The sequence below is a fragment of the Homo sapiens genome, chromosome 14, assembly GCF_000001405.40.
Source record: "Homo sapiens chromosome 14, GRCh38.p14 Primary Assembly".
NCBI lineage: Eukaryota > Metazoa > Chordata > Mammalia > Primates > Hominidae > Homo > Homo sapiens.
This window is the reverse complement of record NC_000014.9, coordinates 44,831,426-45,396,555: the sequence shown is the minus strand read 5'-3', so window position 1 is coordinate 45,396,555 and position 565,130 is coordinate 44,831,426. Positions and strand designations below refer to the sequence as shown.

Genomic DNA, 565,130 nt, shown 5'->3' with positions numbered 1-565,130 from the left:
AGTGGGCATATTTGTTGTGTTCCCAATCTTAGAGGAAAGACTTTCAGTTTTCCCTCATTCAGTATACTAGTTGTCGGTGTGTCATATATCGCTTCGATTTGTTGAAATATGTTCCTCCTACATCCAGATTTTTTTCTTTATGGTTTTTATCATGAAACGATGTTAAATTTTATCACCATAGAAGGTAATATATATTATAGATAATATAATCTTACAGTTTTCACTGTATCACATATATTTTGGTATGTTGTGTGTTCATCATTATTTGTTTCAAGAAATGTTTCAATTTCCTTTTTAATTTCTTCATTGACCCACTGGTCATTTAGGAGCATATTGTTTAATTTCCATGGTTGGTATAGTTTTCTAAATTTCTCTTGTTATTGATTTCTAGTTATATTCTACGTTGTCAGATAAAATGCTTGATATTCTATTTTTGAATGTTTTAAGACTTGTTTGTGACCTACCTTATGGTCTTTCCCTTATTATCCATGTGCTAAGGATAAGAATGTGTATTTTGTAGCCATTGGGTAAAATGTTCTGTAAATATCTATAGGTCCATTTGGTCTATAACACAGATTAAGTTTGATGTTTCCTTGTTGATTTTCTGTCTGGAAGATTTGTCAAATCCTGAAAGTGGGGTCTTGAAGTCTCCAGCCATTATTTTATTGGGGTAGAAATTTCTCTCTCTTTAGCTTTAACAATATTTGCTTTAAATATCTGGGTGCTAGTGTTAGGTGCATATATTTTTACAATTGTTATATCCTCTTGTTGAATTGACTCCTTTATCATAATATAGTGACTTTCTTTGTCTCTTCCTATAGTTTTTGTCTTGAAACCTATTCTGTCTCATATAAATGTAGCTACTCCCACTCTTTTTCAGTTTCTATTTATACAGGGTCTTTTCAATCCCTTTAGTTTCCATCTATGTGTATTTTTACAGGTGAAGTATGTTTCTTATAGGCAACAGATCACTGGATCTTGTTATTTAATTCATTCAGCCACTCTATGTCTTTTAATTGGAGAGTTTAGTTCATTTACATTCAATGTTATTATTACTCATTAAAGTTGATGAGTAAGGACTATTCATACCATTTTATTATTTGTTTTCTGGTTGCTTTGTGATTTTCTCTTTCGTCTTGTCTTCCTTCTGGTCTTGCTTTTATTGAAGGTGATTTTCTCTAGTGGTGTGAATTAATTTCTTGCTTTTTATTTATTGTATATCTGGTGTATGGTTTTTTAATATGGGGTTACTATGAGGTTTGCAATTGCTATCTTATAACCCATGCTTTTAAGCTGATAACAACAACACTGTTTGCATAAACAAACAAACAAGCAAAGAGAAACCCAATAAAAACGTAACTTTACTTAATAAAAACCTTAACTTCCTTCCCCAGCTTTTTAACATTTTTTTCTGCTTATGTCTTATTGTACTATGTCTTGAAAAGTTGTTGTAGTCTTATTTTTTATTGTTTCATTGTTTAGTCTTTCTACTTAAGAGTAGTTTACACACCATAGTTACAGTCTTATAAATATTCTGTTTTTCTGTGCACTGTTAGCAGCTAGTTTTCTACCTTCAGATGGTATTTTACTGCTTTTTAATGTCCTCCTTTTCTTTCTGATGGAAGTACTTCCTTTAGCATTTCTAACAGGACAGGTCTGGTGTTGAAGAAATCCCTCAGCTTTTGTCTAAGAAAGTCTTTACTTCTCCTTCATGTTTAAAGGATATTTCAATGAGATAAACTACTCTAGGGTAAAAGGTTTTTTTTTTTTCCTTCAGCACTTTAAATATGTCATACCACTCTCTCCTGGCTAATAAGGTTTCTATTGAAAAATCTGCTTTTGCTACTTTTAGAATCCTTTCTTTATCCTTGGCCTTTGGGAGATTGGTTATTAAATGCCTTGAGGTAGTCTTTTGGTTAAAACTGCTTAGTGTTTCATCAACTTCTTGTAGTTACATATTGATAACTTTCTCTAGGTTTGGGAAGTTCTCTGCCCCTCCACACCTGTGGGCATTTCTCGTTAGATGGAGACGAGAGACTGAGAAAAGAAATAAGACACAAAGACAAAGTATAGAGAAAGAACAGTGGGCCCAGGGGACTGGCACACTCAGCATGCGAGGACCTGCACCGGCACTGGTCTCTGAGTTCCCTCAGTATTTGTTGACTACTATTTTCACTATCTCAGCACGGGGAGTGCAGCAGGAGAACAGAGTGATGGTGGGAAGAAGGTCAGCAGGAAAACATGGGCAAAGGAATCTGCGTCATAAATAAGTTCAAGGGAAGGTACTGTGCCCGATTATGCATGTAGGCTAGATTTACGTTTCTCTTTACCCAAACATCTCAGTGTAGCAAAGAGTAAGAGAGCACTATCACCACTAGTATATCTCGCCTCCAGCCACAGGGTGGTTTTCTCCTATCTCAGAATAGAATGAATGGTCGCCTTTACACCAGACATTCCATTCCCAAGGATATGCAGGAAACAGAGGCCTTCCTCTTATCTCAACTACAAAGAGGCCTTCCTCTTTTACTAATCCTCCTCAGCACAGACCCTTTACAGGTGTCGGGCTGGGGGACGGTAAGGTCTTTCCCTTCCCACGAGGCCATATCTCTGGCTATCTCAGTGGGGAGAAACCTTGGACAATACCCAGGCTTTCTCAGGCAGAGGTCCCTGCGGCTTTCCACCACGCATCGTGTCCCTGGTTAATGAAGAATGGAGAATGGCAATGACTTCTACCAAGCACACTGCCTGCAAACATATTGTTAACAAGGCATATCCTGCATAGCCCTAAATCCCTTAAACCTTGATTCAATACAGCACATGTTTCTGTGAGCACAGGGTTGGGGCTAAAGTTACAGGTTAACAGCATCTCAAAGCAGAACAATTTTTCTTAGTACAGATCAAAATGTAGTTTCTTATGTCTTCCTTTTTCGACATAGACACAGTAACAGTCTGATCTCTCTTCCTTTCCCCCACAAAACTTTCCACCTCTATCTCTTTCTCTATGTCCTTTTTAAGGCCAATAATTCTTAGATTTTCCCTTTTGAGACTATTTTCTAGAACTTGTAGGCATACTTCATTGTTTGTTTGGGTTTTTTTGTCTCCACTGACTGTATTTTCGAATAGCTTGTCTTCAAGCTCCCTAATTCTTTCTTCTGCTTGATCAATTTTGCTATTCAAAGACTCTGATGCACTCTTTTATATGTGAGTTGCATTTTTCAACTCCAGAATTTCTGCTTGATTCTTCTTATTTTAATATGTTTATTAAGTTTATCTAATAGAATTTTGAACTCCTTCTCTGTAGTATCTTGAACTTGAGTTTCCTCAAAACAGCTATTTTGAATTCTCTTTCTGAAAGATGATATATATCTCTGTTTCTCCAGGATTGGTCCCTGGTGCCTTATTTAGTTCATTTGTTGAGGTCATATTTTCCTGGATGGTCTTGATGCTTGTGAATGTTTGTCTGTGTCTGGGTATTGAAGAATTAGATATTTTTTTGTAGTCTTCGCAGTCTGGGATTGTTTGTACCTGTCATTCCTGGGAAGGCTTTCCAGGCATTTGTAAGGACTTGGGCATTGTTATCTAAGCCATATCTGCATTAGGGGACACCCCAAGCCCTGTAACACTGTGGTTCTTACAGACTTATAGAGGTGCCACTTTGATGGTCTTGGATAATATCTGGAAGAATTAATTCTGTGGACTACTAGGCAGAGACTCTTTTCTTCTTCCCTTACTTTCTCCCAAAAAAACAGAGTCTCTCTGTAGTGAGCTACTTGAAGCTGGGAGTGAGGTGACAAAAGCACTCCTGTGACCATCACCACTGAGATAGTGCTGGGTCACACTTGAATCCAGCACAGCACTGGGTCTCATCCAAATCTGCTGTAACCACTATGTGGCTATTGCCTATGTCTGCTCAAGGCTCTGGTCCTCTATAATCAGCAAGTGGCAAAGCCAACCAGGCTTGTGTTCTTCCCTTCAGGATGGTGAGTTCTCCCAGGCCCCAGGGAGGTCTAGAGGTGCTGTCCAGGAGCCAGGGACTGGAGTCAAATACCTTAGAAGTCTACCTGGTGTTCTATTGTAATGTGGCTGAGCTGGCATTCAAACCATGAGACATAGTTTTTCCCACTTGTCCCTCCCCTTTCCACAGGCAGAGGCTCTTCATTTTTAGCCACCACTACCCCAGGCCCACAGGGAATACTGCTGGGCTACCAATGATGTTCCCTTAAGGCCCAAGGGCTTTTCAACCAGTTTTGGTAAATGCTGCCAGGCCTGGGATTCACTCTTCAGGGCAGTGGATTTCCCTCTGGCCCAGGGCAGGTCCAAAAATGTCATCCAATAGCCAAGTCCTGGAATCAGAGGTCCTAAGAACCCACTCAGTGCTCTACCCACCATGGCTGAGCTGGTATCTAATGTGCAATTAAAAGCGCCCTTTACTTTTCCCTCCAGTTTTCTCAAGCAGAAGGAGTCTTTCCCCATAACCACGACACCTGGGAATGTGCTGATTCTCACCTGAAGCCTGCTAGTCTCAGAGTCTTACCCAAGGCCCATGGCATGCTACCTGGCTATCACTGCTGGTTATTCAGGGCCCAAGAGCTCTTTATTTGGCAGGTGATGAATGCTGCCAGGACTGGGTCCTTCTCTTCAAGGGAGTGGGTTCCTTTCTCACACAGGGTGTATCTATAAATATCATCTGGGAGCTAGGGCCTGTAAAGGGGGTCTCATGGCTCTAACCTGTGCCTTATCCTCCTGTTGCTGAGCTGGTACTCAAGATGCAATACAAAGTCCTCTTTAGTCTTCCCTTTTCTATTCCTCAAGTGGAAGGAAGGGGTATCTTTTGAAGCCACAAGCCATACAGCCTGGGTTTGGGGAAGGCATGGTGCGAGTCTGTTAGCCACCCAGGCTGGTCTCTCAGTAGGTCCTATATCCCCCAAATCCACTGGCTCTCAGCCCAGTTCATCACAAGAACTTGCCTAGGAGTTGCAGTCTTTGTGGCCTAGACTACCTTTCAAGTTTATTTAGGGCCCCAGAGCCCTTTAGCCCATGGTGGTGAGGCTTGCCAGAACTCAAGTTCCAGCCACTGGGATGGGCAATTTTCCCTCTGGCTAGGGCTAGTTTAAATTCTCCCACACTGTATGGGCATAAGCTGAGTTCAGCCTGGTTTTGCTTTTTGTTGTAACAGGGCAGCACTAAGTTTAATGAAAATCTTATTATCATTGTGCTCTCCTTCTCCCAAGCACACAGATTCTCTATGCCACATGTCCACTGCCAAGGAATGAGGAAGGGGTGGTGCTGGTGATTCAAGACTGTCTTTCCTACTGTCTTCTAGTGCCTCTTTAAGCTATATGAAGTTAAAACCAGGTACTGTGAGTGCTTACCTGATTTTTAGTTCTCATGAAGTTGCTTTTTCTGTGTGTAGATAGTTGTTAAATTGGTGTTCTTGCAGAGAGGACAATTAGTGGAGACTTTTATTTGGCCCTCTTGCTCAATCCCCAAAAGGGATGTATCTTTAAAAAGGAGAAAACTGCAAAAATGGGGTTTTGAATATTTGGAGAGTTTAGAATATTCAACAGGAACATATCTACCTTTCCTCCCATTCAAATATGTCCCATCTTGACATATTCTTCCTTTTGGCTTCTTTAGGGTTAGACTTGCTCAAAGAGAGAAGAAAAGGGGGAAAAATGCATTTCTGTTTCCTTTTGTCTTTTTTTTTTTTTTTTTTAATTTATTTTTTTATTGATAATTCTTGGGTGTTTCTCACAGAGGGGGATTTGGCAGGGTCTTGGGACAATAGTGGAGGGAAGGTCAGCAGATAAACAAGTGAACAAAGGTCTCTGGTTTTCCTAGGCAGAGGACCCTGCGGCCTTCCGCAGTGTTTGTGTCCCTGATTACTTGAGATTAGGGATTGGTGATGACTCTTAACGAGCATGCTGCCTTCAAGCATCTGTTTAACAAAGCACATCTTGCACCGCCCTTAATCCATTTAACCCTGAGTGGACACAGCACATGTTTCAGAGAGCACAGGGTTGGGGGTAAGGTCACAGATCAACAGGATCCCAAGGCAGAGGAATTTTTCTTAGTGCAGAACAAAATGAAAAGCCTCCTGTGTCCACTTCTTTCTACACAGACACGGCAACCATCCGATTTCTCAATCTTTTCCCCACCTTTCCCGCCTTTCCATTCCACAAAGCCGCCATTGTCATCCTGGCCCATTCTCAATGAGCTGTTGGGCACACCTCCCAGACGGGGTGGTGGCCGGGCAGAGGGGCTCCTCACTTCCCAGTAGGGGCGGCCGGGCAGAGGCGCCCCTCACCTCCCGGACGGGGCGGCTGGCCGGGCAGGGGGGCTGACCCCCCCCACCTCCCTCCCGGACGGGGCGGCTGGCCGGGCAGAGGGGCTCCTCACTTCCCAGTAGGGGCAGCCGGGCAGAGGCGCCCCTCATCTCCCGGACGGGGCGGCTGGCCGGGCGGGGGGCCGACCCCCCCACCTCCCTCCCGGACGGGGCGGCTGGCCTGGCAGAGGGGCTCCTCACTTCCCAGTAGGGGCGGCCGGGCAGAGGCGCCCCTCACCTCCCGGACAGGGCGGCTGGCTGGGCGGGGGGGCTGACCCCCCCCACACCTCCCTCCCGGACGGGGCGGCTGGCCGGGCGGGGGGCTGACCCCCCCACCTCCCTCCCGGACGGGGCGGCTGGCCGGGCAGAGGGGCTCCTCACTTCCCAGTAGGGGCGGCCGGGCAGAGGCACCCCTCACCTCCTGGACGGGGCGGCTGGCCGGGCGGAGAGCTGACCCCCCCACCTCCCTCCCGGACGGGGCGGCTGGCCGGGCAGAGGAGCTCCTCACTTCCCAGTAGGGGCGGCTGGGCAGAGGCGCCCCTCACCTCCCAGACGGGGCGGCTGGCCGGGCGGAGGGCTGACCCCCCCACCTCCCTCCCGGACGGGGCGGCTGGCCAGGCGGGGGGCTGACCCCCCTACCTCCCTCCCGGACGGGGCGGCTGGCCGGGTGGGGGGGCTGACCCCCCCATCTCCCTCCCGGACGGGGTGGCTGGCCGGGCTGAGGGGCTCCTCACTTCCCAGTAGGGGCGGCCGGGCAGAGGCGCCCCTCACCTCCCGGACGGGGCGGCTGGCCGGACGGGGGGCTGACCCCCCCACCTCCCTCCCGGACGGCACGGCTGGCCAGGCGGGGGGCTGACCCCCCCACCTCCCTCCCGGATGGCACGGCTGGCCGGGCGGGGGGGCTGACCCCCCACCTCCCTCCCGGATGGGGCGGCTGGCCGGGCGGGGGGCTGACCCCCCCCCACCTCCCTCCCGGACGGGGTGGCTGCCGGGCGGAGACGCTCCTCACTTCCCAGATGGGGTGGCTGCCGGGCGGAGAGGCTCCTCACTTCTCAGACGGGGCAGCTGCCGGGCGGAGGGGCTCCTCACTTCTCAGACGGGGTGGTTGCCAGGCAGAGGGTCTCCTCACTTCTCAGACGGGGCGGCCGGGCAGAGACGCTCCTCACCTCCCAGACGGGGTCTCGGCCGGGCAGAGGCGCTCCTCACATCCCAGATGGGGCGGCGGGGCAGAGGCGCTCCGATGGTGGGACTTCTCAGCCTCCATAGTTGCATCTCCCTTTTGTCTTTATTTGAATCTCCATGCATGGAATTCTCCTTAGAAATTTAAATCAACACAGAAATGTGGTTAATATAACTGTAGCCATCAGATGGATTGTTAAGGAAAGGGAAATACTGTTTTTAAGTTTTCACACATACTTTTTAAAACTTCAATCACTACATTTACAAAATTCACTACCTTTAAGATGAAGGCATAGATGTGTAGTCCAGTTATGTGTTTCTTCTTAACAAACCACCCCACACCAAACTTAGTGTCCTAAACAATAATATTTATACAGTGCTTAGAGACCTAAGCAGGGCCAGGAATTTAGAAAGAATAAAGCTGGTCTCTGTTCCATGATGTCTGGGACTTTGTCTGGGAAGCCTTCAACCCTGAAAAAGTGACTAAACAGTTGGGGTCTAAGATCATATGAAAGTTCATTCACTCCCATATCTGGAAGTTAATGCTGGCTATTGCTTGCAACTGGACATCCTACATGTGGCATCTCCACATATCTGTATGCACTTCCTCGCAGCCTGATTCCAAGAACAAACATTCCAGGAGAATACAACAGAAGAGTGTTATATTTTTATGACCTACTTTCAGAGTCATCAAGCCTCACTTCCATCATATTCTACTGGTTGAGGCAGTCACAAAGGCCAACCCACCTTCAAAGGCAGGGGACATAAAATCCATCTCTTGATAGGGAAATGCCAAGGTTCTAGAAAACTATATAAGATGAGAGATATTGCCTAAGATAGAGAAACAAGAGTTTACCATTATAGTCCACAGGAGCTGTGGACTATACACAGGAACTTTACTGATAAACAGACTTCATTATCATTTTGCAGCCTCATCATGTCCCGCAAAATTGAATATCTGAAGTTTTAGCTGTCTAAGAATCAAAATTCAGCAATTCAGGAAAAATGCAAAGCCAAAAATCACAAAAAGTGACTACATTATGAATTATTCAAAAGGTAGTAATGTTATCCATCATCTTCTCACTCTAGGAGTGCCTTGTGGGGAGGGTTAAAGGAGAGACAAATCTGTATGTACCTAAAGTATAGATAATGTTCAAAGGATGATCTACTTTTCCATTTTCTCCCTTATCTAAAATTCAGTATAACATGATGAAGAACAGGATTTCACAAACAGATCCCTGAGCTGAAGTTTAGTTGCTAAATTCATTCATTAAATTAACTAAAAAAATTTGAGTTTCTATAACATAGTCAGAAATACAACAGAAACAAGATACTTCCTCTATGTACAAGAAGCTTTTACTCTAACAAGTAAGCTAGCAACACATTGTAATAAATGCTAGGTGGGTATACATGGGGACTCTTCAGGGCGGGTATTTAGACAGATGTTCACAGCCAATATCCATTCTGAATGGACTGTTCTCTGTTTTGATTGCTTAGTGCCAATGCCACTGCAAGTGATTAATATTTTCAGTAGCATCTCTGATGCTATTATAACATGAGTGTAACTGAGTGTCCAGCCTGCATGGGGAACTGCAAGTAATACACCAGAGGTGTACCATAGAATGAAAAGTAGGGAGTGGCAATGGAGGAGGCTGGAGAAATAAACTCTGGGTCTTCTATGTTATTCTGGGGTAAATGAAGGAACTATTGAAGGGGTTTTATTCAAGAGATGAAGCCTATTGGATTGGTCTTTTGAAAATATTATTTTAGCTGGTCAGTGAAAGACTGAAGGGAGCAAGGTGTTAAGTAGATAGTAGGAGGCAATTTCCAGAATCCAGGGAAAAGAAAAGCAAAGTTAAAGGCAGTAAGAATGGAGGAAAGTAGACAAATATTAAGAAGGTAGAATTTGAAGGATTTTGTGATTATTAGATGTCAGTGACGCAGAGGGATTGAGGTGGAGTTTTCAAGGATGACCTTTAGATTTCTGGTGTGGCAACTGGGAGGATGGCTACTACCAAAGACACAACCCTGTCTAATCTTTGACCACGGGCCACTGCAAGGCAGAAAAACAGCAATGGCAGCTCAGTTCCAGCTAAGGATGGTGCTCAAGTCTAGCTTGACAGGGAAGAGAAACCAAGAGGCTTAGGCAGATGGACAGGAGATTATTTTCTCTCTCCCTTCATCTCCTCCACTAAAGATACCTGTAAAGACCTGGAGATTATAATTATCATAAGAGCAGTTGGATGAAGGACATGGAGATTTCTTTAGGGGACTAGTATAAGTGGGAGAAAAATATGGCGAAATTGAGTCCAGGTGGAAATCTGAAACTCACCAGGAAGAACAGAAGTTGGTCCTGAGCATTATATCCTCCTCCAAGAAATACTTTACTACTAGCCCTTCTATACCAAGAAAAGGTACCCAATGGAGCAAGATTTCAAGGGAACCAATAAGCTAGCATGGCCAAGAAATGATTTTTTTTTTATACCCCTATTCCTTTCAGCAATTGAAATCCCCCCGAAATTAAAAATCTTCAGGTGGGGTTGTGAAAATTCAACCATAATAGAATCTTCAAAGAAGGGCAAGCATAAAAGTATTGTCTCAAGTCTTGGAGAAATATCAATACTGAGGTTTCTACATGGTGGTTTCTTGCCCAGGAATTGCTTCCTCTGGGTCATCTTCCATTTCTGGAGCTCTCCAAGGTGCACTTATTTATCATGAAATAGCAACTGATGTCCTCTCTAATTCTGCAAATTTCCCTTAAAATTATATAATGTGTAGGTCCTGCATCTTAAGTAGTTATTAGTTACATTTCACTTCCAAATCTCTTTATTTAATGTCTAAATAATCTTCCTAGAGATTTTGTCATGTTTAGAAGAGGTCATTCTGAGGCATTGTTTCAGTCTCTCCAAAAGTCATTCGTTGGGTCACTTTAAATAACCTATAGAGATTTTGTTTAACTTTTTCCTTTTAGTAGTTTTTAGGCTACCACTATTAGAATTGATTAAAATATCCAACTTCGGAGACAATAGGAGTTTTGCCTACCCCAGATTTACTAAATTGTGTCTCAGCTTTGAATAGAAAGTTAACATTCCAAAAGCAAGTCACTCTATCTATGGTATTAAAATATAAAGCTTATCTAAGAATGTGTCATTGTTTCACAGAATTTTGAAATTGGCAGTACCCAGACTCACTCCCTCTCAGCCTCTACTCTAATTTCGGCTATGGGTGAATGGCTTGGACTTCACACTGACAGTATCTCACCTTGAAGATGTGCTATGCCTCCTGGCTTTCTGCCCCTAGGTAGCTCAGATCAGCAGCTAATGTGTATAGCTCAGAAACTCAGGAGAAGAAGCATCCCCAAGGACAACTCTGGGCTTATGGGGGGTGGAGCTGATTAATAAATGTTCCCATCTCCCTTCTTTTGGAAAGGAATTCTTGGAGGTGCTCTGTATGCTTCTCGGGAGGTCCCAACAGGATGGAATCCCATTGCCCCCATCAGTAGCCTCAGTAATGTTCCCTTATAATAGTTCTTCCTCCTTCCTTGTCCCGCTTTCCCCAGGACCTTCCTCCTTCTTCCGGGTATGACTGCTCAAAATAAGTCACCTGCACACAAACTCTTTCTCTGGCTCTGCTTTTAGATAATACTCAAACTAAGAAAGTTATTCTCTAGTCAAATCCCTTCATTTTAAAGATAAGAAACCTCTTGTACAAGAGCACAATATTAGTTACAACAGAAACTAGATCTCAAAGCTCCCAGCTTCCAGAATAGGGAATTTTATTTTACTGTCTAGGATGCCATCAAACATTGAACAGTATGAAAGAGTAAGTGCTGAACTGTAGTGGAACAGACCTTCAGAGCTACTGACATTCAGAAGGGATAGCCAGGAGTGAACACTGGTGTAGGCAGGGAAGCTTTTATAGAAAAAGGGAACTTCAATAGGGAATCCTTTCCCCATTGCTTGTTTTTCTCAGGTTTGTCAAAGATCAGATAGTTGTAGATATGCGGCGTTATTTCTGAGGGCTCTGTTCTGTTCCATTGATCTATATCTCTGTTTTGGTAGCAGTACCATGCTGTTTTGGTTACTGTAGCCTTGTAGTATAGTTTGAAGTCAGGTAGTGTGATGCCTCCAGCTTTGTTCTTTTGGCTTAGGATTGACTTGGTGATGCGGGCTCTTTTTTGGTTCCATATGAACTTTAAAGTAGTTTTTTCCAATTCTGTGAAGAAAGGCATTGGTAGCTTGATGGGGATGGCACTGAATCTGTAAATTACCTTGTGCAGTATGGCCATTTTCACGATATTGATTCTTCCTACCCATGAGCATGGAATGTTCTTCCATTTGTTTGTATCCTCTTTTATTTCGTTGAGCAGTGGTTTGTAGTTCTCCTTGAAGAGGTCCTTCACATCCCTTGTAAGTTGGATTCCTAGGTATTTTATTCTCTTTGAAGCAATTGTGAATGGGAGTTCACTCATGATTTGGCTCTCTGTTTGTCTGTTGTTGGTGTATAGGAATGCTTGTGATTTTTGCACATTGATTTTGTATCCTGAGACTTTGCTGAAGTTGCTTATCAGCTTAAGGAGATTTTGGGCTGAGACAATGGGGTTTTCTAGATATACAATCATGTCATCTGCAAACAGGGACAATTTGACTTCCTCTTTTCCTAATTGAATACCCTTTATTTCCTTCTCCTGCCTAATTGTCCTGGCCAGAACTTCCAACACTATATTGAATAGGAGTGGTGAGAGAGGGCATCCCTGTCTTGTGCCAGTTTTCAAAGGGAATGCTTCCAGTTTTTGCCCATTCAGTACCCTAAAACTTAAAGTATAATAATAAAAAATAAATAAATAAATAAATAAATAAATAAAAAGGGAACTTATGCTGGGCTGTAAGTAAATGTATAGACATGTGGAGGATATTCCAAGAAAAGGAAACAATGAATGAGAGTGTTACAGGTAATTAAACAGGCATGACTGGGGAAGGAAAGGGCTCTTCCCCTACCCAACAGGAATATCAGGTGATAGTTGGGTAATTACCACATTGAAAGGGGAGAGTTCTCTGACCCCCTTGCACCACTTGTGACAGGGGTGTGACTCATTTGCTGCTGCTGCTGATCAAACCCTTTATGGGAGGGGGAGCAGGCAGAAAAGCAGGTGCAGGAGCCAGGGCGAGCCCTTTTGGGCTCCAGACCTATGGCGGCATCTAGGGGTGTGTTACAACTAATGTTCTTTTAGCAGTTGCCATCCACGGATGGCTAAGTATTAAACCAGCTCAGTGGAGAGTCAGGTTGACAGCCTTTTACACCCTGCCCTCTTGGTACCCAGGTGCATGTCTGGCATCCAGAAAGAATCGGGTCACACACTGACTTGAAGAATGGTGTATGCAGGGATTTTTCTGAGTGGTGGAGGTGGCTCTCAGCAGGATGGATGGGGAGCTGGAAAGGGAATGAAGTGGAAAGATTATCTTCCTCTGGAGTTTGGCCGTCTCCTGCAGCCAATCTCCCTGGCTGTCCCCAGCGGAACTCCTCTTGACATTCAGATGCTCCTTCTCTTCTCCTCCTTCTCTACCACACCGCTCTGCTGCTCTTCTGCTCCTCTGCTTGACCACTCATGGAACCTGGGGTTTGGGGTTTGGGGTTTATATGGGTATAGGATAGGGGGCATTGTGGGCCGAAAGGCAAGATTTGGTTGCAAAAACAGGAATGTCTGTTCCCATTTAGAGCCGCAGTTTCCAGGCTTGAAGGTAGGGCCTTTGCCAGTGAACCACCCTCTTCTACCCAGTATTTCCCTGCTTCCTGTCCATACCAACATTGCCTCTCTAAACATGATAATTTGGCAGCCAAGCCAGGTATAGACAATCTCCTGATGGTCTACAGATGTCACATTAAAGTGTTAATTGAGAGCAGGCACCAGGGAGAGGCAACTTCCCAGATAAAAACACTTGAAATTGATAATAAAATCTCAGGTATTGGGTAAGTGAGCCGGGCATGCTCAGTAAGAGACAAAATGGCATTCCACCAGAAAAGGGAAGAAAGTCCCAGATGGGCACACGTTCAACTTCCTAAACACACTACACATGCTCACTTGCCAAGTGTAATGAGGGCACTGCACATGCAGGCAGCCCACCCCAAGGGAGGAACCAGAGGAAAAGGGCACAAGACCCCGAGAGTGGGCCAATATATAAAGTCCTAGAATCAAGTATAAATGTCACACTTGTCCTTCAGCTTGGCCACTTGGGTCTCTTCCACTTGTACTTTCTTTTCTTTCCTCCTCTAATACCTTTTTTAAATGAACTTCCACTCCTGCTCTAAAATGTGCCTTGGTCTCTTTTACTGCCTTATGCCCATCAGTCAAATTTTTTCTTCTGAGGAGGCAAGAATTGAGGTTGTTGCACATCCGTTCAGATTCACTGCTGGTAACTCAAATACCTTCTACCCCTAACAAAAGTATTAAAATATAAATGAACTGTCTGTATTCTTAAGATATCTTGTATATTAACCTGGCATGTCACATTGACGTATACAGGGAATGCTGAATAGGTAGGATGGTGTCAGGTTACAAAACTTTGCAAGCCAAGCAAAAGAATTTAAAAACTAGTAATCAAATGACTTCATTTCACACATAAAATGTTAAGAAAACTGACCACCAACATTCAACTAGAAACTGGCAATGGTAGAGGCAAATACAGAGTCCCTGTCTCCACAGTTTTAAATCCTGTGGTTTTTTATTTTTTTGTTTGTTTGTTTGTTTGACTACCCTACTCTTCCAAAGTTACCTTGACACACTTTAAAATCTAAGGATATTTTTGTATCTTTTGTATTGTAATATTCATGGAACAAAAAACAAGATCCTTGGCTGGCTTTATTAGATTCGTTGCCATCTGATCACTGCTTTAGCCCTCCTGCCTTACACAACTCATTCAACCCATACCCCATACTCCTGAAGTAGTCTTCATGGTCACTCACACCTTCATGAAAACTTTCTTTCTCTGTTAAGGTTGTGCCATTCTGTTTTTCCACATTATTTCCTCCCTTGCCCTAATTTACTGAACTTTAGCTTATTCACCCTCATTGGGTGAGAACTATGTCCTGGGCTCCCAAGTTCCTTTTATTTCCAGTCTTCCTAAGATTCTGTACAGCCTTAATACCTAGGCAGATGATCCATATAATACCATGGCCTCACATCTTCATGACCTCCCAGATTTCAACTATGCTGTATCGACTTCAACCATAGTCTGGACCTTGTCATCAACCAGAACTGCATCAACTTTGAAATCCTAATTCGAAAATATTAATCTGAATATAAACTCATATTCCTCCTTCTCTTTCACTATCTCGTGTTTATTTGTTCCACCACCTACATGTGCCAGGTGGGACACTGGAGAAACAGGGATGAATGAGACAGACAAGGTCCCTGTTGTCACAGAGCTGGTAGCCTAGTGACAACAACAACCCAAGAAATTAATGGAAATAACTATGATAGGGGAAGTACGGGATGCTATGGGGGCTTATTGAGGGGCACCCAACCCGGACTTGAGGGTCAGGGGCTTCTCAGGAAGTAATGTTTACGGTAGCCTTCATCAAGGCTCTTTAGATGCTTGATCCCTCCATTTTATTCTCATTCATCATCACTCCCACATGGCTTTGCTTCCCTCCCTCACTTCCCTAAACTCCATAATGCAACCTTCTAACTAATCTCTTCCTCATGTGCTCATTACTGATACTAGTCCCCTTATCTTTCTCCCACAGCCATTCTGAATACTTTCAATCTTGGATAAACTTAACAATTAGCCTTCTCTGATCTTATACCTTGGCTGTTGAGAGCTTCTTGAGAAAACCACATCAATGTGCCAACTGATAGCACTGAATTCTGGATCTCTGATCTCCACTGAGCCCCATATACATAATCCTTATTCTAGCCAGATCATTTCTAGTTCCGACAACAACTATTTCAGTGTTTTCTCCTCTGTTCACAACTTTACTATTTCACTAATGTTGCCATCACACACATGCCAAATTCTAAAAACTCTTCACAAATTTCATCTTCCATGACCTCTTTGGAGCATCTAGAAACTTAGATCTCTCCCATTATCTTTAAACTCTCTTTTAATTTTACTTTAATGATATCACTGTCTCCTGGTTCTCTGACTGTATACCTAACCATTGCATCTTAATATCTCATTAAGCTCTTATTCTTCTAGCTATTACTAAAAGATTGGTATATTTCACAATTCTATGCTTGATCTTCTTCTTCTGTGACATGCCACCACAGAGACTTCATCTACTTTTGCAACTTCAAATCATCCTTCTATATGCTCATAACTATAAATCTAGATCTGCTCATAACTATAAACCAAGACATTGTCCTGAAGTCTAGGTCAAGAGCCTGCAGCTATCTCTGCCTAACTTAACATATATAAAACTAAACTAACTATTCTTATTATCTCTCCCCAATCCAATTTCAACTCAATTTTTTATCATATTCACCAGCCACCCAACCAACAAAGACAAGTCTATGAGTTATTGTGTATTCCTCTCTTTTTCTCACTCCCACATCCAAAGATAATCAAATACTGTTTATTCTACTTCAAAAACATTTTTTCTTATCCATTCCCTCGAAATTTGGTCATGTCACTCTGTACACCCTAATCACACAGAATTATTGGATATTGCTTCCAAATCCAGGCTATTATATTCCTATGGCTTTTCTCAGTTTGTTTTGTTATCTGGAATGCCCTCCTTTTTCCTACCCATTTTTCAGGACTCAGATTACACAATTTTCTCAATTAATATTTTCTTGACCCTCTACTGACTCCCCATATCCAACAAAACTTTACCTTTCTATTGAATTTCATATATACCCTAACAAAGCACCTATAATATTAAGACACTATAATTATTAAGACACTATTTACTCAAGGGACTGTTTGCCTGTCCTATCTATAAGCCATATCTATCCTATTGAGCCAAAAATTCCTCCTGAAAGAAACCATTTCTGAATTTACTTTGTATCCCTACGATCTAGCATAGTGCCTGGATCAGCAAATATTTCTTGAATAAATGAACAAATGAATTCAGAACAACATACAGTTCCTGTAACACATCATTTTTGTGCAGGTGCTACTTGAGAACATTGAGAGCATGAGCTTTGGAGTCATATAAACATAGGTTTAAGTTCTCATCTTAACACAGCATAAGTTGTTTGCCCTTAACAAGTTAGCATCTTAAAATTTCAGTTCCTTCATCTGTAAAATGAAAATAACACTACTACCTCATTCAGTTCTTGTTAGGATTAAATAAATGAAGGAAATGTGTAAAAAAGAAACCAGGGGACAATTGGCATCAAGCAAAGATTTAAATACGTGTTAGTCATTAACACTATTATCCTATCCTTTTGCTCAAATCTTCCCTCTATCTGGTGAGTCCCCTCCCCAGGATGGCCTTCCTTAATTTTTTGAACTAACTAATACCTTGACTTCTTTTAAAACTTAAGCAGGCTGTTTTCTCTTCTGGGACTCCGCCCTGACTTCTCCACCCCTTGTGGTTAAGTAGTACTCTTCTTTTTCACTGTTCTCAAAGTTCCTTATGCTATTTCTCCCATAGTAAATATTATACAGAGCATGTGTCTGTTTGCATGCCTAGCTCTTGCATTAGACTATAGGCTCAATAAGAATAGGAGCTATCCATTTTACCCCCATAACCTAGCAATCTGCATAGCAGGTATGTTGCTCAATAAATGATCACTGAGAAGAGAAATACTAATAGAGTACCATGAATGTGGTAAATGTAAATATTTTTTGATGATCAGTGGGATTAAATGGTTGATCTACTGTGCCCTATAAGGTTATTTGGGTAAGATTAATCAATCCCAGTTGGATTAAGTGCTGCTGTCAATTATGTTAACTTGGTCTATATGGAGATATTGTACGTAGCACATAGTAACTATATCCCCTTATTAATAAGCTCTTGGATATATTTGCAGCTCTATCTTATAGCTAAGTTCAAAAAGTTGGCAAAGAAGGCTAGCTTAACAGGAAGTGGAATAAAGCCTGACAGTAAACTCTTTTAATCCCAAAAGCTATTTCTTCCCAGGCTTTTTTTTTTTAATTATTTTAAATGTTTATTGCTGTATTCTCCATCCTGCTTAACACAAGATAATTAAGACTATGAACCCTTGTCTTAATTGCCACATATCACTATACTGAAACCTGCAAAAGATAGCACATTTTTCCTCATGTAATTTGTTTGATTTGTATTTGATGAAGAAAAATTTTTCCCTGAAAACAGCATGGAATCCTGAGATAACGGCTTAAAATATTTATTTATAATTGGAAAGGCAGACAGACTCTTAATCATGGCATGGCTTAATTATAGCAGCATAAGTATAATTAGTACTGTTGTAATAAATTGCTAATTTATAAGATGAATGATCTTGCTTCATATTCAAAGTAGAAAGAGTTCTATATATTATTGTATGTATTCTTGGTTTAAATTATTATCCTCCTGGATCCTGTCTGTTGATAACTAAATATCAAATTTTTCATTTCTCTATATACATTAATTTTAATATCTAAAAGTTGAAAGTAGAAAAGCCAATAAAACCAACCTATTAACCATTTTAATTTATGTTATTAATTAAGCATCGATGTTCATCGTCTATTCACCAGTTTTTAAATCTATTTCAACTAGTTTTCAATATGTGTTATCCTTGTCATTGATAAATGAGTAAAAATCAGCATGGATTTATGCCTAAGAAATGGTGGGGTTTAGTGACAAAGACAGAAAAACAAGTTAATGGCTGCAAAAGTACACGATAAGTAGTTCAAATTCTTCAGAAGTATAATTTTGTATTGCTATAACAATGTCTGGCTTTTATTTTTCAGCTTAATGTTTCAAATTCATTTTTAAGTGATAAAATTTTCTTTTAACCATCATTCTTTAGCAACGAAGACAGTGAAAGCAAAATATTACTTTTTTTTTTTTTTTGAGATGGGAGTCTCACTTTGTTGCCCTGGCTGGAGTGCAGCAACTATTCACAGATGCAGTCATATCTCACTGCAGCCTCGATCACCTGGCCTCAAGCAATTCTCCAGCCTCCTGAGTAGCTGGGACTACAGAAAATATTACTATTTACAACGTCACCTACTTCCAATAGCTTTTTTTCTTTTATTACTTTGCCATTCACTATGAAGTGTATTCCAGTAATATGCTCTAGGCCAGACATATATTGCTAGAGAAAGATGGTTATTTGCTTAAATTCCTCTTTCAATATGATTTGTTACCACAAATCCTAGGCATTCTTTCTTCTTTTTAAAAGAAAAAAGCACAATTTAGGAAAGAAGAATTTGCCACTATTACATCTGAGGCCAGAAAGTCTCTATAAAAGTAAATAAAGGATTTAAACAAATTTCAAGGTTATCTAAATTCCAGTATATGCAAGGCAAAGTGGATTTAAGGAGCTTGAATTATCCTGAAAGTTGACTCAATTCTTTAATTACGTTCAAATTGTAGGGGGGCGATATATTGGAAGTATGTACACTTAAGCCTTGAGAAATTCAACATGTCAGTCTGGGGGTTATGAGGTCATTTTCTGAAAACAGAGATGTAATCACCTCATTCTGGTGGAGTCTTCATTCACAGCCTGACTCACTTCAGAACCACTCAGCAGCCCCTGATCAGCTCTGCAGATTGGCCTGATGTTCAGGCTCATCACAGATGTCTCTCAGATCAGCATTAATGAGACATTTGCCTCTGCCAGGCTTCAAGAATCCAGCCTTCATGATTTAGTGCTGAAATAATTTGCCACCATAGAGAGCCTGGGGAATCAAAGGGGAAAGACTGATTAAGAAATTCTATTTAAAATTAATTACAGAAATTATATAATTTGTAAAAAAATTAACCCAGTTAAACATTTTATTTGATTTTTTTCTCAGGGCAATATACCATGGCCTAGCTCAGTTCTTCTGCATATTCTCATAATAGAGAAATACTGACGATTTTTTGTTAAAAAAAAAAAAAAGTTAATTGCATCTTAAGGTACAAATATTCAATAAAATATATTTATTTTAAGTGAAATTGAAATCTGCAATATTATTGGTTTTTCTCTTTATCTAACTTCTTGCCAGGCAATGTGATGATTTCTTGATAGTACCACTCTCACCATCAGTCATAACTATTGAAGTTGGCTAACATGAGTGAGGGAAAACATCTCTTAAAGATGACAGGGTCATATCACTGACCTTGAGCTTCTGAAGAAAATGAATTGGCTTACTAAAGCAGTCAAGTAGAAAGAAGAAACTATCATTTTCTAAATGTTTTCAAGGTAAAAATCCTCAGGGACAATCTTTTATCAGTGTCTTAGGCTTGATTAACTGTCTTAATTCACTATGATTAATGGCTTTTAAAACTCTGGGGCATCAAGCTTCTTTATATCTTGTATTATATGAACCTTATAAGTGGGATGTTCTTCAAATGAACATCATAACCTACACACAAACCACAACAACAACTGTAACAGATAATTATGCATTATGCCACTCAGTCAGTATGAAAGACATTTCCAGGTAAGGCCCTCCTTTCATTTAAATAGAGATATCAATTTCTCACCCAAAAATACATATCTCTTCACACAGGCAATTTATCCTTCATCAACACATGACACTCCATTCTTCCTGTTTCCATAAGTGATTATGTCACTTAGAAAACCCACTAATTTTTCATTTTTGTCAAATGAAGATTTCAGCCATAGTATTTAAAAATTACTTTGCTTTTTAATAGCTAGTGAATAGAAAATATTAAATAGAAAAGACAAATGTGAATGCATATAGAATATCAAAGCTCTGCGTATGCTTAAAGATAATAAAGTTCAAGTTCCAACATCCAATGCAAATTATATAAAATTCAGTGGACTGCTATTATCTAAAGTGAACAGGACAAAGGTTTCCATCTTCAGTAAAAAGTAGGATCAATTACAAGCTTTGGCCACAAAAATTGTGAAACTGGCACAAAAGTTATATTGAAAATGCCAGCTGGGCACAGTGGCTCAGGCCTGTGATCTCAGCACTTTGGGAGGCTGAGGTGGGCGGATCCCCTGTGGTCTCGAACTCCTGTTCGAGACTGGCTTGGCCAACTTGGTGAAACCCTATCTCCAATAAAAATATAACAACAACAAAAATTATCCAGGTATGGTGGTGCGTGCCTGTGGTCCCAGCTGCTCGAGAGACTGAGGAAGGAGAATTGCTTGAACCCGAGAGGCAGAGGTTGCAGCAAGCTGAGATTGCACCGCTGCACTCCAGCCTGGGCAACAGAGCAAGGCTCCGTCTCAAAAACAAAACAAAACAAAACAAAACAAAACAAAACAAACAAACAAAAAAAGCCAGTCTTTCTCTGTGGGATAGAGGGAATGAGATCCTAAAGTTTTCTTTAAACTCAAGTATGGTTTTCAGAACAGATGCCGAAGATAACTGCACTGTTATGGACTACTTGGGCTTCCACATTAGTCTTGTTTACCCTAGAAGCCAATTTATTTTAAGTCCACAGGCACTCAGAAAAGCAGATATATCTCATGCTTCCAGGTTCTCCTTAGGTGTGTCAGCAAATACACTACTCAAACTCTAGGACTTCCTTATTTCTCCCAGGCTTTAGGATAAAGTCATAACATCCTGAAAAGCAATCAGAAATAGTCAGATTCCCAAATATCACCCAATTGACACTACTGCCTTAAAGGATTTGTACCAAAAGCATACACCAACTTTAAAGAGAAAGGGGCATAGCTCACCTAGGCTGAAATTGATGTGATGTATGTATCAGATGATTATATGAAGCTTTTAGAATTTAGTTAATAACACTGAAAAACAAAGACAGGGAAATTTTACAAGGAAATAAGACCCTCATCCCACCAACCTCCTTCCTTTCTCAAACTTGTATAACTCTAGCTAGTGAAACAATAATAAATTATAATATAATTCTTATGAATCAAACAATTTAAATAGAAATTACCTCTTCTCTAAAGTTTGTATATTTCATTTTAGATGTAGAATTCATCATTTGAGTTATTTTTTCTTCTTCCAGAGGGAAATAATGAGTTCAATTTTACATGGTTGGTATGTGTTTATGATAGCTTTAAAAAGAATACCACAGGAGGCCTTTATCATGGAAAATAAAATTGTTTCAGAGAATACACTGGATGGCTATTAAATTTTTTTCTACATTGTTTCTATATTAAGCTTATTTGATGTAGCTCACTATCTCTTAGTAACATAAAACTTCTTTAATGTTAATTTTTAAATGACAAATTGATTTATAGGGGAAAGAAATGAATACATAGACACATGATTTTTAGGGTATTGATAGGTGTCATTAATCACTCTAAGGTTAAAACAGTACAGCCCCCAGTAAAACTCTGCAACATTTTCTCTAGTATAAGATCTGTGACAGATAAAAAAATCCATCCTATTTCTTTTCTTGTTAATAAAATGCACAACTTATACCTCCGAAAAGTTTTATAGCTAAATCTCTAGTGACTGAATTTCTATACTGTACATAAAAGGAAAGTGTACAGAGGCAGAGCTGGGAGAAGATGACCTTAAGATGTTTATTTATTGGATTATCTCACTCTTAAAGAAGTATAATTTTGAAAAAAAAAAGTGAAAACCCATGATAAATAAATTTATCACTCTCTTTGTGCAAAAAGCTGTATAACGCAATAGTTTATGTTAATACAAAAATATAATTCCCATAAAATACAAGATACAAGGGACAAACAGCATCAAGATGGCTGATCTGAGGTGCCCAACATTCATCTCCACAAAGAAGGACTAAAACAACAAACTTAGATAACTGCACTTTGGGTAGAGTGTCTAAGGGAGAACACTGCAATTCAGCAAGGAAATGACCAATATGCTCTGAGACAAGGAAACTCAGGATAGCAGCATAGAAAGGGAAGCAAAGCACCCAGCTGGGATTGTCACAGAGACAAAGGGGAACTTCTCATTATGGGGAAAAGCTAAGTGGGAGATCCCCAGCAATACCTATAACTACCATGAATACCTGCAATCCTGGCTACAAAAGGCCCTATGTCCGGTTTAGGGAGCTGCCTAGAATCCATGCAGCTGCATGGACTCAAACTTCTGTAGCACAGGGCCATTTTGAGAAAGGAGCCACTGCGGAAATGCAACCTGCTCTGGGGCTCAATTTTACCACTTTTATTCGACACAACACTGGAAGTCCTGGCCAGAGCAATTAGGTGAGAGAAAGAAAGGGCATCCAAATAGGAAAGAAAGAAGTCAAATTAGCCTTGCTTACAAATGACATGATCTTTTTTTCAATTTTTTATTTTAATTTTTATGAAAACATAGTAGATGTACGTATTTATTTCACAAGTATTTGCCGAATGCTATGTGCCAGGCACTGCTCAAGAAACTAGAGATACGGTAATCAACTAGACACATTATGCAGGCTTTCCAGTTCCTACATTTCATTTCTTTCGAAGTGTCTTGCCATGCCCAGAAACCCATTCCATTCTAATTCTAAAACCTCATATTTTTTTCTAACTTGCTCCCATTTTCCCTTGTATCCAACCCACACCTTATCTATCGTCTAGTCCTTAACTTTAATAATTTTTATAGTTAATGCACACATATATAATCCATTCATACATATGTATAAATATTTAATTTATATATCATATAATATAAATAATATATATAAACTCATATGGGAATTTTCCCAACTACTTTGTAATTTCCTTAAGGGGTGACATATTTCTATCTTATGTCCCTAGCACACAGTAGGAACATACAAATATTTAAGGCATAAATCAATGAGAATATCACTGGACGGGGACTATCTATTTGTACATAAATGGAACAAAAGAAAGAGATCATCTTAATTCCTCATTGCAATAATAATAACTCCTATTGAACACCTGCATCGTTGCAAGTGCTTTACACATATTTAATCCCAAAAAAATTCTATGAAGAAGGTACTATTATTATCCCCATTTTTTACATGATAAAATTGAGGCAGAGAGAAGTTAAATGCCTCTTGAAGGCCAGTGAATGGTGGTGTCAGATACAGGAAAATTTTATTTAAAAATCAACCATTCTTATCTACTTTGTCATAGTGTTTTTCATGATTCTAAGTCTAGAGATTTAGACTTCTGACACTATCAAATGCCTCTCTCCTGACAACTTTCCCCATAAGTGTCTCCATACTAATGTCATGGTGAAAGCTCTGTCAATAGAAAAGAAAAACTCCTAATACATTCATGATTTAGACTTCTGTTAACATAGGATGACTTTATAGTTTTTCATCCAAATCAAGACACTTTTAGGAGTAAATGGGGTGCTATATTTTTATATATATTGCTTTATAACAAATTACTCCCAAATTTAGCAGCTTAAAACAACACACACACATCATCTCACATGCTTTCTCAGAGACATGAACTTGGGAGGGCTTAGCTCCTGGTTCTGTTTCAGGGTCTCTCATGAACCTGCAGTCAAGATACAGGCCCATACCCTAGCCATCTGAAGGCTTAACTGGGCTGGAGGATATGCTTCCAAGCTCGCTCAAATGTCTGCTAGTAGAAGGCGTCAGTTCCTTACCATAAGGCTGCTCCTGATAAGGCATCAGGCTTCCCCTAGAGTGAATGATGAAAGAAAGAGAGAGAGGAAAGAGAAAGAGAGTGCAAGAGCAAGATGGAACCAGTGTTTTTATCACCAAATCTCGGAAGTGATGTACTCTCACTTTTGCCTTATTCTATGGTTAAATAGACCAACTGTGATACAATGTGGTAAGGGATTACATATAGTGTGAATGCCGGAAGGTGGGATCATGAGGCACCGTCTTGCAGGCTGGCTACCCACAGGTGTTATTAATAATTATGCCAGGACAGCAGGCATAAATGAAGACAGTTCCTATGCCTTGATTTATATGTAGCACATCAAGAAGTAATTTTCTACCTCCAAAACTATTTAATTCTATAACAATGTCCCTAGAAATCCATGATATGAATAAGTGCCATGACTCTGTCTTACGCGCTCCCACCAAATCACTCCCATGACATTGCTGTGGAAGACAACACTAGTCAATAAGTAGTAGCTTCTCAGCCGGCTCTCTTTTCCTCCACAGCAAATACTAGTCTGTTGCTTCTCTCTGTCCCTAACAATTATACCCAGGCCCCCAAACATCCATAGCAATCTAGGATGTTCACAAATGATAAAAGCTTTAAAGGCCCTGAATAACACTGATGATATTAAAACTTCAGTCCTTTATGATTGAAATAAAACTTGATAAGATGATCCCTGGAATTACAATCGTGACATTTTCTATGACAGATCAATGTACTGGCAGAGAAAAGTGCTAAAACTTAAAAAGGATTTGCTCATAATTATTGGTACTCTCAACCCTGGGCATTTTGCCTTCAACAGCTAACTTGACCATGTGCTGTCTTAATCACTTCCAAGTGAACTTGGTCATGGTGCTAAAGCCAACTCCAACTCATCTTCTGAGTCTGTAAGAACAAGAACTAAAGCAAAAGTAACATATCTAGATTAAATGATTTGGTTATTAAGGGTAATTAATTCTCTTTTGTTTTGGAAATACTAGATATTAAGCAGATCTACCTATACCTTGATATAGGACAAGAAAGAATAATAACAGTGCATGGTAATATATTATTATTTATAAGAATCAAGTTAAGTAGACCAATTAAGTCAGAAAAACAATCCTTCACTTCTAATAACCATTAAAGTAAAGGCAATGAAAATAAAGAATCGTGGACATTGGGATTATAAGTAGAAACGCTAAAATTATTATTTTTTACCCTGTGCATATTATATAAGACCATCTGCTCAGAGGAAAGTTCATTAAAATTGGAGAATGTGGTGGCTGTTTCAAATACAGCAGTAGCCATCATCATATTAAACAGTCAGGGTGGTAATTTGACAGTCAAGCTTAAAACCTGAGAGTCCATGCATGATTCAGTGCTATTGATATGTTGATATATTGGAGAGAGAGGCTGGGGGAGAGGGAAAATAAGAAAGAGAGAGAACAGAGACTGTATCTCCTTTTTCCTAGTTGTTTCTTCAACCCCTTGACCAGAGAAGTCAGGAACTGACTTTGGAAGAACGAAAACGACTGTAAACTTCCCATGAAAGTCAAACAAGAAACAATGAACCCAGAGAAATAGAAATAAAGCATTTCACCAATGTCTATCATGATTCATTACTTACATTTATTCAGTTTCCAGAACCATCTTGACAAGCACTGTTAGTAAGGATAAAGGAAAGTAACTGCATGACCAGGGTACATTAAATTGTTTTCCTTCTTCATCCTTTCAGTTGTGCTGGGGAAACAAGTTAGTTGCTATTTTCTGGGGGTTTTTTTCCCTGTTGATAATATATCTTCCCATCATTTGTAAGCCCAGATCCTTTTTCTCATTTCAGTTTTAAAACAAACCTCCTGCCAGTTGAGGCTGACTTCGCCTTGCTAAAGGCTGGGTAATTCCTCTGGGCAGTAGAATACCTCATCTGTTACTTGAATGTTGTTTTCCTTAGTGGAGTCCTGTCAAATAATTTTTTTCTTGCTCATCTGTTTCCCTCCAATTCAGGGACCCCTATTGATTTACCATAAGTTAAGTCAATTTACTCCTAAATTTTTCTAGCTGTGATTTGGGAATATTCACTCAAGTGCACAGAACACCCACTATGAATCACATTTACATGTGTCTTTAATCTTAAACCTTTAAGCATCTGCTAGAGTTATTCTTGCTTCTCTCTTATTTTTGCAACATGCACACAAAACATTATTTAATGGAGAAGAAAATTTCAAATCTTTTCTTCATGTAGAAGAGGTCATAGAATAGATATATTTCCATGCAAGGAAAATGTGTTACGTGTTTATAAACTGCATCCAAGAGTCACCAATTCTACTTGAAAGAAACTGCAAACTGACCTTATTCCTTAGATTCGGTTTTCCAGACAAACTGAAAGAGTTACTCTTCTAGTCTGTTCTAAATTGCCCATTTTTTCTCTCTAGATTTCCTGGAATTTATAGTAATATGGCTTGTCCTTAGACTAAATTTCAGATTATGTACACAAATCCAATAAAATTAGTTGTTGTCTATTAAACATAGTCCATGTTGTTCTTTACTACTGGTTATCACAAGTTACATAGAAATGACACCCAGGAATAGCAACACAAATATGGTGCCTTCTGCTTTTGCATTTCCTTCCCAGTTGTTCATTACAACCATTGCATTCATATGATAAATATGTATCAAGTACCTGATATGTGCTAGGTACTAAAAAGACAAAGAGACACAATACTATCTTTCTAGACTAATATAATTTCTAAAATTTTTGGTTTATTTTATTTTGAATCTCAAGCCAGTATTCTCAAACTTTCTTAGCTGGATTATATTTTTTTTATTTAATATTACTTTGTGTATACAAGAAATACAAACTGAAAAGCTCTGTTAAAAGCAGGCTCAGTGGGAGCAGCCATCTGGACCCCTGACAGCCTCCAAAACAGCCAATGATACACTGCTAAGACATCTGGGACATCATAGAGCACCTTTCAAACCACAGACATAGCCAACCCACTTATTTTTCAGGTAAATAAACCATGAGTTAGAGGTACTGCATAAGTTGCCCAGAGTCATCAACCAGCCAGGGGCACATTCAGAACTATCCACATTTCCTGACACTTAAGTTCTGGGTTCTTTCCAGGGAGCCCAAACTACTACTTACTTTGAGTAATCTTGTTTCTTTGTCAGAAAGATTTCTGGTTGTAAATATTTACTTTTTAGGGCTTTATGAATTCTTAAGATATAGTTCATTGTATCTCAGAAACAGAAAAAGCATCTTGGCCAGGTGCGGTGGCTCATGCCTGTAATCACAACACTTCAGGAGACAGAGGCAGGCAGATTGCTTGAGCCCAGGAGTCCGAGACCAGCCGGGGCAACATGGCAAAACTCCATCTCTACTAAAAATACAAAACTTAGCCGGGCATAGTGGCACGCGTTTGGAGTCCCAGCTACTTGGGATGTTGAGGTGGGAGGATCGCTTGAGCCTGGGAGGTCGAGGCTGCAGTGAGCCGTGATCGCATCACTGCACTTCAGCCTGGGCAACAAAGTAAGAAGTTGTCTGAAAAAAAAAAAAAAGAAAAGAAAAAGCATCATGAATTGCTCATCTCTGATGTTAGACCATAAGTTGATTTTTAAAAGCCTTATTTCTTCCAAAAGGTAGATGGATGAGAAGCCGGTAGTTGGTCAGTCACTCAAAATTCAGAGCAGTAACCACTGTAGCTCACAGAAAAGAAAAGATTTGTTCACCTCCAAATCACTCAAAGAAATTCCTATTACTAATACCTCTCCTAGCAAATAGAAATCCTGCATAACTCCAGGATAATAAATAATAAAATGGAAAACACTGTTGCATGCCCAAGGCTGCTGTGCTTCCCAGATTATTTCTCTTCTGTTGCTTCGCCCTTTTGTACTATTGCCCCCGGATGCTTCTCACATCCTCTTTCAATACCTAGAGTGAAGTTGTTACGTCACTGCCTTTGCCCCCACTTGCCCATGTCATATGCCCTGCTGGTAATAATATGTTCCCATTGTTGAGAATACAGTGGCATCTGGAACATAGTGGCCTGCCACTACATCATTGCTCATTATTGATCACTGCTATGCATGTATTTAAACTGCTCTAAAAACTAATTTAAACTGCCTTCATCTCTAGCTCTTAATCACAATAAAACATTCTTTTTCACCTCATCAGTTAGTATATATTCATAGCCAGGAGTCCAGCATTTTTTTAAAAAGTTAATTCCAATCTTTTATTTAAAATAAAAACATTAACTGTTACCCCATGCTATGCTGGTAAAACATTAAACTCAAGCTCTTGAGTGCACTGCTTTTATACTGCGGGTATTGAAATGTGACCCTTACCATTATAGATTGATTACAAGGGAAATGTTATGGCATCCCAGCATGTCATCTGCTTTTAAAGATTTTTTTAAAAATGGGGAGTGAAGAATAATGAATTACAAAGACAGTTCAAGTTATCAAAAGGTGCTTAATTTATAAAGCATTTCCTGCAGTTGTGGTTTAAGATGTTGATGCTCATAGCTAAATTAGTTTACAACTCACCTGCATTAAATTCCTTAATTACTCAATTATTACCATGTATACTGTTTAAAGAGGCCAAATTACTCCAGGATAATTGCTTCCTTATTTGTTTTTAATACACATTCAATTCCTTGGAATTGTAGATCATGTACATCAACAGATTTCTTCAATAAAGAGCTAAGCTTTATGTTAGATAGTATAGGGGTAAAAAGGTGTAATATCTTTTCCTCACTCATATCAGGGTCCAAGGCTGACACCCTTATAACAAAAGACACATTAACAAGAGAAGAGGGCTTGGTGTCGTGGCTCATCCCTGTAATCCCAGAGCTTTGGGAAATCGAGGATTGCTTAAGCTCAGGAGTTCAACACCAACTTGGGCAACATAGTGAGACCCTCTCTCTACAAAAATTTTTAAAAATTAGCCAGGCACAGTGTATGCCTATAATCCCAGCTACTCAGGGGGCTCAGGCAGGAAAATTGCTTGAACCTGGGAGGCTAAGGCTGCCGTGAGCTGTGACTGTGCCATTGCACTCCAGTCTGGGTGACAGAGCAAGATCTTGTCTCAAAAATAATAATAATAATAATAAAATTTTTTAAAGAGAAAATCATAAATTTATCTAATCAAAGTTTTACTTGACACAGGAACCTTCAGAAATGAAGACCCAAAGACCCAGGGAAAACTGTATTTTTGTGCTTGTATTCAATGAAGAATGGACAGCCATGTAGAAATGTTACTGGACAAAAAAACACTATGATCTAACAGTAATAAACTAGGGGAACTTAGCAAGGCGCATTTATTCAGATTCTTCTTGGCCTCTTTGTGTAACATTACTCCCCCTAGATTATGGGGTGGGACCCCTCTGGAATGAAGGTCTTCAAGGGAGAAGGGAGAAGGTCAGAGAGTGACCATTTTAGGTTTTATGGCTTGCTTTGGAGAACAGAAGTTCTAGTGTCTATAACACACCTTGGAAAAGAGGAATTCGGGTTCCCGTGCCTCACTTCGGAGGAATAAAAAGGGCAGGAGACAAGAGGGCAAGAGAAGGTCAGAGTCTCTGCTTCTGAGGCTCTTCCAATCTCCTTCAGTTCAAAATACTTAGTATACCAAGATGCCATGCTTTGGGGTATTATATTCTGAGTCCAGACAATAGACAATGTATTTTGGAAATTTACCCAAAAATATTCAGAAGTCATGTATTTTAATACCCTACGATTTATTATCCTCATTATACAATTGTCTGATGTAAGATACAGCCTGTTAGTTTGCATATTTGTATAAAATACATACCTTTTTATTATAAATATGCCCATTATATTAATGATTAACAACAGCACATTTAATTTTCATGGTTTTATAGAAAACAAAGCAGAAATTTGCTACCCCTACTGGTTTAACCTCATATATGTATAAATTAGGTCTCTTTAGATGTTTTGAATGTGAAAAAAGAAGATATGTAATGTTTTAAGTAAAATAATATTAAAATAGACCCAATCTGGCTGGGTGTGGTGGCTCATACCTGCAATCCCAGCACTTTGGGAGGTCAAAGCAAGAGGATTGCTCGAGCCCAGGAGTTCGAGACCAGCCCTGGCAACATAGGAAGGCCCCGTTTGTTCAAAAATAAAAGTAAAAAAATTAGCCAGGCATAGTAGTACATACCTGTAGTCCCAACTACTTGGGAGGCTGAGGTGGGAGGACTGCTCAAGCATTCCTGGAAGGTTGAGGGGGCAGTGGGCCGTAATCATGCCATTGCACTCCAGGCTAGGTGACAGAGCAAGACTTCGTCTAAAGAAAAATGAAAAAGAAAAAATAAAACAGACCCAATCTTACATTATATAGAGTAGCCTTACAATAAAGAAAAGGAATATAGGGTCATTCAAATGCTTTGAAAATACCATAGAACTCTGTTATGTGCAAAGATATGTTCTAAGACCTTGATGAATCCCAAAACTGTGAATATACAAAAGCATATATTCCCTTCATAAAATTCAATGAAGTACAATTGAAAAATTGAGGTGATTACTTGAGACCCTTACTGATTCCATAAATAGGAGACTAGAGTCATTTGTAAAACTATTAAAATGAATTTGCCTTTGAAATAAACTCACTACTACATTACATCATGTCATTACTATAAAAATGTAACACAAAATTAACTGAATCTCTACATTCTTGCAGCTTAAATGAGGCCTTGGCCAAGGATGCATGGCCAGTGGTTGTGTGGGGGCTGAAATCCATTTGCCAGGCTGAGCACTGGGCATGGAACTCATCAGGCCAGCATCAGCCTGGTGGAAAGGGAGGCTTTTTTAAATTCTTACAAATGCTCTGTAGGTCCAACCGATGACCCTACTTCTCCCCATAACTCTGGACAAGCCAAAATTAAGTGATAAATTATATAGTTAAAGCCCATACTGTCTTTCCTGGTCTACTTGTTAGCATCACTGCTTAGAAGGAAACACCAAGTACCTGGAATCCCCCACTGGGGAGAAGGGGGCTATTAACCAGCTTACTCCTGTGTAAGGATTCCAAATAACCTGGGCAGATAGATGTTTGGTTTGCCCAGCCTGTCCTTCCAACCTCCAAGGGAGGATGGGGAGATGAATCACTCTGTGGGGCCAGGTAACAGAGCTCACTGGCCTGCACTGAGGAGGGTGCAGAACTGGAACTGGGCCTGGTACATTCTCTGGGATGGATTTTCCCAAGAAGATAGATGCTAATTACAAGCTAGTTTATATCTGATCCATTTGAAAAATTGGCAGGGGGAGGGATGGAGAAGGAAGGCTTCTCAGGTCCCTGAGGAAACTTGCAGAGAGATTTTCAAATGATGAAACTGCAAGAATTTTCCCCAGGGCAAGGAAGGAAGAAAGGCTCAACTTCCACATGTCCAAAACACAAAGTTCCTTTAGCAAGGGCTTTCTGCAAGGTCCATAGTGCTGGCCAAAAATATAAAAGCTTGGAAGACAGAGAGCAAGGAGTGCTTCTGCAAGGTTTCGTAATGGTTAGAGCCAGGATAGCTAAAGAATTAGAACATGTGTAGAAAACCTGAATGTAATGAAGCTGGGACATATAATCCCTGTGCACTCTCAGCCCAAACTATTTTTGACAGCAGAAGTGAAAAAGCAGCAGCTAACCGTGTTGGAAAAGGAACTGTGCCAGACCTCAAGGAGACCAAGGGAGGTCAATATGAGATGGGGCTTCCCTCCTCTTTCTGCCCAGAGGATAAGGTGACTGTGAGCAATAGGGATACTGGCATGACAGGGGCAGATCTCTAGGTGAGGTCCCCACGGGTTTCCAATTATACCTGGCCACTGGCACAAGGTTGTTAAATCACTCTGCCCTCTGCTGGGAATGGTAATGTCCGTTATATTTTTTCACTGGCCTTTTCTGAAAGGGAGGCTAGACATAAACGAAGTTTCCAACTTAATGTTCTTATCTATGAGTAACTCTGTATTAAAATGCAGGTGTCAAATTTTCTCCCTCAGTCTCTGTGATTGTACTGAAAATGTTTTTTAACATGAGTCCAGGGGTTTCAAAATTTGCTTCATGGGAAATACACATTTCCTCTGATAAAATTAGTATAATTTTTTTTGAAATTTCTTCTTGAAGCAGGACTGTGTGGTATATATGGAGCCTGACTAAATGGACTGATTAGATGTTTCACCTAGGTATGAGGGAATGTGAAAACCTCAACATTTAATCCTTTCCAGGATGGTTTACATTCCCATGTACACTGAATCACAATGGTCTTGAGAACTGTTGGCATAAATATAATATTGTTTTAAATTATTAACATATCTATTTCAGGGATAAATTATTTTTACTTGGGACTGACTTACAACCCAGAGACAGAGATAAGGAAGGGTATAATTTAACATATGCCCACAACGAGGGTTATCAAAATGTTTTTCCCAGAGGCTAGGACTTGTGAAGTATATTTTCTTATTTTCTTTGTTATGTCATTTATGAGGTCCTGGCTTTTGAGCACATCAACACCACCACTCTCGTCACTTCCACAGCCCGTATTTAATAAAGAGTGATTTGTAAAAAATAAAAAATAAAGAGTGATTTGTTCAAGAGAATTACAGTTGCACATTGGAAATGTTTTGTTCTTGGAACTCTGTAACATTAAAATATTTTACTATAAACTAAAGAATAAAAGATGCAATAGAAGTAAGAAGGCAAAACTTTTTACTGAGGGGATTCTTTTACCCTATGCTCTAAACTAAAGTTGAATAAAAATGTTGTTATATTAAACTATTTTATGGACTTTCATCCTATGAATATTTTCTGCTTTTCTTCCACTGGGTAAGCATGAAATTGCCACAGAATACACAATTGGGAATATGACAGTTAAAATTATATACATACATAATTTACATATTATATATTTTGTTTAAGAAATAGATTTAAATAATTGAGTACAAATGTAAAACTGGGAAAATATTTTAAATAAACCTTGAAAGCCAGTGCTCGTCTTATTTTGCCTTTTATTATTATTTTTTATTAAGTTTGCAAGGACTATGTGAAACTGGGTGGTGAGAGACAATTCTTCATGGTCTCTTAAGTTTCTTGCAGGCCAGGGCACTGACCTATCTTTTCAAGGATGCTTATATAATAAACATGTTGTTCAGTGTAGTAAAGGGAGCTCCCCCCAGGGCAAAGTTTGAGAAAATTTGCTTACAGTCCCTTATAAAAAATAGGGGTTTCTAAACTCAGATTCCTCAAAATCCTGCAAAAGCACTGTGCAGCAACCACCTGGGCCTACCTCCATGTAACTGCCATAGGACTTGGGAAATGAAGGGGAACATGAAGCTATGCTGACACTTGTGCTCTGAATAACAGCTGATCTGTGAGTAACAGATCTTTTGTATCTGACTAGGGAATCTTGGGTCTTCTGACAACCTTCATGAAACTGTACAAGCTAACTTGTGAATTTGCAAACAGGCAAAACCTTAGACCCTTCACGGTTCTTGATACTGAGTACACTGTACTTTGAAGGTTCTCTTGTGTTCCCCTGAAGAAAAAATGGAATTTGTTTATTATTGCTTCAGATAGTTGAGGCTTGAATGCTGCTGACAAGGTGCCTTTGGAACCATTTCCAGGATGCTGGAGCCAAGATTCAAAAATGAAGAAATAAAAGGAAATTAAGACTTTAAAGCTTAAAGAGTAATATTGGGTTGGAGAGCCAAGAAGTAATATAACATATACCAAAATTAGCTGACAAAGGAAAAAGCAGTAGCTCGTGAAAGGAGGGAAATAAATAATAAGCTCTTGAACTTAGAAATATCTAAAATAAATTAGACTCATTAATCTCCAGGCATACTTGTGACCTTTTTTCTTTTAAATCTCAATCTTTTCCTAACCTCTGTAGGCCCTGGTTTCTCTCTGTGACCTGACATTCCTTCTAGGCTCACTCTCACACCTGGATGCTTTGAAACCAACTGTCAACCGCCAGCAAGAACTTAAGATGTCACAAGGTCAATACACTCCTTTTGCCAGTTTCTTTTACATGGATTGCACTTGTTTTGATAAGACCTTGATTTCTGGGCTACCTCAGAAAACCATAGAATGTAAAAGCTAAAAAGAGAGACAAAGAGAGAGAGGGCTCATCAAGGCTATACCCTTTATTATATAGATATAGAGAGTGAGACCCAGAGAAACTAAAGAACAATCATGTACCACATAATGTTTGGGTTGACAATGGTCCTTGTGTATGATGGTGGTCCTGTAAGATTATAATACTGTATTTTTACTGTACCTTTTCAATGTTTACATATATTTACATATACAAATACCATTGCTTACAACGGCCTACAGTATTCAGTATAGTAACATGCTGTACAAGTTGTAGCCTAAAAACAATAGGCTATACCATACAGCCTAGGTGTATAGTAGGCTATATCATTTAGGTTTGTGTAAGTACCCTCTATGATGTTCACACAATGATGAAATCACCTAAGAATGCATTTCTCAGGACATATCCCTGTATTAAGCAACACATGACTGTATATTATCCAAGTTGACACTGCTATATTTGGAATTCACTATAGCAATCTAAGAATTCACATCACGGGGCCATCTGAAGCAGAGGAAAGCAAGTCATTGTTTCTGATATCTTTATTTGACAGTATCATTGAACTATTTTTGACAAATAATTCTTTTTCCCATATGGTTTTCAGAATGAAGTTGCTTACATTTGAGCTCTAGAAATTCTAAGTTTAAGATTTTTGAGACTTGAAATGTGTTTTTAAAAAGTTCATTTATTCTAATAATGAACATTGTAAAATGGTACATTTCAAATAGTTTTTTAAACTGTGCTTAAAATTGTGAGAAATAAAATATCCTGCCATTGGGACAAGAAGGATCAGCTTTTAAAACAATCCTAGAGAATTATTTGAATTGGTCCCACATTTGCTGCCCCAGTCCAATCTCCCTGAACCTTGACAACTTTAACTTCTTTTCAGCTCCCTTTGGGACTGTAGTTTTCAGTTACCCTCAGCATCTACTAACTCTGTTCAATATCAGCTTATTTTCCCATTCACTATCCTGCCTTCAAAATCACAAAACGCACCTGTCATTTGTGTAGTAATTTCCAGGGCTGATACTGCGCACTCATGATTGTCATCACTGCCAGATCAAATGTCTTACCTAGTCTTTAACCCTTTTATTCATTTTTGTCTTTTGCTTGGTGCTGATGACTAAATCTACTAACCTCCCAACCTTAGCTCAAAACACAGCCCACTTGATTGTTTATACTGCAGTGGTAATTCCACTTTAACTTGTTGAGTCAGTGTTCCCAGCTGCAGGGCAACCAGCGCTACTGAATTAAGACACCAAGACACTGATAGCAGTTCAGTTCTAAGTCCTTTCAGAGGTCATTATGAAGGCTGAATTCACTTGCAGACAGTAGGTATCCTCTTAACAATCTCTTCACTTTCTTAGGCCTTAGAGGCCCTCTAAGAAAGTGAAGAGCCCAGGCCGGGCATGGTGGCCTGTAATCCCAGCACTTTGGGAGGCCGAGGCGAGTGGATCACGAGGTCAGGAGATCGAGACCATCCTGGCTAATACGGTGAAACCCAGACTCTACTAAAAATATAAAAAAAATTAGCCGGGCGTGGTGGTGGGCACCTGTAGTCCCAGCTACTCAGGAGGCTGAGGCAGGAGAATGGCGTGAACCCAGGAGGTGGAGCTTGCAGTGAGCCGAGATCACACCACTGTACTCGAGCCTGGGCGACAGAGCGAGACTCTGTCTCAAAAAAAAAAAAAAAGTGAAGAACCCTAAGAAAGTGAAGAGATTGTAATAGGATGCCTACTGTCCTTTTTAAAATACTTGTTTTATCCTTACTAATTATAAGATTATTTTAAGATCATTTTCCTTACAGAGGACATAAAGGCAAAATTGGATTTGTGAATTCTCTCTTCTCTTTTTCACCCATCTGTTTTTCCATCAGTCCTGAGCAGGACATGTCACTTCTTTGACTGGCCTATACCCTAAATTTTTAAAAGGCCTTTTTAGCCTCATCATATTTCTATAAGACTCAAGTCATTTGAAGATACAGGCCTTCTGATGCTATTCTTAAAAGTCTCTGGCAGTCTCTCATTCATTCTTAGTCATGTGCTCTTCTTTCTCTCTTTTTGTTCATGGATTTTAAAATCTGATCTCATTTGAGAATCTTCAGTGTCTCCATGTTGATTTCTTTGGGCTCTTCTGCCTCTTCTTCCTCATTTTAATCATATGGCAAAAGCTGACTCTTTGATAATATCTAAACTTCTAGCTCATATCTCTTTCAGGGACCCATGCCATGTAATTATGCCTATATTTTGCCTCTCAACTTTGTAAAATCTGCCTTCCTAAAATCTACGCTGTTCGTCATGCCCAGTCTTCTCTCACTGGTTGTCATTAAGTCTACAGTTATGCAGTCACAGACAATAGGCTGAGTCAGGAAGACATGGATTGTAATTCTGCATTTTACTCATAACTTGGCCATGAACAAGTTACATTACTTCCCTGAGCCCAGATTTCATCATTTGAAAAGTGAAGCTAATATTCTACTAGCTGCCTCATAAAATTACTGGGAGAATTAAGAAATACAATGTATATAAAGTGGCTGCCACATTAAGTACTTGATAAATATTTTCCCTTACTCATCACCCGAAAAAAACTCTCTCTGGTCAGAATTAAGTTCCAGCTAGTGGATCTCTTATTCTGTTAGCTGAAGTTATCACTAAAGCCAGTCAAGAACATGTCAAATGTTCTTGGTTTATAAGAGGTTTAGAATGTTTCCAACAGCTGAAAATATCCATCACTACCGTAGCTCACCATTATGGAGTTTTGTGATCTGATAATACAAACTTACCATCTATTCTGTCATTTGGCAATGTGACCAATAGTAAAATTACACAATACAATTGTTTCTTTTCTTTTATCTCTTTAACAATAGATTTTCTGATAGGCATATTTGTAATTGCCCACAGCAACATTTCCCTGCACCTTCCTAATGTTGGGGCTCAGAAAACAATACCCCAAAGCATGGTGTTTAGCATGCTTACTACTTTAAACTGGAGGACATTGGAAGGGCCTTAAAAGCCCCTCTCTAACCTTCTCCTGTCCTCCTGTCTCCCGTTCTCCCCTCTTCCAAGGCAGGCCATAAAAACTGAACTCCTCTTCCCCATAGTGGGTCATAGAAACTAGAAATATTGCCCTAAACTTCCCCCACCTTTCTGTGTAAAGAGCTGGCAAAAAGAAATCTCTGTCCTACCTTGCCTGATAGTAGTCCTAAGACCCGTGTTCCAGAAGAGGTCCTGCCCTACACCTGGGAGGAAAAAATGCTATACAAAGAGGTCAAGATGAATCTGAACAAATAGGCTTTGCTGGGTTTCCTGCCTTAGTCTATTACCATTAGACCATACCCGTTTAACTTTTTTAATAGAGAAGATGTCTTACAATGTTGACCAGGTTGGTCCTGAACTCCTGGGCTCAAATGATTCTCCCCCCTCGGCCTCCCAAAGTGCTGGGATTACAGGAATGAGCCACTATGCTTGGTCCGCCTATATCCTTTGTGTCTAATCACATTTCTACACAGTTGTCTATACTTAATTGAACCTAAGCATAAAAACTGACAATTTTCCCAGAGTCTTTGGCTCTTCATTTCTGAAGCCTCTCATGTCACATGCAACTTTGATTAAATAAATCTGTTAAGCTTTTCTCTTGTTAACCTGTCTTTTGTTATAAGAGTGCTGGCTGTGGCCCTTATAACATATGTAGCGGAGTAAAGGTATTACAGCCTTTCTGCCCCTTCATTAACATGTCTATTCTTTTAGATAACATATTCTGTTACCCAACTATATTCCAGTTCTCAGTTTGAAATCACCAATGTTTCCTAAGTTTCCTTTGTTGATTATTCATTTTTAATATAATGCTAAGGAGAAATCTGAGGACACAAGTAGCAGTCTTGATCTCTTTGTAATTGTTGTATCATCTATAGAAAGCATCTTCTTCACTCTTTTCTCCAAGTCATACATGATATCATCATTAACTACTATTTTCACTGGTTTATTTGAGTATTTTTCTCTTTCTTTCATTATATTAGATTTAGCATACTCTACTCAAATTAATTTGGCTCTATTGAAGCACATCTCCTATTTTTATGAAATGCATTAACTAAGAGTTCAATCAACTAGTATTTTAATCCATAGGACATAAATACGACTCATATTCATGAGGAACATCTGCATATGCAGCTGTTGACCTCCCAAGTCATCTTCCCTGTTCTATCAGTATTAGGTAGAAATAAACCAATAAATTAACATCTGAGCTCCTAATTCCTTCTGCTTCTATATTTGCTAGATATTTTACCATGAATATTTTACTTCTATAATCACAAAAAAACTTTAAAGGAATTTAAAATATAATTCTAAGGACTTTGGAGAAGGACTTACATTATACAAGAAAAAAGAAAGAAAGGAAAGACAAAATTCTGCCTAATTGAAAGGTCATGGTTTATCCTTGTGCAGTTACTTGAAATTCAGTAAAATATCAACATCTTCAGAAATAGTTGCTGATTCTCTTTTCATGGTAATACAAAAAGAATAATAATAATGAGCTTTGGTAAAATATTTTCTATAGGTCTCCTTAGCTCCAATGCTTACCTAACTTCACCTGACGGATATCATTTCTTCCATTTTCAGCTGAGGAAACTGAGGATCGGGCACATTAAAGCACTTCCCCACTGTCACTCAGCCAGTTACAGGCAGAGCCAAGATTTGAACAAAGTGTGTCTAACTCATGTTCTCCCCAGAATGCCAACATGCCTATTTGTGTATTGAAAGTCAATGTAAGAATTTCTCTGACTACTGCAGGCCCATCTTTTATGAGGCTCCCAAGAGAAGTTTCATACAATGGATCAAGAATCAGAATAAAGTCAGACTTCTCAAGTGCCACACTGGAAGCTGAAGGTCAGGGCACAATGACTTGAAAACCATTTCCTAGATTTTATTATTTCCAAGAATTATTTGCTACAATTCCATAATAGCCAAACTACCAGTTATATGTAAAAATAGAATAAAGGCATTTTCAACACTTTTTGTGCAGCTTCTTAAGAAGATGAAATTGATGGAATATCTGATGTGTTTGAACATATTGAGAAAAGATAAATTAATAAGTACATAGAAAACAAAACAAACAATAAAGAGTATTATTAACCTCAAGGAAAACAGAAAGCTGTGCATACATGCCTACTGCATGGTTCAGATTTCAAGAGAATATACAAAGTCATAGCAATGTAAACATTTAATTTTTATCTAACCAAAATTATAATATAACCTGATTGAGAGGATGAGGGAGAAGAAGTGTATGACAGCATATGTATACACTACTGAATATATATGCTTGGGGTAGAGGGTAAGGAAAAACATTAAATCTTTCATTTAAACAAAAAGAAGCTATCATCCCTCATAGAAAGGAGTCAATAGGTAATACCTATAACTGAAAAATAAACAATACAAGTTTGTTGTTCAAATATTTGGTAATACATGGTCAAAAGCAAATGGTTAAATTGTTGGAATTGGTTGTCTCTGAAAATGGGAAGCAAGAGGATAGAGGGGTCTGTTGTTTTTTGAAACAAGTTGTGGTTTATTATATGACCCTTTAAACTGTGTGATTAAAAAAAAAAGGAAAAAGAAAAAGAAAACTAATCTCTTTAAAAAGAGAGAGAGAGAGAGAGAAGGAAAAAGTTGTTGCTCTCAAGGTGTCCATGAATTAATGGAAGATGTCAACTGGTAATTGGTTAAGTGGTATGAAAGGCATGTACAAGATGTTCAGGGACAACATAAGAAGGTACAATTCATTCTTCCTTGGGCAGAAGGAGGTGGTGAGAAGCTGCATAGATTAGGTCTTCTTTGGATAGGCCTTAAATTTTCAATTAGGAATTTTTCAGTCTGAAAAGGGGAAAGCTATTCTAATCTAGTCAGGGAAAATAGCATTAGCAAAGGCATGGAAGCATGAAATTGCCTTTCAATTCTCAGGAACTCTGCATCATTACTATGGCTAGGCTATTCTGTACATCCAGACGAATAGTAGACGATGGTGCTAGAGAGAGTATTTGGGTGTATATTGCAAAAACAACTTATATATCAACCCATAGAAAGATATTCTTCAAGTTACAAATTCAACCACATATATTGAGTAACATCGCCATCTATCTAGTGGCTTAGTCCATAACTCAGGAGTCATCTTTCACATTCCTTATCTCTTAATTCACATTTCTCATCCATCATCAACTGACACTCCCTTTGAATAGATGTAGTCTTGTGAGTAAGTAGAGTTGGGAGCTTTTGTGCAGTGCTTTAGCTATACAACTGTATGGGGCAAACCTTGTCCACCTAAGTCCAAATTCCCACTATCTCTTACCTGTAATCTCACAAGAGCTTCCTAACTAGTATCTAGGCATGACTCTTTTCCTTCCATTCTTCACTTGCAGCCAGAATGATCTCATCAAAATGCAAATCTTACTATGTTAACCGTCCTATTTAGAATACTTCAGTGACTTTCCATTTCTCTTGATAAAGATCAATATCCTTAACATGGTCTTCAAAACTCTGCAAGGTCAGGTCTGAGCATAACTCCATCATGTCCCAACATGACATGGAGCTATGTCTGCCCTCCAGTTACAATGGCTTTATTTCATAATTTGAACCTTATGTGCCCCTCCACCATTGGTCCTTTGCATATGATGCTCCCTCAGCTCAAATACTGTCTTCCAGTACCTCCCACCACTTTCACCACCACTTTCACAATTATTTGATTAATTTCTACTCATCCTTCAAATGACTGCCCTCAGGATACCATACATAAGTCCTTTATGGTACTGATCATAATTATAAGTTCAAATTCATTTGTAAGATCATTTGATTAAAGCCTATCTCCCTTCTAGACTGTAAGTTCAATGTGAGCAAGAACTAAATCTATATCAATATATATTTGTTTAACTCATGAATGAATAAATAGCACACTTACTAAAACCTACCAAAATTTTTTTAAAAGCCTTAGAGAACAATAGAAAATTCTTATATAGCAGAAATTCCAGAAAAAGTAGCTCTCTGATGCCATGAATACTATCTAAATGGACAAGTTGTCCTGAAATAAAATAAGAAATATATAAAATATATAAATAAGCATAAGATAAATTTGGAAGTGAGCTCCTAAATGGCACGCTTAAGACTTTCTGTCATCTAAAAAATGCAACAGATTTTTACCATGTTTTAGAGGACTCGCCCTTAATCCTCTCTGATTCCTATCCAATCTTTTTAAAAGTCAGCAGTGTGCTGAGAACAGACTCTGAGGAGGTTGATAAAAATAAAAGACTTTTTCAATAGGTAGTCTCCCCTTCTATTTCCTTCTGAGTAAAAAGAGATGTTATCTTCACAAAGCTTCTAGCCATCAGCAGGCCAGATAATCCATCTGGTTTTTTTAATTAAATAGACTAAACACTGCTTCATTTGAATTGGACACTCTCCAATCTTTCTAAAGTTTTTCTACCCACAGAGCAGCTTATCTATTAGAAAAAAATTCAAGGATGATACATCATTTTTCAGTCTTTTACTAAAAGTAGAGATTCCAATTTGCTAACATATTTACTTCCTTAACCCATTATAAACCAGATGATATCTCCAGAAAAACAATGATTAATGTTTTAGTTTAATTAACTATGGATGTTTAAGTGCTATTATGTCTTCTCTTTTTAGATTAGTTGCAAGAACAAAGAATAAAATTACCAATAAAGAGTTAACAGGAAAATTTCTTTATTTTATTAACAATAACTCAATAAGTCACCAAATAGCAAACCATAATGTTCTCAAAGAAATTAGTTGCCCACCTTTGTCCATTCATTTATACAACAAAGGCTTGTATTCATTACTTGTCAGCCACTCTACTTGACTAGGGAAAAAAGAGATGAAAGTTACAGTTCCTGCCTTCAAGGAGCTTGCAGTCTAATCAGGGAGAAAGAAAAAAAATACAGCTTGATAGATGCCAAGACATATTTTGGTCATTCCAGTTGAAAGAATTATCTTCAAAAAAAAAGAGACAGCAGCAACTTAGGCTGAGGAAACTGCATAAACCTTTGAAAAATAAAGGGCTGTAGAAACCGTAAAGGGTGAAAGTGATGGCTAGAAAGGTGAATAGAATCTTTGTTAAGAAAGACCTTGAATATCATGCTGGAGAGTTTGGATTTTATTCTGAAATTGAAGAGAAAGGATCACAGAAGGCTTGTAACATCAAATATCTCATTTAGAAAAATTATCTTCGCAGTGATATGGAAATGAGTTTGAAGAAAGAAAAAATTTCCATTCAATCTAAATGCAACTCCTAAAATAAAAGACAGTTTCATATTACTACAAATGTAAAAAGAATAATGTTACACTTAAGCAGACTGTCTAGAGAGGTTTGAAATACTGTGTAATACCTTTGCAATTCAAATAATTAGTTACAAAAACTCAACAACCCCAGCTCCTTAAATATTTAAAACTTAGTCTCAAAATTATCAACAGTTATTTTCTAACTTTATTTTTAACATGACCAAACAGCCTTAGCATTCCCTTCTGCTTAACTCAACTTTAGACAAGTTTCTCCTCAATATAAGCCCCCAATCTCTCTTCTTACAGTATTCACTTTCAGAAAACTTTCAATTGTCAGTTCTTTTTTCTGCTCCTTTGAGATTGTAAACACAATCTAGGAAAGTCTTTCTCAAGAACTTAAGAGCCATCCCTTTGAAATGTAATCATCAAGAAAGACAGCTTCTATCTCTCAGTCTCTGTTGGAAGGTAGAAGTCTAACTTCAATAAGCACCAATGAGCAACATACATGGCCTAATCACACTGACCAATCTACTCCCTAATGCCCTCCAATACTCTTCCAATAGCTCACTCTAATGCTTATAAAACTCTCCTACCTTTTGCTTCAACAGAGTTGAGTACAATCTATCCCATATTGCCATGCTTAGAGCATTCATCCATATCTCCTTTGTCTTGCTAATCCCTATTCATCCTTCACATCTCAGCCTGAATGTCATTTCCTCTAGAAAGTCTTCTGTGGTACTAGCCATCTAAGTCTAGGTCAAGTACATTCCTCTACTTTAAGACAGCATTTATTACACTTCATTAGTTGCCCATTTACTTGTCCTTAGACTCTATTAAGTCTCCATCAGGATAAGGAGCATATTTGATGTGTTCACCATAGTACATATAGTTTTAATGAATAAATATTTGTTGAATAAATTAATGAATGATGATAAAAATCGCCCAGTTTTCCACTCAAGCCAGCACACTGATTAGGCTCCTGACATTTCAGAATAGAATGCTAACTTTGTTACCTTCTTATCTGTTTTTATCCCATGCGGTCCTGCCTTCAGTCATTCATAGAAAGGATTCTATGCCCTTGTCAAAAAATACAACCTCAAATTGTCTGTTTTCCTCTTTCTTTACAGACCTAGGCAAGAAAATTTGAGACAAATTGCCCTAAAAGAAAACGATCTGCCTTTTTTTCTCTACATGCTCTAAACTATTTACAAAGTCTAAGAAAAAGACAGTTTCACATTACTATAAAAATAAAGATAAGAATCAAGTTGGACCACCAAAAGTCTACATAGTTGGACCATATTAGTTTAGTCCCTCAAAGACTCACCTGGGCCACTACTACATTTGAAAACTCCATGGGCATTATGCACTGAGAAATTTGTGTGAAAGGCACACACACATACTTTATAGTCTGTTTGAATAGCATCCCCTGGAGTTATATAAAGCACAATGGCCTTGAAATCACCTCTATCAGGTTGCTCTATGTGCTAAGTCTCCAGCTTTAATTTTAAGAAGCCAGAAACAGACACAAAAAAATTCACCCCTGGGTTATCAGTAAACATATTGTTAATGAAATTTTCCTCTTCAATAATTAGCATCCAACAAAGAAATATATTTTTGAATTTGATGTTAGCACAATTCCAATGCCAGTTTCTTGAAGAAAGGTAGTAAAACAAACCACTATTAATTCTAGAGGAAAATTCTGAAGGCTCCTCATCCCTCCCTGTCCCCATTCTCTGTGTCCATAAGAAGGAAGAGTCTTCTTGTAAACTAGACAAATTCCAAGGTAATCTTTGGGTTATAGTGCTAGGTATCTTTTGAGAATGTCTAACTTCCATGATGCTGGAGACATAAGATAGAACTCAAGTATTTCACTTTTGGGGGAAGAGGCACTCTCTCCACCTATACCTCATTGCCTTCTTTCCCCTTAAACAGCTATGTGGGAACCAGAGAAAGCTTGAGGGAAAAGGAGTGCACTTTGATCGGACTCTTCTAGGGAAAAAAAGTCCTCCAGAACTAACCTAACTCACTAGCCTTCAGGACTTCCCTGGGGTTTTGAGTTAAATCTCAGGTTAAAAAAAATTATATCCCACAAACACCTCTACGCAAATAAACTAGAAAATCTAGAAGAAATGGATAAATTCCTCGACACATACACCCTCCCAAGACTAAACCAGGAAGAAGTTGAATCTCTGAATAGATCAATAACAGGCTCTGAAATTGTAGCAATAATCAATAGCTTACCAACCAAAAAAAGTCCAGGACCAGATGGATTCACAGCCGAATTCTACCAGAGGTACAAGGAGGAGCTGGTACTATTACTTCTGAAACTATTCCAGTCAATAGAAAAAGAAGCAACCCTCCCTAACTCATTTTATGAGGCCAGCATCATCCTGATACCAAAGCCTGGCAGAGACACAACAAAAAAAGAGAATTTTAGACCAATATCCTTGATGAACATTGATGCAAAAATCCTCAGTAAAATACTGGCAAACCAAATCCAGCAGCACATCAAAAAGTTTGTCCACCATGATGAAGTGGGCTTCATCCCCAGGATGCAAGGCTGGTTCAATATACACAAATCAAAAAACGTAATCCAGTATATAAACAGAACCAAAGACAAAAACTACATGATTATCTCAATAGATGCAGAAAAGGCCTTTGACAAAATTCAACAACTCTTCATGCTAAAAACTCTCAGTAAATTAGGTATTGATGGGACGTATCTCAAAATAATAAGAGCTATCTATGACAAACCCACGGTCAAAATCATACTGAATGGGCAAAAACTGGAAGAATTCCCTTTGAAAACTGGCACAAGACAGGGATGCCCTCTCTCACCACTCCTATTCAACATAGTGTTGGAAGTTCTGGCCAGGGCAATTAGGCAGGAGAAGGAAATAAAGGGTATTCTATTAGGAAAAGAGGAAGTCAAATTGTCCCTGTTTGCAGATGACATGATCGTATATCTAGAAAACCCCATCGTCTCAGCCCAAAATCTCCTTAAGCTGATAAGCAACTTCAGCAAAGTCTCAGGATACAAAATCAATGTGCAAAAATCACAAGCATTCTTATACACCAATAACAGACAAACAGAGAGCCAAATCATGAGTGAACTCCCATTCACAATTGCTTCAAAGAGAATAAAATACCTAGGAATCCAATTTACAAGGGACGTGAAGGACCTCTTCAAGGAGAACTACAAACCACTGCTCAATGAAATAAAAGAGGATACAAACAAATGGAAGAACATTCCATGCTCATGGGTAGGAAGAATCAATATCGTGAAAATGGCCATACTGCCCAAGGTAATTTACAGATTCAATGCCATCCCCATAAAGCTACCAATGACTTTCTTCACAGAATTGGAAAAAACTACTCTAAAGTTCATATGGAACCAAAAAAGAGCCCACATCACCAAGTCAATCCTAAGCCAAAAGAACAAACCTGGAGGCATCACACTACCTGACTTCAAACTATACTACAAGGCTACAGTAACCAAAACAGCATGGTACTGGTAGCAAAACAGAGATATAGATCAATGGAACAGAACAGAGCCCTCAGAAATAACGCTGCATGTCTACAACTATCTGATCTTTGACAAACCTGAGAAAAACAAGCAATGGGGAAAGGATTCCTTATTTAATAAATGGTGCTGGGAAAACTGGCTAGCCATATGTAGAAAGCTGAAACTGGATCCCTTCCTTACACCTTATACAAAAATTAATTCAAGATGGATTAAAGACTTAAACGTTAGACCTAAAACCATAAAAACCCTAGAAGAAAACATAGGCATTACCATTCAGGACATAGGCATGGGCAAGGACTTCATGTCTAAAACACCAAAAGCAATGGCAACAAAAGCCAAAATTGACAAATCGGATCTCATTAAACTAAAGAGCTTCTGCACAGCAAAAGAAACTACCATCAGAGTGAACAGGCTACCTACAGAATGGGAGGAAATTTTCGCAACCTACTCATCTGACAAAGGGCTAATATGCAGAATCTACAATGAACTCAAACAAATTTACAAGAAAAAAACAAACAACCCCATCAAAAAGTGGGCAAAGTATATGAACAGACACTTCTCAAAAGAAGACATTTATGCAGCCAAAAGACACATGAAAAAATGCTCATCATCACTGGCCATCAGAGAAATGCAAATCAAAACCACAATGAGATACTATCTCACACCAGTTAGAATGGCAATCATTAAAAAGTCAGGAAACAACAGGTGCTGGAGAGGATGTGGAGAAATAGGAACACTTTTACACTGTTGGTGGGACTGTAAACTAGTTCAACCATTGTGGAAGTCAGTGTGGCGATTCCTCAGGGATCTAGAACTAGAAATACCATTTGACCCAGCCATCCCATTACTGGGTATACACCCAAAGGATTATAAATCATGCTGCTATAAAGACACATGCACATGTATGTTTATTGCGGCACTATTCACAATAGCAAAGACTTGGAACCAACCCAAATATCCAACAACGATAGACTGGATTAAGAAAATGTGGCACATATACACTATGGAATACTATGCAGCCATAAAAAATGAAGAGTTCATGTCCTTTGTAGGGACATGGATAAAACTGGAAACCATCATTCTCAGCAAACTATTGCAAAGACAAAAAACCAAACACCACATGTTCTCACTCACAGATGGGAACTGAACAATGAGAACACATGGACACAAGAAGGGGAACATCACACTCTGGGGTCTGTTGTGGGGTGGGGGGAGGGGGGAGGGATAGCATTAGGAGACATACCTAATGCTAAATGATGAGTTAATGGGTGCAGCACACCAACATGGCACATGTATACATATGTAACAAACCTGCACATTGTGCACATGTACCCTAAAACTTAAAGTATAATAATAATAAAATAAAAAAAGAAAAAAAAAGTATATCCCTTTTTCTGGTATTGTCCTCTACAAACATATTTCCCCTGAGGGGCAGTAATGAAAGTGTGGAATGAATCTTTGGTGCACTACTTTATTTCCACAGACGTATTCATTTTGAAAGATTTAGGAATAGCCAAAATTTTCAAAAGGGAAAATTAGTGAGGCTTTAAACATTAAAATATATTTAAAAACTGTAACAATTGTTAAATGTGGCATTGCCAGACAAGAGAAATTGAATAGAAGCATTTTAAGTAGGAGAATGACATATTCAGATTTGTATTTTGTAAGAGAATGTGGAGAATGGATTACAAGAGGGCAAGAGTAGACACTAAGACAACAGTTTAGAAGTTTTATGGTAATCCAGGGAGGAAGTCAAAAGGGCTTGAACAAATGGAAATGGAAAAGGGAATGGAGATAAATGGACTGATCCAAAAAATATTTTTAAAATTACAGTCATCACAACTTGCTAGTTGATATGATGGAGGTGAGAGAAAGAACAGGTGTGAATGGTGCTGAGTTTCTTGAATTTACTACATGGTGGATGTAAAAAGAGAACAAAATTTAAGGACCTTTCAAATTTATTATGCCAAGGGGAAAAGTTAAGCCTTAATGCTTTCCAAACAGCTGCCCTCACACTTTGCACTTGAATAAACTCTTTTAACTGGATCCTGAGCCTTTTGATTATTTTAGGTTGACATGGATAAAGATGCCTTTCACAGAGACTGGAAACATAGTAGGGGGAGAAAGTTTGAAAGGAAGATATTAAATGGGGTTTGAGATATTATTAGTGTAAGATATATGCATGATAAACAAATAAAGATAAGAAAGTTGTTGGGTTTGATTTAAAAGATAATTGTGAGACCACGCACGGCAGCTCATGCCTGTAATCCCAGCACTTTGGAAGGCCAAGGCAGGCAGATCGCTTGAGGTCAGGAGTTCAAGGCCAGCCTGACCAACATGGTGAAACCCTGTCTCTACCAAAAATATAAAAATTATCCTCCCGGTTCAAGCATGGTGGCAGGCACCTGTAATTCTAGCTACTCAGGAAGCTGAGGCAGGAGAATCACTTGAACCCGGGAGGCGAAGTCTGCAGTGAGCTGAGATCGCGCCACTGCACTCCACCCTGGGTGACAGAGTGAGACCCTGTCCTCCCAACCCCCCCTCCAAAAAAAAAGATAATTGTGACCTAGAGATGTAGATTTGGGAGTCAGCACCATAGAGGTAATTCTTAAAGCCATGACGGTGCTGAATAGGACCCAAGAGAGTATACAGAGAAAAAAAGTATGGCAAAACCTTGAGTATTACCTAAAGAATGGTAAATAATGGACAGCAAGAAAGGATTCTGCAAAGGGGACTGAAAAGGAGCAAGACAGAGAAACTGGATGAAATATGGGAGAGTAACATGCCAGAGCAACTACTGGAAGAGGGTATTTCAGGAAAAAGAGAGTGTGACTGGGTCAGCAGCATCAAATGCTACTGATAAGTCAAGTAATAGTAAAAGGAACTGGAAAATGCCCATTGGACTCAGCTACAAGGAAGTGAGGACCTTGACAGAAGTACTTCAGTGAAGTGAAAGGATGCTATCTGCAAACAGATTGAAAAATAAATGCAAGTAATGAAACAGCAACAGAGCACATGAACAACATTTCCAAGAGGCTCGAATGTAAAGTAGAAAAAGAAAAAGGAGAAAAATAAGGCAGGATTAGAAGGAGTTGTTGCTACAGGGAGATTTTATTGATTTGATTATTGTTTTTGAGTAGTAATTTTGTGCTGTTGTTTTGTTTTAAAATAGGAGAAAACTGAATATGTTTAAATGCTTATGGGAAGGTATGGGAGTCGGCCTCCAAAATCACCTCCATGATTCCTGCCTCCTGGTATTCATGGCTTTGTGTAGTTCTCTTTCCACTTCACAATGCCCGAACTCTCACATTCAATAGGACAGACCTATATAAACAATAGGATAATACAGAAATGAAGGTGTGTGATTCCTTCATGAAGCTAAGTCATAAAAGGCATTGTAATTTCTTTCTTTCTTTTTTTTTTTTTTTTTTTTGAGACGGAGTTTCACTCTTGTCACCCAGGCTGGAGTGCAATGGCACGATCTCGGCTCACTGCAGCCTCCGCCTCCTGGGTTCAACCAATTCTCCTGCCTCGGCCTCCCGAGTAGCTGGGATTACAGGCTTGTACCACCATGCCCGGCTAATTTTTGTATTATTAGTAGAGACGGGTTTCACCATGTCGGCCAGGCTGGTCTCGAACTCCTGACCTCAGGTGATCCACCCACCTCAGCCTCCCAAAGTGCTGGGATTACTGATGTGAGCCACGGTGCCTGGCCAAGACATTGTAATTTCTTCCTTGTTCTCTTGGATTGCTAAGCTCTGGAGGCAGCCAGTGTCATGTTGTGAAGACACTGAAGTAGTCCTTTGAAGAGGTCCATGTGGCAGGAAACTGAGGCTTCCTGCCAATAGCCCTCTAAGTGAGACATCCTAGAAGTGGATTTTCTAACCCTAATCAAGCTTTCAGATAATTGTCAGCCTTAGCAGACATCTTGACTGCAACCTCATGAGAGACTCTGAGCCAAAATCACCCAGCTTAGTCATTATCGGATTTCTGATGCACAGAGACTGTGAGGTAATAAATATGTGTTGTTTTAAGCTGGTAAGTTGTTATGCCGCAAAAGATAACTAATACACGTTATGGTATTAAAGGAAAGAAGACCAGGTGAGGTGGTTCATGCCTGTAATCCCAGCACTTTGGAAGACCGAGGCGGGCGGATTACCTGAGGTCGGGAGTTCAAGACCAGCCTGCCCAACATGGTGAAACCCCATCTCTACTAAATATACAAAAATTAGCCAGGTGCAGTGGTGCACACCTATAATTCCAGCTACTCTGGAGTCTGAGGCAGGTGAATCGCTTGAACCCGGGAGGCAGAGGTTGTGGTGAGCCGAGATAGCGCCACTGCACTCCAGCCTGGGCGACAGAGCAAGACTTCGTCTTAAAAAAAAAAGGAAAGAAGTTAAAAATATTTTTAAAAAGGAGGAAATCATTGATATGCAACATATCTGGGGACATAGAAGAAGGAAGTGTTCTCTAAGTGAAATGAACAGCCTCAAATGGAAGAAAGAGTGCCTCTTTCATTTCACAGGAGGAAAATAAAAGGACGGCTGTATTAGGTCAAGTTGTTTATCAGTAGCAGGGAATGAGGAAGTATGCATCCAATGTTCTGTTTTCTCTGAAAAGGAGAAAGTGGGGTTATCTGTTAATAATAATGGAGGAAGTGGAGGGGTTTAACTTGAAGAGGATAAAGAAATTTTAAGTAGCTGCTGTGAAAAATAGGAAAGACATGACTAAGGAACCATAAAAGGATTTCTCAATAGCATTGAGATCCCAGTTGATGTTAGAGATCATGAATTTTTTATATAACCAATCTGTGAATTTTCTCCAAAATAGAGGTGAACTACAGGACTGTTGGCAAATCCTCACAAAGCAGCTTTGAATCACACTTCAAATTAAGACAAAGTTGCCTGCACTGTGATCTAATCACAGCTTGACAATTAAAAATGGCATGTGTGATTGAAGAGAAGCACGGTGCTTTACATCCAAAAGAGATGGAAAACTATATGGCTAAGGAAATTCAAACTAATCCCCCAACCATTGTTGTATAGAGCTATGGCTATGTATCTAGCTTCTTTTAAAATGGCAAGAAATCCAATAGTGTAGAAAATTATTAGAAATATTTTCTGGGTATTAGTGATTCATTATTTCTTGCTCTTTCATCTAAATACCTTTCCTTTCTCTTCTAGTCTCTCCTGTTACTTTAATAGGCAACCATTAATAGATCCTAATGAAACACTCCCAAAAAATAAGCAAAAAATACCTCCCTTCATGCTGAGATTTAATAAATTGCATTCTTCAGAAATGGCCCATCAAATATGTTTACCCATTGAATGCAACGTATACATAAATTTAATCTAACAAATAACTCAAGAAATAATTGCTATGATCTAACATATAAACTTTTCTCTCTAAAATAGATATCCATGATTCAAATTCAAATGTCAGAGCAGCAGTATATAAACCACCGTCAATCAAGCTTGTTCTAGTTTGTCTCTTTAAATACTACTTTTTAAATTCCAAGATAAACCAGGCTTAGAAAGACTTATACAGTCCCACCATGCATTAGCAGAACAAGAAACAATACCTTAAATGTGAATGCTGCCCCCTTGTTAATCATATTCATTAAAGAATAAAATATTTTATACAAATAAAAATTTTTAGGCCCCGAAGTATGGAATGTAGTATTTTTCAGCCATGACTTTTTAAAGAGGTATATTTCTAAAAATACCTTGGGCTTTATTTCAGTAAACAATAACACACAATAATACAAACAGATACACTGTCAAGTCATTATTCCCATCCTTATTAAGGCAAATAGCACCACAGACTAACCTGAAACACTATAAATAATGAGAGTGTTAAACTGAATTCAATGAATAATTCATGAAACCCAATTCTTCCAGTTTCCTTGGCAGTACTCTCACAGCCAGATGAAACAATGCAGAATGATTACAAAGATGTATCATCTGTATTATTGGGGTATATGCCTTATCTGTTAAACTACCTCATTTATTTAAAAAATAATAATCATCTCACAGCTACTTAGTATTCTAAATGTTTGCTTTTGTAAGATAATGTGACGCAAATATACCTTACTGGAGTTTGAAAATGAGATAATGTCCAAACGATGTCTGCTTCACATTCAGGACCTGATTTAGGAGTGAACTGAACCTCCAAGGGTAACATGGCACACCCTGTGACTCTCAGAGACACTGTGTTGCATTCCTGATCCAGCACTTCACCAAGATGAACGAGTTCAGTGTCATCAAAAAGGATCTTGGGAGTTAGTGAGCAGAGAGATTGGTTCTATTTCTGGATCTGCCATTGACTTAATTTGACCTCAGCCAAGTAATGAAACTTGTCTAGATTTTCATCCCTAACTCTTTCACATGAGACTATGGACTGGAATAACTATGAGGCTCCTTCTGGTCTTCATTTTCAGCAGTCTACATCATTACCAAACCAATTTTCTAGCTTCCAGCCATATTCTACTAAATTGTAAGAATCATGAATGCAGAGAGATGTTTTGTTCACCAATGTATCCTCAGCACCTAGCACAGCATTGGAGTATTTCAACATATATTTAATGAGTAAATGAACTAACCTAGTATAATTGAAAAACACAATATCAATCCCAAATGTGTTTCTTCTTTAACACAATGTTTGACACAGCAAAAGTTTGGAATTGCTAAAGCCCTAAACTGCTGACAAAAACTAAAGATAAGAGAATCATTACATTCAATAAGAAATATCTTAGTGTTTGGCTTTCTGTCACTGTCAGAGCAATATATTTTTCAAAGTTTATGGTAGAGCAAGTATTGAACTTTTGTTTTTCTATTGCTCAGAGTAGCTAGGCTTAGGTCTCGCATTCTGAATAATCAGCTGGCTATTCGTTTTGATAGTAATCCTATTGCAAAGCTATAAATCCTCTCCCTCTTCCAATATACAGATATGAGCATATATGCACACTTAAGCCTATATCTCTTCTCAAAACACAGACTTAAAAACTATACACACTAAGAAAAGGTTTAAATCATGGAAAATTCTAGAAGAGACTATTCTATAGCTTCTGCCAACTTTATACCTGCCACCAGTCTATCTTGTGATTTATTCCCATTGTCTGATTGAAGCTCTGCCCTATGGAATTTTAGCATTTTCTCTAATAATTGAAGATTAACACTCTGTTACTACCCTCAGAAATTCTTCCTGATCTAGGCCAGCAGTGGCAGTGAGGGAGAAGCATTTTAAGTTTTGGTTTCCCAGATATCTGAAATTTATTCAAGCAGATTCTTATAACCACTCAAAAATAGGAAAAAAAGATATTTTATATCTAATAAATGCCTCTGTGATAGATGATTTCTACCATATTGTGCTTTGTATAATAATGATACAATATGAAAGGTTATAATGTAAACTAAAAAGTATAGCAGATTAAGTCCAGAACCATTGAATAAAGTAACAGTGGTGAACCTTATAAAAGACACCCAATATTTATTCTACCATTGTCCCATTGAATAATAAAACTATGGTTTCAGAATTGTATCTAAGCTTAAGTTTGCTAATAATTTGTTCAAGAATGAGTGGAAACATACCTCGTTTAATTGTGCTTCACTTTAGTGTGCTTCTCAGATGGTGTATTTTTTTATAAATTGAAGGTTTGTGGCAACCCTTACATGGAACAAGTCTATTGGCACCATTTTTCCAACAGCATATGCTTACTTCCTGTTTCTGTGTCACATTTGGTAATTCCCACAGTATTTCAAACTTTGTCATTACTATTATATCTGTTACAGTGATCTGTGATCAGTGATCCTTGATGTTACTATTATAATGTTTTAGGGGCACCAAGAACCACTCCAATATAAGATGGCAATTTTAATATATAAATATAATGTGTGTTTTGAGGGCTCTGTCTCTCTCCCTCTCCTTGGGCCTCCCTATTCCCTGAGACACAACGCCATTGAAATTGGAACAGTTAACAACCCTATAATAGCCTGTAAGTGATCAAGTGAAAGACGGAGTTGCATGTCTCTCACTTTAAATCAAAAGCTAGGAAAGATTTAGCTTAGTGGGGAAGTTGAAAGCAAAATAAACAGAAGGCCAGGCCTCTAGCACCAGTTAGCCAAGTTTTGAATGCAAAGAAAAAATTCTTTAAGGAAATTAGAAGTGTTATTCCAGTGAACACATAAATAATAGGAAAGCAAAACAGACTCATTATTGATAATAAAGTTTGAGTGGTCTGCAGAGAAGATCAAACCAGCCACAAGATTTCCTTAAGCCAAAGCCTAATCCAGAGCAAGGCCCTAATAATTCTTTTTAATTCTATCAAGGCTGAGAGATGTGAGGAAGTTGCAGAAGAAAAGTTAGAAACTAGCAAAGGTAAGTTCATGGGGTTTAAGGAAACAAGCCATCTCCATAACATAAAAGTGAAAGGTGAAGCAGCAAGTGCTAATGTAGAAGCTAAAAGAAGTTATCTCAAAAAATCTAGCTGAGATCATCGATGAAAGTGGCCATGTTAAACAACAGATTTTCAATGTAGACAAAACAGTCTTCTATTGGAAGAAGATGCCATCTAGACTGTAATAGCTAAAGAGGAAAAGTCAATGCCTAGCTTCAAAGCACAGGTTGACTCTTGTTAGGGAATAATGCAGCTGGTGACTTTCAGTTGAAGCTAATGATCTTTTATCAATCCAACAATGCCAGAGACCTTAAGAGTTGTGCTAAATCTACTCTGCCTATGCTCTAGAGATGGAAGAACAAAGCCTGGATGATTCACATCTATGGATAACATGGTTTACTGAATATCTTAAGCCCACTGTTGAAACCCACTACTCAGAAAAAAATTTCTTTCAAAATATTACTGCTCATTGACTGTTCACCTGGTCATCCAAGAGCTCTGATGGAGATGTACAAAGGGATTAATGTTATTTTCATGCCTGCTATTACAACATCCATTCTGCAGCACATGAATCAAGAAGTCATTTCAACATTCAAGTATTATTATTTAAGAAATATGTTTTGTAAGGTTATCACTGCCATAGATAGTGACTGCTGTCATGGATCTGGGCAAAGTGCATTGAAAATATTCTGGGAAGAAAAATCACCATTCTAAATGACATTAAGAACACTTGTGATTCATGGGAGGAGACTGAAATATCAGCATTGAAATAGTTTAGATATTTGTCCACTTCTAATCTCATGTTGAAATGTGATCCCCAATGTTGGAGGAGGGACCTGGTGGGAGGTGTTTGGGCCAGGAAGGTGGATCCTTAATGAATGGCTTAGTGACCTCCCCATGGTAATAAGTGAAGTCTTGCTCTATTAGTTCACACGAAAGCTGGTTGTTTAAAACCAGCCTGGCATCCCCCTCTTGCTCCCTCCCTTGCTATGTAACACACAAGTTCCCCCTTCACCTTTTGCCATGATTGTAAAATTTGAGGCCTCACAGAAGCCAATCCTGGTGCCACGCTTCTTTTACAGCCTGCAGAGCTGTGAGCCAAATATACCTCTTTATAAATTACCCAGCATCCAGCATTTCTTTGTAGCAATGCAAAATGGACTAATATAAACCTTAACAAGAATTTGGAAGAAGTTGATTCCAATCCTCTTGGATGACTTTGAAAGCTTCAAAACTTCAGTGGAGGAAGTAAGTGCAGATGTGATAAAAATAGCAAGAGAACTAGAATTAGAAATGGAGCCTGAAGATGAGACTGAATTGCTGCAATCTCATGATAAGATTTGAACAGGTGACGAGTTGCTTCTTATGGATGAGCAATGAAAGTGGTTTCTTGAGATGAAATCTACTCCTAGTGAAGATGCTGTGAACACTGTTGAAATGACAGAATAAGATTTAGAATATTATATACAGATAGCTGACAAAGCAGCAGCAGGGTTTGAGAGGGTTGACTCCATTTTTAAAAGAACTTCTACTATGGGTAAAATGCTAGCAAATAGCTTTGCACATTGCAGAGAAATCTTTCATGAAAGGAAAAGTCAAACAATGAGGCAAACTTATTATTGTCATATTGCTGCAGCCACCCCAACCTTCAGCAACCACCATTCTGATCAGTCAGCAGTCATCAACATCAACACAAGAGCCTCCACCAGCAAAAGGATTATGACTCACTGAAGGTTCAGATGATCATTGGCATTTTTTAGCAGTAAAACATTTTTAAATTATGGTATGTAGGTTGTTTTTTAGACATAACGCTATTGTATACTTAACAGACTGCAGTGTAGGGTAAACATAACTTTTTATGCACTGGGAAGCCAAAAAATTCACATGACTCACTTTATTTCAATATTCACTTTATTGTGGTGGTTTGCAACTAAACCCACAAATCTCTGGGATATGCTTGTAGTGGCATAATTATTATCAATTAGACATGAAAAGAGAAATGCTAGAAGCCTCTAGAAATATTATTCTTTGTTTATAAAACAGAGTGAGAAAAAACTTGGTGTCTCCTACAGCTGGACAGCTGCACATGAACAAGAAAACATGTAGCTCAGTTGCAGCCACTTAAAAATCACAAAGGGAATCAGCCTTAGTTTGAAGCCTGACATTGCAGATGGCATAATAGAAAACAGAAAGAAGCTAGGTCCATAATGCCATTAATGAGCTACTAAAGCAGTTAAACTTGTAGCCTACCTTACTTCTAGATGCTCTGTTATTTGAGAAAACAAATGTCCTCGTTTAAATTAGTTAAGTTGGGGCTTCTCTTACTTGCAGGCCAAAGAATTCTATCTGATATATATAGTTATCTATTTGTGGAATTTTAAATATGCATATAATTAATGTGATTTAAGATTTTTTTAAAACAGGCCAGGCATGGTGGCTCACGCCTGTAATCCCAGCACTTTGGGAGGCCAAGGTAGGTGGATCACCTGAGGTCAGGAGTTTGAGACCAGCCTGGCCAACATGGTGAAACCCCGTCTCTACTAAAAATACAAAAAATCACTGGGCATGCTGGCAGGTGCCTGTAATCCCAGTCACTCGGAAGGCTGAGGTGGGAGAATCATTTGAACCCAGGAGGCAGAGGTTGCAGTAAGCAGACATCGCGCCACTGCACTCCAGCCTAGGCAACAAGAGTGAGACTCTGTCTCAAAAAAAAAAAAAAAAAAAAAAAACCAGAATTTAAAAAATAATAGCAAACCTGTGAAGAGTTCTGCCATACATAATATATAATTATACACAATAGCCTTCTCTGAGCACATAGTCTACTAAGCAAATATTTCCTATTTGATTTATCAAGGTTTGTTATCTATTCACAAGCAATTTTTTTTAAAAGTTAAACGTAAAAGACATACTAGGAATAAAACTGTATGTGTCAGTCTGTCACTCTGGAAAGAGCTTTATGGAAATAAAAGATGGAAAAGGCCTGTTTGATTTGTACCTTTTCCAAGACATGACAGTTCATTACCACATACTTTCTTGTTAAAATTATACAATGGGTCTCAATCCTGAGGCATTAGTGGATAAGGTGACTTCTAGCTGGGATTGAAATGAGATTTCCCCCCACCCCAAGGAATAGTACTACAAATACAATCAATTGAACTACTGAGGGATTTCACCCTACTCTATAAGACTCCTAGTCTGTTCCAGCGTGATAATTTCTAAATACACAAGAAAAATTAAATTCAATGTAAAAAGTTACTTCATGCCCTCAGCTTCCACACAACCAGGAACAGACATAGTTCCATGTGGAAGTAAACTTTCTAAAAGATCATTCTGCTAGTTATAAATTTTAACTGACCTGCCAATTTTCTAAGGGCCACAAAGACTACCTCAATAATCTAACTTGTCCTCACACCCTAACCACACATCAGTCACATTAATGTAGTTGGGCTTTACAGTTTCTTATATTTATTCTTCGATGTTTTTATTTATGAAGGCTCCTTTGTTTCGGATGAACTCCCCCTCCCCTCATTTATCCCACATTCCTCTCCTCTTCTTCCTCTTCTCTGCTCTTCTGCCACGTTTTCTCTCTCCTTCCTCTTTCCTTTCCAATTCCTACTCATCATTTCAGGTCTAATTCATATCTGACGACGTGCCGAAAACCCTTCCTGAGCACTTCTCTCCTCTGAATTCCTATGAAGGAAAGTCTGTACTACACAATCCCAACATGTCTTGATTTAATAAGGCAAAATGGTATAACAAAGAGCTTAGTCTTTAAGATGAAACAAGTGTTCAAAGCCCAGCTCTGACACTCTTTAACTCTGTGACTTGTATCAGACCTTCAACAAAGAGTACAGATTATTATTACCAATAACAATGGGAATAAATGATTATTAAATCCTGATTCTGCTAGTTAGTACCTTTATGATCTTGAGCAAGACATTTAACCTACCAGAACCTCAGTTTCCCTATGTATAAAATGAATAACATCTGTCCTACTGACCTCATAAAATTGTGAGAATTGAAATAAGATTATGAGAGTAATAGCGTTTGTAATGATTATACAAATATCTACGTGATAGATTCTGTGAAATAAAAATAAATCCTAAGCACCCCCAACCAACGGAATGAACCCTTCTTGGCCAAGGAGACTCCAGAAAAACTTGAAAAACTAAATTTTTGAGCCACGACAAGATGGGAGGTTGGTCACACCTCAGTACACTCTCTTCTTTGCTAACCATTCTCAGACTTTTATTTTCTTTTACTAAGAGTTAAACAGAAACCAGCCCCATAAAACAAAGAACAAAAGACACACTCCTCCACTAACTTCAGTCAACTGCCTGACGCTGCAACCAGACTCTCCTCCATTTCTGTGGTTTCAACATGGCAGCTGACCAGTTTCACAAAGCATCCTTCCTGATAAATGACCACTAATAGTGAATGGTTCTGACTAGTTTACTAAGGCTGCACACTGAGCATCGTTGTGTGCTGTTTTAGCTTTTGAGGTACAGAGCCTAATTTTACTGCATTTTTTCTTGTTCTTTGTCTTTTTTTTTTTTTTCCAGAGACAAGTTCTCACTCTGTCACCCAGGCTGAAGTACAGTGGCACAATCGTGAACTCCTAGGCTCAAGCAATCCTCTTGCCTCAGCCTCCTAGAAGCACAAGTCATCATGCTTGGCTAATTTTTTCTTCATTTTTTTGTAGAGAAACTCGGTGAGATATGAGAGAATACAGACAGATAATGTAACAAAATCAGAAAAACAATTTATGATTTGAATGAGATAATCAGCAAAGAGATAGATATAAAAAAGAGCCAAACAGAAATCTGAGAGCTGAAGAATTCAAGAAATGGAATAAAAAATATAACTGAGAGCTCCAACAATGGACTAGACCAAGCAGAAGAATTTCTGAACTTGAAGACATATGTTTTAAAATAACATAGACAGACAAAAAAAGAAGAAATAATTTTTAAAAATTAAGAAAGCCCACAAGATTTATAGGACACCATTAAGCAAACAAATATTCAATCATTCATGTTTCAGAAAAAGAGAGGAGAAAGGTATAGAAAACATATTCAATAAAATAATATCTAAAGCCTTCCCAAATCTTGGAAAAGAAATTGATATCCAGGTTCAGGAAGCTCAAAAAACCTCAAGTCAATTCAAACCAAACAGGTCCTCTCCAAAACACATTATATCAAATTGTCAAAAGTCAAAGACAAAGAAACAATTCTAAAAACAGCAAGAGAAAAGCATCAAATCAAATATACAGCAATCTCCAATAGATTAACAGGGAATTTCTCAGCAGAAACTTTTCAGACCAGGACAGAGTGGGATGATATATTAAAAGTACTGAAAGAAAAAAACGGTCAGCCCAGAATATTATAGCCAGCAAAACTATCCTTCAGAAATGAAGGAGAAAAAAATCATTCACAGGCAAGCAAAAACTAAGGTAATTCATCACCAATAAACCAGCCTCAAAATAAACAATAAGAGAGAAAGTAAGGAACAAATGATATACAAAACAACTAGAAAACAATCAATAAAGTGACAGGAGTAAGTCCTCACCTATCAATAATAAACTTGAATGTAACCAGATTAAATTCCTCATTTAAAAAATATAGACTGGCTGGATATATTTTTTAAAAAACAAGACCCAACTGTATGCTGCACAAAGAAACTCACCTTGCCTATAAAGACATACAGACTGAAAGTGAAGGGATGAAAAAAGATACTCCATGCAAATAAAAACCAAAAGTGAGCCAGAGTAGCTCTGCTAATATAAAACAAAACCACAAAAGATACTGAATAGCGAAGGCAATCCTGAGCAAAAGAAACAAAGCTGGAGGAATCACACTATCAGCTTCAAAATATGCTCTAAAGCTGTAGTAACCAAAAAATCATGGTACTGGCATAAAAACAGACACAGATATGAATGGAACCGAATAGAGAATTAGAAATTAATCCACATATCTACAGCCAACTGTTTTTTGACAAAGGTGCCAAGAACCCTCATTGGGGAAATGACAGTCTCTTTAATAAATGGTGCTGGGGAAAGTGGATATCCACAAGCAGAAGAAAGAAATTACACCCCACCTCTCACCCTATACAAAAATCAACTCAAAATGAATCAAAGACCTAAATATAAGACCCAAAACTGTAAACTATTAGAGTAAAGCATATGGGAAACATTTTAGGATATTGGTCTGAGATTTTGTAAATAAGACCTCAAAGCACAGGTTTAGAAAAAAGCAAAAATAAACAAATGGGATTATATTAAACTAAAAAGCTACTGCATAGCAAAAGAATCAATCAACAGGGTGGAAAGACAACCCAGAAAATGGAAGAAAATGTTTACCAACTACTCATCTGATAGGTGATATTTTAATATCCAGATATTAATATCCATTTAATATCCAATACAAGGTACTTGATGTAATTTGGATATTTGTCCCTGCCCAAATCTCATGTTGAAATGTAATCCACAATGTTGGAGGTGGGGCCTGGTGGGAGATGATTGGATCACTGGGGCAAGTGTCTCGTGAACGGTTTAACACCATCTTCTTGATGCTGTCCTCACAATAGTGAATGAATTTACATGATATCTTATTGTTTCAAAGTGTCTGTTAGCCGGGCGTGGTGGCTCACGCCTGTAATCCTAGCACTTTGGGAGGCCGAGGTGGGAACATAACTTGAGGTCAGGAGTTCAAGACCAGCCTGGCCAACACGGCAAAACCCCATTTCTACTAAAAATACAAAAATTAGCTGGGCCCGGTGGCATGCTCCTGTAGTCCCAGCTACTCAGGAGGCTGAGGCAGGAGAACTGATTGAACCCAGGAGTCAGAGGTTCAGTGAGCCAAGATCGTGCCACTGCACTCCAGCCTAGGTGACAGAGCAAGACTCCATCTCAACAAAAAATTTTAAAAAGTGTGTGTCATGTCCCCGCCAACTCTCTCTCTCTTGCTCCTGCTTTTACCATGTGATGTGCCTGCTCCCACTTCACCTTCTGCCATGAGTAAAAGCTTCCTGAGGCCTCCCCAGAAGCCAAGCAATGTCAGTACCATGCCTGTACAGCCTGCAGAATTTTGAGCCAATTAAATCTCTTTTCTTTATAAATTACCCAGTCTCAGCTATTTATAGCAATGCAACAGCCTAATACAGATCTCAAACATCTCAATAGCAAAAAACCAACAATCCAATTTTTTAAATAGGCAAATGATCTGAATGGACATATCTCAAACGAAGACATACAAATGGCCAATAAATATATGACAAAATACCCAACATCAAGAATCACCAGGGAAATGCAAATCAAATTCACAATGAGATATCACCTTACCTCAGTTAAAATGGCTATTATTTTATTTTATTTATTTATTTATTTTGAGACAGAGTCTCGCTCTTGTTGTCCAGGCTGGAGTGCTATGGCGCAATCTCAGCTCACTGCAACCTCCGTCTCCCGAGTTCAAGTGATTCTCCTGTCTCAGCCTCCCAAGTAGCTGGGATTACAGACATGCGCCACCATGCCCAGCTAATTTTATATATTTAGTAGAAATGGGGCTTCACCATGTTGGTCAGGCTGGTCTCGAACTCCTAACCTCATGTGATCCACCTGCCTCAGCCTCCCAAAGTGCTGGGATTACAGGCATGAGCCACTGCACCCAGCCAAAATGGCTATTGTCAAAGAGACAAAAAATAAGAAATGCTGGTGAGGATGTGGAGAAAAGGGAAGTCTTATACACTGTTCATAGGAACAGAAACTAGTATAACCACGACAGAAAACAGTATGTGGGTTCCTCATATAACTACCACTAGAATTACCATATAATCCAGTAATCCCACTACTGGGCATTTATCCAAAGGAAAGGAAATCAGCACATATTTATCGCAGCACTACTCACAATAGCCAATATATGGAGTCAATCTAGGTGTCCAATAAGAGATGAATGGATAAAGGAAATTTGGTCCACAATGGAATACTATTCAGCCATAAAAAAAGAATAAAATCCTGTTATTTGTGGCAACATGGATGGAACTGGAGGACACTGTGTTAAGTGAAATAAGCCAGGAACATAAAGTTAAACACCACATGTTCTCATTCATATATGGAAGCTAAAAATAAGTTGAATTCATAGAAGTAAAAAATAGAACAGAGGATACTAGAGGCTGGGAACAATAGGGGTAAAGAAGGGATAAAGAAAGATATCTTAAAGAATACAAAATTGGCCAGGCGCAGTGGCTCATGCCTGTAATCCCAACACTTTGGGAGGCCGAGGCGGGCAGATAACAAGGTCAGGAGATCGAGACCATCCTGGCTAACACGGTGAAACCCCGTCTCTACTAAAAATACAAAAAAAGATTAGCCATACCTGGTGGCGGGCTCCTGCAGTCCCAGCTACTCGGGAGGCTGAGGCAGGAGAATGGCGTGAACCCGGGAGGCGGAGCTTGCAGTGAGCAAAAAAGAAAACAAAATTACAGCTAGAAAGGAGGAATAGGTTCTAGTGTTCTATATCACTGTAGGATGACTATAGTTAATATGTTATATAATTTCCAATAGCTAGAAGAAGAATATTAAACATTCCTAACTTAAAGAAATGATAAATGTTTGAGATGATGCTAATTACTTGATCTGATCACTATACATTACATGTAGTACAATATCAATGTGTACCCCATAAATATACAATTATTATGTATTAATTTAAAAAAACAAAATAGGCTGGGCACAGTGGCTCATGCCTGTAATCCCAACACTTTAGGAGAGCAAGGCAGGTGGATCACTTGAGCCCAGGAGTTTAAGACCAGCCTGGGCAACATAGAAAGACTTCATCTTAACAACAACAACAAAAAAATTAGCCAGTATGGTGGTGCATGCCTATGGTCCCAGATATTCACGAGGCTGAAGTGGGAGGGTAATTTAAGCCTGAGAGGTCAAGGCTGCACTGAACTATGATCAGGCCACTGCACTCCAACTTGGATGACAGAGTGAGACTCTTGTCTCATAATAAATTTAAATAAATAAAATCTTTTTAAATATGCAGTTGTTCAAAAATATGAATAAAACCACATAAAAAGTGCATTTTACAAAAGACTATGAAACATACCAAATTCTTAATAGTAGTTTTTATGGCAGGGACTAGAGGGTTGTGCAAGTGAGGCACTTAGGACACAAAATTTAAGGAGCCAATTGCTCATCTCCTGCAAATGCAAGGTTAGCCTCCTTAAATTTTGTGCCCAAAATAATATCCTGGATACCCAGATAAAGTTGCATTGCTGGGACGACATTGATGGTAATAGCAAACAATCAGGAATGAGCCGTCGCTTCTCTAACCTCCTGCCTTCCAATCTCCCTCTACTGCTCCTGGCAGATCCTAACAGGAAACTAGCCAAGAACAAATAGTTGGCAGAATCCCAGACCCAGTATTACCAATTATAGAAGGTCAACTTCGAGGTGGAAAACAATGGCTTAATAATTGGCACACCAATCAACAAAAACTTCCCTAGGAATAATATAACCATTTTTCTTTTAATCAAACTGCATGTAAAAATAAATTCTGACAAAGAGCAGAGTCTCAACTCCCAGCTAGAAGAAGGCATGGAGCAAAGACAGGTGTACTATTGTGGGTTTCAATGCAGTGAAAGGACTTGCCTTGAGTTGGAAATAGAGCCTGCCTGAAATTGTTTTTACTCAATATATGATTTTCAATATATGATTTCATGGACCTGGAATGATGAACCTTCTAAAGAAATAACTCAGTGATAATATAGGTAACATAAGGTTGTATTTGACAGCATGAATAGTGAAGCCAAAATTTATTTAGCCAAACTACATAAAAGACATTCTCAAGAAACTCACTAGAAGAGACACAATTCACATTCAAATTACCTACTTTCAAATCCTTGCTCCACCATATAAGGGCCTAGTCACTTTAGACAAGCTACCTAAATTCTTTGTGCTTTAGTTTTCTCATCTATAAGGCTAACATAACAATAGTGACTACATGATTGTGCTACTGTGAAAATTAGTTAATCCACATGCAGTGATTAAAGAAGTGCATGGAACGTGATAAATGCTTAATAAATCTTGGCCACTATTTCTGGCTATTGATTAAATTTCTTCCTTTAGTTTAAAGAAATCTCGTTAGTTCAAAAAAGCATAAATGTGTCTTGAGATAACACTTTATTATTTGTTATTTATACTACGGTGTAAAGAAAAGAATGAGGGTAGATTTAGAAGAGAATATAAGGAATCAATAGTGAAGATTTAGGAAAACATGAGAGTACTAAGTTTGTAAAAAAAATAAATGCTAGGATATACTGCAATGGCCAAGTGTGGTGGCTCACGCCTGTAATTCTAACACTTTGGGAGGCCGAGACACACAGATCACTTGGAGACAGGAGTTTGAGACCAGCCTGGTCAACATGGTGAAACCCTGTCTCTATTAAAAATGCAAAAATTAGCTGGGGGTCGTGGCACACGCCTGTAATCCTAGCTATTTGGGAGGCTGAAACAGGAGAATCACTTGAACTTGGGAGGTGGAGGCTACAGTGAGCCAAGATCACGCCACTGAACTCCAGCCTGGGTGACAGAGCAAGAAAGAGAAGAGAAGAGAAGAGAGAGAAGGAAGGAAGGGAGGGAGGGAGGGGAGGGAAGGAGGGAGGGAAGGAAGGGAGGGAGGGAGGGAGGGAAGGAAGGGAGGGAGGGAGGGAGGGAGGGAGGGGAGGGAGGGATGGAGGGAGGGAAGGAAGGGAGGGAGGGAGGGAGGGGAGGGAGGGATGGAGGGAGGGAAGGAAGGAAGGAGAGAGAAAGAGAAAAACAGAAAGAGGGAGAGAGAAAAAGAAAAGAGGAGGAAGGAAGGAAGGAAAGAAAGAAGGAAGGAAGGGGAAGGGAAGGGAAGGAAGCAGGAAAGAAAGAAGAAGGAGGAGGAGGAGAAGGAGAAGAGGAGGAAGAAGGAAGGAAGGAAGGAAGGGAGGGAGGGAAAGAGAGAAAGAGAGAAAGAAAGAAAAGAGGGAGGGAAGGAAGGGAGGGAGGGAAGGAAGGAGAGACAGAAAGAGAGAAAAAGAGAAAGAAAGAGGGAGAGAGAAAAAGAAAAGAGGAGGAAGGAAGGAAGGGGAAGGGACGGGAAGGGAGGAAAGGGAAGGAAGGAGGGAAGGAAGGAAGGAGAAAAGAAACAAAGAAAGAGAAAGAGAGAAAGAGAGAGAGAAAGAAAAAGAAAGAAAGAAAAAGAGAACAGGAAGAAAGAAAAGAAAAAATAAGAAGGAGGAGGAGAAGGAGAAGGAGGAGGAAGAAGGAAGGAAGGGAGGGAAAGAGAGAGAGAAAGAAAGAAAGAAAGAAAAAGAAAGAATATACTGTAAGATCTACAATATTTTGCTCATAATTATATTCCTTGCATAGTGTCTAACACATAAGAAGTCTCACTAATTATTTGTGGAATGAATTACTTGAATAAATTTAGTAATTAAGGAGTGTTGAAAGTAAACTTAATGTAATTGACATTTCTGCCTCAGTTCAATCTAGAAGGAGGCTGTACAATGCTTGAAGTGAGTTGATTGGCCTAAATATGGAACAGAAGGATGTAATATTCTTCTTTCTCTTCCACTAAACAAAATAATTGTTGTTTGGGAGGAGTTGAATAGTTACCTAGAGGTATGCAAAGGATACAAAGAGTAAATAAAAGACGTTCTCAAGAAATTCACTAGAAGAGACACAATTCACATGCAAGAAATAATTGACATTATCATCAGAAAGCAGCGTATAGCAAAGAACTATATTGTCTGGAATAAACAGTAAATGCCATAGCAGTTTAGAGATAGAACAGACAAATCATTGACCTTATAGAGGCTACAAGAATTCATCTCTCCTGCTCCACACAACACTCCCCAGTAGCAATGGCTCCTAAGGTCCTGGAGTAACATAAATTAAGTCAGAGATAATTTGACTGGCAGATTCTAAGATTTTATTGGTAACATATCATAATTCATTTACATTATGGAGATCAAAGAGGATCTCACCCTGACATAGAGAGAAGCTTTTATGAAGATCTTCTAAGTCTCCATATTACAATAACGTTATAAGTTTTCATCCATTCCTCCCCTGTCTCAATATACATCTATATCCATTTAACAAGGAAAGAGGAGGAGAGGGAGGAGGAAAAGGCGTTTTGTCAGGAAAGCTTGCTATCTTTGTCCTAAAATGTTTCTAACTCTATCAATGTTTTATCTTATTCTTTGATCTATCAAATAGGCCACAATGACACTCCTTGATCCCAGAAGACAAGCCTCAAAAATCTTAAATATATATACAGTGAAAGAAATCAAGGCGGGTGCTGTGGCTCACGCCTGTAATCCTAGCACTTTGGGAGGCCAAGGTGGGAACATCACTTCAGATCAGGAGTTCGAGACCAGCCTGGGCAACACGGTGAAACCCCATCTCTACTAAAATACAAAAAATTAGCCAGGTGTGGCAGCATGCACCTGTATTCCCAGCTACTCGGGAGGCTGAGGCAGGAGAATTGCTTGAACTCGGGAGGCGGACGTTGCAGTGAGCCAAGATCACGCCACTGCATTCCAGCCTGGACAACAAAGTCAGACTCCGTCTCCAGAAAAAAAAAAAAGAAATCAGTCTTCACCATTCCCACATTAGCCTTGTTTTCTGAAGTAGTTGTAATTGATCCTCAGAAAAAGAGTCTCCAGAACTCAGCTAACTGGTTTTCAAATAGTAAAATGTTTTCAAGCTATGCTTTACAACTGTTTAGTGGATTGTGATATCAATTATTTTAATCATGTGATATATTTGTATATAAGTATACATATGTTGAGTCATGACACAAAATGCATTCTTACTATGGATCACAAGTCAAAATGTTTGAAAAACACTAGTCTAATCTGTTAACAGGGAAGAGATCAACAAAGGAAATTCACCATATTGACACTCAGACATACAAAGCTCTATTAACATTATTTTCAGCAAAAGAGAGAAGATAAGTGATCTGATTTGTCTGACATCCTTATAATTAATGTGTTAATTATTAATAGGATAGCACGACTTGCTTCCTCTCATGGAAGGATCTGAAGAAAACTTCACACATACGTTTTGGGTTCACTCTCCTTGACCACTTACAATGTAATGGCTGTTATTTCCCCAGGTCTGTAAATAAAGGCATATGCCTAGGAGTGCTGAAAAATTCATGTGTCTATATATATAATATAAGGGTGTAAAAGTTATATGTCTATGTATAGAATACATAAGTGCAAAATGGCATTTTTTTGTTAATATGGGCATTACTGGACCTGTCCGTAATAATTTAGTTTGTTAAGGAGACTTTATCAGATAGAACACATGTAGCATAGCCCATTACCTTGTAGGGTATGGGAAAGAATGCCCTAAAGAAACAAGCTACAAGTTATGATAAGCTGTCTGTAAGCACTGGATAAAAGCCTACAACTGGGTGGCCATTAGGACAGCTGACAAGGAAGACAGACCAGTGTATGTGTGAAATGGCTTCCTTGCTCATTCTTATCCTGCTGTTTCTTCCTTATGCACCATAGAAAGGTCAGCCCAACTGGTGCCAAACAGCCTTGAATATTAATCCAGCAAATTGCTTTTGTCACCATAAATGCTCATTATTTTATCATTTCTTTTTCTTCCCTCCTTTAGATGATGTGCATTACATGTTATATGTTATATATGCTAAACTAACAAATTTATAATATTGGTTGTTTGCTACACTTTGTGTATAAAGCTATTCAAATAACATCTTCCTAAGAAAATCATTTTATCTCATCTGCACAAACTCTCAATCTAAAAGAAACAGAAAGGCTAAGGAAAGCATACACAAATTCCCACAGAGCAAAATAAATTTGTTTCACTTTAGTCTAGCTCTTTATCCCCAAACATGGTCATTATACTACTTAGAACTGACATAAACAGGAGAAATAAATGCATAAAGGAGGGGAGGCTGGGTAGAAGTACTTATTTAGTGCCATTTTTATAGCTCTTAGCAATTTTACAAAAGCACTTAAATATACATTATAACATTTAATCCAGATTACATTGTGATGCAGTAAACAATATTACTTATCCTCATTTTTCAAGTAAAGAATTGAGGCTCAGAAAGGTAAAAATAAAGCCAAGACTCAAACAGAGTCCATCTTTTTCTTCCATATACCACACTGCCCCTCTACTGACCCAAGATGATTGGGGGTTCTTCAAATGGGATGAGTTGAAACTCTGAAAACAAACAAATAAAAAAAACATGTAGGGTGGCATATAATCCCAACCCCTTTTGACCTTACCTATAATTGTAATTCTATACAATGCTGCATAGGTATCATAAATATCTGCTCTTGTCACAGCTCTCTGCTACCAATAATTATCATGGCTCACAGCCATCAAAAGCAGTAGCACTAACTGTCCAGAACTGAGCAAATACTCCAACTGTACCCATCCTCTCATGGCAAAACTAATTTCTCTATTTGAACCTAACAATTAATTAGACATAAATTTCTAAATGCAGGGTCAAAATCAGGAAGTACTGTCATGTTTATTCTATGTGTAAAATATAACTACAAGGTAACCAATGAACCCAAGTAAGAGTAGTCCTAGGACATTTGCTCATTTACATGGGTGTGTTTAGTGGGAAAATCTGTGTCAATGCGAAAAAACAAAAATAGCTTCCCCAGCAACTCAATCTTTTTTTATTATTATTATTATACTTTAAGTTTTAGGGTACATGTGCACAACGTGCAGGTTAGTTACATATGTATACATGTGCCATGTTGGTGTGCTGCACCTATTAACTCGTTATTTAACCCCCAGCAACTCAATCTTTCCTGATCTCCTATATCTAAGAAAATGATAGAAAAGATTTTAAACTATTAAAAAGGGAAGATCACTTTGATGAAGTTAGCATTTTATTTAAATGTGTGTGTGTATTATATATATATCTCACTGGCTGCCTTGCACATTTGCTATATATACATATACAGCAAATATATATAATATAAATAAAAATATATATATATATAGCAAATGTGCAAGGCAGTGCCTGCCACAACCACCACAAAAAAAGTGATAGTGGTAGAGCTTCAGAGACCCTGTGGTCCAGTCCACTGGGAAATGGGCAATAACTGCTCTTTATATCTTGTCTTGATGCTCTACTTTTTATCACTGTCATGCTTTCTTCCCCATAACATCAGCCTATAAATCTGTCTCAGAACTAAAAGTTTCTAATTGAGATCTCTCATATCCACATAGTATCACAGAAAAAACAACTCTGAATCACCCCTTGCCCTGATTTAATAATAGATAACATCCCATAAATTGAACACTGTAATAAAAGTATGACAGAGTCTTCTTAGAGCATTGTTCTGCTCAGTGGAGTAATGGCACAAGGACTCCTCGGATGAGCTTGCCACTGTTTTAATAAAAAATTTTAAGGGGTTATAAAAAGTCTATGAGAATTTTACCTTATGGTTAAGCTAATTAAGATTATATAAATTTGGAGGTAGGCAGATCACAAGGTCAGGAGATCGAGACCATCCTGGTTAACATGGTGAAACCCCGTCTCTATTAAAAAATGCAAAAAATTAGCCAGGCGTCATGGCAGGTGCCTGTAGTCCCAGCTACTTGGGAGGCTGAGGCAGGAGAATGGCGTGAACCCGGGAGGCAGAGCTTGCAGTGAGCCGAGATAGCGCCACTGCACTCCAGCCTGGGTGACAGAGTGAGACTCTGTCTCAAAAAAAAAAAAAAAAAAAAAAAAAAGATTATATAAATTTGAGTTCCAAGATGGCTGAATAGGAACAGCTCCAGTCTACAGCTCCCAGTGTTAGCAACACAGAAGACGGGTGATTTCTGCATTTCCAAATGAGGTACCAGGTTCATCTCACTGGGGCTTGTCAGACAGTGGGGGCAGGACAGTGGGTGCAGCCCACCAAGTGTAAGCCGAAGCAAGACGAGGCATCACCTCACCGGGGAAGCACAAGGGGTCAGGGAATTCCCTTTCCTAGCCAAGGGAAGCTGTGACAGACAGCAAGTGGAAAATCGGGTCACTCCCACCCTAATACTGTGCTTTTTGAATGGTCTTAGCAAACGGCACACCAGGAGATTATATCCCATGCCTGGCTCGGAGGGTCCTATGCCCACATAGCCTCGCTCATTGCTAGCACAGCAGTCTGAGATTGAACTGCAAGGTGGCAGTGAGGCTGGAGGATGGGCGCCTGCCATTGCTGAGGCTTGAGTAGGCAAACAAAGCCACTGGGAAGCTCGAACTGGGTGGAGCCCACTGCAGCTTAAGGAGGCCTCCCTGCCTCTGTAGACTCCACCTCTAGAGGCAGGTTATAGCTGAACAAAAGGCAGCAGAAACCTCTGCAGACTTAAATGTCCCTGTCTGACAGCTTTGAAGAGAGTAGTGGTTCTCCCAGCACGGAGTTTGAGATCTGAGAAAGGACAGACAGCCTCCTCAAGTGGGTCCCTGACCCACAAGTAGCATAACTGGGAGGCACCCCTAAGTAGGGGCAGACTGACACCCCACACAGCCGGGTAGCCCTCTGAGATGAAGCTTCCAGAGGAGCAATCAGGAAGCAACCTTTGCTGTTCATTAATATTTGCTGTTCTGCAGCCTCCGCTGCTGATACCCAGGCAAACAGGGTCGGGAGTGGACCTCCAGCAAACTCCAACAGACCTGCAGCTGAGCGTCCTGACTGTTAGAAGGAAAATTAACAAACAGAAAGGACATCCACACCAATACCTCATCTGGACGTCACCATCATCAAAGACCAAAGGTAGGTAAAACCAAAAAGATGGGGAAAAAAGAGAGCAGAAAAGCTGAAAATTCTAAAAATCAGAGTGCCTCTCTCCCTCCAAAGGAAGGCAGCTCCTCGCCAGCAACAGAACGAAGCTGGATGGAGAATGACTTTGATGAGTTGAGAAAAGAGGGCTTCACATGATCAAATTTCTCCGAGCTAAAGGAGGAAGTTTGAACCCATTGCAAACAAGCTAAAAACTTGAAAAAAGATTAGACAAATGGCTACCTAGAAAAACCAGTGTAGAGAAGATGTTAAATGACACGATGGAGCTGAAAACCATGGCACGAGAACTACGCAACAGATGCACAAGCTTCAGTAGCCGATCAATCAACTGGAAGAAAGGGTATCAGCGATGGAAGATCAAATGAATGAAATGAAGCGAAAAGAGAAGTTTAGAGAAAAAAGAGTAAAAAGAAACGAACAAAGCCTCCAAGAAATATGGGACTATGTGAAAAGACCAAATCTACATCTGATTGGTGTACCTGAAAGTGACGGGGAGAATGGAACCAAGTTGGAAAACACACTTCAGGATGTTATCCAGGAGAACTTCCCCAACCTAGTAAGGCAGGCCAACATTCAAATTCAGGAAATACAGAGAACACCACAAAGATACCCCTCTAGAATAGCAACTCCAAGACACATAATTGTCAGATTCACCAAAGTTGACATGAAGGAAAAAATATTAAGGGCAGTCAGAGGGAAAGGTTGGGTTACCCACAAAGGGAAGCCCATCAGACTAGCAGCAGATATCTCGCCAGAAACTCTACAAGCCAGAAGAGAGTAGGGGCCAATATTCAACAATCTTAAAGAAAAGAATTTTCAACCCAGAATTTCATATCCAGCCAAACTAAGCTTCATAAGTGAAGGAGAAATAAAATCCTTTACAGACAAGCAAATGCTGAGAGATTTTGTCATCACCAGGCCTGCCCAACAAGAGCTCCTGAAAGAAGCACTGAACATGGAAAGGAACAACCGGTACCAGCCACTACAAAAACATGCCAAATTGTAAAGACCATTGATGCTAGAAAGAAACTGCATCAATTAATGAGCAAAATAACCAGCTAACATCATAATGACAGACTCAAATTCACAAATAATAATATTAACCTTAAATGTAAATGGGCTAAATGCTCCAATTAAAAGACACAGACTGGCAAATTGGATAAAGAGTCAAGACCCATCAGTGTGCTGTATTCAGGAGACCCATCTCACATGCAGAGATACACATAGGATCAAAATAAAGGGATGGAGGAAGATCTACCAAGAAAATGGAAAACAAAAAAAGGCAGGGGTTGCAAATCTAGTCTCTGATAAAACTGACTTTAAACCAACAAAGATCAAAAGAGACAAACAAGGCCATAACATAACAGTAAAGGGATCAATTCAACAAGAAGAGCTAACTATCCTAAATATATATGCACCCAATACAGGAGCACCCAGATTCATAAAGCAAGTCCTTAGAGACCTAAAAAGAGACTGAGACTCCCACACAATAATAATGGGAGACTTTAACATCCCACTGGCAACATTAGACAGATCAACAAGACAGAAAGTTAACAAGGATATCCAGGAATTGAACTCAGCTCTGCACCAAGCAGACCTAATAGACATCTATAGAACTCTCCACCCCAAATCAACAGAATATACATTCTTCTCAGCATCACATCACACTTATTCTAAAATTGACCGCATAGTTGGAAGTAAAACACTCCTTAGCAAATGTAAAAGAACAGAAGTGTTAACAAACTGTCTCTTAGACCACAGTGCAATCAAACTAGAACTCAGGATTCAGAAACTCACTCAAAACCGCTCAACTACATGGAAACTGAACAACCTGCTCCTGAATGACTACTGGGTACATAAAGAAATGAAGGCAGAAATAAAGATGTTCTTTGAAACCAATGAGAACAGACACAACATACCAGAATCTCTGGGACACATTTAAAGCAGTGTGTAGAGGGAAATTTATAGCACTAAATGCCCACAGAGAAAGCAGGAAAGATCTAAAATTGACACCCTAACATCACAATTAAAAGAACTAGAGAAGCAAGAGCAAACACATTCAAAAGCTAGCAGAAGGCAAGAAATAACTAAGATCAGAGCAGAACTGAAGGAGATAGAGACATAAAAAACCCTTCGAAAAATCAATGAATCCAGAAGTTGGTTTTTGAAAAGATCAACAAAACTGATAGGCCACTAGCAAGACCAATAAAGAAGAAAAGAGAGAAGAATCAAATAGATGCAATAAAAAATGATAAAGGGGATATCACCACCAATCCCACAGAAATACAAACTACGAACAGAGAATACTACAAACACCTCTATGCAAATAAACTAGAAAATCTAGAAGAAATGCATAAATTCCTGGACACATACACCAGCCCAAGACTAAACCAAGAAGAAGTTGAATCCCTGAATAGATCAATAACAGGCTCTGAAATTGAGGCAATAATTAAGAGCCTAACAACCAAAAAAAGTCCAGAACCAGACGGATTCACAGCCGAATTCTACCAGAGGTACAAAGAGGAGCTGGTACCATTCCTTCTGAAACTATTCCAATCAATACAAAAAGAGGGAATCCTCCCTAACTCATTTTATGAGGCCAGCATCATCCTTATACCAAAGCCGGGCAGAGACACAACAAAAAAAGAGAATTTTACACCAATATCCTTGATGAACATTGATGCAAAAATCCTCAATAAAATACTGGCAAACAGAATCCAGCAGAACATCAAAAAGCTTATCCACCATGATCAAGTGGGCTTCATCCCTGGGATGCAAGGCTGGTTCAACATATGCAAATCAATAACTGTAATCCAGCATATAAACAGAACCAAAGACAAAAACTACATGATTATCTCAATAGATGCAGAAAAGGCCTTTGACAAAATTCAACAGCCCTTCATGCTAAAAACTCTCAATAAATTAGGTATTGATGGGATGTATCTCAAAATAATAAGAATTATTTATGACAAACCCACAGCCAATATCATACTGAATGGGCAAAAACCAGAAGCATTCCCTTTGAAAACTGGCACAAGATAGGGATGCCCTCTCTCACCACTCCTATTCAACATAGTGTTGGAAGTTCTGGCCAGGGCAATTAGGCAGGAGAAAGAAATAAAGGGTATTCAATTAGGAAAAGAGGAGATCAAATTGTCCCTGTTTGCAGATGACATGATTGTATATTTAGAAAACTGCATCATCTCAGCCCAAAATCTCCTTAAGCTGATAAGCAACTTCAGCAAAGTCTCAGGATACAAAATCAATGTGCAAAAATCACAAGCATTCTTATACACCAATAACAGACAAACAGAGAGCCAAATCATGAGTGAACTCCCATTTACAATTATTTCAAAAGAATAAAATACCTAGGAATCCAACTTACAAGGGATGTGAAGGACCTCTTCAAGGAGAACTACAAACCACTGCTCAACGAAATAAAAGAGGACACAAACAAATGGAAGAACATTCCATGCTCATGGATAGGAAGAATCAATATCGTGAAAATGGCCATATTGCCCAAGGTAATTTATAGATTCAATGCCATCCCCATCAAGCTACCAATGACTTTCTTCACAGAATTGGAAAAAACTACTTTAAAGTTCATATGGAACCAAAAAAGAGCCTGCATTGCCAAGACAATGCTAAGCATAAAGAACAAAGTTAGAGGCATCACACTACCTGACTTCAAGCTATACTACAAGGCTACAGTAACCAAAACAGCATGGTACTGGTACCAAAACAGAGATATAGATCAAGGGAACAGAACAGAGCCCTCGGAAATAATACCACACTTCTACAACCATCTGATCTTTGACAAACCTGACAAAAACAAGAAATGGGGAAAGGATTCCTTATTTAATAAATGCTGCTGGGAAAACTGGCTAGCCATATGTAGAAAGCTGAAACTGGATCCCTTCCTTACACCTTATACAAAAATTAATTCAAGATGGATTAAAGACTTAAATGTTAGACCTAAAACCATAAAAACCCTAGAAGAAAACCTAGGCAATACCATTCAGGACATAGGCATGGGCAAGGACTTCATGTCTAAAACACCAAAAGCAATGGCAACAAAAGCCAAAATTGACAAATCGGATCTCATTAAACTAAAGAGCTTCTGCACAGCAAAAGAAACTACCATCAGGGTGAACAGGCAACCTACAGAATGGGAGAAAATTTTTGCAATCTACTCATCTGACAAAGGGCTAATATGCAGAATCTACAATGAACTCAAACAAATTTACAAGAAAAAAACAACCCCATGAAAAAGTGGTCAAAGGATATAAACAGGACACTTCTCAAAAGAAGACATTTATGCAGCCAACGGACACATGAAAAAATGCTCATCATCACTGGCCATCAGAGAAATGCAAATCAAAACCACAATGAGATACCATCTCACACCAGTTACAATGGCGATCATTGAAAAGTCAGGAAACAGCAGGTGCTGGAGAGGATGTGGAGAAATAGGAACACTTTTACACTGTTGGTGGGACTGTAAACTAGTTCAACCATTGTGGAAGACACTGTGCCGATTCCTCAAAGATCTAGAACTAGAAATACCATTTGACCCAGCCATCCCATTACTGGGTATATACCCAAAGGATTACAAATCATGCTGCTATAAAGACACATGCACACGTATGTTTATTGCGGCACTATTCACAATAGCAAAGACTTGGAGCCAACCCAAATGTCCATCAATGATAGACTGGATTAAGAAAATGTGGCACATATACACCATGGAATACTATGCAGCCATAAAAAATGATGAGTTCATGTCCTTTGTAGGGACGTGGATGAAGCTGGAAACCACCATTCTCAGCAAACTATTGCAAGGACAAAAAATCAAACACCGCATGTTCTTGCTCATAGGTGGAAATTGAACAATGAGAACACTTGGACACAGGAAGGGGAACATCACACACTGGGGCATGTCGTGGGCTGGGGGGAGGGGGAAGGGATAGCATTAGGAGATATACCTAATGCTAAATGACGAGTTAATGGGTGCAGCACACCAACATGGCACATGTATACATAGGTAACGTACCTGCACGTTGTGCACATTTACCCTAGAACTTAAAGTATAATAATAAAAAAAAATTATATAAATTTGTTTACAAGGTTTCATTAAGAATTGGGTTTAACATTAATAGTGCACCAACGCAAAGGTGAAATTTGGCTTTCTCTTTTGAACAAGATTTTTGTGTAATAATTTAAAAGATAATGAAAGGGTTTTTTTGTCCCTTTGGGTTAATGGCAGGAAGAAAGGAAGAAGGGAGAGAAAAGATACAGATTCAGGTGATCTCATGCTGTCTTTATTGGGTCTTGTTTAGAAAGCTGATTCTCTCCTCTATTAGTGAATATGGGGTTTTGCCATTTAAAAAAATTTTTTTGAGTCACCACTTTGGCTAAATGAGTAACCTGTGATCTTATTTTGTGATAGCCAGTGTTTTACACTTTGATATTTGACAAACTTTCCAAAATCACATTATAAATTATGTCTCTTTCTGACCTAAATTGACCTTTTAGATATTAGGTCCCCTAAAGTCCAAAAATGGCATATTTGGTATAAAAATTATACAGGAAGCATTGTCAAATATGAAATGGTGTTTGGCTTTCTTTAGGCTGTATTTGTATAAATATATGTTATCGGTATATGTTCCAAAATTATGGGAAACTCCTATAATTCTGACATGACTTAGAATACATTATTAATAATTATAATTGTTATGTAAAATTGTTGTATGCCACAGAAGTAACCAAAATTTCTAGTCAGTTGTGGCTTTAATAGTAGTTATCCTAAGACTTTTGTCTTCCACAGACAATTGTTGTCTTGCTTTGATCCTTTTCAAAAGGCAATTTATAATCAGATATAGGACTCTGACAGTACTCATAAATGCAGGTCTCTGATAATTTTAGAAATTATGCTAATGGAATAGAAGAAAAAAACAAACTTCTAGGACTCTCATAAGGAGCTAATGTATTAAACATTGCTAATTCTTTTGTTTTTAAGAGTCAAGAAACTTTTTTCCTTTTGAGCTACTACAACTTTTAGCAATTGAGTAAAATGTAACTCCTGTGAGAAAAATTTGAAGCACATTGCTTTCTCGCTACCTGATTTCTCCAGAACTGTGTGTGAGTATTCTCAACTTATGGCAGTATAGTTATTTGGATAAGTGCATTGAGAATCTGTTTTCTTTTATAACAGAACACAATTAGAGAAAGTGGTTATTTTACCAGGACTTGGACTGGAATGGCATGCTTTCAGATTTCAACAGACTGCTTTAAGGAATCAAATTTGACTTATAAAGCCAATAAAAGACCTTCAGGAAAGCTGGCCTCATCTCTTGTCTACGCAGTCCCTGTACAGGATTCCTGATCTGTGGTAAGTAAAGCATGTCACTTTCTGACAAGCCAAGAGCCCCAAGTTATCTTGGGACCTTGAAAGGAGGAAAATTCAGGCAAAGTGAAAGAGATAAATCCATGGCTGGGCTTCAAGGGGCTTTAAAAAGTACAATCTGACATTCCTTATAGAACAAAGTTTCAGCAAAGCCAATATATAAAAGAGCCTACATGGCAAATAGTTATTCCCACTGCACTTTATGCAAATAATCAGCCAGACCACAATAAGACTAAAACTTATTTTGCAAGTAAATCTGACTTACTATGATTTATTTTTAATAAAAATGGGTACTGGAGAGAGAAAAATTATGCTTCAGAAAAAACTATAGTACAACTGTTAGTTATTCCTGAGGTTTTTTCTGCAATTTGGACTAAATCTTAAATTATTTGTGGGCTACAAGTCCCCAAACTAATGCTTTAAAATCTTTACTTTTAAAACTGGAAACTACACTCCTAATTTTAGAACTCATTATTTACCTTGTAGTACGCTGTTTGCTTAAATGCTGTACTTAAACTATAAATGAGAATACTAACACCATTGCCATGCAAACCTTGGAACCCCAGCCCAGCCTGCCGGAGTATATGCAAGACAACTACAAAGCGATTCCACTCCTCTTACCTTGGGGTTAACACCTACCGCACTATGCCCCTGGTAAGCAGGAAGAAGTTAGAGTGGCCTTCGTCCTTTATCCATCTTAATTAGCCCACACCATAAGATTAAGGCGTAACAAAACCCAAAAGGAGGGATTGAAACTGCCGCTGCAAAATTATAACCAAGACAGTGAAAGAGATCTGACCTAACCAAATCCATCTTGCTCCTGACCTCCAAGCTGTCCTTATTCATTCCTAGGCATCGACTGAACTAACTTGGGGAGGAACTTAGTTTGTAGTTTATAGTTTAAAACAAAGAGGACAACAGCCCGTTCCCCCCCCCAAAAAAGCCCCCTTCTTGCCTGGGGACTAGGCTGCCTTTGTAAGATTAATTAATTATATAAATGATTAGAAATTATGGTTTAGGAGTCATGAAGCTGGAGGCTACAAGATTCTGGCCCTCCCCAAATTGCTCCTGGGGATAACATCACTATTATAAAATCTAAGATCAGTGCCTGAGATATTTTGCAGGCCTGCACTTGATGGATCAGCTGGCACCAGCCAGATCAATAAACTGGCTCATCAGATCTTATGGCCCCCACCCAGTAACTGATTCACCACCAGAGGAAAGCTGAGACTCCTTATGATTTCATCTCTGACCCAACCATTCAGCACACCCAACTCACTGGCCCCCCACTCACTCTAAAAATTCTGATCCTGGAATGCTCAGGGAGACTGATTTGAGTAATAATAAAACGCCCACAAAAAAAAAAATAGGTAACATTTCCAAAGGATTTTAAAATTATGTTCAGTAACCCTACGGGTGTGTTCTTTTGGAAGAATGGGTGTTTTTCTTCTTTTGCTTTGATTTGTGTTTGGTTCGTTTTGATACTATTGTTTGGGATTTTTTGTAATTATAACTCATATGATAGGATTTAGTAACAAAAACAAGTTCGCAAGAATAACATAATGAGATTACATACAACATACATACATGCATGCATTTGCACATATTATATAATCAAAATCCAAATTCAAAAGAATCAGGATTGGCCGGGGACGGTGGCTCATGCCTGTAAATCCCAGCATTTGGAAAGCTGAGGTGGGCAGATCACTTAACACCAGGAGTGAGACCAGCCTGACCAACATGGTGAAACCTCGTCTCTATTAAACACAAAATTAGCCAGGCGTGGTGGCAAATGCCTATAATCCCAGCTACTTGGGAGGCTGAGGCAGGAGAATCGCTTGAACCTGGGAAGCGGAGGTTTCAGTAAGCCAAGATAGTGCCATTGCACTCCAGCCTAGGCAACAAGAGTGAAACTCCCTCTCGAAGGAAAAAGAAAAAAAAAGAATCGGGATCTAAAAGAAAAGATATCAAAGAAACATCAGAGTTGGGTATACTTGTCACTGCAATTAATATACGCTTTATCTTTTTTTACCATTTTTTTATCATATTAGTGATCATTTATCTTATAATACCATTTAACCTTCAAGAGATAGAAGTACTTGTATTTGAAAACAGTTTTAATTATGCATTCCAAACAAATCTTCTATTTTAATCATTCAAAATGTAAAGTGAATATTTATTCTAATGCATAAAGTTGAAATTGTATATATTGGGTTTCACATTGGCTTTGCTCAAAACTAACATGGGTCATTTTTAAATTCTATAATTATGACCAAGTGATGTTTTGCAAATAAAGTTGACTGGGTATCCATCAATATTCAATGTTAAAAGGCTGGAAACACCACATAACTGTCTTAATCTACAATCTCATATTTCTCATCTCAGGTGGCCCAGTAATGCATTTCAGATGCAAGAAGGACTTCAACAACTGTAGTGTCTGGTTCATATTGATAGTATTCCTCATAAGAAAAGTTAAAAATGACAACCTAAGTTGGTGTAAAAAGGCACAACCTAATGGTCTGAGATAGTGTTCTTTCTTTCTGACCTCAATCTATCATCCAACAACATAATGTTACCATAAGTGAACCAAGACTGGGATTTACACATATTGAAAATTGCTTAGCAGTTCTAGAACAGCACATGCCATAATAACGTGCATTAAACAGCACATGCCATAATAACGTGCATTAAAACTTTTCTTATTTTGAAAGCTCAATTTACAGTTATTCTCACCAGGCTTAGGTAAAGTAAAATCTATCTATCCATACCTTATTAACTGAAAGTCTCAAAAACAACCTCTCATTTCCCTTCCTGGAAAAATCCAGAGATTGATAACTAATTCTTTTTTGCATTTGTTGTCTCTCATTTCCCTTCCTGGAAAAATCCAGGAAAAATCCAGGAAGGGAAATGAGAGACAACAAATGCAAAAAAGAATTAGTTATCAATCTCTCCTTTGGGGAAGGTCCTCAGTGGTCTAGAAGAGTCTGGTTTTTATGCTTTAAATTATGCTTACCCAGTGGCTTACAGGAAAGTGCAAAAGGAAGCAGTAAATCAGAATGAGAGGAAGACTCTCAAGAGAAGAATGGAAAATTCCTAATTCCTCAAATGTTTCCTACTTCTGGTCAACGTCAGATCACACAAAGTTACTTTACATTGGAAAGGGAGGAGAGCTAGTGCTGGAGAAAAAAAAAGAAAAGGAGGAGAGTAACTCCAAAAGAGAATACCCGTACTCCTCCAATTGCCCAATTGTCCAACTCCACTTAAGCTTGTGGCAAATGCAAAGTCCACTAGGCTAGCAATGGAGCAACAGTCCTACTGGGGCCCTGACTTGTGCCCACCCTTGACTCAGAGGCCACAACTATGTGCCTCCCATTCACCTGGACCTGGGCTGACACGTTTTAAGTAACAGCCTCAGTTATTCAAATGAGAAAAATCTGGCATTGATGCCTGAATCACAGACACCAGATAAATGACAGACGCCTTTTCTCTCTGCCCTACAGGTGTGGCATACACCAAAATAATTTCATGAAAGCCTTTCAACCTTTTTTTTTTTCAGTAAGACATAATCATAAATGTAACAAACAGTTCTAATCAAATAGATTGGCGCCTAAACTTTTAATTCAAATAAGAAATTCAACAGGTGTTTTTCTTCTCTGCATGTGAGAGGTAAGGGAACTACCAATAATTCCCTTCTCACTTAATGTCTGTTAAGCTTTTCAACTTCCAAGTATTTTTATCTTTCAGAAAAAAAGAATGTTGATTTAAATATTATTTTCAGAACAACAAATTATTATGTAAGATGAGCAAAAGATTGCAATTTTTTTAGAGGTTACAGGTTACCTTCCCAGAACATGGCAACAATGCATAAAATTCAGGCATCTTACAAGACTCCTTTGTTAAAAATAAAATTTCCAAGAGTGGTTTTATGACAAAAATAAAATCGTGCCCATGTTTCTACAGATATAGAGGAAGAGGGAATACTTTATCTTTCTTATCATGCTGCGATTTTCATCAGCAGTTAGATGGCCCTACAGTTTTATTGCTAGTACCAGAATTTCATAAATTAGCATCAAGAGAAAAATAAAGGCTAGGCTGAAAAGCTCAAAACTCACAAAACAGAAAAGGGAAAGGGCTAAATAAGATTATGAATACATGAAAATTGGGAAAATCGGGCATGAAATGTTTTCCAACCTCATCTGACAACTCAGTAACATTACAGTTAGAAAAGTAATTATAATTGCTCATATAAAGGGTGCAGGATTACATGGGGGAATCATGATAATCTGCATGGATATTTTATGTTCCAGAAGTCTAACTTAGCCAAAAAAAAGTAAAGTTAACACATTAATTCTAGATATTTCTCTCATTTAAAAAGTTGGCAAAACTAAATATGCACTCATGTGAAACACAAATGAATTTTTAATTCCTTAAAGGAATTCAGCATTATATAAAAGGAATTTGAGAACTAGTATGCAATTCTGAGGATCAAGGCCCTTTCTAGAAGCATAAAATATTCAATTAACTATCTTGTAGAATTTTTAATTGTGACATTGAAATGCTAAGCACAGCATTAAAGTCTATTATTCTTTATGAATTAGTATTTTCCAGGACTGTACACACTGTCAGTTCTATAACTGCACTTTAGGGTGCAATTTAAGGTTTCGGTTTCATTCTCAACTCATGTTAAAAGGTAATGTTTAATTCCAATTAAGCTACTTTTCATATAATAACCAATAAAGCATCATTTCAAACAAAGAAAATATTATATTTCCTTAATTTAAAAGGAAGATTATTTTTAATATATCAGGACAACATCTTACATGATTTCAAAATCAATAAAATGTTCCAAATTACCAATGCTATGCTATAATACATTTTTTTTCAAGATGTGCTTTTTGGCTCATTTCTTTCCTTCACACACTCAAAAAAACAGGTCCTCCACCCCACTTCCAGGGAACAAGGTAGCTCTGCACAATTGTGCCATCGACATAGAATGGAGGAAGCCTGAAACAGAATGTTGACCACCACCAAGGACCTCAATGAAAAGAAGTAACCCAGGCTTTGAAGTCAAAAGGAGGTAATCTATATCAAATCAAATCTAAGGTAAATCTAAATCAAAAAGAGGTAATATTAGCACCATTAATTTACAAACTCTATAATTTGGGGCAAGTTTACTTAACTCTTTTAAGCCTCAGTTTCCTTGTCTATAAAATAAAAATAATGATAATATCTATTTCATAGGGATGCTATGAGAATTATGAGTTAATGCAGGTATAACATTGAACTCGGGGCCTGGTACCTAGAGAGTGATCATTAGATGTTTAATTTTTCTTACATTAAAATTCTGATCAATCATTTGGGCATTTCTATGTTCAGTGTAATTCCAGGATAATAAACAGGTTTGAACATATCTATAGCTCCAATCAATTGGCAGCAGCTGCCTAGAGCAATCAATTCAGAATAACCAATGAAGTATCATTTGAAACCAAGAAAATATTATATTTGCTCAATAAAAGTGGAGACGTATTTTTAATATATCAGAACAACTTCTTACAAAATTTCTAAAATCAGTTAGATTTTCCAAATCTGAATGTGGGCTCAGGGGAAAAGAGTTATTAATTAGTATTCCTTACTGTGGGCACGAAATAGTGTAATAACATGTTTTGCATCCCTGGTAAAGGTATGTATTTGTTGCCATGTTAAGTAATATTTTCTGTGTAAAGAAATCGTTTGTTTTACAGTTAGTTTAGCCTTTGTGTGAACAGGAAAATCCACTCACAGATATGAAAGGGCAACTGTGTGAGCAAATCTACAGGAAGTTAATAAATCAGTTTTGGTCCAGGATACCCTAATTTAAACTGCCAATGCAATACCGCCAAGAAGGTTCAAGTGACTGACGGATCATCACAATAAATGTTTACATTTTAAAATAAATAAATTATATATAAACATTAGGTCTAATATTTTTGCATATCGAAAAACGTGTAGATTCCTTTTTGCAGTGTATGAGGAATGCTGAAGATCACATGCATTAAGACAGTTTTTGAAAAGTAGTGATTTTTTTTAAGAAATGAAATAAACATTCAAAAGAGATCAGTCACAAGCTCTACATCCTACCACATTGCTGTCAACTTCCCTAGTTTAAAAACAGGTATGATTTTAGCAAGCAATGCAGAAGAGAATATAATTTTTAAAATAATTTTAAAACAGCTCATCTGCTAAATTCGTATTACATAAATTTAGTAGATTTATAAAAGATGTTTTTCAACAATTCAAACTGAGTGTTATTCAATATTTATCCTCTGCTACAGAGAATGTATCAAAGTTTGGATTTGCTACCACTAAAGTAGCATAGTTAATTACAGCATCCACTAAGATATGAAAAATTTAGTCATGTTTCCCAAAATATTAACATAGCCAACATGTTTAATTTACAAACTTAAAGTTATTGCTAATTCTGTCGCCACATGTAGTGTAATTATAGGGCTTTTATTGCAACACAATGCTACTGCCCACAGTTTGGCTAATATGCATTTTCTACTTAATTCTCTTTATGCTGTAACACATATTCCTTGGTAGATAAGCAGAATATTACACTATTACCTATAAATATATATTTCCTTCAGGAATGGCCCTATGAAGAATTTAGTGTAAAACAAGTGGTCTAATGCAATTTGTATGCAATGCTTTTCACTAGATTAGTATTTTGAAGAAAAAAGAAACCTTTGTATTTTAATATTAGAATAGGGTGTCTCTAGGCTGGGCACGGTGGCTCACGCCTGTAATCCCAGCACTTTGGGAAGCCAAGGCCGGCAGATCACCTGAGGTCAGGAGTTCGAGACCAGCCTGGACAAATGGTGAAACCCCCGTCTCTACTAAAAAATATAAAAATTAGCCAGGCATGGTGGTGGGTGCCTGTAATCCCAGTTACTCGGCAGGCTGAGGCATGAGAATCGATTGAACCCAGGAGGTGGAGGTTGCAGTGAGCCAAGGTCATGCCACTGCACTCCAGCCTGAGCAAGAGTGAGACTCTGTCTCAAAAAAAGAGAACAAGGTGTCTCTAAAAATCATAGAATGTTAAAGACTGAAGACTGCTTAAAGCAGTAGCTACCAAGGTTTAACCAGTAAGGACCTCTTTTTTAATTTTTATTTAAAATGACTTATGCTTTCCTATATCGAGTGGAGAAAAAAAAAAACTAATACACTGTTGGTGGGAATGGGAATGTAAATTAGTACAGCCATTGCGAAAAACATTATGGAGAGTTCTCAAAAATCTAAAAATAGAACTACCATACAACCCAGCAATTCCACTACTGAGTATTTATCCAAAGAAAAGGAAATCAGTTTATTGAAGAGATACCTGCACCCCTATGTTTATTGCAGCTCTAATCACAATAGCCAAGATATGGAATCAACCCAAATGTCCATCAACAGATGAATGGATAAAGAAAATGTGGTATGTATACACAATGGCATACTATTCAGTCATTAACAAAAAAGAGAGAACTCTTGTCATTTGCAACAACATGGATGAGCCTAGAGAACATTATGTTACATGAAATAAGTCAGGCACAGAAAGATAAATACCACAAGTTCTCACTCATATATGGGAGCTAAAAAGAAAAAAGAGGAGCTCACAGAAGTAGAGAGTAGAATAGAGGCTTTTAGGGTTTAAGTAGGGGAGTGGGAAGAGGAGGATAGGGTGAGGCTGGTTAATGATACAAAATTACAGCTAGATAGGCCAGGTGTGGTGGCTCAGGCCTGTAATCCCAGCACTTTGGGAGGCCGAGGCAGGCGAACCACTTGAGGTCAGGAGTTCAACACCAGCCTGGCCAACATGGTAAAACCACGACTCTACTAAAAAAAAAAAAAAAATACAAAAATTAGCCGGGCATGGTGGTGCACGACTGTAGTCCCAGCTACTCGGCAGGCTGAAGCAGGAAGATTGCTTGAACCCAGGGAAGCAGAGGTTGTGGTGAGCCAAGATAGCGCCACTGCACTCCAGCCTGGGCAACAGAGTGAGACTCCGTCTCAAAAAAATAAAATAAAATTACAGTTAGGTAGAATAAGTTTCAGTGTTCTGTAGCACTGAAGAGAGAATATTGTTAACAAGTTAGTGTATATTTTCAAAAAGCTAAAAGAGAGGATTTTGAATGTTCACAACACAAATAAATGATAAATGTTTAGGGTAATGGATATGTTGACTGCCCTGATTTGATCCTTGCATATTGCATACATGTATCAAAATATCACTCTGTAGCCTATAAATATATAGAATTTTTATGCATAAACTATATATATATATTCCTATATTTTAGGAACATATATAAATATATATTATTTTTATATATTATAAATAAATTATAAAAAAATCTTTCCTGTATACAAAAATGCATTTAGAAAGATAATGATTAATTTTTCCATTCGATATATGCAGACATAAACGCCCATTTTCCAGTGGGCTTTAGGAATACTGAATAGTCCAGGCACAGTGGCTCATGCCTGTAATGCCAGCACTTTGGGAAGCCAAGGTAGGAGGATTGCTTGAGGCCAAGAGTTTGAGTCCAGCCTGATCAATATAGTAAGAACTTGTCTACAAAAAATAAAAAATTAGCTGGGTGTGGTGGTGCCCACTTGTAGTCCTAACTACTTGAGAGGCTTAGACAGAAGGATTGCTTGAGCCCAGGAGGTCGAGGCTGCAGTGAGCTGTGATCACACCACTACACTCCAGTTTGTCCAACAGAGTGAAATCCTGTCCCCTCTCTTCTGAAAAAAAAATAAGAAAAAAGAAAAGAAATACTGAACATAGCTCATGGGCCAGTGCGAGCATGGTGCACTGATAGAGTGTGATTTCTGGAGCCAAGTGCCTAGATTTAATCCTAGATCTACCACTTACTAGTTGTGTGATCTGTGCTTGTTTCCTTAACAATAAATATCATGAGAATAATAAGAATAACTACTTCCTTGGAGTAAATACTAATATTTATGTCTAAAGCTCTTAAAACAATGCCTGGCAGATAGTAACTGCTCATTAACTGGGAATTATTATATGAATATTACCACAGCAGGCCCTGAAGCAGCAACCATCTTTGGAACTCATCTAGTCTATGTCCACCTAATTCAAGTGTCCATTTCTAAAACAGTCTTAACTAATGGCTATCCATTTCTCTCTTGAACATAACCAAACAACAGGGAATGTATCAGTTATCTACTGGCACAGTAATATTGCATAAAAACACCTCAAAACACAGTGACTTCAAACCATAAGCATTTATTTAGCTTATAATAAGTAAACTGGGCTTGCCTTGGGCAGTTCTGGGCTTAGTTGTACTCAACTCAAATGTCCAGAGGTCAGCAGGCCCTCAGATGATTTAAGAAGGCTTCAACTGGGATGATGAGGGTGACATTCTGCCCTATGTACAGTACATCTCATCGTTCAATCATATTGCCCAAGAATATTCACGTGGTGCTGGCAAAGGTGCAAGAGAAAGCAAGCACCAATGTGCAAGCTTACTTCAATCCTCTCCTTGTGTCACATCTGCTAATATCCCATTGGCCAAGCAATTCACATAGTTCAGCTCAGAGATAAGGGGCAGGACAGACCACCCTGCCCTCAGCAGGAAGCACTACAAAGTTACATGGAAAAGGACATGGATGCAGGGAGTGGTAAAAGAGTTAGGTCATCCATGCCATCATACACAGAGAGTGGACTAAATCAAAAGGCAGTCCTTTACAATTATTAGACAGATATGCTTGGGGCTAAGGCAAACCATCCCTCTCTTAAACTTCTGTGGTTCCTTCCAGTTAATTCTCTGGAGTCATGGCTGTGTAAGTCTAATCATTCTTCTTTATGACATTAAGTGCCATTAAAATATTTAATTAGGTTCCTCATAAATCCTATCTTCTGCAAGCTAAAAGAAAAATCAATCCCTTCTATTGTACTTCATATAACTTGAGAAATGATGTTGCTTTTACTGTCAATGTTTCCCTTAAATCATGGTACTTTATACATGTCAGATGAGTTCTGATGTTACCTACATTATTCTGGGTACTGTACATCTATTATAGCATTAAAAAAATAGTATAGGCTTTTTTGCTGCCCTATCACATTGTAAACTCACACTGAGCTTGCAGATAAAAGGCCCAAGTGTTTTGCATGAAGTATTATTGAAGTAAACGCCTCTGACTATAATTTCTCATAGAATGACCCAATAATACACTTTCCTGAATATATGCTTTAGTTCATAATGAATCAGTATGACTTTGCCATGTTTTTTGTTGCTATTTTATAAATGAATTGATCAGTCTATCCCAAATGCTAGTCCCTAGTCAATTGCCTTAATGATACATTCTGGTCCTGTAAAACCAGCTTTATTAGGACTTCCTGCATTAAAGAATGGATTTGCACTTACTGTGCTTCATCAGAGGTGGTTTATGTAATCTTATAAACTTAAGAGTTGGAAGGGCAATTTGAGATCATCCCATTTCCAGCCTCCTACCCAATATGGATAATGTTGAGTAGTCCTAACAGGTGAATCAGGTCAATGTCCGAAGAACGCTAGTGTAATGCTCCATTTGTGGTAATCCATTTCCTGGTTACAGGGACACTAGAACAAGTTTGCAGGTGGGTATCCTTACCTAGTTCCTTATATTTCTAAAGGCTTTTTAATTTCAAAGTGCTTTTTATCGATTATCTAATTTTATCTCCTTTAATCCACATATTCACTGATTTCCAAAATTAATAGGGCAAAAATCTTTGATTTAGCAATTAGAAGCATTTGAAAATTCTAATACCTCTATGAGAATAAAAATATTGATTTATCTTTACATTAGGATTTAAATTATTCATAGCAGATTCTTCCTCCAATGGATTTTTATAGGGTGGTGTGGACCCACTGGGATACTTGAAGAGGAACAAATTTGTTTCAAATAAACCTTACACACTTCAAAACTTTGGCTAGGTGGGAAACTAGTGATAGATTAGAAGAGTAGTAGATTAATGTCGGAGAGACTTAACTGTCCATTGAATAAAACTGCACAATAGAAATGAGTTAAAAATTACCACAAGCAACTATTTTTGTTGCTATAGGATAACATGGTGAACAACCAATTAAATGACACTGAAATTGAAACTGTCAGCTCTTAGCACTTATTTCCTTTGGCCACGATAATGGAAGAAATGAGAGTACATGCTGGGGCAAAGAATCAAATCACTGATAATGAAAATAATAACACTTTTGAAGAAAAATAGATGCAACCACTAAGTTAATGAAAATAGGAAGAAAGTATTCAAACTTTGCTTTATCCCAAATTAAATCACTCATTTCCAGGTTTTGAGTGTTCTCTCTACAGCAAGGAACTATGATGGAAGTTCTCTCTCTTTCAGTTTGGGTTTGCTCTTCTCATTCTGTTGTGTGAAGGATGAGAATAAGAACTTTCAGAAGTATGTAACACTCTCAGCATGTGAAAAATCCCAAAGAAGGAAAAATTGTATGTTTTGGATTAAATTATTAAGCTGTATTCTCTCCTTCACATTCCAAGTGTAACACACATACACACACACACACACACTTCCCAGAAAGACGTAGGGGAAAGTTTTATTTCCCCTACTAGATTTGCAATGCAGTTGAACTACTTTTAATTTTCAAATGATAATCCAACAAAATGATTGCTTAAACAAACCTAAAGTGCACGTTTCCTGTCTCAAAGAATCTTCTTATGCTGCTTTTCCAGACAAACTGTCTTTTCAGGACTCTAGTTGACACTGGGATCCATCCAATGTAGTCCTACCACCTACTGACAACCCACTTACCATGTTTCATTGTGAATTATTTGTCTACATGTCTATCTCTTCTACCAGACTGTGAACTCCAGAGGGCAAGAATTACTTTTTGTTCAATTTTTATCTCCAGTGCCTAGCATAGGTTCTTATACATGGCATTTTTTTGAATAAGCAAATAAATGGAAGCATTTTGCAGCACCCTGCATCATCCTCCTCCTTTCACTTCACCTCCAGCAGCCACTCAGGTTGTCTCCTACCAACAATTGGATAGGTAAAAGTATGACTTAGAGGCTGGGTGCAGTGGCTCACGCCTGTAATCCCAGGCCTTTGGGAGGCTGAGATGGGAGGATCACTTGAGCCTAGGCATTCAAGACCAACCTCGTCAACACAGCGAGACCCCATCTCTTAAAAAAAGAAAAAGAAAAAAAGTATGACTTGGGAGAAAGGGACAAGATGGCTGACTAGACACAGCTGGAAGCACCTCTTCCATGGAGAGGAACCAAAATATCGAGTAAACCTGCACACCTCAATCAGATTTTTTGAGGGAAAATATTAAGTCAACAGAGAGGTGACACAGACACTTTGGTTGAAGAGGGAGGAAACAGGGCAGCCTGCTTGCAGTCCCTGAGTGCCAGGACCAGCCCAAGGACCTGGACCAGACCTAAGGAAGGAGTGAGTGAAGGAACCCTGGACCACTGCATTCCCACCATGGTCCTCTGAGATCCTAGCTACAGGAGTTCCCATGACCCTCATAGACCTCTGGACTGGCAGGGGAAGCTGCACAGAGAACAAATAGAGGCACAGCTTGAACCCATGCAGAGCCCAGAAGGCTTCACTGTGCTGTACAGTTGCACCAAATATAGTCATAGGAGCCCATCTGCCAAGGTTCTCCTTCTTGCAGTGAGAGGTTGCAGCAACTGCTGTCTGCTCAACTGAGGGGAAGCAGGGCCGGGGTACATTCACATGCTCAAGACAGGCCCTATTGCCATTGCTGCAGGATTGAGGTGCATCTGATCCATGTGCCTTCTTGCCTGCTGGCCCCTATCAAGGCCACCTACCTGGCCATTTCTGCAGGAGGGTACCCACAACACAGCCTTCACTGCCCCACCTGAGAGTTGTATTGGCAGCCTGGGGGCAGTTCAGCACCCCATCACAGCTGGTGCTTGACCCTGAGGGACTAACAGAAAAATCTGTGGACCAGATCCCAACTCTTCAGGACTCGAGCACACTGCCCTGGGGTATCGAGCAGAGATTCGTGGTCTGATCTCAAGTGGGGGAGAAGCTCCCACTGTCAGAACACAGAGAAGAGTGTGGCATAGGTTCATGTGCCAGCACAGAGGTTGGGTGAACCTCCTTTAGTAAAACTGGACCAGGAGGGCATGCATGGCCTGATAGCCACGGCTTCTTCCCCAGGGAGCCTCACAGCCTGGAATGCCTGGAACAGCTCAGCAATCTTGGCACAAATGGCTTCACACTTCAGTCAGATTTTCTGAGGAAAAATACTAAAAGTCAACAGAGAGGTAACACAGACACTGTGGTTGAAGAGGTGTCTCTGGCATTCACCCTGGCAGGAGGCCTTAGCCATTTGGGCCTCCTGCCAGGGTGAATGCCAGCAACCAGCTGGGTCAGGGGTGCATGAGCTGGGCAAGACCCACAACCACCTGATGGTCTGAAAACCCCAGGCCACAGGCACCATACCAGTTGTATATCGGCAGTGCCACTGCCCTGCCTGGGAATCCTCCACCCTTGATCTACTGCACCACCAGGACATCTGAACCCCACAACCCACTCTGACTTTGGCAAGCACAGAGGACCAGCAGGTTCCCAGATAATTGCGGTCACCTGGTGATCTTACCCTCAGCAGGAACCACCCCTGAGGGAGTGGGGATTGCAGCCCACCAAAGCCCCTTTTGAGACAAAGGAAATATGGACACAGCACACACAGCTGAAGAGGGTACCACCAAGGCCCAGGAACAGACTTGGAGAGGTAGTCCTCTCTTCCTCCTGACCCACATCCTCTCCCCAGTGCACTGTTGCAGACATACTGAAATACAATAGGGATGAGTGCAAGCAGGGGACACGCTTTTCAAATTTATCTGGCACCTCTGCCCCCACTGAAGACAAACGGAGCTGAATAAGAGCTTATATGCCAACTCCATCTTTTAAGCATCATCTACTAGACCGCAGCCTGAATTATACCACCAAACAAAAATATACTGCTACAACAAGCAATGCCTGTAAAATCTACCACAGGAGTCTATCTGAAACCAAGGAACCCATACAGAGCCTTGGCTTTCTGAAGCACCCAGAAACAAAGCCAATCAATTATACTCAACATAGACCACAGTCATACCCTCAAGGGAAACATAATAAGAACTCAAGAAAGCCTCATCCAAATCACAGCAAATTCAAAAAGAAAAAGAAGCATCAGTCCCTCAAATGAGGAGGAATAAGTGCAAGAACTACAACAATACAAAAAGCAAGAGTGTTTATTTACCTCCAAAGGATCACACTAGCTCCCTAGCAACAGATCTTAATCAGACTGAAATGTTTGAAATGACAGATATAGAATTCAGAATCTGGATGGCAAGGAAACTCAATGAGATCCAAGAGAAAGTTGAAATCTAATCCAATGAAGCCAGAAAAACAATCCAAGATTTAACAGATGAGATGGCTATATTAAGAAAGAATCAAACAGAACTTTTGGAATTGAAAAATTCACTACAAGAATTACAAAATACAATTGGAAGCCTTAACAACAGACTAGACAAAAGCAGAAGAAAGAGCTTCAAAGCATGAAGACTGGTCCTTTGAATCAATCCAGTCAGAAAAAAAAAAATTAAGAGTTTTTTTTTAAATGAACAAAGCCTCCAAAAAATATGGGATTATGTAAAGTGACCAAACCTATGACTCATTAGCATTCCTGACAGAGAAGAGGAGAAGGTAAGCAATTCAGAAAACATATTTCAGGATATAATCCAGGAAAGTTTCCCCAGTCTCACCAGAGACATTAATATGCAGATACGAGAAATCCAGGGAATGCCTGCAACATACTACAGAAAATGACCATCACCAAGGCACACAGTCATCAGACTTTCCAAGCTCAACAAAAAGGAAAACATCTCAAAGGAAGCTAGAGAAAAGAGCCATATTAGCTATAAAGGGAATTCAGTCAGACTAATGGTGGGCTTCTCAGCAGAAATCTTACAAGCCAGAAGACATTGAGGGCCTATTTTTAGCATTCTTAAAGAAAATAAATTCCGACAAAAAATTTCACATCCTTCCAAGCTAAGCTTTATTAACAAAGGAAAAACAAAGTCTTTCCCAAAAAAGTAATCACTAAGGGAATTTGTCACCACCAGAACGGCCTTACAAGAGATGCTTAAGGGAGTTCTAACCATGGAAATGAAAGAACAATACTTGCTACCACTAAAGCACATGTAACTACATAGCCTGCAGGGCCTATAAGCAACTACACAGTCAAGAATACAAAACAACTAGCTAGAAACACCACGACAGGAATAAAACCTCACATGTAAATATTAACCTTGAATGTTAATAGCCTAAGTACTCCACTTAAAGTACATAGAGTGGCAAATTGGATTAAAAAACAAGACCCAGCTTTCTGCTGTCCTCAAGACCCATATCACATGTAATGACACCTATGGGATCAGATAAAGGGATAGAGAAAGATCTGTCATGAAAATGAAAAACAAAAAAGGGCAGAGATTGCTATTATTGTATCAGATAAAACAGACTTTAAACCAACAACAGTAAAAAAGGACAAAAAAGGGCATTATATAATGATAAATTATTCAATTCAACAAGAAGATTTAACTATTTTAAATATATATGCACCCAACAATAGAGCACCCAGATTTATAAAACAATTACTAATAGAGCTACAAAACAGACTTAGACAACTACACAATAATAATGGGGGAACTTCAACACCCCACTGAGAACATTAGGCACATCACTGAGGCAGAAACTAACAAATTTAATACTTAAATTCAACACTTGACTGATTGGACCTAATAGGTACCTACAGAACTCCACCCAACAGCCAGAAATATGCATTCTTCTCTTCTGCACACAGAACATACTCTAAGATTGACCACCTACTCAGTCATAAAGTAAGTCTAATAAATTCAAAAATACTAAAAGCATAATAAGCATTTTCTTGGACCACAGTGGAATACAAATATAAATCAATACCAAGAGGAACTCTCATAACCACACAAATACATAGAAACTGAACAACTTGCTCCTGAATGACTTTTGGGTAAATAATAAAATTAAGGCAGAAATCAAAAAATTCTTTGAAACAAATGAAAATAGAGACACAATATAGCAGAACCTCTGGGATGTGGCAACAGCCATGTTAAGAGGAAAGTTTATAATGCTGAACACCTATATCAAGAAGATAGACAGATCTCAAGTTAACAGCCTAATGTCTCACCTAAAGGAACCAGAAAAACAAGAATGCACTAATGAAAAATGAAAACTATGGGCCAGTATCCTTGATACATATAGATGCAAAATCAACAAAACCCTAGCAAACCAAATCCAGCAGCACATCAAAAAGATAATCCACCATGATCAAATGGGCATTATTCCTGAGACGCAAGGATGGTTCAACTTATACAAATCAACAAAAGTGTCATCACATAAACAGAATTAAAAACAAAAACCACAAGATTATCTCAATAGATGCAGAAAAAGCACTCAATAAAATCCAACATCCTTAATGATAAAAAAAAAATCTAGGCATCAACAATCTAGGCATCAAAGGAATACACCTCAAAATAAAAATTTCCATCTATGACAAACTTTTAACCAATATTATACTGAATGCTCAAAAGTTGAAAGCATTGGCCAGGCACAGTGGCTCACGCCTGTAATACCAGCACTTTGGGAGGCTGAGGTGGGTGGATCACCAGAGGTCAGGAGTTCAAGACCAGCCTAGCCAACATGGTGAAACCCCATCTCTACTAAAAACACATAAAATTGGCTAGGCATGGTGGTGGTGCCTGCAGTCCCAGCTACTCAGGAGGCTGAGGCAGGAGAATCACTTGAACCCAGGAGGCGGAGGTTGCAGTGAGCCAAAGTCACATCATTGCCTTCTAGCCTGGGCAACAAGAGCAAAAGTCCAACTCAAAAAAAAATAAATAAATAAACACATGGACCAACAGAACAGAATAAAGAACGTAGAAATAAAGCTACATACCTACAACCAATTGTTCTTTGAGAAAGCCAACAAAAATAGACAATGGTGAAAAGATCTCCTATTCAATAAATGGTGCTGGGAAAACTGGCTAACTATATGCAGAAGAATGAAACTTGACCCCCACCACTCACCATTTATAAAAACTAACTCAAGATGGATTAAACACTTAAATGTAAAACTTCAAACTACAAAAATAAAGAAAACCTAGGAAATACTCTTCTGGGCATTGGTTTACAGAAATAATTTATGACTAAGTCCTTAAAAGCTAATGCAACAAAACAAAAATCGACAATTAAGACCTAATTAAACTAAATAACTTCTGCACAGCAAAAGAAACAATCAATGGAGTAAACGGACAACCTACAGAATGGAAGAAAATATGTGCAAACTATGCATCTGACAAAGAACTAATATCCAGAATCTATAAGAAACTTAAATCAACAAGAAAAACAAACAACCCCAACCCCATTAAAAAGTGGGTAAAGAACATGAATAGACGTTTCTCAAGAGAAAACACGCAAGTGGCCAAGAAATATGAAAAAAAAAAAGCTCAACATCACTAATAATCAGAGAAATGCAAATCAAAACCACAATGAGATACCATCTCACACCAGTCAGAATGGCTACTATGAAAAAGTAAAAAAAAATAGCAGATATTGGTGAGATTGCCGAGTAAGGAAACACTCATACACTGTTGGTGGGATTGTAAATTAGCTCAGCACATGTGGGAAGCAGTTTGGAGAGTTCTCAAATAACTAAAAACAGAATTGCCATTCGACCCAGCAATCCCATTACTGAGAAAAATAAATCATTCTACCAAAACATCACCTGTATTAACATGTTTATCACAGCACAATTTACAATTGCAAAGACATGGAATCAATACAGGTGCCCATCAATACCGGATTAGATAAAGAAAATGTGACACATATATACCATGGAATACTACACAGCCATAAAAAAGAACAAAGTTATGCACTTTGCAGCAACATGGAGGCAGCTACAGGCCATTATCTTAAGCGAATTAACACAGAAACAGAAAACCAAATATCACATGTTCTCCCTTATAAGTGAGACCTAAACATTACATAGGCATGGACATAAAAATGAGAACAATAGGCCCTGGGGACTCTTAAAAGGGGGAGAGGGACATGGGGAATGGTTGAAAACTACCTATTGGATACTATGCTCACTGTTTGGGTGATTCAATTGAAGCTCAAACCTCAGCATCATGCAATATATCCATGTAACAAACCTCCACGTGTACCCACTAAATGTTTAAAAAAAAAAAGTCTGACTTGGTATTCTCTCTTTTTAAGATTACTTCTCCTTCTTGTACTATTTCTCCCTAACTCCCAGCACCTAATTTGTATTCCACTATTGACTGCACCTTGATGTCCTTTAAGATGCTCACTAAGAATAGCAGAAAGTATTAAACATAAAATATCTACCACAAGATCCCTGACAAATAGTTGACAAGTCTCCGCTCAAATACTTGAACTTCTAGTTATGGCAGAATTCCTTTAAAGAAAAACATCCATTTACAGATAACTTTTTAACCAAAATATACCTTTCTGTCTCTCTAACATGCTCATGCTTCTAAATCGGCCTCTGGGGTGTCCTGGAATATAATTCTTCTACGTGAAATCTTTTAGCTATTTAAAGATAGAATCAAGTCCATCCAAGTTCCTCTGTTCCATTTTATGCATTTTCTATTCTCAACTACAACTCATGTGATACGGCTTCAATTCACTCTTCTCTGAATATACTCCAGTAGATCAGTCATTTTCAAAATGTGACACCCAGAATTAAACACAATCCACCACATATGTTTTACAGGGAAGAGAGGATATCACTTCCTTTGTGATATGATCAATGTTTGCATTATGAGTTTAAGGGATTTTTGTCAGGGGGTGTTTTGTTTGTTTTTGCAACCACATCACACTGTCACCTATTTTAAGTTTACAGTCAACAGTACCCCTAAGATGTTACCACATGTGCTACATTATACATTATGTACGGGTTTGTTGATGGTTGTTGTTTAGTCACCTAAAAAAAAAGAAAAAGAAAGAAAAGAAAAAAGCAGCATTTTAACTCTAGTGGTCAAAAAATTTCATTCTCTTAAATTTAGCCTTCTATTCCTGTTCCAGCTAATCAGGATCACTTAGATTTTAATGCTATCATCTGACATATTAGCTATGTCTCCCAGCTTCATCATTTGCCAATTTAATGAGTATGTCATTTTAACAAAATAATTTTAAAATGTTGAACCCAACTTTTCAAAGACACATTACTAGAGATATACCTTAGGCACTATTTGAACACTGCCTTCAAACTAGGTACAAATCCAGTTCCTGCATTTTTAATGTACTATGCCTTGAAAGCATGTTTATATTTTAGTGTGAAAGCTTTAAAAGATCAAAAGCCTGCAAGGCCAATAGAAATTAATTTCTAAAGATGAAATTTTTGAGTTGTGAGAGAAAGTGTTCTGCCAGGAGAGTTCTTCTATTGTAGGTGTCTGTCTGTTCTGTCTATATAGCCAGTATAAGCCTATACTGGCTAATCACATCCTTACCTAGGTTTTTAATTCCTTCTTTCCACAATGGTGATTGAATTGTGCTGAAAATTTATTAAAAGTATTGCCTTGAGTGAAATTGATTTGGAGAGATATGACCTGCTGATTTCTTTTAAAAATAAATTCTAATATATATCATTTCTCATGCAAATATCCGTGGTGAACAGCTCCATGTAAACAGTCCCAAAGGGTTCCAGGTAATCATGAGCACTGTAACAATACAATATTAAAATGATTTCCTCATGTAAAATCTAGAAGAAGTCAGAGCTTCCAGATATTAGGCTTGATTTTTAGCATGCACAAGTTACTATGATCATCTTCATTTCAGATTCAGCAATTTTATTTCCATTTTTACAACTCTCCTATGTCATTGAATCTTTCCTGGAATCTACAGCCCTGACTCAGTGAAAACAAAGTGAATCACAAGCTATAGTTGTTTTATTTTTAGTACACAGCACAATCCTGAGAGAGTTGAAGATGTTCAGAGACAAAAACAACCACCACCACCTCATGTAAAGCCAAAATAACACTCCCTTGTACCTTAAAGTGAGGATCTCCTGTTGCCTGAATCTTAATAGATGTCAACAGAGACGGGGCAGCCATAACACTTTCAGGAGAAACTGTGCACTCTCTCTGTACTTTTCTGGCGCCTTTTTCAGTTTCAGAGAAAAAGCACAAATGGCAAAGGAGGAATACCACATTCACGAGCCAGGTTAAGCGTCTACCACACAACTTTATTACTATTACACACAGGCTGTGTATGGAATGCATGAGTAAAATGGAAAACAGGGGTGGTACCTTTCCAGCCAAAAGAAGCCCTTTTTTATCAGAGATGAAAAAGTCTGCTAAAATTATGCTGAATTACAAGCATGTGAAAAAATGGGTTCCAAACACCACTCTAAAGCTATTTTTAAGCAAAGTGGTAACTACTCATTTGAATAATAAAATGTTTGCCAATATAATTAATTCTACTTTTCCTGCTATTTTCTTTTAAAAGTTTTATATTTAACCCAGAATGCTATAAGAATTCAATATAAACTAAATCTGAACTTAGAATATTATACCATTCAAGTGTTTCTTTTCCTCCACATGAATTTTAATTTAATGAAATCACATAACACCAGGCCTTATTATTTATTTATTTATTTATTTAAGAGACAGGGTCTCACTCTGTCATCCAGGCTGGAGTACGTTGGCATGATCATAGCTCACTGCAACTTTGAGCTCCTGGGTTCAAACACTCCTCCCATCTCAGCCTTCAGAGTAGATAGTCCTGTAGTAGGACAACAGGCACATGCTATGCCCAACTAATTTTTTTTTTTTAATTTTTGTAGAGACAGGGCCTCACTCTGTTGTCCAAGCTGATCTTGAACTCTTGACCTCAAGTGATCCTCCTGCCTTAGCCTCCCAAAGTGCTGGGATTACAGGTATGAGCCACTGCACCTGGCCAGGCCTTATTTTTATAATACACTGAGTGTTTTTGTGTAAGTATGCCAAGGTAACTATAGTTCAGTAAAAAAACACTGTTTTTTTCTTTACCTTTGGAAAGTAAGTGACTACATAGCCTAATCTGTGATGGGGATTGACCACAGCAAGGGCAACTGCCACCAGAGAGTGATACCACCTCAGGACATCATGGGATAAAAAATATCACTCCGTAGAAGTAACTTCAGCATAACTCATATAAAACAAACAGAGACAGAGTTTAGGTGTCACCCAGGCTGGGATGCAGTGGCACAATCATAGCTCACAGCAACCTCAAACTCCCGGGCTCAAGGGATCCTCCCGCCTCAGTCTCCCAAGTAGCTAGGATTATAGGTGTGTGCCACTATGTTCAGCTAATTTTTTTGTTTGTTTGTTTGTTTTTTGTAGAAACAGGGTCTTGTTATATGGCCCAGGCTGGTTTCAAACTCCTGGCCTCAAGCCGTCCTTCAGTCTCAACCTCCCAAAATGTTGGGATTACAGGCATGAGCCTCCATGCACAGCCCACTGAATGATCTATTTTTAATTTAAATGTCACACTATAGCAGTGGCATTTGCTGAGCTTCCTGATGGATTCATGGCCCAAGTGTAAGATACAGTCAAACAGAGAATTTTTAAGTTGTATTTATTATATAATTGTAGAAATACGATATTTTGGGGTATTTTTACTTGTGTCATTGTACCTTGCTATCAAAGTGTGGTTTGTAGATCAGTCTCATTGACCTCACTTAGAAGCTTGTTGAAAATGCAGAACCCAGGCCCCATGCCAACTCTGCATTTTAAATACAACCCTGGTTGATTCATATGCATATTAAAGTTTGAAAAACATTATTATAGTACACTTTTAAAGTATCTTCTAGCTCTGATCCTCCACAGCCAGAATCCTGTACTCCCATTTAAATAACTAAAACACATTAATAATAGATGTTTTATTGAATCCTGCATTCCTTTTAAATTAACTGGAATAAAAAATTGTATGAACTTGTCAAATAATGAACAAATAACTGACTATGGTGGCAAGAATGAGGGTTACATAAAAATTGTCTTTGGCCAGGGAAAACAAGTAACATCATTCATTCTTTCAGTATGCTAACTGCTCATGAAATTGCAAATGATGCTACTAAATAAGACAAAATGACACAGCTATACAGAAATCAAAGAAGCACATCTAAGACAAAGGCAAGAAGAAAACTGTAATGCCAAATGCAAAATTTCATTTGAAATAGGAAACACAATATAGACTTGTTGTGCAGAAGAGTGTATGGACATGACAGTGTAATAGAGAATCATGAGGCAGGTCCTTCTCTTTTTTCTGTCACCCTTCCTGTATGTTGTGGGGAGAAGCCCTATGTCCTATCCCTGGGCAAAACTGCTCCCAAACAACCTCAAGCAATTAACCACTTCAACATTTTGTTGCTTTTTTTTTTTTCTTCTGGCTTTAATTTTTTTTAACTTTTATTTTAAGTTCAGGGGTACATCTGCAGGTTTGTTGCATAGGTAAACCTGTGTTATGGGGGTTTGTTGTACAGATTATTTCATCACCCAGATACTAAGCCTAGTACTCATTAGTTATTTTCCCTGATCCTCTCCCTCCTCCTAACCTCCACCCTCTGATAGGCCCCAGTGTGTGTTGTTCCCCTCTATGTGTCCATGTGGTCTCATCATTTAGCTCCCACTTATAAGTGAGAATAGGAAGTATTTGATTTTTCTGTTCCTACATTAGTTTGCCAAGGATAATGGCCTCCAGCTCCATCCATGTCCCTGCAAAGGACACAATCTTGTTCCTTTTTATGGCTGCATAGTATTCCATCATGTAAATGTACCACATTACAATGTCTAACATTGATGGGAATTTAGATTGATTCCGTGTCTTTGCTATTGTGAATAGTGCTGCAATGAACATACACGTGCATGTGTCTTTCTAACAGGATGATTTATGTTTTGGGGGGTATATACCTAGTAATGGCATTGCTGGATCAAACAGTATTTCTGTCTTTATGTCTTTGAGGAATTGCCACACTGTCTTCCATAATGGTTGAACTAATTTATACTCACACCAACAGTATATAAGCATTCCTTTTTCTCCACAACCTCACCAGCTGCTGTTATTTTCTTTTTTTTTATTATACTTTTAAGTTTTAGGGTACATGTGCACAATGTGCAGGTTTGTTACGTATGTATACACGTGCCGTGTTGGTGTGCTGCACCCATTAACTCGTCATTTAATATTAGGTATATCTCCTAATGCTATCCCTCCCCGCCCCCCGCTCCCCACAACAGGCCCCGGTGTGTGATGTTCCCCTTCCTGTGTCCATGTGTTCTCATAGCCATTCTGACTGGTGTGAGATGGTATCCCACTGTGGTTTTGATTTGCATTTCTCCAATGATCAGTGATGTTGAGCTTTTTTTCATATGTTTTTTTGGCCACATATATGTCTTCTTTTGAAACATGCCTGTTCAAGTTGTTGACAAAAAGTCAAACTCTAAAATATTTGGAGAGATTTATTCTGAGCCAAATATGAGTGACCCTGGCCCATGACACAGCCTTCAGGAGGGCCTGAGAACATGTGCCCAAAGTGGTCAGGGTACAGCTTGGTTTTATACATTTTAGGGAGGCATGAGACATCAGTCAAATACATTTACAACTCAAAGTGGGGAGGGCTTTCAAGCTATAGGTAAATTTAAACATTTTTCTGGTTGACAATTGGTTGAGTTTATCTAAAGATCTGGGATCATAGAAAGGAAATGTTCAGGTTAAGATAAAAGACTGTGGAGACCAAGGTTCTTTTGAAGTCTTATAGTGGCTGCCTTTAGAGACAATAGATGACAAATGTTTCCTATTCAGATCTTTAAAAGGTGCTAGAGTTTTAGTTAATCTCTTTAGGATTGGGAGGGCCTGGGAGAAAAAGATCTAGCTGTGTTAATAGAGATTCTTTACAGATGCAAATTTCCCCCAACAAAGGACAGCTTTGCAGGCCCATTTAAAGATACAGCAAAGAAACATGTTTTGGGGTAAAATATTTTATTTTCTTCTTCGTCTCATAAGGTTATGCCAAAGTCAGGTTGGAAAGTAAGTCACAATATATGGGGTTAAATAAAACCCATCTGATGAGAATTTATGATTTGTAGGGCACGACTCCCCAGATTCCTTAGATAGAAATTTGGGCAAGATAAAAAAATCAGAGTTTAGTGCTCAAAGTCCATTGCCCACTTTTAACGGGGTTTGTATCTTTTCCTGTAAATTTGTTTAAGTTTTTTTATGAATGCTGGATATTAGACCTTTGTCGGATGCATAATTTGCAAACATTTTCTCCCCTTCCATAGGTTGTTTATTCTGTTCATAGTTTCGTTTGCTGTGCAGAAGAAACGCTTTCGTTTAATTAGATCCCATTTTTCAATTTTCACTTCTGTTGCACTGGCTTTTGTAGTCTTCATCATGAAATCTTTGCCTGTGCCTATGTCCTGAATGGTGTTGCCTAGGTTTTCTTCTAGAGTTTTTGTAGTTTTGGGTTTTATATTTAAGTATTTATTCCATCTTGAGTTAATTTTTGTATATCATGTAAGGAAGGGGTCCAGTTTCAATCTTCTACATATGGCTAGCCAGTTATCCTAGCACCATTTATTGAATAGGGAATCTTTTCCACATTGCTTGTTTTTGTCAGGTTTGTCGAAGATCAGATAGTTGTAGGTGTATGGCCTTATTTCTAGGTTCTGTATTCTATTCCGTTGGTCTATGTGTCTATTTTTGTACCAGTGGTGTTTTGGTTACTGTAGCCTTACAGTATAGTTTGAAGTTGGGTAGTGTGATGCCTCTAGCTTTGTTCTTTTTGCTTAGGATTGCCTTGGCTATTCAAGCTCTTTTTTGTTCCATATGAATTTTAAAATAGTTTTCTCTAGTTCTGTGAAGAATGTCAATGGTAGTTTCACAGGAATAGCATTGACTCTGTAAATTGCTTTGGGCAGTATGGTGATTTTAATGATATTGATTCTTCCTACCCATAAGCATGGAATGTTTTTTAATTTCTTTGTGTCATATCTGATTTCTTTGAGCAGTGCTTTGTAGTTCTCCTTCTGGAGACCTTTTGCCTCCCTAGTTAGCTGTATTCCTAGGTATTTTATTCTTTTTTTGGCAATTGTGAATGGGAGTTCGTTCCTGATTTGGCTCTCAGCTTGACTGTTGTTGGTATATAGGAATGCTAGTTATTATTGCACATTGATTTTGTATCCTGAGACTTTACTGAAGTAATTTATGAGCTGAAGGAGCTTTGGGGCTGAGACTATGGGGTTTTCTAGATATAGAATCATGTCATTTGCAAACAAGGATAGTTTGACTTCCTCTCTTCCTATTTGGATGCCTTTTACTTCTTCCTCTTGCCTGATTGCCCTGGCCAGGATTTCTAATACTATATTGAATAGGAGTGGTGAGAGAGGGCATTGTTGTCTTGTGCCAGTTTTCAAGGGGAATGCTTCCAGCTCTTTCCCATTCAGTGTGATGTTTGCTATGTGTTTATCGTAGATGGCTCTTATTATTTTGAGGTATGTTCCTTCAATACCTAGTAACTAGAGTTTTTAATGTGAATGGATGTTGAATTTTATCAAAAGCCTTTTCTGCATCTATTGAGATAAACTTGTGGTTTTCATCTTTAGTTCTGTTTATGTGATGACACATTTATTGATTTGTGTATGTTGAACCAACCTTGCATCCCAGGAATAAAGCCTACTTGACTGTGTTTATAAGCTTTTTGATGTGCTGCTGGATTTGATTTGCCAGTATTTTGCAGAGGATTTTGCATTGATTTTCATCAAGGATATTGGGCCAGGTCCAGTGGCTAATGGCTATAATCCCAGCACTTTGGGAGGCTGAGGGAGGTGGATCACTTAAGCTCAGGAGTTCAAGACCAGGCTGGGCAACATGGCAAGACCTTGTCTCTACCAAAAATACAAAAAATTAGCTGAGTAAGGTGACGCATGCCTGTGGTCCCAGCTACTTGGGAGGCTGAGTTGGGAGGATCACTTGAGCTCAGGAGTCAGAGGTTGCAGTAAGCCAAGATCACACTCCAGTGTGGGTGACAGAGTGAGACCCCATGTCAAAAAAGAAAAAAAAAAAGAAAAAAGGATATTGGCCTGAAGTTCTTTGTTGTTGTTGCTGTATCCTTGCCAGGTTTTGGTATCAGGATGATGCTGGCCTCATATAATGAGTTAGGGAGGAGTCCCTCCTCCTCAATTTTTTGGAATAGTTTCAGTAGGAATGGTACCAGCTTTTCTTTGTACATCTGGTAGAATTTAGCTATAAATCTGTCTGGTCCTGGTTTTTTTTCAGTTGGTAGGCTATTGCCAGAGTGATTTTTAACAGCTTTATTGAGGTATCATTGATATAACAACAACAACAAAAAAATCACATATGTATACAATTTGATGAGTTTAGACATATGCATACACCCATGATACCATCACCACAATCAAAGTAGTAAACATATCCCTCACCTCCTAAAGTTTCCTTGTGTCTGTTTGCATGGTTTATTTTGTTTCATTTTATAGTAAGAACACTTGGCAAGAGATCACCCTCTTAACCCATTTTTAAATGAACAATGCTGCATTGTTAACTAAAGAAACCATGTTGGGCCAGCCAAAGTGGCTCACGCCTGTAATCCCAACACTTTGGGAGGCCAAGACGGGAGGATCGCTTGAGCCCAGGAGTTTGAGACTAGTCTAGGCAACATATCTAGACCCTGTCTCTACAACAACAAAAAATGTTCTTAATTAACTGGGAATGATGGTGCACACTTTTATTTACAGCTACTTGAGAGGCTGTTGCAAGCAGATCACTTGTGCCCAGAGTTAGAGACTGCAGTGAGCTATGATCGCTCCACTGTACTCCAGCTTGGGAGACAGAGTGAGATCTTGTCTCTAAAAAAGTAAAATAAAATAACAAAATAAAATTTAAATGAAGGAAGAAAAAAAGAAAGCATGCTGTATAGCAGATCTCTAGAATTTATTCATCTAGCATAACTGAAACTTTAAGCCAATGGAGCAACAACTCCCCATTTCCCCTCCAGCACCCCAGCCCTTAGCAACCATCTTTTAAATGGAAAAATTAGTCATTTCCCACATTAAAACCCTTCAGTGTCACAGGATTAAGACCAAACCCCTTAGCAAGTACAGATGCTTTTCAACTTACAATAGAGATAGGTCTCCATAAACCCATCATAAGCTGAAAATATCATTGTTGAAAATGAAAATGCATTTAATATACCTAACCTACTGAACATCATAGCTCAGCCTAGCCTGCTGTAAGCATGCTCAGAACACTTACATTAGTCTACATTTAGGCAAAGTCATCTAACACAATCCCTATTTTAAAATAAAGTGTTGAATATCTCATGTAATGTATTGAATATTGTACTGAAAGTGAAAAACGGAATTGTTGTATGGGTACTTTCAGTCTGATTTCTGCTGAACACCTATCACTTTTGCACCATCATAAAGCCAAAAACAATTGTTAAGCCAAACTATTGTAAAACGGGTACCATTTGTACACAGATCCCTTCATAAGCTGCTTATGACTTTCCAGGCTTACATCTCTCCACGTCCACATGACCTACCATATAGCCATTCCACACTGCCAACTCATACTGCTAAACCTTTGGACTTCCTTCCCCCTTCCTAGAATGGTCCACTCTGTCCCTTTTAGCTTCTGGATGCTCATCCTCCAAGTCTCAGGTTTCAGTTACCCTACATAGATGAGACTGGGCATGTTCAGGTTCGTATGGCTGTAGACATCAGTTACTCTACATAGAATTACTCTTTTCTCTGTTCTATCACTGTAGTAGCGCTTAATACATTGTACTCTAATTGATTAACATCTCTGAATCTTCAGCTCGATTACACCCTTAGTCATCTTTTTAACCCCATTACTTGGTACACTGCTGCCAAGCACTTATCATCACTCTGTTTTTCTCTTGGAGACAGAGTCTTATTCTGTCACCCAGGCTGAAGTGTAGTGTCATGATCATGGCTCACTGCAGCCTCAATCTCCCAAGCCCAAGTGATCCTCCTACTTCAGCCTCCCAAGTAGCTGAGACAACAGGCATGTGCCACCCTGCCCAGCTAGGTTTTGGTTTTGCTTTTGCCTTTGCTTTCACTTTTTAGTGACTGGGTCTCTCTATGTTCAGTGTTGGGTCTCTCTAGGCTGGTCTCAAACTCCTGAACTCAAGCAATCCTCATGCCTCAGCCTCCCAAAGTTCTGGGATTACAGGCATGAGCCACTGTGCCCAGCCAATTTACTGCTATTCTCACTAGATGTGTGTTTCTATTCCTGGGTTCTCTATTTTTGTATTAGTTTCTGGATTAGCTGGACTTCATCTGACTAGAGTTTTAAAAAAAAAAATTCTTTTTTTTTTAATTGTAGCTCTGAGGCATTTTATTATAAAAACTTAGTACTCATATATATAAACTAATATGAACTTAAAATTCATCATACATTTACTTCATTTTTTAGCTTGACCTTCTAGTAAATCTTTAGCTTCATTGATTTTGGCTGCTATATAAGGAGATCCTCCTTTGTCAGGATGATTTGAAAGCATAATTCGTCAGTGAGCATCTCTTATTTTCCCTTTATTGGCAGTAGGGCTTACACCTAGTATTAATGCTGCTTCCCGTTTTGTCATTTTGGGTTCAAACCCACCTCTATAATAGCCACCACTGAAGGCAGATTTTGGTAGGCTTTGAAAAACTTGTTTTACTTGAGGCTCCATATGCTTCATGGCTTGCAAAACATAACGGCCTGCAAATCCTGCAGCAGCAATGGTCAGTCCAACTGCTACCACTGTACTGGCCATGGCTTCGGCTGGGCTCCCTTGCTTCCACCAGGAGCACAGCTCATCCCAGCTCAGAGGGTGTGGCTAACACCTGCACGCCTCTACCAGAGAGCAACGCAACCCCTAAAAAAAAATTCTTAAATGTTTATCCCCTGAATACTTTATATTTGAATTATAACATAGATGAATATAATATTTTGTCCAAGAATGTGGTGGACACCTCTATTTCTTCCAGTGCTAAATGTTTCTGTAAAAAGTCTGACACAAGCTTGAATTTCCCCTTGTTAAGTAACTTGCTTTTTCTACTTGATGTCTGAAGAATTCTTTTTTGTTGTTAAAATCTTGATGCTTGGTAACATACAGGGCACTTCTCAATGTTGGTAATTCAGTATCAATTTTTCCTATTAGACGTGTGTGCTTTATTATGAAAGAGATTTTCCACTATTATATCTCTGAATACTTTTTCTCACCATCTGTTGTCTACTTCAGAGATGCCTATTGTTTTGTCAGTCATCCATGTCTACAGCCTCTTCCTAATTGCCTTCATCTCCATCTTGCTTCTCATTCACTGTAACTTATGCCTTTTTTCCATCACATTAATTTAAATTTTAACTATGTCTCTTCTGCTTTTTATTCTTTTAATATATTTATTAGATTTAAAATTCTGCTTTACATCTGAGTTTCCTTGACCTTGCACTTCCCTTTTAATTTCATTCTGTTGTTTTATATTCTTGTCTTTTAAACTTTCATTTCACTGAATTTCTATTTGTGAAAAATTCTTCTACAGCAAGAGACATTAACAAGGAAACAGTTTCTGTTACAGAAATTATTATTTTTCTTTTCCTTTTTTTTTTTTTTGTTGACAAGGCTGGAGTACAGTGGCGCGATCTCAGCTCACTGCAACCTCTGCCTCCTGGGTTCAAGGGATTCTCCTGCCTCAGCCTCCCAAGTAGCTGGGATTACAGGCACCCACCACAATGCCCGTCTAATTTTTTGTATTTTTAGTAGAGACAGGGTTTCATCATGTTGGCCAGGCTGGTCTCAAACTCCTGACCTCAGGTGATCCACCCGCCTCAGCCTCCCAAAGTGCTGGGATTCTGGGATTACAGGCATGAGCCACCACACCCAGCTTTCTTTTTTCTTTTTTCCTTTTTTTTTTTTTTTTTTGTTTAGGCAGGGTCCCACTATGTCACCCAGGCTGAAGTCTAGTAGCATGATCGCAGCTCACTGTAGCCTCCAACTCCTGGGCTCAAGTGATCCTCCTACCTCAGCCTCCCGAGTAGCTGGAACTACAGGCATGCACCACCACCTCCAGCTAATTTTTGTACTTTTTGGTACAGATGGGGTTTTGCAATGTTGTCCAGACTGATCTCAAACCCCTGAGCTCAAGGTATCCTCCCACCTCGACCTCCCAATGTGCTGAGATCACAGGCATAAGCCACTGCGCCCGGCCAGAAATTATGATTTCTTATAGATGATTTCATCATTTCTCTTTCACATGTATGTTTCTCTCAGTCTCTCTCTGACTCTGTCTCTTTACATTTGTCTTTTTCTGTAGTATTTTTGCAGAGTTTTATGCCATTTCCTTTCATCTTGCATATGCTTATATAGGCAACACTGTACAGACATTATTTGCTCTAATATAGTGTGTTTTGCAATCATTTTTACTTGTTTATACACAGTCTTTCATAAAGGTCATGCCAGAAGATTTAACTCTGCTAATGTCTGTAAGAAGAAAATAAAAAATAATCCTTTTAAACATGACACAGTGCTACACATATTACACTGATTTACTGTAATTTATTTATGGTGGGCACTAAGATGTAGTGGTTAGGAGAGCCGGCTCTGGGACAAACTGTGTAGGTTTAAACCTGTATATCTTGGACTACTAAATCATTTAATCTATCTAAGCCTCAGTTTCCCAGTCTCTAAATTGGGACTAATAAGAACACCCAATCTCATTGTTAGGGGGAACAAATGAAACAAAGCATGAAAAACACGTAGGAGGCACTTCATATTTGTTAAATTAATAAATGAATACATATTCTCCAAATAAAACTTTTAAACATTACAATATATTTTCAGTTTCAGTTTGAATAGCTTGATTCTAAATTTGGCTAAATTTATGAATCAGTGCCTTTATTAGTTTTTGATACAAGTGCAGCTGTCTCATGCAAAGATGTACGTTTTAAACAGCAGCAATATTTTTGCTTGATGCCATTGAGAAATTCAAAGAGGCGGCTTGCCATCTAGTGGAAACCTGTTAAATTCCAATGCTTCTTCTGAGTCTGGCAAATTCATAGATTAAGGTAAATTGTTCATTTTAATATGTTCTAGAGAAACTTCCTTTATATACCTTGTTTGTGCACATTTATAGGAGGGAAATGCCCTGTGGTAGAACAAAATAATAATACTACTAACAGTAATAATAATCAACTTGAACTGTCCTCTGATCGAATGGGATTGGCTTTACAAGATAACATATATTTCATAGCATTCTCAAGTCAGACTTGAAACAAAATTCCAGAAATTAATTAGCAAGAGAAAAGGCATACTTGTTTAAGAGATGTCAGAATTTCTTTCACAGTGCTCATGTAGAAAGGCCATGAATGGCCGGGCACGGTGGCTCATACCTGTAATCCCAGCACTTTGGGAGGCCGAGGTGGGCAGATCACGAGGTCATGAGATCAAGACCACCCTGGCCAATATGGTGAAACCCCGTCTCCACTAAAAATACAAAAATTAGCTGGGCGTGGTGGCGCATGCCTGTAGACCCGGCTACTCGGGAGGCTGAGGCAGGAGAATCACTTGAACCCAAGAGGTGGAGGTTGCAGTGGGCCAAGATCGCGCCACTGCACTCCAGCCTGGCAACAGAGTGAGACTCCGTCTCAAAAAAAATAAAAGAAAGAAAAAAAAGAAAGGCCACGAATATAAATGGCCTCATGCTCCCAGGTCTGTTTCTGATTTTAAGGCCCAATTTCTTTGTTTCCATGAGTAACTTCCTTTTCTTCTCCCTACATTTATCTTTTTTTTTAATATAAAAGCCTGATCAGAAACTTCCAACCTATTTCGTCCTCCTAAAGCATTTCCTTTTACTATCAAAAGATATCCTAAACAATGTTCTTTTTTCTTAACAGATTGGCAGGTTTAATAAGTATTTCTGGGTTAAATATTATTCCTTTAATCACCACAGAGCTAAAACCCTGAAGTAGCCAAGTCTTATGAAACTACCCCATATCTCAAGAAACAAATTACACTGGCAGGGTCGTGAGCTGTGGCAATGATGTACAATTCTTGGGTCAAAAAGGTAACCAATCTACATGTTGAGTAAGGTCCTCTCTCTAAAAAGGTTCAAACTTGACAAAGTTATGGATGATAATTCTTAAAAGAGGTAAGTAAGTGGATTCCATAAAATTATTTGAGAGGTTAATGGTTTTAAAATATAATGAAGCAAGAGCTATGGTTAGGAGGGAAAAAAATGTATTGGTGAGACCAGGGAGAGAAACACATTTGGGCAAAGCATGTATTAGACGATGGTTCTAAGAACCTTCTGTCTTTTCAAAGCAACTTTTGAGTAGGGCTATTTTTGACTTTCATCTACATACTGAGCTGATCCATCCATAAACCAAGCTTGAGTTTTTTTCTTTGTGCTTTGGGTAGAATCCTCCATAGAACCACAGGCATGAGATGAATGAAAGGGCACTGTTAAAACAGTGATAGGTGCCATGGGGGTCTGTAATACCTACTCGTGAAGCTTGTTTGAGCCATCTGGTTATGATTATACTTGCTCCTAAATGTACCAACTCCATCTTGCAATGTACTGTTGCTTGGGCTATCTGACCTTTCTATTTGGTAAGTCTGATAGGACCCAGCTCATGATGGGAATTTATATAATATATACATGGTTACTTGATACTCCATGGTCAGGCATCCTGTCTCCACCAGGGTTCAGGAGCACATCAAAAGGTATATCATTCTCTACCAAAAATGGCATTGCCTTGCTCCAAAAACCAAGGGACTAACATTATAATTTGCCCACTGGGACTTGCAACAAACTCCACATAGAATCTTGTCTTATCACTTACACCTTTATGATCATAAATTCTGCTAAATTGTATGACCCAAGTGACAGGGCTGCTTGCACCCCAGCCTGGATCTGTTGCTATTTCCTACTCCTGATCTGATTTAAAGTTGGCAGCATTTTATGTCATCCAGTATGTTGGCTGGAGAAGTATCCCTAGGTGTAGAAATGTGCTGCCTCCAGAACTCAGAGGCCCATCAGGGATTGTGCTTCTTTTTTAATGTAGGAGATACGAGATGCAATAATTTGTCTTTTATGTTAGAGGATATATACAGGCACAGCCCTGATCAATAAACCCCTAAAGTATTTACAGATGTAGCAAGCACTTATATCTTCATAGGGTTTGTCTCTCACACACTACAGCATATCCTGCCATTGCCTCCACTGTGCTAGCCCTCTCCTGCAAATCCAACTCAATCAAAATAATGTCATCAAAGTAATTGATCAGTGTAATGCCAAATGTCAAGAGGGTCCAGATCTCTTCAAACTGTATTATGACAGAGGACAAGAGGACTAAAAACAGCCCTGGGACAAACCTATAAACAAATATTATTGTCCATTCCATATGAATATAAACTGTTTCTTATTCTCTTATCTAATTGGAAAAGAACACATTTTCTGACCTTATCCTTAGCCCAGTGAGACTGATTTTGGATTTTTATCCTCCAGCACTGCAATAAAACAGATTTGTGTGGTTTTAAACTATGATGCTTGTGGTAATTTGTTACAGGAGCCATAGGAAATTGTTACAGCTAGAAATCTAGTTGATGTATGTCCCTGCCTACCACATGATGTTAAGCCATGAAGTCTCAGTCTTGGGTCTCATAGGAGATACATAAACTCCACTACAACACCTGTATAAAGAAGCCACTTTATTGGAAGAAAGAAAAGGAAGCTGGCAGGAACTAGAATTTCGTGAGATTAAACATTTAACATACTGTGTAAGTCATAAGCGAACAGTTTTTCATTCATCAGTAGGGGGCACTAGTGAACATCTGGAAATAGAGACAATATTGGTCTTGGGCAGTGGTAGCCAGACTTAAATGTAAAGAACTCCAAATGAAACCAGCTTAAACCTTAGATTCTAAGAGACTATTGGCTGACATCCAGAAATATCACCTACTGATAAGATCATCTAAAGATCCTTTACCTTATGCTTCATGGAACACCAAATCAGGAAAAACTGCTGTCAAAGACTTCTATAATCACGGGAATTGAGTATTCTACAAGACTACAATAGTACAGGTTCATCAATGGAGTTCCTCAAGGTTCATATTCTACTATGCCCTATATATTTAGGGTATGTTGGTCCAAAAGGTAAAACTCAACCAAGAATCACAGATATTGGATGTTAGTAACCAAGTTTAATGAAACCTTGGTTGGTTGAGATGAACTAGCATCATAAAGTTGGCAAATGTAGAATGAGAAGAGAACCCAAAAAATCCTGCTTCCAAGATAACAAAAGCTCATGTTCCTGCCATGTGTTCCTTTTGAATGGATGTGACATATGGAAGACCTTAGCTTTTTCCACTGTTTCCCATCTTTCCCATCTTTAAGAGCCTCAGAAAAATAGTTCTGGCTCTGAGGAAGTCATCCTAACAAAATGAATGTAAGGCTAACTATAGGAACCCCAAACTCCTAGAAGAGTTTTGAGCTTTTTGTTGCTTATCGATAAACTCATTCCTGCAGAGGGAAAAAAAATTCAAAATTGTTTCATCACAGGCAGAGTTTCTCTCTCACTGCCTCTCTCCTAAAACAGATGCAAAAATATGAGAAATTACTATTGGTTCAACTACCAGTTTAAAAAATTACACATTCATCTCTAGATTATGTTGATAAGAATAAAATTAATCTTTATATTTATGCTTTCAACCAAAACATAACCACTATTGAATCTTGGACATTAGTATGGCCTTGGCTTCTATTTTCCAAAGGAAGAAAAACATCTGCAGGAAAAAAAAATTTCCAAAGTACAGCTGGAATAAATTTTACATTTTTCTAATTCTGTTATCAACTCTCAGGTTTAGATAATCATAAACAAAACCCAAGAAAGTACTTCTATAAAAACTCCTCTTTAAGATGACTCAGGTAAAAAAATAATAATAAATGGGGGAGGCAGAGGAATGTTTTAGTTTTTATTTAAAAAATAAAACACTATATTATGACAGAATATTTTTTATTTTTTTAATAATAATTATTTTTTTTTTTTTGAGACAGAGTCTCGCTCTGTCACCCAGGCTGGAGTACAGTGGCACAATCTCAGCTCACTACAAGCTCCGCCTCCTGGGTTCACGCCATTCTCCTGCCTCAGCCTCCTGAGTAGCTGGGACTACACGTGCCTGCCACCATGCCCGGCTAATTTTTTGTATTTTTAGCAGAGACAGGGTTTCACCACGTTAGCCAGGATGGTCTCGATCTCCTGACCTCATGATCCGCCCTCCTCAGCCTCCCAAAGTGCTGGGATTACAGGCATGAGCCATCGTGCCCGGCCGAATATTTTTTATTTAAAAAAGAGATTTTTTTATTAAAAAAATAAACAGCAAAAGATACATTGTATTTAAATTTTAAAGAAAAACCTGCACAAAAGCACTGAAATGGCTGAGTAGAACTGTGCTCAACAACTGATTGGTCACACATAGATATGACTGTCATTAATATTCTAACCGTATCTATTAAACAGACAGAAACCATTCCCAAAAAAAAGACATTTCTCTTATTTTTAAAGACTTCCAAAGGAAAAAAAAATCTATATTTTTTTCCATCTGTTAAGAGCCCTCTTTTTTAATAAGAGTATCCACTTTTTATACCACTAGGAAAGAGTATACTAACCTGCCTTAGTTCATTCCCAGAGTATGGGTCTCAGCAGGAAACAGGAGACTGAGCTGAGGTTTGGAGATAACTTAATAAATAAACTATCTACAGATGTGTGAATACGGTTAAGAGATGCTACAGGGATGCTGAGCACTTTGGAACTGTTACCACCCCTCGGCCTGAAGTGATAAGCTGGAGCTGGAGTGCATTAGTCCATTCTCACACTCTACAAAGAAATGCCTGAGACTGGGTAATATATAAAGAAAGGAGGTTTAGGGCACAGCAGCTCACATTTGTAATCCCAGAACTTTAGGAGGCCAAGGCAGGTGGATCACTTGTGGCCAGGAGTTCGAGACCAGCCTAGCCAACATGGTGAAACACCATCTCTACTAAAAATACAAAAAAAAAAAAAAAATTAGTTGGGCGTGGTGGCACACGCCTGTAATCCAGCTACTTGGGAGGCTGAGGCAGGAGAACTATTTGAACCTAGGAAGCAGAGGTTGCTGTGAGCCAAGATCCTGCCACTGCACTCCAGCCTGGGTGACAGAGGGAGATTCTGTCTCAAAAAAAAAAAAAAAAAAAAAAAAAAAAAAGAAGGAGAGAAGGAAGGAAGGGAGGGAGGGAGGGAGGAAGGGGGGAGGGAAAGAGAGAGAAAGAAAGAGAGAAAGAAAGAAAGAAAGAAAGAAAGAAAGAAAGAAAGAAAGAGAGAGAAAGGAAGAAAGTATCGGAGGAACCAGCCCCCAATATTTCAACATAGGTTCTTTTCTATTTTCGCTAAGTGTCGGCCGGTCTGAGAAATAAAGAGAAAGAGTACAAGAGAGAAATTTTACAGCTGGGCCACCAGGAGAGACATAACATATTGGCAGCTTCCGTGATGCCCACCTGAGCTGCAAAACCAGCACGTTTTTATTAGCAATTTTCAAAGGGGAGGGAGTGTACGAATAGGGTGTGGGTCACAGAGATCACATGCTTCAAAGGCAATAAAATATCACAAGGGCAGAGTCAGAGTGAGATCACAAGGCCAGGGCAAAACTAGAATTACTGATGAAGGTCCATGTCCTGCTGGGCACACATTGTCACTGATAAACATCTTAACAGGAAACAGGGTTCAAGAGCAGACAACCGGTCTGACTAGAACTTCGCCAGGCTGGAATTTCCCAATCCTAGCAAGCCTGGGGGCGCCACAGGAGACCAGGGCATATTTCATCCCTTATGTACAACTGCATAAGACAGACACTCCCAGAGCGGCCTTTTAGAGACCTCCCCCTGGGAATGCATTCTTTTCCCAGGGCTGTTCCTTGCTGAGAAAAAGAATTCAGCAATATTTCTCCTATTCGCTTTTGCAAGAAGAGAAATATGACTCTGTTCTGCCCGGCCCTGCAGGCAGTCAGGCCTTATGGTTATCTCCTTGTTCCCTGAAAATCACTGTTATCCTCTTCTTTTAGGATGCCCAGATTTCATGTTGTTCAAACACACATATTTTACAAACAATTTGTACAGATAACACAATCATCACAGGATCCTGAGGCGACATACATCCTCAGCTTACGAAGATGACAGGATTAAGAGATTAAAGACAGGCATAGGAAATTATAAAAGTATCAATTTGGGGAACTAATAAATGTCCATGAAATCTTCACAATTTATGTTCTTCTGCCATAGCTTCAGCCTGTCCCTCCGTCCGGGGTCCCTGACTTCCCGCAACAAGGAAGGAAGGAAAGAAGGAAGGAAGGAAGGAAGGAACGGAGGGAGGGAGGGAGCGAGGGGTTTAATTGACTCAAAGTTCTGCATGGCTGAGGAGGCCTCAGGAAACTTATAATCATGGCAGAAGGGGAAGGGGGCACATCTTACAGGGCAGCAGGTGAGACAGAAGTGAGAGCACAGGAATAAACCACCATTTACAAAACCATCACATCTCGTGAGAATTCACTCACTATCACAAGAACAGCATGGGGGAAACCGCCCCCATAATCCAATCACTTCCTTCCCTCAACATATGGGGATTACAGGTCCCTCCCTCCACACATGGGGATTACAATTGGAGATGAGATTTCAGTGGGGACACAGAGCCAAACCATATCATGGAGTGATGGGGAAGTTAGGGGAGTGGAAGCCAGTAGTTGCACAGCTGCAGCCCCAGCCAGAACACAGCTCCAAGGCAGGGATGGAAAAAAGAAAGAAATGCCCTGATCTCTCCTCTCTACCTCCCCACTTCCTCCATCCCCTCGCTGGTGTTTCTTACTGCCTGAACCAACAGGAACTCGACTAGAAGAGTATAAGAAAGTACAATGCAGTACAAGAAAGTCTACATAACACAGTTTATTGGGGTCCATCACTAGGAGAAAAAGGAGAGCAGGGAATGGTGGGAAATAAATCTGGAGTAGAGGAGGTGGGGAAGCAGAATTATCAGCCCAGCATTCAAGTATCTTATCCATTAATAACCAGTAAAACAACCCATGTCCCATTTCTCTAAGAACCTTCTAAGAGATGTCCCTGGAGAGTGTCATTCCCAAGTTCAATGGTGTTGGCCAGACATGATGCGCACGTCTCCACATTGAATTGCTACCTCTCACCAGAGCAGAAACAAGTTAAATCTCTAACAGAACACTATGATATCCTTATATTATTTTAGTCAATTATCAGAATTGTCCTACCTACTCTGCTTCATTCAAGCAACAAGTTACAACTTTTCTCTGAATGTCTACATTACTTTGAATATTAAGTTTTGTGGGGGTTTTTTTGTTTTCTGTTGTTTTTGTTTTGAGATGGAGTCTCACTCTGTCACCCAGGCTGGAGTGCAGTGGTGCAATCTCGACTCACTGCAGCCTCTGCCGCTCAAGTTCCAGCGATTCTCCTGCCTCAGCCTCCCAAGTAGCTGGGATTACAGGCATGCACCACCACACCCAGCTAATTTTTGTATTTTTAGTAGAGATGGGGTTTCACCATGTTGGCCAGGCTGATCTCGAACCCCTGACCTCAGGTGATCCACCCACCTCAGCCTCCCAAAGTGCTGGGATTACAGGCATGAGCCACTGTGCCCAGCTGAATATTAAGTTTTAACTAGATACTTTGTTGCAAGTCATAGTATTCTATGGCAAAGTAGTTATATCAGTTTTTGGAAAACCACTTAAATATTTTAGGATGATAACTAAATCCAACTCACATATGTGACATCATGTTAACCAGAGATAAATGTATATGGGTGCTACAAAAACTATAGTATAAATTAAAAATATAAACAGTTTTGGCAGGGCGCAGTGGCTCACGCCTGTAATCCCAGCACTCTGGGAGGCCGAGGCAGGTGTTTCACCTGAAGTCAGGAGTTCGAGACCAGCCTGGCCATCATGGTGAAACCCCATCTCTACTAAAGATACAAAAATTAGCCAGGCATGGTGGCACACACCTGTAATCCCAGCTACTTGGGACTTGAACCCAGGAGCCAGAGATTGCAGTGAGCTGAGAGAGTGCCCCTGCATTCCAGCCTGGGTGACAGAGCAAGAATCCATCTCAAAAAAATAAAAATAAAAAATAAAAATAAAGCAGTTTCTAAAAATCACTTTGACCAAATATAAATATCTCATATCACTTAAAAGAGCAAAGGAAAATGAAAAGAGCTATTTGATAGGAAAATAATCCAAATATACTTTAAGGTATACACATTATGCAAAAATAAGTTTTTCTTTCTATATATAAAAGATGGCCAAAAAATTAAAGTCATTGCCATTTAAGCTACATGACACATTTGGATTATTTTACTCTGCATATAACAATCACTGAAATTGTACATCCTGTATCATACTTTTATTGACACATTAACAACTCAAGTTATCTTTAATTTTTCAGGTACAAAGTATCTCATGGACTTAGGGTCCTAGGAAAGGGACATGATGGAATTATTTACTTTTGGAATGCTCCATATGAGAGCTCTATTGTAGAAAGTGTAGCATAATGGTTAAGAGCATGAGCCCTAGAGCTACATGCCCAGCTGTATCAGCTGTGTGATTTTTTTCAAGCATACTTAACTTCCCCATGACTCAGTTTCTTCATCTGTAAAATGGATAAATAGTTGTTTCATAAAAAGTTGTCTGGATTAAATAAGTCAATTCAAATAAAATGCTTTCAGAAGTGTCTTGAATAAACACAGAACACATAGTACCCATTGTTATAGTTAACCTATCCCTCATGCCTAAGATTACTCCCTGGAAGCAAATTAAGTGATTTTGAGGGGACAGGATCTCTTGTGCCATACTTTCATTCTTTCACCCTATAAATTACCCTTACTCTCAATACAATCATTGATTTCAAAGGAGATCATAAATAACGGCACACAGAAAAACTTATTGTATCGGGAACTGCATAAACAGACATTTTTTAAAGAAAAAACTTTAAACTCACAAGGCTTTATTCTTTCCTGCAAGGATACAGAGACAGAATGGTGGCTCCACAAAAGCATCAGTGACCCTGGCTCATTCTATCTTCTCCATCATCCATAGTAAGTGGCTTTCATTCTCAAAGCCATCTCATGAACCAGGAAGACTGCTGAGCTCTAGCTATCACATTCCAGATAGCAGAAAAGGCAAATAAGTCCTCTCTCAATCAAACCTGCTCCCATTAAGAACCTTCCTAGAAGTCCCACACAATACTTTCACTGAACTTAGTTGGTCACATCTCCCTGCAAATAAAATTGAAAAATGTAATTTTTTTAGCTGGGTGTGTTGCTGCTCTGAAAAGTACTGGAGTTCTATTTCCTTGCTGCAATAATTAAGAGTGTGAAATCTAGTCTCTATAATCAGAAAGACAAGTGGACAGCAAAAAATAGTTCTCAAAAATATATTAATGGGCCAGGCATGGTGGCTCAAGCTTGTAATCCCAGCACTTTGGGAGGCCGATGAGGGCAGATCACCTGAGGTCAGGAGTTTAACACCAGCCCGGCCAACATGGCAAACCCCATCTCTACTAAAAATACAAAACTTAGCTGGGTGTGGTAGCGCAAGCCCGTAAGTCTGGCTACTCTGGAGGCTGAGGTAGAAGAATCGCTTGAACCCTGGAGGCAGAGGTTGCGGTGAGCTGAGCTCACACCACTGCACTCCAGCCTGGGTGACAAAATGAGACTCTGTCTTAAAAAAAAAAAGAAAATAAATATATATATGTATATATGATAACTCTATCTAGATAATTAAGAGTTGACTACAATAATGCTACCTAGCATTCAATTTGCTTATTTGGTGTTTGGACATATAACAAAGGTGAAAAGGTAGAGTAAAATACAGAGTTAAAAACAAGAACATTTTTATCTTAATTTCATGCATATTTTAGGCAAAGAAGATTTTCTGTCCTGAAAAAGTCAAAACTGTCTTTTTGACAGTCCATGAACAAAATGAACCTAAAAAAAACAGATTCACCCTTTAGAAAATCATAGAATTACAGTTGAAAAGGCACTCCGGGTTACTTGATTCACACAACCTTTTTGGTATTTTACACCCATGATACCACTTTCTCTAAATGATCACCTGGTCTGTATTTAAACCTATGTGAGAATGTAATATTTCTTATGGTAATGTACTCTAACCTTAGAAAATTCTGACCTCCTGATAACAGTGATTGGTCAAAAGTGTGGGCATATGATACAAGGCTAATCGAAATCCTGCCCTGAGATTTTTCACACTGGGAAACTAAAAGAGAAAAATCTTTTTTTTTGGCTATGGACAGTCATAGAGTGTATGTGTAGAAGTGGCTAGCAGCCATGTTCCTCACAATATGGAGAAATCTTGTATGTGATAAGGGAGAATGAAACTGAAACAAGATATGGAGAAAGAGAGAAAGACATGGAAGACAGAGTAAAAGAAGAAGATGACAGTGTTCAGGTCTGATACAATAGTCTCTGAATTCCCTAAAATGTCTCTGGTTCTTTTTTTTTTTTTTTTTTTGAGACAGAGTCTCACTCTGTCGCCCAGGCTGGAGTGCAGTGGCATGATCTCGGCTTACTGCAAGCTCTGCCTCCCGGGGTTCACGCCATTCTCCTGCCTCAGCCTCCTGAGTAGCTGGGACTACAGGCGCCCACCACCACGCCTGGCTAATTTTTTTGTATTTTTAGTAGAGACGGGGTTTCACCATGTTAGCCAGGATGGTCTCGATCTCCTGACCTCATGATCCGCCTGCCTCGGCCTCCCAAAGTGCTAGGATTACAGGCATGAGCCACCACGCCCGGCGTGTCTCTGGTTCTTTAAGCAATTTATTTTATGCTGTGACCTACCTCAGTCCTTTCAACAAATCTCCTTTTCTACATAAACTAATCTGAGTTAGATTCACCACCAAGGGCAGTTCTTGGCTGTAAACTTTCAGACTTTTAAAATGTATCAGAAATAAATTTGGATAAGTGGAATTACAGTATAACTACTGTTCTTTAATGTATTTTGCTTCTTTAAAATAATCATAGGCCTCTTTCTGTGGCAACGCTTCTGCATCTCTCTGATCAGCTTTAATGCCTACCAAAGCACTCATTTGAATAAGGTACTATTTTTTATTTAACCAATGACTTACTAATAAACATTTAATGTTTCATTTCATTAGCATAAACAATACCACATTTATACTTGTACATATATTATGTATTTGTGCAATTATTTAGAATAAATCTGTAAAAGTAGAATTGTTTAATCAAATAAGATACACGTTTAAATTTTGATAGTTATTATCAAATTTTGAGGGTAGTAAAAGACTAGATTCCAGAAACACAAAATTGAATAGTGTAGCTAAAAAGAGGGTGAAAGAATGCTAGGGAGGCAATCATCAAATTACTATTATATACTCACATTTATTATTGACCAAATGAACTACCAGTCAAAACCCTGATGTCTTTTTCACAAAGGAAATAAGGCCATGACCTCCAATTATCTTTATCAAAAGAAGCCTAAATTGTCTACCTTGTTTTCAGGTTACCATTAGTGGAGGTGAAGAACACAGATACATTGATCCAGAGCCCTAATTAAGAATTTAAGAGGCTAGGTGTGTTGGCTCACACCTGTAATCCGAACACTTTGGGAGGCTGAGGCATGCGGATTGCTTAAGACCAGCCTGAATAATATGGAGAAACCCTGTCTCCACAAAAAATACAAAAATTAGCCAAGCATGGTGGCATGCACCTGTAGTCCCAGCTACTTGGGAGGCTGAGATGGGAGGATCACTTGAGCCCAGAAGGCCAAGGCTGTGGTGAGTCATGATAATGCCACTGCACTGCAGTCAGGGTGACAGAGTGGGAACCTGTCTTAAAAAAAAAAAAAAGTTAAGAATTGGGCCAGGCGCAGTGGCTCACACCTGTAATCCCAGCACTTTGGGAGGCTAAGTCGGGTGGATCATTTGAGGTCAGGAATTTGAGACCAGCCTGACCAACATGGTGAAACCCCATCTCTACTAAAAATACAAAAAAGTTAGCCAGGCACGCTGGTGCATGCCTGTAGTCCCAGCTATTTAAAAGGCTGAGGCAGGAGAATTGCTTGAACCCATGGGGCTGAGGTTGCAGTGAGCCAAGATTGTGCCACTGCACTCCAGCCTGGGCAACAGACCGAGACTCCATCCACCCCCCCACCACCCAAAAAAAATAGAATTAAAGAGACCTAAATAAATGTGGGCATATATGATGTCTACCGATTACACACAATACTGTTAACATGTCAGTTCTCCTCACATTGGTCTATAGATTGAATGAGATCAAGATAATGAATACATCCATCACCCCCAAAAGTTTTCTCATGCCTCTTTTTAATCTTTCTTTTTTTCTTCCTCCTCTTCTCTTTTCTTCTCTCCCCTTCTGTGTTAGTCAGCTTGGCTGCCATAACAAAACACCATAGACTGGGTGGCTTAAACAATAGAAATCTATTTTCTCACAATTCTAGAGGCTAAATGTCCCAGATAGAGGTGCTGGCCAATTCAGTTCCCAGTAAAGGCTCTCTGCCTGGCTTGCTGAGGTCCACATTCTTGCCATATCCCCGATGGCCTTTCCTCTGTGGTACACAGACAGAGAGAATAGTAAGTGACAGAGCCTAAGTGTGGCAACTAGGACATCTGTGCAAGAAAGGGGGTGGGGGTGGGGGCGGCAACAGCAGGATGGTTAGGCAATAGCAGGGATGTGGATCATATAAACAAATATATTAAAGATGATGGAATCCATTTTTGTCACTGATGGGAAGAAGGGTTACAAATATGAAGAGGAAGAAAACTAGAATGAACCCTGTGGTACTAAATAAGAATGAAGGCTTTGAGGTAAACTTATGGATTTCAAGTAGATACAAAGATAAATATAGATATGAATGCATATATATTGTGTATAAGTGTGTGTATGTGCACGAAAGAGCCTGGGGGCAGTGACCCCAGTTTGATGAACAATGGGATATTACACAGTTTCAAACTATCTCCCCACAAAATACTTATTTATTACAAAGAGGAAAAGAATAACATTACATTGTTGAATCCTAGTGGCTACCACCTTAATCAAGTGACCAAAGTAAGCATCAGTAAGAGAATATAGAAATATCATGTGACAACTGATAGGATACAATGAGAAAACACAGAATTACTTCTGTGATATTCATGCCAAGGTTGCATAGCTTGAATCTAATCATGAGGAAACAAATCCAGACTGAGGGATAAGTACTTAATAACTGGCCTGTAAATCTTCAAGGATGACAAGGGTGCTCACCTTGGCAGCACAAATGGCAGCATATATACTAAAACTGGAACAATACAGAGAAGATTAGCATGGCCCCTGAACAAGGATGACATACGAATTTGTGAAGTGTTTCATACTTTTTTTAAAAAGTGTCCAGGCCATGAAAGTCAAGAAAAATCTAAAAAAGAGATATGACAGCTACATATACCACATGATTTTGAACCAGATTTTTTGCTATAAATGGTATTATTGAGACAATTGGCAAAATTTGATTCGGATCTGGAGACTGGAGGCAGTTAATGCATCAATGTAAATTTCCTGATTTTCATGGTTATTTTGCAGTAAAAGGAGAATGTCCTCATTTGTAGGAAATATACAGTAAAGTATTTAAGGAATGACCCATTCAAATAGTTGTTGTTTTTTTTAAGGGTCTTCTACTATACTTGCAACTTTTCTATAAGCTTGAAATTATTTTAAAATTTAAAAAGGGGTCTGGCACGGTGGCTCACACCTATAATCCCAGCACTCTGGGAAGCCAAGGCAGGTGGATCATCTGAGGTCAGGAGTTTGAGACCAGCCTGGCCAACATGGTGAAACCCTGTCTCTAGTGAAAATACAAAAATTAGCTGGGCGTGGTGGCATGCACCTCTAATCCCAGCTACTTGGGAGGCTGAGGCAGGAGAATCACTTAAACCCGGGAGACAGAGTTTGCAGTGAGCTGAGATCCTACCACTGCACTCCAGCCTGGGCAACAGAGCAAGACTCCATCTCAAAATAAATAAATAAATATTAATTAGTAACTTAATTTTAAAAATTAAAAAGGAGTGGGAGGTCCAGGTGAGCCCAGAAAAACAAATTTGAAACAAAACAAGCAAAACAAGCTAGATTGCTTTACTATAACAAAATAACAGGAACTTTCATTTTTCTACTTTCCACTTTTTGCATTTCTTTGTGGTAAATCACTCCATATTCTGCCAGGGATATCCATGTGCCTTGAGAACATTTAAGTGTATTATAGCAGTTATGCAAATGAAAGGAAAAGTTCATATCCACCTTCAGGGAGTCAAAATAGGATCTTAAAGCAAGTCTTGAAAGCTAGGCTTAGTATTTTCTAAATTGATTTACTTCCAAGAACATGTCAGGAAAAAGTCTAGAGGACTTAGACCATAGGGCAGAGAGAGCATGCAGGATGCACTCCTTTTGACTAAAATGGCTAGGCCCTGAGGCTTGCTATATAAGGCACAAAATAGCAGTTCTCAAAGTGTGGCCTAGAGACCTCCTGAGGATCCTCAAGACCTTTTCAGGAGATCTGTGAGGTCAAAACTATTTTCATAATGTACTAAAACATTTTGTGCTTTTTTCACGCTCACGCTGTCATGAGTAGACAGTGGAGTTTTCCAGGGGCTACATTATATATGAAATTCCAACTAACTGAATACAGAAGCAAATATGAGTTACTATTTAAGCTATCTTCTACTTAGCCAGACATTAAAGGGAATTGCAAAAATATAAAATAATGCCATTTTTTTCATCAATGGTGTTATATTTTGAAAAATATAGTTATATTTCATAAAATATGGTATGTATTATAATATTATTAAAATTTCTGCTTTAATTTCTTATATGGTAAATATTGATAACTATAACCCAAACAAATCAAATTTATTTAGGGTCCTCGAAAATTTTTATGAGTATAAAGGAGTCATGAAACCAAGTGGGTTAAGAATTGCTAACACAGAAGCAGAAAGTCAATCCCTTCCAGGTTAAAGTGTTATAAAAGAAAAAAAAAGAAGAAAAAGCTAAAGCCAAGAAGTCAGTTACTTGGATTCTCATCTCTCTCTCTCCCTATGCCCCCGTACTTCTGTTCAAACCTTGAGTGAGTTTAGAAACATCCAGATAGGTATGGGAAACTCAAGAATATTGAGACTAACATATATTAGAAGAAGGCTGAAAACAAGAATTCTCACATTTTTTTTTTTTTTGCGCCATGGACCACCTTTGGAAGTCTGATAAAAACATATAGATCCATTCTTAGAATGTTTTTATATTCATAAAAGAAAATACACGGAAGTCCAAAAAAAAATATGTTGAGATACATTTCTATTCATATGCCCCCAAAAAAGTCCTGCATATGACTACTTCCAAAATGGCACCAAAAAAATGATGCAATAGCAACTGCAGGCGGCTGTGGATAAATAAGCTTGGAACAACACCCCTGGAACACACCTCTTCCCTATGGCCAGTCCTTTTCAAAATGCACAGGATCCACCTATGTCCCATGGAATGGATACAGAAGTGTAAGAGACTTGGGATTTAAAAAAAAAAAAAAAAGAAGAAGCCATGATGTGGGGATACTTCGACACCTCCAAATAGCTTGGACCATGTACTCTAACAGCCGACTTCAGCATGTCACCACCTGCAGACTTCAGCATATCAGACTTTAGCATATCAGCACCCCCAGTGGGGGATGCTGATAATGGGAGACACTATGCATGTGTGGGGACAGGGGGCATATGGGTAATCTCTGTACTTTCCTCTCAATTTTGCTGTGAACCTAAAACTGCTTTAAAAAAAAATTTTTTTTTAATGTTCAGCGTTGCTCCTGTTGCTCATCCCTGAGTCTATCTAGACATTTGGAATCACAAGACTAGAATAGGTGAATAGGTCTCACTATATAGGTTCTCAAAGCAATCCACAAGTCCAGAGGCTTGTCTTCATTGACCACTCCCATATAATAGCTCAAGTGGAAGAGAATGAGATCTTTATGGGCATGTGCAATCATCATCTTGGATAAGATGCTCCATATTCCAGATAAGAACCAACATTCATGGGCATAACTTCCTGGTCCCCACAAAAGACATTGAGTTATTTAGGAAAGCCCAAAGTTTTGGCTTCACACCAGGAATTTGTAGTTCTTCACAACTAGTCAAGGTAAATTTATCAATCAGGATTATTTTTACTATAAACAACATTGCTAGTTACACAGTTCACATTCTGCCATTTACAGGTTTCTAGGGAAATATAATTAGAAAGTTAATCCAAGGTAAATTTTGTCCACACAGAAAGAGAAAGGGTTTTGCTAACCTTTACACATTCTTTCTATGTACCTTTTCCCAACATTGCATTAAACACCCTTGAAGCCACTAAAAAAGGTGAAAACTCACATCAAGACCAAAAACTAAGACTAATAGATATTTCAATGCTGGATCTGGGATAAACAATACTTAGTATAAGACAGATGGAATTTTTCTGTGAAAAGCACTTACACTCTGCTTCATGAAACACAGATTGCCTGAAAAGGAGTTAGAAAATAATGCATACTTCACTATCTGTTTCTGAAGTCAGGGATATGGTATCTCCATCAACTAGAAATTTAGAATGCTATTCTTCTTTTTAAAAAGGGCCAGTCCATGAGTTGACTGTGTCTCTCCTCCATAATGTTGAGAGACAATTCTCCAGTGATCTTTTGTGTTTCTGTATGTCTCATGAAGAGGCACTGACAGCTTTTGTTCCAGACTATCTTTTCAAGGATGTTTGTATGGAAAACAATCTTAGAAGATAAAAAGTTGAGTCTCCCTCTAAAGCAGAGCGTATATTTGTTTCCTGACCATGATAGTAAATGTGTCTCTAATGAAATATTTTTGTGAAAACTGACCTAATCGAAAAGAGATATCATAGATCTCACTTTTAGGAGCAAGTAAGCTAATAAATAAGCTGATTTGTTTTGCAAATCCCAGAAAGTTTCAGGAATTGGAGGCTCCAGATACATCTGAAGGCAAAGTGTAGAGTTGAGCTTAAAACAGAAGAAATGGTTGAAAGTCTGTATTTAAAAAAAAAAAAATCATTTCTCAGTCCTCTTTCCTTAGCCCAAAATTTGGGGACACCTTTTGCAGCTGATTAATTAAGAGGTGATTAATTGAAAGTCTTTATACTAAAAGGTGACACCCCTAACCCTCTTCCCCAGTTTGTCTCACAGAACACCAGTTAACAGATTTATACTCTGTTTGCCTCTCCTGGTCCTTTCTCTGCCATTCTCTCCCTGGCTCTGAGAAATTGACTTCTGTGGACTGTATCAGCTAGGCTCCCTTAGCCTCTGGCTTGCATTTGGACTCAGCCAATGAGAGCCACCAGCATAAGATTGCAGGGTAAAAGGAGAGATGGGTTGAGCTTTTATTCTCTTTCTCCCCTTCCCTTGCAATTTTTGGCAGTGACTGCACTTCTCTACTTTCAGATACAGCAACTGTTGGACGCCCTCTCACACACAACTACAGATCATTCCAAGTTCCAGTATACTGTTAGGCCTAGGAGAGGTAATGGCTTTCAGCTGTTTTTAGTCCTGGAGTGTTTACCACCTCTTGATTGTTCCTGTTTGTGAAGGTTTAGTAATGTTTCCCTCATTAAACTCTTTTCAAGGAATCCTTTCATTGCTCTTTGCAATTTCCCCTTTGAGTGATCCATCTGTTTCTTTTTTTCTTTTTTCTTTTTTTTTTTTTTTTGAGATGGAGATTTGCTCGTTGTCCAGGCTGGAGTGCAATGGCATGATCTCGGCTCACCACATCCTGTGCCTCCCAGGTTCAAGCAATTCTCCTGCCTCAGCCTCCCGAGTAGCTGGGATTACAGGCATATGCCACCACGCCCAGCTAATTTTGTATTTTTAGTAGAGATGGGGTTTCACCGTTTTGCCCAGGCTGATCTTGAACTCCTGACCTCAGGTGATCTGCCCACCTCAGTCTCCCAAAGTGCTGGGATTACAGGCGTGAGCCACTGTGCCCGGCCAGATCCATCTGTTTCTTATAGGCCCACAAAGTCACATACCCTCTGGCAATTTTGCAGGATGCTTCTACTGGACCACCTGAACAAGCCCAAGAGAAAGGCCTACAGAGGTTTATTTCTAATCAAAAGGGAAAAGCATGAACAAATGCCCATAGGCATGAAGCAGTTAATTGTGTTCCAGGAACTAAGTGCTACTAGGTGTTACATGTGAGGTGGGGAGTGAATGGAGAGTAGGCCCAGAAGAGACAAATGCCAACTCAAAAGAGCATCTTGTAACTCATATCAAGGATCTTGGAGTTTACACCGTAGGCTCTGCAGAGGCACTGAAGGATTTCAAGTTTCAGTTTCAATCAATGCTGGAATAAAAATGAAGGAAAATGTAGGCAAGGCTAGAAGATGGAAGACATAAAGACATGACAGAGACAAACAACTGCAATGGTTTCAGTGAGAAATATTGAAGGCCATGATTCAGACTGTGGTGAAGGAATGGAGGAAATGGACAAAAAATTAGCAGCTATTGGGAGGCAGAATAGGTGAATGAGGGAATAGGGGGGAAACAGTCCCGATTGGCTCTTGGGCCTCTTACTTAGCAATGGATAAACAGCCTTTCACTGAGATAAAGTGTAGAAGATGACAGAATTTAAGAATGAGATTCACTGGCGGAAGGAAGGGGGTGAGGCGGGAACAATGATAAAGAGTTCTATTCTGAAAATGCTGAGCTGGAAATAGCTGTGGGAAATGTGGGTGAAATTGTCCCTGAGGTGCAAGGAAAGAGCTTCCCTTCAACCCACTGGTCAGTGTAGAGGGCATTGAACTCTGAGTTTTCCCCTCCCCCAATGAGGGAAACAAAATACAAATCCACAGCAAAAGAAAAACGTAAACAAACAAACAAACAAAAACAGAGCAAATCTGCCTTTGATCTTAGCATGGTAGTGGGCAACAGCCAAAACCAGAATAAAAGGCTCCCTGTGTAGATACCCATTTGACCACAAGATGGCATCAGAGCTAAGCTGCAGGAGAGCCCTAGTCAGAACCTACCTCAGTGCATCAAAGCCATCGCTTAACTGTTTGTTTTTGTTAGCAAGGAAGGGCTGTTCACTGGCAAAAAAAAAAAAAAAAAATTACTGAAAAGAGACATTTAGAATATTCTAAAACAAATTATACAGACTATACAGTATGCTCTAGGAGCTGGTAATATGGCACGTGATGAGCTGACTAGAGAGTCAAGCAGGTGCCTGTTTAAATTGGACATCAAGGGCTGTGGGATAGCAGGTGTCACATAAGCAGACAACTTCAACATAAACCACAAGGTTGGCCAGTGCGGTGGCTCACACCTGTAACCCCAGCACTTTGGGAGGCTGAGGCAGGCAGATCACTTGAGGTGAGGAGTTCGAGACCAGCCTGGCCAACATGGTGAAACCCTGTCTCTACTAAAAATACAAAAAAAAAAAAATTAGCCAGGTGTGGTGGAGGGCACCTGTAATCCCAGCTACTCGGGAGGCTCAGGCAGGAGAATCACTTGAACCCGGGAGGCAGAAGTTCCAATGACCTGAGATCATGCCACTGCACTCCAGCCTGGGTAAGAGTGAGACTCTGTCTCAAAAATAAAAAAAATAAAACTACAAAGTATGAAAGGTGATCCAGAAGTTAGGTCAATTGGCATAACAATCAGAAACAAGAACAAAAACACTAGCAGGTTTATGTATCACCAGGCATGACCTCAGGCCTCACCCCAGGTGGTTGTTGAAGAGGCCCAGATATTATCCCCAGGTCAAATATTAGATTAGACATGGGCATTCTGCCCTCTTGGCCTATAATAAATACCCCCACAAACACTGCAGTTGAGTCACTCACTGTGAAGCTAGATGAGTTAGCAAGAAAAAAACCATGTCAGTGTTAGCATCTCATTCCTTCTTCCCCAAAATTATATGTCCTAGGAGTCATCTCAGCATGGAGAGGAGATGGAAGCAGCAGGAGTAGAGAGAGACTTACAGTATTTCCCCCAAGATTGGGAAGGGGATATAATATTGAGATTTCTTTGAGAGGCAGGAATCTGCAGGGGCAGAGTAGGCCAATATATTTTCAAAGTAGCCACTACTTAGAGAGAGAGAGAGAGATTTGACATACCACACTCAAAAGTAGGAACTGGGAAAATCAAGCCATCTCCTATGTATCTCCTAATAATTTGAGACTCTTTAATAAAAGAATTCCATTTCTTTGAATTCAAGCTAGCTTCAGTATGCCTTTTGTACCTATTAGTATGAACTTAAATGGGAAAACACAATACACTTTATAAAGTCACATGATATAAATCATAGATGCCCCCACCTCCCCAGCCCACTTCACTTTTAGTTGTAACCAAAATACTAGTTATAATAGGCATTACAGACATAGTTACTATTAATACCACCAGGCCTCCCATATCACCCCAACCTCAGCTCACATGTAATTGAACTATAAATAACTATTTCATCAACTTTCAAGCTGTCTAGGAATGGGCCATATCTCTGAATCATTTATACTCTAATATGTCACATGGCTATCTCTAAACCTTCCAGTTCTATTTGATTAATTATTACTGTCTTCAAGCCCCTCAAGACCTCTTGTCTCTTGATCCTTCTGTAATAATATTCCTAATAGCCTTCTCTTGCCTTTATTTTTATTACCATTCATCCAAAAATTTTTTTAAAAAGTCTATCATTTGAACCACTCACCTAACTATATTTTTATAACTCCTCTGTATTCTTTTCATTCTGCTATATCCATTCCAAAATAACTCTAGGCCTGGATTAATATTTTCCCTTACAAAATTTATTAGAAATAAAAACAATCAATCCTGTAAACTGGTGCAACTACAAATCCCAACTCCAACTTTAGCTCGATTCTCAATATACTATAGCAATCTTTCTGTTTCTCTCAAGACAGTTCTCTCCCATTTTCTAACAACAGCTGTTCCAAAATTTAAATACTCTTTTCACCAAGCAATCATTGTGAGGATTAAACATTTCAATATCTGCTAACTTAATTTTAGCCAATGATCTCTCTTCCTTACATCAGTGACAAAAATATAGGCCATGGAGAAGAGTTTAACATGAAGACGATCCTTACCTAAAAAACTCATGTGTAGGCCGGGCGCAGTGGCTCAAGCCTGTAATCCCAGCACTTTGGGAGGCCAAGGAGGGCGAATCACGAGGTCAGGAGTTTGAGACCAGCCTGGCCAAAATGATGAAACCCGTTTCTACTAAAAATATAAGAAATTAGCCAGGCACAGTGGCAGGTGCCTATAATCCCAGCTAATCAGGAGACTGAGGCAGGATAATCACTGGAACCTGGGAGGTGGAGGTTGCAGTGAGCTGAGATCGTGCCACTGCACTCTAGCCCTGGTGACAGAGTGAGACTCCATCTCAAACAAATAAACAAACAAACAAAACTCATGTGCATCTCTACCAATAGTTCCTCCCAGCTAGTCATTCTAAAAGAAATCTCCCTCCATTTGTAAAGGCTGGCCGAGCACAGTGGCTCACTCCTGTAATCCCAGCACTTTGGGAGGCTGAGGCAGACGGATCACTAGGTCAGGCGTTCGAGACCAGCCTGACCAACGTGGTGAAACCCCGTCTCTACTAAAAATACGAAAAATTAGCCTGGTGTGGTGGCAGGCACCTGTAATCCCAGCTACGCAGGAGGCTAAGGCAGAAGAATCACTTGAACCCAGGAGGCGGAGGTTGCAGTGAGCTGAGACCATGCCACTGCACTCTAGCCTAGGCAACAGAGCGAGACTCTGTCTCAAAAAAAAAAAAAAAAAAAAAAAAAAAAGGCTAACAATTCATTAATCTTTGCTCAAAGAAAAAAAATAATCTCAGCACAAATATTTCCTTAGTCCCAGCTGGTCTAACCTCTTTCTCTCTCCTTCCTTTTACGTATTTCTTGGGGAACAAATATCTTTGTGTTTGTCTCCAGGCACTCACCTCTTGATTATACTCTGATACCATAACCAAGCTTCTGCCCTACAAACCTGTTGTCCCCAAGGCCCCATGATTGCTAAATCCAAAGAGTATACTTTAACCTTTATTACATTTGCCTTTTGGGTAGCATTTGACATTAGAGAAAAAATAATGTTTCTAAATTGCATATCTGTAATAATAATAACAACAACTACCATATACTAAGTACCTAACATGTGCTAAGTGTTTTATACATGTTGCCTTATTTAAGCCTCACAATGATTCCATCTCATTTAATGAGAAAATGGAGGTAAAGTAACTAGCCAATAGATATACAGAGAGTAAGAGAAAGAACTCAGATTTGGAATCCCTTAATGACTCCGTCTCAAATGACTCTAAAATCCATTCCCTTAATGACTACGCTATTTTCAGACCTATGTAGCATGCTGCCTACTGGTCGGTCCCTCTTGGATTACAAAGTAAATTCAAAATGATCAAGCCTAAAACTAAACATATCTTCTCAACCCCCGACAAACCCTTCTTCCAGTATTATCTACTTCTCTAAATGGTACCATTATCCACCAAAATGCCCAAATCAGAAACAAGAAGGCTTTCTTTAAAAATTTCTCTCTTCCAAGTCCTACATCAAATTGATCATTTAATTCCGTCAACTCATTCCCTTAACTTCTCTCCAATCTGCCCATCCCCACTTTCAGAGTTTGGGTTAGGCCCTCATCATGTCTCACCATAACAACTACAAAAATTTCTGAGACAGAATTCTCATCTAGAATGCCATCCACTTCTAATCAATTCTCCACACACTGTCAAAGTGATCATTCTAAAACTCAAATGTTGGTGAGAATGTGAACAACCTGGATCACTCACATACTGCTGCTGGTAGGAATGCAAAATGGTACAGCCACTCTGGAAAATAATTTAACAGTTTTTTTAAAACACTAAATACTTCTCACGTTACCCAGAAATTGCCATCCTGGGCATTTATCCCAGAGAAGTGAAACTTAAGTCCACATAAAATCTTATGATTTTTCATAACAGTTATATTTGTAATAGCAAAAAAAAAACTGGAAATAATCAAAATGCCCATCAATAGATGAATGGTTAAACAAATTGTGGGTATATCTGTCAATAAAAGGAAACTATCAAAACTATTGATACACACAACTTGGATACAAGGGCATTATACTAAGTGGGGGGAAAAAGCGCCAATCTCAAAAGGTTACAGGTATAATGATTTTGCTTATACAACTTTCTTTAAATGGCAATATTAGAGATAAAAAAAAAAATGATTAGGGCTGGGCATGGTGGTTCATGCCTGCAATTCCAGCACTTTGTAAGGCCAAGGTGGGGGAGACTTGAGGCCAGAAGTCTGAGACCAGCCTGGGCAACATGGCAAAACCCTGTCTCTACTAAAAATACAAAAATTAGCTGGGCATGGTGGTGCACACCTGTAGTACCAGCTACTTGAGTGGCTGAAGCACGAGAATCACTTGAACCCAGGAGGCGGAGGTTGTAGTGAGTCAAGATAGCTCTGGAGAATAGCCAAAGGTCTACAGCAACCAAGAAAATGCTGAACCAAGAAAGTGGGCAGACCACTTGAGGCTGGGAGTTCCAGACCAGCCCGGACAACATGGCAAAACTCTGTCTCTACCAAAATAAAATACAAAAACTAGCCAGGCACTGTGGCACATGTCTATCATCCCAGTTACTTAGGAAGCTGAGGTCGGGGGGTTAACTTATACTGCGAGGTCAAGGCTGCAGTGATCCATGATTGTGCCAACGCACTCCAGCCTGGGTGACAGAGTGAGACTGTGTCTCAAAAAAAAAAAAAAAAAAAAAGGAGCAACTTACTATCTAAAGCAATCTGCAGATTCCATCAAAATATCAATGACATTCTTCACAGAAATAGAAAAAAAATCCTAAAATTTGTATAGAACCACAAAAAACAAAGCAATCCTGAGCACAAAGTTGGAGGTTTCACACTACCAGACTGTAAAATATACTACAAAGCTGTAATAACCAAAACAGCATGGTACTGGCATAAAAACAGACACATAGACCAATGGAACAGAATAGAGAACCCAGAAATTAATTCACATATCTACAATCTACAATCAACTAATCTTTGACACAGATGCCAAGAACACTCATTGGGAGAAAGGATGGTCTCTTCAATATATGGTCTTGGGAAAACTGCATCTCCATATGCAGAAGAATAAAACTAGACTTCATCTCTCACCCTATACAAAAATCTACTCAAAATGGATCAAATACATAAATGGAAGACCTGAAAATATAAAACTACTAGAAGAAAACATAGGTGAACTGCTTCAGAATATTGGTCTGGGAAAATTTTATAAGCCCTCAAAAGTACAGGCAATAAAAGCAAAAATAAATACATGAGATTATATATAACTAAAAAGCAATCAACAGAATGAAAAGACAAACCAGAAAATGAGAGAAAATATTTGCAAATAACTCATGTGACAAGTGATTAATATCCAGAATATACAAGGAACTCAAACACCTCAATAGCACAAAAATACAATCTGATTTTCAAATGAGTAAATGATCTGAACAGACATTTCTTAAAAGATATATAAAAATGGCAGGCTGGGCACGGTGGCTCACACCTGTAATCCAGCACTTTGGGAGGCCAAGGCAGGTGGATCACTTGAAGCCAGGAGTTCAAAACCAGCCTGGCCAACATGGTGAAACCCAGTCTCTTCTAGGAAAAAATACAAAAATTAGCCGAGCATAGTGACACTCACCTGTAGTCCCAGCCACTTGGGAGGCTGAGGCAGGATAATTGTTTGAACCTGGGAGGTGGAGGCTGCAGTGTGCTGAGATTGTGCAACTGCACTCCAGCCTGGGCAACAGAGCAAGAGCAAGAGTGAGAGAGAAAGAGAGAGAGAGAGAGAGAGAGAGAGAGAGCGCGCCAAGAAACACATGACAAAATGCCCAACATCACTAATCATCAGGGAAATGCAAATAAAAAGCACAATGAGGTTTTATTTCACCCCAGTTAGAACGGCTATCATCAAAAAGACAAAAAAAAGCAGATTCTGGCATGGATGTGGAGGAAAGGGAACTCTTAAAACACTGTTTGTGGAAATGTAAACCAGTAGAGCCACTATTGAAAATACGATGGAGGTTCCTAAAACAACTACAAACAGAAGTACCATATAATCCAGCAGTCCCACTATTGGGCATTTATCCAAATGAAAGGAAATTAGTATATCTAAGAGACAACTGTACTTGCATGTTTGTTACAGCATTATTCACAATAGCCAAGATTTAGAATCCACCTGGGGTTCAACAACAAATGAATGGATAAAGAAAATGTGGTATATACAAATGGAATACTATTAAACTATAAAAAAAGAATGAAATCTTGTCATTTGCAACAACATAGATGGAGCTGGAGGACATTATGTTAAGAAAAATAAGCCAGGAACAAAACATTAAACATCACACGTTCTCACTTATATGTGGAAGCTAAAAAATTTCATCTCATAGAAGTAAAAAGTAGAATACAGGATACTAGAGGCTGGGAATGATAGGGAGAAGGGAGGGATAAGGAGAGATTTGTTAAAGGTTATAAAATTACAGCTAGATAAGAATAAGAAGTTCTAGTTTTCTATATCACTGTAGGATGACAATAGTTACTAAGAATATAATTTCAGGCCACACATGGTGGCTCACACTTGTAATCCCAGCACTCTGGGAGGCTGAGGAGGGTGGATCGCTGGAGCCTGGAAATTAGAGACCAGCCTAGGCAACATGATGAAATCCCATCTCTACCAAAAAATACAAAATTTACCTGGGCATGATGGTATGTGCCTGTTGTCCCAGCTAATCCTGAGGCTGAGATGGAAGGATCCTTTGAGCCTGGGAGGCAGAGACTGTAGTGAGCCAAGATTGTGCTACCACACTCTAGCTTGGGCGACAGAGACCCTGTCTCAAAAAGAAAAAAGAAAAAAGAAAAAAAAATAAATATAATTTCAAACAGCAAAAAAAAGACACTGAATGTTTCCAACACCAGAAGAAGATAAATGTTTGAGATCATGGATATGCTAATTAACCAGATCTGATCACCAAGCATTACATGTATAAAAACATCACCATGTACCCCATGAACATGTACAATAACTATTTGTCAATTAAAAAATTTAAAAGAGGAAATGTTCTTGTACAAAAGCTTTGCAGCATTTTTGATTGCCCTTATTGACCCCCCCCATAGGAAAAGAGCCTGTTGCATGACAAGAGTGATGCCACCTTGAAGTGAAACTACCATGATGACCATGATGACTCCTGCAGCAAGGTCTTTAAGAATGCCTGTAACATGGAAAACGTCTCATAAATAAACAATCCCTGTAGCATAAATAAAGATGCTTATCTAATCTCCCCAGTAGTCACGTTTCACAAGAAAGTCTGAAGCATGACAAGCTACACAAATCTTTACCCTAAAAGCTTGCTTTACAAAGGATATTTTCTGGAGGGCAGGTAGAGGGATCCACCATCTCATGCCCACCCAAGACATTGCTTCTGTTCATAAGTCCTATTAAATGTTTCTTTCTGAAGAACGGGATTTTTCAGCTTGCTTTCTTCAGCATCTCAGCACCTTTGGCAGCAGTCTTGAAGACAGCACCCATTTCCAGTGTGGGACCTTGGTCCCTGGTTGTGGAGGGAGCACAGACCTTATGCTTAGAGAATTGTGTTTGTCTGTTCTAACTTATTTGGCAGTGTATTAGTCTGGATTCTCCAGAGAAACACAACCAACAGGAAAGAGGGAATGAGAGAGAGAGAGAGAGAAAGAGAGAGAGAATAAAAAAAAGAGAAAGAGATTGATTTACTACAAGGAATTGGCTCATTGAAGTATTGAAGGTTGAGAAACCCAAGATCTGCATCAGTAAACTAGTGACCCAGGAGAGTCAATGGTATAGTTCCAGTCCAAGTGTATTAGTCTGTTCTCACAATGCTAATAAAGATATACCCAAAACTGGGTAATTTATAAAGGAAAGGGGTTTAATTGACTCACAGGTCAGCATGGCTGGAGAGGCCTCAGGAAACTTACAATCATGGTGGAATGGGAAGCAAACACATCCTTCTTCACATGGCAGTGGCAAGGAGAAGTGCTGAGCAAAAGTGAGAAGAGCCCTTATAAAACCATTGGCTCTCATGAGAACTCACTATCACAAGAACAAGCATGGGGGTAACCGCCCCCATGATTCAATTACCTCCCATCAGGTCCCTCCCATGACATGTGGGGATTATGAGAATGACAATACAAGATGAGATTTTGATGGGGACACAGCCAAACCATATCACCAAGTACGAAGGCCTGAGAAACAGGAGAACAAATGCTGTAAGTTCAAGTCCAAGAATGAGTCCAAAGGCAGAAGACTAAAGTCCTAGCTCAAACATATTCTGGCCAAAAGAAAGAATTCTTTCTTACTCAGCCTTTTATTTTATTAAGGCCTTCAACAGACTGGATGAGGCTCATCCATGCTGAGAAGAGCAATCTGCTTTACTCAGTCCAATCCAAAAATGAATCTCATCCAAAAACACCCTCACAGACAAACTAAGAAAAAAATGTTTAGCCAAACATCTGGCAATCCATGATGCAGTCAAATCGACACATAAAATTTACCATCAGAGAGTACTACTTGAAAGAATGACAGAAGGCACCTGACTTTGTTTTACATAACTTGAAACCTATTCAGCATGAAAAAAAAACAGCTACACAAAAGACATTCCTCAAAAACATTGTAAGACAAATGGACAACATGCTGCCACCTAGGACAAAGAATTACAATTGAGGCAAATAATAGATGCAGTGAAAGCCTGCAAGGAAAAGCTGGGTAGAGTTTCTCTGGGAAATTATTCAAAAGTGTCTCCATATACTGAGGAATTTAGAAGCTATGCACGTGCCTAGGACAGGATGCATGTTCAAAAACAATCTAAAAAGACCCTAAGCTTTTACTTCTGGCTTATCTTTGGGCTCAGCACAAGCAGGGAGTGAAGGCTTAGGCAGAGTTATAAATGGCCTCGCTAAGTACTGAAAGCATGCTCTAACACACAGCCAATCTTCAAAGGTTGGAAGAGGGTTTTTTGTTGTTGTTGTTGTTGTTGTTGTTTCTTTCTTTTCTTTTATTACTTTATTCTATTCTAGGATAGCTCCTGGTGATCAGGAAAATATCTATCAAAGCACCCCTGAACACAAGCTAAAGGAATAGAGACATCAGAGACCACACAGGACAAAGAATACAGACTTTACAAAGATCATATAGAAAAGTCACTAAACAAGCAAACAACTATATTTCACAGGAAGCAATAACAACAACAACAAATCCTAAGAAGAGAGAAGAATCTGATGTCCAGAGTTAGCATATTTTAATATTCAAATGTCCAGTCTCCAGCAAAAACATTATGAAGCATGCAAAGAAACTAGAAAGTATGGTTTATTTACAGAAGAAATTAATATAAGCTCTCCCTAAAGAAGCACAAACACTGAACATATTAGACAAAAATTTAAAATCAACTGTCTTAAATATGCTCAGAGAGGTAAAGGAAACCACAAAGAGTTAAAGGAAACCAGAAGAATGATGTGTTAACAATAGAAAATATCAACAAAGATAGAAATTATGAAAAGAAACCAAGTAGAAACTGTGAAGCTGAAAAATACAATAACTGAAATGAAAATTTACTAGAGGGTTGCAATAGCAGATTTGAGCAGGCAGAATAAAGAATGAGTGAACTTACAACTGTTGACTACAATCAAAATTATCCAGACTGAGGAGTATAAAGAAAAAAGAAAGACCAGGCGCGGTGGCTCACACGTGTAATCTCAGCATTGTGGGAGGCTGAGACAGTAGAATCACTTGAGCCCAGGAGTTCAAGACCAGCTGGGGCAACATAGTAAGACTCTGTCTTTACAAAAATTAAAAAAAAAAAAGTTAGCTGGGTATAGTGGTATGTGTCTGTAGTTTGAGCTACTCGGGAGGCTGAGGTGGAAAGGCCTCTTGAGCCCAGGAGTTCATAAGGCAGTGAGTCATAATTCTGCCTGTCAGCCTGGGTGACAGAACCAGACTCTGTCTCAAAAAACAAAAAAGAAAAAAGAAAAAAAATGAAGAATAATTATTGGAGTCTTTAAAAATCTATGGGAATAATCAAGAGTACCACCATACACATTACAGGAGTCCCAGAGGAGAAGAAAAATAAAACAGTGGAAAAAGATGTTGAAGAAATAACCAAAAGCTGCCCAGATTTGGTAAAAGACAGGAACCTATGCACCCAAGAATCTCAACAAACTCCAAGAAGGATAAATATAAACAGTTCCACACTGAGACACATTATAATCAAATTGTCAAAAGACAAAGACAAAAAAAAATCTTAAAAGTAGGGAGAGGAAAGATTTGTCACATACAAGTGATTCTCAATAATAAGAACATCTGATTTCTCATCAGAAACTATGTAGGCAAGAAGGCAGTGGGATAACATAGTCAAAGTGCTGAAAGAAAAAGACTATCTACCAAGAATTCTATATTCAGCAAAGTGTCCTTCAAAAACAATGGAGAAATTAAGACATTAGCACGTAAATAAAAGCTGAAGGAGTTTGTCACAAGTAGACCTATACTATAAGAAATACTAAAGGGAGTTCTTCAGGCTTAAATGAAAGAAAACTAGATGGTAACTAAAAGCTCTAAGAAGAAATCAGGAAGTTAGATAAATATAACTACATCAGTAAATACAAAAGCCAGGATCGCTATGTTTTTGGTGTGTAGTTCCCTTTTTTTATATGATTTAAAAGACAAATGCATAAAATAATTACAAATCTATGTTAATGAACACACAATGTATATAGATGCAATCGGTAATAATAGAAACATACAGGAGAGGACTCAGCTGTTTAGGGGCAGAGTTTTTGTATGCTGTTGAAACTAAGTTGGTATCAATCCAAACTAAGGTAGTATAGATTTAGGTGGAAACAACCCAAATGTCAATGGAGGAACAGATAAATAAAATGTGGTATACACACACACACACACACACACACACACACACACAAAATATGGAATACTGTTTAGCCACAAAAAGGAATATAGTACTAATCTACAACATACAATGTTTGATATATAAACCTCAGAAAAAAACTGTGAAGGAAGCTATACATAAAAGGTCCATATTGTAATATTGTATGATTCCATTTATATGAAATATCCAAATAGGTAAATTCATAGAGACAGGAAGAAGATTGGTGGTTGCCTAGGACTGTGGGGAGGGGAGAAGAGAGAGTGACTGCTTAAGGGGTATGAGATTTCCTTTTAGGATGATAAAAAATGTTTTACAGGTGGTGGTTGCAGAACATTGTGAATGCATTAAATGTCATTGAATTGTACACTTTAAAATGGTTATTTTAAGTGAATTTTACCTTAATTTTTTAATTAAAAGCCCTGACCATGCTGAAACATGAAAATGTTCATTTTGTATTACAATCATACACCATAGGAAGTTTTCTTAAAGAGGAAACAGAAAATAACAGCACACACTGCAGAGTAATGTTAAGTAATGCTTTTAAAGCTTTTTGTTTAATTGAGTTTTGTGTATTTATTAAGTTACAATGTACAATATTTCTGTGGGTTGCAAAAAAAAAAAAAAATGGAAAGCCCCTGAAAATAAAATCCTGCTGCTACACTCTTTTAATTATTCTTCTGTGGGAGGTATGGAAACATGCAATTCTGATCTTTTCTTAAAAAAAAAAAAAAAGTCATTGAGCTGTGAGGAGTGCAGTTAGCTGACAGCTTCTGGCTGCAAAGCCTGTGAGATCTGTTAAAGCCTTTGTGCCAAGGCCATGTTCTTCCCAGGCAGCCTCCAGTCTGGCAGATACCAGGGCCTGGCCATGCCTGCCCACTACAGGACTTCTCTGATGGGCAACCCCAAATCTTCCTATTGAGTCAGCCAGGACTTTGTCAAATCTCTACTGCATTCTTAGACTGCACCTACCCAATTCCACTTTCATCAGTCTTTCCTGTCAGATCTGTATCAAGATCTGAAGATTTACCAGGTCCAGTTCTTCTTCCTCCCCCTTAGTCTTTCACAGGACCTATTTCCCAATAATCCTAATTCCAATTTGGCATCAGCTTCCTGGGTGATCTGAACTGATATATCCTCATAACACTTATCACAATTTGTAATATGATTATGGGTTTGTATATTGTCTCCATCACATAGCAATTTCCTTGGCAGCCTTTTTCACTGAAGGGTCCTCCTGTCACAAAACCTGGGTAACTTCCTCACTGACTCCCTCCTGTAGCCTATACAGGGGAGTAGTGCTTTTACTTTGTGCCTTACATAAGGGCACCCAGCTAAGAGACTGAGAGGGGGCTGAAATCCTGTTTCAGGGCTATATCTGCCAAGAGTAGAATTTCTCAACCATGGCACTGCTGATATTTTAAAATAGTTAATCCTTTGTAATGTTGGGGGGGCTGGCCACCCCACCATTACACTATGACGTTTAGTAGTATATCTGTCCTCTACCCACAAGATGCCACTGGTACCCTCCCTAATTGTGACATTTATAAATGTCTCCAGACATTGCCAATTGTCCCAAGGGGGGCAAAACTTTTCCTGCTTGAGAACCCTTGGCCTTGAGGAAACATCGTTTTTCTACTTTCTCCAAAAGTACTGCTACAACTTTTCACGGTCCTGGGAATATTCCTCCAGGCTAAGCATGCCCAGATGCCTTGGTAGCAACTCGCACACAGTGTGAAGCTTTCTGTCTCTTCCTTTCATGTCCGTTTTTTTGGACCCTACATGGGTCCGCATGTGTTCCCATGAGGTATAGGCCTAGGATGGGACAGATTATCCCAGGTGGCTGTGAACTGCAAATCCATGTCCAACCATTTTCTCATTATGGTCTCCCCTCCGAGCGGACAAAAACTTAAAGGAGGGCCAACCCTGGTCAGCACTGAAACTGCCTTTGCAAAATTATGACTGGGACAGTGAAAGAAATATAAATTAACTGACTCCATCTTGCTTCTAACCTCCAAGCTGTCCTTGTTCATTCCTGAGTGTAGGTTGAACTAACTTTCGGAGAAACTTAGTTTGTAGTTTATAGTTCGAACAACGACGGTAATAGCCCTTACCTAAAGCAGACCTCCTTCTTGCCTAGAGACTGGATTGCCTTTGTAGAACATTAGCCACAATATTAGAAATTATGGTTTAGGAGTCATGCAGCTGGAGGCTACAAGATTCTGCCCCTCCTTAAACTGCTCCCAAGATCAGTGCTTATTTTTCAGACCCAGCACTTAGGGGATCAGCTGGCACCACCCAGATCAATAAACTGGCTCATCTGATTTTGTGACTCCCCAAACCAGAAACACTCAGCGCAAGAAGACAGCTTCTACTCCCTATGATTTCATCCCTGACCAATCAGCACTCTAGTTCACTGGGTTCCCCGCACCAAATTATTCTCAAAAACTCTGATCCCCAAAAGCTCAGGGAAGACTGATTTGAGTTATAATAAAACACTAGTCTCCCGCACAGCCGGCTCTGCGTCAATTACTCTTTCTCCATTGCAATTTACTTGTATTGATCAATCAGCTCTGTCTAGGCAGCACGCAAGGTGAACCCCTTGGGCGGTTACAGCATGTTGCCATTTAAGGGACAGAGGTACTGTCCCTTGGCCTCTAGGCTTTCTCATCACACTTTCTTATCCACAAACTGTTTAATCCAATTTTGCTTGGAAAATTACTAGTCATCTTATGTAAATTCCTGTGGCCATTCACATTGGGACATACTACATACTACTTCCTTCTTACATGAGAAGTGGCTAATTTAAAAAAAGTGTGCATTTCTGAGTGCCTGCTGTTAATACTTCAGGGTTCCTATTTTGTCTAAATGTGTGAGCCACGGCCATCTTCATCAGGCACAGAAACGTCCTATACCTCAATTTCAGGTGCTTTAAAATCTGAATGACCATCCCTTCAAACTTCCTCTATCAAAGTATATTTCATACATGCCATTTAACCTGTTTTAAGGTGGGTTTTTCCCAAAAAAGTAGTGCAAATCCATGTCCAACCATTTTCTCATTATGGTGTACAAGAAAGAAACTTCATTTTATCCAGGTAAGTTTGCTTCCTTTCCCCCTACCTCCAACTGTTTTTCCTTATTTGCATTCACGTGGATGTTTTAAATTTATATTTTGGATTTTGATTATTCAGTGTGTACAAAATTTAGTACATGCAGGATTTAGAAGGGACTGCAAAAGTCACTTTAAAAAAAAATTACCACCTTTTCAGTAAAGCCTCTTAATGGGGAAATGTGGTATGTGACTAGAAGTTGACTAATTTTCTTAGATGGAAGTATAAAATAAAAAGAAGCTCTGTTGTCACAAATGCGGATGGGGGGAAGAGGACAGACTTCATGCAGGACTGGAGTTGGACAGGGTTCAGGGCTGAGAACACACCTTACTACCCTGGCTTCCCCTTCTCTACTTTCAAGACTGAACCAATGTGCCCTATACAAGGCGAAGAATACACCCGGTCACTCCGCGGTGGTTAGAGTGGAGATTCACTGGGTGCAGTCTAAAGCGGGACGCAGTCTGGGGGCCACCGTCACAAGCTGCTTACAGCAACCTAGAGTTGTCGAGATTAATGTTTCTGGAATGTGAAGTGACTTAAAAAAAAATTAATCACTTCCTGGCTCGGTGCGGTTGCCTGTAATCCTGGCACTTTGGGAGGCCGAGATGGAGGATCGCTTGAACCCAGGAGTTCCAGACTAGGCTGGGCAACATGGTGAGACCTCCTCTCTACAAAATAAAAATAAGCCAAGCATGGTCGCGCGCGCCTGTAGTTCCAGCTACTCGGAGGCTGAGGTGGGAAGATCCCTTGGAGTTCCAGACTGCAGTGAGCCGTTATTGCGCCACTGCACTCAGGCCTAGGCGACAGAGCGAAACCCTGTCCCCCACGCCCAAAAAATCGTATTTCCTGAGGGAACAGTTCCAACTAAACATCCCACTTTGTGCGTAACTTTACATTCAATCCATCATCACCTCAAGAACAAAATGTTCTTTCTCCGCCTCAAACATGGAGGACAGAAAAACAGAAGTTCTCTCAAACCCACCAAGCACGCTGTTTTCCTGAGACGGAAAAGAAGGATAACAGCCGCTACGGCGCACAGCCTGTAGGGGAGGACGGCAACCAGGAAAGGCCAAACTTAGCCGCAGTAGTGCCGGGGCGTGCTCGCGGCCCACGGCGTCCCACGTCGTCCCACGTCAGCCTTGTCCCGGCAGAGCTTCACGAGAGGAAAGGCGGGATTCAGGGTGGGCGCGTGCCCTACGAAGACGAAACGAACTTTGAAGACAACTAGAGGAGCTCGCCCCCTGCCTGTGACAGCTTAGGGTCGCCTACTTTTTGTGGACACACTGCCGTCCACGGAGTGCAGAGGCCGCCTGCAGTTTTCTTGCGTCCCTGTGAGACGCACGGTGGCGCAATTCCCGAGCGTGCCAATCCCGGGCTGGCTGGAGGGCGGGCTCTTCAAATTTGAATTGCGGAAGTGTTTTGTGTGTTAGAGAACGTCGCGGAGGAGGTAAGCGTCGCTTGGCGCCTGGCCGCCGCGGGCAGGATACACCGTGGGCCTGAGGCGCGAGCCCGGCGGCGTGCGGCCCTCTCTCCGCGCGGAGCCGAGCCGGAACTGCGGCAGTCTCTCCCTGCCAGGCTCTTCATCCAAGGTACGTCCTCCCCGCGCCCTCCGCTAACCTCCTACCGCGGGTCCCCGCAGATGGTGGGCGTCTGCCCTTTAAGCATCTCGGCTCACGCGGTTTTATTTATTTTTTTTGTAGATTTCTGGCTTTGGTACGGATTTTATACTTCGCACTCGATGTTTACTTGTTGCGTGTCTACTGTACTTAAGAGAGTAGAACACGATTGCTCAAATTTATTTCGATGGTGAGCGTTCTAGGTCTTTGTTCTAAAATAAATTTTTTTTTTTTTTTTTTAGAATACCAAGTGGGAAAATTGTATTCCTCAGTACCCAACTCTTCCCCTTGGGACCCCAGGACCCACAGGGCTATAGAAGCAGTTGATCATTCAGCTTATGTTTTCTTCTGGTTAAATTGCATGCTTGTTGCAAACATCTTTAGATGTTAATAAAATTATTTAGAAAATGGTCGGGCGCGGTGGCACACGCCTGTGATCCCACACTTTGGGAGGCCGAGGCGGGTGGATCTTTTGAGCTCAGGAGTTCAAGAAAATGGTAGGCCACTTCATCCTGGCCTTCAAAGATAAACACTGTTTACAATTTGGTTCACCGCTTCCAGAGTTTTTCTCTATGCCTGTATGTGTTTTATTTATTTACTTAAAAATTTTTTTAAACAAATGCAATTCTATGTTGTTACTTTCTTTTTCAATTTAATGTTTCTTGGATACTTTTCCATATAAGTACATATATATCTTTTTATTGAATACATAGAGTAAATTGTATGGATGTGGCGGGATTTATTTTGTCCTTTATTGGTAGACATCTGGGTTGTTTCATTTCATTTTATGCTGCAGTGAACTTCCCTGTGTAGTGGGTGTGTAGACTGTTGCCTGTTGGTAAATAACTGAAGCTATGGAGTCGGGTAGAATCGGTTCCTCTTTCTCACTTATTGTCAAGTGACCTTGGGCAGCTTACTTAACCACCTTATACCTTAATTTCTCTTTTTTCAAATTGGGAGTAATAACAGTACTTAACTCTTTAGAGTTGCTGTTAGATTATATAGTGGCTGGCATGTAAATATTCAGTAAATATCGGCAATTATGGTACATATATATTTGCATTCTTACGCAGATGTTTCTATAGGAAAAAACAAGTTAGAAGTGGAATTTCCGTGTCAATAGTATGCATACTTGCATTTTGAAATTAATATTTACCAATGTGATATGAAAAAGAAATCTCACTGTTTTAGTTTGCATCTCCATTTATTAGTAAAATCAGGTGTCACAACTCGTTTATTGGCCTTTTGTATTCTATTAATCACCTTTCATGTCCCATGACCATTTTCTGTTTTGTATATTTTTTAAAGTTGATTTATTAGGTCTCTTTGAATGTTATTTAAATTAGCCCTTTGTCATATGTGCTGAGTATTTTTTTCAAGTGTATCATTTGCCTGTTAACTTAAAATTCTATTTTCCCCCTAATTCTATGTCCCAGTTTTGGTTAGTGTGCTCTGGGATTTTTGACCCATTCCATAGTAATAGTTATTACTACTACCACTACAGTAAATTCTTACAAGAACTTTCCATGTTTTTTGGGAGGAGGAGGAGGAGTAGTTACATTCAGGATCATATACATAATTGTTTAGCTTCAGTTCTGTATTTATATATGTCACTTGTAACTGACTGGGATACGTTCTGAGAAATACATTCTCAGGTAATTTTTGTCATTGTGCCAATATCATAGAGTGTACTTATAAAAACCCAGGCTATATATTATAACCTATTCTGGGCTTCAAACCTGTACAGCATGTTACTTTACTGAATACTGTTGGCAGTTGTAACACAATGATAAGTATTTGTGTATCTAAACATACCAAAATATAGAAAAGGTACAGTAAAAATAAGTTTAAAAAAAAGGTACACCAAAATAATCTTATGGGACCACTGTGTATGTGGTTTGATGTCATTATGCAGTGCATGACTGTACTATAAATGCTTATGGCCAGCCCTTTTTTTTTTTTTTTTTTTTTGAGGCAGAGTCTTGATGTCTCGCCCATGCTGGAGTGCAGTGGCGCGATGTCGGCTCACTGCAAGCTCCGCCTCCCGGGTTCACTCCATTCTCCTGCCTCAGCCTCCCAAGTAGCTGGGAATACAGGCGCGTGTCACCACGCCCGGCTAATTTTTTGTATTTTTAGTAGAGACCGGTTTTCACCGTGTTAGACAGGATGGTCTCCATCTCCTGACCTCGTGATTCGCCGTCATTCGCCTCGTGATCACTTGGCCTCCCAAAGTGCTGGGATTACAGGCGTGAGCCACCGCACGCGGCCTGGCCAGCCCTTTCATCCAATGGTTTTCCCATTCCCATGTCTTTATGTTGAAAACAATTTTTTTTCCCTAGTACATCAACATTTGTCAGTTTTTAGAATAAGTTTTAAGGATTAGATTTTTCCAAACAACTTTAAGCAGTTAATGAAAACGGAAACATACTTTCTCCAGTCTGAGAGGAACTAACAATTTCTTGTTAGTGACCTCCATCTGTTAGGTCAACAAATGTGCTTGGCTTCAGGACAGGCGTTCTTTCCTCCACTTGCGGGTTGCTAGTTACTAAATCTCCACTAATGTCTGTGTTTCATCAGAGGCTGATTTCTTTGTTTAGCTGTTTTGACTAGGAAGGAAATGGAGCTTCAGATGTGTCCTGGATTATCTAGACCCAGTGGTTTTTCTTGTTTATCTATTCTGCAGAGCCTCTGTGGTCAGAGGAAATTGTAGACGATTTTTTTCTTGGCTTATATTGAGTTGCTGTTTATCACATGGTGGGAAAAAGGTCTCCTAGAGCAACTTTCTGTTTCTTTGGGAGGGGAAGTGGAATTTGAGGATTTTTTCAGAATCTTGGCTAATCACCTTTATCCTACTACTTGCCTGAATTAGGGGCAGGGACATTAGGAAACAGAAAGCTCTGTTTTGGTTCTTGGAGCCTTTCAACGTGACCACAATTATCTGACTTTAAATGAAGACAGTTCTGCATGTCCATTACAGGTTGGTTCTGTTTTCAGTGCTGCTCGCTTATTTGCATTTTTTACTTTCTGTTTAGCATTTCATTAGGCTCTGAGGAATTGAGATTGTGTAAACCTGAACATTCTTTGCCATTTTGTTTTGCAGTCTTCCAGTTTATTTTTATTATTATTATTATTTTCAGTTGGAGTCTCACTCCGTCGCCTAGGCTGGAGTGCAGTGGTGGTGCGATCTCAGCTCACTGCAACCTCCGCCTCCCAGGTTCAAGTGATTCTCCTGCCTCAGCCTCCTGAGTAGCTGGGACTACAGGCATGTGCCACCACATCCGGCTAATTTTTACATTTTTAGTAAAGACGGGGATTCACCGTGTTGGCCAGGCTGGTCTTGAACCCCTGACCTCAAGTGATTCTCCTGCCTTGGCCTCCCAAAGTGCTGGGATTATAGGCGTGAGCCACTGTGCTCAGCCGAGTTTATTCATTTTTGATTTTGAGAGATTGTATAGCTTTATTGCCTTTCTTTGAAATGAACAGCTAAGCCAGACATGGTGGCTCACTCCTGTATTCCCAACACTTGTGGGAGGCCAAATCAGAAGGATCACTTGAGCCCAGGAGTTTGAGACTAACCTGGGCAACATAGGGAAACTCTGTCTCTACAAAAAAATGTAAAAAAACATAACTCAGGTGGCTCATGCCTGTAATCCCAGCACTTTGGGAGGCTGAGGCAAGTGGATCACCTGAGGTCAGGAGACCAGCCTGACCAATATGGTGAAACCCCGTCTCTACTAAAAATACAAAAATTAGCCGGGTGGGGTGGCATGTGCCTGTGATCCCAGCTACTTGGGAAGCTAAGACAGGAGAATTGCTTGAACCCATGAGGTGGAGATTGCAGTGAGTCAAGATCGCATCACTGCACTCCAGCCTGGGCAACAGAGCAAGACTCCCTCTCAGAAACAAACAAACAAATAAGTAAAAAAAAAAAAACATAGCTGAGGTGCAGTGGCACACACTTGTGGTCCCAGCTACTCTGGAGGCTGAGGTAGGAGGATTGCTTGAGCCCAGGATTTCGAGGTTGCAGGGAGCCCTGATCACACCACTGCACTCCAGCCTGGGTGACAGAGACACTGTCTCAAAAATAAAACAGAAATGAAGTGAACGGCTAATATTATAACTTCTAATACAGAACCCCTGGAACTAGCACATCATAAACATATACATGCATGCGTTAATATGTATTTGCAGGATTCGTATGTTATGAAAGAATTATAGTGGTTTTTAGGAACTCCAGACTCCCAAGATAGCCTTCTTTGTTGGCTGTTGTAATTTAGGAATATTTTCCTTCTTTTTTTCTCTATTATCATAAATTATTGGATTAAATAATACTTTGTATATTAATTGCTTATTTCTCACAGAAGTTGCTGTAGATAAAGATACTTGATATTTTTTGGTCTGGCTATGTTAGAATTTTCTGTGATAGTTTTTTTTTATGTTTATATGATGTTAACTAATTGGAATAGTTATAAATTCAGCTATAAGAGATGCTGTAAATCTAGACTAGTAAGTTCCAGGCTCCTTGGATTGAAATGTTTTATTTATTTACCAAATATTAGTTAATGCAACTATATGGTTCCTTACCTAGAACCTTAATTTCTAGGTGTGAATAATAAAATTTATACATAAGAAACAAGTTGTGGCCGGGCGCGGTGGCTCACACCTGTAACCCCAGCACTTTGGGAGGCCAAGACAGGCAGATCACCTGAGGTCAGGAGTTTGAGACCAGCCTGACCAACATGGAGAAACCCTGTCTCTAGCAAAAATACAAAATTAGCCGGGTGTGGTGGTGCATACATAATTCCAATTCCAGCTACTCGGGAGGCTGAGGCAGGAGAATTGCTTGAACCTGGGAGGCGGAGGTTGTGGTGAGCTGAGATCACCACTGCACTCCAGCCTGGGCAACAAGAGGGAAACTCTGTCTCCAAAAAAAGAAAAAAAAAAAAAAAAAACGAAAGAAACAAGACTAAAACTACGTAAACTCAAGTACAGTATTTCTGCTAAAAATTCTAAATAGCACTACATTAAAAAAAATCAGAATGAAAACAATTTACCATTTATTTGAGGATTTTTCAACTAAGACCTTAAAATGTAAATGCTCTGGAGCATAAAAAATCAGGATTGGGTATTATTAACTAATTGAATAGTATTTTTTTAGCTTTTATTAGAATAGATCTTGTAGTTGCTGCCTTAAAATTTAACTGCCTAAAGGGAAAAATTATATTTGTGGAACTTTATCTTTTGTAACCTAATGTAGTGCCATATGCATATATCTTTTATTTTGTTTTATTTTATTTTATTTTATTTTGAGACAAGGTCTTGCTCTGTCACCCAGGCTGGAATGCAGTGGCACAATCATGACTCACTGTGGCCTTGACCTCCCAGGCTCAAGTGATCCTCCCTGCTCAGCCTCCCAAGTAGCTAGGACTACAGGCGTGTACACCATCACACCCAGCTCTTTTGTTAAGGAGACTTTAACAAAAATAAAATCTTAGTCTGATTTGTGATTATCTAGTATTGTTATGAACCAGTTAAACATTTTAATTAGTATAATGTTGTGGAAAGCAAATAAACTTTAAACATTTTCTGCACCAAAGCATGATAAAGGCTGATTTTACGTTGAACTACAGGTTTCTGTGGATCCCTTCTGAAGTTCTATCTGAAAATTGCGCTTAAGTGAATTTTCTGTTAGAAGAACTTGGTTGCTACTTTCTTGTCAAGATGATTGCAACACCTTTGAAACATTCAAGAATTTACTTACCTCCAGAGGCATCTTCTCAAAGGAGAAATCTACCCATGGATGCAATCTTTTTTGACAGCATTCCTTCAGGCACACTTACTCCTGTAAAAGATTTGGTGAAATATCAGAACTCCTCCTTAAAATTGAATGACCATAAAAAGAATCAGTTCCTAAAAATGACAACTTTTAACAATAAAAATATATTTCAATCAACTATGCTAACAGAGGCTACTACCTCTAACAGTTCTCTTGATATCAGTGCTATAAAGCCCAACAAGGATGGATTAAAAAATAAAGCAAACTATGAATCACCAGGAAAAATATTTCTAAGAATGAAAGAAAAAGTACTGCGTGACAAGCAAGAACAGCCATCAAGAAACAGTAGTTTGTTGGAACCACAGAAAAGTGGAAATAATGAAACCTTCACTCCTAACAGAGTTGAAAAAAAAAAATTGCAGCATACCTACCTATGTGAAGAAAAGGAAAACAACAAATCATTCCAGTCAGATGACAGTTCACTAAGAGGTTAGTTTTATGTGTTAGCTAAAAAGCTGTAATGTCTTAAGTGTTTAATGTTTCAGACACTGTTTTAGGTGCTCAGAATATAGCAGTGAACAAAATGGACAAAAATCCTTGCCCTTGTGTAGCTCATATTCACATGGTGGGAAGACATAATTAACATATTAAATAAGTAATTTTTATGGCTTAGTAGAAGAGGAAAAGTGGAAAGAGGAAAAAGCAGAATTAGGATGATGGGAAGAGTTGGAGGGGGATGTAATTTTCAGTGCGATGGTCAGAGTAATCTTCAGTAATTTGAATTTGGGAATTTGAGCCCACAAAATTGAATGAGATGACAGATACATGTATCTTGAGGAATGGGGAAGGATGATCTAGGCAGCTGTTATAAACGCCTTGAAATAGCATGCCTGACATGTTGAAGGACTAGCTATGAAGTTAGTGTGTCATGGAGTGAGTAGATAGAGCTCAGAAGGAAGGGATAAATAAGAGTGGGTCAGATAATATAAGGGCCTTGTAGGTAAATGTAAGAGTTTTGGCCTTTACTGTGAGCAGAATAAGCCATCGGAGGGTTTTGAGCATGTGAATGACAAGATCTGACTTATGAGGGTTTTTTTGTTGTTTTTTAGTTAACCACTGTGTACAATGACAATGTTTTTAAAATGTCACTCTGGCTGTTCTGAAATAGAGTTACTGCAGTAAGCCAGATGACAGCCGGTGTTGGCTTGGTTCAGGTGTTAGTAGTGCAGATAGTAAATGTGCAGATGGTAAATGGCTGGACTCTAGGACAGACGGAAGGAGGAATGGAGTGCGGGCTCATTAACTAAGATTTTGTTATGTTAATTTTGATAACCTCTATTAAAAATCTAAGTTTAGGTATTAGGGTGTTGGAAAAAACTAGTTGGAATTTAGAGAAGTGATCAAGGTGAGAAAAGTACATTGGGGAATCATTAGCACCTAAATGGTATTTTAAAAGCAATGAGATTAGATGAGGTCATCAAGGAGTAAGTGTAGAAAGAGAAAACATTCAAGAGCTGGGTCCTGGGGTACTCCAGCATTTGGAAGGTAGAATAAAGAGTAGAAAGGCCGGCCGGGCACGGTGGCTCATGCCCATAATCCCGTCACTTTGAGAGGCCGAGGCAAGTGGATCACCTGAGGTCGGGGGTTCAAGACCAGCCTGACCAATGTGGAGAAACCCCATCTGTACTAAAAATACAAAATTAGCTGGGCTTGATGGCGCATGCTTGTAATCCCAGCTACTCGGGAGGCTAAGGCAGGAGAATTGCTTGAACCCGGGAGGCAGAGGTTGTGGTGAGCTGAGATCACGCCATTGCACTCCAGCCTGGGCAACAAGAGCAAAACTCCATCTCAAAAAAAAAAGAAATAAAAAAGAAAAGAGTAGAAAGGCCACTGAGAAGATTGTGAGGAAGAAGAAAAACCAGGAGAGTGATACTGTGAAAGCCAAGAGAATGAAGTACTTTAAGGTGGGAGTTGACAGCTGTCTAATGCTCCTAATTGGTCAAGTAGGCTGAGATTCTACTGCTCGTTTTAGCAATGTGAAGGTCATTGGTGACTTTGATGGAGGGCAGCTTTGGTGGAATGGTAGCAACGAAAACATTGCGTGAAAGGGTTCAAGAGATAATGTGACAAGAGGAATTGGCAATAGTGAACATAGACAGCTCTTTTTGAGGCTGGCAAAGAAATAATGGCAATTGTAGTTTAAAGTTTTATCATTTTTAATACTTGGTGAAATACAGCATTTTTATATGCTGTTGGGAATAATGGAGTAGGAAGAAAAAAAATTGAAGTTGCTAGTATGATGCCCTTCAGTAGTTGAGAGGAAATATAATCTAATGCATCATTAGCGGTTTGACCAGAACACAGACAGACCAATTGTTAACTGAAAAGAAAGCCGTTTACACAGATGTTGGTGGATTATTATTTTATGACTTCACAAATAATTTGAAATAAGTAAAGTCATCAGCTGAGCAATATGGAAAACAGGTATTGAAGTTTGAGGAGGTAGAGATTTGAATAGTTTGGGAGAGGCCTAAATTTGATTTCCTGGGTAACACAGAAGAGCTGTTTAAGATTTGTGAACATGAATTTAAAATGGAACCAGTAAATATGGCTGTGAGTTTTCCTTTAGCCCTGTTTTGCTGCTAAGATGCTGGTGTAGAATTGGGGGGAGTTGGATTTAACTGGGTTGTAATTTTGCCAAATAGAATGAAGTGACAGAAGGACAAAGGAGGGTGTGTGTGAAGGAGTCATAATGAAATTTAAGCTGATTAATGAGGGCAAAGGATCTGAAGGAGATGAGGGATTGTGAAGTGTATATTTTATTTGGATAGTCACTGGATTTGAGAGAATGATCTGGAAAGATGACACTACAACAATTAAAATTGAGATTTTAATGAGTTTCAGTCACTGATAATGAAAGATATTTTACATGTATTATCTCTTTTAATCCTTTCAACGAACACATGGGTAGATGCCCATTAGTGGTCTATAAATGGGGATTGTAAAGAGTGTAAGTCCGCTTGCTCTATGTCTCATAGGTAGCAAGTAATAAGCTGATAACTGAATATAGGTATCTGTTAGAAAGCCCATGTTCTTAACCACTACACAGTAGGTTGTGGGTATATTGTTGCATTTCCAAGACAGTGACATATTCTAACACAGAGTTTTCTAAGGGAGTTTGGGGGTAGAAGTGGGGAGACTCACAAAGTCATCTATTTCTCATATAGCCTGGGAGAAAAGGAAGAAGCAAATGAAATAATACATATTAAAGTTTTTAAATATAATAAGGTAGCATTTGAGAGTAAGAAATACCTGACCATTTTGAGAATCTGGTGACCCTTTCCCCCAGAAAATATAAACACAAATAGAAACACAAATTTTGTATATACTTTTAGAAACCTTTTAGAGAGTCTACATGAACCTGGGACTCCCACATAAGTGAATAAATATAACTTATTGCATTTGATTGAATTACTACTGAATTGCCTTGCCATTTCTTGTAGAATGAGTTAAAGATATAGAAACTTATTGTTTCTTTTTGTGACACGTTGTTATAATGAAATCTTTATCTTAAGATTTCTGAGACCAAAGTGGCATACTTATTAAAGCATAGTCACTACCAGTTTTTTCAAGTATAAAATTTAAAATTAAACATATAAGATAATTCTTCTCAGGCTCAAATTTTAAGTCTATTATCATCCCCTTTTTGTGTGAAAGAAACTACATTCGAGAAACATTAAACTTTAAAAATCTAGGAGGTAAAGCAGAATAAGATGCAAGCAGTGCTATTAGTCCTTATTTATCTAGTTGAGAAACCTACAACTTCTGAGCATTTGAAGGCCTACTAAAAATTGTCTAAAGGATATAAATTATGGCTGAGTCTGCTGTTGCATCTCAACATTTTAATTTTTAAAGAATAAGTTACAATTCTTCGACTATCTTTCATGCTTTAGAAATTCACAGCAACCAGAAACAGAATCGGAATTTTCAAGACTGGGTGAAACTTTATATTGTAATCTTAACATATACATATCCAATTTGTGGCAGCACCAGAATTTCAGATCTCTAGGTTTCTAAGTCCAATACTTTTGTCTAGAGCTGGCGGGTTGTGTTCAGAGAAGGTTTTAAAAAATTCTTCCTCACCGTAATGTTGGTATAGAGAATGGGGTAAAGGTATGAGAAGATAATACAGCCAAAAATATAAAAATATATGTAACTGTCATATATTGCAAAAGTACTATACTGGTCTGATCATTACTAAATCTAAGTGTCTTTATTTCAAGAATTTTAAAAGCTGTTTTTTTCTTAGTGACTAATACAATTCAACTTCTTCTTTCTTTAAAAAATAAAACCTTAGCCTCAGTCCAAGGAGTTCCTCTAGAATCATCAAATAATGATATTTTCCTCCCGGTCAAACAAAAGATTCAGTGCCAGCAGGAAAAGAAAGCACCACTGCACAATTTAACTTACGGTAAACTATTTTTGGTTTGTTTTCAGTTTGTTACTTAAGTATATTGTTAAATGTTCTAGGTAATTACTTTCCTTGTGTGGGCATTAAACTTTAGCTGTGGACAAAAGCTTGAATCGTAAAAGAGACACTCAGAGAAAGACTGGGCAGGAGGGTGGAACGTTCCTAACCTAAATTTATCTCTTTTAATTTCCTGTGATCCTTCTATAATTGTTTTGTTTTGTTTTGTTTTGTATTTTTTGCAGAACTTCCAACTCTGAACCAAGAACAGGAAAATTTTTTGGCTGTAGAAGCCCGAAACAAGACATTAACTAGAGCTCAGTTGGCTAAACAAATTTTTCACTCAAAGGAGAGTATAGTTGCAACCACTAAATCCAAAAAGGACACGTTTGTTTTAGAAAGCGTTGATTCTGCTGATGAACAATTTCAAAATACTAATGCTGAGACTCTCAGTACTAATTGTATTCCTATTAAAAATGGCAGCCTGTTAATGGTTTCTGATAGTGAGAGGACAACAGAAGGGACTTCGCAACAGAAAGTTAAGGAAGGAAATGGAAAAACAGTGCCTGGAGAGACAGGTCTTCCAGGTTCCATGAAAGATACATGTAAAATTGTACTTGCAACACCAAGACTTCATATAACAATACCTCGGAGGTCAAAAAGAAATATTTCAAAGCTTTCTCCTCCAAGAATATTTCAAACTGTTACAAATGGACTTAAAAAAAATCAGGTGGGAAAACTTTTAAGACAGATATTTATTTCTATTTTTACCCCGTTCTTCAAGAGCTTGAGCTTTTAATGTTCTCTCATTATTTTTTTTCTAGCTAGGATTTGAACCTGTATGCTTCATTATTAACAGTGTCTTCATTATCATGTTTTATTATTTACTGCAGTGACAGTGTGACATAGTGAAAAGAACAGTGAGTTGAATGTAAGAAGACCCACATGTTAAGTCTTATTTTGCTCTATTACTAGTTGTGTAGTCTTCAATAATTTACTTGTTCCTTTTGGTGATGAACATTGAATTCATTCCTACTCTTTTTTTTCTGATACTTACAGTACTATTAAAATAGTTAGATTAATTAAGATAGAAAGGAACTGTAGCATCTGAAGATTTGAGAATTTTTCCCAAATTAAATACAGAGTAATCAATGAAAGACTTTAGAGCATTAAACTGTTACATTAGGACAAATTCTCTGAAGGAAGTGGAATGGAAATACAAGCTTAAGGAGGAAGATGCAGTGTAAAATTTCCAATTGTTAGAGGTTTGCCCATTAATTAATTAATTATTTTTGAGCTGGAGTCTTCCTCTGTCACCCAGGCTGGAGCACAATGGCGTGGTCTTGGCTCACTGCAACCTCCACTTCCTGGGTTCAAGCGATTCTCCTACTTCACCCTCCTGAGTAGCTGGGATTACAGGCGCCTGCCACCATGCCCAGCTAATTTTTGTGTTTTTAGTAGAGACGGGGTTTTACCGTGCTGGCCAAGCTGGTCTCTGACTCCTGACCTCAAGTGATCCTCCCGCCTCGGCCTCCCAAAGTGCCGGGATTAGAGGCGTGAGCCACTGCATCCAGCCATTAATTCTTAAATGTATGATGGTGGTTATCAAGTTGAGATCATGTATAAATTCCATCTAAATTTTAATTAATAATTAATTTTTTAAATGAGGCCTTACTCTGTTGCCCAGGCCAGCCTTTTGGGCTCAAGCAATCCTCCCACTTAAGCCTCCCTTGTAGCCATCTAAATTTTAAAGAGTGACATACCAGTTATGGTTTTATATCTCAATATATTCGCTAGAAATCCCATTATTGGAAAATATTTAAACTTTATTTATTTATCTATCTATTTATTTATTTATTTTGGAGACAGAGTCTCACTCTGTCACCCAGGCTGGAGTGCAGTGGCACAATCTCAGCTCATTGCAACCTCCGCCTTCCAGGTTCATGCAAATCTCCTGCCTCAGCCTCCTGAGTGGCTGGGACTACAGGCACATGCTGCCATGCCCGGCTAAATTTTTTTTTTTTTGGATTATTCTCATTAACATATAAACATGTTGAAACATGGCCTGCATTTTTTAAAAACATGCAAACAAAGGCCCATCTTTCCTTTATCCCCTGTCCAACTCCAGCTGCTACACTACTTTTTGTTTCCCTTATATAGCAAGACATTTGAAAGAGGTCTGTGTATTCATGGTTGGAGTTGAGAAGAATATTCTGTGCTGGAAACATATTGGAGAGCTATCAGCATAGAGATGGAATTTAAAACTATGACACTGGAAATACAGCCTAGAGAGTGCGTGTAGGTAGGGAGAAAATTGAGGGGGCAATTGAAAGGGCAATGTCCTTACCACCTAAAGTAAAAGGAAATGATTACAGGTGTGAGCCACCACGCCTGGCCCCAAAATGTCTTTCTAAAGAAGTGTTACGCTTTATATTTTGTATTCCAGGATCGTTCCTGATTTTCTGCTACATTGCTGCCCATCCCTTCTCAGTCCTCTTTGCTATTTCCTCTTTCTTTCCCCAGAATCAGTCCTAAAAATGTTGGAATTACTGCAGATCAGCCCTAGAAATTGTTTTTCTACCTACACGCACTCTCTAGGCTGTATTTCCAGTGTCATAGTTTTAAATTCCATCTCTATGCTGATAGCTCTCCAATATGTTTCCAGCACAGAAAATTCTTCTCAACTCCACACTCATGTGCAGTTGTCTATATGACTTTTCTATTGATATCAGATAGGCATCTCAAATTGAAAATGTGAGAAAATGTGAGATTCTTATTCTTGATTTCTTTACCATACCTTCTCCATTGTCCTGTATTAGTACATTGTAATACCATTGGCCCCAGTATTTAGGCAAAATTTTAGATTCATCTTGGACTCTTGTTTCTCTCTCATGCTCCACATCCAAACCATGAAGAAATCCCATTGGCTCTACTCTCCTGAATGCGGCCTCTTCTCACTGTTCAACCACTACCTCCTAGTCCAGGGATGACTGTCATAGCCTAGTGGTCTCCCTGCTTCCAGTATTGCTTTTCTCCTTTTTCAGTCTGTTTTCCAGACAAGCTAAAATCTTCATATAGTCTCATCTCTACCCAACAGTCCCTTAAAATATCAAATTTTGTCGTTCTGTTCAGAATCCCCAGTAACTTGTCATCTCAATAGAAAACACTAAGCCTTTACCATGGTTTACCGAGCTGTACTTAGTTAATCCTGGAGATCTCCAACCTCACCACTTATTCCCTCTCACTTACTCCTTTCAAATTATGCCTTCCATGCTGCCTACCTGGATCTCTGCGCTGACTCTCTGTGCTTAGAAGAATCTTTTTGCTGATATCCATGTGACTCATTGCTCACTTTATTCAGTTCTCTCTTCCAAGACGTTCCCTGACTGTTTTGTCTTAAAAAGCACCTCATTTATCTAATGCCTTTTATTTATTTTTCATAGTAATTACCACCACCTGACATTTTCATATTGGTTTAGATGCCATTATCCTGCTTGCCTCCACCCCCAACCCTAACACACACACAAGAATGTTGGCCCTAAGAGGGGCAGCTGTTTACTTTCTCACTCAATCTCCACTATCTAAAACAGTGTGTAGAACTCAACAAATATTTGTTGAATGAATAATGAATGAACATTTTGATATCTTATATAAGCAGTATAATAGTATGGTACAGGATTATTATCTCCATCTGACTGGTGCGTTGATATATCTCAGGTAGTTCCAAATGTGGGAGAAGGCAAAAAGAGAGTATTATTTACTGTTACTTCCCCAAGTCCTACCTATAATTTTTTACTTTTTTCAGAAAGAAACATTTAAAAGGGGCTTAAAAACAGAAGCCATATTTGTGTCTTGGGTGAGGGTAAGACAAGATGGTGGATCCCCTCGCCATTACTACTGAGACCCATGGCTTATAAACTATCCTACTTATAATTTTTTATTTTTATGTATTTACTTTTTGAGACAGAGTCTTGTTCCATCACCTGTTGAGGCTCACTGAAGCCTCGACCTCCCAAGCTCAAGTGATCCTCCCACCTCTGCCTCTCCAGTAGCTGGGACTACAGGTGTGTACCACCACACCCAGCTAATTTTTAAACTTTTTTTTGGAATCTTACTATGTTGCCCAGGCTGGTCTTGAACTCCTAGGCTCAAACAGTTCTCCCGACTTGGCCTCCCAAAGTTCTGGGATTACAGGTTTAAGCAACTGTCCTCAGCCATCACCTATAATTTTTTAAATGAACATAATCAACATGTGCCATAACAAAGACTGTCCCATTTTAATGTCTTTTCCTGACTCAGTATAAAACTACCACTGGAGAATTTGTTTTTATTTGTAAATGTGTAACTTTACATATAAAGTAAATTGCCACTCAAATTATTCCATAAATTTTGACTTTTTTTCTCATCAGAAGTAGTTCAATCTTAAATTTTATGAAATTTATATTCAAGAATTTCTTTGCATAGATTGTCATAAAATGTTTTCCATTAGAATGATATTTTACTTGTAGTAAGATAATAAAGAGTTCTCTGAGCTATTCAGATGTTTACTTTGGAATAAAATACTGTTAAATCTAGATTACCAGCAGTTACCTTTTTAGTTTGTAGAAAATTGGAATACAGGTCTAAACTTTACAAAAAAAAAAAAAAACTCTTAATTTTTTAAGGACAAAACATAGCTAACTCCTTTTCACTCCAAGTTACTGGGCTTTTTGCAGGACTTGGTGTTTTAATCTGTACCTTGGGATTTTACATGATTTTTGTCCCCACCAGTTGAGATTTGGTGATAGAGTATTTGAAGTATAATTGCTTCTTGATTGTAGAACAAATGCAATACAACCTGAATTCAGTCTTTTCTTTTCTGTTTCATTGTATACAAGAATTTTACCTATTGCTATTTAGAATAGAATGTGAATCTTACATCGATGACACTAAGGAATATTTGGATTACTTAGACAAGTTTTTTCTTTTAATGTAAGTTAATTTTGTAATGCTTGTGCTGCAAGTAATACAGGAAATATGTTCTTTGTTTTATACTTGATTAGGTAGTTCAGCTACAGGAATGGATGATTAAAAGCATCAATAATAATACTGCTATATGTGTAGAAGGAAAATTGATGTAAGTATACTATTTCATTATTCTTTTAATAAAACTTTAGTTATGTGTAAGCACTTAAGAGTTAATGCATGAGAAATAGCATCCTCCACAAAGCAAAGACCTAACAAGGTTATGAACTGAAGGCAAAAAAGTAAAATTACTGTGCAGGTCCTAGCCATGTTGATTGCTACCAGCTTTCTTGTTTTTGCATGTTTACTCAAGTTTTTCTTAAAATAATGACAGTTCAAATTTGTATAGTGGTTTATTTTTTTCTGAGGTGCTAATAAGTGGACTGGTATTATCTGCTTAATTATATATGATCAGTTAATATTTACTACATGCATTTCAGTCCAGATTCTCACATCTAAATTGGGACAACCAGATATAAATTACTGATCCAGAAAAGGAATCAAAATTACTTAAAACTTTGCCATACGGCTACATATTAAGTAATCATTGGCACTTTCTGGTTCTCCCTAAAGTGAGAGCATCACCAGGTAAGTGGGCTTTACCTAATTCTGCTACTCTATTAGCACCATTTCCTATTCTTCAAGACCAGTTTCTTAGTGCTACAAATATTTGTAATAAAAGGTTATAACTGTTCTCCAGCCTGGGTGACAGAGCGAGACTCTGTCTCAAAAAAAAAAAAAAAAAAAGTTATAACTGTTTAAGGTACTCATATGTAAGTTTATAAGTGAATGTGTAAAATCTGTATTGTCCATTCTTTATCTGTCTGCTTTATGCCCATTTCCTTACTATTAAAGATGCAGTGTAGATTGCCTTTGTTGGAATTCCATTGCTGCTGCCTACTATCTGTATTACCTGGACAAGTTATTTATCCCCTGTCAGTCTCAGTTTCTTCATTTGTGCAATATGGATAATGGTATTACTTACCTAGTTAGTTGTGCTGAGGATTAAATGAAAGGCTAGAGAACAGTGCTTTTTGAGTGTTATTTAAAAGTTTCTTAAATAAGTAAATAAAGCAAAAGAGAATTGAAGAGAAGTAATACTGTATTAAGGTATAATGTGTGAGTTTAATCCCAGTTGACCAAAGAAAAGTAACTTGATTTCCTTATTCGTCATGCTTATCATCAGTATGTTTATTATTATTAGTTATCTGATGAATGGGACAGTGTTCATCATTTATCTAATACATCTTCATATTTTTTTCTATTTCATATTCTTTAAAGAAATATAAAGAATAGATTTATGGGTCAGTGATTTGATACAGTAATTTCTTTTTTCCCCACTTAAACCTCATTTGGTACCTTCCAAAATGAAAGGTAAAAACATTTGGCTGTATAGCCAGGGTGAAAAAACACCAGATTAGCTGGATCCAATCTACTTTCTGCATAAAAGCTAACACAGTATAGACCCTGAAGGAGAGGAACAGGGAGATCATTCTTTGGAAGCTTAGCATCAGTTAAGCTGAAGCTGCAAGTATTTATTGCCAGCATCAGATACTGAGACAAGGCCTCTGCTCCCTTACTAATAATATTTTGTAGGAGGGACATGGTTTGGCCACAGTATAGTTTTTTTGGTACATAATCTGAGGATTACAATAGCCAAGCAGTTGAGTTCTGCTGTAATGTTTGGCCTTCAAATATTTTGTAATTAGACTAATAACATTCTTAGTGTTGCTGTAGCTAAAGTGTAAAATTATTTTCTGTTAGAAATTTCTATATGAATATTTTGACCTTACCAAAACTATTTTTTTTTCCTAGAGACGTCACTAACATATATTGGCACAGTAATGTAATTATAGAGCGGATTGAGCACAACAAACTTAGGACTATATCAGGCAACGTTTATATATTAAAAGGCATGATAGACCAAATTTCCATGAAAGAAGCAGGTAAATGACTGTCATTATTGATAAGTTATTTTAAGAAGTAAAGCAGTTAACCATGTTTCTCACAGTAATACACATTTTTTTAACTTTTAATTAGGTATTTTTAAATTATGAATAAATCAAAACAACTGATATTATATAAAACTGGTAATTTTTTTTCTGATTTTTATCACTCTTATTGACAATTTCTAATAAGTTATGTGTTTTTGTTTTTTTTTTTTTTTTTGGAAATGGAGTCTTGCTCTGTCACCCAGGCTGGAGTGCAGTGGCACGATCTCGGCTCACTGCAACCTCCATCTCCGGGGTTCAAGTGATTGTCCTGCCTCAGCCTCCTGAGTAGCCGGGACTAAGGTGCCTGCCACCACACCCAACTAATTTTTGTATTTTTAGTAGAGACGGGGTTTCACCAGGCTGGTCCTGTGCATGACCACTTCCAACATGGCACAAAAAAATGATGCAATAGCAACTGCAGGTAGCTGTGGATAAATAAGCCTGGAACAACATCGTGGTTTCCTGTGGCCAGTCCTTTTCATGCACAGGATCCACATATGCCCCCAGGGAATGGATACAGAAGTGTTAAGAGGCTTGGGGTTGTTTTTTTTTTTTTTTGGAGATGGAGTCTTGCTCTGTTGCCCAGGCTGGAGTGTAGTGGCGTGATCTCAGCTCACTGCAACCTCCACCTCCTAAGTTCAAGCGATTATTCATGCCTCAGCCTCCCGAGTAGCTGGGACTACAGGAGTGTGCCACAGTGCACAGCTGATTTTTGAGACAGGGTGTCACCATGTTGGCCAGGCTGGTCTTGAACTTGTGACCTCATGTGATCTGCCCACCTCAGCCTCCCAAAGTGTTGGGATTACTGGCATGAGCCACTGTGCCCAGCCTAATTTGTGTGAGTTTTAAAATATCAAATGAAATACTCCTTATTTACAAGGAATTATGTTATAAGAATATCATTTAACTCCCTGATTCCTCTCTTTGTTGAACCCACCTGGCACCACCCCAGTCCTGGTGTAACCTAATTTTCCACCTATGCCTTGCACACAGCTGAATATAACTGGAGAAAAACACATCCAAGTAGTCTAAATTTATGTTTACTAGCAACAAGTTACAGTCCCTTAGTGGTTTCTTGGTGCTGCTTGGTATCCTACCATATTTCCCTAATTCATTCACTCTCCCAACCTTCCTGATGACTCCTTCATATTTTGACAAATCTCCAATACCTCCTCCTTTTTACCCTCTCTCAGATGGGCAAAGTAGGGGAGAGGGCAGAGCACCTGAGCAAGAGGAACAATCAGGATATTTCTTTACCACATCTACTCACCTGCTTGGATTAACACCTGCTTTTATTATGGATGAACTAGCACGTTACTGTCTATGTCAGCCTCTCCATTTGTACACTAGCTCTCATTTTCTCTTTTACTCAAGGATGTTATTCCAGTAACACTCCCTTCTCCTTTTTTTTTTTATTTCTCTTTTAACCACATTTCTCCTTTTAGCCAGTATTGCTCTCATTTATAGCAAAACAATTCATATAGTTTGTTTACATTTACTTCTGTAAATCTAATTTCTCTTGAATTTTCTTTTTTTTTTTCTTGAATTCTCTTTAACCTCCAGTTCTTCACCAAAACAACCTGTATCAAAGTCACCAGTGGCCTCCACATTGCTACATTCAGTATACACTTTGAACAGAGTTAATCATACTTACCTTTTTGAAATACTTTACTTAGCTTCTCTAATACCATATTCCAATTTTTATGCTGCCTGACTGCCTCTTCCTTCTTAGTTTCTTTGTGTATTTCTCCATTTTTTCTAATAATGGGGTAGCTTGGGGCTCTTTCTTTTAATACACTGCGTGGTATGCTGATTCCTTTTAGTCATTAAATATAATTTATATGATGATGAATGCCAATTTTATATCTCAAACCAAGACCTCTCCCCTTAGTACCCAATTCATTTTCCACCTGCTTATTTGACATCTCCACTAGGATGTCTGTAGGCATTTCAAACTTAATAAATCTAAAACCTGATCTTCTCCCTTAAATTTGCTTAACCTATATTCTTCCCCATCTTTCCATGTGTCCAGTAGCCAGAATTCTTGGAGGCATCCTTAAATTCTCAGTTTCTCTCATACCCACATCAGTGTGTGTGTGTCAGTACATCCTATTAATATATCTCCAAAATATATCCCAAACTCAGACCTCTGCAGCATCACTGTAGTCCAGACTTTCCTCATAATTTGTTTGTATCATTACAGTGGCCTCCTAACTGGTCTCATTCTTTCTTCCCTTGCTCTTCCACAGGTTCTTCTCAAAATAGCAGTTTGCTTTAGCAGTCCAGTTAAAGTAAATTAGATCCTGTAGCTCCTCTGCTTGGAATCTTTCCATAGCTTCTCATCTTGTCCAAAGTAAATGGTCAGTTCTATAAAATGACTCTAAGGCCTTATATTATAATCTCTCATGCTTCCTACTGCCTCTGTTACCCATCTGAGTGGCCTCCCAAGTTCTAACCCCCTCCTCATGCCACTTCAAGTATACTGGACTCCTAATTGTTTCAAACAGGCCAGGTATACTCTTGCCTTTCCCTTTATGTTTTGTTTCCAGTATTCTAACCCAATATTGCCACATAGCTCAATCACTTTGTTCAAATGATGCTATTTCATTGAAGACTTCCCTGATTATCCTTTTTTAAATTGCTGTTCACCCCTTTACTCCCCCATGGACATATCGATACACCTGTCCACCGTCCCTGCATAGCCATCTAACAAACAAGATATTGTACTTATTGGTTAGCTACTTTTTTCCACATTAGAAGCCAAGTTCCATGAGGATAGGAGTTTTTGTCTGCTTTGTTTACTGCCGAATTCTGAATATCTATAATAGTACCTGGCACATATTAAGCAATAGGTGCATATTTCTTGAATGATGTAATGAATTAATGATATCTGTTTAAAATTCTAGGCTTTTAAATACTTTTTGTTGTTGTTTATCCTTAAATAGGATATCCAAATTATCTCATAAGGAAATTTATGTTTGGATTTCCAGAAAATTGGAAAGAGCACATTGATAATTTTCTGGAACAATTAAGGTAAAATGTTGTTTTATGTTTTTAGAAGTCAACTTTATTGAGATATAATTTACATTTAATTATGTGTGTGCCACCATGTCCAGCTAATTTTTGTATTTTTAATAGAGATGGGGTTTCGTCATGTTGGCCAGACTGGTCTCGAACTCCTGGCTACAAGTGATCCGCCTGTCTCAGCCTCCCAAAGTGTTGGGATTACAGGCATGAGCCACTGTGCCTGGCCTGAGGTACAATTTACATTTAATTAAGTGCACCTGTTTTAGGTATTTGTTTGAAATGCCAGTTTTTTTGTTGTTGTTTTTTTTTTTTTTTTTTTTTTGAGATGGAATCTGGCTCTGTCGCCCAGGCTGGAGTGCAGTGGCGCGATCTCAGCTCATTGCAAGCTCCGCCTCTGGGGTTCACGCCATTCTCCTGCCTCAGCCTCCCGAGTAGCTGGGACTACAGGCGCCCGCCACCACACCTGGCTAATTTTTTTGTATTTTTAGTAGAGACAGGGTTTCACCATGTTAGCCAGGATGGTCTCGATCTCCTGACCTCCTGATCCACCCACCTTGGCCTCCCAAAGTGCTGGGATTATAGGCGTGAGACACCGCGCCCGCCTGAAATGCCAGTTTTGGAGTTTGCTTTGGTCTGTGAAGCATTTCAGAAGCAATAACATTTTACTAGAACTTCTGTTGTATTTAGTAAATCTCAAAGGAAAATAAAACTTTTGACATATGTCAAAGAGTAATTCTAATCATTTACCCTTCAGAAGGCATGCAGTTATTAAATACTAATGTGCAGTTCTTCCTCCTTTTTTTTTCATTCATTTTCTCAGTAGTTATGGAGTGTCTGCTACTTTACAGACACTATAGTTGATGCTGGTGAAAGACAGAAGAATTTGATTTATTCTTGCCCTTGTGGAGCTCATAGGGGATACGGACTTTAAACTTAATCACAGCACAAATATAATAACTGGTAACGGGGGCTGGCAGTTTTTTTCTGTAAAGGGCATATTCTGTAAAGATAATATTCTTGCAGGCATATTGCCCCTATTGCAGCTATTCAACTCTGCCTTTGTAGCAGAAGAGCAGCCGTAGATAATATATACATGAATTAGCATGGCAGTGTTTTAATAAACTTCATTTACAAAAACAGGCAACTGGCAGTTGTCCTGTAGTTTTCCTATAATATCAGTTTAAGTAGGAATTATAAGAGCATATAGTAGGAAGCAGTTTGGAGATCATATTTGAGTCCTCTGACTTAAGATGTTACACCTCAGTTCTTTGTGAAGGAAGGGAGTGAAAGCCATGAAGGATTAATAATGTAAGATTAAAGATACCCTGCCTGGGTGGAAAGAGCTTTATGTGAGGGGTTTTTATTTATTTATGAAGATTTTTTTTGTTTTGTTTTTTTGAGAATCAGTATTAAGGAAAAATAAAATAATTGTTTTTAAAGGGCTGGTGAAAAGAACAGGGAAAAGACCAAACAAAAACAGAAAACTGGAAGATCTGTCCGTGACATAAGGAAATCAATGAAAAATGATGCACGAGAAAACCAAACAGATACTGCTCAAAGAGCCACCACCACTTACGATTTTGATTGTGATAATTTGGGTATGTTTTGTCTTTACTTCTCTGTTGGTACAGTGGTTAAGTTCTTACATGGTCTACATTGTTTATGGTTTATAATGTGTATAGTAGTAATGTGTATAGTATAGTATTCTTTGACTTATACTGCCCCCACATTCCTGCTTCTTCACTACTATATGAGAAGTAACTATAATACAGATTAATCATGGTCAGGATTCAGCTTGCTTCATCAAATACCACCTTTGCCTGGGCCCAGTGACTTATGCCTGTAATCCCAGCACTTTGGGAGGCTGAAGCGCAAGGATCGCTTGAGCTCAAGAGTTTGAGACCAGCCTGGATAACATGACGAGACCCTGTCTCTACTAAAAGTCAAAAAAATTAGCCACACATGGTAGTGCATGCTTGTGTTCCCATCTTCTTGAGAGGCTAAGGTGGGAGGATCGCTTGAGCTCAGATGGTTGAGGCTGTAATGAACCATGTTTGTGCTACAACACTCCAGTTTGGGCATCAGAGTGAGGCACTGTCTCAAAAAATAATAATAATAATAATTACCTTTTTATTAATCAGAATACCAAAGAACACTGGTAAACAAATTAATGAAAGATGATTGTTCTTTTAATTTCCTTGACCCAAAGTATTTAAGCTGCCAACCTACCGCAAACCTGTTGTAAAGACATATATTATTTTTGTACTAAATTTCATTCCTACGGATAGGCAAAATCTGTTTCCTTTCATGGAAGAAATGGAATTCAAGAAAATGCTTTTCTTGAATGACCATTGCTGTAACGACAGATTGCAGAACTGTTCTTTTTTTCCTCTCTCTTTTTTAATAAGGAGACCAACTTGCCAGAGCAGAACTGTTCTGTATCAGCTCTTTGCCAACACTATAATCTGCTTCACTTGTATAAAAATGTATGAACATTAACTTACAGCTCTTTCTAAACAATATAGATGAGTAAAAGTTACTAAAATATGTTGTAAACATTTCTGCTGATTTTGCCTTAAACTTGTAACTAAGAGCTTTACAGAACTTCCAAAACTTGAAAGAGTTCAGGAATCCTTCTGCCAAAAACATAGCACCATACTGGATATAAATGTACCTGTATCCTATTCTAACCACTCCCCAACCCGCATTTGAACTTCCACCCTTGAAACTTTGCTTATCCTTTCTAATGCAGAGAAAGGAATACGTTAAATATGTAGATGACTGCTTCCCCAGAGCTAGCAAAAAGTCACTTACCATTGCCCTAGTTCCTTCTCAACCCTTCCTCTTTTTATCAAAAGTCATCCTATTTTCTCTAAATTAGGCATATTGCCTATTTTTATTGCTGGAGCATCTTGAGTATGCTGGAACCTTGGGGCTTCGGCACCTGCTCTCTACTTTTTTACTCCTAAAACAAGAAAATCCTTGACAGTATATCTCACTTTTAATCATTTGTTGGTCTTTAGTCTTGGTTCTTACCTCTTCCTGTACCCCATTTCACTTAGAGCCAGCACTTATTAGGGATTTGATCTTAATTGCAAATATTATCAGTAAAGTGTTTAAGAAAGCTATTGACAAGAGAAATGAATACAAATTTAAAAGACTAAAGTTTGGTAAACTATTTTACATACCAGCTGTGTCCATAGGAAAATCACTCAGCAATTTTTTTTTTTTTTTTGAGACAGGGTCTTGCTCTGTCTCCCAGGCTGGAATATAGTGGTGCAATCATGGCTCACTGCAGCCTCAACCTCCTTGGTTCAAGCAATCCTCCCACCTCAGCCTCCAAAGTAGCTGGGACTACAGGCATACAGTACTGCACTTGGCTTGTTTTTTATTTCTTGTAGAGATGGGATCCTACTATGTTGCCAGGCTGGTCTCCTACTCCTGGCCTCAAGCAGTCCTCCCACCTTGGCCTCCCAAAGTGCTGGGATTATAGACATGAAACATGGCACCTGGTGTCAACATTTTTAAAGTGCTTTCCATGAACCCTGGTCTATTAAGTTTTAGGAACTTAGAGATGAATAAGGCATGATTCCCCCCACCCCCACCCCCAGGGATCTTGGTTTAGGGGCAAATATTAATATATTCTGTTATGATTGCATCATTTTTCTAGTGTAATTCATTAGATCTTTTCTTAATGAAACTGTTAGACACTATCTTCATATCACGTAAGTTATTTTGAGTGGTGGTTGGGGCTGTTATTAATTTTATTATTATCATTGCACTTTGCATGAAAAAAACAAAACCACATCTAACATTATATAGCTAAGGTTATGTAAAGGTACCAACCCATGTTAATTTAAGATAATGTAATTTTATGTATGTGTTTTAATGATTTGCCTAAAAAGTACTTGTGTATCATAGTATTGCTCTTAAAGCACTTTATCTCTGTTATTACACTTACCAGAGTATATGATAAATGACCTATCATAATAGAAGCTTCCTTCATTATATGGTAATATTTTCAAGAGCAAGGACTAGTCAGTACATCTTTAAAGAATAGCTTCTAGAAAAATAACAAAATGTTTTTATACTTTTTATGAATCTGTTTTAACTTACCTAGAATTCCAGCTTAGTAACTGTTTGTTGAGCATATATTATATACTGTATAATTTAGTTTTGCTCAAAATTTTAATTACAGAAATTTAGTTATACATTGGAGTACATAAACTAGTTGAAACATAATTCTACATACATGAAGAAATAGAAGAAGAACAGTTATTAGCTTTCTATTTAGTTGATGTGCAGTTAGGATGAACAGGAATTTTTATTTACAAAATGGATTAACCTTACTATTCTGTCTTTAGATGTGACAAAGGAGATCCAAAACAGATGGTCGTGAATAATATGGCTGTCTAGGCTTTTTAAATTTTTTTTGAAGGAAAAAAAGTGATTCAAACAAAATGTAGCGTAGCGCTATACAGAGTGATTCTTTCCAAATAAAATTGCTTTATATCCTAGTCAAATTATAACAAATATTTATGACAGAGGGATTAGACAGATTATCATTATTATTTCTGAGACAGGGTGTTGCTCTGTCACCCAGGCTGGAGTACAGTGGCACAATCACGGCTCACTGCAGCCTCGACCTCCCTGGCTCAAGTGATCCTCCCACCTCAGGCTCCCAAGTATCTGGGACCATAGGCTTGCACCAACCTTTTATTCTTTGTAGAATCAGTGTATCACTATTTTGCCTAGGCTAGTCTTGAACTCCTGGGCTCAAGCAATCCTCCTCCCTCGGCCTCCCAGAGTGCTGGGATTACAGGCGTGAGCCACCACACCTAGCGTCAAAGTTAATTCTTCATGTAGAAAAGCAGCTTCTCTTTTATATAACCATTTATTGAAATCTCCATCTTTGTATTCATAGAACTGAAGAGTAATAAGCACAGTGAGTCACCAGGAGCTACAGAATTAAACATGTGCCACAGTAATTGCCAAAATAAACCAACATTAAGGTTCCCAGATGACCAAGTAAATAATACTATTCAAAATGGAGGAGGAGATGACTTATCTAATCAGGTAAGGCTTTATTGTACACTGTATAGTTCAAGTTGATATTTAGAAGGGTGATTTACTACTGAAAAGGTTTGGGACCATATCAGGGACGTGAGTTCTGTTTTTTTTTTTTTTTTCTTTTGAGATGGAGTCTCCCTCTATTGCCCAGGCTGGAGTGCAGTGGCGTGATCTCGGCTTATTGCACCCTCTGCCTCCTGGGTTCAAGTGATTCTCCTGCCTCAACCTCCACCTCCTGGGTTCGAGTGATTCTCCTGCCTCAGCTTCCCGAGTAGCTGGGACTACAGGCATGCACCACCACGCCTGGCTAATTTTTGTATTTTTAGTAGTAACGGGGTTTCACCATATTGGCCAGGCTGGTCTCGAACTCCTGACCTTGTGATTCACCCACCTCTGCCTCCCAAAGTGCTGGGATTACAGTCGTGAGCCACTGCGCCCAGCCAAGAGTTCTGTTTTTCAAGTATCAGCTTTTCATTTACTTGGGGACTGAATGTCTTGATATTTATTTTCCCTGTCTCTCAATGAAAAAATGCAGGCAACAATAAAAGTTTTAGCTTTTAGAGTAAAGCTTAAATAAAGCATATTTTTAAAAGCACTTGAAAAACCACAAAGTATTAAATTAATGTAGAAAATATGTAGGATAATGGATTCCCAGATGTTGCTCGTAGTGCTCAAGGTCTGGCAAGTAAGTTTCGGAATGTGTCCACTAATGAAATTTGCGGAACTGTAAGTACCTAGAAATTTGTATGCTTGATGCATACTATGAAAATGCTTCAGATCATGTTTTGGTAGTAGTTTTAAAATAAAACCTAGGTATCTTTTTGTTTTGAAGGAATTAATTGGAAAAAAAGAATATAAAATGTCTTCAAAGAAACTAAAAATTGGTGAAAGAACAAATGAAAGGATAATAAAAAGTCAGAAGCAAGGTAATATATCTTTAATGGTTTTTTAATCATAAGCAGAAAGCTACTATGTGAAATGTTTTTAATATGATAAAAGTGATCTTGTAAATTTCCTCATGTAAAATGGCAAATTATTTAATGTTTTTAAATGTTTGGTTTTGTTATTTTTACATAAGATGATTTTCATAATAAAATAGCCCTTTTAAAAACCACCTATACTTACAGGTTTGCCTTCTTTAATCTGGGTACTAAAATATTTGTTTAGATCACAAAACTATATATCATTTAACATATGCTTACAGGAATGTGTAAAGAGTGAATCCTTTTATGAATTTAGTACAATAATTTAGTTTTAAGTGTGGATTTTCAGAGTGATTTAATTGGAATCCTGCATGCCATAATTTAGAGGCTTTCGTCTAAATGTTAGCAAGTTTACAATTTCATGTTGAGCTAAATCCATTAGCTTTATAGCATTTTTTTGTGTTTTATTTCCTCTTATAAGTGAAAAGAAGTGAAAGTGAAGAACATTTATTTGTTTGAAGAAGATAGGAAAGCAGTGCTACTTATACTTCCGAGTTCATATTCGGTTTAAGTATCCAAGATAGCTGGATCTTTATTAAATAATTTATTAAAATTAACAAATACTCTGAATGGAAATATTGTTCAAAATTATAATGTTGAAAATTTTCAAATTCCCAGGTAAACATTTGAATTGGATTTATATGAGGAGTTAGAAGAAAATACTTTTCTCATAATTTGAAGATATATGATGCCAGTGGAAAATCTTGTAGACACTTTCTAAATTATTTTGATTATTACCTTTTTCCACGGATTGTAATTTAGAGGCTTCTTTTCTCCCCAGCATTCAATATTATCTATCAGTCTCATTCTGTCAGTCATCTTGTAAACAATGGCACATAATATGTGGAGGTGGTTGTAATATGTTTCTATGACAGTGGGATGATTTGCAGTTTATATGTATTTCTAATTACAGTTGGATAGTTTCAGTTAGTTTGACTTCTCATTACTTAGGTTTTGAATTGGTGAATTGTTCTCATTTTAATTTGCTTTCTTTAGTGACAAGATATAAGATTCTCAGGTTGTTCTCTTTTGCTTGTTTTGTACTTCATGGTGTTTGGGGGGATTCATTTTGAGTGTGTTTCTATGACCACCATTGGCAATGAAAGTGGAACCATGCAGATGGAGTTCCATGTCCTCCTAACTAGCACAGCTCATATAATACTTAGTAAGGTTTCAGTGACTACTGGTTTTCTTATATCTTCTGAATATTTTACCTCCAGGGCTTTGATTTAACAAGTATTTACTTATTGCCTACTGTATATGTGAAAGGCTCTGTACTAACTCCAGCAAAAAAAAAAATCAAACCATACAGATAAAGTTCTAACCATTAATTATTTTTTCCAGTCTGATTGAAAGACAAGTGTGCAATTATAATACATGTCTCACTGTCAAACATGGCATTATTTAAAGTATTCTGGAAACTTGAAGGAGAGCTTTCATTCAGTGTAGGGAATGTGTACAAGTTTGTACACTAGGTGGGTTAGAGAATAAAATCGAAGCAGGTAGTGATTTTGTTTATAGATGAATGAAGAACATCTTCAAAGCAGAGTGGACAACATTATTAAAAGTGGAGAACCAAGAAAATCTGAGAAATAGCAAGTGGTGTGGTTCTGAACATAGAATATAGTTGAGATTTTGACAACAGTGAGAGATTGGAACTATGTGGAAGGCCAGGCAGAGGAGCTTATTTATATGTCTACTAAAAGACTGTGAGAAGTCACTGTCAGGTTTGTATAAACAATAGTATATGTTTACAGTTGAAGGGGCAGTGGTCTGAATAGACCTGGGCTTCAGAAAGATTAATATGACAGGTGGGTATACAGTGTAGCTCGTGGATAAAAATAGTATCTTTTATTTGTGAAAATATATTTTCTGTGCTTATATTTGTTTATAGCTAATTTGAGATTTTGGTCTTTGGTTTTGTCTTATGAAATTAAAGAGACAACTGAAGAATTGGATGTATCCATTGATATTCTAACCTCAAGGGAACAGTTTTTCTCAGATGAAGAAAGAAAATACATGGCCATCAATCAGAAGAAAGCTTATATTTTAGTAACACCACTTAAATCTAGAAAAGTGATAGAGCAAAGATGCATGAGGTATAATCTGTCCGCTGGCACCATCAAAGCAGTAACAGATTTTGTAATACCAGAGTGTCAAAAAAAAAGTCCCATCAGCAAGTCCATGGGGACTTTAGAAAATACATTTGAAGGTCATAAAAGTAAAAACAAGGAAGATTGCGATGAACGTGACTTACTTACTGTCAACCGGAAAATAAAAATATCTAACCTTGAAAAGGAACAAATGCTCACCTCTGACTTTAAGAAAAATACCAGACTATTACCAAAATTGAAGAAAATAGAAAATCAGGTAGCTATGTCATTTTATAAGCATCAGTCCTCACCAGATTTGTCAAGTGAAGAAAGTGAAACAGAAAAGGAAATTAAAAGGAAAGCTGAAGTTAAGAAAACCAAAGCAGGAAACACCAAAGAAGCAGTGGTTCACCTGAGAAAGAGCACAAGAAACACAAGTAATATTCCAGTGATTTTGGAACCTGAAACTGAAGAAAGTGAAAATGAATTTTATATCAAACAAAAGAAAGCTAGACCTTCCGTCAAAGAAACTCTTCAGAAGTCTGGTGTTAGGAAAGAGTTTCCAATTACTGAGGCAGTAGGATCTGATAAGACAAATAGGCATCCCTTAGAATGCTTACCTGGTTTAATTCAGGATAAGGAATGGAATGAGAAGGAGTTACAGAAACTTCATTGGTAAGTAGTTAGATTTCATTCCGAAATATCTACAGAGCAGCCACAAGACAGTTAAAGACATAAAAATAGCAATAAGGGGTTAACATGGAAGATGTCATTAAAAAAAAGGGAGAAATTATAATTTGCACAGGGAATGGAGATAGACTACACATAACTCCTAGTGGTATTTTTGTGGTCATCTCTAATACGAGGAAAGTACGAGGAAAGCCTAAGTATGAGGAAAGTAAAAGTGACCTTTTCATTCCCATGTAATATTTCAAGATAGCCAAATAGTACTCTCTCACGTAGCTTCATATTTTAAGAAATGCATTTTTTTGTTTTTTGTTTTGTTTTGTTTTGATTGAGACGGAGTCTCGCCCTGCTGCCCCGTCTGGAGTGCAATGCCACAATCCCGGTTACTGCAACCTCTGCCTCCCGGGTTCAAGCGATTCTCCTGCCTCAGCCTCCTGAGTAGCTGGGACTACAGGCGCACGCTGCCACGCCTGGCTAATTTTTATATTTTTAGTAGAGATGAGGTTTCACCATGTTGGTCAGGCTGGTCTTGAACTCCTGACCTAATGATCCGCCCACCTTGGCTTCCCAAAGTGCTGGGATTATAGGCATAAGCCACCGTGCCCGGCCTAACAAGTGTTATAAATAGTAAAGTTTGGTGCCCCACAAGTGAGACTCAAGGATACTAGAAACCTAGAAGTGGGCACTGAAGGGTAACAAAGAGAGTTTAAAGAGGAGCTCTCCAGTTCTGGGTTGAGGAGCAGAAAGGGGGACTTCTGACACTCAGAAACAGTAGAGGAAATCCCCAGTGTTTGGTTTGGTTTGTTTTTGTTTTGTTTTGTTTTGTTTTGTTTTGTTTTTGTCTTTTCTCTTAACTCAGTCCCCATGCAATCCTGCAGGGGCTACAGTCACAGCATCAGCTGGGGCTGAGATATATCTAAAACTCTGAGAGATGAGAACCTTCTCTACAATTAGGAATGGTTGCCTCAAAGTAGTGGGGCAAGTACCTGTTGCTTCTGTTCTCTTTCTGTTGTCTGTTGCTTGGTACTGGACAAAAATTCAGTTGTGTGAGGCATACAGCAGAGCAGAGTAATAAAAGCCCCAGCTTTCTGGCCAGAGCACTGACAAGGGAAACTCCAGGGAACCAGAAATCGCGGAAAGAGAGGAAGTAGGAAAAGCAACCCCATAAAGTTGTTTATGAACTTCTATGCCACCCAGGAGTTGTACATATGTGGACATGGTCCTAAAGAGCATATAAAAGACTGAGAACTGAACTAAACAGTAGACCACACCCAGTTTCTAGGCTAGCTACTCAGTGTCCCACACACAGGAAGATCCTAACAGCACTGCAGAGCTTTGAAAAATGAAACTGACATTGAAACAACAATGATAGTAGACTGAACGTATAGCTTGGGATACCACCAGGTTGATGACCTGCTAAAATAAAAATATTAACATTTCACTTGAAGCAGTAAAATATTGATTCTAAGTAGACTGTTGAAGTTAAGTATATTTAATGTCATCCCTAGAGCAACTTCTAAAAAAACTATACAAAGAAATAATTTCAAACATAAATTAAAATACTGGAAAATCAAATAGCCCAAAAGAAGGCAAAGAAGAAGAGAAGTGGAGGATTTTTTTACATGGAACAAGCAGAAAACAAATAATAAAATTATTGACCTAAATCCAACATAATTAAATTAAATGGTCTAAACATACCAATTAAAAGACATATTGTCAGAATGAATTTAAAAACATGATCTAACTATATGCTGTATACAACAAACTCACTTTAAATATAATGATATAGGTAGGTTAAAAGGATAGAAAAATACCGTCTAAACACAAATCAAAAGAAAGCTTGAGTGGCTATATTAATATCTGTCAAAATAGACTTTAGTAGGAAGAAAATAACCAGGAATAAAGAAAGACATTACAAATGATAGAAGGGTCAGTCACCAGGAAGGCATGAAATTCCTAAGTGTGTATGCACCTGACAATAAAACCTCAAAATACATGAGTTAAAAACTGACAAGTGAAAGCAGCGGACTAAACTACAAGGATAGTCAAATCCACAGTTATAGGAAACCACACTGCTCCTCTCTTGGTATTTGATAGAACTGACTGAAAATTAGCAGGGATATAGAACTGAACAACACCATCAGTCATTCGTATGATTCACATTTACAGAACATTCCACCCAATAATAAGAAAAAGAATAGGTTATTTCCAAGGATAGGTTGATCATTCATCAAGATAGATCATAAAACCTCTTAACAGATTTAAAATAGCTGAAATCATACAAAGCATATTCTCTGATGATAATTGAATTAAACTACAAATCAATAAAATAAAGATAGGAAAATTTCCAAGTGGTTGAAAATTAAATAACTTATTAATACGTATAACTAATCTGTGGGTCAAAGAAGAAGACTTAAAGGAAAGTAGAAAATATTCTTTTATTTTATTTTATTTTATTTATTTATTTTTGAGACGGAGTCTTGCTCTGTCGCCCAGGCTGGAGTGAAGTGGCGCGATCTCTGCTCACTGCAAGCTCCACCTCCCAGGTTCACACCATTCTCCTGCCTCAGCCTCCCGAGTAGCTGGGACTACAGGCGCCCGCGACCACGCCGGCTAATTTTTTGTATTTTCAGTAGAGACGGGGTTTCACCGTGTTAGCCAGGATGGTCTCGATCTCCTGACCTCGTGATCCTCCCGCCTTGGCCTCCCAAAGTGCTGGGATTACAGGCTTGAGCCACCGCGCCCGGCTTCTTTTATTTTTTTTCTTTTTGGAGACAGAGTCTCACTCTGTCACCCAGGCTAGAGTGCAGTGGTACGATCTCAGCTCACTGCAACCTCCGCCTCCTGGGTTTAAGCAATTCTCCTGCCTCAGCCTCCCAAGTAGCTGGGATTACAGGTGTGTGCCACCATATCCAGCTAGTTTTTGTATTTTTAGTGGAGTTAAGGTTTCACCATGTTGGCCAGGCTGGTCTCGAACTCCTGACCTCAAGTGATTCACCTGCCTTGGCCTCCCAAAATGCTAGGATTACAGGTGTGAGCCACCAGCCCGGCCAGATATTCTTAACTGAACAAAAATGAAAATATATCAAAATTTGCAGCATGGGCCTAGGAGTTCATAAACAACTTTAAAGGGTTGCTATGCCAAGCTCCTCCCTCTCCCTGATTTCTGTCGTACTTTCTACATAAACAAATTAGGGTGCATTCTTTCAGTGGATTACTAAGCAGTAAAAAGGAAGAACTATTGATACATACAACAACCTGGTTGAATTTCAAAGGCATATTGAGTGAAAAAAGCCAACTCAAAGGGTTATACACTATATGATTCCATTTATATGACATTCTGGAAAAGTGTGCTACACACTTTTAAATGACCAGATTTCATGAGAACTCCATCAGAAGGATGGTACCAAGAGGGATGTTGCTAAATCATTCATGAGGAATCTACCTCCGTTAACCAATCACCTCCCCCTAGGCCCCACTTCCAATACTGGGAATTACATTTTGATATGAGTCTTGGGTAGGGACACATATTTAAACTATATCAATAAATAAGAATTATTTAAGCCAAGGATTCAAGACAAATGGACCTTAGAATAGCATACACAAAAGTATAAAGAAAGAGGGCATATTTGGAAATACTGAAAGAATGGGTGTGGGGTATGTGCCTGTAGTGCCAACCACTAAGGAGGCGGAGTCAGGGGGATCGCCTGAGCCCAGAAGTTGGAGGCCACATTGAGCTATGATAATGCCCGGCACTCCTGCATGGGTGACAGATTGAGACCCTGTCTCTTTAAAAAAAAAAGAAAGGTAAATAAAGAAAGCTAGAATGAATGGAATACTGAAAGTTGACCAAAGAGCAGTACAAGATGAGACTAGAGAGTTGGGCAAGGAACAATACAGCGTTACACTAAGGATTTGGGGTTTTATGCTAATAATGAAACAAGTTTTAAACATGGTGTGATATGTTTAAGTTTGTCTTTTTAAATTATCTGGAATAACCTAGAGGAGATGTGTTAAGTACTAATTTCTTATTAAATACATTATTATTTGTGTTATGTAATAGTTATTTTAGACAGTCGTAGATTTAGAAATTAGCCACACACACAAATAGAGAAGCTTGAGTTCCCAAGTCCTTCTAGTTGTTCACTTTAGAACACTGTGGAATGATTAATTATGTAAAAGAATTCATTAACAAGTATTTAATGCTCATAAGTATTATGCTTTTCTGCATGGAATAATATGCTGTGGTCAGCTGGTAGCTGTTCACAAGAGCTGATTGTTAAATTTTGGAGAATTTTACAAATTGAGTGTTAAAGTCATTAAAAAATTATATAAACTTAAATTATTTAAAACAAAGATAATGCTTAAAACTCATTACTTCCTAATTATTTTCCATTTTATTATATATATATGCTCTTGAGACTCTTCACCTCTGTGGTATGGTGGAAATACTATGTAATTGTGTGCTATCACACGTGTTTTATCAACTCCACAGTCAGTGACATGTTGGTAGCTTGACATCAACTACAATGGGAGTATTTACCCTATGAAAGTCATCAGACTTTATAAATCAGGACTGTTTAACCCCGAGAGAACTGATTAAAAACTTTCCCACATACTGCTACATGAAACCTATATCTATTAATTGGAATCCAAGTAGAAATAAAAATATTTTGCCAAAGAAACAGATTAAAAATAAAGACTTGGTGTAGTTGAAATGACATTGTTAATATCACTTTTAGGCTAATTGATGAGTTACATAGATGTTTTCTGGCTAAATTGTCAATCTAACCACAATGCATGAAATCTTTATGGGGAGAGTGGGGGTGGTAATGTGTATACCAGGTTCTAAATCATTTACAAAGGAACTTGTAGAATGCAACTCAGATGTTAAATTAGGGACTTCCTTATAGTTTTCTCTATTTCAATTTTCATTTTCCTTAATTAAGAGAGCATATATCTAAAATACTGAGTTCTACAAAGTATAGTAGAATGAAAGCAAGCATAACACTTTTTAATAGCTTATAACCTAGACTGTATAAGAGAACTAAGAGCTTATTGTCCAATATACTTAGCACCAATAAGATTTAAGGTAACAGTGAAGAAAATTTGGTCATGCCAAAATCTCCTAAAAAACCGTATCATCGATTAGTTGGACTTAGAAAAAAAAATGTTGAAAGGCTGAGGGTCATTTTTCAGGCTTAATAAAACACATCAGAATAGTTAGAAGACATCTACTAGATAGGTAAAATTACATCTTCATATTTTAAGCACTAGAGTTAAGTTATTGAGGGGAAGGAATAATATCTTTCTTAATTGTTATCCAGAATGATTTTGATAAAACTGATTCCTTCATCTCAGTAAATCTCATCAATTCAGTGTTATGCTTTTAAGAGGTTATTGTCATTGGTTTGAATTTCTTATTCTTTAATTGGTTTTGATCTTCCATAGTGCTTTTGCATCTCTTCCAAAGCACAAACCTGGTTTCTGGTCAGAGGTAGCTGCGGCTGTAGGTTCTCGATCTCCTGAAGAATGCCAGAGGAAATACATGGAAAATCCCAGAGGAAAAGGATCCCAGAAACATGTCACTAAGAAGAAGCCAGCCAATTCCAAAGGCCAAAATGGTAACCTTCGTAGTAAATAGTTTTTTTCCTAGTACTCAGTGTTGATTTCTGATCACTGAAATCAGATATATTTTATATTTATCCATGAATATTAATAGGTATTTTCTTAAAATTTTAAAGCTAGAGAGAATTTCAGAAATCATCTGTTTAATTTTTAAGTCTTACCTGGGTCTCTGCTTCCATCAGTAGTAGTTTAGTAGCCTTGTGCTTCGAGTTTTAGGAATTCTGCAGTTAGATCCAGAGATTTCAATATCTGAATTATTGTTCTAAGGGTTTAATTAAAGACCACTTGGGTCAGATCCCCAAGTAATTTATGAGAAAGCTCAGAAAATATTCAGTTTTCATAGTCCCATGATTACATACTCCTGTTCATGAGTACTAGTAAAAGGTTGATTATGCCAGAGAATTTCTATAATAAGCATTAGCGAGAACCCAATACCCTGTCATAATTCAGTAAGGTTTATATATTTTGGCAAAATCAATAAATTAGGCATTCAGCAAGAGGCAATGTAGAGGCAGTCATTCTTGCAGTGTAAAGATCTTTTTGGCCAGGCACGGTGGCTCATGCCTGTAATCCCAGCACTTTGGGAGGCTGAGGTGGACCGATTACTTGAGCTCACAAGTTCGAGACCAGCCTGGACAACATGGTGAAACCCCATCTCTACAAAAAAAAAAAGAGAAGATCTTTTTAACCTCACCCTGCCTAATCTTAGCCTCTTCATGAGTATCCTATGGGCTAATCATATTGCACAAATCCCAGATCCCAGTGTAGAAATAATCATTTGTTCTATAGGAGACTTGTAAAATAACAGGCTAAGTTTTCTTTCTTTTTTTGCTTTATCTATATCTGTATTTTTTTAGAGATGGGGTCTCACTATATTGCCCAGGCAGTTCTTGAACTCCTGGGCTCAAGCATTCCTCCTGCCTTGGCCTCCCGAAGTGCTGGGTTACAGGGATGAGCCACTGAGCCTGGCCAAGGCTGAGTTTTTTGGTTTTTTTTTAACATGAATGCACAATTTAGACTTTGCAAAGGTTGTTAACTTTATAGAGCAGTTACTATAAATAACCAAATCCTTATCAAAATGGTTTGCTGACTCTTAAGGCAAGAGAGGTGATGCTGATCAGAAACAAACTATTAAGATAACTGCCAAAGTGGGAACTCTTAAAAGGAAGCAACAGATGAGGGAATTTCTGGAACAGTTGCCAAAAGATGACCATGATGATTTTTTCAGTACAACACCTTTACAGCATCAAAGAATACTGGTAAGAGGCATGAAATCATTGTTTTCCTTATCTGTATTGACTTTTGTATCTTTCATTTTTATGTATGGTAGTGTTCATCACTAATATTTAGGCCAAGGATCAGTAGCCTCCGTAGACATGATCATAGTCTTATGGCAAACAATGTGCTGATATATGCCATTCTTACTAGTTTCTAGAGTCTGCACTTCAGTTGGTTCAAAGGTAATGTTTGTAGAACCAAACAGTAAAGTAAACCTAGAATTAGGTGAAACATATATATTTAAAGTTTAATATACTACCTAGCAAACTTTTTTTAAAGTTGATAAAAGATACTGTGTAGTAATTGAAAGGAGGGATTAAGTGATAGTAGCACAGTATTAAAAGATTTGAATGTATGAAAGAATTTTTGTCATATGAAGAGTAGAATAACTAAAAATTTCAGTGATTGGAGTAAAATATTCACAGCAAATACAACCAAGCTAGTAGTATCTGTGATATGAACAACTCATTCAAATGTTACTGGAATAACAAAAAGTACCAAGATCACAGGAAAAGTGTGAATAAGAAGAAATTCAAAAGGCTGAATAAACACTTGGGGAAGTGGTCATTTTAGTTAGTAATCCAAGAAAGTAAAGTAAATTATATTTATGTACTTTCTGAATTATAGAATCTTTTAAAAAAATAAGTTAAAATATCCACTGCTAACAGAAGCAATGGTGATACTGATACAGTCATACATCAGTGGGCATACAAATTGAATTGTACCTTTTAGTAAGAAAGCATTATGGCAATATATTATAAAAGCCATAAAGATTTATTCTATTCTTGAGAGTTTATCCTAAGAAATCCAAAAGCCCAAAATCTTTGCAAGATACTTATTGCAGTTTTATCTTCATAGCAAAAAACTGGAAACAATCTGTATATCCAATAAAGATGTTTTTCATAAACACAGTGAAATACAATACAAATATTAAATGCACATTTAAGACTTTCTAGAATCTAAATATAAATGTTAAGAATATTAAGATTAGCTGAAGGACAGGTGCGGTGGCTCACACCTATAATCCCAGCACTTTGGGAGGCCGAGGCGGGCAGATCACGAGGTCAGGAGATCAAGACCATCCTGGCCAACACGGTGAAAGCTCGTCTCTACTAAAAAGACAGAAAATTAGCTAGGCATGGTGGCGGCCGCCTGTAGTCCCAGCTACTCGGGAGGCTGAGGCAGGAGAATAGCATGAACCCAGGAGGCAGAGCTTGCAGTGAGCTGAGATGGTGCCACAGCACTCCAGCCTGGGCCAGAGTGTGAGACTCCATCTCAAAAAAAAAAAAAGCCGGGTGCAGTGGCTCACACCTGTAATCCCAACACTTTGGGAGGCCAAGAAGAGTGGATCATGAGGTCAGGAGATCGAGACCATTCTGGCCAACATGGTGAAACCCTGTCTCTACTAAAAATACAAAAATTAGATGGGTGTGGTGGCATGCACCTATAATCCCAGCTACTTGGGAGGCTGAGGCAGGAGAATCACTTGAACCCCATAGGCAGAGGTTGCAGCCACTGCACTCCAGCCTGGCGACAGCAAGACTCCATCTCAAAAAGAGAAAAAAAAATTATTAAGATTAAAGTAATGCAGAAATGTGTGGATAACAGACAATTGGACTATTGAGTATAAAAATTCAAACAGTTGTGTTAGTGAGCTAGACATAAGGGTAATTTTTTCATCTACCAATTTCTTGTCATAAAATTATCTTCAATTTAAAAAGGCTACACAATGCTTTATAAAGTTTAATAACATCATTAACTGGGCCCCCTTTTTGCTTACACTGATTATAGAGGGAAGTCTTTTAAGAGAGCCACCAGAGGCCCTGACAATGTTTTCTTCAAAACGCTATGGTCCACTAGGGGTTGTACCCTTTATCCCACCATCATTTCAGGTTCTATATATGTATATTTTAGCCTAAATGCAATAGTAGCATCATAAAGAACAGAACTGCCGGGCATGGTGGCTCACGCCTGTAATCCCAGCACTTTGGGAGGCCAAGGTGGGCAGATCACCTGAGATCAGGAGTTTGCGACCAGTCTGGCCAACATGGTGAAACCCCGTCTCTACTAAAAATACAAAAATTAGCTGGCATGGTGGTGGGCACCTGTAATCCCAGCTACTGGGGATGCTGAGGTGAGATAATCGCTTGAACCCAGGAGTGGGAGGTTGCAGTGAGCTGAGAAGGCACCATTGCACTCCAGCCTGGGCAACAAGAGCGAAACTCCATCTCAAAAAAATAAAAATGTAAAGAACAGAACTAAAGTAGAAATAGACAGCAACAAATTATATCATTTTCTGTGACATAGTTTGAAGGGGTGGCCTGCCCCTCCACACCTGTGGGCATTTCTCGACAGGTGGGACGACAGACTGGGAAAAGAAAGAGACACAGAGACAAAGTATAGAGAAACAAAAGTGGGCCCAGGGGACCGGCACTCAGCATACAAGGCCCCCTGCTGAGGCCCCGGGCGGCGCCCCTGGTCTCTGAGTTCCCTCAGTATTTATTGATCATTATCTCTACCATCTCAGAGAGGGGGATATGGCAGGACAGTAGGGTAATAGTGGGGAGAGGGTCAGCAGGAAAACATGTAAACAAAGGTCTCTGTGTCATAAACAAGGTTAAGAAAAGGTGCTGTGCCTTGATGTGCACATATAGTGCATTAAAGAGCAGTATTGCCACTAGCATGTCTCACCTCCAGCCTTAAGGCGGTTTTCTCCTATCTCAGTAAATAGAACATACAGTCGGGTTTTACACTGAGATATTCTATTGCCCAGGGACGAGCAGGAGACAGATACCTTCCTCTTATCTCAACTGCAAAGAGGACTTCCTATTTTACTAATTCTCCTCAAAACAGACCCTTTATGGGTGTGGGGCTGGGGGACAGTAAGGTCTTTCCCTTCCCACGAGGCCATATCTCAGGCTATCACATGGGGAGAAACCTTGGACAATACCTGGTTTTCCTAGGCAGAGGTCCCTGTGGCCTTCTGCAGTGTATTGTGTCCCTGGGTACTTGAGATTAGAGAATGGTGATGACTTTTAACAAGCATACTGCCTTCAAGCACTTTTTTAGCAAAGCACATTCTGCATAGCCCTAAATCCATTAAACCTTGAGTCAACACAGCACATGTCTCTGTGAGCACAGGATTGGGGCTAAGGTTACAGATTAACAGCATCTCAAGGCAGAAGAATTTTTTAGTACAGAACAAAATGAAATCTCTTATGTCTACTTCTCTCTGCATAGACACAGTAACAGTCTGATCTCTCTTTCTTTTCCCCACAATGGTTAACACTGCTTGGGTTCCTACTAACGGCTAAGCATAATAGTAAGTGAATTAGAGTTTTGTTTTGTTCTGTTGATACGAAGGGTCAGATTTGTTTGTATATTGTCTATGGCTACTTTCATGCTACGGTGCAGAGTTGAGTAGTTAGGACAGAGACTGGACCACAAAACCTAAAATATTCCCTATCTGATTATTTACAGAAAACATTTGCTGACCTCTGGTCTACATAACCTTCAGAAATAGGTGTTATTATCTCTGTTTTACACAAGAGAAATTAAGTCTTTTAAAGGCTAAGGCTCTGTCCTTGTCCTTGTTCCTTGACCTTAAAATTTCTAACAGACATAGCCTAAACCTGTGCAACCTGCAGACCCCCATCATTCTTGTTTATCTTCTGTCAGGGAGAGCCTCAGCACCTTAGACCTATACAGTGTAGGATGAATCCCTCCTGTTACTGGCAGCAAATCCATACGGGTCTGCAGAAACCACAATTCTTACCTCCTCAGAAGAAACAATTCTGGCCGGGTGTGCTGGCTTATGCCTGTAGTCCCAGCACTTTGGGAGGCCGAGGTAGGAGGATCCCTTGAGCCTAGGAGCTTAAGACCAGCCTGGGCAATATAGGGAGACTCCGTCTCCATTTTTTGTTAAATAATACTTATAAAAATTTTTTAAAAAGAGAATTTGACCAAGGAAACATAAGGCAGAAGGAGAAACTGAGGCAAGTTTTAGTGCAGGAATGAAAGTTTATTAAAACACTTTAAAGCAGGAAGCAAAGGAAAGAAAGTACTCTCAGAAGAGGGCCAAGCAGGTGACTTGAAGCATGGTTTAACTTTGTGACTTGGGGTTTTATATGTTGGCATGCTTCTGGGGGTCTTGTGTTCCTTCTCCCCGGATTCTAACCTTGGGGCGGGCTGTCTGCATGCCCAGTGGCGTGCTAGCACTTGGGAGGGGAGCAAGTTACAGTGTGTTTACTGGATTTATACACAGGCTCACTTGAGGCTTTCTCCCTTACCAGTCGGATGTCCTTAGGAGGTCATATACCAGTTAAACTCCTCCATTTTTCCTCTTAATGCACATGCTTGAGCCCACTTGCCCAGTTTCTGAGATCTTATGAGGAAGCTGCTGATCACCAATTTTAGGTGTTTCTGTTTATTGAGAGATTGCTTTTCCCTGGTGCTGGCTGCGATTAAGTATTATTTTAGAGACACAGTTAACAACCACCTGACCATCACAGGATGGTCGCCTAACAACATTCCTGGTGGGGGGTGGGGAGGCCCTCTCATTCCTTGCTTATCCCTGACTAGTTAACCTGCTGTAACATTCCCACTTCTGCAAGTCACCAGTCAAGGTTAGCTATTTCCAGCTGGAGGAAGCTAACGGTGTTTATGGCCCAGGGGAGTTTAGGCTGTAGATGGCTTGTTTCCAATTTAGTCAGTGGGATGGAGCTGGGAGGAATAGAAAAGATGGAGGAAGAGAGAGAGAGATTAGGGCCCATACACACATTAAGGTTACACACCTACACTGCAAACAAATGGTGCACTGCCTCCAAACAAATCCCCAGTTAAGAGGGCTGGGTAGAGTTCCAAACTCCTTGCCTCAGTTTCAAACGGCCCTCCCCAGGGGACAGTCCAATGTGAGCAAAGCCCTGAGGGTGCCACAAATACAAATGCAAAAAAATGGCCAAATGGTGACACCAACAGCTAAGTCTAAACAGAGCAGAGCCCCAGCAACACCCTAAAAGAGGCAGAGGGAGGCTGGGTGCACATCAGCAGCTCACCTGGTTCCAACATTTGTCGACTTCTTCAAAATGTCACATTCTCTTTGTATCAGTGAAGCTTTGGAAGCAGCAGATGCTGTGACAGAAATAGAAAAGGAGGTTCTGCAAGACAAAGGCACCTTGGCTATTGCTGGAAGCTCCCCTAATGTTCTTACTACAGGGTCAGCTAGCCATGAGCAGCTGGCACTCACAGGTGGCTCCATGGCCCTATCCAACAGAAGATCAGATAGGTGTGTCTGGAGCCTCCTGTGAATACACAGGGCTCCCTGTATGGGCCACCAAAAATTGTAACCAGCAATAGGGGTCCAACTACTTGCCGCTTGTAAAAAGAAGCCAATATAACAAGAGCAAGGTGTGATAGAGTTTTATTATCTGTGCCAGCAAAGGGAAGTGTGGGTGAAATTCCAGAAATTCCAGTCTTCAATTTGTGGAGTGAACATAGGAGTTTTTAAAGAGAGAATGATTTGGAATGCAGGAGAGGAGGGGGTTAGGAGGTGTTAGGTGGCTCAATCTGCTCCAACAGCTTATCTTGAAATATTATTCCATTTGGTGAAGGGGCCAGCACCATCCTGGGCTCAACCAGGTTACAAATTAATTGTAGTAAATCTTGCAGTAAATTTCTAGATGGGAGTGAGTTTTGGCCTTGACTGGGGAGAGAATTCTGGAGGTATCCAGTTTATGCCAGGATCCGGCCCCTGAAGCTTCTAAGGAAATACATGACCAGATAAATGAGCATGGTGTGCACTTAAAAAGCGTCTAGGTAAAAACATGTGCATAAGGCATGGGAGCATAGAATGGGTAAAGAAACGGAGGTTCACATTTTGAGGCTGTATTTCAAGATGAATGGAAACACATGTAGTTTATCTCAAAGTTATATCTTAAAATTGGGGAGAAAGAAAGAAAAAAGTTTTAAAACATGGTTTGAAGCCACGCTACTCGGTTACAGGCTGAATAAAGAGGGTGACAAATCCAGTTTCTCAGAAACATTTAATAGAGACTTTTGAGCAGAAGCCATCTCTTGGGTGGCCTCAAGATGGTGGATTTGGGCACTGTTATCCCCCCAGACCCAGGGTTTATATACCATAGGGAATTTGCCTAAGGGCTGTATTTATGGTAAGTATGTGTTTACGATAACACCAAGGTTGTTTTGACCTAAGGACAAGATTTCCAGTAAGTATATGGAGGTAGAAATCTTAGAGGCATTTCCAGATCCAGGTTTAATCAGAAGTCAGCATGGTGAATTAGCATCTAAAATGGAGTTCCTCTAGCCTCTACTCCTCTACGTACTACTGTTTTTAATTATCTAACTTGGAAAGTTACAAGAAGAACCAACTTATCAGTCCTCCAAAACTATTTTGTGATAATGAGAAAATACCTTTTATGGGGTGCCTGCTGATAATAAATACTTGTTTTCTAGTTGCCAAGTTTCCAGGACAGTGAAGATGATGATGATATTCTGCCAAATATGGACAAAAATCCAACAACTCCATCATCAGTTATCTTTCCATTGGTAAAAACTCCTCAATGTCAGCATGTCAGTCCTGGCATGCTAGGTTCTATAAATAGGTAAATATTCATGCATATGATATGTTAATTCTCTGCATCAGAGTAGTGAGGAACATTTAAACATTTCATGAGGACCATAGATGCCAGTAATGGGAAGAGGCATTATTTAAAAAATCAAGAATGTGTAGTTTCTAGAAGTTAAGGATGGACAAGTTCATCAAATCGGGGTGCTATTCAATAAACAGCATTGTGATATAACCCACATTTACTTCTGGATCAATTCGAAATGGATCAAGGTTTTACTTGTAAAAAACTTTAAAAAAAAAAAACTAAAGAAACCTTGGAGAATTATTTTATAATACCAGATTAGTGATGGTCTTTCTAACTATACTATAAAACCTACAAGCCATTAATGAAAAGATGAATAAAGTCAACTGTGTAAAAATGTTTAACAAATTTTACCTGGTACCAACCACTACAAACAAAAGACAACCTGAGAAAAGAATATATGCAACTTGTCACAGGCAAAAGGCTAATTTCCGTAATATATACAGCATTCCTACAAACTAACAAGGAATGCATTGTTAATTTTTGTGCATTGCTAGTGAGAAGGTAAAGTAGTGCGATCTTTGCAGCAACAATTTGTAAGTATCAAAATTATAAATGCACATGCCCTTTGACTTAGGAATTTTACTTATAGAATTGTGAATGTACAGCTTATTCATTGTAGCATTGTTTAAATGGCAGTACCTCAAAAATCTATCAGTAGGGACTAATTAAATGAACTCTGGTCCATTATATAGTCATAGAAATTAATGAAGAGCCAGGCACAGTGGCTGAAGCCTGTAATCCCAGCACTTTGGGAGGATCACTTGAGCCCAGGAGTTCAAGACCAGCATGGGCAACATAGGAAGACCCCATTTCTACAAAAAAAACCCAAAAATGTTAGCAGGATGCAGTGGGGCAAGCCTGTGGCCCTAGCTACTAGGGAGGCTGATGTAGAAGGATTGCTTGAGTCCCAGAGGTGTAGGCTGCAGTGAGCTGTGATTGCAACAATTGCACTCCATCCTGGGCAACAGAGTGAGATCCTGTCTCAAAAAAAAAAGAAATTAATGAAGATATTTTTTATTGCTATTATGATAAAATGCCTAAGATATATTAAATGAAACAAAGGTAGATGCAGTGAATAATATACTACTGTTTGTGTAAATAGAAGCTATATGTATGTATGCATATATGTATATACTTGTGTGTGTGTGTGTGTGTATAATTGCTTTTATTAGATTAAGTCTTTATAAAAGGATGCATAAGAAACCAAAACATTGGTGATCCTTAGGGAGAACTAAGGTAGCTGGAGGAAGGAGAGGGGGGCTTTTGAATTTTGAACCATGTGAATACAAGAACAATTTGAAACATATAAATAAATAAAATTAAGAAAAAAGTAGGGGTGACTAACAATAAAATGTCACCAAAAAAAGATGGAAAATAGTAAGAATGAGGCCTGAAAATAGGCTATTCCATTTGGCAAGTAAGAGGCCATTGCTGATCTTAGAGCAATTTCCACAGAATGAGAGGCAGAAGCAAGATAATAGTGACTGAGAAAAAAACTATTCAGTACTCTCAGGAAGCTTGCTAAATTGCTAAAATTTTAATTTGCACTTATTGGATAAAAATATAATTTTCCTAGGCATCTAAAAATTATTTTTAGTATTTAGTGCAGGGGAAAGCATACTGAGAATACTATTTTGGACAAATTTTTTGATAAGCACTTTGACCAGTTCATCAAAAGCCTTAAAATATTCATCCGTGGCCGGGCGCGGTAGCTCACACCTGTAATCCCAGCACTTTGGGAGGCTGAGGCCGACGGATCACAAGGTCAGAAGTTCGAGACCAGTCTGGCCAACATAGTGAAACCCCATCTCTACTAAAAATACAAAAAATTAGCCGGATGTGGTGGTGTGTGTCTGTAATCCTAGCTACTCAGAAGGCTGAGGCAGGAGAATCACCTGAACCCGGGAGGCAGAGGTTGCAGTGAGCCGAGATCACGCCATTGCACTCCAGCCTGGGTGACAGTGCGAGACTCCGTCTCCAAAAAAAAAAAAAAAAAAACAACTTCATCCTTTTGGCCGTTGAATTTTATTAGACACTTTAAGGAAATATGAGATTTGGAACACAGATGTTCATCATAAAACATAATACTGAAAGTTTGAGAATGACCAAAACATCCAAAAATAAGGAAAGTTATAAATTAAGATTTATCCATATAATGGAATATGAAACAAATCATGTCTTCAAGAATTTAATGACAGAAAAATGTCCAGTGGATAGTAGTTTTCAAAAGCTAGGAAAACTACATTCAGCATGATCCCAATTTTATGTAACAAATTCGTAAGGAAGGAAATTTCTTAACTTACACATCACCAGCCATTCTTTCTAGGTTGTAGAATGACACCAGTGTGGGTTGTGGGTTTTTGTTTTTTGTTTTGGGGGATATTTTCTGTCCATTTATGTCACTTTTACAATTAAAGAAACACGATAGATTCACTTATGTTATGAATCTATATTGTCTGAAACTTTTTTCTTAAAAAAATGATTTTCTTAGGCTTCTTCACTCTCTCTGACTTTACTAGCTCTAGTAATTGACGTACTTTTCATAACAGTTTTAAGTAATCAAACAGTTATATCACTTCAGAAGTGAAAAACTCTTTGTCTTCAAAGACATCTCTTTGATAATAGACTTACCAGTTGCTGATCCTGAACAACTGGCTAGGCCTGTTCATTTGTTTTTTGTTTGTTTGTGAGATGGAGTTGCTCAGGTTGGAGAGCAGTGGCACAATCTCGGCTCACTACCGCCTCCATCTACCAGGTTCAAGCAATTCTCATGCCTCAGCCTCCCAAGTAGCAGGGATTACAGGCGCATGCCACCGTGCCTGGCTAATTTTTGTATTTTTAGCAGAGATGGGGTTTCACCATGTTGGCCAGGCTGGTCTTGAACTCCTGACTTCAGGTAATCCGCCAGCCTCAGCCTCCCAAAGTGCTGGGATCACACCTGTTCATTTGTTAAGCAATTTGCTAAAAACTGACGAGGTTTATTCATTGCTATACAGCAGTGTTTGATTCAGATAAATATCTTAATAGAGTCACATTTCTTCATGTCATGCCTTTAAGGTTGTTCCCAAATAGTCATAAAGAACAGAGGATACTCAGGTATGTAAGATCTTAGAGCCAAGAGAGAGTATGGAAATGGATGTTCAGCTGGTATTTACTGTCATAAGTGGGATTAGGAATTGTGGGTTTAGGGAATTAAAAACAACCAACAATTCTACTTGGCTTTTAATCTCTTCAGTTATGAGTGAAGCATATTTGCTTGTAAGGGAAGAGATAAGGTAAAGGAAATGAAATAAAGAAAAAAAATTTGGTGGTTGGTATGGGGAATTCAAGAAAGATAAAATTTTGTAGAAATAAAAGGCTTGATGAGCTGGATTAGAAACCCAGCACAGTTGGAAAAATTGACAGTTTTCAATCACCAGGCATATCTTTAAAGTGAATAAACTGAGATTCAATTAGGACAGGGAAGGAAGTGAACAGGAGAGATAATGGTATAGCAAAAGGGAGTCCAAGGAGAAGAAGTCTCAGTGGGAGTTTTGGAAAACCAAGAGAGGCAGCAAGATACCGGAAAGAGCGTAGACGGTACAATGAACGGTAAGCAAAGCATAATTTCCCAAAATAGTCTTGATCAGTATTTCCTGTAAAATGTTTGATTTAAGCATTTTGTCCATCTCCATAGGCACATTTTATTGTCCTCTTTAAAATACAGAATGTACTTTTTAAAGATGGAAATACGTTTGAGGTCAGGCGTGGTGGCTCACGACTGTCATCCCAACACTTTGGGAGGCCCAGGAGGGCAGATTGCTTGATGAGCTCAGTAGTTTGAAACCAGCCTGGGCAATGTGGTGAAACCCTGTCTCTTAAGAAAAATACAAAGATTAGCCAGGCATGATGGCACGTGCCTGTAGTCCAAGCTACTTGGGAGGCTGAGTTGGGAGGATCACTTGAGCCCAGGAGGTTGAGGCTGCAGTGAGCCATTATCATGTTACTGCACTCCAGCCTGGGCGACAGAGTGAGACCCTGTTTCAAAAAAAGAAATACATTTGAAATTAATTTAGGCAATTGTTGTTCAACCTGTGGTTAAAAGTATGACAGTTAACTTAAAATTATTAGGTTGACTTAAAAATATTGTTGACTTAAAATTATTTCGTATTCAAACAGGAATGACTGTGATAAATATGTTTTTCGTATGCAAAAATATCATAAAAGTAATGGTGGTATTGTCTGGGGCAACATCAAGAAAAAATTAGTAAGTATTTTTCTTTATCCAATACATATCTATGAAACAACTTTAATATGTGATAAACTGTGGTAGTTGTAAGTCATGTAACAGTCCCTGTCCCTGAGGTGATTATAATGTAACAAGTTACAATAATGAAGCCATGAATGAGGTAAGCACATAAGTACTGTAGGATTACAGATGGCATCACATTGACTGAAACATTGGAGCAAGGGGAAAATGGCTAAAAACTTTGATTTTTGGGAAATGAAGGGTGGGAAAAATATACACAGAGGTCTGGGAAGGATATTTCAGGCAAAACACAAAAACACAAAACACAAAAACAATCCTGTTCAAGGATTGAAGAATAATTCAGACTGAGTCACAATTCTCATAAAGTAAGAAATTTCATCAAATTCTATGTAGCTTTAAAATGGCTTCAGGTGTTTTTCAGATTTAGCTACTTAATTTTATTTTTTTACTTTTTATTTTTTTACATTCTAACATTTAAAATCCAACTACAGAAAAATTTTTAACTGAAAGATGCCTTAATAGAATGATCTATATCCCTTAGAGAAAAGATTAGGACAGTCCTTTATCCCCTTGAATTACTTTTTAAATTTTTAATTTTCTGATTTTAATTGCAATAACTGATTATCATATATAAGTACTAGGATTCTGGAAAAAGTATTTCATCTCAAATTTCCTCTAAGTAGCTAATCTTCGAGAATGGTAACTTATGGGAACCCCCTTGATTCCCTTGCTTTATGACACTGAGCAAGTTACTTGAGCTTTCTAATACCATTTTATTCATGTGTGGTATGACAATGGGGATCATGATTATATTGATTTATGTTACCAAATGATTTTGAGGTCTAAATGATATAATGCAGTGTTTTACCTCATCTCAGAAAAAAATACATTTATATCACAGTCTGTGAGCATGAATTTGTATCTCAAAAATTTCTTAAAACAGTACTTACTCTAAGGGCTACTATATTTTCTGTTCTGTTACTTTTTATTTTTAAAAGATTTTTAAGGATTGCCAGCCATGGCCAATAGTTTGATAAGCATTGTAATGTGTGTGAGCATGTACTTCAAACTTGCCATTTACTTTACCATTTTAGCCAAGAATTTCAAGTACAGAGAATTAAAATTCTGCTGGTATAAAACATTGTACTGTTATAATAACAGACTGTAGGTAAAAGTAATACAGTAATTAGTATTCTGTATAGTAATTACTATACTGTAATAGTACAGTATAGTATTGTAATTATAATTACTATATATAATCATGATAAATTGTGTTTATATTTTAAGTTTACCAAACCAGTATATTCATTACTTAATTACTTAGCACATTTTGGCAACTTTTGGAGGCCCATAGACTATCCTTTAACTGCTATAGCATTAGTTTATAATAATTTCTTAGAGGAGTGTTTGCCAGCACTGGGAAACAACATTGAGTAAGTCATGGTTCTTGCCCTGGATAAACCCAAAAGAGAATTATGCATTTCACAGATAATTATAATGTGATTAAATGTTGTTATAGGCATATGTTCAAAGTAATCTGGGGATAAGCATGCTTAATTTTGTCTAGATTTGAGGTAGACTTCACCAGGAGGTACCATTTAGCTATTAATAGTAACTCTTTTATAGGTTGAAACTGATTTCTCAACTCCAACACCAAGAAGGAAAACCCCATTTAACACAGGTAATACACTTACAGCTTTCTTTTGTGGCTCAGTTCTATTATAAGGTAGGTTCTTTATTTAAATGGTATTAAAATTAATTGCTCTCAAGTGGACAGACTTAGCATTTTATTCCTTATAGTTGTTTTCAGTTTTATTGAAAGTACTTTTAGAAATTTATTATCTTTTTATTAAACTTCTCTTTACAGACTTAGGAGAAAACTCTGGTATTGGAAAACTTTTCACTAATGCTGTGGAATCTTTAGATGAAGAAGAGAAAGATTATTATTTTTCGAACTCTGATTCTGCATAGTAAAATGAGAAAATATGATTCCTGGGATTTTTACCATAAAGCAGACAGTGTTTGTATTTTCAACTGGAGTACATGTATTTTCTTTGTAAAGTAGCTTCCTATGAAAATGTGGACTTTTTTGAAGGTTTCATATGTTTGTGTTCAAAGTAAAATATCCTCATTGCTGCAGCTTACTAAAAATGTAAAGAAAATTGTTTTTGCTCGTGTAGATATCTGTAAATTTGTTTTTGCATATTAAAATATATATAGATAATTTTTTAATAAGCATCCAAGTCTGTTTACTTTAAGAAAACCATTTCCCAAACAGATTTTTTTTTATTTCAAGAAAATTTTGCTACCATTTAAGTAAGAGAAGGTGAGAAGGATGACAGAGGTTGTATTGGTAGCTATTGAATTCATGAAAACTTTTAAGTTAGCATTTGTTAGCAGTTATTATCCAAGCCAGAGTAGGATTTGTTACCAGTTGTTATCCAAACCTAATGTTTAAATTACACATTGTTGAAATTAAATTACACATTGTTGACATGCTTCTCTCCTGATTGTTTTTATTTTAAACTTGTGATAGGCATATCTATGAAACCTTTGTAAATTTAGTTTATTGCTTTACCATTATTTTACTAGGTAAAATTAGAGAACAGATTTTGTTCTCTAATTTTTAAGCCTTATTTACATATGCAGAAACAGCTTAAATATTTTGACTAGATTAGACAAACAGTTAATAGATCCACCATTAGGAATCAATATATTATGTCATAATAAACATCCTTTTTCTTTCACTGAAATTTCTTTTAGAAATAAACTTATTTTTGCTTGTTATGTTTTGAAACTTGACATAGGATATTTTCCCTCTGGCTACACATTCACCTACCCTTGTTCTCTATTTAGATTATTCAAATAAAGTTAGTTTGCTTTTATAGTATTTGTTTCTTGTTTTTTGTTTGTTACTAATTACTGGATGATAGAAATAAAAACAAATCATGACTGGTCCTGTTTAAGTTTCCTCAAAAAAAAAAAAAATGATTAATAACATTTTCTTGTTTCTTAAGTGTTTTAGTCAGAGCAGGCATGGTGTCATGTATCTGTAGTCTCAACTACCTGGGAGGCTGAGGAAGGAGGATAGCTTGAGCCCAGGAGTTCAAGGCTGAACTGTGCTATGATCATGCCTGCAACTGGCCACTGCACCCTAGCCTGGGTAACAGAGACTCCTTTTAAAATAAATAAATAAATAAAATAAAATAGTAATAATCAGCAGTTATATAATTATAGGACTTACGGAAACACTGTAAAAAGAACAGTGCAATTGGACTAAGATAATTCTTTCTTTAAACTACCATGATTATTTCTGCCATAAAGACCCTTGGTGGATATAGAATGGATCAAAAGAAAGGGTTATTTTGGAGTGGCCAAAAAAAATGCCGTTGCAGAACTTGAGTTGCCAATATTTGATCTAATGCTATACTGCTTGAAGTTAATGGATAGTGTTTTAGGAGTTAAGAAAGTGGTTAAATCCCTTAACAAAAAGTAAAAAGGTAATTGAAATGGCATAAACTTGAGTTTGACCCCTACTGCCCATATATCCGTATCAGAACTTCAGCGCCTTCCCTATACTAAGGTATCTCACCGGCCAGGTACCTGGCTTGTCCTATTTCTATCAGGTCATAAGATGAACTAATGATAAGGTTTAAGGTAAGTAACCCCCAAAGGAAACTTAAAAGTGGAAAAGAAAAAAGACCTTAAGGACTTAAATAATAAGATGGATAATGAATGGTTAATGGCTACCAATGAGGATATAGGAGGAGGCTATTGCAAGCCTAAATATGGATAGAGCTCTCCATACAGCAAGCATAAATAAATGAAATCCTCTAGGTTATGTCTGTAACACCATGTTAATTTATGTACTTTTTTTTGTCTGACGGGTGCACACACAGCTGAGTCTGAGCAGGTGGTGGTATCTCTGTGTGAGGTTGTTGAGGGACTGCATGATTCTGGCATGCAGCTGGGGCAAAGCACCACCAGATGTCCCTACCCACAGGCCCTGCTGACAATGTGGCAGGAGCAAGATACATGAAGATGTAGCACAGTGGAACCACAAAGAGGCTCCTTTCCTCCTGTCACAGCTTAGCATTGTGCTCACTACTAAAGGAGAAATACTCAAAAAGTCCAGTTATAATAAACTGATAACTGCACACTAGGCAATAACTTAGTGTTTCCTCTCTGTGGTTTTGACAGAATTATTGAGCAGCATACATAAGTCAGCTGCTTTCATACAAATTGAGAGTTGATACTATCTCAAAGGAGCTAAACAATTAGAGTAACTTTTTTGTCCCCTTTTATCAACACCATAGAGTGAAAGAGAATGATACCTAGTTTGTGAGTTCTGCTTCTAGATTTGCCAGTCTAAACTTGAATAAGTCACTTGTTTCTGGGCATCACTTTTATCATTTGGTAAGAAAGGAAAGAGAAGTGATTTGAATTACATGAGCTCTGAAGTCCCCGCCAGATTTAAGGTGAGGAGAGCTCTGCAGTGAGGCTGGTTCAACTACCCAACAATGTAATAGGGGTAAAAATGAGGCCGAGAATAAAGGACTCACATAATTCAAGGCTGCTTTAGTACTAGACTGACTAGAAGAAAGATGTCATATATATTGCAGATACAAGAAAAGCCTTCTTTTTTGGTTTGTGTTTGTTTTTGTTTGTTTTTGAGATAGAGTCTGGCTCTATCGCCCAGGCTGGAGTGCAGTGGCACGATCTCAGCTCACTGGAAGCTCCGCCTCCCGGGTTCACGCCATGCTCCTGCCTCAGCCTCCTGAGTAGCTGGGACTACAGGTGTCTGCCACCATGCCCGGCTAATTTTTTTATATTTTTAGTAGAGACGGGATGGGGTTTCACCGTGTTAGCCAGGATGTTCTTGATCTCCTGACTTCGTGATCCGCCCCCCTCGGCCTCCCCAAGTGCTGGGATTACAGGCGTGAGCCACCGCGCCCGGCCCCAAGCAGAGCCTTCTTAATGCCATCACAGACAACAGAATGGATCAAAACGGTAAATATAATAGGGTCAACATAATGGGCCTGCATTCAGTAATTTATATTAAAAAGAAACTTTCTAAGTCCAAACCAATATACCATTTTGAATATATTTCAGCAACAAAAAAGAGTAATGTAGCTGGGAGTTTGTATTAGTCCATTCTCACGCTGCTATGAAGAAATAACCCGACTGGGTAATTTATAAGGAAAAGATGTTTAATTGACTCACAGTCCTGCATGGCTGGGGAGGCCTCGGGAACTTACAATCATGGTGGAGGGGAAGCAAACGTTTCCTTTTCCACATGGCAGTAGGCAAGAGAACTGCAGAGTGAACAGAGGAAAAGCTTATAAAACCATCAGATCCTCTGAGAACTATCACTAGAACAGCATGGGGGAACCGCCCCCATGAGCTAATCACGTTCCAGGAGGTCCCTCCCCAATATATTGGGATTATAATTCAGATTACAAGTCAAGATGAGATTTTGGTTGGGGACACAGCCAAACCATATCAGAGTTCATATTAATAGATTTGACAGTACTTAACTGGGACACACCTTTGGTCAGATAAACATTCAGTTAAGTTTTCTACTTTCCTAGTTACTGGGTCATTTATCTCACAACCCACCCATCACCCACACCTTACCAAGTACATGTATTTAGAATCAGTACACTTAAAAGTATACTATCTACACATAGGGAAAATCGACAAGTTGGCTGTAGTCATAGACATGTCAACTTTACTATTTATCACAACAGTACAACTTTAATTTTGGGAAACATTCCAAAGTATATCTCTAGCTTAGCTTTTACTTTCTTAAACTATCCTTAGTAACACTTTTAATAAACCTTGTTTTATTTAATAAGAAAAATTAGTTTTATAATCTAGTCAAAATGATCACTGAACATCAGATTTTTCTTTTTTAATAATTTCTATAATCTATAAATAAAAATGTATACAATATAAAATATTTAAATAAAATATTCTCTTATTTACAAATAAACATAAAACAGCAATGATTATTGAAGTGCATTTAATATTGTGAGAGGTCTTTGAAAACCCCATCTTGAGCAGCTTGATTATATATCAGATTTCAGTCTATCTTGGTTAAGATCATTTGGTAACATTTGTATGTCAAATACATAGTGAATATATCTATAGATCTCCTCAGCCTTCTGATGAGTTACTTGTGCATACATGGAGATTTCTTGAAGTGAGCTGAAAAATAAATGAGACAAAATCATTACACTAGGACTTTTGGCTTTTATAAAATTTAATATTACCTAAAGAACACCAAACACAGTAGCCTTTAAGGAAATCATCTCAAGCATTATCCGCCCAGCTGATATGTCTTGAACATTAGTTTGGATAAAAGAGCTACTTGTTTCCTTTCCTTAAAATTATCTAGAATAACAATTTCAACATCTTCAATGAACTGAATGTTTTTGTGTTGCCCAAAATTCATATGTTGAAGCCGTAATCCCAATGTGATGGTATTTGGAAGTGGCAACTTTGAGAATTAGTTGATAAAGGTGGATATCCTTGTGCACTTTTAAGAAGAGGTCAAAGAGCTAGCTAGCTCTATTTCTGCCATGTGAGGATACAATGAGAAGGCAGTAGTCTGTGACTCAGTAGAAAGCTCTCTCCAGAACCCAGCCATGATCTCAGACTTCCAGTATCCAGAACTGGCAGAAATAAATTTGTGTTGTTTGTGTATTTTATCATTGCAGCATGAGCTAAGACAGTATCTGATGTAGGCCTTTAATTAAAATGAACTACATTCTAAAATCTCCCTCTTCAAGCAATATAATGATCACAACTAGTAAAATACTCATTTTTCTTGTTACAGAACTGAACAGCCCAGAAATGTTAGATTGCAAGGTCAAAGGAAACTGCTATTTATTGTCTCTCCACAGAGCTCTAAGCTTCTCAAAGGAAATCCCTACACCTATTTTTTCTTTTTTCTTTTTTTCGAATAATGTCCCTTAGCTTCATACAGTAACTAATATATGTTGGCAGGCAAAAAATGTTTACTGAATAAAATAATCTAACAGGCATGATGCCGCTTAAATTTTTTTAACATTAAACTTCTATGGAATGCTTTTACGAATCTTTTAAAAGTAATCATTTAAAAATATTACAACAGACATACCTGTTAGCCATCCTTTTCACAGATGAAAACTGGTGACACATATTTAATGCAGTTATATAACTTATATTGGGAATACTTAAATAAAACTGGAGTGCCTCACTTTTATTACTATTCACCACTGTTGGAACATGAATACCAACATTCTTTCTTTGTTCCACTAAAGACAGTTCCTTTAGCAAATCTGCGGTTTCTTCTTGGCAGGAACTGAAAAGAATTCGGATTCCAGCGCCAATTAAGGTAGTCAGCAGGCTGTCATAGCTCTTTGTTCTCCTAAACATCCTTGATGTGTCTCCTAAATATTCATATTTAGGGAAAGGCAAACTTCAGTAACTAATATTAAGTAGAATTATTAATATACTTTATTTTATTAAAATCCCAAGATCTACACCATTGAGCAAACTGGTGCCACATTCTGCTAATGAGAAACCCTACAACTAATGTTTCTCAAATATCTGAGAAAGAAAATAGGGGTAACTATGAGCGCCTTGAGCTGGAATCAACGTAGAAAGGTGAATAAGGAAGAGCTTATATTCCTAGATAATTCACTCCTGAAGGCCAAGACTGTATTACTCATCTCTAGTTTTTCATGCTAGCTCTGATGAAGGGTGCATTAAGTACTGGTTTAATATAAAATTATCTTAGGTATTTATTCCAAAGAATAACTCAACAAATACCCTGTACACCCATTTTAACATCATCTTGCCAATTACTTCCCTACCCTTTCTTGTTCATTTTCTATTCCATATTCTACTTAAATCCTTTTATTGGTATTCCCTATTATGGCCCCCGATACTTTTCTATAACCTTTGCCATGTTACCTTCCTGTCTATTCCAAATCTATTTCCTTTATCCCTGACTTTTCAAATTAAAAAGAAGGCTGGTGGCTCAAACATGTAATCCCAGCACTTTGGGAGGCTGAGGCAGGAAGATAACGAGGTCAAGAAATCGAGACCATCCTGGCCAACATGGTGAAACCTCGTCTCTACAAAAAATATAAAAAAAAAATTAGCTGAGCATGGTGGCACGCACCTGTAGTCTCAGCTACTCAGAAGACTGAGGCAGGAGAATCACTTGAACACAGGAGGCGGAGGTTGCAGTGAGCCGAGATTGCGCCACTGCACTCCAGCCTGGGCGACAGAGCAAGACTCCATTTCAAAAAAAAAAAAAAGAAGGCTGGGCATGGTGGCTCATGCCTGTAATCCCAGCACTTTGGAAGGCTGAGGCAGGCAGATCACCTGAGGTCAAGAGTTCAAGACCAGCCTGACCAACATGGTGAAACACCATCTCTACTAAAAATACAAAAATTAGCTGGGCATGGTGGCACATGCCTGTAATCCCAGCTACTCAGGAAGCTGAGGCAGGAGAATTGCTTGAACCCGGGAGGTGGAGGTTGCAGTGAGCCGAGATCATGCCACTGCACTCCAGCCTGGGCAACAGAGCGAGACTCTGTCTCAAAAAAAAAAAACAAAAAAAAAATTGGGTAACCAAAAGATAAAATGACTTATCTAAGGCCACACGGTTCACCAATGACAAAATGGGGATGAAAAGGCTGCCCAACTCCCACACCAATGTTTTACATAAACTACACTATTACCAAAAGTATAATTCTTCAATTCTTCCGCAGTGGCTTTCACCTACATGCTTTTACTTAGTTCTCATAATATCACAAGATGAGTAGAACAAGTGTATTATCAGTTCCTCAGAGGGAGTGATTTGTCAATGCAATATCACACAGAGAAGCCAGTAATTGGTGTGTCTTCTGATTCCATATCTCATGATCTTTTTACTGTTCTTGAGGGCTCGCCATACAATTAAATAATTACTGCAGAAATCTTCTACCTGAAGCTCCAATCCTGCACTTCCAAATGCATCCTAGGTACCCACTTCAGTGACCCATTGAGAACTCGATCTTAACGTGTTCAAAATTGAACTTCCCTTGTCCCTTATATCTGTTGCTTCCCTTATATTCATAATTGCAATAAACAGTACCACTACTTAACTGCCCAATAACCAAGAAGTTGGTCAACTCAGTAATTCTCAACTCCTCCCACCAACTCTTGCTAATCCTGACTCCTTAAACATCTCCCGAATACTACTTCTCCTCCCCATTGCTGCCTTAGTTAAGGCCCTCATCCTTCCTGGGTTCCTGAAAAAGTCTTATGTTTGGCAGACTTGCCTTCAGTTTCCAACCCTTCATTTCTCATAAGCTGCATTTAAATACAATGACTAATGAAAGCCATTATGGCTGTATGAAAATATGAAATGACATTCACCAGTCAGGTGTTTATATTTTAAGAGTTTCCCACATCCTAATAATAGAAGAATAAACTAAGTTAACCGTAAAGTTCCTTTACAGTCTTATAAACAAAGATATTTAAAAATACAAACCTGTTTTTTCTCTGTCCTTTTCCACAATCACACATATTCTTTCAAACATACTCTGCAGGTGCTGGATCTGCTCAATGAACTTGTTCTTATTGACACTATTTAACATCTCAGATTGAGACCTCCTTTCCACCACCATGCGATTACTCACGATGTAATCACAGCCATTAAGAGGACAAACTTCTACTTGCAACCCATGAATTGCTCTTAGGGAAGAAATTACTTCTAATCCAGAAGTGATTTCATGACCACCTACAAGAATACAGGTTCCTTTTCCTTCCTGCGGAAGTCTAAGAGAAGTATGTGTCCCAGCTAAATGTGGTCTTGACTTGGAACAGGATGCCCCTGAAGTGCTAGAATCCTCCAAAGCACTACCATCCTGAAAAAGTGGAAAACACTGGTCACATTCAGGTTAAATGCATAAAAATGCCATAAACGTCTCACACCCGAAGTTGATTATCCTTAATGAGAATGTCCAGTTTTCGTCCTTCAATTTGACCAAAGTGACAATAAATGAAGGAACACATAAGTCACTACTCTTACACCTCAAAAAATTCTAAAGCTATAATTAACAACAAAAGCTAAGAACAAAAGGATGTAAAGAAATAGCAGAAAGTCTAAAAATGAACAGGAAAGGAAATGTGTTAAAAAAGAAAATTATAATTTTTAGCCTAGAGAAAAAAAACAAACGAATGGAAGGTGAAATAACCTTTGAGCAGATTAGAGTTCATCATGAAGAATAAGGAAACCAGACAAGATATTTTTGAAAAATAATAGGAAGATCAGATAACCAGAAAGTATCTCCAGTTGAAAACAACTAAACCTGTTCAGTTTTAAAAAACTAACATGTTTGTAAAAAAATATTTAGAAATACATAACTGGTCTGACCAGAAAGTAAGGAATGCACCGAGGTCAAAAACAACATGGAAGTGAGAATTTTGGAAGTTACTTAAGTCAGAACATACCCAGCTTTCCTTTCCAAAGTAATCTGCCAAATCCTGTGGACCATGAGCTCCTCTTTTTGCAGAGGCAGAGGGCATGGGAAACATTAGTGCTAGATGTCCGAACCTCTGTCCCCAAAAACAGTTAAACGTTTATTATAAGCGCAAATAAAAAATAAATCTACTCCATAAAAACAGAAAGGAAAAAGTAGTTCTCAATCTTAATATCTGGTAGAGAGGTAAGATCTCGAATTGGTATCTACATACTGGCCCTCCAGCCCTCATGTAGGCTTGTAGCCAGAATACACAATACCTGTGTGATCCACAAAAACCTTAAGCAAGTAATAAAATGTCCTCTCCAAAAAGAAATGCAAATGGCTCTTATGAGCTATATGAATGTATGAAACTGAAAGAAAAAAGATGCTTTCAACTTTGCTATGGAAAGAAAAACACAAATTTGAAACTATGACAAGCCATCTCTCACTAGGTTTACAATATTCTCTGTTAATGAGGTTCTGGAGAAATCAGAAATTCTTTTACAGTGCTGGTAGTAATAAAAATATGATACAGCGGTGGCTCACACCTGTAATCCCAGCACTTTGGGTGGCTGAGGCGAGTGGATCACTTGAGGTCAGGAGTTCGAGACCAGCCTGGCCAACGTGGTGAAACCCTGTCTCTACTAAAAATACAACAATTATCTGGGTGTGGGAGGCGGAGTTGCAGTGAGCCGAGATCACGCCACTGCACTCCAGCCTGGGCTACGGAGCGAGGCTCTGCCTCAAAAAAAAAAAAAAAAAGGCACAACCTATAGAGAAGTTAGCAATATCTGGCAACATTACATATGCATTTACTTTTTACAGCAACTCCAAGAAATTAATCCCAAAGTTACACCGGCAACATTTAAGAGGATACAAACATGGCTATTTATTATAAGAATGAAAGATTAGAAACAACCTACATACGCATCAATATGGAAATGTTGAACAAATTATTACATAATCATACAATGGTGTATGCAGCTGCACAAAGTAATGAGGAATATATATCTGTATATTACTATTAAGTGAACCTGAGGATACAGTTTTAAGTAAAAAAATCAAGATGGGATAAAGTATGTATTGTATTTTACTACTTATCTAAGGAAGATTAAAAATATAAAAGTATCTAATTATATATTTCAAGCAATGTATAAACAAAGCGAAGTATGTAGGTATTTTTAATTATTACCTTTGTACAAGGAAGGAAGCAGTGAAGGACACAAAAATAAAACTGGAATTTGTTTGGTTTTTTTTTGTTTTTTTTTTTTTGAGACGGAGTTTCACTCTTGTCACCCAGGCTGGAGTGCAATGGTGCAGTCTCAGCTCACTGCAACCTCTGCCTACCGGGTTCAAGCCATTCTCCTGCCTCAGCCTCCTGAGTAGCTGGGACTACAGGCACCTGCCACGACACCTGGCTGATTTTTATATTTTTAGTAGAGATGGGGTTTCACCATGTTGGCCAGGCTGGTCTTGAGCTCCTAGCCTCAGGTGATCCACCCACCTCGGCCTCCCAAAGTGCTGGGATTACAGGCATGAGCTACCATGCCTGGCCTGGAATTTGTTGAATATAAATTCTTTTGCAGATTTTAATTTTGGACCATGAACAAAATAAATAAAAAGACATCCCATTTTCATGCATTGAGAAATTTAACATTATTAAGATGACAATACTACCCAAAATAATCTATGGATTCAACACAATCTGTTTCAAAATTCCAAAAGCATATATTGCAGAAATGGGAAAACTCATACTAAATTTCATATATTTCAAGGGACTCTGAATATCTAAAACAATGTTAAAAAAAAAAACAAAGTTAGAAAACTCAGACTTACCAACTTCAAAATTTCTATAAAGCTACAGGAATCAAGACAGTGTGGTACTGGCATAGAAAAAGACATATGCCAAAGAACTGAGAGCCTAGAAATAAACCCTCACATATATGGTCAACTGATTTTAAGCAAGATAGCCATGCACCACCAACAACAAAAGCTGGACTTTTATATCATTAACGAAAGTTAGCTCAAAATGAATCAAAGGTATACCCTGAAGAATTAAAACTATAAAACTCTTACAAGGAAACATAAAGAAAAATCTTCATGACTGGATTTGGCAAGATGTTCTCTTCCCACACTTGTGTCAGCAGATTGCTCTAGTTACCTGGTGTTTGCTAGCCTGGTGGGAGGGAGCACTAGGAGTATGGAATTAGTGTTTTCTGTTGTCCTGGTTCAGCCATAGTCTTGGGCAGGACTTGTGTCCCCAGGTCTCGAAGGTAGGAATTTCTCAGTGATCTTACTCTCCCTCCCAGTTATTACAGACCTCTAATTGTCTAGGCTTAAGATGTTTTCCTGCCCTTCTCCCAGTTATAGAGGGTATTTTCTTGTTTCCTTCCTGATCTGTGGTCTTCACCTAAGCTCTGAAGGCAATAGAGTTTGCTGCTCTTCCCACAGTAGCTTAAAGCTTTTTGTTCCATAGGGGAAACAGGGAAGGAACAAGGTGAGGCATGGTTCCTTTTCCACAGTAATTGCTTGTCTCTTCCCCAAGGACTGTACTAGGAAAAAGCATTTTTCTCATTCTCAGTCTTTTTTGTGAACGCCTGATGAGTGTGTGAAGAAAAGCCCATGAGTGGCTATAAATTCCCCACTGTGTCTACAACTCCCAGGGGTTCTAAACTTTCATGCTAGTCCACTGCCTTTTGCAATTCACTAACGTTTTAGCTGAAATTTTTTTTTAATTTTTTTTTTTTAGACAGAGTCTCATTTTGTTGCCCAGGCTGAAGTGCAGTGGCATGATCATAGCTCACCGCAACCTCAACCTCCCAGGGTCAGGTGATCCTTCCACCTTAGCATGCTGAGTAGCTGGGACTACAGGTATGCACCAGCATGCCAGGCTAATTTTTTTGTTGCTTTTGTTTGGTTTTTCTTTTTTTTTGAGATGGAGTCTCGCTATGTTGCACAGGCTGGAGTGCAGTGGCGCAATCTTGGCTCACTGCAACCTCTCTCTCCCAGCTTCAAGCAATTCTCCTGGCGCAGCCTCCTGAATAGCTGGGGCTACAGGCATGTGCCACCACGTCTGGCTAATTTTTTGTATTTTTAGTAGTGACGGAGTTTCACTGTGTTGGCCAGGCTGGTATCAAACTCCTGACCTCAAGTGATCCACCTGCCTCGGCCTCCCAAAGTGCTGGGATTATAGGCGTAAGCCACTGCCCCTGGTCAGCTGAATTATTTTTACCAGATTTCACAGTGTCCAGTGATTGCCATGAATCAGCAAGCTTTTCATTGGAGGGGCCTGTTTTTCCTTAAATATCAGCCTAACTGTTTGCCCTACAACCTTAGCTCTGTAATTGTTTCAAGAAAACATGATTTTGCAGATGACTGGCTCTTTGTTATAGTAAGGATGGGAGCAATACTCCCTCCACCTTTCTACATCATAACTTAAGATGGACTTTCTATCTTTTAACATCCTAGACTAAGATCAACATCCCAATTATTCAGAAATTATCACTAAAATATATTTAATATTTAATTTTTAAAAATGAATAATAAATGTAATGAAGGAGGAAATGGCCCTAAAGAACTAGAAGAAAATAGTGGAAGTACTTAGTTTTCTTAGAGTATGGCTTTCTAAACATGACAACAAGGTCAGGAAATACAAAGAAAAAAAGTCTAGGCTGCATAAAGAAGTTATATTTCATATAGCAAGAAACACTAAACACAAAACAAAAAAGCAAAAGACAAGGAATACTGTTTGTAATATACATGACAATGCAAATATTAGTATTTTTAATCTGTGAAGATTTTTGTCAGGGTAGTCTATTTTATGTCTTTTCAAATTTACCTCAAAAAATTCTTTCTCCTCCTAATTTCAAGTAATAAGAATCACACTATATGTAATTTTATTCAATAACAGTAGAAAACTTAAAACTTTTTCCACTAAGCCCTACTGATCCCTTTTCATAGTCCTCTTCAAAGTATCACTATCCTATATCTATTTTTTAGTTAGGACATACCAAAGTACAAATATTGCTTAAAGTGTTAGTGCTTACCAGTGCTTATTTCTCTTTTCAAAGTAAAGAGCACTGGAGTGTGGTGTGGGGGTGAATAGGCAACTATGGTGATTAGAAGCCCAGAAGGGCAGTGTGGAGGCACCCAGGCTCTGTAGCCTCATCTCCACTGCTTAGATAGGCTTAGCCCAGGGTCAGGAGGGACTCTGCCTTGTCGAGAAAAGCCTAGGATACTGAGACACTCGCAAATGTCACTAGTGTGAATTACAGCTGAAGAAACTACACTACTGTATCCACCTAGAACCAAGGCCAACACACCCTACCAAATTGACACCCTAAGACACATTCATACAAATAAGTCTTTCCCTGGGAAATTACTCCATAAAACTTGAAGAGATGAATGTCCCACTGGATGTGTAGAAATCAACATAAGGACACGTCATATATGAAAAAGCAAGGACACCATACTTCCAAAGGAACACAATGATTCTCAAATAACAGACCCCATTTATAAGGAATTATACAAAAATAATAATCTTGCCAGGCATGGTGTTGCATGTCCATAGTCCCAGCTACTAAGAAGGCTGAGGTAGGAGGATCACATGAGCCCAGGAGTTCAAGTCAGCAGTGAGCTATGATCACACCTGTGGATAGCCACTGTAATCCAGCCTAAGCAACACAATAAGAACTCATCTTGGGATTTTAATCTCTATACTATAGATGAGGATATTGAAACTCAAAGAAATGAAGTACTTTCTTGTTCTCCAGTCTATTATAAAGACTTAATGTAGTCAATCTTTTCCTAACAATGCCTTCAAGAAATAACTATGACCAAAAAAAAAAAAAAATGGGGACAATTTGCAATGGGAAACACAAATATGAGGACCATTGTGTGGACACTGTCAAGCATGTGGCTAAGGCAGAGTGTGATGAAACACCTTGGGGATAAAGAGAAGTAGAAGCAGAGAGCAGAATAGTGGTTAGTAAGGGGGTTAAGGTTGGGGCGGAGGGTGTTGGTCAAATTATACAAAATTTCAGATAAGAAGACTATAGTTAATTACAAGGTATTTTATCTTGAAAATCACTGAAAGAGTAAATTTTAAGTGTTCTCATTCTCAACCAAAAAATAAGTATTTGAGGTAACACATATGTTAATTAGCTTGATCTAGCCATTCCACAATGTATACATATTTCAAAACATCATGTTATACTTGGTAAATATATACAATTGTCAATTCTAAAAAGTATTTTTTAGTAAGTCTATTTTCAGTCTCACTCCTAGTTAACCAAATAATGAATCAATATATATAGTTCCTATTATTATTTCTTTAACCCCTATTTAGCAAAATTACTGTAACTATAAACCCTTAAAAACGAGAAACAGTTTTACAGTGATTCTTCTAGAAATAGCACAATAGGAGAAAGTAAAACTGGACTACTTAGCAGCCATTCTGGAAGGAAATGGAAGAAAACTTTAAGAAGGAAACCAGTTGGTACTCCCAAATTCCTTTACCCAATAAAAAGGACTTACATACCCAAAGCCTTCTGAGAAGGAGAAAAGTTAACCTGGGAACTAGTTCTAGTTCTTTTTTTTTTTTTTTTTGAGATGGAGTCTTGCTCTGTCACCCAGGCTGGGGTGCAATGGCATGATCTCGGCTGACTGCAACCTCTGCCTCCCGGATTTAAGCGATTCTCCTACCTCAACCTCCCAAGTAGGTGGGACTACAGGGATACGCAACCACACCTGGCTGATTTTGTGTTTTTAGTAGAGACGGGATTTCATCATGTTGGCCAGGCTAGTCTTGAACTCCTGACCTCAAGTGATCCACCTGCCTCGGCCTCCCAGAGTGCTGGGATTACAGGCATGAGCCACCGCATCTGGCCAGGGAACTAACTCTGAACACATAATTTCAGTTAATTTTGCCTTGCAGAAAGCCCTATTTTCCCACAACCTTTTAATAAAATTATCAAGTTTCCTTACATAGTGTTAACAAAACATTAACATATTTAAAAAATTAAAACCTAAGCACCCTGTGAATTGCCCATATAATTTTGTGTATTGTTTTCTTGTTTGAAGACATTTTCTGCAAAATTTTTTTGTTAATTTTTCTTTGACCTAGTTATTTAATACAAAACACACACACAAGAAAGAAAAAGAAAAACTTCTGGTAACCATCTAAAGATATTTTTCCTTTCTTTGATCCATACCTTCTGTGGAACTGGAAATTTTCTACAGTCTTTCTGTGAATCAACAGTAGTGAAGGGTGGTGTGGTAGACTGGACTTCATTATGATTCTGAGGTTTGAAGTCTGAGACTTCGGAAATTGTATCCTTTAAATTCAGCGATGTCTGTTTGCTCTGCTTTGCTAATGGATTAACTCTTGGAGTAGAACGCACCTTGGACTGCGCAGAAGATCCAGAAGGCACTGAATTTAAACAATGGTCCTGTTGTTTGTTCTTCTTAACAGTGCTTGGGTTAACCGCAATATTAGATTCTCTTTTATCATTTACATTGTTCTCCTCCTCACTTGAATCATCTGGTAAAATAATTCTGGATAATTTCTTTTTTGAATGTGCACAATTTTGTTCCATCATTTCTTTTAGCATTACTGCACGTCGAGTTTTATACTTTTTACTATTTGCAAAGCAATCATCAGTTATTAAGTTAAAATCAACACAAACTTCTTCTTCACTTGATTGGCCTTTGCAAGACTCCTCTTCATCAACACAAAAACTATCCTCTAAATAGGTTTCATCTTGTTCAGGAATCTACAATAAAAACACAAGAATGTTTTATATTTATTTCAGACAATTAACAGGTATTTAAAATATACTTCTAGGCACATGAAATCTGCATTAATATTTGTTTAATTTACTTTATTAATTCAGCCACTTACTCAACTAACATAAACTAAGTACATTCTTTATGGAGGAAAATGAGTTTGAGGATAAAGGAAAAGAATGATTTACCGTCTAGAAATTTAAGGGCTAATAACAGGTAGGTAGAAAGTAAACAATAATAATAGATGATAAATGCTATATAATAAGCACAATGGAAGTACAGAGAGTACACATTACCAAGCTGAACATGGCAATTTATAAACAAACACAACTAATATGAAAATGTTATCCATAAGTGACATAACCTATAATTTTCAGCATTTAACATTTTTATGAAAAAAAATGAATTTTGATCAACCAAGGACAAAAAAGGAATCTTTTTTACTTTTTGAGATGGAGTTTTGCTCTTGTCGCCCAGGCTGGAGTGCAATGGTGCAATCTTGGCTCATTGCAACCTCTGCCTCCCGGGTTCAAGCAATTCTCCTGCCTCAGCCTCCCAAGTAGCTGGGATTACAGGCATGTGCCACCATGCCTGGCTAATTTTTGTATTATTAGCAGAGATGGGGTTTCACCATGTTGGCCAGGCTGGTCTTGAACTCCTGACCTCCGGTGATCTACCAGCATCGGCCTCCCAAAGTGCTGGGATTACAGGCGTGAGCCACCGCACATGGCCAAAAAGGGATCTTGAGAATCCATTTAGTCGAGCTTCCTGACTTTGGGCAGAAATGATCTCAAATAGCTCTGACAGCCCAGTTTTAGAAACAAAATGGAGGCTTCACTAACAGGAACATATTTCAACATCATCATCCAGAAATTCTCCATTATATTTCTATAGTTCATACCTGCGAGAAAATGTTTATGTTTTTATGTGTCTTATGAATCATTTTGTACTTATTGTTCATCATTGGACTACGCAAAGATTTCATGTAAATAGCTCTCATTTCAGAATCTGTGTAAAGATAAGAATTTAGATAAATTAGCAAAATTATTTAAATGAAAACCAGTAAAGTATTTAACTTCAATCTATTTCAAATTTACTTGATTCAAACCTTGTGCAAATATTTTACACAAAGACAATAAATATTAAAAGATATCTATAAACAATTATTCAAAAATATAAAGTTAGGAGTTTAGCCTTTGAAATCAGATTTTCTAGTTGAGTGATCATGGACAACTTAAGTTCCCTGCTTTATCTATCTCTCTGAAAATGAGGATTAAAATGGTGACTTTTCTTTCAAAACAAAGGTATACAAAGACCTTAAAACTGTACCAGATTTATAGAAGTTTCAAAAAAAATAAGAAATCTAGCCAGAAAAGCAAATATGCACTAAAAACATTAAAACCCACAGCCAATAAAAAGTATATTTCATAATTTTCAGTTAAGCAAAACCTGGGAAACACATTGGTTTTTTTTTATGGCTAGCATTTTTAAAAGTTATAATATAATGAAAGGTACTTGAGACATGATACATAAAAACAAAAGATAATGTGAATTTCGAGGTACTTTAAAAAAAAAAAAAGCTTTGAAATTGTACATAGTTCAAACATACTGTGTCTAAAATGGAATTTCAAACCTCTATAATCACCATCTAAATTGCTTCATCTGCAGCCTTCCCAATAACATAACAGCAAATATGTCCTTCTTGTTGCTCAAGCCTACTGACTCCTCCTTTTTTTCTAATCCATTGGAAAATCCTGTCAGCTTTATGTATCCAGAATCCAATCTTTCTCACTCTCCTCAGTGCTACTATCTTGGTAGAAGCCACTAGCATTCCTTGATTGGAGGACCTCAACAGTCTCCTAACTGGTCTCAGTCTACCTCTGTTCCCCTATAGGCCATTCTCAACACAGAAGCTGGAGAGATTCTACTAAATTATGTCAGATTATGATCTGGCTGCTAGTTCTCTGATCTTCCTACTACCTTCCCTTTTCCCTCATTCCAGTCACAACACTATTCCTTCAACAGGCCAGGCACACTACTGACTCGGGGCCTTTGCACTGGCTGTTGTCTTTGCATCAACATTCTTCCACTGGATTATATTGTAAACCTGCAAAACACTTCTGTTAATGAACATCAAGGACATAAAACCTTATCCTGCAAATTATACAAATTATATCAGCATTAAGGACAGTACTGAGAACATTGCCTTTTAAACACTTTTTTCTTAAAAGTCACGAACTTTGAGAAACTTTGTCACTTTAAATAATATCAGAGACTGCAAAAGCAGAATAAATGATGAGATCTGTGAAAGATTAGAATACTGAAGAGATATAGTCAGAATATTTCTCACTTCTGTTACAGCCAATCTGAACCATCTCCTCTAAATATATTGTATGTAAGATCCGTTCAAGCATTGGATGAACACACTGTTTTCTGAAAGTAAACTGCCCTTACATGGCAAATTTAATAAATTTAGCTTTGTATTGCAGTTGGTCTTAACAATCTACATCACTAAATCTCTCTTCTTCTAGTCTCTGATGATGTCACCTTCTCAATGAGGCCTCTTCCTAACTGCCTTATTTAAAATAACAGCTAGGCAGAGTGCAGTGGCTCACAGCTATAGACCCAGTACTTTGAGAGGCCAAGGTGAGAGGATTGCTTGAGGCCTGGAGTTGGAGACCAACCTGGGCAACATAGTGAGATTACATCTCTACAAAAGGCCAAAAAAATTAACTGGTCATGGTGGCACATGCCTGTAGTCCTATAGGAGGCTAAAGCAGGAGAATCTCCCGAGCCTAGGAGTTCAAGGCTGCAGTGAACTATGACTGCGCCACTGCACCCTACTCTGGGCAACAGAGTAAGACTCTGTCTCTAAAAAAATAAAACTAAAAAATAATACAATAAAATGGCAACTTGTCTGTTATTTATACCCTCAACCCCAGTTACTCCAAATTTTTCTCATCTTGGCCAACTTTTTTATTTTTCTGTAACTCTTTATCTTACAATAAACTAAATAATTTAGTTAGTATATATATTGTCTGTCTCTTTCCATTTGAATGTAGGCTTCATAAGAAGAAATTTTTTGTCTATTTTGTTCATTCATATATGGTTCTTAAATGCCTTACATAGTACTAGGCATGTAGCGGGCAATAAACACTTGTGAAATGAACATTTCACACTTGAGCAACCCAGGTCAATCTGAAGAGAAATATTCAAATTAGCAGAAGCCTATGAACAATCAGTCTAAAATAAAGCAAGTATTAAAGAATTTGAATGAAAATGACCAAATAAATATTTTGCACGTACCACATTTAATTACCTTTAAGGTCTAGTTTCATTAAAAACTGATTAAAATATTTAAATATAAGCACATAAAAACATTGAAAAAAATTTTAAGGATCATTATAACATTTACCATTTATAGCCTGTGAAAGTTGAGTTTCATCATTTAAAAAGTCAAGTAATGAGGAATCTTGTTCATTTTCTGACTCATCATTTTCATCTGATGAAACATATTCTGCATCTTCTTCAGAAAGTTCTGCTTCATCATCTAAAAACTTCCTAGCTACATGCTAAGTAAGACAAATTAGAAAACATGAAGATATCAGTGAGAAAATAATTTTCTTTCATGATTGGAAATAATTCTGGAAAACTGATTTCTTATCAATGCTTTTAAGATTAATAAAATAATAAAAACAAAATTTCTAGGCCCAGTGCAGTGATGCATGTCTGTAATCCCAGCACTATGGGAGGCCGAAGCAGGTGGATCACCTGAGGTCAGGAGTTCAAGGCCAGCCTGACTAACATGGTGAAACCCCATCTTTACAAAATACAAAAAAAAAAAAAAATTGGCAGGGTGTGGTGGCGCATGCCTGTAATCCCAGCTACTCGGGAAGCTGAGGCAGGAGAATCACTTGAACCTGGGAGGTGAAGGTTGCAGTGAGCTGAGATGGTGCCACTGCACTCCAGTCTGTGGCAGTAACAGCGAAACTCTGTCTAAAAAAAAAAAAAAGAAAATCCCAAGAAGAAATGATAAAGTTACCTATCTATTTAAAAATTCTGATAATTCTGTCATAAAATAAAGTAAAAGTTGGTATATTTGCTTGATCTTTTTTTTTTTTTTTTTTTGAGACAGAGTCTCACTTTGTTGCCCAGGCGGGAGTGCAGTGGCGCAATCTTGGCTCACTGCAACCTCCGCTTCCTGGTTCAAGAGATTTTCCTGCCTCAGCCTCCCGAGTAGCTGGGATTACAGGCATGTGCCATCACGCCCAGCTAATTTTTGTATTTTTAGTAGAGACAGGGTTTCACCATGTTGGCCAGGCTGGTCTCAAACTCCTGATCTCAGGTGATCCACCTGGCTCAGCCTCCCAAAGTGCTGGGATTACAGGCGTGAGCCACCGCGCCCAGCCTGCTTGATGTTTCTTAATAAGCATAAAATTTCCTGAGTCTTTCCAGCTCTTTCAAGAAAATTACTGCACCACAAAAGAACTTAATCAGAAAGGAAAGGTACTGAGAACATTTTCCAAGTATTTGAAAATTGGATACAAATAAGAAAAACAATATAATGATCATAAAAGCAAACATCTTAAAACTCAAATTTCTAATTCTATATTTTCTTCAATTTGAAACATAAATTCTCAATACACTTGAGTTTTTTGGTATTCATTCAAAGTAACACAACACTGCAAGATAAAGCATCAAAACACAAAGATAAACAAAAAAAAACTACTTTGAATTTAATTCCAGTAAAAAAAATCTAAATGGGTGTCAAAATACTTAATTTTTTTCTATAAAGAGAATGTATAGAGAAATCTACATTGATGTAAAACCAATTATCTTTACTGATAAAATGCATACATATTTAAAGAAACTAAAAAAAAGATTACCTTTAAGTGACTCTGTCTCTTTGGGACTTTGATGCCTCTTCTGGCATTCCCGTTACAAACCTTGAAGTCTTCTAATTGTGAACATGGTTTGGGAAAATTCTCACTCTCATCACTAGATGATAATTCTGACTATAATAATTCGACAAAATTCTTGCATAAGAAAAAAATATTTTCTTCCTAGACAAGTAAAATTGCTCTTACAACTCAGAGCCATGTTATAAATACATAATATTAATGTTATAAATACTTAAGAATGTAAAAGTAAATAACTTAGGTAATATTAAATGCTAAAATACTAAATTAGGTTATAAGTAATACTAGTATAGGTATTCATCCAATATAGTATTACATCGAATATGTTTGATGAAAACATACTTTTAGTTTTTATTTTTATTTTTTCTGCAAACACTATGGTGACTTAGAAAACTGATACTTTTAGTTTAACAGTATTTCCTTCAGAAGATCTTCAAGGGCTTCACAAAGAACAAGCCTATAAATTTGGCCATCAAAATCAGTCCAAATATAGGAATCATTTGAAACTAAGAAACAAATAAAACAATAACAAGTTTTGACTATGAGGCCTATCACCATATCTCTTATAGGATAACACAAAACCAGTCAAAAGAATCAAAAGTTTATCAAAATCATTTCAATTAACAGGAATAAATTTAGTTTAAAACAAATTGATCATCAGCATTATCAATATTTTAAATCATTTCTGATAAGTCAATCAGATGTTCTAGTTAAGGTAGCAAGTTGTTTTTCTAATGAAGTCTTATATGAGTACACAATGTTAATACGGACTGGCTGTATTTTTAATTACATATGGTCCCCAACTTACGATGGTTCAACTTAATGATTTTTCGACCTCTCCATAGTGCAAAAGTGATATGCATGCAGTAGAAACCAAATTTCAAGTGCCCATACAAACATTCTGTTCTTCACTTTCAGTACAGTATTATTAATAAATTACATGAGATATTCAACATTTTATTATAAAATAAGCTTTGTGTTAGATGATTTTGACCAAATATAAGTGTTTTGAACACGTTTAAGGTAGGCTAGGCTAAGCTGTGATATTCAGTAGATTAGGTGTATTAAATGCATTTTCAACATACAATGTTTTCCATTTATGATGTGCGTATCAGGATCCAACTCTATTGTAAGTTGAGAAGCACCTGTAATTTTACACAAATTATCCTAGACTGTATTCGAGAATTAAAACAGACAAGATTTGCTAGTCTCAAAATTTAGCTATCAGCTATAAACTGGTGAGTATCATTAACCTTAAGACCTGTCCATCTATCAAACTTGAGATTCACAGTCATCAATGCCTGCCAGACGCTGTGACTTTACTATCCCACAGAAACTTCAAACTCAAACCTGTTCAACACTTACCATCTCTTTCTTGTTTAGCCTAAATCCGTGACACACTTGCCAAACAGCTCAAGCCAAAAACCAGAGTCATCCTGGACTCCTTCCTTTCCTTCTTTCAAACTCATTCAGTAATCAAATGAAAAGAATAAGCAATTCTAACCCTTGACCTTGATTTTTCTCCAATTTTACTTCTTGAAACTCTTTTGTTTTTACAATCTAATAACATAGAGATGCCGTTTCTCACTTTTGGGTCTTCCTTTAGGCTGTTATTCTGTAAACAATGCCTTCTCTTCTCCCTTCTTTGGCCTCACTGCCAAATACAGTTTAAGGTTTAACTAAGGTATGACCTTCAAGAAGCTTGCCAGAACTCCCGAGATCGAGGTTAAGGGCTTAACTTTTCTTATCACTCAACTTTAAAAATTATACTGAAATTATCTGTTTACTTCTCTGTCTCTCCTATTGAGTAACTTATGACAGTTTTAGGATATATTCTTGAGAGTATCTCCAGCATCTTACACAGTAGACACATAGGAGGTATTTAATGAATGCTTGCCGAATTGCTCAAGTGTACTGACAAAAATAGGATGGTTTTTAAAGAGTCTAAAATTACTTAATATTTTTATTTATTGTGCTTAGGAAAGTTTACAGTGAATACATCTTTGAAAACTAACAGAAGCTAGAAATTCCAATCACATACAATAGAATATCAACTTTTCTACTAAGGATTAAAAATACCTATATTTATCTACACATATATTTCTCTCAAAATTTTTATTCCAAAGGAATTTGGATTACTATACATTACCTGGTATTTACTTACTCTGTTTATAGGAAATCTGCGCTTTTTGACAGCATGAAGTGGAGAATCAACTTCACTATTTTTCTGATCCTAAAGTAAGTAAATAAAGTAAAAGGCAACAAAAGTCTCAGCAGAAGCCCAAGGTATAAAAGGAAAATAGCCTTTGATATGATTATACTATTGTGATTACTGAATGACTCACCTCAGGAGAGTTTAAAACATTTCCTTTTGCTCTTTTAACTTTTCTTCGGAAAATCTCGTCATCTTCACTTTCGTTACTTGTTAATAATTGTCCATCTATAATTTATTTTTTAAAATAATGAATGGTTAATAGATTTAGGTTTACCCAATCATAACAATCTATTTTATTGATGGCTACATTAAGAATTATTTCACGCAATCTCAACATTTATTCACTTTCAAAAAAAGATAGTCTTGGAGAACTCTGAACAAAAAATCTAAACAAGAGACAAAAAAATTAAAATGCCAGTGAAGAAAATAAGACAATATCTTTTGCTAATAAACACATATTTGAATGAAGTTCAATTTTATAAATTAACTGAAATGAGGCCAGAAAAACACAAAAAGTAATTTCATTAGTCACTGGTTCCATTAATAGAATTTATCTCTAAAATCTACTGCAGTCTTTCTGCCCTTTGTGTCTTATTCTCTTTCTACTTGAAAGAGTTAAAGCATAAAAATGCAAGCTACAAAACAATATATTAAAAGATTCTTTGTTATATATGTGTTTTCCATATGTATTTGTGTACATGAAATAAAAATTGGTAAGATACAATTCAATACAAAATGTTGTAACTAGAACTGTACAGGCCATACTTAGTGACTTGCTTCTAAAAAAAGGATATAATGAAAATGAAGGTGTATGACTTATGAGTCTAGGTCATAAAAGGTATTGTGGCCTCATTTTTGCTTTCTCTCTTGCATCACTTGCACTGGGAGAAGTCAGATGCTTATGTTTTATGACCATACCAGGCCAGGAGTGGTGGCTCACGCTTGTAATTCCAGCACTTTGGGAGGCCGAGGAGGCAGATCACTTGAGCCCAGGAGTTTGAGACCAGCCTGGGCAACATGACAGAACCCTCTCTACAAAAAATACAATAATTAGCTGGGTGTGGTGGCACGTGCCTGTGGTCCCAGTGGCTGAGGCAGGAGGATTGCTTGAGCCCAAGAGACAGAGGTGGCAGTGAGTCGTGATTGCACCACTACAATCTAGCCTGAGTGACAAAGCGAGACCCTGCCTGGTGGGGGAAAAAACAAAAAACAAAAAAAAAAACACCACATACTTATCAAACTACCCTACGAAGAGGTCCACATGGCAAGAAACCAAGGTCTCCTACTAACAGCAGTATGACTGAGCCATCTTAAAAGCAGATCCTCCAAAGCTATTCAAGCTCTCAGATAACTGCAGCCCTGGCCAATGTCTTGACTATTACCTCATGAAATATCCTAGGCCAGAACCACTCAGCTAAGCCACATTTAAACTCCTGTTGTATAGAAACCTTGAGGTAACAAGGGTCTGTTATTTTACATCGTTAAGTTTTGCAGGTAGTTTGCTATGCAGCAATAGATAAATAATACAGATTTTGGTACCCAGAAATAGGGAGTTGCCATAACAAAAACCTAAACTGGGAAAGTCGCTTTGGAACTAGACAGTGGTGGATGCTGAAAGGACTTCAGTTTTAGTGAACGAAGGCTTGAAGAGCCTCAAAGAAATTGTAGGAAGGTTAGTTGGCCATTGAGGAAATGGTGGGTGAGGGCTTAAAGAAAAGTAGGAAAAATCTTAAATCCTTTAATGTAGTACCAGAAAATTTGGCATCATTGCAGTTAGCACGAAAAGCAAAAAATGGGCCAGGCATGGTGGCTCACACCTGTAATCCCAGCACTTTGGGAGGCAGAGGCAGGCGGATCACATGGTCAGGAGTCCGAGACCAGCCTGGCCAATATGGTGATACCCCATCTCTACTAAAAATACAAAAATTAGTCGGGCGTGGTGGCAGGCGCCTACAGTGCCAGCTACTTGAGAGGCTGAGGCAGGAGAATCGCTTGAACCTGGGAGGCAGAGGTTGCAGTGAGCCGAGATCGTGCCATTGCACTCCAGCCTGGGTGACAGAGTGAGACTGTCTCAAAAAAAAAAAAAAAAAAAAGAAAGAAAGAAAATGATGTACCTAATCTATGAGAGGTGATCTAGCTAAGACTTCCAGACAAAATGTTGCTTTTTGCTATAAGAGCAAAATGCAAAAAGAAAGACATTAAGGACAAACATAATTAGAATTTGCTGATTATGAAAACTCCCGGCCTCTCCTGATGGCGAACAATGATAAAATTAAGAAATTTTCTAGGCAAAGATCAAACCCAGAGAACAGCCAGGAAAATATTATGAAGCTGAGGGTGAGCTGAGGGTATAGTTTAAATGCTTTGTTAAGACCTCCTTAAAAATCAAAGATTGTGCCTTACAGTACTATTCAGTCAGAGAGTAAGGATTTTATTTTTATTTATTTATTTATTTTTAGACAGAGCCTCACTTTGTTGCCCAGGCTGGAGTACAGTGGCGCGATCTCGGCTCACTGGAACCTCTGCCTCCCAGGTTCAAGTGATCCTCCTGCCTCAGCCTCCTGAGTAGCTGGGACTACAGGAACGTGCCACGACGCCTGGCTAATTTTTGTATTTTCAGTAGAGACGGGGTTTCATCATGTTGGCCAGGCTGGTCTCAAACTCCTGACCTCAGGTGATCCACCCGCCTCAGCCTTCCAAAGTGCTGGGATTACAGGCATGAGCCATTGCGCCAGGCCCATTAAGGTTTTTAAAGAAGCTCCTCACAGATCCTCTCAAACAACAGGCCTTCTAAGAAGCTTATTTTATTTTACTGATTATTTTAGGCCACTGAGTTTTTTGGGGGTACTTTGTTAAACAGCAATAGATAACAAATACAAAACCACTCAGTAAATTTCTCCTCACATTCTGCTACTAAAACATCTACCCAGACAGACAAACTTGAGTGATTTCCTTTTTGCAGATGAACAATATATAAATCAACTAGTTTTTCTTTTTTCATTACCTTATAAGGAAGCCAAAGTTAAATGCAGGACTCGGCTATAGTAACCAACTCATTCTAGGAGGCTTTCTTTTTCAGTGCTTTCATGATGTTTTAATGAACTATGTTTTTCATATATAATACAGAAAATGAGCTTAAATTCTGTCTTGAATTAAGTAGAATAAAAAATAACTAAATGTTCTCTAATAAATAATTCCATGATACGTGTTTGTAATTATTTTGCCCATGATTTGTAGTTAAGTACAATCCTAGAAAAAATGTTTTTGTGCAAATCTGACGCAAAACCAGAAAAATTATCTCACTCATTAACGTGGACTTCATATAGAGGTATTAAAGCAAATATTGAAGGCTCACAGGCATCATACACTTTGAAAAAATATATATGTCATGGCACAACCCCAGACTATATAGAATAGTCAGGTTTTGAAAATTAAATGTATTTCCAGTACTTACTTCCAACATGCTTTCATCTTAAATAGAACATTCACGAACCATGTCCTCCATGCTAACGAGAATAATGTAAGGAAAAGATTTACAGAGGAAATGTTCCTTTTATCCTACAGCTACTTTTTATTCAGCTTTTAACATAAGGAGTAAAATTCATAAATGACTTGATATAATAATCTGTAGAGTTGTATTATACAGCACGACTTCATATCAAACATCTATCACTATATCATCTAGTTTTTCTGTAAGTGTAATGGTTAGATTACAGAAACCCAGAGATTTCTCTGATTTTTTGTGGTCTGGTCTCAATCTTCTGAATACAGTTTTTATTTCTCAAATATTTTGCTGCATAAAACTATTACTTCAAACTATCTCCCAAAATCATACTTTCCTTCTTTCCCCTCGCTTTCATCATTTTGTAACACCTAAATTATGTCTTTAGTATCTTCAACATACCAAAAGCATAAATATTCCCAAGGAACCCAAATGAAAATCTACACTATATATAAAATCTTGGCCAGGCGCAGTGGCTCACACATGTAATCCCAGCACTTTGGGAGGGTGAGGCGGGTGGATCACCTGAGGTCAGGAGTTCAAGACCAGCTTGTCCAACATGGTGAAACCCCACCTCTATTAAAAATACAAAACTTAGCCGGGCATGATGGTGGGTGCCCATAATCCCAGCTACTTGGGAGGCTGAGGCAGGAAAATCACTTGAACCTGGGAGGCGGAGGTTGCAGTAAGCCGAGACCATGCCATTGCACTCCAGCCTGGGCAACAAGAGCAAAACTCCGTCTCAAAAAAAACAAAGAAACAAAAAAAGTCCAATCTAATCAACCTCAAAATTTCATCATCCTCTGAACCTCCTAAACAGCCACTCTCTTATTATTCATTTGGTAGTTATTTCCACATTTTACTGGCATCTTTTCAAATACGTATGTCACATAATTATGTTTTACAACCAAGACCTAGGGCCAGATCTTACTCATCTTCGTGTATTTCATAATGTCTAGCAAGAATAACTTTTTCCATACCATGCGTGCCATAAGTATATGTAAATAAATCTAATATTAGTAAGATCATCTTAAGAAAAATATAACACATCAATTATCTAATTCAATATTTATATTGTACCATGTACTAAAAAATTACATTTGGAAAAATTACCAAAGTATTTCTAGAGTAATTATTCTAGAAAGAGTTATAGACTTTATAAAGATGGAATCTTACCTTCAACAGAATGACAGGATTTATGCAGATACATTGGACCACTGCTTTTAGACTTTTCTAGAGAAAATTCTGAATAATCAAAAGTTGAATTCAATGCTTCTTTGAATCTTTGTAGGTTTACTTTTTCCTTACTAGAATCTGGTGTCTTAAGTATTTCCTTTCTTATCTTAGAAAATGAGTTCAATGTGTTTGATTTAGAGAGTGGTGTACTCATAACTTTTTTTTGCACTGGTAAAGAAAACTGAGAATAACCAGGAGATAACAATTCTTCATTTTTTGCTGCACTCAGTGGCAAATGTACATAATTTGGATTCTGCATATCTTCATTTGATGGGATAATAACAGTTCCACTAGTAAAATTTTTACTATGATCTCTTGGTATTAGTGCTTGATTCGAAACATAATTTGCATCACTTATCTCCTTAATTTCCAAATACCTTCCATATAGATCATCTAGAGGTCTATTGCTATCTGATGTATGTTCCAATATTTCATCATCAGAATCTGGACTACAGAATCCTAAATCAAAGGTAACAGAAAATAAATCCCTAGAGCAATCAAAAATATCCTCATGATTCTTCACTTTTTCTTCCTGTACACCTCTCTGATCACGAGATTTAAAACTATTAGCATCACGGGTGATTTGATCTTGGAGTTCAGAATTATTGTCCAACAAAAGTTCATCAGAAATTAAGAACTGAGAGACCAGAGGCGTTTCACTAATAGCAGTTTTGTCTGACACAGGTAAAGATTCGCTTTTACTGTTCAAGGGTGAAAGACTCACATCGTCGAACTCTGTATTAACATCTTCAAATAACAGCAAACTTTCATCTTGATCAGTGGACAATACTGGGAGGTCACTGTTATCAACATCATGATTGTTCTCTCCAACTAAATTCTGTGCAGGGCTTCTGTGTATTTGAACACGATTGTTAGGTACTAAATTTTCATTTTGATTATGTTTATGTACATCACAGTCACAGAGACTTGGCTCATCAGAAATATTATCATTAGGTATATCATAAAGGCAACTTTTTTCAGATGGATAATTTATACATTTAAGTGAATTCAATTCTAAATTCTGTTGAGAATTCACAGCTGAATGTGACAGCAAACAGGTGCATTTATCACTTCGTAAATGCTCTGCACAGGGTAAGAAAAGCAAATTCTCAAGTGCAGTACCCTTAGCAATTTCATATTCCAAGTCTGAGAGTCCACTGAGAGGCGGAGGAGAATAAGATAAAAATCTCTCTACATTAGCTAGTACCTCTTTTGTCAATGAGTGACAATTATAAAATTGGTCATCTGTTCTAACAATATAAAGCTCTTCTTCGAATGGAAGAAATAAGTTAGATGAAACAGATTTTTCATCATTGAAACTGTTATAACCAGAATCTAAAACATTTCCAGCAAGTGAACTAGTGGATTTATTTGTAAACTGACACTCTGTTAATAACACACACGGTTCTTTAATAACATTTTCATTAATAGTACATGTGGCAGCAATTTCATCTGTATCTGATGTCCTTTTATCATTTGGTAGGTCTTCTTGAAAAATATTTTCAACAGTGGAATTTCTGTCATTATCTACAGAATCTATAATACCGTGATTATTTTCTTTTTTAAGCTGATCTTTTTTTATTTCTTTAGACACTTTTTTCTTTAAAGAAACAATTTTAGTAGGTTTGATATGAGTTTGTTTAACAATTTCAGCACATTCTTCATCAGATTCTATCACTGAGGATGAACTGCCTTGATTTATGTTCTTTATAAATGACGATTTCTTGTGAGTGATAAAGGTGTCACTGGCAAGATTATTAGATTCATTCCTGGGAGCAATAAATGTTGAGGTAACATCTTCCATTTGTAAATAAGATTCAACTTCCAATTCATAGCTGCATTCTCCCTATAAATAAGGAAAATTTAAAAAGCCACAGGAAAACAAAACAAAACAGAAAGCCAAATCTAAGAGAGGAGTTTCACTCTATATTAAAATATTTATATTATTACATTGTTCCAGTGATATTCTTTTATACCTTAAAAGTTATTCCGATAAATCAAAATTATAAAGTACACTACTGTGAAACTATCAAGTTATCATTAATCAGTTAACTTTTTTGTATCCCCAGTACTTAATACCCAAAAGACCCTTGGTAACTATTTGTAGGAAGAACAAATTGAATGAATACATAAGAATATAGTGAGTTTTACATTTCTAACATTTAACTGAATTATTCTAATTTCTTAAAAATAGATATTTTAAAAACATATATTAATAAAAACCATATACATTTGTTAAATTTACTCTTTCAATGACAGTAAACTAAGAATAGCTTTTGGAATGTCCAACATAGTAGTACCTGTATGTCTGCTAGGTTGTATCCTGGAATATACTTCTATTTGTAACAAAGTTCCTAATCAAGGATTCGTATAGTGAATTTCTAAGTCTTACTTATCTCTAAGTTATTAGCTAAAACTTACAATCTCCACCATCCCTCCTTTCCCCTAAGAATGCTACTTTAATCAGGATTCCTCTACTACTTATAGACTTAAGCAGTTACCTCTCTGGTTTTTTTGTTTTTTTTTTTTTTAGACAAAGTCTCGCTCTGTCGCCCAGGCTGGAGTACGGTGACTTGATCTTGGCTCACTGCAACCTCCGCTTCCCGGGTTCAAGTGACTCTCCTGCCTCAGCCTTCTGAGTAGCTGGGATTACAGGCATGTGCCACCACACCCAGCTAATTTTTGTATTTTTAGTACAGACAGGGTTTCCTCATATTGGCCAGGCTGGTCTCGAACTCCTGACCTCAAGTGATCTGCCTGCTTCGGCCTCCCAAAGCCTGAGATTACAGGCATGAGCCACCGCACCTGGCCCTCTGCTTTTTTGAATAATAAATATAATAAGCATTAATGTGAGCAAATGTCTGTCTCCCTGCTAGTATATATACTCCACATAAACAGAATATTTTCTCTGTTTGCTAACGGTTATAGCCATAAAGCAGGGAATAGAGTGTGGCACACAGAAGGCACTCAATAAATATATGTTAATTTGATTGCACACATTTTGCTGGGATCCACATCTAACTACTTTATTTACATGTATGCATGATCAAAGGCTAATAATAAAAATAGGAGCTACAATTTACTGTGTACTTATCATATGCCAGCTACTACGTGCTTTACATATATTAGGTCATTTAATCCTCACAACAACCTTATGAAATAAGTATTATCACTATGACTATTTTACAGATAAAACTGAAGCACTGAGAGGTTAAATAACTTACAAACACACAATCAGTAGGAGGCAGAGTTAGGATTCTAACCCAGGCACTATGGATTTCACACTCATAATTGGTTCACTATGCTGACTCTAGGAAGAATAATCAAGGAACTGCTCAAGGAATCTATAATTCTCTAAACTAGGACCAGGATACAAGAAAGATATCAAATAACCTAGATGACAGAGAGTATTTCAATAAATCCGAATCCAAAAGAATCCTAAATAAGGTTTACAAACAGTTTACATAAATCATTTAAGTATATTAAAATTCTACTCTGGTCTATCAATATTTACAGATGATATTCTTCTTCTAATTAATTAAATCTATTTCTTCTCTTAAGGCAGAAAACTCATTCTTTACTGAGATCACAAGGAACTATACAGAAAAACAAAGTATTTCTTATTACTTCAAATTAAGAAAAATAAAAGCTAAGTACTCTAGTTTTACTATCATACCAGCAAGAGAAAGTTACAATAAAACCCCACCTCTTCGTGTCTCATTCCCTCTATCATTTGCATAAGGCCTATAAAATGGCGGCATCGATCTGAGTGATCAACTTGATGTGTAGGCAAAGGATGATCTTGCCACAGTCTCCATTCAGAGAGAGAGAGTTGATGAATTCCAGTGGTTGATTCTTGAGCCTTAATTATTTAAAAAGTAATAAAAATGATGAAAACATACTGAGATTTCACAAACTAATTTTAAAAAACACTCAATATACATATAATCAGCTTAACATAATTTGGATCCATTTAGATACTCCCAACTAAAATCTCAGAAGAAAAAAAGAAAATAATTTCATAAAGCAGAAAGATGCCCTTTAAAATATATTTGTTAAGTAACTGTTATATGACTTACAAGTTGACAATATTCCTGTTTATATAGTTCCATGTTAAGAGCAAACAGTTAAATATTTTAAAAGAAATCTTTTCTGAGGTTGTTTTCCCAGCTCTCCAGGCACATCTACAACCTTTGATCAGTTCTCTTGACTTTCACAAAGTTAACAAAGAATTTGTTAATAATAAACAAAATAAACAATAACATCAAATTTAAAGTTTTAAATATAATTTCAAAACAAAAATTTTATTTTTTGTTTTGGTTTACAAGGATGCTTATGAAAGCATAATTTATGTTTACAGCCAACTGATCTTCAACAAAGCAAACAAAAACATAAAGTGGGGAAAGGACACCATATTCAACCAAATGATACTGGGATAACTGGCAAGCCACATGCAGAAGAATGAAACTGGATCCTCATCCCTCACCTTATACAAAAATCAACTCAAGATGGATCGAAGCCCTACCTCTAAGACCTGAAACCATAAAAATTCTGTCACATTGAAAAAACTCTTCTAGACATTGGCTTAGGCAAAGAGTTCATGACCAAGAACCCAAAAGCAAATGCAACAAAAACAAAGATAGATGGGGCTAAATTAAACTAAATGCTTTTGCACAGCAGAGTAAACAGACAACCCACAGGGTAGGAGAAAATCTTTGTAAAATATGCATCCAACAAAGGATTAATATCCAGAATCTATAAGGAACTCAAATGGCCAATAAACATATAAAAAATGTTCAACATCACTAATTATCAGAGAAATACAAATCAAAACCACAATACAATACCACCTTACTCCTGCAAGAATGGCCATAATTAAAAAAATCAAAAAATAATAGATGTTGGAGTGGATGTGGTGAAAAGGGAACACTTTTACACTGCTGGTGGGAGTGTAAATTAGTACAGCTACTAGGCAATACAATACGGAGATTCCTTAAAGAACTAAAAGCAGAACTACCATTTGATCCAGCAGTCCCACTACTGGGTATCTAATCCAGAGGAAAAGAAGTCATTATATGAAAAAGATACTCGCACACCCATATTTATAGCAGCAAAATTCGCAACTGCAAAAATATGAAGCCAGCCTATATGCCCATCAATCAGTGAGTGGATAAAGAAAATGTGACACACATGCACACACACACACACACACACACACACACACAACATGGACTACTACTCAGCCATAAAAAAAAGAATGAAATTATTACATTCGCAGCAACCTGGATGGAGTTGGAGACTATTATTCTAAGTGAAGTAACTTAGGAATGGAAAACCAAACATCGTATGTTCCCATTTAGAAGTAAGAGCTAAGCTATGAGGACACAAAGGCCTAAGAATAATATAATGGACTCTGTCGTGGACTCGGGGGGAAGAGTAGGAGTGGGGCAAGGGATAAAAGACTATACATTGGGTGCAGTGTACACTGCTCGGATGATGTGCACCAAAATCTCAGAAATCACCACTAAGAACTTATCCATGTAACAAAACAGCACCTGTTCCTCAAAAACTATTGAAATTTAAAAAAAAAATGGTTTACAAGGATGCTTATGAAAGCATAATTTATGTTAGTAAAATACTGAAAAAGCTAGATGCAGTGGTGTACACTTATAGTCCCAGCTACTTGGGAGGCTGAGGCAGGAGGATCACTTGAGTCCAGGAGCTGATGGCCAGCCTGGACAACAGAGCGAGACCTCATCTCTTAAAAAAAAAAAAAAAAGTTGAAAAGAATCCCAAAACACAATAGGTAAATAGTCAAGCAAACTATGGTATATCACAGAGTAAAGTGACAACCATGTAAGATTATGCCTATATAGAAATGTTTAAATGACAGTAATGAAAGAAAGGCATAATTTATGTAAAAATATCACAGTTGGTTAAATACATATATACAATAAATAATAGAAGAAAATTAGTAGTTTTGTAAACTTAGACTTTAATGATTTCTTACACTGATTACATTCTTAATTTCTTAAAGTAAGTTGACATTCCAATCACAATTATCTCATTATTCCCAAAGCTATTGCTTGATCATTATAAAGAACATCTGAGGGGTTCTGGCATTAAAATGAGGGGGGGGAAAAGAACATCTGAAAATATATTCAACTTACTGGTTTGTTTTCCTCATTTTGTAAAGAAGAAAACTGAACTTGAGGCAATGTTATCTCTTTAATTTCATCACTGTCCCTTAATCTATAAAGTCTGTTCCATAATTTAAATTCTTCTTCTGATAAGAACCAATCTTTCTTTAGGCTACTTTGCCTCATTCCTATAAGTTGAAAAAATAATGGAAAAGAGACTTTTTAAAAATCTGCAAAGCAAAAAAACCCACAATATCCATTCAAACTCTGTCACCCAGGTTGGAGTGCAACAGCACATTCATAACTCACTGTAACCTCAAACTCCTGGGTTCAAGCAATCCTCCTGCCTCAGCCTCCACAGGAGCTGGAATACAGGCTCATGCCACCAGGCCCATCTACTTTTCTTATTTTTTGTAGAGATGAAGTCTTGATATGTTGCCCAGGTTGGTCTCAAACTCCTGGGCTCAACTGATCCTACCTCAGCCTTGATTCTATTCCTTAAAACTAGTATTCTTCATAAAAAACCACTCAGTTTATTACTTCATGCTTCTAAATGTCTCCTAAACTTCTCTTACCTCTGAAAGTACCCATCTGTCTAGGAGCTATCCTTTGGTAATGAATCCATTAACAGAACAGAGCCAGGTACCTTGGCTCTCAGTCCTGGCTTCTTTTGGACTCTTTTCATTTGGTTGCCTAAGACCTGGCATGAAACAGAGTAAGATAACTCACAAATGAAAAACTGGTATTATGATTCTATCATAGCAGTATTGGAAAGTTCATCTGAAGCTTGGTGGGGGTGTTGAGAGTGGGCAGGAAAGGCCAAGACTTTTAAAAGGAGTATGTATCTTAAGTCTTAAATGGGGGTTGGGGCAAAATGAGTAAAGTGTAGGGGGAACAGACTTGTTGCTTTAAAAAAGGACATAATAGACTTTTAAAAATATGTATAGTATATTCATTCTTTTCAGCTTCTATAATCTCTAAGAATCACCAAACTGAAAAGGCTAAATAGTACAAAGCAGTAACTCTGGCTAATACAGATGAGAGCAGAAAAATTGAGACGCTACTGAATTAAAAATCAGGAAACTGGCTGGGTGCAGTGGCTGACACCTCCTCCTTGGGAGGCCGAGGAGGGAGGATCAATTAAGGCCAGGAGTTTGAGTCCAGCCTAGGCAACACAGCTTGACCCCAAGTCTAAAAAAATAAAATAAAATTAGCTGGGCATGGTGTTGCATCCCTGTAGTCCTAGCCACACAGGAGGCTGACAGGAGGATCTCTTAAGCCCAGGAGTTGAGGCTTCATGATGAGCTAGGATCATGTCTCAGGTATTCCAAACTTGTGTAAGAAGCTTTTTAAAAATGTAAAAAATAAAAAATTAAAAATGAAAAAAAAAAAACAAATAAATAAATAAAAGGCTTCTCTGCATCTGTTTCCTCATCTGTAAAATAAGGGGGTTTGAACTAAATGATCTCTCAGGCCCCTTTCAGACCTGACATCCAGAGACTCTAAGATTTCGAAATAGGCAGGTACCCCCAGTCCCTTAAAATAAACTCAGAGTGGCTGGGTACAGTGGCTCATGCCTGTAATCCCAGCACTTTGGGAGGCCTAGGTAGGTGGATCACCTGAAGTCAGGAGTTCAAGACCAGCCTGGCCAACACGGAGAAACCCCGTCTCTACTAAAAACGTAAAAATGAGCCAGGTGTGGTGGCATGTGCCTGTAATCCCAGCTACTTGGGAGGCTGAGGCAGGAGAATTGCTTGAACCTGGGAGGTAGAGGTTGCAGTGAGCCGAGATCATGCCACTGCACTCCAGCCTGGGCGACAACACGAGACTGTCTCAAAAAAATAAAATAAAATAAAAAATAGTCAATTCAGAGCTCTAAGCTCAGATGAATTACATACTAGTGTATATAATATATACTACAAATACACTATATATAATACTACATATACTATATATAGTATATAATATATACTATATATTTTAATATATATAAAATATATACTATGTATAAACACTAGTATATAGTTAGCATACATTAGCAAAATACATAGTAAATACACTAGTATATATTTTATATATTAGTATAAATACACTAGTGTATTTATATACTAGTACAGAATTATAGAATTATTCCATACATAAATCACATAATCTAAGATAAATCTTTGACACTTGAAAAATCAGAGAAAAGGGGAAGAAACAAGTATAGAAAAATGAACATAAGTTAACATTATCTCAATTTTTTAAAAGGATAGGTTCCAGATATTCACTAAAGAATTTGCCATCGACCTCAGTAACATTTTAGAAATAATTATTAAATATAAGATTAATTAGCAACTATAAAAAATATAATGATCACTAAAAATGATTTATCCAACCTAATCAAGTTTTGATGCTTTTATTAATTTATCAAATTCAAGAAAACTCAAAAGACATGCTGTGTTTTTATTTTAACCAAATAATTGGCAAAATCTTGAAAAATGACAGGTATGTTCCTATTAAGTGCATTTGTATTAAGTTTAATAGACATAGCCAAAAAAACATTGATTGACGGCTCTGAGTTAAGGGAAAGAACATTAACAAATCTGAATTGAAAGCAAGTAGTAGGAGGGTAAGAACCTTAAAAATGCATGGTATGACAACAGTGGAACAAACAGTTGAACAAACATAAAAGGTATGGCCTTCAAATATATAGAGAACTGTTATAAAGGTAAACCAAAGATGAAAACTGTACTTTTTATCTAAGAAACCAGATCAATGAGAAAAAGGTACAAAGACACAGATTTTTCAGCGTAAGAGTCTTCTACTATACAGGGCCGTTCAACAATGGAATGAACCCTCTAAAGAAATATAATTTATATTAACAGAGGTATTCAAGTTGAGACTGGCTATGCATTTAAAACAAGAATGATGCAGAAGCATTCCTACCTTGATAAGTAATTGGACCACATGACTCCCAAGGTTCCTTCCAAATGTTAGTTATATGATTTTTATGATTGTTTAAAACCCACTTCAGAGATTAAGTAAAATCCAAAAAATAAACATTTTTTCTCACTTTCATAGTGCAAATATCTCAAGATATTTGAGAAAGGTAACCAGCTAACACAAATGGCTACCTCAATTACCAGGTAAATATGGGATAAACTATGAAGGAATGTATAGCAAATGGTGCCCTCTTACATGAGGACAAGTTACTATTAATATTGACAACATGTATGTAAAGGATTCTAAGTGCTTGGGGATACATATAGGGAATTTCTTTCTGTCTTGGTATTATCTTAGTACATTATCTTCAGCGCACATTGTAATCTGGTTTAATGCTTATTAAAAAATAAAACTGTTTTCTTTCTTTTCTAAACTTTATGGAGAACATTCTCTGGGTTGGTAGGGTATGTTTAATTTTCCCCAACACTGAGTTTCTGTCACTCTATACTACCAGTGTCTCTCCATTTGCCACATGAATAATCTCGTACAGCCTTTCCAAAGAGAATGCCTATAATATATTAATTAGAACATATATTCAGTTTTTCAAACAAGAAATATTATATCAAGATACGACCTGCTAAGTAAGAACAGGGGAAAAATGCATGTGTCAAATGCAAAATTTATTTACCATCCCTATAGGAAAAGATAGATGACTTTCGCTGCAAGTTCCGAGAAGGCTTCTCTGGTTCATAGACACCATGTGTGATGAACATTTTGTGTAATTTTGGGTTGATTCCATCAGGAACCATTCGTGGACTTCTTTGGTAAAAATGAAGGACCTGCCTGTTACTTGAAATAGCTTTATATATACTTCTTTTGTTGGACTGACTCTGATTATAAATCTGTAAAAACAAATAGAAAATGTCAGATTATATTACTTTTATAAATAACAATTTATCCATAACAAGCAATTATTAGTTTGGATTTATTGTAAACATAAAATTAAACCCCGATCCACTTAAATACTTAGAAAATGGAGCTTCTGTTGTCTTGAATTTTTTTTTTTTTTTTTTTGAGACAGGGTCTTACTCTGTCATCCAGGCTCTGGAGTACAGTGCTGTGATCAGGGCTCACTGCAGCCTCAACCTCCTGGGCTCAAGCGATCCTCCCACTTTAGCCTCCTGAGTAGCTGGGACTACAGGTGTGAGCTACCACACCCAGTTAATCTTTATTTTGTAGAGATGGGGTCTCCCTGTGTTGCCCAGGCTAGTCTTGAACTCCAAGGCTCAAGTGATCCTCCAGCTTTGGCCTCCCAAGGTGCTGAAATTACAGGCGTGAGTCACTGAGCCCAGCTGTCTTGAATTTTAAAACCTATCAGTAAACTGTTAGATTAACCTTTAATGGAAATCATTTCAGGCTGGGTGCGGTGGCTCACGCCTGTAATCCCAGCACTTTGGGAGGCCCAGGCGGGCAGATCACGAGGTCCGGAGTTCAAGATCAGCCTCGCCAATATGGTGAACCCTCGTCTCTACTGAAAATACAAAAAAAAAAAATTAGCCGGGCATGGTGGCATGCGCCTGTAGTCCCAGCTACTCAGGAGGCTGAGACAGGAGAATCGCTTGAACTCAGGAGATGGAGGTTGCAGTGAGCTGAGATCATGCCACTGCCCTCCAGCCTGGGTGACACAGCAAGACTCCGTTTTTTTTGTTTTTTTTTTTTTAAAAAGAAAATCATTTCAAAGTCCATTATTACAAAAGCCCACCTTAGCAGTTATACTGCATAAAGTAAATCTATCTTTGTTAGCTTGCTGTTTTTAAAAAAGACTGATATTTACATAGAAGTGTAAGGTTGTCTTGTGTTTTTTTAAAACTATTCCCTTATTTCAGTTTGTTCGTTTTTCTACATTTCAGTTTCCTTCCCTGTATACAACAAAAGCGTTACTCCCTTTGCAGGGTGCTGACAGGATTAAATACAATAATGAATCTGAAACTTGGAACATTACGCAGCACAATGTAAATACTGAGTAAACGGGGCCACTGTTACTATTTTACAGATAAGAAACCTAACAAGTGAATGGAGAGGTTAAGTAACTTGGCTAGGGAATACAATTAGAACCCAATTCCACTCACTGATATTACACGGCCTTTTACCAAACATTTCATTAGGATCATTTTATGGATAAACTAGATGTTACATATGAATATGCTATAATCACATGAAAAGTATTAGAGAAATAATTCATTTTTCAGGATGATTTTAAAGAGTATATAAAATATTTAAAATCAGTTTGTTTTTTTCTTTCTGGAGATGGAGTCTCGCTCTGTTACCCAGGCTGGAGTGCAGTGGTGGGATCTTGGTTCACTGCAACCTCTACCTCCCAGGTTCAAGCGATTCTCCTGCCTCAGACTCCCAAGTAGCTGGGATTACAGACGTGCGCCACCACACCTGTCTCGTTTTTGTATTCTTTTAGTAGAGACGGGGTTTCACCATGTTGGCCAGGCTGGTCTCGGACTCCTGACCTCAAGTGAGCCTCCTAAAGGTACTGGGATTACAGGCGTGAGCCACCATGTCCAGCCTAAAATCAGTTTTTAAAAATTATCATGGCTGTTAAGACCTTTAATGTGAATCTATATATTTGGCTGCTGAACTAGTCTCGATAAGTTACAAAAGTTAGTTAATACTTTAGTGTAACAAACACAAAATAATATTTTATGTAACATCTTATTTAGAAAGGCCTGTCACTCAAGATTGTAGCACAGTATGAATATAACTCAAGTTCCTTATCACTTAAAATAGGCATCAGCAAACTTCCAAAAAGGGCCAGAAAGTAAATATTTTGGGTTTTTCAGGCTTCATACTGTCTCTGATACATGTTCTTTGTTTCTTATTTAGTCAGTTATTTTGACAGCCCTTGAAAAGGAAAAAATGATTCTCAGTTTACTATAGTTCAGAAAGAAAAGTAAACTAAACACAAAGCACAGGCCTTCTTTAGAAGCACAGGAAAATAGTAAAACAAAGTAATAGATATTGGTTTTTAGATCTAGGTATCTCTGAATTACTACTTAAGTATTAAAAATGTGTTTCTTTAGATGGATAAAAATTAGCAAACTGACTCCAGTCAAAAATTCTCCTAGTTACAAGAGAGAATCCAATACAAAGTGGGGGAAAATAAACCAAAACTATCTACAGAGTGTTTGGACTTGGAATGCTAACATGTTGATATTCACCTTTGGGCTGTATTTCTCAAATTTCAAGTGTCAAATTGTGTTTCTGCAGCTCTACTTACACGTTCCTCTCGTCCTTCAGAAAGGATAATAACTATCCTGCCTTGACGTTTACGGCCAGTTCTACCCATTCGTTGTACAAGACGAATTGGGCTCTTCTGGGAATCAAAACATATTATAAGATCAACTTCTCCTATATCCAAACCTTCTTCACCCACACAGGTAGAAACCAGCGTGTTGTAACCACCGTCACGAAACTGTTTCACTACCTAAAATAAAAACAATTGAAAAATAACTACATGCAAATGTAAGAGAACTGTAGATCAAAGCATATTTTTCCCCACTCACCTGAAAAATAGTAAAATCAGATTAAAAATCAGCCTCAAGGCTGGCCACAGCTCATGCCTGTAATGTCAACACTTTGGGAGGACAAGGCAGAAAGATTGCTTGAGTCCAGGAGCTCAAGCTCAGCCTGGGCACATAGAAAAACCCTGTCTCTACGAAAAATAAAAAAACTAGCCCAGCATGATGGTGTATGCATGTAGCACTAACTACTTGGGAGACCGAGGCAGGAGGATCTCTTGAGCCCAGGAGTTCAAGGCTGCAAGTGAGCTATGACTGTGACACTGCACTCTAGCCTAGGCAACAGAGTAAAGCCTCGTTTCAACAAAACAAAGCAAAAAAATCAGCATCAAGGATAGTATAGAATAGGAAAAGAAGCAACCAACTAGCAATATAAGCCAAAAGAGATTATGGTAAAATAAACAGTTCTAATTATTTTGCTTTAGTAATGGTTGTGATGTCAAAAGGATTTGTCAACAATTTAAGTTCGTCACTGAATGAGAAAACCCAGAGTTTACTTTTAGCACCACAGAAAGGGGAATAGGGCAGGGAAATGGCCTACAGCAATCACTCCTATTTATCATATCTTAGACCTAAATGTATAGCTTTATCTGAAATAGGTTTATAAATATTTCTTATAATATTTGTAAGAATGTTGTATTACTCTTAGAAGTCATATCTTACCTTTTATACTACCATTCCAGGATTTCTCTGATCAGTTTAATGAAACCACAATAGCGTGAGAAGGAGTTAATGAAAAAGTTAATGAAAGTCCCTTAAGCCTTATAAACTTAGTTCTCAACTGCTCTGAGCCTCAGTTTCTCCATACAGACCAATACCAACATTGTGAGTTTGTGTACAGTGGAGTGGTGGAGGTGGTAATTAAGTGAGATAATGCAACATCAAAAGCTGAATTAGCTGATAAATAATGATAGCTACTATGTGCAAGGGCACACTATGTGCCAGGTACCAAACTAAGTACTTTATATATTAGTTTCTACTGCCAACGACCCTATGAGGTAGATATTATCATTGCATTTTATTAAACAATCTGAAAATCTGAAAAGTTAAGCTATTTGCCTAATGTCTCACTAATAATCATCAGCATTTGAATGTTAGTGTCTCTGACTCCAAAAACCTAACTTAATCTGTAAGCTAGTTGTATTGTGAAAAACAACAACCTTAAAAGTAGGACAATAAATATAAATGTATTATGTTAAGTCTTCTCATAAACATTTCAGTTGCACTGGTCCAAGGATTTTCTTTCAATATGGAAATCCTCGGAGTACAGGGAGAAACAATGATCATGATTAAACATTAAGAGTAATTCATTTCCTTTGGAATTTGTACTGACATTAAGCCAACCTGCATATAACACAGTAAAGCAGATGTCCTTTTTGCCCAGATAAAGAAAAAAAAAAGGCCACAGTGCTAGATACATTTTTTCTTAATATAACTAACAGATTAATAAAGAATGTCAATTTTCTTTTTAGTTAACATGTATAAACTAAACTGTTACTTCCATGCTTAAGATTGATATTAATTTGCCATTGAATATACACTTCCATGAACCCTTTCCACAAACTCAAGACATATATTCAATTGTTTATCCAATATCTCTGCTTGATGTTTAAAAGACTGCTACTGAAAGTGTGCTCCATGAACTGTTTATTACTGGTGCCTGTCCAAAAACTGTTTATTACTAGCTGACAACAAGGTAAGTACAATAACTGAAAGTAAGGGTTTAGACACTTGACAGAGTAATTTTGTTGGCTGACTCTAGTAATATTTTAAAAATTGGACCAGAACTTTATTTTTCATTCATTTTACTTTCTAGTAATTCATTTTTATTGTTCAAAAGTATCAGTATGTCATGTAGTGGGGGAAATAAGCTGGTCCTCTACCAGTTTCAATAGTTTGAAAAGCATTAATCTGAGAGGCATGTCAAAGTTAACTCATCTAAAACCAAGCTCCTGATATTCCCTAATTCTCCTGCCTCAGCCTCCCAAGTAGCTGAGATTATAGGCATCCGCCACCATGCCTGGCTAATTTTTGTATTTTCAGTAGAGACAGGGTTTCACCATGTTGGCCAGGCTGGTCTCAAACTCCTGACCTCAAATGATACACCTGCCTTGGCCTCCCAAAGTGTTAGGAATATAGGCGTGAGCCACCACACCTGGCCTTTCCTGCAGTCTTATCCATCTTAGTTAATACCAGCTCCTTCAGTTGCTCAGGCCAAAAACCTTGGAGTCATCCTACAGTCAGACTTCATATGCCTTTATCTCATATCCCACTCTAATTTGTCAATACACCCTGTCAGCTTGACCTGCAAAATACATCCAGAACTTAACCACTTCTCACCACCTTCCTTGTTACCACCCTAGTCCAAGTCACCATCATCTTCAGCTTAAATTGTTATAAGTCTCCCAACCGGTCTCTCCACTTCCACCCTTAGCCCCTACAGTTTATTCTTCAGACAATAACCAGCATGATTTTTTTTTCTTTTTTTGAGACAGGGTCTCACTGTGTTGCCCAGGCTGAAGTGCAGTGGTGTGATCTTGGCTCACTGGAGCTTCGACCTCTGGGCTCAAGCATCCTCCCTCCTCAGCCTCCCAGGTAGCTGAAACTACAGGCACATGCCACCACACCCAGCTAATTTTTGTATTTTTGGTAGAGATAAGGTTTTACCATGTTGCCCTAGTTGGTCTCGAACTCCTGGCCTCAAGCAATCTGCCTAACCTAGCCTCCCAAAGTGCTGTGATTACAGTCATGAGCCACAGTGTCCGGCTGATTCTTTTAAAATATAAACCGAGCTAAGACCATCCTCTGCCCCAAACTCTCCAAGAACTTCTCATCTCGGTCAGAGTAAAAGAGAAAGTCATTAAAATGGAAATGACATATAGGGCCCTAAAGGATCTGGCCCCCCCAATTTCTTCTGACTTAATATCGTGTTTCTAAATAAATGGACAATGTACAATTATTTGCCTGCAAGCTCGTTTCAAAATAAAACAGCTGTTATGAAAGCAATTACATATAGGAGTAATAAAAAAAGTTTTTACTTTGGCATACTTTAAAATATTATTGACATAAATGAGTAAATGATAAAGTCAGTAAAATCAATAATGTTCTTACGGTGCCTGACAAGCTCAGGAAATAATGACTTTAGGTAATACTGAAATTGATCAGAGATCGGATTGGGTACTGCAGGTATTTCAAATAATGAAAATGCTTGACCTCCACAGCAAAAATCCAATTCATTTTTCATTCATACATATATGTTAAGAGTAGTAATCACCCACTAGATGCCTTAAAAATATGTATAATCTGACTTGATAATAGGCAAAAGTATTATTTTCAGATTCAGGAAGGCACTCCCCACCATATCCAGTCAGCTTAAACAGACGCTTCTCGGTGTAGTGAGGGCAGGTATAAAAGGTATTTAAAGAATACCTGACCATGGCTCACGCCTGTAATCCCAGCACTTTGGGAGGCCGAGGCGGGCGGATCACGAGGTCAGGAGATGGAGACCGTCCTGGGTAACACGGTGAAACCCCGTCTCTATTAAAAATACAAAAAATTAGCTGGGCGTGGTGGGCACCTGTAGTCCCAGCTACTCGGGAGGCTGAGACAGGAGAATGGCGTGAACCCGGGAGGCGGAGCTTGCAGTGAGCTGAGATCGTGCCACTGCACTCCAGCCTCGGCAACAGAGCGAGACTCCGTCTCAAAAAAAAGAAAAAAAAAAAGAATACCTGACCAACATGGTGAAACCCTGTCTCTACTAAAAATACAAAAAAACTTAGCTGGGCGTGGTGGTGGGCACCTGTAGTCCCAGCTACTCAGGAGGCTGAGGCAGGAGAGTCTCTTGAACCCGGGAGGCGGAGGTTTCAGTGACTCGAGATTGGGCCACTGTACTCCACCCTGGGCGACAGAGAGAGACTCCATTTCAAAATTAAAAAAAAAAAAAAAAGAAAAGAAGAAGAAGACTACCTCCCAGCCAGGCGAGGTGGCTCATGCCTGTAATATCAGCATTTTGGGAGGCTGAGGCGGGCGGATCACCAGACGTCAGAAGTTTGAGACCACCCTGGCCAAGATGATGAAACCCCATCTCTACTAAAAATACAAAAATTAGCCAGGCGTGGGTGCCTGTAATCCCAGCTCTCTGGAGGCTGAGGCAGGAGAATTGCTTGAACCTGGGAGGCGGAGGTTGCAGTGAGCCAAGATCACACCACTGCACTCCAGCCTGGGCAACAGAGTAAGATTCCATCTAAAAAAAAAAAAAAAAACAAAAAAAAAACCTCATCTACTAACGTCTGCAGAATCAAAAAAGGATCTGTCAAAATTAATTAGAAATTAAAGAGATATCTAATTGTCAGTCACTACTCAAGTATAGACTTACATAGTTAATTTATAAAAAGCTGCATAGATTTTATAAAAATCAATAATGTAAAATTTCCCTCAAAACATCACAGCACTTAGAAAACCGAATGTCCTCTTACTCAGAGCATAAGGCTACCTTAAATACTATCATGGTTTCTTCTGACCCCACTTCTAAAATAAGATTTTTAAATAAATAAAAAGAGGCTAATTATTTGTTTAGAATAAATTATTAAAGCGACTTAATAAACATTTATTGGTGGCTCTACAATAAGATCTCTTTCAATGCTTACAACAACTCTATGATGTATGTTTACAGATAAGGAAAACTGAGGAAGAGGAAGTAAAGAAACTTTTAAGTGGTAGAGTCAGGATTCCAACCCAGTTAATATAATTCCACAGCTTTTCTGCTTAACTTTTACACTTTACATTACTTTAAAAAAAAAAAAGTTCCAAAACCACATAAAACATTTGTTATCATCTTTCAAAATATGCTTATTTTTACCTACACGTTTACTGTAAAATTCTTTTTAAGTAGCTAATTGACCAGTGAGTTAAAACTAACAAAAAAAGAACAAGTGCAAAGCTAATCAATCTTATTTTTATTTTTATCAATTCCAAAAATAATTACCTCCAGTTGCTCCTTCTGGGTAAAACCCTTCGTGCTTTTCCCTGAGGCATGGCCGACAAAAGTCATTACTCTAATAATTGGCTGATGCTGTGAAAGCATTTCTGCAATTTCTTGAACACTATCTCGAAATGAAGAGAAGATCATAACTCGGGTCTCATCACGTTTCTTTTCAGTAGTGTTTTCAGCTATATATATATATAAAAACTTTAATTACAACTTTTTACAAAGCATTTAGACAAGAAATAGTTCAAAAGACAAACCTGAAAGTGTTAATGCTAACGAATGATAATTCTTTCAAAAAAATAATTCAGCTGGATGTGGTGGCACACACCTATAGTCCCAGCTACTTGGGAGGCTGAGATGGGGAAATCGCTTGAGCCCAGGAGTTCAAGACCAGCCTGGGCAACATAACATAGCAAGACCCAGTCTCTAATAAACAAACATACAAATAAATAAATAATTTCAAACATCTTGAAATTTTTTAAACTATATTCTCTATTAATTTTAATAATCTTAGCTTATTACCATTGGCTGTCATAAAATAAAATCCTAAACAAATCAAATATGAATTATCTGAATCACTTTTGACTAGTCCTTCAACTCAGGCATAATGGCTATCATTTCCCTTTACCTTCTAAGATGGCCAGAAGCACAGAACTATGCAGCTCCCCCTAATTTCATAAGTCTTCCCTTTCCTTTCTGTTCACTAAAGGAAATGTCTTAATCCAAGCCATGCATTCTGTCCTCAAATCTACTATACTTTCAAATTCTCCAAAGACAACTGCAGAACATACCCTACAGTGAATTCCAAAGCTGCTCCCGATATGTCTGTGCTGGGGGGCGGGTGAGGTAGGGGGGTGGCGGGCAGTAGAATGCACTAATAAGAACATGATCTTTGTGGCTGGGCACTTAATTCTCTGGGTGATTGGTGATCATGGTAGTTATTTAAACTCTTTAAGCTTTAGTTTCTTCATATCTAATATGGATTGATGTATAAATGAAACAGTATATAGTTTTGCACATATAGTAATTGGCTAATTATTGCATACTGTGTGGGGTTTTTGGTTGTTTGTTTTTATTTTTGAGACAGGGTCATGTTTGGTCACCTAGGCTGGAATGCAGTGGCACCATCATGGCTCACTACAGCTTCGACCTCTTGGGCTCAGGTGATCCTCCCACCTCATGCTCTGAGTAGCTGGGACTACAGGCTCATGCCACCATGCCCAGCTACATTTTAAAATTTTTTTGTAGAGACGGGGTTTTGCCATGTTGCCAAGGCTGGTCTCGAACTCCTGGGCTGAAGAGATCTGCCCACCTCAGCCTCCCAAAGTGCTGGGATTACAGGCATGAGCCACGACATCCAACCTCTACTGATTTTTATTATCTTAATCATCATATGTGTTCCAAGGACCGCACTACGCATTTTATGTATGTTAACTCATTTAATCTTCACAACTCCTCTAAGGAATAAATGACTTATTAAATATAAAGTTAATTTACAATACAAAAACAAAACGTAGGACTTGAAGAAGCAGCTGTTCCAAGTAAAATTATTCTAAACAAACTTCTTTTGAATCATCATTGCATCAAGCATCAAGTCTCTGTATGTGACCAGCTCCTGAATGAATTGCTACTTTCATCACAAAACCTGTATCTCCTTCAATCTGTCACAGCCTGCCTTTTTACCCTCATTCCACTAAAGCTCCTTTCAGCAAAATCATCAATAACTTCCATACTGCCAAGTTCAATCGACACTTTTTAGTTTAACACACTTTCCTCTTTCCTTCTGAAATAGTCTCTTTCTTCAGCTTCTCTAACATTTTACTTGTCCAGTTTCCTCCCCAAGCTTTTTTTCCTCCAAACTCTTAACTGTTGATATTCTTCAGGACTCCATTCTGGACCCTCCTCTGTATATCTCTAAACTGTTGTCCTGATAATCACATCTATTCCTGAAACTTTAAATATTACCTTTATGCTGATAACTCCAAAATGTATTCACATATATGTAAATATGTAAAAACAGCAGCAATCATTCTTCTGAGATCCAGATTTGGTTATCTAATGCCTACTTGACACTTAGGTGTCTCAAAAACATCTTAACATGTTTGCTCTTTCTTTTGTTATTCTTTTTTTTAATTGACAAATAAAAGTTGTATATATTTATGTTGTACAATATGTTTTGAGATGTCTATATACATTGTGAAATGGCTAAATCAAGCTAATTAACATACATATTACCTCACATACTTATCTCTATTCTTCATTTTTCACTTTGCTCATGTAATCATTTGCAAACATGTACACATAAATGTATATACCCAGCCATATGATTCCTTTTTTCCTTTTTTTTTTTTTTTTTTTTTTGAGACAGAGTCTCACTCTTTTGCCAGGCTGCAGTGCAGTGGCGCAATCTTGGCTTACCGCAACCTCCGTCTCCCAGGTTCAAGAGATTCTCCTGCCTCAGCCTCCCGAGTAGCTGAGACTACAGGCACATACCACCACACTCAGCTAATTTTTGTATTTTTAGTAGAGACGGGGTTTCACCATGTTGGCCAGGATGGTTTTGATTTCTTGACCTCGTGATCTGCCCACCTCGGCCTCTCACAGTGCTGGGATTACAGGTGTGAGCCACTGCACCTGGCCAATTCCCTTTTTCTTATACCATACGTCTAATCCATCAACAAATACAATAAATAAGTTGGCTCCAATTTGAACATATATCTAGAATCTATCTCCCAGCACCTTGACCACTATTGCCTTGATGAACACCACTATTATGTGTCATCATCCAAGACTATCGTAATACTTTTCTAGGTTATCAATGTCTATGCTCCACAAAACTACCAGAGTGATCCTTAAAATGTCATGTCATTCCACTGCTACAAATACCTCTGTTTGGTTTTGCAAAGCACAAATATTCAGAAATTAAAAACTAAAGTCTGATATTATCTGCATACCTCTCATCTATACCACTTGTAGGCTCAGTCATACTTGTAGCCTCAATCTAACCACACTGGTCTGTTTAATCACACCAAGCACCCTACTGCCACCTCAAGGCCTTTGAATCTGCTATTTTTACTGCTTGGAATTATCTCTCCCCCAGCCTCCAAAACTCACAAGGCTTCCTCCCTTATCTCCATCATCACTTTAAATATCCCTCTACAGAGAAGTCTTCTATAACCATGCTATATAAAACAGCACTCCTCTATAACTCTCTCTCTCCTAATCTACTTTACTCTTTTACTGGTACTATATATTGTTTTACTCTCCACTTCCCTTATATTACCCCATGCTAACTTATATAGTACCTTATTCTTAACATTCCCACCACCACCCTTGCCCTAGCCCTTCCAAAATTTCTCACAGCTTTTTAGTATTCATTATCCAGAGTTAATTAAAAGCCCACCTTCTCCATAAGAAATGTTAGAATAAACTAATAGGTTGAAGGTTTTTCTTTGTTTGTTTTATTTTCGAGATTATTTATTTCAAGTTTTGCTCTTATAGCCCAGGCTGGAGTGCAATGGCACAATCTCGGCTCACTGCAACCTTCACCTCCCAGGTTCAAGCGATTCTCCTACCTCAGCCTCCCAAGTAGCTGGGATTACAAGCATGTGCCACCATGCCTGGCTAATTTTTGCATTTTTAGTAGAGACGGGGTTTTACCATGTTGGTCAGGCTGGTCTTGAACTCCTGACCTCCCGTGATCCTCGGCCTCCCAAAGTGCTGGGATTACAGGTGTGAACCACTGCACCCAGCCATAAGTAAAGTTTTACCTCTTGCAATAACTTTGTCTTGCCTTAAAGCTACTAAATATGACCTACCATTCCATGACTTGAAGTGTTCAATTACAACTTCTTCTAATTTCTTTAACTTTGGATGACTATAAACAAATTTTTTATTTTTATCTCCTGGAACAAAACAAAAATATCAAAATTTTTTTCTGTTTTTTTCCATATTCAATTACACTAATGTATATGAAAGTTATCTTTTCCAATGCATATGTTGGATTTTTTTTTAATTTTTAAAAAACTTAAACCAGAGGTAACATCTAGGTAGCACGTAAGTCTTACTGTAAAATGAACTTTGAACTTTCATAAAAATTTCATTCTGAGAGAACCTAAAGAGGAATCAGTAGCAAAGAAAGCAAAAATACATATCTAACTATAAATCAGGTTTTGATAGTTCTGAGAATTTTTACTACCACTAACAATTACCAACATCTGTTATATGTTTAAAGTTTGTAAACTTGTTTGAAGAAGTTTAAACATTGTTTAAAGCATATAAACTTTAAATTTGAATATATATTAATCTTAAAAAATGAAATATTTACACATTTAACAGATCTGTTGCTACAAAATATAAATAATTGTAGACATTTGCATCAAAGGAGCAAAATTTCAAAATTAACTGTGATTAAGAAACACAACACAATACATAATTTTAAAAGAAAAACCAGACCTTGTTGGATAGCAGAAATACCATTTGCTGAAGTACTACGTGTACGTGCAAACATACACTCTAGATGATTATAGAGTTTCATGAAGTCTTCATTTCGGCCAAGTTCATTTTTTGACCGTGTCATCCCTTCAGAAATTAAGAAAAGGTTTTCAAATAAATAATAATAAAACTGATAAAATGTATTATTTATTAAAAAGAAATTAAACTTTAGCAATGAATGTAAGTTTTTCAAGTGTAAACATGAAAACCAGAAACTTTTTGCAGTTCTACATTCATATATGTATTAATGAATGGTTTCCTTTTCTCCAGGAATTTATTAAAAACAAAGAAACATGGCCATTTGTTAATTATTCCAATGCTTTTTAAAATAAATCATTTTTAAGTAATCCAAACTCTTTAATATGTCTTTTTTTTTTTTTTTTTTAAGACAGTCTCACTCTGTTGCCCAGGCTGAAGTGCAGCAGCATGATCTTGACTCAAGGCAACCTCTGCCTCTCGGGTTCAAGCGATTCTCCCGCCTCAGTCTCCTGAGTAGCTGGGATTACAGGCGTGCACCATCATACCCAGCTAATTTTTGTATTTTTATTAGAGACAGGGTTTCACCATGTTGGCCAGGCTGGTCTTGAACTCCTGACCTCAAGTGATCCACCCACCTCGGCTTCCCAAAGTGCTGGGATTACAGAAATGAGCCACTGTGCCCAGCCCTTCAATATGTCTTTAGCCAAAATAATACATGTCATTATTTCTTTAAATAATTTGATATAATTTACCTTTAGTTCCATCCATAATTCCACAAAGGAAGAAATATAATGATCTCATTCCCATTTGCTGCAATAATTCATAACCATGATATAAACTAATACAAATAGCAAACTCTCCCTCGATTATGCCTTGTTGTATTCCCTAGAAAAACAGCATATGTCAAATTTAACCAGAGAAATAAATGAACATACATGCTCCATGCCCAAGTTGTCAGGCCATAGTCAGTGTAACATTTATAATATAATCCAAATGATCATAATCATCATTCCCTTCTACACTGCTATAACCGATTGGTTATTAAATGTCATCTTATAGGATGTTGCTATGGAAAGGTACCAATGTATTTTGTATGTAAAATCTGCCCCTTTATTTCTTTTTCTTTAATTAAACAGGAAACTTACATTTTAAAAATAATAAGTAAAGGAAAAAAAAATTATATTGTTTTTCTTTACAGGTAAATTAATTGGCAGTATATAGATATATTTGTTCTTTCAAAACTATATAGTAAGCATCTACTACCTGTCAAGCACTGAGCTAGATACAATGGAAATGGGAAATAAGTTAGATATGGCCTATCCTCATGAATGTTACTGGCAAAAGTACAAATATTTAATCAGACTGTTTTAATGCCAACCTTTAATACCAAGTATACGTCCTGTGAAAATATCTGACACTGAGCCCCAGAAACTATTCTAAGCACATTACTTGCACAATTCACTTAATCTTAGTATCTAGCAGGTAGCTATGTTATGCTCATTTTATAGATGAGGAAGCTCATACAAATGTTAAGTAGCAGAACCACTATTTAGACCCAGGAATTTTGGCTAAGAGGCCTTGTGCTTTCAACCACTACTCTCATGGAAAAATGAAGGACACATTCCTTTATGGAAGTACATGGTATGTGTATCTATCTGATAAGATAGTTTTTAAGGAGAGCATGGAGAACATATTCTAATTATTTTCCTTTGAGATGAAGACTACTGTTTTCTAACATTTTTAGTAGCACTTAACATCAATGTTAGTGATTTTAAATATTCCAGGATACTAACAAATGCCCTAAAATGGTACCCTAATTACCTCTCACCAGTTCCAGTTAAGATCTAGTTCAACAGGTTTAGATTTACTATTTCCTAGCAGAAATCAAAACATCTTTTTAAAGTTTTAAATAATAATATACTATAATTTTGCAGAAAAGACTCCTTTAGTGCTTCCCCAGATACTATATGATAAAGACCACATTTCGTGGTATAATAGTTAAAGTTACTCTCATGTAGTCACAACCTATATTATCATATCCGGTTTCGTGGTATAATACTTAAAGCTACTCTCATGTAGTACAACCTATATTATCATATCCAGTTTCCAAATCCTCAGCCAAATTGGTCTGCTCACTGTCTCCCACATGCTTTAATTCAATTGCCTCTGTTCTTTTGCACAGGCATTCCCTATCAGTTCAAAGATCGACTCGGTGCCCTTTTTTGTGTCTATGAGTGTCTTCTCTGACTTTGGACCTAGTTTGATAGATATTTTTTTATCCATTTATTTTTTTCCAATGCAGGTTAGAAATAAGAAGCTTGCTGTGATGCTTCCTTCAAACTCTGGTATTGAGAGTAAGAATAAATGTTCTGTGTCTAAAATTCAGTTACAATCTACCTTCTCATGGCTTTGAGACTTTACAAAATAAATAGACTAAAAGACAAATTCTTCTTAAAAGTTAAAAAGAAAGGTTGGGCACTGTGGCTCACATCTGTAATCTTTGGGATTACACTCTGGGAGGCCGAGACAGGCAGATCACCTGAGGTCAGGAGGTCGAGACCAGCCCGGCCAACATGATGAAACCCTCTCTCTACTAAAAAATACAAAAATTAGCCAGGCGTGGTGATGCGTGCCTGTAGTCCCAGCTACTAGGGAGGCTGAGGCACAAGACTTGCTTGAACCTGAGAGGCAGAGGTTACAGTGAGCCAAGGTCACACCACTGCACACCGGCTTGGGCAATAGAGCGAAATTCTGTCTCAAAAAAAAAAAAAAGAAAAAGTTAAAAGGTAAAATTTATCCTAATTCAAATCATTACATTGTATTCTTGCAGATTTTTCTCATGCTTTTATAAACTATATAAACATTTCTGATTTTTTTTTTTTTTTTTTTTTTAAGACAGGTCTAACTCTGTCACCTAGGCTAGAATGCAATGCTGCAATCACAGCTCACTGCAGCCTCGACCACCCAGGCTCAAGCAATCCTACCCTGCCTCAGGCTCCTGAGTAGGTACATACCACCACACTTGGCTATTTCTTTTACATTTGCAGAGACAGGGCCTCACTATGTTGCCCAGGCTGGTCCTGAACTCCAGGGCTCAAGTGATCCTCCCACCTTGGCCTCCCAAACTGTTAGGATTACAGGCATCAGCCACTGTGTTCGGCCTCATTTTTCAATTATTGATGAGCTAATAGGTACCCAAAATATCATTACCTATGTTTTATCCTGGCTTTCAGTGAAAATTTAATCTGTCATCAAAATTTATTTAAAAATACCTACCACAATATTCGGAGATGGGTTTTTCCTAAACTGATCTCTTGCCAGAATTATCTGATATTTTGTTAGATTTGGGATATCCCTTCTCATCAAAACATTCCTCTGAATCAAAGAACGAGCAAATGATTCCAAAATCTGCAAATTTAAAAGCAATCTAGTTTAAGCTTGCTCTAAAGTCCTTTTTCAAGTACAATCATTTTCTCACATATTAAAATAGGAATTATATATTTAATAAAGTTTGTCTTACAATGAATGTTTAAGTAAACTCAGCAATGATAACATTTAAAACTACTTGACATCTATCCCCAAATAATATCCATATAAAAATCAACATAAGCAATTATTATATACAACTGTAATTTAACAACACATTCGTTTATCTGTTTATTTCTTAACTCCTCTCTCTCTCAACCTACACACACTATAATCTAAGTGTAAGTACCATGAACGAAGACCTTTGATTTCTGCACTGTTACATCCTCAGTATCTAGACCAGTTTGGCACTTAGGTCCTCAGCAGATATTTGTAGAGTAGTTTGTAAAGTACTGAATAAATTGAAATGTCCTGAATATATTTAATTTTACTCACTGATGCATTTTTTTCAACAAATATTTATTAACCATCTACTATGTAACAGGCACTGTTCTAAATGCTGGGGATAGTGTGGCTAAGACTTTATTTGTCACTGCTCTCATATAGTTTACATTCCAATGGAGGGAACCGAAGAATAAAGAAGCGAACAAAGAAAGTAGATCATTTTCATTATAACAAATGCATTTAAGAATCTAAAACACAATAATGCTGTAGAGTCTTTGAGAGGAAAGGGATCATTATTAAATAAGGTGAACAAAGACTCTCTTTGAGAAGAGAACATTTGAGTTCACATGTGAATGATAAGGTATGTCTACCATGTGAGGTTCTAAGGACAAAGGATTCCAGAGAGAGGAGACAGCAAACAAAAAGTCCTGAGGCGGAAATGAGCTTAATGGCACAAAAGGAGACCTATAGATGAAGACCTACTACCGCAGTATGTAAGTGTTTAAATTTTTGCCTAATTTGTATTTTCTAAATTATGGCTAGTTTAATACATTTTTTTTCCTCCCTTCCAACTTTGCTGATCATACTGCCTAATAAGGCACTCTAAAAATACTAACAAAATTAAATTACATTTGTATATGATTATAAGAATTATCATATTTACATTGTTATAAATGGAATGATTTTCAATTAAAAATGCACTAGTATCAAAGAGACAATTACAAAAAGACTTTGCCATATCTTAACTCAATAATGCTTAGAATTTTGTTACAAACAATTTAAAAACAAAAAAGCTGTATTACTACAAAATGTCTCTTTAAGAAAGGCTTACTATAGATTAAGTGACAGATAACTTTTTGGTTATCTATTTCTGTAACCATCTTTAATCCATGGCAATGAAAATGTGAAACCATGTTGTTCAACCATGACACTAATTATGAACTACAGAAAAACAATGTGTTACCACAAATTTCTCCCAGTGAAAATGACAATTGTCTAAGCAGGTCCTTAACAGCTATAATATTGACATTTGAGCCAGATAATTCTTTGTTGTGGGGTTGCTGTCCTATCCATTGTAGGATGTTTAGCTGATTCCTGGCCTCCATATACTAGATGCCAATAATAACTCCACATTTCACCTGTTACCTCCCCCTTCTCTCCTGCCTTTTTGTTGTTGTTGTTGTTGTTGTAAGAACCAAAAATGTGTCAAGTCATTGCCAAATGTTGCCAGGTAGGTGAAGTAATTTCCAGATGAAAAGCACTGCTGCATAAAGATCAGGGAGGACAACAGTGAAAATATATTTCAATACAAAGAAACTTCTGGGGGCCGGGCGCATGGTGGCTTACACCTGTAATCCCAGCACTTTGGGAGGTCGGGGCAGGAAAATCACTTGAGGTCAGGAGTTCAAGACCAGCTTGGCCAACAAGGTGAAACCTCGTCTCTATTCAAAAATATAAAAATTAGCCAGATGTGGTAGCATGTGCCTGTAATCCCAGCTACTTGGGAGGCTAAGGAGAACTGCTTGAACCAGGGAGGTGGAAGCTGCAGTGAGCTGAACAAAAAACAACAAAAAGAAAACAAAGAAACTTCTGGCTGAATCTCAGTACGTGTTCATGTTACGGGTGTGTGCAATTTGTGAAAATTCACTGAGCAATACACTTATGCTTTGTCTACTTTTGCTGTTTGTGTGTGTGTGTGTGTGTGTGTGCATGTTCTATATTCCAGTTATAAGGTTTACTTAAAAAAATACAAAACCATGTAAGGCTATTATTTGCTTTACAAATGGCCCATCTTTTGTATTTTCCCTTTCAATAACAGTTTGCTAGTACATACAAAACACAGTGCTCATTCCAAAAATTTTAACTTCAAAGAATTTTTTCAACATATCAATTATATAAAAATAAGATAACTATATTATCACATCCAAATCCTGTTAGCTGAAATAATTCAATTACCAGTTTATTTATGAAATCCCTAAATGTCATAAAAATGGTTTACCTGGATATAGGTCTTTTGGATGGCTGCAAGTTCTTCACCAAGCGGAACAATAAGCTTTTCAACTTTTCTTTCATGAGAATATGTCAAAATATCTGGAGAATCTTCAGAACGAAGCTCTATCTGCCCAATTAGCAGGTTAGTAATAACTTGTTGCACAGCCTATATGAAATCAATTAAGTATGATTATAAACTACATGTTAAAATTTTTTAGTTTAAGTCACTAACAGAAATAAAATAGCAGTAAAATTTTGAAAGAAGCACCAGAAATTTATATCATTAAGTAACAAAAAAGAAAGAAGATAAGCCTATAAAAAAAGTACATCAGAAGTAGCACAACAGGTGAAAAGTGCTTCCGAAACATCTTTTCCCCACACAGACCTTCAAGCCAAGCATCCGAGAAATAAGAATATTTGTAAATGTCCAAAAAGTTCCTCAAATGTAGTTTGGTACTTTACAAATAGAGTCTTTATAAAGACTCAGACAAAAATTTCAGATTAGCAATACTCAATCAATTATTGATAAATTAGTAGAATATTTTCCATTTAAATCAACATATATGATGTGAATATATTTCCAGGACTAAATTTCATGTACCCAAAGCTTATAAAGAGACTTCATTGTAAAATTAGGAAACTGGAGAAAAAACATATAATCTGTTGTATTCTGTAGCAGGAGACTATGGTACTGACAGTGCGATTAACAATTAAAAAGAAAAAAAAAAGAGAGGATCCTGAGAGTATGTAAAAATTAAAAGTTGTTTTGTGTGTGTGTGTGTGTGTGTGTGTGTGTGTGTGTTTTTGAGACGGTGCCTCGTTCTGTCACCCGGGCTGGAGCACAGTGGCACGATATCGGCTAACTGCAACCTCCGCCTCCCAGGTTCAAACGATTCTCCTGCCTCAGCCTCCCCAGTAGCTGGGATTACAGGCGCCTGCCACTACACCCAGCTAATTTTTTGTATTTTCAGTAGAGATGAGGTTTCACCATGTTGGCCAGGCTGGTCTCGAACTCCTGACCTCATGATTCGCCCACCTTGGCCTCCCAAAGTGCTGGGATTACAGGTGTGAGGCATCACGCCCGGCTTTTTTTTTGGGGGGGGGGCGGTTTGGAACCTCCCTCTGTCGCCCAGGCTGCAGTGCAATGGCACAATCTATCTCAGGTTATTGCAACCTCTGACTCCCGGGTTCAAGCGATTCTCCTGCCTCAGCCTCTTGAATAGCTGGGACTACAGGCATATGTCACCATGCCCAGCTAATTTTTGTATTTTGGGTACAGATGGGGTTTCACCATGTTGGCCTAACTGGTCTCTAACTCCTGACTTCTGTGATCCGCCCACCTTGGCCTCCTAAAGTGCTGGGATTAAAGGTGTGAGCCATGGTGTCCAAACAAAAATAGAAAGCCTTGTGGGTTTAGGCCGGGCAGCAGCTCACGCCTAAGGGTGTAATCCCAGGGCTGTGGGAGGCCAAGTTGGGAAGACTGCTTGAAGCCAGGAATTTGAAACCACCCTGGGCAACATAGTGAGACCCCATATCTACAAAAAAAATGACAATTGCTGGCGAAGTGGCAAGCACCTGCTGAAGTATCACTTGAACACAGGAGTTCTAGGCTGCAGTGAGTGAACTACAGTTGCGACTGTATTCCAGCCTGGGTGACAGGGCAAGACCCTGTCTCCAAAAAAAAAAGAAAGAAAGAAAAAGAAAAGAAAAAAAGAAAGCTTTGAGGGCTTGGTTTTGGGGGGGGCGGGGAACAGCCTGGGGCAAGAATCATATCTTGGTATTCCCAATACCTGGCGCAGTGCCCAATACGGCACACCATAATCACTGGCGGCCTATACGTATTCAAAATCTAGAATACATTTGTGACCATTTTATAAAATTAAGCTTATTGCTTTTAATAGTTCATTCATGAAAGAAATACATGAGTAACTCCCACATGCCAGGTATTGAGTTAATGACAGAGAAACGACCAAAATCGGCATAATCCCTACATTCATGTAGCTGATATTTTACTGGCGCTGAAAGACCAAAATAATCAATACGCAAAAGAATGACCAATTATCACAAATGTTAAGAAGAAAATAACAAAATAAGGAACACTGACAAGATAGCTTAGTTAGAATAGACCTTTCTGAAGGGATGACTTTTTTTTTTTTTTTTTTTTTTTTTTGAGACAGAGTCTTGCTCTGTCGCCCAGGCTGGAATGCAGTGGCGCGATCTCGGCTCACTGCAAGCTCCGCCTCCCAGGTTCACGCCATTCTTGCGCCTCAGCCTCCCGAGTAGCTGGGACTACAGGTGCCCACCACCATGCCCGGCTAATTTTTTGTATTTTTTTTAGTAGAGACGGGGTTTCACCATGTTGGCCAGGATGGTTTCGATATCCTGACTTCGTGATCCACCCGCCTCGGCCTCCCAAAGGGGGATGACATTTTTAAGCTGACTGAAAAACATGAATGTTTAAACGAGGTCAGGGAGAAAACCAGAGATAGGATAGAATTTCTAAGCTCATCAAAAAAAAGGATAGAAGAAAAAAGTCTTGCAGCTTGCAAGAGTTAAAAGCTATCATTGGAAGCATGGAGCAAGATGGAAATACAGATAATCGCCCACACAGAACATCAAATTTGACAACTATCTACACAAAAAAAGCACCTTCATAAGAACCAAAAATCAAGTGAGCAATCACAGTACCTGGTATTCACTTCATATTGCTAAAAGAGGCACTTTGAGGTAGGAAACACAATCCTTTTTTTTTTTTTTTTTTTCAGACGGAGTCTCACTCTGTCACCCAGGCTGGAGTGCCATGCCATGATCTCGGCTCACTGCAAGCTCTGCCTCCCGGGTTCACGCCATTCTCCTGCCTCAGCCTCCCGAGTAGCTGGGACTACAGGTGCCCACCACCACGCCCGGCTAATATTTTGTATTTTTTTTTTCTTTTTTTTTTTTTGAGACGGAGTCTCGCTCTGTGGCCCAGGCTGGAGTGCAGTGGCGGGATCTCGGCTCACTGCAAGCTCCGCCTCCCGGGTTCACGCCATTCTCCTGCCTCAGCCTCCCAAGTAGCTGGGACTACAGGCGCCCGCCACTACGCCCGGCTAATTTTTTGTATTTTTAGTAGAGACGGGGTTTCACCGTTTTAGCCGGGATGGTCTCGATCTCCTGACCTCGTGATCCGCCCGCCTCGGCCTCCCAAAGTGCTGGGATTACAGGCGTGAGCCACCGCGCCCGGCCATTTTTTTGTATTTTTTAGTAGAGACGGGGTTTCACTGTGTTAGCCAGTGTGGTCTCGATCTCCTGACCTCCTGATCCGCCTGCCTTGGCCTCCCAAAGTGCTGGGATTACAGGTGTGAGCCACCACGCTCAGCCAGGAAACACAATCTTGAATCATGGACACCACCCCTCCCTCATCCCCCAGAGGCCCTGTGGTGTGGAGAAAGAATCTAAGAACCTGGGGGAAGGAGAGTGCAGTTTCTGGGAGACTGTGCATTGAACTAAGTGTTGCTCTGTCACAGTGAAAAGCAAAACCAGGTGGAACTCAGTCAATGCCACCACAGAAGGAGAATTTAGACCAGCCCTAGCTAGAAGGGAATTCCCCATCCTAGTGGTTGGAACTTAAGTTCCTGCAAATGCTCTGGAGACGATGAACATGGGGGGCACGTGACCTAGTGAGACACCAGGTGGGACAGTTAAAGGAGTGATTGCACCACCCTTCATTCAACCCCAGTCTGGGCAGCTCACATAAACGAAAGTGACTCCTTCCTTCTGCTTGAGGAAAAAAGAGGGAAGAGTAAAGAGGACTTTGTCTTGCATCCTGGATATCAGCTCAGCCACAACAGGACAGGGCAGAGTCATGAGGTCTCCGTTCCTGACCCTAGCTCCCTGACAACTTTTCTAGACGTACCCTGGGCCAGAAGGAAACCCGCTACCTTGAAGGGAAGAACACAGTCCTGGCAAGATTCATTACCTGCTGACTAAAGAGCCCTTGGGCCCTAAATAACCATCAGCAATACCCAGGTAATATGTCATGGGCCTTGGGTGAGACTCTTAGACATGCTGGCTTCCAGTGAAACCCAGCACATCTCTAGCAATGATGGCTATGATGAGAAACTTCTGCTTGAGAAAAGCAGAAGTAAAGGAGACTTTGTCTTACACCTCAGGTACCAGCTCAGCCACAGTGGGGAAGGGCAACAAATGGGCTCTTGGGGACCTGATTCCAGGCCTTGACTCTTGAACAGCATTTCTGAAACTGTCCCAGGCCAGAGGGGAACCCACTTCTCTGAAGGGTGAGTCCCAGGCCTGGCAGCATTCAGCACAAGCTGACTGAAGAGTCCTTGGGCCTTAAATGAAAATCAGCAGTAGACTGGCAGTACACCTCATGGGCCTATGGTAGTGGTGACCATGGGGAGAGGCTCCTCTGCCTGTGGAAAGAAAGAGTGAGAAGGACTTCATCTTGTGCTTTGAGTGCAAGCTTAGCTGCAGTAGTATAGAGCACAAGGTAGATTTCTAAGGTTTCTGACTCTAGTTTCTGGCTCCTAGATGGCATCTCTGGACTTGCCCGGGGCCTGGAGGAACTTGCTGACAAACTTCACACGTTCTAACTTTTTAGTGGGAGCTAAAAATTAAAGTAATTGAACTCATAGAGATAGAGAGTAGAAGGATGATTACAGAGGCTGGGAAGGGTAGTGGGCGAGGGGGGTGGAGGGGACACTACATTAATGGGTACAAAAAAATAGAATAAATAAGATCTAATATTTGATAGCATAATAGGGTGACTATAGTCAGTAATAAGTTTACATTTTAAAATAACTAAAAGAGTATAACTGGATTGTAACAAAAAGAATAAATGCTTAAGGTGATGGATACCCCATTAGCCTGATGTGATTATTATGCACTGCATGCCTGTATCAAAATATCTCATATATACCATAAATATATATACCTACTATGTACCCATAAAAATAAAAAAAAAAAGTTTTAAAAGGCTGCCACAGAATGTATCCAATAAAATCCTTACTCAAGCCGGGCGTGGTGGCTCACGCCTGTAATCCCAGCACTTTGGGAGGCTGAGGTGGGTAGATCACGAGGTCAGGGGTTCGAGACCAGCCTGACCAACATGGTGAAACCCCGTCTCCACTAAAAATACAAAAATTAGCTGAGCATGGTGGTGGGCACCTGTAATCCCAGCTGCTTAGGAGGCTGAGGCAGGAGAATGGCTTGAACCCGGGAGGCAGAGGTTGCAGTGAGCCGAGATCGCGCCACTGCACTCCAGCCTGGGTGACAAAGCGAGACTCTGTCTCAAAAAAAAAAAAAAAAAAAAATCCTTACTCAATATGGAAGACCGTTCAGAGCTACTAAAATCAGAATATTATAGGACAGGTCTCAAAATCTGCATTTTTACCATTCTTCAATAAAGGAAACCAGAATTTCCCAGACATACTGTTGATTCCATGGCTGGGCCGAAAAAATACTAAAGGAGCATAATGTATCTTATGATGTCAGAAAGTTACAGAAGCATCAAAAGAAAGAGTGGCAAGGTATGGTGGCTCATGCCAATAATCCCAGCACTTTGAGAGGCTGAGACAGGTGGATCACTTGAGCCCAGGAGTTTGAGACCAGTAGTTCTAGACCAGCCTGGGCAACAATGGGAGACCCTGTCTCTACAAAAGATACAAAAATTTGCTGGGTGTGGTGGCAGGCACCTGTAGTCCCAGCTCCTCAGGAGGCTGACGTGGGAGAACCACCTGAGCCTGGGAAATTTAGCTGCAGTGAGTATTATTGTGCACTGCCCTCCAGCCTGGAGGACTCAGTGAGACCCTGTTTAAAAAAAAAAAAAAAAAGTGCATGTCTAAAGGACACAGGAGCTTGAAGGAGCTCCTAACAGACAAAGCTGGAACAATCTTAATAAAATTGATAAAATAGTATTGGACTGTGGCCCACAGAAGGAAAAAAAATCTTTATTGCAGAAGAATTCAAATTAATGCATATAAAAGAGAGAAAGAATGATTAGGCAAATACCACAACAATAATTGTTGCAAGCCAAGAACCACCACTGGATGCTAAAACAGGATTATTTACATAGTCTCAAAGTATTTCCCCCACAAGACAGTTATTAATTACAAAGGGAATAACAGTAATTTTACAATGAAGAAACCAAGAAGACATCATCTTAACTAAGTCAAGATTACAACACAAGTAAAAAAGGCAAAGCAACATCATCTATTCCCTGATAGGATATGCTGAGAAAGGTACAGCATCACTTCTGGATTATTGTTAGCAAATGCATAACGTCACCACATCATGAGAAAACATCAGACTTACCCAAATTGAGGGATATTCTACAAAATATCTGGCACCTACACTTCAAAAGCATCAAGGTCATGGAAAACAAGAAAAAAGAGGAAGCGGCCGGGCACAGTGGCTCACACCTGTAATCCCAGCACTTTGGGAGGCCGGGGCGGGTGGATCACGAGGTCAGGAGCTCGAGACCAGCCTGGCCAACATAGTGAAACCTTGTCTCTACTAAAAATACAAAAAATTAGCCGGGCATGGTGGCGGGTGACTGTAATCCCAGCTACTCAGGAGGCTGAGGCAGGAGAATAGCTTGAACCTGGGAGGTGGAGGTTGCAGTGAGCCGAGATCATGCCATTGCACTCCAGCCCGGGCAACAGTGCGAGACTTCGTCTCAAAAAAAAAAAAAAAAGAAAAAAGAGGAACCATCACAGATTAGAAGGGACTAAGAAGCCATGACAACACAATGTGAGATCACAGACTGAACCCTGGAGCAGAAAAGTACATCAGTGGGAAAACTGGCAAAATTCAGACAAGATCTGCAGATTAGTTACTGGTATAGCAATGCTAATTTTCTGGCTTTGATAATTTTATTATGGTTATATGATACGTTAACATTAGGGGAAGACGGGAGAGGACCAAACGAAGACTTCTATTTTTGCAATTTTTCTGGCAATCTAAAGTTATTTCCAAACAAAACTTTAAAAAACTGAAAACAGTAACAACTTTTAAAAATCATTTTACTATTTAAAAATATCCTGTATTTTTAACAGGTTTTAGGGATTCTTATGCACACTGCAGTCTGAAAACTACTAACTTAAAGAAACTCCTGGGCTGGGCATAGTAGCTCACGCCTGAAATCCCAGCACTTTGGGAGGCTGAGGCCGGCAGATCACCTGAGGTCAGGAGTTGGAGACCAGCTGGCCAACATGGTGAAACCCCGTGTCTACTAAAAATACAAAAATTAGCCAGGCGTGGTGATGGACGCCTGTAATCCCAGCTACTCGGGAGGGTGAGGCAAGAGAATCGCTTGAATCCAGGAGGCGGAGGTTGCAGTGAGCCAAGGTCATGCCATTCCACTCCAGCCTGGGTAACAAGAGCAAAACTCCGTCAAAAAAAAAAAAAAGAGAAAGAAAGAAAGGAAAGGAGAGGAAAGGAGGGGAACGTAAGGTAAGGGGAAGGGAACAGGGAGGAGGAAGGGGAGGGGAGGGGGAGGAGAACAGAGGAGAAAGGGGAGGGGAGGGGAGGGGAGGGGAGTCCTGCAACCACTGAAAAAAAGCTAGGCAGGTTGTAGGAAATGTTGTAGTTCTCATGTTAAACTAGATAAATACCAAAATGGAAAACTGATCTGGCCCCATATAAAAGTTCTTATTATTTGGATTATTCATTTATGTTTTTTGTTTTTTGCTTTCTTTTTTTTTTTTTTTTTTTTTGAGACGGAGCCTCGCTCTGTCGCCCAGGCTGGAGTGCAGTGGCTAGATCTTGGCTCATTGCAAGCTCCGCCTCCCGAGTTCACGCCATTCTCCTGCCTCAGCCTCCTGAGTAGCTGGGACTACAGGTGCCCACCACCACGCCCGGTTAATTTTTTGTATTTTTGGTAGACACCGGGTTTCACCGTGTTAACCAGGATGGTCTGGATCTCCTGACCTTGTGATCCGCCCACCTTGGCCTCCCAGAGTGCTGGGATTACGGGTCTTGCTCTGTCACCAAGGCTGCAGCACAGTGGCAATCATAGCTAACTGCAGCCTCCATCTCCTAAGCTCAAGCAATCTTCCTGACTCAGCCTCTGGAGTAGCTGGGACTACAGATGTGTGCCACCATGCTCACTATTTTTTTAATTTTTTGTAGAGATAGGTCTCACCATGTTGCCCAGGCTGGTCTGGAATTCCTGGCCTCAAGTGATCCTCCCATCTCCACCTCCCAAAGCACTAGGATTACAGGTATGACTCACTGCACCTGGCCAAAAGCTTTATTTTCTTAACTGTAATAAATGGAAAAACATTTTACTTACCTTTATATCACTACCTGGTGTGGCACTTAGAGCCAAGATTCTAAAGTGATTTGTATATTTGACTAGTTCTCTTACAACCTTAAGAAAAAAAAAGTTCTTTAGTTTCATCTGTTCAATGCAAAAATAACAGTGGTTCTGTTAAACAACCTATTATACATGGTCCCTTATCATTATTCCTTCATCAGTATATTGATGGTCTAGTGAGTGAACTACCACCAGTTATATTATCTGAAGAGCAAATGATTTAGGTTTATTCTCTATGCTGATCAAGAACACAGTAGGGCTTCTTCTACAGAAAAAACTGCAACATCAAAATACTCAAAGGGCAAATCAAAATACTCAAAGGTGCTGGGCACAGTGGCTCACGCTTGTAATCTCAACACTTTTGGGAGGCCAAGGTGGGTGGTTCACTTTAGCTCAAGAGTTCAAGACCAGCCTGGGCAACATGGTGAAACCTGGTCTCTACAAAAGAAAAAAAAAAACTCAAAAGGACTGCTTTAAGGTCAAATGGAAGAGGAAGAAAGTTCAGTTTCCATTGTCTGGGCCACAGTTCAGCCTTACGGCTATACCCATATGCACACTTGACAGATTAAGAGAAATCTTAACAGATAAAACTGCACAGAATTTTAAATAGCAATACGAAATTATATTTGAAATTTTGGGAAAGATTTTTTTTTAAGTTACATTTTATGTGGAAAGCTCACAAAAAATTTTTTTTTTAGAAACAGGGTCTTACTCTGTCACCCAGGCTGGAGCACAGTGATGCCATCCATCATAGCTCACTGTAGCCTCAACCTCTGGGGCTCAAGTGATCCTCCTGCCTTGGCCTCCCAAGCAGCTGGGGCTACAGGTATGCGCCAGCATACCTGTAATGTAGTGAAAGCTAATTTTTTCACTTTCTGTAGAGGCAGAGTCACCCTGCCCAGGCCAGTCTTGAACTCCTGGCCTCAAGTGATCCCTGGCATTGGCCTTCCAAAGTGCTGGAATTACAGGTTCAAGCCACTGCGCCCAGCTCACAATATATAAATTAAGTGTATTCATTAAAAAATATAGTCATTTGAGGTAATCTTTAAAATCTAAATTTCCTTTTAAATCCTAAAACATTTCCTCGGTAGCACCAAACCACCATCTGCACTTTCTGGTTTGAACTCGACACCCATTCTAGTATGATTAATACTGGGATAATTTGCCAGATTCCCATATACCACTTCATTTCCCAATACAGAGGAAAATGCACTTCCAAGTAGACTGATTTGCAGGAACAGCTCTCAGTATACCATAGTTCCCAAATTAAACACAGGATTAAACAATAAAACCAGATTATCCAAAAATCACTCCAATTTCAACCCAAGACAAAAACAAATCCAATGAGACTAACACTGAATCTTGATTAATACTGAAAAAATATTTATCGAGCTTTTAAAAATATGGTACAGATTGCATATGAAGACATAACATTATACTTATTATTCTTCAGAAACAAGTAAAATTATAATTAAAAACTGATGCAAGATAAAATATCCCTAGTGACCATTTTCAGTTTAGCTTAATGCTAGAAGTGATGGTCCTTACATATAATAGAAGGATTTTTGAAAAGTCATGAGTGCAGTAAGGAAGACAAAAAGATTGCTTACTGGATTGATGCTTTTAAAAATGTTTTGTATGATAGCCAAAATTCAAAGTGTTCTTTCAGATTGTGAGGCAGTTTTGAGTGAAATCATTTTGTTGTTATATGGCACATGTATCAATATGCCTTCCAGAACTATTACATATGAAAAGTAAGCCAAATACATTACTTCTTTTCACGAAGAATTCTCAAGCATCTTGTAGAAGAGGAAATGGTGGTGTGTGCCTCATGGAGCAGGTGTACCTATTGGAATGTATATCTGGAATATTCAATGCGGTGTAAGCTGTCAGGGCTGTCTGGTTATTAATGAAGTCAATGCATGTTTCATTATATTCATAAAGCCTTGCTGTTAAAAAAAAATCTAATGCCTAGAAATGTTTTGAAAATAAAATAATTACCAGCTAAATCTTCAAAACGTATTCCATACAGTTTGAATTTTAAAAAATTTTTAAGTGTTTTATTATTTCATTTCATTTTTGTAGACACAGGGTCTCACTATGTTGCCCAAGCTGATCTCAAACTCCTGGCCTCAAGCTAAAATTTTTTAAATGCCCCTCTCAGATGGAAATTTTTAACATGCTATGTATTAATTTAATTTGGAATGATATCAATAAGTGGAAAAATATATTATATTCATTTCCTGAATATAATTAGGAAGATCAATTATTAAAAAAGATGACAATTATCCCTAATACAGAGATATAATACAATAACGTTTACAGTCCCCAAAGAAATGACTATACAAATTCAAAAACTGGCAGAGAAATTCATGTCTTTGCCCTAAATGAAATTAACTTTCCCTACCTTTCCCTCTTTTATTCTTGCTCTATAATCTCCTCCTATCATCACCAACTACTATAGTTTTAACTACCATCTATATGTTTATAATTTCCAAATCTGTATCTCTATCTACCTCAGAACTCTCCAGCAAGATCCATACTTCTATCAAGTATCGCCTAATGAATATCTACAGCTGAATTCCTCATAGACACCTCAAACTCAACACATCTAAATCATCTTTCCACGTTCCCCCTAAACCTGCTCTCCACCCAGAACTCACAATCTTCACAGTTTTCCAAGTCAGAAATCTGGAAGTCATCCTACATCCCTTCTACCCCTCATTAGATACTCTGTCTTTAGCCTTCTTCTCTCTAATCTCTTTCAAATCTTAAGTGTTATCCCAGCCAAACATTTTTTAATGAGTCCCCACCACCTTTATCCCCTATGGCCTACAAAGGCTTTCAAACTATTAAGCATAAAATATTAATGACCTGGACCTTGAGTAGAAGAGGCAAAATCCCCCTTAGGAGAAGAGGGAAACAGAAAGTCAACTTCATTCAGTGCAAAGATATGAATGATGTTTGCAACCACATCCCACTACTTCATCTTATTTTATATTCCTGGAGTACTCAACTGGAAGGCACTGTGTTAGGTATGTGGCATACATTATGTCATTATTTTACCTAGCCGCCAAGAAGAGACACCGCATATCCACTACCAATCTTTATTAATTTCAAAACTCCTTTCATACCCTATTTTAGATCACTGTCCCAACCATGACTAGGCTCTCATGATCTACATCTGACACTAATTATCTGGTTAGTCTTAAAATAGAAGAAAAGAAAAAGAAAACAACAATAACAGCAAAAGGCAGTGAAGACACTGATTTGAATGGATGACAGAAAGTACAGATATTCTTTATCACCATCTGTTCTGAGATAATAGACGTAAAGGCTTTTTATAATAATATTGTCAATAACTTCCATCACTAGTAACTATTCGCCAAAATTCTCTTTAACAGTACAGTTACAATACAAAATACCGTTTAACAAAATTATTACCTGGCAATAAGCATAGTTTCCGAGAGCTTTATGAGCTTCATCAATAACTAAACACTTTATTTCAGCAGCGGGACAAGCTCCTCTAGAAAGGTCATTTACCATGACCTGAGGTGTAAGAAAAAGCACTCTCTTACTGCACCATATTTCCTTCCTGGTGGAAGCTTGTGTAGACCCTGAAAATAAAAGTGACATTCTACATTCTAAACTTCAGACTGTTATCTATAAAATATAAATAGTCTGGCTTTTTCAGAATGCAAACATGCTTTGGTAACATTAAGAGAAAAACAATTTGACAATTCATCGGAATGCTACATTTTAAAGTTCTGGTGTGGTCCAAATATCAAAGCTGGCACTTATCTAGGACTACAACCAAATTGTCTTTAGAAAATTCCTACAAAATGGCATATTTGAAGAGAGGCAAATTCTTCAACTGAGAAATCTTTTTCAGGAAGAATGCCAGGAAATATCATGTTCAGTTACCCATGGGGTATACGCACATAATAGCTTCAAAATACTATGACAAGCTGCAGATATTCTCTGAAGATTGAATAAAGCAACCCTATTCATCAGTTTTGGGCTTGCTGCAAGTAGAGAATGTTTTAAGAGGGAGGGCGTAAGATGCACATGTTGTAGCTTGGGAACTATTCCACATGGGTCAGGAATTCCCAGCTCTTACTTCAAAATTAGTCCAGTCTAAGATACCTGTCATTTCGGCCATGTGGGATTGCGGGATACCCATCACCTGGTAGCAAGCCTCGATCTGCTGTGTCACCAAGGGTTTCGTTGGGGCCATGAAGACCACCTTTCCTGAAGGGAACCAGCGGTAGAAATTGTACATGACCACGGCGGCAATAAAGGTCTTTCCCAGTCCGGTAGGCAGACACACCAGCGTATTGCAAAACAGAGCAGCCCGGGAAATGTGCAGCTGGTAGTCCCGCACTGGGCAATTGGTAGGGTAAATCCACAGGGCGCCCGCGGAGGTGCAGAACCCGCCATTCTCTAGACACAACTGCCGCTCAGCCTCGTACGCCGCGACAAGCAACACATCATCGTCCGACTCCAGCTGAGCCTCCGCTGCTGCTGGCAAAGGCGCCTTGGAGCTGCCAGGGCTCTGAGGTCGCTCAGTTCCGGAGCTGCAACCCGGAGTCCCAGATGATCGGGAGATACTTGAGCCCCACGTCTGAAAAAGCGTTCTTTGCCGTCCGCTCATTAGGCCGACAACCACCGAAGGCTTCTGTCAGATATCCGTAGCAGCAGCAGCTCAACCGCTACGGTTCCGATCCCCATCGGTTTCCTTCGCACAAAACTCTGGAACGAGAAGGCGGGACTAAGGCCAGTTTATCCAGTTGAAAATGCCGCTACTGAGTTTCCGTTGGGAATGATTGGCTGGCTTCCCGGAAACCTTCACAGCCCTGCCGGAGACTCATGCGCATTATTAAGGCGTTACTCTAAATATGGTCCCCGGTGCGGTTCCGGTGTTTTGTTTTAACAAACTCTAAATTTAAGTTCCGTTTCCAATGATTAGATGGCTGGGCGTCATTGCTAACGTGATAAATCACTTAAAATGTTATAATAGAGATTTATTGTAAAATATTACATACCCGGGGACAATGGAATAGCCACCAGTTTGGGAACTTAATGTTATTGAGCGTCTAACGTGCCTCATTCCTTGTACTTTTAAATCAGAATATAAAGTGAAAAGCAAAAATGTGTAGATGGAATAATTTGTCTTATATCTCTATCTGGGCTGAGAAAACAAAATGCCAAGTCTCTTTTTCACCGCGCTGGGAGTGGCAACCCATTATTTTAATATTTTCATTGTTTAAAGGGAAGTGAACGTGGTCTGGTCCAGCTATTCGTCAGAATTTTTTTTTTTAATGCTCCTTGCAAAGCAGAGCTAACTCATAGGCAACATGCCCAGAGTCAGCCTACATTTTTTTAAGTAAGGAGTCCTGATGTTCAACTATTAAATCTTTATTATAGGTAAGAGCATTATAATAAACGTCGGTGTGCAATTATTCCACTCTAACGAAGATTTCTGTCTCAAATAATTCCTGACTTCTCTCTAAACCTGACTTTGAGTAACCTCTGTAAATTTGTTTCCTCGTGTACTGAGAAAAAAATATACATCACAGAGTTACGAGCATTAATAATGTCATTCTCATCAGCAAGTGGCATCCTGAGTGCGGCTTCTTTATAAATTGTTTTATTTGTTAAAGTTTCTGAACTTCGTTTTGGACAAACTTTCTCGTATTTGTATGGGGGGAAGGGGATGGGCAGTTTGTATTTAAGTTTCGGTTGTGTGATCTTTAAAAGGGAAATGGTGGGATATGGGTTTTCGGATCGACAAGGACTGAAGCACTTCAGGTGTGACTTTTTAGGCTAGAACTAGATAAAACGAGATAAGGAGCCTGAATGCTGTTTTCTTTTAACAGGTTATAGACTGGACTTTAAAGGCATAGCTGCCTTAAATGTGGGTAATGGTTGATAAATGTCGCTACCATCAGAGGTCGCTTCACAAGGTGTCTAATTCAGAATCGAAGATCTCTAGCGGTCTTCTACTCAGTCGACTGCAGAGACGACCGCGGTAGGTTTTTCAACCCGGACTCAACAAAGAAGCCCTCATAGCACAGCCTTGACGTCACTCAAAGACAGGCCCCAATCCCGACTGCTAGAGCAGAGGCCCGCCCCTCGACCTCCGTGAGTGGCCCCGCCCCGCCCTAGGGGGCGGGGCGATGCCGAACTGCGGCGGGCTGGCTCAGTAAAGCGGAGGCAGCGGGGGAAGATGGCGGCGGCCGTTCCACAGCGGGCGTGGACCGTGGAGCAGCTGCGCAGTGAGCAGCTGCCCAAGAAGGACATTATCAAGTTTCTGCAGGAACACGGTTCAGATTCGGTACCAGAGGCGTAGGGGCGGCCGGGCTGGTGCGGCTGAGGGACGCCTCACCCCCCTGGAGATGCCCATACATTCCGTATTCCTCTGTGCCCCCGCCCTCGTCTTCCCGCGGCCGGTGGCCTGGAAGGCCGGAGAGGCCCAGCTTGTGCTTTGGTGCCTCGCTCCCGCCTCTCGGGCGTTCTCTACTGGGGCAGGGGAGCAGCTTTATTTCTTGGGGCACACAGGCTGCAATTGTAGAGTTAGAACCTCATTGGGATCCTTGAGTGGGGGTGGAGGCCAGAAAAATAGGAACCCGAGGATATTGGGGGCTAGGGCGGAGAGGCCGAGGAATAGTGGTGTGGATGAGACTCCTGGGAGCGGGGCGCCGGCTACTAGGGAAATGGGAAGGGATGTGAAGATTTCTGTGGGAACGGTGTATCCAACTTGCTTTTCTCAACAGTTTACTAAATACTGAACATTAATGCGTGTGATTTTTAAAAAATCCGTAGGTTGTGGTTTAAGTTTTGATTTAACATATCGACCCTTTAAATGACCTTTTCACCTTTATACTTTAAGGGAGCTACATGCACATTTCTCTTGTGCAGTGGTCTGTCATTGTTATAAACAGACTAAGAAATTTATTTGAAATGCTTTATACTGTAGGCTCTCCATTTGTCAGCATAGTCTCCATCTTAACCATCCGTCTATAGTCAAGTTATTTTTGTTACACTTGTTTTTCCTTTGGAAAATAAGTTCATTCATGCACCTGTTAAATTGCTGAAATAGTTGTGCACGCAGCATTCTCTTACAAGCGGCAGCCTGCTTGTGTTTTCTATACAATTTTTAAAATTCTAAACTTTTCATTTAGAAAAACTGTTTCTGGGTTTTTTTGTTTGTTTGTTTGAGACGGAGTCTCTCTCTGTTGCCCAGGCTGGAGTGCAGTGGCGCGATCTCGGCTCACTGCAACCTCCGCCTCCCGGGTTCAAACGATTCTCCTGCCTCTGCCTCTCGAGTAGCTAGGACTACAGGCGCGTGCCACCACGCCAGGTTAATTTTTTGTATTTTTAATAGAGACGGGATTTCACCGTGTTAGTCAGGATGGTCTCGATCTCCTGACCTCGTGATCCGCCCGCCTCGGCCTCCCAAAGTGCTGGGATTACAGGCGTGAGCCACTATTTCTGGGTTATTTTGAGAAGCTTATATTTTATTTTCATTTTGGGCGGGCGTCATGACAGGGAGATAGAAGAACTCTCCAACTTCCAGTGCCTTCTTCCTTAATTATTATCCTGGCATCCGCATCTTAGATTAATTTAGCAGATATTAATACAACATCTGTAACAAGAACTATTCTCAGTGTTTGGAGGTACAAGGGTGAAAAAGAACATGTGTCGGGGATCTTACCCCATTTTAATGGAACTATTTTCTCTTAAGCCAATTCGTATTTCATCTGAAACAATAGAATAGACATCATTAACATTTAATAATACCTCAGTCATGTACTTCATCCATCATATTCTTATGAAACAAATCATGCCATGTGGAATCGTATGTAAAACTGGGCCACGTGGAAGAATTTCAACAGACTTGGATTATCAAAATGTTTTTATAACATTAATCTTTTAAATGCATAGTCTCGGTCGGTCGTGGTGGCTCATTCCTGTAATCCTAGCACTTTCGGAGGCCAAAGCGGGCGGATCACGAGGTCAGGAGATCGAGACCATCCTGACTAACAGTTGAGGCCAGGCATTGAGGACCAGCCTGGCCAACGTAGCGAAACCTCATTTCTACTAAAAATACAAAAAAAATTAGCTGGGCCTGGTGGTGGGCGCCTCTAATCCCAGCTGTTCGGGAGGCTGAGGCAGGAGAATCGTTTCAACCCAAGAGGGGGAGGTTGCAGTGGGCCGAGATTGGGCCACTGCACTCCAGCCTGGGCGACAGAGCTAGACTCTGTCTCAAAAATTAATAATAATAATCTCCGGTGATCATTAACACTTAGACCTATACTTGACAATAATTATTTTATTAATCATAAGATATCAAAGAGATGTTTATGCTTTTATGCTTTGGGTATTTTCTGGAATCTTTAACAAGAAACCACCAGCATGCTAAAGGTAACTGATTACTTCCGTTTAGTCAACTTTGTCTCCTTTCCCCATCAGCTGTTATTTAGAACATATCTTTGAAAGAAAAAGCAAAAGAAAAAAATACAATAGTGATAGTGTTAGCTGTTAACTGCTAATAATGTTAACTGCTTTATCAAAAGCTTAGAAGATGCCAAAGGACAACTTTGAGAATGTAACAAAATTAGGAATTAAGCAAGGACCACAAGGCAGAAAAAGAAGCAGAATAAAATAAGGAAACAAAGAAGTTATGGAAATCCTCACAATTACGTGATTTTCAGATAAAGTTATACTACGACTTGCTATTTCAGCAGTAGTATTTTAGTGTCCATCTGCCATCTTAGCAGTCTTATATTTGAAAGAAAAGCAATTCCGCTGTTACCTTGAGTTATTAAATACAGTATTAATCATAATCCCAATATTTATTAAGTTCTTACTGTGTGACAGGCTCTATGCTAAATGCATTAAATGGATTTTTGCATTTTATCCTTATATCAACTCTTTGACGTAGACGCTGTTATTAATCTTCCACTACAGATATGGAGGCTGAGTCTTTAGACAAGCTTAGTCCCCTGTCTAGTGTCAGACAGCTAGGATTTTTTTTTTTTTTTTTTTTTTTTTGAGACAGAGTCTTGCTCTGTCACCTAGGCTGGAATGCAGTGGTGCGATCTCGGCTCACTGCAACCTCCACCTCCCAGGTTCACGCCATTCTCCTGCTTCAGCCTCCCGAGCTGGGACTACAGGCATGCGCCACCATGGCCAGCTAAATTTTGTATTTTTAGTAGAGATGGGGTTTTGTCACGTTGGCCAGGCTGGTCTCAAACTCCTGACCTCAGGTGATCCGCCTGCCTCAGCCTCCCAAAATGCTGAGATTACAGGCATGAGCCACCGCGCCCGGCCCACACAGCTAGGATTTTAACCTAGATAATATGACTCCACAGCCCATATACTTAGCAATTATATATATAATGTTAAGCATAGCAATCTCAACATATGTATGTTACATGCTTGTGTAACAGTGACTCTTCCTAGTCGGCTAAGAATGGGTTACAAATGCCTCAGGATAGCTATGTCCAACCTGGCTGGAGGCTCTCAAGGGCTGCACCCAAGTATCCTCCTGCAGTGAGCAGCTGACTCAAGTCACCACAGTGTGCTTGCTGTATAAATGTTATTTTTTGTGAGTGTTGACAGGAAAAAGTTTAGGATGAAACACTGTGTTCAGTACATAACACTACAGTTGCAGTCTTGTCACTAATTCTTGTAAATACCGAATTTTTAAAAAATCTCTTACTTTTTTTGTAACAAAGAGTATAAACTATAGGCTTTATTTCTTCTTCAGTACTAGTACTACTGAAAACACAACTGCTAACATAAAAGGATCGTTTTCTAATTTTAGACACTTCTTACTCGGGAGAAGTTATCTTGATTACCCAGCTTTTTTCCTTATAGTTTCTTGCAGAACATAAATTATTAGGAAACATTAAAAATGTGGCCAAGACAGCTAACAAGGACCACTTGGTTACAGCCTATAACCATCTTTTTGAAACTAAGGTGAGTATTGTTAGATTCTGTTAGCAGAACATCACTTTTGAAATTTTATTTCCAAAAAAGATGTTTAAAATGCATTGATTTGTTGAATGTGTTGGAGCTTTTCCACCTGTAATTTTTCTGAACTGTTATCATAAGTGGACTAGCTGTCAAATCTAGCAAGGCTAATCTGCAGTATGGCAGAATGTTTCAGTATTTTCAAAGGGTCTGGATTTTGTAGCTTAAATTGAGACAACAAATTCTTAAGTCCACTGAAGTTATAAATTCATTAGGTCAGTGGTATTACCGTATTACTTTAGCATATGGTGTATATTAAATGTATTTTGTTGTTGTTTTATTATATATGTTAAATGTTATATTGAAAATAAGTTTCCATTTCACTAATGAATTTAAAGTCTGGTTTAGATTTAGGCTGAGCTTTACAAAAATACATTTTAAGACATTCTCCCACATTTGTTTACTATGAAATGAATATCTTCCACAGGAAAGAAATCTTTATTTAGGAGTTATTTGAATAGTGCTTATATCTCTGGGTATGAGTTGGCCTTTCTAAGGTCATGGTTCTCATTTCAGAATTTATATTGTAAGCTGGTTTGAGGGTAATCATTTATTGTTTAAAAATAAATTATGAGCAAAATTCTTTCTTTGCTCTTCGTTTCCTTAGACCATTTATTCACAATTGTGTTATACAACCTATATTTATTATGCAGATGTTCATTTAATTGAGAGGCTGAAAATCTTGATGTTGCTTCTTGGTTTTAGCCTGTCCTGGGTATGATGTTACAACATTTTCCTTACAGCGTTTTAAGGGTACTGAAAGTATAAGTAAAGTGTCTGAGCAAGTAAAAAATGTGAAGCTTAATGAAGATAAACCCAAAGAAACCAAGTCTGAAGAGACCCTGGATGAGGTCTGTATATAATTATTTTTTTATTTTATCATGTGGAGTCTAGAAATTGTATTTATTTCTTTATTATTTGCACTAACTTCTCATAGTGAAGGGTGGTTGAATACGACCACTTTCAATGAGCCAAACACTTAATGTAGTGGGCCATTTCCCTTAGGTGTACTGGGACAGAAATAATCCTAAGAACTAGTGCTTTACAGTTATTAGCCTATTCTGTGAAACACTTCTGATATTGTATTTAATATCGCCTCCACATCTGTCCAGACCTTCTGAGCTTTCAAAGCTATTTTAAGGCCTTGATTCTATAGCCAAGTTGGACTAAGTGAAATACATTTTCTTTTGATTATTTTTAGCTTTTTCTAATGTACATGGTGTCCCTGGCAATAGAAATAATCCAGGCTTGGCTGCAGGATGTGGGTTCATCTGTCTCAGTTTTCCCAACTCAGGTTTTATACTTTGGTACAAAGGTTTGAAGAACCAGATTAATTCATTCCTGCAAATTGACAGCCTTAGTAGAGCTAAGATCAGCTACTAAGAACTGACTTAGCAGAGCTGAATTGATTATAATCTTGTCATTTCTGATAATACCTTACTATCTAAGCTCACTCATTGCCAGCAGTCTTAGTATCAGTGATAATAATCTATTTTTAGTTCTTGTAAAGAGGTGAGGCTATTGATGACAGTGTAGCTTTTGGGTATTTGTGGAAAGTGTAAGTTCAGTTATACAATTATAGATGTTTATTTGATTAAAGCTAGTTAATTTTGCATGATCTTTTCCTATTGGCTAAAAAGCACAAATTAATGTTTATAGGTATATGTGCACACAAAGCAGTTTTAAAGTTTATCACAATTAATATTTAATAAATGTTATATCTATTGAGTAGCTACTAAGGTAAATGGAGCAATTATTATTGAAGGGTTTCAGAAGCAACTGGCAACATAGTTCACCCTCCAGGAAATTAGAATGAGGATGGTTTTAGGAGACAGATAATATTTCATTAAGGAGTTAAGAAAATAAAAGGTAAATTCATAAGAGCTAGAGACAATCTAGAGCAAGCTTATGAGGGTCCTAAACTCTATCATTTTATTTAAAACCTCTTCGTTTAACTGGCCAGCTTGAGCCCATTTATGTACTGTGACTGTTTTCCTAGCGTCCTACATTCAAAAGCCTCTTGTCCATTTCCTTGCTAACCCTCGTTGTCTACTCTCTGTCTTCATGCTTTGGGACTGGAGAGCAGGCATTATAAACATATAATCATAAAACCTTTTATTGAGCCTGGTATAAATTCATGCTTAATATTAGCCAAGCATGTTTTCTAGTTTCATTGCTACTCAACAACATTTATACTATCCTTTGCCCAGTTCTCCATCACATTGCTCATTGCTCACATAAAGTATTTGACATTTTCTCACAAATTCTCAGTCCCTTCTTACTCCTTTCTCTTTTTTTGTTTTTGTTTTTGTCTTTGAGACAAAGTCTCACCCAGGCTGGAGTGCAGTGGTGCCATCTTGGTTCACAGCAACCTCCCCCTCCTGGGTTCAAGTGATTCTCCTGCCTCAGCCTCCCCAGTAGCTGGGACTCCAGGCAGGCGCCACCATGCCCAGCTGATTTTTGTATTTTTAATAGAGACGCAGTTTCTCCATGTTGGCTGGGCTGGTCTTGAACTCCTGACCTCAAGTTATCCGCCCACCTAGGCCTTCCAAAGTGTTGGGATTACAGGCGTGAGCCACTGCCCCTGGACTCCCTTCTCATTATATGCTCCTGTGTTCTGTAGTGCCAAAATGTGAATGTCTAGCCATTGCCATTCCCTTCTTCTGAGCTTAAAATTTCTCTGAATCTTTGCGTCCCTTTTTCTTTCTCATGTCTCCTTCAGGACTAATGCTCTCAAACATCTTCCTTTTATTTTAAACGTTCATTCCTTTTCCATTTTCAAGCATTCGAAGCAAGGCCTCATACCCAGAATGTTAAAAACGTTGTTCATTTCTTGCCTCCCTTCTCTTTCTTTATCCAGTCAGCAACAAAATGGGTATTCTAATAAGATTTCTAAAACAATACTTTGCAAACCACACCCTGCTGAAAAATCTTCAGTAATTGAGTGTTGTCTAGAATTGCCCCGTTCAGTATGGTAGTTACTAACAATATGTGGCTACAGAGTGCTTTAGCTACTTTGAACTGAAATGTGCTTTAAGAATAAAATATATACTCAGTTTCAAAGGTGTAATTTAGACGTTTCTTTTTTAAAAAAGAATGTAAAATATCTCAGTATTTTTTATATTGATTACTTATTGAAATGATGGTATTTGGGATGTTTTAGTTTAAATAAGAAAATTTTTCATTTAAAAATTTTTTATTTTATTTTTTTAAGACAGGGTCGGTTGGGAGGCCAGGCATGGTGGCTCATGCCTGTAATCCCAGCACTTTGGGAGGCCGAGGCAGGCGGATCACCTGAGGTTGGGAGTTCGAGACCAGCCTGGCCAACATGGTTAAACCCTGTCTCTACTAAAAATACAAAAAATTAGCCAGATGTGGTGGTGCACACCTGTAATCCCAGCTACTCGGAAGGTTGAGGTGGGAGAATCGCCTGAACCCCAGAGGCGGAGGTTGCAGTGAGCTGAGATCGCACCATTGTACTCCAGCCTGGGCAACAAGAGTGAAACTCTGTCTCAAAAAAAAAAAAAAAGACAGGGTCAGTCAGGTACAGTGGCTGGTGCCTGTAATCCCAGCACTTTGGGAGGCCAAGAGGAGCAGATCACTTGAGGTCAGGAGTTTGAGACCAACATGGTGAAACCCCGTCTCTACTAAAAATACAAAAATTAGCTGGGCATGGTGGCATGCATCTGTAATTCCAGCCACATGGGAGACTGAGGCAGGAGAATCACTTGAACCCAGGAGGCAGAGGTTGCAGGGAGCCAAGATTGCGCCACTGCACTCCAGCCTGGGCAATAGAAGGAGACTCAGTCTCAAAAAAAAGAAAAAAAGAGACAGGGTCATGCTGTGTTGCCCAGGCTGGACTCAAACTCGTGGGCTCCAGTGATCCTCCTGCCTCAGAATACTCAGAATAACTGGGACTACAGGCATACCACTGCCTGGCATAGACATACTTCATCTCTTTCTTTTTACATTTTTAAGTGCAGCTATTAGACAACTCAAAATTACATTTGTGACTCCCATTTTTATTGGTCACCACTGGTCTTCAATATATATCCAAATTTCTTATTCTTGGCATTCAAAACTTCCAAAATGTGGCTGCTGCTAAGCTCCATATTCCATGTTTCTATAGACGTATTCTTTTTTTTTCTTTGTTTTTTGAGACGGGGTCACGCTCTGTTGCCTAGGCTGGAATGCAGTGGTGTGATCTCGGCTCACTGCAACCTCCGCCTCCCGGGTTCAAGCAGTTCTCCTGCCTTAGCCTCCTGAGTAGCTGGGATTACAGGCGCACACCACAACGCCCGGTTAATTTTTGTATTTTTAGTAGAGACAGGGTTTCACCATGTTGGTCAGGCTATTGTCGAATTCCTGACCTCGTGATCCACCCACCTCGGCCTCCCAAAGTGCTGGGATTACAGGCGTGAGCCACTGTGCCCGGCCTGTATAGACATGTTATTGGCCAGGTGCAGTGGCTCACGCCTATTATCCCAGCACTTTGGGAGGCCAAGGAAGGTGGATCACTTGAGCCCAGGAGTTCAAGACCAGCCTGGGCAACATGGCGAAACCTGTCTCTACCAAAAAAGTAGCCAGGCGTGGTGGTGTGTGCCTGTAGTCCCAACTACTCAGGAGGCTGAGCAGGGAGGATCCTTTGAGCCTGGGAGCCAGAGATTGTAGTGAGACAAGATTGTGTGCCACTGCACTGCCTAGGTGGCAGAGTAAGACCTTGTCTCAAAAAAAAAAAAAATTTTTTTTCTTTGACCACAAATGTCTGCTCATTGTCTACTACATCATGCCCTTTCCTACCTCCATATTTTATTTCTTCCTTAGAGTGTCCTTTTACTATCCCTATTTGTCACTTCTGTGCTCCCTTTAAGACCCAGCTCCTGGGCTCATTGCTTCCTCTGGAATTTTTACCATGTGAGACTTTGCTGTATACATACACAACTGCATACATTCCTAAGCACATTTGTATTATTTATTTCTACCTTTATTTTAATATAAAGACTTGTCTAATAGCTCTTATGGGATTTTAAATCAGTCATTGTCAATATATTTATTGTCTATTATATATTAAATAGCATTGAGGAAAATTTTCATGGTATGAATGAGTATTGTACAGGAAAGAAAATATAAGTTACGACAGAAACTCACACTTAGCAATTAGAAGTCAGTATAAAAGTACTCAAACGAAAAATTTGATAACTTCATCTTTGATAACTGCTTCATATGTAGTTATTACCAACTTCTGGTGATTCTGCCTCCAAAATATATCCCAAAGCCATTCATGTTTTGTCATCCTCACTGTTAGCACCCTGGTCTAAACCTAAACTACTATAGTAACTTTTTTCCTAACAAGTCTCTCCACTTCTACTTTTGCTTCCCAAGTCATTTTTTATATTTCAGTCACAGTGATCTATTTAAAACACAAATCTGGCTGGGCACTGTGGCTCACGCCTGTAATCCCAACACTTTGGGAGGCTGAAGCAGGCAGATCACCTGAGGTCAGGAATTCGAGACCAGCCTGGCCAACATGTGAAACTCCACCTGCACTAAAAATACAAAAATTAGCCAAGTGTGGTGGTTCATGCCTGTAGTCCCAGCTGCTGGGGAGGCTGAGGCAGGAGAATTGCTTGAACTCGGGAAACAGAGGTTGCAGTGAGCCGAGATCACACCACTGCACTCCAGCCTGGGCAACAGAGTGAGACTCGGTCTCAGAAATAAATAAATAAAATAAACACAGATCCGATTCTGTAACTTCTCTTATTTAAAACTCTAAATTGGCTAATGTCCTAAAGATAAAAACCCAGATTCTAACATGTCCTACGTATTTTTCTAGCCGTATTTCATGCCATTCTCCCTTTCATTGCTCCCTTACAGACAGTAATATTTTTATACTTTTGAAATATTATTAAGCAGGCACAGTGGCTCCTGCCTGTAATCCAGCACTTTGGGAGACTGAGGCAGGTGGACTGCTAGAGCCTATAAGTGAGCCGTGATCACACTACTGTAAAATATCTCAGTATTTTACAGTGGTATGATCACTCCAGCCTCAGCAACACTGAAACCCTGTCTCTTAAAAAAAGAAAAAAAAATATATATATATAATTTTTTTTTTAAGACAGAGTTTTACTCTTGTCACCCAGGCTGGAATTCAGTGGCACAATTTTGGCTCACTGCAACCTCTGCCTCCTGGATTCAAGTGATTCTCCTGCTTCAGCCCCCTAAATAGCTGGGATTTCAGGCGCCTGCCACCATGCCCAGCTAATTTTTGTATTTTTAGTAGAGATGAGGGTTTCACCATGTTGGCCAGGTTGGTCCCGAACTCCTGACCTCAGGTGATCAACCCTTCTGGGCCTCCCAAAGTGCTGGGTTTACAGGTGTGAGTAACTGCGCCCAGCTGATTGAAAGATTTCTATGCTGTATGCACCTGCTCTACTGAGAAGGTCATGGAAAAGACAAGAGTTCAAAGGCTGATAGAATTCTGGAACTTCAGGGAGGGATAGATTAAGATCCTGCATGGTTTAGGCCTTTGGACACAAAACTATAAGCAGTAATTGTTAATATCACTCTAGCAGTTGAGTAGAGGACTGACTCAAGGTGTCAGAGATAAACACAATCGGACATTAAAGTGGTGAAAACAGATTTTATTCAGCCTACTGACAGTAGGGGAAAGAGCTAAACTCCAGTCTGATTTGTGGAGGGGTAACTGGGCCTTTTAAAAGAATGAGGGGGCTGGGCCTGGTGGCTCACGCTTGTAATCCCAGCACTTTGGGAGGCCGAGGCGGGCAGATCACGAGGTCAGGAGATGGAGACCATCCTGGCTAACATGGTGAAACCCCGTCTCTACTAAAAATACAAACAAAAATTAGCTGGGTGTGGTGGCGGGCGCCTGTACTCCCAGCTACTTTGGGAGGCTGAGGCGGGAGAATGGCGTGAACCCGGGAGGCAGAGCTTGCAATGAGCCGAGATCATGCCACTGCACTCCAGCCTAGGTGACACAGCAAGACTCCATCTGAAAAAAAAAAAAAAAAAAAAAAAAAAAAAAGGAGTAGAGAGGGATTTAAGCAGAGTTAGAGAAGTGAAAAATTACATAAAGTAGGAAGTGGGGTTGGTCCATATGAAACCCATCTGAGTTTGCCAACTGGCGCTTATCAAAATCAGGCTCCCACAGAGACAGAGACAGGGGTCCTATCTTCATCTTGAGGCGTTGGCTGGAACAAACAGTAAATTTTTTTTGGCAGCCTTAAGTTTTCTTAGGCGGACACTTTAAGGAGGGATCAGGTCCTCCTAGGAATAAGGCCTTGAGCTATTTGAAACTTGTGTTTGTTCAAATCTTTATAGTCCAAGGTTGAAGGCTTGTGAAGAAGAGGTCTCAGAGGACCCTAGCTAGGGTTTGGTCAGGGAGAGAATCTTTTGCCCAAGAGGTAGACTATTTGCAAGGAGATCAGACTTTTTTTTTTTTTTTTTTAGATGGAGCCTTGCTCTGTCGCCCAGTGGTGCCATCTTGGCTCACTGCAACCTCCGCCTCCTGGATTCAAGTGATTCTCCTGACTCTACCTCCCGAGTAGCTGGGATTACAGGCACACGCCACCACATCCACCTAATTTTTGTATTTTTAATAGAGATGGGGTTTTACCATGTTGGCCAGGCTGATCTCAAACTCTTGACCTCAAGTGATCCACCCACCTTGGCCTCCCAAAGTGCTGAGATTACAGGTGTGAGCCACCGCACCCAGCACAGATATTTTTACTTACAAGTTTTGGAAAAGGATAAAACCTTCAGCTAGGGAAATGAAAGTGAATAAAAATTTGCATAACTTGACCAATTAGAAATAGATCAGGAATAGGCCAGGCGCGGTGGCTCACACTTGTAATCCCAACACTTTGGGAGGCCGAGGCGGGCGGATCACGAGGTCTGGAGTTCGAGACCATCCTGGCCAACATGGTGAAACCGTGTCTCTACTAAAAATCCAAAAAATGAGCTGGGCGTGGTGGCAGGCGCCTGTAGTCCCAGCTACTCGGGAGACTGAGGCAGGAGAATCACTTGAACCCAGGAGGCAGAGGTTGTTGCAGTGAGCCGAGATCACACCGCTGCACTCCAGCCTGGCGACAGAGTGAGACTCCATCTCAGAAAAAAAAAGAAATAGGTCAGGAATAAAGAAAACACTTTTCTCTTGCTTTTCAAACTCAGGAACTAATAGATATGAATTATTGGATATCCAAGCACACCTTTGTTATTTATTTTATGAAATTTAGAAACCAAATATAGATTTGGATAATGCAGATCCCTCTGAATTTGGTCTGAATTCAGAAACCAAATAGATTTAGGTAAGGATACTTTTAAATTCGGTACACTTCTTCTTTTTTTTAATTAACTCCCTAAGATTCTTGACAGTTCCTCTGTCTGCTTTCCTCTCATATATGAATTGCTATTGATTAGATTAATATGTAACCTTTTTTGTAGAAGACCCTGATAATCCTACTTTGTTCTAGGAAATATGCCTGTTATAGCAATTTCTTTAGGTAATTTCATCCATTGTGTGAATTTATTTTCCAAATCGGGGACAGAGGCAATATCACTGTATTCATTCTAATTGGTTATTATAAAAACACCTAGTAATATCAATTATTGCTGCTAAAACAGTTCAAATCTTTGTGGGGGGGAAGTCACCATCCCTTATTTTAATGCCTTATGATTTCATAGGAATTAAATAGTAATGATTTTTTTTAACTTTAGGAAATAACTGAAATCATGTTATGGTTTGGTGAATTATTAACAGAATCTTATTAGAAGAATTTAGGCTTCCAAAGAAGCTGGAAGTTATTTGAAATTAAATTATAGATGTGTAAGTTACTAATAGTCACATCACAGCCTTGAAATTAGATACTGAGGGTTTTGTTTGTTTATTTATTACCAAATCCATCAAACTCTTTAAACTGACTTTGGTCATTGTTGGCTATTGTTTGTCATTCTTTTAAAGGACACAAATTAATAACTCTGTGTGTGTGTGTTGTTTTTTGTTTTTAGGGTCCACCAAAATATACTAAATCTGTTCTGAAAAAGGGAGATAAAACCAACTTTCCCAAAAAGGGAGATGTTGTTCACTGCTGGTATACAGGAACACTACAAGATGGGACTGTTTTTGATACTAATATTCAAACAAGTAAGTCTAAATGGAATCTTATGTTTTTGGCTTAAAGAGATTCTAAATACTTGGGTGGCAGACAGATGAGTAGTTAGCAGTACCTTTTTCCTGACTGTCACCTACTTTCATCCAGACATACTTTCCCCCAAGATCTACTTGGAAGAGGTCTTCAGTTCACTGATTATTGGCTGGCTAAAGACCTCTTGTTCTTTGGAAAGCAAAAGATAAGGAATCTCAGTCTAAACCTGGTTAATGTCCCAAAGTAAGGCATTAGTATTTGAATAGAAAAGGCAGGATAGTATGCTGTTTTGTGATATAAGTATAGGTCCTACCCCTCTACCCTTTGTTAAGAATGTAATTATTTTTACAGCCAGAATTTTATTGATGGATGATCTTTGTAAATTTTTTCCTTCTTTTAAAATACATAGTATTGTAATTCTGAAATCAAACCACTATATTTTTCCACTGGAATTTAATAATTTCCAATGGAAATTTCTTAATAATAAATTAGAGTATATCATTAATGATAAGGAAAATCTGTTTTACAGGTGCAAAGAAGAAGAAAAATGCCAAGCCTTTAAGTTTTAAGGTCGGAGTAGGCAAAGTTATCAGAGGAGTAAGTAAAGAATGCCAATGAATCAGTAGATATTCTGGCATATGCTGCTTCTGGTATGGTGCTGTAAAGAATTAGGTTTGGGGATATAATACAAAGGAAACAGACTTTGGAGTCTGACAGATTGGGTATAATCATTGTTAGCTGATCTTGCACAAGTTATCTCGGTCTCAGTTTCGCTACATATAAAATGAGGACAGTACTGCCTACCTCAAGGTTTTTAGAAGATTAAATGAGCATAACTTGAAGTACCTAATACAGTAGGGGCTTAAATATTAGTCCCTTCCATGTGTACCCATTTTATTATTTTTCTTCATAAAGTAAGTCTTTGTCAGAATGTTTGGCCCTCTAAATTTAAGGTTCCTGTAAAATGTCTTATAACTGTTGTACCATTTACATATAATTTGCAAAGGTAAAATATCTGTCCCACTGAAGTATTCACAGAAGCAGAGTTTGTTTCTGCAGCCTTTTCACCTCATACAACATAGGCTGCAATACCAGAAAATCATTCAAACATGAGCATGCTTTAACCTACACTTATATGTGAGAGATAACAGAAAGAAACTTTGAGAAAAGAGGAAGTTAGGCTTGACCCGTACTGACCATTATACTGTACAAAAGAAGATAAAAGAGTAGGGCAGACTGTCACCTTCTATGAATCAGGTTTTCATGCTAAGGCCTGCCCATTGTGCCCATTGTTTGTTTTAAATTGTTATTCTCAGAACATCAGACATCAATAACTGAAATGCCTATTTAAATGCAGTTATAGGAACCTTCAATATATTACTCTCTGTACAATCAGTAGGTCCTAAGATATGGTTCAGACAATCATATACAGAATATAAAACATCTTAAAACTAAAGGTTTAGTTGAGCATAACTTATAATTGTTACCTGCCCCAGCCAGGCGTGGTGGCTCATGCCTGTAATTGCAGCAATTTGGGAGGCCGAGGTGGGTGGATCACAAGGTCGGTCAGGAGATCGAGACCATACTGGCTAACACTGTGAAACCCGTCTCTACTAAAAATACAAAAAATTATCTGGGCATGGTGGCACTTGCCTGTAGTCCCAGCTACTTGGGAGGCTGAGGCAGGAGAATTGCTTGAACCTGGGAGGTGGAGGTTGTAGTGAGCTGAGATCACGCCACTGCACTCCAGCCTGGGCAACAGAGCAAGACTCCATCTCAAAAAAAAAAAAAAAATTGTTACCTGCCCGTACCAAGTTGATAGCAAGTATATTATCAAATTGGGCCATTTTTCTATTTCTGTAACTTATTTGCATACTGGTAAATTTCTTCTAGTCTACCGTATTCTTTTTTTTTGAGACGGAGTTTTGCTCTTGTTGTCCAGGCTGGAGTACAATGGTGCAATCTCGGCTTACTGCAACCTCTGTCTCCTGAGTTCAAGCGATTCTCCTGCCTCAGCCTCCCGAATAGCTGGGATTACAGGCATGCGCCACCACACCTAATTTTGCATTCCTAGTAGAGATGGGGTTTCATCATGTTGGTCAGGCTGGTCTTGAGTGCTGACCTCAAGTGATCGCCCTCTTCATCTTCAGCCTCCCAAAGTGCTGGGATTACAGGCACGAGCCACCTTGCCCGGCTAGTCTACCATATTCTTATTTTCCAAATGTGACCACCCTAACTTTGTCCCTTGTGCTTTATATGATTGTTGCATTTCAATACAGCATATAATATTAGGAATATTATCCCTTTGGTGATGTGGATTTAACTGTTTGTGGAAACTAGCTTTAAGATCCAAATTTGGAAAATATGGAGAGGCCAACCCAGAAGACTTTTATTGTTTCTTTGAAAAGTTAGTTTTACCTTTTGCAAAAGATCTTAGTGCCGTAACATTTTAAAAATTGTATTTCCAAAATTAGCTGGGCATGCCTGTAATCCCAACTACTAGGGAGGCTGAGGCAGGAGAATCGGTTAAACCCGGGAGGCAGAGGCTGCAGTGAGCCAAGATCACGCTATTGCACTCCAGCCAGGGCAACAAGAGCGAAACTCCATCTCAAAAGAAAAAAAGAAAAAAATGTATTTTATGTGCCAACGTGACTCCACTATTACAATCTGGTAATCTTAAAACAATTTTACAGTGAGTACTTGCCAGTGTATTCCAATAAAAATAAACTCGTTTGTCCTGTGATGTAAAAGTGTTGCAGGTTTATGATGGTGCTAATAACTAACTGGTTTTCATAATGTATGGCATGTTACAGTTTACAAAAAGTTTTTTTTTTGTTTTTTGTTTGTTTGTTTGAGAAGGAGTCTCACTCTGTTGCCCAGACTGGAGTGCAGTGGCTCAATCCTGGCTCACTGCAACCTCCACCTTCTGGGTTCAAGTGATTCCCCTGCCTCAGCCTCCCGAGTAGCTGGGATTACAGGCACCCACCACCGCACCCAGCTAATTTTTTTATTTTTAGTAGAAGATGGGGTTTCACTATGTTAGCTAGGCTGGTCTCAAACTCCTGACCTTAAGTGATCTGCCCACCTCGGCCTCCCAAAGTGCTGGGATTATAGGTATGAGCCCCAAAAGGTTCTTTTCACATTAAAAAAGCCCTGCTTAAAATACCCTTTTTTTTCTATTGAAGAAATGGAAGACAAAGATTTAGGGACTCACTGAAGTACATTATCTTAGAATATAGTGAAATCTATAGTAATAGATTCTGTGTTTGTTTTAACATACAATCTTGTCTTGACTGTCCTGGTATTGCATGTGCTTTTTGCAAAATACCATTAGTTTTTATTTTGTTCTTGCCTTTAGTGGGATGAAGCTCTCTTGACTATGAGTAAAGGAGAAAAGGCTCGACTGGAGATTGAACCAGAATGGGCTTACGGAAAGAAAGGACAGCCTGATGCCAAGTATCCTTTTTTCCCCTTCATAATTAAAGTTGAAAAAAAAAAAACGTCTAGATCACCTTTGAGGATGTGAAAGATGCTGTCTAGGCAAACTTCTGGATCAAGAATCCTGTCCAGACTAGTCTTCCTGATCTTTAGATGCTTATGTGTCAGCACCTCCAATAGGCAATAGTATTTTCTATTGATATAAAGTTCAAACCTCAGCTAGAATTTTTGTTTCTCTTATTCAAATTCTTAACTTTCAAGACCTTAACTGTGAAGTTTAAGCTTAAACAGCAATTCTTAATGTTTTTAAGAGTTTAAGAAAAGTTACCATGCCCAGTACAAACTGTAGCAAACTACGATGCAAATATGGCTCATGGTAATTTTATGGTACAGTATAATTTCAGGCAATTAAATTCAAAGCTTAGAAATGGAATAGATGTGGGAGATTACCAGTTGTGAACTGAAGGAGACCACAGAATCAACAGTGTTAGTGTAAGCATTTATTATTACTACTAATGACAATACTCACTGATAAGTCCAGTTTGTGAACATTTAAAAAAAAAATAAGGAATGACTCCAGACCATTAAGACCAGACCAATCCAATAGGTAAGAGGGAAGGTAAGTTTATGGCTTTTGTTGGTTCCATTCCTCTTGGACCCATCAGATTAAGTTTGAAAAAACAAGTCCTTTGGGAGGCAGCTTTCTGTAGTCTTAGCAGATAAACATATTTGGGAATATAATAGCTCTCTTAGCTTTTCAAAATCAAATGAACAGGCTGGGCACCATGGCTAATGCCTGTAATCCCAGCACTTTGGGAGGCCAAGGAGGGCAGATCACCTGAGGTCAGGAGTTCAAAACCAGCCTGGCCAACATGGTGAAACCCTACCTCTACTAAAAATACACAAATTAGCCAGGCGTGGTGTTGCAGGCCTGTAATCCCAGCTACCCTGGAGGCTGTGGCAGGAGAATCACTTGAACCTGGGAAGCAGACGTTGCAGTGAGCTGTGATCATGCCACTGCACTCCAGCCTGGAGGAAAGAGTGAGGCTCTGTCTCGGTGGGGGGGGCGGGGAAATCAAATGGTCAGCTGCAGCTCCCTCTCCCATGTGAAGAAGCATCTCAAGACCAATCTGATGCACATATAAATTATATAACTCTTAAGTTAGCATATTTTGTTTTGGTTTTTTTTTGAGACAGGGTCTCGCTCTGTCACCCAGGCTGGAGTGCAGCAGCGTGATCTCAGCTTGCTGCAACCTCTGCCTCCCGGGCTCAAGCAATTCTCCTGCCTCACCCTCCCTGGTAGCTGGAACTACAGGTGCGCACCACTACGCCTGGCTAATTTTTGTATTTTTAGTAGAGACAGGGTTTCACTGTGTTGGCCAGGCTGGTCACAAACTCCTGACCTCAGGTGATCCACCTGCCTCAGCCTCCTAAAGTGGTGGGATTACAGGTGTGAGCTACCGTACCTGGCCTTGAACTTAGCATCTTAAAATGCACAGTAAATATTATGTACTACCTCATAAAAACTTTAATACTCTCTCTCTATATGTATATATATTTTTTTTGTTCCACCCCCCCCCAGCTAGAATGACATTACTTTTGTTTTGGAGTACTTAATAGTCTTCATTAAGTGGTGGCTAATTTAGGAGTACTTGTAAAGCATCCAGGTAAGGAGGATCCTAGTCCAAGCTCAATTTATCTAGTGAGCCTATCTAGTCAGCCTATCCTACACTAAGGTTATGGGGGTAGGGGAGAGGCACTTTTTATCAAATGTACCTTGACTTCTTCAACAGAATTCCACCAAATGCAAAACTCACTTTTGAAGTGGAATTAGTGGATATTGATTGAAATAGCAGTGCTTCAGCTCTAAGGATATTAGCAACAATGATAAAACTTGGCCTTGAAGAAATTTACACAACTAGTTAGAACTTGTTACTATTGTAAAGGAAGAGTCAACTGGAAAATTCAAGGAGTTAATAAAATTTGTTTACTTGGTCCCAGCTTTTGAGAGATAAATCCCTTATGAATCCCTGGTCTAAAATACTTTCCTACAGCTGTGTAAAATACTGGTCAAGGAGAACTTTTTCCTTTTACCTCATGTTGTAAACTTAAGTGGCTCAATAAAAATTGATCCACTGTCTTGATCTGACTGTGATTTGTTTGGTGTTAATATATTATTGTTCTGATTAGGGAATTGGAACTAAGGACCTCATCAAACCAGGGAGTAACTCCCAGTAAAATTATCTGGACAGATTGCCTGTATAATGAGAAGGCAAAAGCATAAGGCTTGAGGGGAAACAAAATGCTAAAAGCAGAAAAATCTTGGCAGGAAGATCAAGACCTGAATTTAGAAAAGGTGTACTTCAAAACCAATGAGCCACTAATAAAGGTGAACATAAGGTTAATATTACTAATTGATCCCCCCAAAATAAATTCATAAACAATTACTGGATGAGTCTTCCGTTTTATTACAAAAATGAAGATCAGTTTGATCAAAATGAAAGCTTGTTCACAAGTTTTACATGAATATTCTAAATACAAAGTCTCCTGAAACAACATACTTTTGATATGATTTTCATTTTTAAAGGGATGCAAACATTCCATTTTCTCATTTATAATCTATTCCAAGGCAAAGTATTTTAATAATGTATCCTTTCTGCAGTTAGATCACAATTCACAAGTATAACTGAAACAGACAAAACCTTGTCAGCAAAGGTTAAAAGTCCTTTTTTCTTTAAAAAAAAAAAAAAAAAAGGAGGTAAATAACCAGCCCTTATGTGTTTTCAGAATTTTGTACTACACTGACATGATTTGCAGTCAGGTTTTTCTTCCTACCCCTTAAGGCTACAAAATTCTGTTGCAAATGCATTGCAAAAGAATTCTAGACCACTTAATGCAAAAATCAAAAAATAGTTTTTCAATAAAAAGTAAATTTTATAAATGGTAGGAAACAGTATCTGTGGTAAGCTACTAATTGACATTTTCCCCCTATTACTAAACAAATCATGTTACACAGAAACAAGGAAGACAGGTTATCAAATACAACAAGCTTATACTGTTTACATCCCTCATTAAAAAAAATAATAATTTCATACTTTTCACACACTGCATTTGAAATTTACATTTTTCCCATCAGGTTGGAGGGGGAGGATAATATTGTCCATAATTCCAAGGATTCTGATAATTGTACTGAAAGGAAAAAGTAAGTATGTTAGCATATTAGAACTGTGGCAGAGTTCCATATGTAAAAGTATAATTAAAGCAGCTATGTTTAAGAAAACAAGCAAGTGTTCACTGCTAAAATTCTAGTACTTAACCACCAAAGAATGTATTACACAATTGGAACAAAAACTTTTTTTAAAAAAAAAGAAACTATCCTAATTTATGCTAATAACATCTATGAACAAAGAATTATAATTATGCAGACTCACTTGATACCACGCACTATAATTATATACAGCTTGGTTTGCCTGTAAATCACCATCAATCATCTGTGTAGATGATGAAGTTGTATCTTCTGTATGTGCTTTCTTTTCCTCTGGTTCTTCTGATCTATATAAAACGTCAGAATGGAAACTTTCAAAACTCCCACAGGTAAGAACTTTAACGAATAGATGAATGTTATCTGTATATTTGTTTTACTGAAGTTCTGAATCACTCAAGACTTTTTCAAATCATGAAAATAAAGTATGTAAATTACAACATAAAAGTAACACTTAAAAACATTTGTCTTTGAAGGCATTTCCATAATGAAGCACGCCTTCTTGACTTAGCAAAAAGTGACATACCCATTTTCTGCTTTCCTTTTTAAAGAATCCTGTTCTTTCAGGAGTGTTTGATGTTCATCATAAGCATTCAGAAGCCTGAAAGGAAAGAAAAAAATATCCTCTGGAATATACAAAAAACAAACTTTATTAAATATTTAAAGTTGTTTTTACTTAGGAAACTGCCTAAGAAAATTTCTAAGCGGCTCCTTTATTTTTAAAATTTCTACTACTAAAATCATAGTCCTGATACTCAGACACTCCATTCCCTATACTTATAATGGACTAAATGACACTTGTGTTGAATCTCCGATTTGTCTGCCTGTTTTTACCAAATTAAAATAATGTCATTTAACATCACTGGTCAAAATTCCAATAGCTTACTACTGTCAGCTACCTACTGCATGTGCTATCAATTCAGTCTAGCTTTCAATGCACAACACAGTCAAGATCACGCTTCCACTACTTCACAAAAACCTCCAATCAAGCAGATGTTACTTTTAGATGAGATTCAACTTGCTTCCGCCACTGTGTCCTCTGCTCAGTTTATCAGAATCCAGTAATAACTAAATGAAGCCCAACCTCCTCTATGAAGCATGACAAATCCATTCTGATCGAGAGACATCACAGCCCTCCTAGCAGTTATTTGCTACCTCATACACTTACTTCCTGTTAATCATATCATTCAACCAGACTAGAAGCTAGAATTACATATCTCATCTTTTGTGTACCTTCTTCAGTGTAAACATAAGACACTAAATACACAGCACACAAGCAGTTAAGAGCAGAAACTCTGAAGTAGGTTCAGTCCTCGCTCCACAATGTGATAATAGCTACATGACCTCAGAAAAAATGCCTAATCTCTGTTTAATCCTCTCATCTATTAAGAGAACAGAACCCTACACCCTCATTCTACTGCTATGAATTTTCTGCAAGATAGCTAATATAAAACATTTGGCATCATGCCAAGCACGCAAATATATACATTAATACATTAAAATACACTAATATAAACATTAGCTGTTATATTAGTTGCACTGAAATTTTACACAGCCATCAAAAATATATACACACATATACAAACACCCAGACACAACTAATTCTCAGTTTATCTACAGTGGTTTCAACAGAAATCTAAATGCGAATAATCATAAAAGGCACATGCCTAACAGGAACTGGTGTATTTGCTTACTACAATCAGATAAGACTGGAACTTCAGCAATGCTCTAGCCAATATTTGTACTCTTAGTAAATTTAATCTTAAACTTGTCCTTTTCCCAAATCCACTGGAGCATTCTCTTCAACCATCCTCAACTTTCGGCTTTTACAATGAAGGAAGATGAGGCCACTAGGCATGTTCTGTGGGACCATATCCATCCTCTTCTCCAATCTCAGAAAATAGCACTCCTACTGGAGATTAATCCCATCCATCTTTATTGACCTATATATTAAATATTTGGGTTTCAGGGTTCAATCCTTATCCCATTTCCCTTTTCACAGGATTGCTCCTTCCTGCCTTCTCTCATTCAGTCATGGTTTAAATTGTCATTCTAAAATTGGGAAAACAGTTTTGAAGGAAAGACAAACCTTATGCCTTCCTGTTAAGTACATATACATTTACAAAATTGAATTTACCCCCATATATATCTGAGGAAAAAGTAAACTAAGCGAACATTTTAAAATTTAACAATGTATTAATCTATACTAATCATCAAATCCCCATACAAAAATATCAATGCTCATTTATCATTCAAATAGGTAATATAACTAATATCTTACTTATTAACATCGGAACCAAAATCTTCAAGAAATTCCACTTTTCTCTGAGAAAATGTAATTCTCATTTTAATAGGTAATGAACCATGTACAGCTTTGTCAAAACAATTTAGGATATTTTCTTCATTTTGTTTGAGGTCACCACTATATTCCATTTCAAGTAAATTGAGGTATAACTTTGTGTTCTCCTGTGTAAAAAGCAGCATCAATGAATATTTCTAAAATATTTTTATTAGAGCACAGATATTTAAAATGCCTTAGTTTTTATGTCTCAATTTGAAAAAATATTGAAAATTGTATTAAAATACAACTCATGCTAAATGTTTTCAGCATATATCTAAAGGGGTGAAAAAATTCATTAACACACTGATGAATTTTTCAATCAGTTGATCATCCTAGTACCTCCTAAACAATGCAAATTGTTCAATGACAGTAAATTAAAACTCTATAGCCTATCTTGTATTTAGTATGACATGACCTACCATGACAATTAGAAAACAAAACATAAAAAAAAATCTCTATGCTTCAAATAATTTAAATCTTTACTACAACTATAGATAAACATCTTAACCGGGCGTGGTGGCTCATGCCTATAATCCCACCACTTTGGGAGGCCAAGGCAGGAGGATCACTTGAGGTCTGGAGTTTGAGACCAGCCTGGCCAACATGGTAAAACCCCATCTCTACTAAAAATACAAAAATTAACTGGCGTGGTGGTGCACACCTTTAATCCCAGCTACTTGGGAGCCTGAGGCAAGAGAATGGCTTGAACCCAGGAGGTGGAAGCTGCAGTGAGCTGAGATCACGCTACTGCACTCCAGCCTCAATGACAATGAAACTCTGTCTCAAAAAAAAAAAAAAAAAAAAAAAAAAAGCCCAGGTGCAGTGGCTTACGCCTGTAATCCCAGCACTTTGGGAGGCCGAGGCAGGCAAATCATCTGAGGTCAGGAATTCAAGATCAGCCTGACCAACATAGTAAACTGTGTCTACTAAAAATACAAAAATCAGCCGGACGCGGTGATGCATGCCTGTAATCCCAGCTACTCGGGAGGCTGAGGCTGGAGAATCACTTGAACCCAGGAGGCAGAGGTTGAAGTGAGCCAAGATGGCACCACTGCACTCCAGCTTAGGCGACAGACTCAAAAAAAAAAAGATAAACATCTTAAACTGCAGCTAGAAGCAAACTGCTATAAATCTGTATCTTAAACAGACCTGGCAATAACTAAAATCCTAAAACTTGAGAAATTACCTATTACCTATACACTGCCTTTTTCAATTGATATATAAAAAATATAAAAAGTACTCTATGGAGAAGCAAAATCATCTCACTTCTAAATGTGCTTACAACATAGGCAACGCCTATGCTTTTGTTTATGAAGTATTCTCCCAAGTCCTCTGTTCTACTTAGTAATCAGTAAATTTGTTGATAATTTCTAAAGGGAAAATATAAAGTATCACAATGTCTACAACAATTTTAACCCAATAATCTTAATGTCTAAAACTTTTAATTCAAAACAATTTGAAAAAAATTTTTAAATGGCAACATCAGTTTAGAGGGACTGTTGTCCTCATTTAGTAATAAAATCTATTACATACAGACCAAATCTTTCATCACAGTTGCCACAGTGAAAATACACTGACCACTGGTTTTTTTAATAGAAGATACTCTTAAAAATACAAATGCATACTTTGTCTCTTTCGATTGCTTCCAAAAGCACCTTTCTTGATTTTGGAAGGTTTTTCTGTATTTTGAAAAGATGCCGGGCTAGTTTGACAGCATAAAATGAAGATTCATTATTTGATTTGGCATTCTTAATGGCATCCTGAAGCAAATGTTCAGCTTCTTCCAGATTTCCATGCCGTCGTTCTAAACTTACTCTTCGTAAACGAACCATTGCCAATCCTAGAACACATTCTTCAAATGTTTTCAAGATATTCCTGGCTTCATTAATATTACCTAGAAACAGTAATTAAATGTTTATGCTTTGGTTTAAACAACCAAAATAACGTTTATAACCAGATACTGGCAACAATCACCCATGGGCTAAATCCAGCAACTAATAATGGGAAACAGCCATGCATATTTACACACTGCCTATGGCTGTTTCGGGGCTACAATGGCTTACAAAGCCTGAAAGTCAGAACACGTGGCTTTTACTATCTGGCCCTTTAGAGAAAAAGTTTGCCAAACTCTGCTTTACACCATCCCTTACCACTCAATTTGTCACTGTTTCCTGAAATAACTTAAAATCTCAAAAATGTCAACTGAATTTCTCCACTCTTACCCTGCTGTTCCTCAAAAGCTGCCCAAAGCATATGCACCATGGGTTTCTTTGGGAGATGTATAGTACAAGCTCTGCTGAAGACATGCCTCACTCCTTCAATGCTATGGTTTTCCATGTACTTGGCATACTACATACAGAAAAGAGGAAATACTGAATAATTTACAGTTGAACAAGCCATTAAATTTGTGACAGAACGATAAAATTCTATTTTTAAACCCATTCAGCACCTTTATTGAACCACTAGACTAGTTTCTGTAAGGAAGGACGAAGAGAGGCAACGAGGTTGGCATATGCAGCAGTCAAATCTGGTTGCAAGCAGACCATCTCCTAATGCAACAGATATAGTTATATGAACAACATTCAACAGAAGTACAAAAAAGGTTAGTCACTAGATCAATGTTTATAATATATTCAAGTTTAAGAGCACATGATTTTCTTACCTTAATCCAAAACTCCTCATAGAGGGCACATGATATGACACATCTTTCAAAGAGAACCACAACTCGTTCATGAGTCCCATTTTCAATTTCAAATTCTAAGTATTCTTTCCAGTTTTTTAGTTGTGCCTTTTCCAAAGGTTTCACATGAAAGTAAGGTCTTTTAATCTGAAATGAAATTGTAACATGCCAATGAAAGTAAACCAATATCACCAAAATATGCACATGTACAGTGTTAATACAAATAATTTTAAATATAATTGATGATTAAAATTTTTAATCATATTTCATAATTTAAAAAACTTTTAAAATTAACCCTTAAATTCCTTAAGCTTTACAAACAAATGAAATAATACATTTTCTCTCTATTCTGCCATTTTGCCAATTACATGCTTTTTAATGTACAGAACATTTTATACTTTGTTGAATATTTTAAAATTGAACAACCATAGTGACAGAAAGCAGATCAATGGCTGCCTAGTGCTAGGAGTGGAGAGGGGAACTCTGGCTGGAAAGGGGCCAAGGGGACCTTTGGAGTGCTAAAAGAGTTCTGTATCTTGATTGCTGTGATGACTACAATGTATATACATATATCTGTGAAATGATTCCATATTCTAAGATTCCATTCATATGAAAGGCCATTATAGGGAAATCTACAGAAACAAAAAGCAGTTGGTGGTATCTTAGCACTGGGGGTAGAGGGTCGCAGCTGAGGAGGTAGGGGTAGTGACAACTAAAAGTTAAGGTGTTATTTTTTGAGGTGGTGATTATGTTTTAAAATTGACTGTGGTGATGGTTGTACATATCTGTGAATATACTAAGAACTATTGAACTGTATACTTTAAATGGGTGAATTATATGGCATGTGAATTATATCTCAGTAAAGCAGTCAAAAAAAACCAAAGAATTAAAACTGTGGGAAATTACCTCATTTTACTATATATCTAAAATGGGTGAATTGTAATGTATGTAAAGTATAACCCCAAGAAGTTGACTTTTAAAAATTGAACAATTAGAATAAAATTGTTCAGATTAAGCAGATATCTTGCAATTCAAGTAAATCTGGATTCAAACATTCTAAAACTCATCAGGGAAAATGGAAAAACTGATAATGATTACAATAAATGAGACAAACATCTGAAGTTATGGCTTAAATATGCAAAAATAAAGTTACAACAGAGATAGTACTATCAAAATTGAAAGAAAAATAAATTATTCCTACTTTGTATTTTAAAGACTATTACAAAACAAAAACACTTACACCTTCTTCAAATGTCCACCTTTTACTAACTTCATGCTCATTATAATTAAACATTTCTTGATGAATCTCAATGATTCTATGTCTCATGTTTTCTATTTCTGTAATTAGCTTGGGAAGAAAAAGGGAAAAAAATAAATCTCACAAACTGTATACTGAAAATTTTCAATATCACTGCTTATATTTAAGTATTATTCACAGATATTTTAGTCTTAGAATAGTGGTAGATTTTTAACTGTTGGCAATTATGTGCAAAATCCAATTAACAACACTAAAACTTATCACACAACTTCCTAATTAACCACTTTCATATTTTTTCTTTTTTTCTTAAATTGGGCTAGTAGATACACAACCTAGGCAAAATATTCCTTCTAAGCTAAGTTTTTTTTGGGGTGTCTTGTAGTAAAATAGATTCTCTACCTTAAATCTATACATACAAGCTACTGAATCCCCACTTGCCTTAATCAGAAATTAACTTCAAACAAGCTACAAGTCACTGGGTAAATGGCCAGTTATATAAGTGATCACTGTGCCACTCATGGAGTCAAGGGATAACAGGTCCAGTTTCTTCTGCACTAAAGACCTTTTTTTCCCCCCGAGATGGAGTCTTGCTCTTTGGCCCAGGCTGGAGTGCAGTGGTGCCATCTTAGCTCACTGCAACCTCCGCCTTCCAGGTTCAAGCAATCTTCCCACCTCAGCCTCCCAAGTAGATGGGACTACAGTCATGTGCCACCACACCTGGCTAATTTTTGTATGTTTAGTATAGACAGGGTTTCACCATGTTGCCTACATGGGTCTCAAACTCCGGACCTCAGGTGACCCGCCTACCTTGGCCTCCCAAAGTGCTGCGATTACAGGCATAAGCCACCATACCTGGCCACTGACGAACTTTAGAATAAGACTGGTTACCTTTGCAGGATCGGTTATGTCTTCAATTCCCGATGGTAGATCATCACCAGGAGGACCATCATCACCACTATGACCATTTACAGAAGCTAATTCCCTTCGCAACTGAATAAACTGTTCACCAGTTAAAAGATCTCTAGGCAAATTATTCTGTACATGTTCTTTAAATCTAAAGGAAGACAATAAAAATATATGTATTTGAATCATAATTTTAGATCTCATATTGAGATTCCTACTATATACTACTCTTTCAAAGGATTTGATTTAAAAAAGAAACCAAAATATCATACCTTTTCTCCTTCTTTTCTATAGTAAAATCCTACCATATATGATAAAACACTACCATATGATAAAACAGTCTATAGACATCTTCAATTTCTTCCTACCTTTACAGTGGAATGGAGAAGGCATGGACGGGCATAAATTCAAACCTCAGTTCTGTCTGTTACTGGTTATCTGACTAGGGAAGGTTTTCTTTTCTCTAAATCTTAGTTTCCTCAATTGTAAAATAAGATGATAATACCTATTCGTGTGTCATAGAATCTATTTTACTACAAAGACATAAAAGTTACAGTAAAATTAAATACTGTAATCCATATTTAAATTCTAAATGATCACTTGTAAATAACCAACAAATATAGCATTTCCTTCCCACCTCCCAAATACTCCTCATCCACATGTGAGTACGCAAAAATCCAATGAAACTGCCCAATTAAGATTATCAATTACCTCATATATAAAATTAAATGGACACTTGTTTTGTAGTATGGTCCTCCAAGCCTCTGACTGCTGCTCTATGTCTTATTCCCCTTCTTACCTGCCCTAAATGCTACTATACCCAAGTATTCCACTCTCCATTTGGTTCTCATCTATTTTTATTAATACATACTTCTGGCCAATCTCATTCATACAGCTTGAAATAAGTATACCATGATGACTCTCAAAACTACAACACAAGTCCAAACCTTTCTCCTAATCACATTAGCATATACAACTGCCAATACTCTGCACAAAGAAATGTGGATTAGTTTTAAGCTAATCTATAAAAAGATTTTTGAAAAAAATATCATTTCACTATTTTATAAAAACATGCAATAATTTGTATACATACAAATTGTAATCAAAAATACCAGGTTGAGGAGCTAAAATATCTACACTATCACAATTTGAATATACCTTTGGAACCTCAAATATGAAATATTTTAAAATAAGTATGGCATCTTCATCTGAAAATGAATACCCTCAGTATTTCTTTCTTTATTTTCTTGTGTGAGATGGAGTCCTGCTCTGTTGCCCAGGCTAGAGTGCAATCGTTCTATCTTGGCTCACTGCAAGCTCCACCTCCCGGGTTCAAGCAATTCTCCTGCCTCAGCCTCCCAAGTAGCTGGGATTACAGGTGCGCACCACCACGCCCAGCTAATTTTTCTAATTTTAGTAGAGACGGGGTTTCACCTTGTTGGCAGCCTGGTCTCGAACTCCTGACCTCAGGTGATCCACCCGCCTCAGCCTCCCAAAGTGCTGGGATTACAGGTGTGAGCCACCGTGCCCCGCCACCCTCAGCATTTCTAATATTGATTAATGGTACTGTCAACCACTACATCTCTCAATCTCTTCCACCTAGCTTTTCATTTACATTAGATACCAGGTCCTACTGACTGTACCTTTTAAATACATGTTCATCACCTCGGGACTTTTAAGCTGGATAAACATAAAATGACCTTGCAGCCTCTAGTCTCACAACTCCCATTCCCACCTCTATACTACTATCAGAAATGTTACTAAAAAGTAAGCAAACAGGTCAGGCGCCTGCTGACGCCTGTAATCCCAGCACTTTGGGAGGCTGAGGTGGGCGGATCACCTGAGGTCAGGAGTTTGAGACCAGCCTGGCAAACACGCTGAAACCCATCTGTACCAAAAATACAAAAATTAGCTCCGTGTCGGGGCGGGCACCTGTAATCCCAGCTACTCGGGAGGCTGAGGCAGGAGAATCACTTGAACCTGGGAGGTGGAGGCTGCAGTGAGCCAAGACTGCACCACTGCAATCCAGCCTGGGCAACAGAGCGAGATTTCACCTCAAAAAAAAAAAAAAAAAAAGTATATAAATAACATTGGAATCTAATTTAAATTTTGCAAAGTCAATGGATACAGAGGCTAACGGCCCATTTCAGCACCAGGTGGAAAAAAATTAACAAAGATTGCCTTATGTTAAAAAATTAAAAATAAGGAAGTAACTCTCAAATATGTAGTATGAAAAAACAGATTTAATTACAGATGAATATTAAAACTCAGAATGGTCAACAAATGAATTAAAAACTTAAGGTAAAATTTCAAAATAACTACATACAGTACATAAATCTAAAATGACTTATTGCTACATCATGTAACAACTTCTTTAAAACAGTGACAAAATGTGCATAATATTAAGCAGTATTTTTTCAGCAGTTTTTTGTATTATAAAGCTAACATTTATTCAGTAAAGACTGGCTGACTGCCTAATATATATTGAGCTCTATTCCTAAATATTAGAGATACAAAGAATTAAGCCTCAGAAACTGACAGGCATGTTGAGGATATAAGAGACATAAATTCAAAGCAGTGTTACTGGTGCTAATATAAATGTAAATAAATGTAGGTAAAGTCATGGCACAAATAACAGACTAGGTATCTCAGTATAGGAGAACCAGAGAAAATTTCACAGAGAAGACACAAAACTGTGTGGTCTCAGGGAATATAAGTCCACTAGACAAGTGGAAAGAGGAAAAGGTATTACAGTCATAAAGATATAAAACAACACTGCCCTTTGGGAAGTTATCAGACTTAGGTGTGTCTAGAGCTCAGGAACCACCAGGGATTGGACCTGGATGTTAGACCAGATCACAAAGTCCTCATGCTAAAGAAGGATTTAAATTAGACATTATCTCAGAGATAATGTGCAGGGTACATCCAATGGTACAAGCCTAATGCACAAGCACAATAAAAATATTTCCATTATTACTGTATACCACTTAGAATATCTTTTTTAACACACGCCTCCTCCTCTATCCTTCTGACCAACTCACAGGCAACGCTATTTACACATGGCTTCTTTGGGCCTTCATTCCTACAACTTAAATAGCCTATCAACAGGTACACAGCAAATGCTAAATAAATGACTTTAAGAAAGAGGCATGTGTTATGGAAAAAAAAAACAAAACATTCAGTGGTTCTCAAAGCAGTTAGTCATGTGAATTAACTTATATAAACTATAAGAACTGCATAAAGATTACTTGTGAGTTCACTATAACTGATAAGGAAAGTGGTTCTAAATGCATTAAGTGAAAAATATCAGATTATAGATCAGTATGTGTAATATAATCCCACTAATATCTATTGTAAGTATATATGCATTTTTAAAAGCCTAGGGTAACTGACAACTTAAAGAAAAATAAATAAATAAAAGCCTAGTGGGATATTTATTTAGAAATAAAAAAGATTTGTAGGAGAACATATCAAAAACTTCAGGGCCATACTGTCTAAGTTCCAAGTAGCTTCCAATCACTTACAAACTCTGTGGCCTTAGATAAATATGCTAATCTCCCTGTGTCTCCCCTTTCATAAAATGGGAACAATAGTACTTGCCTCACTGGGTTACTGGGAGGATTAAGTGAGTTACAAAGCACTCAGCACAGTGTCTGGGATATAGAAAATGCTATGTGTGTTTCCTACAAATATTTTTTTTCCATCATCAGTAAAGTTCTTGTAGTCATAGATTTTTCCTATACTTTAAATCACAGAAGAACTAGTCTATGAAAAGACACCCTCTTTGGCCCATCAGGTAATTTAAGTACTTTTGTACTTATGTGTTTGGTAACTATTTACCAAGCATTTCCATATGCCAATTCTTACTTGTGTTAACATCTTTCAGCAAGTGTCTTCCTAGGTCGTTATACCTTAGAAACCTGCCTGCTTCCTCTATTTCATCAAGAGCAGAGAGAATATTCCTATCTATATGCTTCCTATTTCTAACCTGAGTCTGTATAACTTCTACCTTTAGCACATTGATCCTTAGTACTTTACAAATGCTTCATAAAAGTCTTCTACTTTTGGTACTAAAAAAAAAATTTAGAAAATCACTCACTTAAAAAGTACCTAAGTTTATACAATACTACTCATAAAAATTATAACAAAAAATAGAAAATACTAAGTTTATACAATACTACTCATAAAAATTATAACAAAAAATAGAAAACATGCCAATTTAAAAGCAAAGACACAGTCCTCATACTCGTTCAGAAAGACTTTCTGGATCCTTATTTATGGGATACTCTGAATAAAGCAGAAAACAGAACACAAAAATAATGACACAGAATTAGTTGTTTTAACAGTAATCATTAAAATAAAAGGATACCAATTGTAACAGAAAAATCATTTTAGAAAATTAAAATGGAATGATACCTGAGTGTTTGAAAATAGATACTACTTACTATATAAAATGCATCCTTCACTGTTTTGGATATAAGGTGTTATAGCAATCACAATAATGTATATTTAGCAAATCATTAAGTTTCAAAAAAAATAAGCATCTATCATGTGCCAGGCACTGTGTCAATTTAATGCCATAAATAAATAACTCAACTTAGGTACTATTTTCTCATTCCTTCATTACTCTGAACTACCTTAGACAAGACAGAATTCCTGTTTCTCTTTATCCATTAAAATGAATAAGGAGAAACTTCTATCTAAAAACAGTAAAATTTCTAAACATTTCATAAGGCATATGAAAAAATGTCAAAAGCAAGCATGTAGGTTGTGATTAGCAACAAAATTTATTCCTCTTTCCACATAATAAAAGCTTACATAACATTCCAAGATAATTATAATACTTAATATTACCAACTATCTGAGTAATCAAAGATGTTTCAATGATCAGAATTTCCCACCTACCTCTGAAAATGATGACTATACAGCTGTGTTGGAATACCAAGAATACGATCATATATAGCTGTAACTTCTCTCAGGTTTCCCTGCTCATTTTCCCAGTTTATATACATTTCCCACAGTCTGTCAGAACGGAAATCTGTTCCTGCAGCTAGAACAGCATGCTCAAAAGTTCTGAAAAATTAAATTACTCTTAAGTTATCTTTCCAAGATAAAATCACTTTTAAAATATTATTTCTAAATTTAGAAGATAATGCTAACTTCAAAAATTATATTCAACTGCTTCCTATGCAAGTAGGGATTAAAGGGTAGACAGAATAACAGAAAGCATACAACAGCTGCTTAAAAAGAGTGAGAAAACAAAGAGAATAGATAAATGTACTTTTTATGTAACTTTATCAAATAGAAAATTAAATACAAAATGTACACATTGCAAATAGGTAAGAGTAGACATGTAAGTATTTGTTAAATCTGAAATGTCTATTGTATAGATTGATTTATGACAGAAGACAAAATTAAAACAAGTAGGAAGTTAAAGAGAGGCAAATTTTATCTCAATTTAAGAATATTTTCATGAGGCATGGTGAAATGGTTACAGGCGTGATTACAGGCTCATGCCTGTAATCGCAGCACTTAGGGAGGCTGAGGCGGGAGGATCACCTTAGGTCAGGAGTTCAAGATCAACATGGCCAACATGGTGAAACCCCATCTCTACAAAAATACAAAAAATTAGCCAGGCATGGTGGCACATGCCTGTAGTCCCAGCTACTTGGGAGGCTGAGGCAGGAGAATTGCTTGAACCCGGCAGGCGGAGGTTGCAATGAGCCAAGATTGCACCACTGCACTCCAGACTGGGCGACAGAGCGCGACTCTGTCTCAAAAAAAAAAAAAAAGTATACATATACTTTAAACCTCTCAAAAGCCCCTCTCAATTCTAAAATTCTATCATTAAAGTTTTATCACAGGCTGGGCACGATGGCTCACACCTGTAATTCCAGCACATGAGGCCAGGAGTTTGAGACCAGCCTTGCCAACACGGCGAAACCCCATCTCTACTAAAAATACAAAAATTAGCCAGGCGTTGTGGTGCACATCTGTAATCCGAGCTACTCGGGAGTCTGAGGCATGAGAATCACTTGAACCTGGGAGGCGAAAGTGGCAGTGAGCTGAAATTGCACCACTCAACACTGCACTCCAGCCTGGATGACAGAGCAAGACTCTGTCTCCAAAGAAAAAAAAAAAGTTTGTTACAAAGTATTTTAAAATACCTAGTCATGTCAAGAGATTTCTGTAAGCAATTTTAATCACTGGATTTAATACTCCAATGGGATAAAGCTTTTAGATACATACTTTCAAGATAAGTATCTTAGAATCAAGAGAGATTTTTAAAAAGTATAAAACTACACTCCCCTAAGTTAAACCACAATTTTAACACAATTTCAATAAAGCGCTAAAAAATGTTTAGTGGAACAAGAAAAAATCAAATTCTACTATTCATCTAGAATACAAAAATGCAAAATGACTTTGTAAAAGGATAATGCAGCAGGCATTTTCCTGAAAGATAATATAAGAAACTAGGAAGCTATAGTAATTACACGTTTGGCACTGGCCAGGTAACAGAAAAATGGATGAACAGTACAGAGCCAAGAAAACAAAAAAGAGATCAATGTGTGTGAGTATTTGGTGTATGATATAGGAGATACTTTAATTCAACAGTGGGAGTATATAAAAGGCTAATGTCTATCTCACGACAGATAGAAATTAAATTCAGATAAATGAATAAGCAAAAAACTATAGAAAAGTTAGAACAAAATACAGGATTTATATATTTTTGGTAAAATAGGCACAAAACTCAGGAACCAGTAAGAATTAAAACAGAAGCACATTAAGGAAAAATAAAACTCCATATGATAAAAGACACCATAAACAAAGTTAAAAACATACCAACATTGGAGGAAATATGTTTAATATAGAAATAAAAGATTGAAGAGCATGTGTGTCTGTGCATGCATGCATGTGCATATTTGGTGTAAGGTTTTCAAAAGAATAAAATAGATGTTACTGTCCCTACAGAACCCCAAATGATTCAGAAAATTAACCAGACACTGAAAAAAGTATGGAGAAAAGGGGAAGAAGACAAGAAGGTAATGAAATGAAGACAGAACGTTTAGAAGAAGGTATACTTAATGAATCGTGAGAAATCTTCAACTTTCCCGCCCAGCTATGGGGATTTCAGAAGCTAGGTGTCCATTCCCCAAGTAAATAAAATTATCCTTTTCTAAACAAACTGCTTGGCTCAGGAATAAGATATAAGGTTACTATCACTGGGAATCCACCAGCAAAAAGAGTGGCCACATGATTACACTACTGTGAAACACCATAGGCCAACTGACAATGCCCCATACAAAACACACAGTGCTTCCATATGCTTGTGTTTTGTTTTGTTTGTTTGTTTGTTTGTTTGTTTGTTTTTGAGACAGGGTCTCGCTCTGTCACCCAGGCTGGAGTGCAATGTCACGATCTCAGCTAACTGCAACTTCTGCCTTCCAGGTTCAAGCAATTCTCCTACCTCAGCCTCCTGAGAAGCTGGGATTACAGACTCCTGCCAGCATGCCCAGCTAATTTTTTTGTATTTTAAGTAGAGACAGGGTTTCACCATGTTGGCCAGACTGGTCTCGAACTCCTGACCTCAAGTGATCCACTGTGCCTGGCTCATATAGCTTGTTAATATCTAATCTGTAATAGGAACAAAAATCCAGAGATCACATATCTCAGAGATGAAAATGGGTAAACAGAAAAATTTGAGAGGAAACCGTCCTGGGAACAGAGGAAAATCTCAACTATCCTTAGTATCATCAAAGAAATAACAAAAAGATATGCAGCCATGAAACAAGAATTGGAGAGTATAAAAAAAGGAACACTCAGAGAACAAGAAAGATTCTTGGATATTAAGAATCTGGGCCGGGCGTGGTGGCTCACGCCTGTAATCCCAGCACTTTGGGAGGCCAAGACGGGCGGATCACGAGGTCAGGAGATGCAGATCATCCTGGCTAACACGGTGAAACCCTGTCTCTACTAAAAATACAAAAAATTAGTCAGGCGTGGTGGCAGGTGCCTGTAGTCCCAGCTACTCAGGAGGCTGGTGCAGAAGAATGGCGTGAACCCAGGAGGTGGAGCTTGCAGTGAGCCGAGATCGAGCCACTGCACTCCACCCTGGGGGAGAGAGGGAGACTCTGTCTCAAAAAAAAAAATAATAATAATCTGATGGAAGATGTTAAAAATCCAATACAAGGGTCAAGGAAATACCTCAAAAAGCCAGACAAAGTCTAAGATATGAAAAATAGGAAGAAGAAAAGAAAAACTCAGTAATTAAAAGAAGAGGTCCAACATCCAACTATTAAAAACAACAGAGAAAATCAAGGCAAGGAAACTGTCAAAATAAGAATATCCATAATAATAACATTTCTAAGAATAGAAGGACATTAGAATCTCAGAATGAAAAGACTCACCCAATCACCCAATAATCACAATAAGAAAAAGAAAATCCACATCAAAGCTCATTTTTATAAAACTTCATTTACATCAGACCCAAAGAGAACATCCTAACAGCTTCCACAGAGGAAAAACACATTATAGAAAGAGAATCTATTCTGCAAGAATGGTATTGGACTTCTCAAAAGCAATAGCAGAAGCTATAAAGGAATAAATAATGCCTTCAAAGCTCTATGGAGAAAATAATTTTCAACTCCAAATTCTACAGCTTACCAAACCTTAAAATTATTTTTTCATCCAAGCATCCTTTAACAAGAAGTTATAGGACACACTCTTCTAAAAGTTGGACATGAAATCAAGAAAAGAGTGAGATCTAATAATAAACTCACCCAGAAGTGAGGTAAAGACATCTCCTAGAACCATGATGATAAGAAAATCCCAAGACAACTCTTGTACAGCAGAACTAGAAGACCAGTCCAGATTATAGTAGGAAGGTTTCCAGGAGACAGCTCAAAGGAGAGGAAAAAATGGGACTTACACATTTTTTAACAGATCTGATTGTATAGAAAGCTATATTTAAAGCCTTCTACAAAGCTGCTGGAGAGTATGAAAAAACCTTAAATGTTCAAAGAAAATTAGACAAACGGGAAAAATGAGGGGCAGGGGAGGAGCAATTAAAAACCAAAAAGGTTATAAAATGAAAAGACAGTATGATGAAAAATATTTATAGGTTTTTGATCTCTCTCTCTTTTTTTTTTTTTTTTGAGACAGGGTCTTGCTCTGTCATCCAGGCTGGAGTGCAGTGGCACGATCGATCTTGGCTCACTGCAACCTCCACCTCCCAGGTTCAAGCGATTCTCTTGCCTCAGCCTCCCGAGTAGCTAGAACTACAGGCATGCGCCACCATGCCCAGCTAATGTTTTTTGTTTTTGAGACAAGGTCTCACTCTGTCACTCAGGCTAGAGTGCAGTGGTGCAATCACAGCTCACTGCAGCCTCAACCTCCCAGGCTCAAGCGCTCCTCCCACTTCAGCCTCCCAAAGTGCTGGGATTACAGGTATAAGCCACTGTGCCCATCCTTATTTATGGATTTACAATGATTAAAAAAAAATACTGAAGCTGATTATTGAAACCTATTCTGTAGCTATATTGGAAAGATAAGGAATGAGAAAACAAAGTGTAAGTGGGTTAAAATTCTCACTTACCGTAACAGATACATAATGTCTACAGCTAACAGAGAAAGAAAGAAAGCAACATAGATCTACTGTTAAACACATGGTGGAAAATACCAGAAGAAAGAGCTAAAATATTTGAAGGGAGGTGGAGGTGGTACTTTTTGTTACAAGCAGTTTAACATTAGCTAACTTCTTAAGCAATATGCACATGCTTTTTTTTGAAAACCAAAAACAAGTACATTAGCAAACTACTGTAATCAAGAAAAAGATAATGTAATAGAAAAATGAGCAAATAATATCAACAGGTAATTTAAAAAATGGCTTATATAAGCATATGAGAACATGGTAAACCAGGATGAGCAATCAAGACATAAACAAATTAAAAGAGATGCCACTGGAGGTAAAACAAACAAAAAATGTGGCACAGCTGTGGGAAAATGATTATTTTCATACACTGTGGGAGTTTAGAATCGATACCATTTTTGAAGGAACATTTGATAAAACTGAGCTGTGTGTTCCCTTTGACAGAAGTTCCATTTCTAGTGCATTCTACAAAAAATATTGACTTGTACAGAGATGTTCACTGTAGCACTGATTATTTCCTATAAATAAGGATTTGGTGAAATAGAGTACTTTGGCTTATAAGATACTTTTTATAAAGTATTATAAAATACTTTTTGTAATTGTTAAAAAATATGGCAGGAAGAGATTCCCAAACATTATTAAAAAAAAAAAGTCAAAGAGCAGTATGAAAGCATACGCATAAACATGTACTTATACATATATCTGAAAGAACACACACCAAGCTATTAACCTTGAGGAGTGGAATTGGGGACATAAGAGGCATGGACTGTAGGAGGGCTTTATTATCTGCATTTTCAAATCATAAAGCTTAAGTTTATTACATGTATCATTTTTTTAACAATGGAATAGAAGTTAAACTTCCAGCTTAGCTTTCATGAGCTCTATTATCAACATCAGAATAATTATTTATATCATAAAAAACATTTCAGTATCAATGTTCCACATACCCTCTTATTGTATTGTTTGTCTCAGGATCACCAGGGTCCAATGTTTCTTTTAAGAAGTTTATATAATGTATCCAAAGGTCAACACTAAGAGGTATTGCCTGAAGCCCCCGCCGATAAACCTAAGAAGAAAACAGCAAACTGTACTTCAAATATTTAATTATTTCTTAACAGAGAGGCAACACTGTGTTATCCGGTGAACCTTAGAAATACTAATTACTGGAATTTTGTTTAAATAATCTACCATTACCATTTGGGTGGAGGTTGGATAGAACATGGCAATGTTCTGATCCCCACGTGCAGAGTCTTGATCTTCAAAGCGCAGCAGTCCCTGCATTCTGACCGGGTTGTGTGGGCAGGCTTTGGGTTACAGACCATAGGGCACAGACCCATTAGAGCATCAATGACAGCGTCTGACCAAAAATGCAATAAGACGTAGCAAATGTGACTAGCAAACCAACTATATTGTTTGGAAAATGAGAAATAAATGTAAGTGAGAGAAAAGCCCTGCCCTACTTGTTAAGCTGCAGTGTAATACAGAGGCTTGCACTGCAAAGCTTGACAAACTGTAGAGGTTTAACGCACCTGCCAACAAAGAGAGAAAATATTAGCTACAAATGCCACAAGAGTGACAAATGCAAATAAATACCCTATAAAAATTGTTTGACCATAAATGGTAGGTACTGCCAGCCAAAAAAAAAAAAAAAAAAAAATCTTTGTTTTGTTATTAATTGGCTTACAGTACCTATTGGAGATAAGTTTATTCAGTGATGTACGCACCTCATCTGATGGTTTAATGTTGTCGTGCCGCTTTTCAAGGTCTGCATACTTTTTCCAGTAACCATAGCAATACGGATAGTGTATGAAAAATCTGTCAAATGCCTTCCTGGCAGCCATCAAGTGATTCTGATAAAAATAAAACAGTATTTAAATATTGTGGAAATTTCTGTCAAAAAAATATTTATTATTCCTTTCAAACGTTATTATCTAAAAAAATAATAATAAATGGCAGGCTTAAAAACTCCACATGCAGGCTGCTCTGCCGATGGAGCAGCCCTTCTTTTATTCCTTTACTTTCTTAATAAACTTGCTTTCACTTAAAAAAAAAAAAAAAAAAAACCTACACAGGCAGCAGCCCCCTTTTTCTTCTAAACGCAATTGAAACAGAAGGAACTAATTTTGCCAACTTTTTATTTCAGCAATTTTACACACACATTTACACCTCAATTATTACAAAACATTAAGCTTTGACACTACTGACTCTCTACAACATACAAAAGCTGTAAGCTATTTTCAAAGCTAAAAATGTAGCTACCTAATGTTATTCAACTTCATTTGAAAATTATGAGTCAATTTTAATCATAAACAATAAGGTCTACTGTTTCATTATAAATTAATGACTTGATTAATTTGTCCCTTCTGATACCATTTTAATAGTTACTAACCTCCTGTTCTACATATTGAAGCAAATATACCCAGCCTGTAAAATCCTGAGGATTATTTTCTACAGTTTTCCAAAATTTTTCATATTCTGGAGGGAAATTTGCTTCTGTTTCTGTCAGCGTCACTGGAAGGTCCACAGCACTTGCCATTTCAGTTTCTTCTGTAGATGCATTCACATTGGGAGAGTCATCAGGTGACTGTTCCATTTCTGTAACGTTCATAATCTCAGTACTGAAATCAGTAGGATGTTCTACCACTACCTCTGAACTGTTGCCTGTGCTGCCATTACTAGAATTTCTGTATTCATCCATGTGAGAATTTTGCATATTGTCTTCAGTTAACGATCTGTGGAAACACGAAAAAAAGAGAAATATCTTCCAAATGCCAATAAAATTATTTGGCCTCAACAACACCTTTTAAAAAGCCCTAATTTAGCTATTAAAGAAATATTAATGTGAGTCTTAATCCCCTACAAGTCAGAATCAGAAGGTTCATTAGTTTTTATATTGTAAATAAAATTATAAATTCTTCACAAAACTGCCATTTTGTTGTTGGTATTTGAATGAAAACCAAATAACTGTGGATTTGTTACCTCATTCAAACAACAAATAAGTACACTGCCTGCTACCCAATGAAGAAATACTATTTAAAATTCAATGTTTCTTATTTAGGTAAGAATCTGATTCGGTGCCTGAATGTTACCTTGCTATCAATCACTGGAAAACGGCATATCTTTAACAACTGTTCTGGAGGCTAAAAGTAAAACTGACAAAAATTCTGGTCATGGGTATAAACATTTCAAAAGGAAGCTCATCACTTGGCTCAGGATAAAGTTTTAGAAAAGATAAAATCATATTGCTTAAATATATCTATATACTTACGATTTATAAATCCTGACAGCTAGGTTTCAACTTTATTATATAAGATATAAATTATGGCTTTAAAAAATTAAACAGTAATTTTTAAAGTGAATAAATGTTACTTAAAACACATTTAAGGGGCCAGGCATGGTGGCACACAGCTGCAGTCCCAGCTACTCAGGAGATGCTGTGGCAGGAGGATCACCTGAGCCCAGAAGTTCAAGGCTGCTGTAAGCATTGACCCTGCTACGATACTCCAGCCTGGGCAACAGAGCACGACCCTACCTCTAAAAAACATATTTGAGAAAGGCTTACAGTCTGGATAATAACTACATAATATACTTAAAATTATGTCATCTAATTTTTAAGGCTATAAGGTAATAAGCAATTACCCCTTTAAGGTAATACCACATTATATTTTCATAATTACCTTCATCTCTTCCACTAACAGCTTAAATGGAAACCAAATCATTAAATTATAGGGCATGTCTCATTTTTTTTAAAATGAGGAATTATTCTCAAAATTAAGCAGACCATAAAACTGATTTACTCTTAAAATATACTTAGAATATACTACTACTTAATATATTAATAGTAGTTAATTAAAAAGATGACTAAAACTTTAAAGACAATAATGCAAAGGAAGAAATGCAAATGACCAATAAACATAAAAAAGACCTATATCTTTACTAATAAAGACATAAATCAAAATAATGAGTGTACCAAATAGCAACTGTACATATTTTATACTATGGAAATAATCAGAAAAAACATGTATTTGTTTAAGGGCATTCATTACCAGCACTGTTGTACAGCAAAACTGGAGGGTGTATTAAGAAAAAGACTGCTTTGGCCGGGCGTGGTGGCTCATGCCTGTAATCCCAGCACTTTGGGAGGCTGAGGCAGGCGGATCACCTGAGGTTGGGAGTTCGAGACCAGCCTCACCAACAAGGAGAAACCCTGTCTCTACTAAAAATACCAAATTAGCCGGGCGTGGTGGCACATGCCTGTAATCCCAGCTACTCAGGAGGCTGAGGCAGGAGACTCTCTTGAACCTGGGAGGAGGAGGGTACAGTGAGCCGAGATCATGCCATTGCACTCCAGCCTGGGCAACAAGAGTGAAACTCCGTCTCAAAAAAAAAAAAAGAAAAGAAAAAGACTGCTTTAATAAATAGTATACTCGGCCAGGCACGGTGGCTCATGCCCGTAATCCCAGCACTTTGGGAGGCCGAGGAGGGTAGACCACCTGAGGTCAGGAGTTCAAGACCAGCCTGTCCAACATGGTGAAACCCCATCTCTACTAAAAATACAAAAAATTAGCAGGGTGTGGTGGCACACGTCTGTAGTTCCAGCTACTCGGGAGGCTGAGGCAGGAGTATCACTTGAACCCGGGAGGTGAAGGTTGCAGTGAGCCAAGATCGTGCCACTGCACTCCAGCCTGGGCAATACAGTGAGATTCCGTCTCAAAAAAAAAAAAATAAATCATATATAATGGAATAATAAGAATTAAAAAGGAAATATGTACATCTGTATTGATACAGAAAAATATCCATTATAGATTTTTTAAATACATATATATGCATACACACATGCACTCACAGATTTGTAAGGATTTACACCAAATAAAATAAAATACAAAACTGGCAGCTGGTGTTAACAATTGTTCTCCATACAAAAGAGAGATGTGTGCTTTATTCTTTTTGCCTATCTGCAATTACTTAACTGAATGGGGGGAGAAGTTTTTTGTTATTTTTTTAAAAAGCCAGCTATAAGTTGACTGGATACATTTTTTTTTTAACAATTTTATGACTACCATACTATAAAAATCTGAGTTTCACTACCGTCTATGCAGAAATTTGCAAATCTGGCTCCAAACAAGTCAACTAGTAAGCTGTTTAAAACTAATATAGATTCCTTACCGACTACAATGATTCTGAGGTCTAGGGAAGGGCCAAGAAAGTTATACTTCTACCAAGTTCTCTAAATAATTCAGAAAAACAGAAACTTGTTTGTGGGTAAACTCTGGAGAGTATAACTTTTGGATTGAAGAATAATACTAAATTTGGAAAGATGCTGACGACTTTTTTTTTTTTTTTTTTTTTTTTGAGACAGAGTCTCGATCTGTCACCCAGGCGGGAGTGCAGTGGCGCAATCTCGGCTCACTGCAGCCCTCGCCTTCCGGGTTCAAGCGATTCTCCTGCCTCAGCCTCCTGAGTAGCTGGGACTACAGGCACGCACCACCATGCCCAGCTAATTTTTGTATTTTTAGGAGAGACGAGGTTTCACCATGTTGGCCAGAATGGTCTTGATCTCCTGACCTCATGATCCGCCTGCCTCGGCCTCCCAAAGCGCTGGGATTATAGGCGTGAGCCACCGTGCACAGCCGATGCTGACAATTTCTCTCTGGAAAAGTTGCACTAGTCATCTGGCAGACACTGTTAGTTGCCTACCCAATATCCCTTCTCACTATTAGTAATTTCCTTACTAATAAAATACTGATTTCATTCAAAGCAGCAATATAGTTAATCTCATGTAAGTGACCACAAAACTGAAAAGAACATCAGCTGCAGAGCTCTGAGAAAGCTTCTGCTTTTTTGATAAAAAGGGACAATCACAACTAGTGTGGTCCTTCCTTCTACCAATTTATTCTTACCTTGGATTTGACCATATCTGAAACGATTCATGTCCATGAAGTAGTCTATAAGGGATTGGCCAAGAAAATTAAGAAATACCAACCTTGACATCATCAAGCTCTAACAAAATGCCACCTTCCTATTGTGTAAGGAAATAAATTCCTATTTGTTTAAACTACTATCAATATACAAGTTTTCTATTACTTTGAGACAAAATGAATTCCTAACCAATTAAGTCATCAACAGTGCATGAGACTGTCCATTGCTTTATATCCCCGGCAACAATAGCTATCATTTGCTCATCTAATTTTTTTTTAACAAAGTAGCACCTCATTTTGATTTTCATTTCCTTAACTATGAGTAAGTAAAATTTTTATTTCTTTTTTTCATAAATGCCTTTTCACATCTTTTGCCCATATTTTCTGTTCATTACTAATTTTTTTCTTATTGGTTTGTATACACTCTTCGTAAACTAAGAAAGCCAGATCTCTGCAAAATTGTAAAATATTATTATAAGTTTGTCATATTAGTTTTGCATTCGGGGTCATGTGTCTATGTGTGACCCTTTAAAATTGTCACACGGATACAAAACCCAGATTCTAAAACATTTCCATCATTTCAAAATGTAGCATGGCCAGGAAAGGTGGCTCACACCTATATCCCAACACTTCGGGAAGCCAAGGTGGGTGGATCGCTTGAAGCCAGATGTTCCAGACCAGCCTGGGGAACAAAGTGAGATTCCATCACTACAAAAAAATCTAAAAATTAGCTGGGCACAGTGGTGTGTGCCTATAGTCCTAGCTACTGAGGAGGCTGGGGTGGGAGAATCACTTGATCATCCAGTAGTTCAAGGCTGCAGTGAACTACGATCACACTACTGCACTCCAGCCTGGGAGACAGAGCAAGATTCTATTAAAAACAAGGAAAAAAGAAAAAGAAAGAACAAATAGTATGAAACCATTTTTTTCCTAAGCCTGGGAGACAGAGCAAGATTCTATTAAAAACAAGGAAAAAGAAAAAGAAAGAACAAATAGTATGAAACTATTTTTTTCCTAAGAAAGAATAAATTTTAAATGTTAAAAGACCTTCTGAGTCTGAATGCCATTGAAAGAATTAGCTATAACCAGGTAAATCTAGGGAATACACAAAAATTTGAAAGGAAAAAATGGGACATGTGGGGATGGGGGAAGGGGACAAAAAATTTTCAATGCCTGATGGATGTCCAGCACTGTATTACATTCCTCGTAGTGACATATAAGTGTAAGATAAGGTCCTTACTCACTAATGTCTATTAACCAGGTAGAGAAAGAGCTAACACACAACACATACACACACACACAAACACATACACACACACATTTGGAGATAAGCTCTCAAATGAAACAAAGTGAAAGATTATTGAAAAAATCATTTGAAAACAATAGCAATCTATAGATGAAAACATGAAATATAATTAACTTTGAAAAATTATGGAATAATAGAAAAAGAATGGTAAACTATTCTAGAATGTGGAACAACCCATTAAACAACTCTCCTTGACAGCAGACAAGAAGGTAGAAATGATGACTGAAAAGATAAGAGAGACACAGAATGACCAGAATGAAGAGGTTGGTATTGAGAAGTAGAAGGGTAAAAGCAAAGTAGCATGGAGCCATATTATGGACAAAAGAATTTGAGAAAAAATTACAGAAAAAGCAAATCTAGCCAATGCATAATAAAAGAGAGTCCAAAGTAGTAGACTACCAGAAAAAATAAGTTCCCTTCTAGTTCAATGTATGATTAATGTCATCAACTTTTCCAAGTTTAATCACTTCAGGCCCTAGGAAAAGGCAAAGTAACTTGTAAATTTATTTTGTTCTTTTTCCCTCTTCCTTTAAAGAAAAAGATACGTTTGAAGATTAATTTTCCAAATGCAAATTAGTCACTAGTTTGTGGTTTTGTATTTCAGAGCTCAGTCTAAAAACAAAATACAAAAAAGACTGTAGGCTGATACATTCTGAGTCATTAACTAGCTACCCTATTCTAATTTCACACTTAGGTGAGACATAAGGGTTTCTTCTGGAATCAGCAAATTTACCACACCCCTGCATCTTCAGAGCCTGTCAATTACTCCACACCCTGCAATCACAGTGTTGTAAAAAGATTTAAGAACATCAACCTTATGCTTATAGAGATCATTTTGATGATTACTTCACAAATCACAGAGTCAAAAGAATACACTAAAGTTATTTTTTAATGAGTTACTCCAACATATTATTTATATGTCAATTATTATCAGTTTATTCTTAACAACAACCAATAATTTTCAACTAGCAACATAAAATGGGAAAGGGTACAGAATAGCTATCAAAAGAAAGAAATAAAACGGGCCAGGCATAGTGGCTCCTGTCTGTAATCTCAGCACTTTGGGAGGCCAAGTAGGCCGATCACCCATGAGTTCCAGACCAGCCCAGGCAACATAGCAAAAACCATTCTCTACAAAAAAATACAAAAATTAGCCGGAGGCTGAAGTGGGAGTCAAGGCTGCAGTGAGTCGTGATCGTGCCACTGCACTCCAGCCTGGGTGACAGAGCCAGACCCTGCCTCAAAAAAAAGAAAGAAATCAAGTGTGATACTGACATAAAAACAGTCAAATAGGCCAATGAAATAAAGAACACAGAAATAAACTCCCTTCTCAAATGGCCCTCAACAAAGTGCTAAGACTGCTCATTGAGGAAGGGATCGTCTCTTCAAATGGTGCTTGGAAAACTGGATATCCACGTGCAAAAGAATGAAGTTGGACCCTGGTCTTATACTACATGTAAAAATTAACTTAAAATGAAGTAAAGACCTAAATGTAAAACCTAAAACTATAAAATTCCTAGAAGAAAACGTAGGGGAAAGCTTAATGATACTGGACTTGGCAGTGAACTCTTGGATAATGCCAAAAGCACAGGCAAACAAAAGCAAAAACAGACAAATAGGACTACATCAAATTTAAAAGCTTTTGTGCATAAAAGGACACAATCAGTGGAGTGAAAAGGCAACCTACAGAATGGGAGAAAATATTTGCATATCATATCTGTAATAAGGGGCTAAGTAATCATCTCTTCACTGTATCAGTAATTTTCAAACTGTAGATTGCTTCACACCAGTTTCTTGAACCTTTCTTCAAATGGAAAATAGAATAGAAAAAAATTTTAGCACAGTGCTTTGCATAGTAAAAGTATATGGTTTTATGACACTTTAATGTAATAATACATATACATGTGTAATTCAACTACTGTGTATCGAGTTGCCTGGCACACAAAGACACTCATTATTTCTGAAGAATGAATGAATGAAAGCATGTCATCTGCACTGCTATAACTTCAATTACTAGCTATTAATGATAATAAGATATGCTATTTATTGAGCAAATATTTTGTTAAATGCTACTTTCCCTTTTAAAGATGACAAAACCAAAATTCATTAACGTTAAATAACTTGTCTAAATGTACATGAATAGTAAGAAACAGAGCTAAGATTCAACCTCATCCTAACACCAAAACTCTTGCCTCTTCTCTACTAACTTGTACAGCCCAGACATTCTATTTCTGTTGAGTTTTGCTTTCTGTTTTTTCCAATTCTGTTCCTTTCAGCTTAGGAACCTTAGTACATGCAGTTTCTTCTACCTGAATGCTTCCTCATCCCTTTACCTGACACCACACTCTGACTCAGTGCCTTCAAACTAACTAAAGCCTAATCTTCTGGGCAAAGTTTGCTTTTTAATTTTTTTTTCAACAATTGCTCAGAGAGTAGTTGTTTTCATAATTAATCCAAAATTGTCCTAAGAAATGCCATCATCACAGTGGGCAAAGTTTAACATCATTTCCTGAAAAGTGTTATCATACCCCCCAAATAAATTAGGTTGCCCTCAATCATGCCCCAACAGCATTCTTTTTCTCCATAGCACATAACACATTTGTGATACTTGTTCAATGTGTATCTTCTCTACCAGATTACACAATTCTTGAGAGTAAGGACCATATCTACCAATACACAGGGATACAGTACACCTGGAGGCCTAGTATACACTCAATTCATTGAACAATAAACAAGTAACATTAGTCTTCAGTAACCCATACTAAAACCCAGTATATTGCTTTCATAACCAAATGGGAAGTGATAAGTACTTGGGTTTTAGAGGCCAGAAGAACACTTATGAGGCCGGGCGCAGTGGCTCACGCCTGTAATCCCAGCACTTTGGGAGGCTGAGGCGGGCGGATCATGAGGTCAGGAGATAGAGACCATCCTGTCTAACACGGTGAAATCCCGTCTCTACTAAAAATACAAAAAAAAAAAAAAAAAAAATTAGCCGGGCATGGTGACGGGCGCCTGTAGTCCCAGCTTCTCAGGAGGCTGAGGTAGGAGAATGGTGTGAACCCAGGAGGCGGAGGTTGCAGTGAGCCGAGATAGCGCCACTGCACTCCAGCCTGGGTGACAGAGCAAGGCTCCATCTCAAAAAAAACAAAACAAAACAAAAAAAAAACAGTCTTCTGGCTACTCATTAGGGAACTCTGAGCCAATTACTTAACCTCTCTAAGCCTCATTCACAAAATATTCAAACATACCTCGGTATAAAAATGAATGATCCCCTATCCCACGATGTATACAATTAAGATCTGTCCATCAAAAAAAATAATACACTCTGGGCCACCCATGCAGTGGCTCAAACCTGTAATCCCAGCACTTTGGAAGTCGAGGTGAGAGGACTGCTTGAGTCCAGGAGTTCGAGACCAGTCTGGGCAACATAGGGAAATGCTGTCTCTACAAAAAAATTTAAAAATTAGCTGGGTGTGGTGGCACGCACCTGTAGTCCCAGCAACTTGGGAAGCTGAGGCAGGAGGATCACCCAAGCCCCAGGAGGTGGAGGTTGCAGTGGGCTGACCATGTCAGTGCACTTCAACCTGGGCGACAGAGCGAAATAATACACCTTAAAAAATTAACTATCCCCTTCTTTCCATTCACACTACTAGTGTTATAATTTAAGTATTTATTTTCTCCCCTCTGGATCAATGTTTTCAAATGCAGATTGCTTCAAACCAGTTTCTCATTTTTTAAATGTAGAAAAACAGATATACCACAGTGAATGCACACATTAAGGGCACACTGTTGAAGCACACACAATTGAACTGTTTATTGAGTTAGTGATGTCCATGTACATCTTATTGTGGGCTGCAGTAAAAAAAAAAAAAAAAAAAAAAACTGAGAAACACTGCTGCACTACTGCAAACTAATATTACTCGAATATTAAATTTCCTGATCACAGCTCAACAAGAGTAAAAGGAAAAAAAAATTAAATTGGGTGAGAATGAGGCCTTATCAGTTTTGTTCACCGCTGTCCCCCTTGAACCTGAAATAATACTTGCCGTGTAACAGCACAACAAATATCTCTGAATGATATATCCAGTCTCAACTTAACTTTCCAAAAGTATTAATCTTACAATACTCCTCCTCATTGCCATTTCCAGAGTCCCTTAGATTTTTCCTTTCTGAGCCTTGACAAAAGCTGTTCCCCCAGACTAATAAAAGTCCTCCCTTTTTCAACTCACCAAACCAGTCGATTCCTTTTCACTACATTACACTTTATTATAAAATCATATGATAGGCACAAAGGACACAAGTATAAAATGAAACATAACATAAAGTGAATAGGCAATATATAAAAAATACATTTATCATACCTTTCACTTTTAGTATAATTATGACGTACATTAAGTATTTCAGTGACAATTATGCCATCTTAAAATTTAAAAGGTCTTTTGGAGGATGACTTCAATTACTAACACTTAATTAAAAATGGGACATTTGGGCCGGGCACGGTGGCTCATGCCTGTCATCTCAGCACTTTGGGAGGCCGAGGCAGGCAGATCACCTGAAGTCAGGAGTTCTAGACCAGCCTGGCTAACATGGTGAAACCCCGTTTCTACTAAAAATACAAAAAATTAGGCGTGGTGGCGCGCATCTGTAATCCCAGCTACTGGGGAGGCTGAGGCAGAAGAATGACTTGAACCCGGGAGGCGGAGGTTGCGGTGAGCCAATAGCGCCATTGCACTCCAGCCTGGGCAACGAGAGTGAAATGCCATCTTTTGACCTAATACCTTTTTTTTTTTTTCTGTATGCCTCTTATTCCTGTAGAGGTACTTAAAAATTATACCATTGACTATTCTTTTTCATAAACACAGCAATATATAAAAATCTGAAGTCATCACTAAAGACTGAAAGGAGTTTTGGGTAGAGCAAAACAAGTAGCTTTGCAATAAGCAAATCTCATCCACAAGGCAATCTGGAGATTTGGGATGTAAGAAGAAAAGAGACTATCATAACCACTGGTTTTGGCAGCTGTTTTTAAGGGCTAAGTAGTCACACGCCGACTTTTTAAAGTCTCTACATATTAAACACTGTGTTCCAGAAACTAGATTTTGTATATGTATTTACATAAACGTCTACATCAATCTTCGGCTTTTTGGAAAACGTACCATTTGGCTGGAACTACACTACCTTCTTCCTCCTTCGGCTATTTTTAATTTTTTTTGAAGTCCTATCTTCCATGTAGATTTGTTAAAACATACCACAGAAAACAGCACATACAATTTTTATCATTTGACTTTTAAACATCTTCTTTCTTATTCAATTATAAGCAAGGAAAAATATTCTGAGACTTTACACAAATAGTGTCTCATACCACCTATGAGCCATCTATGCTCAACCCCTACTTCAAAGTTCACAATCTAAGTACTAGTCCTCTTTAACAGAACTCCTTTCCATCACTTTATCCCTACTAGAGAGTGAACAGTGGAAAGTTCCAACTTTTGCAACTCTAGAATGAGGTTATAAATCTAGAGGGAGGAGGAAAACCTGACAGTAGACGCTTGTTCTTTTCACTCCATTCAAGCTCCCATACAGCCTAAAACACTTAAGTTTCAACATGAGCTTCATACGTCCCTGTCCAAAACTTGCTTTCTCAAGCCTCACGCTTTCCAGCTGTAGCAAAGTTTATTTCTGAACAGATTAAATCAGTTGCTAAATAATCTGAAGTCCTCAAACAGAAGGCCATATGAGTATCAAACGAAAAAAACAACATTTGAATCAGCATAAATTCACATGGTATTATGGCATCATTACTAATACACTGAGCAGTATTATTTATTAACTTCAAGTATTAATTAACTTAAAGATGTGATTTTGGAGAAAAACACCAGTGGTGGTCTCTGATTACCAAAGTTAAACATTCTTAAGCACAATCCCTTAAAAAATCCTGCCAGGATCAATGATGTGTTTTTTCTGTTTTAAAGTATCCTGCCAAAAGCTGTGGGTGCTGTGACTTAGGGTCGCAAAAGTGTTGCTTATGTAGTCAGAAGACAGAACGTGCCCTACAAGGCGCTCACATGCCTTAGTAATAGAACGTATATTATCTTCCCAATCCTCTGGCGGCTGCAAATGTGCTCCTTCCACTTCCAGCCACCCCAGCCGTGTTCCAGCTCCGGGAGAAGCAAGGGCTTTAGAATTACCCCCAAATATCTTCCTAAATCCAGGCGAAGGAGGCCCACACTTCTCCACCCTACCTAACGCACCCCTCAAGTGAAACGTTTGGTCTAAGAAAAAAATACCTTGCACCGCTCCACCCAACAGGTGGGAAGGAGAAAGGAATGGACAGCTGAGCGCTGAATCCGAGCCAGGCCTCAAACAGGGCGGGAGAGGGAGGCCGCGGCCAGAGCGCGGCCTGAAACCCGGCAGGCCCCTTTCAGTACCAAGTACCACCCTCTGCCCCAGCTAATTTCAAGGAGCCCGCCCCAGCAGACCTTATGATGGATGCCACTTGATGCCATGAGCCGGAGCCTGTGACGACCTAGCCGAAGATGGCACTTCACCGCCTCCGTCCCCACAGCCAGCACAGCAGCCGCCACCCGCGCCACGGCCGCCTGGTCCAGGGCACGATGCGCATGCGTCAGTGTCCCTGGAGGCGAAAAAGTCACGTGGGTTCGCAGCGCGCAGGCCTGGCCCTCCCAGGGATCCTCGCTGCCCGTGCGGCCCCAGCCCCGCCCCCGCAGCCCCGCCCCGCCCCGCCGCGAGCGAGGGCGGGGACCGCTGCGCCTACCTGCCTTTCCCTCCATAGGGACTTCCCAAAGGAAAGGAGGGCGTTTAGGGGCTTTCACACGCCTGATCTTAAACACAGCGCCCTGACCCCTCCCCACCAAAAACGGCAAAATGTCATTTTTGGGGGCAAATCTAAGGTTTTCCCTACAATTGTTCAAGCTTTCACACTAAAACATTTACCTAAAAACGGGCAGAAATTCAGCCTTAAACCCACAAATCTCACGATGGTATAGACCCTGGGCCCACTCAGGTTTCCTGAAAACTAAACAGTTCTGGAGTTAGGGGTTTGGAGAACGGGCTATTGTTAAAGAAAAAAGTATTTAGTGACACTTGTTAAAGCACAAAAAGAGGGCTTTATTCAGGACCATCGCAACAGGTATAGGGACCACTGACTGCAATGGAGACTTGCAGTAGGGAAAGAGATATTGGGCTCAACTCCTCATACAGCATGGGCAAGTGGAGATTTATAGCCAAGGAGCGGTGGTAAGTGAATGTATAATTACTAAGAGGAAACATCAGGGTAAGGGGGATTTTGGCTAAACCCACCTAATAGGATTTTTGCTGAAGACAGGCCAAGATAATGAGGCATCACCTGGGGGATGGTGGAGACTGAAGAACCTGATCAGATATTGAGGATGATCAGCTATCAAGGATGGGGGTTTATTGCTAATCTGACTTAGCAAAGTTCTTTGCTTAAACTGGATTTTACAAAGAAAGTGTACAGAAGAGCCTAGCAGAAGATTCAGAAACCTGACTAAAGTTGGCCAAGCAAAAAAAAAAATCTTTGTATCTGAAGGGATATGTTATCCTCTGGACAAATTGAGGGGGACTGTGCGTTAACAATCTTAGCAGTCCTCTTCAGTTGTACCACCATCTCCACTTTAATAAAAAAAAATTTTCTTTCAAATCTGGCCTCTCTCCCTTTAAGATTCTGTTACATTGGTGCCCCCGCATTCACCTGTCACTTACCATGTAATCTGTTGTTCCAGGTGCATTAGTATTACTACTGGGCTCCAAGTTCCTCATCTGAAATCTGTCTCCTCTGGAAATACTTATTTACAAGACGACGTTTCTTGTCACAACGCAGGTTAATCATAAATCCTCTCACCAGCACCTTTCGTTCGAAATACCAAATTCAGTCTTTTTTCCTACCTTTTACTTGCATCACACTGCACCTAGTAGTAGCTTTCCCTTTCCATTTGCCTCTTCTACTTTCCAAGCTAACTTTTTTGGATTCTCTGACAGTGTGGCCATGTTTTTTGTTTGTTTGTTTCACAGGTTTAAACAGCAGCTTTTAAATGTTTACTGTGGGAAGAATAGTCAAGGGAGTGGTGCGTTGGGAAGACAGACCAGAGTTTGCTGCTGGCACTGTTACGCAGGGACTGTTTGGCATGACCTTCACTCCTTTTCTGGTTCTTTGGTCTTTCTAAGGTGGCCTCAATTTCTTTATCAGTAAATAAGATTATCTCTGAGATGTCATTCACTCAAATAGCCATTTTATAAAAATCTACTTGCATCTTCAACTTCATTCACTGTGGATTCGTTGTTTTCCTTTATCTAGTTTTTACATTTTACCTTTCAAGCCGGTGCTATTGCTCTCACTCCCCCGCTTAAAAACCTCCACTGGTTTCCTCCTCCACTTTTTTTTTTTTTTTAAAGAAATCCTAAACTTTTAGAATGGAAAATACGGTGTTTTCATAATCATGCCAGCCTTCTCACTGTTTCTGCCTCCCCGTAACTCCACAGAACCTACTGTTCCCACAGCCCTTTTATGCGTGGAAACCTTTAAGTGGGCTCTTCTCTTTGCCTAAAATGTGATCCCCGCTGGCAGAAACATACATTATCTTAAAAACTGATTTAGCCGGCAGGGCGTGGTGGCTCATGCCTGTAATCCCAGCGCACTTTGGGAGGTCGAGGCGGGGAGATCATGAGGTCAGTAGTTCGAGACCAGCATGACCAACATGGTGAAACCCCATCTCTACTAAAAATACAAAAATTAGCTGGGTGTGGTGGCGCACGCCTGTAATCCCAGCTACTCAGGAGGCTGAGGGAGGAGAATTAATTGAACCCGGGAGGCAGAGGTTGGAGTGAGCCAAGATGGTGCCACTGCACTCCAGCCTGGGAGACAGAGTGAGACTCCATCTCAAAACAAAAACAAAAGACAAAAAAAAAAAAAATTGATTTACCCTTAGTTGACTTTTTTAAAATTGTGTATCACAATTATAAACTTTGGGAAGAAAAAAGATATTATACCAAATAATGTAGTTTAGAGGGTAGTGGTGTGTCCAGAATTGGTGGGTTCTTGGTCTCACTGACTTCAAGAATGAAGCCGCGGACCCTCGCGGTGAGTGTTGCAGCTCTTAAGGTGGCGTGTCTGGACTTGTTCATTCCTCCCGGTGGGCCCGTGGTCTCGCTGGCTTCAGGAGTGAGGCTGCACACCTTTGCAGTGAGTATTACAGCTCATAAAAGCAGTGTGGACCCAAAGAGTGAGCAGTAGCAAGATTTATTGCAAAGAGCAAAAGAACAAAGCTTCCACAGTGTGGAAGGGGACCCAATCAGGTTGCCACTACTGGCCCAGGCGACCTGCTTTTTATTCTCTTATCTGGCCACACCCACATCCTGCTGATTGGTAGAGCCAAGTGGTCTGTTTTGACAGGGCACTTATTGGTGTGTTTACAATCCCTGAGCTAGACACAAAGGTTCTCCACCTCCCCACTAGATTAGCGAGATACAGAGTGTGGACACAAAGGTTCTTCTCCAAGTCCCCACCAGAGTAGCTAGATACAGAGTGTCGACTGGTGCATTCACAAACCCTGAGTTAGACACAGGGTGCTGATTGGTGTGTTTACAAACCTTGAGCTAGATACAGAGTGCCGATTGGTGTATTTACAATCCCTGAGCTAGACATAAAGGTTCTCCAAGGCCCCACCAGAGTAGCTAGATACAGAGTGTCGATTGGTGCATTCACAAACCCTGAGCTAGACACAGAGTGCTGATTGGTGTATTTACAATCCCTGAGCTAGACATAAAGGTTCTCCAAGTTCCCACCAGACTCAGGAGCCCAGCTGGCTTCACCCAGTGGATCCCGCTCTGGGGCTGCAGGTGGAGCTGCCCGCCAGTCCCGCGCCCTGCGCCCGCACTCCTCAGCCGACGGGTGGTCGATGGGACTGGGCGCCGTGGAGCAGGGGGCGTCGCTCATCTGGGAGGCTCGGCCGCACAGGAGCCCAGGAAGGGGGTGGGAGGCTCAGGCATGGCGGGCTGCAGGTCCTGAGCCCTGCCCCGAGGGAAGGCAGCTAAGGCCCGGCGAGAAATCGAGCGCAGCGCCGGTGGGCTGGCACTGCTGGGGAACCCAGTACACCCTCCGCAGCCGCTGGCCCAGGTGCTAAGCCCCTCATTGCCCGGGGCCGGCAGGGCCGGTCGGCTGCTCCGAGTGCGGGGCCCGCCAAGCCCACGCCCACCCGGAACTCCAGCTGGCCCGCAAGCGCCGGGCGCAGCCCCGCTTCCCGCTGGCTCCTCTCCCTCTGCACCTCCCTGCAAGCTGAGAGAGCCGGCTCCGGCCTTGGCCAGTCCAGAAAGGGGCTCCCACAGTGCAGCGGTGGGCTGAAGGGCTCCTCAAGTGCCGCCAAAGTGGGAGCCCAGGCAGAGGAGGCGCCGAGAGCGAGCGAGGGCTGTGAGGACTGCCAGCACGCTGTCACCTCTCAGTGGGTTCTAAAAAACAATATTTAAAGTCATGTGATCTCAGAAACAGAACAAAGAAGTCAGACAAATGGGAAATGATATTATTTATTAATGCAGTTCTTCCATTTGCCCCTCCAGATCAACAGATCATCCACCCTGCTCCATTATTTGGAGATTGACCCTTATAGACCGTATCAATAGGTTCTCTTGCTTCCTGGTTTCTGGTTGAGTATGGCCAAGAAAAAGTCCTGGCAGAGTGGAATTGAGGAGTGAGGTCAGGGTATTTATTCCTCCAGCTCCCTCCATGTGGGTGATCTCAGCTCTGATGAAGGTAACCCTCTCAATATAACTTCATTCTAGGTTCCAGGTTTCCCTAAGCCATGCCTTTATAAATACTCCCTTATTAACCACTTCCCAAATTATGCCGATTTTGATTTGCTGTCTATTTCCTTCTGGGTCCTGATTGATATAAGAGCAAAATGTATCTTGTGATACCCAGTGTTAATCACAATTTCTGAGCTGTTCAGTATGATTCCTGTTTATTCTCTTCAAAACGTTAACATGCCATGAAAAAGTGCGTAAAATACTTTGTGGATCATTTAATTTACAGAATATATTGCTCTAGGGAATGAACTTTGTTTACATTATAAATAATCCATCACTAAATAAATTGTGGTGACTCTTCTGTTGGAAACATTCAGACTCCTGTATTTAGTGTTTCTCCTTACTGGTAAAGCAAGTAAAGTTAAAACTGTAGCTCCAGGAGATTTAAATCCAAACACAACATGAAGCTTGTTTCCTCTTTACTATTTGGTCTTTCATATTTAGTTCAAATGGTATTAATATCTCCTCAATTCAGTCTTCCTGAGAGTTATCATTGTTACTCCTGTTTCCGGATAACCTTAAAGAAGAGCGCCATAGTAATACCACTCTGCACATTCCTCTTATTCCCTCAGAGACTTATGGCTACTTATTAGGGTAACTTCACACCAGGAAACAGAAAACATGCTGGCTTCTTGGAATTTATTAAACATTGGACCTGAATTAATACCAATTCCTGGGGCATAGAATGCCACTGTGTTTCATCAGAGTGGGGCTTATGGAATATGGCAGATGTTGTAGGTCAGCTTAGAAATATCCATGCCCACTATCTTCTCTATTATCTTCCTGTACTATTGAGACTGGGAAACGAAATACTCAATTTCCTAGCCTCCTTTGAACCTAAGGGTGGCCAATGAGATGTAGGTAGAAGTACATAGGAAGGGCCTTCTTTCCTAAATAAAAAAGCGAAGCCTCACTAGAGAAATACCTGTGCTTGTTATCCATTTTACTTTTTTTTTCTGTCTGAAGCACAATTATGATATTTGGAGAGGAAGCTGCCGTCTTATAATCAGCTCTGATATCATCAAGCCATTGGCATAATGCTTAGCCAGTGCTTTTACACTTCTTGTAGTATGAGACAAATAACATACCAATTGGTTTAAGCTACTGTTAGTTTGGTTTGCTATTCAGTCAAAAGCATTCCAACTGATACAACAGCCTTAGAAGCTATAATAAAACTTAGGGAACCTTTCTTATCAAATATCTCTTATGAAAATATGAAACAAAAGGCAACACAATTCCTTGAGGGAATCATAGAGATGAGTGCCTCAAAGTCTTGATCAAGTGTTCATCAGTGGATGAATGAATAAAGAAAATGCCGTATATAGACACTGTGAAATACTAGTCTTAAAAAAGGAAATCCCATCATTTGCAACAACATGAATAAACCTGGAGGACATTATGTTAAGTGAAATAAGCCAGGCACAGAAAGAAAAATAATACATGATCTCACTTACATGTGGAATCTAAGAAAGTTGAACTCCAAGAAGTAGAAAATAGGATGGTGGTTTGCAGGAGCTGGCAGGCTTGGGGTGGGGAAGTGGAAAAAAGGATGGGTAAAGGGTCCAAAGTTTCATTTAGAAAGGAAGAATTATGGCCGGGCAAGGTGGATCATGCCTGTAATCTCAGCAGTTTTGGTAGGCTGAGGTGGGAGGATCCCTTGAGCCCAAGGGTTCAAGTCCAACCTGAGCAACATAGCAAGATCCCATCTCTAAGACTATTTTTAAAAATAAAAAAAAGAAGCCCAGGCATGGTAGCTCACGCCTCTAATCTCAGCAATTCGGGAGGCTGAGTTGGGCAGATCACCTGAGGTCAGGAGTTCGAGACCAGCCTGGCCAACGTGGTGAAACCCCATCTCTACTAAAAATACAAAAAGTTAGCCAGGTGTGGTGGCACTTGCCTGTAGTCCCAGCTACTTGGGAGGCTGAGGCAAGAGAATCGCTTGAACCCAGAGGCAGAGGTTGCAGTGAGCCGAGATTGCACCACTGCACTCCAGCCTGGGTGACAGAGTGAGACTCTGTCTCAAAAAATAATTTAAAAATAAAATAAAGAGGAAAAATAAAATAAAGGTTTTCAGAACCTACTGTATAACAAGATGACTATAGTTTATAATAATGTGTATTTGAAAATTGCTATGAGAGTGGATTTTAATGTGATCACCACAAAAAAAAAGTTAGGTCTGTAAGGTGATGGATATGTTAATTAACTTTATGATCCACAATGTATAAAAACATTAAGTTGTACCTCATAAATATACACAATAAAATAATTCCTTTTTGCTCATGCCAGTTGGGTCTTCCTTCTGTTGGGAATGTTACCTTTATATAGCATTTGAGGTTTACAAATGCTTTTTTTTTTTTTGAGACGGAGTCTCGCTTGTCACCCAGGCTGCAGTGCAATGGCGCGGTCTTGGCTCACTGCAACCTCCACCTCCTGGGTTCAAGCAATTCTCCTGCCTCAGTCTCCCAAGTAGCTGGGATTACAGGTGTCCGCCACCATGCCTGGCTAATTTTTGTATTTTTAGTAGAGATGCAGTTTCACCATGTTGCCCAGGCTGGTTTCGAACTCCTGAACTCAGGTGATCTGCCTGCCTTGGCCTCCCAAAGCGTTGGGATTACAGGCATGAGCCACCGTGCCCGGCCCTACAAATGCTTTCTTATACATAATCCTTTTTAAATTTTGGACTTCACAATAATCCCAGGATGTATGTAAGGTTTAGCAGGTAATTATAAAACTGGGTTTCCAAATTCATGCTTTCTGAATCAAAGTCTTATGCTTTTTATCTGAATAATACTTGCCTCCCTCGGTCATCTCCCTTTGAGTCACATCACTGTGTACCTCCCTTAGCACTTTTGTGATGTTCACTGCTCTCTTCTTTGCTATATATTTTTTCCTCTCCAAATTACTTTTCAGATTCTCTTCAGATTCTCTTCACTTATTGTAATTTAAATTTTACTATAAGCAATATGTCTTGTTCATTTCTGAAAAAATAGAAATTACAGAAGAGTACATTGAAAAAAATTAAAATAACTTCACTGCCCACAGATTACCACCATTAAGATGTTGGTATATATATACTACTACTTCTGTTTTCTAAGTGCACATATATTAATGGAGACACTGTACTTATTTTGTAGTCACATTTTTCCTTTAACATGTATTTGGCATCGTTTTTAATGACTATATGATATGCATTCCATTGGGTAAATACATCATTTAACATTTTTTGTTGTTGCATTGGTGGGTGACGTTAGGCTTTTATCATTACCATTGCTAGTAAACGACATTCCTTTATTCCAAGTAAATGCGTTTGTTTATTCGGGACTTCAGCTTTTCTTTAGTTATTTCAATCAGTGATCAGTCTGTTTCTTTGTTGACCTCTGGGTTGATAATGGTTCTCGATAAGAGTGCTAGACTTCTGAGTGCTCAATTATCAAGCAGTTACTAAAATACAGAAACTCTTTAGGCTTGAGACTCTTTTGTTACATTAATGGCTATTTTCTTTATAATAAAAGGTAGCTCACATATTATGTAAAATAAAGTTGCCACATTATTGATTATATTTACTGTATTTTTTTCTCCCTAGACTGATCAGAATATTGTACTTTTCAGTGCAAAATTCAAACTAAGGAATTAGGCTTATACATGAAGTAATGGTCTTCTTTATCCTTTAAAATGTAAAATCTACCTTCAATATATCTAACAATCTATTGATGCAAATTTAGCTAGCACAAGTGCAGTGATACAAAGGCAGAAGTCATAATTAATAAAACTTAAAATCTGTAACTATTGTATCAATGATGCATATCAAGTAGGGTTGAAGCAAAATGTAATGATTTCAGAGTTTACAACTGAGATCAAATGAGTCTAACAGAGGCCTATTTTTCTATGACCTGAGCTAAGAATATTTTTTTACATTTTTTAAGTGTAAAAAATAGGCCAGGCACAGTGGCTCACGCCTGTAATCCCAGCACTTTGGGAGGCCGAGGCGGGCAGATCACCTGAGGTCAGGAGTTTGAGACCAGCCTGGACAACATGGCGAAACCCCGTCTCTACTAAAAGTACAAAAATTAGCTGGGCATGGTGACGGGCGCCTTTAATCCCAGCTACTCAGGAGGCTGAGGCAGGAGAATTGCCTGAACCTGGGAGGGGGAGGTTAAAGTGAGCCGAGATTGCGCCATTGCAGTCCAGCCTGGGTGTCAAGAGCAAGACTCCATCTCAAAATAGATACATAAATAAAATACGGGCTTACAAATCCGAAAATATTTACTCTATGGCCCTATACATAAAGTACACCAAACTAGAGGACTGTAATAAAATACACTTAGAAGAAAATATAAGGTATTTTAAAAGTATATAATTATATAAAAGTTTATATAAATAGAAAAAGTAGCCAATTCTTTACTCTTATTTTAGCTTAGCTTGAAATAGAAGCAACCCCCTTACCCTTTTTTTTTTTTTCTCAGAAGCTAAGGATAAATTTTTCTTTTTTTTTTTTGGAGGTGGAGTTTTGCTCTTGTACCCCAGGCTGGAGTACAATGGTGCAGTCTCAGCTCACCACAACCGCCGCCTCCCGGTTTCAAGCGATTCTCCTGCCTCAGCCTCCGAGTAGCCGGGATTACAGGCATGCGCCACCATGCCCGGCTAATTTTTCTATTTTTAGTAGAGATGGGGTTTCACCATGTTGGTCAGGCTGGTCTTGAACTCCCGAACTCAGATGATCCACCCACCTTGGCCTCCCAAAGTGCTGGGATTACAGGCGCGAGCCACCACGCCTGGCTTTTTTTTTTTTTGAGACAGAGTCTCACTCTGTCGCCCAGGTTGGAGTGCAATGGTACGATCTCTGGCTCAATACGACCTCGCCTCCCAGGTTCAAGCAATTCTCCTGCCTCAGCCTCCCGAGTAGCTGGGATTACAGGTGCCCGCCACCACACCTGGCTATTTTTGTGTTTTTAGTAGAGACAGGGTTTCACCATATTGGCCAGGCTGGTCTCAAACTCCTGACCTCGTGATCTGCCCACCTCAGCCTCCCAAAGTGCTGGGATTACAGGCTTGAGCCACCACGCCCGGCCAGGATAAATTTTTTTAAATCACAATTTTAAAAACAGCCAAATACATTAGAAAACTGGTCAGTGACTCAGAAGTACAAAAGAATGAACATAGAATTATAGAATTTTAGAACAGGATAGGACCTTTAAAATCTTCTAGTCTAGCTCTTACATTTTAGACATGAGGAAACTGAGGCCCAGACCTGGTAAGTGACTTGTCCGAGGTCAGACAGCTAATTTCCTACAAAGTTAGAATGATAACCCACGTCTATTTGTAGGTCAATAGTGATAGGTCAGTATCATAATAAGTAGATCAAGTGAAAGTGATAGGTCGATACTACTGTATATATATATATATTTTTTTTTCCATTTTAACATGTATGGAAGTTGGAAAAACAGGACACCTCTCACACATCTAAAGAAATAAATCCTTTTATTTTATAACATTCCTTTTCTTTTTAAAGATGCATACAGTACTTGTAAGCCCATGAATTCTGAAAAAAGCTATAGAAGACCTGGCACTATTTTTGAGAATTACAAAACTGGGCAGCAGAATAACACCTTTATAAAGGTCAAAACATAAAGCAATAAAATTTAGTGTTTGCACACAAAAATAGGGGGGTTACATTCAACACGTTTTTTAAACGTGCATTTAAAATGTTTAATGTTTTCTAAAACTTTGGTTGTCATGCTTTATTATAACTTGTTAAATTTCACAATTATGTAGATAATTGAACCCAAAAGGTAAGCAAATATATGACATTAACACAGCAGCAAAAGCAAGCTAATACTGCACAATCATATTAGCGGACTGATTCAGAAATACATGTTTTTCACAAATAATATACAAACTTAGTTTCTGATAACATAGTTCAATGACTTCCACGTTATAAAATAAGGCTGAGAAATGAGACATACCAGAACATGATTACATAATAAAATGTGTATTTTTAATTACAATTCTAATTTTACATATAGGGCAACAAATTGTAGTTTCTATAGAATAGTGCAAATGAGCAGGACTTTTCTCAAAAATATTAAAATTGAATTCATCCCATGTGACTCAGATTTCATGAATTATTCATGAATATTTTAGGTTTTTATGTGATGAATATAAGTGGTAAGGTTGATATAGGACAGATGTGTACTCATAGGCTGCAAATAAAAATAGCCATTGACTTAATTTGCTGGATGTGAAGTGCAGGCACTGATAACATAACTTTTAGAAAGTTCCATTTGTCATCATGTAAACACTTTTGTTCATCATACAGTATTTTATCGAAGATTCATAATTCATTTAAAATTGTCATATCGAGTAATTCCTCCAAACTCTTTTTGATATGTGGTGGTTGAGATGCAGCCTGATTTAACAGATTCTGACCCATCTGTGCAAAGAGTGCTTTTGATAATTTAGCTGTGGCTGTTCGTATATTTCCTCCAGCTCCAGGCAGAGAGCCACTATTTGTCATATTTCCTAAGAGATGCCATAAAACAACCAACACTTTCTGCTCTGTGGCATGCGGCTTCCTTTGATAAAGTTCCGTAACAATATCTGAAACATAAAAATATAAAAAACAGGGTTTTTTCTTAATAAATAAGCCCAAGCTCTGCTAAATAAAAAGCAACTAAAATATACTAAGCTTCTTCCTTATGTAATTTGTCCTAAAAAGTTAGGCTTCTTAAAAGAAGCAATGTAAGAAACCTTTCTCTCAAAGATTGGGATCTTCAAATATGGTATTAGAATCCCATATAGAACAATTAGTTCATGCAAAAGTGGTAAGGAGAGAAAATGAACCCAAATTCATCTCGATGTTTTCCAAATGTAGTGAAACAAAAATGTACACAGTTTTAACCCATGGACCTTTTATCAAACATGACTTTGAAATAGCAGTTTTCTGTAAGAACCAAAATTTGATTTTAATGTCTTTTTACTTTTCCCGTATTATTTCTACTAATGTAACCAAGTACCCTATTTTTAAGGGCTTTTTTTCTTCTCCTTTTATGGCCCTTTGTATTCACGTTTTACTAATGAAATAATAAATTTTGCTTTCCTTCTTTCTACTAGATACTCCTTTGCATTGCTAACCTATCTAATTATGTTTGCTTAGAAGTTCCAGAGACTGGGCTGGGTGCAGTGGCTCACGCCTGAAATTCTAGCACTTTGAGAGGCCGAGGTGGGTGGATCACTTGAGGTCAGAAGTTCAAGACCAGCCTGGCCAACATGGTGAAGCCCCATCTCTACTAAAAATAAAAAAACTAGCCAGGCGTGGTAGCAGGCACCTGTAGTCCCAGCTACTCAGGAGGCTGAGGCAGGAATCACTTGAACCCAGGAGGCGGAGGTTGCAATTAGCCGATATTGCGCCACTGCACTCCAGCCTAGGCAACAGAGCGAGACTCTGTCTCAAACATTAAAAAAAAAAAAAAGTTCCAGAGACTCCGTCTTGAGACAATTCAGATATCTATGGAATTCTCTCTAACCAGGAGATTACTTCAAGGCTGTGGTGCTAATTTACAACCCAGTCCGGCCTGAGACAGCACTGGACCATTCACCATATGGGGCAATAACTCAAGATAAGTCATAGGAACAAATCATGTAGAACTGTACTGCCTGGCCCACTGCATGTCCTCTATGCAAACCTGCTCCTTCTTAAACCCTAGCATTTTGCCTGAGAATTTTGAAGCAGTTTTGTTAAGGCAGGAGCCTGAACCACCTGCCAACTGCTAACTTTGGAAAATAAAGTCACTTTCCTTCCACTGCACCTCATCCTTGTTACTCAATTTTCCAAGTGGTGACTGGCTGAACCTGCACTGCATTTGGCTACACTAATAGGGGACTGAACATTTACTGGAAAAAAAAGGATAAAATTCTTTTGACAATAATGTATGGGGTAAAAGTCTTAAAAGGTTCTCTTGTGGATCATTACACAATTTATTTCTACTTTGTGGGTAGCTATATTAAGTTGGTAGCTATCCTAAAATTAAATTGAAACAGTTTATCAGTTTATCCTTAGTTAATAAAATATTTCTTTAGAAATTACAAAGTATTTACCAGCAAGCTTTTCCGTCATGTCCTGTTTTGCTTTTCCATTTAAAAACTGAGCTTTTGTGCAAAATGGCTGTAGAAGTAAGTAATTGTCTAAACAAAAAGAACACAGAGACACATGTTTAAAGAGTAATGAGCTCTTAGTTACTTTCCATTACATAGCATTGAAAAGAAAAAAAAAATCACTTCTAGGATGCAAATGTATAACACTTTAAAAATCTACATAATCACTATTTAAAATTTTCTATAAAACCTTGCATGGTGGCTAGCACCTGTAATTCCAGCTACTTGGGAGGCTGAGGTGAGAGGATCATTTGAGCCCAGGAGTCTGAGGCTGCAGTGAGCTATGATTGTGCCACTGCACCCCAACCTGGGTGAGAGTGACACTCTGTCTCTAAAAACCAACAAACCAAACAAAAGCTTAACAGAGTAATATTCTTAAAGCAAATGAGAACTAAAAATACCTCACACAGTTTTAAAGGAGCTATCATGTGGTATTTAAAAAAAAAAAAAAAAAAACTGCCTGAATCTCCTAGGCATCTTATTTCAAACGATAACATAGTTTTATCAAAAAACAGAAAAAGCAGCCGGGTGTGGTGGCTCATGCCTGTAATCCCAGAACTTTGGGAGGCCAAGGTGGGCAGATCACAAGGTCAGGAGTTTGAGACCATCCTGGCCAGCACAGTGAAATCCTGTCTCTACTAAAAATACAAAAATTAGCTGGGCGTGGTGGTGCGTGCCTGTAATCCCAGCTACTTGGGAGGCTGAGGCAGGAGAATCGCTTGAACCAGGGAGTCGGAAGTTGCAGTGAGCTGAGATCATGCCATTGCACTCCAGCCTGGTGATAGAGTGAGACTCCGTCTCAAAACAACAACAACAACAACAACAACAACAGAAAAAGGGAAGCAGTTTTTACATTTACTGAATTTTTTTCTTAAGTTTTAATTTTGAAATAATAATAGAAACAGAGAAATTTACAAAGATTATATACAGGTCCTGTGTACCTTCCACCCAAAGGTTTCATCTTAAATAACTACAATTGACCCTTGGACAACACAGGGGTTAGGGGAGCCAACCTCTGTACAATTGAAAATTCGTGTTTAACTTTTCACACTCCCCAAACTTAACTACTAATAACTTACTGTTGATCAGAAACCTTACCAATAACATAAACTGTCAATGAACACATATTTTGGATGTTATATGTATTATATACTGTATTCTTACAAAAAAGTAAGCTAGAGAAAAGAAAATATTAGGAGAGAGAAGAAAAATAAATTTACAGTATTGTATTTGTCAATAATGCAAATTTATGTCATCTGTTTACAAGATTAGTCATCTGTCTGAAATGGTGAGCAACCACAGCTGCAGACCTCAAGCTACTCAGATATCAAGCAATTCAAATTTATCATGTCATGACTTTCCCCTGCTTATTGGGAGCACTTCCAGCATCACTAGTGGCACTTCATATAGGTCTGATGGTGTCACTCAAGTTTTATGGTATTATAGTAAACCTGATGAAAAATACTTAAGAACCATCCATTTGCATATGTTGAACCATCCTTGCATCCCTGGGATAAATTCCACGTGGACATGACGGATAATCTTTTTTTTCTTTTTTTTGAGATGGAGTCTCACTCTGTCATCCAGGCTGAAGTGCAGTGGCGTGATCTTGGTTCACTGCAAGCTCCACCTCCCGGGTTCATGCCATTCTCCTGCCTCAGCCTCCCAAGTAGCTGGGACTACAGGCACCTGCCACCACGCCCGGCTAATTTTTTGTATTTTTAGTAGAGACGGGGTTTCACCATGTTAGCCAGGATGGTCTCGATCTCCTGACCTCGTGATCTGCCTGCCTCGGCCTCCCAAAGTGCTGCAATTACAGGTGTGAGCCACTGTGCCTGGCCGAATAATCTTTTTATACAAATTTGTTTCATGTTCCTAATATTTTGTTCTTTTTTATTAAGTAGTATTCCATGGTATATTTAGATTTTAAAGAAACTGCCAAACCTAGAGTGGCTGTACCATTTTATTTACATTCTCACCAGCTGTGTATGAGATGTAGTTTCTCTGTAATCTTGTCAGCATTTTGTATTGTCACTATTTTTTATTTTGGATGTTCTAATACTTGTGTGGTGATCATGGCCTTAACTTGCATATGCATTTCCCGGATGGCTAGTGATGTTGAACATCTTTTCACTTGCTTATTTGACCAGTCACACATCCTCCCTTATTTGCCATCCGTATAGCCTCATGGTTTAAATATTTTTTCAGGTCTTTTGTCTATTTTTTTATTTGAGTTTTTTTTTATGTTGAGCTTTGAGATTTCTTTACATATTCTAGGTATGAGTTCTTTGTCAAATATGCGGTTTGAAAATATTTTTCCCAGTCTGTAGCTTGTCCCTTTATCTATTTTTTTTTAATTTTTTAAAATTTTTTGATACAGAGTCTCACTCTGCTGCCCAGGCTGCAGTGCAGTGGTACAATCTTGGCTCACTGCAACCTCCACCTCCTGGGTTCAAGCGATTCTCCTGCCTCAGCTTCCAGGGTAGCTGGGATTACAGGCACGCACCACCACACCCAGCTAATTTTTGTATTTATAGTAGAGATGGGGTTTCACTATATTAGCCAGGATGGTCTTGAACTCCCAACCTCAGGTGATCTGCCCACCTTGGCAGATCAACCCCAAAGGGCTGAGATTATAGGATCATGCTTTTAGTGCCATATGTAAAACTTTTCACCAAGTCCTAAGATTTTCTCATGTTATCTTCTAAAAGTTTTACATTTAAGTTGTACATTTAACTCTACGATCCATTTTGAGTTAGTTTATTTATTATTATTTTCTTATTTTTATATTTTTTTCTTTATTTTATTTCTGGATCATCTCATGCCGAAGTATTGAGTTAGTTTTGTTAGCAGATGTGAGGTTGAGGCAGAAAAAGAAATAAAAGTCACAGATAAGGGAAAAGAAAGTCAATTTAATGGGACAGAATTTAATCACTAAAAATAATTTTAAAACCATTGAGAATAGAAAGTTTTATGATAATATTAAGTTTAAAAAACTGAATAACTAGGATTTCAGCATTACAAAAAAAGTATGGATGGAATCAGAAAACATGAAAAGAAAGTGAAAATAATTTGAGTGCCGAAGTAAGATTTCTTACCTACATGCTGACTCAGTGCCTGAACAACATTTGTAGCAGCCGCATAGATGCCTGGATTCTTGGAATTCAGATTGTTATCCACTATTGCTGGAATTAGCATGTTGATTATAGGAGATAAGTGGTCTCTAAGTAGAGGAATCATTTTGTGCATTGTTTCCAGAGCCACCAGATTTACTTTACTATTAGAATCATGAAGTCGAGATTTAAAAGCATCAAAAATCTGAAAATAAATTGGTAAATTATTTAAAGTAAAATGATTTTTATAGCTATTGTATTTATAAGTATCTTGGCATGTCATAATATTTCTCCTACTTTACTCAGTTTAAATATATACACAACATCCTATTTTGCCTGAACTTGGATAACAGGAACTTTATAAAAATTTGGGTACTAAATCTAAGTGTCAAATCTTCTTGTAACAAAAAGAGAAGGCCTCAAAAATCACCCCAAAAGACATCCTAATAAAGGCTGAAAAATGTGGCTCAGTAGGCAGATGACTGACTGACTGACTGTAAATATGATAAACATCTTGTTTTCTGGAAGATGGAGGTTAGCTTAGCTAACTCTAAGAACTTAGAAAAGTTTCTGTTTTTATCTCTTTTCACACTAGAAGTAGACTTGTAAGTTTTACTGTGGAGATTTAACCTAGTTTCAGTTTAGGTTTATTATGAAAATTTTAGATGCAATTTCAGAGTTAAATTTGTATTATTATCTCTTAACCTGAAAACTTTTAACAATAATTCCTTGCTCTTCAGAATCCTTAACTTTCATAAACTCAAGATATAATAAAGTGAATGCTAAACAATCCTTTAGTCATGTCAGGTGAGTGAAGAGCTACTCTATGAGCTGAGACTATTCACTAATAATTTCTAATACTTATTTATTATTTTTCATGTTAAGAATAATCTTCCCAAGAGATTTATTTTTACTCAATAGATATCAGAAAATATAACTTTCTGGCTCCCATGACATGGTAATATGGTTCTTTTCTTCAGAAAACTGAGACAATACCATGAGAAGTAAAGAGTACTTATGGTATGTTTGCCAAGTATAATGCACATTACACAAATTTAAAATGAAATTTAATTAATAAATTATTAATAGAATTAACTGAACTAAATTCTGATCAAGCAAAAATAATCTATGCTCTGACATGATGAATATTTATTAATATTTCCCTTTCTTTTGCTTATTGTCTTCCTAAAGATAGGTACACAGGAGTCAGTATATAGAGATTTCTAACCCACATATGGAAAGTTTTATTATCTGTTCTAAAGCAATATCAAGTCTCTTATCTGTCTTTGCTTTTTAAAAATATGTATTGATTAATTCAACATATATTTACTAGATGCCAGGTTCTGAGAGCTCTGAGAATATAGCAGTTTCAAGGAGCTTACCATCTTGTGGCAGGATTCAGACTAATAAATAGCTATCCTCTTACTTTGTTTCAGTGACTTTGAGTTGTTCTAGTATGCTTTTAACCTAGAAAAACCTAGAAAATCCATTCTTTTCACTAAGCTTATTTTCACACTTGAGAATTATATATCTATATATGATATGTATATAAGTAATTTATTAGTTACATTCCATTTTAAATTTGTGTAATTTGTATATAGATATAGAGAGAAGGTATATAAAACACTAAGATTTAGGGCAATGTTTTAAACTGATAAACTTCATTTGACATAGATTTCAAATGAAAATAAATTTTTATTTTCTTTTTTGTAGAGACAGGGTCTTGCTATGTTGCCCAGGTTGGGCTTGAACTTTGAACTCCTAGCCTCAAGAGATCCTTCTACCTTGGCTTCCCAAAGTGCTTGGATTACAGGCGTGAGCCACCATACCCACATTAAAATTAATTCTGACAAGTCCTTACCTTCACAATGTTTCCAACAACAAGGTCTTGATTATTTTCTGTATCTGATAAAAGCTGCTTAATCCCATTAATACGATCACGAAAGTCTTTTGCATTTAATAAGCCAGTTATGAGTTTAAGGTACTCAGCACTTTCTAAGGAATTACGAGGGACTGATTTTCTGGTGACTTCACGAACTTCAGTTACAGCTCTAAAGTGAAAGAAAGGTGAAGGTAATTTCATTTGTACTTTCCTATAAAAACTATTATACAAACATAATTTAAAAATCTCATTATGCATTCATTTTCCAAAATGCATAAAATGCAAAAAACTGTGGCTAACCCATAGCCACAGTATCTCTCCTGGGGGTCCCCAGGATCTCCCCTGGATTTGGATATTTGCTAGGAAGACTCGTAAGAGTTAGCCTATACTTTTACTCATGGCTAAAATTTATTACAGCAGAAGGATACCAAACAAAATCAGCTGAGGGAACAGGTGCACAAGTCAAAGACCAGAGGAAACCAGATCTAAGCTTTTAAGAGTCCTTTCCCAGTAGAGTCGCACAGAACACAATTCCTTCAGCAATGAGTTATGACAACATATGTGAAATGTTGTCTACTAAGTAAGCTTATTAGAGGCCTCATGTCTAGAGTTTTCACTGGGAGCTGGTAATGTAGGGACTGTCTGCCTAGGACATACCAAAATTCCAGACTCCCAGAAGGAAACCAGGCCTCCAGCATAAACCATATTGTTTGCCCAAACAATTTAGGCGCAGTAAACTATCTTATCAGTTAGGGCATAGTGGGAATCCTCTTGAAATCCTAGTTTCCCATGTCAGCGAAGAGCTAACCTTGCAAGCAGCCTTTTTTAGGGATAGCAGTCTCAGGACTGCAATGTTAACTTTTTTCTGAACAGCTTCCTTGCCCGTTGAGATCTAGATAAATTACCTTGAACCTCTTTCAAAAAACTCATCCTCCAGAGAAGATTAAGTGAACCACTCTTATGAGGAATAGTTGAAATCTTTCCAAAACCTAAGTTCCCAGATGTCAACCAATGGGCAATCTCTCTAAGCAGGCCTTTCTAAGAATAGCAGTCTTGGGCCCTGTTATGTTAACTCTTTCCTGCAAAGTATCCGTGAGAACACTCATGGGACAATGAGAAACTAGAGACCAGCAGGAATTATTATGGCAATGACAGTATTCATAGCATAATATTTTTCGTGGCTATAAAGGGGTAACTCAATGTGGTAGATCCAGCTTGTCCATCCCATGGTCTGCAGGTCGCATGCAGCCCAGGACAGCTTTAAATGCAGCCTAACACAAATTCATAAATTTTCTTAAAACATTATGAGATTTTTGTGTATATGTGAATGTTTTTTCTTTTGTTTTTTTGTTTTTAGCTCATCAGCCATCATTAGTGTTGGTGTATTTTATGTGTGGCCAAGACAATTCTTCTGCAGTGTGGCAAGGGAAGCAAAAGATTGGACACCCCTGTTTAGATGATCATCCTTTTGAAACTAAAGAGTCATGCAAAGTGACAGGTAGGTTGGTTGGTCAATCTGTCTATCTATTTTAGATGCAGAGTCTCACTCTATCTTTCTATCTATTTTATTTTTTTAATTTTTAATTTATTTTTGAGAAAGAGTCTCACTTTGTCACCCAGGCTGCAGTGCAGTGGCATGATCTTGGCTCACTGCAAGTAAGCTCAATGTAAGTATATTGTAAGGTTCTTACATTATACTTAAAGTGGTCTAATACTATTTGAAAGTATACTGTGAGACAGTAAAGATGCACATTATAATATTATAAAGTCTAGATCAACCACTTTAAAAAAGGAACAAAAAGATACAGCTAATGAAGGAAATACATGAAATACCAAAATGCACACAAACGCACTCACACCCCCTACCTCTCAATCAATCTTATACCAAGCACAAAAAGAAGAAAAAGAAACAGAAAACATAAGACAAATAGAAAAACACTATCAAAATGAGAGGCTTAAATTCAACCATGCGAATAACTACTTTAAACCTAAATGGTCAAATACCCTGATTAAAAAGCAGAGACTGTTACATTGGTAATAAGACAAGACTCCAACCTGGGCAACAAATTGAGACCTCATCTGTACAAAAAATACAAAAAACTAGCTGAGTGACAGGGTAGGGGTGGCATGGGCTTGTAGTCCCAGGTACTCGGGAGGCTAAGGTGGGAGGACACTTGAGCCCTGGGAGGTCGAGGCTGCAGTGAGCCATGATCACGTCATTGCACTCCAGCCTGGATGACAGAGCAAGACCCTGCCCTCAAAAAAGACAAGACTGAGTCACGTACTGCCCAGAAAAATGCTCTTTAAAAAGACATAAGCTGGGCATGGTGGCTTACACCTATAATCCCAGCACTTTGGAAGACCGAGGCTGGAGGATTACTTGAGCCCAGGAGTCAACACCAGCCTGGGCAACATAGCAAGACCCCATCTCTTTTTATTAAAAATTAATAAAAAATATATTTTTTAATTAAGAAGACATACCAGGAAATACAAGCAAAAACCACAATGCATTAAAGAAAAATTATTTTCACACTTGTTAAAATGGTAAGAAAGACTTTATTCAAGAGGGATCATGACTACTACAATAAGGGAGAACAACTGTTCTTAACTCTGACTATAGTAAAGACAGATAGGGATTTATGGCCCACAACCAGAGCGGGGGGTGGGGGTCAGTGGATAGAAAATTACTAAGAGGAGACATTAAAAAGTAGGAAGTTTCTTGCAAAACTGGCCTAATAAGATGTGTGCTAAAGGAAGTCCAAAGACTTATACATCAAAGGTGGTGGGGGTGAGGAACTTGATCAGATATCAAGGGTGATAACATATCAAAGGAAGGAGAGATGAGCTAGCAGGATACCTTGCTAAGACTGGGTTAGGCAGGTCAAGGACAGGGCCCAAGGTCAAGGCCGAATTGAAAATAGGGCTTAGAGAAGCAAGTCTACAGTTTGGTCCAGAAGAATCTTTGTCGGGCGAGAAGCCAGTGGCTCACGCCTGTAATCCCAGCACTTTGGGAGGCCGAGGTGGGTGGATCACAAGGTCAAGAGATGGAGACCATCCTGGCCAACATCGTGAAACCCTGTCTCTACTAAAAATACAAAAATTAGCTGGGCATGGTGGCACGCGCCTATAGTCCCAGCTACTCAGGAGGCTGAGGCAGGAGAACTGCTTGAACCTGGGAGGCAGAGGTTGCAGTGAGATCACGCCACTGTACTCCACCTTGGGCGACAGTGCGAGACTCTGTCTCCAAAAAAAAAAAAAAAAAAAAAACTTTGTCAAATGAGATACTAGTTTATAGCCACTGAAATAATCACAAGTATTGGTGAGGATGTGAAAAAATTGAACCCTTTTACACTACTGGTGAGATGTAAAATGGTGGCACTTTGGAAAAACTTTCTGCTGGTTCTTCAAAAGATTAAACATAGAGTTATCATATGATCCAGCAATTCCACTCCTACACATCCAAGAGAACTGAAAACATATGTCCACAACAAAACCAAACTGATGAATAGATAAACAATGTGTGCTATATCCATATACGGATGAATGGAATAGTATTTGCCCATAAAAAGGAATGAAGTATTGATAAATGCTATAACATGGAAGAGCCCTTGATATTTTGATTAAAAAAAATGGATAAGCCTTAATATAAACGTAAGTATAAGAAGCCAGTCACAAAAGACCACATATCATATGATTTCCTTTATATGAAATGTCCAGAATAAACAAATCCATAGAAACAGAAGACAAACTGCCTAGGGCTGGGGAAGGGAAGATTGTTGAGAAATGGGGCATGACTGCTAATAAGTATGAGATTTCTTTTAAGGTGACAACAATATTCTAAAATTATGATGGCAGTTACACAACTCAATGAATATACTCATGCTCCTCGATTTGCAATGGAGTTACATCCCGATAAACCCACTGTATGTTGAAAATATTTTAAATCAAAAATGCATTCAATACGTCTAGCCTACCTTAAACATGTTCAGAACACTTACATTATCCTATACTGGGGCAAATAATCTACCACAAAGCCTATTTTATAATGAATAATTTATTGAATATTATACTGAAAGTGAAAAACAGAATGATTGTATGAATACTCAAAGTACAGTTTCTACTGTACTAAATGCATACTGCTTTTGCACCATTGTAAGGTTGAAAAATCGTAAGTTGAACGATCCTAAGTTGGACACCATGTGTACTAAAAAACATTGAATTGCATGTCTTAAATAGATGAATTATATAGTAGGTGAATTACGTCTCCGTAACACTGTAATTTAAAGAAAGACATACCATGCAAATCTTCTATCAAAAGAAAACTAAAATAGTCTACTAACATAGACTTCAGGACAAAGAATATTACCAGCGATAAAGGTACTTAATAATGACAAAAGGACCAATTTATCAGAAATCACAACTATCCTCAATGTATTTAAACGTAATCACAGTGGATCAAAATACATGAAGCAAAAAGTGATACAACAGAAAGCATAAATAAATCCACAAATACATTGGGGATGTCAATACTCCTATCTCAGCAATTGATAGAACAAGTAGAAAAAAATCAGTAAGATTATAGAACACTTGAATAACAACCGACTTAACCTAACTGACATTTTATAGAATACTACATTCAACAAGAGCAGAATGTACATTCTTTCAAGTAGATATAAAATAGTCAGTAATATAGAACACATGCTGGGCCATAAAACAAGTCTCAAGAAGTTTAAAAGAACTAGAATCCTATGGAGCATGTTCAATGACAGAGCAGAACTAAATTTAAAATCATTAACAAAACGATATTTAGAAAATCTCCAAATATTTGAAAATTAAATACACTTCTAAATAGCACCTGTATTAAAGAAGAAACCACAAGGGATTATTCAGCATTATCCCAATACCAAATCCAAAGACATTCTAAGACAAGGAAACTAAAGACCTCATGATTATAGATACAAAAATACTTAAATAATTTTAGTAAATAAAACCCAGTAATATATTAAAAATATCACACATCATCATCACCAAGTGGGGCTAATCCAAGGAATACAAGTTATCATTTTTAATAACATAATTCACAATAGTAACAAAATAAACAAAAAATATAATTATCTTAATAGATGCTGGAAGGGCATTTGAGAAAAATTCAACACTCATTCATGATTAAAAACTCACAAACTAGAAGGAAACTTCATTAATTTGATAAAGAGCTTTCTATGAAACCTACAGCTAATATCATACACAGTGGTGAAATGCTAAACATTTTGTCCCAAAGATCAGGAATAAGGTAAAGATGTCTGTTATTACTTCTATTTAACATTATATTTGATATTCTAACCAGCACAGTATTAAGGTAGGAAAAATAAATTAGATGCATACAGATTTGAAAGGAGGAAATGAAATACAAGAAGATGCTGGAGAATCATTTGCTGACAGAAAGTAAATGGATGGGGCATGTTGTAAAAGCACAGCAGCCAACCCGAGGGAGCTCCTAAAGCTAGAACCATTTGAAGAGGGAAATAATGGCAGTATTCGATTGATTATACCCCACAGAATAAAATAGAAATCCATTAGTCTTCACGAATATAAATGAATATTTGCATAAATAAACATATGAAGGAAATGGAACAGTTTTTCTGTAAAGAAAAAAATCAACCAATGAATATAGAAGAAATCAAGAAAATAGATCATTATTAGGCAAAAAACCATGTACTAATTGCTGTAGGCAAAATCTCTCAGTGGTGGATAAAATTAGTGGGCATATGTATGGTGAGAAATAGGATATTTACACAGTCTCAAAGTTTCCAAAGATATCTATTAACTATAAATGGAAAAATAGTACAGTGCCTAGCAGAAACCACCATAAGCTAATGATCAAAGTTATCAGTAGTAAGACATAACAACATCATGTACCTTGTGATGTAATACAGTGAGAAGGGTACAACATCACTTCTGTGGTGTTCTTGCATAACTTCTTTTAATTGTGAGAAAATATCAGATAAACCCAACTTGAGAAATATCTATGAAATAAGTTAAGTGTTTGGAAAAGGCCTCCCACACAGTATGCTCTGAATAGATGTTAAGAAAGCATTTTTTAATGGGTTCCAAAAAACATTTTTTGACCAAGATATCTGATCCAGGATCTTATGAGATTATATAATATCAAGGTAGAAAAATTACCAATTCTTATTTAGTAGGTCTGGAAGGAGAATAACATTTTGCATTTCTGGCTGGGTGTGGTGGCTCATGTCTGTAATCCTAGCACCTCTGGAGGCCAAGATGGGTGGATCACCTGAGGTCAGGGGTTCAAGACCAGTCTGGCCAACATGGTGAAATCCTGTCTCTACTAAAAATACAAAAATTAGCGGGGTGTGGTGGCACACGCCTGTAGTCCCGGCTACTTAGGAGGCCAAGGCAGGAGAATCACTGGAACCCAAAAGGTGGAGGTTGCAGTGAGCCAAGATCCTGCCACTGCACTCCAGTCTGGGTGACAGAGTAAGACTCCATCTCAAAAAAAAAAAAAAAAGGCCGGGTGCAGTGTCTCATGCCTGTAATCCCAGCACTTTGGGAGGCTGAGATGGGCAGATCACAAGGTCAGGAGATCGAGACCATCCTGGCTAACACGGTGAAACCCCATCTCTACTAAAAATACAAAAAAAAAAAATTAGCTGGTTGTGGTGGCGGGTGCCTGTAGTCCCAGCTACTCAGGAGGCTGGGAAAGGCGAATGGCATGAACCTGGGAGACGGAGCTTGCAGTGAGCCGAGATCACGCCACTGCACTCCAGCCTGGGCGACAGAGCGAGACTCCATCTCAAAAAAAAAAAAAAAAATTGCATTTCTAAAAAGCTCCTAGGTGATGTCAATGTGGCTGTTTTGTGGGCTGTACTTAAAATATCAAGGTCCCAAAGCATATATTTTCACATACAGCTTTATTTTTTATGTCATTACTTTAGTTTATGAAATATTTCAAAGATAAACAAATACAGAAAATATGAGAGATACCTATGTATACTATGAATATGATGTATTCGTATAATTTTTCAATAGTGTTTGTTTTTTGTTTTGTTTTGTTTTGTTTTGTTTTTTTTGAGACAGAGTCTCGCTCTGTCGCCCAGGTTGGAGTGCAATGGAGCAATCTCAGCTCACTGCAACTTCCGCCTCTGCCTCCTGGGTTCAAAGGATTCTCCTTGCCTCAGCCTCCTGAGTAGCTGGGATTACAGGCGTGCGCCATCACGTCCAGCTAATATTTTGTATTTTTAGTAGAAACGGGGTTTCTCCATGTTGCCTAGGCTGGTCTTGAACTTCTGAGCTCAGGCAATCCATCCACCTCAGCCTCCCAAAGTGCTAGGATTACAGGTGCATACCACTGCACCCAGCCAATAGTGTTTAAAATATATTTAAAGCCAGATGTGGTGGCTCATGCTTGTAATCTCAGCAGTTTGGAAAGCTAACGTGGGAGGATCCCTGAAGCCCAGGAGTTTGAGTCCATCCTGGGCAACATATTAGCCAGGCATGGTGGTGTGCACCTGTAGTCCCAGGTACTCCAGTGGCTAAAACAGGATTGCTTGAACCCAGGAGGTCGAGGCTGTGGTGAGATGTGATCACACCACTGCACTCCAGACCTTGTCTCAAAATGAAGTAAAATAAAATAAAAATAAAATATATTTAAAAACAGAACAAAGAGGTCATAGTAATAATTTTGAAATAAGCAAATGTTAATAGACTTTGTCATCACTATACTGGCCCTATAAGAAATACCCAAATGGGCCCTAAACATGGAAACAAAGGTCGATATTTGCTATCATAAGAACATAAGAAAGTATAAAACTCATAGGTCATATAAAGCAATCATAAAAAGGAAGAGAAAGGAATCAAATGGCAACATGACAGAATTCCACCAAACCACGAAAACAGAGAAAAAGAAACAAATAATTTATAAAACAGGGAGATAACACTTAACAATATGACAGGAACAAAATCTCACATATCAATATTAACCTTGAATGCAAATGGGTTAAATGCTCTACTTAAAAGTTACAGATTGGCAAACTGGATAAAAAACATGATCCAACTATATGCTGCTTATAAAAAACTCACTCTAGCTGAAAAGACACATAGACTAAAATTAAAGGGGTAGAAAAAGATATTCTAGGCTGGGCATGGTGGCTCACGCCTGTAATCCAAGCACTTTGGGAGGCCAACGCAGATGGATCATGAGGTCAGGAGTTTAATACCAGCCTGGCCAACATAGTGAAACCCCGTCTCTACTAAAAGTACAAAAATTAGCCGGGCATGATGGTGTGTGCCTATAGTCCCAGCTACTAGGGATGCTGAGGCAGGAGAATCCCTTGAACCTGGGACGGGGAGGTTGCAGTGAACTGAGATTGTGCCACTGCACTCCAGCTTGGGCAATTGTGTGAGACACTGTCTCAAAAAAAAAAAAAAAGACACTCTACATAAATGGAAGCCAAAAGTGATCAGGTGTAGCTATGTTTACATCAGATAACACAACCTTCAAATCAAAAACAGTAAAAAAAAAGACAAAGAAGGGATGATAATGATAAGGGATGAATTCAGCAAGAAGCTATAACAATCCCAAATATATATGCACCCAACACTGGATCACCCAGATTCATAAAACAAATATTTACTAGACCTAAAGAAAGAGACAGCAAAACAATCCTGTTTTGAGTGTGGACTTCAACATTCCACTCACAGTACTAGGCAGATTATTGAGACAGAAAATTAACAAAGAAACACTGAACTTAAATTGAACTTTAGACCAAATGGACTTAACAAACATTTACAGAACATTTGACCCCAAAACTGCAGAATATACATCTTTCTCATCAGCACATGGAACATTCTTCAACACAGACCATATATTAGGTCACATAATAAGTCCCAACAAATTTTTAAAAACTGAAATCAAATCAAGTATCTTCTTAGAGCACAACAGAATAAAACTAGAAATCAATACCAAGATGAAATTTAGGAACTATACAAATACATGGAAATTAAACAACATACTCCTGAACGACCACAGAGTCAATGACAAAAATTTAAAACATTTTTTGAAGTAAATGAAAAGGGAAACACAAAATACCAAAACCTGTGGGATACAGCAAAAGCAGTGTTAAGAGGGAAATTTATAGCATTAAATGCCTACATGAAAAAAGTAGAAAGCACTTCGTGAGGCTGAGGCAGGAGGATTGCTTGAGCCCAAGAATTTGAGGCTGCAATGGGCTATGATGATGCCACTACACTTCACCCTAGGCAACAGAGTGAGACCCTGTCTCTATAAAAAAAAATAAACAACAAAAAAGTAAAAAGATCACAACTTAACATCACACTTCAAGGAACTAGAAAAAACATAATAAAACAAACCCCCAAGGTTAGCCAAACAAAATAAGTAACAAAGATCAGATGAGAACTAAATGAAATAACCCCCATACCCCGCAAGATTCATCAATGGTTCTTCAAAAAGATAAAATTAATAAATCGCTACCTAGCTTAAGACAGAAGATCCAAATAAACAAAATCAGAAAGGAGACATTAGGACTGATTCGACAGAATAAACAAGGGATCATCAGAGACTATTATGAGCAACTACATTTCAATTCCTGGAAACATACAACCTCCCAAGATTGAACTAGGAAGAAACAGAAATCCTGAACAGACCAGTGAGTAGTGAGAATGAATCAGTAAGCAAAAAAACCCCACAGGACAAGATGGGTTCACAGTCGAATTCTACCAAATGTACAATAAACAAACAAACAAATAAATAAATAAATAAATAAAACAAAAACTTATACCAATCATCCTGAAACTTTCCAAAAATTGCAGAGGGGGAATCTGCCCTAAATTATTCTATGAGGCCAATATCACCCTGATACCAAAACAAGGCAAAGACACAACAAAAGACGAAAGCTACAGACTAACATCCCCTAAAAATATAGATGTAAAAATCCTCAACAAAATACTAGCAACAACAGCACGTCAAAAAGATAAAATATCAGGATCAATTGGGTTTTATACCAGGGATGCAAGGATGGTTTAACACACGGAATTAAAAAAATATGATACATCACACAAACATAGCTAAGGACAAAAACCATATGATTATCTCAAAGGAAGCAGAAAAAGCATTTGATAAAATTCATCATCACTTCATGATAAAAATCCTCAACAAAATAGGCACAGAAGGAACATACCTCAACATAATAAAGGCCATATACAATAAACCCACAGCCAACATCATACTAAATAGGAAAAAGCTGAAAGCATTCCAAGAACTGGAACAAGTCAAAGATGCCCACTTTCACCACTTCTATTCAACACAGTACTATAAGTCCTAGATAAAGTAATCATGCAAGAGAAAAAAATAAAAGGCACCCAACTGCAAAAGTCAAATTATCCCTGTTTGCTGATGATATGATCTTATATCTAGAAAACCCCAAAGACTCCACCAAAAGACTCTTAGATTTGATAAGCGAATTCAGTAAAATGTCAAGATACAAAATCAACTTAAAAAAATCAATAGCATTTCTATATACCAATAAGGAGTAAGCTGAGAAACAAATCAAGAAGACAATCCCACTTATAATAACTAAAAAAGAAATAAAATACCTAGGAGTATATTTTTAACCAAGGAGGTAAAAGATCTCTACAAGGAAAACTAAAAAACGCTGACAAAAGAAGTTGTAGATGACACAAACAAATGGAAAAACATCCCAGGTTCATGGATCAGAATAATTAAAACGACCATACTGCCAAAAGCAGTCTACAGTCTGAATGCAATCCCTATCAAAATACCAATATCATTTATCACAGACTTAGAAAAAACAATCCTAAAATTCGTGGCTCACTGAACCTTTTTTTGGAAAAAAAAAAAAAAAAAAGAGCCCAAGTAGCCAAAGCAATCTTTTTTTTTTTTTTTTTTTGAGATGGAGTCTCACTCTGCCCAGGCTGGAATCCAATGGCGTGATCTCAGCTCACTGCAACCTCCGCCTCCTGGATTCAAGCAATTCTCCTGCCTCAGCCTCCCAAGTAGCTGGGATTACAGGCACCCTCCACCATGCCCGGCTAATTTTTTGTAGTTTTACTAGAGACGGGGTTTCACTACGTTGGCCAGGCTGGTCTTGAACTCCTGACCTCGTGATCCACCCGCCTCAGCATCCCAAAGTGCTGGGATTACAGGTGTGAGCCATGGCGCCCAGCCAGCCAAAGCAACCTTAAGCAAAACCAACAATGCTAGAGGCATCACATTACCTGGCTTCAAATTACACGATAAGGCTATAAAACCCAAACAACATGGTACTGGTCTAAAAACAGATACATACATTAATGGAACAGAATAGAGAACCCAGAAATAAAGCCACATATCTACAACCAACTGATCTTTGACAAAGCTGACAAGAACATACATGGAGGAAAGAGCACTCTTTTCAATAAATGATGCTGAAAAAATTAGATTGCCATATGCAGAATGAAACAGTATCTCTCACCTTATATAAAAATCAACTAAATGGATTAAAGACTTAAATTTGGGACCTACATTTATAAAAATACAAGAAGAAAATCTAGGCAGTACTCTTCTGGACATTGGTCTATGTAAATAATTCAAGACTAAGACCTCAAAATCACAGGTAACAAAAACCACCAGGCCCGGCTAATTTTTGTATTTTTTTGGTAGAGACAGGGTTTTGCCATGTTGCCCAGGCTGATCTCGAACTCCTGAGCTCAAACAATTCTGCCTGCCTCAGCCTCCCAAAGTGCTTGGATTACAGGTGTAAGCCACCACTTCTGGCCTTCCAAATCCTTGTAATGCTTTCATTTTCTAAAGGTTTTTTTTTCCCCTTTAACCATAATTATGTATTACTTTACAATCGGGGGAAAAATAAAGGCTATAAATTTTTAAAAAATTAATCAGAGTTGTCCAAAATAGGCCTAACATCGACCAGTTCAATAACACTAAAGCATTGCTAATGTCCAGTGCAAATAAAAGCAAGTTGCTGTAAATATATAATTGCCTTATTAAATCTAATTACCTCACACTTTCTGGATCCTAAGCAAACTTTTAAAACTCCATTAAATTTTGGCAAATACCCCTGGGGTAGTTTATGAAAACATCCAAATGAGACTACTATCACAAGGGAGTAATTTCTCTGATGAGGACTATTACATCATCTTACCTTTCAGCTGAATTGAAAGCATCTCTAGAAACAGATGATGATCTTGTATTTCCAACACTGCCAGTATGAGATCGTCTTCCTTTTGCTGAAGGAGTATCTAATGGTATCTCCCCCAAACCCTGCAAGTAAATATAAAATTAGTATAATACAAATTTTAAAACTAGTAGTGAAATAATTTACACAATGTAATTTTCAAAGTAGGCATCATTGATTTTTTAAGATGGAAAGTATTTTAATAATCTGATATGCTTTAAAGAGTATGAGATACATAAAACACCTTGTAGTTAGCAGTAAATTAACAAAATACGTGACTAATGGGAAAATATATATTGACTTGTAAAAACGAGTTAAAAACTAAAAATTAATATGCTGTATTTTGGGCTGGGTGTGGTGGCTCACACCTGTAATCCCAGCACTTTGGGAGGCTGAGGCAGGTGGATCATCTGAGGTCAGGAGTTTGATACCAGCCTGGCCAACATGGGGAAACCCTGTCTCAACTAAAAGCACAAAAACTAGCTGGGCATGGTGGTGTAATCCTAGCTATTTGGGAGGCTGAGGCAGGAGAATTCCTTGAACCCAGAGGCAGAGGTTGCAGTGAGCTAAGATCATGCCACTGCACTCCAGCCTGAGCGACAGAGCATGACTCTGTTTCAAAATAATAATAATAATAATAATAATATGCTGTATTTCGTAACTACTCTTCTTAAAGCTTAAAATCTATGTAGAATATATGAACACAGTCCATAAACACTGAACACTGTTGTTCCTATGCAACATTAGGAGTGTGAGAATAAACATTTTGATGAGAACTATTTAAAACTTTTCCTGTACTGGAAAGACTCACAGATGCAATCTGCTTCATTTTAGTCAGATTATTTTTTTTTGCATGGTTATATTAATAAGTTCTAATATGAACTAAGCTGAAACCTTCAGGCTCAACGGGCAGAAAAAAATGCTCTAAAATGTCTATTGCTACATTATTTTTGTAATATTATTCCTTCACAAGTGAGTCCTTATCCCAAGGTCATCAGAGAGAAATGACATAAATTACAATAGAAAAATTTTACTTTATTAAATTAAACATATTTTTAAATTAATATGTAAATAGATTACTTTTCATATTTTATTTCACTTGGTATTCTCTCAGTCACTCATTTATCAGACATTACTGAATTCCCATTATCTACCAGGACAAATAAGACATGGCATGGCTGGGCGCATTGGCTCTCGCCTGTAATCCCAGCACTTTGGGAGGCCGAGTCAGGCGGATCACCTGAGGTCAGGAGTTCAAGACAAGCCTGGCCAACATGGTGAAACCCCGTCTCTACTAAAAAATACAAAAAATTAGTTGGGCGTGGTGGTGGGCACCTGTAATCCCAGCTACTCGAGAGGCTGAGGCAGGAGAATCGCTTGAACCCAAGAGGTGGAGGTTGTAGTGAGCCGAGATCACACCACTGCACTCTAGCCTAGTGGCACAGCAAGACTCTGTCTCAAAAGAAAAAAAAAAAAAAAAAAAAGACATTGCACTTACCCTCAAGGAGCTCCCTAAAAATGTTCTGCAGTGTGGTAATAGCTCTAATAGTGGGACATGCAAGGTAAATAAAGCAGGGACTAAACATGGTAAACATTATTATCCTCATTTTATAAAGTGAGAATTCTAGTTAGAGAAATGAAGAGGCATGTGTAAGTTACACAGTTGCTAACTGTTAGAGCTGCAATTCAAACCCATGTCTTGTTAACTCCAATAAGCCAAACTATATTCTACCAAACATCAAGCTTCTGTGCAATAAACATTTACTTCCAAGGCTTGACAATATGTATGTCTACTTAGTATTGTAATTGTTGAAATGCTATTGCAGATATAGTCCAATAGTCCAAATGATTAACAGAGAAATAATCAAATAAATAATTATTCCTATCCTTTACCTGGATGTAAAAACAAGCTTTGCTTATAAAGCTGTTTATAAAACAAACTTTTCCCACATACCTTTTGCTGTAAGTTTCTAACAGAGTCCTTAATATATGGCAAATCTTTAGATGGGACATACTTTTCAAGCATTTTTTCAAAGTTAGGATGACACATCATGAAGAACAGCATCTTTCGACCATAATACCTGTGAGTATTTGAAAAACAGGTATATTACTTTTTAGACATTAATAAGCTCAGTTGCTGACCTTAGATGCATTGTTTCAATAGAAAAAAAACACCTATCAAACATCAAGATTACCATCCCTATATTAAATAACCATGAAAATATAGATATCCTAACTGTATAGGATACCCTAGAGGGTACAGATGGTCTCCGACTTACAACGGTTTGACTTATAATTTTTCAACTTTATAATAGTGTGAAAGAGATATGATTCTGTGGAAACCATACTTTGAATTTTGACTTTTTCCATGGCTAGTCATATGCAGTATGACACTCTTTTAAGATGCTGGGCAGCAGCAGCGAGCCACAGCTCCCACTCAGCCATATGATCACCATACTCTACAATGTACTGTGTTGCCAGATGATTCTGTCTAAGCGTAGGCTAATGTAAGTGTTCTCAGCATGTTTAAGGTAAGGCTTGGCTACATTATGATGTTTGGTAGGTTAGGTGTTTAAATGCACTTTTGGCTTATGATAATTCCTATTCATGATGGGTTTATTGGGATATAACCTCATTGTAAGTTAAGAAGCATCTGTGGCCAGGTACAGTGGCTCACGCCTGTAATCCCAGCACTTTGGGAGGCCAAGGCAGGTGGATCACAAGGTCAGGAGTTCGAGATCAGCCTGGCCAACATGATGAAACCCCGTCTCTCCTAAAAAAATACAAAAATTAGCCAGATGTGTTGGCGTGCTCAGGTAATCCCAGTTATTCAGGAGACTGAGGCAGGAAAATCATTTGAATCCAGGAGGTGGAGGTTGCAGTGAGCCGAGATCACACCATTGCACTCCAGCCTGGGCAACAGAGTGAGACTGCGTCTCAAAAAAAAAAAAAAAAAAAAAAAAGCATCTGTTGGGATGCTCCCATAATCCCCCTTTAAAGTCACTGTCTTCAAATCCTTCTGCCATGTGCCAGATGGAGAGACAAAAGCTTTGATTCTATTTTTCAGGCACCCCAAGGTCCATATCAATGCTGGCATTTGGGAGAATTGTGAAGTTTTCCTCCATCCTGGGCTCCTTGCCCATTGACCATTTGCTGTCCACCTAAGGGCCAGATGTTCTGGCCTGAGTCAACCCTCCCTAGGTCCTGTATTTCTCATTCTCTGTTTTTCCCTAGCCAAAACTTACCAGGGTTCTGATTCTTCAGAATCCTATTCTTTACTACCTAAAATACACCCAAGGTTAGTTGATAAAATTGTGACTGATATGTTAATACAGGTAATAATCTCAAAAACTAGGTTTTCTTATTTATATGAATTATAAAATAATCATCTTAGCATAATACTTTAAGCCCAATGATTCTAATGGTGGAAATTCAGATATCATGGAAGTGCATACTGGAGATATTTTAGCACACAGATGTCTTATACTACTTCAAAATAGTACCACACTATTCATCTTCAATGAGGCCGGGCCCTAAAATAAATCACAGTTACACTTTTACTCACAACTTGGAATATATGGCACAAAAAGAACCAGAGAAGAGGCTGGGCGTGGTGGCTCACACCTGTAATCCCAGCACTTTGGGAGGCCAAGGCAGGTGGATCACCTGAGGCCAGGAGTTAGAGACTAGCCTGGCCAACATGGTGAAACCCAGTGTCTACTAAAAATACAAAAATCAGCCAGGCATGGTGGCACATGCCTGTAATCCCAGCAACTCAGGAGGCTGAGGCATGAGAATCGCTTGAACCTGGGAGGTGGAGGTTGCAGTGAACTGAGATTGCACCACTGCCCTCTAGCCTGGGTGACAGAGTCTTGGGGGAAAAAAAAAGGAACGAGAAAAAGGCAGGCTTTTGTGGGTTTTGTGGATTGGGGGGATACAGGATGATCTTAAGACCACCCGTCTTGACCAGGCGCAGTGGCTCACACCTATAATCCCAGCACTTTGAGAGGACAAGGTAGGTGGACTGCTTGAGCCCAAGAGTTCAAGACCAGCTTCAGCAACATGGCAACACCCCATCTCTACAAAAAATACAAAACTTAGCCAGGCATGGTGACACACGCCTGTAGTCCCAGCTACTCGGGAGGCTGAGGTGGGAGGATCACTTGAGCTCAGGAGGCGGAGGTAGCAGTGAGCCGAGATTATACCACTGTACTCCAGCCTGGGCTAAAGAGCAAGACCCTGTCTCCAAAAAGAAAAAGATCACATATCTCAACGTGACCCCTTCAAATGTAATGAAATTGCAGGAAGAGAAGTGATGTCAGAGAATAAATATTACCTTTCTCCACAACCAGAATAAGGTCTATATCCAGATAAGTAGCTCCTAATCAGTTATATTTCCAAGGGCAATTCTAATGTTTAGCCTGGAATGTTAAGGACTCTAGGTCTATTACAGGGGACCCAATGATATGAGAAAGGCTAAAACAAACAAGTCAGCAGAGAGCAGGGACACAAAATGTGAGAAATACAAAACTCGAAAATTAATTGTAACCATTTTATAATTTTATAACTTTAAATAAGAATCTAAGAAATGACAAAATGGGCTAGAAAGAATTACTATGCCATCAAGGAAAGGTTAAGTAAAGAAGCACATGAGATGGCCATTAAGAAATCTTTTTTTTTTTAACAAGGTGATAGAGAGGGAGAAAAGAACATCCTTTATTCCTAACTAGCCTATAATGATCTAACCCTCTTGAATTTTTTTGAACATTAACGTGATATGTAGAACTTTAAAATGGTTCCCCAAAGATGTCCTGCTCCAATCCCTAAAATTTGTGAATATAATAAGATATCACTCCCAAGATTATGTTATATCATATAGTACAGTTAACCTTAAAGTAATGACATGATCTGGTGGAATTAATCTAATCAAACGAGCGCTTAAAAGAAGAGAACTTTCTGGCCGGGTGCGGTGGCTCACACCTATAATCCCAGCACTTTGGGAGGCCGAGGCAGGCGGATCACAAGGTCAGGAGATCGAGGTGATCCTGGCTAACACAGTGAAACCCCATCTCTACCAAAAATACAAAAAATTAGCCGGGTGTGGTGGCAGGCGCTTGTAGTCCCAGCTACTCAGGAGGCTGAGGCAGAATCGCTTGAACCCGGAAGGCGGAGCTTGCAGTGAGCCGAGATGGCGCCACTGCACTTCAACCTGGGTGACAGAGCAAGACTCTGTCTCCAAAAAAAAAAAGCAGAGCGCTTTCTGTGACTGGTACAAAAAGAGGAAGTCTGAAAGATCCTATGAAGGGGAGCTCAACATGTTATTGCTGGCTTAAAAACAGAGGAGGGTTGCATGCAAAGAAATGTGAGTGGTGTTAAGGAGCTGAGCAAGGACCCTCACTGACAGCCAGCAAGGAAATGCAGACCTCAGTCTTTTTTTTTTTTTTTTTTTTTTTTTTTTTGAGAAGTTTGTCTCTGTCCTGGGCTCCTTACCCATTGACCATTTGCTGTCCACCTACTGGGCGGATGTTCTGGCCTGAGTCAACCCTCTGTCCCACTCTGTCACCCAGGTTGGAATGCAATAGTGTGATCTCGACTCACTGCAACCTCCACTTCCTAGGTTCAAGCAATTCTCCTGCTTCAGCCTCCTGAGTAGCTGGGATTATAGGCACACGCCACCACGCCCAGCTAATTTTTGTATTTTTAATAGAGACGGGGTTTCATCATGTTGTTTAGGCTGGTCTTGAACTCCTGACCTCAGGTGATCCACCCGCCTCCAACTCCCAAAGTGCTGGGATTATAGGTGTGAGCCACCACGCCCAGCTGACCTCAGTCTTATAACCACAAGGAATTGAATTTGGCAAAGCCCAGCACTGCTATCACCCTGATTTTGGCCTTCTGAAACCATAGGCAGTGAACTGAGGTGAGCCATGCCAGACTTCTGACCTAAAGAACTCTAAGCCAAAAAATGTGGTTGCCTTAAGCTCCTACATTTGTGTTAAACTTTACACAGCAATGAAAAACTAATATATTTACTTTCTGTATTATCTTTAGGTATAATGAGTTCCATAATATTAACTCCAGATACCTAAAGTAATGAACATCTTTGTCTTAAAATAATAAACATTTTATATACTTCTTTACTTTAATCTTTATGACTCAGATTCTTTTAAAAAATTATCCTTTTTTTTTTTTTTTTTTTTTTGAGATGGAGTCTTGCTCTGTCTCTAGGCTGGAGTGCAGTGGCTGAAGAGATTCTCCTGCCTCAGCCTCCCGAGTAGCTGGAACTACAGGCGCATGCCGCCATGCCCGGCTAATTTTTGTATTTTTAGTAGAGATGGGGTTTCACCATGTTGGCCAGAATGGTCTCAATCTCTTGATCTTGTGAGCCGCCCGCCTCAGCCTCCCAAAGTGCTGGGATTACAGGTGTAAGCCACCACAACCAGCCTTTTTTTTTTTTTTTTGAGATGGAGTCTCGCTCTGTTTCTCAGTCTGGAGTGCAGTGGCACAATCTCAGCTCACTGCAACCTCTGCCTCCCAGGTTGGTGTGATTCTCCTGCTTCAGCCTCCTGGGTAGCTGGGATTACAGGCATGTGCCACCATGCCTGGCTAATTTTTATATTTTGAGTAGAGGCGGGGTTTTAACCATGTTCGCAGGCTGGTCTCAAACTCCTGACCTCAGGTGATCTACCTGCCTCCACCTCCCAAAGTGCTGGGATTACAGGTGTGAGCCACCACACCCGGCCATATATCATTACTATAAAAATTTTAGATTTTATATGGGACATTACTGGTCACCTAGTCCACCCTTCCTAATTTTATAGACAAGGAAACAGAGACTAACAGAAATTAAGTAACTTGCTTAAGGACAAACAATGACGGGGACTAGAAATTTAACATAAGCATCTGACTACATTGAAAATTTCTGTCACCACCACAGCCATTATATCATCCACATCTTAATTATTGTGTTGTTTTTCTCTGACTGTTCTTAAACTTCATAAAATTGTTTTTCCAGTAAAAGCATCAGAAATTTGTGTAGTTTTCACACTGCAGATATCTCATGTTTTGTAGGATAATATATTGTTATGCATTATTCCTGTATTTTTCTTTCTTTTTTTTTTTTTTGAGACAGAGTCTCGCTCTGTCACCCAGGCTGGAGTGCAATGGCGCAATCTCGGCTCACTGCAACCTCCGCCTCCCGGGTTCAAGCGATTCTCCTGCCTCAGCCTCCAGAGTAGCTGAGATTACAGGCGCCTGCCACCATGCCCGGCTAATTTTATTGTATTTTTAGTAGAGACGGGGTTTCACCATGTTGGCCAGGCTTGTCTCGAACTCCTGATCTCGTGATCCACCTGCCTCAGCCTCCCAAAGTGCTGGGATTACAGGCGTGAGCCACCACGACCCGCCTTATTCCTGTATTTTTCATGTGTACCTATTTCCTTATTTTACCTGATTGCTTGGAAAATATATCATTTTCCCCTAAATGCATTACCTTACATTTGCCCATAATGAAGTTCTTCTGCCACTTTTCTGCCCACTCACACAGTCTTGTGCCGTTTTCATGAAGTTCATCCCTGTGACTTGGCATCTCACTACCCAGAAGTATGTAGTGTCATCTGTAAATTTGGAGAATTCACTGTGCACTCCCTCAAGAATATTTACAAACTGGTTAAATAAGACCATCCCCCAGCACCAATCCCTGGGACCCCACTTCTCCATTTAGAAAATGTTCATTCTTCTTTAAACTTTCTTTCTTTTCCTACTTTTAAGCCCTTATTAATAATAGATTTAGCAAACATTAGCAGATATTCACCTGGTTTCTTGTGAACTGTCTTGAGCAAACTTAGCAGCAGCTGGTAATATGCGTTCAGCCATATCCTTTGCTGCAGATAAAATACGTTCTGGTTCCATAAATTCCAATACATCTGATAAATGCTGGGCTGTACACCTTCTTACAGCAATGTGTAAATGGCTACAAGGAGACATGATCAATTAAAACAGAGTTGTTATATAAACTATTCTCCAAAGATCTATGGATCTATGGGTTGTTTTTGTTTGTTTGTATTTTGGTTTTGTTTTTTGGGACAGGGTCTTGCTCTGTCACTGAGGCTGGAATGCAGTGATGCAATCATGGCTTACTGCAGCTTTGACCTCCTGGGTTCAAGTGATCCTCCTGCCTTAGCCTCCCAAGTAGCTGAGGCCACAGGCATGTGCCACCACACCCAGGTAATTTGATTTTATTTTTAGTACAGACGAGGTCTTACTATGTTGCCCAGGCTGGTCTCGAACTCCTGGACTCAAGGGATCTTCTCACCTTGGCCTCCCAAAGTGCTGGGATTACAGGTATGAGCCACCACGTGAGGCTAAGATCTATCTTAAAGTTAAATGATTTAACAGCTCCTCAACAATCATCCTGTGAGTCTAAAATGTCAAATTATTTGCATTACTTATCCCTTCCCCAAAAGTTAAAAGCAAAACAAAACTGACATTTAGTTATAGATCTATGAATGTAAATAACATTATTGGAATAACAATAGGGTAACGTTATTACAATAACTTTTATTGAGCTAAAAGTAGATCTACCATTTGATCTAGCAATCCTACTACTTGGAATCTACCCAAATGAAAAGTCATTATGTGAAAAAGATACTTGCACATGTATGTTTATAGCAACAAAATTCAAAATTACAAAGATGTGGAACCAACCTAAGTGCCCACTGACTAATCAGTGGATAAAGAAAATGTTTTATATATATATGTGTATATATATACATATGTGTATATATATGTGTATATATGTGTATATATATACACATATATATGTGTATATATGTGTATATATATACACATATATATGTGTGTATATATGTATATATATGTATATATATACATATATATACACACACACACACACACACACACACACACACACATATATATATATATATATATATATATATATATATATATATACACACACAGACCATGGAATACTACTCTGCCATTAAAATGAATTAAATAGTGTCTTTTGCAGCAAACTTGGATAGAGCTGGAGGCCACTATTCTAATAATGGATTGAAACACCAAAAACCATATGTTCTCACCTATAAGTGGCAGCTAAGTTATGAGTATGCAAAGTCATACAGGGTGATATATATAATGAACTTTATATAATGAACTTTAGAGAAAGAAGGAGAGCAGGAGGGGGGCGAGGGATAAAAACTACACATTAGGTACAATGTTCACTACTCAAGTGATGGGTGCACAAAAATCTCAGAATTCACTATTATACAATTCACCCATGTAACAAAAAACCACTTGTACCCTAAAAGCTATTGAAATAAAAATTAATAAAAAAATAATAATTGTAAGGCTCCTAAAGCCAAATTGCCTAGATGATTTTGTGTGGCAGACATTTTGCAAGGTGCCCGAGGGACAAAAGAAGTATACATATTCTATGAGAAAAATAATAAAAAATTATTCTTTTCATATTCGGCATGTAGTATAATGTTTATCTCATAGGAACTTTTTAATAAATGTTTTTTGACTGATATACTACTAAGATTTGCTTGTTTCTTTTCTACAGTCCCGATTGCAACATTTCATTTTTTGTTTAAAGACATTTCAAGGTTATTTTGAACATTACCTTTGTCCACCATTGATAAGAGAAACAACTGCACGTGCAGGAGTTACATTATTAACCATAGCTCTCAATGCTTTGTCAACATCTTCTCTTATAAATGTATTTGATTCACCAGCCTTGTGCAACAAAACTTTTACTGTGGTATCTAGCTCTTGATCCATGCTCTTTTTCAAATAAGTGAAAAGATCACTTAAACAGACCACAGCAGCACGAGAAACTCCAGAACGTAAATTTTTCACCTAAAAAAAAATTCAAAATGTACATTTTGCTGATATTCTGCAAGAAAATCACTAATAATAACTTGGAAAGGAATTTTACAATGTTTTTTTTTTTGAGTTAGGGTCTCGCTCTGTCGACCAGGCTGGAGTGCAGTAGCATGATTTCGGCTCACTGTAACCTCTGCCTCCCAGGTCCAAGCAATTCTCTTGCCTCAGCCACCTGAGTAGCTAGGATTACAGATGCACACCACCATGCCTGGCTAATTTTTGTATTTTTAGTCAAAATGGGGTTTTGCCATGTTGGGCCGACTGGTCTCAAACTCCTGGCTTCAAGTAACGTATCTTAAACCGGGCGTGGTGGCTTACACCTATAATCCCAGCACTTTGGGAGGCCGAGGTGGGTGGATCACCTGAGGTCAGGAGTTCAAGACCAGCCTGGCCAATATGGTCAAAGCCTGTCTCTACTCAAAATACAAAAATTAGCCAGGTGTGGTGGTGTGTGCCTGTAATCCCAGCTACTTGGGAGACTGAGGCAGGAGAGTCTCTTGAACCTAGGAGGAGAAGGTTGCAGTGACCCGAGATCCCACCACTGCACTCCAGCCTGGGCAACAGAGCAAGACTCCGTTTCAAAAACAAACAAACAAAACCCCACATCTTAATATATATTATCTTTTGTCCTAAGAATCAACATCTATTAAGTTTCTCTTAATGTTGCAAATTAAGACATGGACTACTTTAATTAAATACAAGCCTTTTATATCATATGGTACAGAGTTGTTTAAAAATTTTAAAGGTCAAATAAACATAGCATATTTATCCTTTGTTATTCTAACAATCCTTAACTCATCTGAAAAATAAGTTTACCTCTTGAACAACTGCAAAATTTGTTTCATGCAACTTTGTGTTCAGTATCTCAGAATGAAAAGCAGCTAAGCATCTAATAAAATTCAGTCCCTCAATTTTCTTCTCCCTATGAGAAAAAGAAATGACAAGATCATTCGTTAAATGGGACTCAACTGGAACAGGATCACAAATGTCTTATTTTCTGTGTATGGAATATTGCCAAGGAAGAGGTTCAGAAAGGTGAGAAAGGCTCAGAAGAAAAGTTTTGAGTTTAGCAGAGGTTGGTTCATGAGGTTGAGGGAAAGAAGCCATCTCCATAACATAAAAGTGCAATGTGGGCTGGGTGCAGTGAATCATATCTGTAATACCAGCACTTTGGGAGGCCGAGGCAGGTGGATCAAGAGGTCAGGAGTTTGAGACCAGCCAGGCCAACATGGTGAAACGCTGTCTCTACTGAAAATACAAAAATCAGCTGGGCATGGTGGTGGACACCTGTAATCCCAGCTACTCGGGAGGCTGAGGCAGGAGAATCACTTAAACCTGGGAGGTGGAGGTTGCAGTGAGCCAAGATCGCACCACTGCACTCCAGCCTGGATGACAAAGCAAGACTCCGTCTCAAAGAGAAAAAAAAAAATAAAAGTGCAATGTGAAGCAGTAGGTGCTAATGTAGAAGCTGCAGCAAGTTATCCATAAGATCTAGGTAAGGTAATAGATACAAGTAGCTACACGAAACAGCAGATATTCAGTGTAAATGAAACAGCCTCCTATTAGAAGATGCCATCTAGGACTTTCAAAACCAGTATGATTCTTAGGTGCTAAATTTTCAGAATTGAAGTTATGTTAGCATGCATGAAAACAACATTAATCTCCTTGTACATCTCCATCAGAGCTCCTGAGTGACCGGGTACACTGTCAATGAGCAGTAATATTTACTGTGATTGCTAAAATTACCACAGCCAGCCACTACCACCCTGATCAGTCAGCAGCCATCAACATCAGGGTAAGATCCTCCACTAGCAAAAAGATTACAACTCACTGAGGGTTCAGGTGATCAGTAGTATTTTTTAGCAATTAAGTATTTTTTAATTAAGGCATATTGATTTTTTTAGGCACAATACTACTGTGCACTTATTAGACTACATTATAGTGTAAAGATAACTTTTATATCTTTTAGATTTAAAAGATTATAATTATATTAACTTACACAATCTATAATTGTGTACCTTATACAATTATAATATAGATATAATTGTAGATTTGTGTATTTCTCCTTAAATTTCTATTAGTTGTTTTCTTCATGTATTCTGAAGCATTCATGCATGCTCTCTCTATATGTATTTATGTGTATGTGTATGTGTGTGTGTGTGTGTTAGGACTGATACATCTTCTTGATGCATAGACCCTTTTATGATTTAACAATAGGCCTGGTTAGCTGATCCTTCATTATCTGTCCCTTGGTAATAAAGAGTTACAATTTTTGGTAAGGATTTAAAATTTTTTCCCTAGTGTTCCAGAGAGCTACCAAAGTGCTTTCTGTGAGGAAGTCCCATGGTCTGGTTTATATCTTAACAGCATCAATGGCTGTTATATGAGATGGAGTAATAATGCAAGCATGGAAACCGGTGATGAAACTACAATAGCCATGTGGGAGATAATTACGGCATGAACTAGAGGGATGGCAGCAGAGACTGCAGTAGGTAATTGGTTTCAGGATATGTTCTGAAAATATAAGAATTGATGGAATGTAAAGAAATGAGAGGCCAGGTGCAGTGGCTCACGCCTATAATCCTAACATTTTGGGAGGCTGAGGTGGGCAGATTGCTTGAGCCCAGTATTTCAAGACTAGCTTGGGTGAAACTCTGTCTCTACAAAAAATATAAAAATTAGCCAGGCGTAGTAGTGTGCACCTGTAGTCACAGCTACTTGTGTGGCTGAAGTGGGAGGATCACCTGAGCCCACAGAGGTCGAGGCTGCAGTAAGCTGTGATCGTGCCACTGCACTTCAGCCTGGGTGACACAGTGAGACTCTGTCTCAAACAAACAAAGACAAAAAAAAGTCAACCCTGACTTGGAATGAACAACCAAATGTGTAAGGCAGGGCTATTAACTAAGACAGTGAACACTGAGCGAGAAGTATATTTCAGATTAGGAAGAGGGGAAATAAGAAGTTCTGTGTTAAGAATTTTTATCTCTATGTTCTTGTGCTATATTAAGAATCAGTCTGTAGTCTTCCTGTCTTTGTATGGTTTTAGTATCAGAGTAATGGTAGCCTCAATCAATGAGATGAGAAGAACTCCATCTTATTCAACGTTCTAGAAGCATATGTAGAATTGGTATCTTCGTAAAAACTTTGGGATAAACTATCAGAAACTGAAGTTTTCTTTGTGGAAACTTTTTTGTTTTGTTTTGTTTTGAGAGGGAGTCTTGCTCTGTCGCCCAGGCTGGAGTGCAGTGGCGTGATCTCAGCTCACTGCAACCACCACCTCCTGGGTTCATGTGATTCTCCTGCCTCAGCCTCTGGAGTAGCTGGGATTACAGGCATGTGCCACCATGGCCGGCTAATTATTGTATTTTTAGGAGAGATGAGGTTTCACATGTTGGCCAGGTGATCTCGAACTCCTGACCTCAAGTGATCTGCCCGCCTTGGCCTCCCAAAGTGCTAAGATTACAGGCGTGAGCCACCACTCCTGGCCTCTTTGTGGGAAAATTTAAACAAAAATTCAATTTCATGAATAGATACTGGGTTATACAAGTTATTATTATTATTACTTTTTTGAGACAGAGTCTCGCTCTGTTGCCCAGGCTGGAGTGCAGTGGTGCGATCTCATCTCACTGCAACCTTCTGCTCCTGGGTTCAAGCGATTCTTGTGCCTTAGCCTCCTGAATAGCTGGGATTACAGGCATGGGCCGCCACACCTGGCCAATTTTTGTATTTTTAGTAGAGATGGGGTTTCACCATGTTAGCCATGCTGGTCTTGAACTCCTGGCCTCAAGTGATCTGCCTGCCTTGGCCTCCCAAAGTGCTGGAATTACAGGCATGAGCCACCATGCCCGGTCACAAGTTATCTATTTCTTTATGAATGAGTTTTGGTAGTTTGTGTCTTTTAAATAATTTGTCCATTTCACCTAAGTTGTTGAATTTTGGGGCATCATGCTGTTTATCATATTTCTATATTATCTGTTTAACAGCTGTATGATCAGTAGTGATGTTTCTTCTCTCATTCTTCATGTTTGTAATTTTTCTCTTCTTTTTCTTGGTCAATCTGACTAGAGGCTTATCCGTTTTATTGATCTTCTTCCAAGAACCTGCTTTTGCTTTCATTGATTTTCTCTATTGTTTTCCACTGCAATGATTTCCATATGGATCTTTATTATTTCCTTTCTTTGCTTACTTTGGGCTTCATGTGCTCTTCTGTTTCTAGTTTAAGGTGAAAGCTGATTTCCTTGATATAGAACTTTTCTTCTTTTCTAATATAGGTGTTATACTGTGACATATTCCTCTTTAATTTGGCTACATCCCATAAATTTTGATGTTTCATTCTTTATTTCATCAAATTCAAAATAGTTTGTAATTTTCCTTTTGATTTCTTATTTCTTCTTAGATCCATAGGTTACACATATAAGTGTGTTACTTAGTTTCTAAATATTTGAGCATTTTCCAAATACCTGTCATTAATTTCCAATTTAATTCCAGAGAACAAAATTTATAAAATCTGAATCCTTTTAAATTACTTGTTTTATAGCCTAGAATAAGGTCTTTCTTGGTAAATATATCTTGTGGACTTGAACAGAATGTGAATTCTGCTGCTGTAGGTGGAATGTGTTATAAATGTTAATTGGGTCACATTGATGGCAGTGGCAGCCCCTCTGGAGTGGCTGCTGTGAAGACACCAGCTGTGGCAGGGGAAGTGCGCTGGGACTGTGTGCTCCCTGGAGCCAGCGGGAGCCAGGAACAGGTGGGAGCCATGCCCCCGTCTGAGTAGAAGGGGTAGGAGCCCTGACCTCCTGGGTGCAGCTGCAGCCACTCAGCCACAGCTGCAGACCTGGGCATTCCTGTGTTCTCAGGGGCCCTGGAAACCCCCCTGCCCCCCACAGGCTCAGAAGTGCCTTCTCCCACTGCCTGGTTCTCCCCACTATCAGCACAACCTCCAATTTTGGAGCAAAGTTGTGGCTGATCCTGGATGCTGTCAGGAACTAGCCGGGTGTGCACACACTTGGGGCAGTGCTGACATGGTCCCCTCTGGACTTTGGGCACCAACAAGCATGGGAAGGAAGCCAGGAGGGTGCTAAGAGCAGCTTGGTGTGGGCCTGCAGGCACCCCTCAGCACAAACAGCCTGGGCACTATGGACAGCAGGTTGATGGTGGCAGGAGGCAGACAGGATCCTGGGCAGAAAGGGGCAGGTGAAGCCGTACCTTCAAGCCAGGGACAGACTGAAGCTTGTGGGAGTGGGCTGCTAGTTCCACAGACTGGAGTGAGAACTTATGGTGCTTTTTCCAGGCCTGCCCACGGACCAATCAATATGCACGTCCTCCCCTCTGAAGCCCATAAAAATCCTGGACTCAGCCAGAGTCTGGAAGATGGGATGACCTGCCTGTGGAGAAAAGCTACCCTCTAAGGGTCTCCTCTCTGCTGAGAGCTGTACACTCATCAGCACAACCTGCCTACAGATAGAAGCTACCCACTCTGGGTCTCCTCTCCGCTGAGGGCTGCAGAGACACCAAAACGACCTGCCTGTGGATAGGAGCTACCCACTCCGGGTCTCCTCTCCACTTAGGGCTGCACAGACATCAGGATGACCCGCCTGTGGATAGGAGCTACCCACTCTGGGTCTCCCCTCCACTGAGGGTTGCACAGATGTCAGGACAACTTGCGTGCAGAAAGGAGCTACCCACTTCAGGTCTTCTGAGAGGTATACTGTTACTCAATAAAGCACCTCTTCACCTTGCTCCACAACTGGAGGTTTGCTCCAGTTGTCCACATACCTAATTCTTCTTGGACTCAGGACAAGAATTCGGGACTGAAACATCTGTAACACAAACATGGATGAAATCTCCCCCAACCCCAATCACTTTGCCACCGCTCATGACATTGTGGGCAACGAGAAGGTGAGAAGAAAGAAGGAGAAAAGAGCTGTGGCCCTATGGGGAACCCAGACTTAGGAGCTTCCCAAGCAAGGGCTGTGATACTCTCTTTGGGGTTCTGCAGTTGCTGGCATCTCCAAGCTTCTGGGTGCCACCACATTCCCTGGTGCCCACAGTGGAAGCTGCTTGTGGTATGTCTGGTCCCGCTGTAGCAGGAAGCCAGCAGCTGTTCCAGTGCATGGAGTTGCTTATCCTGCCACAACCAGCATATGCCTGGCTGTGTGCAGTGGCCGGACCCCATGCTCATGCACCCCTCGCCGCTCTGTGCCTGGCTCACCCTTTGTAGGCATGGGATCTGGGCTGGTAGCAAAAGCCAAGCACAGCCTGGGAGGCCAAGTGGGCGGAAAGAGCCCAAGTGGGCCTGAGCAAAACTTGGGCAAAGGCAGCACTGGCCACAGAGGTTTCTGGCTGGCATAGTAACACCTTAAGGATCCCATGACAAAATTGGTCAATACTGTTGTTCAGGCCAGGTGCAGTGACCTAAGCCTGTAATCCTAACACTTTGGAAGGCTGAGGTGGATGGATTGCTTGAGCCCAGGTATTTGAAACCAGCCCGAGTAACATAGAAAAACCCCATCTCTACTAAAAATACATACAAAGAAGTGTTGTCCAAGTCTTCTACATCTTTACTTTTTTCTTTTTTCTTTTTTTTTGAGATGGAGTCTCGCTCTGTCACCCAGGCTGGGGTGCAGTGGCCCGATCTAGGCTCACTATAACCTCTGACTCCTGGGTTCAAGCGATTCTCCTGTCTCAGCCTCCCCAGTAGCTGGGACTACAGGCATGCCCGGCTCATTTTTTTTTTTTTTTAGTAGAGATGGGGTTTCACCGTGTTAACCAGGATGGTCTCAATCTCCTGACCTCGTGATCCGCCCGCCTCAGCCTCCCAAAGTGTTGAGATTACAGGCATGAGCCACCACACCTGGCCATCTTTACTGATTTTCTTTCAACTTGTTCTATTAATTAATGAGAGAGGATTATTGAAGTTCCAATTATAATTAGAGATTTATTTCTCCTTGCAGTTCTATTAGTTTTTGCTTAATGTATTTTCAAGCAATATTATATGGTAAATAAACATCAGGACTGCCATGTCCTCTTGATGAATTAATTCCTTTATAACTATAAAATGACCCTCTTTATTCTGGATGTGGTATACAGAATCCTAAGATGGCATCCATAATTCCTACCCCTGATTTACACAGACTGTATTACACCCTCTCCATGAATGTGTTGCGATATCACTCCCTGTGATTGATACGTGAATGTGTTGGGATATCACTCCCTGTGATCATATTGAGTGTGACAGCAAAAGAGATTTGCAGATTTAATTATGGTCCCTAATCAGTTGACTTCAAGTTAATCAAAAGGGAGATTATCCTGGGGAGGCTTTACCTCCCTTAAAAGAGATAACCAGCAGCAGCAGAGATTCTCCTCCTGACTTTGAAGAAGTAAGCTACATGTTGAGAGGAACTATATCTGTGTGTGTGGCACATAATAAGGACACAAGGTTGACCTCTAGAAGATGAGAGGGTCCCTGGCTGACAGCTAGTAAGATAATTGATAGGGTTTGGCTATGTCCCAGGATTCAGGAGGGAACCACAGGGAGGTAACTGAATCATGGGGGCCAGTCTTTCCCATGCTATTCTCATGATAGTGAATAAGTCTCACAAGATCTGATGAGTTTATCAGGGGTTTCCGCTTTTGCTTCATTTTCTCTTGCTGCCACCATATAAGAAGTGCCTTTTGTCTCCCGCCATGATTCTGAGGCCTCCCCAGTCATGTGGAACTGTTAAATCCAATTAAACCTATTTTTCTTCTCCTCTTGGATATGTCTTTATCAGCAGCATGAAAACGGACTAATACAAAAATGAAAACCACAGTTGCACATCTACAAGGAAGACAATTCTTCCAAACAATGAGCTTCTAAGAAAATTGAAAGAAGAGATCACATCCCTGGCTGATACTTTGATTTCAGCCTAGTGGTATTTTGAGCAAAGAGCTGAGTTAACTTATATCTGATCTCTTGACCCAGAAAACTGAGAGTTAATCAATTTGTGTGGTTTGAATCCACTGAGTTTGTGGCAATTTGTTACATAACAATATAAAATAAATACTCTCATTAATATTCTTTGCTTTGAAATATACTTTGATATTAATATGGCCATGTAATCTATCTTTTGATTAGTGTTAGCATGGTATACATCTTTTTGAATCTCTACTTTTAACTTATTTGTATCTATATATTTAAACAGAATTTCTTATAGGTAGCATATAGTTGGGTCTTGCTTTTTAATCTAATCTCACTAGGGTGTTTAGTTCATCTACATTTAATGTGATTAGATGATTGGGTTTAAGTCTATCATCTTGCTGTTTGTTTTCTATTTGTCCCATCTTTTCTTTATAATTATTTTTATAGTTATATTTTATCTCCTTTGTTGCCTTGGTAAAGCAATACTGCCATGTCTTCCCTTTGGGCCTTTGTATCAAACTGTCAGACATTTTGCTTCTTTTAAAACTTTTTTTTTTTTTTTTTTTTTTTTTTTAGAGACAAGGTCTTGTTCTGTTGCTCAGGCTGCAGTGTAGTGGCACAATCACAGCTCACTGCAGCCTCGAACCCCTGGATTCAGGCAATCCTTCTGCCTCAGCCTCCTGATTAGCTGGGACTACAGAAACACATCACTGCATCCAGATTTTAAATTTTTTTTCTTTCTTTTTTTTTTTTTTTCTAGAGATGAGGTCTTGCTATATTGCAAAGGCTGGTCTTTAACTTCTGGGCTCAAGCAATCTTCCTGGCTTGGCCTCATAAAGTGCTGGGATTACAAGTGTGAGCCACCATGCCTGGCCCACTACTTTTATTTTTGAAAGATATTTTCATTGGATATAGAATTCTAGATTGACAGTTTGTTTTTCCTTTCAGTACTTTAAAGATCTCACTGAACTGTTTTTTGGTTTGCAGTGTATTTGATGAGTAGTCTGATCTTTGTTCTATATGTAATGTCTTGCCCCTAGCTATTTTTAAGATTTTCTCCATCCCTAATTTTAGGCCTTTTGATTATATCTCCTTTGAAATATTTCTTTTCATGTTTCTTGTGTTTGGTGTTCACTGAACTTCTTAGATCTTTGGGTTTATAGTTTTCATCCAATTTGAACAAATTTTGTCCATTTTTTTCTACAAATATTCTTTTCTGTCTCCTTCTCTGTCTGGTAACTCCAATTACACATAACTTGAAGTTGTCCCACAATTGACAGATTTTTTGGACTTTTTTTTCAGTCTTGTTTCTCTCATTGTTTCATTTTGATTTTTTTTTTTTACTTGAGACAGAGTCTCACCCTGTTGCCCAGGCTGGGTGCAGTGGTACGATCTCAGCTCACTGCAACCTCCGCCTCCCGGGTTTAAGCGATTCTCCTGCCCCAGTCGCCCCAGTAGCTGGGACTACAGGTGTGCATCACCACACCCAGCTAATTTTTGTATTTTTGGTAGACACAGGATTTTGCCTTATTGGTCAGGCTTCATTGTTTCATTTTGAATAGTTTCAATGGTTACGTCTTCAACTTCACTAATCTTTTCTTCTGGAATGTCTAACCTATTAATCTCATCCAGTGTATTTCCTATCTCAGACATTATAGCTTTCATCTGTAGATATTAGTTTTGGGTTTCTTATATATATTATATCTCTTTACTTGCTCAACCTTTCCTCCAGCCTCTTTAATGCATGCAGTAGTTACAGTTACAATGTCTTTGTCTACTAATTCTATCACCTGTGTCATTTTTGCATTGGTTTCACTTGGCTTTTTTTCTTCTCACTATTGGTTATATTTTCCTGCTTCTCTGCATGCCTGGTAATTTCACTTTAGCTATTTTTGTATTCCTATAAATATTCTTCAGCTTTGTTCTGGGATATAGTTATTTGAAAATGTATTTCAAATAAGGATCAAATGTTTGATCATCTTAGGCCTTGCTTTTAAACTTCATTGGGTAGGAACCAAACTAACATTCAGTCTATGGTTTATTTTACTACACTATGGAGCAAAACTCTGAGTATTCTACCCAATGCCCTGTGAATTATGAACTTTTCCACTCTGCTGGTGGGAACAGGAAGTATTATTAACATTGTATATGCTCCTGACATTGTTCCTTGTAACTTTTTTGAGTGGTTCTTGTTCTGGCCTCAGGAAATGTATTTACATGCATGCCCCGACCAGTTGTCTGCTAAACATTTGAGTAAAATCCTCTTATGATCTCTGGAGCTCTCTGTGGAGCTCTATCTGGCATTCTGTCCTGCAAAGTCTAGTCACCATGGCCTCCTCAAACTCTCAGCACCATGTCCATCTCTGATGCTATCTGCCTGTTTTCCCTCCCTTTAGCTGCAACCTGGAAACTCTCTCCAGAAAGCAAGCTGGGTAATTGTAGGGCTCACCTGGTTTGTTTCCTGTCTCTCAGAGATCAACATCTTTCCATAGCCTGGTGAACAGTGTCTTGAAAACTATTGTTTTTTTGTTGTTGTTTCTTTGTTTTTGAGATGGAGTCTCACTCTGTCACCCAGGCTGGAGTGCAGTGACATGATCTCGGTTCACTGCAACCTCTGCCTCCCAGGTTCAAGCGATTCTTGTGCCTCAGCCTCCCAAGTGGCTGGTACTACAGACGTGTGCCACCATGCACCAGCTGATTTTTTGCGTTTTTTAGTACAGACAAGGTTTTACCATGTTGGCCAGGCTGGTCTCGAACTCCTGACCTCAAGTCATCTGGCCTCCCAAAGTGCTGAGATTACAGGCATGAGCCACTGTGCCCACCCCTTGAAAACTATTGTTTCATATATTTTGTATAATTTTGTTAGATCTTTCACGTTATGAGGGCAAATACAGTCCTGTTAATCCATGTTGGCAGGAAGAAGTTCAGGATTTCTTTTCTGGATATGTTAAATTTAAGATGTCTAATGGCATCTAAGTAAAAGGGCCAAGTTAGGCTGTTGGATTACTTCTTTTTGAGTCTAGAGCTCAAAATGATACCAGGGATACAGATATACATTTATGAAAAATCAGAGTTTAGATGGAATTTAAAGCTGTGAGACTGAATGAAATAATTTAAGAAGGGATTGGCAAACTATGGCTCATGGGCCAAATGTGGCTCTATCAGATTTTTTTAATGAGTAAAGTTTTCATATAATGTTTTATAAGTAAAGTTTTATAGAAACACAGCTATGCCCATTTGTTTAGATACCGTTTTAAGGCTGCTTTTGTGCAACAACAGAGTTCAGTATTTGCAACAGAGGCATCTGCCCTGCAAAGTCTAAAACGCCTATTACCTGGATCTTTACAGAAAAAGATTGCCAGAAAGACTGCCCTTGAGCTACAAAATGAATGTAGAAAGAGAATGCCAGTGGATTAAATTCTGCAGAACTTCTATTTTTTTTTTTTTTTTTTGAGACAGAGTTTCACTCTGTTGCCCAGGCTGGAGTGCAGTTGCCCAATCTCAGCTCACTGCAACCTCCACCTCCCGGGTTCAAGCAATTCTCCTGCCTCAGTCTCCCAAGTAGCTGGGACTGCAGGTGCCTGCCACCATGCCTGGCTAATTTTTTTTGTATTTTTAGTAGAGATGGGGTTTCACTATGTTGGCCAGGCTAGTCTTGAACTCCTGACCTTGTGATCTGCCCACCTCACCCTCCCAAAGTGCTGGGATTACAGGCGTAAGCCACTGCACCCGGCCTGGAGGTTTTTAAAAAATAAGAGATATTATGGCATATTTTAAAGTTGATGAATATGCTCTAGAACACAGGCAAAACTGATGAAGAGGTATAAGATGGGTATAATGAGAGATAGTGAAGGAACAAGGGAGGAAATGGGACAAAGGCAGTAAGTGGATGCTCCCGCTGAAACACGTGGGATGCACATTGCCACTGTCTTTTGTCTCCCTTGAGTTACTGGCTGGGCTGGTTGGTTGGCTGCTATCACTACAATAGGAGCAGGTAAGTATTTCCAGGACTATTAATAATTATATTTCACAGAGAAATACTTTGAGAAATGGTGAAATTTGTATCTCATTATCAAAGGGTTTACATAATCCATTATAAAGCTAAATTATATGTTTATGGCATGTAAGCTATAATACAACTGGTAATAAAGTACTATTAGGGCCAGAGTTCAGCTACATTAATGAGCTGAAAAGACTCTGATGCCTAAGAACTAAATAATCATTTCTAAGATTATTTTAATAGAAAATGTGTTTCAAGATTTTTAATTAAATATTTACAGAAAGCTTTTGAACTCTGCTTAGTTTTAAGTTAAGGATGGTGAACTTACCAATCCTCATCAGCCAAAAGCCTCAGGGCTTCTGTCAGTGCTATTTCTGGTTTAGAGAATGGTCGTAGTTCTGACAGATCCATTATTTCTGGACTATGAGTGACAGAAGGCATCCTTTCTTTATACTGTGAAATAGCTCCAGTAGGTGTTTCACCTAAAACAAAATACATTAAATAAACTATGAGAGAACCTTTTTAAAAAAAATTTTTATCTTTTTGAGATGGAGTCTCGCTGTGTTGCCCAGGCTAGGGTGCAGTAGTACGATCTTAGCTCACTGCAACCTCCACTTCCCTGCTTCAAGCAATTCTCCTGCCTCAACCTCGCAAGTAGCTGGGACTACAGGTGCGCACCACAATGCCCAGCTAATTTTTGTATTTTTAGTAGAGACAGGGTTTCATCATGTTGGTCAAGCTGGTCTTGAACTTCTGACCTCAAGCAATCCATCCGCCTCAGCCTCCCAAAGTGATGGGATTACAGGCATGAGCCACCATGCCTGGCCAAGAGTCCTTCATACAAAGGGTACAAACATTATTCTGACTACAGTTGTGATGAATATTTATTATGGAAACTTAGTACTATTAGTTTAGTCTTGAGGAAAATTACAGTACCCAGAAACCAAAACTATTGAAAACTTTACTTTTTATATGCAAAACTATTGAAAACTTTACTTTTTATATGCAAAATTATTAACAAATTATATTTAATAAAACTACAAGTAATTTTTCAGTCATGAGTCATAACAAAGTCTAGCTTTATTTTAACAGCTAAAAGCAAAAGAAGTAGTACGATCCCATTTTGTAAAAATGTGGATATATACCTGTTTTATAACTGAGAAGTGAAGATGAAGGTTCATGGCATCTGTATGTAGAATTCTAGTTGATTTTCTCTATCGATATAGAATTAGTGGCCTATTACAAATTCTAAGACCATGTGTAGTAATAAGAATGATGTTTCCTCTATAATAAGACATTGACCAAGCATTTTCCAGATGTAAGGCACTGTACTATAAGCTGAGAAAACAAATCATCCTCTTTGAGTGCTCAGGATAATATCCTTGAGAGCACTATATAATGCGAGACACGTGCAGTGGAGATATTAAAAAGAAAAGGGTCAAATAGAATGGGCTTTTATAAGTAGGTAAAGATTTACTGGCTATTTTTCCATATTAAGAGATATTTTTAGAAAGGAAATATTAGTCACTAGAAACTATCATCAAAAATTGTTTATTAACCATGTTATCTGTGAGAAAATGTTACCTGAAATCACAAATATAAGAGATTTCACTTGATGTTGCATACTAATTACATATTCAGAGTTGGTCATTTAAAATCCAAAGGCAACAAGGTGTTAATGATATTAGCTAGCATTTATTAAATACTATACACCAGACCTTGGGATAAATGCTTTGCAAACTTTACTGCATTTAATTATCTCAACAAAGCTGAGGTAGGTATTCTAACTATCTTTATTTTGCAGCTGAGAAAATAATTGCATTTTACAGAGACTAAGAAATTTACTTAAGGTTCCATTGCTAATGAGTGGGAGAGGCAGGACTTAGATCTACGGCCACCATTACCTGTGATCTTATATAAAGAGGTATAAGACAGAATCTCTGCTTTCAAAAAATTCATCATATATCTAACAAAAAATGTAAAAAGGTAAAATATGATGCCTTAAATTACTATAGTGATAAATCAGTACCAGTTTTTGTTATGTGAGGAAGATGATATACCAATTAAAGAATATAATAGACCCCTTTCACTTTTTTTTGATGGTTCAGATGGACCCTCATTAGGCTTCATATCTAAGACTAACATGTATAAATAAAATCCTCCAGCTTTGGAATATCCCAATCCTGAAAGAATAGCAAATAAAAAAAAGCACTATTATCATTTATTATCTTCCCTAGTATTGTGCTAAGTCCATCATTCATACTATCTAATTTAATTCATTCAACAACCCTACATAGTAATTATTAGTAGTATATTACAGATGAAGAAACCAATGTGGAAGTTTTAAGAATTCCCTTAATATATCTAATCCATTCCCACGTTCATGAAACAATAACTCATTAGAAAGAGATATAGATAAACACCAAATTTTCAACCTTGAGATTATAACAATACAAAGTACTATCACCTATCTTTATTTTGTTTTCACCTGAAGAATGTTATTTTGAAAAAGGAGGTGTATAGAATATCAATTGAAAGTAGTGATGCTCAAATGAAGATTTTTTTTTTTAAAAACTTCCACTGTTGGCTGGGCATGGTGGCTCACACCTGTAATCCCAGCATTCTGGGAGGCTGAGGTGAGCAGATCACGAGGTCAGGAGTTCGAGACCAGCCTGTCCAACATGGTGAAACCCCGTCTTGACTAAAAATACAAAAATTAGCCTGACATGGTGGTGCACACCTGTAGTCCCAGCTACTCGGGAAGCTGAGGCAGAAGAATCGCTTGAACCGAAGAGGTGGAGGTTGCAGTGAGCCGAGATCGTGCCGCTGCACTCCAGCCTGGGCGACAGAGCAAAACTCCATCTCAAAAAAAAACCAACAAAAAACAACAAAACTTCCACTATGTTGCAGACTGATACTTTTATAAAGTACAATAAAAGTGTTGTGGCATTGTCAAATTGTTAAAATAGTTTCTAGAAGCTAAATATTGTCTGTATGTATGTTATCATAGATGAGTAATAAACAGTTCACACAGTCTATGAAACACACTTTGAGTAGCAGTGATCTAACTGATAGAAAGTTTCTTAACTGGAGGCATATCCAATTAGAATTTAGCTATTAAAAATTATTTCTGCTAATATGTTCATAACCATAAACAGAGCTAAACAACTACACTTTGAGCTGATCAAGATAATAATTGTGTAAGCATATTCTTATTTTCAAATAATATAAGGGTAACTTCAAAGCAGTACTCTCCTTATACTTCTCAGAAACCTAATCTTTAAAGCCTACATTGTAGGCAAAAATCACAAAATTAGTTGATCCATCAAGAATTAATACCCCAAATTTATGATTTATTACTATTTGTAATCTTGTACTTCTATTTCTACTCTTCACACTGGCTAAGTTAGGTAGGAAGTTTCGTGGGTTTTTCTCTCCCTGAATTTTATGACAATAACAAATAGTGAATTATCTGAGAATGCTAAGAGGCTTAAATTTCACAAACACCTACATTTAATGGGTTTTAGGGACATCTTCAGCCACAATTGTACAGGCTAACACCTCTCATCAGGCATACTCTCAACAGTGATTAGCTTTGAAAATACAGTTTTCTCCACTTGTTGCATTATAATGGAAATAAAAGCTAGGAAAAACCTCAGACATTAATTTAGGTTAAATCTTTTTTATTTTTACTTTCAAAAGAAGTATATTGTCTATTAAATTTAGAGTATTTTTGTAACCTTCTTGAGTATTTTGTTGCTATCTAGACTTCAGATACAACATAAATTTAATAGTGTTTATATTTCAGTTTATTTCTTAATAATATTTAACAAAACAGTAATTAAGCAATAATACTTAATGTTTATTATAGTTCACATGATTTTTCATTTCAACCTCTGATTTTTCCTAGTTGCTACTATACCTAACATGTATTCAATATTTTAAAAAACAACACCAGGAAACATAGAGCCTACTCTTGACCAAGCACAAAACATAGTAGGTACTCAAGGATAGACTGAATAAATGACAAATGCAATGGCCTTTTTGGATCATGATGTAATATAAACCAGAATCACCATCTCAGTTATCTACTATAAAATGGGATACCACTCCTCAGTAAAACAGGAATATTTCCAGGAGTATAGAAGAGATCCTTGAGATAATCTGGACCTTTGAGATAATCAAGATATTCACAGGGGCAGAAAACTGAGGGCTGCTTCCAGGTCACAAAGCTAATTAAAGGCAGAACTTGCAAATTTCGGTGTTATATAAGATATTTCATTCTTAGTCATATATTACCCTCAGTGAAACCTCATTTCACCAGCTTTAGACAATTACTAGAAAAAAAAAATACCAAAACTTAAATTCCACTTACTTTCAGATGCCATTTTCTCAGTTCCTGTATGTCTCATTCGTTCCCAGGAATTTTTTTCCTTCTTTTCACAATCTTTATTGTGAAACAGTTCTTTCTCTTCTTTTCTCTTTTGTCTCATCTTGTTATAAGTAGATTTAGAAATAGAAACTTTAGCCTGCATGAAAAAGTTGAAAGTCTGAAAATATTCAGGGACTTTGATATTTAAAATATCTTCATCTCAGATAACTAATTTGTGTCTGAGGATATTAGTCTGTCACTACTTAAGTGTGTCCTAGAAAACAGAATATACCCATACATATATATGTATATATAGTACATGTAAAATATAAAGTACATGGAGAATACAAAGTATATTACATACTTTATCCCCAGGATAAGAATGCCTTTATTAAGTGGGAAGGACGAATAATCTATATTTAAATGATTAAGAATCAAAATTTCTTTTTTTTTTTTTTCTTGAGACAGTTTCACTGTATTGCCCAGGCTGGAGTACAGTGGCGTAATCACGGTTTACTGCAGCTCAAGTCCGACCGTCCGAGCTCAAGTGATCCTCCTACCTCAGCCTCCCAAGTAGCTGGGCCCATAGGCACGCATGGCTGTAGCTACATTTTTGTATTTTTCCTAGAGAAAATAGGCTCTCTACTTTCTCGGGCTAATTTTTGTATTTTTCCTGGCTAATTTTTGTATTTTTCCTAGAGACAGGGCTTTGCCACATTGCCAAGGCTCAAAATTTCAACTGTACTAAGATTTTTTAAATTTTAATTGAAATACTTTCACCACCCCACATCTGATATACACAAAACAATGACATACTGTAAGCTTAAATTTATTCTAATAATTAGCAAATAACCTTACATCTTTTTCATTCTCAACATCAAGATATGATGAAATATTTTGCTGGACTGATCTTCCATAAATCCCTGATGGTGGTTCAATACTTTGTTTAATTGAAAATGTATCCCCATTTTCCACAGAAGATATCACTGATTGGCTGCAGGTTGCTGGTGCTGAACTTAAACTTCCAAATACGCCTGAAATCAACCAACCACCAAATAGTCATTAACTAATTATGTGATGGTACTCTAGACAACAAAGTTTAAGGCAAGGCTCTTGCCTTCAAGAATCAAACAACACAGTTAGTAAGAAAAACATGCTAAATAATTATAAAATATAAAAACAAATACCCTAATAGGGCATTAATATAAGAGGTGGCAGAATGCAGTTCATGATAATAAGTGAGAGCTGCATATTATAAGTGGTAAGCACACATAAAGAAAAGGTTGCTGTGAGCTGTTTTTTGTTTGTTTGTTTGTTTGTTTGTTTTGAGATAGTCTCTCTCTGTCACCCAGGCTGGAGTGCAATGGCACAATCTCGGCTCATTGCAACCTCCACCTCCCAAGCTGAAGCAATTTTCCCACCTCAGCCTCCTGCGTAGCTAGGACTACAGACGCACAGCACCAGGCCTGCCCAATTTTTTGTATTTTTTTTTTTTTTGGTAGAGATGGGGTTTTGCCATGTTGTCCAGGCTGGTCTTGAACTCTTGAGTTCAAGTGATCTGCCCGCCTGGGCCTCCCAAAGAATGGGATTACAGGAGTGAGCCACTGCACCTGGCAGAGCTGGGTGTTTAAGATGGTTTCAAGGAGCAAGGATTTGAGCTGGGATTTGAAGACAGGAAGGATCTGTATAAAGTAAAGAAGGAGAGGGGGAAATCTATGAGATGGGGATGTTTACATGCAGAGTTGAAAGTTTCTAAAGCATTTATGTGGAGCGAATAAATGAGCTTGGCCGGGCAAATAAAGGAATAACAGAAAATAAGTTTACAAGAGTAAGCTGTAGCCAATCTGAGGAGGGTTTTAAAATAACCTAATGAGACTATCAAGCAAAGAAGTTAGGACAAATTTTTCAAAACGTTTATTCTATTTCATTATATTGAACAAAAATAAGATGCATACCCTCAATGTATATTACCACATTCTAGTTTTCAATTAAAATAGAAAATAGCTTTAAAGGATACTTGCAATAATTTTGTTCAAGGTCCCTTAGCCCCCTTAAAATATATAACAGGAGTTTAATTTTCACTTGTCTAGATCTTGTATGGGAGATAATTATATTAATTTATATTGATTATTACGCTGATAAATAAGGGCTACTTGAATTTAAACTATGCTAAAACTAAGTAAGCTATCCTAAAATAGTCTTAGAAGTACCTAAACTGCAGCTGTCACATAATACATCTCTCTGAAAATTAATGACATGAATTTACTATAGTTTCATTAGAAGATAGAAATGTGAAGGTAAGTATTCACTTCTAATTATTTTAATGAAGATAATGTAATACATTTTTAAAAAGAAGTTCCACTCAACACTTGAATCACATTCTTTTCTATTCCTTATTGATAGGCTTTGCTTCTATATGATGAATACATATAATTAAGAAGCGAAATAACTTTGAAATACCTTTTCCAACAACTACTACTGAGTCTTCTGATAAAGCCTTTGTGGTTGTGAAGTCAAAACTGGAAATTTGCTGTGGATTTGATGATGACCCTGTAAATCCCCCAAAAAACAAAACAAATACTTAAACATATTTGCTTATTATGTAGTATCTTAGGATATTGTAACATAGTCTTTTAAAACTGAAAATTTATTTCATACAAAGAATTTACAATTTATTCACACGTTCATTAAGTCATTATAAATGTTTGTAACTGCAATACTAGAATGGACTAGGCACTTAAACCTTCCTTTCCTTTTTTTTTTTTTTTTGAGATGGAGTCTCGCTCTGTCGCCCAGGCTGGAATGCAGTGGTGTGATCTTGGCTCACTGCTACCTCCACCTCCTGGGTTCAAGCGATTCTCCTGCCTCAGCCTCCTGAGTAGCTGGGATTACAGGTACGCACCACCATGCTCAGCTCATTTTTGTATTTTTAGTAGAGATGGGGTTTCACCATTTTGGTCAGGCTGATCTCGACCTCCTGACCTCATGATCCGCCTGCCTCGGCCTCCCAAAGTGCTGGTATTACAGGCATGAGCCACCATGCCTGGCCCCTTCCTTTCCTTAAGGAGTTTACATGTCAGGGTGAGGTGTGAGAGGCATACAAGCGACTTATCACAGCATGATAATCAGGCAACAAAAGGGTCATCAAAAAGAAAATCCTCTGACATCAGAAAACAGATCAGGTCAATGTCACAGCAATCTGTGCTTTTCTAGGTTAACTTTTATCTTAGTTTCTGATTCTTTATTTACAATCCTACTAGACTGTAAGTTCCATGGGGATAGGATCTATGTCTAGTTTTGATGATTATTCTTTCCCAGAGCCTAATATAGTGTTTGGCACATACCAGGTATTCCATAAATATATGTTAGATGAATGTATCAAGGCAAAAAAAGAAAAGAGAAATATGTATTGCTTTAGGTTTTATGAAAGAAAAGCAGTTAAACAGTGATAAAGTCAATCAAATAATTGATTTTTAAAAATTAAGCAGCAGATAGATTGTTTTGTCAACTGCTAATGCTAATAGTAACCTGGCTTTATGTGAAAATGGCAAAGATTAAAGAAAGAAATCCATGTAAGTGATCATTTTTCATGTATTTCTTCTTTAGTATGCAATCAAAATTAGTACACACATCAACTAACAGAAACACGGGTTAGCCCAAAAACGTGTTCTGTGACAAAGAGAAAAAAATCTCAGTAAATGGAATAATTTGCTCAACAGTCCACATAAACATAAAATCTATACATAAACTATCAAGAGACGAATGATCAGACAAATCTCATCAAAAAAATATAAAAGACATGTTATCTCCAATGAGTTTAACTTCATTTATAAGAGAAGCTGTCATTAATCATTTTTAATATATTTTTATGTTTTACACTATATTTTTCTTAAAGAAATGTTGAAAGAAATATTGTTCATTAAGTCTCAATTCTAAAATATATAGAAAATATGTTTAAAGGCTTCTTCACACACAAATATCATTATATATTTTTTCTTTGTTATAATACTTCCATCTAATTCAAATATCAAAAGAGTAAATAGTAAATCATGGAATCTAGTTTGCTAATACTTCAAGCACCCTCCACTTTCTCAAGTTATTAATTGAGACAGCAGACATGATATGGACCATTACAACTAGGAAAGGGCACCTAGGTCCTTCACATACAAACTAAAAAAACTAGTATTAAAAGTGCAAGAGCACAGTGCATGAAGAGAAAAATAGTAAGAGGTAATATAAAAATAAATTAAGCTGATGCAAGATTATTAAGGGTCTTAAAAGTTATGCTATGGGGCCAGGCATGGTGGCTCACGCCTGTAATCCCAGCACTTTGTGGGGCCGAGGTGGGCAGATCACCTGAGGTCAGGAGTTCGAGACCAGCCTGGCCAACATGGTGAAACCCCTTCTCTACCAAAAATACAAAAATTAGCCATGCATGGTGGCGCATGCCTGTATTCTCAGCTACTCATGAGGCTGAGGCAGGAGAATCGCTTGAACCTGAAAGGCAGAGGTTGCAGTCAGCCGAGATTGCACCACTGCACTACAGCCTGGGCGACAAGAGTGAGACTCTGTCTTAAAAAAAAAAAAGTTATGCCATGGAGTAGGAACTCTGTTCTGTAGAAAACAGAGAATCACTCATGTTAAGCTTGCCAACGGGGCAAGACTTTTCTTTATATGTCACAGAAAAAATGGGAATAGCTCTAGGGGTCCTTACACAGGTCTGAGGGACGAGCTTGCAACCCCTGGCATACCTGAGTAAGGAAATTGATGTAGTGGCAAAGGGTTGGCCTCATTGTTTACGGGTAGTGGTGGCAGTAGCAGTCTTAGTATCTGAAGCATTAAAATAATACAGGGAAGAGATCTTACTGTGTGGACATCTCATGATGTGAACAGCATTCTCACTGCTAAAGGAGACTTGTGACTGTCAGACAACAATATCAGGTATCAATATCAATATCAGATATCAATATAAATATCAGGCTCTATTACTTGAAGGGCCAGTGCTGCGACTGCACACTTGTGCAACTCAACCCAGCCACATTTCTTCCAGACAATGAAGAAAATATAGAACATAACTGTCAACAAGTAATTGCTCAAACCTATGCCGCTCGAGGGGACCTTCTAGAGGTTCCCTTGACTGATCCCAGCCTCAACTTGTATACTGATGGAAGTTCCTTTGTAGAAAAAGGACTTCGAAAAGTGGGGTATGCAGTGGTCAGTGATAATGGAATACTTGAAAGTAATTCCTTCACTCCAGGAACTAGTGCTCAGCTGGCAGAACTAATAGCCCTCAGTCAGGCACTAGAATTAGGAGAAGGAAAAGGGTAAATATATATATACAGACTCTAAGTATGCTTACCTAGTCCTCCATGCCCACGCAGCAATATGGAGAGAAAGGGAATTCCTAACTTCCGAGGGAACACCTATCAAACATCAGGAAGTCATTAGGAGATTATTATTGGTGGTACAGAAACCTAAAGAAGTGGCAGTCTTACACTGCCGGGGTCATCAGAAAGGAAAGGAAAGGGAAATAGAAGGGAATCACCAAGCAGATATTGAAGCAAAAAGAGCTGCAAGACAGGACCCTCCATTAGAAATGCTTACAGAAGGACCCTGAGTATGGGGTAATCCCCTCCAGGAAACCAAGCCACAGTACTCAGAAGAAGAAATGAATGGGGAACCTCATGAGGACATAGTTTCCTCCCCTCAGGATGGCTAGCCACCGAAGAAGGAAAAATACTTTTGCCTGCAGCTAACCAATGGAAATTACTTAAAACCCTTCACCAAACTTTCACTTAGGCATTGATAGCACCTATCAGATGGCCAAATCATTATTTACTGGACCAGGCCTTTTCAAAACTATCAAGCAGATAGTCAGGGCCTGTGAAGTGTGCCAAAGAAATAATCCCCTGCCTTATCGCCAAGCTCCTTCAGGAGAACAAAGAACAGGCCATTACCTAGGAGAAGACTGGCAACTAGATTTTACCCACATACCCAAATCTCAGGGATTTCAGTATCTACTAGTTTCGGTAGATACTTTCACTGGTTGGGCAGAGGCCTTCCTCTGCAGGACAGAAAAGGCCCAAGAGGTAATAAAGGCACTAGTTCATGAAATAATTCCCAGATGCGGACTTCCCCGAGGCTTACAGAGTGACAATGGCCCTGCTTTCAAGGCAACAGTAACCCAGGGACTATCGCAGATGTCAGGTATACAATATCACTTACACTGCACCTGGAGGCCACAATCCTCGGGGAAGGTCGAGAAAATGAACGAAACACTCAAACAACATCTAAAAAAGCTAACCCAGGAAACCCACCTCACATGGCCTGCTCTGTTGCCTATAGCCTTACTAAGAATCCGAAACTCTCCCCAAAAAGCAGGACTTAGCCCATACGAAATGCTGTATGGACGGCCCTTCCTAACCAATGACCTTGTGCTTGACCGAGAGACGGCCAACTTAGTTGCAGATATCACCTCCTTAGCCAAATATCAGCAAGTTCTTAAAACATGACAAGAAGCCTGTCCCTGAGAAGAGGGAAAGGAATTATTCCACCCTGGTGACATGGTATTAGTCAAGCCCCTTCCTTCTGATTCCCCATCCCTAGATACATCCTGGGAAGGACGCTACCCGGTCATTTTATCTACCCCAACCGCGGTTAAAGTGGCTGGAGTGGAGTCTAGGATACATCACACTCGAGTCAAACCCTGGCTACTGCCAAAAGAACCCGGAAATCCAGGAGACAACGCTAGCTATTCCTGTGAACCTCTAGAGGATCTGGGCCTGCTCTTCAAGCAACAACCGTGAGGAAAGTAACTAAAATCGTAAATCCCCATGGCCCTCCCTTATCATATTTTTCTCTTTACTGTTCTCTTACCCCCTTTCATTCTCACTGCACCCCCTCCATGCCACTGTATGACCAGTAGCTCCCGTTACCAAGAGTTTCTATGGAGAATGCGGCTTCCCGGAAATATTGATGCCCCATCATATAGGAGTTTATCTAAGGGAAACCCCACCTTCACTGCCCCATACCCATATGCCCCGCAACTGCTGTAACTCTGCCACTCTTTGCATGCATGCAAATACTCATTATTGGACAGGGAAAATTTTTAATCCTAGTTGTCCGGGAGGACTTGGAGCCACTGTCTGTTGGACTTACTTCACCCATACCAGTATGTCTGATGGGCGTGGAGTTCAAGATCAGGCAGGAGAAAAACACATAAAGGAAGTAATCTCCCAACTGACCCGGGTACATAGCACCCCTAACCCCTACAAAGGACTAGATCTCTCAAAACTACATGAAACCCTCCATACCCATACTCACCAGGTAAGCCTATTTAATACCACCCTCACTGGGCTCCATGAGGCCTTGGCCCAAAACCCTACTAACTGTTGAATGTGCCTCCCCCTGCACTACAGGCCACATATTTCAATCCCTGTACCTGAACAATGGAACAACTTCAGCACAGAAATAAACACCACTTCCATTTTAGTAGGACCTCTTGTTTCCAATCTGGAAATAACCCATACCTCAAACCTCACCCGTGTAAAATTTAGCAATACTATAGACACAACCAACTCCCAGTGCATCAGATGGGTAACTCCTCCCACACAAATAGTCTGCCTACCCTCAGGAATATTTTTTGTCTGTGGTACCTCAGCCTATCACTGTTTGAATGGCTTTTCGGAATCTATGTGCTTCCTCTCATTCTTAGTGCACCCTATGACCATCTACACTGAACAAGATTTATACAATTATGTCGTACCTAAGCCCCGCAACAAAAGAGTACCCATTCTTCCTTTTGTTATCCGAGCAGGAATGCTAGGCAGATTAGGTACTGGCATGGGCAGTATCACAACCTCTACTCAGTTCTACTACAAACTATCTCAAGAACTAAATGGTGACATGGAACGGGTTGCCGACTCCCTGGTCACCTTGCAAGATCAACTTAACTCCCTAGCAGCAGTAGTACTTCAAAATCGAAGAGCTTTAGACTTGCTAACTGCAGAAAGAGGGGGAACCTGTTTATTTTTAGGGGAAGAATGCTGTTATTATGTTAATCAATCTGGAATCATCACTGAGAAAGTTAAAGAAATTCGAGATGGAATACAACGCAGAGCATAGGAGCTTCAAAGCACCAGACCCTGGGGCCTCCTCAGCCAGTGGATGCCCTGGATTCTCCCCTTCTTAGGACCTCTAGCAGCTATAATATTGTTACTCTTCTTTGGACCCTGTATCTTTAACCTCCTTATTAAATTGGTCTCTTCCAGAATCGAAGCGGTAAAGCTACAAATGGCTCTTCAAATGGAGCCCCAGATGCAGTCCATGACTAAAATCTACCACAGACCCCTGGACCAGCCTGCTAGCCCATGCTCTGATGTTGATGACACTGAAGTCACCCCTCCCGAGGAAATCTCAACTGCATGACCCCTACTATGCCCCAATTCAGCAGGAAGCAGTTAGAGCAGTCATCAGCCAACCACCCCAACAGCACTTGAGTTTTCCTGTTGAGAGGGCGGACTGAGAGAAAGGACTAGCTGGATTTCCTAGGCCGACAGCGAGTCCCTAAGCCTAGCTGGGAAGGTGACCGCATCCACCTTTAAACACGGGGCTTGCAACTTAGCTCACACTCGACCAATCAGGTAGTAAAGAGAGCTCACTAAAATGCTAATTAGGCAAAAACAGGAGGTAAAGAAATAGCCAATCATCTATCGCCTGAGAGCACAGCAGGAGGGGACATTGATTGGGATATAAACCCAGGCATTCGAGCTGGCAACGGCTACCCTCCTTGGGTCCCCTCCCTTTGTATGGGAGCTCTATTTTCACTCTATTAAATCTTGCAACTGCAAAAAAAAGAAAACAGAGAACCACTCAAGGTTTTTGTTTTTTTTTTCCAGGTGTTAGTTTTATGTGTCAATCAAGGTTCTGAGTATGGAAGAGATAATGACTGTATTTTAGAAAGACAATTCTGGAAGACTATGCAGCCTGGATTTAAGAGGAATGAAAATAAGAGGGAAGCCTTACCAGAAAGATTTGTAATTACCCAGGGAAGTGGTAAAGAGGGCCCAAATTACAACTATGGCAGCAGATACATTAAGTTAGACTGAGAGTAAATGATAGGATAAGCCACCTCCTAAACTTGGAAGGTAAAGAGACAAAAATGACTGTAAAGCTTTAAGCCTCCATAACTGGGAAAATGGTAATGCTACCAATAAAAATGGACATCAAAGGAAGAGAAATGGGTATAGGAAGAAAGCTAAATTTGGTTTTCAACGTGTTTGTTCTTGTTGCCAAGACAGATTTAGTAAATACCTGGTTCAGATTTGGATGTGCGAATGTGATGTAATTTTATGGAGTAGAATTAACTTCTGGCTAAAAGATGTAAATATGTTTATGATTCTGCCATCTAAAAAAGGAAGCCACTAGCAGTGAATGAACATATTCAACAGTTATTTCAAAGCAATTAAAAGAAATAAAAAATTACATGAGGGTATGAGTTACTTTTAAGAAGAAAAGCATTTTTTGTCCTTGATTTTCTTTACATGGGAAATAAAACATGTAAATAAATATGGAAAAATCGTATTCTCTTTTGTAAAACAATAACAACTTATTGCTGCCAAACAGAACAGTACTAAACTATATTATAGACTAAATGTTAAGAAATTTACCAAAAAAAGTTTCTAATCAAGCTCCATCTTACTCAATTTGAGTTATGTCCACAAAAAATATTCATGTCCTAAAATGCCTGATTGTGTGCTCATACATAATTTAAGATAATCAGAAATGGCAGGCTAGGTGTGGTGGCTCACACCTGTAGTCCCAGCACTTTGGGATGCCAAGGCAGGTAGATCACTTGAGGCCAGGAGTTCGAGACTAGTCTAGCCAACATGGTGAAACCCTGTCTCTACTGAAAAATACAAAATAAATTACCCAGGCGTGGTGGCATGCACCTGTAATCCCAGTTACTAGGGTGGCTGAGGCACGAGAATCACTTGAACCCATGAGGTGGAGGTTGCAGTGAGCCAAGACTGCACCACTGCTCTCTAGCCTGAGCAACAGACGAGACTGTTTCAAAAAAGAAAAAAAAAAATCAGAAATAACATAGTACAGAAGTTGACCTTATAATGACCACAGCTGCTATTCACATGAAAATAACAGCTTTTTATTTACTTACATATTTTAGATTATAGGTGCATCTTCTAATTATTAGGTTGGTGCAAAAGGAGTATGCAGTTAAAAATGGCAAAAGCCACAATTACTTTTGCACCAACCTAACATTTATTTAAATATTTATACCCTTCAAAACCACTTTTTTTTATTGTAAGGGAAATTTTTAAAATGCAGCTGTAATAGGATCTCTTAAGCAATGGACAGAGTAGTCACAGAGGTACTACTTGCTACTAAGTTTAAAAAAACCATTCTTAACAATGGTTCTTTTTTTCCTTTTTTGTTTGAGACAGAGTTTCACTTGTCACCCAGGAGTGCAGTGGCGCCATCTCGGCTCACTGCAACCTCCGCCTCCCGGGTTCAAGCAGTTCTCCTGCCTCAGCCTCCTGAGCAGCTGGGATTACAGGTGCCTGCCACCACGCTCAGCTAAGTTTTTGTATTTTTAGTAGAGATGGGGTTTCGCCATGTTGGGCAGGCTGGTCTCGAACTCCTGACCTCAGGTGATCCACCCACCTCAGCCTCCCAAAGTGCTGGGATTACAGGCGTGAGCCACCACGCCTGGCCAAGAATGGTTAATGATAACAGCAAAGCTTTCTCAGGTTCTACCACAGGAAAATTATATTCCTGTTGCCCCAACTTTACTCCAGGGCTACAACCTAACTGGGCATCTGGGAGTTATTAATCCACATGATCTTCCATTCCATTTTAGTGGCAAAATGTCTTCTAAAAACGTGTGTGTGTGTGTGTGTGTGTGTGTGTTTTGTGTGCATGTATCTGGTGCATTTCCTGGGGGCAGAAGTCAGCAGAAATTCCCTAGTGTTTAACCTCATGAGCAGTTGCTTCCTTGCAGTGGCTCCTCAGGGAAGCCCAAAAATCATATACAAAGCCTTGAGTTCTCCTATTTGGCAAAATTATTTGAGCAACAACAGATCAGCAGCAGAGTAAGATGAAAAACCTCAAAACTGAGAATTCTCACTAATTTTTCTTTATCAGTATGCTTAGGGAGGATTCTGATTTAGATATTCAACCTTAAAAATTAACTTGTCATGAAATTTACTAACCTTGTGTAGGCTTACAATGTCTTGGGTATTGTTCATTTTGTATTTCTAACGCGCTAGATGAAATATCAAGTGACCTATCGTCTTCAAAATCACCACATCCAAACCTATGGTTCATATGTTGACCAATTATGCTTACACTGGATGTTGTAAACCCTATAAAATATCTGAATGATTCAAGCAATATTATACATAAGGTATATATCTCCCCTCTAAACCTATCTCAACTTCTAACCTTTTAAAAAGATAAGTAACATAATATTAGGAACTATAACATTATAGTACTTTTTGAAGTTTTATCCTATTTTAAATTATTTAATACTTTTCCCTTTCCTTGTTCTTAGCAGGTAAGAACATTTATTATATGCTATACTACAACATTTCATAAAATAGGCTTTAAAATTACAATGAGGCCAGGTATGGTGAATCGCATCTGTAATCCCAGCATTTCAGGAGGCCGAGGCAGGAGAATTCTTTGGGCCCAGGAGTTCAAGGCCAGCCTGGGCAACAAAGCAAGCCCCCACCTCCATCAAAAATTAAAATTAAAAAATTCACTGGGTGTGGGCCGGGTGTGGTGGCTCACTCCTGTAATTGAGCACGGTGTTTCACCATGTTGGTCAGGTTGGTCTGGAACTCCTGACCTCGTGATCCGCCCGCCTTGGCCTCCCAAAGTGCCAGGATTACAGGCGTGAGCCACTGCACCCGGCTTCTTTTTTCTTTTAAGACAGAGTCTCCCCAGGCTGGAGTGCAGTGGCATGATCCCAGATCACTGCAACCTCTGCCTCTCAGGCTCAAGCAATCTTCCCACTTCTGCCTCCCTAGTAGCTGGGACCAAAGGTGCACACCACCACCTCCAGCTTATTTTTGTACTTTTTGTAGACATACAGTCTTGCCATGTTGCTCAGGCTGGTCTCAAACCCCTGAGCTCAAGTGATCTGCCTACCTCAGCCTACTAAAGTCCTGGGATTACAGGTGTCAGCCACTGTGCCTGGCCTGACAAGTATTTTTTTAAATTGACACCTTTAACTTTACACTAAAAAAAAAAAATTTTTTTTAATCCAGAATTTACAAACTGTGACCTAAGAGATAGCTATTTCCCCATTTCTCTCTTTTCTCCTATTCCCATGAAAAACGAAAAAACTGAAAACTGAGAATACTCAGTAATTTTTCTTTATTGGTATGCTTAGGGAAGATTCTGATTTAGAGATATTAAATCTTAAAAGTTAACTCACCATGAAATTTAACCTTCTGTACTGGCTTCACTGATGAGGCAGTAAACTACATAGGGATAAAGAGCTCAGTATCTGGAATCATGCTTCCTGGCTTTAAATTACAGCACTGCCACTCAAACTGCTGAGAAGACCTGGACAAGTCACTCAACCTTATTTGTAAAATAGAGATAATAGTACCTCTTCTACATCTGTTGTTAGGATTAAATGAAGAAAATGCATATAAAGGGCTCCGCACAGTGCCTAACACATTTTAAGTACCCAAATGTTATTATATCCGTAATTTAAAAAAAAAAAAAAGCAAAACCCTAATGTAGGTCTCCTTCTAATGAATAACAAAAATTTTAATTTACATTTGAATGTTTAAACTCATCACTCTTTATGAATACTCTGCAGCTATTACAACCATAAAACATATACTAAATGCAAAATCTAGGCATTATATATTTGAGTCATTGTCCATTTTTATATATACTTCCAATGTAAACTATTAAGCAATAATGATGTGTGTATATATGTATAAATATATTTATTTATTTATTTATTTATTTATTTATTTATTTATTTATTTTTTGAGATAGGCTCTTGCTCTGTCATCCAGGCTGGAATACATTGGCACTATCTTGGCTCTCTGCAGCTTCAACCTCCTGGGCTCTCCTGATTCTCCTGCCTCAGCCTCCTGAATAGCTGGGACTACAGGCGCACGCCACCATTCTCCGCTACTTTTTAATTTTTTTGATAGAGATTAGGTTTTGCTATGTTGCTCAGGCTGGTCCCAAACTCTCGGGCTCAAGTGATTCACCTGCCTCAGCCTCCCAAAGTGCTGGGATTAGAGGTGTGAGCCACTGTGCCCAGTGAAATAGACTTTTAAAAAATAATGTTGTATTTGAATAAAAACAGGAAGGTAGGAAGAGGAGGTAGCTGGGGCAACAAGCTAGAAAGGACTGTAGAATAAAGGGCACTAAGTAAGTTCACAGAGAAAAGTTTCAAGAATATCCAATATTAAATCATAGAGAATTTGTAGAAAACACAGATTATCTTTATAAATTCTGTCTTGATAGTTAATTCATAAAATAAGACTCATAAACATACTGGCTTTGGGTGGAAATGTTTTCTATTAATAGGCAACACTAATCTAATATACTAGAAGAAGTTTACTGTAATATCATTCAGAAAATTTAGCACAATTTGCTTTAATAGGTAGTGGCAGAACATAGGTGGAATTTTAAAATAATTGTTATTTTTGTGTTTATCATCCAATAGTCTTTATTCTGAGCGTTATCATTTTTATGTTTTACCAATTAAGCCACAATAAATTTGTAGGAATCACTTGTTTACTGAAAACAAAGCAAACCCAAATATATAAAATCCGAAACATTAGCAACTTATTTTGAGAAAAGGTTAAATTTAATATAATGAATTCAATAATAGTAGTATTTCTAAAACTTGATCCTAGAAATACCTAATTTACTTATTAAAAATACAGATTTCTAACCAGAAAGATGAATTCATGAGGCATGAGATGAGGCCCCAGAATTAACAGATGTTACATGCACTCAAGGGTGATTCCTAAAATTAGGCAACTTTGTTGGGAGGCCGAGGTGGGTGGATCATGACCATCCTGGCTAACATGGTGAAATCCTGTCTCTACTAAAAACACAAAAAATTAGCCAGGCGTAGTGGCAGGCGCCTGTAGTCCCAGCTACCTGGGAGGCTGAGGAAGGAAAATGGCATGAACCTGGGAGGCGGAGCTTGCAGTGAGCTGAGATTACGCCACTGCACTCTAGCCTCAGCGACAGAGCGAGACTCTTGTCTCAAAAAAAAAAAAAAAAAAAGATTACGCAACTTTGGAAAACACTAAATATTGCATATATAAGTATGTATTATACTATTATGAGATCACTCTGCTAAAACTTAAATGACTCCCAAGGTCACACGACTAGGGTCACAAGGGAACTCAAATCCAGGTTTTTAAAATCTATTATTTTCCATTTCCAAAGATACTCTTCCAAAAGTGGGTTCCATTTTTACAAAGTAGATACAATCTAGTAATCAGATGTCTCTTCAATTTTACAGAAATACTTGAAAAATTATAGATTAGGATGATCAGCCTGAAAAAGGATTAAGGATAAGTTTATGTATTTCTTTGGGTCACTCTCTCCCCTTAGAGGACAAATACATATTGAGTGCCTACTATGCACTAGTTGCTTTATATATGTCATGAACTTAGATTTTCACTACCCTTCTCAAGGTTTATGTTGTCAGATGAGGGAACTAAGTTCCAAAGCAGTTAAGTAAGTTGTGTAATGTATGAATACTATTATTAAACATCAAACTGGGGTGTCAGCTCATCTTTTGGACTCCAAAGCACTTATATACTGTCTTTGTATGCCTAGAAGTGCAGCTATCTCTTTGTTAACACTAGTTTTATGCAAGGCAGTATACTAAACACACCTGGTTAAGTCACACATTCCCGATTATGATAAGCCTTGATAGGTAATCAGTGGGAAATAATCTTTGGGGATCAAGAATCTGAGAGTTAAAGAAAAGTAAAGCAATTGTAGTATCATTATAAAAGGTGTCAGTGCAAGATGTAATGGTATAACAAAAGAGGTAATAATCTTGTTTGTGAATTAAGGAAGGCTTCCCAGAGAAAGCAACTGAGCTCTTTTCACAGCTAAATAGGGTGTGGTATGGATTCTAGATTTCATCCAGAAAAAACAGTATGTGCATTTGCAAAGAGATAGGAAATGGTACTGATGGTGGTCTGATTTAACTGGATACAAACAGGGAAAGTACAAGATACAAAGAGGGCAGTGAAAAATGAGGCTGGAGAGGTAGGCTGGGACCAGATCATGAAAGCATGTCCAGAATGAATTCAGGCTGGCCAGTATAGTCAGATTTGCACTGTGGGGAACAGTTTCAAAGTAAGTGAGATTGAAGCAGGGAGAAAATTTAGGCGGCTAAGTAGGTAATAAATGAGGAAAAGTGTGAACTAAAGCCATGGTAGTGGGGATTACAAAGAGGGGTTGAGATTAAGACACATTTAAGAGCAAGAAATTTAAAATCTTAGCAAATAATCAAATACATATACAGTTTTTTAGGAAGGTGATTATAATATAAAGCAGCTTAAAGTTGTTAGGACTTTTACATTAGATCATGTGAAACTAAACATCATATACCAATTTGTTACAGTTTATTCACAATTCAACGTAGTTTTACTAATCATAATGAAGAATCACATGCAGTTCTCACCCTAAATAGATCATAGTGCAAATCTTTTTCTAATTGACTACTAATTACTAAATCTATTTTCTGAGAAGTGATGTTATAAAACTAAAGACTTACAGGTTAGTTCACAAAAATTCTTAACACAAGATACACATGAATTTAACTACTATTAACAGTTAATATTGTTTTTAAAGAAAATTGTCTTTCGGGATGTCCAGTGGTTCCCAAACTATGCTGCACATTAGAATCATCTGAGGAGTTTTCAAAATTCTGACAGCCAACACCAGCTAAATAACACTCCACACCAACTACATAAAAAATCTAGGTGTAGGAGCCAGCCATAGGTATGCCAATTGAGCTTTAAAAGAGATTGATGATTCAGGTAAATAAATATTTTTTTCTTCCAAAACAATATCATATTCCTGTCAAAAGGACCTTTTAAGGAGTAAAAAAATGATTAGTCTTAACCAGTATGCACAACAACATGAAATCTGAAATGCACTTGCTATCATTTTTTACATCATTTGAAAATCATATTTTATAAATTATTTTTATAAACAGACATAGAATACCTGCACTGGGGCTTTGTTCAGCAATATGAGAAATTTTTTTCTTTGCAGAAGAAAGTCTTGTTGGACAAGGTTTTGACCCAAATGTTGGAAATATGTCTGACCTGCAATGAAACAAAGTAATTTCAATAAACATTAAGATTTAGTGCTGTTCAATACTCACATCACATATTGTCTATTCTCCTTATTAACTCACAGACCTTTTAGATAATAAGGGAGCAATAAGTATGACACTTGAAAAACTATGGCTAACAGTGTGTGTGTATACACACACACACACACACACACACACATATATATTTTGCTATTCTTAGTTCACCTTTTGGACTACCAACCTTTTTAACATATGGCCAATTCTTAATTACTCAAGACAGGATTGCCACAGAAAATGACTCTGACTTATACTGTATAATCCCTAAGGAAAAAAAAAAATGATCCAAGAATCCATTCTAAAACCAAATCAAGGCCAAGTGTGGTGACTCATGCCTGTAATCCTAGCATTTTGGGAGGCCAAGACAGGAGGATCACTTGAGCCCAGGAAGTTCAAGGCCAGCCTGGGCACCATCGCAAAACTCCATCTCTACAAAAAAACTAAAAAATTAACCAGGCATGGCGGTGCACACCTGTAGTCCCAGCTACTACAGAGGCCGAGGTGGGAGGATCACCTGAGCCCAGGAGGCAGGGGTTGCAGTGAGCTGAGATTGAACTACTACACTCCAGCCTGAGTGACACAGTGAGACCTTGTCTCAAAAAAATGAAAATAAATATAACAAGTCAAATCATTCTTAATTATCTAACTACTACCTATCCTTATATATGATAACACAAAAATACAGACTTGGCTATATTATAAGTAAGAGATCAGCAATGAGTAAGTTTGGTAAATGCCACTTTCTGCTTAGACTATTCTTTCCTGTACTTTCCTGACATTATAAATACCTATAGGCCTTTTTTCATTAAGAAAGCCAACTGAAGAATGTTAAATCTGAGCTTAAGGGAACTGTTTTAAATCAGTAAGTGTTACAATGTCAGTAAGTTAGTAATGAATATTAAAAAGAATAGATTTTACAAAGAAGTACAATTCTCAGTAAATGGAGAGAAATATATTTGTCAGTGGACCTAGTGAGAAATCAGTGTTAAATATTTTGAAAGAGCAATTTCTCTATAACAGATTATTATGAATCTACATTTATATTAAGTGTAGTTGACTTGGATGAAAGAAGAAATTTCAGTCTCTAGGAGGGTGGTTTTCAACAATTTTTCCTCCCCAACCCACCTAAGGACAAAATCTTTAAATCAGGTAGTAGTAGTGGCTTTCTTTGGCCATGAATCTTAAGGCAGTATGCAAGCTGGATAAGAATAATTGTTCTAAAGCCACTAATCTTAAATGTGGAAATCTTAAATTCATTAAAGGCATTTCAGTCCATAAATGAGGGTGTGCTGAACTACCTTCTAACAGAATTCAGTATCTGAAGAGAATAACTCAGTGAGAAAATACAGGACATCATGTATCCAAATCATATAAAATGAAATTTTCTTCTTAAGTAGGTTTCAAATTATTTACACAACCTTGCAACTGTAGGATTATAGAACATAAATTTTCATCTTCATGGAAGATCATAAAAGGACTTTAGCTCTAAAAGCTAAAAATATATTTTGTGTCTTATAACATTATGTAAACACCAGACCATGCTGTCATTCCAAATTCATTTTGCTAATATACCTATTATTCTACCTAGGTAATTACAACAAAGGAACTGTTGGAAGATAAAACTTCCAAGTACAAAACAAGCTGCTAAAAATGTATAGGAAAAAATAAGGGGCTGAAACAAACTTCTAAGAATGGAACACAAAAATTCAGTTTAATTCTATGAACTGCTGGAATAAAACATTATGATCTATTTAGAACACTACCTCTCCTTTGATTATGCAATCTCTATTTACGTATATTTCTTAGAAGTTCCAATTCACTAAAGTGAAATTAATTTTAATTTTAAATATTTACTTCTGGTTCAGGATTAAATCAAAGGAAAAAAAATTTAAGAATGACACCACCAAATGTTAGCAAGAATGTGAAACAAGGATAACTCTCACACATAGCTGGTAGGAGTGTAAAAGTTACACAATCATTTTGGAAAACTGTTTTAGCAGTTACTTAAAAAGTTAAATATACATCTATTCTATGCCCTATCAATTCTATTACTAGGTTTTTGTCTAAAATAAAAGAGGAAGGGATTCTCCAAAATCCTACAGTAGGGTCACAGAGCTGTCCAGAAAGCAGTTTGAGATCACTCACCAGTTAAGTGAGGTTAAGGTTTAAGACGTAGAGGTTACAGAAGTAATCTGAAAAAGTTAGTCCAACTGCTATGCTGAAAAATAATTTTCTATTGATGTGGGGTGGCCAGGACTTTAAGTCCAGCACTACTGCTGTAGGGAGACTCCTAACAAGGCTATGAGAGCTATGGCATGAAGTCCTGAGCTTCTACAAGATAATGGAAATAAGATATAAGAAAATAATGGCTGGGTGAAACTTATTCATAAATTAGAGGAAACTGGTGCTGAGCTTAAAATGAAAGCAGTAATATTAGCTATAGATCAACTGGCAAAGGAGTCAATAATCCAGAAAAGAGCTAAAGGTCAAAAAGCATTAGGATAAATCCTAGACAAAAAGAACAACTAGGGCTTTAGGAACAGGGTTTATACTAATTTAGGTGCTCTGGTTTACAGTTGGGGTTGTGTTCTCTTTCCACTCACACCAGAAACCAAAGCCAAGCAAGGTAATATCTGTAAACATTTCCAATGTCTTTTAAATATATTTTAACATTTTAAAAACTAAAACATAAATGGTTTTAAGTTTTTACAAATATGATATTAGGGCTCTAAATCACTAATTACAGAGGAACATTCATTTATCACGTCAAAAAATAAAATACATTATTCTCTTCCCCTGGGGAGTTGTAGACAGAGAAGAAGTCAATGATTCTTGGCTGTAAACTCCACTTTCACTGTAAGAATTGATGTTTGGTGAGGAAGACAGAGACGGGGAGTCCATCGTCAAGTCGAGCTTCATTGCAGAATCAGGGCTTTCAAGATCTGAAGTACTGCCACTCAGTTTTGCTCTTTTCTTAGCTGCACTATTACGAAGGGACCTAAGAGAGCTATGCATCTAAGAAAAAATGAAAACAATAAACTTTATAACATAAATTCCTTATATTGGTAAAAGTTATCCTTAAATTTTAAACTCCATTAGCTATACCTAGCTAACCACTTCCCAATCCTGTACTAAAACAAGATGAATACTAATATATATGTATATAGTATCAATACACAGATTTTTATCACTTGGGTATTTATAAACAACCTACTGGGTTGAAAGCTCCTTGAGAGGAAGAATCTCAGCTATTGTTCATCATGGTATCTTCAGCACTGGGCACAATGACTAAATATATGGCATTAATTCAATTATTTAATAAATGAATCATTGAATCAGATGGTAGATATCAGAGTTGATGTCACAGAGGTACACCTGGTGTGCTAATGTGGCTTAGAAGCTAGCTCTGGGAGGTGATTCATGAAAATCAGTTTTCAAAAATTTGATGTTTACATCAAGCTTGCAAGTATTAAAATTACAGATCACTGTACGTAACTTCTGAAGCCAAATATTTTTAGAAATGCAGCTGGGCATGGTGGTGGACACGTGCAGTCTTAGCTATTTGTGAGGCTGAGGCACAAGAATCGCTTGAACCTGGGAGGCAAAGGTTGCAATGAGCCGAGATTGCACCATTGCACTCCAGTCTAGGCAACACAGCGAGACTCTGTTTCAAAAAAAAAAAAAAAAAGGAAATCCAGAATACAAATTGTTATGGCAAAATATATTAAGACTAGCAACAAAACTTTGAACAAATTAAGGAAAATAGAAACATACATAAACTGTTTTGTTTACATTTGATTCATAAGATTAATCATTTAATGAAAGTATCTGTTTTCAGTTAAAGCAAACATCCATAAATTTCTTAAGTCTTCATAGTTGGAAGGCAAACTCAACAACAACAAAAAACCCTTTAATGGATTTAGGGCAGTGTAGTACAGTGAAAAACTTAATGAACATAAAGTTAGGTGAACAGTGCTTGAATCCTAGTCCTACCACATACTTTCTGACCCTGAGCAAGACACATAACATCACTGAGCCTCTTCTGTAAAAACAAACACACACACAAACAAAAAACATAATAGATGTTGACTTGCTTCTTAACTCAGGGAGTTACTGTAAAGATTAAATGAACTAATGAAAATGAAAGTGTTTGATACATTATTAAGCACATTAAGCACATGAAAACTTATGCTTTTGTCAAAAGTCAACTCACACCAAAGAATATAAACAGTGACCCATTCAAAATAATAAATAGGAAGTGTCATATTAGCAACTATAAGGGAGGATAAGTAATTTTCAACAACTCTACTAGTTGATTTAATACTAGGGCCACTTCTCTATTAAAAGCGTGAAAAGTTGAATATCTAAAAGCAATGGTATCCTCCTGTATTTACTAATAATTATATAACAGAAACTCACCTTTCAATTACCCACTAAAAAAAGAACTATATTTAAGTTATTATAAAAACAAAGCAAAATTATGTAGGATCAGGTGAAATTTATAAGTTATGTAGGAAAATGTCTTTTCTATATGTTTCTTCCCTTCAAATGAATTCCCTTCCTAGCACTAGTAAAATACAAATGAGTTGGGAAAAAAAAAAAAGGAAAGATTTCACAAGCAGAAGTTGGGGTGATTACTTTAAATCATTAACAACCAACTTTGGTACTTTATAGGTTAGTTTTACATGTGTTTAACATAAAGACATATGTTAAAAATGAATATACAGTAATATTAACTCTATTTTATTGAGCAAATTATCATTACATGATTGATGCTTATACCTTAAAAACAGACTAAGACCATAAAATATCATAATTAAGTATTTGCATTTATATATGTAATATAAAACTTTTTTTTTAACCTGACTTGAAGCAAACTGAAATGATAAAAAGGAGGCATCTATGGAAATAGTACTCTGAAACCAAAGTAATACAGCAACCGCATTCCTTGTCTGATATAATAATTATGTACAGTTATCATACTGGTAACATTTTTATAGCACAAAGTGATCTAGGATTCAAAGATGAGTGTACAATATGATCTCAATTTCATAAAGATAAGTAAGCTTGCACAGAAACACAAAGGACAGGTTCAAATATGTTCATTGCAGTTCACTGTATGCAATTGCAAAAGACTGATCATAAGCCAAAATCAATGGTATAAACACACCGTAAGTAAATACACAAAAATAATATTAATATAAAAAGTACAAAAATACATAAGACATATATAAATGGTAATAGTGATTGCCTCTGGTGAAGAAGGAAGAGATGTTGAACTGGGGAGAGAACTATGCTATGTTTCATTTATTTAAATATAGGAAACAAATATGACAAACTGTTCACTGGAAGGGTCAGTACATGAGTGTATTGCTATATTATTATTCATACTTTTAATTTAAAAAGGAATAATGTATGCATAGAAAAAATACTTGAAGAAAATACAGTAGAGTGTTAACAGTAAATTATTCTGGTAGTGGGAACTGGCGTGATAAATTCCCTTCCTACTAATTCATGGTATTTTCCACATTTTCTATAATGAACATATTTTTAGAAATAAGATATTATAGGATAAAAAGAACTTGATTTTTCCTTAAATAGCAACTATATTATAGAAAATTGCAAATATTTTTAAGTCATTAAAAATATTTGGTTCTAACCTCTTCTTGATCCAAATCTTTATCCTTGAAATTTAATTCTGAAAGATCAATTGGAAGACTATCTTTTTCACACTTCCAAATATCATCAGGCTCTTTCTTTTTGTGTCCCACTGTGCTTAAATCAGCTTTATCAGGCAAAAGGCTTATTCCCCTTGGTATGGGAGGAACAGGCTTTGTCCCATTTAGACCTCGTCGGGAAGATGGCGATCTCACCAAGGCAGGTGTAAGCTGAACTGGAGGTTTTTCTTGAGAATTTTCTCCTGCATGAAAAATAGATATTTTACTTTTTCTTTTTCTAATTTTAGAGAAGAGGGAGTTATAGTCACAAGTGCTTAAAATACAATGTTTTAAAATAAAAAAAGCACATTATAGCTGGTCACTGGGGAGAACAAGCTGAATAAAGCCTCGGCTTTCGATACAATATTTGATCTTGTACAATAAACAAATACAGAAAGGAATTAATAGAAGAGAATCAAAGTATAGTGCTAAGAGAAAGTGATAAAATTGACTGAATATGCCATAAATTGAACACTGGACTTGTAGGGTAGTTTAAAGGTGAAACATCTTACATCAATGGCTGGGGAAAGAAAATCATGAGGGACGCAGAGGATTCCTTCAACATCTTTTTATTTTTATTTATTTATTTATTTTTTGAGACAGAGTCTCACTCTTGTAGCCCAGGCTGGAGTGCAGTGGTGCCACCTCAGCTCACTGCAACCTCCGCTTCCTGGGTTCAAGCGATTCTCCCGCCTCAGCCTCCCAAGTAGCTGGGATTACAGGCACGTGCCATCAGCCCGGCTAATTTTTGTATTTTTGGTAGAGATGGTGTTTCACCATACTGGCCAGGCTGGTCTCAAACTCCTGACCTCAAGGGATCCAACCACCTCGGCCTCCCAAAGTGCTACAGGCATGACCCACTACGCTCAGTCGACTTTTTATTTTAAGACTGAATTTGTCCTGAATGAACTTATATATGCTAATTTCATGATTTTTGGAGTGGGTTATTGTTAAGAAAAGAATATTTTAGTTTATAACAAATAATAAAAAATGTTTCAGCCAGGTGCAGTAGCTCACGCCTGTAATCCCAGCACTTTGGAGGTTGAGGCGGGTTGATCACCTGAGGTCGGGAGTTTGAGACCAGCCTCACCAACATGGAGAAACACCATCTCTACTAAAAATACAAAATTAGCCGGGCATGGTGGCGCATGCCTATAACCCCAGCTACTCAAGAGGCTGAGGCAGGAGAATCACTTGGAGGTGGAGGATGCCGTGAGCCAAGATCGCACCATTGCACTCCAGTCTGGGCAACAAGAGCGAAACTCCGTCTCAAAAAAAAAAAGTTTCAAATTAATTTTAACATACAATAAAAATTCAATAAATATTGAATAAATGAATATTAGGCATTAATTGCAATAAGCATATGAATGACATTTTATATTTGTAAAGCTAAAATTTGTTAGTAGGCTCTCAAACAACATATGTTGTTCATGTTCATTATAAAACATTACTATTTTCTGGCCCAGCACAGTGGCTCAAGCCTGTAATCCCAGCACTTTGGGAAGACAGGATGGGAGAAATCACTTGAGACCAGGAGTTTGAGAACAGCCTGGTCAACATAGTAGGACCCTATCTCTATTTACAAACAAACAAACAAAGAAAAGCATCATTATTTTCCTGGTTCTGAAAAGGATTTTTAAGTGACAATGTAAGAAATGAGAATTTCAATTGAATTTTATACATTTGATTTATTTAACACACTATTAAATATTTTCCTAAATATTTACTAAATTCAGACAGATAAAATGTAGTTTACTAGCTTTTAAAGATCTAACAGCCCTATGCATTAACTTCAAAGTACTAATTCAAACACAAATAAATTTGAACAAAGTATTGACTTTTACCATGATTTCTACCCGTAGGATCAGACGATTTTTGGCTGACAAGCTTCTTCTGTGGACTTGGCTTTGATAGTCCTTCGAAGCTTTTAAGAGGCCAGGAATTTGAGAAATTAACAGAATTATCTTGAGACTTCTTTGGAGATATAATAAGAGGAGATGTATGCTTTGGACTAGTTCGAGGTGATGAGACAGGATAGGATGGAAGGATGTAAGCTCCTGGACTTGGATTTTGACCATTTGAGGAAGTACACTCTGTTTGACTACCAAATGTTTGCTGTGTCTTACTGCCAAAATTGAGGCTAGCATACACTGTAATAAAACAAAAGATAATATATTATTTATGTATACACAGTTTAACAGTTAAAAGCTTTTTTGCTTTTTGCTTTTCCCATTCAGGTTTTCATCCCAATTGGCATGTATATTTTTGTATGGTATGAGGTAAAGGACTAATTTAATTTGTGTTATTCAAATATTCTGTATCTTCTAATTCAAAACTTCTTTATCCCATTAAAATATTGTACTAACATTTATAAATTAACTTTCTCCTTGTAATTTTATCAATTACATACATACATGCATGTATATGTATACATATACACACATGTCAGAGAAGTCTTGTTTCTTTAGTGAATTATTCTTTTTCTCATTACAATGATCCTCTCTAGAACTAAAAATGTTTTTAGTTTTGGTGTGCATATTTTCCCTATCATCAACATGTTTCTATTTGCTTTTCTCTGAACATTTGCCTAGTGTATCTTTTCCATGCTTTACTTTCTCTCAACCTATCTTGATGTATTTTAGGTAATGCTCTTAAAAAGATCACTTCAATGAAAAACTAAAAAAACAAGATCTGATCACCTCTGTCATTTAAGTTGTAAGTTCTGCCAATTTATACTTACGGAAACTATTCATACATTTGATTTTAATTCTACCATCTTATTTTGTACTATTTATTATTTTTTTCTTTATTACTTCTTCCTTGCCTTTTATTGATCTTTTTATTCTTCAACGAATATAAAAAGTCTATTTGTAATCTTTTAGGGGTTCCCTTAAGTTTTCCTTTAATATTTTAAAAAATGTTTTCCGTGACAAAATACCTAGCGTACGTATATTAATAAAGCAAACATTCTTCTGAGGACTTAAACAACTGTATATATTATATATCCTTTATTTTTTTAATTCATATCTGACATGGTTAAAATCTCTACTTATACCAAAATCTTATCTAGGTAGAGAGATATAGGAGATTTAGTCACAGATTTACATATAGAATTAAAACTTTCAGTTTCCTCATTTCAATTACAGTGCTCTATTAACAGGTTCTGATGCTTTCATGACAATGTCTCATATATTCCTAGAGATTTAAAAATATTTCCTTTCTATTTTTTTTTGAGATGGAGTCTCGCTCTGTCGCCCAGGCTGGAGTGCAGTGGCACGATCTCAGCTCACTGCAAGCTCTGCCTCCCGGGTTCACACCATTCTCCTGCTTCAGCCTCCCGAGTAGCTGGGATGATAGGTGCCCGCCACCATGTCCGGCTAGTTTTTTTGTAATTTTTAGTAGAGACGGGGTTTCACCGTGTTAGCCAGGATGGTCTCAATCTCTTGACCTCATGATCCACCCACCTTGGCCTCCCAAAGCACTAGGATTACAGGCGTGAGCCACCGCACACAGCCGAGATTTAAAAATATTTCTTATGAAGAAATCAAACATCCTATCATACTATGCATATACATAAAAACAATGCAATGCAACATACACCAAAATTTCCAACACCTGGTGTGGATCACTACAATATGTAAATTGGGATGCAAACATCTATATTGTTTTGCATCCATACCATAGGTCCTTCAAAGATCACAAGGGGAATATTAATTGAGATGGTAGTGGTTTTAATGTATAACCAAGTATTAAGTTAAATTCTAGAAAAACGTGGTATCCCTTTATACCAGCTTCTCTAATAACTATTCCAATAGAAAACCAGAGAGCCACTGTGCAATATGACTAAACACTAAGAGTGGATAGTCCTCAAAGGCAATGTAATTATTCAGGGATAGCCTAAACAGGAACAGGTTAAGTGGCACAGCAAGCTCTCTCTGATTATACCAATTATGAGTCCCAAAGATACTCAGGAGTCAAAATTTAGGAAATACCCACATTATTAAGAAAGATGGATTATTTTGTGATGCAGATAATACCACAAAGGATATCTTTAAGGAGTTATGTGGGTCTTTGGGGTGAGTGCAAAAAAGGGTAGTTAAAATGTTAGTGCTAAATACACGAAATCTTCTCTACTAATTTCAAATCATTATTTTTTCATAAATAAATAAGTATATCCCTATCACTCAAATTTTAGTAAAGGACATACAATAAAATTTAAAATACCTAAAGAAATACTTAATTTGATCCTACCTCTATCTAATAATTGTTAAAGCTGTTAATTAGCATGGACATTTAAGAACACCTTCAACCCCCAAATTCCTGACTGATAACCGGTCTCCAATCTTTCCTCTTCTGTATCTTATGTCTTATCTGAAAGGGTAGCTTTTAGGAAGTTACGGTTCCTAATAAGAGACATAATACATTCTAAATTGTCTTAAAATTTAAAACTGTTACGGAAAATAATTGTCATCTGCTAACACAACACTCTTTAATGGATAATGTTATTTTCAATGACTTGGTATTAAAATGCTCATCTTTCTGATGATTAGTGATGTTGAGCTTTTCATATACCTATTAGACATGTATATGTCTTCTTTGAGAAATGCCTACTCAGATCTTTTGCCCATTTTCACATTGTATTTTTGTTTTTTTGCTATTGAATTGTTTGAGTTCCTTATATATTCTGGTTATTGATCCCTCAACAGTGGAATCGTTTGCAAATATTTTCTCCCATTCTGTAAGCTGTATCTTCACTTTGTTGACTGTTTCCTTTGCCATGCAGAAGCTTTTTAGCTAAATGTGATCCCATTTGTTCATTTTTGCTTTGGTCACCTGTGCTTTTGAGGTCTTACTCAAGAAATCTTTGCCCAGACCAATGTCCTGAAGTATTTCACTAATGTTTTCTTCTAGCAGTTTTATAACGTCAGCTTACATTTAAGTCTTCAATAAATTTTGATTCGATTTTTGCATACAGTGAAAGGTAGAGGTCTAGTGCAAATCAAAACCACAATAAGATATCATGTCACTCCAGTTAAATAGCTTTTATCAAAAAGACAAAAAATAACAAATGGTGGCAAGGATGGCAACAAAAAGGAATGCTTGTACACTGCTGGTGGGAAGCTAAATTAGTACAGCCACTATAGAAAACAGCAAGGAAGTTCCTCAAAACACTAAAAATGTGCTGGGCATGGTGGCTTGCACCTGTAATCCTAGCACTCTGGGAGGCTGAGGCAGGATTGTTTGTACCCAGGAGATCGAGACTAGTCTGGGCAACATAGTAGAACCCCATCTCTGCAAAAAATTTAAAAATTAACCAGACATAGTAGTGTATATCTGTAGTCCCAGCTACTTGGGAGGCTGAGGTAGGAGGATCACTTGAGCCCGGGAGGTCGAGGCTGCAGTGAGCCATTGCACTCCAGCCTGGGCCACAGAGTGAGACCCTGCCTCAAAAAACTAAAAATACAACTACCATATGATCCAGCAATCCCACTGCTGGGCATATATCGAAAGAAGGAAATCAGTATATCAAAGAGGTATTGCACTTCCATGTTTATTGCAGCACTATTCACAATAGCCAAGTTATGGAATCAACCTAAGTGTCCATCGGCAGAAGAACAGATAAAGAAAATGTGGTACATATACACAATGGAGAACTATTGAGCCATATAAAGAATGAAATCCTGTCATTTGCAATAACCTAGATAGAAATGGAGGACATTATCTTAAGTGAAATAAGTCAGGCACAGAAAGACAAATATTGCATGTTCTCACTGCTATGTGGGAGCTAAAAAAGAAAAAAAATTAATTCCATGGAGGTAGAGAGCAGAATGATGGTATCCAGAGGCTGGCAAGGGCAGTGAGAAGTAGGTAATAAAGAGAAGGTAGTTAATGCGTACAAAAATAAAATAAGAGGCCGGGCACAGTGGCTCATGCCTATAATCCCAGTGCTTTGGGAGGCCGAGGCAGGTGGATCACCTGAGGTCAGGAGTTTGAGACCACCCTGATCAATATGGTGAAACTCTGTCTCTACTAAAAATACAAAAATTACCTGGGCGTGGTGGCGTGTACCTGTAGTCCCAGCTAGTCAGGAGGCTGAGACAGGAGAATTGCTCAAAACCCGGGGGCAGGGGCGGAGGTCGCAGTGAGCCGAGATCCTGCCATTACACTCCAGCCTGGGCGACAGAGCAAGACTCCATCTCAAAATAAATAAATAAATAAATAAAATAAAATAAGAAGGAGTAAGATCTAGTGCTCAGTATAGCACAATAAGGTGACTATAGTTAACAATACTTTATTATGTACTTCAAAATAACCACAGGAGTAGATTTGTAATGTTCCCAACACAAAGAAATGACAAATGTTTCAGGTGATGCATATCCTAAATAGCCTAATTTGATCATTACACATTGTATATCAAAATGTCACATGTCCCCCACAAATATGTACCACTATTATGTATATATCAAAGCAAATGCAATACTCATCTCCACCATGAGTATCTAAACTCTAATTTTAATCAGTTGTATTTATATAAAGATTATGAAAACTAATACTTTAGGGTAACAATTATGAAAAAAGTTATTAAAAATATAACAAAATCCTTTTATTTTTTGTGATGAGTATGAGTACACAAAATATCATATAAGTTAGTGTTGGAATCCCCACATAATATTTATAAGTCATTTGTTTCCAAGTAAATTTGGAACTTATACCTTTTTCTTGATGACTGCTAGTTGTCCCTAGGAATTGTAAGTCAGAACCCACACTGCCAGTTTTACCACATATTTGTGAAAATCCAAGTTGTGCACATTTCCCAGAAAGATTTGTTTGATGAGTCCCAGTAGTACCTTTTGAAGAAAGGAAGGGAGAAAACATAAAAGCAAAAGTTAACTTTATTTCATGAATACATTTTATTTCATAAATGTTGGTGTAATTTAGGTGGAAATAAATATAAGTGTTTAAGTACAGTGAGGTAGGCAGGCAAGAAAGGGATACAGCTTTTGATACTAGAAAATCAGATTAGTGGCAGGAATTAAAGGACAGAAGACAGACTAGTAAAGAACAGGGAAAAGACAGGTATGTTGAAGAATATCTGCAAAAGCAGTTTCTTCCTACACTCTTTCTCTCAGCATGGAACGTTTCTCCAGACCTGGCTTGCTTTCTTCCCAGTATTTGTAGTATACGCATTACCCAAAAAGCTCTATTACCAAACTCTTTTCCTTTCTACTTTACTTTTTTTGTGCAGTGGTGTGATCTTGGCTCACTGCAACCGCTGCAACCTCTTTTATTTTCTTTTCTAATATACTTCACAGTATTCACGCAGATTCTAAGCATATCCAGATATGTTTCCTGTTTCCCCTCCTGTGTCTGGTTAAGGTTATTCCTGGGAAGATGAATAAGTCTAAAGAAAAAAAGGTGGTAATGACTCCTCTGGCGTTTAGTTTATCCATCTATTAAATGAGCCCATCCTTTGTAGTTCTGAAACTGTATGATTAAAAAAAAATTCTCTCCCTATCATATCAAGCCTCTTTATCTTTCATATTCTGGATATCTTTTTATTTTATTTTATTTTTTTTAAGACAGGGTCTCACTCTTATTGCCCAGGCTGGAATGCGGTGGCGCAAACTTGGCTCACTGCAGCCTCGACCTCCCTGAGCTCAGGTGATCTTCCTGCCTCAGTTATTTAAGGCTGGTCTCGAACTCCTGATCTCAGGTGATCCGCCTGCCTTGGCCTCCCAAAGTGCTGGGATTACAGGCGTGAGCCACAGCGCCCAGCCTCTCCCTCCTTTAAAGTCAAGCTCAATCTCTTTTCTGCAGTTTTCTGAAACCACTTCAATACCTATGTTTTCCTTTCTTGAATCCTTACAGTATTTGTAATTCATATCATCCAATCAAGCATTAGCTTACATATTGTCTTATTTTCCAGTTGTTTAGAATCTGTACAATTAGGAAATGAGCTCCTCAATGGTACAGAGAAATCAAAATCAAAATCAAAACTGCCACAAACATAACTGGACATATTCTTGCATTTCTCCTTCTCTATTAAACAATAAAATAAACTATGCAGTCATTATGCCACTTCATTTTTGTATGAAAATACTATAGAATTTCACTGCATAAAGGTCTATAAATTCTCCTAGGGAACAATGTTTACTGAATAATATATCTAAAATCAAACCCAACAAATTTTGAAAACTGTTATCATTTAGATGTTAAATACATTTTTAAATCTATAACATAGTCAAATCTTTACCTTCTAAACCATTTTCCCTTCTAATAGGTATCACTTTGTCAACACACTACAATTTTTCTTATTACCTGGGTGCTATATCTTGAAATCCTAAACTATCATTTAGAACTCAAGCTCAACCTCCTCAACCTCTTTCTTCTTCTTCTTTTTTTTTTTTGAGACGGAGTCTCACTCTTGTAGCCCAGACTGGAGTGTAGTGGTGTGATCTCGGCATGAGACACAGCGCCCGGCCTCAACCTCTTTCTAAATGATATGGTCATTTATAAAGATGGGTATGTTGAAGAATATCCACAAAGGCAGTTTCTTCCTATGCTCTCCTTTTTCTTCTAAATGTTATGGTCAATGACAATGACCATTTCCTCTAAAGTACCGTAATATTTACTTTTGTAACACTTAGTCCATGTTCTCAGTTGCTCTGGCCAAAAATCCTTACAGCATTATTGACACTTCTTTCTCACATTCTATACCCAATCTACCAGCAAACTATATCAACTTTACCGCTGACATATAATCAGAATCCAATCACCTTTTTTTTTTTTTTTTTTTTTTTTTTTTGAGATGGAGTCTTGCTTTGTTGCCAGGCTGGAGTGCAGTGGTGCGATCTTGACTCACTGCAACCTCTGCCTCCCGGGTTGAAGAGATTCTCCTGCCTCAGCCTCTCGAGTAGTTGGGATTACAGGCATGCACCAACACGTCCAGCTAATTTTTGTATTTTTAGTAGAGACGGGGTTTCACCATGTTGGCAAGGATGGTCTCAGTCTCTTGACTGCGTGATCTGCCTGCATTGGCCCCCAAAGTGCTGGGATTACAGGCGTGAGCCACCGCGCCAAGCCAGAATCCAATCACTTCTTACCACATTCTTGCTATCCTGGTTAAAGCCTCCATCAACTCTAGCCACGATTACTACAACAGATTCTTAATCAGTCTTCCTGTTTTTGACCTTGCTCTCTGATACAGTTTGGCTTTGTGTCCCCACCCAAATCTCATGTCGAATTGGTAATCCCCAATGTTGGAGGTAGGTGAGGCCTGGTGGGAGGTGACTGGATCATGTGGCAGATTTCTCCTTTTGGAGCTGTTCTCATGATAGAGTTCTCACAAGATCTGATCGTTAAAAGCGTGTTGTACTTCCTCTTCACTCTCTTCCCCTTGCTCCCACCATGTAAGACGTGCTTGTTTCACCTTCGCCTTACGCCATGATTGTAAATTTCTTGAGGTTTCCCCAGAAGCAGAAGCCTGTGCAGCCCATAGAACCATGAGCCAATTAAACCTCTTTTCTTCATAAATTACCCAGTCTCAGGTATGTCTTTATGGCAGTGTGAAAACAGACTAATACACTTTCATCTATTTTAAAAATAAAATCCAAAATGAGCCTGGAAACAAGTGATGTCAATTCTTTCTTCAAAATGCTCCTCATTCAGAGTAAAAAGTAAAGTTCACTTATAAGTCCACTAGGCCTTAAATAAGCACCCCTATTATGTCTTTAATTTTCTACTTATTTTCCCCTCTCTTATTTCATTCCAGACATACTGGTCTCTTTGGTATTTCTCAAACATGTTCCCCACACACTTCTCTCTTAGTTACTTGTGCTGACTGTTCCCTCTTCCTGAAACTATTTATTCTCTTCTCCTGATATACAGTGGTTTGCTTCAAATATTCTTTCCTGAATATGGCCTTCTTTCGCTTTGTTTTCCTTCATAGCATTTATCACCAGATAACTTACTATGTCTTGTATTTATTTAATGTCTGTTCTCGTTCCTAAGTAGAATGCAAGCTCTATTAGGCAGACCTCCAGGACTTAGAAAAGCACCTTAATAAATATGGGTGATGTATTAAGCAAATATTGCCCTATATTAATACTTAAACGATTTCAGTGAGAAACCCTCCAGGGTTTTATGAGATAATAATGTCTAAGTGTCCATTCTTATCAGATCTTCAATAAATAACTTATTGAATCTGAACTGCCTACTAGATTAAAGTTCTATGAGTCATTGAATGCACTATGAAGTTAAGAGAAGTCTGTTAGTTCAACATGACCATCATCAGCAACTTGTACTTACCAGCAGCACATAAAGGAAGACAATCTGGGTTAAAATCCCGACTATTCTGAAATAAGTTTCTTGATACTCTTTTTCTGCTAAAACATAAATCATCATTGACTGGCATTCCTTGAGAAAGCTTTAATTTTGCAGATGGGATGAAATCATATGTTGAAAACTATAAGAACAGAATCATAAATTAGCAAATTTGTGTTAATTCTTCCTGGTAATAAATATGACAAAATAACTTAGATCCAATTATGAAATTCAGGTTAGAATAAATTTTAATTTATCAAATATATAATGATACAGATAAACATCCATATTTAGTCGGGTACACCAACAGTACTTTTCATTCCAGAAGAGAAATGCTAATTGTTTTTTCTTACTACTTCACCCCAACCCTTTACTGTTCCTTACCATCCTACAGCAGACTCTGGCAACAAGGAAGGAGAGAATACAAATGACAAAAACAATGATCTGACGGAGCAGCGTAACCCCTCAAACTATGCTATCTTTGTTTGAGTACTAGACAATAAGTGCCAGTTGAAGGTCACTGAACAAGCAAGCATTCTACTACACTGTTCTTACTGAGGCAAATCTATTATCCATATTCTGCAGCCTAAATGTCAATGTAAATAACATGGCAACCTATGTCATAGTTCCCTTAGGGTATTTTCTTACACTAGGTCTCTTAGTTAAAACCAGTAAATAATACTTTATATATGTATAGTACTTCATAGTTTCCAAGTCCTTTCTCATAAACCCCATATGATAGTTAAGGAACAAAGGTGCCAGGATACAATTTTGAAGTTGCACATAATCAGTTAAAGAACTAAATGAGAGCATGAATCAAATGTTCAAAATTCTTCAACAATGATGACCTCAATTGTCCCGGATCACTTCACATTCAACATGACTATAAAACTTTAAAAAAACTGAATGCATTGACAGGAAATTATGCTTCCTATATATTTATTTGGAGCTCATAGACACAATCAAATCTAGATGTGGTGAACTAAAAACCTTGTCAGTATATTTCTTTGTAAACTTTGCCAATTATCAAATGGCAAAATAAAATTAAAGGTAAGTCTATTATGCCTCAGGTACACGTTATTTATTATCAAATTTTGTGAAAAACCTATTACCTCCTTCAAAAACTAACCCAGAAATGATAAGTAACAAAATTAAGAATGCCCAGATGAGGCCACGTGCAGTAGCTCACACCTGTAATCACAGCACTTTGGAAGGCAGAGGCAGGTGGATCACTTGGGCCCAGGAATTCAAGATCAGCCTTGGCAACATAGTGAAATCCCATCTCTACAAAAAATACAAAAATTAGCCAGGCATGGTGGCATGTGCCTGTCGTCCCAACTAATCGGGAGGCTGAGGTAGGAGGATTACTTGAACCTGAAAGGTAGAGGCTGCAGTGGGCTGATATTGTGCCACTGCACTCCAGCCTGAGTGACTGACTGAGACCCTGTCTCAAAAAAAAGAATGCCCTCAGCTGGGCATGATGGCTCATGCCTATAATCCCAGCACTTTGAGAGGCCAAGGTGGGTGGGTCACTTGAGGTCAAGAGTTCAAGACCAGCCTGGCTAACATGGTGAAACCCCATCCATAGTAAAAATACAAAAATTAGCCAGGCATGGTAGCCTACACCTGTAGTCCTAGCTACTCGGGAGGCTGAGACAGAGGCTGAGGCAGGAGAACTGCTTGAACCCAGGAGACAGAGGTTGCGGTGAGCCAAGATCATGCCACTGCACTCCAGGCTGGGCAACAGAGTGAGACTCTGCCTCAAAAAAAACAGAAGAATGCCGTAATAAAAAAGGATTGACTTTACTGTCTCAAAACCCAGTTAACGTCCATGATTGATTATACAGTAGTCAGTATCAAAAGGATATAATGGAATAAAAACAAAACCAATTATAGTCAACTTCTGATTAGATATATTAAAAGATGATGTATTAATACAGCTAACATAGTGAGTAATCCAGAAATAATTCTACAGTATGGAATACATTTTATGTTAGATTTACTTTGTGATTAATTTCTGTTTAGCAAACAGATATTAGTATATAGGCCAGATACATACAACAACTGGTGGAGGTGGTAATGTTGATGAGGGTGGTGGTGTGTGCATATGTGAATGTGGCATTTTCAGAAATCTTCAGCAGTCAGGCAGAGATTAAGTTTTGCTATAGAAGATTGTGCATCTGAAAGCAGACTATAGGACATACCAATTAACATGAAAGTCCTCTTTAGGTCTCTCTTAAAAGTAAAAGATTTTCATTAGGGTAAGTTTTGATGGGACGAAACAATGAACGAAGAAAAAGTGGTTTAGAGTAAAAGAAAATAGAATTCATAAATTTTGAAAGAGTTGTGAGTTAACGTTACAAAATGTGAAGCAGTCTATTTAAAGCACCTGATTGATGACTCTCAGGAACATGGAACTGAATTTTCAACCTTTGCAGTTAATACCTAAAAATTTATTTAATTCCTTAGAGTTATAGTAAATTAAAACATTATAAAAAAGCAAGTTTCACATTTAATATTAATAATGGTTGGAAATTTACATAGTGTTATTTACTGTTTCAATCTTTTTTTGTTTTTGTTTTTGTTTTTGTTTTTGTTTTTGAGACAGGTTCTCACTCTGTTGCTCAGGCTGGAATGCAGTGGCATGATCATGGCTCACTGCAGCCGACCTTCCCCATCTCAGGTGATTTTCCCACCTCAGCCTCCCAAGTAGCTGGGACTATAGGCATGTGCCACCACACCCAGCTAATTTTATTTTTATTTTATTTATCTTTATTTTATTTTACTTTATTTTTTTATTTTTTGCCATGTTACCCAGGCTGAGCTCGAACCGTCAAGCTCAAATGATCTGCCTACCTTGGCCTCTCAAAGTGCTGAGATTACAGGCGTGAGCCACTACACACAGCCTATTATCTCTTAGTCTTTCTATTTGAATCCCTGCATATTTTTCATAAAAAGATTGCAAAAATTAGGCCGGGCATGGTGGCTCACGCCTGTAATCCCAGCACTTTGGGAGGCCCAGGCAGGCAGATCACGAGGTCAGGAGATCGAGACCATCCTGGCTAACACGGTGAAAACCCGTCTCTACTAAAAAATACAAAAATTAGTCGGGCGTGGTGGCAGGCGCCTGTAGTCCCAGCTACTCGGGAGGCTGAGACAGGAGAATGGCGTGAAGCCAGGAGGCGGAGCTTGCAGTGAGCCAGGATCGCGCCACTGCACTCCAGCCTGGGAGGCAGAGGGAGACTCATCTCAAAAAAAAAAAAAAAAAAAAAAAAAGATTACAAAAATTTACTCTTGTTTAATCCTCTGACCTAATGCATCCTATTGCAGCTTTTGGCAGGGAGTATTAAAGCATCTCAAAAATAGTTTTAATTCTATTTTGGTAGCAAAAAATTACCAGAAAAAGACCTTTTAATATCTAATTCTCTCAGAAATCACCTATACTCCTGGCTTTACTGAACTTGTACTAAACTTTATCTTGACCTCCAGTTTTTGAACCTTTCACCTTTTACCAGTTCTTTCTGGTTTCACCCAGACTCCACCCTTGCCCCTTAATGCTGGGCATTAAACAAGTTTATTCCCATTAACCACAGTTACCTTCTGTAAACATCACTGTATTTGTCTTTCAAATTATTTTCCTATGTACACTTTAGAAAAAATAGCTGTGATACTATATGTAAACTTTATATCCTGATTTTTGCACTTTACATTATAATAAAAGTACTTCCCATGCTGTTAAAACCCCTTATAAGTGCTATACTTTTTGGTGTTTTTTTTTTGGTTTGGTTTTTTTTTTTTTTTTTTTTTTTTTTTTTAACAGACAGGGTCTCACTATGTTCTCTTGGCTGGCCTAGAACTCATGGGCTCAAGGGTTTTGCCACTTCAGCTACCAAAGTATCTGGGACTATAGGATCACACCACCATGCCTGGCTATAAACTTTAATTACAAAAATAATAATTGCTTATTGTAAAAAATATAAAAAATACCAAAGTTATCAAAAGAAAAATTAAATTTAAAAAATGCAAACTATAGAAATAAGATATAAACTTAAATTATTCTTTGGGACCCTTCTCAGTAGAATCCTACTGATAAATCCTGTTAACAGGTCTTTTTCTATATGTAAACATTCTTCAATAAGCTATTTTAAAAAAAAAACAAAAATAAATCACATGATACTCTGGCACAGAGTAAATATGTAGACATCCTTCCATGTAAGACAATACATATCTGTTTATTTTAGACTCATAGTTCCTTACTGATGGACATTTTCTTTGCCACGACTTTTCACTATTACAATCTTGCAGTGAACATTGTTACACACATATCTTTGTGTATTATATTCCTATAGTATAAAAGTCCTAAAAACGGAACTATTGAGTCCAAGGACATAAATTATCTTTAATGGCTGCCTAATATTCCATTGACTAGATGTGCCACTCTCCTTTGATGGAACATTCAGATTGCTCCCCAGGCTTTTCTCAGATTGATAAGGAAAAAATTCCAATGAGGGAAATGGTACCTACATGGCTTAAGGTAGCAGTGCTGACAGAAGGAGACTGGCAGACTTTAGAAAGACTGTCACATATGCTACATAGCTAAAATAAAAAAAAAACAAAAACAAAAAACTAAGGCTGAGTGCAGTGGCTCATGCTTTTAATCTCAGCACTTTGAGAGGTGGAGGTGGGAGGATTATTTGAGCTCAGGAGTTTGAGACCAGCCTGGGCAACATGGCAAGACCCCATCTCTACAAAAAATAAAAAATTAACCAGGCCTGGTGTTGCATTCCGGTAGTCCCAGTAACTTAGGAGGCTGAGGTGGGAGGATCACTTGAGCCTGGGGGTCGAGGCTGCAGTGAGCCATAACTGTGCCACAGCACTCTAGCTTGGAAGACAGAGTGAGACCTTGTCTCCAAAAAAAAAAAAAAAAAAAAAAAGCCTCAGCTGGGTGTAGTGGCTCACACCTGTAATCCCTGCATTTTGGGAGGCTGAGGTGGGAGGGTCACTTGAGCCCAAGTCCAAGACCGACCTGGGCAACACAGTAAGACCCCATCTCAAAAACAAAAGAAAAAAACCCAAAGTGTTTTTTTTAAAATATCTGTAAACTGCCTACACAAAGGGAGAATACCCACACTGAACTCTCTGTAGCCGTCAGCTAACCACACCCATAAAATGTGCAAACAAAATACAGACTATTTAGCTATTTTGTGTGCAGTTTGTTTTCATACATGCTAAAAGTAAGGTAATCAGCTGAATCAAGGAAGAACCAGGACTGATCAAAGAGAGGAAAAAATATTGCAAACTGCATGCAAAATAACTAGTGTGTGAAATAACCAACTAAATGTCTCTGATTCTTTGTTTGACATTTATTTCTGTAGATTTCACTAATATATTGTCCCTCTGAGTCCAAACAGGAGAGTTAAACATGTGGCCTGAAAGTGCATCCTTTCTGAGACCTAGAGTCTTGAGTTCTCAGTTAAACTTTCCTCATATAAGTGACTGAGCAATGTGGCTCATGTGCCACAATATAATACACAAAGATATGTGTGCAACTATATTCTTGGCAAAGGCTGATTCTGACTGAGCACATGGACAATTGTGTTCACACAGACGGCAGCAGTGGGTGAAACTGGGTTTTGATTTTACGGTCTATTTGGTGATTTCTGCTGGATGATAGTATAGTCAGGTGGCACCTGGCAGGGAATCTAGAATCTGCTTTCCTTATTGTCTTTTCATTTATGTTTATGATATGGTTAAACTTTGTGTCCCTACCCAAATCTTGTCTTGAATTGTAATCCTCATAATCCCCACATATCAAGGGAGAGACTTGGTGGGAGGTGACTGGATCATGGGGACCATGTCCCCCATGCTGTTCTCATGATAGTGAATTCTCATGAGGCCTGATGGTCTTACAAGTGTCTGACAGTTCCTCTTTCACATATTCGCTCTCTCTCACCTGCTGCCATGTAAGATGTGCCTCTTCTCCTTCCACTATGATTGTAAGTTTCCTGAGGCCTCCCCAGCCATGCAAAACTGTGAGTCAATTAAACTTCTTTTCTTTATAAATTACCCAGTCTTGGGCAGTTCTTTATAGCAGTGTAAGAATGGACTATTATAGTTTATTGGTACTGAGGTAGTGAGGTACTGCTATAAAGACACTTGAAAATGTGGAAGTGACTTTGGAACTGGGTAACAGGCAGAGGCTAGAACAGTCTGGAGGGCTCAGAAGAAAACAGGAAGATGTGGAAAAGCCTGGAACTTCCTAGAGACTTGTGGTTTTGAACAAAATGCTGATTCTTTATAGTAGTATGAGAATGGACTAATACAGTTTTTTTTTTTTAATGTACTGATATAGGCTGCTCCTTTACTCTTCTCCTTCCAAAACTCAAGGCTTTTTCATGTTTGCTTATTATGGACCCTACCTGTCACTGTCTACAAAAATGGAATTCTATACCACAGAAGAAAGGAAACAAAATTTATAACATTCAATGATCAGTTTTCTTTGATTTCTACAAATAATTGAATAACTGCAAATTAACATTACTTCGGAACTCTAAAGCTAAAGAACGGATGGTGAAAACATTTATTTAATTATAAATTAGATGAAGTGAGTCAGAAAAATGTCTTCCAAAAGCCAAATAAAATAATATTTAACAGTTTTCCAAATCTTAGGCAAGTTCAGCATTTTAAAAACACAGAAAATTCAATGTCATTGTATAAGATATGGACATCGAAAAAAAGTGTCTTATCAAATTTTTGGGAATTACAACTATCATTATGTATTGCTGTTTAATGTGTTATCCCTAAATGGTAGATTAAAACAACAAACACTTGTTATCTCTTTTTCAGTGGAACAGGAATTTGGAAGCAGCTTAGCTGGTTGATTCTGGCTAAGTGGCTTAGCTGGATGTTTCAGGTTACTCTAAGGCTGCAATCAAAATGTTAGCTAGGCTGTTGTCAACTGAAGGCTTGACTGATACTTGAAAATCACTGAAGTTCACTCACGTGGTTACTGTCAGGAAGCCTCTGTTCCTTGCCATTTGGGCCTCCCAAGGGGCTACTCAAGACATGGCAGCTGGCTTCCTTCAGAGCAAGTCAAGTGAGCGAGAGCAACTGACATGGAAGCTGCAGTGCCTTTTTATGACCTAGTTTCTGAAATCACACACTATTACTTCTACTTCAGTTGTTAGAAATGAGCTATATTAAATCCAAACACACTCAGAGGGGAATTAGACTCCAACTCTTCAAAGGAAGAATCTCAAAGAATTTATGAAAACATATTTGAAACTACCACTCAACAATAATACTTCTGCTACAAGGAATATATGTTTTTGTCTCTTTAACTGATCAACATTCCTAATAGTTTGGTACCTGCTTCCATCTTAAATTCTGCTGGTTAATCAAAATTAGATTATCTATGTTATAAAAAAGAGAAAAATTTGTTATTTCATGAGAATGAAATATTTTTTGAGCACACAAATTGATATATACTGTCTACCCTATGGGCAGTATTAATAAATCAGGATAAAATTAGCTGGAACAAGCTGTTTCAATTGGCTCATAAACATCATATTAATACGTTAAGTGCTTATATCATATTGGATTAAATAAAACTCAAAAGCTTTTACGATTTTTTTTTATACTTTAAGTTCTAGGGTACATGTGCACAATGTGCAGGTTTGTTACATATGTATACATGTGCCATGTTGGTGTGCTGCACCCATTAACTCATCATTTACATTAGGTATATCTCCTAATGCTATCCCTCCCCCCTCCCCCCACCTCACAGCAGGCCCCAGTGTGTGATGTCCCCCTTCCTGTGTCCAAGTGTTCTCATTGTTCAATTGCTGCCTATGAGTGAGAACATGTGATGTTTGGTTTTTTGTCCTTGCGATAGTTTGCTGAGAATGATGGTTTCCAGCTTCATCCATGTCCCTACAAAGGACATGAACTCTTCATTTTTTATGGCTGCATAGTATTCCATGGTGTATATGTGCCACATTTTCTTAATCCAGTCTATCATTGTTGGACATTTGGGTTGGTTCCAAGTCTTTGCTATTGTGAATAGTGCCACAATAAACATACGTGTGCATGTGTCTTTATAGCAGCATGATTTATAGTCCTTTGGGTATATACCCAGTAATGGGATGGCTGGGTCAAATGGTATTTCCAGTTCTAGATCCCTGAGGAATCGCCACACTGACTTCCACAATGGTTGAACTAGTTTACAGTCCCACCAACAGTGTAAAAGTGTTCCTATTTCTCCACATCCTCTCCAGCACCTGTTGTTTCCTGACTTTTTAATGATTGCCATTCTAACTGGTGTGAGATGGTATCTCATTGTGGTTTTGATTTGCATTTCTCTGATGGCCAGTGATGAGAACATTTTTTCATGTGTCTGTGGGCTGCACAAATGTCTTCTTTTGAGAAGTGTCTGTTCATATCCTTTGCCCACTTGTTGATGGGGTTGTTTGTTTTATTCTTGTAAATTTGTTTGAGTTCTTTGTAGATTCTGGATATTAGCCCTTTGTCAGATGAGTAGATTGCAAAAATTTTCTCCATTCTGTAGGTTGCCTATTCACTCTGATAGTAGTTTCTTTTACTTTTTATGTATTTTAAATATATTGTCTCTTTAAGAAAAAAAAATGTTATGGCTGGGCACAGTGGCTCACACTTGTAATCCCAGCACTTTGGGAGGCCGAGGCGGGCAGATCACGAGGTCAGATCGAGACCATCCTGGCCAACATGGTGAAACCCCGTCTCTACTAAAAATACAAAAAATTAGCCGGGTGTGGTGGCAGGCTAAAACTAAACTGTGTTTTCACCTCAATTTACATTTTGGCAACAACATTTTTTTTTCTTTTTTCTTTCTTTTTTTTTTTTTTTGAGACAGAGTCTCGCTCTGTCGCCCAGGCTGGAGTGCAGTGGCGCAATCTCGGTTCACTGCAAGCTCGCCTCCTGGGTTCACACCATTCTTCTGCCTCAGCCTCCCGAGGAGCTAGGACTACAGGCACCCGCCACCACGCCCGGCTAATTTTTTGTATTTTTAGTAGAGATGGGGTTACACCGTGTTAGCCAGGATGTTCTCAATCTCCTGACCTCGTGATCTGCCCGCCTGGGCCTCCCAAAGTGCTGGGATTACAGGCTCGAGCCACCGCGCCCAGCCAACACAGGTTAGTTTTGAGTTTAAATACCTCAGTCACTTGGTAAAAGAACAAGAAAAAAAAAATTCTTAATAAACTTCAAAGTTTTAGTATCTGTAGTATCTGGCATATAATTGTTTAGAAAAAGTTGGGCCAGGAGTGGTGGCTCATGCCTGTAATCCCAGCACTTTGGAAGGCCAAGGAAGAAGGATCACTTGGGGCCAGCAGTTCAACACCAGCCTAGGCAACAGGCAACAGAGCAAGATCTTGTCTCTATGAAAAATTAAAAAATTAGCTGGGTATGTTGGCCCCAGCCTGTAGTCCTAGCTACTCGGGAGGCTGAGGTAGGGGGATCGCTCAAACCCAGGAGTTTGAGGTTGTAGTGAGCTATGATTATGCCACTACACTCCAGCATGAGCAACAGAGCAAGGCTCTGTCTCTAACAACAACAAAAAAGTTCACATAAGTCATCTAATTAAGATAACTCTTTGGACAAATTATACTTGCTTAAAAACAGTTATTTGTCTAGATTTTACCACCATGTAAGAATAATATTAGTATGATATAGTTGTGCAAGCTGTACCATAGGTTTTTCTCAGAAAAACCTAATTAACTTAAATTTCTTAAATTTCCTCTAATGGTTTCACAGATTGTATACATTAACAACACTACTTTCAAAATACAAAATTGTAAAATCATGTCTTCAACTAAGTTTTATAAGACAATACCTTTATAAAAATAGGTCAATTCTTATAATGCCATAAATCTTATAATGCTTAATATATCAGCTTCTATTGTAATTTTCAGACCCTTAGCTAACTTTAAGATTTTGGACTAAAATTGAATTAATGAAAACTCTTTAGATCCTGAACAATTTCTAATTAAGATAAAAATGCAAATCACTGATCATCAAACTTGTTTTTATAATTTACTCTTGTGTCTTATATTTATACATCATAGAATAACCAATGAATAGGTTAAAGCAGAGTTTCCCAACTCCTGGGCCATGGACTGCTACTGGTCCTGGCCTGTTAGGAACCCAGCCACACAGCAGGAGGTGAGCGGCGGGCAAGGGAGCAAAGCTTCAAATGTATTTACAGTAGCTCCCCATCACTGGGATTATTGCCTGAGCTCTGCCTCCTGTCAGATCAGCGGTGGTATTAGATTCTCATAGGAGCACAAACCCTATTGTGAACTGCATATGCAAGGAATCTAGGTTGCACACTCCTTCTAAGAATCTAACGTCTGATGATTTGAGGTGGAACAGGTTCATCCTGAAACCATCCCCCACCCCCTAGTCTATGGAAAAATTATCTTCCATGAAACTGGTCCCTGATTCCAAAAGGATTGGGGACTGCTGAGTTAAAGGATACATATATGCTTTGGGATGATGTTAACACACATGCTTATTTTTGCCGCTTAAAAAGGATCTGAAAGCCAGGCACAATGGCTCACGCCTGTTAATCCCAGCACTTTGGGAGGCCGAGACGGGCGGTTCACAAAGTCAGGAGTTCGAGACTAACTTGACCCACATTGTGAAACCTCGTCTCTACTAAAAATACAAAAATTAGCCAGGCGTGGTGGTCCACCCCTGTAATTCCAGCTACTCAGGAGGCTGAGGCAGGAGAATCACTTGAACCTGGGAGGCAGAGGTTGCAGTGAGCCAAGATTGCGCCACTGCACTCCAGCCTGGGTGACAGAGCGAGACTCCATCTCAGAAAAAAAAAAAGATAGTTTTGGTTACATGACTTTTGGTTTTCTCTGTGTCTGACAGGAAACAAAAGTTGGTTTATTTGGGTAAAGTTGTATTTAATACATAAAGCTGACATTTTCCTAGGTACAAAAGTTACAGGGAAATAGAAATATGTATACAAGGTAATCGATATGCTTTGCCCATTATTAAGGGAACTGGTATAGCTCTTTTTTCCATTTTCTTTTTTAATTATTATTTTTAATTATTTTTATTTTTTTTAGAGATGAGGTCTCACTTTGTCACCCAGGCTGGAGTGCAGTGGCACGATCATAGCTCACTGCACACCTGAACTCCTGGGCTCTATCGATCCTTCTACGTCAGCTTCCCAAGCAGCTGGGACTACAGGCACTCACTACCACGCCCAGCTAATTTATTTGCATTTTTTTTTTTTTAGAGACAGGGTCTCGTATATTGCCCAGGCCTCAAGTGATCCTCCAGCCTCAGCCTCACAAATTGCTGGGATTCCAGGCACAAGCCACTGCCTCTAGCTGTTACAGCTTTTTTAAGATGATAACAATAAATATAATATATACATTGTCTTATTTAATATACTTTTAAGGTTAATTATGTTTAAATTTATTTAAAATTTTTGAAATTTTAGATGTTATCTAATTCCATGTTTGTATGTGTCTAAAGATATATTAACAATCACAGAAATGGTGAGTTCACAAAAATGGATATATTTTTAATATTATTATTATTATGTACCATTAAAATATTTTCCATGTCTTTAGTCTGTTTTAAATCATTTTAACCGCTTTATTTCTTCTAAAAGATATGGATATTCTCACTTTCTTACTTTGCTTTAAATACTGTTACTCTTAATAAACATTGTAACATTTATCTGTAGACACATATCTCATAATCATATGTTAAGGTAATAACAAGTTTTGTCCTATAAACTCTTTCTTAAATTCAATTTCCACATGAAAAATAAAATAGCAATTAATATTCTTATTGTTCTCCAAATTTTAATTAGTTTACCCACTATTCATGCAAGGTGACTAAAACAAATGCCTCAAAAAACTTACATACCGGTAGTAGCTTCTACATTTTCTGCTGTAAAATATCCTGTTGCCAACAGTTCATTCTACATAGCTCTGACATAAGCAACATTTACACTAAGAGTAGATATGCTTTTGTGTCGTTTATGATTTTCACAAGCATAAAAAATAAAAGTTTTTAAAACTCTTCATGCATCACAATATAATTTTAAAAAGAAAATTAAATCTTTTCAGAAACAATCCAACATCCAAGGAAAATCTCAAGTTTTAGGATTAACCCATACCAAACACATTAGTACAATTTAATAATTTTAGTTTTTCTAATTTCTTATCAAATTTGTTATATTAACTGTTCTAAATCCCACATTCTTAAAATCTCTAATGTTCTATTTTTCATTTTTAATTGCCCCTTAGTTTAACAGAATCTGGAAGCCTTGTTCTCACAAAGTGGTTCACAGACCACCAGCATCAGCAATACCTAGGAGCTTATTTGACATATAGGCTCAGGCCCCAGTTTAGACAAACTAAATCAGAATCTGTATTTTAACAAGATCCTAAGGCAATTCATTTGCATATTAAAATTTGATAAACACTGCACTAAACTCATATCTTCCTTTCTTTTGACTTAAAACACACACCCTTTCCTGCTACCTCAAAAATTTTTAATATTTTAAGTCATCTTCTCTTTGTTTTTCCTTTAACTTCAGAGAAAAAGACTTCCTCCTCTATCCCAAAGCTAACCTCTCTCTATACTTGTGTTCTTGACCCATTTAATCTTTAGTTAGGAACATATCTCCTTTCCTTTCCCTCTCCAGTATGACTGCAGAGACTGAATCTCCTGCATTTTGCATGTTTAACACCTACCATAATAAAGACACAGAGTCGGCATGTTTAATTCACAGATGGCTCCTTTCTGACTCTTCCAAATCAGGTGTTCCTTACTTAAAAATAAAGCACAGTAATAACTTATCCTGTTATATCCCTGTGCTGTTATCTTGCTTGGTCTTTTCTTTCACTGTCAAACCCTTAAATGTTTTCTTATTTAACAGGTATTTGTTGATATTTGTGGGAAGAGCACTGTAGTTAGTGCTGTTACAAAAACAAAAACTAATTAAACAAAAAAATAAAACAGTCCCTACCATCATACTGTTTACCATCATTGAGAAGAAGGAATAAATGACTCACATGTGCTAAATACTAAATGAGGCAAAAATCCTACGGCAGTGCTATAAAGAGTAGTTTATAAACTCCCACTCAGTTTTGCACAAATTAGATGATTAAAAAGACAGATGCTGAATAACTTCTTACTGCCTGTTTCCTCATCAATTCACCTCATAAACTTTTAAATTTGGTCTCCGCCTGTAACAGTCTACTAAAACTGCCCTTTTATATGTCCCAGTGACCTTCCAATAATCAATTCCTCTACCTTGAAAAAACTACAGACCTCGTGCCCACATACACATGAAGCAAGTATACTCCTTACTTTTTAGTCTAGGTTACTGACTACTATGATTCCTACCACATTGTAGTGAAATCTGTTAGGAAAAATAAAGCTAAATGGTAGCCAGCTAATGATGTCTGATTTACTTGATGCCACTAACCCATTAAAACACTCCTAAATACATAGAAAGAGATGCAAACTTGAAATATCATAGTAATCTGGTTATCAATCTGTAATATGTCAGAGCACAAAAAGAATCCACTAAATAGCAGAAACAAAAACAGAATTAAAAGTCTAAATATTCCAAAGTAAGAGATAAGTTAAACACACCACGATATTATATAATATTAAATAGCTATCAAAAATCCCATTACAGATTATTTGATGTTAAAGAAAAAAATGTTCAGGCTAGGTGCAGTGGCTTATGCCTGTAATCCCAGTACTTTGGGAGGCAGAGGTGGGAGGATCACACTGAGGCCAGGAGTTCAAGACCAGCCTGGCCAACATAGCAAAACCCCACCTCTACTGAAAATACAAAAATTAGCTAGGCGTGGTGGCGTGCCCCTGTAATCCCAGCTATTCAGGAGGCTAGGTAGGAGAATCACTTGAACCTGAGAGGTGGAGTTTGCAGTGTGCCAAGATGGCGCCACTGCACTCCAGCCTGGACAACAGAGGGAGACTCCATCTCAAAAAAAAAAAAAAAAAAAAGTAAGTGAAAAAGGGGAAGCTTTCACTGATGGATAGAAGAATCTATACCTTGTATTCATAAACTGAAATTATACTGAAAGCATAGGAAACAAATTATTAATTGTAGACCTCTAGGAGTGAGATTAATTTTTTGAAATACAAAAAAGCACAAACTTTTCCTCTGTGCTTTCCCATATTTTTCAAATTTTCTATAATGAGCATGTATAACTTTTTTACAATCAGAAAACTTAAGAGGACATTAAGAAAGATAAAATTAAGAGAAAAGTACCTTCAAAAATCACTTTACAAGTAGTAGGCTGTAATGTATAAGAACAAATGGTGCTTTCCAATTTTCATTCTCCCCAAGCTCTGTGCCACATTTAACACTGATGACTCCTTGAAACTCCCTCACCACTTTGATTCTAAAACCTATTTCTTTCTTGGCTCTCTTCCAACTCGTGGGCACACTTCTCTTTGCTTTATTTGGTTATATCTCCTACTGCTATTCTCTAAATGGGTTTATATAACAAGATTTGATCTTACCCTCTCTCTCTCGTTCTGTATGTCATTCACTGGACAGCCCATCCATTCTCACAGTTTTAGCAATTACTTCAGCACACGACTTCCAGAATCTATATCTCCAGCTATATTCATGTCTCTTAAATAACAGTCTTCTAATTCAAGTAGAATATTCTATCTTCCTTCACCAAAAATTCATATTTCCCCCCAAATTAATTTCCTACTTCTAGACTTTCTTATCTCTTCATGGACCTATGATGAGTTTAGTTACTTTGTTCAAATTTTAGTTATTCCTCCCTCTCCTCTCCTCCAACACTTAGTCACTAAATCCTTTGAAATATCTCTTGCATCCATCCCTTTTTTCCTAATCCTGATACCCTGCTAATCCTCATAAAACTGAACAACTCACATCTAAATCAGTCTAATAAGTATCTAATTGGTTTAAACTACACATTGCTGCTTTTGTGATTAATTTTTCTAAACATTGTTTTAAAAAGAAAAGACCCCCTCCCCCAAAAGAGAAACAAACAAAAACCCTCCAGCAATCTGAAATTACTGTCAAAATAACAGGTTAAATTCCTTAGCATGGTATTCAAGAGTCTCCAATCTAGCCCCTGCCTCACTCTTGTAATCATATTTCCCACTACTACTTTTGGCAGGGTGGGGACCGAGTCTCACTCTGTTGCCATGGCTGGAGTGCAGTGGCACCATCTGGGTTCACTCCAACCTCTGCCTCCTGGGTTCAAGTGATTTTCTTGCCTCAGCCTCCTGGGTAGCTGGGATTACAGGTGCATGCCACCATGCCCAACTAATTTTTGTATTTTTACTAGAGACAAGGTTTCACTATGTTGGCCAGGCTGGTCTCAAACTCCTGACCTCAAGTGATCTGCTCCGCTTCCCTCACCCACACTGACCTCTCAAAGTGGTGCAATTACAAGTGTAAGCCACCCGCCCGGCCTGCCACTATTACATTTAAAAAATCATCCTTCCAAACAAACTGGTCTATTTATCTCCAAAATGAGCTACAGGAGTATGTAATTGAAATATTCATGATTTTTTTTCTGGAAATTTTGTATTTAATGTCACTAACCAATCCTACATGTGGACAAGATAGAAATAACAGATTAACAGTGGACTGTAAATGTTAAAGCAGAGAGCCTGGCCAAGAGCCAGTACAAATCAGGCCAGGAGCCAGACCTGTAACTGAGTATGGAGGACACATGAATATGTGACATACATAAAAGGAAGTACTGAGACCTGCTATGTGGAGTCTTAAGACTACAGAGGAGGCCAGCTTCAGCTACTAAATAAGGTTATCCATAGTCTAGATTTTTTTTTCAATATTATAACACTAATATACTTTGCTCTGAGGCTCAGTGGTTCATTAGGAGCTGAGGATTCCAAAGGAATCACATACTAAGCACACTCTTGTATCATGCCTTATGCCATCTCTTCAAGCCATCTCCCTTGCCAGGAATGCATTTTACCTTCCTGACCATTTGAAGCCTTAGCTCCTGTCAAGAAGCAGGTCACATTCACCTTTTTCAGGAACTCTCTGCTAATTTCCCAAGGTGCTCAAATGAAAAAATCTGTACAGAGAAAAGAGGTTAGTTATAGATCATTTGATAGTGAAATGGTTAAGGCACCAACTCTGGAGTCATTTTGCCTACATTCAAATCAGCTCTGCCACTCACTAGCTAAGAGACCTTAAGGAAGTTATTTAACCTTTGTGTATAGAATAATGCCTGGCATAGAGTAAGTGCTATTTAAGAGTTAGCTGCTGCAATAGTCTGAATAAGTGTCCCCTTAAAAATCATGTTGAAATCTAATCCCCAACGTGATGGTAGTAAGAGGTAGGGCCTTTGGGAGGTGATTAGGTCATGAGGGCTCCACCCTCAAGTATGGGATTAGTGCCCTTATAAAACAGGCCTGTGGGAGCTTGTTTGTCCCTTCCACCCCATAAGGACACAGCAAGAAGGTGCTGTCTATGAAGCAGAGAGCCTTAACTGGACGCTGAATTTGCCAATGCCTTGATCTTGGATTTCCCAGTCCCCAGAACTGGGAGCAATAAATGTCTATTGTTTATAAATTACCCAGTCTAAGACATTTTGTTACAGCAGCAGGAAGAAGAATAGCTGCCTTTGAAAACAGTATTATTATTATTATTATTAATGGTGACTTATAGGTAAGCAAATTAGGGATACAAAATTTATGTCAAGTCCACAATCACAAAGCTAAACTGGTACTAGAATCCAGTATTTTGACTCCTAATTGTTATATCAAAATTCATCTTACTCTAACCTTTTTTTTTTATCTGTTATTTCTATTTTGTCCACATGTAGGATTGGTTAGTGACATTAAAAAAAAAAAGAGAGAGAGATGGGATCTTGCAATGTTGACTAGTCTGGCCTTGAACTCCTGAGCTCAAATGATCCTCCTGTCTCAGCCTCCTGAGGAGCTGAGACTACAGGCCTATAGGTATATGCCACCATGCCTGGCTCTTGATCTTCTTCTTCTTTTTTTTTTCTCTTTTTTTTAATTTTTGAGACAAGGTCTCACTTTGTCTCCCAGGCTAGTGTGCAGTGACACTATGATCTCAGCTTATTACAGCCTCGACCTCCCAGGCTCAAGTGATCCTCCACCTGAGTCTCCCAAGTAGCTGGGACTATAGACATGTGCCACCATGCCTGGCTAATTTTTGTATTTTTTTAGAGTCCTACCATATTGTCCAGGCTGCTCTCAAACTCCTGGGCTCAAGCAATCCTTCTGCCTTGGCCTCCCAAAGTGTTGGGATTACAGGCATGTGCCACTGCTCCTGGTTTTGATCTTCTTTTAGTAACTACTGCTTCTATCAGTAATTTGATGTTTAAATCTCTAATTTGCTATATTATCTTTTAATCTTCACATTTTTGTCTAAGTAAATTAGAAACATTTAGGCACAAAAATCTCATTTTTATATATATGTCATACATGTATGGTTAGTATTCACTGAAAAAGACTAAATGATAATATCAGCTAAACATTTTTTTTTCTTTTTCCAAACAGCCAACTGTCCTTTGTAATCTGCTCCACCTTTTTTGGAGGGCACAGTGGAATTTGGGAGGAGAGGAGAAAACTAACTATACCTCGTATTTTGCTCCAATGAGGTAACTTAACTCTTCATGATTCTCAAACTACTTTTATCAGTGCCCTCTTTTCCAGAAAGCATATGCCCATACACATATCTTTAAAAACTTATAACGATTTTGTGAATGTTGCCATTACAGTTTTCAAGCACACAAATCACCAATTATCCTCAAAATCTCATGTTAGCAATTATAAAAACGGAAACCATTTTTATTTCCCTTAAATCAGCTCACGTGGTGCTGCCCAGTTCTTTTCAAAAAGAAGGCTAGGCCAGGCACAGTGGCTCATGCCTGTAATCCCAGCACTTTCAGAGGCAGTGGAGGGAGGATTGCTTGAGCTCAGGAGTTCGAGACCAGCCTGGCCAACATGGTGAAACCCTGTCTCTACTAAAAAATACAAAAAAAATTAGCTGGGCATGGTGGCACACGCCTGTAGTCCCAGCTACTTGGGAGGCTGAGGCAGGAGAATCGCTTGACCCTGGGAGGTGGAAGTTGCAGTGAGCTGCAAGTGCAGCTCATACGACTGCACTCCAGCCTGGGTGACAGAGTGAGACTCTGTTTCAAAAAAAGAAGTCTAAAGCATGTCATACATTTAACACCTTTAAGGCCAACATATTTAAAATTTCTCTGTGTGGGGTCTCATAGGAAGAGCTATGAATTTTTCTATTTAAAAAGTCAGTCTTGGCCGGGTGCTGTGGCTCACGCCTGTAATCCCAGCACTTTGGGTGGCCAAGGCGGGCAGATCATGAGGTCAGGAGATCAAGACCATCCCAGCTAACACGGTGAAACCCCGTCTTTACTAAAAATACAAAAAAAATTAGCTGGGCATGGTGGCGGGTGCCTGTAGTCCCAGGTACTAGGGAGGCTGAGGCAGGAGAATGGCGTGAACCCGGAAGGTGGAGCTTGCAGTGAGCTGAGATCACACTACTACACTCCAGCCTGGGCAACAGAGCAAGACTCCATCTCAAAAAAAAAAAAAAAAAAAAAGTCTGTCTAATTTTCTTCAATTTATGCTAAGGCTTCAGAAGGCCCAAATTATTTTATTTCTAGTCAATCAATCATATATATAAAGCAGAATATGAAGAGTTAGATGCATTTGATAGCTACATTGATTAATTTTACTTTGTTTTAGAAAAATATGTTTAGAAATGAAATCACATAATTTCACTCAATTACTAAAAATAAAACAATTTAACATAATTGTATACTTAATGTTCTGCTTTTAATCGTTAGCAATTTTGAGCAAAATTATTGCTTTCTGGTATTTTTAAAATACTAATTTTTAGGTTTAGAAGTAGAGAGCTAGTAAACCAATCTAGTTAGCAAGGAGAGATACTTCTGGGAGTAACTGACATCGAAACTATTTCTGAAGGAAACTGTAAGAATATAGGACCAAAGAAGCACTTTCATATTCTTAAATTTACTATTAAAAACAAAATGTTCACCACTGATTTTCACATAAGACATAAGAACCCCAGTATCATGTGCTGGTCTTATTGACTATACACATGATGACTGGTAGCTAAAAGTTTAAAACATTTAATAACATCACATTTCAGGTATTATTTTAAGAGTTTTTTTTTAAAGGTAAAGGTTGATTAAATAAATGATCTACACTTGAGATAACTTTAATTCACTGAACAAACATCTTCAAGTGCCTCCTGTGTGCCAAGCACTGTGCTAAAGATACTGGATACTAAGATTAAAATAATCTCTGTTCTCAATGTGCTCAGAGTATAGTGGGAAATAAGACTTGTGAAGAATAAATTTCAATTCACTGTAATAGTAAGCACTGTGATAGGGAAAGCTTAGGATGAGATGGGGCACGTGATGAAAGAAGACTTCAGATAAGGCAACAAAGGATTAGATGTTATCTGGAAAAAGGGGTCAGAGGATGGATATGGAAGGGCAATCTAGGCAATGACCAGCATATGTAAGGCCAGAAAATCAATAGGTTAAATGTAGATAGGCAACGAATAAGGATAGGGCAATTTTTGTGGAAGCAGTAAGGGGAAAGGGGGCTATTACTGAATTCTGTATTTTATCTTGAAGATTGTTGGAGCCAATGAAAGATGTTAATCAAAGTGAGTGTTATCGGGGTGAGATTTGAGAACTCTGAAAGGTGGGTTACAAGATCAGATTCATTCTTAGAAAGACCAATTCTGAAATCAGTATAGTTGATCTAGGAATCATTTTATCTTTACCATATCTCATAATTTTAAAAAAATCTATAAACAGGGCTAGAAAACTACTAAATGTAGTCACCAGTTGACTTCACTAAGAAGATTTTATAAATCATGGCACTCTCAATACTACCAAAATATTATATCCAATATTCTTATATTGTTAACAAGGGAGTTGTCCTAATACCAAAGCTGTGTTGTTTTGAGTCACTTGAAAAAAAAAAATGGTTCAAACCCACTTCATTAAAAAAAAAAAAAAAGGCAGGGGAAGCCGGGCATGATGGCTCACATCTGTAATCCCAGCACTTTGGGAGGCTGAGGCAGGTGGATCACCTGAGGTCAGGAGTTCAAGACCAGACTGGCCAACATGGTGAAACCCTGTCTCCACTAAAAATACAAAAATTAGCCAGAAGTGGTGACATGCACCTGTAATCCCAGTTATCCGGGAGGCTGAGGTGGGAGAATGGCTTGAACCTGGGAGACAGAGGTTGCAGTGAGCCAAGATCTCACCACTGCACTCCAGCCTGGGCAACAGAGTGAAACTCCATCCAAAACAAAACAAACAAACAAAAAAAGGGGAACGGTGGTTTAGGAAATAAAGAATATGGAATATGGAGAAAATATGGAACCTAAGTCCTTTAACAAGATGCACACTGCCCTTCAAAGACACTAAAACTAATACAATCTATTAACTTATATTAGACATAGCTATTCCCTCTAACAGAAAATAAAACTTGCTTCAACTCAGTATTTATTTTTATATTATGTTTAGGCTTTCACCTGGTGGGGGGGCATCCATTGAGTTCATTCATTCCAGTATAATGTAGTTATTGGATGTTTTCAGTTGATCTGTGTCAAAGTGGCTAATGAAAACATACACAGAAAGGGGAAAATTCTGTTTTTAATCATTTAGCAATTTGGAGCAAAATTATTGCTTTCTGGTATATAAAAAATATACACAGAGAGGGGTAAAGGAAGCAAGAATCTCTTTGTTAAAATGCTAAAGAAATTGGGAGAGCCAACCATAAAATTACACTCATCAAAAGTGTAATTAAAGCACTACAGAACACTTCCCCCCTCCCTCACCTTAATTGTACATTACTAAAGACCTATTTACCACAGTTCTTTTATTTAGTATATCACATCTACCTGTCAACAAAATTTATAAGGCACAGTGAAAGGTAAAAACAAAGTCTGAAGAGACAGAACAAGCATCAGAACCAGCATCAGATATGGCAGGAATGTTGTATTAACTTTTTTTTCCAGACACACACACCGAAAGGGGTAAAGGCATCAAGAATTCTCTTTTTTAAAATGCTAAGATATTTTATGCCAACCATAAAATTACGCTCATCAAAAGTGTAATTAAAGCACTATAGATCACTTCCCCACCTCCCACACCTTAACAGTATATTACTAAAAAACTATTTACCACAGTTCCTTTTACTTACATTATGTCTACCTATCAACAAAAAATAATAAGGCACAGTAAAAGGGAAAAACAAAGTCTGAAAAGACAGAACAAGCATCATAACTAGAATTGGATATGGCAGGAATGTTGAAGTTAACATACCAGAATTTTCTAAAACTATAATTAATATACTAAGGGCTATAATGAAAAAAGACAACATGTAAGAACAAAAGGATAATATAAGTCATGAAGCGTTACTTCTAAGAAGGAACACAAAAGAAACCTAGAAATCAAAAACACTGTAACAGAAAGAAAGAATGCCTTTAATGGGCTCATTAGTAAACTGGACATAGCTGGGGAAAGTATCTCTGAGCTTGAGGATGTGACAATAAAAACTTCCAAAACTGAAAGAAAAAAGCCTGAAAAAAAGAGAAGAGAATATACAAGAACTGTGGGAAAACTACAAAACGTGTAACATATGTATAATGGGATTACTAGGAAGAGAATATAGAAAAGAATAGAGGAAATATTTGAGGCAATAATTACTGAGAATTTCCCCCAATTAATGTCAGAAACCTAACCACAGATCTAGGAAACTCAGAGAAAAACCAGGAGAAAGGTCAGAAAAACTACACCTAGGCATATCATCTTCAAACTACAAAAAATCAAAAATAAAGAAAAATCCTGAAAGAAGATAAAGGAAAAACAAAACAAAACAGAACATTACCTATAGGGGAGCAAAGATAAGAATTACATCTAACTTCTCAGAAACCATACAAAGAAGAAGAAAGTGGATTGGAATATTTAAAGTATTGAGAGAAAAAAAAAACCCATCAATTTAGAAGTCTATACCCTGGGAAATAATCTTTCACAAGTGAAGAAAAATAAAGACATTCTCAGACAAACAGAAATTGAAAGAAGTTGTTGTTAGTAAGACCTGCCTTGTAAGAAACATTGAAGTTTTTCAGAGAAAAGGAAAATTATATAGGTCAAAAACCTGGAGAGAGATATATATATATGTATATATAGAGAGAGAGAGAGAGAGAAAGTACACTGGAGGAGAATAAGTAAAGGTTAAAAAAAAAACTTATTTTTCATATTTTTAACAGATCTAACAGAAAATCATTCAAAATAATAATAGCAACAATGTATTTGATTATGTATGCTTATGTGTGTGTCTGTGTGTTTATGTATAAATGAAATGAATGACAGCATTAAACAGGTGACAGGGAGGAAGAAATTACAAATATTCTGTTATTATAAGGTACTTGGGTTACCTGTGAAGCAGTATATTGTTACTGAAAGTGAACGTGGATTAGTTAGTTGTAAATGTGTATTACACACTCTAGGGAAACTACTAAAAAAAAGTAATTTAAAAAAAAAGGAGCAGCAGCATAACTGATATGCTAAGAAAGAAGAGAAAACTGAATCATGTTAAATTCTCAATTAAAACCACAAGGAGCCAAAAAACAGAAGACAAAAACAGGAACAAAGATCATGAGCAACAAATAGAAAACAACAATTATGGTAGATATTAATCCAACTATATCAATAAACTCTTTAAATGTCTAACAATTAAAAGACAGATTGTCAGAGTGGTCAAAAAACAAAACCCAAGTTCAGTAAGTTCTCACTTAATGTTACTGATAAGTTATTCAAGACTGCCACTTTAAGCACAACGATGTATAACAAAACCAATTTTTTTCCTCATCAACATTATAGCAAAATGATGTTGAACAAAATAACGTTATTTGAGGACTTACTGTATGTCATTTCACTGAAAGTCACGGTTTCCAAGAGCCTATCAAGGAACTTAAATGAGTAATTACTATATAGGCTGTCTACAAGAAACCCATTTTAAATATAAAGATAGATATAAATTAAAAGTAAAGAGATGGAGAAAGGTACACCATGCTAACATTAATCAAAAGAAATCAAGAGTAGCTATATTAATTTCAGACACAGCAGACTTCAGAGCAAGAAAAGTTATCAGGGATAAAGAGGGGCCTCACATAATAGCAACAGGATTAATATTCCAAGAAAACAAAACAATTCTTAATGTGTGCCCAACAACAGTGTCAAATTAAATGAGGCAAAGACTGATAGAATTACAAGAAAAAATACACAAGCCCACTATTATAGTTGGAGACTTAATTACCCCTCAATCAGAAATGGACAGATCCAGCAGGCAGAAAAATCAGTAAAGACACAGTTGAACTCAACAACATCATAATCAACTAGATGTAATTGACATCTATAGATTACTTTATCCAACAACAGACTGCACATTCTTCTTAAATTCACATGGAACACTAACAAAGAAATACCACGTTCTATCGCAAAAAAAAAACACACACACACTTTAACAAATTTAAAAGAATAGAAATCATACAATATTTGCTCTCAGGCCAAATTAAGATGGTGATATGGTTTGGGTTTGTATCCTGTCCCAAATCTCATTTCAAATTGTAATCCTCAATGTTGAAAGAGGGGTTGCTGGGGGATGACTGGATCATGGGGTTGGATATCCCCTTTCCTGTTCTCATAATAGTGAGTTATCAAGAGATCTGGTTGTTTAAAAGTGTGTAGCATCTCCTCCTGCCCTCTCTTCCTCCTTCTCCGGCCATGTAAGACGTGACTCCTTCCTCTTCACTTTCTGCCATAATTGTAAATTTCCGAGGTCTACCCAGCCATGAGGAACTATGAGTCAATGAAGTCTCTTTTCTTTATAAATTACCTTGTCTCAGTTCTTTACAGCAATGTGAGAACAGAATACAGATGGAAAACCCCAACATACTTGTAGACTAAATACACTTCTAAGTTACATACAAGTCAAAGAAATCTCAAGTGAAATTTTTAAATATTTTGAAATAAATGAAAATACAATGTATCAAGATTTGCGGTATGCAGTGAAAGCGGTGCCTAGAGGAAATTTATGGCACTGAAGGCATATATTAGAAAAGAAGAAAGATCTAAAATCGATCATCTAAGTGCACATCCTAGGAAACTAACAAAGGAAGAGCAAATTAAATCCAAAGTGAGCAGGAGAAAAATAAAAAATAAAAAATTTGCATAGAAATCAGTGAAACTGAAAAAAGGAAATCAACAGAAAATCAACAAAAACAAACTCGGGTTCTTGGAAAAGATCAATAAAATTGATAAGCTTCTGGTCAGGCTAAGAAAAACAGAGAAACAAATTACTAATATCAGAAATGAAAGACAGACTATCACTACAAATCACATAAACATTAAAAGGATAATAAAGGAATACTATTAACAACTCTATGCTTATAAATTGGGTAACCTAGATAAAATGGATCAATTCCTTGAAAGACACAATGTGTAAAAACACACACAAGAAGATATGGATAATCTGACTAGGCCTGTATCTGTAAAGAAACTGAATAATTAATAACCTTCCAAAACAGAAAGCACCAGAGTCAGATGGGTTTACTGGTGGATTCCACTGAACATTTAAAGAAAAAATTATACCAATTCTCTGCAATTACCTTCAGAATATAGAAGCAGGGAGAATACTTTCTGACTCATTCTAAAAGGCCAGCACTACCCTAATACCAAAACCAGCAAAGACCTTATAAGAAAAAAAACAAAAACAAAACAAAACAAAAACCCCACAGACCAATATCACCTATGAACAAACATGTGAAAATCCTCAACAAAATATTAGTAAATTGAATCCAACAATATACAAAATGAATAACACACCACAACCAAGTGGAATTTATCCCAGGTATGCAAGGCTGGCTCAACATTTGAAAATCAATTAATATAACCCATCACATCATCAGGTTTAAGAAGAAAAATCACATAATTATATCAATAGATGCAAAAAAGCATTAGACAAAATCTAATATCCATATATGATGAAAACTCTCAGCAAACTAGGAATACAGGGGGAACTTTCTCAACTTTATAGCGAACACTACAAGAAAGCATACAGATAACATCATATTTATGAGAAACTCAAAACTTTCCCACTAAGATTAGAAACAAGGCAAGGATGTCCTCTCTCATCACTGCTTTTCAATATCATATTGGAAGTTCAAACTAATGCAATAAGACAAGAAAAGGAATAAAAAGTATACAGATTGGGAAGAAATAAAATTGTCTTTGTTCACAGATGACATGATTGTCTGCATAGAAAGTCTCAAAGAATTAACAAAAAAAATCCTCCTGCGAATAATAAATGATTATATTATAGCAAGCTTGCAGGACACAAAGTTAATGTGCAAAAGTCAAGCATTTTCCTCTATACCAGCAATGAACAAGTGGAATTTGAAATTTAAAAAAAATTACCATTTACATTAACATACAGAAGTAGGATATTTCAATCTAAATTTAGCAAAATATGTACAGTATCTATATGAGGAAAGTATAGAACTCCAATGCAAGATATCAAAGAAGAGCTAAATAAATGAAGAGATAATCCATGTTTGTGGATAGGAAGACTCAATATTGTCAAGCTGTTAGTTTTTCTCAACTTGATCTATAGATTCAATGCAATCCCAATCAAACTCTCAGCAACTTATTTTTTGGACATCAACAAACTGATTCTAAAGTTTATACAGAGAGGCAAAAAACCCAGAAGAGTGAACTCAACATGGAAGGAAAACAACAAAGTCAGAAGACTGACACTACGGAACTTCAAGATTTACTATAAAGCTACAGTAATCAAGACAATGTGTTATGGGCAAAAATAGGCACACTAATGGAGCAGAGTAAAGAGCCCAGAAAAAGACCCACATGAATACAGTCAGCTGATCTTTGACAAAGAAGTAAAGGCAATGGAGTAAAGACAGTGTTGTCAACAAATGGTGCTGCAACAACTGAACATGCACATGTAAAAAAAAATGAATCTAGAAACAGACCTGACACCCTTCATAAAAATTAACTCCAAATGGATCATAGACTTAAATGTAAATTGTAAAACTATAAAATGCCTAGAAGATAACATAGGAGAAAACCTAGATGACCTTGGGTATGGTGATGACTTTTTAGATATGATACCAAAGGCATGATCCATGCAAGAAAAAACTGATTAACTGGACTTTATTAAAACTTTAAAACTTCTGCTCTGAGAAAGTTAATGTCAAGAGAATGAGAAGACAAGACACAAAGTGGGAGAAAATATTTTCAAAAGATACATCTGATAGGCCAGGCGTGGTAGCTTGCACCTGTAATCCCAGCACTTTAGGAGGCCAAGGTGGGCAATCGCTTGAGTCCGGGAGTTCAAGACCAGCCTGGCCAACATGGTGAAATCCCGTCTCTACTAAAAATACAAAAAATTAGCCGGGCATGATGGTGTGGGCCTGTAGTCTCAGCTACTTGGGAGCCTGAGGCAGGAGAATTACTTGATCCCGGGAGGCAGAGGTTGCAGTGAGCCGAGATCGCACTGCACTCCAGCCTGGGCTGTCTCACAAAAAAAAAAAAAGAAAAGAAAGAAAAGAAAGAAAGAAAGGAAGGAAGGAAGGAAGGAAGGAAGGAAGGAAGGAAAGAAAGAAAGAAATGAGGTATCAAACCATGAAAAGACATAAAGGAAACTTAAATGCATATTACTAAGTGAAAGAAACCAATCTGAAAATGCAAGCTACTGTATAACTCCAAGTATGTGACATTCTGGAAATGACAAAACTATGGAGACAGAAAAAAAGACCACTGGTTGCTAAGGCTTGGGAATGGGGTGAGAGAGGGAAGAATGTACATGTAGAGAACAGAGAATTTAGGGCACTGAAACTATTGTTATGATACTATAATGGTGGATACAAGACATGGATACATTTGTCAAAACCCCACAGAATGTACTGAACATAAGACATGGATACATTTGCCAAAATCCCATAGAATGTACAACACAAGAGTGAATCTTAATGTAAACTATGGGCCTTGGGTGATAATTATATGTTAATATGGGTTCACTGATTATAACAAATGTACCCCTAAAGTACCGGATGAGGTGGGTCAGGTTGTTCTTGTGTGGACAGGGGTATATGGGAACTATCTGTACTCTCTGTTGAAAGTTGCTGAGAACCTAAAACTGCTTTAAAAATTAAAGTCCAGGCCGGGCGCGGTGGCTCACGCCTGTAATCCCAGCACTTTGGGAGGCCGAGGCGGGCAGATCACGAGGTCAGGAGATCGAGACCATCCTGGCTAACACGGTGAAACCCCGTCTCTACTAAAAATACTGGGCATGGTGGCGGGTGCCTGTAGTCCCAGCTACTCGGAAGGCTGAGGCAGGAGAACGGCGTGAACCCGGGAGGCGGAGCTTGCAGTGAGCCGAGATCGCGCCACTGCACTCCAGCCTGGGCGACAGAGTGAAACTCCGTCTCAAAATAAATAAATAAAAAATAAAGTCTAATAATTTAAAATATGCATGTATATATACTTTTTTTAAACTGCACACATAAAACTGTTTAGATATTTATTCCCTGTCCTCTATTAAAATAGTTCTTCTAAGACCTTTTTTGAACAAGTAATTACAACTTGATTTCTGGGTTAAGTTTTAATTACACCACAGCATCTTTCAAAAGCAAAATATGTCTATGCTGGCATTTCAGAAATGCACTTATCTTCAGATTCTTTTTGCTTTGGCCGGCACCAGAATCTTTTTAATAATATATACACTGACATCTCAGACTTGACACATGACAAGCAGTCTTAAGAGTAATGCCTTAAAAAAAATCATCACTACCAGATAATGCTTATAATACAAGGAAATAACATATAACCAGATTATATAAATCTGAAAATTATTTCCAAAAAAATCTACAAGTTTTGGGATTGAAAGGAACCATAGAGAACACTCAATTCACCTCCTCCCATCTGAGGTCTACTGCAGAAGGTTCAAACTCATTATTTGCAAGATATTATCTCCATACTTTACCCCATCTACATCTCCAGTATCATCTGCTACTTCCCACTAGGCCCCTTGTGTTTGCTGTGCAAAAATTCCCCATTCTCTTATTAATTTGCTAAGTTCTTTCACATAATCAGTGTCTCTAAACACGCTATTCCTTTAGTCTGAAATTCACTGGGACCTATCCACACTTAGCAAGCTCCTATTCATCTTTCATCATGCTGTTTGAATAATAATTACATAGATAAAAGACTTAATTTAAGAAAAGTTTGACCACAAAATTCTGACTGTGGAATAATTCTAAATACAAAAAGAACTGTAACGAAATCTTAAACTTTACTTAGTAGGTAGTTGGTTGCTGTTGCTGGTCTAGCAATTTTGTGGGGGGAGGGGGGTTACTGTAGGATACAGCATATGAATAAATATTACTGATGTTGGGTAGCAGGGATTTTATTGTGAACGAAGGGAGATTCAAATATGGAATAAAGGAAGATGAGAAAGAACCCTGCAGTACTAGTTTTGAATTGGAGGTATTAATATAAATGCATTAAAAAACAAACAAACAAAAAACAAGTACTCCTTGGTTCTGTCCACTGAAAGGGTCAAACCACAATGGCAAGAAATAGCAATGAGCAAATCTATACTCAGACTTTTGTTTTCAAATACCACTGCCCAATAAAAAGGCAGTACTAGGACTTCTGAAAAAAATGGCTGATTCCAGGTCTGAAGCAAGAAAAAAAAAACCAAAGTAAGGCTAGGCATCATGTTACTCTTGTTTTGTTTTATTTTGTTTTTGAGTCTGGGTCTCACTCTTGAGCAGGCTGGAGTGCAGTGGCACAATCATGGCTCACTGCTGCAGTCTGGAACTCCTGGGCTCAAGCAATCCTCCCACTTCAGCCTCCGAAGTAGCTGGGACTACAGGCCTGCACCACCATGCCTGGCTAAGTTTTTTTATTTTTGTAGAGATGGGGATCTCACTATGTTGCCCAGGCTGGTCTCGAACTCCTGGCCTCAAGCAATCGTCCAAATGTTATGTTAAGGAAATAATCAAAGACTAAAGAACAGTCATGTTAAAAGGACACAGGAGCCAGCCACTAGTTAAATTTGGGACAATTTTATCATGAAAAAGTTAAAAAAAATTTAGTAACAAAAAATAATATGTAATTATTACACATACAAGAAAAAAAGAATTGCAGGTAGTAAACAGAGAAGAAATGTCACAATTTTTTAAAATTACTCTTTTTGTAATTAATTTATTTTAGTATTATTATTATTTTTGAGATGCAGTCTTGCTCTGTTGCCTAGGCTGGGGTACAGTGGTGTGATCTCAGCTCACTGCAACCTCTGCTTCCTGGGTTCAAGTGATTCTTTTGCCTCAGCCTCCCGAGTAGCTGAGATTACAGGTGTGTGCCACCACACCCAGCTAATTTTTGTATTTTTAGTAGAGACGGGGGTTTCACCATGTTGGCCAGGCTGGTCTCCAACTCCTGACCTCAGGTTATCTGCCTGCCTCAGCCTCCCAAAGTGCTGGCATTACAGGTGTGAGCCACCCTGCCTGGCCTTTGTAATTTAAAAATTACAATTTGGGCTGGGTATGGTGGCTCACGCCTGTAATCCCAGCACTTTGGGATGCCGAGGCGGGTGGGTCAGGAGTTTGAGACAGGCCTGGCCAACATGGTGAAACCCTGTCTCTACTAAAAATACAAAAATTAGCTGGGCGTGGTGGTGGGAGCCTGTAATCTCAGCTACTCAGGACACTGAGGTGGGAGAATCGTTTGACCCTGGGAGACAGAGGTTGCAGTGAGCTGAGATTGCGCCATTGCGCTCCAGCCTGGGCAACAGGGCGAGACTCCATCTCAAAAAAAAAAAAAAAAAAAAAAATTACTATTTGTAAGCCCCCAGTGTAATAAATGATACAGGTAAAGACCATTGGTGGATGCTAAACACAGTGGGTGAAAAGTTGTCGGGGTATTCTTAGGGTCTCAAAGTATCACTGTACTGATTATATGCTAATTCTAAAGAGGAAAATATACCTTTACAATGGAGAGATCTGGCTATTACCACCTTATCCAAACAGTAAAATTAAGCATCACCAGTGATGGGACAGCCTGATATCATTTGCCTCATAATGTAATGTACTGTGAAGTTCACACTACTTATCTTCTACTTAATATATATGTATCTCCTATGTAATATTTTCCTAAAAATATTTATTTTGAATCTAATCAAGTAAACATATAAATGTAAAACTTGGGACATTCTACAAAACTACCCCAAACTCTTTTTATAAAAGGCCAATGCCATGAAAAAACAAAGAAACAAACAAGTAGGATATTATTCTAGATAAAATTACAAGGGACATTAACCACATGAACCCTGACTAGATCCTGGATGATAAAAGTAAAACAAGAAATATAAAACACTTTTGGAGACAATTTGGGAAATTTAAATACAGGCTGTCTGTTACATATTATTGAATTACTACTGATAGTCTTAGGTGCAATAATGATTTATGGTTATAAAAGAAGAATGTCATTCTTAGGAGATATATGCCGAGATATTTAGGAGTGAAATCTCAAGATATCCACAATTTACTTTCAAATGGTTCAGCAAATATGGAGGAAATATGTCAAGATGTTACAACTGGTAAATATAGATGAAGTATATGGGTATTCATTGTACTCTTACCTATAGATTTGGAATTTTTTAAATAAAAGCTTTGGGGGGAAAATCTCAGTTCAAATGTTGTATCTTCTGTGGAGGCTTTTTCTTTTTCCTTTTTTTTTTTTTTTTTTTTTTACTTTTCTAGTGGAATTAGTTTTTCTGTCTTCAGTATTCCTGCAGGACTCTTTATATTTCTACTTTAGCACTTAACGAATTTGTTAACTGCTAATTCCCAGGTCTGACCTTTTTCCTATACTGTGTGAAACTGGCCTCATCTTCATTCCCAGAATTTAGCTCTTTATCTGGCACGTACTAGGTATTCAATGTTTGTTGTATGAATGAGATAAACTGACATGCTACAGTAACTAAAACTGAATCTTGGTATTGTCTATATCACATGTGTCTCAAATTTAATTAAATCTATCAAGCAGGAAGCCTATTAAATGGTCCTTTGTGATCTGTACCATTATAATGAGTACCAACATTCAGATGGATTTAAAATCAATTTAAAACAAAGCATAACATGTTTCCCTCAAGCAGGCTGACCCTTAAGTCATCACGGGCATATTTTCATTTAAATTCTTCACACTTTCGACTCAAGAAAATTAGAGAAGCATACCTGCTCTATATCCTTGGAAGTGGAGGTCTGGTTTTCTCCCATGATTCCAGGTTGCTCATTTTCCCATGGTAATTTATTTTTTCCTTTTCCTGCACTTAATACCCTTCGGGTACAGATAGTTGGGCTGTAAGATCCATAAATGTGCATGCTATCCCTCACGTGGTCACCACAGTGACAGTGTGCACTCTGAGTTCTGTTACCAGCCAAAAGCCAGTCCGTATCTGCTCCATGTGCCAAATGGTTTGACCTACCCCCGGCAGAAGATGGCATCAGTACTGCATATTCCACAAATCCCTGCTCTGTGAGCCTTGGTAAGGTTTTCCTAGCCAATCTGGCCTGCACAGCATTCATCACTCCATCTCCATTATCTTGCAGTTCAACTGTATCCACAGCTTTAAAAAGGATGCTGGTTTTACCTGAGCCCATTGATGATGCCAATACGGCAAAAGCTTCTAAAGCTGCTTGGCGTACCCTGCGTTTGCTATCTACAAGAGCTGGGGCAAGATCAAAGGACAGTTTGGGCAAGTCAAAATCCTCACTAGGATAGGTCAGCAGGGAGCAGATGCAAATGTTCACCACCTCCTCTCTCACTCTGGAATGCTTATGTTTGAGATGTTCCAGGAGTAAACAAAGCACCTGCTGAGGTCCTACTTCCTTCATTAGCTTGAGGAAGATTTTCATGTATTCTTGTTTGATCACCAACTTGTTGTCCGCCAGCACTTTGACAGAAGCTGCTATAACTGGTCCCAAGAACTGCTGTACCTGCTCTCCAAGGCGAATAACCAGTAAATGCAGGACTTCAAGTGTGCCATGCACCACTTTGAAGTTAGAATCGTCTAACAAATTATATAGCAAACTAATGAAGCCAACAAGACTAGAATGAGGAGTAGAACTAGGGTTAAATTTTCCCAGCACCTGCTTTAGTTCTTCGACGGCCTGGGTCCGGTTCTTATAGTCTTCCTGATCCAATAATCGTGAATGCAGCTCCTGAGGAATAATCCCAAATTTAAGATTGCTGTTGGAAAGAGTCACTGCACAGGGAAGGGGATCTTCAGGAAATCCAGAGGCTTCAAGTTCCAAATAATAAGGAACCTGACTTCCAAACTGGGACTCCAGGCGGCGATTGTAGTGTCTCCTCAGGGCAGAGGGCAGACGAGAAATGTAAGATTGAAACCTGTCTTGGCCAAGTCGCTCCCCAATTTGTTGAAGTGCGGAGAAAGCTGTCTCAGATTCTTCTTCTGTCTCCTGATCACCAAGCTTTCGGGCTAGGGATATTATCACCTCGGTGAGATCCAGACCAAGCAACAAGTCCTCAGTAGTAAGCAAGATGGGAAGCAGTAGTGCTGTGGAAGCTCTAAGTCGGGCATCGGTACTTTCCAGTCCTTGTTGTATAAGCGTTCTCAGCACCTCTCCAGGACTACGTTTCAGACATATATGAAGGATCTGCAGCGCATCTTTCCGCAGGGCTGGATTCTCTTCCCGTAACGAGACAACTAGTTGAGGCAAAAGTGCTAAGCTAAAGGCCTCTTCAAGCTGGCCTGCCTCCCCCTGACCCCGGAGAACGTCCGAGAGAAGTTGCAAGCAGAGCCGCTTCTCATCACTACCTCCTTCCACAAGCACTCGGCCCAGTGCCCGATACAAAGCTTCCTTGCGTCGGGGGAAGCCAAGTCGACCGCCCCGCCGCGGCAAAGCAGCTTGCAAAGCCTGGAAGGCCTCAGAAGGATCCCGGGCAGTGCGGAGGAGTTGAAGGAGCCGAGTGTCCTCTTCATCTCCCCCTGACAAACCGCCTCCAGACTCAGACCAGCTGCTTGAGACTGCCTCCGAGGGCATCAAGAGGGCCGAGGCCAGAGGCGAAGTTGTAGTGGGGCAGGAACCGTGGTCCCCCGCAGCTCCACGGAAGTAGTAGTTTTTCTCTCCTCTCATAATGCCCCCAACTCGACTATCATCGGTCTCTGGGGCGGAAGGACGACTGCGGCTCTGGAGCCGATAGGTAGAGAGGACTGGAAAGGGCGGCAGCAGAAGCAGCGCGGAGGGGGCAGCCGCCATGCAGGGTTGTCAGGTGGTGGTGGTTGGAAGAAACCATTGCCGTCTCCAAAGGGCTCGATGGAGCCCAGACTTCCAGATCCTCTCCAAGCCCCAAGCTGCAGAAGAGGCAAAAGAACAGCTTCAGCCTGCCGCCAGGCCGCCCCCAACTCCGGGAGGCAGCCTCTGGCAAAATGGCCCCCGTCTGAGCCCTAGACCCCACAGCTGCCACCGGGCGTAACCAAGGGCACCACGTGACCAAACCGATTGCTTCCATGGTGATGTACCCAGCGCGGACCTCTTGACCCGGAAATCCACTTGCCGTGATGAATGCTGGGTTATGTAGTCCACGTCAGGTGTTGAGACTAGGCCAAAGTCTCCTGGAAGAGGAAGTCAGAACGTTGTAAACGCAGCTACAGCGGAGAAGGGAGGAGGGGTGAAGCCATTTGACGGATGTGACGCTTTCCTTGCTCTGGGCGGAAGTTGCCCGCCCCACCCGTAAGAGTTAGGGTTTGACCGGAGCTAGTGAGGATCCAGCCCAGGCTCCAGTTGTCCGCGGTTCCTCCTCCTGTCGCTGCCCGTGTGATTACTGAGACTCAGGTATTTTCCTTTTGCTGTCCTCCAGCGGTGCAGGCTTTGGCAGTGTTTTGCCCGAATGCCACTGGTGCTAGAGTAAGAGGCAAAGGACTGAGCGGAGCAGGTGGAAAGAGAGGCGACATCTTCTTGTGCAGGGCTCGTCACCCTTGTAAACGCGTTACTCTCTACCACCCTGAGTAACTGCGATCCTTTCCTCTTGCCATCTGCTTATCAGGACAGAAGATCTGGACCACGGCCAAGCTCACAAATCGGGTATTTTTTTTCAATTCCTGGTCTTTGGGGCCTTTATTCGCCTCCCCCTTCTCCTTTTGTCGACTTCTCTTAACCCTCCGGCCGCAGAGGGTTAATTTTTTTTTGTTTTTGTTTGTTTGTTTTTGGCAACGTTTCCTTACCCTCATCACTTTGCGTTTTCTTTACAACGTACATAATATGGAAATAGGTCTGTTTTTTTCCCCCTGTAGCTAACCGCCTCTCCCTTAGACGTTATCAAAATCTTTCCTTCTAATGCAGTTCCTCTGTGGGACTCTCCCCTAACCTCCGCCCCCTCCGTCTGCCGCCCTAGCCTCCCTGCAGGATCCTCAAGCGTCTCTGCAGCCTTTCAGTCTCCTAGAGACAGAGATTGCGAAGACAATTTCACTTGCGGTGGAAGTTCTTGGCATCATGGTTCTAAGAGAATTCTGCCTTGTGGATTTAGGAATGATAGTAGACATTTATTTATTTTAGGCGAACTGAGAATTTTGTGTGCATTTTCTCCTCATAAGTGATACTTAAACGGACACAGTGGAAGAGCTGGAGTGTCTAGTGTGAGCCTGAATGCTTTGGAGTGTGGAAGAGATATTTTTTTTTTTTGAAGGAATAATACTATTACTTTTGAATGACTCGTGCGAAAAGTCTAAGTTATCATTTGAAGACCCAAATTTATGCACTTCAAATGCAAGTATTCCTACCCTGCTCTGTACCAGGTGGGATTTCTCTTAAATACTTTTTAAAGTCTTGGAATAAATGAGTCACATATGCCAAACAGCTTTATAAATAATGCTCCCAGCTGATGCAAGTGCAAAAATAATTTCTGGATTTTTGCCTTAAAGTACGATTTGAATATCAGTTTTGTTTTGTTTTGTTTTTGGGGGGGTGGGGGTGGGGAATAGACTATAATGTAAATGAGGCTGTGTAAATATACATCCTATGTTTTGGTTTAAATTCTAGGCTGTTACTTTGGTTTTAATGAGCCATTTTCGTGTTTAAATGAATCTGCCTAAATTAGGTTTAGCTAGCATGTTTCATTTTAGGGACAGGTTAAAGACAGGGAGGTGAAAAACAAGAAATGATTGTAGCAGTTGTCAATGAGAAAGTGTCTGGTTCTCACAGTTCCAACCTAAGAAGCTCAAATGTGTAGACTTCTAGTCATGTATTGCCCAGACTTGAGGAACCCAGTTCAAACTAACCTAGACAATGATGTACACATTACAGTGCCAGTTTATGTTGGATCAGAATTTTCAAGTTGAAAATCCAGTGCACTCTTTCTTGTATCCAAGAACTTGGGAAGCCAAGTTAATAACTAGAGGTTGTGTGGTAATCATGGAATCACAGAAAAGGAACTTCGAAAGTCTTAAATGAGAGACGTGGATACTTAAGCAGTTATCATGCCCTTTTCCTGGGAACAAAGCAAGATGAGTCTTCCTTTTGATTCTTGTTTTTTTAGATCCCTGTGGATCACTATACATTACAGATTGCAATTTATTTTTTATCTGTTACATTTTGTCTCTTTGATTGAAGACTTAGAAGAGGCATTAGTCTCCATAGTGGATATTTAGGAAATGGGACTTCATCAGCATCACGTCTTACTGATTATCTTTTAGAGTTATTTTGTGGAACATAAATCTCATTCATTGAGTGTGTATTCTTTTTATTACGAAGCAGATTTTTTTTAATCTTTGGAAATCTAGGAATTTCTCGTATATTGACTTAAAAAGCCTTTTGTATTTAATCATATATAGAGAGAGTACAAATTTGTAATCAATTTTTAGATAGTAGAATACACTATTAGGTGTTTTATTAATAGTACACCTCAGAAAGTTAAAAGGAAGTGGTTAAGGATACATTGAAAATTGCAAATTCAGCTAAAACAAGTTTAAAATTTCAATAATTTCAAGAATGTAGTTAAATTAGTGAATTATAGGAATGTGTGTGCTACATATGTTAATTTTTTTAGCTGAACTTAAGGGTAAACACAATTGCCCTAAAAACTTACTTTATTTCCAGAATCAGAGATAACACATTAGTTCCCTGGGCGAATCACTATGATTTTTCTGTGTTCTTACTCAAATTTTACAGACATCCAGGAATATTGAACGTCAGTGTGAATTCTGTAAACTATTAAGAATTTTGTGTAGTTTGAGAAGTTATTGTGAAGAAATGCTATGCAAATGAAAGTTGCTATTAATATTAACAAACAATCATAATAATACCATGTTTTGAGTATTTGCTATGTGCCATGCACCATGCTAGGTACTTAGTAAATATTAACTCATTTAATCCTCACAAGAATTTTTTGAGGTTACATCTTCTACATTTGGACTATGGAACATTTTATGGGTGTTTCCACAAAAGAGTAATTGGACAGAGGAAGAAAGTAAAACTCACATTTGCTTAGAGCTTGGAGAAGGTTTTGGTGGAGGTCACTGTTGAAACTTTAGGATAAAATTAGATTTTTTCCATTATTATTCATTTATTATATATCATTTGATTATATATTTTTTAATTTATTATTTTTTCTTTCAATCCTTGGTTGAAGATTATATATATTTTAATCTATCCTTTTTGGATTTCTATTCAAAATATTTTTAGTTTCTTGTTTGAGGTAACACTTTAATAAGTTAAGAAATTATGAGCTTATTTTATACAGGATTGAATCAGTTTTCTTGATGTATATGAGTGATATATTTTCATCTACTTAGGTTTATCTTCCAAAGCCATTATGTATTTCTGTCTTCAGTCAAAACTATAATTTTAAACAAAAATCCAACTTGTATTACATATTAATTACTATGTATAAGTTAACAGAATTTCACATCTGTTGCAGTTTTTCAGTGGACAGGGATTAATTATGTAACTTAGACGCCTGTCATAACATGGATTCAGAAATAACACAGAAGAAAGCAAGTTCAAAGTCATTACCACATCCAGTAAGAGCTCTTGACAGGCTTCTAATTTTACTTTTCTTTTGTTTGTCAATAAAAGTCAAATCTCAGATAAAAGGAAAATATCCTAACTTATTCCATAGGCTCACTGATAGAATTATATACCATTATTAGTTGAATTATCCTATGAGGAAAGTTGAACTGTAGGAAAGAAATTTAAGAAAAGAGCAGATGTGATAGAATATTCTCCTAATTTGATAAATCATTTCTTATTTTCTCTTTTTAAAGAAAACTGTCGGTTTGAATTTTTTTTTTAAGAGTAATCTTGATTTCTGTTCACCATTTATTTACTCTGGGTGTGATCTATATTTATATAGTGGCAGATAAGTGCCTCCCAACTGATTTCAGCACCACTGTTTTGTGGCTTAGGTGTCAATTAAGTAGATAGGTACAAAACTCGCAACTTGACCTTTATTAACTTGGTTTCAGAGCCTAAAGTTAAGTTACTGTAGACTATGGAAAGTTTTATTTTAATTTTAATTTCAAATGGATACTTTTTATTCGATATTGACTAATGCAGTTACCAAGATTCAGAATACTATTGTTTGTTTTATCATTAAAAAAAAAAAAAAAGAACAAAAACTATGGCAGAGATATGGAGGAACCTGATATACCAAATCTGCTTTTAGGCAAATACTGGAAGGCAATGATTGTTCCATGGATCCTTCTTTATTTCATTTTAAAGCCCTGTGTATTTTTGTATCTAATGTGTATTTATTTTATAAAGATTTTATATGAATGATCTATCCTCTGGATTTCCATTCTGCACATTTTTAATTTCTTGTTTGAGTTAAGATTTTAATAAGATTAAGAAATTCTGAGCTTATTTAATAAATGAGGCAGTGTAATAGAATATTTAAGAATTACATAGACAGAGTGCCAAGGTTTAAATCTTGCCTTGGACTTAATTTCTCTGTGCCTCACATTTCTTTATCTGTAAAATGGTGGTAATAATAACAGTGCCTATTATATTGTTGCTCTGAGGATGAAAGGAATTAATACATGTTAAAAGCTTAGACTGTTAACTGGTACATTATGACAGTCAAAGGTATTCTAGATGCTCTTTCATAGAATTATTTCATTTTATGAGAAGTGATAACAATTATAAATTGATTCAGTAAATATTTTAAGCAGCTCAACATTGTTTGGCAGTTAATTTTTTGTATGTAATGTGTAGAGAGCATTGTTCCAAGATTAAGAAAACATTCTAGTCCCAGTAATGTTTTTTACTAATTATGTGATTTTGCTAATTCATTTAAACTCCCTGAACTTAGGATTCTAAAACTGTCTTATTCAAAATTTTGTGCCTTATATTTTCTGTTTTTTAAGAAAAAAGTCTCTTACTGTGCAAAATTTCAAAAACATGTAAAAGCAGAACAATATGATGAACATCTATTTACCTATCACGCATCTTCAATAGTTATCAACTCATGACACCATCTATATCCCCTTCCACAACCTCATCCCCTATTATTTTGCAGCAAATCCTAACAACATATTATTTCATCTACAAATATTTCAATACAGCTGGTCATGGGGGCTCACACCTGTAATCGCAGCTCTTTGGGAGGCCAAGGCAGGAGGATTGCTTGAGGCCAAAAGTTCAAGACCAGCCTGGACAAATAGTGAGATCCCATCTCTACAAAAAATAAAAATAAAAAATATTAGCCAGGCATGGTAGCATGCGCCTGTAGTTCTAGCTACTTGGGAGGCTGAGGAGGGAGAATCCCTTGAGCCCAGGAATTCAAGGTTACAGTGAGCTATAATTGCACCATTGCACACCAATTTCAGCATATATCTGTAAAAGAAAAAAGCTCTTAAAAACACAACCACAATACCACTATTTAGCAACAAAAAATAGCAGTGATTAATTAATATATTAATAATCCAGTCAGTGTGTAAATTTCCAACTGTTTTCTAAATATGTGGGTGCACACACAAGTCTATGGTTCACAGGTTGTATTTGATTGATACGTCTTTTAAATTTATAGATTCATTCTCTTTATTTCTTGCAGTTTATTTGTTGAAGAATTTAGTTTATTTTACAAGATTTTTCACAGTCGGTATGTTTTTGCTAATTGCATCTTTCTGGTATTGTTTAACATGATTTTTCTATTTTCTATATTTTATGTAAATTAATAGTTGGAACTAGAGAATTGGCTGTAGTTTAATTTGCTTGACTTTGGTGTGTGTTGGGGTTGGGACGTGAGAATACTCATGGGTGTTATGTTTTTCCATCAGAAGGCCCAATTATCTAGCTATCTCTCTTTTTGTGATATAAACAGCCCTTCACAATCAATGCCCATTATTTATTAAGGATGCAAAATGATAATATTCCATTATTCCTTCTTTATTTATTAACAGGGATACTTTTAAAAAGAGAAATTTGGCCAGGTGTAGTGGCTCATGTCTGTAACCCCAGTACTTTGGGAGGCCAAGGTGGGAGGATCGCTTAAGACCAGGAGATTGAGACTAGTTTCGGCAAGGTAGCAAGACCCTATCTCTTAAAAAACAAAAACAAAAAAACTCATCTATTTGGAAACCCAGTAGTACAGTTAGTGTAGGAAAGGCATAATAAATGTTTGATTATTTCTCTTTGTTTACTAGGTTTCAAAAAATGAGTTGCTACATTAGCATCGTCCGGTGTTGACCATTAGGACTTTTTTTAAGTATCATTATTAACTCATGCATTTAAAATATCTGATATCGTTTAATCAATTGCAGTTATTATTATTGATGATCAGTTTGTCCTGTCTTTGACTAGTGAAAGCCTATTTAGTTTGGCCCCTGAATATTTTTTATATGACTCTTGTAGTATTTGATAGCTTTCTTGCTACCTAGGATGTATTTATTTATTTATTTTGAGGCAGGGCCTCACTCTGTCTCCCAGGCTGGAGTGCAGTTGTGCAATCACTGCACACTGCAGCCTCGACCTCCTGGGCACAAGCAATTCTCCTAGCTCAGCCCCCCAAGTAGCTGAGACTACAGGCATGTGCCACCACATCCAGCTAATTTTTTTATTTGTTTTTTTTCTTTGTAGAGACGGAATTTCACCGTGTTGCCCAGGCTGGTCTCAAACTCCTGGGCTCAAGCTATCCTCCCACCTTAGCCTCCCAAAGTGCTGGGATTATACTACCTAGGATTTAGATTCCAAATGTGTCTTGACATCTTCTGCCCCAGACATGGTATCAGCTATCTGCCCAAGGAGTTCTGTTCTCTTTGAGGGAAATGGTATTTAGAGAGTACATCTGAATGCTAGAAGTGTTCTTTGCTACCGGGATGGTCAGTTTCTAGACCTTTTCAGTAGACAGAGCTAGGAAATATAATTTATTTTTTTCCTTAAAATAATATTACGTATATTTAATATGTATGTATAGCTCACATGTATTTTATGTATTATATATAAATTATGTATTAGTATATATGAATATTTACTGTTATTTATATACATATATTTATTCTCATACTTTTTATTCAAATACAGACTGTGAGGTTCATAATTAACATCTTAGTGTTATGTCGTTACCTTCTTTTTCCCATACCAAGAATCCTAGATCACAGTGACCCTAGGGTTGATAGAATATCATATCATTACTCATTTGCTTTATAGCACAATACACACATTAACAGTGTCACAATACAAATAAACAGTGTCCTTATCAACAATGCGATTACTGAAAACAGCATAAGATATATATTTTAGGGCATGTCGCAATAGAGACTTCAGATTACTGTTTTAAAGTTATTTGGAATGGTATGGTAAGGCCACTAAGTTGATATTTTCTTCCTTTGTATTTTCAATTTTCAAATTTCTTATGGATCATGTTTTTAAGATTTAATTGTGCTTTATAATTACATAAAATACTTTTCTGATTCCACAGTCAAATCTATAAAACAGAGTATATTCAAAAATATCTACCTTCTATCTCTATCCTCTAGTTTTTAGTTCCATACCTCCTCTTGTAGGTAACCTTTAAAAGTATATATTGTGTAAAATTTCCTTTTTTTAATAGAAATGATTATGTATGTTTGTAATCTTCCCTATCGTAGATAAATGGTGACACACTAAACACACTTTGCTTAGATCAGGGAGATCACTGCAGAGTATTCTATACAGAGATTCCTCATTCCTTTTCATCGCTGTATAGTACTGCATTGTGTGGATGCTCTATAGTTTTCACAACCATTCTTTTGTTGCTGGACATGAGAGTTGTTTTAAAAATCTTGGTCAGTTGCCTTTTGGTCTCTCAAATATGAGGAATAAGAAACATGAGTATATTATTTTGTTTTTATAAATAGATCTGCAATTATTATTAGCCTTATGGATTTGTCTTTATACATTTTTGCCAGTGTAATTTTTGGATAGATTCTTAGAAGTAGGGTTTTTGGGTCAAAGGAAAAATCCAAATGTAATTTTGCTGTATTTTGACAGATTTACCTCCAGAGGTTTTGTATCATTTTCTATTCCCACAGCAATGAGTGAGATTTCCTGTTTCTCACATCCTCACCAACAGACTATACTGTCAAGAGAGAATTGTTAACTCCATGTATTAATTTATTTGATTTTAAGTGAAGTTGAGCAATTTTTGTATGGTTAAAATCATTTATGTTTTTAACAAACATCTGTTCATTTCTTTAACCAATTTTTCCTATAGGGCTAGAAAATTTTAGAAATATTTTATGTATTACTGATATATATTTTATATATGCTACAAATATTTTTCTCAGTCTCATTTATATTTTTACTTACGATTTCTTTATTCCAAGTTTTTAAAATGTAATCAGTTTTACCTATTTTTTCACTGATGTCTTCTGGATTTTGTTTCAAAGTTAGGAAACTGTTCCCTAATCTCAGGTTGTCTTAGTTTGTTTTCCATTACTTATAACACAATATCTGAAACTGGATAATTTATAAGTAAAAGGAATTTATTTCTTACAGTTATGGAGGCTGAGAAGTCCAAGGTCAAGGGGGCCACACCTGGTGTGAGCTTTCTTGGGGCTGCATCTGGTGGAAGCCTTCTTGCTGGTAAGAACTCTGCAGAGTCCCAAGGCAGCACAAGGCCTCACATGGTGAGGGGGCTGTGAGTGTGCTAGCTCAGCTCTCTCTTCCTCTTCTTATAAAGCCACTGGTCCCACTCCTGTGATAACCCTTTAATTTGCTAACATGTTAATTCATTAATCCATAAGTGGATCAATCCGTTCATAAGGACTCTGCCAGTTACCTCTTAAAAGCCCTACCTCTCAATACTACCGCATTGGGGACTAAATTTCAACATAAGTTTTTACCCGTATTTTATTCTAATATTTATATAATTACATTTTTCATATATATACCTCTGATTCATTTGTAATTTATCCTGTTGGTGTAGGTATGTAGCAGAAATCTAGTTTTACCTGTTTCCATATGGCTATTCCGTTATCTCAACACATTTATTTAAACGTTTCTCTTTTCCCTCGCAGAGATTCCACCTTTATCATATACTAAACCTGCATATCTAAATGATCTACTTTTATATTTTCTGTTCTCCATTGATCTATTTTTCCTTACATACGTCTCATTTAATCCTGTTAATCCACAACAAATTTTACAAATGAGAATGTTTAAGCTTAGAATAAGTAATTTGCCCAAGTATCAAATAGCCCAGCTATTAAGTAGCAAAATGTAGACTTAAATCCAAATCTGTCCGACTCTAAAATTAATGCTTTTACTCCCTGTTCTTTCCTGTGTTTGTTTTTTTTTTTTTTATGGTACTTACCCTTCCTTTTACGCAAAGTGGTTACTGAGGTAAATGAAACTGCCAGTGTAAAACTGTTTGACAAATGTGGGGCTTTGAGGATTAGAAAGTATTACTTCTTTGAATTACTTTTTTTAGCCATTTATGGGTAGATAGCTGAGAACCAAATATAGTCACAGTTGCCATGTATAATTTTGAAGGCATTATAGTTTTTGAGCCAAACGCAGTGGTGGACACCTGTAGTCCCAGCTACTGATGAGGCTGAGGCAAGTAGGTCACTTGAGCCTAGGAGTTTGAGGTTGCATTGTGCCATGATCATGCCTTTGAGTGGCCATTGCACTCCAGCCTGGGCAACATAGTGAGATCCTGTCTCTAAAAAACTTTCATTTTAAATATTTCTTAAAAATAATTTTCAGTAATTTTTAAGCTGCTAAACTTGAGCTATAAATATTTTAACTGGTTCTGGAACTTTTGCCTAAGAATAACCTGGAGGACTTAAAACACAGTTTGCCCATTTCCTGCAACCCCACTGCCCTATGTAGTTTCTGATTGCTTACAACTGTGATGGGGCTCAAGAATTTACATTTCTAGCAGGTTCCCAAATGTTGCTAATGCTGTTGGTACAAGGATCAGATTTGAAAACCACTGTTTTAAAAACTCTATATTTGAAAATGTTAGAATTCTGTGCATTTTTCTAAAGTCATATTTTTTGAGAGAGGAAAGGGGCCAAATTAAAAATTTTAAGATTTAATTTGGTCATGCTCAGTGGCTCACACCTGTAATCCCAACACTTTAGGAGTCCAGGGTGGGTGATCGTTTGAGTCCAGGAGTTCGAGACTAGCCTAGGCAACATGGTGAAACTCCTTCTCTACAAAAAAAATACAAAAACTAGTCGGGCGTGGTGATGTGTGCCTGTAGCCCCAGCTACTTGGGAGGCTGAAGTGGGAGAATCACCTGAGCCCAGGAGGTCAAGGCTGCAGTGAGTAAGCTAAGATCTCGCCACCACACCCTGGCCAGGGCAACAGGAATGAGAACCTGTCTGAAAAACAAAAACAAAAACAAAACAAAAAAATTATGTTATGGAAAACTGCTAGTGTAATTCATTTTAAGTTCCCTATTTTTACCTTGCCTTGTTGAAGTTGCTAGTTGACACTGTTTTGATTAAGCATTCAAACTATAATTTTTAAAATTAAACTTTATTCTCAGTAGTTCTTACAAGGAATGAAAGTATATCATTTGCATCTAATACAATTATAAAAATATGCTAGGCTTTCTTTTATGAAGTTACTTTTACCAGTGCCTTTTCTTTGGCCCATTTTAAACACTTTGATAATTTCTATTATTATGGAGTAAAATGAACCATGCTGGTTCAAATGAATAGAATGTCTTACTTACTAGTTGGAATGGTCAGAAAATATTTAAAAGGTTTTAACAACATAGATCTAGGAAAGTGAGATAAAGCAGTATTATAGGGGCATAAGTATAGGGGAACAACTTTGTCATGGTACTCTGGTCACCTTGCATGTATCCATGTAGGCAAAGACTTGGACCTCAGGACTGCAGCTTATCCGTGGCTTGACACACCTTGTGATTCTCCTGGAATATGAGAGAGTGAGAGGCCTCTAAGGAGCTGCTATGAGGTCATCTCCCAATTTTCCACTCACCTCTCTATTTCCCCTACAAGTGTGTCATGAGACAGTTTCTCTTCACTTCCCTGGTTGTGATTAGGTGTTAGACTTTTGACCCCATCCCACACCCTTAGAATAGAGCTACAGAATAGAAAACTGCTTAGCCATAGTTTTCATGGGGCCAGCCCCTTTTTTGTGTTACCATTTTTGATGTGCGGGACAAGGATCCAGGCAGTTTACTCTTTGGCTAATCTTCTTTTCAATCTGTAAGTAATAAACTATCTAAATCTAATAAGCCATCTATATTTTAAAATGGCTCATATGTCTCTTTACTGATAGAATTAGTGAGGCTTTGGCCTGGCTTTGGTAGGTATTTGTTCCCTGGACAGTAAGCAAACTTCCTTCCTTTTTTGGTATGCATGGAAAGGCATTTCATGGATATAGTTGGCAATAACCAAGCTTTTTAAAGGTTGATGAACAGTAAAAATAAATAACGTCTACCAATTACTGAGTGCTTATGTACCAGCACATAGAAAGGCATATTTACAACTGCTTTTTATACAATTTTGTCTATTTTTTTACAAATGAGAAAACTGAAACTTTTGACTGAATTTCCCAAGGTCACATAATACAGACCATTGTATTGTAACCCGGGAAGCCTGGTACCAAAGCCCAGTCTCTTAAAACTATACTGCATATCATACAAATATATGCATGTGTGTATATTTATGTGTTGTGTGTGTACATACATGTATGTGTGTATTTACAGACCTATGTTGTGTCATTTTTGCGTGTCATATGTTGATGGTGTACCAGTTTTGAATTGGGTACACAAAAATTAGGTTAACAATATAGGATCTATCACTATGTGATTCCTAATTATATTAAAAATGAATCTAGTCAATACTTCATAACCTTGATTTGAGAATCAACAATTCTGTGATACTTGTGTTGCCCAGGGTATCAGAGAAGACAGAGTGGGTTTCTTATCTAATAGTGAGAGGTAGTGCAACATAGAAAGTTGACTACTTCTCAAGGGACAACTCGAAGAATTTACTAGTAATAACTCATATTTATTAAGAGCCTACTAAGTGATAGGCCCTATTCTGAGCCCTTTTTATGTATAAACTCGTTTAATCCTCAAAACAACCCTATATTATAATTATTATTCCTGTTGTTGTTGAGTAACCTTCATTCCTTGGTTTTTCATGTGATAACTCAGACCTCCTTTTTTCCCAGACTCAGTACCTCTGTTCCATTACCTGTAAGACATGATTTGAATTTCTGCTGTTCATCAGGTGTTACAGTCTGTTTAGATCCCTGTCAAAGGATGATACCCAAAATCTGTAGTACAGATATGGACTGACATTTGCAGAGCAAAGCAAAAATTTCTCCTCTGTAGTTCTGTATATTATAGTTCTGTTAATGCAGCTTAAACCCACATAAGTTTATGGTGTTAAAATAGTACTGCAATTAAAATCCCTAAACCTGTTAAACACGTTCTACAGATGCGTCTTTTCTCTCTTATTCTATACTTGGGTAGTTGGTTTGGAATCTGCTATAGAATTTTTACATTTATCCCTTTTAAATTTCTTCTTGTTAGATATAAGTCTTTCAGGATCCTTATTGTGTTAGTCAATGCTTTTGCTGTCCTTTGCAGCTTCATGTCATCTTCAAAGTTCAGGACATAAAATATCTTCATCTTGGCCTTACAGAATACCACTAGAAGCATCCCTCTAGGCCTCATTCCATTAAGTGGTATACTCTGGGGGGTATTTGTTCCACTAGTTGCTGATTTAGCTAACTGAACTAGCTTATATATTTTTTTAGTTTTGTTCTTTGAAAAATCATGAAGGGCATTATAAAATTATTTACTAATATCTAGTTAAATATCAAGTCTACTTTTCTGATCTACAAGTCTTCTAAATAAATTTTTAAAAAGAAACAAACCTAGTCTGTAACATGTCTTATTATTTTTAGCTCATATATCCTAATCCTAAAGATCTCTACATCTTCTTATCGGTATTCACAAGTCAAATCTTTAATAATTTGTTTTAGAATGTTATCTGAAATTAACAGAAATCTTACCATATTGTAGAATTTACTGTCTTATTTTTGAAAATAGTCTTCAGTCCTGTGGCACTGGTAATGATTCAATAATCTCATTTGCAGGCTCTTTTAAATATCTTGAAACATAATTGTTTAGTCTGAGAGAGAGATGAATTTACAAAGTGACTAGGTCTCCTTTTTCAATCCCTTCTCTTATTTTTCGCATACATTTTCCTTTTCTGTTGTTCATCCTTCACTTTTTAGTCTACCATTCTCCTTGTTAAATCAGAAAATGAGAGTTGAAAGGGGTATGTTTTACAGAGCAACACGTATAATTGAATTAATTGCATGTAAAGGGATATAGTAAATAAATGCTTATAGACGTCCAGGTAAAGTTAATTTTTGATCTTGAGTTTTGAGAATTTGAATTGGAGGAAAGGAAGATCAGAGGAGAAAGGTTATAGACAAAATCTAACGTGTGGTAAGAAAATATTTGGGAGATAGCAAGTTTTATATAGAGCTATAGTCATTACATGAGCATCATAAGAGTAAAAGGTCATTGTGGGAAAGAATGGGAATTAGTGAAAGTGGGGATATTGGGAAGTGGCAATTTAGTACAGTGAGACGTAAGTACTATATTCTTAACACCTCAAGCTGTATATTTTGTAGAACTTTATACTTTAGAGAATCACTTTCAGGTAAACTTCTGAGATAAGTGGGGTATTCTTATTTTATGAATGAAACAATTAATACTTAGATTAAGAAAGGCTGGTACCTATTATTCCACCTAATAATATAATTTAAGATTCAGATGGGACTAAAACTCATTACCTTATATTTCCAAAGTCTGTGTTCTTCACTGATATGTTTTATCTCTATCGCCTCACTGCTACCATAGTACTACTGTAGTACAATATCACTTACAGTTTATCATGTTTTTATGTACATTGTCTGATTTGATCCTCAAAAACCTCAGCTACATTAATACCTGAATAATAAAGTACAGGTATTATTATGATCTCATTCTGCAAATAAGGAAAACAAAGATTGAGAAGGTAAAGTTAACGAGGACTGCTTTCTTAACCCCATTACCTATTTTTTCTATCTACTTGCCTTTCCTGTTATTCATTCTTTACTTTTAAGTCTAGATTTTAACTTTTTCATAAAACTGAGGCTAAAAGAAGTTACATAGGTTAAAAAGATCAACACTGGAATAACTAACAGAACGTGTACAGATCTAAACTTATGCCTTCTGATTGCCATCTACTTACTAGTATATATTATGTTCTGGAAAAAAAGTACCTACTGGAAGACCCAGAAGCTTCTTGGGACTTGTTTATACCATGACTGCAATAACATTTGAGAATTTTTCTAGTAGATAGGTGTGAGATTATTTGCAGAGATCAGCAGTGGAGGCTGTTACCAGCTGGAAAGTGGCCATATTAACATAATTTATTAACTGACTTAAAATTCATTGTGAAATAAGTATGAAACAATTACGTACTTGACAAAGATAAAAATTTCAAGAGTTGGATTTTTTCCACTTAAAAATGTATAAGAATGAAGTGCTATACTCTCTCAATAGTGTTCAAAATGTTTGAATTTATAGAATTGATGGTTTTAAGATGGAAACCAAATGTACTTTTTCGTTATTGCCATAACTTGTGATTGAAATGTGAGTGAGACAGGAAGGAAATAGCTTATATTGTATACATGACCTGTATTCCTTTTGTCTACTCTAAGCAGCTGCTACAATCCATTCTGAAATATCCATGTATTAATTCTTAAGGTTACTGTAACAAATTACACAAACTCAGTTGCTTAAAACAAAACAAATGTATTCTCTCACAGTTTTGGAGGCCAGAAGTCTGAAATTTGTGTCAGTGGGCTAAAATTAAGGTGGCAGGACCATGCTCCTTCCATAAGCTCTACGGGAGAATCTGTTCTTGGCTCTTCTAGCTTCTGGTGACTGCCAGCATTCCTTGGTTTGTGGCTGCAGCACTCTAGTCTCTGCCTCTTTAGTCACATGACCTCCTCTTCTGTCTGTGTCACGTCTCCTTCTGCCTTCTTATAAGGTACATGTTGATTGCATTTTGGGCCCACTTGGATAATCCAGGATCTTGTCCCCATCTCAAAATTGTTAATCCTTTCCAAAGTCCCTTTTTGCCATATAAAGTAATATTCACAGATTCCAGGGATAGGGATGTGAATGTCATTTGGGGAGCCATTATTCTGCCTACCATAGTCTTTATTGTCTCTCCACTTTCTTTTCTTTCTCATCCCTTTTCTTCCCTGCTATTTTTATTCTTTTTCATCTTCCAGAAGCACAAAGTGGCAAGTAGATTGAGTGGGCATGATCTGAATTAATGATCAAGAGTTGAGGCCGGGTGTGGTGGCCCATGCCTGTAATCCCCGCACTTTGAGAAGCCGAAGCAGGTGGATCACTTGAGGTTGGGAGTTTGAAACCAGCCTGGCCAACATGGTGAAACCTTGTCTCTACTAAAAATATAAAAATTAGCCAGGCATGTTAGCAGGTGCCTGTAATCCCAGCTACTTGGGAGGCTAAGCAGGAGAATCATTTGTAGCTAGGAGGCAGAGGTTGCAGTGAGCCAAGATCATGCCCCTGGACCCCAGCCTGGGCGACAGAGTGAGATTCCATCTTAAAAAAAAAAAAAAAAAAAAAAAGAGTTGAGTGGGTATGGTATATATAGATCAGTAAGTGAGCCTTATTGCCCTCATGGGACTTTGGATTCTGTTCATAATTAATTAAATTAATTGGTGGTAATAGTACCTTCATTAAATTCAGCACCCTCTGTCAAAGCAATTATTGAAATTTTGGGTAAAGTATGTTAATATGAAATTTCTGCCCAATTAAAGCATCTGTTGGTTGGCAAATAGTGTTGTTTGTTCTACATATAATTTTACTTTAACCAAGTTTTTCCCCTCATATTTTCATTTTATTTCAGTGATAGCTCAGACTTGAATTTAATGCAGGGGAAACAAAATGAAAAAGTTGGTAAAGTTTTGATCCAAAAGTCCATTGTCAGAGATTTTTTTGGTTTGGGGCATCTCATGTAACCTTTTGGGCTTCCATTTCCTAATATCTATAATAAATAAGTTGAATGATGTGATTGTTAAATCTCTTCTAACTCTGAAAGCCTCTAGTTCTAGTATTTACTATGAAGTATTTAAAAACCAATGAACAGACAAATAAATTACAAATCTGATTATTCTGTACTATTTGAAAAGCAGTGTTTTTGACAAGTTTACTTTGAAATAACTGTCTATGCTTTTTTATTTTTCTGTAGATGGACCACACATCCCCGACCTACATGCTTGCTAACTTAACCCACTTGCATTCTGAACAACTTCTGCAGGGCTTGAATCTTCTTCGCCAACATCACGAACTCTGTGACATCATTCTTCGAGTAGGTGATGTTAAAATTCATGCTCACAAAGTGGTACTTGCCAGCGTCAGCCCGTATTTCAAAGCTATGTTCACTGGAAACCTTTCTGAAAAAGAGAACAGTGAGGTTGAGTTTCAATGCATTGATGAAACTGCTCTCCAGGCCATTGTGGAGTATGCCTATACAGGGACTGTTTTTATTTCTCAGGACACAGTTGAATCTCTCCTGCCAGCAGCAAACCTACTCCAGATAAAACTTGTCCTGAAAGAATGTTGTGCATTTCTTGAAAGCCAACTTGATCCTGGTAATTGTATTGGAATTTCTCGTTTTGCAGAAACATATGGTTGCCGTGACCTTTATTTGGCAGCCACTAAATACATATGCCAGAATTTTGAAGCTGTTTGCCAGACTGAAGAGTTTTTTGAGCTTACACATGCTGACTTGGATGAAATTGTTTCCAATGACTGTTTGAATGTAGCTACCGAAGAGACTGTTTTTTATGCATTAGAGTCTTGGATCAAGTATGATGTACAAGAACGCCAGAAATACTTAGCACAGTTACTAAACAGTGTACGATTACCATTGTTGAGTGTTAAGTTTCTCACTAGACTATATGAAGCAAATCATCTTATTCGTGATGATCGCACTTGTAAACATCTTTTGAATGAAGCCCTAAAGTACCACTTTATGCCTGAACATAGACTCTCTCATCAGACAGTCTTGATGACACGACCTCGCTGTGCTCCCAAAGTACTTTGTGCAGTAGGAGGGAAATCTGGACTCTTTGCCTGTTTGGATAGGTAAATAGAAGGCTTTCCTAAATGAATGATGCTAATTGATTTTATGCTTTTTAAATGTGCAGATTTTCTATATTTTAAAAATAGTTTGATTTTCCTTTTTACTTTTCTTTGCTTCTTTTTAGTTTTTTTTCTTCTTCCTAAAATACTTACGTGATTGTTTTTATTATATTGTCATTCATTCTTTACAATACTCTCAATTATTAACCATCTCCCCAAGTGCACACTTTATCCACCTGGTTACTCACAAACTTTTATTCCATTTTCTCTCTTTCTTTCTTTTTTTCTTTCTGGAACCATTTACATGTTTATTTGAGTCAGACCACATCAGAAGAGATTTATTATTGTCAATTATATCAGAAGATAGCAAAGAAGAGAACTAGGAACCTGTGGTGAGGGAACTGGGGACAGGAATGGGTTTGAATGAAAACAGTTCACTAGAAGTGCTACCAAAGAAATGAGAAAAAATAGGATACTGATATAAATTATGTACTTTGAGTGTAATTTGTTTTCTTCAGTGTATTTTTAAAAGACAGCATTAAGAAATATGTTTTTCCCCCCAATAACTTAGATTAGGAATTGTCAGACTTTTTCTATAAAAGACCAAACAGTAAATATTTTAGACTTTGTGAGCCATGTAATCTTTGTGGCATCTACTTAACTCTGCCATTGTAGTGTGAGAGCAGCCATAGATAATACATAAGTGAATGAACATGGATGTGTTCCAATAAAACTTTATTTATAAAAATAGCTAGTGGGCTAAATTTGGCCCATGGTGATAGCTTGCCAACCCTTAATTTGGTGCATTATACTAGTAACTTTTATACATTGAAAATATAGCTTGAAGTTATTTTTGCTTTTTCTTAGATAGGATTGCTTCATGAAAACTTTTGTGTTTAATACATATTTTTTAATACTGTGGATTTCTGACCATTTCCAAAAATTTGGTAGATTGCTTTTCCCTTTCCAATGTTAGGAAACTTGACGTTTCATCAATGGCAACTGATAAATTCTGCATCTTTAAAAAAGTCTCAAAATACCTGTAATCCCAGCACTTTGGGAGGCCAACACAGGAGGATCACTTGAGACTGGAGTTTGAGACAAGCCTGGGCATTATAACGAGATCCTGTCCTTACAAAAAATTTAAAATATTATCTGGGAGTGGTGTTGCACTCCTGTAGTCCCAGCTAATCAGGAGGCTGAGGCAAGAGGATTGCTTAGGCCCAGGAGTTTGAAGTTGCAGTGAGCTATGAATGCACCATTGCACACTAACCTGGGTGACAGAATGAGACCCTGTTTTGAAAAAAAAAAAAAAGTCCGATAATACATTTTATTTATTTATTTATTTTATTTATTTTTTATTTTTTATTTTTTTGATACAGAGTTTGGCTTTTGTTGCCCAGGCTGGAGTGCAGTGGTGCAATCTCAGCTCACTGCAACCTCCGCCTCCCAGGTTCAAGTGATTTTCCTGCCTCAGCCTCCCAAGTAGCTGAGATTACAGGCATGTGCCATCATGCCCAGCTAATTTTGTATTTTTAGTAGAAACGGGGTTTCACCATGTTGGTCAGGCCGATCTCAAACTCCTGACCTCAGGTGATCCACCTGCCTTGGCCTCCCAAAGTGCTGGGATTACAGGCAAAAGCCACTGCACCCAGCCTCATAATACATTTTAACTGTAACCTGAAACTAGTATTGTTGAGACTGGGCTACACATAGAACATTAGTTATGTTAGCTACACGAATTGATTGTTTAACTCTTATTCTGAAATGCACTGGTTACTGGCATAAAGTAAATTATATTAGTAAATATTATGACAAAAATTTTCGAATATGTATTTATAGTGTAAAAATTTTTGAGCAGTTGCCTCTTATTTTCTCAACTATTAAAAATAACAAATTATTGAAGAATAATAAGACCTGTTCATATCTTTTGACATAGTAATCTTTTATCATAGAATCTATCATAATAAAATTTTAAAAATTAAAAGTATTATTTGCATAGAGCTGTTTATTGCAGCATTATTATAACTCTGGAAAAATTAAAACCAACCTGAATGATCATTCAGGTTAACTCTACAAAAGATATTAAACACCTGTGCATCAGATACACTGCTAGATAATTGACCTTCAACAAGTTCATAATTTAGTAAAGGAGACATGTAGAAAATAATACATAATGTTTATGCAACGATCAAGATAGTTTTATAGAAACATTAAAGAGAACCATTTATCCCATCTGGGGGATTTAGGGAAGAGGAATTGTAGAGAACTTCATGTACAAGTTGAGTGTTGAATGCTAAGCAAGAATCAAGCAGAGAAAGAAGAAAGGTCACGAGGAATGTACAAAGACACAATGGCATGATACATTATGGGATATTCAGGAAACTAAAAGCTAATTGGTATTCAGAAGTAAAGGGTTCTAACCAAGAAGTGTCAAGCAGTGGTCTTTGAACCAAGTCAAAGAAGTTATTGTATGCCATGATTTAAAAAAAAAAAAAGACTTTTATGTGGGTTGCAAAACCATTCTAAGGAGGTTAGTGAAATTATTAGATTTGTATCATTCTGGCTGTATTATGGGAAAAATTGAGAGGCCAGGATTAATATCAGATTGATTAAATAAGATGTTATTGTAGAACCTCTTATCTAATATAGGCAAGAGATGATGAGATCCTAAATTAGGGTAGAAGTAGTAAAGATAGAGAATGGGGCATTCATTTTAAAAAATGTTTTAACAGAGTAAATTGACAGGATTTGGTGTTTGAATGGATATGAGGGAGGGATGATGAGGAAGAGGGAGGAATCCAAGATGAATGAGTTCTTTTGATTAGATGATTACATGGGTGGTTCATATATGCAGAGAGAGAGAGAATATGGGAGGAGAAGCCACTTTCAGGGGAAGAGTTTTGGACACATTGAGTTTGAAGTGCCTATGAAATATCCAGGTAAAGGATATTCTATGGTAGCTGGATATGAGTGCACAGCTCAAAGAAGAGCTCAGGGCTGGAAATTTGAAGGTCATCAGCATATAGTATAGTTTAGAGGTATGAATTAAAACTATGAAGTCTTTGATGGAGTTATTGACAGTTTAAATGTTCCTCCTTTTGCCTGGTGAGAAAATATAGAGAGGAAAAAGGATTGATTGTGAATGAAAATCTGGGAAACATTAATATTTAAGATGAGGGCAGCAGGAACAATTTTAGCGGTAGGGGAACCAAGTGAATAGAGTCATAAAAGCCAAGGAATTTGTGTGTCAAGAAGGAAGGAATGTGATCAGCTATGTAAAATGCACTGGAAAGATCCAGAAAGATAAAAATGGAAAAGTGGCTCTTAAACTTGGCATTATGGAGAACATAATGACTTTTGGTGGGTAATTTCTTTTTCTTTTTCTTTTTTTTTTTTTTTTTGAGACAGAGTTTCGCTGTTGTTGCCCAGGCTGGAGTGCAGTGGCGCAATCTCGGCTCACCGCAATCTCCGCCTCCCAGGTTCAAGCAATTCTCTTGCCTCAGCCTCCCGAGTAGCTGGGATTACAGGCTTGCACCACCACGCCCAGCTAATTTTGTATTTTTAGTAGAGACAGGGTTTCTCCATGCTGAGGCTGGTCTCGAACTCCTGACCTCAGGTGATCTGCCCACCTCAGCCTTCCACAGTGCTGGGATTACAGTCGTGAGCCACCGTGCCTGGCCTTGGTGGGTAATTTCAAGCAGAGTTGTAGAAATGCTGTAGATACATTACAGTGGGCCTAGAAGTGAATACAAAGTAAGGAAATAAACTGAATGAAGACTTTTCTTTTAAGAATCTTGCTAGAGACAGGAAGGAGAGAGTTAAGGCAGTAACTGATAGCATCAGGGGAAGTTTTGTTTGGTTTTATTTTGTTCTTGAAGAGAGAGACATGAGTTTTTTTTTGTTTATTTGGAGACGGCATCTCGCTCTGTCGCCCAGGTGTCTCACTTTGTTGCCCAGGCTGGAATGTATTGGCATCATCTCAACTCACAGCAACCTCTGCCTCCTGAGTTCGAGCGATTCTCCTGCCTCAGCCTCCTGAGTACCTGGGATTACAGGCATATGCCACCACACCCGGCTAATTTTTGTATTTTGGGTAGAAACAGGGTTTCACCATGTTGGTCAGGCTGGTCTTGAACTCCAGACCTTGTGATCCACCCGCCTCAGCCTCCCAAGTATTTTTATAATTAGATGAATAAAGAGATAAGTAAAGAGGGATAGGGTAAAGATATAAGATAGATGAATGCTTATTGATGAAGCAAGATCTTAGAGGAAATAGAAGAGATTGATATCAAAAGCAATGATAGAAAGTTGTGAATAGGAGAAAGAGAGACTCTTTATGCCTCAAGACAATTGAGGTTTACTGGCTGGCGGGGGGGTTGAAAGCAAGGGTTTAAAACAGCACTTGTCCAATGGCTTTAGTTTTTTTCTTTAATTAAGAGAGGAGGCCTGCTAGAGAAGAAAGTGGGGATTGGGTAGGTAACTTAAGAAAATTGGGGAAGCTCTGAGAACTGTATTGTTTCTACTTATACATAAGGAGTCATAAGGATGGCAATACATTGAAAGCATTTTTTGAATAGTTGTGCAAATATGTTAAATGTTGAATGGACATTCAGCCACATCACTCATCTCAACACTATAAACCACAGGTCTAATTCAAGAATGAAACTCTTATTAGAACTGATTATTATTGCCCTCTGCTATAGTTTAAATGTGTCCCTCCAAAATTCATGTGTTGGAAACTTAATTGCTGTTGGAACAATGTTAAGAGATGGGGCCTTTAAGAGGTGATTAGGCCATGAGGGCTCTGCTCTCATGAAGGGATTAATGCTATTATTGTGAGAGTAGGTTAGTTATCTCAGGAGTGGGCTCCTGATAATAAGATAAGTCCTGCTTCCATTTTCTCTTTGTCTCACATACATACTCGCTTGCACTTCATGTGATGTCTTCCATCATGGGATGACCCTTCCCAGATGCAGGCATCATGCTCTTGGACTTTACAGCCCCCAAAACTGAAAGCCAAATAAACTTTTGTTCTTTATAAATTACCCAGTATTTTGTATTAGCAGCAGAAAATGGGCCAAGGCAGAATACTGGTACCAAAAAGTGGGGCCATTGTTAAAACAAATATCTGAAAATATGGAAGTGGCTTTGGAACTGGTTAATGGGTAGAGGTTGGAAGAATTTTAAGTAGGAGTCTGGAAGAAGCCTAGATTGCCGTGAATAGAATGTTAAGGGTGATTCTGGTGAGGGCTCAGAAGAAGAGGCCATAGGGAAATTCTGGAACTTTTTAGAGATAACTTAAGTGGGCATGATCAGAATGTTGATAGAAATGTGCACAGTAAAGCTATTCTGATGAGGTCTCAAGCAGAAACTGAGAGTAAAGGCCATCCTTGCTATATATTAGCAAAGACCCTTGCTGAATTGCATCAGTTTCCTAGGACTTTATGGAATGCAGAACTTCAGAGCGATGAACATTCAGGCTGCTTTGTGGCTGCTTTTAACTGCATATAGTAAGGTGCGAGAGGGAAGAAATGATTTAAAAATGGAATTTATAATTAAATGGTAAGCGGAACAGAAAGACTTGGAAAATTAGCAGCTTGACCATGTAAAAAGTGAAAAGGTATCTTTTAGGAAAGTAAACCAAGGATGTGTGCTAAAGAGATGAGTGTGGTTACAGGGGAGCCAAGTGCTAGTCAAGACAATGGGAGAAAGGCCCTGAAGGCATTTTAAGATCTTTGAGGCTGTACCTCCCGTTGTAGTCTCAGAACACTAGGAGGGCAGAATGGTTTGGGGGAATCAGCCTGGGACACCCTCCACATGCTCACTGCCCATGGCCACCTTGGGAGTCTGCTCTCCACATTCTAGTGTAGCTTCCCCAGCTGTGGCTCAAATAGGCCCAGATGTGGCTCAGGCTGCTACTCTAGAAGGCACAAGTAGTAAGCTTTGGTGTTGGCCATGTGATGTTAACTCTACAGGCTTGCAGACTACAAGAGTTATGGGGGCATGGCTACCTTCTCCTACTGTAAGAGTGTTGCAGATAGCACAGGGGGCAAGCAGAAACCTGTCTTGAGGCAGAAGCACTACAGAGCACCCTCACTAGGGCAATGGCTAGGGGAGTCATGGGAATGGGGCCACCCCCAAAAAACACAGAACTGTAGTGCAAGTAGTGTGCAACGTCAGCCTGTCAGAACTGTAGGCACAAGATTCCAACCAGTGAGAGCTGTATGGGCTAAGCCCAGCAAAGTTATGGGGACAGGGCTGCCAGAGGTCTTGGGGGCCCAACTCCTGCCCCAGTGTATCCAGGAAGTAGGACATGGAGTCGAAGGAGATTATTCACCAGCTTTAAGACTTAATGTTTTCGGCCGGGCGCGGTGGCTCACGCTTGTAATCTCAGCACTTTGGGAGGCCAAGGCGGGCAGATCGCGAGGTCAGGAGATTGAGACCATCCTGGCTAACACAGTGAAACCCCATCTCTACTAAAAATACAAAAATTAGCTGGGCGTGGTGGTGGGCGCCTGTAGTCCCAGCTACTCGGGAGGCTGAGGCAGGAGAATGGTGTGAACCCGGGAGGCGGAGCTTGCAGTGAGCCGAGATTGCACCACTGCACTCCAGCCTGGGCGATAGAGCGAGACTCAGTCTCAAAAAAAAAAAAGAAGACAATGTTTTCCTTGTTGGGTTTTGGACTTACCTGGGCCCTCTTACTCTTTGTATTTCCTTTTTCTCCCTTTTGGAAGGAGAATATCTATTCTCTGCCTTTCTCACCATTGTGTTTTGGAAGTAAATAACTTGTTTTGATTTCACAGGCTCACAGCAGGAAGGGAATTTGCCTCAGGATGTATCATGCCTTGACTCTCGCTTATATATGATTTAGATAGACTCTGGAATTTGGACTTTTGAGTTGATGCTGGAATGAGTTAAGACTTTTGGGGCTATTGGGATGGAATTAATATATTTTGCATGTGAGAAGGACACGAATTTTGAGGGCCAGGGGCAAAATTCTATGGTTTGAAAGTGTTCCCCAAAAGTTCATATGTTGGAAATGTAATTGCCATTGAACAGTATTAGGAGGTGGGGCCTTTAATAGGTGACTAGACCCTGAAGGATCCACCCTCTTGAAGGGGTTAATACCATTATGGTGGGAGTGAGTGAGTTATTGCTAGAGTGGGCTCTTAATAAAAGGATAAGTCCGGCTGCCATTTTCTCTGTCTTGTGCACAGGCTTGCTAGCTATCCATGTGATGTCTTCTACCATGAGATGACCCTTCCCAGATGCTAGCACCATGTTCTTGGACTTCCCAGCCTCCAGTACCTTGAGCCAAATAAACTCCTGTTCTTTATAAATTACCCAGTCTGTAGTATTCTGTTATATCGGCAGAAAATGAACTAAGACACCATCAAAAGACCATAAGGACTAATGACATTGTATGTTGTATGTATTTAGCTAAATCATCTCCAGAAATCCATAACTTACAGATAATCCATCATCATAACCTTTAGTCTTACTATCACTGAGAAGTCTTACTCTCATACCAACCAATTTTCCAATTCTCTGACATCAACTAGGTATTTAACAATTCAATTCTGGGCCGGGCACAGTGGATCACGCCTGTAATCCCAGCACTTTGGGAGGCCTAGGCAGGCAGATCACAAGTTCAGGAGTTCGAGACCAGCCTGGCCAATATAGTGAAACCCTGTCTCTACTAAAAATACAAAAAAAGTTAGCTGAGGGTGGTGGTGCATGCCTGTAATCCCAGCTACTCAGGAGGCTGAGGCAGGAGAATTACTTGAACCTGGGAGGCGGAGGTTGTGGTGAGCCGAGATTGCGCCACTGCACTCCAGCCTGGGCGACAGAGTGAGACTCCGTCTCAAAAAAAAAAAAAAAGAAAAAAACAAACAAAAAAAACAATTCAATTCTGACACTAAGTCTTAAGAGTTAACCATATCCTACAGGTTAAGGGCTCAGTCCTAGACTGTTCCTACTTCAGATGCCAGCCTTTGTTATTACCAGTGACTTCAACACATTCAAAAATCTTGGTTCACACATTCCACTCTTTGACAGTGGTTTTTTCTTGCCAGCTTATTTCTTTCAGTACACACCCTCCAATGAGTCTTTGTCCCTTTCAGGATTCTTCATCCATTGGCCCCATAATCAGTTAGTAGAATTGATTGCTCTTGAACCACCACACGTTCTTATCTTCCATCTTGCCTAGCTTAGATTCGAGAAACATCACAGTCATCATTCCTTTAAATACGCCATGGCCCCTTTGCCTTTCTGTTCCTCCGTCATACTCATCTAGTTAAATTCAATTCTCCACTTAGGCCATGGCTACATCTGAGCAGCAGAATGTAACTGGAGAAACCTACATACCCATTTTAACTTGTCTCACATGGAGCCTTCAGCACTCCCCAGTAACTACTCTACATTTCCTTAATCAGTTTATTCTTTCACTCCCTCATGTCTGACACCTTCTGCTCTCTTAAAAACATCCACAAACCCTTCCCCTTACCTCTTATTCTACTGAAAAGATGGAAGCAACCAGAAGAGAACTACCTCATCTTCCCAACACCAAATCTGCCAAGTTATTTCTAAGACCAACCCTTCCACCTCTCTACTTATTCACTAGATTTCATTCACTCTGCATTACACAAAGACTTTGCTTTTCCATTTATCCTATCTCTCTCCTATATCATCATCTTCTCCCTCTGTACTATATGTATCATTACCATCAGCATGCAAACACATTTTGGTTTAAGCTTCCAGGTTAAATTAATCCCCTCTGGTCCCATGGTCTTTCTCTGCCCCACTTCATAGCTATCTGCTCATATTTATTTTACTCATTATAGTAAAAATCATTGGAAAGTTATACCCCCTGTTTTCACTTCCTTATCTCCCATTCTCTTTTAAACCTTGTTAGGGTCAGACTACTCCATCATATATCATTGCATCAAATTCATATTTTTAAAACAAGTATTATAATAAAAACTGACTTTAAATAGGAATTCTGTAACTATTGAGTGAATGAATATAGCTTGATTATACTGGATGGAGGACTTTTTTTATGCTGTTACATTATTGAGTTTGGGGACATTAGCTACTTTTTCCCAACTTTGCGGGGGGAGGGTAAAGATATATATATATACACACATATATATATACATACACATACACATACATACATGCAAAAGATTATATAGTATATGGGTGCAGGGTATCAAGAATAAATACTGAAGTACCTATCAACCAGCTTCACAGACTATTAACAATACTTCTGAAGTCCCCCTGTGCCCCTCCTTGCTGCCATCTCCCTTCCTCCAGAAGTATCCACTGTCCTGAATTTTTACGAACTATTCCCTTGCTTTTCATTATAATTTTGCCACATATTAAATGTGCCCCAATATATTGTTAGGTTTTACACGTTTTAATATAAGTGCAGTAATATATATTATTCAGATGTTTTTTCACTGAACAATGTTTGTGAAATTCATCTGTGAGATTGCATGAGGAAATGGTTCACTTAATTGATATGTTATATAGTGTATGAGCATAATATACTTTATCTTTCTACAATAAAAATTTTAATTTTAAGTATTAAAGTGTTACACACATGCAGAAAAATGTACAAATCCCAAATGTACAGCTCAGTGAATTACCACAAAGTAAACATTACAAACCAGTTCAAGAAACAGAGTATGACCAACACTCAAAAGCCACCCTTGAGCTCCCTTCTTGTCCTCCCCAAAAGTGACCACTATCTTCATTCCTAATCCAGAGATTCGTTTTACCTGTTTTTGAACTTAATTGATATCCTTTTGAATTTGACTTTTTTATCTCAACATTATGTGTGTAAGATTCCCCCAGCGACATGTAGCTATAGTTTGTTCCTTTCATTGCCATGTAGTATTCTTTTATATGATATGGCACAATTTATCCATTTTATAGTGGATAAACATTTGGATTGTTTCCACTTTGGAGCTGTTACAAATAATACTGTAGTAAACACTCTTGGACATATATGTATGCATGCCTTTTTCATCAGTAGAGTTGCTCAGACAGGACACATAAAGTACACTTTAACCATTCTTTTGGTGGATGATTGTGTTGTGCTTCTGTGAACATTTGTGTATATTTATCTAGATGCAAAATTATAATAGACATTCAGAAGAGTAGATATATAGGAATGTAATTACTGAGTCAGGACACATGTATCTTCAACTTTTTTAGATAATGTAAAATTGTTTTCCAGAGTAATTTATACAAGTTTACACTCTCACCAACGGAGTATGCATTTCTTGCTACACATTCTTGCCAACAATTATTATCTGACTTTATATTTTTTGCCACTTTGGAAGGTGTGTCATGGTTTATTGTGCTTTTAATTTTTGTGTCCCTGATTACTAATAAGATTAAACATATCTGTCTTTATGGGCCACTTTGGTTTTTAAATTTTATATTTTTTCTGCTTATTCTTTAGTGTGGAGATGTACTTTCCTCAGAATGACTCTTGGATTGGTTTGGCACCCCTAAACATTCCTCGCTATGAATTTGGAATATGCGTTTTAGACCAAAAAGTATATGTTATAGGTGGTATTGCAACTAATGTGCGTCCTGGCGTCACTATCAGAAAACATGAAAATTCAGTGGAATGCTGGAATCCTGATACAAATACTTGGACTTCTCTAGAGAGAATGAATGAAAGCCGAAGTACTCTTGGAGTAGTAGTACTTGCAGGAGAACTTTATGCCTTAGGTGGTTATGATGGACAATCTTATTTACAATCTGTAGAGAAGTACATTCCCAAAATAAGAAAATGGCAACCTGTGGCACCAATGACGACAACAAGAAGTTGTTTTGCTGCAGCGGTATTGGATGGAATGATATATGCCATTGGTGGGTATGGTCCTGCCCACATGAACAGGTATTTAACTTAATAATTAAATTGCATATGTTTATGGATTTTTAAAAGTCTCATTAGCAATGATTTCTGAGTTTTAAACAATTTGTGTGTATGAATGAACTTCCGGCATTTGGGAAACTTAATCTGCTCCATGGATATAATTGTAATTGTTTTACATGGGAATTTAATACAAACCTAACAATCAAATCCCTCTCATTAAATTTTACATTCATTCACTATAAATGGACTAGATTTTAAAACTCAGAAACCTAAAAATAAGATGAAGTTAGACAACTTTAGATTTTGTGTGGTGTGTACATCTATGTGCACAGTATGTAAATTATCTTTTATTGTATTGCTTAATAGAATAAAGAAGTAGAAATTTAATTCCTGTGTGTCTATACAATATTATAGCACATCATAAACTTAAAACCTTATTTAAATATTCCTTTCTGAATTCTTTCCTGTAATCATACATGTATCATCAGGTATTTGACTTGTGCTGGAGTTTGAATTTGTGATATCTGTATTCTGTAGTTTTATCTGAATAAAGGAGAAATATATATGAGAAAATAAAAGTATGAAGTAACTAGTTATATGAGAAATTAATCGTAATTCTGAACCTTTATTGAAAATTGATGTTCCAAAGGTTTTATCTTTGGCCAGGTGTGGTGGTTCACGCCTGTAATCCTAATACTTTGGGAGGCTGACGTGGGAGGATTGCTTGAGCCCAGGAGGTTGAGGCTGCAGTGAGCCTTGAATGCACTACTACACTCCAGCCTGAGCAACAGAGTGAGACCCTGTCTCAAAAAAAAAAAAAAAGAAAGAAAGAAAAGAAAAGATTGTATCTTTAATAGTAATTAGAGTGGTTTGTGTTATTTTGATTGTGAGTATTTTAATGACAGGGCATACAGTCAGCCCTCCATATCCACGGGTTCTACATCCACAGATCCATCCAACTGTGGATCAAAAATATTTGAAAAAATTTACAATAATAAAAAACAAAATAATACAGTATAACAGCTATTTGCATAGTATTATAAGTAATCTAGAGATGATTTAAAGTATACAAGAGGATACGTGTAGCTTATATGCAAATATTATACTGTTTTATATAAGGAACTTGAGCATCTGCAAATTTTGGTATCCTTGGGATGGGGTGGATCCTGGAACCAATCCTCTACAAATACTGAGGTTTGTTGACTGAGAAAGTGATGGCACAACAGCATTTCATCTGTAAATTTTTACTTCTATTGAAGCCAAAGTATTCCTCCTTTTATTTATTTATATTTTTTGCCCTTAGTTGAAGGAAAAATATGGGACATAGACATGCATTTCTATTCTTTGAAAAGCTTCTGCCCAAAATTTGTAAGATAAAAGGTTAAGTATTTTAAATTTGATTATCTTGAAAGTCTTGCTGCAGTGCATCAACTCTTCTTCAATGATTTTGGTCTAATGGATTCTATCCTGGAGTTCTTTCAGAAACATTACCCAGTCTCTATTATGAACTCCAGAATGGTGTCACAGCCTGTTAAATGCTTATGGTTTTTTCAGGAAATAGGTTAGGGCCAGAACAAGCCCAACAATCTTACCTCTGTGCCTTTGTGCACCTTCAGAGGAAACCATAGTCTTAAACAGCTGCTAGAATTTTCTAGGGAAGCCTTTTTGAAAATTCTGATTTAATTTGGATTCCATAATGCAGCTTAGAAATGCCACACGTTCTCTGAAACACAGTCTTGACTCAAATTCCTGAGTACTCCTAAATCACCCTGAGATAATTATGATCAGCCAGTTTGTACTATGCAATCTACAGTGATTGCTTTGCAGTAAGCCACATGAATTCTCCTGTGACGAAAAAAAATAAAGGTTTTTCTCCCCACCCCCCACCCCTCTCTTCCTCTTCTTTTCCCCTTAACTGTATAGAAGATCCTAAAAACCTCTGTATTCAAGCCAGGCATGGGGGCATGTACCTTTAGTCCTAGCTACTCAGGAGGCTGAGGCAGAAAGATCACTTTAGCCCCGGAATTTGAGGCTGCAGTGAGCTCTGATCTTGTCACTGCACTCCAGCCTAGGTGACAGAGCGAGACCTGCCTCAAAAATAAATAAATAAAATTTAGGAACAAAAAAAAAAAGTCTGTATTCAGTTAGTGGTTTTCAAAGTCACGTGCATACTCATTTGACTTTATTCTTATATGAATCCCTTCAGGTTGCACTATCCTCATTTTTGCAGGTGAGAGGAAATGACTTATTCAGGATTACACAAATCCACAGCAGTAGGGTTAAGGTTCGTTCAGCCCTAGGTATACAGAATTAGTACTTGAACCCAGGTCTTCTGACTCCAAGTTCTATGCTCTTAATATACTTTGCCGCTTGCACAATATAATGGAATAGCATATGGAATTGCACCTTGTTTACAAGGTAAGCTTTTATCTTTGCAATCTTATCAGCAAAACCTAAGCATTTGTGGCAGACTACTCTTGTTTAATATCTCTCTATTATGTGAACTTTTAAAGCTGTAGTGGGTTTTAGTTTTGCTTTGACAGGAAGAATGACACAAAAGATCTGTAAATTAAATTTTTTTTAAATATTTGCAGTGTGGAGCGTTATGATCCAAGTAAGGACTCCTGGGAGATGGTTGCATCCATGGCAGATAAAAGGATTCACTTTGGCGTGGGTGTCATGCTAGGCTTTATTTTTGTGGTGGGTGGACATAATGGAGTCTCACATTTGTCCAGCATTGAAAGATACGATCCTCATCAAAATCAGTGGACTGTGTGTAGACCAATGAAAGAACCTAGAACAGGTAATAAGAATTTATTAATTTCTAAACATGTAAGGCAATGTTTTCTATAATGATGTGCTTGCAATAATAGTTCCTTGGAATATAGCAGTAGGAATATTACTTGTCCAGAAAAAAAAAAAAAAAGACTTGTATGTGGTAAACTTGAAAGACAATTAGCTAGACAAAAGTATATAGATTTCTTTATTGTGACTTTTATATGCCAATGTGCATATTATTGTTTCTCAAACTTGCTGAATACATTTTGGGAAATGCTTATACTAGAGTGTGTATTTATAGAAGCTCCTTTTGTCCATGTAACAAATGTCATCTTTTCATATGTTACATACATACAATCCTCGGATTGTTCTGTTTTGTTTTCTATTGTATATCAGTAATCTGTATGTTCACTTTCAAATGTTCTTTCTTCCCCAGGGGGTATAGTTGATCAAAAAGGGTTGTATTTCAGAGTTCGTAGAAACAAAACAAATCCACTTTTGTGGTTTAGGAAAAATTGTTATCTTTGAACTCAAACTCATCACATCATTTTAAGGGAAAGGTTTTAAGATACTGACAGAAATGCTTTAGGGAGCACTCCTCATACAGATTGAATATTTCCTATCCAAAATGCTTAGGACCAGAAGTGTTTCAGGTTTTGGATTTGGGATTTTGGAATATTTGAATTATGCTTACCAGGTTGATCATGCCAAGTTCAAAAATCTAAAGTGTGAAATGCTTAAGTGAACACTTTCTTTGAGCATCATATGGTGCTCAAAAAGTTTCAGATGTTGGGCCAGGCACGGTGTGGCTCACACCTGTAATCCTAGCACTTTGGGAGGCCGAAGTGGGAGGATCACTTGAGGTCAGGAGTTCAAGACCAGCCTGGGCAACATGTTGAAACCCCATCTCTACTAAAAATGAAAAATTAGCCTGGTGCGGTGGCACATGCCTGTAGTGTCAGCTACTCGGGAGGCTGAGGCATGAGAATCGCTAGAACCGAGATCGCGCCACTGCACTCTAGCCTGGGAGACAGAGCAAGACTCCATCTCAAAAAAAAAAGTTTCAAATGTTGGAGCACTTTGGATTTCATATTTTTTGGGTATTGGATGTTCAACCTATATTTATGATTAAAGAACCTTTTGAAACAAACATGCAAGAGAAACTGAAAAGACAAGCTGAAATGAACTGTTTTAGTGTTTACTATAATTTGTTTCTTTTGTATCCTTGAGAGGGAAAGCCACAGAAACAATGAGAACTTTAAAAATTGGAGTAAACTGTTTCTTTTTAGAACTATATAAGATAATATCTAAAGTAGAATTTTTAGAAGCATAAATTATGTCATTTAATATATTTTAAATATTTCAATGTATTTGAAAACCTCATAAAATGATTTTTCTAGAATGAAATGAAATTAAAAAAAAATAGCCTATGGAAAGATATATACTCCATTTTCCTGTAGTGAAGGGAAAGGAAGAGTAGGATTAGAGAGGAGAGGTAAAGGAAGACTTCAACTCTTGCTTTTATTTATTTTATTTCAGTGTCTAGACAGGGTCCTAGGCTGTCGAGCCAGGCAGGAGTGCAGTGGAACAGTCATAGCTCACCGCTGCCTCAAACTTTTGGCCTCCAGCCATCCTCTCACCTCAGTAACTCTTACTTTTATTATAAGGATTTTGTTTTTCCATCAAGCTCATATTGCTCCAGTAGGCCCCCCATACCCACAGGAGATATATATTCCAAGACCCCCAGTGGACTGAAACTGCAGATAGTACCAAACCCTATATATGTAATATTTTTTCCTATACATATATATCTATGATAAGGTTTAGTTTGTAAATTAGGCGCAGTAAGAGATTAGCAACAACAATAATAGAATAGAACAATTGTAACAATATATTGTAATAAAAGTTATGTGGATGTGGTCTCCCTCAAAATATCTTACTGTACAGTACTCCCTATTTTCTAGTCATGGTTGACTTCAGGTAACTGAAAGCATGGAAAGCAAAAACTCAGATAAAGGGAGGACTACTGTATATTGCCTGTATAATTAATAATAGATTGTTAAAATGTATTTTAATAAAACATTAAAATACAAATTTATTTTTAGTGAGAAAAAGTATACTTCATGGTTAACATGTTTCTATCTTCTTTTTGCCAACCTTTCCTAGGAGTTGGTGCTGCTGTAATCGATAACTACCTTTATGTCGTCGGTGGTCACTCAGGGTCTTCCTATCTGAATACAGTGCAGAAATATGATCCTATCTCAGATACGTGGCTGGATTCAGCTGGCATGATATACTGTCGCTGCAACTTTGGGTTAACTGCACTTTGACAAATGTGAACTCTCGGAAATAGTATGGTGGTGAAACTTGTACTGCATGAACATCCGGATGGCCCAGTTTTCTGAAACCCACAAGCTGCATTGCTTTCTTTTTAACTTGAAGTAGCATGAAGGCTCAAAAGTTTTGTTGGGTACTTTTAATTGAGAAGTAGTTTTGGTTGCTCTTGATTACACAGTAAATCAATAATCAAAAAGAAAAAAGAGAAAAAAAAAAAGTAAAGACTTTGCCAATTGAATTCTGCACTTTTTCCCCCAAGACTGAGATGTACTAGTTTTATGTTCATAAGTGTACATGTAGACAAAACGTGGCTGCTTTTTTTTTTTTTTTTTTTTTATTTTAGCTCTCCTTCCCTGATAACCATGATTTTCTAGGATGAGCGATGCTTTAGGTGCTGGAGTGTATTGAATGAATGGACAGAGTGCTGATACTGCTTCTTGGATGTAAATGCTTCACATTTTTCATTTGTTTTAAAACAAACAAAGGGCTGCTTTTTATTTTGGTACTTTTAAAGGTTGTAAATAACATGCCAATAGGTAGTCATCTGAATACTTTCCTGCTAAATGGTTTTAGGGCTACGGATGTAATAAATTTTTAAGACAATTGCTTTTATTATCATGATATTTGGGGCCCTATTTTAGGAAATCAGATATTTACTGTTTATGCCTTTTGTATATGGGCAGGTTAACGTTGGATGAATTTAATTACCTATCTATGCTATGGTTAGCATGGATAGGAGTTTAAGCATATCAGGTGTTTCAGTTTTTCTTCAGTAGTACAGCAGGCCTCCCAGTGCTGATGTAAATATTTGAGCAGTGTTTAGTACCATTCTTAGTGCATATTAATTTTTTTATATATCCTTATAATTTTAGTTTTTTAAGATCTTTGCTTTTTCAAAGTGTTCAGATATAAAATGGTGCTAACTGTAGGATTTATAACAAGGCTATAACTGATGTCCTTTTGGATGTTCAGTATGAGATATGCATGACATGTTTTGATAGTCTTTTGCATTTTTAATGGCTTGATTCATTTGTGCTTATTAAAAATGTTAGTGATTACGCCAATGTTAACATCCAAAAATCATCAGAATGGCCTGTGTTATGCTTTTCATGGTTCCTGAATAGTGATTTAAAGAAAGTTACACTTTTGATCTTCTTTCTTCTTGTGCTAGATATTACATGTCTTTCTTAAAAACAGAAATATATGCATTAAATATAAAGCACTAGGCAGTTATGCATTACTTTGTACATTTCTTAGGTAACTGAATATTTTAAGGTTATTGAGGAAAACTGGAACTCGATGTTTACTTGAGTAATAGTTCTAAGTTGAGTTCTACTTTGATTAAAGAAATGATCTTTTAAAGCAAAATTGTTTGCTGTAGCCAGTGACAGCTTATTTAAAGAAAGTGTTTAACTTATTTGATTTTAGCATGTTTTAGTAAATGTCTGTTAGTCTTAAACACATTCACTTGCATTTTATTATTATGTCGGTACTTGTATTTTGGAACTGTAGTCATTTGATTTTCTTTTCCTTGATTTTTTTTAAACCTGTTTGCGATCTCCTTATAAAGTCTCTGCAAGATAATTTTTCTTAAGAAAAAAATTCATATTATATTCTTAAGTGCCATAATGTTCTAGACTATTGTTAAGAAGCCATTTGTAATTATAAAACATAGGTTCATTTGTTAGTATATATGTTTATTTCTTGAATACTATAGCCGGGCAATTTACAGTTCTTTGTTCTTCCATAAACTGCCAGTTGTAGATTTGAATATATACTACAAAACTATGTAAAATCATTTTTAATCATAAATGTAGTATCATGCTTTATGAATATTTGCACAGATTATAAAACCTTGCAAGTGATTTTTAGTCTCTTCTAATTTAGAACTCAACAGGAGCAACTAATAACAATTGATAGTCTGAGTATTTTCTATGTTGCTTGTCTGAATAACATAATAATATATAGCAATAACTTTTTCATTGATTTGAATAAATCTATTGCATAGAAATAGGTGCACTATTGTAGTTGGCCCAGACTTTATTTAAAGAAAAGCAGTTTAAAATAGATTCATCACATATTTAGTTTTAAATCCCCAATTCAGTTTTCTTTGTTTATAGCAATCAAATTATTAAATATATCCTATTATACTATTTTTAATCCCCTATTCCCAAAAGATAAGGGAATTTGAAAGACTGTGGAAAATGATTTTAGGACGGGCGCAGTGGCTCACGCCTGTAATCCCAGCACTTGGAGAGGCCAAGGCGGGTATATCACCTGAGGTCAGGAGTTCGAGACCAGCCTGGCCAACATGGTGAAACCCCGTCTCTACTAAAAATACAAAAAATTAGCTGGGCATTGTGGCAGGTACCTGTAATCCCAGCTACTTGGGAGGCTGAGGCAGGAGAATCACTTGAACCCAGGAGGCAGAGGTTGCAGTGAGCCGAGCTTGCACCATTGCACTCCAGCCTGGGCAACAAGAGTGAAACTCCACCTCAAAAAAAAAAAAAGATTTTAATTATAAACACATCTATTCTATACATTGTATTTTAACAATATTTTACTCATGTATCATCTCCACTATCAAATTAGTGTATAATCATTTGGTAAATTAGATCAAAAACATATACTGGTCATTGTTTTTGAAAAATCTAAATTTCATCTTGATGAAGACTAAATGTGAAATATCTTGGGCAGTAGTAGTAGGAGCCATACACCAGTGAACAAATTATGAAAATCTGTGAAAGGAAGAGGAAAAATGTTCAAAATTTAGAAGTATATTTATTTTAGGATTGCTTAACCTACTGTATTATTCGTAACAACCAGAGCTACTAATCTGACCTGACAACTAATATGTTTACATTAGCGCCTTCTTTTACAAATTTGTGAGAAGTTTCATTATGAACACTCTGCTGACAAATTGTGAATTTAAAGCCACATGTTTCTATGTTAAAAAGGATCAAAATGTTTGGTTATAAATCCTCAGGATTAAAAGTATTAGAAATAATTTTACATATTCAGGCAAGAAGAGAAAAGCTATTTAAGATTTCCCAGAAATATTTTGGAAAAGAGCAGCACTGGGAAATAGAAATTAATGTAATCAGTTGCAAGATACTTGCCTTCTATAATTATAACAACTTAATCTGTTAGGCACCTTTGGCTATTCAATAATCATTGGATGTTGTAATAGAATGTAAGTGGCTTTTAATGTAGCTCCAAGGATATTTATAAATTGTGTTATTGCTGTTATTGTTTTAAATGTGAGTGAATATTAAATTATAGGAAGTGGTATCAAGTGATAGGAAAATGGCATTAGGTTTTGAAATTTTATTTTGATAATTTAACACATATGGAGGGTTTGCTATATGTATGAGATATTCTGTTAGATGCTGTGGGAGCTAGAGAGATATACTCTTTTTCACTCAAAGAGAGTAAAATATAGTGGGAGAGACCCTAATAACTATTTTGGTGAAGGATGAATCTAATTCCTTATCTCTGACATCGTAAGAAGTGATTAGAGACCTAGTTTATGCATAAGCAATTCCTTAGTGTCCAATTAGGTTTTATTGGCATGAAAAAGAAATATTAAAAAACCTAATATTTATAGAACTCCAAATCTCCTAGAATTGGATAATGTATTTTCTAGTAAGAAAACTATAGAAATTTTAAATATATATATTTCCTGTAGTATCAAGACTCTGGCTGACATTGAGAGAAATATATGTACATGTTGTGTTTATTTTCAGTTTTGGTGTTGGATTCCTGGTATTGTCACCTAAGTGCTCATTTTCAGGAAAATCAGATTCTACAATAAACACTTACTGCTTAAAGTTCAGTAAACTTGTGATAACCTCATAACCTCTGTAGTCTAAAAGTTAAGGAATTATAAGATGTCACATGTCAAGTTAACATCCAGTTCTACTTCTTAACCTTTTTTCCCTTTGTAAACAGCACTTTAATTAGACATGATTTAATTAGATAACAATTATTCCATGGCTGGATATGTACTGGATTTTCACTTACAGTACATTGATTTGGTGTTGATACACATTTGAAAAGAGTGAGGAATACAATACATTTTTAATACAATAGGTTTACAAATTTTCCTACTGGTGTGAATATGGAGTCAAATAAAAATCCAGTTTACATCTCTGCAGAGAGAAAAATTGTTATCCATATGTCTTTTATATTATACATCTTTACTAGAGATAACTTATTGTTAATTTTGTCAAGTTATGTGTAAGTCCCATTTATTTTTAAATACTAAGCAAAAAGTTCCAAGTTTGCCTTAAAATACAAGTGAAGTTAAAGAACTGGATGATAATGCCTATATTTTTGCCTTATGAATTGTGCTGTGTATTATAAACCAGCAACGGTTTTGATTTTAACAGGATTCTGAAATTTTGTAGCTGTAGAGTACTAATATTTGTACTCTCTTGCAAAGAATGTGATCTAGTTGTGGATTATGTTAGTTTAAATGTTTTTGTATATGTATTTTACCTCTGAACATGTACCTTTTTAGCATCAGGGTTTTATTTTATTTATGTTTACACACTAAAGTGTCATTTAACTAGTTAAGAATTGTATTCTTTTTTATTTTAAAGGTTATTTGTGTGTATCATTGTGGTAATGTTCTGTAATTATTATGGTTAAATTTCATTTAATGTAAAATGTTTAAAATAAAAATGAAAAATCTACTTTGTATATGTCATATGATAATTGTGAACTGAACCAAGCTAACTTTGTCATGCTCAGCTCTTAGGGTTTTATGCATAGATAGGTAGTAGCCATAGAGTAGCCACTCCTTTACATCTTCATTAGCAGGTTACAGTGAAAACATGTCTTAGGCCCGGCCTGGCTCAGTGGCTCACACCTGTAACCCCAGCACTTTTGGAGGCTGAGGCGGGCAGATCACCTGAGGTCAGTAGTTTGAGACCAGCCTGGCCAACATGCTGAAACCCCGTCTCTACTAAAAATACAAAAATTAGCTGGGCATGTTGGCGTATGCCTGTAATTCCAGCTACTTAGGAGGCTGAGGCAGGGGAATCGCTTGAACCTGGGAGGCAGAGGTTGCAGTGAGCCGAGATGGCGCCATTGCATTCCAGCCTGGACAACAGAGCAAGACTCCATCTCAAAAAAAAAAAGAAAATATGTCATAGGCCAAATTCTGCCACACATTCAGACGTTTACTAAAGAAACATTCATAAGTATAACAGGAGTAAAAGTGTTCAGTAAGCCCATTGCAGTCCCAGCTTTCTGTTCTTTTAGATTCTCTAACCAGCCTTTTAAGAAAGGTTTACTCGAGGCAGACATAGTAATATCCAAGAGGATTTCATTACTTTTATGGTCAGCATCGGGTAACCAGCAATCAAAGAAACAAGCAGTTGAGACTTGGGTGCCTTTTCTTAGGAAGTGGCAAATTACAGGCCTGAATGGATTCAGTCTTTATGAGTAAAAGTAACTTTCCTTTTTTCTTTTTTTTTTGAGATAGTCTCACTTTGTTGCACAGGCTAGAGTGCAGTGGCAGTGGCACAGTCTTGGCCACTCACTGCAGCCTCCATTTCTTGGACTCAAATGATCCTACTGCCTCAGCCTCCTGAGTAGCTGGAAGTACAGGTGTGGGCCACCACCTGGCTAATTTTTTTAATTTTTATTTTGTAGAGATGAGGTCTCGCTATGTTGGCCAGGGTGTTCTGGAACTCCTTGCCTCAAGTCATCCTCCCACCTCGGCCTCTGAAAGTGCTGGATTTCTGGATTTATAGGCAAGAGCCACCATGCCAGGTCAAGAGCAACTTTTTGATATTGTAGTCGATGAGCCACTTCCCCAAGAAATGCTCCCGACATTTAATATGCTAATTAACAAAGCATTGGATACTGATTAGATTATGGATAGATAACAGGAGTACTTGAAGTTGCTTTCAGCATGAATTTCCTAGATAGAATGCTAGCTAGCCACCTGTTAACTCCAGTCTTTTAAAAAATTATAAAAATAATTTGCTATGATACATAATAGTTGTACATACTTATGGGGTACGGATGGTATTTTGATACAAAATATGCAGTGATCAAATGGGTAACTGGGGTATCCATCACCCCAAACGTTTATCACTTGTGTTAGGAACATTCCAATTCTACTCTTTTCGTTATTTTGAAATATGCAATAAATTAATGTTAACTATAGTTTCCCTATTGTGCTACCGAACACTAGATTTTTTTTAAAAAAAAAATTATTTTATTATAAGTTCCAGGATACATGTGGAAGACCTCAGGTTTGTTACATTTGTAAACGTGTACCATGGTGGTTTACTGCACCTATTAACACATCACCTAGGTATTAAGCTCCACATGCGTTAGTTACTTATCCTGATGCTCTCCCTTCCTTTGTCCCCCCCCACAGGCCCCGTGTGTGTTGCCAAACACTAGGTCTTATTCCATTTAACTGTATTTTTGTACCCATTAACCATCCCCTCTTTTCCCTTTTCCCCACTACCCTTCCCAGTCTCTGGTAATCATCATTCTATTCTCTTCCTCCATGAGTTCAAGTTTTTATTGCTCCTATATGAGTGAGGGCGTGCAATATTTGTCTGGCTTATTTCACTTAACATAATGTCCTTCATTTCTATCCTATTGCTTCAGATGACAGGATTTTATTCTTTTTATGGCTGAATAGTCCATTGTACATATGTACCACATTTTATCCATTCAACCACTGATGCACACTTAGATTGATTCTGTATCTTGGCTATTGTGACTAGTGCTGCAATCAACATGGGAGTGCAGACATCTTTTTGATACACTGATTGCCTTTCTTTTGATATTAAGGACGTCAACTGCATTCTTGATGAGAGCAACTCCTAGAGTTGAAGTTGGAACTTAACAGACATATCCTGAAGTGTTTAAAATGTATTATAGATGACACAGAAAATGTAAATAATGCATTTTGAATGGAGTACACATTAAAATATTGAAATTGAGATTTCTTGGCCACATAGATGCTTTTTTAGTTTTGCCTTTTTATTCTAATGCATGCAGAAATAGCTTTCACATTACCCAGAAGTCATTGTAAAATTGGTCAGCTGACAGTATTGAGAGTTTAGTATGTGTAAGACATGGTGGAAGGTGTAAAGGAGTTATTTAAAGGAGTTTAAAGACATATCCCACAATCCACTAGAGGAATGTAAAAGTCACCTCAGATTTTTTTCCCCCTGGAAGGGAGAATAGAGAAAAGTGCTAGTCTGGCAGAGGTCTAGTTATGTCTCTTGGGTTCTTTCATAAAATTACTAGATGGTCCTCTCCTTTGCGGCAGTAATAGGGGTGGAAGTTTCTTTTTCTTTTTTTTTTTTTTTCAGGCAAATAAGAAAAATGTTTATATTGTTGATTTTTTTTTCCTGCTGCAGTAGTTTTTTTTTTTTTACACTTTAAGTTTTAGGGTACATGTGCACAATGTGCAGGTTTGTTACATATGTATACATGTGCCATGTTGGTGTGCTGCACCCATTAACTCCTCATTTAGCATTAGGTATATCTCCTAATGCTATCCCTCCCCCCTCCCCCCACCACACAACAGTCCCCGATAGGGGTGGAAGTTTCAACTCTAATGTGGAAAACTGTGATGAGTAGATTTTAGGAGTCAGCAATAGACTGGTAATGGAATACAAAAAAAAACAAAACCCTCCAGTGCAGAGCCAGAACTCAAGTCTAGGAGTAAAATTGAGTGGTGTGATGAGAAGACAATATGTATTAGAACAGCTCAAGTGAGTTTTGATATGTCTTCCAGGCTTTTTATTTTTTTTCTTTTTAATAGAAATGAAACCTTCACACACCCATCTCCCAGCGTCAACTATTAATGACATTTTGCTAATCCTATTTCATCTATTCACTCCACTTTTGTTTTTGCTGGAATATTTTAAAGAAAATCCCAGACATCATGTGATATAACCAGTAAATAAATGAGGCTGCTTCTCTAACTGATAAGGACACTTTAAAATTTTATTCTAAAAATAACAAAAAACTTTTCTATAAGCCACACTAATATATTCACACTGAAAAGTTACTACTTTTGTTAATATTTAGTACCTAGTCTATATTCAAACTTCCATGATTATCTCAAAAATTTTTTTGATTACCATTGGTTGCTTTAATTCTGGGTCTAAATGAGGTTTATTCATTGTATTTGACTGTTATGTCTCTTAAATCCCTTTTAATCTCTACCAGTCACTACCTCTCACCCCCTTTTTTTCATGCCATGTATTTGTTGAGGAAATTAGGCCATTTGCCTAGTAGATTGCCCCACATGCTGGATTTAGTTTTTTTTTTTTTTTAATTGGTATAGGTGGATGTAGACTTTTGTTTAGATTCATGTTCTTTTTTTTTGTCAAGCATAATTGATGCAGTATATATTTCCTATTGCATTGCATCATAAGGTATATTATGTCTGGTTATCTCACTTTTAGTTATGTTAGGATTAATTTTTAGGCGTGAGTTTCAGGTGTTAACCTGATCCCTCCATTATCAAGTTCCCCATCAAACTCTCTCCTGATGGTTTTAGCGGCTCTTGATGGCCACAACTGGATCTGTTATTAGGTTGGTGCCAATGTAATTGTGCTTTTTGCCTTTTAAAGTAACGGCAAAGACCGCAGTTACTTTTGCACCAAACCTAATACTACATTAGGAGTTACAAATGGTGATTTTTCCAATTCTGTCATTTCTTCTGCATTTATTAGCTGGAATCCCATAAAGGAAAGCACTTCCTCATCCATCACTTATCTGGTTACTCTGAGATACATTATATACAAGAATGGCAGGGGAAAATGTTTAATTCATTCCTTTCTCAATCTTCAGAGTAATGAACTGCTGACCTAGCAACCTTCAACGATGATTAAGTATCATGAAACCAAAAATTTTTACGTATCTGTTTCAATACATGCATTTCAATTAATTGTCCATCTTAGTCCTGTGGATACCCACTAAGTTCCATTGAAAGTTTCCTTTCTTTTTTTAAGAAAAAGTACCAACAAATTATTAAATTATTTGAAATAATTTAAAATATTGTCAAATATACAGAAAAGTTGTTAAAACTCTTGTATACTTTTTCCAAGATTAACCAATTTTGAGCATTTGGCTTCATTTGTTTTTAGAATGTTTTCTCATTTTTTTCAAGCCATTTGAAAGTCAGTTGAATACATTATGTCCTTTTATGCTTTAATACTTCAGTGTATGTGTCTTAAGAAAAAAGATATTCTCTCCTGTAACCACAATTCAGGTATCAAATTCAGGTATCCTTGTGTTTTAGTTCTTTTACATTTTCTTCCCCAAATCCAGAATCACCTATTCCTTTAAGGGCCCATGATACCTTCTGCTAGGGAAAGGTATTTAGAGATCCCAGTATGGGTGCTAGGGGTGCTTTCTCATTTGTCCTTGCTTATAGGCTATTCAGTAGGCAGAGTCAGGAAATACTTTATTTTTTATTTTTTTAATTTTTAAGAGAGAGGTAAAGGGCTTTTACTTAAATGCTTTGATTTTAATATATCTTTTTTTTTTTTTTTTTTTTTTGAGACGGAGTCTCGCTGTCTCCCAGGCTGGAAGGCTGGAGTGCAGTGGCGCAAACTAGGCTCACTCCAATCCCTCCAAGCTCTGCCTCCTGGATTCATGCCATTCTCCTGCCTCAGCCTCCCGAGTAGCTGGGACTACAGGTGCCCACCACCACACCCGGCTAATTTTTTGTATTTTTAGTAGAAACGGGGTTTCACCCTGTTAGCCAGGATGGTCTCCATCTCCTGACCTCGTGATCCACCTGCCTTGGCCTCCCAAAGTGCTGGGATTACAGGCGTGAGCCACTGCGCCCGGCCATATATCTTTTTTTAGTCTGAAAATATTGGTCTAGCAACATTGACATAATTACCTATTTGATTTATCTTACAACATATGTATAATAGTTTCAAATTAGCAATACTGATATAGCTATAAATACTACCAATAAATAATAAGACCAAAAGTTAAGACTGTTATTATTCCATCCTTAAATTATATTTTACAAGGATGTATGATACGAACACTGGCTTTAGAGTCAAATGAAGTAATCCTTTTCTTTGGTTAATAACCTAATGAATGTATAGTTAGGTTATTTTGATTCAGCTTTTAATTTTTAGGGATATACTTTTTGATTTAATTTTTAATTACATATAATATTTACTTGACTCTAGAGTAGAAACTATATGACAAGATGCATTCACAGAAATTTTTTCTGCATTTTCATCTTTTCCACCATGTTCAGTTTATTTCTCTATAGGTAATAACTTTTATTAGATGTTGGTTTCATTGTTTCATTTTTAAAATAAAATACCATTTTCTCCATTTTCTTACAAAAAGGATAGCATACTACAAAAACACTTTTTTTCACTTAATATGTTCTGGAGATTTTTCCATATCAATATATTGAGATCATTCTTACTCTTTTTTACAGTTGCACAGCACTTTGCTGTGTGGATATACCATAGGTTTTTAACTAGTCTACTGATGGACATTTGAGTTGTTTTCAGACCGTTGCCTTTACAAATAATGAATGTGATGAACTGCCTTGTGCATTTGTCAAAATGGCTTTTTAGAAGTGGAATTGCTGGGCCAGGGTGGATGACATCAACATTGCTAGATCTTGTCCAGTTCTTCTAAAAGGTTGTTCCATTTTGCATACCTGTCGGCAATAGACAAGAGTGCCTTACAAGCTGTTTTGTTGTTGTTGTTTTGAGACACAGTCTCATTCTATTGCCCAGGCTGGAGTGCAGTGGTGCGATCTCGGCTCACTGCAACCTCCGCCTCCTGGGTTCCAGCGATTCTCGTGCCTCAGCCTACCAAGTAGCTGGGACCACAGGTGAGCACTACCACACCTGGCTAATTTTTGAATTTTTAGTAGAGACAGGGTTTCACCATGTTGCCCGGGCTGGTCTCAAACTCCTGACCTCAGGTGATCTGCCCACCTTGGCTTCCCAAAGTGCTGGGATTACAGATGTGAGCCACTGCACCTGGCCTTACAGGCTGTTTTTATTAGTCTCCCTACTTGGGCTTGTTAAAAGGTGTCAGCTGGCCTCAGGTTCATTTTGGCTTAAACTATGTCTAACATTAAAATATAGTTAAAGAATTGAAAAGCTTCTTATGCTTTAATGCACATCAAAAGCTGATTTAAATATCTTACTGAGTAAGGCAGGACGTAAATAAGGATGGACCAATCACTTTTGTCTCTGATCAGGAAAGAAGTCTTATAAAGTATATTCTTGTGTGTGCCCTGAGAAGAGTTAAGAATTTAAATAGGCAAGGGTCCTAGAATTTTATATAGAGTAGGTGGTTCCCACTGAATAGAGGAGTATGTCTGGGAAAAGTTTTATAGCCAGATTTTAAAAGACCAATATCATATATGTCTATATATACGTATATGTGTATGTCTATATATAGATATATGTGTATATCTATATATGTCTAAGACATATAGAAATATATATCAAAGTCATATATACACACACTATATGTGTATATATACATATGTACACACACTATATACGTATATACGCACATATATGGTGTATATACGTATATACACACACACAGTGCGTGTGTGCGTGTACACACACACAGTGCGTGTGTGCGTGTACACACACACAGTGCGTGTGTGTGTGTACACAGTGTATATATGTGTGTGTACATAGTGTATATATGTGTGTGTACACAGTGTATATATGTGTGTACACACAGTGTATATGTGTGTACACACACAGTGTATATATGTGAGTGTACACACAGTGTATATATGTACACACACAGTGTATATATGTGAGTGTACACACACATAGTGTATATATGTACACACACAGTGTATATATGTGAGTGTACACACACAGTGTATATATGTATGTGTACACACACATAGTGTATATATGTGTGTATACACACACATATATAGTGTATATATGTGTGTATATACACACACATATATAGTGTATTTATGTGTGTGTATATACACACACATATATAGTGCATATATGTGTGTGTATATACACACACATATATAGTGCGTATATGTGTGTGTATATACACACATATATAGTGCGTATATGTGTGTGTATACACACATATATAGTGCGTATATGTGTGTGTATACACACATATATAGTGCGTATATGTGTGTGTATACACATATATAGTGTGTATATGTGTGTGTATATACACACATATATAGTGTGTATATGTGTGTATACACACATATATAGTGTGTATATGTGTGTATACACACACATATATAGTGTGTATATGTGTGAATACACACATATATAGTGTGTATATGTGTGTGTATACACACATATATAGTGTGTATATGTGTGTGTATACACACATATATAGTGTGTATATGTGTGTGTGTATACACACATATATAGTGTGTATGTGTGTGTGTGTACACACATATATAGTGTGTATGTGTGTGTGTGTACACACATATATAGTGTGTATATGTGTGTGTGTGTACACACATATATAGTGTGTATATGTGTGTGTGTGTACACACATATATAGTGTGTATATGTGTGTGTGTGTACACACATATATAGTGTGTATATGTGTGTGTGTGTACACACATATATAGTGTGTATATGTGTGTGTGTGTACACACATATATAGTGTGTATATGTGTGTGTGTACACACATATATAGTGTGTATGTGTGTGTGTGTGTACACACATATATAGTGTGTATGTGTGTGTGTGTGTACACACATATATAGTGTGTGTGTGTGTGTGTACACACATATATAGTGTGTATATGTGTGTGTATATACACACATATATAGTGTGTATATGTGTGTGTATATACACACATATATAGTGTGTATATGTGTATGTATACATGGTGGTATCTTAGTTCATTTGGACTGCTGTAACAAAATACCATAAACTGAGTAGCTTATAAGCAACAGAAATTATTTCCCACAGTTCTGGAGGCTGGGAAGTCCAAGATAAAGGCAGATTTGGTTTCTGGTAAGAACACTTTTTTTCTGGTTCATAGGCGTAATCTTGCTATGCCTTCACATGGTAGTAGGAGTGTGGCATCTCTCTTGGGTCTTTTTTCTAAGGGCACTAATCCCATCCAGGAGGGCTCCACTGTCATGACCTAATTGCCTTGCCCCACCTCCTAATGCCATCATTTTGGGGATGAGAGTTTCAACATATGAATTGTGGGCAGACATAAACACTGAAGACTATGGTAGGGGGATAAACAATTTTGGATAGTATCTGGTGGTTAAATGGTTAAAGATTTTGAACAGGAACAATATGGGATATTTTACCATTTGATGTCTAGGAAACTTTATTCACTTTCTCTTCAAATTTTTGCTTTGCTTTGTTCTTGCATTTTAAACTAATTCATGTATTTAACTTTTTAAAACTATTTTTACATTGTAATTTGTTCTGTGATCTTCATTTCCACAGAAATACCAGCAATGGTTTTCAGCCAACAAACTTGAAATATTTGCATAGAATTTAATTTTCTGCAACAACACTACACACTAATTTGCTGTAATTTCTTAATAAAATATTGAAAGAGGAATCCATAATGGTAATGTTACTGGGTGGGAAGTTCTTAACTGTGAATTGTCCAGGTTCTTGGCGTGTTGAACAAAGAATTGAACAAAATACACAAAGTAACAAAAGAAAGAAACAACAAAAGACAAAGCAACAAAAGAATAGAGTAATGAAAACACAGATTCATTGTAGTGAAAGTACATTCCACAGACTGGGAATGGGCTTCAAGAGGCAGCTCAAGAGTCCCGCTACTGAAATGCTCCCCAAGGTTTTTATAAAGCCAAAAGAACATGGGCAACACCCCTACATAACATTTGGAGGCCTCCAGTTGGTTACACCCTATGAAGGATTGGCCTACGACCAACCAGAGGCTGAAGTGGAGGCTTGCCCTGCAGTCAATCACAGATTGAAGCGGAAACTTCTGTCTTGTTATCACAGGAGCCAAGATGTAGCCTGTATGCTGCCTAATCTTGCCTAGAACTATCTGCGCCTGCTGTTCTTTTGCTTATGCATTAACCCTTGGTTACCCTAATTCCCTATTCTCCTGCCTCAGCAGCTAGCACTTTCATAGTGCTTACTATGTGTCAGGCAGTAAGTGCTATATATAGTAATTCATTTAATCCTCACTACAACCTTATGAGATATATTCTAGTATTATCTCCACTTTACAGTGAGGAAACAAATAGGTTAAGTCACATGCCCAAAGCTACACAGCCCATGACTGAGCCTGGATTTGAATCCAGGCAATCTAACTTCAAAATCCGGATTTAACTGCCATATTCTTGCCTTTCCTCGACAGCCTGAAAACACAATCAATCAAGAACTAATGATAAAAGAGATAATTCATTGATCATATAGCATGATTCACTTAGTCTGCAAATCCAGTCTTTTTCCTGGGTGAAAAAGGACAATCCTAAATTAGGTCTTCTGGCATTTTATAAGCTTGCTGAGGATAAAATTCCTAAGCCTTCTCAAAAAGAGAGCTGAAGGAAGAGGGGGAAATTTCAGAAGCCATGAGGGTTGGGAGGAAATAGGTGAAGAAACCCCAGGGGTCAGTTTACAAATAATATTTTAGCGGGAATGTTGGCAGAGAGCACAGCCAACTTTATCAAACGCATCTTGGTTGTATATTTCCCCCGACTTATGAGTAGGTAGTATCACAGAACAGAAGGAAAATTTGCTCGCATCACCCAAATTATAAAGTAAGTTAATAGCTGGTCGTGGTGGCTCACACCTGTAATCCCAGCACTTTGGAAGGCAAAGGCGGGTAGTTCACTTGAGGTCAGGAGTTTGAAACCAGCCTAGCCAACAGTACAATTTTTGTACTAAAAATACTAAAACACAAAATACAAAATACTAAAAATAAAAAAATTAGCCAGGCATGGTGGCACATGCCTGTAGTCCCAGCTACTCGAGAGGCTGAGGCAGGAGAATGGCTTGAACCCGGGAGGCAGAGGTTGCAGTGAGCTGCGCCATTGCACTCCAGCCTGGGCAACAGAGCGAGACTCTGTCACACATACACACACTAAAAGTAGGTGAATACTTTTAAGGCCAAAAAAGTTCAGGTATTGTTTTCTCTCCAGGTCCTTTACATTCTATGCCGTGGAGCTTCTACCACCTAGTGTTTTTGAAGAATACTGCAGGAGCTGGGAATCAGTCCTTTTCCTTCAGAATTCCAGCGGACATTTACCAAGTGCTTAAAGAAGGCCCGGCGGGGCGCAAGGGCTCACGCCTGTATAATCCCAGCACTTTTTAACGCCGAGGCGGGTGGATCAACTGGAGGCTAGCGTTTCGAGACCAACCTGGCCAACATGGTGAAACCCCATCTCTACTAAAACACAAAAAAATTAGCCAGGCATGGTGGCGAGCCCCTGCAGTCCCAGCTACTCGGAAGGCTTGAGCCCGAAAATTGCTTGAGCGCGGGAGGCGGAGGTTGCAGTGAACCGAGATTGCACCACTGCACTCCAGCCTGGGCCACAGAGCCAGACTCTGTCTCAAAATACTACTACCACTACTACTACTACCACTACTACTACTACTAGTAAAGAAGGCTTATCCCAAGTGACCCTCTCACATATTCCCTATTATCAGAAAGAGAAAAAAATTGAGGTTAATTTGTGTGGATTACTTTAGCTGTGACATATTTTCTTAAAATTTGAAGGTGTTTGAAAATTTTTTATCTTTAAATGTAAGGCTTATAGCATTCTAGTAGAAATAATGGCAGTTAGGCTTTGGGGGTAGAAGAAATAGTACTGTGTCCGGAGTTGGTGGGTTCCTGGTGTTGCTGGTTTCAGGACTGAAGCTGCAAACCTTCATGGTAAGTGTTAGAGCCCATAAAGGCAGCACGGACCCAAAAAGCGAGCAACAGGAAGATTACTGCAAACTGCAAAAAAACAAAATTTCCACAGCCTGGAAGAGGACAAAAACCAGCTGCCTGCTTTTATTCCCTTATCTGACCCCACCCACATCCTGCTGATTGGTCTATTTTACAGAGAGCTGATTGGCCCATTTTACAGAGAGCTGATTGGCCCATTTTACAGAGAGCTGATTGGCCCATTTTGACAGGGTGCTGATTGGTGCGTTTACAAACCTTGAGCGAGACACAGAGTACTGATTGGTGCATTTATAATCCTTTAGCTAGACAAGGAAGTTCTCCAAGTCCCCACTAGATTAGCTAGACACAGAGCACTGATTGGTGCGTTTACAAACTTTGAGCTAGACACAGGGTGCTGATTGGTGCGTTTACAAACCTTGAGATAGACACAAAGTGCTGATTGGTGCATTTACAAACCTTTAGCTAGACATAAAAGTTCTCCAAGTGCCCACCCCACTCAGGAACCCAGCTGGCTTCCCTAGTGGGTCTGGTGTAGGTCCGCTGGCGGAGCTGCCAGCCGGACACACGCCCCACGCCCGCACTTCTCAGCCCTTCCGCGGTCCATGGGTCCGGCCGTCGTGGAGCAGGGGGCGGCGCCCGTCGGGGAGGCTCCAGCCGCGCGGGAGCCAACGGTGAGGGGGCTCAAGCATGGTGGGCTGCAGGTCCCGAGCCTTGCCCTGCGGGGAGGCGGGTGAGGCGCGGCGAGAATTCGATCGCGGCGCGGGCGGGCCTGCCGTGCTGGGGGAGCCGGGGCACCCTCCGCAGCTGCTGGCCCCGGTGCTAAGCCCCTTACTGCTGGTGGCCGGTGGCGCGGCCGGCCGCTCCGAGTGCGGGCCCGCCTAGCCCAGCGCCCACCCGGAACCGGCGCCGGCCCGTGAGCACCGCGTGCAGCACCGGCTCCCGCCCGCGCCTTTCTCTCCACACCTCCCTGCGAGGAGAGGGAGCCGGCTGCGGCCTCGGCCAGTCCCATAGTGGGACCCCTCCAGCGCAGCGGACGGCTGAAGGGGTCCTTGAGCGCGGCCACTGCTTGAGCGCGGCCAGAGTGGACGCCGAGGCCGAGGAGGCGCGGAGAGAGAGCGAGGACTGCTAGCACGTTGTCACCTCTCAGTACTATATAATTGTCTTTGAAATAGTACTCTGTAATTGTAGAGGTAGAGGAAATAGTACTGTATAATTGTCTTTGAAATCACAAGCTGAAGAATCTGTAATCTTTTTCCTTTACAGATCTCCTCCGGGAGTGGTGGGCAGCTACTGTGAAAGGCCTGGTTCAAAAACCTCACAGCGGTTGTTTTCAGAGTTGTCCCTCCTGTGTACTCTCAAAGCCCCAGGTACCTACCCTGCCATAGTATTTCGTTTTATACTGTCATCATTGTTTTACTCATTTTTCTCCCGCTGTAGGCATGTATACTCTTCCAGGGCTGAAAGCATATCTAATTCAAGTAGCAAATGGTAGATACTCAATAAGTATATATTAAATGAATGCTGCAGAGAAAATATGTCTGATATTACCTTGTTCTAGTTTGCAGCCCCCAAATCAAACCTAGCCTGCTTGGGAAAGGATTTTCCTAGCTGGTGGGCCATTTTCTCCAAGCCTTAACCTGGTCTCTTCTTAACTTGAGCTCAGGTCAGCTCTCTTGTGTTTTTTCTCCTTCCCAATCCCTTTCCACTGCCCTAAAATTCTCATATGTTGGGTATGCGGAGATACTTACTGTATCTGCTTCTCTCCTCTTCAAAAACTCTCTCAGATTTTGTCCACCCTGCCCTTAAAGCTAATTACGTTGAGTGTATTTTAATCTTTCTTTGTTACAACTCTGTATTAGGTTAACAGGAAAACAGAAAGTCTATTTGGTTGTATCTATTTGGGGACAATTTATTCCATCCTGGTCTTGCTTCCAAACTTCAGCACCCGGGATACTATGATTAAGATGTAGGTAGAGGATTGTAAAGGAATGATATCCTTTGTAAAATAAAAGAATGAGTTATTGAAGGTTTAAGAAGACAAATGTTTTTGAAAGCAAGTGTCCGGGTGAAAAGAAATGCCTGAACAGGTGGCCACAGCTGTTTTCCTGAGTCTTACTTTCCTCTTGGAGTTTTGTCATGTTAATTATCTCTATCACCACTATGCTGGCCTCCAGGAGTATACACTTCTTCCTTCCAAGCCCTAACTCCTTGGTTCTTGGTTCTCTTCAGTACTGTAGAGCCATGCTAGACTTTCCAAAAAGTCTTTACCAGTGTGAGCCAATCACTGGATTATGTAATCATAATTGTGTAAATTATGGATGGAAGAAATGATGGTGGAGAAGTTATGGATGACCTTTATTTTCTTCTTCAAACTTCTTTTGTATTACTGATTTACATATTATTTTATATTCATATTGCGAAATGAGTGTTTATAAAATTCAAAGATAGGCCGGGCACGCTGGCTTACATGTGTAATCCCAGCACTTTGGGAGGCCGAGGCAGGTGGCTCACCTGAGGTCAGGAGTTTGAGACCAGCCTGGCCAACATGGTGAAACCCCGACTCTACTAAAAATACAAAAATTAGCCGGGCGTGGTGGCACTTACCTGTAATCTCAGCTACTTAGGAGGCTGAGGCAGGAGAATTGCTTGAATCCGGGAGGCGGAGGTTGCAGTGAGCCAAGATCATGCCACTGCACTTCAGCCTGGGCGACAGAGCAAAGCTCCGTCTCAAAAATAAATAGATAATAAATAAAATAAAACTCAAAGATAAAACAAGTAATGAAAATCCATCCAACTTGTATAAATAGCAAGTTTCTGATTCTACTATGGCTAACTTGCCTACGCAGCTAATTTGCTCCCAAAGCTCCTGTTCCATTCCACACCCTTTTTGAGGTTCCTGCCGAAGCAGCTCACCTTTTCATTTTTAAGCAATATTCCTCCTGATACCTTGCAGAAGATCTTATTGAGAAAACAGTGGATAAACAATGGAACTGATTGCTCATTTGAGGATAAATAATCTAATTACATCCTCAGCATATAAAGAAATTATCTAGTTACAGATGGCTTCTTACTAACTTCCTCCCCCTCAGCTACAAGAGATAGAGTAAAAGGCTGTTTTCTCCCCAGGATCAAATTAAATTTGAGGTTAAAGGAGTGTCTTAGTTCATTTGTGCTGCTATAACAAAACACCTGAGATTTGGTAATTTATAAAGAAGAGAAATGTATTTCTTACAGTTCTGGAAGTTGGGAAAATTAAGATGGAGATGCCAGCATCTGATACGGGTTTTCTTGCTGCATTATCACATAGCAGGAGGAAAAAGGGCGAAAGGGTCAAACTCACTCTGTCAAGCCCATTACTGGCTGGGCACGGTGGCTCATGCCTATAATCCCAGCACTTTGGGAGGCTGAGGCAGGAGGATTACTTGAGCCCAGGAGTTTGAGACCAGCCTGGGAAACATACAGAGACCCTGTCTCCACAAAAAATTTTTTAAAATTAAGGGGATTTGGTGGTGCATGTCTGTAGTCCCAGCAACTTGGGAGGTTGAGGTGGGAGGATCACTTGAGCCCAGCAGGTTGAGGCTACAATAAGCCATGATTGTGCCGTGGCACTCCAGCCTGGGTGACACAGTGAAACCCTGTCTCAAAAAAAAAAAAAAAAAAAAGTCCATTTATAAGGGCAATTCATCTCACTCATGAGGGCAAAGCCTCCCCAAACCTCCCCAAACGTCCCAGCTCTCAGTACCACCACCATAGGGATTAAGCTCAATGTAAATTTTGAAAGGGAGACCATCATTCAGACCATAGCGAGGAGGCTGTCCAGGTGACCAGAGAGTGGAGCTTGGGCCAGTACGGTGGGATGTAGGAACCCCTGATAGTAAGACATTCAATTTAAGATCTTTGTATAAATGTCTCAATAAGATGAACTTTTAAAGCTATGAAGTTTTAGGGCAGAATAATTTGATGCTGATTTTAAATGCTAGGGCATCAACAAAGGAAAAGGAGAAAATTTAAAAATTTTAAATGTTTGGTTTGGCTGTAGTTTAGTAATATTAATTACAATCATTTTATATGAATTCTTACCCTTTCTGCCTTATAGTACATTACAGTTATTTTCTAATAATTAAACATCACTGAATCATTATAAAACTAAATTTCGGGCCGGGCACAGTGGCTCACGCCTGTAATCCCAGCACTTTGGGAGGCCAACGCGGGCAGATCACCTGAAATCGGGAGTTTGAGACCAGCCACCAACATGGAGAAACTCCGTCTCTACTGAAAATACAAAAATAGCCGGGTGTGGGTGGCGCCTGCCTGTAATCCCAGCTACTCCGGAGACTGAGGCAGGAGCATCATTTGAACCTGGGAGTCAGAGGTTGCAGTGAGCCAAGATGGTGCCATTGCACACCAACCTGGGCAACAGGAGCGAAACTCCATCTCAAAACAAACATAACTAAATTTTTCATATGCTCAACATGTACAGCTTTCCTTTTCTTTGCTTTTTTTTTTTTTTTTTTGAGACAGGTCTTGCTGTGTTACGCAGGCTGCTCCAGTGATCTCTGCTCCCTGCAACCTCCAACTCTTAGGCTCAAGCCATCCTCCCACCTCAGCCTCCTGAGTAACTGGCACTACAGGCAACAAGTGAACACCATCACACCTGACTGATTTTTGTATTTTTAGTAGAGATGGGGTCTCCCTGTGTTGCCCAGGGAACTCCTGAGTTCAAGTGATCCTCTCACCTCAGCCTCCCAAAGTGCTGGGATTACAGGCATGAGCCACGTGTCCTGCCATGTGTAGCTTTTTATGTGTGATAGTAGTCATCTGATTATATAGTTGTTTGCCCATACTTTAGGAAAGAAATAGAACATGGGACTCAGTCTAGTAGGCATGCCTGTGGTGGTCAGTTATCCTTTCTCTTCCTCTTTCATTGGATGGATTAGATCTAGTGACAGTTTAAACTAATAATTTATAAATTATTATAAACTACTTTGAAGGAATAAGATTATTTACAGAAGTTAAAGAAGAAACGGTTTCTTTTACTGAAGCTAGTTGAAGACTCCTTCTTAAATTTGCTTATTTGTTCTTTATGCCAGATTGCAGAAAAGGTTTTAAAATTATTTTTGCTGTCCCTGTAGGTATAGGAGTTGTTTGTGGTATTTTGATTAAAAATATATTCTGGGGCTGGGTGCGGTGGCTCGCACCTGTAATCCTAGCACTTTTGGGAGGCCGAGGCAGGTGGATCACCTGAGGTCAGGAGTTTGAGACCAGCCTGGCCAACATAGTGGAACCCCGTCTCTACTCAAAATACAAAAATTAGCCAGGTGTGGTGGCTGTGCGCCTGTAATCTGAGCTACGAGGCTGAGGTGGGAGAATCGCTTGAACCAGGGAGGCAGAGGCTGCAGTGAGCCAAGATGGAACCACTGCACTCCAGCCTGGGTGACAGTAAGACTCCATCTCAAAAAATAAAAAATAAAAGAAAAACAAAACCAAAACAAAAAAATATATAATCTGATTATTACCTCGTATCTTTAGCCCCCCCCCACCAGTAGATTATTCTGATTAAGGATGTTTATAGAACTACAAAGAATTTTCCATACCCTCACCTTCACATTCCGTAATCTATTTTAGTTAATTCTTTTTGATCCTTTTTCTATTCACTGTTTGGTCAGCAGGGGATAATTTCTTGTTTCTATCAACTGCTACCATAAAAATAAACTATCTGTTCTCCTCCTTAAGCCCCAACCTGGGGTCAAGAAGGCATACTGAATTTCCATTACACACTAAATATATTAGTGATATGAGCTACAGCCTAAGTAATTTTTTAAAATCTGCAAAGTTCAGTAGTTAGAGAAAATCTGGGAGCCTTGCCTGCAAATAAAAGAGGTAGAAAAATGTTTTTTTATTAGCATGTTCAAGGTAGTCAAGATTTTAACAAACATCTTAATCCTCACAACAACCCTGTGAGGTAGGTAAGTCATTGTTTCATGATAAACTAGTATTCCAAATAAAGTGCATTTCCTGAAAGAATAAATCTGCATTAGGAATAATTTTGTTAATGACACCATTTATGTTTACTGTAATATTTGTGTTATTGTATACTTCAGTTCATGCAATCAGGTGTCCCCAGAAAAGTTTACTCTAAATTAAATCCTAATCAGATACACTTGGGAAACTAAATAAATCTTGGGGTGAATTTTTTTTTTTTGTAAAATAAATCAGTTTGATATATAAACAAGAATTTTCATAGTATTTGCTAACGTGAGGCATTCTCAGTAATGTTTCACCCATATTTATCCATTCTTGGGTAAGTTTTCTCAACATGGCACCAAGCACTTTAGCAGTTCAGCAGATGGCAGTGATCTGTGCTGTCATGTAGGAGCTTCTAAATATATTGCAACTAATCTCAATCCCAAACCTGAAGTGAACTATTTATTGAAATGTAAACACTAAAATGGTGATAAATTTCAAAAAGTATTTTCCCTTGAGAATATTTTTTCCCTTAAGTTGCAAAAAGAAGAGTGACCTTAGGGTCTTTATAAAGAAACGTAATGTTCTGATAACTATAAAATCGTAATGATTTGTATTGCAAGTCAAAGCCGCATGCTATCAATCACTACTTACAAGGAAGCCAGTAGACATCACTCAAAATTTTAAGTATTCTTTTCTCTGTGTCAATATAAAACTTCACTAGGAAAAGAAGTATTTCCAGGCACGCATTTCCCCTTAAATATATATTTAAAGTGCATTTCTATTGCTAGTCCGACACTAGTAAACATCCAGTTGCCTAATATTGTTTATAGTTGTTTTATCTGCAAAATACATTAGAGCATTTCAAATTACATTTAATTATAAGATAAACATTTAAGATAGTTATATAATTTATTTGTAATAACGTGAATTAAGCTTGGAAGCTTAGCTATCACTTAAAATCCACTGGCAGGTTTATAATACTTTAGGAAGTAGTTAAAAGTAATTTGCCATTATAAAGAAATAGTTTAAGCTCTGAAAAATTTCTCAGACATTTTAAAAAATTGCTGCAGGGATACTAGGCAAATCGAACTAATAAACTAAGCCATCGATAAATTGTACATTCAAATCCATACTAGATCAAATAGTGCACTTTGGATTATAGTGAGGTAGGGCAAAGAAATACAGTCAGATATATTTTGAACTGTTAAATTATATAAACTTAAAATACTTTTACCTAGGTTTTACTCGAATATCCAAAAAGAAAAATTTAGAATTCAGATGACAAAGTATTTCTTGAATTCAAAGACAGAATTGTAAAAATCTTTGAGGTACATATAAATAAAAAATACAAAGGCCACAAGATATATTTTATTCCAACATAAAATATGCTCATATAAAAATAACTCAGGAAATATAAAAAAATTACAAACATTTTTGCACAGATCCTCTATATAAAACATTTACCTGGGGTTAAACACTGAAAATACACTTCTGAAACTAGTATAGTTGAACTATTTTCTTGGATACCAAGTATACACAAAATAAAAGCCCTTCATCTGGGAGAGCATGGGCAGGAGGGAAAACAACTTTTAGCATCAATCTATATTTATTTCTCTGTTGCTCGAATATAAACCAATGATGACAAGAGGAGAAACTCTGGGGGTTTATTTAACAAAATTAAATTCACATTTCTGAGCCCATCATAGTGCATCCAATGTCCACCAATCTGGAAAGCTGCAGAATAATGATGTTCCTCTTTGTTAAATAATGTGGCACCTTCCAACAAATACCTGCAAATTAAATAATATAGTATGAGAGAAAATTTAATACTTTGTTAAGATAAACATTCCTTAAATTCATAACTAAGGAATAAAAACATTGACATTGTTTGTATTCTGTTCCCTGAAAAAGATATCCATCTCTATAGATCATGTAATAAAATTGGAAATGTGGAAATTAAGAATTTCTTAAAAACATATTTTAACAGATGAACTTATAACCTGTATGTTTCTTTTAAAAAAGAGTAAACACGTAAGAAAACTTTTACAGGGAAAATGTTAAAAGAACCCTTTATTTCCTGATTTGTATGCAGATATTTTTATTTATAGTGACAAGTAACATTTTATGTTTAAATTATGACCACCTGCATACTACTACGAACTTCTCTGACTTGAAATACAAGTATTAGCCAGTATGTGTCAGGCACAAAATACTGTGCTATTATTATACTATCCAGTATTATGTGTCAGGTACTATCTTAAACACTTAGTATGTGCTTATTAAATCTTTACAATAATTGCACTAGGTTGATACCATCATCTGTGTTTTATAGATAAGAAAACTGACATGTAAACTGGTTAAGTTGTTGGCCCAAGGTTAACTTATAAAAGATGGGGCTAGGATTTGAACCCAATTCTGTCTATTCTGTAGTCCACACACCTACCCACTATGTGCACTGCTAGTAACTGACTCTCTGTAATAAATTCTGATTCTATTCAGAATACATAAATTTAGAGACAGATATGATTGTTTTCAACAATATCTCTTAAGGGCTAGTCAAAATCATAATATAACAGGATAAATTTTTTTTATTAGTTTTATAAAGAAACAACAACAAAAACACCTACTTGTGATCAGACAAATCCAAGTAATAGGGTACATACGCCAGATCTTCAGATTTCCAATGTTGCATATTTAAGACAACAAAAGGGGGTGCCCCATGGCAGAAAATTCGTTGGGAAAATTCTCTTAAGCCACCACACCTAAAATAGAAAACAGGCATGAACATTATTACACTTGGGACAAAGCTGGCTTTCAACACTTCAGAGTTGTCTTTATGACTTTAATTTTCTTATAATTATCTATTATAGGTGTAGGTAATGGTTAATACCTATAGTTATAGGGTAATTACTACCTTATATCACCTAATAGTTCCAGAAGTTTATAAGCTGTGTTCCTTACACTAGAAATGACACGTTTAAAACTCCAGGAAATGCTGGCTATTTCTGTATAAGCCTATGAAAGCATAACTCTGCAGAACTGATACAAACGCTTTTATATTTCACTCTATATGCTGGTTTCAAATAATGGCAGAGAGGGGAAAAATATGACTCTAATTGCTTCCTTTTGCCATTAGACTCGACTATAAGCATGAACAAATTGTTTCCTCATATTATGAGGTATTAAGTATATGGATCAGAATATAACATATTGAATTATACAGTAAAATCTTGATTAACCGGAATGCTCAGGGTACAGTATTCTGGTTAACAAACATTATTAACTAAACCAAATTAACCAGAAAACCATCTGTTTCAGTATTTGTTGCTACAATATATTCGTTCACTTTCTGGACTTAATAGGTACAATTAACAGAACATATTTTTACCTTTCCTTTTGTAATTAATCAGCAATAAGATCATCCTTCTAAATATTAATTCTCATTATACAATAATGTAGTCACAGAAAATTTTAAGAGATTGGGATGAATATGTTCTGCTTCTCTCAACTTTTACTAGGTTAAGTTTTTTAGTTGTCATTTACCTCTTTCTCCTAAATGGAGAGTGCAGAAAAAAATCCAGATAATTGAGGGTCCCAATTAGCTGGGTTCCAGTTAACCAAGGTTTTATTGTACCTACTCAGCAGTGGGGGGGGAAAAAAGAAAAGGTATTTGCTTTGTATTCATCAATCAGCTGTAGTACCATATTCTATGTAGTGATATACTCCGTAACAAAAACACTGTAAAATGTCATAGTAAACTAGGTTAATAAGATTCATAAAGTACTTCAAGGAGCACATCTGCCTAGGTTTCCTTATAAACACATACATACTGTCATTTTAAATGTCTATTGTATACTCACCCATGCTCTTCACACAGTTCAATCTTGGAACAGAATAACTCATTCACAGCCAGTCTTATCAAGTTTCCATGTGGAATTTCTTGGGGAGGACTATAATAATTATTAAATGCATGTAAGAACTGCTTCAACATTTTATATCTTAATATATTATAACAAATTTTACAGCTCAGTCCTTTATTAGCAAAACCAGTTATACCAAGTATAACCTTTATGACACATTCAGAATTTCTTGCAGATAGTATAGAAACCAGTTGAACTCAAACACTAATTATGAAATTTTCAAAGAAACATATTTTTGTATAAACAATCCTGATATATCCAGTTGCTGCTATGATAATTTAAAACATTTGTGAGAAGATTCAAAAGAGGCAATCTGGTCTCGTGGGAAGGAACTAGGACCCAGAATCAGAGGAGCAGCTGATTAGTTACCTGATTAAATGTAAGTAATAATCATTCTTGGCCTCAAGTACCTGATCCGTTAAAAAAAACTTTTTTTCTACATTACTTCAGAGGTTGCTTTAAATATAGGATTTTTTAAAAAGTAGGCAAAAACTTAAAAGTTATAGAGTATGATGAAAAATATTTTATTCAATAGTATAAAATATAGAATTATAAATATTTCATTATAGTTTCAAAATATTTACAGATGAAACTAGTTTTTAAAAAACAAGATATTAGGCTGGGTGTGGTGGCTCACGCCTGTAATCCCAGCACTTTGGGAAGCTGAGGTGGGTGAATCAGAAGTTTGAGACCAACCTGGGCAACACAGCAAGATCCTATCTCTAAAAAAAAATACAAAAATTAGCCGGGCATGGTGGTACATGCCCCTGGTGCCAGCTACTTGGGGGTGCTGAGACAGGAGGATCTCTTGAACCCAGGAAGTCAACGTTGCAGTGAGCTGTGATCACACCATTATACTTCAGCCTGGGAGATGGAGTGAGACCCTGTCTCAAAAAATAAAAAAATAAATAAAACATTAGCTGGGCATGGTGGCATATACCTGTAGTCCCAGCTACTGGAGAGGCTGAAGTAGTGAGCCATGAGGCAGGAGGATCACTTGAGCCCGGGAGTTCAAGGCTGCAGTGAGCTATGATCACTGCAACACTTCTGAGTTGTCTTTATGACTTGATAATTATTTCCATTGATTGATATTTCAAATTAGCAATGCAGGAAAATAGACAGTGTATTTCAGAGAAATGTAAGTTTAACAAATTAGGGTATGTGATATACATTTCCAAATGGGAACGATCTATCAGGCTGTTTTTCTGGACCATAGGGCCAAATACCTTTCTGCCAAAAATGCATTTGGGTCTGTTTTTCTTCCACTGGCAATTATCCCCTTTCCAGCTCATGTCCCTTGGAGGCTTTAACGTTTCCCAACACTCCACTAGGGCTTGCCAATTTGGACTTTGTCCCTATCATTTACCAGGTGGGAGATCTGCCTTTTCTCTGAAAGCCAAAAACACTCATCTGGCTCCTTGCACCTTTCCTAGTCAAAATAAAAGCTGCTTACATCCACATCCACATGTGAGATGCCAAGTTCTGGGTTTCTGTCTATAATTATGTCTTGGCCATAATATGAAAGGATGCTTTTAATTTTCTTGTTCATATGGAACTAGCCCTCCTGACAGAGACCTATTCAAAGGGTGAAACATTCCAAAACAGTATTAAGCGCTCTTAAAGAGGTTACATTTGTGACACTAAGAATCATCTATAGTCATATTAGTAAATTCAAGTAAGAGTAATATATTTTTCATACTGAATAATTCATTACTTTGCTACTGACAAGGTTATCAGCTGGTTTTGTAAAGTAATTATAAGATGTTTGGATGTAATAGGCTGTAACACTGTTTTCAGGGGACCTGCAGAAGAATCTTGCATTTCTGTGACTGCTTCATGCCTAAGTAATTATAAAGGCTCTGTACTTTAACAAATACTTTGGCAATATTGTCATTTGTCATCCAATGGGGACACATTCTGAGAAATGTATCCTTAGATGATTTCATAGTGTGTAAACATCCTAGAATGTGCTTACACAAAACTAGATGGTATAACCTTTTACACACCGAGGCTATATGGTAAAGCCTATTGCTCCTAGGCTACAAATCCATACAACATGTTACTATACTTAATTCTGTAGGCAATTTTAACAAAATGGTAAGTCTTTGTGTACCTAAACATAGAAAGGTATACTAAATATACAGTATCCTACAAACCAGCATGGCATATGTGGTCCTTTGTTGACCCAAATGTCATTATGGGGTACACGACTACATATCTAAAGCAACATTCATTAAAAAAAGTAAAAGTGACAAAACAGACGTTAGACCAACTTACTTTATATTAATTGTGCGCTGCTGATCCTCCTGCACTCGAGTTGGGCATCGCCAGTTGGAACAGTAACTCTCTTGAATGGTAGACATGAGATTTTCAAGATTTTTTGTAAAATTATCATGCTCATTCCCAAACAAATCAATTATTAATGAAGCTTTATGGACTTCAGATTTGTATTGCTGTTTTTCCATCTTGTCCCAAATCCAAAGTAGCTTCACAGTTGTAAAACTGTAGGTGTCCATTAAGTAAAGAAAACAGTCTACAAACTCTCTACCAAAATGAAGAGAGAGTTCCCTAGGGAAGTTTTCATTTTCATTAAGAATGACATATAATAACATCAAGAATCCATCTATGGTGCAGGTATTTTTCAGTCTTATTTCAACATAGAGTGGTGTACAGGATACTGCTTTGCGGCCAGCTTTGATAGTAAAAACACCCCCCCAAGGAAGAACAGGCCTACAAAATGATCGATCTTGGTTATAGTTATTTTTAATTGATGCTTTGATCTCTTCAAACAGTGTCTTCATCCTACATTTTAAAAGTTTAAAACAGAACACATAAAATTGTAACTTTGTATATTAAATGCATAATATGTTTAAACGAAAATAAATCCATCTAAAGACTCAAATCAAATGTGGTTATTAGGCCTCCCAACATAGCAAAAAAATTTAAATGAGCCACTTTTCGCGCACTATGCATGCTCTCTGGAAAGACCATTTAAGAAGCTGCAGTCTTTTTTTGAGGTACAGATGGCCATTTGATAGGCTTTATATTAATTACATTGCAGATTTTATCTGTGACAGAGGGAAACCCTGTAATAAAAAAAATCCTGAGGCTGGGCACGGTGGCTCACACCTGTAATCCCAGTACTTTGGGAGGCTGAGGCGGGCGATCACCTGAGGTCGGGCGTTCGAGACCAGCCTGACCAACATGGAGAAACCCTCTCTCTATTAAAAATACAAAATTAGCTGGGCGTGGTGGCGCATGCCTGTAATCCCAGCTACTCGGGAGGCTGAGGCAGGAGAATCGCTTGAACCTGGGAGGCGGAGGTTGCGGTGAGCCGAGATCACGCCATCTCATTCCAGCCTGGGCAACGAGTGAAACTCCATCTCAAAAAAAAAAAAAAAAAAAAAAAAAATTCCTAAATGAAAATAAAGCTATTAAAAACATTAACTTTGGTTAGGCATATTCCTAATGTAAACCTCCTCATCTTTCCAAAATACAGGCTGTGCTTGCTTCATTTTCTTGTTAATATGGGTGATTCCACTTAAGAAACTAATATAATGGGATCCTTAATTGGGGGTACAGAATAATAGCCATTACATAATCTTTATATTAACTATACTACATATTTTATTTGTTGTAGAGAAAAACTATGTAAAAAAAAAAACTCCTGTTGCTATATAGACTAAGACTAATTCTGACATTTAGCTTTGAAAGACAGCATGAGGAGTAATCATGAAAATCAATCTTAAGTGAATAGTAGCATAGCTAATATTGCTAATCACTTTGGGATTTTTATTTGCAACTGAGAATTGTGCTATTGTGCAATTTAGATATACTATAATTTTTAACTACAGAGGCTATACTATGAAGATCTGATTCAGAACTTGATAAATATCCTGATTATTCCCTATGCATGTTTTCAGAATGAAGCAAAGCATCCTCCCTTTTCAAACTGGCACTCTTCCCCAACCTTGAGGACCACTAGGCACTTTGTTTTTAAAGCCACAGTAAGTATTTTAATAAATATGTTGTGTTATATGTATGTTATATAGCGCACATACTTTTGAAAGAATGAGTTCTTTTTACAATTGTATTGAAAAAACTCCTTCACTTTACTTGGGACAAGCAAATAAACTAACAACATCATATTGTTTTCCGAGGTTACTTTTATGGAGAAGTATTGTTATGAAAAAAGGGAGGCATCTGAGGAGTGGAAACAGAGAAATGAGTGACTGAGATCAGTGTCTTATTTTGACCATCTTTTCCAAGTGCTGCATCCTCCCAAACACAACATGAACTCAACACTTAATAAAGCTGCAGTCCTACGTGTTTTATTTGTGTAAGAAACTAAGTCCAAAACATTCTGCAACGCGAGTAAAAATTCACTTCTGCAATATATTAAACACACATGAACACAGTGTTTTCAGTTTGAAGCAAGATACTGTGGACTCTAAAATATCCAGTAACTATATTTAGTATGAAGAGTGGATGTTTATATCTAGTTGGCCAACACATTGATTCTAGTCATCCACTTAGGAAGAAGAGGGTGTGGCAAATCTGCAGCCTAGGAAAACACAAACTCAGTTTCTTCGTAATAGATACTGATTCGTTTTGTTTACAAAGATTTTAAAAAACAGTTATGCATTCAAATACTTTAAAAACGAAAATAACTTTATGGTTTGATTTATTTCCGTTGAATTTTAAAGAACTTTGTAGCAAGGTTTAAGATTGCTTAAAGAGCCTGAGTTCGGATTCCTAAAATAGTGCATTGGGAAGGAAGCATAAATCTCTAGGATATTTTCTTCACATTATCTTCAGACATGACCAAATGAAGTGTAACTACCCTTACACTCTAAGAGAATTAAACTATAATGACATATGTGGCATGAAACTTTAGTCTTTCTCTGGAAAAAACGGGAGGAGGGAAGGTTTGGAAGAACTAGAGGATACTAGTTTCATCATGAATTTGGTGATTTGTTCCAAAGTAAATTGCAATAAAAATGAGGGGTGGGGAAAAATGATGGAAAGATAGCTGTGAAGAGCTTTACTTAAAATTGTCTTAGCTGTTTAGCTAGGAACTGTAATTAGAAGGACTGGAGGATGTATTCCGCTGGCTTTATTCTCCAGGCTCTACGGGCCCTCCAATTTGAATAAACCTGGAAAACTCTCCTGACCTCTATTTCTTTGACAAAACATCTTTCTTTCGTGGTGACTTCCAAGGGAGGAAATTGGTACCCCAAGCTAGCCGTGAGGACCCCACCACATGCCCAAGGCATTGAACGCCAGACTCCCTAAGGACTCAGGGATTCTAAAAGTCCCCTCTCAAATCAGCGCCTAAAATACGCCTGTACAGCCACGCGCTACCGCTCCCAGCAGCGCGGGACTTCGGGACAGGGACAAGGCGGACGCTAGGCGTGCGCCCCCGGGGAGCCCCCACGTTCCGGCCACGCCCACCCTGGCCCTGGGCAGCCGCGCCCGGGAGGCCTGGCACCGAGGCGGGCGGGTCCCCGAGTTAGGGGCCCGCGAGTCGGCTGGGCGCCCCCGCCTCTGCCCGGGCAGTGCCCCGCCGAGTGCTCAGAACTGCGGACAAATAGGCTGGAGGGCCGGGCCGCGGAAGGCGTTCCCACACCGGCCAGTCTCCGTCCACCAGGAAGCAAACTCCTCGTACCTCCCTGGGGACCGAAAACTGCCGGTGCCGCCGCACCCGTCGCCGCCGCCGCCTGCTCATGGAGAGCCCGGGCTGCCGCCGCCGCCGCCGCCGCCGCTGCCTCATCTATGAGTACCGCCGGCTGTCTCGGCCTCCCCCGGCGTGAGTTCTGGGCTCTGGCATGGCCTCCATGGCAGCCGCCGCGGCGGGAGCCACAGCAGCTCCAGCGCCCAGGCCCAATCTCACTGGACCCACGGAGCCAGGACAGTGGGACACGTCGCTTCTTATTACGGAGGAAGATTCGGCACGACCTCCGCCCCCCTCCCCCCAACCCCCCCGTTTTCAGCCGCCTGACAGCGCAGCTGCGCAGGCGCGAAGACGCCCCAGCCTAATGTGCGTGTGTCGGCTGTGTATACAGCATCCAGATTCGCCCAATGGGAACCAGGATCAGGTGTGGGGGGCGGGACCTCGCAGAGAGGGGCGGGGTTCCACTGGTAGAAGGTGGGTGGGGAAGCCGGAAGTGGGCAGAGTTTGCACGGAGGCGGAGCTTTATTGGCAAACCTGATTGGCTTTTTGAGGTTTGTACCATTTTAGGACTTGATTTTAGTTTGCTTCTGGGTCTTGTTTTCTCAAATTCTTAACCTAGAAAGAAAGCTTTGTTTTCTCAGTAAATTACGGTTTTTTAAGCGTTTAAGTATTTACTTAGAAAACAGTTGAATTGATCTGTTAAATGCCAGCTTTAGTGTTCAAGTTAATTATTGGCCAATATACTGTAACTTACAGTGGAAGTTAACCCCATTTTGAAAAATTAGATTGTTTTAATTCCATTGTGAAGTTGAAAAAATTGGGTTTTGGAGATAATAAGGTCCCACACAGCAAGTGACGGAGCTGGAAATTACAGTTAGGACAACTTAATGCTAGTTTGTGGGCTCAACCACTATTTCTGTTTATTAGGGCCGAGTTTTTGTATCTCCCGTAAAGAAGCAAGGCCCTGTATGGCTCTGCATCTGGAGAACACAGGCCACCCTGCAAAAACTACCTCTCCTTGCAAGTAGGCATGGAGATCTGGTTGAGATTTTCCCCATCCAGCCTTTCAACAAATAATGAGGGTCTGGAAAGTTAGCTCTAACGTTCAGAACACGTGAGGGCTAATGAGAGAGCTCAAGGCTATCCTAGTAAATCAGTGTGGTTTTCCGTCACAGGCTGAGCCTGGGAGAGGCTGGATGCCTTCTTGACCGGTGTGATGGTCGGCCAAAGCTATGGAGGGGAACTTCCTCATGGATCTCTCTAAAAAAGTCTAGAAATGGAAGAGAGACTTCCATTTCTTGAGTTTTGGCTCTGCCCAAAAAAGAATAATTAATAGCTCTGGCAAAGCCTGCTCTTTTTAGTTTCCTGTTTTTTCTTATTTCTTATGGTATTTTATAGATGAGGAAACTGAGGCTCTTAGAGATAAACTAGTGTGTTGGAAAACTTGCAAAAAGTTCACTCTCAATATTAATCCTCTCCTACAGGTAGAAAAGCCCTTTAAAAATGTTTGTAAATGTGGATTATGTGTTTAATTATAAATCTCTCACAAGACATGGAGTTCATTTTATACTGATTAGGTCATTCTCTTCCTGAAAACAGCCATAGTATGGTGGATGACACCATTTCTGGAGAATAGTATTGAGATTGCTCATTAAACTCTGCCGAGTCTCAGCTAGATGGAGGAAGCATGGATTCCTTGAATACTTGGATAACTCACAAACATCACTGAGGCCTTTAACTGAAATTTCCATTCTGCATCTTTTCCACCGTCTTCAAAATCTGACATCTGAGTTGTAGGGTTTTTTTAGATATATTTACTGAAGTATAATTGGCATAGAATATATAGAGCATACTTAAAGTGTATAATTTTTATCAGTTTTGACATATGTATAACCCCTTAAACCATCACTGTGATCAAATGAGTATGCCCATCACACTTAAGTTTCTGCTTACCTACCGCCCCCCAACTCTGCCTTTTTTTTTTTTTTTTTTTTTTTTTTTTTTCAGAATCCTGATCTGTTACCCAGGCTGGAGTGCAGTGAATGATCTCGGCTTATTGCAACTTCCGCCTCCCAGGATCAAGAGTTTCTGGTATCTCAGCTTTCCGAGTAGCTGGGATTATAGACGTGCACCACCATGCCTAGCTAATTTTTGTATTTTTAGTAGAGGCAGAGTTTCACCATGTTGGCCAGGCTGGTCTCAAACTCCTGGCCTCAGGTGATCTGCCCACCTCGGCCTCCCAAAGTGCTGGGATTACAGGCGTGAGCCACCACACCTGGCCCTCATTCTCTTAGCAGTGTATTTTGAAGAGAAGTTTTAACTTTTAATAAAGTTTAATTTATTTATTATTTTATGGATTACATTTCTAGTGTTGTTTCTAAGAAATTTTTGCCTACCCCAAGCTCACAAAGAAATTTTCCTATGTTTTCTTATAAAAGTTTTATGTGTTCAAGCTGTACATTTAGATGTATGATGCATTGTAGTTAACTTTCTTATATAGTTTGAGGCATGTATCCAAGTTCATATTTGATGTATGGATACCCAGTCATCGCAGCAATTTTTTTTTTGAAAAGCCTGTACTTTTTCCACTGGGTTGCTTTTGTGCTTTTGTCAAAAATTAGTTGCGCAGCTTGGGCGCAGTAGCTCACGCCTGTAATCCCAGCAGTTTGGGAGGCCGAGGCGGGCGGATCACAAGATCAGGAGATCGAGACCATCCTGGCTAACATGGTGAAACCCCGTCTCTACTAAAAATATAAAAAATTAGCCGGGCATGGTGGCGGGTACCTGTAGTCCCAGCTACTTGGGAGGCTGAGGCAGGAGAATGGCGTGAACCAGGGGGGCGGAGCTTGCAGTGAGCCGAGATCACACCACTGCACTCCAGCCTGGGCGACAGAGCGAGTCTCCATCTAAACAAAAAAACAAAAACAAAAAAATTAGTTGCCCAATACCATTTTATAAACACTTTATTTATTTATTATCAATCATCAACCATATGTCACACAGTATGCTAGCAGTGGAGATATCAGTAAGTGTTCTTTGGTTGCAAAGACTGGAGACCAATATTGTTAATTTAAATAGGACATTTTTGGGGTTTTTTTTTGTTTTGTTTTGTTTTTTTTTTGAGACAGACTCTCGCTCTTTCGCCCAGGCCGGACTGCAGTGGCGCTATCTCGGCTCACTGCAAGCTCCGCCTCCCAGGTTCACGCCATTCTCCTGCCTCAGCCTCCCGAGTAGCTGGGATTACAGGCACCTGCCACTGTGCCCAGCTAATTTTTGTATTTTAAGTAGAGACGGGGTTTCACTGTGTTGGCCAGGCTGGTCTTGAATTCCTGACCTCAGGTGATTCACCCGCCTCAGCCTCCCAAAGTGCTGGGATTACAGGTGTGAGCCACTGCTCCCGGCCTTCTACTAGTCTCAATAAGTCCTCTTTAGAATTCAAATTATAATGCTCAGTTACATTACTAGTAAACTATTTTTAATCTCATTTTTCCAAAAGCTGAATTTTTGCTTTAAATCTATAAACTTTGTTGGTAGATGTTTAAAAAGGTCCAGACTCCACCACAACAGATAATCCAGTAATTATCCTGGGATGTAAAAATATCTGAAAAGATGAGAGGAAGACATTGATATCTGAACTTAAAGTTACAGAGCCTGTTTGGAGAGGCTATGTGACAGACACAACCAGCCCATAATTACCCCTCAATGAGAGGCCTTGAGAAAGAAATATCCTGATATCACTTTTCTCCTCCCTCTGATATAATGATGTGTTGTCATTATTTCTATTATTGTATACCGTTTGAAAGTGACACATTTTCTATCGCCCTTGCTTTGTTGATTGACAGTTCTGACAGTTTCCATGCTGGTTGACAAAACAAGTGATTCTGCAGTTGCATAAAGTTACATCTATTTTACTCCTGTCATTTGTGCTGTGCTTGCTGTACATTTTTACTGCTATATGGGAATTTAAGAAATAATTTTAAAGTGTTTATTATTATTATTAATTTATTTTTTGAAACAGAGTCTCACTCTGTTGCCTACCACACTGCAGCCTCATCCTCCCAGGCTCAAGGGCTCCTCCCACCTCAGCCTTCCAAGTAGCTGGGACTACAGGTGTATGCTACCATGCCCGGCTAATTTTTTTTGTATATTTTTTGTAGAGAAGGGGATTCACTCCATTGCCCAGGCTGGTGTTGAACTCCTGGACTCAAGCGATCTACCCAACTCGTCCTCCCAAAGTGTTGGGACTACAGGGATGAGCCACTGCGCCAGGCCAAATGAAAAAATAATTCATACTATCTTTGTTACCAGTCTTAAAATTTAAAATATACCCCATTTTATTTCATTTTTTTGAAACTTATCCTTTAAAAAATTGGTTTAAAGTCTTATTTTTCTGTTGGGTCTCATGTTCTTGGTAAAGTGGTCGTTAGATCAAGTTTGATGTACACAAATACCATTTATCTGTCTATCCTAGTACATTTGCTGAGCTCCCATCATGAACTTTGAGTCCCTGAGGATCTTGAAGTTAAGAAGGTTCCTGCTCTAGAAAATATGTAAGCTGTATAAACAACAATAACAATGAGGAAGGGCATGAAAATCTAATTTCTGTAACTCAATTCAATTCAGTCGATCTCATAGCCTTATTATCTGGGGAAAAATCAGAACACATAGGCCCTAAATTTAGTCATAAACTTTAGTCTAGATATATTTTCCAGAAGAAAGGGGTAGTCGTGGGGACTTAGCCCCAGAAGCAGCTGTCACTTGCCATTATATCAGACTCTGTTGCATTAAGCTTTCCAAAAATAGAATTCACATCTTCAAATTCCCGTATTCCTTTGGGTATCCCCAACAGACTTTTCCCCCAGTGAACAAACATTATGTTCTTACTTTTGACAATCATTTCAACTGTGATACAGGAATTTGGTTCTAAAAATTCAGGGACAGGATCAGCTCTTTCCAGCCCCTTCTAGCTCTAAATCTTAGGAAACAGTGGGTGCCACTTTTTCCCAATGTGAAGCCACATGGGCTGGGTCCTTTTTCTCCCTCAGATCACAGAAAGTAAAGTAAGCAAATAAGGGAAAAATCAGACTTTAGTTCACTAAAAGTGTTCTTTTTATTTGCCGACATGTTTAGTATTTCTGGTGCTCTTTATTCCTTTGCATATATCTAAGTTTCCCTCTGCTATCACTTCACTTCACTTTGAAAAAACTTGGTTTAACGTTTTCTGTAGTGCAGTCTGCTAGGATGGTTTTAAAAAATGGCTGCACACTCTTTTACATTGTTTCCATTGAGACATTGGGTCTTTGTTCCTTCTTCTTGAATCTGGGTAGACTAGTAGCCTTTGACCTACAGAGTACAGCAAAAATGAAACTCCGTGGCTTCTGAGGCTAGGTCATAAAAGAACATGCAATTTCTGCCTTATTCACTTGAATACTTGCTCTTAGAGCCCTGAACCATGATGTGAGAAGACCCCTATCCTGGAGAGGCTATATTCTGGTCAGCTGAGCAAGCTGAGCCCAGCCTTCTAGTCATTCCTGCCACAATGCCAGATATATGAGTGAAGGTCTCCAGATCCTCCAGACTTCCCATTCAGCAGATAAATACTGCTGATGACCTCCCTTGATACTAAAAGGAGTAAAATGCAAATCAAAACCACAATGAGACACCATCTCACACCAGTCAGAATGGCAATCATTAAAAAGTCAGGAAACAACAGGTGCTGGAGAGGATGTGGAGAAATAGGAACACTTTTACACTGTTGGTGGGACTGTAAACTAGTTCAACCATTGTGGAAGTCAGTGTGGCGATTCCTCAGGGATCTAGAACTAGAAATACCATTTGACCCAGCCATCCCATTACTGGGTATATACCCAAAGGACTATAAATCATGCTGCTATAAAGACACATGCACACGTATGTTTACTGTGGCACTATTCACAATAGCAAAGACTTGGAACCAACCCAAATGTCCAACAATGATAGACTGGATTAAGAAAATGTGGCACATATACACCATGGAATACTATGCAGCCATAAAAAATGATGAGTTCATGTCCTTTGTAGGGACATGGATGAAATTGGAAATCATCATTCTCAGTAAACTATCACAAGGACAAAAAACCAAACACCGCATGTTCTCACTCACAGGTGGGAATTGAAGAATGAGAACACATGGACACAGGAAGGGGAACATCACACTCTGGGGCCTGTTGTGGGGTGGGGGGAGGGGGGAGGGATAGCATTAGGAGATATACCTAATGCTAAATGACGAGTTAATGGGTGCAGCACACCAACATGGCACATGTATACATATGTAACTAACCTGCACATTGTGCACATGTACCCTAAAACTTAAAGTATAATTAAAAAAAAAAGATCACCCAGCTGAAACCTGCCCAAATCTCTCATTCTCTTAATCATGAGATATAATAAAATCATTATTGTTCTAAGCAACTATTTTTTGAAGCCCATTTATACATCATTAGATAAGTAGAACAGAATTTGGGGTGCCATTGTAATAAAAACCTAAAACATGAGCATTGCCTTTCGGACAAGATGTAAGGAAGAACTTGAAAGAGCTTTGAGGAGACTGTTAGTAGAATCCTGACAGGTATTGAGGAGGATGTCAATGAGGGCTTCAAGGAAAGTAAGGAAAATGTTATTGGAAGCGAGAGGAAAGGAGCCCCTTGTCATGTCATGGTAGATGGTTTAGCAAATGTGATAACATAGCAAATAGAAAATGTATTTAATGAACTGCTGTATCTGGCTTAGAGTACCAGGAAGAACTTTGAAAGTATCAACTGTTTTTTGTTTGTTTTTGAACTAGGTATCATAACATCTGGCTAGACAAATCTACACTAAATATTCAATTTTCAAACAGAATTTAGAAGAATTATGTAGGAACTAGATCTGAAAATGAAACTATTTCTTGTTGTTATTTTCTCCCAGCAGAAGATGCTCAAAGTAAGATAGAGCTGCAGGGCAAAGATCAAATCCTAAGGTCTTATTAGAAAAACATGAGTTCAAGGTAGACCTGAGTTCAAGGTAGACCTAAGTCCAAGGATGTGATTGAAAGCCTTTTGTTAAGAGTTCAGAAACAGATAAAAGACCTTGTAAGATTCTGTTAACTTAAATTCATGAGATGTACAAAGTTAGAAAAGAGAGTTTTATTTCTTATAAAGGGTTGCAGTTTGCAGGCTGGACATCCTGACAGGCCAGGAAGCACAGCCTCCAGCAGAGACAGAAAGCAAGCACTTAGAGGGAGGAAAGGGTGGAACAGGGATTTATGCCAAATGGGTTAGCTAAGTATACATAATCAACAGGTTATAGGAGGAGCTATGGATATTCACAAAGCGAGGCATGCAAGCATAGTAAGCAAACATGCATGTTACATGCATCCCATGTTCACTTTAGGGTGGAGACTTAACATTTAAATGCATTATTGAGTTGGGCCTCATATGTCAAAGGTGAAGGCACTCAGTACAGCCTTTGTAAACCAGCCAGAACCAGTCTACGGTCAGTGGTCTCTTATCAGGAGAAAGTTACTAAAATCAGCCTCTTGTCCAGTCAAAGCTACAGTTGTGGCTTGAAGAACAGAGGTGTCAGTCAGAGTCTGGTGGTTGATGAGCTGCAGTTGTTTTAGTATTGCTTACCTCAAGGCCAGTGCTTAATTAGCTGCTAGAGAAAAAGAAAAATCTGTGGCAGTTAAAACATACTTTAGTCTTTAAGTGTAGGAGTGCATGACTTAACTCTCGTCTGGCGTGGCCTTAGGTCTTGTTTATAATTTGGTATCTTATTGCCACAAAGTTCAAAGTCCATTCCATTAGTTTTATGATCTTTTATTTTATCAATTCTTAAGGGGTTAAAATACAGACTCTTAAACATCAAGGTTTCTAAGAATCTTAAGGGCATTGCCCCACAGCAGCCTTACAGGAAGCCTGAGGTAGAAAAGGGCTTATCTAGAAGATATTTATGGATGTGGTTTTTATCTAACAAAATCAATTATAAGTTGATACACAAAAAAATCCACAAAATTTTACAAGTAATTACATCAGTTCACATTAAAAAACAAACAAACAAACAAACAAAAAAACACCAGAGACTATACAAAGTGAAAAACGACTTCTGGACCCTTAAACTTCTATGAGCAGGCAGCAGGCTGAGGGGGCTACTTATCTGCAAAAATGGAACAGTTCTTGCAGAAAAGAATGTCTGAGAGGGCAAAACCAAGATCCCAAAGGGAAGAGCCAAAAATCATAGAAAATCATTCTCAGAAAGCAGGATAAGGCCTAACTGCAAAATAGTAATATGCCCAACTGGATTTTAGAATTTCAATGGATTGGTGATTTCCTATTTTCCTCCTTTATTGAATGGAAATATTTATTGCAGTTATTCTATTCCTGTCCCACCATTGTATGTTGGCCATGTATGGGATAGTAACTTGTCTCACTAGTTCACAAGTTTTCAGATCAAGAGTATCTGAACAGTATGGATGGAGCCTCATCCATACCTGGACTTGATTTGTTTGTCTCACCCACTAGAGTGTGCTTATTTGCAAACATCCACCTGGGATGAAAAGCGCTACAAAGCCTGGTCCAGTATTGCTTATCAGCTGATTCCCAATGTTCAGCAACTGAAGATGAACACAAGGAATTTTGCCCGAATTCTTGAAGTCGATGAAGTTCTACTGTTTGAAAGAGCTACATTCTTGGTTATTTCCCATTACCAGTGCAAAGAGCATCACGATGGCCACAGATTTGAGAAGATCAGCAACATTATTAAGCAGTTCAGCTGAGCTGCAATAAATTGGTCCCTTCTTTCCGGAGTATGGAAGTTATGAATTCTAACTTCACCTCATTCATTGACATCTTCACATCAAACATCTAGGTGACGGTTGTTACGTCAGATCCGTAGATGCCTTCTGTAGCTACTCTGATCAACAGTCGAAAAACCAGGAAACACTGAAAATCTGGAGAATGGATGGCCCCAAGCACAGTCTCTTTATGCGTTGAATATTGCCAAATGCTCTTTCTGAAAATGCTGAATTGCCTTTTCTGGGGAGCATATGTGCTTTTAAATATTCATAATATTGCGTGCTTAAAAGTGGACTTTGAGGCCGGGCGCAGTGGCTCACGACTGTAATCCCAGCACTTTGGGAGGCCGAGGTGGGGGGATCACAAGGTCAGGAGATCGAGACTATTCTGGCTAACACGGTGAAACCCTGTCTCTACTAAAAAGACAAAAAAATTAGCCGGGCGTGGTGGCGGGCACCTGTAGTCCCAGCTACTTGGGAGGCTGAGGCAGGAGAATGGCGTGAACCCGGGAGGCGGAGCTTGCAGTGAGCCGAGATGGAGCCACTGCATTCCAGCCTGGGCGACAGAGAGAGACTCCGTCTCAAAAAAAAAAAAAAAATCAACAAATGTTATAAAAGTATTTTTTAAAACATTTAACTGATTTTTCTATTGGGGGGAAACAGCTTAATGGTGGAATGTACAAAAACCTACCTGTTTCCTTTGTAAGACTCTAGACAGAGAGATCCAGGCCTGCAATTCAAGTAAGAGAAAGCCATTTTAGAATTTGGAGTTTGTCTTCTTGTAGATAGAAAAGTGTTATGAACTGAATGTTTGTGTCCCCTCCACCTCCATTCATATGTTGAAATCCTCAATGTGATGGTACTAGGAGGTGGAGTCTTCGGGAGGCTATTAGTTCGTGAGGGTGAAGCCCTCACAAATGGGATTAGTGTCTTTATAAAAGAGATCTCAGGGCTGTGGTGGCGGCGGTGGAGGCTGAGGCGGCGGCTGAGGCGGCTACGGAGGAAACAGAAGATGGCAGATTTTTTGAAAGGACTGCCTGTCTACAATAAAAGCAATTTTAGTCGATTTCACGGGGACTCCGTGTGCAAAGCCTCGAACCAACGGCCCTCAGTCTACCTGCCCACCCGAGAGTACCCGTCTGAACAGATCATCGTGACCGAAAAGACAAACATCCTCCTGCGCTACCTGCATCAGCAATGGACAAAAAGAACGCTGCCAAGAAGGAAGACCAGGAGCAAGTGGAGCTGGAAGGCGAGACCTCGGCGCCCCTCCGCAAGTTGGCGCTGACCCACAGCCCAGAGATACAGGAGGACACTTAAGACTCTCAACCCCACAGGCGCCTCCTGTCGGGTCTGCTCCTCGGTGGCCCACTCACCCGCCTCCTGGCCTGCCCATCCACACCCTGCGTCCACACCATTTCCAACCTCATAGGAGCCGACGTATTTATTTTTCTTGAGTTTTTATTTATGCTGTAACCTGTATCAAGCGTTGGTTAAAGGGGACATCAGACCCAGTAGTGTGATGTTGGTAGATGCTTTTTTAAAAAAAACATTGTCCCCCCGACCCCCGCCTTCCACCTGGCCAGTTTCCCCACTCCCGCCCCCAGTTCTCCAGAGAACCAGAGCGTGCCTGTGAGGGTCTCTAGCGAGGCTTTACTGTGGCCAGGCGGCAGGGGCCGGCCCAGGGCGGCCGACCCACCAGGACAGCCAAGCAGCCCTCTCCGACACTGGTCCAGGCCCTTGAGACTCGGTCTTGTCCCACGTTCCGCCCGGAACTCTCTCATGCCCAGACCTCACTCTGAGCTTGCGCGCATGTTGGGGAGAAGTCGGCCCTTGGGATCTTTCTCTTGAGTCACTTTTTCATAGACTCGTGGGTGATCCGTGTCCACCCCAATAAAAGGGTCTTTCTTACTTGGAAAAAAATAAAATAAAAAACATAAAAAAATGGCGGGAGGCAGAGAGCTCTCCTGTCCCTTTCCCACCATGTGAGGGAGGATACAAGGAGAAGTTATCAGTCTGCACCCTGGAAGAGGGCTCACACCAAAACTTGACCATGCTGGCACTCTGATCTTGGACTCCTAGTTTCCAAAACATTAGTGAGTATCCATAATGACTGGGCTTCAGAATCATTTGTGAAATTTTAAATAACACAGATGTGAGGATCCTATCCCTAAAGATTCTGAAACAGTAGATTTTAGTGGGGTCTAGAAATCTGTATTAAAATTATTTTTCAGATAACTGTGTTGTTTCCTGGCTTAAAAACCACACAGAGATGGAATGTGTGTATTGATTAGTAAGAAGAAATAAGCCTGTATGATCCAGGACTCTTTTGGTTACAAATGTCAGAAACTGAAACAAGCTTGAGAAAAAAGAGATTTATTGGTTCATATAAGTGGGAAGTTCAGAGTGGAGCTGGCTAGAGTTCTCCATTGGTGCCTTACAGGGGCTCACATATCATTAGCCTCCTCTCTCTTTCTTTGCTCCTTTTTTCAGCTCTACCAACAGGTCTTTCTGTGCAGTGGGAAAGGTGGCTCCCACAGCTGTAAGCTTTCATTTTTATTGTTCATGATTCAAAAGGAAGGAAGAAGAGACCTTTCCTCTTCCAGTATTCTCATATCAATCTGCATGAATGGGCTCTGGCCATCACCCCTTTGACCAGTCACCATGAAAAGGAGGATAGCTGTATGATTAACCAGGGGTCAAGGGGGCCTAGTGATCATCAGTTTTACCAGAACCATATATAATTGGAGAAGGTGCAGTTTTCCATTGGAAACAGTTATGCTGAGGAAATTAAAACACGGATGTCCTCTACTGAGATTCACCTACCTGGATATGTAATGCAAAGACTTGTGTTGATACCATAATTTATGATGGATCTTCTTTAGCATTAACTATTTCATCAAATGATGCAAAGTTATTGAGGTCACGTAATTTCAAGTAGGGAAACTTCAGTTTGAGTTATCGTGTAAGGGGTATAGTATGTACCTCTTACAATTTGAAAAATATGTCTTCTATCTCTCAACTCTAATCTTGATAGGTATGGTAGGCGGCCTTCTGAGATGGCTTCCAATGATCCCCACCTCTTTGTATTCACACCATTATGTAATCCCTTCTCTTTGGGTGTGGGCTGAGCTTAATGACTTCTAATGAATAGAATACAGCAAAAGTGATGGAATGTCACTTCCAAGATTGGGTTGTAAATACTATGACTTCCATCTTGTTGACACTTTTTCTCTTGCCTTTTTGGCTTGCTTGCTTTGATGAAGGAAGTTGCATGTTGGAGAGGCCCAAGTGGCAAGCAACTTCAGGCAGCCTCTGGCCAGCAGCCATCATGAAGCTTGCCAACAACCATGTTGGTGAGCTTAGAAGCCCATTCTCTGGCATTTTAAAATAATTTTTTTAATTTGAATTTTTAGTTAAAAATATTTGTTGTATGTTTAATTTTTGTGGGTACAAAGTTGTTGCATATATTATGGGTTACATGAGATATTTTGATACAGGCATGCAATGCATAATAAGCACATTAGGGTAAATGGGGTATCCATCACCTCAAGTACTTATCCTTTGGGTTGCAAACAATCCAATTACACTCTTTTAGTTATTTCAAAATGTGCAATTAAGTTATTTTGACTATAGTCACCCTGTTGTACTAGCAAATACTAGGTCTTGTTCATTTTTTTAAACTATTTTTTTTGTACCCATTAACCACCCCCACTTCATCCACACCCCCCCGCCCCCACCCACCCAAACAACCATTCTCAGCTTCTGGTAACCATCCTTCTACTCCATATTTTCAAGAGTTCAATTATTTCAATTTTTAGCTTCCATAAGTAATTGAGAACATATGAAGTTTGTCTTTCTGTGCCTGGCTTATTTTACTTAACATAATGATCTCTAGTTCCATCCATGTTGTTGCAAATGACAGGATCTCATTTTTTTATGGCTGAATATACTCCATTGAGTATATGTACCACATTTTCTTTATCTAGTCATCTATGGATGGACACTTAGGTTGCTTCTGAATCTTGCAAAAGATGTGTTGTGAATAGTACTGCAACAAACATGGGAGTGCAGATATCTCTTCAGTATACTGATTTCCTTTCTTTGGGGTATATACCTAGCTGTGGGATTGCTGGATCATATGGTAGCTCTATTTTTAGTGTTTCTTTTCTTTCTTTCTTTTGTTTTTTTTTGAGACAGGGTCCCACCCTGTCATTCAGGCTGGAGTGCAGTGGTACCATTTCGGCTTACTGCAACCTCCACCCCCTGAGGTCTAGCGATCCTCCTGCTGCACCTTCCCTAGTAACTGGGACTACAGCTGTGCACCACTATGTTCAACTAATTTTTGTATTTTTTTTGTAAAGATGGGTTTCGCCATGTTTACCAGACTCATCTCAGACTCCTGGACTCAAGTGATACACCTGCCTCGGCCTCCCTTCTCCCCATGCCTGGCCTATTTTTAGTTTTGTAATGATCCTCCAAACTGTTCTCCATAGTGGTTGTACTAATTTACATTCTCACCAACAATGTAAGAGGGTTCCCTTTTCTTCACATTCTTACCAGCATTTGTTATTGCCTGACTTTGCATAAAAGCCTTTTTAACTGGGGTGAGATGACATCTTACTGTAGTTTTGATTTGCATTTCTCTAATGATCAAAGATGTAGAGCACCTTTTTATATACTTGATTGCCATTTGTAAGTATTTTTTGAGAAATATCTAGTCAGGTCTTTTGCCCAGTTTTAAATCCGATTATTAGATTTTTTTCCTATAGAGTTGTTTGAGTTCCATATACTGGTTATTAATCCATTGTTAGATGAGTAGTTTGCATATATTTTCTCACACTCTGTAGGTTGTCTCTTCACTTTTTTGATTGTTTCTTTTGCTGTGCAGAAGCTTTTAAACTTGATGTGATCCCATTTGTCCATGTTTGGTTTGGTTGCCTGTGCTTGTGCTTACTCAACAAATATGCCCAGTCTGATGTCCTGGAGAGTTTCCCTAGTGTTTTCTGGTAGTAATTTCATAGTTTGAGGTCTCAGATTTAAGTCTTCAGTCCATTTCGATTTGATTTTTGTAGATGGTGAGAGATAGGGATCTAGTTTTATTCTTTTGCATGTGGATATCAAGTTCTCCCAGCACCATTTATTAAAGAGATTGTACTTTCTCCAGTGTACATTCTTGGCAGTTTTGTCAAAAAAGAGTTTATTGTAGCTGTATGGATTTATCTCTGGGATCTTTATTCTGTTCCACTGATCTATGTGTGTATTTTTATGACAGTACCGTGTTGTTTTGGTTACTATAGCTCTGTAGGATTATTTAAAGGCAGGTGATGTGATTCCTCCACTTTTTTTTTTTTTTTTTTTTTTTTGCTTACAATAGGTTTGTCTATTCTGAGTCTTTTGTGGTTCCATGTAAATTTTAGGATTGTTTATTCTATTTCTGTAAGGAAGGTCATTGGTATTTTGATAGAGATTACACTGAATCTGTAGATTGCTTCGAGTAATATGGACATTTTAACGATTTTGATTCTTCCAATACATGAACATGAAATATCTTTCCATTTTTTTGGTTTATTCTTCAATTTCTTGCATTAATGTCTTAATAGTTTTCATTGTATAAGCTTTTCACTTTTTTGTTTAATTCCTGGGTATTTATTTGTAGCTATTGTAAATGGGACAGCTTTCTTGATTTCTTTTTCAGATTGTTCAATGTTGGCATATAGAAATGCTTCTGCTGATTTTGTATGTTGATTTTATAACCTCCAACTACTGAATTTGTTTATCAGTTTTAATAATTTTTTTGTAAAGTCTTTGGTTTTTCTAAATATAAGATCATAGCATCTGCACGCAAGGATCATTTGAACTCTTGATTTGCAATTTGGATCCCCTTCATTTCTTTCTTTTCTGATTGCTCTAGGTAGGACTTCCAGTACTACGTTGAAAAAAAGTTGTGAAAGTGGGCATCCTTGTCATGTTCTTGATCTTAGAGGAAAGGCTTTCAGTTTTTCCCCATTGAGTATGATTCTAGCTATGGGTTTGTTACATATGGCTTTTATTTTGTTGAGGTATGTTCCTTCTATTTCCAATTTTTTTGAGGGTTTTTTTTTAATCTTGAAGGGATGTTGAATTTTATCAAATGCTTTTTCAGCATCAGTTGAAATGATCATATGGTTTTTGTCCTTCATTGTGTTGATATAATGTATCACATTAATTGATCTACATATGTTGAACTATCCTTGCATTCCTTGGCAAACTCTACTTGGCTGTAATGAATGACCTTTTTAATGTTTTGTCAATTTTGCTTTCCTAGTATTTTGTTGAGGATTTTTGCATCAATATTTATCAGTGATATTGGCATATAGTTTTCTTTTTTTTGATGTGGTGTTGTCTGGTTTTGGTAACGGGGTAATACTGGCCTCATAGAATGAGTTTGGAAGTAGTCTTTCCTCTTCTATTTTTCAGAATAGTTTGAGTACGATTAATATTAGTTCTTTAAATGTTAGGTAGAATTTAGCAGTGAAACTATAAAATCCAGGGCTTTTATTCACTGGGAGTCTTTTTATTATGGCTTTGATCTCATTACTTGTTAATGGTCTGTTCAGGTTTTAGATTTCTTCATAGTTAAGTCTTTGTAGGTTGTATGTGTCCAGGAATTTATCCATTTCTTCTAGCTTTTTCAGTTTTTGGCATATAATTGCTCATAGTAGCCACTTATGATCCTTTGAATTTTTGTGGTATTGGTTGTAATGTCTCCATTTTCATCTCTGATTTTATTTATTTGGGTCTTATCTCTTTTTTTATTGGTTAGTCTGTGTAAGGCTTTGTTGATTTTGTTTATTAAAAAAAAAAATAGGCCAGGAGCAGTGGCTCATGCCTGTAATCCCAGCACTTTGGGCGGCCAAGGTGGGTGGATCACCTGAGGTCAGGAATTTGATACCAGCCTGGCCAACATGGTGAAATCCCATCTGCACTAAACATACAAAAATTAGCTGGGTGTGGTGGTGCACACCTGTAGTCCCAGCTACTTGGGAGGCCAAGGCAGGAGAATCGCTTGAACCTGGGAGGTGGAGGTTGCAGTGAGCCGAGATCCTGCCACTGCACCCCAGCCTGGGCAACAGAGCAAGTCTCCATCTAAAAAAAAAAAAAAAAAAAAAAAAAATCAAATGACTTTTCATTGATTTTTGTACTGTTTTCTTCACTTCAAATTCATTAATTTCTGCTCATATCTTTATCATTTTTTTCTACTACTTGGTGTTTGCTTTCACTTTTCTAGGTTTTTAAGGTGCATCATTAGGTTGTTTATTGAAAAATTTTCTTCTTTTTTGACATAAGCACTTATAGCTATAAACTTCCCTCTTAGTACTGCTTTCTCTATATCCCACAGGTTTTGGCATGTTGTGTTTCCCTTATTTGTTTCAAGAAATTTTTCAGTTTCCTTCTTAATTTTTTCATTGACCCACTGGTAATTCAGAAACATATTGCTTACTTTCTGTGTGTTTGTATAGTTTCCAAAATTCCTCTGGTTATTGATTTCTAGTTTTATTCTATCATAGAGAAGATGCTTGCTGTTATTTCAATTTTTTGACGGTTTTAAGATGTGTTTTGTGTTGTAACGTATGGTCTATCTTTGAGAATTATCCATGTGCTGAGAAAAAGAATGTGTATTCTGTAGTCATTGGATGAAATGTTCTGTAAATATCTATTGGGTACATTTGTTCTAGAGTGCAAATTAAGTCCAATGTTTTTGTCTTGATTTTCTGTCTGGAAGATCTGTCCAGTGCTGAAAGTGGGGTGTTGAAGTCTCCAGCTAATACTGAATTTGAGTCTCTCTCTCTCTTTAGCTCTAATAATATTTGTTTTACATAGCTTGGTGCTCCAGTATTGGGTGCATGTATATTTAAAATTGTTATACCCTCTTGCTGAATTGACCCCTTTATCATTATATAGTGATCTTCTTTGTCTCTTTTTATAGTTTTATCTTGAAATCTATTTTGTTTGATATAAGTATAGTAACTCCTGCTCTTTTTTTGTTTTCCATTGGCATGGAGTACCTTTTTCTATCCATTTATTTTTTTAGTCTACATGTGTCTTTATAGGTGAAGTGTGTTTCTTGTAGGCAACAGATCAATGTTCTTATTTTTATATACAGTTAACCAGTCTATGTCTTTTTTTTTTTTTTTTTTTTTTTTTTTTGAGATGGAGTCTCACTCTGTCACCCAAGCTTAAGTGCAGTGGCATGATTTTGGCTCACTGCAACCTCCACTTCCTAGGTTCAAGCAATCCTCCCACCTCAGCCTCCTGAGTAGCTGAGACTATAGATGTATGCCACCACACCTGGCTAATTTTTATGTTTTTAGTAGAGATGGGGTTTCACCATGTTGGCCAGGCTGGTCTTGAACTCCTGACTTCAAGTGATCTGCCCACCTCAGCCTCCCAAAGTGCTGGGATTACATGCATGAGCCACCCAGCCCAGCCTCAGGCTATGTCTTTTGATTGGAGAGTTTACTTCATTTACATTCAATGTTATTATTAATAAGTAAGGTCTTACTCCTGCCATTTCATTATTTGTTTTCTGGTCTTTGCTTTCTTCTTTCCTTTTTTCTTGTCTTCCTTTTAGTGAAGGTGATTTTCTCTGGTGGTATGATTTAGTATCTTGCTTTTTATTTTTTGTGTATCTGTTGCATGATTTTTGATTTGAGGTTACCATGAGGCTTAAAAATACTATCTTATAAACCATTATTTTAAGTTGATAACAACTTAACAGTGTTTACATAAACAAGTGAAAAGAAAACTAATAAAAACTTGACACCTTAACTTCCTCCCCCTGCTGGGGTTTTTTTTTTTTTTTTTTTTTGAAATGGAGTTTTCACTCTTGTTGCCCAGGCTGGAGTGCAGTGGCACAGTCTCGGCTCGCTGCAATGTCCGCCTCCTGGGTTCAAGTGATTCTCCTGCCTCAGCCTCCTGAGTAGCTGGGATTACAGGTATGCAACAACACACCCAGCTGATTTTTATTTGTATTTTTGTAGAGACGGGGTTTTACCATGTTGGCCAGGCTGGTCTCAAACTACTGACCTCAGGTGATCAACTCACCGCAGCCTCCCAAAGTGCTTGGATTACAGGTGTGAGCCACTGCACCCAGCCCCTCCCCCTGCTTTTTAACTTTTTGTTGTTTCTATTTGTAGCTTACCATACTGTCTGTGACTTAAAAAGTTGTAGTTTTTTTTCATTGTTTAGTCTTTCTACTTAGGATAAGAGTAGTTTACACACCACAGTCATATTGTTATAGTATTCTATGTTTTTCTATGCACTTACCCGTGAGTTTTTAAATTTTCAGACAATTTCTTATTGCTCATTAACATCCTTTTCTTTCTGATTTAAGTACTCCCCTTACCATTTCTTGTAGTACAGGTCTGGAGTTGATGAAATCCCTCAGCTTTTGTTTGTCTGGGAAAGTCTTTATTCCAGCTTCATGTTTGAAGGATATTTTCGCTGAATATACTATCCTAGGAGGAAAGTTTTTTCCTTTGGCACTTTAAATATGTCATGCCATTCTCTATTGGCCCATAAAGTTTCTACTGAAAAGTCTGCTGCCAGACATATTAGAGCTCCACTGCATGTTGTTTATTTTCTCTTGCTGCTTTTAGTGTCCTTTCTTTTTCATTCACCTTTGGGAATTTGATTATTAATTGCTTGGAGGCAGTCTTCTTTGGGTTAAATCTGCTTCATGTCTTATAACCTTGTTGTACTTGGATATTGATTTATTTTGCTAGGTTCGGAAAATTCTGTGTTATTGTCCCTTTGAATAAACTTTCTAACCCCCCTCTTTCTCCACCTCTTCTTTAAGACCAACGACTCTTAGATTTGCCCTTTTGACGCTATTTGCTTTTGAGACGGAGTTTCGCTCTTATTGCCCAGGCTGGAGTGCAATGGCATGATCTTGGCTCACCGCAACCTCCTCCTCCTGGGTTCAAGCAGTTTTCCTGCCTCAGCCTCCCCAGTAGCTGGGATTACAGGCATGTGCCACCACGCCCAGCTAATTTTGAATTTTTAGTAGAGATGGGGTTTCTCCATGTTGGTCAGGCTGGTCTCGAACTCTCGACCTTAGGTGATCCTCCCTCCTTGGCCTCCCAAAGTGCTGGGATTACAGGCATGAGCCACCGTGTCTGGCCGATGCTATTTTCTAGATCTTGTAGGCATGCTTTATTTTTTTTTTTAATTTCATTTGTTTCCTTTTACTGTCTATTTTAAAATAGCCTGTCTTTAAGCTCACCCATTCTTTCTTCTGCCTTTTCAGTATGTCAATTGCATTTTTCAACTCCAGAATTTCTTTTTGATTCTTTTTATTTAAATATCTTTCTTCAGTTTATCTGATAGAATTCTGATTTTTTTTTCTCTGCTTTATCTTGAATTTCTTTGAGTTTCCTCAGCACAGTTATTTTGAATTCTTTGTCTGAAATGTTTCATGTCTCTGTTTCTTCAGAATTGGTTCCTGGTGCCCCATTTAGTTCTGGGGCCCCATTTAGCCTGGTGAGGCCATGTTTTCCTAGATGGTCTTGATGCTTGTGGATGTTTGTCTGTGTCTGGGCATTAAACAGTTGGGCATTTATTGTAGTTTACACAGTCTGGGTTTGTTTGTATCCATCCTTCTTGAGAAGGTCTCCCAGCTATTTAAAATCACCTGGGTGTCATGGTCTAAGCTGTACTGGCATTAGGAGGCACCCCAAGCCCAATAATGCTATGGTTCTTACAGACTCATAGAGGTACCAACTTTGATAGTCTTGGATAAAATCTGGAAGAATTCTCTGGATTACCAAGTAGAGACTCTTGATCTCCTCCCTTACGTTCTCTCAAGGAAATGGAGTTTCTTTCTCTGTGCTGAGCCGCCTGGAGCTGGGGGTGGGGTAACATAAGTAGCCCTATGGCCACCACCACTGGAATTATGCTAGGTGAGACCTGAAGCCCACACAGTACTGAGTCTTGCCCAAGGCCCACTGTAACCACTATCTGGCTACCACCTATGTCTTCTCATGGCCTGGGGGTCTACAATGCACAGGTGGTGAAGCCAGCCAGGCATATGTCCTTCCCTATAGGGCGATGAGTTCCCCCAGGCCCTGCGGGGGTCCAGAGATGCCATTTGGGAGCCAGGGACTAGAGTCAAAAAGCTAGGTGTCTACCTGATGTTTATTGTACTGTGGTTGAGGTGGTGCTCAAACCATAAGACGTGGTCCTTCTCACTCTTCCCTCCCCTTTCCACAGGCAGAGGAAGCTCACCTATGGCTACTGCCACTACAGGTCCACAGGGAGTAATGCCCGGCTACCACTGATGTTCATTAAGACCCAAGGGTTCTTCAGTCGGCTTGTGGTAGATGCTGCCTGGCCTGGGACTCACCCTTCAGGACAGTGGGCTCCCTTCTGGCCCAAGGCAGGTCCAGAATTACTGTCCAGGAGCCAAGGCTTTGAATCAGGGACCTCAAGAGCCCGCTTGATGTTCTACCCCACTATGGCTGCGCCTGTACCTAAGGTGCAAAAGTCCCCTTTACTTTTCCCTCTACTTTTCTCCAGCATAAGGAGTCTCTCCCCATAGCCACCATGGCTGGAAATGTGCTGAGTCTCATTTGAAGCCAGCTAGTCTCAGAGTCTCACAGAAGGCCCACTGCATACCTAGGTATCGCTGGTATCGCTGGCTATTTGGAGCTTAAGAGCTCTTCAATCCTCTGACATCTTGATTGCAGCCTTTGAGAGACCCTGGGCCAGAGGATCCAGCTATTGCCATGCTTAAATTTCCAACCCAAATGTAACTGTGAGATAAATGTTGTTTTAAGCCACTAATTTTTTTAATTACTGTATTAATTTTAACAGATAATACAATAAGAGTTTTAAAATAAAAATTTTGATATTACAATAATATACTTCATGGATTATTGTGACATGTTGGAATGCACTTACCCTCTTAGACCTGAGTTCCTTTTATCCAGTGATGACTCTTGAATTGCTTCTTCCTCCTGAGTCTCCTTTGTTAATCAGACCTGGATTTCTGTGCTTCCTTTGCACAGAAAAGTGCTTTCCTGTCTTCTGAGTTATATTGCTTCTTACCCCATATATGTTAATTCGGTCTCAGGCCAGAACTAGGGTGAGGCAAGAGAGAAGCTTAGGGCACAAAATATAAGGAGACCCTCGGTGTCTCATTTAGCTCACCTTAGTCCTGTCCCTGATCCAGCCAAAATAGAGCTGATTTTGTGACTTGGCTCATACTCTTATGAAGTTATCTCTCTATTTGTGATAGTGTCCTAATGCTCCTCTAGAAATTCAACTTTGTCCTGTACACAAGCATAGGTAGATATCTAGTGTGTGTATGTCTGTGTGTGGCAGGTGTGTGTTTGTGTACATTTATTTTCCTACACTTTCTGCCCTCTGCACATCCTTTTCTAAGTGTCCCCTATCCATGTGAACAAAAGTGGATATTCTGGTTGGCTAGGGCCCAAGGCATTCACTGGCAACTGCATTACTTTTAGGAAGGTATTATGGACTGGATATTTGTCACCACCCCCACCCCCAAATTCCTATGTTGAAATCATAATCCCCAAAGTGATGATATTAGGAGGTGGGTCCTTTTGGAAGGAGATTAATTCATGAGGGAGGAACCCTCATGAATGAAATCAATGCCATTAGAAAATAGGACCAAGGGAACTCATTTGCCCCTTCTACCATGTGAGAATGCCACAAGAAGTCAGAAGTCTGTAACCTGAAAGAGGACCCTCACCAGAACCTGACCATGCTGCCTCCCTACTCTTGAGCTGCCAGCCTCCAGAACAGTGAGAAATAAATTTCTATTGTTTATAAGACCCCAGTCTGTCGTGCTGTGTTGAAGAAGCCCAAACTAAGATGGCAGGGCATTGTGCTTTAAATATCAGTACTTATGCATGATATTCTATTTTGTTCTGCCTACCTTCCTATGGTAAGCACACCCAAGTAGGCCCTGCCCTTTTAGAACAAGGCAGACATCTTTCTCTTCTTTTGTATTTTTAATTGCTGTGTTGAACTGTCTAGACAAGATCTGTGTTTTTCCTTTTCCCCATTCCAGATACTCTCAAAGTGTCACTAAACAGAACAGATTAGTCAAATCTATAATAACAAAATACTTATCAACTGGTGCTTGGATAGAGTCAATAATTTTAATACTAATGGGTATAGAAGATTTGATGGGGGGGGACCCATCAAATGTTGTTTAATGTTGTGGTAATCCACCATGAGATGCCAATAGCAGTCATTCTTTCCAAGTTCAAATACAGGCCAAATTAGGCAGTTAAATGGAGAAGTAGTGAGGATAATCACCCCTTCTCTATGTATCTTATAAAATAGATTTCGATCATTCTTTTAATTTACATTGGGTCATATCAATTATTTTAACTTGAGGAGAAGATCCATGAAGTCACATTTTGTCAAGTACCAATGGGATATTTATTTCTTTATTTATTTTTGAGATAGAGTCTCGCTCTGTTGCCCAGGCTGGAGTGAGTGAAGTGGTGTGATCTTGGCTCACTGCAACCTCTGCCTCCTGGGTTGAAGAGATTCTCCTGCCTCAGCCCCCTGGGTATCTGGGATTACAGGTGCCTGCCACCATGCCTGGCTAATTTTTGTATTTTTAGTAGACACAGGGATTCACCATGTTGGCCAGGCTGGTCTTGAACTCCTGGCCTCATGTGATCTATCTGCCTTGGCCTCCCAAAGTGCTGGGATTACAGGTGTGAGCCACCACGCTGAGCCCCAAAGGCTTAATTTAATTTTAATTTGTTGCTCACTGGGTAAGAGCATCCATGTCCACTATGGTATATTTTAGGTCAATGCTGTGGCTGTGGATAATTTAGGCAAGGTGATCGTTTCAGTGACCAAGGTGGGGCATACCTATTTGTCCTCTATTTTATATTTGGTTACTCTCGTAGGAGTGTAGGGGGTACCTTGTTTAACTATAGTGGGATCCCTGGTATTGATTAAATCCATAAAATTTGCCAATTGGTGCATTTTAGCTGATATTAAAGTTACTTATATAAGCACAGAAGCCAGTCAATGCCCTTTTATCTTTGTTATATACATTCTTTTTTACATTTTGGATTTCCAGCTGGGTCAAACTGTGGACTTTTATGTTAGCTTTTAGTTTGTTTCTTCCTCATGTATCCAGCCTTCCTTCTTTTTCCTCTCTCTCTCTCTCTCTGTGTGTGTGTGTGTGTGTGTGTGTGTGTGTGTGTGTATGTGTGGTGTTACTAGACATGTTTCAAGAAGGGAGAAGGGAGACTCCTCCAACATGCTTATATTCATAATTTTTTTTCACCAGAGAGCCTCAAATAGATATCATCAAAGTTAGGGACCTGCCCCATGACAATGGATGTTTTACAGGATTAAAGCATCCCAGGCTTAAGTCACACTTGGATTAACCCCTTTGCTGTGCCACAAGGGTGCCATGGGTGTTTTTTCTTATTATCGTGAAGATTAGGATCTTAGTTGTGACAGAGGCATATGCAGCATAGCAACCAAGATATTTAAGTATTCTGGTGAGCCCTTAGTTCTTTAGAGTGTAAATTTCAGCCCACCATATAATGGATGCTTGTTTCTTCTTCTCTCTTTCTCTGTCACTGTCTCTTTCTCTTTTTAAAAATCTCTCCCATTTTTCCAGCAAGATGGCTGAATAGGAACAGATCTGGTCTGCAGCTCCCAGGGAGATCAATGCAGAAGAAGGGTAATTTCTGCATTACCAACTGAGGTACCTGGTTCATCTCATTGGGACTGGTTGGACAGTGCGTGCAGCCCACGGAGGGCGAGCTGAAGCAGGGTGGGGCATTGCCTCACCCGGGAAGTGCAAGGGGTTGGGGGATGTCCCTTTCCTAGCCAAGGGAAGCTATGAGAGACGGTACCGGGAGGAATGGTACACTCCTGCCCAGATACTGCACTTTTCCCATGGTCTTCTCAACCAGCAGACCAGGAGACTCCCTCCAGTGCCTGTCTAGGTGGGTCCCACACCCACAGAGCCCAGCAAGCTAAGATCCATTGGCTTGAAATTCCCGCTGCTAGCGCAGCAGTCTGAGATCGACCTGGGACACTGGAGCTTGGCAGGGGGAGGGGCATCTGCCATTGCTGAGGCTTGAGTAGGCAGTTTTACGCTCACAGTGTAAACGAAGCCGCTGGAAAGTTCAAACTGGGCAGAGCCCATTGCAACTCAGCAAGGCCGACTGCTTCTCTAGATTCCACCTCTGTGGGCAGGGCATCTCTGAACAAAAGGCAGCAGCCCTAGTCAGGGACTTATAGTTAAATCCTCCCATCTCCCTGGGACAGAGCACCTGGGGGAAAGGGGCAGCTGTGGGTACAGCTTCAGCAGACGTAAACGTCCCTGCCTGACAGCTCTGAAGACAGCAGTGGTTCTCCCAGCACAGCATTCGAGCTCTGATAATGGACAGACTGCCTCCTTAAGTGGGTCCCTTACCCCCATGTAGCCTGACTGGGAGACACCTTCCAGTAGTGGCCGACAGACACCTCATACAGGAGAGCTCTGCCTGGCATCTGGTGGTTGCCCTTCTGGGACGAAGCTTCCAGAGGAAGGATCAGGCAGCAATATTTTCTGTTCTGCAGCCTCTGCTGGTGATACCCAGGTAAACAGGGTCTGGAGTGGACCTCCAGCAAACTCCCACAGACCTGCAGCTGAGGGGCCTGACTGTTAGAAGGAAAACCAACAAACAGAAAGGAATAGCATCAACATCAGCAAAAAGGATGTCCACACCAAAACCCCATCTGTAGGTCACCAACATCAAAGACCAAAGGTAGATTAAACCACCAAGATGGGGAGAAACCAGCACAGAAGGCTGAAAATTCCAAAAACCAGAATGCCTCTTCTCCTTCAAAGAATCACAACTCCTCACCAACATGGGAACAAAACAGGATGGAGAATGAGTTTGACGAATTGACAGAAGTAGGCTTCAGAAGGTGTGTAATAACAAACTCCTCCGAGCTAATGGACTGTGTTCTAACTCAACTCAAGAAAGCTAAGAACCTTGAAAAAAAAGTTAGACAAGTTGCTAACTAGAATAACCAGTGTAGAGAAGAACATAAATGACCTGATGGAGCTGAAAAATGCAGCACAAGAACTTTGTGAAGAATACACAAGCTTCAATAGCCAAAATAATCAAGTGGAAGAAAGGATATCAGTGATTGAAGATCAAATTAATGAAATAAAGTGAGAAGACAAGATTAGAGAAAAAAGAGTGAAAAGAAACAAACAAAGCCTCCAAGAAATATGGGACTATGTGAAAAGACCAAATCTACATTTGATTGTGTACCTGAAAGTGACGGGGAGAATGGAACCAAGTTGGAAAACACTCTTCAGGATATTACCCAGGAGAACTTCCCCAGCCTAGCAAGGCAGGTCACCATTCAAATTCATGAAATACAGAGAACACCACAAAGATATTCCTCGAGAAGAGCAACCCCAAGACACATAATTGCTAGATTCACCAAGGTTGAAATGAAGGAAAAAATGTTAAGGGCAGCCAGAGAGAAAGGTCGGGTTACCCACAAAGGGAAGCCCATCAGACTACCAGCGGATCTCTCAGCAGAAGCCCTACAAGCCACAATAGAGCTGGGGCCAATATTCAATATTCTTAAAGAAAAGAATTTTCAACCCAGAATTTCATATCCAGTCAAACTAAACTCCAAGGATCACTAAAAACCACTGCTCAATGAAATAAAAGAGGACACAAACAAATGGAAGAACATTCCATGCTCATGGATAGGAAGAATCAATATCAGGAAAATGGCCATACTGCCCAAGGTAATTTATAGATTCAATGCCATCCCCATCAAGCTACCAATGACTTTCTTCACAGAATTGGAAAAAACTACTTTAAAGTTCATATGGGACCAAAAAAGAGCCTGCATAGCCAAGTCAATCCTAAGCAAAAAGAACAAAGCTGGAGGCATCATGCTACCCAACTTCAAACTATACTACAAGGCTACAGTAACCAAAACATCATGGTACTGGTACCAAAACAGATATGTAGACCAATGGAACAGAACAGAGGCCTCACAAATAACACCACATATCTACAACCATCTGATCTTTGACAAACCTGACAAACATAAGCAATGGGGAAAGGATTCCCTATTTAATAAATGGTGCTGGGAAAACTAGCTAGCTGTATGCTGAAACTGGATCCCTTCCTTACACCTTATATAAAAATTAACTCAAGATGGATTAAAGACTCAAATGTCAGACCTAAAACCATAAAAACCCTAGAAGAAAACCTAGGCAATACCATTCAGGACATAGGTATGGGCAAAGGCTTCATGACTGAAACACCAAAAGCAATGGTAACAACAGCCAGAATAAACAAATGGGATCTAATTAAACTAAAGAGCTTCTGCACAGCAGAAGAAACTATCATCAGAGTGAACAGGCCACTTACAGAATGGGAGAAAATTTTTACAATCTATCCATCTGACAAAGGGCTAATATCCAGAATATACAAAGAACTTAAACAAATTTACAAGAAAAAAACATACAACCTTATCAAAAAGTGGGCAAAGGATATGAATAGACACTTCTCAAAAGAAGACATTTATGTATCCAACAAACTTATGAAAAAATGCTCATCATCACTGATCATTAGAGAAATGCAAATCAAAACCACAATGAGATACCATCTCACACCAGTTAGAATGGCAATCATTAAAAAGTCAGGGAACAACAGGTGCTGGAGAAGATGTGGAGAAATAGGAATGCTTTTACACTGTTGGTGGGAGTGCAAATTTGTTCAACCATAGTGGAAGACAGCGTGGTGACTCCTCAAGGATCTAGAACTAGAAATACCATTTGACCCAGTAATCCCATTACTGCGTTTATACCCAAAGGATTATAAATCATTGTACTATAAAGGCACATGCACAGGTATGTTTGTTGCAGCACTATTCACAATAGCAAAGTCTTGGAACCAACCCAAATGCCCATCAATGATAGACTGGATAAAGAAAATGTGGCACATATACACCATGGAGTACTATGCAGCCATAAAAAAGGATGAGTTCATGTCCTTTTCAGGGACATGGATGAAACTGGAAACCATCATTCTCAGCAAGGTAACACAAGAACAGAAAACAAAACACCGTGTGTTCTCACTCATAAGTGGGAGTTGAACAGTGAAAGCACATGGACACAGGGAGGGGAACATCACACACCGGGGCCTGTCGGGGTGGCGAAAGGATAGCATTAGGAGAAATACCTAGTGTAAATAATGAGTTAATGGGTGCAGCAAACCAACATGGCACATGTGTACCTATGTAACAAACCTGCACGTTGTGCACATGTACCCCAGAACTTAAAGTACAAAAAAAAAAAAAAAAAAGAAAACCACAGTGAGATAGCTCTTTACACCTATCAGAGTCACTGAAGTAAAAAATAATGACAACAACAACAACAACAAAATCTCTTCCTAATGATTGTTCTTTTATGAGCAACCACTGATGGAGTCATATCTCACATAGAGTATAGTCTTTCCCAAAAGCATTTTATAGACCAGGGGACAGTGCCAGGTTGAGATACAACCAACTGGTTACAGGGTAAGATTCTTTTCCCAGAACCCAGCACCTGGTACAGCTGGATTCTAAGATACACAGATAGGTCCAGCCTGAGACACATGAGCCAAGACCACTTTATGGAGGGCCCCAATACTGTACTTTTATCCCCAAATGCAAATATAAAAACTTCTGACCTATTTCAGCTATTTTTTTTTTTTTTTTGAGACGGAGTCTTGCTGGGTTGCCCAGGCTGGAGTGCAGTGGTGCGATCTTGGCTCACTGCAAGCTCCGCCCCTTGGGTTCACACCATTCTCCTGCCTCAGCCTCCCAAGTAGCTGGGACTACAGGTGCCCACCGCCACACCCGGCTAATTTTTTTGTGTTTTTAGTAGAGACAGGGTTTCACTGTATTAGCCAGGATGGTCTCAATCTTCTGACCTCGTGATCCACTTGCCTCGGCCTCCCAAAGTGCTGGGATTATAGGTGTGAGCCACCGCACCTGGCCTATTGGAGCTAAATTTTTAACAGGGGTTTTGTAGGACTCGACACATGTTGCGCAGTACAGCAAAACTCAAAGTGCAAGCTTGCCAGCAAGCAGAGGAAATATCCTACATGCTAGGTGCAGTGGTTTGTACCCAGTTAAGACAAGAACAAGAGAAGGAAGATCCCTAGTGGTGGTGGTCAACATTGATACAGTCTGGCTCACAGCATCAACTTTTGTGACTACTCCATAGGTACAGGCTAGATTACCACTCAAAATTTGATTTAGATGTCAAGACTGATGATCACACACACACATACACACACACACACACACACACACCTCAACAGTGTGAAAAAGTTTTATTATGAGGATTTTGGATGAAAGCAGGGAAGGCTTCTCAAGCTTGTCTGAAAATGGATTGAAAGGCAAGGAAAGGAGACTGGCTAGAGATTTCTATTGTGGGGGATTGGGCCAGGGCGAGGGTTCCTGCAGACAAACAGGAGCTTATGTGTTTCAATTTCAATCCCCTGATGACACTAAAGGTGACAGCATCTGAGCTTTATCAGCTTTCCCAGACATGTGGAAGAAGGGAAGAGTCATGGATAGGCTTAAAAGTTATTTGCAGTCGAACATCAAAAAATGGAATTAGACTCTATTACATTTTAGCTCTCAAATTTAGGTCTTTGATCTTTTTGAGTTAATTTTCTATATAGTGTGAGATAGGAGTACAATTTTATTCTTTTGCATGTGGATATCCATTTGTCCCAGCACCATTTTTTGAAGAGAATATTCTTTCAATTTAACTGAAAAGCCCAGCAACAGGGAGTATCATTTGCTTGCCCAAGCATTAATAATGCGGTATTTTATTTCTTATTTGGCTATGAGTCCTATGTGCATTGGTACTCATAGCCTGTGCATAACCTCACTCATAGCCTTGAAAACCTAGGGCAGATATCCTGCAGAAAAACCCATTGCTTATTTGCTTATCTGGAGTTTTAAGCATGGATTTTAAGCTACTGAGTTTTATCTATTCTTGAGATTCTACAATTCACCTTAGGCTCATCTTGGTAAAAACTGATTCTGGAATTTTGCCTGAGGCTGCTGAATGTCGTGGATGATCCTTTGAGTTTTGCAGTTTCTCCTTTTCCCAGTTATTTCCCCTAGAAACTACTGGGCAGATCACTTACCAGGTCCTGGCTCTTTCTCCTTCCTATGTTGCTGCAGATGGACCTTCCTACCTGTGCTCCAATTTTAAACAATACTGTCAATAGATAACATTTACCAAATACCACACTGAACTAAGAACTTCTAACATGTGGACTAAATGCCAACCACTGTGGGGGCCTGATTCCTGAATATCCATATAATGTTGTCTCAAATCTTTATTTTACTTCCTGTGGAAACACAAAGTGGTTCCCATGATTGCAGATCCTTGTGGTTCTTTATATTCCTCTACACTGTCTGCTGAATTAGAACGATTTATGGATTATCTTGCTATTTCACATGTGTTCTTTCCTTCATGACAGTTACCCAGGGGTGACTCAACTGCTCACTCTCACTGTCATTTTTATGTGTAGTTGAGTTTACTCAAAAATTGGGATGGGTTCAGAGGGATTTATATGTTAGCAATGCAAAAAGCTCTAATTAAACACTGGACATTCTCATTTCCTAGAAGACCTTTGACAACCTCAGATCTATGAATTTTTTTCTAAAACTTTTTGTTTGGAGATAATTTCCAACTTATAGGAAAGTTGCAAAAATATTACAAAGTGTTCCTGTGCATCTATGGTTTGCCAAGTCCAGCGGGTGCCTGCAATGATTGGTTATAAATTTGTTATTTTTCTAAGCCACATTTCCTTCTTTAGGAACAGGGTTCTAAGCTTAAGTCCAGAGTAATGAGAACATATTTAAGATTAAACATTCTATTTAAAGTAGGTTAACGGAGTAGGAAGGCATCACAGCCCATCTTTCCCTGGATTTGTCTTATCCAGAATGTGCAGTTTTGCTTCTAATAGATTTCTCCACTTTTATCCTTGGAGTGAATTGAATCATCTAAGGAGGAGAGGGTACAGAGGTGAGAGGAGAAATGCTGGGACTATATACCTCCTCTTCTGTTCATTGATGGTAGAGAACTCCTAGCCTGGTGATATATCCCAATTACTCCCTGATTAATGAATCTTCTGGGATTGATGGGTAAAGAACTAACAGTTTTTTGAGAACCTGGCAGTCACTGAATTATAGATTCTATGTTTGAAAATGTAGACAGACTGGAGATCTTTTGTATGAAGTCTCTATTTAAAAAGAACCTCAAGTCCAGAGCTCTATCTGAAAAAAACAGTTGTTCCTCTGCTGTCTTGGGTATTAGAGGAGCTGACATCAGCAAGATGGCAGAATATGAGTTTCTGGCACTCATCCCCTTGAAGAAACATCAATTTGAACAACCACGCATGTACAAAAATACCTTTGTAAGAGCCAAGGAATCCAGATGAGAGATTACAGCACCTGGGTAGAGCACGGATATAAGAAAAGGCATATTTAAGAGGGTAGGAAGGACAGTTTCATGTTGCCAGCATCACTGCTCCCCCAAACCTAAACAGTGCAGTGCAGAAAGAGACCCATCACATGAGGGAAAGAGAGTGTAGTGAGCAGACTTCACTGTGGATCCCAGCACCAGGTCTGGTCCAGTGAACACGGGCACAAGGCCAGCCCCTATGGTCTCAGGCTTCAGGTCAGTCCCTGCAGCCCCAGACCCAAGGCCTGCTCCAGCATCAGGCTGGCATCTGTGGTCCCAAACTCTAGGCCCATTCCTGTGGTTGGAAGGCTCCAGACCTGCCCCAGTACCAGGGAGGCCCATGGGGCAATAGCCTCCAGATCATCCCTAAAGCCATATGCTCCAATGGACTTAGAGTATAGGCTAGCTCCATTAGACACTGGCTCCAGGCCTATCCCCCAAAACCCAGTCTCCAGGCCTGCCCTCATAGTCCCAGGTACCAGGCCTGTTCCTATAGACACAGGTACTAAGCCTACCCCAAGGTATCCTGGGTAAACTGTGACACCCAGCCAGCTCCTGAGGACTCAGGAAGAGGCCCATGTCCACAGACCCAGACATCAGCCCTGCCGCAGTGCCAGGTCAGTCTGTGTGGACCCAGGCTTTGGGCTGGTCTTAGTGATCCCAGACTCCATGCCTGCTCCTTTAGGCCCAAGGGCCAAGCCAGCCCCTACAGACCCAGGCTCCAGGCTTACCACTGCAGACTCAGGCACCAGGCCCATCCACGCAGACTCAGGCCCCAGATCTTTTCCAGTAGACATAGGCAGCAGGCTGGCCCCTGTGAACTCAGACTGCAGGACTGTCTACTTGCTGACCAAGGAACAGGGCCAGCTCACTTTTCACTTATATAAAAATTAAATGATATATTAAAAAAAACAATAGCTACAATAATTTGTTAATAGATACATGACATATAAAAGATGTAAATTGGGCACAGCAGCTGAACTCTGGCAGAGTGTCAGAGGCCGTGTGGGGCTCCTTGGTGCTGGAAAAGTCCAAAGTTGTTGACCCCCTGGACTATGAGAATGTTATCGCCCAAATAAAAACCCAGATTTACAGCAACCCCCTCAGAGATCTGCTTATGTTTCCCAAGGAAGATATATCTGTCTCGGTGATGGGTCGTCAGCACAGAACGGTGCAATCCACTGTACCAGAAGACGAAAAGAGGGCCCAGAGTTTATTTGTCAAAGAGTGTATTAAAACCTGTAGCACAGATTGGCACGTGGTAAACTTTGAGACCAGAAAAAATTCCTAATCACGTATTTGAGATAGATGAAGACTGTGAGAAAGATAAGGACTTACCTGCTTTATGTTATCAGAAGGGTGGTGTGATAAAACAAGGCTGGTTGCATAAGGCAAATGTAAATAGCACCATCACAGTAACCACGAAGGTATTCAAGAGACGATATTTTTACTTGACCCAACTTCCTGAGGTTAATATATTCTCAATTCCTATAAAGATGAGAAAAATTCAAAAGAATCGAAAGGTTGCATCTACTTGGATGCCTGCATTGATGTTCAGATGATGAAACTAGTAGCCAACGAAAAGCCGATAACATCATGGCAAGTTTGGAAAGGAGCATGCATCCGGAAATGATGAAGTATGGAAGAGAAACTGAACAACTAAACAAACTCAGTAGCGGAGATGGAAGACAGAATCTCTTTTCTTTTGATTCAGAAGTTCAGAGGTTGGACTTTTCAGGAATTGAACCTGATATAAAGCCATTTGAAGAAAAGTGCAACAAACGTTTCCTGGTAAATTGCCATGATTTAACTTTCAATATCTTGGGCCAAATTGGAGACAATGCAAAAGGACCACCCACAAATGTTGAGCCCCCCACCCTTTTTTAAAATCAGTCTTGCCTTATTTGATGTAAAGAACAATTGTGAGATTTCAGCAGACTTTCATGTAGACTTGAATCCCCCATCTGTCCATGAAATGCTGTGGGGCTCTTCAATCCAACTGTGCAGTGACAGTAACCCAAAGGGCTCTTCACCTGAGTCTTTCATTCATGGAATTTCTGAATCTCAGTTATGCTACATAAAACAGGGAATTTTCTCAGTGATGAATCCACATCCTGAAATTTTTCTAGCTGCGAGAATCGAAAAGGTGCTACAGGGAAACATTACATACCATGCAGAACCCTACATCAAAAATTCTGATTCAGTAAAGACGGCCCAGAAGGTGCCCAGGACAGCTAAACAAGTGTGTAGCCATTTTGGACAATACAGAATGCCTTTTGTTAGGGCTGCCAGATCCATTTTCAAAGATACTCAAGGCTTTCTCTATCTGGATGGGAGATTTTCTTCTCTGTATAAACAAGAGTAGCAAGCTTTCAAATGAAGACGTTCTCAAGTTGCTATCAGAATATAAGAAGCCAGAAAAGACCAAACTGCAGATTATTCCTGGGCAGTTAAACATCACAATAGAATGTGTTCCTGTGGATTTATCAAATTGTATTACTTCTTCATATGTGCCTCTGAAGCCTTTTGAAAAGAATTGTCAAAATATTACTGTGGAGGTTGAAGAGTTTGTTCCAGAAATGACAAAATATTGTTATCCATTTACTATTTACGAAAACCATCTGTATGTATATCCCTTGCAATTAAAATACGATAGCTAGAAAACATTTGCCAAGGCAAGGAACATTGCAGTCTGTATGGAATTCCGGGATTCAGATGAAAGTGCTCTAAAGTGTATTTATGGAAAACCTGCAGGGTCTGTTTTTACCACAAATGCTTATGCTGTTGTCTCACATCACAATCAAAACCCAGAGTTCTATGATGAGATTAAAATTGAGCTTCCCTTTCACTTGCATCAAAAACATCATTTGCTTTTCACTTTTTGTCATATAAGTTGTGAAATTAACACAAAGGGAACAACCAAAAAGCAAGACACAGTTGAAACTCCAGTTGAGTTTGCCTGGGTACCATTGCTGAAAGATGGTAGAATCATCACATTTGGGCAGCAGCTGCCAGTTTCCACCAATCTTCCCCCAGGCTACTTAAATCTGAATGATGGATAATCAAGAAGGCAATGTAATGTGGATATTAAATGGGTAGATGGTGTAAAGCCTTTGTGGAAGATTAAAAGCCACTTAGAATCTACCATTTACACTTAAGATCTGCATTTGCACAAATTCTTCCATCATTGCCAGCTGAATCAGTCAGACTCGAAAGAAGTTCCAGGGGAGCTCATTAAATATTTAAAGTCTTTGCATGCCATGGAGATCCAAGTCATGATACAGTTTCTAAGTGTAATTCTTATGCAACTCTTCTGAGTTCTCACAAATATGATCCATGAAGATGATGTTCCTATCAACTGCACCATGGTTCTCTTACATATTGTATCAAAGTGCCATGAAGAAGGCTTGGATAGTTATTTAAGATCATTCATAAAGTATAGCTTCCGACCTGAAAAACCAAGTGCTCCTCAGGCCCAGCTGATACATGAAACCCTGGCTACTATGATGATAGCACTATTGAAACAGTCTGCAGATTTTTTAGCAATAAACAAATTGCTGAAGTACTCATGGTTTTTCTTTGAAATAATTGCAAAGTCGATGGCCACATACTTGTTGGAAGAGAATAAGATTAAGCTTACCCATGGCCAGAGATTTCCCAAGGCATATCATCATGCCTTACATTCACTGTTTCTTGCAATAACCATGTGAATCTCAGTATGCGGAGATTCCCAAAGAGTCCAGAAATGTGAATTATAGTTTGGCTAGCTTCCTGAAGTGCTGTTTGACACTAATGGATAGAGGATTTGTTTTCAATTTGATAAATGACTATATATCTGGATTCAGCCCCAAAGATCCTAAGGTTCTGGCTGAATACAAGTTTGAATTTCTGCAAACAATTTGCAATCACGAACATTACATTCATCTGAACTTGCCAATGGCATTTGCAAAACCTAAACTGTATTCAAGAATCTTGAATACAGTTTATCAGTTGAGTATTGCAAGCATCACTTCTTGTTTGGTGTACTTCTGAGGGAAACTTCCAGTGCTCTTCAGGACAATTATGAGATCAGATATACAGCTATCTCTGTCATAAAGAACCTTTTGATAAAACATGCATTTGACACAAGATACCAGCACAAGAACCAACAAGCCAAAATAGCACTATTGTACCTCCCCTTTGTTGGACTGATTTTGGAAAATATACAGTGATTAGCAGGTCAAGATACCTTGTATTCTTGTGCAGCCATGCCTAATTCTGCATTCAGAGATGAGTTTCCATTATGGCTTTACTTCACCTGACAATAGAGGGAGTCTGAGCACTGACAAAGACACTGCTTATGGGTCTTTTCAAAATGGACATGGAATTAAGAGAGAAGATTCAAGAGGTTCCCTCATCCCAGAAGGAGCAACAGGATTTCCAGATCAGGGCAATGCTGGTGAAAATACCCGACAGAGTTCTACAAGGAGTAGCGTATCCCAGTATAACCGCCTGGATCAGTGTGAAATCAGAAGCCTCTTGATGTGCTACCTGTATATAGTAAAAGTGATTTCGGAAGATACTCTCTTAACTTACTGGAATGAAGTATCTCCTCAGGAACTCATACACATTTTTATACTTTTAGAAGTATGCTTGTTTCACTTTAGATATATGGGGAAAAGAAACATAGCAAGGGTGCATAATGCCTGACTGTCAAAACACTTCTGAATAGACCGAAAATTACAAACCATGCCTGCTCTTTGAAACAGATCAGGAGTAATGCAGGCCTGGCTTCAGAATCTTAGTAGCCTAGAAAGTTCATTTACACTTAATCACAGTTCTGCAACAACTGAACAGACATTTTCCACCAGGCACTTCTTGAAGGCAATACAGCTACTGAAGTTTCCCTAACAGTACTAGATACCATGTCATTTTCCATCAGGGCTTTAAGACCCAACTTTTAAATAATGGTGGCCACAACCCATTAATGAAAAAGTGTTTGATATTCATCTTGCTTTTCTTAAAAATGGACAATCTGAAGTGTTGCTGAAACATGTATTTGCCTCATTGAGAGCTTTCGTCAGTAAGTTTCCTTCAGGCTTTTTCAAAGGAAGAGTGAACATGTGTACTGCATTTTGCTGTGAGGTTTTAAAGTGCTTCACATCGAAGATTAGCTCAACCAGAAAGGAAACATCTGCACTTTTATATCTTTTGATGAGAAACAACTTTGAGTATACCAAAAGGAAGACCATTTAGAGGACACATCTACAGATAATAATTGCTGTAAGCCAGCTGATAGCTGATATAGCACTAAGTGGAAGATCAAGATTTCAGGAGTCTTTATTCATTATCAATAATTGTGCAAATAGTGACAGACCTATGAAGGCAACTGCCTTTCCCACAGAAGTCAAAGACTTGACCAAGAGAATCTGCACTGTTCTTATGGCCACTGCCCAAATGAAGGAGCATGAGAAAGACCCTGAAATGCTAACTGATCTCCAATGTAGCTTAGCCAAGTCCTATGCAAGTATCCCAGAGCTTAGGAAAACCTGGCTTGATAGCATGGCCAACATTCATGTAAAAAATGGAGATTTTTCAGAGGCTGCAATGTGTTATGTCCATGCAGCAGCTCTAGTTGCAGAGTTTCTTCATTGAAAAAAAAATTTCCTAATGGATGTTCACCCTTCAAGAAAATTACTCCCAATATAGTTGAAGAAGGAGCAGTGAAAGAAGATGCTGGGATGATGGATGTCCATTATAGTGAAGAAGTTTTGCTGGAGTTGCTAGAACAATGTGTGGATAGCTTATGGAAGGCAAAACTTTATGAAATAATTTCTGAGATTTCCAAGTTGATCATTCCAATTTATGAGAAACATCCTGAGTTTGAGAAACTTACTCAAGTTTATAGAACTCTTCAGGGAGCTTACACAAAAATTCTGGAAAGTTATGCATACAAAAAAAAAAGAGAATTTTAGGCACTTTCTTCAGAGTTGCCTTTATGGCCAGTCTTTTTTTGAAGAAGATGGAAAGGAGTACATCTATAAAGAACCAAAGCTCACTGGCCTCTCAGAAATTTCCCTGAGACTTGTTAAACTTTATGGTGAAAAATTTGGTATGGCGAATGTCAAAAAAATTCAGGATACAGACGAGGTAAATACCAAAGAGTTTGATCCAAAATATGCTCATATACAAGTTACTTATGTGAAGCCTTACTTTGATGACAAAGAACTCACAGAAAGAAAGACCGAGTTTGGAAGAAATCATAATATCAGCAGATTTGTTTTTGAGGCTCCTTACACTTTATCAGGCAAAAAGCAGGGTTGTACAGAAGAACAGTGCAAATGCCGTACAATCTTGACAACCTCAAAGTCATTTCCCTATGTGAAGAGGAGGATTCCTATTAACTGTGAACAGCAGATTAATTTAAAACCAATTGATGTTGCCACTGATGAAATAAAAGATAAAACTGCAGATCTGCAAAAGCTTTGCTCCTCTGTTTATGTGGACATGATTCAACTCCAACTTAAATTGCAGGGCTGTGTTTCCATGCAGGTCAATGCTGGTCCATTAGCATATGCAGGGGCTTTCTTAAATGATAGCCAAGCTAGCAAGTATCCACCTAGGAAAGTGAGTGAGTTGAAAGACATGTTTAGGAAATCCATACAAGCATGCAGCATTGCACTTGAACTAAATGAGTGGCTAATTAAAGAAGATCAAGTTGAGTACCATGAAGGGCTAAAGTCAAATTTCAGAGACGTGGTAAAATAATTATTTGACATTATCCATGAGCGGATATTACAAGAAGACACAATGCATTCTCCCTGGATTAGCAACACATTGCATGTCTTTTGTGCAATTAGTGGTACATTGAGTAACCGAGGCTATGGTTCCCCAAGATACACTGAAGTGTGAAAAAATGCAGATGTAAATGACAATAAGATTGAACTTTCTCAGGAATGTTTGCAACTGTGCAAATGTTAAAATTTAAAGATTTGATATACATGGAGTGTTTCTTCTCGACACCAAAATTTTCTTGTGTTCCAACAGAGTGCTTACATATTTGTAAATATTTAAGTAATTTGAAAGTGCCTGGAAAATTGCACCACTGTGCTTGGTTTGTACTTTTTTAGGTAAATCTATATGCTGAAAAGTAGAACTCAAAAACAGCAGTTCAATTTGCTAAATTATTGCTTAAAATAATAATGGTACTATGTAAAATTGTATAATGGAACACAATAAAAGGTAAAACTTATTTGTAATTAGAAGTGAAGGAAATAATAGTTTGAACTTAGCAAAAAAAATGTAAATTATGACATCAATAACGAAATATGGGAGGATGAGAAGTTAAAGAATAGTTTTTCTATGTGGTCAAAGTTAAGTTGTTATCAGCTTAAAATAGACTGTTGTAAATATAAGCTATTTTATTTAAGACTCATAGAAACCACAAAGAAAAAACCTGTAGTAGAAACAGAAAAATAAAGAAAAAGGAATCAAAGCATACTAGAAAAAATAATAAATTCACAAAAGAAGACAACAAGAGAGGAAGAAGGAACAAAGGAGCTAAGAAAAAAAAAACAACCCAGAAAACAATTAACAAAATGACAGTAGTAAGTTTTTAACCTATTAATACTTACTTTAGACTTAAATGGATTAAATTCTTTTTTATTATACTTTAAGTTCTAGGGTACATGTGCACAACATGCAGGTTTGTTACATAGGGATACATGTGCCATGTTGGTGTGCTGCACCTATTGACTCGTCATTTACATTAGGTATATCTCCTAATGCTATCCCTCCCCCCTGCCCCCATCCCACGACAGGCCCTGGTGTGTGATGTTCCCCACCCTATGTCCAAGTGTTCTCATTGTTCAGTTCCCCCCATGAGTGAGAACATGTAGTGTTTGATTTTCTGTCCTTGCGATAGTTTGCTCAGAATGATGGTTTCCAGCTTCATCCATGTCCCTACAAAGGACATGAACTCATCCTTTTTTATGGCTGCATAGTATTCCATGGTGTATATGTGCCACATTTTCTTAATCCAGTCTATCATTGTTGGACATTTGGGTTGGTTCCAAGTCTTTGCTATTGTGAATAGTGCCACAATAAACATATGTGTGCATGTGTCTTTATAGCAGCATGATTTATATTCCTTTGGGTATATACCCAGTAATGGGATGGCTGGGTCAAATGATATTTCCAGTTCTAGATCCTTGAGGAATCGGCACACTGTCTTCCACAATGGTTGAACTAGTTTACAGTCCCACCAACAGTGTAAAAGTGTTCCTATTTCTCCACATCCTCTCCAGCACCTGTTGTTTCCTGACTTTTAATGATTGCCATTCTAACTGGTGTGAGATGGTATCTCACTGTGGTTTTGATTTGCATTTCTCTGATGGCCAGTGATGATGAGCATTTTCTCATGTGTCTGTTGGCTGCATAAATGTCTTCTTTTGAGAAGTGCCTGTTCATATCCTTTGCCCACTTTTCGATGGGGTTGTTTGATTTTTTCTTGTAAATTTGTTTAAGTTCTTTGTACATCCTGGATATTAGCCCTTTGTCAGATGGGTGGACTGTAAAAATTTTCTCCCATTCTGTAGGTTGCCTGTTCACTCTGATGATAGTTTCTTTAGCCGTGCAGAAGCTCTTTAGTTTAATTAGATCCCTTTTGTCTATGTTGGCTTTTGTTGCCATTGCTTTTGGTGTTTTAGTCATGAAGTCCTTGCCCATACCTATGTCCTGAATGGTATTGCCTAGGTTTTCTTCTAGGGTTTTTATGGTTTTAGGTCTGACATTTAAGTCTTTAATCCATCTTGAATTAGTTTTTGTATAAGGTGTAAGGAAGGGATCCAGTTTCAGCTTTCTACATATGGCTAGCCAGTTTTCCCAGCACCGTTTATTAGATAGGGAATCTTTTACCCATTTCTTGTTTTTGTCAGGTTTGTCAAAGATCAGATGGTTGTAAACGTGTGGTATAATTTCTTAGGGCTCTGTTCTGTTCCATTGGTCTATATCTCTGTTTTGGTACCAGTACCATGCTGTTTTGGTTACTGTAGTCTTGTAGTATAGTTTGAAATCAGGTAGCATGATGCCTCCAGCTTTGTTCTTTTTGCTTAGGATTGTCTTGGCTATGCAGGCTCTTTTTTGGTTCCATATGAACTTTAAAGTAGTTTTTTCCAATTCTGTGAAGAAAATCATTGGTAGCTTGATGGGAATGGCATTGAATCTATAAATTACCCTGGACAGTATGGCCATTTTCCTGATATTGATTCTTCCTACCCATGAGCATGGAATGTTCTTCCATTTGTTTGTGTCCTCTTTTATTTTATTGAGCAGTGGTTTTTAGTTATCCTTGAAGAGGTCCTTCCCATCCCTTGTAAGTTGGATTCCTAGGTATTTTATTCTCTTTGAAGCAATTGTGAATGGGAGTTCACTCATGATTTGGCTCTCTGTGTGTTATTGGTGTATAGGAATGCTTGTGATTTTTGCACATTGATTTTGTATCCTGAGACTTTGCTGAAGTTGCTTATCAGCGTAAGGAGATTTTGGGCTGAGACGACAGGGTTTTCTAAATATACAATCATGTAATCTGCAAACAGAGACAATTTGACTTTCTCTTTTCCTAATTGAATACCCTTTATTTCTTTCTCCTGCCTGATTGCCCTGGCCAGAACTTCCAACACTATGTTGAATAGGAGTGGTGAGAGAGGGCATCCCTGTCTCGTGCCAGTTTTCAAAGGGAGTGCTTTCAGTTTTTGCCCATTCAGTATGATATTGGCTGTGGGTTTGTCATAAATAGCTCTTATTATTTTGAGATGCATAGTTTCTCATCAATACCTAGTTTATTGAGAGTTTTTAGTATGAAAGGCTGTTGAATTTTGTCAAAGGCCTTTTCTGCATCTATTGAGATAATCATGTGGTTTTTGTCTTTGGTTCTCTTTATATGTTGGTTTATGTTTATTGATTTGCATATGTTGAACCAGCCTTGCATCCCAGGGATGAAGCCAACTTGATTGTGGTGGATAAGCTTTGCGATGTGCTGCTGGATTTGGTTTGCCAGTATTTTATTGAGGATTTTTGCATCGATGTTCATCAGGGATATTGGTCTAAAATTCTCTTTTTTTGTTGTGTCTCTGCCAGCCTTTGGTATCAGGATGATGCTGGCCTCATAAAATGAGTTAGGGAGGAGTCCCTCTTTTTCTATTGATTGGAATAGTTTCAGAAGGAATGGTACCAGCTCCTCTTTGTACCTCTGGTAGAGTTTGGCTGTGAATCCATCTGGTCCTGGACTTCTTTTGGTTGATAGGCTATTAATTATTGCCTCAATTTCAGAGCCTGTTATTGGTCTATTCAGGGACTCAACTTCTTCCTGGTTTAGTCTTGGGAGGGTGTATGTGTCCAGGAATTTGTCCATTTCTTTTATATTTTCTAGTTTATTTGAATAGAGGTGTTTTTATAGTATTCTCTGATGGTAGTTTGTACTTCTGTGGGATCGGTGGTGATATCCCCTTTATCATTTTTTATTGTGTCTATTTGATTCTTCTCTCTTTTCTTCTTTATTAGTCTTGCTAGCGGTCTATCAATTTTGTTGATCATTTCAAAACACCAGCTCCTGGATTCATTGATTTTTTTTTGAAGGGTTTTTTGTGTCTCTATCTCCTTCAGTTCTGCTCTGATCTTAGTTATTTCAAGTCTTCTGCCAGCTTTTGAATATATTTGCTCTTGCTTCTCTAGTTCTTTTAATTGTGATGTTAGGGTGTCAATTTTAGATCTTTCCTGCTTTCTCTTGTGGTTATTTAGTGCTATAAATTTCCCTTTACACACTGCTTTACATGTGTCCCAGAGATTCCGGTATGTTGTGTCTTTGTTCTCATTGGTTTCAAAGAATATCTTTATTTCTGCCTTCATTTCGTTATGTACCCAGTAGTCACTCAGGAACAGGTTGTTCAGTTTCCATGTGGTTGAGCAGTTTTGAGTGAGTTTCTTAATCCTGAGTTCTAGTTTGATTGCACTGTGGTCTGAGAGACAGTTCGTTATAATTTCTGTTCTTTTACATTTGCTGAGGAGTGCTTTACTTCCGACTATGTGGTCAATTTTAGAATAAGTGTGATGTGGTGCTGAGAAGAATGTATATTCTGTTGATTTGGGGTGGAGAGTTCTGTAGATGTCTATTAGGTCTGCTTGGTGCAGAGCTGAGTTCAATTCCTGGGTATCCTTGTTAACTTTCTGTTTCGTTGATCTAATGTTGCCACTGGGATGTGAAAGTCTCCCATTATTTTTGTGTGGGAGTCTAAGTACCTTTGTAGGTCTCTAAGGACTTGCTTTATGAATCTGGGTGCTCCTGTATTGGGTGCATATGTATTTAGGACAGTTAGCTCTTCTTGTTGAATTGATCCCTTTATCATTATGTAATGGCCTTGTCTCTTTTGATCTTTGTTGGTTTAAAATCTGTTTTATCAGAGACTAGGATTGCAATCCCTGCTTTTTTTTGTTTTCCATTTGCTTGGTAGATCTTCCTCCTTCCTTTTATTTTGAGCCTATGTGTGTCTCTGCACATGAGATGGGTCTCCTGAATACAGCACACTGATGAGTCTTGACTCTTTATCGAGTTTGCCAGTCTGTGTCTTTTAATTGGGGCATTTAGCCCATTTACATTTAAGGTTAATATTGTTATGTGTGAATTTGATCCTGTCATTATGATATTACCTGGTTATTTTGCTCATTAGTTGATGCAGTTTCTTCCTAGCATCGATGGCCTTTACAATTTGGCATGTTTTTGCAGTGGCTGGTCCTGGTTTTTCCTTTCCATGTTTAGTGCTTCCTTCAGGGGCTCTTGTAAGGAAGTCCTGGTGGTGACAAAATCTCTCAGCATTTGCTTGTCTGTAAAGTATTTTATTTCTCCTCCACTTATGAAGTTTAGTTTGGCTGGATATGAAATTCCGGGTTGAAAATTCTTTCCTTTAAGAATTTTCTTTAAGCCACTCTTTTCTGGCTTGTAGAATTTCTGCCAAGAGATCCTCTGTTAGTCTGATGGGCTTCCCTTTGTGGGTAACCCGACCTTTCTCTCTGGCTGCCCTTAATATTTTTTCCTTCATTTTAACTTTGGTGAATCTGATAATTGTGTCTTGGAGTTGTTCTCTCGAGGAGTATCTTTGTGGTGTTCTCCGCATTTCCTGAATTTGGATGTTGGCCTGCCTTGCTAGGTTGAGGAAGTTTTCCTGGATAATATCCTGAAGAGTGTTTTCCAACTTTATTCCATTCTCCCCATCACTTTCAGGTGCACCAATCAGACATAGATTTGGTCTTTTCACATAGTCCCATATTTCTTTGAGGCTTTGTTTATTTCTTTTTACTCTTTTTTCTCTAAACTTCTCTTCTTACTGAATTTCATTCATTTGATCTTCAATCACTGATACTCTTTCTTCCACTTGATCAAATCGGCTACTGAAGCTTGTGCATGTGTCATGTAGTTCTCATGCTATGGTTTTCAGTTCCATCGGGTCATTTAAGGTCTACTCTACACTGTTTATTCTAGTTAGCCATTTGTCTAATCTTTTTTCAAGGTTTTTAGCTTCTTTGCGATGGGTTCGAACATCCTCCTTTAGCTCAGAGAAGTTTGTTTTACCAGTCGTCTGAAACCTTCTTCTCTCAACTCGTCAAAGTCATTCTCCATCCAGCTTTGTTCTGTTGCTGGTGAGGAGCTGCGTTCCTTTGGAGGAGAAGAGGCGCTCTGATTTTTAGAATTTTCAGCTTTTCTGCTCTGGGTTCTCCCCATCTTTGTGGTTTTATCTACCTTTGGTCTTTGATGATGGTGACATACAGATGGGGATAGGTGTGTGTTGGGGTGCCTGTCTCTTGCGAGTACTCACCACGGTGGTGGAGACAATGCAATTGAGGGTGGTGGGGGGCCCCTGCTGGTGACTGTGTGTGCCATTGCACTGGAGGTGGTGTTGGCTCATGGGTGGGGTGCTGGCAGGCACAGGTCTGGGTGCCTTCTCTGTTTCCTGGAAGCAGGAGTGGGCCGTAAATTTCTTACCTGCATCAAGTGAAGGCTAAATGATGTCATGTTAGGTATACAAATGAAGTTGTTCTCTAGCTCACCTGCAGCATATTTAGTCCATCACCAAAGGGCACATTTAGATGTTTGATGAGTCCTCTCACCCACTCTGGAGGCTGCTTCTGCTCCTCTCTTTCTCTGGCACCTATGTTTTCCAGGGTGATTGAACAAGAAGGCATTTGTCCTTCTGAAGGGTTGTGCTGGCTCTGTAAAACATTTAAAGAATAATTAATGCCTAATCTTCTCAAACTCTGTCAAAAAATTAAAGAGGAAGAAATATTTCCAAACTCTTGAGGCCAGCATTATCTAATACCAAAGCCAGACAAGGACTCTATAAAAAGAAGAAAATTGTAAGCTAATATCCCTAATTAACATAGATGTGAAAATCCTCAACAAAGTACTAGCAAATCAAATTCAACAGCATACTAGAAAAACTACACATCATGATCAAGTACAATTATTTATCCCTGGGGTATGAAGATGCTTTAATGTATGCAAATCAATAAATATGATACACTGTATTAACAAAATGATGGATAAAAATCTTACAATCATCTCAACAGATGCACAAAAAGCATCTGAAAAAACTCAACATCCTTCCATGATAAAATTGCTCAACAAGGTGGAATGGACTTGAACATATTAAAGGCCATATATGACATACCTACAGTTAACATTATACTTAATAGTGAAAAGCTCAAAGCGTTTTCTCAAAGTTCAGGAACAAGACAAGGATGCCAACTCTCTCACCATATTTATTTATTTATTTTAGAAATGGAGTCTTGCTCTGTTGCCCAGGCTGGAGTGCAGTGGCGTGATCTCAGCTCATTGCAACCTCTGCCTCCCAGATTCAAGCTATTCTCCTGCTTCAGCCTCTCAGGTAGCTGGGACTACAGGTGTGTGCCACCACACTTGGCTAATTTTTGTGTTTTTAGTAGAGACGGTGTTTTGCCATGTTGGCCAGGCTGGTCTCAAACTCCTCACCCCAGGTGATCCACCCACCTTGGCCTCTCATACTGCTGGGATTACAGGTGTGAGCCACCGTGCCCAGCCAGCACTTCTATTTAAAATAGTATTGGAAGTCCTAGCCAGAGTAATAAGTCAAGAAAAAGAAATAGAAGTCATCCCAAATGGAAAGAATGAGGTAACATTGTCTGTTTGCAGATGACATGATCTGATTTATAGAAAACCCTATAGACTCAAGCAAAGAACCAGTAGAACTAATGAACAAATTCAATGAAGTTGCAGAATACAAATGCAACATACAAAAATCAGTAACATTTCTATTCACTAACAATGGACTATCTGAAAAAGAAGCCAAGAAACAATCCTATTTGTAATAGCTACAAAAAACCTCAAATCTTAGGAATAAATTTCACCAAGAAGGTGTAAGATTTTTACACTGAAAACTATAAAACATCGATGAACGAAATTAAAGAAGACACAAATAAATGGAAAGATATCCCATCTTGATGGATTGGAAGAATTAATGTTATTAAAATGTCCATACTACCCAAAGTAATCTATAGATTCAATGCATTCCCTGTCAAAATTCCAATGACATATTTCACAGAAATAAAAAAATAGAATATTAAAAAAATTTAAAAAAAAATGAAAAGGCAAGCTCTGTTTTAAGAAAATCCACTATGAGATGTATTTATTAAATACATTAAAAAGTATTATACAATAATGTATATAATACATTAAAAAGTAGGAGCAATGGTAATGCCTTATTATTAGAATATAGTTCTTTATGATTGTGTTTGTTTCTCAAACTTTTTTGTTCCCCAACATACCTGGGAGACAGTCATCAACTCATTAACGTCATCAACTCATCAATCTATATTAAAGCAATGATTCTTGATGTGGGATATGGCAGATTCTTGTGGGCATGTTAATTAATTGGAAACAAATCCTCACTCTCAAGTGATTCTGTTCCCCATCTCCCTCTCCTCAGAGCACCCTTTCCCCACCACACATACCTTAGAAATTACTGCTTTTGGCGCAACTAGAAGATACAGATTTTGTCTCATTCATTACATCATCTGTGTAACTATGTGTTCCTAGAACACAGTGGGTTCTCAGAAATATTAGAATTAATAAAATGTTTCAATCATTCTGAAAAAAAAAAGAAAAAAACCTAAAATATTTTATTGAATCACGAAAGACTCTGAATAGCCATAGCAAACTTAGGAAATAAGAATAAAGCTGGAAGTATTGCCCTACCTGATTTCAAAATACATTACATAGTTACAGTAACCTGAACAGTATGATCCTGGCACAAAAACAGACATGTAGACCAATGGGATGACATAGAAAGCCCAGAAGTAAGTGCAAACATTATGGTCTAATAAATCTTTGACAAAGATGTCAAGGATATTGTGTAATTGGAAAAGATCAGTCTCTTTCAATAAATGCTGTTTAGAAAACTGGATATTTATATGCATAAAATAAAATTGGACCCTTATCTCACATCATATACAAGAACTAAAATATATTAAATATAAAATATATTAAAGACAAAGAAAATAAGACTTAAAAACTACTAGAAGAGAACATATGAGAAAACATCTTAACACTGCTCTGGGTAATGATTGTTTTGGATAAGACATCAAAAGCATAGTCAACAAAAGCACAGGTAGACAAATGGGACTGCATAAGACTAAAATGCTTCTGTACAGCCTAGAAAACAATCAATAGAGTGAAGAAACATCCTGCAGAATGAAAGAAAATAAATATTTGCAAACCACACAACTGATAAAGGGTTAATATCCAAAATATATAAGGAACTCAAGTAACTCAATAGCTAAAAAAAAAACCTGATTAAAATGTGGGCAAAGCATTTCTGGACATTTATCCAAAGGAAAGGAACTCAGGTATATCAAAGAGTCATCTGCACACAAATGTTTATTGCACCACTCTTCACAATGCCAAAATATGAAATCAACCTAGTTGTCCAACAACAGATGAATGGATGAAGAAAATATGCTACATATACGCAATAGACTACTATTCAGCCACAAAAAAAGAATGAAATTCTGTCATTCACAGCAACATGGATAAAACTGGAAGACATTGTGTTAAGTGAAATGAGACAAGACCAGAAAGTTAAACACTACATGTTCTCACTTATATGTGGAAGCTAAAAAGAAGTAGATCTCATAAAATTAAAAAGTGGGACATAAATGCCCCACTTAAAAGGCACAGAGTGCAAGTTGGATTAAAAAAAAAAAGACCCATCTCTCTGCTGTCAATGACACCCATCAGCTCAAAGTAAAGGGTTGGAGAAAGATCTACCACACAAACAAAAAACAACAAAGATTGGGGTTGCTATTCTTATATCAGATAAAGCAGGCTTTAAACTAATAACAGTAAAAAAGGACAAAGAGAGGCATTACGTAATGATAAAAGGTTCAATTTAACAAGAAGACTTAACTATCCTAAATGTATTTGCACCCAATATTGGGGCACCCAGCTTCAAATAACAAGTACTTCTAGGCCTACAGAAAAACTTAACTAGCCACACAGTAATAATAAGGGACCTCTACACCCCAATGATAGTGTTAGACAGATTATCAAGGCAGAAAACTAACAGAAATTCTGGACTTAAATTCTACACTTGACCAATTGGAACTAATAGACATCTACAGAATATTCCACCCATCAACCACAGAATATACATTATTCTCTTCTGCATAGGGGGCATACTCTAAGATTGACCACATGCTTGACCATAAAGCAAGTCTCAATAAATTTTTTAAAAATTGAAATCATACCAAGCATACTCTTGGACTACAGTGGAATAAAAATAGAAATCAATACCAAGAGGATCTCTCAAAACTGCACAATTACATGGAAATTAAACAACTTACTCCTGAATGACTTTTGGGTATATGACAAAACTAAGGCAGAAATCAAGAAATGCTTTGAAGTAAATAAAAAGTGACACAACATACCAAAATATCTGAGATACAGCAAGGCAATGTTAAGAGGAAAGTTTATAGTGCAAAACACCTACCTCAAAAAGTTAGAAAATTAATCTAACATCACACCTACTAGAAAAACAAGAACAAAGTAACCCCAAAGCTAGCAGAAGAAAAGATATAACTAAAATCAGAGCAGAACAGAACAAAATTGAGATCCAAATATACATATTCTACAAAAAGTTAATGAAACCAAAAGGTGGTTCTCTGAAAGGATAAACAAGATCAATAGACCACTAGCTAGATTAACAAGGAAAAAGAAGATTCAAATAAGTGCAATCAGAAATGACAAAGGTGACATTACAATTGATCCGACAGAAATACAAAAGAGCCTCAGAGACTATTATGAACACCTCTATGCACACACATTAGAAAATCTAGAGGAAATGAATAAATTACTGGAAACTTATAGTCTCCCAAGATTGAATCAAGAAGAAATTGAAACTCTGAACAGATCAGTGCTGAGTTCCAAAATGGAAGCAGTAATAAAAAAACCTAACAATCAAAAAAAAAGCCCCAGACCACATGGATTCACAGCTGAATTCTACCAGACACACAAAGAAGAGCTAATACCAATTCTATTGAAACTATTCCAAAAAATTGAGGAGGAGGGACTCCTCCTTGACTCCTTTTATGAAGCTAGCATCATCCTGATACCAAAACCTGGCAAACAAACAAAAAAGAAAATCAGAGATAGGCTCAGGGAATGTGACCCAGGTTTCAGAGGCATTTGCTACAGGAAAGAACTCTTGGTATTATTCAAAAGGACAGGAAAGGTGTGAAGCCTGCCTTAATTTTTGACTGGAGGAGGAGATTGATCTAGCTTCACAGATTATATTTCAAGGACTAGTGGTTAAAAAGTAAAGTTACTTTCTGATTATACTCCAAGAGTCCTTTTTGTTCAGTGTGACAGTTACAAAATCAAAGTCATTATTCACAATGAATGCTTCAAAATCTTTGTCTCAAAGTCAGCATGTTTGTGAGAATGTGAGCTATAGGAGATGGCCTGAGGTGAGCAAAGGTGATGCTGCTGTCCAGGACACGAAAAACAACAAAGCTAGTATCTCTTGGAAGCCTTCACTGTCTGATGATCTAAAAGGTGAAGGCTAACTTCCTTGAGTAAAGAGAAAAACACAGGGTAGCCACGGGAGCTGAAGGTAAGATGTTAATTAGAGGTCATGAGGACTCTGCATGTGGGTTCTGTGGAGACGAATTCAGGCATGGAGCTTCCTGGAATTCAAAAGGCCTTGTCCTGCCTCCCATCTAAAGAATATTTTTGTGTGGTAAAAACAGATATTATGAGATAAAGCCATAAGCTGAAACTAAGTAATATAAATACCAGGTAAGTTGTACTTATCCAAAAAAGGAAGGAAAAAAGAAGAATAATAAAAAAATGACCCCATTTGAACCTGACGCTATAACAAACAGTGGAATCCCCCATGCAACCTTGTGTTTTTGTTTTTTGACACAGGGTTTTGCTCTGTCAGCCAGGCTGGAGTACAGCTCATTGCATCCTCAATCTCCTGGACTGAAATGATCCCCTTGCCTTGGCCTCTCGAGTAGCACGTGCCTCAATATCAGGCTAATTTTTTATTTTTTGTAGAGGTGGATCTATAGAGCCCAGGCTGGTCTTGAACTCCTGGGCTCAAGGCAGAAGGATACTTCTGCCTCAGACTCCCAAAGTGCTGACATTATAGGCATGAGCCACGTTGCCCGGCCTAATATCCATAAAACTCTCCATGTTGGGATTTGCCAGAGGTACACAGCTCTGAACAGAAAATCTGATCATATGTATGACATCTGAAGGAGCCTACGAGATTTTTTTTAATTCACTCCATATCTGTTACAGTAAAATAAATCAACTTTACTTTCTCAATCTTAGTGAATTCATGCCTAACATGTCATCTTTTACCATGGAAACTTTTTTCTCACGCTTGTTGTGCTCCCTATTCTGCAGTTTGGTGGTGGCTGAGAGGTTATGTAAGCAGAAAGACAGCAATGTCAAGGTTAAGTAGAGTATAAGAAGGTAGAAAATGCCCAGAAGAAGCTGACTCTGGGATGTGTTTGGTGTTGCATGACTAACTACCATGGTATCTTGTACGCCTTTTAACAGTTTGGGAGTTTCTGACTAACTGTGTGTGTGTGTGTGTGTGTGTTTTAATCACTTCATTGGACTACCATAGCACATTGAAAAAATATGGCACTATAAAAATATAATATTTTTCCAATATACCATATAAAGGAATTGGAAGACATAGGTGAAGGTGGTTGTTAACATGCCCTTGAGCCAAAAAGGAATGAGTTAATTGACTCTTAATCAGAAGTAAGATAGTTTAATTAAAACTACAACTGACTGACTGACTGGATCTGTTTCTGCCCTGCGGTAGCGGCACGCATTTTCCCATGTTAGACTTTAAAGAACAAGGTTATCTACTATCAACGTTAGTTTATTAGCTCTGTGGTTCTTTGTCTCCCAGATCTTTGATTAAGTATGACTCTCACTCATCCTTGTGCTGGCGGTATTTTGAAAAAAGTAAAAATAGGTGTAGTTTCATATCAGATAGTGACTTGGGAGCTAAGAATTGAGTGAGTTAGGAAATCGAGTGCAAGGCAATTATGAGATGATTAGCCCCCAGGAGTTCTCAGGAATCCTAAGAGGCAGTAGCTTTTCCCATGGACCTGGGATAAGAGTTGAAAACAGTTCTTATACATTTCAGAGATCAGAGTTACCTCAAATGACATCCAGTTGACACTCTCTTTCCTTCTGTGTCCCTAAACCTCCTGTCACTTCTGACACAAGAGTTAGTATAGGTGAGTGGAGCCCAAAGCTCAGACCATAGGGAGGGTCAGGGGCTTTCAGCCTCCGGCAATTAATACCGGTATTTAGATGCAGTCTTTTCTGGGGGGCTGATCAGGAGGTCTGGTTGTAGTATTATATATAACATTGTTTCAGGTTAAAATGAAGTGCTATTAATGGTCGTTTTTACAAACAGTGTTTTAAAGTGCAAATGATTCATAATTTGACTAATCTAGCTACTTGTTATTGAGTAAACTTCATTGTCTCTGTAAAACTTCTGGACCATCTTTTGCTATTCGAGTCATTAATGGCTCTTGCTTTCCCAGTAAACTTTTCTTTTTATTGTCCCCATTCCCAATTTCTTTTTATCCATTTATAGCTCTTTATCATTATTATTATTATTATTATTATTATTTAGATGGAGTCTCACTCTGTTGCCCAGGCAGGCTGGAGTGCAATGGCGCATTCTCGGCTCACTGCAACCTCCACCTTCAGGGTTCAAGTGATTATCCTGACTCAGCCTCCGAAGTAGCTAGGATTACAGGCGCCTGCCACCATGCCTGGCTAATTTTTGTATTTTTAGAAGAAACAGGGTTTCACCATGTTGGCCAGGCTGGTCTTGAACTCCTGAACTCGGGTGATCCACCTGCCTCTGCCTCCTAAAGTGCTGGGATTACAGGTGTGAGCCACCGCACCTGGCCTATAGCTTGATCTTTAAACTGCTGCAAGTTCCATAGTTAATTAATTTACTCTCATATTTCAGATTTCTGGGAAAATGCATATATTTTACTTCAAAACATCCTTACATTAATATTTGACTTAGAAGCTATTTTTATTGCCTGTTGAGGTAGGAGTTCTTTGAAAATATTAATCTAGAATTTCATGTTTTCCGTTTTGCCTGAATTGTGCTTGGGTTTGTTTTAGATTTTCAGTTTGGTTTTAGCTAGAGCTGCATGTCATAGGCTTGTCTCTAGAGGGCAGTACAGTACCATCAAAGAAACACATGGCTTTTTCTGCTAGTAACGCACAATTGGTGTTTCTGTTTCTATAAAGATGACCTTCATTTGCCAATGATAATGTCTTCTCTTTTCATTATTTCCCCTTTTGACCCACTCTTGAGACATTTGATCACTAATTATATCTGGCATCAAAATGAAGGTTGTAAAACATCAAAGTAGCTACACGGTGCTGGATCAGGTCCTGGGTACTACAAAATCTTAGCAGCCATTACATTTTGTGTTTTTATGATAACAATGAAGGCAGCCTAGAATATTAAGAATTCCTGGTCTCGGATCGACACATTATTGGGGCACCTAGTATAGAAACTGAGTTCTGAATAGCACTTTAAATTAACACCATACGTCTAAATATTAACAATCCCCAGGTAGCATTTATTGTTACTTCTCAATTAATACACATCATTTTACCCTGAGCATTATGATGTTTTGCCATTATTGGCAGGTTCAAGAAGATGCTAGGAACTTGCCATCCCTTTCCTCTGTCAAGCCATTTAAACCTCCTGAAACACACCTGTGACCCTTTTGTTTCTGTTGGTGAGTTGAATTCCCTTATGAGATAGTTAATTTTGCTCCTTTCTATGACTTAGCCTGCACCCTTAACACTAGACAGGCTCTTTGAAAATGTATTACCTGGGCCTTGAGGGGGATAAGAAGTGGGAATTTGTATTCTCAGTGCAAATCCTTCATCACCAGCGAGCAGTCAACCCAAAGTCTCTCCAGCAAGGCTTTATTGGTGTTATCAGGGTGGCTGATGGACTGAATGCTCAAAAGGCTTTGGATTGTCATCTGAATTGGTGCATTCCTTTGCATTCCCACTGCCACCGTCCTAGTTTAGGCAGCGATGATTGCGCATGCCTCCTAGATACTTTCCTTCTTATCTTTGGCTCTTGCACAGCCTGGTGTTTCTTTATAATTTGTAATTCTTCAGCGCTTCATCACTGCCAAATTAACAGTTCAAATTCTCTGGATACCACTCATGACATAGTCCTAAAAAATTTTCATAGTGCCCTAATAATGTATCAATGCATGACAAGGAATCTAGGCTGCCTTAATTGCTATTATTGTAAAAATGGCAAGTTCTTTGAGGAATATTGTATTCCTAAAAAAATTGGACTATTCAGTATTCTCTGAAAAAATGTTATGTTTTTTAGTCTCTGTGCTTTTATTCATTGTTTCTTGTCTCTGGTATATGTGTTCCCCCACCTCCATTTTATACTATTGAGATCTTACCAATTCTTCAGAATTTGGCTGAAAATTTAACCCTTCCTAATAAATAATCACTCCACACTGGAAGTAACCTTCCCTTTCTTTTTTTCTTTTTTGAGATGGAATCTCAAATCTTGCTCCATCACCCAGGCTGGAGTGCAGTGGCGTGATCTCAGCTCACTGCAACCTCCACCTCCCGGGTTCAAGCAATTCTCCTATCTCAGCCTCCAGAGTAGCTGGGACTACAGGCGCCTGCCACCACGCCCGGCTAATTTTTGTATTTTTAGTGGAGACGGGCTTTTACCTTGTAGGTCAGCTGGTCTTGAACTCCTGACCTCAGGTGATCCACTGGCCTTGGCCTCCCAAAGTGCTGGGATTACAGGCGTGAGCCATCGCACCTGGCCCAACCTTCCCTTTCTTTATCATTGAAAATGCTTTTTTTTTTTTTTTCACATTCATGGCATTTTTATTACAGTTGTTTGTTCACATGTCTTATCTTCCCTGCTGGATTGTAGGCTTTTTAAAAGATAAGGATTTTTATCATATTTTTTTATTTCTCTCAATACCAGGGGCATAATAGACCAGCAGTACATTTTGAGACATAATGCTTATTAATGTATACATATAGTCCCATTTTTGTAAAAGTATAATATATTACACAACAGATGTTAAATAAGACTTTTTCTATTGTCATGGAATTCTGACTAAGTCATCAAAGCTGAGAACTATGGACAATAAGTACACACTAATTTTAAAAAGAGGTGTAAGCACATCCCAGAGGACTTGCTATGATATAGTGGGCCAAAGTAGCTCAGTATCTACCATCATCAGCTGCTTATGTCAAGCCTGGACATTCATTACAGAGGATGCATAGGTGCATAGGTGCGGCGCATGAGAATTTTACAAGAGAACTGGATACCTGTGCCCAGAACTTCGGGTCAAATGTAAGGAAGATCAAAACTTTTGACTGCCTCTTGCTTGGAAAATCTTGGCTTTGGGAGGCTGTTTGTGAGAGGGCAGCAGTCAGGATGGGTGGGAGAAAAGATTTGTAAATTCCATGAGCCACATAGCCACTGAGGAGGGTGTTAAGGGTCTTGAAAATGTTTTACCCAAGAGGGCTACTGGCCCTAGGGAGAGCCTACAGCAAAAAGGGGTTGTGGGTGAACTGTCAGGTGGCAGATACTGGTGGGGAGTGCTTGTATCCTAGAAAGTATTTTCAGTATCAGGGTACAGGTGGAGTTGCCCATAGAGGTGGGGAAGTGTTTCCAATACAGGCTGAAAATAATGCTCTTCACCCCAAGAGAGAACTGGAATTTGATCGTCTCCCATGACAGTGGGTGCTTGACACAAGGGCATCAACTAAGTAAAAAGGCCATTTCTTTTTATCCCTCCTGCTTGTTGGATCCAATCCTCTTGTCAGAGCCAGAAGAAGTAGGAGGAGGTGGAACAAGGCATGTGAAAGAAGAGCCACATTCTCCTCCCTCCAGTTCCACACTGCCACAGGACTTTAATCCTTGCATAAGCTCTGAGATAGGGGGAAGGATAAAATGTTCTTATAGCCAAAAAGTGACTGGCAAAACATGGGATCCACTCAGGGCATACCAAAGGAGATGAAAAGAGAGCTACCAGAACCAGTTTGAAGGAGGTGGCATGGAAAAAAAAAAAAAAAAAAGAAAGCTCTTCCCTGATTATATGCTACCATGTTTATCCCTTTAAATAAAATCTTATATACATTTATCTATCTATTGATCAATCAATCAATCACTATTTATTGATCACGGGATTACATGTAATTAAAAATTTTATACTTGTTTATGTAAGTTTTCTAAAATGGATGTGTACTGTATAAAAATAAACAATTTGGTTTTTAATAGAAAATTTGAAAAATAGAAGAGTTCTAGAAGAAAATAAAAATTGCTCACAAATTCCCATCCAAATGCAACTACTATTGATATTTTAGTATTTTTACTTATATTTTGTATTCGTATGGCTATTTTCAAAACACAATTGCAATAATATTATCGATACAATTTTGTGTCCTGCTTGTTTAAAGTGGCAGTCTTCCATGACTTTAAATATCTTGAAAAATATGGAATAGAAATTATGGATAAAATAAAATGCATTTAACCAATCGCTATTGCTGAACATTTAAATTAGTTTCAACTTGTGATATGGATAGTCCCATGTAATAAATTTTTGTATGTTTTATGTACTTTTCTAATGATTTCCTTTGTCTAATCCCTTTTATATTTTCTTCCTTTGTTGGACATGTATTATGTGCCAATTACTAAATAAGAGGCTGCAATATAACTGTTAAGAAGTAGCCCTGGCTCTCGAGATCTCACAGTGTAATGGGGAGAGAAATACCTAAAAGAAAATTTGATAGCATTTTGTATATATGATCATATGATATATAAGATTATATGTATCCTGTTCATAGCAATATGAACAGGATATTATAGGGAAACAGGAAGCATTTCTAACCCAACTTGGGAGGGCATAGGGGATCCGTGGGCAAGTGGTAAGGCAAAGAGTATACATGGTGAATAGAAGAGGAGGAGAGAGAGGGTGAGTACTGGCAGGGAGGTAAGAAACAACATTGTCTGGGGTGTGGAGATGGGAAAGAGGAGGATAATAAAAACCTTACACTTAAATAGGAATTATAATAGGCCCACTTTATAGGGCTATTATGAGGATGTGAGGATTAGATGAGATTATATGAATTGTCCAGCAAAATACCTAGCACTTGGTACTGAAATTTAGCTATTATTTTCACTGTCATCCACATTGCAATTTTCCCCATTCTTTGTTTATATGTGAATAGAATTAGGCCTAGCTCTCTCTCAGACCCTTGTATTAGTCAGGGTTCTCCAAAGAAACAGAACCAATAGGATATATATATGTTATACAGGATATATATATTGGTTATACAGGATATACATATTGGTTATACAGGATATATATATCCTATTGGTTCTGTTTCTTTGGAGAACCCTAAAATTTTATTACATTTAATTAATTAATTAATTAATTAATTGAAACAGAGTCATGCTCTGTTGCCCAGGCTGGAGTGCAGTGGCACTATCTCAGCTCACTTCAACCTTCACCTCCCAGGTTCAAGTGATTCTCCTGCCTCAGCCTCCCGAGTAGCTGGGACTACAGGTGCCCACCACCATACCTGGCTAATTTTTTGTACTTTTAATAGAGATGGGGTTTTACCATGTTGGCCAGGCTGGTCTTAAACTCCTGACCTCAGGTGATCTGCCCACCTCGGCCTCCGAAAGTGCTGGGATTACAGGCGTGAGCCACTGCGCCCGGCTTGAATTTTATTTTTTATTACGGGATTGGCTGATGCTCAGGAAATTATGAAGACCAAGTAGTCCCATGATATGCTGTCTGAAAATTCCCAGTTAGAGTCTGAAGGCCTGAGAATGGGGGTGGGATGCTCCAGATGGAGGGAATGGGAGGCTGTACTGGTGTAAGATATGGAGTCCGAAGGCCTGAGAACCAGGAGATCTTTTGCTTGAGGGCAAGAAAAGATGGATGTTCCTGGTCAAGAGGAGAGAGAAAGAGAGAGAGAGAGAGACAGAATTTGCCCTTCCTCTGCCTTTTTGTTCTGTTTAGGCCCTCAGTGGATTGGATGATGCCCACCCACATTTTTGAGGGGGGATCTTTACTCCATCTACTGATTCAAATGCTAATCTCTTCTGGAAACAGCCTCACAGACATACCCAGAAATGTTGTTTTGCCAGCTACCTGGGCATCCCTTAGCCCAGTCAAGTTGACATATTAAAATTAACCATCACAACCATTTCTTGGATGGCCACATGGAAACCCCCACTATTACAGAAAAGCCAACACTCTCATAGCTTGTCCTACATGCTAGGCACTCTTCCAAATGCTTTACATGCACTGAGAGTTTACTCAGGCAGCCTGGTTTCTTGCCCCAAACAGGATGTTTTAGGTCCTTGCCACACATTCTTGCTATCTCTTTTCAATCCTGGAGATAAAACTGTCTACTTGTCTTCTTCTAGATTCCTCAATATTTTAAGCATTTTCTAATGGGATGGCTGCAATCTATGATATTAGAACTTCTTGTAATTTTATTATTGTTAAACAGTTTATAAGAGGAGAGACACCAGGTAACTGGTTTTATTAATCCAAAATTTGGACCCTTCCTCCCATCCTCTGAGTTTATTTTAGGGATCAATAATTTGTACTACTAAAAATAAGATCCAAAGATATTCTGAGATTTAGGACAGGTTTATTGGAATTGGAATTATGAGCAAAACCTGTGCCACCAGTATTTAACTCAGGTGTAAACTCCAGTAGTAGTTATATATCTAGAATAGTGTTTTTTTTTTTTTTTTTTGGAGACATACTTTTGCTCCTGTTGTCCAGGCTGGAGTGCAATAGCATGATCTCGGCTCACTGCAACCTCCGCCTCCTGGGTTCAAGTGATTCTCCTGCCTCGGCCTCCCAAGTAGCTGGGATTTCAGGCACCCACCACCATGCCCAGCTAATTTTTGTATTTTTAGTAGAGACGGGGTTTCACCATGTTGGCCAGACTGGTCTCAAACTCCTGACCTCAGGTGATCCACCCGCCTTGGCCTCTGAAAGTGCTGGGATTATGGGTGTTAGCCACCGTGTCTGGCCGAGAATAGTGTTTCAAATATGAATAGCCTATTTTTATATTTATAGTATATGTACCCTAAGTTTTCCCATTCAAATGCTATTTGCAAGGCTAAATTTGAAACATGATTTAAAGAATGGAATGATTCATCTTTTAAAAGGGCACTGAAACAACTCACTCTTTTTATAAGGACCCATTTTAAAAAATTCCTTCATTACCACTTAAGATATTTGCATGTGAAAGATAAAATGTAAGTGCAAGACTTCTTGATAAGCTACTTGTTATCTTCTGAGGATTACTTCTCTAATACTGGCTATCTTCATTCTCCTAGCTTTAATGTTCAAACTAGTATAAAACTGAACTTAGAAAGATATCTTTACGTTAAAGCCTTATATCGATACTTTATGCCCGAGTTTCTCAAACTGCCCATTTATTAGAAATACTTAGAGCACTTGTCAAAAATAGAGCCCATCCCTCCTCATTCATATTAGCCAGAAAATGACATCTGGGAAACTATATTTTCCACCCAGTGTCCAGGTGACTTATATCATTAGACAATTTTGAGAAACTTCTCAATACCAGTGATTCTTATATCAAGTATACCTGGGGAACTTATTAAACATATGTGTTTTTGGGTTCCATCCCAAAACTCAGATTTTAAGATATAAGTGGTCCCTTAACCACCTCAGGAAAAGCAGTGACTCAGGAGAGTCATCATCAAGGCTGTCGGTCAGCAGAATGGGTCAGTGAGTGAGGTCTGTGACCTCAGAGGATAGCATATTGAGCTTGGAAATCCTGGTGGGAAGGCAATACTGAAAGGACGGAATGGGAAAAAGCCTCAAGTCAGGAATCATGGCATATAGATCAATTATGCCACTAGAATAAGTGTCGGGACTTGAGAACAAAAATCTGACTTTAAAATGAAAGCCATCTGAACCAAGATGCAATTTATATGCCTGTTAAAAAGGTGGACTTTTGTGTGTCTGGATTTGCAGGGTGAACAACAGGATTATGCAACTCTTTAGCAAATGAAAACCTGTAATTGCAAGTTTAGTTGTAAGAAACAGGTTGAAGATAGAAGTAGGGAACTATAGTCACCAGTAGTTTCTGATAACCTAGACTCCCTTAGTTCTAAATTGTCTTCCTTTATAGCATTTCCTCAACAAGGGGTTTCTGGATCATTTCTATAAGTAACATGGGGAATGGGGGTGGGGGGTTGTTTGTTATAAATGCAGGTTTCTGGGCCCTACCTTAGATTTATGGATTAAAAATGTATAGGAGTGAGACCAGGGAATAGCATTTTAAATAAGCTTGCTCTCTCTCTCTCTTTTTTATTTTTGAGTTGGAATCTCACTCTGTTGCCCAGGCTGGAGTGCAGTGGTACCATCTCAGCTCAGTGCAACCTCTGTCTCCTGGGTTCAAGTGATTCTCCTGCCTCAGCCTCCTGAGTAGCCGGGATTACAGGCATGCAGCACCACACCCAGCTAAGTTTTGTATTCTTAGTAGAGATGGAGTTTCACCATTTTGGCCAGGCTGGTCTCAAACTCCTGACCTCAAATGATCTGCCTGTCTCGGCCTCCTAAAGTGCTGGGATTACAGGCATGAGCCACCATTCCCAGCCTTTAAATAAGCTCTTAATGATCCCTATACATACTGAAGTTTGAAACTCATGACCTTATTAGAGGCTCCTGAATCCTGAAATATGTCTAGACAGGTTAACACATTAAACAGATTATCAGACAGTAAATGAATTAGCTCTCTTGAGGATAAAGCAGCTGAGATAAGAATTTGATTGGGGGAGGAGGAGTAGGAGTAGGAAAAAAGTGAAAAGCAAAGGCATAGAAACTTTCCTGATGGGGAATACCCAAGTGTGATTTTACATTTATATGGAGGAGAAGCATCCAGAGGGATAGAAAAATTGAGGGCTTTGTTCCAGCAGCACTTTTAACACAGAAACATACTGGAATGATTGGGACAGATCCGCAGGCTGTTTCTGAAGTAAAGTGAAGAAATATGGTAGGAAGTGTATCTATCAGTGCTCTCTCTGAAAACTTAGGGATGTATTTCAGTGTGTCTTATAACTGTTATAGCTCTATTTTGATTAATTTAAAGACCTCTGGAAACTACCATGCTTGCAGGCTTCACCAATGTGGACACACCTTCAGAAGGAGTCATGATATGGTTTGGCTGTGTCCCCACCCAAATCTCATCTTGAATTGTAACTCCACACCAGCAGGGGGAAATGTTTTTCTAAAGCCAGAATAGTTCTTGCCTTTTGCCTTCTAGAAAGGGAAGTCATCAACCATATATACAAATACATACACACATACATACATACACACACACATCTATATATATATAGAGAGAGATGTGTATAATATATCTCATGTACTTTTTAATATATATATGTGCTCTTATTTGTTTCCTCCCCTAGAATTATGGAGTTACTGTCAAAGCTAGAAATGTGAAATATTTGTGTCAAAAATCTTATCACAGCAACTCTTCAAGATTTTCAGAGAATTGGATATATTTTATAGATATTTCCAGACATAGAACACAAATACTGCTGTCAAGAAAATTTCCTCTAAGAATGATGCAGAAAAGATGTTACTGTCAGAAAAACAATGAATTTTTCAATGATAATAATTTCCGTAATACATTCCTGAGAGAGTAGGAATAACACTACATAAATATTCTTATTCAAACAAGTTGAGAAGACATGCATAAACATAAACTGTATTTATGGGTTTAAAAATTACACTACATGAAGTCCTAAAAATATTCCTTTTGATTTTTTAAATGCATGGACTCTCACTGCTACAAAGAAAGAATAAAATGACAAATGGAAGATGCAAAGACACACAACCAGGGACTTTTAGAAGAAACTCAAATGTACTATATCATCGTAGAATGTTTTTAAATATGAGAGAAATTATGATTCTCCTTATACCAAAAACTTGTTTATCTGGTCTCAATAGCGCAAGAGCCAGAAAAGAAATTCCCACAGGAGAAAAAAGTTGTAAGCCACTGTATAAGAAGACACTAAAAACAAATGATGTTCTTATTTAGAAGATGGAGCCCGAGAAATGATTATTCCAATTTAGAGTAAAACACACCTATTAAATACATACAATATAATAAGTATAGTTATGCAAAAAACTGATTGTGATAACCAGCCTTCCAAGATTACCCCCATAATCATTGCCTCCTGGTCCTTCTCATTTCCATGACCTTAGGTAGTCTTCTTCCACGTTGAATCATGGCTAGCTTGTGTGATAAAAAGAATATTGCAGAAATAAAAGATAGTGCCATTTCTGCCTTGTTCTGTCTCAGATTACTAGCTATGGGGGATGTCATTTTCCATGTCATGACGTTACTGTTGAAAGTCCCAAGTGAGAAGGAATTAAGGCCCACCATGTGTTGTCAAGACCAACTTGCCAGCACCTGAGCAAGCTACTTTGGAAGCAAATCCTCCAGCCTCCATCAAGCTTTTTGATGACTGTAGCCCTGGCTTACATTTTGATTGCAACCTCATGAGAGACCCAAAGATAGAATCACCTAGCCAAACTGCTTTGGAATTTCTGACCCACAGAAACTGTAAGATAATAAATGTTTATTGTTTAAAGTGACAAAGTTTTGGAGTCATTTATTACACAGCAATAGATAACTAATGCAATGACCTCCTCAACCTGATAGGTAGATGTCCTGACATAAGACATTTGTATCTTGTTGAGATTGGAAGGCATATATCCTTTGCTTTCCAAGTTAATAAACTCAATTTTATCAAGTCACCCAGAAGTGATGAGTCTCTAGGAGGTCAATCATTCCCACTAGATGTCAAACTCACAACAGCATTGCTCTTAACCCAAAAACTCAATTTATTAATTTACAATGAGAAGTAGACCTGCCATTGCTCAAAATATTAAGACTTTCAAGAGACTAAGTTAAAATCCAACCATAGTTTCATGAGAGTAGAATTAGACGGCATATCACTGGATATTCTTTTATTTTTTTCAATCAAGCTTTTAATGAAAAGATCATAAAATAACAGTTTCTCGTCGCTGTGCATTAAGACTGCACACTTCTGAATGGAGAGATAGTTGTTGGTGAATTGCTTTTCTATGGCACTGGGCAACTGTGTAGCTGCAGCTCTGACCTGAATTTATACAAACTCTCAAGGGACGTGAGCTCAATGTGACGAGTGACAGCGGCGGTGGCCAGTACAGGAGTGCTATCCCGGTGTCCCTCCCCCCTTCTGGGAAGGGCATAAAACAAAACATGATCCCTCTTCCAGTTCGAATTAAACAAAACAGCTATAACCCCATCCCTCCCCACTCCCCTTCAAGGTATTTGCGAGAAATGAGCCAGTGCCCAACCTGGGCCCCGCCGGGGTGGGGGAGGGCAGAGGGAAGCTAGTGATGGGTGGGGTAGAGAGGCTCCCCTCAGCACCTGGCCCCACGGGACCCCCCAAGTGGAGGGTGGGAGCTCTGGGGATCCTTCCTGCCCCAGTGAGGTCTGTTATGCAGCATTTTTGAGGTCAATAAATTACATCAATAAATAGCAAGGTGAGGTAGGGGGAGGGGGTCCTGGTAGAAAGTTAAAGCGGGGTGACTGAAGCCGGGGCATCCTAGGAAGGGGGTCCTGGGCAGCCTCAGTTCCCACTGCTCATGTCCACCCCCACCCCAGCGTGGAATGTCAGACTGAGGCTCCAGTTAGGTCCCTCCCCAGCCCCTCACTCCTGGCATTTGATTCACAGGTTCAGTAACATCTGCCCAAACGGGGTTCTGGGAAATAGGAATGCGATCACTGGATATTCTTACAGAATATGTCCACAAAACAATGGGAGCTGAATTTAAAATTCTTTCTCCTTTCTAGGAATATTTCTGCCAAAAGAACTAGTCACTAGAATCAGAGCACCTTCTTGTTAGGCCATGCTACATAGACTGAAAAGTTCTTTGCCATTCAAATCCTCTGTTGCAATATTTATGGTATCAACAAAAGTTTCAGTCATTAAAATTTTATCTCAAGCCAAATGTTGCAGTTAATCAGCATGCAATTTAATTTACAAATTCTTCCCTGTGAGATATTAGGTCAAATCCTTATATATCACCTATTTGCCAAATCTTATGGTAATAACCTCACAAATAATTGATTCTACATGTTTATATTAATTTCTTCAGCTTTAAAGAGGAACATTCCTACTGACACAAAATTCTGTAACTATAAGCTCTCAGGATATTTCAAACTTCTGCAGACTCCCTGATAATCACTGACTTCATCAAATTGTAACAAGAGTATCTAGAGGTCCCACTTTTAAGAGGGACACAAGGAAGTGATGCTTTCTGTGGCTAGTGACTTGTATGAGTCCATTTCCACACTCCTGATAGACATACCTGAGATTGGGCAATTTACAAAAGACAGAGGTTTAATGGACTTACAGTTCCACATGGTATAATTGTTAAGTATACAGAAAAATTAAAATGTCAAGTTATTGGCATGAATTTCACCATTCTCTATATTGTATAGTACCAATATATATTTATAATATATAATTATAAATGCAAATATAATGGCATTTAACTCATATGGAATCAACAACATTTTATAGGTCATACCTGCATATATATTTCATTCTTAACAGAACAGTAAGAAAAAATGGCATAAAACTAACTTTTACTTCACTTCTTTATATGCACATATTCTACCAATACTCTCTACTTCAGCTTACTGATGTGTAAGGAAAGATTGAAATGAAAAGGAACTGTGGGTTGCTTTATTTTTCTTTTTTTTTCTAAGTCATCATTTTCAGCGGTAGTGGTACTGGGAAGTGACTCGAATAAAAAAGGATGTAATAGGGTTCGTTGGTCATTTGTGTTTCTTAGAACACCATTACCCTTTTCTGCATTCCAAGCAAGTTTTGGTTCAAAGGAAAAACATAAACTCTCCGATCTGTCAGTGACATCACTTACTCAGTTTTAGATGTGAAGTATAGAACATGAACACAGAATTGTGGTGGATCCACTACGCATTGTATTTTAGTAAGACTTAAAGTGAAAGAAGCATGTTATGGAAGCTATGAAGACTATATGCAAATGAGGTGGCAAGTTATGTCTGGCATGTGCAGAGTATATAGCAAATACTCTGCGATATGTATGCTCTATTGTCTTATGGGAATTCATGTATAAAACACACACTCAAATTCAAGATTCTTAACAGCAGAGCTTTTAGCCAAGTTCAGGACCCTTTTGAGCGCAGGGCTTTATGTGATTGCACTTGTCACCTGCCCATGAAGCTGACCCTGTGCCTACTTTATGACATTGTAAATCTCCTAGCAGAGGACATAATAGGTGACTTAAAATGTCCTTCCATTTTCTTATAGAAAACATTAGATTCCTTCAGAGTAGACATACATGAGGATAGAACTCTGAATCTTGAGGCCCAAGGAGTGATGAAAACTATTCACATTGACCTGTTACTTTTACTAAGAGAAGAAATTACAACTTTACAGGTTCTTCAGAAACCACTTTAAATCTTTTTGTAGTTTGTTCTGATGTAGTCACCATGATTGTTTTGGTGAGCAGATGAAATAAGAGGACAGATGTTTGGTGTGGTTTTCAGGGCCTTATAAAACTTCCTCTCCCCCTCAGATGTCTCTCCATTATTTACTTGCCACAGTGCTTCCAAGTTCACCATTAGAAATTTATTTATTTGGGTGAAAGTGCTGTCCTATTTTAAAACACTGCAAATAAAACTGCTGTGTAACTGAGCATGAAGTCGTTTGGGTCCAGTCACTTAAAGTGTTTAGAGAAAGAAAAGGGCAAGGTTCCTTTTGGAATCATTCTGGCTTTGACAGTCATATTTAGTCAGCATTTAGTCAAAGAAATAGATTCCTTTAGGAAATGATCTGGAGGAATCAGTGATAATTCTGACTGAGTCCCTCTGTCTTCCTAGGAGATAGTAATGCTTCCTTCAAAGGTCAACTTTGAAGAGTTGTGAGTCAGAGGCTTGTTGGAGGCAAATGATTAATGCCAGGAAGAACTTATTAAGGCTTGCTTTGGTTGTGTAAGTCAAGGGAGGTTAGAAAGGAGCCTACCAGTTATAAGATATATGCCAATCAACTTACCTTCTTCTGAATTCTCAGTGTAAATCCTCTTGTGTTTCCTCTCCTTTCAGTTATTCATCCCTAAATTTTTCTACTTTTTGAGACTTCTCAAACAGGCACAACTGCATAGCAGTTTATTATTGGACAGAGAGTACCTAGGAGGTCTCAACTAGAAGCTGTACTTATAAATTCAATCATACTATTTAGGGAAAACATCTGAAAATACAAATAAACTTGGAAAGACAATAGGTTAAATAATGATCACTGGACATCCACATGCAAAAAATTAATATAGACAAATCTTATACCCTTCACAAAAATTAATCAAGACAGATCACAAATCTAAATGTAAAGCATAAAACTATAAAACTAGAAGTTAACATAGGAAAAAATTTAAGTAACATTGGGTTTGGCAATGACTTTTTAGATATGACACTAAATGTATTATCCATAAAAGAATTGACAAACTAGACTTCATGAAAATAAAAAATTTCTACTCTGTGAAAGCTACTGTCAAGAGAATGAAGAGACAAGCCACAGACTGGGAGAAAATATTTGCAAAAAATGTATCAAGGACTGTTATCCAAAATACACAAGTAAATCTTAAAACTCAATAATAAGAAAACAAATATGATTAAAAAATGGGTCAAAGACCTTAACAGACACCTCATCAAGGAAGATTTATAGATGGAAAATATGCATATAAAAATATGCTCCATATCATATATCATTAGGGAAATGCAGATTAAAACAGCAATGAGTTATCACCACATACCTATTAGAATGACTAAAATCCAGAACACTGACAACACCAAATACTGGTGGGAATGTGGAGCAACAGAAACTTCACTGCTGGTGAGAATGCAAGATGGTACAGCCAGTTTGGAAGACGGTTGGGCAGTTTCCTATGAAACTAAACATACTCTTACCATATGATCCAGCAATCATACTCCTTGGTATTTATCCAAAGGAGTTGAAAACTTGTGTTCACACAAAATCCTGCACATGAATGTTTATAGTGACTCTATTAATAATTGCCAAAACTTGGATGCAATCAAGATCTTTTTCAGTAGGTGAATAAATAAACCGAGGTACCTCCAGACAGTAGAATTTTATTCTGCACTAAAAATAGATGAGCTATCAAGTTATGGAAAGACATAGAGGAAAAGAAACACATATTATTAAGTGAAAGAAACCAGTCTGAGAAGGTTACATACTGTAATCTCAGCTATATGACATTCTCGAAAATAAAAAACTATGGAGACAGTAAGATCAGTGGTTACCAGGGGTTGGGGGAAGGAGAGACAAATAGGTGGAGCAGAGGATTTTTAGAACATACAAAATACTCTATATAATACTCTAATGGTGGATACATTCTGTATTTGTTCCAAACCTGTAGACTGTAAGAGTGAACCCTAATGCAAACTATGGACTCTGGGCAATAATAATGTGTCAAGGTAGGTTCATCAACTGCAACTAATGTCCCTCTGGTGGGGGATATTGATAATAGAATAGGAAATGTTTGAGGCAGAGGGTATATTGGGTATCTCTCTAGCTTCGTCTCAACTTTGCTGTGAACTAAAACTACTCCAAAAAATAGTCTTTACAAAACAATGACCACAATCTCAAAATAACTATATTGTGTTTTTCTGTGTGCCAACTCCTAAGAGTTTTGCAATTATTAACTTACTTATTTCTTGCTATAATTATTTGACTTAGGTTGTTCTTATTTTCATTTCACAGATAAAAAACTGGCATGTATCAGATGAGCAGACATGAGAAAGAATAAAAAATGCCCCCAAACCTGGCATATAGATGGTAGGTAGTATTTATTATTGCCTTGATACAAATTAATTTTTTAAGTGTTCAATTCAGTTATTGTACAATAATTCTGTGTAATAAACCATCTCAAAAACTCAGTGTCTTCCAAAGCCAAGCATTTATATATTTTTGGTCATGGAACTGTGGGTAGGCTGTGGCTCTGATGTGCTTGGCTGGGATTAGTTGT

General features: G+C 38.3%; 7 protein-coding genes, 4 long non-coding RNA genes, 2 other non-coding genes and 5 pseudogenes across 51 annotated transcripts, besides 32 other annotated features; 9 read left to right on the top strand and 9 right to left on the bottom strand.

Moving 5' to 3' along the window:
* Positions 1–7,269: 7,269 nt before the first annotated feature.
* Positions 7,270–30,407, bottom strand: LOC105370475 (uncharacterized). Of its 2 annotated transcripts, none has more exons than XR_943817.4 (5): positions 30,286–30,407; positions 25,735–27,648; positions 21,276–21,344; positions 19,111–19,314; positions 7,270–7,639 (listed from the first exon to the last, which is right to left on the bottom strand). It is a non-coding gene; the product is annotated as an uncharacterized LOC105370475 (long non-coding RNA). The 2 variants fall into 2 exon arrangements; XR_943818.4 differs by lacking the exon at positions 7,270–7,639 and having other exon boundaries at positions 19,018–19,314; positions 25,735–25,847; positions 27,253–27,648.
* Positions 100,908–101,496: an enhancer, noted in NCBI's record as "OCT4-NANOG hESC enhancer chr14:45764263-45764851 (GRCh37/hg19 assembly coordinates)". NCBI's record gives its function as "activates a minimal SCP1, AML or CMV promoter by ChIP-STARR-seq in naive H9 embryonic stem cells {active_cell/tissue: H9 hESC(naive)}" and the evidence as "EXISTENCE:reporter gene assay evidence [ECO:0000049][PMID:30033119]".
* Positions 101,497–102,087: an enhancer, noted in NCBI's record as "OCT4-NANOG hESC enhancer chr14:45763672-45764262 (GRCh37/hg19 assembly coordinates)". NCBI's record gives its function as "activates a minimal SCP1, AML or CMV promoter by ChIP-STARR-seq in naive H9 embryonic stem cells {active_cell/tissue: H9 hESC(naive)}" and the evidence as "EXISTENCE:reporter gene assay evidence [ECO:0000049][PMID:30033119]".
* On the bottom strand, positions 106,075–106,626 carry DNAJC19P9 (DnaJ heat shock protein family (Hsp40) member C19 pseudogene 9; annotated as a pseudogene).
* Positions 114,463–114,663: a silencer, noted in NCBI's record as "peak2147 fragment used in MPRA reporter construct". NCBI's record gives its function as "represses an SCP1 promoter by STARR-seq MPRAs in K562 erythroleukemia cells {active_cell/tissue: K562}" and the evidence as "EXISTENCE:reporter gene assay evidence [ECO:0000049][PMID:32103011]".
* RNU6-552P (RNA, U6 small nuclear 552, pseudogene) lies at positions 122,079–122,197 on the top strand (annotated as a pseudogene).
* On the bottom strand, positions 126,847–143,265 carry LOC107984674 (uncharacterized). Its single transcript, XR_001750746.2, has 4 exons — positions 142,915–143,265; positions 134,612–134,745; positions 127,868–127,927; positions 126,847–127,185 (listed from the first exon to the last, which is right to left on the bottom strand). It is a non-coding gene; the product is annotated as an uncharacterized LOC107984674 (long non-coding RNA).
* Positions 142,187–143,136: an enhancer, noted in NCBI's record as "H3K27ac-H3K4me1 hESC enhancer chr14:45722623-45723572 (GRCh37/hg19 assembly coordinates)". NCBI's record gives its function as "activates a minimal SCP1, AML or CMV promoter by ChIP-STARR-seq in naive H9 embryonic stem cells {active_cell/tissue: H9 hESC(naive)}" and the evidence as "EXISTENCE:reporter gene assay evidence [ECO:0000049][PMID:30033119]".
* Positions 142,187–143,225: a biological region, named in NCBI's record as "H3K27ac-H3K4me1 hESC enhancer GRCh37_chr14:45722623-45723572".
* Positions 142,706–142,765: an enhancer, noted in NCBI's record as "active region_8306". NCBI's record gives its function as "activates an Ori minimal core promoter by ATAC-STARR-seq in GM12878 lymphoblastoid cells {active_cell/tissue: GM12878}" and the evidence as "EXISTENCE:reporter gene assay evidence [ECO:0000049][PMID:35858748]".
* Positions 142,836–143,025: an enhancer, noted in NCBI's record as "active region_8305". NCBI's record gives its function as "activates an Ori minimal core promoter by ATAC-STARR-seq in GM12878 lymphoblastoid cells {active_cell/tissue: GM12878}" and the evidence as "EXISTENCE:reporter gene assay evidence [ECO:0000049][PMID:35858748]".
* Positions 143,046–143,225: an enhancer, noted in NCBI's record as "active region_8304". NCBI's record gives its function as "activates an Ori minimal core promoter by ATAC-STARR-seq in GM12878 lymphoblastoid cells {active_cell/tissue: GM12878}" and the evidence as "EXISTENCE:reporter gene assay evidence [ECO:0000049][PMID:35858748]".
* Positions 143,326–143,385: an enhancer, noted in NCBI's record as "active region_8303". NCBI's record gives its function as "activates an Ori minimal core promoter by ATAC-STARR-seq in GM12878 lymphoblastoid cells {active_cell/tissue: GM12878}" and the evidence as "EXISTENCE:reporter gene assay evidence [ECO:0000049][PMID:35858748]".
* Positions 143,354–193,366, top strand: MIS18BP1 (MIS18 binding protein 1). Of its 8 annotated transcripts, XM_047431545.1 has the most exons (20): positions 143,354–143,521; positions 143,633–143,645; positions 143,791–144,126; positions 146,418–146,525; positions 149,179–149,813; positions 153,682–153,795; positions 154,038–154,522; positions 158,835–158,908; positions 160,612–160,742; positions 163,736–163,823; positions 165,258–165,415; positions 168,742–168,893; positions 169,720–169,813; positions 171,810–172,638; positions 178,102–178,274; positions 179,377–179,537; positions 186,028–186,176; positions 190,386–190,473; positions 192,103–192,157; positions 192,344–193,366. In XM_047431545.1, exons 5-20 carry the CDS (start codon positions 149,270–149,272, stop codon positions 192,445–192,447), a joined length of 3,399 nt encoding a protein of 1,132 aa, XP_047287501.1. In that variant the 5' UTR covers positions 143,354–143,521; positions 143,633–143,645; positions 143,791–144,126; positions 146,418–146,525; positions 149,179–149,269; the 3' UTR covers positions 192,448–193,366. The 8 variants fall into 8 exon arrangements, with proteins under 8 accessions (XP_047287501.1, XP_047287502.1, XP_016876914.1 ...); XM_047431546.1 differs by lacking the exon at positions 143,791–144,126; XM_017021425.2 differs by lacking the exon at positions 143,791–144,126 and having other exon boundaries at positions 143,633–143,738.
* Positions 145,255–145,754: an enhancer, noted in NCBI's record as "H3K4me1 hESC enhancer chr14:45720005-45720504 (GRCh37/hg19 assembly coordinates)". NCBI's record gives its function as "activates a minimal SCP1, AML or CMV promoter by ChIP-STARR-seq in naive H9 embryonic stem cells {active_cell/tissue: H9 hESC(naive)}" and the evidence as "EXISTENCE:reporter gene assay evidence [ECO:0000049][PMID:30033119]".
* Positions 173,617–173,666: an enhancer, noted in NCBI's record as "active region_8302". NCBI's record gives its function as "activates an Ori minimal core promoter by ATAC-STARR-seq in GM12878 lymphoblastoid cells {active_cell/tissue: GM12878}" and the evidence as "EXISTENCE:reporter gene assay evidence [ECO:0000049][PMID:35858748]".
* On the bottom strand, positions 195,666–260,626 carry FANCM (FA complementation group M). Of its 11 annotated transcripts, none has more exons than XM_011537034.3 (23): positions 260,017–260,626; positions 259,315–259,487; positions 255,847–255,924; positions 247,561–247,719; positions 245,028–245,159; positions 242,504–242,636; positions 241,734–241,859; positions 241,097–241,183; positions 237,276–237,460; positions 231,991–232,197; positions 229,393–229,606; positions 225,810–225,967; positions 223,346–223,501; positions 219,580–221,485; positions 215,032–215,126; positions 214,836–214,919; positions 212,654–212,782; positions 211,183–211,339; positions 208,669–208,775; positions 207,194–207,754; positions 200,009–200,384; positions 197,621–197,912; positions 195,666–196,686 (listed from the first exon to the last, which is right to left on the bottom strand). In XM_011537034.3, exons 1-23 carry the CDS (start codon positions 260,522–260,524, stop codon positions 196,548–196,550), a joined length of 6,162 nt encoding a protein of 2,053 aa, XP_011535336.1. In that variant the 5' UTR covers positions 260,525–260,626; the 3' UTR covers positions 195,666–196,547. The 11 variants fall into 11 exon arrangements, with proteins under 11 accessions (XP_011535336.1, NP_065988.1, XP_011535337.1 ...); NM_020937.4 differs by having other exon boundaries at positions 214,851–214,919; XM_011537035.4 differs by lacking the exon at positions 255,847–255,924.
* Positions 197,630–198,149: an enhancer, noted in NCBI's record as "NANOG hESC enhancer chr14:45667610-45668129 (GRCh37/hg19 assembly coordinates)". NCBI's record gives its function as "activates a minimal SCP1, AML or CMV promoter by ChIP-STARR-seq in naive H9 embryonic stem cells {active_cell/tissue: H9 hESC(naive)}" and the evidence as "EXISTENCE:reporter gene assay evidence [ECO:0000049][PMID:30033119]".
* Positions 251,443–251,552: an enhancer, noted in NCBI's record as "active region_8301". NCBI's record gives its function as "activates an Ori minimal core promoter by ATAC-STARR-seq in GM12878 lymphoblastoid cells {active_cell/tissue: GM12878}" and the evidence as "EXISTENCE:reporter gene assay evidence [ECO:0000049][PMID:35858748]".
* Positions 251,643–251,702: an enhancer, noted in NCBI's record as "active region_8300". NCBI's record gives its function as "activates an Ori minimal core promoter by ATAC-STARR-seq in GM12878 lymphoblastoid cells {active_cell/tissue: GM12878}" and the evidence as "EXISTENCE:reporter gene assay evidence [ECO:0000049][PMID:35858748]".
* Positions 260,423–260,472: an enhancer, noted in NCBI's record as "active region_8299". NCBI's record gives its function as "activates an Ori minimal core promoter by ATAC-STARR-seq in GM12878 lymphoblastoid cells {active_cell/tissue: GM12878}" and the evidence as "EXISTENCE:reporter gene assay evidence [ECO:0000049][PMID:35858748]".
* Positions 261,135–262,005: an enhancer, noted in NCBI's record as "NANOG-H3K27ac-H3K4me1 hESC enhancer chr14:45603754-45604624 (GRCh37/hg19 assembly coordinates)". NCBI's record gives its function as "activates a minimal SCP1, AML or CMV promoter by ChIP-STARR-seq in primed H9 embryonic stem cells {active_cell/tissue: H9 hESC(primed)}" and the evidence as "EXISTENCE:reporter gene assay evidence [ECO:0000049][PMID:30033119]".
* Positions 261,135–262,877: a biological region, named in NCBI's record as "NANOG-H3K27ac-H3K4me1 hESC enhancers GRCh37_chr14:45602882-45603753 and GRCh37_chr14:45603754-45604624".
* Positions 261,952–262,129: a silencer, noted in NCBI's record as "fragment chr14:45603630-45603807 (GRCh37/hg19 assembly coordinates)". NCBI's record gives its function as "represses an EF-1alpha promoter that drives an FKBP-Casp9 reporter gene in an ReSE screen in K562 erythroleukemia cells {active_cell/tissue: K562}" and the evidence as "EXISTENCE:reporter gene assay evidence [ECO:0000049][PMID:32094911]".
* Positions 262,006–262,877: an enhancer, noted in NCBI's record as "NANOG-H3K27ac-H3K4me1 hESC enhancer chr14:45602882-45603753 (GRCh37/hg19 assembly coordinates)". NCBI's record gives its function as "activates a minimal SCP1, AML or CMV promoter by ChIP-STARR-seq in primed H9 embryonic stem cells {active_cell/tissue: H9 hESC(primed)}" and the evidence as "EXISTENCE:reporter gene assay evidence [ECO:0000049][PMID:30033119]".
* Positions 262,075–280,957, top strand: FKBP3 (FKBP prolyl isomerase 3). Of its 2 annotated transcripts, none has more exons than NM_002013.4 (7): positions 262,075–262,207; positions 265,756–265,857; positions 266,655–266,762; positions 274,936–275,071; positions 275,602–275,669; positions 278,431–278,528; positions 280,304–280,957. In NM_002013.4, the coding sequence occupies exons 1-7, from the start codon at positions 262,100–262,102 to the stop codon at positions 280,356–280,358; spliced, it is 675 nt and encodes a 224-aa protein (NP_002004.1). In that variant the 5' UTR covers positions 262,075–262,099; the 3' UTR covers positions 280,359–280,957. The 2 variants fall into 2 exon arrangements, with proteins under 2 accessions (NP_002004.1, XP_011534867.1); XM_011536565.4 differs by lacking the exon at positions 262,075–262,207 and adding an exon at positions 262,302–264,297.
* Positions 262,099–262,318: an enhancer, noted in NCBI's record as "active region_8298". NCBI's record gives its function as "activates an Ori minimal core promoter by ATAC-STARR-seq in GM12878 lymphoblastoid cells {active_cell/tissue: GM12878}" and the evidence as "EXISTENCE:reporter gene assay evidence [ECO:0000049][PMID:35858748]".
* Positions 280,274–312,440, bottom strand: PRPF39 (pre-mRNA processing factor 39). The gene is made up of 14 exons (NM_017922.4): positions 312,307–312,440; positions 300,993–301,335; positions 300,328–300,453; positions 299,551–299,669; positions 293,860–294,027; positions 288,940–289,105; positions 288,034–288,141; positions 286,776–286,940; positions 286,336–286,462; positions 285,739–286,007; positions 284,054–284,238; positions 282,299–282,373; positions 281,942–282,062; positions 280,274–281,699 (listed from the first exon to the last, which is right to left on the bottom strand). Exons 2-14 carry the CDS (start codon positions 301,314–301,316, stop codon positions 281,643–281,645), a joined length of 2,010 nt encoding a protein of 669 aa, NP_060392.3. The 5' UTR covers positions 301,317–301,335; positions 312,307–312,440; the 3' UTR covers positions 280,274–281,642.
* Positions 285,581–285,681, bottom strand: SNORD127 (small nucleolar RNA, C/D box 127). Its single transcript, NR_003691.1, has one exon. It is a non-coding gene; the product is annotated as a small nucleolar RNA, C/D box 127 (small nucleolar RNA).
* On the bottom strand, positions 308,248–308,313 carry LOC124903416 (small nucleolar RNA SNORD58). The gene has a single exon (XR_007064394.1). It is a non-coding gene; the product is annotated as a small nucleolar RNA SNORD58 (small nucleolar RNA).
* Positions 312,446–312,735: a silencer, noted in NCBI's record as "silent region_5694". NCBI's record gives its function as "represses an Ori minimal core promoter by ATAC-STARR-seq in GM12878 lymphoblastoid cells {active_cell/tissue: GM12878}" and the evidence as "EXISTENCE:reporter gene assay evidence [ECO:0000049][PMID:35858748]".
* Positions 312,530–313,508, top strand: PRPF39-DT (PRPF39 divergent transcript). The gene is made up of 2 exons (NR_184211.1): positions 312,530–313,084; positions 313,169–313,508. It is a non-coding gene; the product is annotated as a PRPF39 divergent transcript (long non-coding RNA).
* An 8,616-nt stretch (positions 313,509–322,124) lies between these two features.
* On the bottom strand, positions 322,125–434,366 carry TOGARAM1 (TOG array regulator of axonemal microtubules 1). Of its 9 annotated transcripts, none has more exons than NR_131765.2 (20): positions 432,089–434,366; positions 400,654–400,810; positions 397,059–397,193; positions 392,190–392,495; positions 390,289–390,548; positions 384,481–384,581; positions 373,583–373,646; positions 370,684–370,773; positions 369,082–369,257; positions 368,227–368,380; positions 364,180–364,333; positions 352,765–352,870; positions 351,686–351,921; positions 349,853–350,011; positions 343,994–344,120; positions 342,007–342,125; positions 329,789–329,978; positions 327,913–328,132; positions 324,758–324,844; positions 322,125–323,260 (listed from the first exon to the last, which is right to left on the bottom strand). NR_131765.2 is itself a non-coding variant. In NM_001308120.2 (20 exons), exons 1-20 carry the CDS (start codon positions 434,132–434,134, stop codon positions 322,995–322,997), a joined length of 5,322 nt encoding a protein of 1,773 aa, NP_001295049.1. In that variant the 5' UTR covers positions 434,135–434,366; the 3' UTR covers positions 322,125–322,994. The 9 variants fall into 9 exon arrangements, 7 of the variants coding, with proteins under 7 accessions (NP_001295049.1, XP_011534873.1, NP_055906.2 ...); NM_001308120.2 differs by lacking the exon at positions 373,583–373,646 and adding an exon at positions 387,411–387,643; XM_011536571.2 differs by lacking the exon at positions 373,583–373,646 and adding an exon at positions 387,411–387,643 and having other exon boundaries at positions 327,917–328,132.
* Positions 338,356–338,650: an enhancer, noted in NCBI's record as "tiled region #2603; HepG2 Activating DNase matched - State 5:Enh". NCBI's record gives its function as "activates a minimal TATA promoter and a strong SV40 promoter by Sharpr-MPRA in HepG2 cells {active_cell/tissue: HepG2}" and the evidence as "EXISTENCE:reporter gene assay evidence [ECO:0000049][PMID:27701403]".
* Positions 406,571–406,690: an enhancer, noted in NCBI's record as "active region_8297". NCBI's record gives its function as "activates an Ori minimal core promoter by ATAC-STARR-seq in GM12878 lymphoblastoid cells {active_cell/tissue: GM12878}" and the evidence as "EXISTENCE:reporter gene assay evidence [ECO:0000049][PMID:35858748]".
* Positions 433,909–434,423: an enhancer, noted in NCBI's record as "H3K27ac hESC enhancer chr14:45431336-45431850 (GRCh37/hg19 assembly coordinates)". NCBI's record gives its function as "activates a minimal SCP1, AML or CMV promoter by ChIP-STARR-seq in naive H9 embryonic stem cells {active_cell/tissue: H9 hESC(naive)}" and the evidence as "EXISTENCE:reporter gene assay evidence [ECO:0000049][PMID:30033119]".
* Positions 433,909–434,938: a biological region, named in NCBI's record as "H3K27ac hESC enhancers GRCh37_chr14:45430821-45431335 and GRCh37_chr14:45431336-45431850".
* Positions 434,073–434,882: an enhancer, noted in NCBI's record as "active region_8296". NCBI's record gives its function as "activates an Ori minimal core promoter by ATAC-STARR-seq in GM12878 lymphoblastoid cells {active_cell/tissue: GM12878}" and the evidence as "EXISTENCE:reporter gene assay evidence [ECO:0000049][PMID:35858748]".
* Positions 434,424–434,938: an enhancer, noted in NCBI's record as "H3K27ac hESC enhancer chr14:45430821-45431335 (GRCh37/hg19 assembly coordinates)". NCBI's record gives its function as "activates a minimal SCP1, AML or CMV promoter by ChIP-STARR-seq in naive and primed H9 embryonic stem cells {active_cell/tissue: H9 hESC(naive and primed)}" and the evidence as "EXISTENCE:reporter gene assay evidence [ECO:0000049][PMID:30033119]".
* KLHL28 (kelch like family member 28) lies at positions 434,609–472,232 on the top strand. 10 transcript variants are annotated; one of them, XM_011536847.4, is made up of 6 exons: positions 434,609–434,710; positions 442,847–442,933; positions 450,628–451,526; positions 461,998–462,441; positions 465,015–465,223; positions 467,365–472,232. In XM_011536847.4, exons 3-6 carry the CDS (start codon positions 450,628–450,630, stop codon positions 467,526–467,528), a joined length of 1,716 nt encoding a protein of 571 aa, XP_011535149.1. In that variant the 5' UTR covers positions 434,609–434,710; positions 442,847–442,933; the 3' UTR covers positions 467,529–472,232. The 10 variants fall into 10 exon arrangements, with proteins under 10 accessions (XP_011535149.1, NP_060128.2, XP_005267827.1 ...); XM_047431491.1 differs by lacking the exon at positions 434,609–434,710 and adding an exon at positions 435,071–435,669; NM_017658.5 differs by lacking the exon at positions 442,847–442,933.
* Positions 435,453–435,542: an enhancer, noted in NCBI's record as "active region_8295". NCBI's record gives its function as "activates an Ori minimal core promoter by ATAC-STARR-seq in GM12878 lymphoblastoid cells {active_cell/tissue: GM12878}" and the evidence as "EXISTENCE:reporter gene assay evidence [ECO:0000049][PMID:35858748]".
* Positions 472,233–484,638: 12,406 nt separating the features above from the next.
* LOC101927418 (uncharacterized) lies at positions 484,639–497,648 on the top strand. The gene is made up of 3 exons (NR_110050.1): positions 484,639–484,799; positions 497,243–497,326; positions 497,480–497,648. It is a non-coding gene; the product is annotated as an uncharacterized LOC101927418 (long non-coding RNA).
* On the bottom strand, positions 489,299–499,281 carry DORIP1 (dopamine receptor interacting protein 1). 3 transcript variants are annotated; one of them, NM_001017923.2, is made up of 5 exons: positions 498,988–499,281; positions 495,597–496,121; positions 493,260–493,349; positions 492,027–492,161; positions 489,299–491,189 (listed from the first exon to the last, which is right to left on the bottom strand). In NM_001017923.2, exons 2-5 carry the CDS (start codon positions 496,118–496,120, stop codon positions 491,006–491,008), a joined length of 933 nt encoding a protein of 310 aa, NP_001017923.1. In that variant the 5' UTR covers position 496,121; positions 498,988–499,281; the 3' UTR covers positions 489,299–491,005. The 3 variants fall into 3 exon arrangements, with proteins under 3 accessions (NP_001017923.1, XP_011534710.1, XP_047286871.1); XM_011536408.1 differs by lacking the exons at positions 495,597–496,121; positions 498,988–499,281 and adding an exon at positions 492,943–493,033; XM_047430915.1 differs by lacking the exons at positions 489,299–491,189; positions 492,027–492,161 and adding an exon at positions 492,943–493,033.
* Positions 498,463–498,962: an enhancer, noted in NCBI's record as "H3K27ac hESC enhancer chr14:45366797-45367296 (GRCh37/hg19 assembly coordinates)". NCBI's record gives its function as "activates a minimal SCP1, AML or CMV promoter by ChIP-STARR-seq in naive and primed H9 embryonic stem cells {active_cell/tissue: H9 hESC(naive and primed)}" and the evidence as "EXISTENCE:reporter gene assay evidence [ECO:0000049][PMID:30033119]".
* Positions 498,627–498,946: a silencer, noted in NCBI's record as "silent region_5693". NCBI's record gives its function as "represses an Ori minimal core promoter by ATAC-STARR-seq in GM12878 lymphoblastoid cells {active_cell/tissue: GM12878}" and the evidence as "EXISTENCE:reporter gene assay evidence [ECO:0000049][PMID:35858748]".
* Positions 498,967–499,096: a silencer, noted in NCBI's record as "silent region_5692". NCBI's record gives its function as "represses an Ori minimal core promoter by ATAC-STARR-seq in GM12878 lymphoblastoid cells {active_cell/tissue: GM12878}" and the evidence as "EXISTENCE:reporter gene assay evidence [ECO:0000049][PMID:35858748]".
* Positions 499,587–499,636: an enhancer, noted in NCBI's record as "active region_8294". NCBI's record gives its function as "activates an Ori minimal core promoter by ATAC-STARR-seq in GM12878 lymphoblastoid cells {active_cell/tissue: GM12878}" and the evidence as "EXISTENCE:reporter gene assay evidence [ECO:0000049][PMID:35858748]".
* Positions 507,503–508,103, top strand: RRAGAP1 (Ras related GTP binding A pseudogene 1; annotated as a pseudogene).
* LOC401770 (DET1 and DDB1 associated 1 pseudogene) lies at positions 508,753–509,717 on the top strand (annotated as a pseudogene).
* On the top strand, positions 530,316–536,598 carry DOCK11P1 (dedicator of cytokinesis 11 pseudogene 1; annotated as a pseudogene).

Excerpts from the sequence above, each read along its gene's own strand:
- MIS18BP1 (NM_018353.5), top strand. The coding sequence starts at position 149,270 with ATGATTGCAACACCTTTGAAACATTCAAGAATTTACTTACCTCCAGAG. Across the intron at positions 169,814-171,809 it reads AATAAAAAGTCAGAAGCAAG|AGACAACTGAAGAATTGGAT; the intron begins GTAATATATCTT and ends ATGAAATTAAAG. Across the intron at positions 179,538-186,027 it reads TACAGCATCAAAGAATACTG|TTGCCAAGTTTCCAGGACAG; the intron begins GTAAGAGGCATG and ends CTTGTTTTCTAG.
- FANCM (XM_011537034.3), bottom strand. The coding sequence starts at position 260,524 with ATGAGCGGACGGCAAAGAACGCTTTTTCAGACGTGGGGCTCAAGTATC. Across the intron at positions 245,160-247,560 it reads TCCAAAAGACCTATATCCAG|ATTTTGGAATCATTTGCTCG; the intron begins GTAAACCATTTT and ends TTAAATTTGCAG. Across the intron at positions 223,502-225,809 it reads AAAATGAGGAAAACAAACCA|GCTCAAGAATCAACCACTGG; the intron begins GTAAGTTGAATA and ends TAAATAATTAAG.
- FKBP3 (NM_002013.4), top strand. The coding sequence starts at position 262,100 with ATGGCGGCGGCCGTTCCACAGCGGGCGTGGACCGTGGAGCAGCTGCGC. Across the intron at positions 262,208-265,755 it reads AGGAACACGGTTCAGATTCG|TTTCTTGCAGAACATAAATT; the intron begins GTACCAGAGGCG and ends TTTTCCTTATAG. Across the intron at positions 266,763-274,935 it reads CTGAAGAGACCCTGGATGAG|GGTCCACCAAAATATACTAA; the intron begins GTCTGTATATAA and ends TTTTGTTTTTAG.
- PRPF39 (NM_017922.4), bottom strand. The coding sequence starts at position 301,316 with ATGCAAAATTCTCACATGGATGAATACAGAAATTCTAGTAATGGCAGC. Across the intron at positions 288,142-288,939 it reads ACATAACCGATCCTGCAAAG|CTAATTACAGAAATAGAAAA; the intron begins GTAACCAGTCTT and ends TTTCTTCCCAAG. Across the intron at positions 286,008-286,335 it reads AGCTTTTGAGGAACAGCAGG|GTAATATTAATGAAGCCAGG; the intron begins GTAAGAGTGGAG and ends TACTGTTTCTAG.
- TOGARAM1 (NM_001308120.2), bottom strand. The coding sequence starts at position 434,134 with ATGGCGGCTGCCCCCTCCGCGCTGCTTCTGCTGCCGCCCTTTCCAGTC. Across the intron at positions 400,811-432,088 it reads CTTCCAAGGATATAGAGCAG|TTTTCAACATATGATTTCAT; the intron begins GTATGCTTCTCT and ends CTGTTCTTATAG. Across the intron at positions 324,845-327,912 it reads GGCACTGAGTCAGCATGTAG|ACAATTACTTACTTCTACAG; the intron begins GTAAGAAATCTT and ends CTTTTTGTTTAG.
- KLHL28 (NM_001308112.2), top strand. The coding sequence starts at position 435,628 with ATGCACTTCAAATGCAAGTATTCCTACCCTGCTCTGTACCAG. Across the intron at positions 451,527-461,997 it reads CTCTTTGCCTGTTTGGATAG|TGTGGAGATGTACTTTCCTC; the intron begins GTAAATAGAAGG and ends CTTATTCTTTAG. Across the intron at positions 465,224-467,364 it reads AATGAAAGAACCTAGAACAG|GAGTTGGTGCTGCTGTAATC; the intron begins GTAATAAGAATT and ends AACCTTTCCTAG.
- DORIP1 (NM_001017923.2), bottom strand. The coding sequence starts at position 496,120 with ATGAAGACACTGTTTGAAGAGATCAAAGCATCAATTAAAAATAACTAT. Across the intron at positions 493,350-495,596 it reads CAGCGCACAATTAATATAAA|TCCTCCCCAAGAAATTCCAC; the intron begins GTAAGTTGGTCT and ends TAATTATTATAG. Across the intron at positions 491,190-492,026 it reads TTGGATTTGTCTGATCACAA|GTATTTGTTGGAAGGTGCCA; the intron begins GTAGGTGTTTTT and ends TTTAATTTGCAG.